General features: G+C 46.8%; 22 protein-coding genes, 3 long non-coding RNA genes, 4 other non-coding genes and 9 pseudogenes across 112 annotated transcripts, besides 66 other annotated features; 13 read left to right on the top strand and 25 right to left on the bottom strand.

The window, feature by feature from the left end:
• Positions 1 to 2,093: 2,093 nt before the first annotated feature.
• Positions 2,094 to 14,015, top strand: FBL (fibrillarin). Of its 3 annotated transcripts, none has more exons than XM_005258651.3 (9): positions 2,094 to 2,182; positions 7,686 to 7,853; positions 7,958 to 8,059; positions 8,146 to 8,240; positions 9,268 to 9,438; positions 10,630 to 10,762; positions 11,805 to 11,917; positions 13,660 to 13,805; positions 13,911 to 14,015. In XM_005258651.3, exons 1-9 carry the CDS (start codon positions 2,173 to 2,175, stop codon positions 13,933 to 13,935), a joined length of 963 nt encoding a protein of 320 aa, XP_005258708.1. In that variant the 5' UTR covers positions 2,094 to 2,172; the 3' UTR covers positions 13,936 to 14,015. The 3 variants fall into 3 exon arrangements, with proteins under 3 accessions (XP_005258708.1, NP_001427.2, XP_011524925.1); NM_001436.4 differs by having other exon boundaries at positions 7,686 to 7,856; XM_011526623.3 differs by lacking the exon at positions 7,686 to 7,853.
• Positions 2,549 to 3,289: an enhancer, noted in NCBI's record as "H3K27ac-H3K4me1 hESC enhancer chr19:40335824-40336564 (GRCh37/hg19 assembly coordinates)". NCBI's record gives its function as "activates a minimal SCP1, AML or CMV promoter by ChIP-STARR-seq in primed H9 embryonic stem cells {active_cell/tissue: H9 hESC(primed)}" and the evidence as "EXISTENCE:reporter gene assay evidence [ECO:0000049][PMID:30033119]".
• On the top strand, positions 14,311 to 23,123 carry DYRK1B (dual specificity tyrosine phosphorylation regulated kinase 1B). Of its 7 annotated transcripts, none has more exons than NM_006484.3 (12): positions 14,311 to 14,450; positions 16,505 to 16,668; positions 17,690 to 17,809; positions 17,910 to 18,098; positions 18,446 to 18,593; positions 19,890 to 20,176; positions 20,817 to 20,963; positions 21,048 to 21,188; positions 21,486 to 21,521; positions 21,606 to 21,801; positions 22,187 to 22,293; positions 22,387 to 23,123. In NM_006484.3, exons 2-12 carry the CDS (start codon positions 16,606 to 16,608, stop codon positions 22,756 to 22,758), a joined length of 1,806 nt encoding a protein of 601 aa, NP_006475.1. In that variant the 5' UTR covers positions 14,311 to 14,450; positions 16,505 to 16,605; the 3' UTR covers positions 22,759 to 23,123. The 7 variants fall into 7 exon arrangements, with proteins under 7 accessions (NP_006475.1, NP_006474.1, NP_004705.1 ...); XM_047439668.1 differs by lacking the exon at positions 14,311 to 14,450 and adding an exon at positions 14,825 to 15,206; NM_006483.3 differs by lacking the exon at positions 21,486 to 21,521.
• Positions 14,499 to 14,608: a silencer, noted in NCBI's record as "silent region_10614". NCBI's record gives its function as "represses an Ori minimal core promoter by ATAC-STARR-seq in GM12878 lymphoblastoid cells {active_cell/tissue: GM12878}" and the evidence as "EXISTENCE:reporter gene assay evidence [ECO:0000049][PMID:35858748]".
• Positions 14,869 to 15,138: a silencer, noted in NCBI's record as "silent region_10613". NCBI's record gives its function as "represses an Ori minimal core promoter by ATAC-STARR-seq in GM12878 lymphoblastoid cells {active_cell/tissue: GM12878}" and the evidence as "EXISTENCE:reporter gene assay evidence [ECO:0000049][PMID:35858748]".
• MIR6719 (microRNA 6719) lies at positions 18,671 to 18,757 on the top strand. Its single transcript, NR_106777.1, has one exon. It is a non-coding gene; the product is annotated as a microRNA 6719 (primary transcript).
• Positions 22,674 to 23,658: an enhancer, noted in NCBI's record as "H3K27ac-H3K4me1 hESC enhancer chr19:40315455-40316439 (GRCh37/hg19 assembly coordinates)". NCBI's record gives its function as "activates a minimal SCP1, AML or CMV promoter by ChIP-STARR-seq in primed H9 embryonic stem cells {active_cell/tissue: H9 hESC(primed)}" and the evidence as "EXISTENCE:reporter gene assay evidence [ECO:0000049][PMID:30033119]".
• Positions 23,659 to 24,645: an enhancer, noted in NCBI's record as "H3K27ac-H3K4me1 hESC enhancer chr19:40314468-40315454 (GRCh37/hg19 assembly coordinates)". NCBI's record gives its function as "activates a minimal SCP1, AML or CMV promoter by ChIP-STARR-seq in primed H9 embryonic stem cells {active_cell/tissue: H9 hESC(primed)}" and the evidence as "EXISTENCE:reporter gene assay evidence [ECO:0000049][PMID:30033119]".
• Positions 23,801 to 24,190: an enhancer, noted in NCBI's record as "active region_14631". NCBI's record gives its function as "activates an Ori minimal core promoter by ATAC-STARR-seq in GM12878 lymphoblastoid cells {active_cell/tissue: GM12878}" and the evidence as "EXISTENCE:reporter gene assay evidence [ECO:0000049][PMID:35858748]".
• Positions 38,916 to 52,175, top strand: LOC124904719 (uncharacterized). The gene is made up of 2 exons (XR_007067258.1): positions 38,916 to 39,051; positions 51,996 to 52,175. It is a non-coding gene; the product is annotated as an uncharacterized LOC124904719 (long non-coding RNA).
• A 10,006-nt stretch (positions 52,176 to 62,181) lies between these two features.
• Positions 62,182 to 72,020, bottom strand: LEUTX (leucine twenty homeobox). 2 transcript variants are annotated; one of them, NM_001143832.2, is made up of 3 exons: positions 71,798 to 72,020; positions 63,795 to 63,946; positions 62,182 to 62,775 (listed from the first exon to the last, which is right to left on the bottom strand). In NM_001143832.2, exons 2-3 carry the CDS (start codon positions 63,861 to 63,863, stop codon positions 62,338 to 62,340), a joined length of 507 nt encoding a protein of 168 aa, NP_001137304.1. In that variant the 5' UTR covers positions 63,864 to 63,946; positions 71,798 to 72,020; the 3' UTR covers positions 62,182 to 62,337. The 2 variants fall into 2 exon arrangements, with proteins under 2 accessions (NP_001137304.1, NP_001369274.1); NM_001382345.1 differs by lacking the exon at positions 71,798 to 72,020 and adding an exon at positions 69,546 to 69,619.
• CLC (Charcot-Leyden crystal galectin) lies at positions 110,444 to 117,218 on the top strand. The gene is made up of 4 exons (NM_001828.6): positions 110,444 to 110,535; positions 113,400 to 113,476; positions 113,980 to 114,190; positions 116,968 to 117,218. Exons 1-4 carry the CDS (start codon positions 110,521 to 110,523, stop codon positions 117,091 to 117,093), a joined length of 429 nt encoding a protein of 142 aa, NP_001819.2. The 5' UTR covers positions 110,444 to 110,520; the 3' UTR covers positions 117,094 to 117,218.
• Positions 121,315 to 121,364: an enhancer, noted in NCBI's record as "active region_14630". NCBI's record gives its function as "activates an Ori minimal core promoter by ATAC-STARR-seq in GM12878 lymphoblastoid cells {active_cell/tissue: GM12878}" and the evidence as "EXISTENCE:reporter gene assay evidence [ECO:0000049][PMID:35858748]".
• On the bottom strand, positions 139,029 to 143,992 carry LGALS14 (galectin 14). 2 transcript variants are annotated; one of them, NM_203471.2, is made up of 5 exons: positions 143,930 to 143,992; positions 142,464 to 142,768; positions 141,800 to 141,876; positions 141,085 to 141,295; positions 139,029 to 139,276 (listed from the first exon to the last, which is right to left on the bottom strand). In NM_203471.2, exons 2-5 carry the CDS (start codon positions 142,563 to 142,565, stop codon positions 139,160 to 139,162), a joined length of 507 nt encoding a protein of 168 aa, NP_982297.1. In that variant the 5' UTR covers positions 142,566 to 142,768; positions 143,930 to 143,992; the 3' UTR covers positions 139,029 to 139,159. The 2 variants fall into 2 exon arrangements, with proteins under 2 accessions (NP_982297.1, NP_064514.1); NM_020129.3 differs by lacking the exon at positions 142,464 to 142,768.
• Positions 139,351 to 139,670: an enhancer, noted in NCBI's record as "active region_14629". NCBI's record gives its function as "activates an Ori minimal core promoter by ATAC-STARR-seq in GM12878 lymphoblastoid cells {active_cell/tissue: GM12878}" and the evidence as "EXISTENCE:reporter gene assay evidence [ECO:0000049][PMID:35858748]".
• Positions 143,846 to 143,935: an enhancer, noted in NCBI's record as "active region_14628". NCBI's record gives its function as "activates an Ori minimal core promoter by ATAC-STARR-seq in GM12878 lymphoblastoid cells {active_cell/tissue: GM12878}" and the evidence as "EXISTENCE:reporter gene assay evidence [ECO:0000049][PMID:35858748]".
• Positions 143,956 to 144,085: an enhancer, noted in NCBI's record as "active region_14627". NCBI's record gives its function as "activates an Ori minimal core promoter by ATAC-STARR-seq in GM12878 lymphoblastoid cells {active_cell/tissue: GM12878}" and the evidence as "EXISTENCE:reporter gene assay evidence [ECO:0000049][PMID:35858748]".
• RPS29P27 (ribosomal protein S29 pseudogene 27) lies at positions 150,400 to 150,567 on the bottom strand (annotated as a pseudogene).
• Positions 155,607 to 155,756: an enhancer, noted in NCBI's record as "active region_14626". NCBI's record gives its function as "activates an Ori minimal core promoter by ATAC-STARR-seq in GM12878 lymphoblastoid cells {active_cell/tissue: GM12878}" and the evidence as "EXISTENCE:reporter gene assay evidence [ECO:0000049][PMID:35858748]".
• Positions 162,100 to 169,099, bottom strand: LGALS17A (galectin 14 pseudogene; annotated as a pseudogene). The gene is made up of 8 exons (NR_034156.1): positions 169,039 to 169,099; positions 166,964 to 167,040; positions 166,265 to 166,475; positions 164,710 to 164,986; positions 163,666 to 163,763; positions 163,055 to 163,171; positions 162,821 to 162,920; positions 162,100 to 162,288 (listed from the first exon to the last, which is right to left on the bottom strand). The product of NR_034156.1 is annotated as a galectin 14 pseudogene (transcript).
• Positions 170,250 to 170,544: an enhancer, noted in NCBI's record as "tiled region #10070; HepG2 Activating DNase matched - State 4:PromP". NCBI's record gives its function as "activates a minimal TATA promoter and a strong SV40 promoter by Sharpr-MPRA in HepG2 cells {active_cell/tissue: HepG2}" and the evidence as "EXISTENCE:reporter gene assay evidence [ECO:0000049][PMID:27701403]".
• LGALS16 (galectin 16) lies at positions 187,826 to 192,560 on the bottom strand. The gene is made up of 4 exons (NM_001190441.3): positions 192,497 to 192,560; positions 190,514 to 190,590; positions 189,803 to 190,013; positions 187,826 to 188,078 (listed from the first exon to the last, which is right to left on the bottom strand). The coding sequence occupies exons 1-4, from the start codon at positions 192,509 to 192,511 to the stop codon at positions 187,953 to 187,955; spliced, it is 429 nt and encodes a 142-aa protein (NP_001177370.2). The 5' UTR covers positions 192,512 to 192,560; the 3' UTR covers positions 187,826 to 187,952.
• Positions 202,377 to 202,577: a silencer, noted in NCBI's record as "peak3479 fragment used in MPRA reporter construct". NCBI's record gives its function as "represses an SCP1 promoter by STARR-seq MPRAs in K562 erythroleukemia cells {active_cell/tissue: K562}" and the evidence as "EXISTENCE:reporter gene assay evidence [ECO:0000049][PMID:32103011]".
• Positions 202,662 to 204,634, bottom strand: RPS29P30 (ribosomal protein S29 pseudogene 30; annotated as a pseudogene).
• Positions 204,635 to 206,071: 1,437 nt separating this feature from the next.
• On the bottom strand, positions 206,072 to 209,788 carry LOC100129935 (galectin 14 pseudogene; annotated as a pseudogene). Its single transcript, NR_026870.1, is given in 4 exon segments — positions 206,072 to 206,321; positions 207,567 to 207,652; positions 207,789 to 207,999; positions 208,505 to 209,788. The product of NR_026870.1 is annotated as a galectin 14 pseudogene (transcript).
• A 31,210-nt stretch (positions 209,789 to 240,998) lies between these two features.
• LGALS13 (galectin 13) lies at positions 240,999 to 245,949 on the bottom strand. Of its 3 annotated transcripts, none has more exons than XM_024451474.2 (4): positions 244,449 to 245,949; positions 243,795 to 243,871; positions 243,085 to 243,295; positions 240,999 to 241,250 (listed from the first exon to the last, which is right to left on the bottom strand). In XM_024451474.2, the coding sequence occupies exons 1-4, from the start codon at positions 244,554 to 244,556 to the stop codon at positions 241,134 to 241,136; spliced, it is 513 nt and encodes a 170-aa protein (XP_024307242.1). In that variant the 5' UTR covers positions 244,557 to 245,949; the 3' UTR covers positions 240,999 to 241,133. The 3 variants fall into 3 exon arrangements, with proteins under 3 accessions (XP_024307242.1, NP_037400.1, XP_011525176.2); NM_013268.3 differs by having other exon boundaries at positions 245,890 to 245,949; XM_011526874.3 differs by lacking the exon at positions 243,795 to 243,871 and having other exon boundaries at positions 243,085 to 243,282; positions 245,890 to 245,949.
• Positions 249,067 to 249,267: a silencer, noted in NCBI's record as "peak3478 fragment used in MPRA reporter construct". NCBI's record gives its function as "represses an SCP1 promoter by STARR-seq MPRAs in K562 erythroleukemia cells {active_cell/tissue: K562}" and the evidence as "EXISTENCE:reporter gene assay evidence [ECO:0000049][PMID:32103011]".
• Positions 250,471 to 250,638, bottom strand: RPS29P26 (ribosomal protein S29 pseudogene 26; annotated as a pseudogene).
• Positions 251,785 to 252,984: an enhancer, noted in NCBI's record as "MED14-independent group 3 enhancer chr19:40086129-40087328 (GRCh37/hg19 assembly coordinates)". NCBI's record gives its function as "activates an origin of replication core promoter dependent on BRD2, BRD4, P300/CBP and CDK7 cofactors, and independent of MED14, by STARR-seq in HCT116 cells {active_cell/tissue: HCT116}" and the evidence as "EXISTENCE:reporter gene assay evidence [ECO:0000049][PMID:35650434]".
• On the bottom strand, positions 257,322 to 257,492 carry RPS29P25 (ribosomal protein S29 pseudogene 25; annotated as a pseudogene).
• Positions 259,348 to 259,518, bottom strand: RPS29P24 (ribosomal protein S29 pseudogene 24; annotated as a pseudogene).
• Positions 289,798 to 289,907: an enhancer, noted in NCBI's record as "active region_14625". NCBI's record gives its function as "activates an Ori minimal core promoter by ATAC-STARR-seq in GM12878 lymphoblastoid cells {active_cell/tissue: GM12878}" and the evidence as "EXISTENCE:reporter gene assay evidence [ECO:0000049][PMID:35858748]".
• Positions 292,437 to 292,496: a silencer, noted in NCBI's record as "silent region_10612". NCBI's record gives its function as "represses an Ori minimal core promoter by ATAC-STARR-seq in GM12878 lymphoblastoid cells {active_cell/tissue: GM12878}" and the evidence as "EXISTENCE:reporter gene assay evidence [ECO:0000049][PMID:35858748]".
• Positions 292,789 to 301,016, bottom strand: LOC105372399 (uncharacterized). The gene is made up of 3 exons (XR_935966.3): positions 300,897 to 301,016; positions 295,117 to 295,327; positions 292,789 to 293,233 (listed from the first exon to the last, which is right to left on the bottom strand). It is a non-coding gene; the product is annotated as an uncharacterized LOC105372399 (long non-coding RNA).
• Positions 295,766 to 295,855: an enhancer, noted in NCBI's record as "active region_14624". NCBI's record gives its function as "activates an Ori minimal core promoter by ATAC-STARR-seq in GM12878 lymphoblastoid cells {active_cell/tissue: GM12878}" and the evidence as "EXISTENCE:reporter gene assay evidence [ECO:0000049][PMID:35858748]".
• Positions 308,057 to 308,556: an enhancer, noted in NCBI's record as "H3K27ac hESC enhancer chr19:40030557-40031056 (GRCh37/hg19 assembly coordinates)". NCBI's record gives its function as "activates a minimal SCP1, AML or CMV promoter by ChIP-STARR-seq in primed H9 embryonic stem cells {active_cell/tissue: H9 hESC(primed)}" and the evidence as "EXISTENCE:reporter gene assay evidence [ECO:0000049][PMID:30033119]".
• Positions 308,057 to 308,607: a biological region, named in NCBI's record as "H3K27ac hESC enhancer GRCh37_chr19:40030557-40031056".
• EID2 (EP300 interacting inhibitor of differentiation 2) lies at positions 308,312 to 309,766 on the top strand. Its single transcript, NM_153232.4, has one exon. The coding sequence runs from the start codon at positions 308,394 to 308,396 to the stop codon at positions 309,102 to 309,104; it is 711 nt and encodes a 236-aa protein (NP_694964.3). The 5' UTR covers positions 308,312 to 308,393; the 3' UTR covers positions 309,105 to 309,766.
• Positions 308,528 to 308,607: a silencer, noted in NCBI's record as "silent region_10611". NCBI's record gives its function as "represses an Ori minimal core promoter by ATAC-STARR-seq in GM12878 lymphoblastoid cells {active_cell/tissue: GM12878}" and the evidence as "EXISTENCE:reporter gene assay evidence [ECO:0000049][PMID:35858748]".
• CRIPTOP7 (CRIPTO pseudogene 7) lies at positions 312,140 to 313,977 on the bottom strand (annotated as a pseudogene).
• EID2B (EP300 interacting inhibitor of differentiation 2B) lies at positions 315,621 to 317,486 on the top strand. The gene has a single exon (NM_152361.3). It carries the CDS (start codon positions 315,671 to 315,673, stop codon positions 316,154 to 316,156), a length of 486 nt encoding a protein of 161 aa, NP_689574.1. The 5' UTR covers positions 315,621 to 315,670; the 3' UTR covers positions 316,157 to 317,486.
• Positions 323,777 to 323,977: a silencer, noted in NCBI's record as "peak3477 fragment used in MPRA reporter construct". NCBI's record gives its function as "represses an SCP1 promoter by STARR-seq MPRAs in K562 erythroleukemia cells {active_cell/tissue: K562}" and the evidence as "EXISTENCE:reporter gene assay evidence [ECO:0000049][PMID:32103011]".
• On the bottom strand, positions 327,787 to 333,360 carry SELENOV (selenoprotein V). Of its 3 annotated transcripts, NM_182704.2 has the most exons (6): positions 332,452 to 333,334; positions 329,841 to 329,865; positions 329,680 to 329,733; positions 329,496 to 329,570; positions 329,303 to 329,402; positions 327,798 to 328,327 (listed from the first exon to the last, which is right to left on the bottom strand). In NM_182704.2, exons 1-5 carry the CDS (start codon positions 333,258 to 333,260, stop codon positions 329,325 to 329,327), a joined length of 1,041 nt encoding a protein of 346 aa, NP_874363.1. In that variant the 5' UTR covers positions 333,261 to 333,334; the 3' UTR covers positions 327,798 to 328,327; positions 329,303 to 329,324. The 3 variants fall into 3 exon arrangements, 2 of the variants coding, with proteins under 2 accessions (NP_001337738.1, NP_874363.1); NM_001350809.1 differs by lacking the exon at positions 329,496 to 329,570 and having other exon boundaries at positions 327,787 to 328,327; positions 332,452 to 333,360; NR_146916.2 differs by lacking the exons at positions 329,496 to 329,570; positions 329,841 to 329,865 and having other exon boundaries at positions 332,452 to 333,050.
• Positions 327,990 to 328,284: a silencer, noted in NCBI's record as "tiled region #12203; K562 Repressive DNase matched - State 5:Enh". NCBI's record gives its function as "represses a minimal TATA promoter and a strong SV40 promoter by Sharpr-MPRA in K562 cells {active_cell/tissue: K562}" and the evidence as "EXISTENCE:reporter gene assay evidence [ECO:0000049][PMID:27701403]".
• On the bottom strand, positions 340,004 to 349,526 carry DLL3 (delta like canonical Notch ligand 3). 2 transcript variants are annotated; one of them, NM_203486.3, is made up of 9 exons: positions 349,430 to 349,526; positions 349,000 to 349,281; positions 347,801 to 347,858; positions 345,416 to 345,658; positions 344,185 to 344,402; positions 343,022 to 343,244; positions 340,855 to 341,434; positions 340,559 to 340,643; positions 340,004 to 340,221 (listed from the first exon to the last, which is right to left on the bottom strand). In NM_203486.3, exons 1-9 carry the CDS (start codon positions 349,496 to 349,498, stop codon positions 340,216 to 340,218), a joined length of 1,764 nt encoding a protein of 587 aa, NP_982353.1. In that variant the 5' UTR covers positions 349,499 to 349,526; the 3' UTR covers positions 340,004 to 340,215. The 2 variants fall into 2 exon arrangements, with proteins under 2 accessions (NP_982353.1, NP_058637.1); NM_016941.4 differs by having other exon boundaries at positions 340,004 to 340,643.
• Positions 340,903 to 341,052: a silencer, noted in NCBI's record as "silent region_10610". NCBI's record gives its function as "represses an Ori minimal core promoter by ATAC-STARR-seq in GM12878 lymphoblastoid cells {active_cell/tissue: GM12878}" and the evidence as "EXISTENCE:reporter gene assay evidence [ECO:0000049][PMID:35858748]".
• Positions 341,233 to 341,332: a silencer, noted in NCBI's record as "silent region_10609". NCBI's record gives its function as "represses an Ori minimal core promoter by ATAC-STARR-seq in GM12878 lymphoblastoid cells {active_cell/tissue: GM12878}" and the evidence as "EXISTENCE:reporter gene assay evidence [ECO:0000049][PMID:35858748]".
• Positions 345,376 to 345,755: a silencer, noted in NCBI's record as "silent region_10608". NCBI's record gives its function as "represses an Ori minimal core promoter by ATAC-STARR-seq in GM12878 lymphoblastoid cells {active_cell/tissue: GM12878}" and the evidence as "EXISTENCE:reporter gene assay evidence [ECO:0000049][PMID:35858748]".
• Positions 349,830 to 350,822: an enhancer, noted in NCBI's record as "H3K4me1 hESC enhancer chr19:39988291-39989283 (GRCh37/hg19 assembly coordinates)". NCBI's record gives its function as "activates a minimal SCP1, AML or CMV promoter by ChIP-STARR-seq in naive H9 embryonic stem cells {active_cell/tissue: H9 hESC(naive)}" and the evidence as "EXISTENCE:reporter gene assay evidence [ECO:0000049][PMID:30033119]".
• Positions 350,147 to 350,206: a silencer, noted in NCBI's record as "silent region_10607". NCBI's record gives its function as "represses an Ori minimal core promoter by ATAC-STARR-seq in GM12878 lymphoblastoid cells {active_cell/tissue: GM12878}" and the evidence as "EXISTENCE:reporter gene assay evidence [ECO:0000049][PMID:35858748]".
• Positions 354,694 to 367,635, bottom strand: TIMM50 (translocase of inner mitochondrial membrane 50). 4 transcript variants are annotated; one of them, NM_001001563.5, is made up of 11 exons: positions 367,512 to 367,635; positions 366,440 to 366,590; positions 365,557 to 365,588; positions 365,317 to 365,338; positions 362,871 to 362,929; positions 362,666 to 362,785; positions 362,182 to 362,286; positions 361,978 to 362,076; positions 360,256 to 360,412; positions 359,828 to 359,934; positions 354,694 to 358,754 (listed from the first exon to the last, which is right to left on the bottom strand). In NM_001001563.5, exons 1-11 carry the CDS (start codon positions 367,617 to 367,619, stop codon positions 358,653 to 358,655), a joined length of 1,062 nt encoding a protein of 353 aa, NP_001001563.2. In that variant the 5' UTR covers positions 367,620 to 367,635; the 3' UTR covers positions 354,694 to 358,652. The 4 variants fall into 4 exon arrangements, with proteins under 4 accessions (NP_001001563.2, XP_011525793.1, XP_047295637.1 ...); XM_011527491.4 differs by having other exon boundaries at positions 367,413 to 367,518; XM_047439681.1 differs by lacking the exon at positions 367,512 to 367,635 and adding an exon at positions 367,157 to 367,243.
• On the bottom strand, positions 363,097 to 365,309 carry LOC124904718 (uncharacterized). The gene is made up of 2 exons (XR_007067257.1): positions 363,683 to 365,309; positions 363,097 to 363,226 (listed from the first exon to the last, which is right to left on the bottom strand). It is a non-coding gene; the product is annotated as an uncharacterized LOC124904718 (long non-coding RNA).
• Positions 367,183 to 367,232: an enhancer, noted in NCBI's record as "active region_14623". NCBI's record gives its function as "activates an Ori minimal core promoter by ATAC-STARR-seq in GM12878 lymphoblastoid cells {active_cell/tissue: GM12878}" and the evidence as "EXISTENCE:reporter gene assay evidence [ECO:0000049][PMID:35858748]".
• Positions 367,353 to 367,947: an enhancer, noted in NCBI's record as "H3K27ac hESC enhancer chr19:39971166-39971760 (GRCh37/hg19 assembly coordinates)". NCBI's record gives its function as "activates a minimal SCP1, AML or CMV promoter by ChIP-STARR-seq in primed H9 embryonic stem cells {active_cell/tissue: H9 hESC(primed)}" and the evidence as "EXISTENCE:reporter gene assay evidence [ECO:0000049][PMID:30033119]".
• SUPT5H (SPT5 homolog, DSIF elongation factor subunit) lies at positions 371,803 to 402,891 on the bottom strand. Of its 6 annotated transcripts, none has more exons than NM_001111020.3 (30): positions 402,836 to 402,891; positions 402,508 to 402,669; positions 394,952 to 395,117; positions 390,733 to 390,798; positions 390,168 to 390,179; positions 389,586 to 389,655; positions 389,400 to 389,468; positions 389,224 to 389,289; positions 388,884 to 388,914; positions 388,513 to 388,581; positions 383,424 to 383,675; positions 381,904 to 381,993; positions 381,728 to 381,798; positions 379,612 to 379,717; positions 379,301 to 379,394; positions 379,075 to 379,211; positions 378,199 to 378,354; positions 377,950 to 378,096; positions 376,970 to 377,116; positions 376,743 to 376,868; positions 375,980 to 376,064; positions 375,544 to 375,663; positions 375,359 to 375,461; positions 375,143 to 375,270; positions 374,952 to 375,057; positions 374,352 to 374,510; positions 374,071 to 374,239; positions 373,755 to 373,958; positions 372,297 to 372,392; positions 371,803 to 372,217 (listed from the first exon to the last, which is right to left on the bottom strand). In NM_001111020.3, exons 2-30 carry the CDS (start codon positions 402,580 to 402,582, stop codon positions 372,074 to 372,076), a joined length of 3,264 nt encoding a protein of 1,087 aa, NP_001104490.1. In that variant the 5' UTR covers positions 402,583 to 402,669; positions 402,836 to 402,891; the 3' UTR covers positions 371,803 to 372,073. The 6 variants fall into 6 exon arrangements, with proteins under 6 accessions (NP_001104490.1, NP_001124296.1, NP_001306919.1 ...); NM_001130824.2 differs by having other exon boundaries at positions 402,508 to 402,594; NM_001319990.2 differs by having other exon boundaries at positions 402,508 to 402,591.
• Positions 374,051 to 374,180: a silencer, noted in NCBI's record as "silent region_10606". NCBI's record gives its function as "represses an Ori minimal core promoter by ATAC-STARR-seq in GM12878 lymphoblastoid cells {active_cell/tissue: GM12878}" and the evidence as "EXISTENCE:reporter gene assay evidence [ECO:0000049][PMID:35858748]".
• SNORD175 (small nucleolar RNA, C/D box 175) lies at positions 380,180 to 380,251 on the bottom strand. Its single transcript, NR_145805.1, has one exon. It is a non-coding gene; the product is annotated as a small nucleolar RNA, C/D box 175 (small nucleolar RNA).
• Positions 402,054 to 402,850: an enhancer, noted in NCBI's record as "H3K27ac hESC enhancer chr19:39936263-39937059 (GRCh37/hg19 assembly coordinates)". NCBI's record gives its function as "activates a minimal SCP1, AML or CMV promoter by ChIP-STARR-seq in naive H9 embryonic stem cells {active_cell/tissue: H9 hESC(naive)}" and the evidence as "EXISTENCE:reporter gene assay evidence [ECO:0000049][PMID:30033119]".
• Positions 402,462 to 402,681: an enhancer, noted in NCBI's record as "active region_14622". NCBI's record gives its function as "activates an Ori minimal core promoter by ATAC-STARR-seq in GM12878 lymphoblastoid cells {active_cell/tissue: GM12878}" and the evidence as "EXISTENCE:reporter gene assay evidence [ECO:0000049][PMID:35858748]".
• Positions 402,822 to 403,091: an enhancer, noted in NCBI's record as "active region_14621". NCBI's record gives its function as "activates an Ori minimal core promoter by ATAC-STARR-seq in GM12878 lymphoblastoid cells {active_cell/tissue: GM12878}" and the evidence as "EXISTENCE:reporter gene assay evidence [ECO:0000049][PMID:35858748]".
• Positions 402,822 to 403,648: a biological region, named in NCBI's record as "H3K27ac hESC enhancer GRCh37_chr19:39935465-39936262".
• Positions 402,851 to 403,648: an enhancer, noted in NCBI's record as "H3K27ac hESC enhancer chr19:39935465-39936262 (GRCh37/hg19 assembly coordinates)". NCBI's record gives its function as "activates a minimal SCP1, AML or CMV promoter by ChIP-STARR-seq in primed H9 embryonic stem cells {active_cell/tissue: H9 hESC(primed)}" and the evidence as "EXISTENCE:reporter gene assay evidence [ECO:0000049][PMID:30033119]".
• Positions 410,319 to 411,087: an enhancer, noted in NCBI's record as "H3K4me1 hESC enhancer chr19:39928026-39928794 (GRCh37/hg19 assembly coordinates)". NCBI's record gives its function as "activates a minimal SCP1, AML or CMV promoter by ChIP-STARR-seq in primed H9 embryonic stem cells {active_cell/tissue: H9 hESC(primed)}" and the evidence as "EXISTENCE:reporter gene assay evidence [ECO:0000049][PMID:30033119]".
• Positions 412,271 to 412,370: a silencer, noted in NCBI's record as "silent region_10605". NCBI's record gives its function as "represses an Ori minimal core promoter by ATAC-STARR-seq in GM12878 lymphoblastoid cells {active_cell/tissue: GM12878}" and the evidence as "EXISTENCE:reporter gene assay evidence [ECO:0000049][PMID:35858748]".
• Positions 412,524 to 415,336, top strand: RPS16 (ribosomal protein S16). 3 transcript variants are annotated; one of them, NM_001321111.2, is made up of 5 exons: positions 412,524 to 412,625; positions 412,765 to 412,815; positions 414,712 to 414,808; positions 414,904 to 414,951; positions 415,055 to 415,336. In NM_001321111.2, the coding sequence occupies exons 1-5, from the start codon at positions 412,578 to 412,580 to the stop codon at positions 415,198 to 415,200; spliced, it is 390 nt and encodes a 129-aa protein (NP_001308040.1). In that variant the 5' UTR covers positions 412,524 to 412,577; the 3' UTR covers positions 415,201 to 415,336. The 3 variants fall into 3 exon arrangements, with proteins under 3 accessions (NP_001308040.1, NP_001011.1, NP_001350789.1); NM_001020.6 differs by having other exon boundaries at positions 412,765 to 412,866; NM_001363860.2 differs by having other exon boundaries at positions 412,765 to 412,866; positions 414,712 to 414,951.
• Positions 412,751 to 413,330: an enhancer, noted in NCBI's record as "NANOG-H3K27ac-H3K4me1 hESC enhancer chr19:39925783-39926362 (GRCh37/hg19 assembly coordinates)". NCBI's record gives its function as "activates a minimal SCP1, AML or CMV promoter by ChIP-STARR-seq in naive H9 embryonic stem cells {active_cell/tissue: H9 hESC(naive)}" and the evidence as "EXISTENCE:reporter gene assay evidence [ECO:0000049][PMID:30033119]".
• Positions 416,910 to 417,029: an enhancer, noted in NCBI's record as "active region_14620". NCBI's record gives its function as "activates an Ori minimal core promoter by ATAC-STARR-seq in GM12878 lymphoblastoid cells {active_cell/tissue: GM12878}" and the evidence as "EXISTENCE:reporter gene assay evidence [ECO:0000049][PMID:35858748]".
• Positions 419,710 to 420,004: a silencer, noted in NCBI's record as "tiled region #7883; K562 Repressive non-DNase unmatched - State 18:Pol2". NCBI's record gives its function as "represses a minimal TATA promoter and a strong SV40 promoter by Sharpr-MPRA in K562 cells {active_cell/tissue: K562}" and the evidence as "EXISTENCE:reporter gene assay evidence [ECO:0000049][PMID:27701403]".
• Positions 419,710 to 420,420: a biological region, named in NCBI's record as "Sharpr-MPRA regulatory region 7883".
• Positions 419,775 to 420,420: an enhancer, noted in NCBI's record as "NANOG-H3K27ac-H3K4me1 hESC enhancer chr19:39918693-39919338 (GRCh37/hg19 assembly coordinates)". NCBI's record gives its function as "activates a minimal SCP1, AML or CMV promoter by ChIP-STARR-seq in naive H9 embryonic stem cells {active_cell/tissue: H9 hESC(naive)}" and the evidence as "EXISTENCE:reporter gene assay evidence [ECO:0000049][PMID:30033119]".
• PLEKHG2 (pleckstrin homology and RhoGEF domain containing G2) lies at positions 420,058 to 435,804 on the bottom strand. Of its 3 annotated transcripts, NM_001351693.2 has the most exons (20): positions 435,061 to 435,804; positions 434,278 to 434,408; positions 433,213 to 433,304; positions 433,034 to 433,134; positions 432,059 to 432,125; positions 431,876 to 431,922; positions 431,473 to 431,623; positions 430,781 to 430,918; positions 430,368 to 430,568; positions 429,647 to 429,739; positions 429,470 to 429,556; positions 427,814 to 427,847; positions 427,621 to 427,722; positions 427,477 to 427,524; positions 427,360 to 427,398; positions 427,174 to 427,190; positions 426,185 to 426,358; positions 424,820 to 425,741; positions 423,591 to 424,740; positions 420,058 to 423,235 (listed from the first exon to the last, which is right to left on the bottom strand). In NM_001351693.2, the coding sequence occupies exons 2-20, from the start codon at positions 434,384 to 434,386 to the stop codon at positions 423,094 to 423,096; spliced, it is 3,714 nt and encodes a 1,237-aa protein (NP_001338622.1). In that variant the 5' UTR covers positions 434,387 to 434,408; positions 435,061 to 435,804; the 3' UTR covers positions 420,058 to 423,093. The 3 variants fall into 3 exon arrangements, with proteins under 3 accessions (NP_001338622.1, NP_073746.2, NP_001338623.1); NM_022835.3 differs by having other exon boundaries at positions 420,058 to 424,740; positions 433,213 to 433,481; NM_001351694.2 differs by lacking the exons at positions 423,591 to 424,740; positions 424,820 to 425,741; positions 435,061 to 435,804 and adding an exon at positions 434,582 to 434,694 and having other exon boundaries at positions 433,213 to 433,481.
• Positions 434,713 to 434,772: a silencer, noted in NCBI's record as "silent region_10604". NCBI's record gives its function as "represses an Ori minimal core promoter by ATAC-STARR-seq in GM12878 lymphoblastoid cells {active_cell/tissue: GM12878}" and the evidence as "EXISTENCE:reporter gene assay evidence [ECO:0000049][PMID:35858748]".
• Positions 434,883 to 434,952: a silencer, noted in NCBI's record as "silent region_10603". NCBI's record gives its function as "represses an Ori minimal core promoter by ATAC-STARR-seq in GM12878 lymphoblastoid cells {active_cell/tissue: GM12878}" and the evidence as "EXISTENCE:reporter gene assay evidence [ECO:0000049][PMID:35858748]".
• Positions 434,963 to 435,102: a silencer, noted in NCBI's record as "silent region_10602". NCBI's record gives its function as "represses an Ori minimal core promoter by ATAC-STARR-seq in GM12878 lymphoblastoid cells {active_cell/tissue: GM12878}" and the evidence as "EXISTENCE:reporter gene assay evidence [ECO:0000049][PMID:35858748]".
• Positions 435,633 to 435,992: a silencer, noted in NCBI's record as "silent region_10601". NCBI's record gives its function as "represses an Ori minimal core promoter by ATAC-STARR-seq in GM12878 lymphoblastoid cells {active_cell/tissue: GM12878}" and the evidence as "EXISTENCE:reporter gene assay evidence [ECO:0000049][PMID:35858748]".
• Positions 436,203 to 436,252: an enhancer, noted in NCBI's record as "active region_14619". NCBI's record gives its function as "activates an Ori minimal core promoter by ATAC-STARR-seq in GM12878 lymphoblastoid cells {active_cell/tissue: GM12878}" and the evidence as "EXISTENCE:reporter gene assay evidence [ECO:0000049][PMID:35858748]".
• Positions 436,213 to 436,305, top strand: TRI-TAT1-1 (tRNA-Ile (anticodon TAT) 1-1). Its single transcript is given in 2 exon segments — positions 436,213 to 436,250; positions 436,270 to 436,305. It is a non-coding gene; the product is annotated as a tRNA-Ile (tRNA).
• Positions 436,263 to 436,362: an enhancer, noted in NCBI's record as "active region_14618". NCBI's record gives its function as "activates an Ori minimal core promoter by ATAC-STARR-seq in GM12878 lymphoblastoid cells {active_cell/tissue: GM12878}" and the evidence as "EXISTENCE:reporter gene assay evidence [ECO:0000049][PMID:35858748]".
• Positions 436,773 to 436,862: an enhancer, noted in NCBI's record as "active region_14617". NCBI's record gives its function as "activates an Ori minimal core promoter by ATAC-STARR-seq in GM12878 lymphoblastoid cells {active_cell/tissue: GM12878}" and the evidence as "EXISTENCE:reporter gene assay evidence [ECO:0000049][PMID:35858748]".
• Positions 438,063 to 438,382: a silencer, noted in NCBI's record as "silent region_10600". NCBI's record gives its function as "represses an Ori minimal core promoter by ATAC-STARR-seq in GM12878 lymphoblastoid cells {active_cell/tissue: GM12878}" and the evidence as "EXISTENCE:reporter gene assay evidence [ECO:0000049][PMID:35858748]".
• Positions 438,445 to 439,035: an enhancer, noted in NCBI's record as "H3K27ac hESC enhancer chr19:39900078-39900668 (GRCh37/hg19 assembly coordinates)". NCBI's record gives its function as "activates a minimal SCP1, AML or CMV promoter by ChIP-STARR-seq in primed H9 embryonic stem cells {active_cell/tissue: H9 hESC(primed)}" and the evidence as "EXISTENCE:reporter gene assay evidence [ECO:0000049][PMID:30033119]".
• Positions 438,733 to 438,792: a silencer, noted in NCBI's record as "silent region_10599". NCBI's record gives its function as "represses an Ori minimal core promoter by ATAC-STARR-seq in GM12878 lymphoblastoid cells {active_cell/tissue: GM12878}" and the evidence as "EXISTENCE:reporter gene assay evidence [ECO:0000049][PMID:35858748]".
• Positions 438,795 to 438,850, top strand: MIR4530 (microRNA 4530). The gene has a single exon (NR_039755.1). It is a non-coding gene; the product is annotated as a microRNA 4530 (primary transcript).
• Positions 439,066 to 441,626, bottom strand: ZFP36 (ZFP36 ring finger protein). Its single transcript, NM_003407.5, has 2 exons — positions 441,545 to 441,626; positions 439,066 to 440,730 (listed from the first exon to the last, which is right to left on the bottom strand). Exons 1-2 carry the CDS (start codon positions 441,566 to 441,568, stop codon positions 439,774 to 439,776), a joined length of 981 nt encoding a protein of 326 aa, NP_003398.3. The 5' UTR covers positions 441,569 to 441,626; the 3' UTR covers positions 439,066 to 439,773.
• Positions 439,298 to 439,935: an enhancer, noted in NCBI's record as "H3K27ac-H3K4me1 hESC enhancer chr19:39899178-39899815 (GRCh37/hg19 assembly coordinates)". NCBI's record gives its function as "activates a minimal SCP1, AML or CMV promoter by ChIP-STARR-seq in naive H9 embryonic stem cells {active_cell/tissue: H9 hESC(naive)}" and the evidence as "EXISTENCE:reporter gene assay evidence [ECO:0000049][PMID:30033119]".
• Positions 439,936 to 440,574: an enhancer, noted in NCBI's record as "H3K27ac-H3K4me1 hESC enhancer chr19:39898539-39899177 (GRCh37/hg19 assembly coordinates)". NCBI's record gives its function as "activates a minimal SCP1, AML or CMV promoter by ChIP-STARR-seq in primed H9 embryonic stem cells {active_cell/tissue: H9 hESC(primed)}" and the evidence as "EXISTENCE:reporter gene assay evidence [ECO:0000049][PMID:30033119]".
• Positions 440,575 to 441,212: an enhancer, noted in NCBI's record as "H3K27ac-H3K4me1 hESC enhancer chr19:39897901-39898538 (GRCh37/hg19 assembly coordinates)". NCBI's record gives its function as "activates a minimal SCP1, AML or CMV promoter by ChIP-STARR-seq in primed H9 embryonic stem cells {active_cell/tissue: H9 hESC(primed)}" and the evidence as "EXISTENCE:reporter gene assay evidence [ECO:0000049][PMID:30033119]".
• Positions 441,263 to 441,462: an enhancer, noted in NCBI's record as "active region_14616". NCBI's record gives its function as "activates an Ori minimal core promoter by ATAC-STARR-seq in GM12878 lymphoblastoid cells {active_cell/tissue: GM12878}" and the evidence as "EXISTENCE:reporter gene assay evidence [ECO:0000049][PMID:35858748]".
• Positions 441,583 to 442,032: a silencer, noted in NCBI's record as "silent region_10598". NCBI's record gives its function as "represses an Ori minimal core promoter by ATAC-STARR-seq in GM12878 lymphoblastoid cells {active_cell/tissue: GM12878}" and the evidence as "EXISTENCE:reporter gene assay evidence [ECO:0000049][PMID:35858748]".
• Positions 444,663 to 445,170: an enhancer, noted in NCBI's record as "NANOG-H3K27ac-H3K4me1 hESC enhancer chr19:39893943-39894450 (GRCh37/hg19 assembly coordinates)". NCBI's record gives its function as "activates a minimal SCP1, AML or CMV promoter by ChIP-STARR-seq in naive H9 embryonic stem cells {active_cell/tissue: H9 hESC(naive)}" and the evidence as "EXISTENCE:reporter gene assay evidence [ECO:0000049][PMID:30033119]".
• Positions 446,431 to 446,650: an enhancer, noted in NCBI's record as "active region_14615". NCBI's record gives its function as "activates an Ori minimal core promoter by ATAC-STARR-seq in GM12878 lymphoblastoid cells {active_cell/tissue: GM12878}" and the evidence as "EXISTENCE:reporter gene assay evidence [ECO:0000049][PMID:35858748]".
• MED29 (mediator complex subunit 29) lies at positions 447,832 to 457,095 on the bottom strand. Of its 3 annotated transcripts, none has more exons than NM_017592.4 (4): positions 456,835 to 457,095; positions 455,951 to 456,009; positions 454,836 to 454,920; positions 447,832 to 451,016 (listed from the first exon to the last, which is right to left on the bottom strand). In NM_017592.4, the coding sequence occupies exons 1-4, from the start codon at positions 457,048 to 457,050 to the stop codon at positions 450,774 to 450,776; spliced, it is 603 nt and encodes a 200-aa protein (NP_060062.2). In that variant the 5' UTR covers positions 457,051 to 457,095; the 3' UTR covers positions 447,832 to 450,773. The 3 variants fall into 3 exon arrangements, 2 of the variants coding, with proteins under 2 accessions (NP_060062.2, NP_001304699.2); NM_001317770.3 differs by having other exon boundaries at positions 447,832 to 450,946; NR_133915.3 differs by lacking the exon at positions 455,951 to 456,009.
• Positions 450,103 to 450,152: an enhancer, noted in NCBI's record as "active region_14614". NCBI's record gives its function as "activates an Ori minimal core promoter by ATAC-STARR-seq in GM12878 lymphoblastoid cells {active_cell/tissue: GM12878}" and the evidence as "EXISTENCE:reporter gene assay evidence [ECO:0000049][PMID:35858748]".
• Positions 456,751 to 457,040: an enhancer, noted in NCBI's record as "active region_14613". NCBI's record gives its function as "activates an Ori minimal core promoter by ATAC-STARR-seq in GM12878 lymphoblastoid cells {active_cell/tissue: GM12878}" and the evidence as "EXISTENCE:reporter gene assay evidence [ECO:0000049][PMID:35858748]".
• PAF1 (PAF1 component of Paf1/RNA polymerase II complex) lies at positions 457,367 to 462,844 on the top strand. Of its 3 annotated transcripts, none has more exons than NR_046384.2 (14): positions 457,367 to 457,655; positions 458,184 to 458,213; positions 458,312 to 458,404; positions 458,927 to 458,993; positions 459,090 to 459,191; positions 459,275 to 459,380; positions 459,458 to 459,526; positions 459,608 to 459,711; positions 459,797 to 459,913; positions 460,006 to 460,134; positions 461,246 to 461,314; positions 461,674 to 461,779; positions 461,901 to 461,991; positions 462,070 to 462,844. NR_046384.2 is itself a non-coding variant. In NM_019088.4 (14 exons), the coding sequence occupies exons 1-14, from the start codon at positions 457,609 to 457,611 to the stop codon at positions 462,480 to 462,482; spliced, it is 1,596 nt and encodes a 531-aa protein (NP_061961.2). In that variant the 5' UTR covers positions 457,367 to 457,608; the 3' UTR covers positions 462,483 to 462,844. The 3 variants fall into 3 exon arrangements, 2 of the variants coding, with proteins under 2 accessions (NP_061961.2, NP_001243755.1); NM_019088.4 differs by lacking the exon at positions 461,246 to 461,314 and adding an exon at positions 458,712 to 458,833; NM_001256826.2 differs by lacking the exons at positions 458,184 to 458,213; positions 461,246 to 461,314 and adding an exon at positions 458,712 to 458,833 and having other exon boundaries at positions 462,254 to 462,844.
• Positions 457,709 to 506,052, bottom strand: SAMD4B (sterile alpha motif domain containing 4B). Of its 48 annotated transcripts, none has more exons than NR_169272.1 (16): positions 505,897 to 506,052; positions 500,084 to 500,185; positions 494,407 to 494,467; positions 491,384 to 491,784; positions 478,348 to 478,818; positions 472,749 to 472,823; positions 472,584 to 472,671; positions 471,927 to 472,036; positions 471,682 to 471,768; positions 470,649 to 470,988; positions 469,884 to 469,969; positions 468,389 to 468,507; positions 467,688 to 467,886; positions 467,360 to 467,483; positions 465,182 to 465,265; positions 463,585 to 464,974 (listed from the first exon to the last, which is right to left on the bottom strand). NR_169272.1 is itself a non-coding variant. In NM_018028.4 (16 exons), the coding sequence occupies exons 5-16, from the start codon at positions 491,577 to 491,579 to the stop codon at positions 464,946 to 464,948; spliced, it is 2,085 nt and encodes a 694-aa protein (NP_060498.2). In that variant the 5' UTR covers positions 491,580 to 491,784; positions 494,407 to 494,467; positions 496,099 to 496,656; positions 500,084 to 500,185; positions 505,897 to 506,052; the 3' UTR covers positions 463,585 to 464,945. The 48 variants fall into 48 exon arrangements, 44 of the variants coding, with proteins under 44 accessions (XP_016882408.1, XP_047294983.1, XP_011525359.1 ...); NR_169273.1 differs by lacking the exon at positions 500,084 to 500,185 and adding an exon at positions 493,323 to 493,418; NM_018028.4 differs by adding an exon at positions 496,099 to 496,656 and having other exon boundaries at positions 472,584 to 472,823.
• Positions 458,578 to 458,709: a silencer, noted in NCBI's record as "fragment chr19:39880404-39880535 (GRCh37/hg19 assembly coordinates)". NCBI's record gives its function as "represses an EF-1alpha promoter that drives an FKBP-Casp9 reporter gene in an ReSE screen in K562 erythroleukemia cells {active_cell/tissue: K562}" and the evidence as "EXISTENCE:reporter gene assay evidence [ECO:0000049][PMID:32094911]".
• RN7SL566P (RNA, 7SL, cytoplasmic 566, pseudogene) lies at positions 479,025 to 479,311 on the bottom strand (annotated as a pseudogene).
• Positions 505,934 to 506,363: a silencer, noted in NCBI's record as "silent region_10597". NCBI's record gives its function as "represses an Ori minimal core promoter by ATAC-STARR-seq in GM12878 lymphoblastoid cells {active_cell/tissue: GM12878}" and the evidence as "EXISTENCE:reporter gene assay evidence [ECO:0000049][PMID:35858748]".
• GMFG (glia maturation factor gamma) lies at positions 512,430 to 520,114 on the top strand. 3 transcript variants are annotated; one of them, NM_004877.4, is made up of 7 exons: positions 512,430 to 512,499; positions 512,942 to 513,038; positions 513,163 to 513,212; positions 515,347 to 515,396; positions 518,847 to 518,929; positions 519,400 to 519,473; positions 519,925 to 520,114. In NM_004877.4, exons 1-7 carry the CDS (start codon positions 512,497 to 512,499, stop codon positions 519,994 to 519,996), a joined length of 429 nt encoding a protein of 142 aa, NP_004868.1. In that variant the 5' UTR covers positions 512,430 to 512,496; the 3' UTR covers positions 519,997 to 520,114. The 3 variants fall into 3 exon arrangements, with proteins under 3 accessions (NP_004868.1, NP_001398035.1, NP_001287937.1); NM_001411106.1 differs by having other exon boundaries at positions 512,919 to 513,038; NM_001301008.2 differs by lacking the exon at positions 512,942 to 513,038.
• Positions 520,115 to 527,609: 7,495 nt separating this feature from the next.
• On the top strand, positions 527,610 to 541,907 carry LRFN1 (leucine rich repeat and fibronectin type III domain containing 1). 2 transcript variants are annotated; one of them, NM_020862.2, is made up of 5 exons: positions 527,610 to 527,680; positions 530,115 to 530,147; positions 532,337 to 532,391; positions 533,100 to 534,542; positions 539,931 to 541,907. In NM_020862.2, exons 4-5 carry the CDS (start codon positions 533,137 to 533,139, stop codon positions 540,838 to 540,840), a joined length of 2,316 nt encoding a protein of 771 aa, NP_065913.1. In that variant the 5' UTR covers positions 527,610 to 527,680; positions 530,115 to 530,147; positions 532,337 to 532,391; positions 533,100 to 533,136; the 3' UTR covers positions 540,841 to 541,907. The 2 variants fall into 2 exon arrangements, with proteins under 2 accessions (NP_065913.1, XP_016882522.1); XM_017027033.2 differs by having other exon boundaries at positions 527,610 to 527,983.
• Positions 527,762 to 528,021: a silencer, noted in NCBI's record as "silent region_10596". NCBI's record gives its function as "represses an Ori minimal core promoter by ATAC-STARR-seq in GM12878 lymphoblastoid cells {active_cell/tissue: GM12878}" and the evidence as "EXISTENCE:reporter gene assay evidence [ECO:0000049][PMID:35858748]".
• Positions 540,145 to 540,646: an enhancer, noted in NCBI's record as "H3K27ac-H3K4me1 hESC enhancer chr19:39798467-39798968 (GRCh37/hg19 assembly coordinates)". NCBI's record gives its function as "activates a minimal SCP1, AML or CMV promoter by ChIP-STARR-seq in naive H9 embryonic stem cells {active_cell/tissue: H9 hESC(naive)}" and the evidence as "EXISTENCE:reporter gene assay evidence [ECO:0000049][PMID:30033119]".
• A 7,892-nt stretch (positions 541,908 to 549,799) lies between the features above and the next one.
• IFNL1 (interferon lambda 1) lies at positions 549,800 to 552,066 on the bottom strand. The gene is made up of 5 exons (NM_172140.2): positions 551,881 to 552,066; positions 551,591 to 551,668; positions 550,366 to 550,509; positions 550,177 to 550,260; positions 549,800 to 550,082 (listed from the first exon to the last, which is right to left on the bottom strand). Exons 1-5 carry the CDS (start codon positions 552,049 to 552,051, stop codon positions 549,957 to 549,959), a joined length of 603 nt encoding a protein of 200 aa, NP_742152.1. The 5' UTR covers positions 552,052 to 552,066; the 3' UTR covers positions 549,800 to 549,956.
• Between the last annotated feature and the right edge of the window lie 1,131 nt (positions 552,067 to 553,197).

The raw sequence follows: 553,197 nt of genomic DNA, 5'->3' as shown, positions 1-553,197 counted from the left end.
GGGGCTGTTTTAGCCACCATTGTGTCCCCAGCACAAGACCAACAGGCACCTCCACCACTAATTACTTACCGATAGAGCCAATTTCAGGTCTTCAGAGCAAGCTAGCAGGCAAAGTATCTCAGAAGCAGGAGATGGTGCCAGGATTCCAAGAAATAGGGCTGGAATCCCCTAAATCTGCACTGCACTCTGAGTACTTTTGTCCTTTAGAAGAAAAATATTAATTAGAAGGCAAATAGTAAAATCCATGTGAAATAGGTAACATTATCCGGAATTGGACCCACTGGAATCATTGCACATCTAGAAATCCAGAATAGACTCAACTATTTCATCTCATAGTTTTTAAAAAGTTTTTTTTGTTTGGTTTTTGTTTTTGTTTTGGGACAGGGGTGTCGCTCTGTGACCCAGGCTGGAGTGTAGTGGTGCAGTCATGGCTCATTTCAGCCTAGACCTACTGGGCTCAAAGGATCCTCCTGCCTCAGCCTCTTGAGTAGCTGGGACTACAGGTGCAAGCAACCATACCCAGCTAATTTTTTATTTTTTGTAAAGATAAGGTCTCACTCTGTAGCCCAGGCTGGCCTTAAGCTCCTGGGCTCAAGCGATCCTCCTGCCTCGGCCTCCCAAAGTGCCTGGATTACAGGTGTGAGCCACTGCCCCGACCGGTTCTGAAAAGTTTAAGCAGATTTTCCATCATAATATCTAAACAATCTTTCAGGAATGTTTCTGTGCAAATTGGTGGCATTCCACAGCTGGAACACTGTACACAGAGAACTCACAACGGTATGAGGCCATCCATTCATTCAACAAACATTTACTGGGCACCCAGAGGGCTGTCCTAGGCCTAGAGTGATAGAGCAGTGAATGGAACAGAGTCAACATCTAGGCTCTGGACTGGTAGGTTCTTCTGGAGTTTTTCGGTAACTTCTCATAACAGCAGTTGTCTTGCTTTGCAGAATGAATATAGGGATGGATACTGATATTACACAATTACAAAGCCCAAAATTCTTAATACTTAAGCAGAATCTGTTGACCCCTGACGCCGCTCTCTGCCCCCACTCTGATCTGTCCATCCTTTTCTTCTGATTCACGGCAGCAGCCAGTCCTTGGTTTTCCTGCTTTCACCCTCACTCCTGCAGTCTGCTTCCCACATGCAGCCAGAGGGACCTGTGTCAGATCACATTCCTTCTCTGCTTGGAACCCTTCCATGGTTCCATCTTACTGCCTAAGTCCTCACTATGTCCCACAAAGCTCCGCACAATCTGCCCTTGTTAGCTACCCGCCCTTATCTCCTCTTACTCTCCACCTTGCTCACTTTGCCCCACCCACCCTCCTCATTGTCTCTCCAACTTCCCATATCTTTCCTTCCTCAGGGCCTCTGCATCTGCAGATCTTTTCCCTGCCTGGAACTCTCTTCCCCTAGATAGGTGCATGCCTCACTCCTCACTTCCTTCAGCCCTTTAGCTCAAAAGTCTCCTGATGCATTCCTTGACCACCGTGCCAAAAAAACAAAAATCATTTGCCCTCCAAAATCTCTATCCCCTTTCCCTGCTGTTATTTTCTCCAAAGCACTTATCGCTTTCAAACATTCAACATGTTTGGTGTCTATTTCCTCCATTAAAAAGATGAACTCCAGGAGAGTGGAGATTTTTATGTCTCGTACACCGCTGTATTCCCAGCTCCTAGAACAGCACCTGGTACACACGAGGTGCACTGTAAATGTTTTTCGGATGTTTGAATGGAAGCCCAGAGTCGGTCACTGTTCTTGGGGCTGGAAATGTATTGGGGAAGCCTTTTTGGGTGTACAGGGGCCAGAGGGATTTAGCTAGGAATACAAAAGAGGGCACAGCCCGTGCGAAGGCTATGAGCCCTGATTATTGGGGTGCTCGCATTGGGGAAGAGGAAACCGGAAGCGAGTTTAGGGCGACCGCTGCACAGGCAAAGGCTGGGAAGGCAGAGAGCGAGGGCAGCGGGTTGCGTGTCGACAGGCTCGAGAATCCAGGCTCACTGCGCGTGCGCCGAGCTCCGGGCGGGGAAGGGGCCCGGGGGCGGGACTACGGGGTGGCGTCACGCAGCGCACGTCGCCGCGCGCCTGCGCTCTTTTCCACGTGCGAAAGCCCCGGACTCGTGGAGTTGTGAACGCCGCGGACTCCGGAGCCGCACAAACCAGGGCTCGCCATGAAGCCAGGTCAGGCTGGGGTGAGGGTCCGGGGTCAGGGACGGAGGCCGGGCGGGAATCCGGGTGCCAGGCCAGAATCGGAGGGGTGGGGCCTTGGCCTGGGGGCAGGGGTTCTGAGCACGGGTTCCAGTCTCCTGTGGGAAGGGGGATTCTGATTCCAGCAGGTCTAGGGGTTTGTGACTGGCTTCAGAGGTCACGGTCGTGAGTCGAAGAAGGCCGTGGGCCTGGCATTGGGGGTGTTGACGTGGGGTTCGTCTCATTGAGGCCGTCTAATAGGGATTTTGGATATTGGGCAGGAGGCGGCACTCAAGGGTCTTGGGCTAGAGTTTGGATTCAGGCATCTGGAGTCTTGGATCGCTGGGCGTGTTTTGGGAATCAGGCTTGGGTCGGAGATGGAGAGTTCCTGACCTTGGGTCCTGGAGCTGTGTGTGGGAAGCCCCCATTTGCCTTCCCTGTCGCTGCCACCACCACCATCCCCTTATCCCGCATCCCAGCTTTTCCGAGTGGGCCGGAGTGGATGAGGACTCCCCGGTTGGCCGTGTGCGGCGCTCTTCGGCTCACTTTCCCGCCTTCTGCACTTACAGTGGGGCGGATCCCCGGGGATGGAGTGGAGATTTGGGGATTAAGATTTCCACCTCCGGGACGAGACTTAACAAGCTCGGCATTAGTCTGGGGTGGTGGGGCGGGTGGTTGTCACAGGAGGTAAGTAGTTTTATTCTTAAGATTTTCCACTAGATTCTGCTGAAACCACTCCCTTCATGGTGGAATGATGAGGGGGTCCTGGCTTTGACAGCAGAAGGGCCTCAGTTCAGTGTGTCAGCTCTTGCTCAGCTTCTTAGCCTGCTGTGTGAACTTGGGCAAGTGGCTTTACCTCTCTGAGCCTCTGTTTTCTCATCAATAAAATGGCGCCAGTTAGGATTAAGCGACGTTAAAAAAAATAGCACAGTGCTTGACATATAATAGTATTAGCTCTAATTGTTACCTTTATCTTTCTCAAAGAGAACAACATTAGAATCCTTCTCGGTGGTGCCTGAGCACTTCCTCCATCTGGCCTGCCCAACCCGCACTCATCTGTGTGAGAACTTGCTTCATTGAGTTTGGAGAATTTCCACCATGGCCCAAAGGGTCTGTTTTCCTAGTACAGGCTTTCTTTTTCTTTTGTGTGTGTGTTTGTGTGGAGAGATGGGGGTCACCTGGCAGGAGATTTGTGGATCTGTGCCCTTCTCCCAAGTTCCCTTTCTCTTCCGTGTTTGGGGATCTCTTGATGAAGTGGGGTGGGGGATTGTAGGCCAGGTATGCTGAGATCCTGGCTTGCCTGCAGGCATTCTGGTCTGTGATTCCCTCATAAATGGAGGATACCCGTTCTTCCAACCTTCCTCCATGTGTGGTAGAATGTGAAGTTGTAAAAGTTGTCAGGTGTTAGCTCTTTAGTAAGGATTTTAGCCTGAGTGAGAAAAGAACCCTTTGGGAGATTTTTGAGCAGGGGCGTGGTGCAGTCTGACATTTTTAAAAGGGATTCTTTTTGCTTCGATGTGTGAAAGACCTCAGGGTGGCAAAAGTGGAAGCAGGCACATTGGTGGGAAGCTTGTTGCTGTAATCTAGGAGATGGTGTGGTGGACCAGGATGGGAGCAGTGGACATGCTGACAGTTTTACATGCTTTTGAAGACAGAACCAACAGATTGTATGTGGGTGTGTGATCGGAGTCAAGGATAACCAAGGGTTTGGGGGTGTGTAACTGGAAGGATGGAATTGCCATTTTTGAGATGGAGAAGGCTGTGGAAGGAGAGCAGATTTTAAATCAGGGGGTTTATGGACCCCCCTCCCCCCAAAAAAAGAACTTACTGGAAAAGTTTGTGTGAACATGTGTTTTTTCTGAGGACTGGGTACTTTTGGTACATTTTCCCCCAAAAGCTCCAGGACCTGAAACGGATTGAGATGTTTTGAGTATCTGGGATTGAAAGTTTACACTCATGCCCACTCCGCCCCAAGCACATGCCAGTACTTCCTTTCTGTTAGGCCTGGGTTGAGACTTTCATAAGCCTAGCTGTGGCATCTCCCCTAAATGAAGGTCTTGGCTTTGGAAAACTGTTGGAGGGCTTGGGCAAGAAAATTGAGATCTGAGTTGCTGTTTCAAAAACAGCACTTATTAGTTGCTGTGTGGAAAGTGGACTGTAGGGGGAGTAGAACATTAAAAAGTGAACAACTCTTAGTTATGTTCTAGAGTTTTGAAAAGGAAACTTCATTTTAAAAGATCAAATTAGGAGTAGCTATTAAAAGTTACATTTTCATCTTTAATAGAAAGATGAAAAAAGAACTAACTGGAAAAGTTTGTGTGAACATGTGTTTTTTCTGAGGAATGGGTACTTTTGGTACATGAGGAGGGAAGAGGAGACGCGTACCCCTGAGTTTGAATGATGATGTTCAAAGTAGGTGCCAGATAGTATATATGTGATGTGCTCTGTGGGTACAAGTCATTTAATCTTTACAACCCTATAGGATGAGCACTGCATTTTTTTTATTTTTATTTTTTTGATACAGAATCTCTCTCTGTCACCCAGGCTGGAGTGCAGTGGCACCATCTCAGCTCACTGCAACCTCCGCCTGTGTTCAATTGATGCTTGTGCCTCAGCCTTTTGAGTAGCTGGGATTACAGGCATGCGCCACCACGCCCAGCTAATTTTTTGTATTTTTAGTAGAGACAGGGTTTCACTATGTTGGCCAGGCTGGTCTTGAACTCCTGGCCTCAAACTGTCCGCCTGCCTGGGTCTCCCAAAGTGCTGGGATTACAGGCATGAGCTATGGCGCGTGGCCTGGCACTGTATTGTCTCCATGTCTTACAGATGAAGTTTTCAAGACCCCTATGAACCTTCCTTACTAGGGTCGAGAGTGGCAGCAACATTGCCTATCTCTCCATATGCGATACTTGAGGGGAGTGACCGGCACTTCCCTGGTCACCATCTGATGGATTGTGTGCTTTCTGAACAAATAGAGGGTGCTTTCTCCTTGAGGCAGGGCCCAGGGTTTAAGAGTCATCAGCTCAGTGCTCATTTAACATTTATTGAGCCCATACTTTGTGCCAGATGTTGTGCAGGGTTTTGGGGATGCGGTGGTGACCAAAACAGTTAAAAATCCCTGCCCATTTGGAGCTTGATCTTAGTGGGGGAGGCAGGTGGTAATAATATTAAAAATGCCATGTGTGATAATTGATTTGAAGGGAAATAAAGCAGGGTAAGGGTACTGTGGCCAAAGTAGGCCCTTCTGGGGAACTAACATTTTATCAGAGACCAGAATGCAGTGAAGGAGCGAGTGAGCCATGCACATGTCTGCAGGAGCCAGGCAGTGGGAACAGCACGTGGTAAAGATTTAGAAGCTGGACTGTGTATGCTTGGTGGGGAAGAGCATGGGGCCCAGCATAAAGAGAATGAAGTCAGGGAAGTCAGCACAGGCCAGATCCTTAGGATGATGATACTCAATGTGGGCTGCACCTTGGAGTCACCTGGAGAGCTTTAGGGGAAGACCTTGCGCCCAGAACAATGAAATCAGAATTTAAAGCCTAAAGATTTTAGGCTTTGATTTCAGGCTTTGTAAGCCAGGGAAAGGACTTTTTATTTCATTTTGGATGTGGTGGAAAACCATTGGAGGGATTTGGGCAAGGGCATGATGAGATCTTACTTGCTGTTTTAAAAATAGCATGTATTAGCTGCTGTGTGAAAAGTGGACTGTAGAGGGAGTAGAAGATTAAAAGTAAACAACTTTTGGTTGTTTGGGAGTTTTGAAAATGAAACCGTTCATTTTTAAAGATTAAATTAGGAATGGCTGTTAAAAGACACATTTTTTATCTTTAATACCATTAAGGTGCATGAAGGGTTCGTAGGACAAGATCATAATGTATCTTTACAAAAAACATGAGCAAGGCTGGGCGCGCTGGCTCACGCCTGTAATCCCAGCACTTTGGGAGGCTGAGGCGGGCGGATCAAGAGGTCAGGAGATTGAGACCATCCTGGCTAACACGGTGAAACCCCTTCTCTACTAAAAATACAAAAAAATTAGCCGGGCATGGTGGTGGGCGCCTGTAGTCCCAGCTACTGGGGAGGCTGAGGCAGGAGAAAGGCGTGAACCTGGGAGGTGGAGCTTGCAGTGAGCCGAGATCGTGTCACTGCACTCCAGCCTGGGTGACAGAGTGAGACTCCGTCTCAAAAAAAAAAAAAAGCAAGCTTATGATTGAATAGATTACATCATGTGAGAATGTGAGATAATTTTAAACCACTAGTTTTCCAACTATTTTTTTTAACTTGTGTGATTTAGTACTTCTGAGTTTTTGAAACCAAATCAGAGAAAATATTGAATCTGTTAGCACCAGAGTTCTGTTTTAAACGTTGTTTTGTGCTAATGGTGTTTGTTGTCCTGAACTGGTAAGAATAAAGCCTGTCTGAGTCTGTTATTTCTTAAACATTTCGATCTTACTGACAAGTCGCAAACTACTTGTAAAGTGCAGCCTATCCTTAAATGACAGTTTGTTCTGCTTTTTCTTGTTTTTCCCCTGAGCTGAGAGGGACTTCTTTAAGCTTGGAAGCAGGGAGATGAGTTAGGGCTGACATCATCCTGTATTCCCCTCTGTTTTGGGGCTGGGGTTGACACTTTTCTTCCAGCTCCAAGGTCAGGAGTGGGAGAGTATGAAGACGTTTGCAGAGTCTAGGGGGCCCTGTTGTCACAGCATGTGCTCGTATGCAGGGCTCACTCTTCACAGTAATTAATATTGACATGGAATGAATTCTGTGAATCTGCTATGCAACCAAGGAAACCAGGATATTAACAGTAACCTACATCTATTCATGTACTCCTCCCCTATCCCAACCCCATATTAATATCTCCTTCCCATTCACCAATATCATGAGTTTTACATTTCTCATTCCCTTGCTCCTTTTCTTGGGCAGTATGATTGTGGCTGGGTGTGGTGCCTGACACCTGTAATCCCAGCACTTCAGGAGGCCAAGGCAGGAGGATCACTTGAGCCAGGAGCTGGAGACTAGCCTGGGCAACATAGTGAGACCCCCATCTCTACACTATGGGAGTAGTGGCACACACCTGTAATCTAGCTACTTCAGAGACCGAGGCAGGAGAATTGCTTGAGCCCAGGAGTTCGAGGCTGCGGTGAGCTGTGATTGTGCCATTGCTCTCCAACCTGGGCGGCACAGCAAGACCCTGTCTCAAAAAAAAAGCACTAAGCAAAAAAAATTATTATGATTTTAACATTTATTAGTCTGTTGTGTATAACTGAAGGTCATTTTCATGATCTTGATTGTGAATGTCTTCTATTTTATTTGCCCATTCTATTGATGGACATTTGGGTTAGTCTTCACTTTTCTTTTGCTGTGGACATTCTTGGAAATGTGTCCTGCTGTACACGGGCACATGTATTTCAGGTTTCTCACCTGAGAGGTATTGCTGGGTACAAGGTGGTTTAACCTTTTAAGCTTCATTGCCCTGACTCCTGTTTTGTTTCCCCCACAGGATTCAGTCCCCGTGGGGGTGGCTTTGGCGGCCGAGGGGGCTTTGGTGACCGTGGTGGTCGTGGAGGCCGAGGGGGCTTTGGCGGGGGCCGAGGTCGAGGCGGAGGCTTTAGAGGTCGTGGACGAGGAGGAGGTGGAGGCGGCGGCGGCGGTGGAGGAGGAGGAAGAGGTGGTAAGATTGGCTAGGGGTTACAGAGGAGGCCTTCCTGAGGTGGGGAGTGGGGAGGGCGGAGATTCAGGATCTTTCTCTCCTGTTGTACCTCTCCTTTATAGGTGGAGGCTTCCATTCTGGTGGCAACCGGGGTCGTGGTCGGGGAGGAAAAAGAGGAAACCAGTCGGGGAAGAATGTGATGGTGGAGCCGCATCGGCATGAGGGTGAGTGAGGAAGGCAGGGAGCCGGCTGAGCTTCGGGGCAGGGAGAGGCTGGGGGTCCTCACCCCTGCTCTGATCCCCTCACCCAGGTGTCTTCATTTGTCGAGGAAAGGAAGATGCACTGGTCACCAAGAACCTGGTCCCTGGGGAATCAGTTTATGGAGAGAAGAGAGTCTCGATTTCGGTGAGAACTGGGCCCCTGTCCAAGCCACCAGGGTCGCAGCTGAGGGTGTAGCCAGTAGTCTGTGTCTGCCCTCACCATGTGTCCTGCACGTGACAGCTGGAGGATTGTCATAATATGTAAACCACACTGTCTGCTCCCTCATCCGCCTTCTGTGACTCCCCACGGCCTTCCAGTTAGACTCCTGAGTCTTCACTCAGGCCTCCAAGACCCTGTGCATTCCAGTTCCCCCTCCCTGCCCCCTGGCTTTGTCTCCTTCACTAACTCTCTGACCAAGTGTCCTCCAGCCACCCTGGCCTTGCTGTTCCCACTCCCAGCTCTGTGGGAGGCTGCGTCCTTATCATCTGCTTCTCCAGGCTGCGTCACACCACTCTGCGGGTCAAGGCATCCCTCACCGCCCTCCCCTGTCCTGTTATCCTGTGTCATTTTCTTTGAGGCCAGGGTGTGCCTGCCTTGGGGCCTTCCTAATCGCTCTCCCTCTCGTGGGAATGTCCTTCCTCAGATAACTTGAATGGCCCCTTGCCTCCTTCAGGTCTGATTTGGAATCTGCCTTTCAGCCCCTCCCTGGCCCCTTTTCCCATTTTCACCTGCTCCTTGCCCTGCTTCCCAAACTCCGTATCTTCTCTCCTGGCTTTGTCTTCTCTCCTTAACACCTGTCACCATCTCATATGCCATGTTGTATTTAGTTAGTTCGGTGAATACTTACACCTTCTGGGCAGGGATCCTTGTTTTGTATCCCCAGCGCCTAGAGCAGGGTCTGGCACACAGTAGGTGCTGGCACAGTGCATGTTTGTTGAACAAGTGCTGGTTTTACTGTTACTGTTTGTGTTTATTCTCTTTTGCTGCCCTTTGGGTCAGTCACCTCCATGAGAGGGCAGCGACTGCATGTGCATGGTCACTGCTCTTTACTCATGTTGAGTTCTTGTGCAGTGATAGGACAGCCCAGTTCCTTTCAAGGCTCCTAGGGTTAAAGGCAGTGAGGTCCTGCAGAAGAGCCTAGCACTGACTTCTGTCCCCATCTCTCATCTAGGAAGGAGATGACAAAATTGAGTACCGAGCCTGGAACCCCTTCCGCTCCAAGCTAGCAGCAGCAATCCTGGGTGGTGTGGACCAGATCCACATCAAACCGGGGGCTAAGGTTCTCTACCTCGGGGCTGCCTCGGGCACCACGGTCTCCCATGTCTCTGACATCGTTGGTCCGGTGAGTGAGTAGATGGAGAGTCAGGCAGGAGGTAAAGGCTGCCTCCCTTCTGCCAACCTGGAATATCAGGGTTTGACTGCTTGCCTGCGCTGTGTGACTTAGGGCCAGGCCCTTTTCTGTCACTGTGCCTGTGAGTAAAAGGAGTGGCTTGAACCAGATAATGTCATTCAACCTCACTCCTGGGTTCTTGGCCTCAAGGGAAGAGACGTGGGTGTGGGGTGACCAACCTTAGAGAGACAACGGGGAGTATAGATACCAGACTATTTGATTTGATGGGCCTCTTTAAAATTTTATGCTGCTAAAACCTGCTCTTCTGGTTTCTTTAGAAAGAACCAGGAGATCTTCATGGTTTCTGAGCCTGTATAGGCTTCCCATTTAGAGGGCCCCTGGCACCCACGTGTCCCACTCTGTTACCCTTTGTTACTTTATGTGTTTATAAGCTGTTAAGTGTAGTGCCTTAAAACCTCAGGCTTTGGCCAGACGAGGTGGCTCATGCCTTTAATCTCAACACTTTCGGAGGCCGAGGCAGGTGGATCACCTGAGGTCAGGAGTTCGAGACCAGCCTGACCAATATGGTAAAACCCCATCTCTACTAAAAATACAAAAATTAGCTGGGTGTGGTGACGTGTGCCTGTAGTCCCACCTACTTGGGAGGCTGAGACAGGAGAATTGCTTGAACCCAGGAGGCGGACGTTGCACTAAGCTGAGATCGCACAACTGCACTCCATCCTGGGCAACAGAGTGAGACTCAAAAAAAAAAAAAAAAAAAACCTCAGGCTTTAATCAGGCAAGTTACCTAACCCATCCAAGCCTCAGTTTACCTGTCTGGAACATAGACTTGTGAAGATTAAATGAGTTAATTTCTGAAAGGTGCTTAGAGCAGTGGTTGGCCCATTGTTACATCATCTCTGTGCCTTGGCTTCCTGGTTTTAAGCCTCTGTTGGGAACCTGGGCTCTCAGGCAGATGGGATTGGGTACTTTTGCTACTTGCTGAATAACTCTTGGCCAGTGACTTTATGTCTGGACCTCAGTTTATTCATGTGAAAAATGGACATGATAGCAATAGTCATTAGATGGTAGGGTTTTGATTTGGGGGTTGGAAGAGATGCTGTGTATAGTGTATGGGCCTAAAGTAGGCACTCCATGCATGAGAACTAGCATCACTGTTCATTAATTTTTAATTTATTTTAGGATGGTCTAGTCTATGCAGTCGAGTTCTCCCACCGCTCTGGCCGTGACCTCATTAACTTGGCCAAGAAGAGGACCAACATCATTCCTGTGATCGAGGATGCTCGACACCCACACAAATACCGCATGCTCATCGGTGAGGGGTCTGGGGGTGGCCCCGGTGGGGTAGGACAGGCCACCGCAGGCTTCTGGAAGAAGCCAGTGGATCTCTGATTCGGATGGAGTTGGAGTGGATGAGCAGACCTCTTGAGTCTGCAGGAATAGAAAGGGGTAAGGGGAGCTAGGTGAGGTTGTGGAGGTGGCAGCTTGGCTTCAGAGTCTTGGAAGCCACCCTTGGAGGGCCAACCTCTTCTCCTTCAGTCTCCTCCCCATCTCCTAGGTCTCCTGTACTTCCTGCCTCTTGTATTTATTACACTACCCCTCCATAAAAAGCCTCCTTTTGGGGGTCCTAATCATTGTCTGGTGAGAGCATATCCCAGAAAACTAAGCATGGCTTGATCTGGAGGGGCCCACTGTGAATATTAATTACTTTGTTTAAAAAAACATTCAAAGATATAATATAAAAGTTGAAAAGCCTTATAAACCACCGCCAGAAGTAACTGATGAGAACAATTTGATGTCTGCTTTTCCCAGGTTTTAAATAATCAGTTTTCATTATACCACCTTTTCATTTTTTGAAAAGTCACACTGGCTTAAAAACATTATTTTTCATTCTGCTCCTTTTTCTTTCTGTGTTTTATTTTTCCCATGCACTCATACCATCCCCTTTGTTCTGCAACTTGTTTTCATTTCACAGTCCTGCGGACACTCTTGCCTATAAGTGCTCACTCACTCTTACTTGTCTTTTTGATGACGTGTCTGTCTCCCCACCAGACCTGGGAGCGTCTCGAGGGCAGGGTCCGGGTCTGACTCGTCTCTATGTCCCCCACGCCCGGCCCAGGGCTGGCCACAGAGTAGGTGGCAACCATGGTTTACAAGAAGAGTGGATGAATGATGTGACTGTGGGTTTTGGACTCATCTTGGGACACTGGAGGGAGGGGGACCAGTGGAGGTGGGGAGTGAAACTGGAGGCAGGGAGAATCTCCCAGGAACCTGCTGGTGATGGGCATAGGCCCCATGGGAGGATCTGGGGTGATCCCTGTGACTCCAACTTTTAACTGCTGCTCCTTTCTCCTTAGCAATGGTGGATGTGATCTTTGCTGATGTGGCCCAGCCAGACCAGACCCGGATTGTGGCCCTGAATGCCCACACCTTCCTGCGTAATGGAGGACACTTTGTGATTTCCATTAAGGTGCGGGGTTTGGAAGAGTCTAAGATGGGGTGGCAGTGTTCTAGGGAGGTATCTTCTCTATCTGTATCTGTCAAATAGCCACCCAAAACAGAGGGGCCAAGTCTGCAAAACTATAGCTTTGGATTTAAAGAGGCAGGAGAGTGCAGCGGTCAAGTGCAAAATTGAGTCTGACCATCTGAGTTTAATCCCAGCCTGCTGTGTGACTGAGCAAGTTACTTAACCTATATGCCTCAGTTTCCTCACTTATGAAATAGAAATATTGTCTAGTCTTTTTCAGGGTAGATGACAGGATCAAATTAGTCAATATAATATGAAGTGTTTAGAAAAGATCCTGGCATAGAATAGATACTAGATAAAAGCTAGGTGCATCTTTCACAGCATTTTTATTTGGAAATAATGGAGAACTCTCCCATGCACCCTTCACAAGGTTCACCATTTGTTAGCCTTTTGCTACATTTGTTTTATTATTCTCAACTGCATTATTACTATTATTAAAGAAGAGGAAGTAGAAATAAGCCAAACAATTCCTGGGTATAAAATTTAAGCACTGGCTTTTAGATAAATAGGACTGTTTAAGGCTTCCTGCTTCAAATCCAAAACAAAACTAAAAACTTTTTTTTTTTTTAATTTGAGACAGAGTCTCGCTCTGTCACCAAGGCTGGCGTGAAGTGGTGCAATCTCAGCTCACTGCAACCTCTGCCTCCCAGGTTCAAGCAATTCTTCTGCCTCAGCCTCCTAAGTAGCTGGGACTACAGGCGTGTGCCACCACACCTGGCTAACTTTTATATTTTTAGTGGAGACGGGGTTTTGCCATGTTGCTCAGGCTGCTCTGGAGCTCCTGAGCTCAGGCAATCTGCCTGTCTCAGGCTCCCAAAGTGCTAGGATTACAGGCACGAGCCACTGCACCCAGCCAAAAACTTTCATTAAGCCTTTTATCACATTTCCTAAACCCGAGTGTCTTAGCCCATTTTATGCAGCTATCACAGAATGCTATAGACTGGGTAATTTATTTATTTTTATTTTTATTTTTATTTTTTTGAGATGGAGTCTTACTCTGTCACCAGGTTGGAGTGCAGTGGTACGATCTCGGCTCACTGCAACCTCCAGTTCCTGGGTTCAAGCGATTCTCCTGCGTCAGCTTCCCGAGTAGGTGGGACTACAGGTGTGCGCCACCACACCCGACTAATTTTTGTATTTTTAGTAGAGATAGGGTTTCACCGTGTTGGCCAGGATGGTCTCAATCTCCTGATTTCGTGATTGAGCCACCTCGGCCTCCCAAAGTGCTGGGATTACAGGCGTGAGCCACCACGCCCAGCCTTAGACTGGGTAATTTATAATGAATGGAAATTTATTTGGCTCCCAGTTCCAAAGGCTGGAAAGTCCAAGATTGGAGGTCTGAATCTGGCGAGGGCCTTCTTGCTGTCATCCATTGGCAGAAGGGTGAGAGCAAGATAGAAAGGGGGCATAATCATCCTTTTAATCAGCAACCCACTCTTGTGATAATAGCATTACTCTATTCAGGAAGGCAGAGGCCTCATGACCTGAATCATCTCTCGAAGGTCCCACCTCTCAACTCTTGCATTTAAGGGTTACGTTTCCAACACATGAACTTTGGGGGACACACTAGAACCATAGCACTGAGTTTTACTTGAATTAATAATGAAAACATCTGGTTTAAAGAGCACACAAGAGAAAAACAGCCCAAAGCCCTGTTGTAGACATTAGTCCTTTCTCCTCTTTAGGCCAACTGCATTGACTCCACAGCCTCAGCCGAGGCCGTGTTTGCCTCCGAAGTGAAAAAGATGCAACAGGAGAACATGAAGCCGCAGGAGCAGTTGACCCTTGAGCCATATGAAAGAGACCATGCCGTGGTCGTGGGAGTGTACAGGTGAGCAGGGGCCCAGCAATACACCAAGACAGACATCTCTGTCCCTTGCACCCCGAGTGCCATGATCCTGGGGACCCTCCTTCATCACCTATCTTCCTCTCACAGGCCACCCCCCAAGGTGAAGAACTGAAGTTCAGCGCTGTCAGGATTGCGAGAGATGTGTGTTGATACTGTTGCACGTGTGTTTTTCTATTAAAAGACTCATCCGTCTCCCATGTCTGCTGCTCATTCCTCCCCTTGACCTGCTGACACAGGGAGCACGCACCCTTGGTCAATTTTGCGGGGTTGGGTAAATTCTCACTCGGTCACAGAGCGCATGCTCCGTTTCTAGCTGCCTTTGCGCAGCGGCAGCCTGGATTTCGGTTCTTGGGTGGGATTGGTAGCTCGCTGCGCATGCGTGCAGGTAAGCGGCCATCTCGCGCAGGCGGAGTGTCAGTGTGGGTCACGTGAGGGGAGCGGAGAGGGAGGGATGGGGGCGGAGTCCAGGGCGTGGGGGGGCCGGTTTGTTGTGGTCGCCATTTTGCTGGTTGCATTACTGGGTAATCGGGGCCCTGGCTTGCCGCGTCCGCCGGATACCCTCAGCCAGTGGGCAGGTCTGAGCTCGGGCTCCCCGAGCAGTTTGAGTCCCCTTGCCCGCTCCTTCAGGTAACGGCGCGGGGACGGGTGGGGCGGCAAGCGGTCGCAGGGAGGTGGGCAGGACGGGATCCGCCCTGCTCCCGTCGCCGTGAGACTTAGCACGAGGCCAAGGGAGGAGAGGAGGGGGGTGGCAGGCAGGTGCGGGCCCTGCCTGGCTATTCATAGTTGAATTCCTGGAACCGGCCAAGCCCGAGGAAGCAGTTGCAGGAGGGAGGCTGGGAGGGGGTAGCCGGGCCCCACTCCCGCCCTTTGTTTGGGCTCAGCTCCGCGGGCCGCTTCTTCGTCGCCTAGCAACAGCTGCCCTAGGCTGTGATTGGCTGAGCTCTTGGCACCAGCGACCAATGGTACAGTTGTTGCCATGGCAGGTGCCGATTGCCAAGCTCAGTCGGGCCCCGCCTTCCGGTCTCAGCAGGCCCAGGAGGGCCTCCTGGGTGGGGGGCGGGACGCCGGGTCCCTAGGGGCTGGTGGTCACTCAGGGTGGGGCGTGTCGCCCCTCCCCCGTCCACCTGCTCTACTCTTCCCCCGCGTGCCCTGGGCTGACCCTTGTCCCCTCCTCTCCCCGCCCCCGGTGGCAGTGGCGGCTGCTGTTGTCACCCACCGGGCCTCCTGTCCCGCTTGCCCTCCCCGCCGCGGGGCCGGCCGGGCCAGAGACAGGCGGTCGCCTTTTCAGCGCCGCCACCGCCGCCATGCTGGCCGCTCGCCCACCCCACTGGGGGCCCCACCGCGCCCCAGCCCCCCGTGGGCCCCGCGCCAGCCCTGACCCGGGTAGGGGGTGGGGGCTGGGAGAGATGATCCTGGTGTGGGAGGGCCCCGGAGAAGAGGTGGTTTTTTGGGGGAAGCTCCAAGGGTGGAGGAGTCGTGGAGTGGCAAGGCATGGAATAGGAGAAAGGGATTTGACATGGGGGAGAGAGTGGCCCATGGGGAGAAGATTTTTGCTGTAGCTGACAACTCTGGGAGGAGAGAACCCTATGTGATAACTTGGGGATTTGACTTTGAGGCCCTCTAGGAGTGGACACAGTTGTGGAATGACCCTGGTATAAAGAGGGGTGCCTGGAGAAAGGTCTGTGGTAGGAATATTAGGGTGTGTGTGTGTGTGTAGGGGGGCAAGGAAGCAGTGTAGGGGAGAAAAGGATGATCACTCTAAACTGTGGGAAGAGACACCTCCTCCTTCTCCCATCAGGAGGAGTGGGCCTTGATTGGGATGGGATATTGGAGTAATATGGGGAAGAACCCTGTTGTGGTAGGGGGAATTGGGATATGGTACAGGGAGACTACCTGGAAGGCTGGTTCCTAATATGGAGGACCTGAAATAGGGAAGCGGTCTTGGCATGATATGGAGAGGGTCCCCTAGGAAAATCGTGCCCTGGTGGATGAGAATGCTGTAGAGATAGGACTCTGTTCTATAGAGGTTCTCAGATAACTTTGGTGTGGTTGGGAGGTCCCCAAGGACGCTGATGTGGTTTTAGGGCTGCAGAGGACTCTGCTGTGGTTTGGGAGGGGAAGACTCATGTGGTTTGGGAATCCTAGAGTTCTCTGGGTTGAGGGAATCTACTGAGAAGGATAGATCTTAAAGTATTGGCCCTGGCTGTGCTACGGGCTGAGATCCTGATGTTCAGGGAAGACTACAGAAAGTGGCATCTTGTGTTAGGGGCCCTGGGGAGGGCCACGAGTAGTGAGAAAAGAATGAAGCCTACTCCTCTGCATACTGTCTGTGGTTTCTTTTTTCTTTTCCTCCTCTGAATTATTGGTGTCTTCCTGTCCTCCTTTCCCTGTGATGGCTCATATCGACCCCTGCTTGGCCCCCAATCATTGTCTTTTATGTGTTCTCTTTGTGCTGCCTTAATCATTTACTTGATCATTATTTGTCGAGGGACTGCTGTGCCATCCCCCCCCACCTGGCTACCACTTCTCTGCCCCTTCTCTTCATTGCTATCTGCTGCTCCGTTGTGCCCTTTTCCTCTTCTCTCTGTGCCCTGTCTTTCTCATGTCCACTCTTCCCCGCCTGGCACTATTCACATATCCCCTTGTTCCATGTTGTTTTCCCACTTCCTGTCTGCTCTCAGGTCTCAGCGGCGGTGGCAGCCGAGGTGCAGGATGCAAGAAGGCGCCCCCCGGCCGGGCTCCCGCTCCAGGCCTCGCTCCCCTGCGGCCCTCTGAGCCCACCATGGCCGTCCCACCGGGCCATGGTCCCTTCTCTGGCTTCCCAGGGCCCCAGGAGCACACGCAGGTACGCGTTCAGCTGGCTCCTCACCTGCGTGGTGGTAGGGGGAGGCTGGGGATAGAAAGGTCTCCAGACCAAAAGGTAGTGTGGTTGCCCAAGACATTCTTCTGGGCACATAATGGGTCCCATGGGATTGGAAAATAACAGAGGAGTTTTCAGGCAGAGTCAGGGTTTGGAGAGGCTGGGTTCAAATCCTGACCCAGTGGTTAAATTCCTTAGGTTCTCCATACTTGAGTTGGAGAACTCAACTCATTCTGTGAAATGGGGCCAATAATGATACCTACTTCACAGGGTTGTTGTGAGGATTAAATGAGTTAATGGTATGCATGTAAAACACTTAGAATGGTGCCTGGCACATAGTAAATACCCAATAAATGCTACTAAGAAAAGTTCAGAGTGAAAGATCTGGATTGGGTGAATTTGGAGGGGGGTTGAGTCTAAAGGGTCTTGAGGCCAACAGGCATGGGTGGTGAGGGCAAAGCTCTCCCAAGGCTAGAGGCAGTGAAGGCAGTGACATGCAGAGCTTGAAGCAGGATGAAGTGGGAGGTCCAGGGGCCAGATCCAGATCCAAGAGCCTTGGGGTGAAAGAACTGTGCAAAGAGTTGGTGGGAGTATGGGTTGAGGCCCAAGGGATGAGGGTAAATTGAGATAGAGGTACTTCAGAGGGTACCCAAAATGGCTGGCTTCAAAGTGAAGAATGGGGAGGAACAGAGCCCAGGTTTTCCATATGATCTCTCCCTCTGAGGTTCAGAAAGGAGTAAAGGTGAGGGGTGAAAGGTCAGAGTTCACTCATTCACACCACAGATCTCTAAGAGCATCCATTGTGTGCCAGGCCCTGCTGTAGGCACTGGAGGTATAGTAAGAACAAGAGAAAGTCTCAGCCCTGGGGGAGTTTCTTTCCTAGACAGGTGGAACAAATACAGACAGCAACCAAATACATGATGTGCCAGCAGCCCTTACAGTTCTTCCTCTTGAGGTCGGAGGTGAAGGCACGTCCTCAGTGCCCACCCCTCACCCTGCCCTGCAGGTATTGCCTGATGTGCGGCTACTGCCTCGGAGGCTGCCCCTGGCCTTCCGGGATGCAACCTCAGCCCCGCTGCGTAAGCTCTCTGTGGACCTCATCAAGACCTACAAGCACATCAATGAGGTGGGCAGGGGCTGGGGGATCCTGGGCTGGGTGCCGAGGGTCTTGTCTGCTGGCATGAGTCACTCACCAGTCCCCATCTCCTGGCTGGCTGGCTGGGCAGGTATACTATGCGAAGAAGAAGCGGCGGGCCCAGCAGGCGCCACCCCAGGATTCGAGCAACAAGAAGGAGAAGAAGGTCCTGAACCATGGTTATGATGACGACAACCATGACTACATCGTGCGCAGTGGCGAGCGCTGGCTGGAGCGCTACGAAATTGACTCGCTCATTGGCAAAGGCTCCTTTGGCCAGGTGTGGGACACCCCCCACCACCCTGATCCAAGGCCCCACTAACATTGATCACACACCCAGTGGTTCAGTGGCTTCAAGTCCCATGCTGGGCCACTCACCCTAGCCCACTTAGTTTCCCTGTGCCTCAGTCGCCTTTTCTGTAAAACAGTTTAAATAACAAGACTCAACATAAGGTCGTTATGTTATTTCACATCCAGTGTTTACACCAGCGCCTGACTAATGGTGCGCACTCAGCTGCGAAGTATGCATAGTGTTCTTGGTGGGTCTCCTTGCCTGGAGGGAGAAGAATGGTGCCTGGCTCTGCCCTGCTCCCACCCCTTTCTTCGTGACATGCCCTGCCCCAACAGGTGGTGAAAGCCTATGATCATCAGACCCAGGAGCTTGTGGCCATCAAGATCATCAAGAACAAAAAGGCTTTCCTGAACCAGGCCCAGATTGAGCTGCGGCTGCTGGAGCTGATGAACCAGCATGACACGGAGATGAAGTACTATATAGGTGAGGCCTGGGACTGGCAGGGCTGTGGGCACCTGGGATAGCGGGAGCTGGAGCCAGTAGGGATGGGTCACACCCCCGCCCTACTCTCAGGAGGAGGCTGATGTCTTCAGAGCAGGGTTTGGTCTGTGCTTCTCTGACATCAGTGATTCTCCTGCTGCTTTTATGATTTTTGTCCTATTTTCTTGGTAATGGTCAGAGGTTACTGAGTGCTCACCAAGGGCCAGGCTCTCTTGGAAGCACTTGGAAGTTAACTCACCACAGCCCATAAGGGGAAGGGCATTATTAACAACATCTTGAAGATAAGAAACCTGGGCTTCCATCCTAGTTTCTTCTTCAATAAAACAAACAAAACGGGCTGGGCACAGTGGCTCACGCCTGTAATCCCAGCACTTTTGGAGGCCGAGGTGGGCGGATCATGATATCAAGAGATCGAGACCATCCTGGCCAACATGGTGAAACCCCGTCTCTACTAAAAATGTGAAAAAATTAGCTTGATGTGGTGGTGCGCGCCTGTAGTCCCAGCTACTCAGGAGGCTGAGGCAGGAGAATCGCTTGAACCTGGGAGGCGGAGGTTACAGTGAGCTGGGACCACGCCACTGCACTCCAGCCTGATGACAGAGCGAGACTCCATCTCAAAAAAAAAAAAACCCAAAACAAACAAAAAACCAAACCTAATAACAACAACAACAGTTACAACAACAACAAAAAAAAACGAAGAAAGGAAAAAAGAAACTCAGGCATTCAAGTGCTGTCACTTGCATGAGGTGGCAGTTTGTACTAATTGAGCTATAATTTGATGAGGTCGTGGACTCCAGAGCTGTTACTCTTAACATCTGTGCCAGTCTTTCTCCTCCCTTAAACTGATTCCTGCTCATGGACATAAACATCACAACATAATCATAAACAGCAAGTGGATTTTAAAATGGTTTCGTTTGAAAGGAAAACGTATATCCTTAAAGTAAACGGAAAACCAGTGTCCTTTGCCACAAAAATGAATACAAGGGAGATGAAAGCAGTGTTATGAAATTAAATGAGGAAGTGTAGAATGTGTTAGAGCTAGTAGTAACTAATGAAACTTTCTCTTTGGTTTAATTGGAGGGTTTGACAGAGACTTGGAAAGAGCATTAACTTCCTGTGTGAATCTAGTTGTTAGATAAAAAGATTTTGACTAGCAGATGGTACCCGTGGGGACAGCACAATGTGGCTAGTAATCAAAGAGCGTTGTATGACCCCAGGCCACCACCTGCCCTCTCTGAGCCGTTTCTTCTCTGGCCCATTTCCTCCCCTCCCCCGCAGTACACCTGAAGCGGCACTTCATGTTCCGGAACCACCTGTGCCTGGTATTTGAGCTGCTGTCCTACAACCTGTACGACCTCCTGCGCAACACCCACTTCCGCGGCGTCTCGCTGAACCTGACCCGGAAGCTGGCGCAGCAGCTCTGCACGGCACTGCTCTTTCTGGCCACGCCTGAGCTCAGCATCATTCACTGCGACCTCAAGCCCGAAAACATCTTGCTGTGCAACCCCAAGCGCAGCGCCATCAAGATTGTGGACTTCGGCAGCTCCTGCCAGCTTGGCCAGAGGGTAGGGGGCGGCCCGGTCCTGGGAGCACGGCTAGTAGTTTGGGTGGGGCAGAGCCAACGGGAGGCTTAGGGGCGGGGCTTGGCTGGGATGGGATTATTAGGAGCCGTGGGAACTGAGGGATAATGCTTGGGGTGGGGGTGTGAATATACTGCCCACTAGGATGGGAAGGGTGAAGCCTGAGGGGCAGGGCCCATTTTGAAGCTGCCAGATGTGAACAGGGTGAAGTTGGGTTGGGTTTGAGCCAGGGGTGCTGCCTCGCTAAGTTTTTGTCTTCTCTGTTCTTAAAGCTGAGGATGGAGGTGGAAGGCTTCAACTTTGCAGCTCTGTATGAGCTGCCACTAAAAGTGACGATGGTATAGGGCTTATGGAATGTCAGCCTCTGCCTGGTGACCCAGAAGGGCCCAGGATCCGGGTTGGGGGTGGAGATCAGGGTCTGTCTAGGCCAGCAGACTCCCCAGATTGATAAACAAGATGGCACCAGTGGCTCCCAGAAAATTGGTGCTGATAATGGCAGGATTTGGAGCCTCAGTCCCCATTTTGTCAGCAAGAAGCCTGTCCTCAGTTGGGTCCTCTTAGCTTTGGGGGTGTCAGTGGGACCAGTAGGGGAGGCTGGGTCCCTTGACGATTACCCTTTTCCCAGATCTACCAGTATATCCAGAGCCGCTTCTACCGCTCACCTGAGGTGCTCCTGGGCACACCCTACGACCTGGCCATTGACATGTGGTCCCTGGGCTGCATCCTTGTGGAGATGCACACCGGAGAGCCCCTCTTCAGTGGCTCCAATGAGGTGTGCCCCCAGGAAGGGGTGTGCTGGAGGTGGAGGGGGTGGAGCCTGGCTGGCCTGATGACCTTGACCCCTGCCTGCTCACAGGTCGACCAGATGAACCGCATTGTGGAGGTGCTGGGCATCCCACCGGCCGCCATGCTGGACCAGGCGCCCAAGGCTCGCAAGTACTTTGAACGGCTGCCTGGGGGTGGCTGGACCCTACGAAGGACGAAAGAACTCAGGAAGGTGCGGCCCCTGCCCCATGCCACTCCTCCCACCCCGTGGCCCCTCACTCACACTTGGGGCTCTCTCCCCCTGCTCCCTCTCCCTTGTGTCTTTCCCTTCCTTCCACTCCCCCTTGTCTGTCCTTTCCTTCCTCCCCTGCCCACCCCATCTCCCATCTCTCCTTCCCACCCCACAACTCTTCTTAGCTTTTCTTTCCACTTTCTCTCTTGTGCCTCTGTTTCCCCGTGTGTGTCTCCCTGCCCCTCCTGCCCACTGACGGCCACTCTCTTGCCCCCCCTCCCACCCCCTCCCTGCCAGGATTACCAGGGCCCCGGGACACGGCGGCTGCAGGAGGTGCTGGGCGTGCAGACGGGCGGGCCCGGGGGCCGGCGGGCGGGGGAGCCGGGCCACAGCCCCGCCGACTACCTCCGCTTCCAGGACCTGGTGCTGCGCATGCTGGAGTATGAGCCCGCCGCCCGCATCAGCCCCCTGGGGGCTCTGCAGCACGGCTTCTTCCGCCGCACGGCCGACGAGGCCACCAACACGGGCCCGGCAGGCAGCAGTGCCTCCACCTCGCCCGCGCCCCTCGACACCTGCCCCTCTTCCAGCACCGCCAGCTCCATCTCCAGTTCTGGTGGGTGCCCAGGTGCCCAAATGGGGTACAACGGGTGGGGGCTGCTCAGGTTTGGCCTGTCCTGGGGGACCTGGTTACTGGGTCTTCACACAAAGCGCCGAAACTGATCCTGAACTGTAAGATGACGTGTGGGATGGGAGAGCTCCAACTGGCCCTGACACAATCACTGAAATTGGGCTCAGAGCCCTGAAACTGGTTCTGACTCTAAAACCCAAAACTGAATTCCAACCCAGAATCTCAGAATTGGGCCCGGTGCTTCAGATGGGCTCTGCTCTTGAAGCCTGAACCTGAGCCTGGGCCGTGACCTTCCCTCAGCCATCCCAAAACCCACTCGCCACCTTCTCTCACCTTATGCCCCTTCACCTCTCCTCCCTGGCACTTCCAGGAGGCTCCAGTGGCTCCTCCAGTGACAACCGGACCTACCGCTACAGCAACCGATATTGTGGGGGCCCTGGGCCCCCTATCACAGACTGTGAGATGAACAGCCCCCAGGTAATGGGGCTTTGGGGGCTTTGGAGGTGGGTGGTGGTGCCTGGGGCTTAGAGACCAGGGTCTCCATCACCCATGGCTCCTTTGCTTTTTTAGGTCCCACCCTCCCAGCCGCTGCGGCCCTGGGCAGGGGGTGATGTGCCCCACAAGACACATCAAGCCCCTGCCTCTGCCTCGTCACTGCCTGGGACCGGGGCCCAGTTACCCCCCCAGCCCCGATACCTTGGTCGTCCCCCATCACCAACCTCACCACCACCCCCGGAGCTGATGGATGTGAGCCTGGTGGGCGGCCCTGCTGACTGCTCCCCACCTCACCCAGCGCCTGCCCCCCAGCACCCGGCTGCCTCAGCCCTCCGGACTCGGATGACTGGAGGTCGTCCACCCCTCCCGCCTCCTGATGACCCTGCCACTCTGGGGCCTCACCTGGGCCTCCGTGGTGTACCCCAGAGCACAGCAGCCAGCTCGTGACCCTGCCCCCTCCCTGGGGCCCCTCCTGAAGCCATACCCTCCCCCATCTGGGGGCCCTGGGCTCCCATCCTCATCTCTCTCCTTGACTGGAATTGCTGCTACCCAGCTGGGGTGGGTGAGGCCTGCACTGATTGGGGCCTGGGGCAGGGGGGTCAAGGAGAGGGTTTTGGCCGCTCCCTCCCCACTAAGGACTGGACCCTTGGGCCCCTCTCCCCCTTTTTTTCTATTTATTGTACCAAAGACAGTGGTGGTCCGGTGGAGGGAAGACCCCCCCTCACCCCAGGACCCTAGGAGGGGGTGGGGGCAGGTAGGGGGAGATGGCCTTGCTCCTCCTCGCTGTACCCCCAGTAAAGAGCTTTCTCACATGCCTGCCTGAGCGTTTGCAGGGCCTCGGCTCCCCTCACCCGACCCTCAGAGGCATGGTGGGGAAGGGGGTTTGCGGAGGGGGTGCTGGAGGAGCTCTGGTGTGGAGACGTCTCGTGGGGAAGCTGTGGCGCGTGTTGCAGGCATGAGTCTGCAGGTCTGGGGCATCAGCATTCTAGATAGATCGTGGACAGGATCCTGGCCTACATTTGCCTTTTCCTGGGTAAATAGACCCTGAAAGGGTAAAGGTTCAGCTCTGGCCTGTCTCTGGGAAACAGGTGCCCTAATAAGCCGGGGCGTCCGCAGACTTAGCACAAGAGTGGCTCCTCATGCCAAGCAGGCGTCCAGTAGCAGCTGAGTACACTTAGGAGGCTTTGTTGGTGCCATCTGGGGAACAGGCAGACAATAGGTACAGACTCTGTCCCCACGTGTACTGTCCAGCTCTTTGGAATCATCGCGAAACAAAGAGTTTTGAGATTCTGAGACAAAAAGATTTTCCCGGGGTTCCAGGTAAGTGGTCCTGTTTCCACGGTAATTTGGAAATGTACGTCTCCCAACCGGCCAATCAAGAGCCCAGTTCAAAGGGTACCGTCTGCCACCACTGGGGCTCGGCGCTTTGTGGGAAATGAAGTTCTACTTAGCAATCGCTTTCTGCGGTGTTCGTTGGGGAACTACAGCAACCAGAGTTCTTTTCTCTCAGGCTTGGGGGCGGGTTTTCAGGCAGCCAATGAGCAGTCTGAGGTCCCGGGGCCTGGATGTTCATGGTGTTTAGGAGAGGGAGAGAAGGCTGTGACTGGGTGGCTTTGGCGCAGGTGTTGAGGTCTCCGAGGTGTGCAGAAGGTGGGTGCGGCGCCGTCCCGGGAGAGAGTGCCGGTTGTCGCTCACAGTTCCAGAGCGGGCAGTAGACGCCGAGGCCTGAAGAGGCCCCAGCACGCGGACATCACTGGCCGCTGTGCCTGGCCCGGCTTGCGGGAAGCCCCGCTCAGTGGGAGAGACAGGCAAGACCCCGTTGCGGACCTATGTATGTTCACTAATGGAGGCGGCATGGAACGCGGTGGGAACCCGAGGAGACCTTGGTAGGAAGATCATCCCGGAAGACTAGGAGCTGTCTGAGCTGAGACCTGAAGACGGAAGGATGTTTTGGGGGTCGGGGGCGGTGTGGTGGAATGGTTTGCGCAAAGGCAGAGAGAAACAGCCTGTTGTGTGAACATGGACTGCAGGCGATCTGGTGTTGGTGATCATACTGAAAATTCTGTATGAATGAGATGTGGAAGATTTTCTTGATCATTTAGGGACCTTGGATTTTGTCCTGAGAGCAATGAAGAGCCATGGGAGGATTTTTAGTAGGGAAGGGGTACGGCCCAGTTTGCTGTGACATGAGAATAGATTAACGGGAAAGTGACTGGGGTCAGGAAACCCAGGGTGGCAGATGTGACAGATTCCTAGGCAAGAGGTGTTGGGAATGGATCAGGGCAGGGGCCACCGTAGGGAGGGCAAGAGGGGATGGGAGAGACGTCCAGAAGGTTGACAGGCTGTGTGGGAGGGGGAGGCGGAGAGGAGTGGAGAAGGGATATCTCCAGCGCGTAGAGCAGATGCTCAGTGGCTAATGTCTTGAATGAACAATCCTAGGAGGCAGGTGCTGATGTGATCTCCCATTTGTAAATGATACCTAGGACAGAAAAGTTTAGGTAACTTGACCATTATCAATACCTAGGAAGGGGAGGGCCCAGGATGTGTGTGTGTGTGTGTGTGTGTGTGTGTGTGTGTGTGTGCGCGCGTACCATTAACTTACCAAGGAGACATCAGCAGGGCCAGATCACGTAGGTCTTGTGAGGAATTTGGGAGAGGCATGGAAATGTATATGTCACTTTTTTTTTTTTTTTTTTTTTTTAGACGGAGTCTCACTCTGTCTCCAGGCTGTAGTGCAGTGGCGTGATCTCGGCTCACTGCAACCTCCGCCTCCCGGGTTCAAGCAATTCTCCTGCCTCAGCCTCCCGAGTAGCTGGGACTACAGGCACACGCCACCATGCCCAGCTAATTTTTGTATTTTTAGTGGAGACTGGATTTCACCATGTTGGCCAGGATGGTCTTGATCTCTTGACCTTGTGATCTGCCTGCCTCGGCCTCCCATTATGTGTCACATTTCTATGTCCATCCCAGAATCTCTCCCCTGAGCTCCTGACTGGCTGCCTTCCTCATAACCTGTTGGTAATCTAGAGGTATCTCCAGAGTAATTTTGATCAAATTGAGCTCCTGCTCCTTTCCCCAAAATTTTTTCCCTGCATGTTCATCTCAGTAAATGCTCCCCCCATCCTCTCCAGGCCCAAACCACTGGAATTGTCCTTTACTCCTCTTTCTGTCTTATATTCATGTCTGTCAGCTAATATACCTGACCACTTCTCCCCACCTTCACTCCTGTCCACCCTTATCTCCTTCACAGACCATTATGGCAGGCTCCTCAGTGATCTCTCTGCTCTCACCCCTGCCCCCAGAGTGTTCCTTACATGCAGCTGGAGGGATGCTGTGAGCACCTGTATCAGGTCATATCCCTCCCCCGCTCAGAACACTTCCAAGGCTACATCTTGCTCGGGGTAAAACCCAGAGTCCTCTGCAAGGCCCTGCATTGTCTGCCCTCATCACCTCTCTGACATCATCTACTCTTCTTACTCCCTGTGCTCCAGCCACACTGGCCCGAGGGCCTTTGTGCTTGCTCTTTTCTTTGCCTAAAGAACTCATCTATCAAATAGCCCAGACTTGTTCCTTCCTCTTTAGGTCTCTCCTGAGATGTCACTGCCTTCCTGAGATCTTCCCTCACCACCCTTCTAAATTTGTGACTTATAGTCACATCTATCTTTGCTTCTTTAACTTTATCCTTAGCATTAATCATATTACTGTTTAACACTCTGTAGAATTTATCTGTGTTTATGGTCTGTCTCCCCTGACCCTTACCTCTAGGAGACTGTTGACTTCATCAGGGAAGGGGCTTTTGTCTACTTCCTCCGTTATCTCCAACACATAGAAAAGTGCTTGGCACACAGTTAGGGCTCAGTAACTACTTATCAAATAAACTATTGAAGAGCACATATCTGGATCCCAGCATGGCGGGGACTCTGCCGATCCCCTTTCTACAGAACTCCAAGGAGCTGCCTTAAAGTTTTCTGAGGGCTCAAGATATTCAACAAGTATTTCACCTTGCCTCTTCTTTCTCCTCAGCATTGGGAACACAGAAGAGAACAAAATATTCCCCTACCCCTATAGAACCTACAGTAATAGGGACAGTAATTTAGACTATCAAATAATCACACGTGTGAAATTACCAAGAAAGGTAGAGAGTGTTATAAGAATACTTGATAGGAAATCAAATCCGGATCCTAGGAAATGAGGTTTGAGGTGATGAAGGAGTAGGCATTAACTCCTTTAAGAGATAAGAGTTTGGGATGGTTGGAGCCTAGAGGCTGATGCAGAGCAAGAGGTCAGACCTTGTGTATGCCATAAGGAGTTTGGGTGTTTACCCCACATGTAGTGGGAAGTTGTAGAATTTTAAGCTGGGGACAGGAGCGTGGTCAGGTGTTTGTGTGTGTGTGTATGTGTGTGTGTGTGTTTCCTTCTAAAATTCTTCACACTAAAGTGTACTTTAAAAGACTCCTCTGGCTTCTGTGTGGGGAATTGACTATAAGGCATTAAGGATTAAAGTAGGGAGACCAGTGACAAGGCTGTTACTGTGGAATTAAAATAGCTGTGATTGAAGACAGCCACACATTCTTTGCTGTTTTTCCTATCAAGAGGTGGAGTCTCCTTCCTTCTCCTTATATCTGAGCTGGCCCTGAGATTTGTTTTGACCAATAGAATACAATGAAAGCAGGCTGGGTGCGGTGGCTCATGCCTGTAATCCCAGCACTTTGGGAGGCTGAGGCAGGTGAATCACTTGAGGAAAGGAGTTCGAGACCAGCCTGACCAACATGGAGAAACCCTATCTCTACTAAAAATACAAAAAAAAAAAAAAAAATAGCCAGGTGTGGTGCACTCCTGTAGTCCCACCTACTCTGGAGGCTGAGGCAGGAGAATCACTTGAACCCGGGAGGTGGAGGTTGCAGTGAACCAAGATCATACCACTGCACTCCAGCCTGGGTGACAGAGTGAGACTCTTTCTCAAAAAAAAAAAAAAAAAAATACAATGAAGATGATGCTGTACTAAATGGAGGCCTAGGCTTTAAGAGACCTGGCAGATTCTGCTTCTACTCTTGGAGCCCTGCCCTTTCTATAGATCTGCCCCAGCCCGCGGCTGTTCCAACTTTTAGCTGATGTGCAGGCGTGCAAGTGATGCCATCTTGGGATGGCCTAACTCCCATTCCAGTTGACACCATGTGGAGTAGGAATGAACCATCTCAAATCCCCTGACCCTTTGAGCCTTGTCCAAATTGCAGAATCATGAGCAAAGAAATGGTTGCTATTTTATGCCCCTGTGGCTTAGGATGCTTTGTTACACAGCAATAGCTAACTGAAACAAGCTAATATTTTTTTAAGATCTTACCATTTTATGTATTAGCTCATTTAATCCTCAGTCACCGTATGTGGTACTACTACTGTTCCCATTTTACAAACGAGGAAATGAAGGCACACAGAAGCTAATAAAGTACTAGTAAAGCGCCTGGCACAAAGCACTGAATATGTGATAGCTATTATTATCAGCATCATGTTCATCAGCATTACAATTTTCACAATTGTTGAAGAAGTGGCGGTCAGATGAATAAACACATTAGTAACCCACTTCCACTTCTTTTTCTTCTTCTTCTTCTTCTTTTTTTTTGTTTTTAAACAGGGCCTGACTCTGTCACCCTGGCTGGAGTCACTGCAGCCTAGACCTCTTGGGCTCAGGTGATCCTCCTGCCTCAGTCTCCTGAGTACTTGGGACCACAAGCATGCACCACCACACCTGGCTAATTTTTGTATTTTTTGTAGAGATGGGGTTTCACCATGTTTCCTAGAGTGCTCTCGAACTCCTGGGCTCAAGTGATCCACCAACCTTGGCCTCCCAAAGTGCTGAGATTACAGGCGTGAGCCACTGCGTCCAGCCAACCCACTTCTTAGTGATGTGATTTTAGCCATTTTCTTGGAAGGACTAGTAGAGAGATGGAAAGACATCGAGTCTTTGGTGATGTTGTTGAAGTGCTGGATCAGGCCTCACTTGGAGTGAGTTACCTCTAGACTTTCTCATTAGGGAATTCAACATATCTCTATCGTTTAAGCCAACTATATTGTTGAATTGAGTTTTCTATTACTTAGAATCAACAATATCCTAACTGATTCCAGGGTTTTCTTATTTGTTGAGTCATCAGATCTGGCTATTTACTACATGCCAAGCATTTTTAGGTGCTGGTATTATTAATAGTAGCAAACAAGACCCCCGAAAGCCCTGTCCTCCTGGAGCCTGCATTCCAGTGGGCAAGATGAATGCTAATATTAGTGAACAGAGCTGTAGAAGTTGAGGGTTGGAAGACTAGAGAGTGGGAAGAGGTGCTATTTTAGATAGAGGGGTTAAAGAAGACCTCTTTGAGAAAAACGTTAATGGACCTCACAGAAAGGGAGGACACCAGCTGGCTGTATGTATATTCTGGGAAGAAGGACATTCCAGGTAGAAAAAACCAGCAAATTCAAAGGCCCCGAGGCATGCTTGGTGTGCTGGAGGAGCAGAAAGGAGTGAACTGGACCTGACTGGACACAGTGGGAGGGAAGGAGACCAAGGCAAGGTCAGGTGGGACCGGGAGGCCATGGGAAGGACTTGAATTTGAAGCTGATGAGATGTGTGGCAGGGAGAGCATGGTGAGCTGAGGCGATGTGATCTACCACGGTAAGAGGGTTCCTCTGGCTCCCATGTGGCTACTAGGGTGGAAGCAGGATGCCAGTGAGGAGGCCACTGTGCAGTCCAGCTGAGATGATAGTGGCTTGGCCAGGGTGCTAACGGGGCGGTGGGGAGATGTGGTCAGATTTTGCATATAATTTGAAGGGAGAATCAGGTATGTAGGGTAAGAAAGAAGAGTCAAGGACCACACTATGGCGTTTAGTCTGCACAGAGGAAGGAGGGAGTGCCATTAACTGTATGGACAAGACTGAGAGAGAGTGTGGGCGTGTTTAGCCTCTGACTGGACCCACTGGCCAAACAGGAGCTTATACAAGACTGGCATTGAAGGGTGAGATCTGGGCTGGGAGTAGTTGGCATATTTATGGTATTAAAGCCCAGGATGGGATCACTAAGGGAGGGTGTATAGATGGAAGTGTGGGCTGAGAATGAGAGCAGGGAGGCCCGTGAGGAGGTTGCTGCAATAATCTAGGTGAGATGACAGTGGCCTGTACCAGGGCAGGGGCAGAATGAGTAGTCATTGGAGTCTGGGTGCATTTTGAAGGCAGAACTCACTGTGATTGGTTGTGGGTAGTGATGGAAAGAACCTGACAAGGGCTTCATGAGAACAGAATAGAAGCAGAAGTGAGACAGTGGTGTGACATTCCTCCTTTCCACTGGGCCCTGTGGTCTCTGCTTCTCTTTGCATTGGCTGCTTCCTGTTCTCAGGCAGCTGGGTTGGTCCTGGGTGGACTCTTGCCCCCACTCTATGTGATCTTCCAGCTCAGTTACCCGCAGCCCCTCAGTCTTCATTCCGAATTTCCCAGATAGGAATGGGATTTCCAGGGTCGGGTATCCAACCCTGCTCAACTCACTGGAGCTGGAGGGTTCCTATAGTGATGACTGTCTGCTCAGAAGGGCTGTGGACTGGGCAGGCCCCCCAAACATTCACAGTCACCATGTGTTTCTGACACTTGGTGTACAGGGCGGACATGTGGGTGGGCAGGTGTGGCAGGGGTTGGAGATGATTTGACCCTCTTTTGGCTGATGGGTGAGACAGACCATTTATATTGCCTCAGATGTGTCCTGGATTGAGCAAACAGGAAAGGGGATACCAGGAAGGTGGATCTGGCAGGCCTTGGGCTGTGAAGCGTTAAGGGTCAGTTGGGAGGATTCAGGCGCAGCTTCTGCCTGTTCATGGGTATTCCCAGAGGAGTCAGGGAGACACGCATTACTCTCAACTCAAGAGAGACACAGCAATGGCTGAGACACAGCAATGGCTGAGACAGCCTCCACCTTGCCCTCGCAAAGCTCACAGTCCAGTGGGGAAGACAACCCCAACGGCAGACAGTGACCAGGGCTGGGATGGGGAGGCAGAGGGGTTGGGGCCAGGATAGGGGAGCCACAGGGGGACTGTGGGAGCCAGAGGCAGCTCCTGACCCAGTCTGTGGTGTCAGGTGGGACTTCCTGGCGTGGGGAGCATGTAAGATGAGATCTGAAGGATGAGTCAAACAAAGCGTGCTTTGGAACTCCGCGGGGGACCACCTCGAGCCATATTGCAGAGGAGACTTAAAGTTTTGTGAACGTTTTAAAATTTAATAATTTTAGATTTACAGACAAGTTGCAAAGATGATACAGGGACTTCCCTATACCTACACCCAACTTCCACCTAGTGTTAGCATCTTACATAATTATTGTATATTTGTCAAAACTGAGAAATTAACATGGATTAATATTCTGTTAAACTCCAGACTTGAATCCTATTTCTCCTGTTTTTCCATTAATGTCCTTTTTCTGTTCCAGGATCCAATCCAGGATACCATGTTGCATTTGTTGGTCATTTCTCGTTGGCCTCCTCCAATCTGTGACAATTTCTCAGTCCTTCCTTGTTTTTCATGACCTTGACAGTTCTGAGGAGTACTGGTGAGATGTTTTTGTAGAATGGCCCTCAGTCTGAGGTTGTCTGACATTTTGCTCGTGGTTAGACTGGGATTTTAGGCTTTGGGAAGAATGCTCACTGAGGTGAGGTTAACCTGATCACTTCATGAAAGTGGTGTCTGCAGATTTCCCAACGATAATACCACTATTTTCCCTTTACTCATTTGTTAGAAGCAAGTCACTAAATCCAGCCCACACTCAGAGGAGAGCTAAGCCTGATTCCTGGAGGGAAATAGGGAGATACTTGGAGGCTGCACAAATATCCCATTTCTCCTTCAAGTTTACCCACACATTTTAGCATTCATCAGTGGACCCGGTCTGTAGCAGTTATTACCGTGATATTATAATGATGACTTTCTGTTTCCCTCATTTCTTTACATTTACTATTTAGAATTCCATATGGAAGATTTGTCCCTTCTATCATACTTCACTTATTTTATTTATACAATCATTAGTTTATTTCCGTGTGGACTCATGAATATTTATTAGTTGGGCATACCCCAACATTATTGTAATCAATTTTTTTTTTGCTCAAGTTGTTTTAGCCTTGGCCATCAGCGTTTATCTTTCAGGTTGGCTCCTGTGTTCTTTACTCTTTTTTTTTTCTCCAACACCTTCTTACTTTCTGGCACTGCAAGATATTCCAGGCTCATGTATTCTCCCTGCACCAGCCCTAGAATTAGCTCTTCCTCTAGAGTCACTGGTTCTTTTCATTGGAGAATGGTGTGTAAAAATAAGCATGAGTTCATACTGATACTCTGACACTAGTCTAGTACCAGAGGGTTCATTCTCACCATCCCCCCCTTGCTTTCTTTATAACTCCTTCCTCTGCCAGTGAGAAGCCTGGCTCAGTGGGCTCTTTTTGGTGCTCATCTTATTGGTCATCTTGGCAAAAATCGGCTGTGGTGACCCTGCCTGCCTTCTGTGAGCACACCCTCCCCTTAGTTTCTGTGAGTCTGCTATCCCCTGACATTTCCTCTACGTTTTGCTTCCTTGCGGGCTCCTCTGTTTTCACCAGTCTGTTAAATGTGGTGGGGCTATGTTCTCTCTTCTCACCTTGGGGCCACCTTACCCTCTTTCATGGTCTGTTTCCTATCTCTGTGCAGATGACACACTCTGTCCTTAGCCCTGACCTCTACTCTGAGCCCTAGACCTGGAGGATCCGGAGGCCTCATGGACAATCCCCCAATCCCAACTGGGCAATCCTTGGGCCCTTAACACTCACCATGTCCCAGATTCCAAACATGCTCTCTCAGCCTTTGTCTCAGGGGTGGCCCCTCCAGGCTCCAGGTTCTCAGAGGGAGCCATGGGCCTCATTCTGAATGCCTCCCTCCCATCCCTGCCCCCCGTCCAGCCCATCAGCTTCCAGGGCTTGTCCTCTGGGACTGCTGGACATCTCTCACATCTTCTCCCTTCTCCCATTTTCCACTCTGCCTTGGTCCAACCCGGTCCTCTCCCACCTTGTCTCTGCCTGTCCTCCTCCCTGGGCTCTTGGCCTCCCATCTCACCATTTAACGCAATTAAACCTGTTGTAGGGGGAAAAGTAAACAGGAAAATAAATCACATTATGTGTCAGCTTAAGATGAAAACAACTTTCAGGAATCACTTTATTACTTTAAAAAATCTACAGCAGTAGGAAGAAAACTGAGGCTCATTTCTCTTTACACTAGGGTTGTCACACCAGAGTGAAATTTTAAGGATCACTTGTAAGCTTCCTTTTGAGTCACATTGATTAAGAGAATCTTCTATATTAATTATCACAATTATCCTTATAAACATGACTTACAAGGTATCTAAAAAATGTCTCACAAGCATTTAGAACAACTGAATTGTATAAAAGGATTTTGTATGTGCAAGAGGGAAGTTAACTAGATTATTAATACTGGCATTGGGAGAATTCTTCCACTCTGATATCAGTGGCTGTTGGCACAGTGAGTTCAGTAAAGAGACTATTAGTGGGCTGGGAACGGTGGCTCATGCCTGTAATCCTAGCACTTTGGGAGGCCGAGGCAGGCGGATTGCTTGAGCTCAGGAGTTTGAGACCAGCCTGGGCAACATGGTGAAACCCCGTCTCTACTAAAATACAAAAGAAATTAGCCGGGCATGGTGGCGTGCACCTGTAGTCCCAGCTACTCAGGAGGCTGAGGCAGGAGAATTGCTTGAACTCGGGAGGTCAAGGTTGTAGTGAGCCGAGATCGCACCACTGCACTCCAGCACTCCAGCCTGGGTGACAGCAAGACTCTGTCTCTACAAAAAAAAAAAAAAAAAAAAAAGAAAGAGAGACTATTAGCGGATGTGCTTTGGGACATTTTGCAGTTCTAAGCCTGGCTAGCATAGGCTTTCACAGTAACTGCCCACATTTGTATGGTGCCTTCTTCATGCCAGGCACTCTTCTAAACCCCCAGCTTGCATACATCCAGTAATCCTCACATACCCCTTAGGAGGTAGCTACTGTTATTATCCCAGGTTTTCAGTGAGGCATTTAGAGTTTAAATCAGTTACTTCAGGTTCCATAGCTAGTAAGTGCCTGCAACAGGATTTGAACCTAGGAGTCTCAGTTCTATCATGTGTGCCTTTAACCACCTTCCTCCTTGACTCTATTCTGAAAGGAGAAACTCATATTTCTGATCTTACAGTTTCTTCCTTTGGAAGAGGGGCTTAAATTGCTTTCTTTTCCAGCGACTAGAAACCTTTCAACATCACCAATTATTTGTAAAGAAAAACATTTTTAAAATGCTGGGCACCATGACTCATTCCTGGAATCCCAGCACTTTGGGAGGTCAGGGCAGAAGGATTGCTTGGGGTCAGGAGTTAAGACTGGCCTGGGCAGCATAGTGAGACCCCTTTCTCTACAATAACTAAAAAAATTGCTGGGCATGGTGGTGCAAGCCTGTTGTCCCAGCTACTTGGGAGGCTGAGGCAGGAGGATCGCTTAAGCCCAGGAGGTTGAAGCTGCAGTGAACTAGGCAGTGATCGTGCCACTGCACTCCAGCCTGGGTGACAGAGCAAGACTCTATCTCTAAAAAGAAGAAGAAAAAGTAAAACACTTTTAACTTATTTTAAGGGAAAATTTCAAACATACATAAGAGCATAGAGAAGAGGCTGATGAACTCCTACGTTCTCATCACTAGCTTCTGCAGTTACCAGCATATGGCCACTGTTGCTTAATCCATACCTTGCACATCTTTTTCTGCTGCTCAGATTTATTTATTTATTTATTTATTTATTTATTTATTTATAGACAGAGTCTCACACTGTTGCCCGGGCTGGAGTGCAATGGCACGATTTCTGCTCACTGCAACCTCCGCCTCCCAGGTTCACACAATTCTCCTGCCTCCTGAGTAGCTGGGATTACAGGCGCACACCACCACACCTGGCTAATTTTTTTGTATTTTTAGTAGAGACAGTTTCACTATGTTGGCCAGACTAGTCTTGAACTCCTGACCTCATGATCCGCCTGCCTCAGCCTCCCAAAGTGCTGGGATTACAGTTGTGAGCCACCGTGCCCGGCCTCAGTTATTTTTAAAGCAAATCTAGATATGTTTTGTTAAGGGATTTTTAAATTTTCCTAAAAAAAGATAACCTGCAATTTCTTGCCCCAAGTCATTCCCTACTGACAAATTGCCCATCTTCCTGATTCTCTGATCCCCTCCTTTCTCCTCATTTTCCAAATTCAGACAAGTCTGTGCATGGGGTGATATCACCGCACCAGCTCTGTCCCTGGCTCATTTTCTGTAACCCTATACTCCAGGCGTTTCTCCACATTTCTCTGAAGCCTGAAAACGATCCTTCTTAATGACCATGAATGGGCTGGAGTTGCTTGGCAATCCTGTCCTCTGCAATAGGACATTTAATCTGCTTGTGGCCTTTCGCCATGGTGGTGGCCTCTTCCCTTATTTGGGTTATTTTTCTGGATCCCTTTCCACTCAAATCGGGTCAGACCTTCCCTGACACTCCTTGTACACTGCAAATTCACATTAAGCATATTATGTTTCACATAGTCCAAATGAAACAGTGATTTGGCTACTCATTTATTAACTGTCTGGGAGTTCCAGCAGGGTCAGAATCAGGTCTGTCTGTACCGTCGGTGAGTCCTCAACATCACCCAGCACAGGGCCTGGCACTCAGTAGGTGCTCAGTAACCATGCGCTGAATGAATGAGTAAATGAAGGAGTGAATGAATGATTGCCAACCTCAATAGCTGGACATTTATCATGAGGGCAGTAGGAAGCCACAGAAGTATTTTAGGCAGAACTGGACCCATTTCTCTCAAACTCTGATGTGCATCTGGGATTTTGAATGTAGATTCCGCTTCGGTGGGTTGAGGAAGGGGCCTGAGATTCTGCATTTCAAGCTCCCAAATGATGCCAAGGCTTTGAGTAGCAAAGGTGTTGCCCTGCTCTTCAGTACAGTACAGGAGCCACTGGCCACATGTGGCTCCTGGGCACTTGAAATGTGGCTCGTGTGACTTGAGATATATTTTAAGCATAAATACCCACCAGAGTTAAAGACTTGGTACAAAAAAAATGTTTTATATTGATCACATACTGATATGGTAATATTTTGGATATATTGAGTTAAATAAAATATATTATTAAAATTACAATTAATTTTATGGTTTTTTTAATTGGGCTATTAGAAAATGTTTAATTAGCTTTGCAGCTCACATGTATGGCTCGTGTTACTCTTCTGTTGGATCATGCTGGTCTAGAACACTCCCGACTCCCTGTCACCTGTGGGCATTTGTACGTGCTTCTCCCTCTTTTTGGAGCACCCTTCTTTCACCCACCTCCCCACAACTAATTCCATACACTGTTCAGGTCTCAGTAAAGGTGTCTCCTTTAGGAAGCCCCCTTGGTCCCCCAGGGTGGGTGGGGGGCCCGTTCTGAGCTTCCACAGCTCCTGGGGTTTCTCCCATCCCAGCCTTGACCCATCTGTCTGCCTCTCCCCTGTCCCACCTTGACCAGCTGTGATGTCAGCATCTCTGCGTCTGTCTCATCTTTGGACAATAAATCCATGAGCATGGGGGCAGAGTCTATCTTGGTTGCCACATTATCTGCAGAGCCTGGCACACAGTCAGTGAATATACTGCATTAATAAATGACACGTGAGATGTGGGTCGTGCACATTTCACAACTGGACTGTGAAGCCAGCCTCAGAGGCCTCATTTTGATGGCCCAGCCACCAGCACAGCATCTCCTGCTGCTTCGACTCCTGCTGGGCGTGCAGTAGCCATGCCATGGATCACATCTGCCTTCTGTAGAATTGCTCTGCCCACCTGTCTCTGAGCTACCCTGTAGCTCCTCTCAGGATTTGCCCTTTACCAATGGCACATTCCTGAACGGGGGCTTGGTCTTTTCTTTGTTAAGTTATATCAGTTTTGGGTACAACATAGATTGTGATAAAGAGATTTTTTTTTTCTCCAGAGATTTCTTTTATTTAAATTGCATAGAAACATTGCTTTAAATAAAGTAATTTTAAAAATAGTCTGTCGGTCTTTTCCTTTGAGATTCTTTGGTTGCTTCAGTAGTTTTGTAATTGACATGAAAAGATGTTCCAACTCATCCCTAATCAGAGCAAGACAAAGATCAGGAAACTGAAATCCACTTCCTCTCCTTCCAGCTTGCTTGTTCAAGTACCACCTCTGCTTCCAGCGCAACCTCCAGGCCACGTTCCCACACTCTCCCTGTCCATCATGGCTCTCCTTTTTCCATCCCACCCTGCCCACTGTCCCCTACCAATTATAGATTCATCATTACAGTCACCCTCTAAATTCCCTTCCTCCTCAATCGTTTGGTCCCAGCCATCTGACTAAAAGCCAGCCCCTAATTATATGGAACATCTAAAGAAAAAAAGGCCACACTAAAATTCTGTTTCACAGCCTCAAATTGACAAAAGTTAAGATGGCTGTAGGTGAGGATGGGGATTCACAGGACATCTCATATGTTGCTGATGGGAGTTCAAATTAGTACAACCCTCTGGGAAGTAGTTTGTTGTTATTTTGAAAAACTGAACCAAATTGAAAATCTGAATCCCATATGCTTGGCACTCCTAGGTCCTTACCCAAGAAGAGATATTTGACCACATGCATCGATTGAGATGTTAAAGTTCATAGTATCTCTTCTCAGCCTTTGGCTAAGATCAAGTATACAAAGTTCATCTGTCAACTTTTGTATGCTTTTGTAAAGCATTTATCTGATAGCAAAAAGAAACACATCTGATGTCCATTTAAAGGAGAATTGATAAATTTTAGTATATCTCACATGACGGACAATTACACAGCAGTGAAAATGAAGGAACAACAGATGTACAAGAAAAAGATGAATTTAGGCTGGGCATGGTGGCTCCTGCTTGTAATCCCAGCACTTTGGGAGGCTGAGACGGGAGGATTGCTTGAGGCCAGAAGTTCAAGACCAGCCTGGGGAACATGGTGAAACCCTATTTCTACAAAAAATGCAAAAATTAGCTGGGCTCAGTGGCGTGTGCTTGTAGCTCCAACTACTCGGGAGGCTGAAGTGGGAGGGTCGCTTGAGGCCTGGAGGTCGAGGATGCAGTGAGCTATGATCCTGGACACTGCACTCCAGCCTGGGCAAGAGGGTGAGAGTCTGTCTCAAAAAAAAAAAAAAAAGAAAAAAAAAAAAGAATTACAGAAACATAATGTGAATAAAACAAAAGACTCCATATAGGATGATACTATTTATAAAGCTCAAAGCCAAGCAAAAGGAAACATTTTTAAGCATACAAAAATATGTGATAAAACTGTATCTTAAAATCACAAGGGATGAGGGAAACTTTTGGGATTTATTGCATTTTATACTTAAAGTGGATATATTTTATTGCATGTAAATTATATCTCAATAAAGTTGAATCACAAAAAGAGAGAGAGGCTAGAGCAGACTCCCTGTTCTGTCCCTGGAAATGCCGTGTAAGCGGGTGATGCCGGGGCGGTGGCCACCATCTGGTGATGCAGGTGTCATGCTGAAGATGGCAGTGCAGAAAAGACAAAGGACCTAAGTTCTTGATAATGTCACTGAACCACCTAAGGGACTTTGCTTTCTTCTATGCTATATCTCCAGATCCTGGAACAGTGCCTGACAATGGGTTGGTACTCATGTATTTTTAAATAAAATTTTTACTGAAGTAGAACTAAAATGTTTGAATAGATAAATTAATGAATTTAACAACCCTGGAACCCACCTCTGCTTTTCTTGCTATGTGAAACAATGCAGTTCCTTTTTTGTTCAGCCCCTTTTGGTTTTTTTTTTTTTTTTTAGACGGAGTTTTGCTCTTGTTGCCCAGGCTGGAGTGCAGTGGCATGATCTTGGCTCACTGCAACCTCTGCCTCCTGGGTTCAAGCGATTCTCCTACCTCAGCCTCACGAGCAGCTGGGATTATAGGCATGCAACACCATGCCTGGCTAACTTTTTGTATTTTTTTTTTAAGTAGAGATGGGGTTTCCTCACGTTGGCCAGGCTGGTCTTGAACTCCGGACCTCAGGTGATCCACCCGCCTCGGCCTCCCAGAGTGTTGGGTTACAGGTGTGAGCCACTGCACTGCTGATTTGGGGCCATTTAGCTGCAGTCAAACACATGTTAACTAGTGATCCACATGATACACACGTTAAAACTAACATTTTAGGAGGCACCTACTATGCATCAGGACCTGCGTTGCAGGCTTTAACTGCATGAATCCTTACAACATCCCTGCGAGGTTGGTTCCAGGTCCCCCATTTTACCGAGTGGGCTCTAAAAGAGACCACAGATTATCATGCTTGGTCTTGCCATCCATTGGAAGCCTTCTGTGCCCAGACACACTGCTGTTTCCACCCATCACTTTTAAGAGATTTCCAACATTGCAGTCATACATTTAAGATCAGGAGAAAGTTGTCGATATTTACAGAAGCTGTTGGAGGCAGCCCACGGTTTAAGTTATCTACTGCTACACCAAATTTTGCTGTTGAAAACAACTTAATTATTATCACTCATGGTTCTCCAGGTTGACTAGGCTCAGCTGGGCGGTTCTCATGCCATTGCAGTTGGATATCAGCTGGGACCACAGTTATCTAAAGGCCCCACTCTGAAGGTCAAGATGGCTCACTCACATGGCTGGAAGCTGATGCTGGCTGTGGCCTGGAATGCCAGACATAACCTCTCCAGGTGACTTGGGCCTCTCACAGTGTGATGACTGGGTTCCGAGAGGGAGCATTCCAAGACTGAGCTTTCCAAAAAGCTCAATCAGAAGCCACACATCTTATGCTCTAGCCTCGGAAGTCCCAGAATGCCACTTCCTCTGAATTATATTGGTCAAGTAAGTCACTAAGGGCAACCTGGATTCAAGCCAAGGTATGCCAACCATCCCTTGATGGGAGGAGCAGTATGTGTGCCCCGCCAGGGATCTATTTTTTTTTTTTAACAGTCACTGCAACCTCCACCTCCTGGGTTCAAGCGATTCTCGTGTCTCAGCCTCCCAAGTAGCTGGGATTACAGGTGCCCGCCACCACACCCAGCTAATTTTTGTATTTTTAGTAGAGATAGGGTTTTACCATGTTGGTCAGGCTGGCCTCGAACTCCTGACCTCAGGTGATCCACCTGCCTTGGCCTCCCAAAGTGCTGGGATTAGAGGCATAAGCCACCGCGCCCGGCCTTCACCAAGTGTCTATTTACGCTGACTTTTTGCAGTCAGTTATGACTCATCACCAAGAACTACCTAGCACCAAACCCCTTCTTTTCTTGCTTCTCTTTCTCTCCACGGTGCCACCCCCTCTCCAGGGCTCTTGGCTGCAATCTTCATCTGGCATCAAGCTTTCTGATGGGAGGGCCAGAAGTGGCTTAAGTTTCATGTTTTTTTTTACTATATCCTGACTTTTTCTCTGATGTCCTCTAGCTTTGAAAATTTTACCTGTTTTTTTCTTAAGTAAGCTTTTCAAAATTATTTTTAATTTTTCCATTTTTGTGGGTACATAGTAGGTGTACATATTTTTGGGGTCCAGGAGATATTTTGGTATAGGTGTGTGTGTAATAATCACATCAGGGTACATGGGGCATCCATCACCTCAAGCATTCATCATTTCTTTGTGTTATGAACACTCCAATTGTACTCCCTCAGTTATTCTAAAATGTACAACAAATCAGTTCTGACTGTAGTCACCCTGTTGTGTTATCAAATACTAGATACTCATTTTGTCGAACTGTATTTTTGTACCCATTAACTATCTCCACTTCCTCTCCCCTCTACTACCTTTCCCAGCCTGTGGCAGCTATCCTTCTACTCTCTATCTCCATGAGTTCAGTTGTTACATTTTAGCTCCCACAAATGAGTTAAAATATGTCAAGTTTGCCTTTCTGTGCCTGGCTTCTGTCACTTAATATAATGTCCTCCAGTTCTATCCATGTCATTGCAAATGACAGGATCTCATTCTTGTTTATGGCTGAATAGTACTCCATTGTGTATATGCACCACGTTTTCTTTATCCATTCATCTGTTATGGACACTTAGGTTGATTCCAAATTTGGGCGCTTGTAAACAATGATGCAACAAACATGGGAGTGGAGATGTCTCTTCCATATACTGATTTTCTTTCTTGTGGATATATACCTAGCAGTGGGATTCTGCCAGGATCATATGGTAGTTCTATTTTCAGTTTTTCTTTTTCTTTTTCTTTTTTTTTTTTTTTTTGAGATGGAATCTCGCTCTGTTGCCTGGCTGTAGTGCCGTGGTGCGATCTCTGTTCACTGCAACTTCTATCTCCATGGTTCAAGCAATTCCCCTGCCTCAGCCCCCGGAGTAGCTGGGATTACAGGCACACACCACCATGCCCAGCTAATTTTTTTGTGTTTTTAGTAGAGACGGGGTTTCACCATGTTAGCCAGACTGGTCTTAAACTCCTGACCTCAGGCAACCCACTCGCCTCAGCCTCCCAAAGTGCTGGGATTACAGGCATGAGCCACTGCGCCCAGCTATTTTCACTTTTTCTGAGGAACGTCTATACTGTTCTCCGTAGTAGCTGTACTGATTTACATTCTCACCAACTGTGTACGAGGGTTCCTTTTTCTCCACCTCCTCACTAGCATTTGTTATTGCCTGTCTTTGGGATGAAAGCCATTTTACTTGGGGTGAGATGATATTGTAATTCTGATTTGCATTTCTCTGATGATCAGTTATGTTGAGCACCTTTTCATGTGCCTGTTTGCCATTTGTATGTCTTCTTTTGAGAAATGTCTATTCAGATCTTTTGGCCATTTTTAAATAAGTTTATAAGTTTTTTTTTCTTATTGAGTTGTTTGAGCTCCTTTTATATTCTGGTTATTAATCCCTTGTCAGATGGAGAGTTTGCAAATATTTTCTCCCATTCTGTAATACATGTTTGGTGTACAATTGAATACATTTTCACATCTCATTCAGTGGCTGGGATACTGAGGTGAGTAAGACAGATTGTTACCTGTCCTTGTGGAATTTGTGGTCATGGTAATAGTCTCTGAAGATGGTCCTGGTTTTCTGGGGGTTTTCAAGACAAACATTTTAGGTGCAGGAAAATATTAGAAAGTCTATTTACAACCACTTTTTTTTTTTTGATATGGAGTCTTACTCTGTTGCCCAGGCTGGAGTGCAGTGGCACCGTCTCGGCTCACTGCCACCTCCGCTTCCTGGGTTCAAGAGATTCTCCTGCATCAGCCTCCTGAGTAGCTGGGAATACAGCAGCGTGCCACCACAAGCGGCTAATTTTTTTTGTATTTTTAGTAGAGACAGGGTTTCACCATGTTGGTCAGGCTGGTCTCAGACTCCTGACCTCGTGATCTGTCCGCCTCGGCCTCCTAAAGTGCTGGGATTACAGGCGTGAGTACAACCAATTTTGTCTCATCCTTTAAGCATTTCTGTCTTAGCGCATGTTTTATATTGTGCCTATTAATACTGTACAGTTTGTAAATTACCACTGTATCTGTATATATGTACACGCACACATACATACAGCGGAGATGCAGCTCATGGATGTGATAAAAAATCTTTGAGGACGGCCGGGCGCGGTGACTCACGCCTGTAATCCCAGCATTTTGGGAGGCCGAGGCGGGCAGATCACCTGACGTTAGGAGTTCGAGAACAGCCATGGTCAACATGGTGAAACCCCGTCTCTACTAAAAATACAAAAAATTGGCCAGGTGTGTTGGTGGGCACCTGTAATCCCAGCTACTTGGGAAGGCTGAGGCAGGAGAATTGCTTGAGCCTGGGAGGCAGAGGTTGCAGTGAGCTGAGATCCGCCATTGCACTTCAGCCTGGGCAACAAGAGTGAAACTCTGCCTCAAAAAAAAAAAAAAAAAAAAATTGAGGACTTCTGTCCTAGAGTGGAGGGTAGACACATAACCTGGACAATTTAAGGTAAGGTAATATTTACTATAATAGAGGTATCACTAGGCCTCATGGAGCTGAGAGAGCAGAGGTTATTGAGGGAGTGTAGGATGTCATTAGTGGTTTTGTGAAGGAGAGGACAGTAAAGCTAAGATTTGAAGGAATTAATGGAAGTCTGGAACTCTGGAAATGACATTGTGGTGTAGTTTAAAAATTAGGCAACTGGGTTGGGCACAGTGGCTCACACCTGTAATCCCAACACTTTGGGAGGCCGAGGTGGGCAGATCACTTGAGGCCAGGAATTCGAGACCAGCTTGACCAACATGGTGAAACCCCCTCTTTACTAAAAATACAAAAGTTTGCCAGACGTGGTGGTGCACACCTGTAGTCCCAGCTACTCGGGAGGCTGAGGCACGAGAATGGCTTGAACCTGCGAGGCGGATGTTGCAGTGAGCTGAGATTGCACCACTGCACTCCAGCCTGGGCAACAGAGCAAGACCCTGTCTCAAAAAGAAAAAAATTATGCAACTGGCTGTGAGCAGCATGCAGATTTAAAAAACACAGCACTAATAGCCCCCCAGAATCCCCCGCATGCCTTCCTTCCAGTCATTGCCTCCCTGTGGCATATTATTTTACAAAAAGGACGGTGACAATCAATGTCTCCCATTCCCCCTGCTCTTCTGATCATGTACCACTCCCATTCCAAGAGCTGGAGTCTGTAACCACTCCTCTTGATCCTAGGCATCAAGACAACCAGGAGAGTATGGTAGAAATGACACTATGTGACTTCTGAGGCCAGGTCACAAAAAGGCAACACAGCTTCTGCCTGGTTCTCTTTCTTGAAATGCTCACCCTTGGAAACAAATTGGTATGGAAGGAAGCCCAGGCCGCATGGATGGTTCACATGAGTGTATTCTGGCCAGCAGCCAGCATCAACTGCCAGACATGTGTGTGAGGAAGCCTTCGAGATGACCCCAGCTCCCGTCACTATCTGACTATAGCCACGCGAGAGACCCCAAGAGAAAGCCTGAAGTGCAGTGACACTATCATAGCTCACTGCAGCCTCAAATTCCTTGGCTCAAGCAATCCTCCCACCTCAGCCTCCCTAGCAGCTGGGACTACAGGCATGTGCCACCACACCCGCTAAATTAAAAAAAAAAATTTTTTTTTTTTGAGACAGAGTTTCATTCTTGTGGCCCAGGGTGGAGTGCAGTGGCACAATCTCAGCTCACTACAACCTCTGTCTCCCAGGTTCAAGCAATTCTCCCACCTCAGCCTCCTGAGTAGCTGGGATTATAGGCACCTGCCACCACGCCCAGCTAATTTTTTATATTTTTAGTAGAGATGGGGTTTCACCATGTTGGCTAGGCTGGTCTCGAACTCCTGACCTCAAATGATCCACCTGCCTCGGCCTCCCAAAGTGCTGGGATTACAGGTGTGAGCCACCATGCCTGGCCTTTTTTTTTTTTTTTTTTTTTTTTTTTTGTAGAGACGGGGTCTCACTATGTTGCCCAGGCTGGTCTTGAACCTCAAGTGATCCTCCCACCTTGGGCTCCCAAAGTGCTGGGATTACAGGTGTGAGCCACAGCACCTGGCCTGGGTTTTCCCTTTGATCATGATCTCTGTGCTTGGGCCCATCCTTTGAGAGTTTAATGTTGAACACATTTTGTCCTTTGAGGATGGTGTAGTGGACATTGGTTATATTTGCCTGCTCAACATTCATTTCCTTTTTTGGCCCCAGCACCCGATTCTTCTACCCTACTCTTGATCTGTGTGCTTTTAGTGCAGCTCAGCCCACTTTCTGCTCTTTAGAGGTGAGCCCATAACCCAGGCCTAGCTAATAAGAACATTACATTTCCTTGACCACAATGATTGTTCAGAAATGCGCCTGTGATCCATGTCTGGCCAATGACAGCCAGCGTGTACTTCTGATGGGATAATAGGAAGGGGTACTTGGGGGTTTCTACCTGGTGGAATCTAAGGCCAGAGTTGCTGGGGGCCATTGTGAGGGGAGAATGAAGACAACAGAATGAAGGCAGAGAGGAAAGCTGAGCTGAGAGATGGAGAGAAAAAGAGGGAATCCTAACTGTTAATACCTCCTGGATCCTTAGGTCCAGCTGTGCCTAGAGGCAGACTTAGGCTGTTTCAAGTGGCCTATAGATACCATTTTTGCTTAAGACAATTAGAACAGGGTTTTCTGTCATTTGTAGCCAAAAGAGTCCCGGCAAGGGGCTCTGCACATGGATTTTCTCAAAAAGCCTCAATCAACATTTCCATTTGCTGGACTAAATCCTCAGGTGGGGAAGGTGGTAAAACATGGCACAATGGTTCTCCTAGAGTGAAATTGGACCAGGAGCCTCCGAATCATCTGGCCTTGTGAGAAATGCAAATTCTCAGCCCCAATTCTAGTGAATCACAGACTCTACCAAGGGGTTCCAGCAGGAGTGTTTTCAGAAGCCCCCCAGGAGTTGTGTGCTAAGGTCTGAGCAACACTGCAGTAGAGCCCAGTGGTGAAGGAAGAGCACATGCTCTTGAGGTTCAGATTGCATCTCTCCCTCTGTCTGGCTCTCTGATTTTAGGTAAGTTACATAAATTATCCTGTCTCACAGCTCCCATCTGTAAAATGGTTCACCTTCTATTTCATGATGCCATTATGTGGAATATTCAGTTAATAGAGGCAAACACTCAGAATAGCGCCTGGTACATAGTCCACGCTCAATTAAAGTTAGATTTATGGCTCTCAGAATTTATCCAACATTGGAAAAGCCACCTTGGAGGGCTTCTTAAAACAGGGATTACTGGTCCCTCCCTGTGCCTTAGAGTTTCTGATTCTTACCAAGGGGGGGCCTGAGAATGTGCACTTCTAACCAGCTCCCTGGTCAAGCTGATGCTGCTGGTCTGGGGATCTGGCTTTGAGAACCACTGAGTTAGATATTTCTGTTATTGATCTCCAACTCCTCTCTGGTGGTTCGTCAGTTACCTCAGGTGCTCTGGAATCGCTCTTTCCGCTGAGTCAGGCCTCTGTCTCCTCCTCTCCCTCCCCTCTGGCATCAGTTTTGATAGTTGGATTCCTCATGGCTGGTAATTGGAGCTCTGAGCCTGGCTTTCCGCTGAGAGTAGCCCCAGCCTCCACCTGTTCAGGGCACCTGATTGATGGTTCCTTCAGTTGCAAGTGTTCCTTTTTTGGCAGCCTTCAGAACTGTCTCCAGCTTTCTTATATAAGCAGATGTCTTTCCTCCTAAACTCTGGGAGGCTGCAGTTGCCACATCACTTCTGACACTGTGGCTGCTCATTCCAGTCCTCATGCAACCCCCATCGCAGGCATTTCTTTGCCTCACTAATACAAATGGTTTTAAATGCAGGGCCAATTAAACCTCCTCCAACAAACAGCTCTGTAACTTGGCACTGTTGGCTGGAGCAAAAAGGTCAGTGTGACTAGAGGTGACAGGAGAGAGGGAGAATGGCAGGAGATCAGGTCCAAGATAGGCAGAAGATGGTTTGTACAAGGCTTTATATATCATGGAACGAGCTAGGACTTTATCCTAATAGTGGTAAAAATTTTTTAATCATTTTAAAGAATTGTGAAATATAGCATATATGTGTATACCTATACACATACACACGTGCACATTTGTACATATAAATAGAGTCAAAAAATTATACAGTGAACACACATGTAGCCATCACATAGCTAAGAAATGGGACATTACCAGTCAAAGACATCTCTAGCATTTGTGGATCCTGGACAAAGAGTACAAATGGAGGCGCCCTATCTATAGCTTACTCCCTTCTCTTGCCTTCCTTGTTGATGTCCTGTACCCCTAAGGAGTTATTCATGCATGTATGTGGATACCAAGCCTGCACATTGGAGCTTGGTGCATGTACCCCACATCACCTCTTGCCTACCCCTTGGGTTTGGGGTGTGCGTACCAGCATGATCTGTTCTGGGTGTCAGGTAGAAGATGGACTAGGAAGAGGCCCAAACAGTTGCTGGAAGCAGGTTTGGGAACATTTGAGTAGGGAATTCTAAGGAATTGGTACTCTGAGCATGGCCTACAATTGCATTGTTCAAGAAGATAGCCACTTATCTTCTTGAAGTTAAATATGGCTATTTATGCTTAATCGAAATGAAATAAAATTTAAAATTCACTTTCTTAGTTACACTAGCCACATTGCAAGTGCTCAATAGCCACATGTGGCTAGTGGCTATTACATTGGACAGGGCAGATATAAACATTTCTATCACTACAGGTGTTTTACTGGACAATGCTAGTTAGGAAAGAGAAGTGCTATGGGTTCTGGAAGAAACGAAATGTTACCCTTACACTGGAAAAAAAGCGGGCAACAGAAACGTCCAGTGAAAGCAACCAGATGTCAGACTGAGCACACAAAGCCTTCAAAGTAGCCATTATAAATCTGTTCAAATAACTAAAGGAAACCCATTTTTTTAAAAAAGGAAAGGAAAGGTATGGTCAAATAAAAAATATCGCTAAAAAGTTAGACATTATAAAATAAAACCAAATGGAAATCGAGAGCTAAAAGTATAATAACCGAAATGAAAAAAATATACTAGAGAAGCTCAATAGTAGATTTGAATTGACAGAAGAATTAGCAAACTTGAAAGTAGAAATAAGGCTGGGTGTGGTGGCTCACGCCTGTAATCCCAGCACTTTGGGAGGCCAAAGCAGGCGGATCATGAGGTCTGGAGATCGAGGCCATCCTGGCTAACATGGTGAAACCCCACCTCTACTAAAAATACAAAACTTAGCCAGGCATGGTGGCACACGTGTAGTCCCAGCTACTCAGGGGGCTGAGGCAGGAGAATCACTTGAACGCAGTGAGCCGAGATTGCGCCACTGCACTCTAGCCTGGGTGACAGAGCGAGACTCCATCTCAAAAAAAAAAAAAAAAAAAAAAGAAAAAGAAAAGAAAATAGAAATAATGCAATCCAAAGAATGGGGGGAAAGAACAAAGATGAAAAAATAAGTAGAGCCCTAGAGAAATGTGGAACACCATTAAGCAAAACAATAGGAATGGCAGAAGGAGAGGAAAGAGAAAGAAACAGAAAAATTGTTCTAATAAACAGTGGCTTAAAACTTCCTAAGTTTATTGAAAAACAATAAAATACCTATCCAAGAAGCTGAATGAACTTCAAGTAGAATGAACACAGACACACACACACACAGACACATCTTGGTAAGAATACTGACAGCCAAGGACAAGGAAAAAAATTGAAAGCAGAAAAAAGAAAATGCCTTGTCACTTACAAGGGAACCCCCAGTAAGAGTAACAGCTTCTTCTCACGATAAAATTAACACGCTTGTAATAGGGCTGGCACTTTGGGAGGCTGAGGCAGGTGGATCACCTGAGGTTGGGAGTTCGAGACCAGCCTGACCAACATGGAGAAACCCCATCTCTACTAAAAATACAAAATTAGCTGGGCGTGGTGGCGCATGCCTGTAATCCCAGCTACGAGGGAGGCTGAGGCAGGAGAATCGCTTGAACTCGGGAGGCAGAGGTTGCAGTGAGCCGAGATCGCGCCATTGCGCTCCAGCCTGCGCAATAAGAGTGAAACTCGGTCTCAAAAAAAAAAAGTGTATAAAAAAATAATTAAAGCAGTGCATTCCTGGGTTTATAATGTTTGATGCAATATGTATAACATCTAACAAAAAGTGGGAAAAGGCAATAGAGCTTCATAGGAACAATGTTTCTATATCTCACTAGGATTAAGTTAGTATAAATCTGAAGCTCATTTTGATAAGATGTATATGATAAGCCGTAGAGCAACCACGGAGGAAATAATTCAGAAATTAGTGAAAAAATCAGTAAAGAAATTAAAATCCTATATTAGAAAACTTTCACTTAATATAAAAGAAAACATAAAGGAGGAATAGAAGAGCAAAAAAGACATAAGACATAGAAAAGAAAAAGTGAAATGGCAAATGTAAATCTAACTATATCATTAATAACTTTAAAAGTGAATGGATTGAATAAATCAAAAGGCAGAGACTTTCAGACTGTATTAAAAAACAATATCCAATGATATTCTGTGTACAGAAGACAAACTTTAGATTCAAAGATACAAAATATTGAAAGTAATAGAAAGAAAAAAGATATATCATGCAAACAGCAACCACAAGGAAGCTGGAACAGCGATACTAATAATGCAAAATAGACTTTAAAAAACGTTACCAGACATAAGAAATATGTTATGATCTACAGGTCACTGTATCAGGAAGATGTAACAATTATAAACACATAGGCATCCAACAACAGAGCCCCGACATGCATTAAATAAATACTGACAGAAATGAAGAAATACACAATAAGCAACAATATTTGGAGATTTTGATACCCAACTTTAAAAAAATGTTGTAACTATATGAGATGATGAATATATTAATTAGCTTAGTTGTGGTAATCATTTCACAATGTATATCAAAACATCACATTGTACATCTTAAATATATACAATTTTTATTTGTCAGTCATACCTCAAGTCAGGAAAAAAATAACGAATAGAACAATTGGGCAGAAAATCAATAAGGAAATAAAACACTTGAGCAACACTATAAACCAACTAGACCTAGCAGATATCTGTAGAACAGGAGAATTTGTATTCTTCTCAAGTGCACATGGAACACTCTCCAGGATAAACCACATGCTAGGCCATAAACCTTGATAAATTTAAAGGAGTAGAAATACAATGCATACTTTCTGATAACAACATAATGAAATTATATATAAATAAAAGACAGAAATCTGGGGAACTCACAAGTATGTGGAAATTAAACAATGCACTCTCTTTTAAATTTTAATTTAATTTAATTTTACGTTCTGGGATACATGTGCAGGATGTGCAGGTTTTTTACATAGGTAAACCTGAGCCAAGGTGGTTTGCTGCACCTGTTAGCCCATCACCTAGGTATTAAGCCCCGCATGCATTACATTTGCTATCCAACCTGATGCTCTCCCTTCACCCACCCCCAGGCCCCAATGTGTGTTGTTCCCCTCCCTGTGTCCATATGTTCTCATAAACAATGCACTTTTAAATAACCAAGAGGTCAAAGAAGAAATTAAAAGGGACTTAGAAAATACTTTGATATAAATGAAAATGAAGACATAATATACCTTATAACTTGTAGGATACAGCAAAAACAGTGCTTAAAAGAAATCTGATAGATGTATATGCCTATATTAAGGAAGTGATTGAAAATAACCTAAATTTTCACCTTAAGACACTGAAAAAGAAGAGCAAGCTACACATAAAGCAAGTAGAAAAAGAAAATAATAAAAGATTGGAGCAGAAATAAGTGAAATAGAGAATAGAAAAACAATAGAGAAAATCAACCAAACCAAGAGTTGACTCTTTTACAAACCAAAATATTGGCAAAACATTGGCTAGATATACCAGGAAAAAATAGCAGACTGGATTACTAGAATCAAAAATGAAAAAGGGACTTCGAAATGTACAATAAATTATTATTTATTATAATTACCATTTTATGCAATAGATTACTAAAGTTTATTCTTCCTGTCTAACTGAAACTGTACCTTTTGATCAACAGTTTCCCTTTCCCCATCCATCTTCCTCCCCAGCCTCTGGTAATCACCATTTTACTCTCCACTTCTGTGAGTTTGACTCTTTTAGATTCCATGTATCTCACATATATATGGAGTCTATTTGTCTTTCTGTGCCTGGCTTATTTCACTTATCATAAATGTCATCATGAAAAATAAGTATGTGAGGTGACAGATTTATTAATTAGTTTTATTTAACCATTTAACAATATAAACATAGCAAAACATCACATTGTACCCCATAAATATATATAATTACTATTTTTTCAATTAAAATAAAATTTAAATTTTTAAAAAAAGAAATGAAAGAGGAGACATTACTACCAACCTTATAGAAATAAATGCTGTGAGCAACTATTTGCTAATAAACTAGATACTTGAGATGAAAAACAAATTTCTAGAAAGACACAAACTACTGAAACTGAGTCTAAGAGAAATAGGACATCTACATAAATCTATAGCAAGCAAAGAAAGTGAATTAATAATATAAAAACTACCCACAAAGAAAACCCTAGGCCCTTCACCACTGACCCTACCAAACATTTGAAGAAGAATTAATATCAGTTCTTCACAAAGGTTTCCAATAAATAGAAGAGGGAACACTGCCCAACTCATTCTTAAGGCCAGTATTACCCTGGTACCAAGACCAAGCAAAGACACCACAAGAAACCTACAGCCCAATATCTTTTTACCAATACAGATGCAAAAATCCTCAAATAAATACTAGCAAATGGAATCCAGTAATATATAAAAAGAAGTACGTACCATGAAAAATGAGCTTTATCACAGGATGAATGCAAGATTGGTTTTACATCCCCAAATCAATTAATATAGTATATCCTATCAGTTGAATACAAAACAAAAACCACATGATCATCTCAATAGATACAAAACAAGCATTTAGCAAAATCCCATTCATGGTAAAAACTCTCAGGAAGTTAACAATAGAAGAGAACTTCCCCAACCTGACACTGGGGCCTCTACGAAGCACATCTAACATCATACTTAGTGAAAACAGACTGGATGCTTTCCCCCGAAGATCAGGAACAAGGCAAAGGTGTCTGCTTCCACCACTTCACCATTGTACTGGAGGTTCTAGTCAGGATAGGCATGAAAGGAAAAAAAAAAAAAAAAAGCATCCATCCAGATTGAAAGGAAGAAGTAAACTCTTTGCAGATGACATGATCTTGTATATAGAAAAATCCTAAGAAGTCCAGCAAATAACTGTTAGAACTATTGAACAAGTTCAGCAAGGTTGCAGGATACCAGGTCAATATATAAAAATCAATTGTATTTCCATATGCTTGCAATGAATAATCTGAAAACGAAATCAAGAAAACAATTCCATTTACAATAGCATCAAAACCAATAAAAAATTCGGAATAAATTTAGCAAAAGAAATGCAAAACTTATACTCTAAAAATGGTGAGATTTTGTTGAAAGAAATGAAAGAGGATTTAAATAAATGGAAAAAAAATCTCTCTTGTATATGGATCAGAAGCCTTGTATTGTTAAAATGGCAATACTCCCTAAATTGATCTACAGGTTCAGTGGAATCCCTGTCAGAATCTCAGCTGACTTTGTAGAAATTGGCAAGCTGAATGTACAATTCATATGGAATCGCAAGGGACCCAGAATAACCAATATAATCTTGAAAAAGAAAAGCAAAGTAGGACTGGCACTTCCCAACTTCAAAATTTACTGAAATTACTTTTGTACCAACCTAAGGCAAAAGTAATCAAGACAGTGTGGTACAGACATGAAGACAGACATATAGATCAAAAGGATAGAAGTAGAATCTAGAAATAAAACCACGTGTCTACGGCCAACTGACTTTCCACTAGGTTGCCAAGATTACTCAGTGGGGAAGTGATAGTCCTGTTAACAAATGGTTCTGGGACAACTGGATGGCCACATACAAAAGAATAAAGTTGGGCTCTTATCTCAAGTTTGTGTCATTTTAAAAAAAACTTCATTGAGATGCAATTCACAAACCATAACATTTACCCATTTAGTATACAATTCAATAGTTTTTCATATATTCACAGATATGGACAACAATCACCATGATCAATTTTAGATTTTCATCCCCTCCAAAAGAAACCTTATGTCTTCAGCTATCATCCCCTGTCACTCCATCCTCCCCATCCCTAAGCCACCATCTACTTTCTCTCTATAGGGATGGGAGAGCTGCTGTCACAAACCAAGGAACACGTGGAGCCACCAGAAACTGGGGGAGGCAAGAAAGGATCCTCTCCTAGAGCCTTTAGAGGGGGTGCAGCCCTGCCAACACCTTGATTCCTGACTTCTACCCTCCCCTCCAGATTTGCAAGACAATAAATTTCTGTTGTTTAAACCACCCAGCTTGTGGTCCTGTAATTGCAGCAGCCCCAAGTTAACACAGTCACTTTCTACCCTCAGTTAGAAATCAGCTTGTTATGCCTCTTACCACAGGGGATACAAATTCAACCCATCAGTAGTCCTTCCTAGCTAATACCAGCTCTCTAAGGTACCTGTGTCTGAGCTACTAACACACACACCCCTAACCATTATGGTGAGTTTTCCTATAGCAATTCCTCGATCCTCTCATGAGAGCTGACCACTCTGGTTTAACAGAAATGTTTTAGAACTTTTGTATCTCAAAGTGAAGGAGTGTGGCTGTCAATCTGTTTACTCCCAGAATACCCACATCCCTTAAGATTTTCCCTTCCTGGGTTCTTAGCAATTGGGGTAAACACTTGCTTTACATGTGTGTGACTGAAGAGTTATTCTAGTGACTTTTTCAGAAGACAGAAGATCTGTTCCAAGAAGGCTAGTCATTTCTGCTATCCAGAAACAACTAGCTGGAATCCTTAACAATCTCTTTCCAATAAAGTAAAACATTAAAGTGACAAGGTTTTTTTTTTTTTTTTTTTTTTTTTTTTTTTTTGAGACGAAGTCTCGCTCTGTCGCCCAGAGACTGGAGTGCAGTGGCGCGATCTCCGCTCACTGCAAGCTCAGCCTCCCGGGTTCACGCCATTCTCCTGCCTCAGCCTCCCGAGTAGCTGGGACTGCAGGCGCCTGCTACCACGCCCGGCTATTTTTTTGTATTTTTAGTAGAGATGGGGTTTCACCGTGGTCTCGATCTCCTGACCTCGTGATCCGCCCGCCTTGGCCTCCCAAAGTGCTGGGATTACAGGCGTGAGCCACCGCGCCCGGGCCACATTTTAATTTATTTAATTATCATGACGTTTTTATTTAGTTATCACAACAACTTTATGATGTAGACATTAACTGTTATTATCTCAATTTCCCAGATGAGGAAACCGAAGCTCAGAGAGGTGAATCACTTGCTCAAATTCATCCAGGTAGAAGTTGCAGAGATGGGACTCTCATTTAGGCTAACCTCTTGGTCCAGGGCCTTAACCACAACTGTGTCATCTCAGGTGGAGGAAAGAGAGAAGTGAAGCGCCTGGGGGCTGGTTGCAGAGAGGAAGTGGCTAACGTTACCCCAGCACTTCTTGACACTTACACTGAGACATGCAGCAGAAGGGACCAGTTTCCAGTCACTCTTCCCGCTTCCCACTGAAGTCACCCTCCAGGTCCCCCTTTGCTTTAACCAAGAGGCTTCAAACTGTCAAAGGAGAAGGCATTATAAAAGTCAAGCCAGGCGTGGTGGCTCACAGCTGGAATCCCAGCTACTCAGGAGGCTGAGGAGGGAGGATGGCTTGCAGCCAGGAGTTCGAGGCCAGCCTGAGAAACATAATGAGACCTCATTTCCTGAAGAAAAAAAAAAAAAAGAGAGCAGGTGGGGTGGTATGATGTTCTCTGAACATCTCTTCCCTGGGACTCCTCTCTTGGCACCCTTTCCCCTGAGCTTTAGAAGAGTGCCCAATTTTTTTGTCCATCGAGCAGTGTAATAAACCTACTCTCAAAAATTAAGACAGTTCGGCCGGGCACAGTGACCCATGCCTGTTAATCCCAGCACTTTGGGAGGCAGAGGCGGGTGGATCACGAGGTCAGGTAATCGAGACCATCTTGCCAACATGGTGAAACCCCGTCTCTACCAAAAATACAAAAATTAGCTGGGTGTGGCGGCGCGTGCCTGTAATCCCAGCTATTCGGGAGGCTGAAGTGGGAGAATCACTTGAACCCGGGAGGCGCAGATCGCAGTGAGCCAAGATCACGCCACTGCACTCCAGCCTGGCAACAGAGCGAGACTCTGTCTCAATAAATAAATAAATAAATAAATAAATAAATAAATAAATAAATAAAAATTAAGACAGTTCATTAAGCAGACGTGGAGACGGCCTGGAGTATGATAGGATTTTAGGATTTTTTTTTAAAGGCAGGAGACAAAGTTGTTAATCACAATTTGCCCATTATGTAGACTCTATGTGAATACAGACATGGAGAGGGCCAGGGAAAGAAGGAGACAGTTGCTTTGGGCATTGTAAGAAAACTCACTCTTCAATAGATGCTCTCTCTCTCTCTTTTTTTTTTTTTTTTTTTTGAGACAGAGGAGTCTCCCTCTCTCGCCTAAGCTGGAGTGCAGTGGTGCGATCTCGGCTTACTGCAACCTCCGCCTCCCAGGTTCAAGCGATTCTCCCACCTCAGCCTCCTGAGTAGCTGAGCTGGTATTACAGGCGAGGGCCACCACGCCTGGCTAATTTTTGTATTTTTAGTAGAGACAGGGTTTCACCATGTTGGCCAGAGTGGTGTCGAACTCCTGACCTCAGGTGATCCTCCAGCCTTGGCCTTCCAAAGTGCTGGTATTACAGGTGTGAGCCACCGTGCCCTGCCTTCAATAGATAGTCTTAAACAAAAACCTTAACAAAATAATCAGAGATATTGAGGGTTTTAAAAGAAATCTTTAGCATTTCAAAGGTTTGGACGAGGGGGATTGGATACATTTTTAAAATAAATTTTTTATTTTAGAATGGTTTTAGATTTACAGAAAAATTAAGGAGACAGTACAATTACGATTTGTCGGAATGTATAGCAGAATTTGCCCATAAAACCTTCTAGGACTTTCTTAGATCTTTTACTTCCTTTGTAAGTTCTTTGGTTATTGGTCCATTCAGACTTCCTATTTTTTCGTAGACTAATTGTTGCCATTAAAACTTCCATGAAGAATCTTCCATTTTCATCTTCATTTAAATTTTTAGGTTTAAAAAAAAAAAAAAAGAACCCTCTGCCTCCCCAGGCCCCTGGGGATCCAACCCTCGCTCCTGATTGGACATCAAGGATAAGGGGTGAGGCTTAAGCGCTGAGTGACATATTGAAAGTCGAGCGGGGAACTTGGACAGAACCTCTTGTTAGAAAGCAGGTTGGGGCGGCCGGGTCAACTCGTGTTTCCCGACCAGTTTGTGGACCTAGGAAACAGGGGTCCCTGTGCACAACAGGAGTGCTGCCCACCGGCAGGAGATGGCACAGAGGACCACAGCCTGGCTCAGTTCCCCTGCAAACATCATCCCAAGCGCCCCGCGCGCTTTCATGGGATGTTCGCGGAGCGCCCCCTGGAGCTCAAAGGCTGGTGGTGACCCTGGAGTTAGGCATCTGGGCTGCTTAATACATTCATTTCCCAAACTCTCAGGACATGGCTTAGCCCCAGGCTTCTGGGATTGCTCCCCAGGATCAGTTCCCACTTCCCAGTCAAGTTCCACCACCACGACCCCTTGCTTCACCGGGGGGTGAGATGCAGCTCACCAATTCCTCCGAAGACAGACATCCCTGTTACATGTAGGGAACAGCTTTTGTTGTTGTTGTTGTTTTAAAAAGCTCCCACCACACCTGCCACCAACAATTCTCAATGTTTTATTTTTCTTAAATGTTCATGCAAACAGAATAACAAAGTAAACAACCGTGTACTCACTATTTCACCGCTTAATACAGTCGTTTATTAAATTTCAGAAGTAAGCTATGCTCACCATAAAAAATGCCTAAACATTACGAAAGTCAAAAGCAAAACTCCAGGCTGTGGTCTTATCCTCCAGCTCATAGGGTCCCTTCTAGAGAACGTGGTTGTATTTGCAAATCTGCACTCAGAGGATGGGTGGGTTACAAGAGAGCACTCTATACCAGGGGTCCCCAACACCCCCGCTCCCCACCCCCACAGACGGGTACCCATGGTGGCCTGTTAGGAACCAGACCGCCACAGCAGGAGGTGAGCAGCGGGCCAGCCAGCAAAGCTTCATCTATATTTGCAGCCACTCCCCATCGCTGGCATTACAGCCTGAGCTCCGCCTCCTGTCAGGTCAGCTTGGGCACTAGATTCTCACAGGAGCGCAAACTCTATTGTGAACTGCGCATTCGAGGGATCTAGGTTGCATGCTCCTTATGAGAATCGAATGCCTGATGATCTGTCACTGTCTCCCATCACCCCCAGATGGGACCATCTAGTTGCAGGAAAACAAGTTCAGGGCTCCCATTAGATTTGACATTATGGTGAGTTGTATACTTATTTGATGATATATTATAATGTAATAATAATAGAAATAAAGTGCACAATAAATGTATTATGCTTGAATTTTCCCCAAACAATCCCCCACCCCAACCCACCCACCCCACCGCTGCCGTCTGTGGAAAAATTTTCTTCCACGAAACCAGTTCCTGGTGCCAAAAACATTGGGGACCGCTGCACCTCACAGTTCCGCAGCTGCTACCATCCTGGTTTATCGATACATCTTGAGGCCTCCAGGTCAGCCCCTGCAGCTTTACCTTCTTGTTTATAGCTGCATAGACTTAGATGGTCAGAGAATAGTCCAGTCTCTGTTCCATCCAGCTTTAGAGCCTCAGCGTTTCTTCACATCAGTCACTTACTTATTAATTATTTAAAGGTTCTTGCTTCTTCTTCCTGAAACTAAAGGAGAGGTACCTGATCAAGTTGAATTTTGCAAAGGTGAGTAGTGACTTTTACAGCTAACTCCTGGGATTGGCTGGTGGAACTCAAGGGCTCCAGCCCTCACTAAGTTCTCTTAGGGAATCATTCATTCCTTTAAGATCAAGCTAGACATTTTTTTTTTTTTTTTGAGACAGAGTCTCGCTCTGCCACCCAGGCTGTAGTGCGGTGGCACGATCTTGGCTCACTGCAACCTCTGCCTCCCAGGTTAAAGCGATTCTTCTGTCTCAGCCTCCTGAGTAGCTGGGACTACAGGCGCATGCCACCACACCTGGCTAATTTTTTTTTTTTTTAAGTAGAGACAGGGTTTCATCATATTGGTCAGGCTGGTCTCGAACTCCTGACCTCATGATCTGCCCATCTCTGCCTCCCAAAGTGCTGGGATTACAGACATGAGCCACGGCGCCCGGCCGAGCTAGACATTTTTTTTTTAAAATTAAGACATTATTATTATAATTTTTTTTGAGATGGAGTTTCACTCTTGTTGTCCAGGCTGGAGTGCAATGGTGCGATCTTGGCTCACTGCAACCTCTGCCTCCTAGCATCAAGCGATTCTCCTGCCTCAGCCTCCCAAGTAGCTGGGATTACAGACATGCACCACCATGCCCGGCTAATTTTGTATTTTTAGTAGAGATGGGGTTTCACCATGTTGGTCAGGCTGGTTTGAACTTCTGACCTCAGGTGACCAAACCACCTCAGCCTCCCAAAGTGCTGGGATTACAGGCGTAAGCCACTGCGCCTGGCAATAGACATTATTTTTTGAAGCAGTTTGAGGCTTACAGAAAATTGAGCAGGTAGTACGCAGTTCCCATATACCACTCAGCCCCTAATACCTTTCCCTATCATTTTGTTCTAAATTTATTTGTTTTTTAAAATTGTATGACTTTATCTTGTACAATATAATGTTTTGAAATATGTATACATTGTGGAATGGTTAAATCTAGCTTATTTATTTATTTATTTATTTTTTGAGATGGAGTTTCACTCTTGTTGCCCCAGCTGGAGTGCAATGGCGCAATCTCGGCTCACTGCAACCTCCGCCTCCAGGGTTCAAGTGATTCTCCTGCCTCAACCTCCTGACTAGCTGGGATTACAGGCATGTGACACCATGCCTGGCTAATTTTGTATTTTTAGTAGAGATAGGGTTTCTCCATGTTGGTCAGGCTGGTCTTCGAACTCTCCACCTCAGGTGATCCTCCTGCCTCAGCCTCCCAAAGTGGTGGGATTACAGTTGTGAGCCACTGCACCTGGCCAAATCAGCTAATTTAAAGAAATGTGTTACCTCACATAGTTATCATCTATTTTTTTGTGGTGAGAACACCTAACATCTACTCTCTTAGCATTTTTCAAGAATGCAATATATCACCATTAATTATAGTCATCATGCTGTCCAATAGATCTCTTGAACTTATTCCTTCTATCTAAATGTAATTATGCATCCTTTGACCAGTGTCTTCCCAACTCCCCTTTACCCCCAATGACCCCAGATTCCTTTAACCGCCATTCTACTCTCTACTTCTATGAGGTCCACTTTAAAAAATGTATTTATTTTTTCAATTTTTTTAAATTATTTATTATTTATTTATTTATTTATTTATTGAGACGGAGTTTCCCTCTTGTCGCCCAGGCTGGAGTGCAATGGTGCGATCTTGGCTCACTGCAACCTCTGCCTTCCGGGTTCAAGTGATTCTCTTGCTTTAGCCTCCTGGGTAGCTAGGATTACAGGCGCCCGCCACCATGCCCAGCTAATTTTTTTTTGTATTTTTAGTAGAGATGAGGTTTCACCATGTTGGCCAGGCTGATCTCGAACTCCTGACCTCAGGTGATCCACCCGCCTTGACCTCCCAAAGTGCTGAGATTACAGGCGTGAGCCACTGCGCCCAGCCTTATTTATTTTTATTATTTTATTTCAGTAGGTTTTTGGGGGAACAGGTGGTGTTTGGTTACATGAATAATTTCCTAAGTGGCAATTTCTGAGATTCTGGTGCACCCATCACCCAAGCAGTGTACATTGTACCCAATATGTAGTCTTTTATCCCTCACCTCCATCCCATTCTTTCCCCTGAATCCCCAAAGTCCATTGTGTCATTCTTATGCCTTTGGATCTTCATAGCTTAGCTCCCACTTATGAGTGAGAAAGTATGATGTTTGGTTTTCCATTCCTGAGTTACCTCACTTAAAATAATGGTCTCTAATCTCATCCAGGTTGCTGCAAATGCCATTATTTCATTCCCTTTTTATGGCTGAATAGTATTCCATGGTATGTGCGATATATATATATATATATATCTCACATTTCCTTTATCCACTTGTTGATTGATGGGCATTTGGGCTGGTTCTATATTATTGTAATTGTGAATTGTGTTGCTATAAACATGTGTGTGCAAGTATCTCTTTTGTATAATGACTTATTTTCCTCTAAGTAGATACCCAGTAGTGGGATTGCTGGATCAAATGGTAAATCTACTTTTTGCTCCTTAAGGAATCTCCACTGTTTTCTCCAGTGGTTGTACTAGTTTACATTCCCACCAACGGTGTAAACGTGTTCCCTTTTCACACATGCACAACACCTATTATTTTTTGATTTTTTGATCTTTGATTTTGTTATTTTTTGATTATGGCCATTCTTGCAGGAGTAAGGTGTAAGTAAGGTGTCAGATCCACCTTTTAGGATTCCACATGTGTATGAGATCATGTGGTATTTGTCTTTCTGTGTTTGGTTTATTTCATTTAACATAATGTCCTTTAGGCTCATCTATGTTGCAAATGACAGGATTTCATTTTTTTAAATTATTTTTTAATGGCCAAATAGTACTCCATTGTGTATAAATCACACTTTTTGTTGTTGTTTTTAGATGGAGTCTCGCTCTGTTGCCAGGCTGGAGTGCAGTGGCGTGATCTCGGCTCACTGCAACCTCCGCCTCCTTGGTTCAAGCAATTATCCTGCCTCAGCCTCCCAAGTAGTTGGGACTACAGGTGTGCACCACCACACCCAGCTAATTTTTGTATTTTTAGTAGAGACCAGGTTTCACCATGTTGGCCAGGCTGGTCTTGAACTCTTGACCTCAGGTGCTCCACCCTCCTCGGCCTCCCAAAGTGCTGAGATTACAGGCGTGAGCCACTGTGCCTGGCCTATTATTTTATTAAATACTTTCTTACCCTTTTCTCTCTCTTTGCCTTCTGGGACCCCAGTAATTTGAAAATTTGGTTGCTTTATGGTATCATATGTCATGAAGGCTTTTATCATTCTTTTTAAATTCTTTTTTATTTTTGTCTTCCTGGGTTATTTCAAAAGATATGGCTTCAAGTTCTGAAATTCTTTTTTCTACTTGATTTAGTCTGTTGTTGAAGCTTTCAAATATATTTTGTATTTCATTCAATGAAGTCTTCATTTCCAGAATTTGTTTGGTTCTTTTTTATATCTATCTCTTTGGTAAATTTCTCATTCATATCCTGAATTGTTTTTCTGATTTGTTTGTATTATTTTTCTGAGTTCTTTTGTATCTCACTGAGCTTCTTTAATATCATTATTTTGAATTCTTTATCCAGGTATAGTCTCTGTATGATTTATTTGGCTGTAAGCAACATCAGTAGTGTTATTTCCTCCGTGGCTTAAGGTGCAGTTGTTGGTGGAGGCTGTGAAGCTTTTCTGGGATAGGGGATGTCAGGTGGGCCGGTTTTCGGGCCCAGTGGTGGCAGTGGTGAGCCTGTCCTTGAGTCCCAGGGTGGTGTACGCTGGCACAGGTTTAGCAGGTTTAGGTAGGCCAATTCCCAGGCTTCCAGGTGGCTTTCTTGGGTGCTGGCATTGCCAGCCGTAGGCCAGGTAGGTGCGTAGTTCCTGGGGCCACTGGGCAGCAAGGGTGGCATGGGCAATGGCAGTAATATTGGCAGGACAATCTAGCTCCCAATCAGCTTGTGCTAGTGTTGGTGATGGCTGTGACGGGCTGAGCAGGCCAGTCTCCAGGCCTGTAAGTGGCACATGCAAGTAGATGCCACCTGAGGTGGTAGTGGCCAGCTAGGTGTGTTCAGCCTCAGGTCCCTGGGACTATTCTCATCTCCTGGAAATGCTTGTGCATCAGTTTAAAATCACCTCTTTGCTGTGATCTAGGGAGACTAGTGAATGTCAAATCCCTTCAGTTCCCAGAGATAGGTGATTTAGGATGCCGTGGAAGCTGCAAAAATTTGGGTGCTCACTGCATGGAAAAACTCCTTCCAGGGAGAGTCTGTAGACTTACCACTAGAGCAAGCAAGGGCAAAAGGCTTGGACAGTGTCTGAACTCCCATTCAGGCTCCCAAGGATCCAGCATTTGTCTGCCCTGTTGACTTCCAGATACAGGCTGGTTAAAAGCATGACTATCAAGCAGCAGCTGGAAGAGTGTGCTGGCAAATCCTTTTTGAGGAGTAACTGGGAGCTGTACATTTTGACCCCTTCTCTGCACTGCTCTGGTTGGGGGAGTGTGGTGGAGGAAGGCTAGCCCTGAAGTGCTTGTGTGCCTGCTTAAAACCACCTTTTTCTCTGTGAGCTAGGGAGACTCACATATGCCTAATCCCTTCCATTTCCAGAGCTAGGGGATTTAGGATGCAGTCCCTTGAGTGCAGGTATAAAAGTTGGGGTGCTCAATGTGTGGACAAACTTCTTCCAGGAGGAATTGATAGACCTGGATTTATTGCTGGGCTGAGCTGGGGTGAAGCTTTGGGTGGCACCTAGCTTCTGTTCAGGCTCTTGTAAGTCTGTAGTTTACCTACCTAGTCAACTCCCTGATGCAGGCTCGTTAGGAACTTAACCATCAACTGTTAGGGTGCTATATGTGTGGTTCACTGCTTCTCTCCTGGGGGAGAAGCTGGGAACTGGGGATTCCTTCCTGATTGTATGGCTCAGTGCCCAGGGTGGGTTTAGTGTTTCTGAGTGCTTCAGCTTTTGCTGCCTGTTTGATAAGACATTTTTTTTCTTGTCTTTTCTTCCTTTTCTTTTTTTTTTTTTTTGAGATGGAGTCTTACTCTGTCGCCCAGGCTGGAGTGCAGTGGTGCAATCTTGGCTCACGCAACCTCCGCCTCCCGGGTTCAAGCAATTCTCTTGCCTCAGCCTCCCAAGCAGCTGGGACTACAGGTGCCCACCACCACACCCAGCTAATTTTTTGTATTTTTAGTAGAGACAGCGTTTCACCATGTTAGCCGGGATGGTCTTGATCTCCTGACCTCGTGATCCACCCACCTTGGCCTCCCAAAGTGCTGGAATTACAGGCGTGAGCCACCGCGACTGGCCTGCTAAGACATTTTCTTAGTTGCCTGGTGTGTAGGAGTCTCTCCACTCACTTCTGACTTTCTTCCAGAGAGAACTGATGTAGGCACAGACGTTTATTCAGTCCATCAATCAGGAACCTCCTATGTCACTGTGTTCCTGGCGTCACTTCTCTGAATACAATCTTTAATGCTGAAATTTGGGTGAGGAGGCACTCAAATGGAGTTCAGAAAATGCAGGCAATGATGAAAGGTAGGGGAGTTCCTTTATTGTTTTTTCTACAGAAAAAGATAAATTCCCAGCCCCTGATCTACTTAGACTGGGGTCAAACCATTAAAGATGTGTGGAAATATGTCTCAGTGGGTCAGATCCAGACCTCCCCTAGAAGTGATGTGTAAGAAGTTACACTGAAGATTGGAGCTGGTCATACTCAAGGCATACTGGAAAAAGATATTGATTTAGGCTGCTGGTGTCATCTTCCCCTGGCAAGTCATAGATCTTTACAAATTCATCTATTTCAAAGAGAGTGGAGGCCCAAGGAGGATTTGAAGCCCCCAGACATATCTGTTCAATGTCATATGACTGAGAATCCCAGGATGAAACCCTCGCAGAGGCGCTGGCTCCTCCAGGATTCTTGATACCAGAAGGCTCACGTAGATCATGGTCATTTGCATCAGAGATTCCAGGACTTACTGGACGAATGTTTGCAGTAGTTATGGCTGAGGGAGTCTCCTCCTTCTTCACTGAAGTTGTCTGGTTTGCTGGCCCTAGTGATGGCCGTGTCTGCATTTGCTGCCGCTGCTGCCTCTTCCATTTGGCACGCTGGTTCTTGAACCAGATCTAAGGAGGGAGGAGGGGGGAGGTTAATAATGGATGTTGAGTATAAAGGGGCATCCTCATGTTCCTCAGGAATTCGGTTTTTTGGTGTGAGAGAGAGTCTCACATTTATTGGAACAAGGGAAGCCCTTTCTACTCTCTGCTGTCCTGGGTTTCAAGGGAAAAGTGGGTGTAGGATTGTACTAGCAATGGGTGGAATATGACCTAGATTGTGATGTATTAAATAGAAGGGTGTTTTTATTAGTGGTGTATTTTTTTTTTTTGAGACAAGCTACCACTCTGTCACCCAGCCTGGAGTGCAGTGCTGCAATCATAGCTCGCTGCAGCCTTGAACTCCTGGGCTTAAGCAATCCTCCTATCTCAGTCTCCCAAGTAGCTGGGACTACAGCCATGTGCCTCCATGTCTGGTTAATTTTTAATTTTTGTTTGTAAAGACATGGTCTTGCTATGTTGCCCAGGCTGGTCTTAAACTGGGCTTAAGCGATCCTCCTGCCTCCACCTCCCAAAGTGCTGGGATTACAAGTGTGAGCCACCATTCCTGGTGCCCAGAGAAAGTATTTTAAAGTCAGAGTATGGGGTGAGAGTTTAGCTTGGGTCATCTTTAGGGTTCATCCAGGTGTTCTCCCATGAATACTTTGTGGGAACTTAGTGACAGGCATCTGGATGACTGTGATGGTCCTGATTAAGCAGAACCCATCCTGAATACACAAGAACAGACCCAAATGGGAGTATCTGAGATCCAGCCTCAAAGAGTCCTGTGTAGCATGGTGGGTCTGGAGTTGGAAAGGTCTGGGTTCAAATTCCAACTCTTGTGTTTATAATGCTTGGAAGACAGCTCTTCTATGTGAGCTTTAGTGTTCCTCAATAAAGTGGGTGCTCATGACAATAAAAATATAAAGTGCTTAACATCTGTCCTTACACATAGCAATTGCCAATAAATAGGAACTGTTATAACAATGATCAAAAGTGTGTGTGAAGCTCTGGGTTAGGCGTGCTACCTACAGACACACTTGGGAACAGACCTTTACTACGGATAGATCAAGTTGTAGCTTTGAAGCCAGTTTCCCCATTGTAGCCAAACTTGGGTGCATGGTCTTTTCAAGCAATTCTCTCAATGCTGTGAGTTGTTTGGAGAGAAATCTTGTGCGTGGCCGACGATAACGCCTTGGCCCTTCTGCAGAGGGAACAGATAAAAGGCTTTCATTAAAAAAATTCGGAAGGAAATGAGGAGAGTACTACATCAAGGGAACACCTGTGGGACAAAAGAATCTGAACAACAGCCTTGAGCCCTAGACCGTCCCTCTGACAGAGCCTACACAAATGAGAAGGAACCAGAAAACCAAATCTGGTAATATGACAACACAAGGTTCTTTAACATCCCCAAAAAATCACATTAGTTCATCAGCAATGGATCCAAACCAAGAAGAAATCCGTGATATACCTGAAAAAGAATTCTGAAGGTCAGTTATTAAGCTAATCAAGGAGGCACCAGAGAAAAGTGAAGCCCAATTTAAGGAAATTAAAAAAAAAGATACAAGAAATGAGGGGAGAAATCTTCAGTGAAATAGAGAGCATAAATAAAAAATAATAAAAACTTTAGGAGACAATGGACGCCCTTTTATCCACTAGACCTAAGAAATGAGATAGACAGCAACACAATGACCAAGAACCCAAAAGCAAATGCAATAAAAACAAAGATAAATAGCTAGGACTTTATTAAACTAAAGAGATTTTGCATGGCAAAAGGAACAGCAGAGTTCTAGACAACCCACAGTCTAGAAGAAAATCTTCACAATCTATACATTTGACAAATGACTAATATCCAGAATCTGCAACGAACTCAAACAAATTAGCAAGAAAAAAACCAAACAATTCCATCAAAAAGTGGGCTAAGGACATGAATGACATGAATAGATAATTCTCAAAAGATATACAAATGGCCAACAAACATGAAAAAATGCTCAACATCACAAATGATTAGGGAAATGCAAATCGAAACCACAAGAATGGCCATAATAAAAAAAATAAAAAAAAATAGATGTTGGCGTGGATGCAGTGAACAGGCAACACTTCTACACTGCTGGTGGCAGTGTAAACTAGTACAGCCACTATGGAAAACAGTGTAAAGATTCCTTCAAGAACTATAAGTAGAACTACCATTCGATCCAGCAATCCAACTACTGGCTATCTACCCAGAGGAAAATAAGTCATTATACAAAAAAGATACTTGCACATGTATGTTTATAGCAGTACAATTCGCAATTGTAAAAATGTGGAACCAACCCAAATGTCCATCAATTGAGTGGATAAGCTGTGGTGTGTGTGTGTGTGTGTGTATATATATATATGTATATATATATAATAATTTATGTATAATGTATATAAATTATATTGTATATAATTATATATAATACAAATATTATAATTTATATATATATAATTTATATATATATAAATTATATGATGGAATGCCACTCAGCCATAAAAATGAATTAATGATATTTGTAACAACCTGGATTAGATTGGAGACCATTATTCTAAGTGAAGTAACTCAGGAATGGAAAACCAAACATCATATGTTCACACTCATAAGTGGGAGCTAAGCTATGAGGATGTAAGGGCATAAGAATGACACAATGGACTTTGGGGATTCGGGGGAAAGGGTGGGAAGGGGGTGAGGGATAAAAGACTACAAATATGGTGCAGTGTATGCTGCTCGGTTGGTGGGTGCACCAAAATCTCACAAATCACCACTAAAGAACTTACTCATGTAACCAAACACCACTTGTTCCCCAATAGCCTACGAAAATACAAAAAAAAATTTAAAAATGTTTTATTAGAATGCAAATATGTATATTCCAAAGGTAAGCTTCTTTCCTAAGCTTGACCTGTGAATCAAGAGCTTAGGCTAAACATTTGACTCACGAGACCCACTCCTCACTCTCTTGCTGGGAGTGTTCTGCATTCCTAGAAAATCAGTGCCAACTTCCACTGAGCAGGACATGTTTTTAAGCCACAGATGGGATAAGCTTATTTTGGTGGCCTCATCCTACAGCCCCTGGAGGAGGAACATCAACCTCTCCATGACATTGGGCACCAATATGTTTTCCTAGCAACTTGGGGACATCTTTCTGTTTCTCATGCTGCTAATAAAGACATACCTGAAACTGGGTAATTTATAAAGGAAAGAAGTTTAATGGACTCACAGTTCCACATGGCTGGGGAGGCCTCACAATCATGGTGGAAAGCAAGGAGGAGCAAAGCCACATCTTACGTGGTGGCAAGCAAGAGAGGGAATGAGACCTAAGCAAAAGGGGAAACCTCTTATAAAACCATCAGATCTTATGAGACTTATTCATTACCATGAGCACCGTATGGGGGAAACCGCCCCATGATTCAGTTATCTCCCACCGGATCCTTCCCACAACGCATGGGAATTATGGGAGCTACAATTCAAGATGAGATTTGGGTGAGTCCTTATTGAGATAGAATAGAATAGTGGCATGATGTTGACACCAGGTTTATATGAGTCTATAAGATTCATAAGAGTATTTGAGGCCCTATTATCCTAACCGGTCATAGACTCAGTGGCACTGCTGTCTATGTTGATTGGCTTGTGAGACCCTGAAGCTATTGGTTTGGCCATTTATTAATGGGGTCTGTAGGGAAGGAGATATGAAGCTTAGTGACCTAAGAATGAATGTCGATTCTCTCATTTACTAGCTCTGTGACTTTGGCAGCATCAGTACACTTATACTGTTTGCCTCCGTATCTTTAACAATAACATGGTCCCAGAAAGCTCACTCCTTTAGGGAAGATGTGAGTAACCAAAGAAGCAAGTCTGTTAATTACAGGCTTGGTGCATGTGTTAGTCCATTTTGCATTTATAAAGAATTACCTAAAACTGGGTAAATTAGAAAAGAGGAATTAATTGGTTCACAGCTCTGCAGGCTATACACAAAGCATAGTGCTGGCATCTGCTTCTGGTGAGGGCCTTAGGAAGCTTCCACTCATGACAGAAGGCGAAGGGGAGCCAAGGTGTTACATGGTGAGAGTGGGAGCAAGAGACAGCAGGGGAAGGTCCCAGACTCTTTTAAACAACCAGATCTCAGGTGAACTTAGAGATAGAGAACCCACTCATTACCATGAGGATGGCACTAAGCCATTCAGAGGGATCTGCTCTCATGATCCAAACCCCTTCCACCAGGCCCACCTCCAACACTGGGGATCACATTTCAACATGAGATTTGGAGGGGACAAATATGCAAACTGTATTAGTGCATAATGGGAGTTTTTACTATGGTTTAGAATATAAATAAGACCTCATCATCTAGTAAAACCTGATTCTCATGGTCATCTATTTTATAGGAAAGTTTCTATTTTCAGGATGCTCTTATTCCTCATGCAAATACATGGAAAAACAGAAGCCAACATGCTGCCCAATTATCGCACAGTGAAGACAAGTGATCGGGCACATGGGTTTCTCTTAGTGTCTCAGCATTTGTTTAGACACAAAGGGAGAACAAAAATTTACAGGACATTGAAGAAAAATTCTCAAACAGGAAGGGGACAGCAAGAAAGGGAGAGAGGGAGAGACAGAGAGAAAGAGAGAAAAAAGAAAGGGAAAGTGGAAGAGAAAAAGAAAGAAGAGGAGGAAAGCAGCAAATAACCACATTTTTTCTTAAGAAAAGAAATAAGGCTGGGCACGGTGGCTCATGCCTGTAATACTAGCACTTTGGGAGGCCAGGGAGGGTGAATCACTTGAGATCAGGAGTTCAAAACCAGCCTGGCCAACATGGTGAAACCCCATCTCTACTAAAAATATAAAACAATTAGAAAAAAATTACAAAAAAAAAGAAAATCTATAAATGTTAAAATTAATATGCTCGGATAAAAGATATTGCACTCATACATCAAGAAAGTCTTGAAAAGAAAGGAAAATCTGATAAGACAAATGTTCTTTGAAATCAGTAGCTAAAAAGAAACCCTTAGGCAATAATAGAAGAGTTGGAAGACAAAGCTATTCCAGGAAGTAGAAAAAGTATACAAAAGTGGACAAAAAGAGTGAAAAGGTCGGAAAAAAATAAGATCTCTGCTCAGGGATGTCCAGCACTAGCAATATTTATGTGACTAAAAATATCTCTGACTAAAAAATGTTTCAGAGAGTATCATGAAAGTATTTATTAAAAAAAATTCAAGATTTGAGAGATGAGGCACAGGGGTTTCCAGAATGAAGACATTCCACGATGAGCACAATAAATGAACAAAAGGATCGTTGTTGCAAAAATATCAGAATACCAGGAATATATAGAAATTTCCAGAAGCTTCTAAAGGGAAGTAGAATTTCCATCAAAGGAATGGTAATTAGAATTCTACTGGTCTTTAGAAAAGCAACACTGCACATTGATAAGTTATAGGAGGTAAAATCGAGGAAGGATGTGGCTTTGAGTTTAAAATCATCTACCAAGCTGAGAGGTCAATATGTAAAATCGACTAATTAGTATTTTTGTAAGTTTAGTATTAAACAATAGGAAAATGTATTAGAAGAGCCAGGTACAAGTTTTGATAAGTGAGCTTGTTGATGCATAATTTTTCTATTAGAATCAAATCATTTTAAGAAGTTAAAATAAAATGTAACTAAAATTACATTTATGTCCCCAGCCAAGAAATACACTTTTTTTGTTTTTGAGACAGAGTCTTGCTCTGTTGCCCAAGCTGGAGTACAGCGGTGCAATCTCAGATTGCTGCAACCTCTGCCTCCCAGGTTCAAGCAATTCTTGTGTCTCAGCCTCCCAAGTAGCTGGAACCACAGGCACATGCCACCATGCCTGGCTAATTTTTGTATTTTTAGTAGTGACAGGGTTTTGCCATGTTGTCCAGGCTGGTCTTGAACTCCTGGCCTCAAGAGATCCGCCTGCCTTGGCATCTGAAAGTGTTGGAATTACAGGTGTGAGCCACCATGCCCAGCCAGTAATATACTTCTAAACTACGTTTTACAAGTACAATTATAAAAGGAAAATGTTGATAAATATCACAATGACAACTTTTAGAATATTTGTACAACGGTACTCATAAGTAAATTGAAAAACACAAGCCAGGCTGGGAGAATATATTTGCAACACATATAAGAGATAAATTATTAGTGTCTAGAAGACAACAAAAATATTCTACTAAGCCTCAAGAAAAAAAACATACTAAAAACTGGGAAATGATATAAATATAAAAATTAGCATAGGGGAAAAACAGAATGGCCTTTAAAATAGAGTGAACAGATTCAATCACACGGGTTAGTAAAGAAATGGGAATTAAAGATCACATACTATTTTATACCCATCAATGGACTGACATTTAAAAAGTATGAAAGTTACCAGGCATTAAAAAGGATGTGAGTTCAAGACGACCTTAGGCAACAGAGTGAGATCCTGTCTCTACAAAAAATTTAAAAATTAGCGGGACATGGTGGCACACACTTATAAGTCCCAGCTACTCCTGAGGGTGAGGTGGGAGGATCACTAGGGCCTAGGAGCTCGAGGCCAGCCTGGGCAACATACCAAGACCCCATCTCTTTAAAAAAGAGATGTGGAGAAACAAATTCCTAAGTTACTAGAATCCCTTGCAAAGTGTTTTTCAAACAATCCTTGTTGGTATAACCCAGTGGTTTCTAAATTTACCCAGTGGTTTCTAAGAAGCCACCACAAGGTCCCACACCTCTCACTTGATTTGTCTGCAACCCAATCACTGAAACCCCAGCCTCTTGCCTTCGCCCAACTTACCAAACATGGTGTCCTCTAGAAATGAGTGGGTTCGATCAGCTGTGTGCTGCAGAGCTCCTGAGCTGAGTCTATGTGACTGCTGGGCTAAAAGACCCGCTTATTTAAGCAGAATTTTAATGTAATCATGTCCCCACCCTGTCCTACCCTAATACCACGCCCTCCAATAATCCATTCAATATCTGTTTATTTAGAACCTATTATATGCCTGATGCTGTGTAGGGCACTGGGAATAAAACTATGTTTAAAAAAAAAAAAAAAAAAAAAGACTGATCCTTGACTCCAGAGAGTGGAAGAAAACAAAAGAAAGTGGAGCGAACTGAAAATGGATAAAATGTTCAAAAATGTCACTTGGGATCAATGAGTAAATAAACAAGGCGCTGAGAGAAAAATAAGTTGGTAAGATGATTCAAACTGGAAGGTGAAGGAGGTGCCCTGTGCGTGGACGGCTTCCAGTGAGACCCGGAGTGCAGCAGGAGGCATCCTGCTAGGAGTTTGGGATGATGGGAGTTAAGCCCTTCACCCGCCCATCTCGGTTCAACCTCTTCCAGTTGAGACAGCAATGGATGACAGTGAAGAACTTGGCAGAGCCTAAACCATAGGGGATCTTGTATCTTCTCTTGAGTATGGATTTGGGGGCAGCTGGGGAGCCCATAACGAGTTTTCAGCAAGGAAACTTAAAATATAAATTGCATTAAAAGAATCATGCTTCTTTCTTTCCTCTGAGCATCCCTCTCTCTGTCCCTCTGTTACTCATTTACTCCACCTTTCAGGCACCTTATTAACTCATTTATTTATTCCTCCCCCTAACGTTCTTCTCCATGATGGGTCTTATTTGTGGGGTGAGTGTAATTCACTAGACAGATCTAGTCTCTATCCATGAGATATGGCCTCCCCACACTCAATGTGGACCCAAGCTTTCTGAAGCAGAGATGGGACTCTGGTCTTGGCCCATCTTATACTACCCCTCAACTCTGTCCTCTCCCGCAACCTCCACACCCCCACCAGGTTGGTTTGGAAAAGTCTTGGACTAGCGAAAGAACTCTGTCTCTGGGAACATTGCAGGTAGCCTGAAGGCCAAATGATTGAAGGACCCATCTGTATCTTTTTACGTTTTGTTTTAGGGTCTCACTCTGTTGCCCAGACTAGAGTGCAGTGGTGCCATCATAGCTCACTGCAGCCTTCAACTCCTGGGCTCAAGAGATCGTCCAGCCTTGGCCTGCCAAAGTGCTAGTGAGCCATTGCACCTGGCCCCATCTATGTCTTTTACAGGAATAAAATTCAGGAACACTTCTAACACAGTCAAGGGTAGAAACTCCCAAATCCTATCGGAAAGGATAAAGTGGGCCTCAAATTTTCCGTTTAAATGTTAGAATCAGTCCCTGGAGTTGCCCTATGACACTAATGAGGATGGAAAGAGAGTGATATATTCAAAGGGTATGACCTCCCCAATAGCAGGGAATTTTGCAGAACTTAACGTTAAAACACCCCTGACACTTCTTCATTTGTTTGCTTAATTATTTGAATGCCTGCTCTGCTAAGATTTGTTCCAGTGACTAGGAAATTGGGATTTACAAAAATAGAACTCACTGCCGCCTTCCCAAGTGCTGGCATTCTAGGGAGGGAAGCAGGAAATAAAAAAGGAAACAAGACAATACGCAGTTCTGATTATGATACTACTGGTGTTATGAATGCCACCAACAGCACTGATTCAGAGGATGTGCAGTAGTTTTAAGGTAAGGTAAGATGTCTCTGAGGAAGTATCATTTTCACTGAAGGAGAGGGAAGAGTGTTCTAAGCAAAGGGAACATCAAGTGCAAAGGCCCAGAGACATGAAAAACCTTTTCATGTCTGAGGTGCAGATAAGAGGCCACTGTAGTTGAGGTGTGTTGTGGGAGAGGAATATCGGGAAAAGCTCAAACTGGAAAGGCCAACCAAGGTCGGGGCAAGGTGAAGAAGTTTGAATTTTATTCCAAGTGAAGGACAAAGCCATTCAAGGGGCCTTGGGAGACACAGAACACTCAGTTCACTTTCTTTCCCTTTTTTCTTTCTTTTTTTGAGATGGGGTCTCGCTCTATCACCCAGGCAGTGGTGTGATCTCGGCTCAGTGCAACCTCCGCCTCCCAGGCTCAAGGGATCCTCCCGCCTCAGCCTCCCAAGCAGCTGGGACTACAGGAATGAGCAACTGCACCCAGTCTCAGCTCACTTTTCTTACCACAAGCTACTTGAGAAATGAAAGAAAAAAATCGCCTCACCTTGAGAAAGTTGCTTGAGATTCCAGGTGCCCGCCTGACAGGCAGGTTCCACGGAGGCATGAGGCTGAAAACCGTGTGCAGTTACAGTTTCTCTTTTTGTTGCATTTGTTTGGAGCACACCCTCCCCTTACTTTCAGAGGCCTCATTCCCTACTTTCTCATCAAAGGCTTCTCTCATACGCCCCAGGCCAGGTCAGAACTTCTGTGTGGTGCGGCAGCACTCCCGGAGCTTCACCATACCTCGCTATGTTTATTTGCGTGGGTTTTCTGGGAATGTTGGTCTCCATGAGGGAGGTTGTGGGTCTTTCCCTGTGATCCTCAGAGCCCTGCACAGGACCTGGCCCATGGTAGTTGCTCATTATAAGAGTTTAGGAGACATGAATAAAATATTGGACTCTCCCTGGGGGAAAGTGGCTGTAGTTGACCTTGCTACTGTGAGATTTCAAATGTAAATAAAATATTTGCCTATTTTGGCATGCACTGAAGTATTAGGAACATGTTTCTACAGCACTTAGGATGGGACACGGTGGTACAGGATGCTGTCCACTAGCCTGATCCAGGCATGCCTAGCATGTGAACCGTAATTCCATTTTCTTATTCTAAGTTGCACATACATGCAGAAAAGTTCATGAGTGATTAGTGTAACACCAGCGATTTTAAGCCCCCATGTAGCCAGCACCCAGATCCAGAAACAGAATATTTCCAGCATCCCACAAGCTTCTTTCCATCTCTGCCTATGCAATGGTACCAACTTGCCTGACTATGTCATCGCAGATCAGTAATGCCAGCTTTTGAACTTCATATACATGGATTATAAAGACTTTTTTCTCTTTTATTTTTAATTGACATGGAATAATTGTACATATTATATTTATAGAATACAGAGGTTTTTTTTTTTTTTTTTGAGACAGGGTCTCACTCTGTCACCCATGCTGGAGTGCAGTGGCACCATCTCAGCTCACTGCAGCTTTGACCTCCTGGGCTCAAGCAAGCCTCCCGCCTCAGCCCCTGAGTCTATAGGCATGGTGACAAAGGAGACTAAAGAAGCATAACAATGAAAGGCATGAAATCTGATTGGATGATGGATTTTAAAACAGCTATAAAGGACATGCTTTTGGACAACTGGGGAAATTTAAATAGTACTGTGAATTAGATGCTAACTTTTAAGAGATGGCAGAGTAGAACCTAACAGTCTTGTGGAGCTGAATGTACAAAAATGGTAGGTTGGTGCCTGCCAAGTGCGAGAGGGAATATTAGGCTTTTATTTATTATTATTACTTTGAATTTTTGTTTTAAAACAATTCTTCATCTTTTCTGTTGTATTCTTCTCAGACTGCTTTCAGGAGCTACCAGAAAATAACACGCAAAGTTTGAGACTCTGGAAGATTTTGCTTTAACTAAGTCACACTGATGTATTAAATTTATCATTTTAGCATTCCCTGTAGATCTTGTCATTCCTTACAAATGACACCCTTTGTCCTGGAGAAGAATACTAAGTTAGAGCTGGTGGGTTTCTAGTTTAGGAGAGTAGCTCGAAAATATAATCTTTAACAAGTTGAAAAATAAAATATGAAATAAGAGGGTGCTTTCTCTTTTTGTGCTCACCTGTATTAAGCAATTTCCTTTCACAGATAGCTCCCTCAAAGGGAAATCCTTTTAATTTAATTTTCTTTTTGGATGATGATTATTCAAAGTCTATGTATTTATTTATTCAATTAATTAAATTTGTTTTTTTGAGGTGGAGTTTCACCCTTTCACCCAGGCTGGAGTGCAGTGGCGTGATCTTGGCTCACTGCAACCTCCACCTCCTGGGTTCAAGAGATTTTCCTGCCTTAGCCCCCCAGGTAGCTGGGACTACAGGTGTCTGCCAAGACGCCCAGCTAGTTTTTTGTGTTTTTAGTAGAGACTGGGTTTCGCCATGTTGGCCAGGCTGGTAGCAAACTCCTGACCTCAGGTGATCCACCCACCTCAGCCTCCCAAAGTGCTGTGATTACAGGTGTGAGCCACTGTGCCCGGCCTATTTATTTATGTTTAAATATTTGTTTCAATAGGTTTTTGGGGAGCAGGTGGTTTTTCGTTACAAGAATACATTCTTTGGTGGTGATTTCTGAGATTTTGGTGCACCCATCACTGCAGCAGTGTCCACTGTACCCAATGTGTGGTCTTTTATCCCTCATCCTCCTGCCTTTTCCCCCAATTCCCCAAAGTCCATTGTATCATCCTTATCCTTTTGCATCCTCATAGCTTAGTTCCCGTGTTAAACTTTTAGTGGGAGCGATGAAAGGACTGTGCCCTACACGAACAGGTGTACCAATCAGTACTTAAATCAACCAAACTCTGAATCTAATCAACTTAATCCCTATTTAGATTAAAGTAATAAACCCCCATTCTCACTGCCTGAAATGTTAATCCACTCTAGAAGCAGATAATGTCTTTTGAGCATTAAATATGCATGTACTTTGATATATTATGCACCATTAAACACGCGATTGCTTTCAATAAAATTTAGCAGGCATTCCAGATTTATTTCACAAGTCTACTTGTACAGATTAGATTTATAAAATCTAATTGCATTAAATGGCCTCACAACTCTGAAACCATCATTCTATGATTATTTTATCTAGTTGAGGAGATAACACACACTCTTCTATAATAAGAGTTAATATTTACTGAGTGTTTACTTTGTGCAAGGCACAGTTCTAACGCTAAGGTGATTTTCACATATTTCTTTTGATCTTCACAGAAACCCTGTGATGCAAGTCCTAATATTATCTCTAGTTTACAGATGAAAACTTTCAAGCACAGAGAATTTAAGCATCTTGTTACTATTCATGGGCTAACAAGTGGCAAAATCAGGCTTTGAATCCAGCCAGCCTGATGCCAAAGTTTGCAGTCTTTTTTTTTTTTTTTTTTTTGAGATGGAGTCTCTGTCTGTTGCCCAGGCCGGAGTGCAGTGGCATGATCTCAACTCACTGCAACCTCCGCCTCCCGGGTTCAAGCGATTCTTCTGTCTGAATCTAACGAGTAGCTGGGACTACAGGCGCCCCCCACAACGCCCGGCTAATTTCTGTATTTTCAGTAGAGACAGGGTTTCACCATATTGGCCAGGATGGTCTCGAACTCCTGACCTCATGATCTGCCCGCCTCGGCCTCCCAAAGTGCTGGGATTACAGGCATGAGCCACCGCGCCCGGCTAAAGTTTGCAGTCTTTAACTGTAGTGGTGTAATTGTCATCAGCCTCTCCTCTGAGCTTAAGACTTGTATATCTCATATGCCTTAAATTACTATAGGTTTATAAAGTCACGGCATCTTGTTAAGCCAGGTTGTCATTCTATCTTGTTCTTATTGATGTGTGTCATGGTCCTTCCATTTAGAATTGCTGGGTACCTCTGCACTCATAATTCACATTCCTATTAATGCCACTTATAGAAAGTGGCAATATGTTTGTCATGGGTGGGGTAGAGAAGAATTGATGAGTAGGAGGCTCCTTAGAAAAATGTTGCCTGGTGTCCAGATGTGTGCTACGTGCATCAACATGTATTTAAAAAGCAAACTAGTTTTCCCTTCTTGTTATGCTTTGAATATGTTCTCCAAAGTTCATGGGTTGAAAAGTTAATCCCTAATGCAACAGTGTTGGGAGATGGGGCCTAATCAAAGGTGATTAGGTTAGGAGAGCTCGGCTTGCCTGACTGGATTAATGGATTAATGTCATTATCTCAGTATCTCGGGAGTGAGTTTGTTATAACATCGAGTGTCTCTCTCTCTCTCTCTTTCTCTCTCTCTTTCCTTCCCTTTCTTCTGCCTTCTACCGTGGGCTGATGAAACAAGAAGACCCTCCCCATATGTGAGCCCCTTGACCTTGTACTTCCCAGCCTCCATAACTGTAAGCAGTAAGTTTCTTTTCATTAAAAATTGTCCAGTCTGTGGTATTCATTATACTTTAGGATAAGATACTTTAGGATAAGATATGATAAGAAGTTGTATGTGGATGAAAATAAGTGTGAGGAATATCAGTTTAAGGCAAATCATGTTGAAAGACAAAATTACAGCACATTTAGATAAAGATCTTATTGGCTTTTATTCGTAATTCATGAATCCTTTTATTCATCCTTCATTCTATGAAATAGAATGAGAGCTCCCACTGGCCAGTGGCAGAACAGTGAATTTTGTAAGGTGGGAAAAAGGAAACAGAAAAATAGGAAAAAAAGCTGATTGGTTCATGTCAAATTACTTCCGGTTACTTTTTAAATAAGGGTTAAAGCAGAGGGGACTTCCTTCTTACACTGACTGAGGTAAAGTGGGATCTCCTATTGTCAGGAAAAACTGATCTGTTTGGGGATTTTTCTGCCATCTTAAAGTTTCAGTTGGATAATGTGGCATTTAGCATGAGTGACTTTATTTTGGTTTGGTCTGGTCCGTTGGGCCTAGTATAGGAGCTCAGTCCAAAACAATGGCCTTCTACAACTTTTGCTTGACAGTATTATCAAATGATCTGTATGAGTTTCTTCCCTGTGAACCTTCATATACAGAATATTGAAGAAAGATACATCTGATTTAGCATTGAAATTCAAATGCAATGCCCTGGGTGAGAGACTGAAGGGATTTGCAACACAGGTGGCCTGAAATAACAAGGTTTCCTTCTGGACTGAGACTAACAAGGTAAATGTTCTCCCTTGGAGAGATGGTGTTACAGATTAGATTCCTGAAGCACAGCCTCAGACAGGGATTCTTGTTCAAGTGATTTATTGAAACAGAGCTTCCAGAAATAGAGATGTGAGAAAACTGAAATACAGCAAAGGGAGCTGAGCTGGAATGTGGTCTCAGCTGGATGTAGCTTAGTCTAATTCCAGGGAGAAGCACTGGAGGTTGAACTGCACCTCACAGTGGCTCTTTGAGGTATGGGAGTGGTCTTCTGTACCCCCATATCACCAAGTCATTGACTGCATTCTGCCTTCTGGGTTTGTAACCGAGCCTGCATTATGAAAATCGTGAGAGATTTGTTTTCCTTATTTTCCCGTCTTCCTCCATGCATGCTGGCTTTCACATAGCCATTTTGGTAGAGGGAGTCACGAGTAATTGGCTAACTTCATATCCTAACTCCTGGGGCTACTTGCAGGGTTAATGAACTTGTTTTTCTAAAGAACAGTGGTCCATGGGGCTGGGTATGGTGGTTCATGCCTGTAATCCCAGCATTTTGGAAGGCCAAAGCAGGAGGATCACTTGAGCCCAGGAGCTTGAGACCAGCCTGGGCAACATGGTGAGATCCTGTCTCTACAAAATGTTTTAAAAATTAGCTGGGTGCTGGGCGCAGTGGCTCACGTCTGTAATCCCAGCACTTTGGATGCCGAGGTGGACAGATCACAAGGACAGGAGCTCGAGACCAGCCTGGCCAACATGGTGAAACCCTGTCTCTACTAAAAATACAAAAAATTAGCTGGGCATGGTGGCACGTGCCTGTAATCCCAGCTACTTGGGAGACTGAGGCAGGAGAATTGCTTGAACTGGGACACGGAAGACAGAGTTTGCAGTGACCCGAGATTATGCTACTGCACTCCAGCCTGGGCTACAGAGTAAGACTCTGTCTCAAAAAAAAAAAAAAAAAAAAAAAAAGTTGCTGGGCATGGTGGTGCACGCCTGTAGTCCCAGCTATTTGGGAGGCAGAGGCGAGATGATCACTTGAACCCAAGAGTTCGAGAATACAGTGAGCTATGATCATGCCCCTCACTGCACTCCAGCCTGGACAACAGAACAAGATCCTGTCTCAAAAACCAACAAACAAAAAAGAAACTGATTCTTAGGTCACACAGACCTCCTTCACGGCATCCAGAAGTTTGATCAGGCCCAAGAATGCAATCAGTTTTGATTATTAGGGCATCTCACCTCCCACACACCTACCTTCCTCATAAAAGCCCTATTATGTTCACAGGCAGGTTAGATCTGAGAGACTTTCTCTCCTACCCTCTCACTTTGGCCAAATGGGATAATCCTCTCTACTCCTAAGCACTGAAGTGTCAATGTTTGGCTGACTGCACGTTGGGAATGTGAACCTAAATTTTGGGGTTCTACAACAAGTTGGAGGAAGTGAGGGGGACCTTCACCTCCGAAGTGAAGTGACTTCTGTTTGACCAAGGACAATTCTCCAGAGCGGGGGGAGCCAGCTTCTCGTGACAGCATCTGAGGGATGAGTGCCCTGATGGGTAAGAAGATCTGGGAGCAAAGTTAATAGCATGCACTACAGATGCAGGACACAGAGCTCAAGAAGGCATGAGAAACAGTAGGGAGGACTTTCCTCCTTCTCCCCTTCAACAGAGTCCCAAGGACATGAACTATAAGGGATTTCTGGACAAAATAGAGGGTAATTTGAGAGAAAGTCTCATGTGCAGGCCCCCAAATTCAGATCAAAAATAGAATTTCTGTAAAATTCTCTGGAATGTTTGGGCTTGGGGAAGTCAAAAGGAATGCAGTACATTGTATTTAGAAAATATCAGAACATAGGGAGTCGCTCAAGTTTCCTGTGGATCTGAGAATAAGTTTGAGGGGTTTATTATATCCATCATCGGCCCACAAAGAATAGCTTTGAGCTTTTTTTTTTTTTTTTTTTTTGAGATGTAGTCTTGCTCTGTCACCCAAGCTGGAGTACCATGGCCCAATCTCGGCTCACTGTAAGCTCCGCCTCCAGGGTTCACGCCGTTCTCCTGCCTCGGCCTCCTGAGTAGCTGGGACTACAGGTGCCCAGCTAATTTTTTGTATTTTTAGTAGAGATGGGGTTTCACCATGTTAGCCAGGATGGTCTCGATCTCCTGACCTCGTGATCCGCCCGCCTTGGCGTCCCAAAGTGAGCTTTTATGCATTCTCAAAACGCGACCCTCTAGGAGTGAGGTCATATGCATTGAAGACATTTTCAGGTTGTAGCCATCAAGGGCGAGAGGATGGGTAAATTTCTATTGGATCTTCCTTTCCTGGGAAAGGAATGAGAAACTGTGCCATCTTCCAGAGTAAAGGCATCAGCTAAGACAATCTACAAAGAGGCCATCAGCAGCTGAGGTTAGAGCAGTCCCACCCTTTTTCTGGATTTCCTGGAGCTGTAGTTATGTCGGTTGTATAGGTTGTAAAATTCAGCATTACGGAGAGAAGAGGGTGGATAAAGCTCAGATATGAAATTCTAATCTGGACAAGAAAACAATTAATGACATTCAATTTATTTTATTAACAAAAGACATGTACATGGTCTTTTTTGAACAATAAAAAATCAATGTATGTAATTTCATAACATAACTAAGAGGTAGTTGGTATTATCCCCATTTTACAGATGAGGAATTAGCATGGATATGTTAAGAAATAACTTGCTAAGGGCACATTTTAGAAGATGACATGGAACTGTACCCAGGCAGTGTGTCTCCAGAGCCTGGGCTGTTAACCAGAAGACTATATTGCCTGTTGTGACAAAACAAAAAATAAAGACTTGGTCTTTGTCCAGGTTCCTGGCACACAGCTCCAAAATCCTTGGATTCTCTGGAGTAAGGAGTGTCTTTTACATGTGAATGAGATGACTGGTGGCTGGGGGCCCCTAGGTAGCTTCAGGATGAGGGCTGCTCACTGGAAAGACCAAGACGTGATTAGAGGGTTGGAATTTTTAGCTCCACCCCGACCTCCAGGGAGGCAAGAGGGACTGTAGATTGAGTTAATCACCCATGACCAATGATTTAATCAATTATGCCTAAGGAATAAAACCTGTCAGTGAGCTTCCGGGTGGGCTAACACTTTAAAGTACTGGGAGCATGGCACACTCAGGGCCTGAGAGTTCTGCACCATCCACCCAGCCCCCCATTTCTTGCTCTATACATCTCTTTCATTTGGCTGTCCTAAGTCGTATCCTTTATAATAAACCAACAATCTAAGTAAAGTGTTTTCTGAGTTCTGCAACCATTTTAGCAAATTATTCAACCTTTGGAGAGGGTCATGGGAACTCCCCAATTTATAGCCAGTTGGTCAGAAGTGCAGGTGGCAGTTGAGACCTTGCGACTGCCACCTGAAGTGGCAGCAATTAGGTGGGTCTGAGCCCTTTAACTTGCGGAGCCTGACGCTGCTATTGTTGTTGGCTGGCCAGTTCAGGTTCTTGACTTCACCGCACAAAAGAATTTCAGAGTCAAGTGCAGAGTAAAAGTCGGCAAAGGAGTTTATTGCAGAGCGAAAGTGCACTCTGAAAGCTAGGTCAGAGGCGGCAGCTTGAGAATGAGACAGCCCAGACTGGCACTGGGAAACTCCCTTTATGGAAGTCTTCCACGATTATTCATGAGGGCATGGAAAGGGGTATTGTTTTTAAGCATGTTGTGGGTGGTCTCCTGGATGCGCATGTGCTATTGCTCTACATATGAGTACATACATCACATGTCTTACTGGTATTTTATTTTATTCATTTTTAGAATGTTTTCTAAATTTCAATAGTTTTGGGGGTACACGTGGTTTTTGGTTACATAGATGAGTTCTTTAGTGGTGAATTCTGAGATTTTTGGTGCTCCCATCACCCAAGCAGTGTACACTGTACCCAGTATGTAGTCTTTGTAGTCATTTTTTTTTTTTTGACGGAGTTTCGCTCTGTTGCCCAGGCTGGAGTGCACCACTGCACTCAGCTTACTGTGATCTCAGTTTACTGCAACCTCTGCCTCCTGGGTTCAAGTGATTCTCCCACTTCAGTCTCCCGAGTAGCTGGGACTACAGGCACCCACCACCATGCCCAGCTAATTTTTGTAATTTTTTTTTAAGTAGAGATGGGGTTTCACCATGTTAGCCAGGCTGGCCTTGAACTGCTGACCTCAGGTGACCTGCCTGCCTCGGCCTCCCAGTGCTGGGATTGCAGGCATGAGCCACTACCCCCAGCCCAATACGTGGTCTTTCATCCCTCACCCCTCTCCCAACTTCCCCACCCCCGAGACCCCAAAGTCCATTATATCACTATGTATGCTTTTGTGTACCCATAGCTTAGCTCCTACTTATAAGCGAGAACATGCAATATTTGGTTTTCCGTTCCTGAGTTACTTCACTTAGAATAATGGCCTCCAGCTCTATCCAAGTTGCTGCAAAAAACATGATTTCATTGCTTTTTATGGCTGCGTAGTATTCGATGGTGCATATATACCACATTATCTTTATTCACCCGTTGGTCAATAGATGCATAGGTTGGTTCCGTATCTTTGCAATTTCAAATTGTGCTGTTGTAAACATGCATTCCACATCTTTTTTTTTTTAAGGGGAGTCTCACTCACTCTGTCGTGCAGGCTGGAGTGCAGAGTGGCGTGATCGCCGCTCACCGCAAATTTCCGCCTCTAGGTTCAAGCGATTCTCCTACCTCAGCCTCCTGAATAGCTGAGATTACAGGTGCACACCAACACACTCAGCTAATTTTTGCATTTTTGGTAGAGAAAAGGTTTCGCCCTGTTGACCAGGCTGGTCAAAATATCGCTGATGCCGCCTGTAATCCCAGCACTTTGGGAGGCCGAGGCGGGCGGATCACGAGGTCAGGAGATCGAGACCATCCTGGCTAAAACGGTGAAACCCCGTCTCTACTAAAAATACAAAAAATTAGCCGGGCGTAGTGGCGGGCGCCTGTAGTCCCAGCTACTTGGGAGGCTGAGGCAGGAGAATGGCGTGAACCCGGGAGGCGGAGCTTGCAGTGAGCCGAGATCCCGCCACTGCACTCCAGCCTGGGCGACAGAGCGAGACTCCGTCTCAAAAAAAAAAAAAAAAAAAAAAAAAAAAAAAATATCGCTGATGCATCCTCTCCCACCGCTAGAGGGCAGCATCCTGGGAATCCGTTTCCAAAGGGCTGAAATTGAGTTTTTAAAGGTCACAGACCCTTTTGGTAAACAAATAAATGCTCTGGACTCCTAATTTTTAGGGCATTTTCTCATGTTTACGGGTTCTTCTATATTCAGAATTTTAAAATATCATTCTCACCAGGAATTGGAACTTACTGAAAAAGAAGAGAGTGAAAGAATTTCTGAGCCAGTGGGAAGTCTGGCCATGTAGTGCAGTGGAATGAAAACTAGGACTCCAGGGGGCAAATGAGGGTAAGCGCTGCTCCTGAAGCAGGGAGTAATTAAAAGACGACAATCACTACCTTAGGTGGAAGGTTGGTGAGTTTAGCCCATGGGATAATATGTGTGCTTTTCTTTTGCGGTTAGGGGTTGAGCCGCAAAATGCTTTAAACTTCAATTTAAGAAGAAGAAGGTGAGAACACTTGGGACATTATTTTCCCTGGTAGCTAATTCTGTTTTCCTAACCCCAATTTGATTTTTTTGGTTACGTAGTGTTTGGCTTCCCCTAGTGGCTTCTCAAGACATATTGGGCCAATTTTCACTAGATTCCCACTGTGACATTATGTTGTCCATGTAATAGTTCAACAATCAGACTCAGATTTGCTAAACATGAAACCTCATTGCTGCATCTGACATTAAATTTTGATTCTTCTCAAATATAACCTGCCTTCTTCTCAAGATAGCGTATACGTGGCCCCTTCCGGAAAGGAAAATGTTCTTTCCAGAGAATTCTTGATTTAAAAAAAATCCATAAGAGACTGGGCGCGGTGGTTCATGCCTGTAATCCCAGCACTTTGGGAGGCTGGGACCCCAAAAGAGAAGCACATATATTATCTCATGGGCTAAACTCACCAACCTTTCACCAATCACCTAAGGTAGTGATTGACCTTTTTTAACTGATCCCCGCTTTAGGAACAGCATTTACCCTCATTTGCCCCCTGGAGTCCCAGTTTTCATTACACTGCAGTGCATGGCCAGGTTTCCCACGAACTCAGAAATTCTTTCACTCCCTTCTTTTTCAGTAAGTTCCGATTCTTGGTGAGAATGATATTTTAAAATTCTGAATATAGAAGAACCTGTAAACATGAGAACATACTCTAAAAATTAGGCGTCCATAGCATTTATTTGTTTACCAAAGGGTCTGTGACCTCTAAAAACGCAATTCCAGCGCTTCGGAAACGGATCCTTAGGATGCTGCCCTCTAGCGGTGGGAGAGGATGCATCAGAGACATCTTCAGGCTCCATCCATTTCCAGCCTTGGAAAAGAAACTGTGTCCTATACTTAATAAGACAGACTGTCTGTCCAGTGATGCCTCTCCAAGGCATAAAGTTGTCTTATAATTATTTCTTACTTAGACTATGTCTTTGTCAATTCAGGTTGTTACAACATCATACCACAGACTCAGTGTCTTATAAACAACAGAAATTTATTTCTCACAGTTCTGGAGGCTGGAGGTCTGAGATCTGGGTGCCAGCATGGCTGGGTTCTGCTGAAAGGCCTCCTCCAGGTTGCACGCTGCTGATTCCTTGTTGTATCCTCACATGGTAGAGAGAGGGCGAGAGAGCTCCTTGGGGTACTTTTTAGAAGGGCACTAATCCCATTCATAAGGGCCCCACCCTCACGAGTTAATCACCACCCTAAGACCCTACCTCTTTATGCCGTGACATTGCCGGGGGGGTTACGATTTCAATATAAATATGAGGGGACACAAGCATTCTGTTTATTGCAGACCGTTGCCATACCTTAGATATTCATCTTATGAGCTGAGACATTAAATGAGGGAGTGAATGAGCCTGAGCTTTTATTACAATAATTAAATGGGGACCTGGGAAATCCAGCCAAGCTGTCAGTGCCCACTTCTTTTACCTGAAAAGCCAGTCCTGAATTCCTAATTTAACTCTGCTCAGATGACCAAGAGATACATGGGTCTTTATTGACCCCAAGGCATCTAGCACAATCGGCGTGTCTGTAGAAACAAGGAGAAAACTTTTTCCAAGTGCTTCCTGGATGTCTTCTGATGTCCACATCCTAGTCCCATAAATGCTATTTGCTTGAGGAAATCCATGTGATAATCTTGAGGCAAGACAGGTAGTCAAGGAAGAGACCATGTTTTTGGGATGCAGCAACCTTGGTGGCCATACAATCAACACAGTAAGCCTCAGCATTCACATTGTAATAGAGCTCATTCAAGCAAAGCTCCCTTCAGTAGAGGATTTCGTTTCTAGAAAGAATGTGCATTTTAATTTTACCTGTCCTCAAGCAGATCTGTTGCTCATTATAATAGTAAAAAACACATCTCTGGGTGGAGATTTAAGATGCTAATGAGACACATGATGTATGAACAGGCATGTACAGCTACTGTGCGTGTGCACCCAGAAGACCACCCAGAACATGCTTATTAGTAACACCTTTTCCCACCTCCTTATGAATAATCATGTAAGTTTCCCAGAAATGAGGTTTCTCCAGCAAAACGCAACACTGTCTCATTCTCATGAGCAAACTACTCTGACCTCTCTCTCTTAGGGTGTACTGTCTATTCTGCACTTAACCTTCAAAGTATTCTTTTGCAATAGATTACTCTATGCTGCATCTCTTTTGCTGTGTGTCTCTTGTTTAAATTCTTTTTTCTTAAATCAACTTTTATTTTAAGTTCCGGGGTGCATGTGCAGGAAGTGCAGGTTTGTTGCATAGGTAAATGTGTGCCGTGGTGGTTTGCTGCAGGGATAATCCCATTGCCTAAGTATTAAGCCCAGCATTCATTAGCTATTCTTCCTGATGCTCTCCCTTCCCCTGCCCCCCTGACAGGTTCCAGTGTGTGCTGTTCCCTCCCCTGTGTCCGTGTGTTCTCATCATTTACCTCCCACTTATAACTGAGAACATGCGGTGTTTTCTGTTCCTGCATTAGTTTGCTGAGGATAACGGCTTCTACCTCCATGCATGTCCCTGCAAAGGACATGATCGCGTTCCTTTTTACGGTGGCATAGTATTCTATGGTGTATATGTACCACATTTTCTTTATCCAGTCTATCATTGATAGGCATTTGGGTTGATTCCATGTCTTTGCTATTGTGAATAGTGCTGCAGTGAACATTCGTGTGCATGTATCTTTATAATAAGAATAATTTATGTTCTTTTGGGTATATACCCAGCAATGGTATTGCTGGGTCGAATGATATTTCTGGTTCTAAATCTTTGAGGAATCGCCACACTGTCTTCCACAATGGTTGAACTAATTTACATTCCCACCAACAGCATAAAAGCATTCCTTTTTTTCTGCATCTTGTTTAAATTCTTTTAAACTAAGAAGACAAGAACTGAGTTATCACAACAGCCGTCAACAATCTCTGTGTGTAGACAATCAACAATTTGTTGTTCTTCAACGCCTCTGGAGCCTGAAGTTGTCAGATGAACCCTCATGGGTCAGCTGTAAGGTGAGGCAGAGCCTGGGCCAGTGCTTTGAGGCTGTATGTGTAGTGGTAGGTTGTGTCCTATATAACTGCCTCATTGGGAAGGGACACAGACTTATCATCAGTAACATAACATTGTATACTTTCAAAACATGCTAATAGGCTGGGCCCATTGGCTCACGCCTCTCATCCCACCACTTTGGGAGTGCCTCGGCCTCCCAAAGTGCTGGGATGACAAGCGTGAGCCACCATGCCCAGCCTATGACAATTTTCTATCAGATGAAAATAAATTATCTTGAGGAAGAGTTCTTTTTTCAGTTGCTACACTGATGTTTAATTTAAAAGATATTGCTCTTTCTCCTCTTTTCTGCTGGTGCTCAGCAATTCTGTGCCATCCCATTTCTTTGTCTCAATCTTAACAGTTGCCTCGAGGGTGGGTTTTTTACCTTCTAAGGGTATATATTTTTTGGGTTCTGCTTTTGCAAGGCCCTTTCTGTATTCCCAGATGTTCCCTGCTGCAAATATCATTGCATCCTTGTCATGCTGCTGTCTGCTGTGAGTCCCAACACTGATTCTGCGGGTTCCAAGTATGGTTGTTATTTGATGTTGTGGTGGGGGAGGGGGTGGGGGATGGAATTTCTCATTCCTAGAGCCTTCTCATGCTTCTTCTATTCAATTCTTAAGGATCAGACTTTTGAAGGGCTTAGTCTTGGGTTCCCCATGTTTCCACATCTGTGTTAGTTTCCTTTAGGCCATATCAAGTCTGCACGTGTTTAAGATATGTGCTGAATATGCCAAGTTTATCTCTACCATAGACCTCAACCTTTTCTACTGGAGCTCCAGACATATTAACATGTAATTTCTGCCTTAACATCACTACTCACATTTCTTCTGGACACCTGTCACTATTAATGCAAATCAGGTTCTCCTCCATTTTTCCCTGTACCAATATGGAAACCCTCTCCACTTAGCTGTTCCTGAACGGGAGTAATCTTTGACATACTCTCCCTCACATTGAATAAATATAAATCCTGCTCTCTCCCTTTCTCTCTCTCTTTTTTTAACATGTAAATGTTTCAAAAATCTGGTCTATTGGCTGGGCGTGGTGGCTCAAGCCTGTATTCCCAGCATTTCGGGAGGCTGAGGCAGGTGGATCACTTGAGGTCAGGAGTTCAAGACCAGTTCGACCAACACGGTGAAAACTTATCTCTATTAAAAATACAAAAATTAGTCAGGTGTGGTGGCACATGATTGTAGTCCCAGATACTCAGGAGGCTGAGGCAGGAGAATCACTTGAACCTGAGAGGCAGAGGTTGCAGTGAGCCAAGATTGTGCCACTATACTCCAGTCTTGGCAACAGAATGAGACGCCATCTCAAAATAAATAAATAAATAAATAAATAAATAAATAAATAAATAAATAAAATAAAAAAAGAAAAAAGAAAAATCTGGTCTATTTCTATCTCCTTTGAAACTGGTATTGACTCCTTGGATGTACAATTTAATGTGGGATGCTGTCTCAAATTGATTTAAGAATGGTTCATAAAAGTAGGTGATTGACACTACCAGTGAGAAAAGATGGATGTGTCTATCAAAGCCAGTATGCCAGGACCAATAGAATAGCACATGCCTTTTTTGTATTGTTTTTAATTTTTAATTTTATTTATATGGGAACATTGTAGGTGTATATATTTATGGGGTTCATGAGATATTTTGATCCAGGCATGCAATGCATAATAATCACATCATAGAAATTGGGGTTTACATCCCCTCAAACATTTATGCTTTCTGTTATGAACAATCCAATTATACTCTTTTAGTTTAGGGTTTTTTTTTTTTTTTTTTTTTTTGACAGAGTCTTGCTCTGTTGCCCAGGCTGGAGTGCAGTGGCACAAGCTCAGCTCACTGCAACCTCTGCCTCCCAGGTTCAAGGGATTCTTGTGCCTCAACCTTTCTGAGTAGCTGGGACTACAGACATGCGCCACCACGCCCAGTGAAATTTTTGTATTTTTTGGTAGATACGGGGTTTCACCATGCTGGCCAGGTTAGTCTTGAACTCCTGGCCTCAAGTGATCCACCCACCTTGGCCTTCCAAAGTGCTGGGATTACAGATGTGAGCCACCATGCCCGGCCTCTTTTAGTTATTTTTAAATGTACAGTTATTGACTATAGCCACCTGGTTGTGTTATCAAATACTAGGCATTATTCATTCATGCTAACTATTTTTTGTACCCATTAACCATCTGCATCTCTCATCCCCAGCCCTCTACTATCCTTCCCAGCCTCTGGAGACCGTCCTTGTACTCACCATTTTCATGAGTTCAATTGTTTTTGATTTTTAGATCCACAAACAAGTGACAACATGTGATGGTTGTCTTTCGGTGCCTGGCTTATTTCACTTAGCGTAATGAACTTCACTTCCATTTATGTTGTTACAAATTGCAGGATCGCATTCTTTTTTATGGCTGAATAATACTCCCTTGTGTATAAGCACCACATTTTCTTTATCTATTCATCTGTTGCTGGACACTGAGGTTGCTTCCAAATCTTGGCTGATGTGAACAGTGCTGCAGTAGACATGGGGGTGCAGATATCTCTTCAACATACTGATTTCCTTTCTTTTGGATATATACCCAGCAGTGAGATTGCTGGATTTCCATTTTTAGTTTTTTGAGGAATCACCAAACTGTTCTCCATAGTGTTTGTACTAATTTACATGTATTCTTTAACAAAATTTTACTTTACTGTGGTAAAAATGCTTGACATGACATCTACCCTCTTAACACATTTTTTATGTTTGCAGTACAGTGTTGTTAACTATTGGCACAGTGTTGTACAGACAATTTCTAGAACTTATTCATCTTGTGTAAGTGAAACTTTATGTCCGCTGGTTAGCAATATCCCATTTACCCCTCCTCCCGACCCCCAGTAACCACGATTTTACTCTCTGCTTCTCTAATTTTGACTATTTCAATCACCTCATATAAATGGAATCCTGCAGTATTTGTCCTTCTGTGGCTGGCTTATCTGCTTAGCATAATGTCTTTAAGGTTCATCCATGTGGTTGCATATTGCAGGATATCCTTCTTTCTAAAGGCTGAATAATTTTCCATTGTGTGTATACACCACATTTTTTTTATTGAATCATCTGTCTATAGTCATTTAGGTTGTTTCCATATCTTGGCCATTGTGAATAGTGCTGCAATGAACAATGGGATGCTAATATCTTTTTGAAATCCCGATTTCAACTTCTTTGCTATATTCCCAGGAGTGGGATTCCTGGGTCATATGGTAGTTATATTTGTAATTCTTTGCAGAAGTTCCATACTGTTTTCTATAGTGGCTGCACCATTTTGCATTCCTACCCACAGTGCACAAGGCCTCCAATTTCTTCACATCATTGCCCACACTTGTTATCTTTTGTTCTTTCGAAAATAGCCATGCTAACAGATGTGAGGTAATATCCCACTGTGGTTTTGATTTGCATTTCCCTGGTGATTCAGCATCTTTTAAAAAAAGTATCGATTCACCTGATGCTCACAACAACTATATGAGATAGATACAACTATCCTCATTTTTCAAAAAAGGAAACTGAGGTATAGAGAGTTTAAGAAACTTGCACAAGGTCACAGAGCTAAGAATTAAGACAGCAGAGGTTTGAACCAGGCTTGCTCCAGAACCTGAACTATTTTTGTTTGTTTTGATTCAGCATCTTTTCATGGTTATTATTGTGGTAATAGATAGACACGTAAGCAATATCAAAACTTCTTGGGGAGCCAGACGTAGTGGCTCACTCCTGTAATACCAGCACTTTCAAGGGCTGAGGTAGGTGGATTGCTTGAGTCCAGAAGGTTGAGTCTGCAGTGAGGTATGATCCTGCCAGTGCATTCCAGCCTGGGCAACATAGAAAGACTGTCTCTACAAAGATAAAAAAAATTAGCTGGGCATGGTGACATGTGCCTGTAGTACCAGCTATTAAGAAGGTTGAGGCAGGAGGATCACTTTAGCCCTGGGGTTCGAGGCTTCAGTGAGCTGTGATCACACTGCTGCAAGCCAGCCTGGGTGACAGAGAAAGAGCTTGTCTCTAAAACACAAAACAAACAAACAACAACCAAAAACACAAAAAAAACATGAACAAAACTTTCCGAGGAAAATCATGGAAGAACACTCTGAGGGCCTAAAGATGACAAAAGCAACCATTCTTTTTACATGAAGTGTCTGGGAGTTTGTGGAAACTCAGGGACCACAGAAACTTGGAGGATAATTAGGTCTACAGGTTTTGGCTTTTCTGTATGTCTCCAGAGGACCTCAGGCTAGAGAGGTCTGGAAAGGTCTGAGCCCAGTCTCCTGGATCACACTTTGTGACCCCTGAAAGCTTTTGGGTGCACCCTGAGTGGTCCTGAGTGGAGGGAGGGGAGATAGACCTCCAGAAAGCCATGCATCAGGGTTCAAGGTACATCTGCCTGACCAACTGACACTTAACTCCTGAGTTAAGGAGCCCCTCTAAGAACAACTTCATCCCTAACTCATCAGTATCGAGTTCCTTTTGCCAATAGGATCATTTCCTGGTCCTCTCAGCTCCTTACACCAGTGATATGGGAATGTCTGGCATACATAGAGGTATATGACAGTAAGGGGTCAATAACTATGTGTTGAATGAACAAACAACTCAAAAGAGAGTCACACGCCCAAAGCCATATTTCTTCCTTCCATAGCCCAACACCCTTCCATCTTCTGCATAATATCATGAGATGCTTTGGCTCTGTCTCTATTTCAGGGGCAACCATTGACATTTTAACCACCTGCACCTTTCCCAAGCCACACTCTGTACACCCTACCCAGGATGAATTTCCACATGTGCCAAATCTTCCCTTGGGATCTTTCCTATTAGCGAGAGCCAAGTCCTGGCTAATACTAGGAAGATTTTACTATCATTAGCTTAAGTGTGGGGATTGGGAGACACTCTGGCACCTTCTGGGAGATGCTGTGATCATGCACATTATAAAAGAGTGTAATGAGGTGGATATTTTTATTGCAAGATTCTCTGCCCCTTACAATATATCCACTGAAGTCAGGAAAGTATCTCCCTTCACCTGCACCATTTTCACAGACTGTGGTGAAAGGGAGTGGGCAAACATATAGGTGGACTTCCCATTCACAAACACCTGGGGAAAGAGATGTACTGTTTGTGAGCTCAGAACATTCAGACCTCCACCTTCCCTTTCCTCAAATGCCTTTCCTCTCATTGCCTGTAAAAATTTCTATTCTCCCTCAAAACAAAACAGCTCAAATATCTCCTTCTCCAGGAAACATGGCCAAGCCTTGGCTGCAGTAAATCATCCTCCATTGTCCCACTTCTTTGCTTCCAGAGCTTCTCATCCCTGGTCTACCCTGATGACAGCAAGCCTGTAATTTTCCCTCAACATTCCTGACTGTCCTTGAGGGCAGGAGATGTGTTGGATTCACCTCTGAATCTGTACTTGCACAGCACACACTGCAGTGCTTAAAAAGTTGTCTTCAATATTTTCCTCAGGGTCAAGACTGCTGCCATGCACAGGAGACATGTCCTCCGCCCTCAGGGATGAAGGACTGCAGTGGGGAATGTGTCTGTGATCTGTGTTTTCTCAATGAGAAAGAGACAGTGACCAATAAGGTTCAGAGTTTTGATGTTTCAGCTCCATCTGCAAGAATGAGCATGTTTTATGGAGAAGACAAGGAGAGCACCAGAACCAGAGGTCAGCTTTTGTGGCTGGGGCTTGTGTGCAGCAAAGGGCATGGTAGGATATGGAATCCAATTTTTCTACTGAGACCAGATCAGATTTGGACTCAGTTCCTCCACAGCAGCCCCACCCCAGCCACTGAGGTCCATGCCCCTCACCCCTTAGGGCCCACATACCTGGTACTGATTGTCCAGCACCAAAACTCACAGCTCAAAAGACTTCCCTGTCACAAAGGAGCCAGAGAAACATGTTTTTCTCATTCCATAACCCTTTCTGGATGCTGTTCATCACTACCACATTGCTCGAGTACACTGGGAAGTGGAATGTCATGGTGGCGCCTTCCTTGGGATATTCACAGAAATCCACCTGGAATTCTGGACTCCTTCTGCAGAGACAGGAAAACGACTTTCTCCATAAAGCCATTACTATAGGAAATGTAACCTCCTGAGAGCAAACACAGTCCTTCTTGCTCTCTCTGTCTCAAACATCTACTTACCTTTATTAGTTTGCCCCCACCCCAACACACACAGGCACACACATGTGGAAAGGAAATCCTGCCTGGAGTGTATCTCAGGCTCTTACATCAGCCACCTCTGCTCATTTTGGTGACTGGAGAAGTCTGAGTTGTCTCTATTGTGGGTCCCAAGGCATGCTAATACTTCCCCTTTTCCCATCACCCTCCATTACACACAAACTGCAGTCTACTCCATTAGAGGGGGACATGAGATTTATCATGATCTTCATCATATGACCCACAATCAGGGAAACAGACAGTCAGCAGGGGTTGAGATGTGGGAGAGATGGATGCATCAGTAGGTGAAAGCCAAGACTTTGTTTCCTACATTGATGCCCAGGTAGAATCAGGACACAGAGCATGGTTTCCTCTTGCAGCTAAGAGACGCAGGCATGCCCCTGACAAGGAGATATTAATCTGAATCCAGACACACACACTCAGGGGCACAGACACACATTTTATATACAACTAATTCCAAACTTAAATAAAAATACAAAAAAACAGAGAATTAGGCAAATCCAGCCATTCTCATTGACAAACATATACATATTCTCTTTTGCACTATAGGCCAGTATGTGTGTAACCAAATCTAGGTTCAGCTGCTCGCCACTCAAAAGCCAAAGTCAAGAGACGAGAGTTGGTGTGAGGAGAAGCAGGTTTATCGGGAAGCAGCAACCCAAGGAGGTGGCAGGCTAGGGTTGCAAAGACCATCTCAAGTTTCTTAGGCTGGCTGGAGGGTTCTTATGGGAGGGCGATATGAGGAAACTATGCTCAGGGGTTGGGATCAAGAGGTGACTGAAGTCTGCAGACATCTGGGTACCAGTGAGGCTCTGAGAAGATTGGGAACTTCTTTGTCCTTGGTCAAGTCACAATGCTTCTATAAATCTTCAGGAAAACATAGTTAGTTGTTTCCATATCTCCCCTTTAATTGTACAGTTTACTTAAAAAACTACATGGTTGCTTTTGTGTTTTATCTCAGTGCTTTAAAATTATCTTAACTTACATGCAGGAATGGGTAAATGCCTCTTAAACAAAAGTGGAGTTTGTTTTGGTAGTTCCTTTGCTGTTTCACTGTTACATGTGTTCAATGATTTGTGCCCGGGTGACCTCCTCACTCAGAGGGAGATGTAGGATTTGCCTTGAACTTTATCAAATGACTCAGGGAAACAGTCAGTGAACCTTGGAGAAAAAGGTTCCAGACAGAGATATTAGCTACTGACAAGGACCATTATGAGGAAGTGTCAATAGAAGTTTTAAGGAGCAACAAGGAGGCCACTGTGTCTGGAGTAGAGGGGGAAAGAGGTAGGAGATGAAATTGAAGAGAATATGGAAAAATAGATCACAGAGAAACTTATGGACCATTATTAAGGAATTTGGCTGTAAGTGAAAGATGGGAGGCATGGACAGAGGACAGATATGATCATGCTTATATTTTAAAAGGATCCGCCTTGCTGCTGTGTACAGAATGGACTACGGATAGGCATGGACAGAAGAAAGAGTATTTGTAAGGCTATGACAGTAATCCTCCAGTGACAATGGTAACTCAGATCAGATTTGTGGAAGTAGAGCTGGTAGAATTGGTCAGAATATTTATATGTTTTACAGGAAAAGCAAACTGTATTTCCTGGTGAATTAGATGTGAGATGTGATAAAAAGAGAAGAATCAGGAATGACTACCGGGATTTTGGCCCAAGACACTGGGCGGGTGAGGAAGTCATAAATTAAGATTGGCAAAGCTGTGGATGGAGCATGTTTAAGGGGGAAGAATATCAGGAGCTCAGCTTTGGAAATCTTGAGTTTGAGATGCCTGTTGTATGTCCAAGTGCAGGGAGTTGAATACATGAGTTTAGAGTTTGGTACAGAAGTCTGGATTGGGGATATAAATTTGGAGCTTGTAACAGATAGATAACATTTAAAACGTGAGAGGCTGAGATCACCAAAGAGTAAGTACAGCTGAAAAAGAGAAGGGAAACGGCATTGGGTCAACCCAAGATAAAGAAGTCAAGAGAAAAGGAGGAAGCAGTAAAGGACATTGAGATGGAGCAAACAGCGAGATGAGAAGAAACTAAGAGAGTTCAGTGTCCTGGTGGCTAAGTGAAGAAAGTTTATCAAGCAGGAAGAAATAATCAACTGGCAGGTTAAGTAAGAAGAGACCTGATAACTGACCATTATGTTTAGCAATATGCAGGCCATTAATGACTTTAACAGAATCATTTCTATGAGGTGGAAGGATAGAAGGCCACTTCAGACTCAGTTTAAGGACAAATGAGTGAAGAAATTGAAGAAAGTAAGACTATGCAGTTTATTTTTCATATTAAGTAATCAATATAATTTTTTCATCTATTATAAGAAAACTTGCGTGGCTGTTCTTTATTTTATCCTTTAAATCCTTTACAAAGATGCTCAAGATTCTTTTTTTCAAAAACTTTAGATTTGGGGGTACCTGTGCATGTTTGTTACATGGGGGTATTGCACAATGGTAGGGATTGGGCTTCTAGTGTACCTGTCACTCAAAAACTGAACACTGTGTTCAATAGGTAATCTTTCAATCCTCACTCCCTCCTCTCTCTGCCCTTTTTTGGAGTCTCCAGTGTTTATTATTTCCATTTTTTATGTCCATATGTATCCATCGTTTACCTCTCATTTTAAGTGAGAACATGCAGAATTTGATTTTTTTGCTTCTGAGTTTGTTATCTTAGGATAATAGCCTTCAGCTTCATCCACATTGCTGTAAAGGATATGATTTTATTCTTTTTATGGCTACATAGTATTCCACAGTGTGTATGTAGCATATTTTCTTTTCTTTTCTTTTCTTTTTTTTTCACCCTGTTGCCCAGGCTGGAGTACAGTGGCATGATCTCGGCTCACTGCAACCTCTGCCTTTTGGGTTCAAGTGGTTCTCCTGCCTCAGCCTCCCGAGAAGCTGGGATTACAGGTGCGTGCCACCACACCCGGCTAATTTTTGTATTTTTTGTAGAGTCGAGGTTTCACCATGTTGGCCAAGCTGGTCTCGAACTCCTGACCTCAAGTTATCTGCCCGGCTCGTGATCCTCCCAAAGTCCTGAGATTATAGGTGTGAGCCACTGTGCCTGGCCATATGTAGCATATTTTCTTTATCCAATCAACTGTTAATGTACACTTAGATTGGTTCCATGAACTTTCTATTGTGGATAGTGCTGGAATAAACATAGGAGTGCAGGCCGGGCGCTGTGGCTCATGCCTGTAATCCTAGTACTTTGGGAGGCTGAGACAGGTGGATCATCTGAGGTCAAGAGTTTGAGACCAGTTGGGCCAACAAGGTGAAATACTGTCTCTACTAAAAATAGAAAAATTAGCTGGATGTGGTGGCATGCACCGGTAATCCTAGCTACTCTACTCGGGAGGCTGAGGCAGGAGAATCGCTTGAACCTGGGAGGCAGAGGTTGCAATGAGCCGAGATCGTGCCATTGCACTCCAGCCTGGGTGACAAGAGCAAAACTCCATCTCAAAAAAAAAAAGTAAATAAAAATAAACATAGGAGTGCAGGTGTTTCTTTTCCTTTGGGTAGGTACCCAGTAGCAGGATTGTTGGGTCGAAGGGGAGCTCTATGTTTAATCCCTTGAGATATCTACATACTGATTTTCGTAGAGGTAGAACCAATCTACCTTCCCATGAACAGTGTACAAGCATTCCCTTTTCTCTGCATCCATGCCAACATCTGTTGTTTTTTTGACATTTTATTAATAACACCCAAGAGGAAACAAAGAAATGGAATCACAGCTAGCAGAAGAATGAGATCAAAAGATGGACTTCTCTCTATTGTCTGGATTAAAAGTTTTAATTGACGGAGAAGTTGCAGTTTTATTGAAGCAGCTGCACAAATAGAAAGGCTTTTATTTTTTGTTCACTATTTGAAGAAAAATTTTTCACCATTTTTTGAGAAGCATTCTTAAGATTGTTGGCCTCACTATATTTTTATTTGCTAATATCCTTAAATCGACTTTCTGCTTCAGACAAGAATTGAAAGAAGTGGCTTATAGACCCTGAATCTGGAAAAATGTCAGTGGAGAAGTTTAACTGTCTTTCTTTTTAATTATTTCAATTTCTTTGTTAAATACACTTGAAAGCATTCTGAATTCCATCTTTGTGTTATCTTGAATTTCTTTGAGTTTCCTCAACACAGCTATTTTTCTCTGCCTGAAAGGTCACATCCCTCTGTTTCTCCAAGATTGGTCCCTGGTGACTTATTTAGTTCATCTGGTGAGGTCATGTTTTTCTGGATGGTGTTGATGCTAATAGATGTTCTTCAGTGTCTAGGAATTGGAGGATTAGGTATTTGTTGTAATCTTCACTGTCTGGGCTTATTTGTAGCCATTCTTCTTGGGAAGGCTTTCTGGATATTTGAAATAACTTGGGTGTGGTGACCTAAGCTGTATCTGCTTTAGAGGATACCCCAAGTCCAGTAACATGATGCTTCTTGCAGACTCTTAGAGGTACTGCATTGATGGTCTTGGACAAGATCCAGGAGAATTCTCTGAGTTATGAGGCAGAGACTCTTGTTCTTGTCCCTTAACTTCTACCAAACACACAGAGTCTCTCTGTGCTGGGCTGCCTGGAGCTGTGGAAAAGGTGACACAAACACCATTGTGGTCACCACCACTATGACTGTTCTGGGTCAGACCTGAAGCCAGCACAGTACTTGGTCTCCTCAAAGGCTTTCTGTAACCACTGCCTGGCTGCTGCCTATGTTTGCTCAAGAACCTGGGGCTCAATATCAGCAGGTGGCAAATATCCCCCAGGCCCTAGGTGGGTCCAGAAGTGCCATCCAGGAGTCAGGGACTGGAGTCAAGGACCTTAGAAGCCTACCTGGTGTTCTATTGTATTGTGGCTGAGCTGGCACTCAGACCACAAGGCATAGTCCTTCCCACTCTTCCTTGCTCTTTCCAAAGGCAGTGGTCACCCCATAGCCACTGCCACTCTAGGCCACAAGGAATACTGCCAGACTCCCTCTGATATTCTCTTAGGGCTCAACAGCTCCTAGGTCAGCTTGTAGTGAATGCTGCCTGGCCTGGGGCTCACCCTCCAGGGCAGTGGGCTCTCTTCTGGCCCAGGGCTGGTTCAGAATTGCTGTTCAAGAGTCAAGTCCGAGTCAATGACTCTAAGACCCCGATTGGTGCTCTACTCCCTGTGGTCATGCTGGTACCTAAGGTGCAAGACCAAGTCCCCCTTGCTTTTCCCTCTGCTTTACTCAAGCAGGAGCCTTGCCTCATAACAGCCACAGACAGGAATGTGCTGAGTCTCTTCTGAAGTCACAGGTCTCAGAGGCTCACCCAAGGCCCTCAACGTAGTACCTGGGTATCACTGCTGGTTATTTGGGGTCCAAGGTGATAAATAGCTATTCAGTTAGCAGGTGATGAATGCTTCCAGGAATGGGTCCTTTCCTTGAAGACAGCAAGTTTCCTTCTGGCTCAGGGTGTGTCTAGAAATGCCATCTGGGAGCTAGGGCCTGGAACGGGGGCCTCATGACTCCAACCAATGTCCTATCCTGCTGTGGCTGAGCTGATATCCTAGATGCAAGGCAAAGCTTTTCCCACTCTTCCCTCTCCTCTCTTTAAGTGAAAGAAAGGGGTCTGTTTTGGAGCTGTGAGCTGTGCAGCTTGGAGTTGGGGAGGAGATGCCAGTACTCCCTTGGCTGCCCAAGCTGGTGTTTTTGTATGTCATGTGCATCCCAAGTCCGCTATTTCTGGCCCTAGTTCAGCACTAGGGCTAGCCTAAGAGTTGCAGTCCTTACAGCCTAGACTGCTTTTCCAGGTTACTTGGAGACACAGAATGCTGTAGCTCTCAGTGGTGAGATTCGCAGACACTCAAGTTCACTCAAGTTCAAGATCACTGGGATCTGTGATTCCCCTCTGGCTAGCGCTAGTGTAAATGCTTCCTCCATGAGCAGGCATCAGCTGAATTTGGTCCAGTTTTACTTTCTGCTCTAACGGACAGCACTGAGTTCAGTGCTTCACGACTGCTCTGTTCTTCCTCTCCCAGCTCCCAGAGAAGATCTCTGTACCACTCTGCTGCTGCCAGGGAGTGCCGGGGGAGGTGGTGCCTGAGATTCAGGGCTGTTTTTTCTCTCTTCAGTGCCTCTTTCAGCAATATATAGTTAAAACCAGGGCCTACGAGTGCTCACCTGATTTTTGGTTCTTCTGAGGGTGTTTTTTTTTTTTTTCCTGGTTAGATTCTTGTTAACCTGGTATCTTTGCAGGGGTATGATCAGTGGAGCCTTCTATTCCACCATCTTGCTCCTCTGCCTTCGTAATTGGCTTTCAAACTAGCAAAATTATATTTACATTTCCACCTGTATCTTAGGTTTACTTATGCACACACCAATTGTGTGATGCTCCCTGGAGTGGAGAATAATAGGAGAGTCCTTACAGCAGAAATCGGGTAAGAAATACTGGCCCCCAGAAGGTACATCAGTGGCATTTCTTCAGTGGGTCCCAGAAAACAAACGACTCTTTCTGAAAACAACCATTAGATGTATTTAATCCTGTTTTGTTGGCATCCTGGAAGTGGACCATGGTAGAATTGATCAGAATACTGATATATTTTAAAGGAAGAGCAAACTATATTTCTTGGTGAATTGGTTGTGGGTTGTGATAAAAAGAGAATAAAGAATGACTACCAAGATTTTTGCCCAAGACTCTGGAGGAGCAAAGAATTCATAAACTGAGATCGGCAAAGCTGTGGATGGAACACATTAAAGGAGAAGACTATTAGGAGATCAGCTTCGGGAATCTTGAATTTGACTTGCCTGTTGTATGACCACGTGCAGACAGTTTACTATATGAGTTTAGAGTTTAGTAGATAGGTCTAAATTGGGGATGTAAATTGGGGCCTGTAACAGATAACATTTCAAACTTGAGAGGTTGAGATTATCAAGGGAGTAAGTGCAGCTTAAAAAGAGAAGGGGAACAGCATCGGTCAATCCAAGATAAAGAGGTCAAGAGAAAAGGAGGAAGCAGTAGAGGACACTGAGATGGAGCAAGAAACCAAGAGATTCCAGCGTGCTGGTGGCTAAGTGAAGAAAGTTTATCAAGGGGAAAGAATAATCAACTGGCAGGTTAAGTAAGATGAGGACTGATAACCGACCATTATGTTTAGCAATGCGCAGGCCATTAACGACTTTTATAGAAATCATTTCTATGAGGTGGAAGGAGAGAAGGCCATTTCAGACTGAGTTTAAAAAGAAATGAATGGCTGCATAAATATCTTCTTTTGAGAAGTGTCTGTTCATATCCTTCGCCACTTTTTGATGGGGTTGTTTGTTTTTTCTTGTAAATTTGTTTGAGTTCATTGTAGATTCTGGATATTAGCCCTTTGTCAGATGAGTAGATTGCAAAAATTTTCTCCCATTCTGTAGGTTGCCTGTGCATATGTACCCTAAAACTTAAAGTATAATAAAAAAAAGAAATGAATGAAGAAAATATAACAAAGTAAGAATAGGCAGTTTTTTCCTTTCGAGTAATCGATATGATTTTATCATCTATTACTATAAGAAAGCTTGCATATTCTTTAATGATTTTATCCTCTAAACCCTGCATAAAGAAGGTCAAGATTCTTTTTTTTTTTTCAAACATTTTACATTCAGGGGGTACATGTGCATGTTTGTTACATGGGTGTACTGCATAATGGCAGGGATTGGGCTTCTGGGGTACCCATCACCCAAATACTGAACATTGTGTTCAATAAGCAGTCTTTTGATCCTCACTCCCCCATCTCTTTGCACCTCTTGGAGTCCCCAGTGTCTATTATTTCCATTTTTATGTTCATGCGTACCCATCATTCACCTCTCACGTATAAGTGAGAACATACAGTATTTGATTTTCTGCTTCCGAGTTAGTTCACTTAGGATAATAGACTCCAGCTTCATCCATGTTGCTGCCAAGGACAAGATTTTATTCTTTTTATGGCTACATAGTGTTCTACAATGTATATGTAGCACATTTTCTTTATCCAGTCAACTGTTGATGGACACTTAGGTTGGTCCCATGAATTTGCTATTGTGAATAGTGCTGTAATAAACATAAGAGTCCAGGTGTCTTTTTTATATAATCATTTTTTTCCTTTAGGTAGGTGCTCAATAGTGGGATTGCTGAGTCAAAATGTAGCTTTATTTTTGATCCCTTGAAATATCTCCACACTGTTTTCCATCGAGGTAGAACAAATATACCTTCCCACGAACAGTGTACAAGCATTCCCTTTTCTCTGCATCCATGCCAACATCTGTTGTTTTTTGACTCTTGAATATTACCCAAAGGATAGGCACTTCTTTCAGGGAGATTTGTGGCAAGAGGAGGCAAAGAAATGAGGCCACAGCTAGCAGAAGAATGAGATCAAGAGATGGACATTTCTTTATTGTTGTGGCCTTAAACTTTTAATTGATGGTGGGGTTGCAGTTTTATTGAAGCAACTCCACAAATGGAAGGTTTTTCTTGTTGTTATTCACTATTTAAAGAAAATTCTTTCCAACATTTTCAGAAGTATTCTTGAGATTGTTGGCCTCACTCTATTTTTATTTGCTTGACAGCACTGGGATTGACTCTGCTGAAAGTTAATTCAAAGCCCTCGATGTGGTACCTGGGTGTCGCTGCTGGTCACCTTGACATCAACTTTCTGCTTCATACAATCATTGAAAAAAGTGGTTTATAGACCCTGAATCTGGAAACATGTCAATGGAGCAGTTTAATTGGCTTTCTTTTTATTTCAATCTCTTTGTTAAATACATCTGATAGAATTCTGAATTCCTCTTATGTTATCTTGAATTTCTTTGAGTTTCCTCAACACAGCTATTTTGAATTCTCTGTGTGAAGGGTCACATATCTGTGTTTCTCCAAGACTGGTCCCTGCTCCCTTATTTAGTTCATTTTGTGAGGTCATGTTTTCCTGGTTGGTGTTAATGCTAGCAGATGTTATTTGGTGTCTATGCATTGGAGGGTTAGGTGTTTATTGTAGTTTTCACTGGCTGTGCTTATTTGTAGCCATCCTTCCTGGGAAGGCTTTCCAGATATTTGAAAGGACTTGGGTGTGGTGACCTAAGCTGTATATACTTCACTGGATGCCCCAAGCCTAATAACATGATAATACTCAAGAAATAGGCACTTCTTTCTTTTTTGTTATTATTATACTTTAACTTCTGGGGTACATTTGCAGAACGTGCAGTTTTATTACATAGGTATACTCGTGCCATGGTGGTTTGCTGCACCCATCAAACCATCACCTACATTAGGTATTTCTCCTAATGCTATCCTTCCCATAGTCCCCCACTCCCCGACAGGCCGCAGTGTGTGATGTTCCCCTCCCTATGTCCATGTGTTTTGTTTGTTCAACTCCCACTTATGAGTGAGAACATGTGCTGTTTGGTTTTCTGTTATTGTGACAGTTTGCTGAGAATGATGGTTTCCAGCTTCATCCATGTCCCTGGAAAGGACATGAACTCATCCTTTTTTACGGCCACATAGTATTCCATGGTGTATAGGTCCCACATTTGCTTAATCCAGTCTATTATTGATGGACATTTGGGTTGGTTCCAAGTCTTTGCTATTGTGAATAGTGCCGCAATAAACGTACATGATAGGCACTTCTTTCAAGGAGATTTGTGTCCTTACAGACTGTTGGAGGTATGGCCTTGATGATCTTGGACAAGATCCAGGAGAGTTCTCTGGATTACCAGGCAGAGACTCTGTTCTCTTCCCTAAATTTCTCCCAAACATACAGAGCCTCTCCGTGCTGAGCTGCCTGGAGCTGAGGGAAACGTATCACAGACACCCCTGTGGCCACCACCACTATAAGTGTGCTGGGTCATACCTGATGGCAGCACAGCACTGAGTCTCCACCCACATCTGCTGTAACAACTGCCAGGCTGCTGCCTATGTTTGCTCAAGGCCCTGGGGCTCTAATATCAGCAAGTGGCAAAGCCAGCCAGGCCTGTGTTTTTCCCATAAGATCAGGGAGATCTCCCAGGCCCCAGGTGGGTCCAGAAGTGCCATCTGGGAGTCAGGGACTGGACTCAAAAACCTTAGAAGTCTACCTAGTGTTCTATTATATTGTGGCTGAGGTGGCACTCAAACTACATGACACAGTCCTTCCCACTCTTCTGTCCCCTTTCCAAAGGCAGAGAAGCCTGATTCTGTAGCTATTGCCTCCCCAGGCCATGAGGAGTACTGCCAGTCTACCACTGATGTTCCCTTAGGACCCAAAAGCCCTTAAGTCAGCTTGTAGTGGATGTTGCCTGGCCTGGAGCTTACCTTTCAGAGCAGGCATCAGCCGAGTTTGGTCCAGTTCTTCTTTCTAGTCTAGCAGGACAGCACTGAGTCCATTGCCTCACAATTGCTGTTCTTCCTCTGCCACCGCCCAGAGATGCCCTCTGTACCACGCTGTTGCTGCCAGGGAGTGTGTTTGGGGGGGCTGGTGGTGGTGGGCGGAGATGATGCCCCTGATTCAGGGCTGTTTTTGCTATATTTTCAGTGCTTCTTTCAGCGATATGAAGTTAAAACCAGGTACTATGAGTGCTCACCTGGTTTTGGTTCTTATGAAGGTGTTTTTTCCAGGCAGGTACTTGTTATCCTCTTGTCCTTTCATGGGGGATGATCAGTGGAGCCTTCTATTCCACCATCTTGCTCCTCTGCCTTCGTAATTGGCTTTCAAACTAACAAAATCATCTTTACATCTTCACCTGTGTCTTAGGTTTACTTATGCACACATTGATTGCATTATGTTCCCTGGAGTGTAGAACAATAGAAGGGTCCTTATGGCAGCCATCAGGAAAGAAATACTGGCTCCCAGAAAATACATCAGTGGCATTTCTTTTTCAATGGGTCCTGACAAACAAACATCTCTCTCTGAAAACAACCATTAGATGTATTTAATCCTGATTTTTTGGCATCATAGAAGTGGATCTGGTAGAATTGGTCAGAATATTGATATGTTTTAAAAAAAAGTGCAAACTGTATTTCCTGGTGGATTGGATGTGGGATGTGATAAAAGGGGAAGAATTGAGAGTAACTACCAGGATTTGGCCCAAGGCACTGCACTGTTGAAGAAGCCATCAACTGAGATTGGCAAAGCTGTGGATGGAGCACGTTTAAGGGGGAAGGATATCAGAAGCTCAGCTTTGGGAATCTTGAACTTGAGATGCTTTTTTATGTCCAAGTGCAGAGAGTTGAATATATGGGTTTAGAGTTTAGTAGAGAGGTTTGGATTGGGGATACAAATTGGAGGGTTGTAACAAATAGATAACATTTCAAATTTGAGAGATTGCCATCACCAAGGGCGTAAGTACAGCTAAAAAAAGGAAGAGAAACAGCATTGGGTCGATCCAAGATAAAGAAGTCAGGAGAAAAAGAGGAAGCAGTAAGGGACACTGAGATGGAGCAAACAGTGAGATGAGAAGAAACCAAGATAGTTCAGTGTCCTGGTAGCTAAGTGAAGAAAGTTTATCAAGGAGGAAGGAATAATCACCTGGCAGGTTAAGTAAGATGAGGCCTGACCGCTGACCACTGTGTTTAGCAATATGCAGGCCATTAATGCCTTTAACAGAATCATTTCTATGAGGTGGAAGGATAGAAGGCCATTCAGACTGAGTTTGAGGGGAGATGAATAAAGATATTAGAAGAAAGTAAGACTATGTTGTTCTTTTTTCCTTTTGAGTAATCAATATATATATGTTTTCATCTATTATTATATGAAAGCTTGTATAGTTATACTTTATTTTATCCTTTGAACCCTCCATAAAGAGGGTTAAATTTTTTTTTTTAATTTTAGATTTGGGGACACATGTGCGTGTTTTTTTCCTGAGTGTATTGCATAATGGTAAGGCTTGGGCTTCTGGTGTACCCATCACTCAAATACTGAACATTGTGTTCAATAGGTAATCTTTCAACCCTCACTTCCTCCTCTCTCTGCCCCATTTTCAAGCCCCCAGGGTCTGTTATTTCTATTTTTATGTCCATATGAACCCATCGTTTACCTCCCACTTGTAAGTGAGAACATGCAGTATTTGATTTTCTGCTTCTGAGTTAGTTCACATAGGATAATAGTCTCCAGCTCCAACCATGTCACTGCAAAGGACAGAATTTCATTCTTTTTATGGCTACTTAGTATTCCCTGGTGTATATGTAGCACATTTTCTTTATTCAATCAACTGTTGATGGACACTTACTTTGATTCTGTGACTTTCCTATTGTGAATAGTGCTGCAATAAACATAAGAGTTAAGGTGTCTTTTCATATAATTATTTCTTTTTTGGGATGTATATACCCAGTATTGGGATTACTGGGTGGAATGGTAGGTCTTTTTTTAATTCGTAGAGATATTGCCATACTGTTTTCCATAGAGGTAGAACCAGTTACGTTCCCACCAACAGTGTATTAGCATTCCCTTTTCTTTGCATCCATGCCAACATCTGTTGTTTTTTGATATTTTATTAGTAGTAATGCTTAAGGAATAGGCACTTCTTTCAAGGAGATTTGCGGCAAGAGGAAGCGAAGAAATGGAGTCACAGCTAACAGAAGAATAAGACGAAAAGATGGACTTACCTTTATTGCCATATTTACAGTTTTAATTGATGGTGAGTTTGCAGTTTTGTCAAAGCAACTACACAAATGGAAGGGCTTTTTTGGTTCACTATTTAAAGAAAATTCTTTTACAGTATTTTCAGAAGCTTTCTTAATATTGTTGGCCTCAGTAGGTCCTGGCAGTCAAACTACTCCCTTTAAAAAAAACCATTAGATGCATTTGATCCTGTTTGGTTGGCACTGTGGAAGTAGAGCTGGTAGAATTGGTCAGAATATTAATAAGTTTTAAAGGAAGAGCAAACTGTATATCTTGGATTGAAGATTTAATGTGATTGGAAGAGAAGAAGAAAAAATGACTACCAAGATTCTCTTGTTATAGTTTTATTAACTGTCCGTCCATTTTTATTTTGTTATTTGAAATTATTAATGGATTTTTTCCCAGAAAAGGAAGATTTTATAGGGTCAACCCAGCTTATAGCATTTTGCTATTGCAATAATAAATGTGTATGTATATTTTCAGTGGCCGATAGAACAATGGATTTGAACTATAGCTTGGACTTACCAGATATTTGAACATTCTACCCAACAGCTGCAGAATATACATTCTATTTGTCAGCAGATGAAACATTCTCCAAGATAGACCATATGATAGGCCACAAAACAAGTCTCAATAAATTTAAGAAAATTGAAATTCTATCAAGTACTCTTTCAGAACACAGTGGAATAAAATTGAAAATCAACTCCAAAAGGAGCCCTCAAAACCATGCAAATACATGGAAATTAAATACCCTGCTCCTGAATGACTGTTGGGACAAGAATGAAATCAAGATGGAAATTAAAAAATTCTTTGAATGGAATGATAATAGTGACACAACATATCAAAAACATATAGAAACCTCTGGGATACAGCAAAGGCAGTGCTAAGAGGAAAGTTCATAGCCTTAAATGTCTGCATCAAAGAGTCTGAAGGAGCACAAATAGACAATCTAAGGTCACATCTCAAGGAACTAGAGAAACAAGAACAAACCAAAGCCAAACCCAGCAGAAGAAAAGAAATAACCAAGATCAGAGCAGAACTAAATGAAATTGAAACAAACAAAAAAAAATACAAAAGGTAAATGAGACCAAAAGCTGATTCTTCGAAAAGATAAATAAAATTAATGGACCATTAGTGATATTAACCAAAAAAGAAGAGAGAAGACCCAAATAAGCTCAATTAGAAATAAGATGGGAGATATTTTGACCAGTATGACAGAAATACAAAAAGATCACTCAAGGCTGCCATGAACACCTTTCTGTGCGTAAACTAGAAAACCTAGAGGAGATGGACAAATTCCTGGAAATATACAACCTTCCTAGATTAAACCAGGAAGAATTAGAAACTCTGAAAAGACCAATAACAAGCAGCAAGATTGAAATCCTAATTTTAAAATTGCCAACAAAAAAGTCCAGGACCAGACGGATTCACAGCTGAATTCTATCAGACATTCAAAGAAGAATTGGTACAAATTGTATTGATAAGATAGGAGGAAATCCTCCCTAAATCATTCTGTGAAGCCAGTATCACCCTAATACCAAAACCAAGAAAGGACACAACAAAAAAAGAAAAGTACAGACCAATATCACTGATGAATATACATGCAAAAATTCTTAACAAAATACTAGCTAACCAAATCCAACAGCTTATCAGAAAGGTAATCCACCACAATCAGGTGAAACCCACTGCATCCCTGCATGCCAAAAAACGCAATCATGGTTTAACATACACAAATCAATAAATGTGATATGCCACATAAACAGAATTAGATGCCACATAAACAGATATGCCACATAAACAAAAATCAGATTATCATCTCAATAGATGCAGAAAAAGCATTTGACAAAATCCGGCACCCCTTTATGATTACAACCCTCAGCATAATAGTCATAGAAGAGACATACCTTAAAGTAATAAAAGCCATCTATGACAAACCCACAGCCAATATAATACTGAACGGGAAAAAGTTGAAAGCATTCCCTCTGAGAACTGGAACAAGACAATGGTGCCCACTCTCACCACTTCTATTCAACATAGAACTGGAAGCCCTAGCCAGAACAATCAGACAAGAGAAAGAAATAAAGGGCATCCAAATCAGTAAAGACGAAGTCAAACTGTCGCTGTTTGCTGATGCTAAGATTGTATACCTAGAAAACTTTAAAGACTCCTCCAAAAAGCTCCTAGAACTGAAAAATAAATTCAGCAAAATTTCAGGAGACAAAATTAATGTTCACAAACTAGTAGTTCTGCTATACACCAACAGCAACTAACTGAGAAACAAATCAAGAACTCAACCCCTTTTACAATAGCCACAAAAATAAAATAAATAAAATACTTAGGAATATACCTCACCAAGGAGGTGACAGACCTCTGCAAGGAAAACTACAAAACACTGCTGAAAGAGATTGTTGATGACACAAACAAATGGAAACACATCCCATGCTCTAGCATCCCATGTGAAAATTTCAACATTATGAAAATGACCATACTGCCAAAAGCAATCTACAAATTCAATGCAATTCCCATCAAAATACCACCATCATTCTTCACAGAACTAGGAAAAACAATCCTAAAATTCATATGGAACCAAAAAAGAGTATACATACCAAAGCAAGACTCAGCAAAAAGAGCAAATCTGGAGGCATCGCATTGCCTGACTTCAAGCTATACTGTTAATATAAGGTCATAGTCACCAAAACAATATGGTACTGGTACAAAGATAGGCACATAGACCAATAGAACAGAATAGAAACCCCAGAAATAAAGTCAAATAGTTACTGCCAGCTGATCTTTGACAAAGTAAACAAAAATATAAAGTGGGGAAAGGACACCCTATTCAACAAATGGTGCTGGGATAATTGGCAAGCCACATGTAGAAGAATGAAACTGGATCCTCATCTCCCAACTCATAGAAAAATCAGCTCAAGGTGGATGAAGGACTTAAATCTAAGACCTGAAACTATAAAAATTCTAGAAGATAACATCAGAAAAACCTTTCTGGACATTGGCTTAGGCAAAGGCCTCATGACCAATAACTCTAAAATAAATGCAACAAAAGCAAAAAGATAAATAGATGGGACTTAATTAAACTAAAAAGCTTCTGCACAGCAGAAGAAACAATCAGGAGAGTAAACACACAACTCACAGAGTGGCAGAAAATCTTTGCAACCTTTACATCCAACAAAGAACTAATATCCAGAATCTACAAGGAACTCAAACAAATGATCATGAATAAACCAAACAGTCCTATCAAAAAGTGGGCCAAGGACCTGAACAGAAAATTCTCAAAAGAAGATAAACAAATGGCCAACAAACACATGAAAAAATGCTCAACATCACTAACGACCAGAGAAATGCAAATCAAAACCACAATGCAATACCACCTTACTCCCGCAAGAATGGCCAAAATAAAAAAATAAATAAATAAATAGTAGATGTTGGTGGGGATGCGTTGAAAAGGGAACACTTTTACACTGCTGGTGGGAATGTAAACTAGTACAAACACTATGGAAAACAGTGTGGAGAGTCCTTCAGGAAACTAAAAGTAGAACTACCATTTGATCCAGCAATCCCACTACTGGGTATCTACCCCGAGGAAAATAAGTCATTATTTTAAAAAGATACTTGCACACAACGTTTATGGCAGCACAATTTGCAATTGGAAAATATATAAAACCAGCTCAAATGCCCATCAATCAACGAGTGGATAAAGAAATTGTGGTGTATATGTATACCATGGAATACTACTCAGCCATAAAAAGGAACAAACTATTGGCATTCGCAGCAACCCGGATAAAATTGGAGACCATTATTCTAAGTGAAGTAACTCAGGAATGGAAAACCAAACATTGTATGTTATCATTCATAAGTGGGAGCTAAGCTATGAGGATGCAAAGGCATAAGAATGATACGATGGTTTTTTTTGTATGTCAAAGATATAATTGATATTTGGATAGTGAATTACAAGATTTTCATCAGAACAAAGGTCAGCTCAGCTGGTAAACACTGTCACACTCATAATGACAGCCTGCCCACACTCTGCATCTGTTCCCCAGAATGTTCCCTCACTTGTTCTACTGACTGAACTTTTCCACCCAGCTGAAAATCCATTTTTGTTTCATTTTCTCTTCTAGCCATAAAACTATTAATAGATTCAAATGAAATGCATAGTCCAGACATACCTTGCCACTCAATCAACTGATAATTCCTGAGAAATACTCTCTGGTTTGAATTGCAGGAAGAAGTTACAGGAAGAGATATTTATTTCTTAGAAATGGAGTTATCGAGCATCTGCTGTGAGCCAGACACTTAGTAGTAAACACAAAGCTGCTGTCAGTGAACTGGCAGACAATGAGAAGTGGCCATGCTATGGCTATTCTGTGAGAGTAGAGGCATGGGGTTGTCCTGTCAGTCATGTGAAGAGTGTGATGGAAAGACAAAGGCCAGGAATCACACTGATGTTTCTGTATAAAAGAAAGGAAGGGAGGGAGGGAAGGAGAAAGGGAATAAATGCGGATCTTCTTAAAAGAAAACACCGGTTATCACTACATGGCATAAAACCATGGCACTGAAAGTTATGCATTCAATGAATATTTATTGAGCACTTACCTTGTGACAGGCAATTTATGTGGTGCAGGGATGTTCCAGGATAGAGAGGTGACTGAGCAAACCCACCTTGCTGTATAGAGTGTTAGAACATCGCTGGAGGAACAGGAAAAACAGAACACAAAATAGAAAGAGTGCTCTGTAACAAGAAGCATGGTTGCTGGGTTCCAAACTGTGATTAAATTTTTTAAAAATTTTAACTGTATTATGACCTTTATTTTTAAAATGTTTATACAAATCATTTAAGTAATATAATACCTTCTTGTGGGTAAAATTCAAACATTACAGATTTATACCTTGACCTCATTTCTTCTAAACCCAGTGTCCCCCCCTACAAGGAATGCCTTCTTTTGACATTTTCTAGTGCATTTATGAATGTTTGTGTGTACTTATGAGATCAATTTTATTTTTTTGTCGTTAAAATAATTGGTCTCGTATTATGCATGTTTTCTTCATGCCTTTTCATACTACAGCATTTCTTGAAGATATAGCCATGCCAGTACTGATAATTTTGTTTTTCTTTTATATATAGTCTATGTACTGGCTACTTAATTAAAAACTGTACTGTAAAAAATTTCAAATGTTTGCAAAAGGAGAGAACTGTCATCCCCAGATTATTTTAGAGCAAATCCCAGATATTATATAATTTCATACACAAAACCTAAAGTTTTTCGGGGGAACAGTGTGTGCTTGGAAAGATGTAGTTGAAAAGAAAGACTGAAAGCAAGTCGTAGGGCATAATGGATTTCTGAAGAAATAGTTGCAACCAGCAGAAGTATGGGCTATTGTGCAGAGGATATGGAAGTTAAAGAAGATCAATCTCTCTGCATCACTGAAAGGATTGCTGGAATGCCTGAGAAGTAAATAACATCAACATCTTTATCCACAGCTTACTAGGTGGCCAGACGCCCTGAACTGATATTTCTTCCCCAGTTCAGATGAATAGCTGGGATATTACTCAAAATTCTATTGCATATCTGTTGCAAGGAAAAGCAGTTCCTCTTTCCCTTCTGTGGTAATTTCTTACAAGCTACAGTTCTGGGCAGGGTGTGAGGGTGGTTGCCTAGAACGGGGTTTCCAAAGCTCCTTAATTGTGGCCTCTGACCCTTTTCATTGCTTCCATGTCCATACCCAGAGTCAAAACCCAAGGAATGCAGTGGGATGACATTACAAATTAATCTTAAGGAAATACGTTATATACCAAAAGAACTGTGTGATTGTGCTGATTTATATGAGCAGAATCTTGGAGTGCATGCTTGGAAATGAATTGTCAAGGTTTTAGATCAGGGAAAGTGGAATTTATTGTCGGGTCAAGCACAACTAATATTAATGCTAATGCATCCTCATCGCTTAGCTCCCACTTATGAGTGAGAAATCTCACCTTTCTCCAAGAATCTGCAGGAGAACGACAGCCTCAGATTTTGATTCACATGAAAAGAAATAGGGAAATAAGAGGGCGTACCTAAAGCCCAGGTGTCTGAGAGACAGAGTGGGAGTGGCTCTCACCTGGCAGAGCCAAGGGATCTGAGGGTGGGTAAAGAAGACACAAGTGTTTTCTCTACTTCTGTCCCCAGGTCCTGCGAATGATCAAGATCTATGCTCTCCCAGAACCACTGGAGAAGGAGGAGGAGGATTTTCTTTCAAAGCCAAGTGCCTTGCCCCCAGGATCTCCAGCTTTTTACCATTGCACAGGTTAGGAGAACGCACACCTTCCTGGTAGATTCTGCACAGTGGAGAAAAGGCTTCATGAGAAGCATGGAGGCTGGAACTCACACCACTCATCCTCACTCCATCGTCTTTATCTGTGCATTTCCCTGGTGACCCCTTCCTCCTCCAGTACCTCCCTCACTGTCGTTTCTGCTGCATCACAGGCACAGGCCTCCAAACAGGTGTGGTTGTGACTGAGTCTGTTTCTGACACCCCACCCCTTCTCACTGTGTGAGGAAACCTTCCTGGGAGGGGCTTGGAATCAGGAATAAAGCCAGAGGCAGGGCTGATAGGGGCCATTTAAATTCTGCAGCTCAGAGATTCACACAGAAGTCTGGACACAATTCAGAAGAGCCACCCAGAAGGAGACAACAATGTCCCTGCTACCCGTGAGTTAAAAAGGCACAGCCTTCAATAATCTCAGGTCACACAGAAAAGGGAAGAGGGAGATTTTATGGGATGAAAATATGAAAATTTCTACTGTGAATGCTTTACTGAGAGTTGTGGGTGTGTGGAAGAGAGACCCTAGGGCTATGGTATCTGAGATGCTCCTGGGGTAGGGGGGTAGGGGGTGTGGATGCTGGAACATTGTGACCCTCTGTGAGCATGTGATGGTATCTGATGAGAGTAAACTCTGCTAAAAATGATGTGACTTTAGACGGGATGTGTATGGCCCTCCAGGATATGGGTGGGTGTGTAAGTGATTGTAATCAGGTGACTGTGTTTTGTCTTCATGACTGTGATGTGAGTGTGTGTGTGAGCACAGCCGGACCAGTGCATGAGCATCTTTATATGCACAGTGAGCAGGTGTGTGTGACTCAGTGAGTGGCACGGCTCTGTGTGACTGTGAGTGTGTGTGCTGGAATGTGACTGGGTGTTGAACTGGGAACATGCATGTGGCCTTCTGTGCATGTGAAGGTTCCTCCCCACATAGCAGTACTCTGTCTAACTTCCCTTGTGCATCACTGTGGATCCCCGGTGACAGAACTTGTGGGATCTTGGGGCCCTTGAGTTACCGAGGACTTATCTCTGAGCATTTATGAGAGCAGAATGCATGAATTCTCAGGTGCCTTTTCCCAAGCAGAATGGGGGTGAGAAACAGACGATGGGGCTGATGGTTCCTTAGGTGGAATCTGCACACAGTGACCACTGGCTCCTGCCTCCAGCCTCAGGTCTCTCCCTGTCTCCTACCCTAGCCTGGCCTTCCCATTGAGTGCCAGGATGCTAGAGAAGGACATTGAGGGACTTGATTTAAGAGACTGAATCACCCAAAACCAGGAAGGTACAAGGCAGAGCTTACAGTGGATATTCATCAAGATGTTTGCTGAGGCCTGTAGTCTCAGCACTTTGGGTGGCCGAATTGAAAGGCCCATGTCAGGCCAGGACTGGTAGACCAGCCTGGGAGACATAGCAAGATTTCATCTTTCCAAAAATTTAAAAATTTATTGAATGTGGTGTTGCATACCGTAGTTCCAGCTGCTGGGGGGCATATGCAAGAGGTTCACTGAAGCCCAGGCCTTCAAACCTGCAGTAATTTTTTTTTTTTTTTTTTGAGACAGAGTCTCGCTCTGTTTCCCAGGCTGGAGTGCAGTGGTGCAATCTCGGCTCACTGCAACCTCCACCTCCCGGGTTCAAGCGATTCTCATACCTCAGCTTCCCGAGTAGCTGGGATTACAGGCTTGTGCCACCACTCCTGGCTAATTTTTGTATTTTCAGTAGAGATGGGGTTTCTCCATGTTGGCCAGGCTGGTCTCGAACTCCTGACCTCAAGTGATGCACCCACCTTGGCCTCCCAAAGTGCTGAGATTACAGGCGTGAGCCACCACGCCCAGCCTGCAGTGAGTTTTGATGGTGCCACTGCATTCCAGCCTAGGTGACAGTGTGACCCTGTTTCAAAAAAGAAAAATACCATCCATTTATAGATTCTAGCCAATAACTTCCCTGACCCACAATCTTCATTTGTGCAAGTACTGCGGTTGTGCTCTCAGCAATGTGTGCCCCTTCTGGGAAGGACGTCCATTGCCCATGATGATTGTGATGTATGTGCCTCCCACGCACAGGGGTTTCCTGTTCTTTCCTGTTCGTTTCCCTCTCTCTTTCAACAAGTGTTGTTTCTTTCTTTCTTTTTTTTTTTGGTGGTTAAAATGATAATAAAAAATAAAACTCACAATCTCAAGTTAGAAAAGATGCAGAGTACCTGAAACAGTCAAACGATGCTTGGAGGGATGTAAAATGATACAGCTACATTGGAAAATCGTTTGGTATTCCCATAAAATTAAACATAAAATCACCAAACAAACAGAAACACTTTACTCACCAGATTTTAGCCAAGTAAACACTTTAGTTTATGGAAAATCCTATACAGAAATGTTTATAGTGTCATTATTTGTAGCTGTTCTCAAATTGAAACTAACCCAAAGTTGTTGTTTCTTACTGGAGTGAATCTCTCTACTGTTACATCCTCACATCTTGTTTTCACAGTTTCAGAGTTGAAGATGATCGCAGGTCAGTGTTCCACAAGGACCCTCCTTGTTCAGATAGAGGACCCCCAACAGGCCCTATACGTGCCAGGGTTTAGGCTAAAGGGTTTACATCTATTAACTACTGTATAACTGAAAACATGATACAAAGTAGGTATTTCGGATTATCATCTTTGTATTGGGAAAACTGAGGCAGGGAGAGTTTAAGCAATAGATCTAAGGTCCCCTTGCTGGTTGGGCAAAGTGGCTCACCCCTGTAATCTAGGAGTTTGGGAGGCTGAGACAAGAGGATCCCTTGAGCCTAGATGCTCCAGACCAGCCTGGGCAACATCGTGAAACCCCAACTCTCCAAATACGTATAAAATTAGCTGGGTGTGGACCAATAGTCTCAGCTACTCAAGAAACTGAATTGAGAGGATGGCTTGAGCCTGGGAGGTTGAGGTTGAAGTGGGCTGTGATTGTGCCAGTTCACTACAGCCTGGGTGATTCAATTAGACCCTGTCTAAAAAAAAGGTTCAAAACATGTTAACATCTCACTGCTAGTAGTCAGCACAATAAAGGATCTAATTGAGGTAGCTCAGTTTCTGAAGCTCTGCTCTTAACCATGGGCCCCATTGTTTTGAAAAATACGGGGTCCTGACTGAGGTAGGGTGGGAGCAGGGAGGCCTGAGTCTACTGCTTGATCTCTAACTGGCTGCACCATGGGAATCTGTTACAGGAGGGGAGGCCACACCTGGCCCTGCCTCTCTCACCCACTCTCAATCCCCTGGCAGGTGCCATACACAGAGGCTGCCTCTTTGTCTACTGGTTCTACTGTGACAATCAAAGGGCGACCACTTGCCTGTTTCTTGTGAGTACTCCATGGTGCAAAGATGGGAGGTGGAGAAGAGGAAGAATATTTTCTAAGGGGGTGACCTCATGTGTGAATCATGTGGAAAGTCTAGTTGGCAGGATGGAAGTGCCATGAATGTGCAGGTCCTGGAGACCCTCCAGCACCAGGAACAAAACCTACAGCAGCTGCACTGGGGGCTAGTCATGGGTCTAGGAGTAAAGGACACTCAAGGCTTGGGGCTGTGACACTTTATCTATTAAAAGGCATAGAATATTCAGAAAATGGGCAATTCATATGACCAAGTCAGTGACTATGGCTCAGTTTCCATCTGTGGATGAGGGCTGGAGCATCTCTTTCCACCCATGGAGAACACAAGGAGCTGAAGCAGCCCCACAATGACAAGGCCTAGAATACCAACAAGTCTTTGCTCGACCACGGAAGGGGCAAAGAGACTTGTGTGTGTGTCTTGTGTGTGCCCCACAAGAAAGGGACCTGCTCAACACTGTGTGCTCTGCCCTCAGGAATGAACCATATCTGCAGGTGGATTTCCACACTGAGATGAAGGAGGAATCAGACATTGTCTTCCATTTCCAAGTGTGCTTTGGTCGTCGTGTGGTCATGAACAGCCGTGAGTATGGGGCCTGGAAGCAGCAGGTGGAATCCAAGAATATGCCCTTTCAGGATGGCCAAGAATTTGAACTGAGCATCTCAGTGCTGCCAGATAAGTACCAGGTGAGCACCCCAGGAGCTCCCCGCACCCGGCTTCCATGGGATCTCAGAGCAGGAGGCAGCTCTTCATGCCCTAACTCCAGATAACTCCCTCTGTCCCCGGCTTTTCATCACCCACAACTCCCCTTATCCCAGGCTTTTCATCACCCATAACTCCCCCTGTCCCAGGCTTTTTATCACACACACAGGGGTTCCCTTTACTTTTATCATTTCCCTCTCTCATTCAACAGGTGTTGTTGCTTGCTCTGCCATCACCTCTCCTTGCACTGCCATCCTCAGCTCTTTTCCCATACCTGACCAGGGTCAATGTCGGTTCACTTGCCATTTTCCCCAAATGGAGAATATCCTCTATCTTCCCCTTATGATGTTATTTAAATTTTCATGTAGCTAAATGGATAAGATATACACATGAATAAAATTGTTTTAGTCAGTCCAATATGAAGACTTCTCACTCCTCAATCCCAATCCTCAGAACAATATTACTAGCTTCTCTACTCTTCTTCCATAGTCTATCCTTATAGAAGCATATACATACACCCATATATACACTTTTATTTGTTTTTAAACAAATGCTGGTATCAATGTCCCTACACATTACACTTTAGGAATGACAGTTGAGTTGTACTCAAAGAATATATATTGGAGAAATAATCTATCCATGGTGCTGCCTCATTTTTTTAAGGATTACATAATATTCCCCTAGAAGGATTTCCTCAACTTGCTGTACTTGACCCTTTACAAGAGCACTGAGTTGGTTTCCAATGTTTTGCTCTCACAAATGTTACTGTATTAAGCTTTCTAATCAACCCTTTTTTCATTGCCAACTTTTCCCTATTTATATTGGAACATGATTATAAAGAAAAGGAATAACTGGTTCAAAGTTGTATGGATTTTAAATTTGAGAATGAAACCTAAAATATGACTCCCTGTGTAGCCTCAGTAATAAAGAATGTGATCAAAGTTTCTGACATTTCAAATGGGTAGGCCAAAACATTCACATTTTATTCAGATTAAAGTCAGAGGTGTTTTTCTATGTTTATACGCTGTTAAAGATAATATCCTCATAGTGGTTTTGATTTGCATTTCTCTGATGGCCAGTGATGATGAGCATTTTTTCATGTGTTTTTTGGCTGCATAAATGTCTTCTTTTGAGAAGTGTCTGTTCATGTCGTTCGCCCACTTTTTGATGGGGTTGTTTGTTTTTTTCTTGTACATTTGTTTGAGTTCATTGTAGATTCTGGATATTAGCCCTTTGTCAGATGAGTAGGTTGCGAAAATTTTCTCCCATTTTGTAGGTTGCCTGTTCACTCTGATGGTAGTTTCTTTTGCTGTGCAGAAGCTCTTTAGTTTAATTAGATCCCATTTGTCAATTTTGTCTTTTGTTGCCATTGCTTTTGGTGTTTTGGACATGAAGTCCTTGCCCAGGCCTATGTCCTGAATGGTAATGCCTAGGTTTTCTTCTAGGGTTTTTATGGTTTTAGGTCTAACGTTTACCGTCTCACACCAGTTAGAATGGCAATCATTAAAAAGTCAGGAAACAACAGGTGCTGGAGAGGATGTGGAGAAACAGGAACACTTTTACACTGTTGGTGGGACTGTAAACTAGTTCAACCATTGTGGAAGTCAGTGTGGCGATTCCTCAGGGATCTAGAACTAGAAATACCATTTGACCCAGCCATCCCATTACTGGGTATATACCCAAACGACTATAAATCATGCTGCTATAAAGACACATGCACACGTATGTTTATTGCGGCATTATTCACAGTAGCAAAGACTTGGAACCAACCCAAATGTCCAACAATGATAGACTGGATTAAGAAAATGTGGCACATATACACCATGGAATACTATGCAGCCATAAAAAATGATGAGTTCACGTCCTTTGTAGGGACATGGATGAAATTGGAAATCATCATTCTCAGTAAACTATCGCAAGAACAAAAAAACCAAACACCGCATATTCTCACTCATAGGTGGGAATTGAACAATGAGATCACATGGACACAGGAAGGGGAATATCACACTCTGGGGACTGTTGTGGGGTGGGGGGAGGGGGGAGGGATAGCATTGGGAGATATACCTAATGCTAGATGACGAGTTAGTGGGTGCAGAGCACCAGCATGGCACATGTATACATATGTAACTAACCTGCACAATGTGCACATGTACCCTAAAACTTAAAGTATAATAAAAAAAATAAATAATAAATAAATAATTTAATAACCATAAAAAAATAAATAAAGATAATATCCTATGTTTTGTAACATTAATCCAGCCCCACCTCTCTAAGAACACTTGAGTTACATTCCTTGCCGCCACTAGCTCAAATATGAGCAATTCCAGAGAGAAACTGGGTCATCAGCAGCAAATAGCAGTCATAATTTATGTAACTGAAATGTGTGCATTCAGTGGACATTGTTGAGCACTTACCCTGTGGCTGGCCCTGTGCAAGATGCAGGGATTCAAGTTTATGAAACACAGTCCCTGGCCTTGGAGATCTTCCAGGATAGAGGGGAGGCTGAGCAAATATGGCCCATGTGACAGAGAGTGACAGAGCCTCACTGGAGAAATGAGAGGAAACATTGAAAATACAGTGAGCAACTGTCTCAGATAGTTACAACAGGTAGTCTGTAAAAAAGAAGTGTGTCTACTGGGTTCAGATATATAATGAGGCATTTTCTGGTTGGATGTTTCAGGTACTATGACACCATAGAGAGCAGGCTGAAAGCTTGTTTGGTGAAATACTGTCTTTCTGATGTATTTTTTTCCTTCTGTAGGTAATGGTCAATGGCCAATCCTCTTACACCTTTGACCATAGAATCAAGCCTGAGGCTGTGAAGATGGTGCAAGTGTGGAGAGATATCTCCCTGACCAAATTTAATGTCAGCTATTTAAAGAGATAACCAGACTTCATGTTGCCAAGGAATCCCTGTCTCTACGTGAACTTGGGATTCCAAAGCCAGCTAACAGCATGATCTTTTCTCACTTCAATCCTTACTCCTGCTCATTAAAACTTAATCAAACTTCACAGAATTTGGTTCTTGCTTTCATGGGGAGAAAAAGTGGTCATCATCAAGAGGGCTTGGGGGATTTTATAGATGGTGTGAACAAGTCAAGGAGGATAAATCTTCCTGAGACACAAAAAGTAAGTGAAAAGGCCACTGAAATGTCTGAGAAGGCATTAGCAACCACATCCTTCTATAGCATCGACTATATGTCAGACACTCTGAACCAACCCTACCCAATTTCATATGAGTCACTGAGGTGTAAGCAATGGGATTGGGGGCTTGAATAACTGATCCATGACAGGGTGGGTGGGGCTGGGTCTGAGCTGAGCAGAACTGAGTAGGAACCTCACTCTTTACACTGAAAACAGAGGAGTAAGAACACTTGGGGGCTCCCATTACCCTACCTGAACTCCAAATCTCATATGTCCCTTCACTTTACTAGGAAAAATGCCAAGAAGAAAATCTCCAGAGAAAGAAACTCATATGCTCGTCCCCTCAGTTCAGGAACAAGGGGTATACAACACCATTTCTCGAAAGGTAGAGCCCAAATGCAGAAATCTGATTTGTTCATTTAAAGAATGCTCATGGGTGACCATGCCCTTCTCCCATCCTCTTTGCAAACCGAGAAAGGAAAAAGTCACTCACAGAGAAGAAGCTGTAGGCTCAAACAGTGAAAAGGGGAGATACTACTTTACAGAGTGTAAATCTTGGTCATAGACGGATAGAAGGCAAACCCTTTGATCAGGGCACACAATGACAGCTCTCACTGATGGTCTCTCCTGTAGGCCTCATTCATCTCCACCCACAGACACAAGGTTAGGACACCTCCATTTCCACTGCCTCCCCTCACCCAGTAAATCCTAACCATTGATCTCAGAAAACCCCTCCGGATGCCCCAGCCTTATCGAGAGTAAATGTTCTCCCTGGAGTGTCTCATTTGGGGAGAATTCTGGGCCAGCCCCCTCCATCTGAAATGCTTTAAAGACTTTAATCCTCAGAGTGTCTTGATCCCTGTCTTCCCAGTAGGTCTCTGTGTTTATTTTGGACAATTTATTTCTATTCACCAGTCAGAAAGGCAGACACTTTCTTGACATTTCAGGGATTCAATTGGCTTTTTGGCCACTCTCCTTGAAATAAGAAATTATCGGCACGAGGAGATCAGGATAATTTTGCAGAGAAGGCAATGTTTCAATAGCCTCAAGCTAGAAGTCATTCAATATCTATCAAGAGTAAACTGCTGAGTATGTCTTGGCCAATTTATAAAACTCCAGAGTGGAGATAAGTGAAAAGGAAGGATCTATAGCTCCACACGGCAACATAGATGAATCCTAAAAACAGAAATGTTTTAGAAAAGATGCATGACCCAATAAAAAAAATCCAAGATAAACACCTACAGGCAAAATTAAACAAAGTAATAAGACGAAAGCAAAGCAAAAAAGAAAGGCAGGAGCATGGTTGCCAGTAGGGGCAAGAAGGTCACGTGATAGGGAAGGGACACATAGGAGTCCATGTGTGTTAGCAACAAGCCACGAGTACAATTGTGGTGGCTAAATGAGTGCTAGTTTAATCATGAATTTATCATAATATACATTTTTTGTTAACTTGGATGAAGTTTTCAAAAATAGTTTAAATTCACAGTCAATAAAACTGAAGAGTAAAATAAAAAGAAAGGAGGGAGGGAGAGGGATTTGAATTCATTTCTTCTTTAAATTCCTATACAGATTTTAAGGATGTTTTCTGTTATAACAAAAAGAGAACTTGAGGAGGGGTCCTGAGTCCTCCACCCCAAGTGAAGACTGCGTTGTAGCTGAAGTCTGATCACCTGCCCCTGTCCCTGTCTTCATGCAGGTTTTGAGCTAAGTAGCACACAAATCAAGCGCTAGACTTAGGAATCTCACCTTTCTCCCAGAATCTGAGTCTCTGAGATTTTATTGCACATGGACACCCAGAGAAAAATGAGAGAGTGTGGATGGAGCCCAGGTGTGTGAGAGATGGAGTATGAATGGCCCTCACCTGGCAAAGGCAAGGGGCCTGGATGGAGTCAGGATGACACAGAGACTCTCTATACCTCTCTCCCCAGGTCCTGTTGAGGATCAAGGTCTATGGTCTCCCAGAACCTCTGGAAGAGAATGAGAGAATTTTTTTTCCAGGGCTGGCTGTTTTGCCTTAAGAATTCCCATTTTTAAAATATCGCACAAGTGAGAAAAATTCACTCATTCCAGGTGAATTCTGCACAGTGGAGGAAAGGCTTCATGAGAAGCATGGAGGCTGGACTTCACAACCCCTCACCCTAACTCCATCATCCGGATCTGCACATTACCCTGGTGACCCCTTCCTTCCCCTGGTACCCCCATCACTGTCATTTCTGCTGCATCACAGACATAGGGTTGCAAACAGGTGTGGTTGTGACTGAGTCTGTTTCTGACACTCCATCCCTTCTCACTCTGCAGGGGAATCTTGCTGGAAGGTGGCTGGAATCAGGAATGAAGCCAAAGGGCAGGGCTGACAGGGATCATTTAAATGCTTCAACTCCAAGAGATTCACACAGAATACTGGACACAATTCAGAAGAGTCACCCAGAGGGAGACAACAATATCACTGTTACCCATGAGTTGAAAAGGCACAGCCTTCAATAATCTCAGGTCACCCTAAAAAAGGAAAGAGAGATTTTATGAGATGAAAATATGAACATTTCCATTGTGAATGATTTACTGAGAATGGTAGGGGTGTGGAAGAGAGACACTGGGGTAATGGTATCTGAGATGCTTGTGGGGTGTGGTGTGTGAACCCTGGATCAGTGTAACCCTCTGTGGGCATGTGATGATGTCTGAGGAGAGGAAACTCTGCTGAGACGATGTGACTTTAGGTGGGACATGATTAGCCCACCAGGATGGGGGAGTGTGTGAGTGAATGTAAGGGGGTGATTGTGCTTTGTCTTCATGACTGTGATGTGTGAGTGTGAACACAGCCATACCAGTGCATGAGCATCTTTATATGCACAGTGAGCAGGCCTGTGTGACTCAGTGATTGGCGTGGCTCTGTGTGACTGTGGGTGTGTGTGCTGCGATGTGACTGGGTGTTGAGCTGTGAACATGCATGTGGCCTTCTGTGCATGGGAAGGTTCCTCCTCACACAGTAGCGCCTCTGATGAAGCAGCTGTGCATCTTCCCACATATGTCAATGTGGATCCCGGGTGGCAGAACTAGTGGAGATCTTGGGGATCATGAGTTACCGGGGACTCGTCTCTGAGCATTCATGAGAGCTGAATGCATAAATCCTCAGGTGACTCTTTCCAAGCAGAGTGGAAAAGAAGAACACAGTCTATTGGGGCTGTTTCTTCAGGTGGGATCTGCACAGAGGGACCACCAACTTCTGCCTCCAGCCTCAGGTCTCTCTCTGTCTCCCAGCCCAAGCTGTCTATCCCGTTCTGGGAGAAGAGGGTGAGCAGATTCTGGCTTACTAGGGAATGACATTGGGGGACATGGTTTTAGAGACAGAATCATCCAAAACAGAGAAATAACCAGTTTAGCTTTAGTTCAGGAAGAGCTTACAGTGGATGCTATTCAACAACTTGCCAGAGGCTGTGGCTCATGGCTGTAATCCGAGCACTTTGGGAGGCCGAGTTGGGAGGATCGCATGGGGACAGGAGTTCCAGACCAGCCTGCGTAAAGTAGTGAGACCTTGTATGTACCAAAAAAATTCAAAACTAGCCAAGCCTGTTTGTGCGCATTTTTATTTGTAGCTACTCGGGAGACTGAGGTAAGAAGATCACTTGAGTCCAGGAGTTTGAGGCTGCAGTGAGCTCTGATCATGCCACCGCACTCCAGCCTGGGTGACAGAGTAAGGCCCTGTATCCACAAAAAGAAAGAAAAAAAGAAAAGCAAACCAGACAACAACATAAAAAAAATTGTAATTTGCATATTCATTCCACACACAAGGGTTCTCTGTTCTTTTGTTATTTCCCTATTTTTATAAAACCGTTCTCACTGGGTGAATTTCTCTGTTTTCACATCCTCAGGTCTTGTTTTCAGCACTTCAGAGTTGAAAATGAATGCAGGTTAGTGTCCCATAAGGACGGTCCCCATTCTGTGGTGCAACCCCTAACTGGCCCTGTACATACCGGGGATTAGGGCAAAGGTTTCACACATATTAACTCCTCTGTTACTGGGAAAACCCTACAAAGTAGGAACTCCTTATACTCCTCCTTGTTCTGGAGAAACGTAGGTGGGGAGACTTCAAGTTATGGATCTGAGATTGCACTGCAAGTAAGAGGCAGAATCAGAACTGGAATCCAGGCAGCTTGGCTCCAGAACCCTTGCTCTTACCTATAGGCCCCCAATTTCTTCAAAAATATGAAACCTTGACTGTGGTAGTGTAGGGGGAGCAGTCCTCAGAATTTGCCCTTCGATCTCGAAACTCTTGCACTATGGGAATCTGTTATAGGAGGGGAGTCCACACTTGGTCCTTCCCTTCTCACCCACTCTCAATCTCCATAGGAGGTGTCACACACACGACCTGTGTCCTTGACTATTGGTTCTGTGACATTCAGAAGGACAGTGTTTTTACTTTCTTGTGAGTACCCCATGGTCCATGGCAGGATGATGGAAGAGAAAGGAGAATATTTGCTAAATGCTCACCTCATGTGTGAGTGGTGCGCAAATGTCTAGTTGGAGGATGGAGGCATCATCCAAGTGCAGGTCCTAAAGACCCTCCTGCACCAGGCACGAAACCTGCATTAGTTGCACTGTGGGCCAGTCATGGGGCCTAGGGGAGGAGGATACTCAGAGGATTGGGGCTGTGGCTCTTTACCAAGTGGCATTAAGTTTTCAGTAAATGGACAACTCATAGGACAAAGTCTGTCATTGTGTCTCAGTTTTTATCTAGGGATGAGGGGCAGAGCATCTCACTCTTGAAGGGTACAAGGAGCTGAAGCAGCCCCCCAGGGATAAAGCCTGCAGTGTCATCAGGAAGGCTCCTGTTTGGCCTGGGAAAAGGTGGAAAAGGGTTGGTGTGTGTGGAGTGTGTGCCCAACCTGCTGTGTGCTTTGAGCTCAGCAAGGACCCACAGCTGCAGGTGGATGATTCCCATACTGGAACCAATGAGAAGTCAGACATTGCCTTCTATTTCTGAGTGTACTTTGGTCATTATGTGGTCATGAACAGCCATGTGTGTGGGGCTTGGAAATGTGAGGTGAGATGCCACAATGAGCCCTTTGCAGATAACAAACCATTTGACTTGTGCATTTTTTCTTAATGATAGTGTACTTAAACTTACAGAATGAACAGTCCAAAGTAAAGGGAGAAGAGAAGGTTAAAGCAACATTCTTTAAAGCTGGAAGCCTAAATCTCAAATCATAATGAATGAGACCTAGCCTATGTTAAACTTTAGTGTAGGCTCTTTCTCTGGTTTTTGTACACACACACACACACACACACACACATACTTTATGTTCCGGGGTACATGTGCAGAACGTGCAGTTTTGTTATACAGGTATACATGTGCCATGGTGGTTTGCTGCACCCATCAACCTGTCACCTACATTAGGTATTTCTCCTAATGTTATCCCTCCCCTAGCCCCCAACCCCCAGACAGGCCCCTGTGTGTGATGTTCCCCTCCCTGTATCTATGTGTTCTCTTTGTTCAACTCCCACTTACAAGAGAGAACATGCGGTGTTTGGTTTTCTGATCTGTGATAGTTTGCTGAGAATGATGGTTTCCAGCTTCATCCATGTCCCTGCAAAGGACACAAACTCATCCTTTTTTTCTGGCTGCATAGTATTCCATGGTCTATATGTGCCACATTTTCTTTATCCAGTCTATCATTGATGGGCATTTGGGTTGGTTCCAAGTCTTTGCTATTGTGAATACTGCCACAAGAAACATACATGTTCCTGTGTCTTTATAGTACAAATATTTATAATCCTTTGGGTATATACCCAGTAATGGGATTGCTGGGTCAAATGGTATTTCTAGTTCTAGATCCTTGAGGAATTGCCACACTGTCTTCCACAATGGTTGAACTAATTTACACTCCCTCCAACGTGTAAAAGTGTACCTATTTCTCCACATCCTCACCAGCATCTGTTGTTTCCTGACTTTTTAATGATTGCCATTCTAACTGGCATGAGATTGTATCTCATTGAGGTTTTGATTTGCATTTCTCTAATGACCAGTGATAATAAGCATTTTTTCATATGTTTGTTGGCTGCATAAATGTCTTGTTTTGAGAAGTGTTTGTTCATATTCTTCACCCACTTTTCATTTGGGTTGTTTTTTAGTTGTAAATTTGTTTAAGTTCTTTGTCGATTCCGGATAATAGCCCTTTGTTAGATGGATAGATTGCAAAATTTTTCTCCCATTCTGTAGGTTACCTGTTCACTCTGATGATAGTTTCTTTTGCTGTGCAGAAGCTCTTTAGTTTAATTAGATCCCATTTGTCAATTTTGGCTTTTGTTGCCATTGCTTTTGGTGTTTTAGTTATGAAGTCTTTGCCCATGCCTGTGTCCTGAATGGTATTGCCCAGATTTTCCCCTAGGATTTTTACGGTCCTAGGTCTTATGTTTAAGTTTTTGATCCATTTTGAGTTGATTTTTATATAAGGTGTAAGGAAGGGGTCCAGTTTCAGTTTTCTGCATATGGCTAGCCAGTTTTCCCAATACCATTTATTAAATAGGGGATCTTTTCCCCATTGCTTGTTTGTGTCAGGTTTGTCAAAGATCAGATGGTTGTAGATGTGTGGTGTTATTTCTGAGGTCTCTGTTCTGTTCCTTTGGTCTACATATCTGCTTTGGTACCAGTACCCTGCTGTTTTTGTTACTGTAGCCTTGTAGTATAGTTTGAAGTCAGGTAGCATGATGCCTCTAGCTTTGTTCTTTTTGCTTAGGATTGTCTTGGCTATGCAGGCTCTTTTTTTGGTTCCATATGAAATTTAAAGTAGTATTTTCCAATTCTGTAAAGAAAGTCAGTGGTAGCTTGATGGGGATAGCATTGAATCTATAAATTACTTTGGGCAGTATGGCCATTATCATGATATTGATTCTTCCTTTCCATGAGCACAGAATATTACTCCATTTGTTTGTGTCCTCTCTTATTTCCTTGAGCAGTGGTTTGTAGTTCTCCTTGGAGAGGTCCTTCACATCCCTTGTAAGTTGTATTCCTAGGTATTTTATTCTCTTAGTAGCAATTGTGAATGGGAGTTCACTCATGATTTGGTTCTCTGTGTTATTGGTGTATAGGAATGCTTGTGATTTTTGCACATTGATTTTGTATTCTGAGACTTTGTTGAAGTTGCTTATCAGCTTAAGCAGATTTTGGGCTGAGAAGGTGGAGTTTTCCAAATATACAATCATGTTATCTGCAAACAGAGACAATCTGACTTCCTCTTTTCCTATTCCAATACCCTTTCTTTCTTTCTCTTGCCTGATTGCCCTGGCCAGAACTTCCAATACTATGTTGAATAGGAGTGGTGAGAAAGGGCATCCTTGTCTTCTGCCGGTTTTCAAAGGGAAAGCTTCAGTTTTTGCCCATTTGGTATGATATTGGCTGTGGGTTTGTCATAAATAGCCCTTATTATTTTGAGATATGTTTCATCGATACCTAGGTTATTGAGAATTTTTAGCATGAAATTTAGCATGAAAATTCTGTTGAATTTTATCGAAGGCCTTTTCTGCATCTATTGAGATAATCATGCAGTTTTTGTCATGGGTTCTGTGTATGTGATGGATTATGTTTATTGATTTGTATATGTTGAACCAGCCTTGCATCCCAGGTATGAAGTCAACTTGATGATGGTGGATACGCTTTTTGATGTGCTGCTGGATTCAGTTTGCCAGTATTTTATTGAGGATTTTTGCATCGATTATCATCAGGGATATTGGCTGAAATTTTCCTTTTTTGGTGTGTCTCTGCCAGGTTTTGGTATCAGGATGATGCTGGCCTCATAAAATGAGTTAGGGAGGATTTCCTCTTTTTCTATTTTTGGAATAGTTTCAGAAGGAAAAGTACCAGCTCCTCTTTGTACCTCTGGTAGAATTTGGCTGTGAGTCTGTCTGGTACTGGACTTTTTTTTTGATTGATAGGCTATTAATTACTGCCTCAATGTCAGAACTTGTTATTGGTCTATTCAGGTATTCAACTTCTTCCTGCTTTAGACTTTGGAGTGTGTATGTGTCCAGGAACTTATCCATTTCTTCTAGGTTTTCTAGTTTACTTGTGTAGAGGTGTTTATAGCATTCTCTGGTGGTAGTTTGTATTTCTCTGGGATCAGTAGTGATATCCCCTATATCATTTTTTATTGCGTCTATTTGATTCTTCTCTCTTTTCTTCTTTATTAGTCTTGCTAGCAGTCCATTTTGTTGATATTTCAAAAACCAGCTCCTGGGTTGATTTTTTGAAGGGTTTTTTGTGTCTCTGTCTCCTTCAGTTCTGCTCTGATCTTAGTTATTTCTTGTCTTCTACTAGCTTTTGAATTTGTTTGCTGTTGCTTCTCTAGTTCTTTTAATTTTGATGTTAGGGTGTCAATTTTAGATCTTTCCTGCTTTCTCTTGTGGGCATTTAGTGCTATAAATTTCCCTCTACCCACTGATTTAAATGTGTCCCAGAGATTCTTGTACATTGTGTCTTCATTCTCATTGGTTTCAAAGAACATCTTTATTTCTGCCTTCATTTTGTTATGTACCCAGTCGTCATTCAGGGGCAGGTTGTTCAGTTTTCATGTTGTTTTGCAGTTTTGAGTGAGTTTCTTCATCCTGAGTTCTATTTTGATTGCACTGTGGTCTGAAAAACTGTTTGTATATAATATCTTTTTGAATTTAGTCAATATGTTCATACAGTTTCCTTTGTAATATTTTTACAATTTTTCTCCAATTTGTTTAAATCTTCAGTTTTCTCTTATGTAAGGCAATTTTTTATTCTTAGAAAAAATGTATGTTTTCATGTCTTCTTATTATCTTTTACTAAACACGTTTTACTGTTTTTATATACCTTGTATATAAATATATTTTCAGTAGTCTCAATTGTGTGTCATAAAGGCAATTCTTAGCAATTTTTAACCTGAATGTAAAACCTAGTAAGTTTTTTAAATTATGTGCTAGGTGTAGGTAGAGTTTGACTCCTTCCAGTATAGTTAGGGGCATGGTTACTTCCATATGTTCCTAGACCTTATCATTTGTGAAGTAGGCAAGTTGACAGTTTTTAAAAGGCCAAAAAAAGTAGTTTACAACCTTAAAACATTTAGTAAATGTAGTACATGACCTGTGTAATTTAGACCATATTTTTACATCTTGAAGATATTTGTATTTTACCAATAATATTTAAGACTGGTTTTTCCTAAAATGTTTTAATTTAAATGAGAAAGTTATTTTATAATTAGTAAAAACATACAAAAATTTATAAAAACTAATAATCCACTTACAAATATTATTAAACAATATTTTATTTTCAGTCATTTCTATTTAGAGAAAATAGGAAGTTATTTCTAAAAATGTACTATACTAAATACACACACATACACACACACAAACACACACGTCACTTTTCCTTTCCTGCCAAGAGGATAGAAAGCCATCATAAGGCTAGATCTGCAGAGGAGCAGTCTTCATGAACCAATGACGGTTTGCTGATAAAGGAAGCAGATAGTAAAGCATGGATAAAATTAACCTACCTATGGTAACCACATTTTATGGATCTGCAACTGGAAGAGGTGGTTTATGATCAACTGAAGCCTCATCTTCTACTATTTCCCTGTCCTCCTCAGGTTTTTATTCCAAGTTTCTATTTTCAGATTCTTGAAAGTCTCATATGATTTCCTGCCTCTGCACCTTTGCAATTTCTGTTTTCTCTTCCTAGACTCCCCAGAATTGGTATCAGTTTTGCAAACAAAATTTGTAACAATAGGGTTCTCTGGCTGGTATAGTTTATAATAGAATATTTGTTTTTTGATAGTCCACATTTTCTACCCTTGGTTTTTTTTTTTTTTTTTTTTTTGTATATGTTACCTTTACAATCAGAATACAGATTTATTTTTGAGACAGGGCCTCACTCTGTCACCCAAGCTGGAATGCAATGGCAGAACTGTAGCTAGCTGCAGCCTCAATCTCCTGGGCTCAAGTGATCCTCCCACCTCAGCCTCATGAGTAGGTGGGACTACAGGCCTGCCACCATGCCAAATTTTTAAAAAAATTTGAATAGAGACGAGATCTCGTCGGCTGGTCTCCCAACTCCTGAGCTTAAGCAGTCCTCCCACCTCAGCCTCCCAAAATGCTAGGATTACAGGTGTCAGCCACCACACCCAGCCCAGATTTTATTTCTTTGCTTTTACTCATCATCTATATTTTCATGTGGTTTGACAGATTGGCAGAAGAAAAAGCTTGCTTGAAAAGTCAGTTTTGACTTAACTTCAGAGTGACAAATTGAATTAAATATGAAGCTCAGATCTTAAAATTTCAGCATGTATATAGCTGTTCATTGTGTTTTATTTCTTATGTTTTTCTTTTACTTAGCCTTTATGCTGAGCATCCTCTATTTTAGCATTTCCCCAAATAGCACCTTTCTGAGAATTACTTGCTTAAGGAAAAAATTAACTGCCTGCTCCATATATATATATATATATATATATATAATTTTTTTATTAATATACTTTAAGTTCTGGGATACATGTGCAGAACCTGCAGGTTTGTTGCATAGGTATGCACGTGCCATGGTGGTTTGGTGCACCCATCAACCCGTCACCTACATTACATATTTCTCCTAATGCTATTCTTCCCCTAGCCCCCCACCCCTCTACAGGCCCCAGTGGGTGACGTTCCCCTCTGTGTCCATGTGTGCTCATTGTTCAGCTCCTACCTATGAGAACATGTGGTGTTTGGTTTTCTCTTCCTGTGTTACTTTTCTGAGAATGACGGTTTCCAGCTTCATCCATGTCCCTGCAAACGACATGAACTCATCCTTTTTTATGGCTGCATAGTATTCCTTGGTGTATATGTACCACATATTCTTTATCCAGTCTATCATTGATGGGCATTTGGCTTGTTTCCAAGTCTTTGTTATTGTGAACAGTGCTGCAACAAATATATGTGTGTATGAGTCTTTATAGAAGAATGATTTATAATCCTTTGGGTATATACCCAGTAATGGGATTACAGTTTGGTGACTTAGTTTGCTTTGCTATAAAATTGGCATAATAGGGGGTGGAGCCAAGATGGCCCAATAGGAACAGCTCCAGTCTACAGCTCCCAGCGTGAGCGATGCAGAAGACAGGTGATTTCTGCATTTCCAACTGAGGTACTGGGTTCATCTCACTGGGGAGTGCTGGACAGTGAGTGCAGGACAGTGGGTGCAGAGCACCGAGTATGAGCCGAAGCAGGGCAAGGCATTGCCTCACCCAGGAAGCACAAGGGGTCAGGGAATTTCCTTTCCTAGTCAAAGAAAGGAGTGACAGACAGCACCTGGAAAATCGGGTCACTCCCACCCTAATACAGCACTTTTCCAACGGGCTTAACAAACGGCACGCCAGGAGATTATATCCAGCACATGGCTTGGAGGGTCCTACACCTACGGAGCCTCACTCACTGCTGGCACAGCAGTCTGAGATCAAACTGCAAGGTGGCAGTGAGGCTGGGGGAGGGGTGCCTGCCATTGCCAAGGCTTGAGTAGATAAACAAAGTGGCTGGGAAGCTAGAACTGGGTGGAGCCCACCACAGCTCAAGGAGGCCTGCCTGCCTCTGTAGGCTCCACCTCTGGGGGCAGGGCACAGACAAACAAAAGGCAGCAGTAACCTCTGCAGACTTAGATGTCCCTGTCTGACAGCTTTGAAGAGAGGAGTGGTTCTCCCAGCACGCAGCTTGAGTTCTGAGAATGGGCAGACTGCCTCCTCAAGTGGGTCCCTGACCCCCGAGTAGCCTAACTGGGAGGCACCCCCCAGTAGGGGTGGAATGACACCTCACAGGGCCAGGTACTCCTCTGAGACAAAACTTCCAGAGGAATTATCAGGCAGCAGCATTTGCGGTACACCAATATCTGCTGTTCTGCAGCCACTGCTGCTGATACCCAGGCAAACAAGGTCTGGAGTGGACCTTCAGCAAACTCCAACAGACCTGCAGCTGAGGGTCCTGGCTGTTAGAAGGAAAACTAACAAAGAGAAAGGGCATCCACACCAAAAACCCATCTGTACGTCACCATCATCAAAGACCAAAGGTAGATAAAACCACAAAGATGGGGGGAAAACAGAGCAGAAAAACCAGAAACTATAAAAATCAGAGTACCTCTCCTCCTCCAAAGGAACGCAGCCCCTCACCAGCAACGGAACAAAGCTGGACAGAGAAAGACTTTGACGAGTTGAGAGAAGAAGCCTTCAGAAGATCCAACTACTCTGAGCTAAAAGAGGAAGTTCAAACCAATGACAAAGAAGTTAAAAACCTTGAAAAAAAAAATAGACGAATGGCTAACTGGAATAACCAATGCAGAGAAGTCCTTAAAGGACCTGATGGAGCTGAAAACCATGGCATGAGAACTAAGTGACAAATGCACAAGCCTCAGTAACCGATGCGATCAACTGGAAGAAAGTGTACCAGTGATGGAAGATGAAATGAATGAAATGAAGAGAGAAGAGAAGTTTAGAGAAAAAAGAATAAAAAGAAACGAAGAAAGCCTCCAAGAAATATGGGACTATGAGAAAAGACCAAATCTATGTCTGACTGGTGTACCCGAAAGTGACAGGGAGAATGGAACCAAGTTGGAAAACACTCTGCAGGATATTATCCAGGAGAACTTCCCCAATCTAGCAAGGCAGGCCAACATTCAGATTCAGGAAATACAGAGAATGCCACAAAGATACTCCTTGAGAAGAGCAACTCCAAGACACATGATTGTCAGATTCACCAAAGTTGAAATGAAGGAAAAAATGTTAAGGGCAGCCAGAGAGAAAGGTCGGGTTACCCACAAAGGGAAGCCCATCAGACTAACAGCTGATCTCTTGGCAGAAACTCTACAAGCCAGAGGAGAGTGGGGGCCAATATTCAACATTCTTAAAGAAAAGAATTTTCAACCCAAAATTTCATATCCAGCCAAACTAAGTTTCATAAGTGAAGGAGAAATAAAATCCTTTACAGACAAGCTAATGCTGAGAGATTTTGTCACCACCAAGCCTGCCCTAAAAGAGCTCCTGAAGGAAGCACTAAACATGGAAAGGAAAAACCGGTACCAGCCACTGCAAAATCATGCCAAATTGTAAAGACCATCAAGGCTAGGAAGAAACTGCATCAACTAACGAGCAAAATAACCAGCTAACATCATAATGACAGGATCAAATTCACACATAACAATATTAACCTTAAATGTAAATGGGCTAAATGCTCCAATTAAAAGACACAGACTGGCAAATTCGATAAAGAGTCAAGACCCATCAGTGTGCTGTATTCAGGAAACCCATCTCACGTGCAGAGACACACATAGGCTCAAAATAAAGGGATGGAGGAAGATCTACCAAGCAAATGGAAAATAAAAAAAGGCAGGGGTTGCAATCCTAGTCTCTGATAAAACAGACTTTAAACCAACAAAGATCAAAAGAGACAAAGAAGGCCATTATATAATGGTAAAGGGATCAATTCAACAAGAAGAGCTAACTATCCTAAATATATATGCACCCAATACAGGAGCACCCAGATTCAAAAAGCAAGTCCTTAGAGACCTACAAAGAGACTTAGACTCCCACACCATAATAATGGGAGACTTTAACACCCCACTGTCAACATTAGACAGATCAACAAGACAGAAAGTTAACAAGGATATCCAGGAATTGAACTCAGCTCTGCACCAAGCAGACCTAATGGACATCTACAGAACTCTCCACCCCAAATCAACAGAATATACATTCTTTTCAGCACCACACCACACCTATTCCAAAATTGACCACATCGTTGGAAGTAAAGCACTCCTCAGCAAATGTAAAAGAACAGAAATTATAACAAACTGTCCCTCAGACCACAGTGCAATCAAACTGGAACTCAGGATTAGGAAACTCACTCAAAACTGCAAAACAACATGGAAACTGAACAACCTGCCCCTGAATGACGACTGGGTAAGTAACGAAATGAAGGCAGAAATAAAGATGTTCTTTGAAACCAATGAGAATGAAGACACAACATACCAGAATCTCTGGGACACATTTAAATCAGTGGGTAGAGGGAAATTTATAGCACTAAATGCCCATAAGAGAAAGCAGGAAAGATCTAAAATTGACACCCTAACATCACAATTAAAAGAACTAGAGAAGCAAGAGCAAACACATTCAAAAGCTAGCAGAAGGCAAGAAATAACTAAGATCAGAGCATAACTGAAGGAAATAGAGACACAAAAAACCCTTCAAAAAATTAATGAATCCAGGAGCTGGTTTTTTGAAAAGATCAACAAAATTGATAGGCCGCTAGCAAGACTAATAAAGAAGAAAAGAGAGAAGAATCAAATAGATGCAATAAAAAATGACAAAGGGGATATCACCACTGATCCCACAGAAATACAAACTACCATCAGAGAATACTATAAACACCTCTACGCAAATAAACTAGAAAATCTAGAAGAAATTGATAAATTCCTCGACACATACACCCTCCCAAGACTAAACCAGGAAGAAGTTGAATCTCTGAATAGACCAATAACAGGCTCTGAAATTGAGGCAATAATTAATAGCTTACCAACCAAAAAACGTCCAGGACCAGATGGATTCACAGCCGAATTCTACCAGAGGTACAAGGAGGAGCTGGTACCATTCCTTCTGAAACTATTCCAATCAATAGAAAAAGAGGGAATCCTCTCCAACTCATTTTATGAGGCCAGCATCATCCTGATACCAAAGCCTGGCAGAGACACAACCAAAAAAGAGAATTTTAGACCAACATCCTTGATGAACATTGATGCAAAAATCCTCAATAAAATACTGACAAACCGAATCCAGCAGCACATCAAAAAGCTTATCCACCATGATCAAGTGGGCTTCATCCCTCGGATGCAAGGCTGGTTCAACATACACAAATCAATAAACGTAATCCAGCATATAAACAGAACCAAAGACAAAAACCAGATGATTATCTCAATAGATGCAGAAAAGGCCTTTGACAAAATTCAACAATGCTTCATGCTAAAAACTCTCAATAAATTAGGTATTGATGGGACGTATCTCAAAATAATAAGAGCTATCTATAACAAACCCACAGGCAGTATCATACTGAATGGACAAAAACTGGAAGCATTCCCTATGAAAACTGGCACAAGACAGGGATGCCCTCTTTCAGTACTCCTACTCAACATAGTATTGGAAATTCTGGCCAGGGCAATCAGGCAGGAGAAGGAAATAAAGGGCATGCGATTAGGAAAAGAGGGAGTCAAATTGTCCCTGTTTGCAGATGACATGATTGTATATCTAGAAAACCCCATCGTCTCAGCCCAAAAATCTCCTTAATCTGATAAGCAACTTCAGAAAGTCTCAGAATACAAAATCAATGTGCAAAAATCACAAGCATTCTTATACTCCAATAACAGACAGAGAGCCAAATCATGAGTGAACTCTCATTCACAATTGCTTCAAAGAGAATAAAATACCTAGGAATCCAACTTACAAGGGATGTGAAGGACCTCTTCAAGGAGAACTACAAACCACTGCTTAATGAAATAAAAGAGGACACAAACAAATGGAAGAACATTCCATGCTCACGGGTAGGAAGAATCAATATCATGAAAATGGCCATACTGCCCAAGGTAATTTATAGAATCAATGCCATTCCCATCAAGCTACCAATGACTTTCTTCACAGAATCGGAAAAAACTACTTTAAATTTCATATGGAACCAAAAAAGAGCCCACATTGCCAAGTCAATCCTAAGCCAAAAGAACATAGCTGGAGGCATCACACTACCTGACTTTAAAGTATAATGCAAGGCTACAGTAACCAAAACAGCATGGTATTGGTACCAAAACAGAGATACAGACCAATGGAACAGAACAGAGCCCTCAGAAATCATACCACATATCTACAACTGTCTGATCTTTGACAAACTTGACAAAAACAAGCAATGGGGAAAGGATTCCCTATTTAATAAATGGTGCTGGGAAACTGGTTGGCCATCTGTAGAAAGCTGAAACTGGATCCCTTCCTTACACCTTATACAAAAATTAATTCAAGATGGATTAAAGACTTAAATGTTAGACCTAAAACCATAAAAACCCTAGAAGAAAACCTAGGCAATACCATTCAGGACATAGGCATGGGCAAGGACTTCATGTCTAAAACACCAAAAGCAATGGCAACAAAAGCCAAAATTGACAAATGGGATCTAATTAAACTAAAGAGCTTCTGCACAGCAAAAGAAACTACCATCAGAGTGAATAGGCAACCTACAAAATGGGAGAAAATTTTTGCAACCTACTCATCTGACAAAGGGCTAATATCCAGAATCTACAATGAACACAAACAAATTTACAAGAAAAAAACAAACAACCCCATCAAAAAGTGGGCGAAGGATATGAGCAGACACTTCTCAAAAGAAGACATTTATGCAGCCAAAAAACACATGAAAAAATGCTCACCATCACTGGCCTTCAGAGAAATGCAAATCAAAACCGCAATGAGATACCATCTCACACCAGTTAGAATGGCGATCATTAAAGTCAGGAAACAACAGGTGCTGGAGAGGATGTGGAGAAATAGGAACACTTTTACACTGTTGGTGGGACTGTAAACTAGTTCAACCATTGTGGAAGTCAGTGTGGCGATTCCTCAGGGATCTAGAACTAGCAATACCATTTGACCCAGCCATCCCATTACTGGCTATATACCCAAAGGATTATAAATCATGGTGCTATAAAGACACATGCACATGTATGTTTATTGAGGCACTATTCACAATAGCAAAGACTTGGAACCAACCCCACTGTCCAACAATGATAGATTGGATTAAGAAAATGTGGCACATATACACCTTGGAATACTATGCAGCCATAAAAAATGATGAGTTCACGTCCTTTGTAGGGACATGGAGGAAGCTGGAAACCATTATTCTCAGCAAACTATCGCAAGGACAAAAAACCAAACACCGCATGTTCTGACTCATAGGTGGGAATTGAACAATGAGAACACGTGGACACAGGAAGGGGAACATCACACACCGGGGACTGTCATGGGTGTGGGGAGGGGAGAGGGATAGCATTAGGAGATATACCTAATGCTAAATGACGAGTTAATGGGTGCAGCACACCAACATGGCACATGTATACATATGTAACAAACCTGCACATTGTGCACATGTACCCTAAAACCTAAAGTATAATAATAATAAAATTAAAATAAAATGAAATAAAATAAAATTCAAGAAGATAACATTGAAAAACTCTTCTAGACATTGGCTTAGGTAAAGAATTCATGACTACGAACCCAAAAGCAAATGCAACGAAAATAAATAAATGAGATCTATCTAAACTAAACATCTTCTGTGCAGTAAAAGAAATAATCAGCAGAGTAAACAGACCACTCACAGAGTGGGAAAAAATATTCACAAACTATGCATCTGACAGAAGACTAAGATTCAGAATCTACAAGGAACTCAAACAAATCAGCAAGAAAAAAGCAACCACATCAAAAAGCGGGCTAGGGACATGAATAGACAATTCTCAAAAGAAGACATACAAATGGCCAACAAGCACATGAAAAAATGCTCAGCATCACTAATTATTAGGGAAATGCAAATCAAAACAATAATGCAGTACCACCTCATTCCTGCAAGAATGGCCATAATAAAAAATAATAAATAAAAAAGGATTTTGGCATGGATGAGGTGATCAGGAAACACTTCTATACTGCTGTTGGGAATGTAAACTAGTATGGCTGCTATGGAAAACAGTGTGGAGATTTTTAAAAGAACTAAAAATAAAACTACAATTTGATTCAGCAATCCCACTACTGGGTATCTACCCAGAGGACAAGAAGTTAATATTTGAAAAGAATACTTGTACATGCATGTTTCTAGTGACACAATTCACAATAGCAAAATTGTGGAGCCAACACAAATGTCCATCAATCAACAAATGGATTAAAAAAAGGTACATATATATCCATTGTGTGTGTAGGTATATATATATATACACACACACAATGGAATACTATGCAACCACAAAAAGAAATGAATTATCAGCATTTGCAGTAACCTGAATGAGATTGGAGACTATTATTTTAAGTGAAGTAACTCAGGAATGGAAAACAAACATATGTTCTCAATGATATGTGGGAGCTAACCTATGAGGACACAAAGGCATAAAAATAATATGATGGGCTTTGGGGACTTGGGGGGGAAGAGTGGAGGGGGATGAGGGATAAAAGACTACAAATATGACACAGTTTGGGTAATGGGTGCACCAAAATCTCACAAATCACAAATAAAGAACTTACTCATGTAACCAAATACAACCTGTATCACAATAACTTATGGGAAAAAATAAACTAAATTAATGAGTTAAAAAAATAAAAATAAAATAAAATTTCAGTACAAAGACAAAAAATATGTAAAAACTGCCAATAAATATATGAAAAAAATGTTCAACATTACTAATCATCAGGGAAATGCAAACTAAAACCATAATACCAAACACATGGAATCAACATAAATGTCCATCAATTACAGATTGAATACAGAAAATATGTTACATATACATCATGGAATATTATGCAGCCATAAAAAAGAACAAGGTCATGTCTTTTGAGGGAACATAGATGGAGCTAGAGGCCATTAACCTTAGCAAATTAATGCAGGACCAGAAGAAAAATACTTCGTGTTCTCACTTATAAGTGGAAGCTAAACGATGAGAACTCATAACCACAAAGAAGTAAATGACAAACACTGGGGCCTATTTGAGAGCAGAGGGTGAGAAGAGGGAGAAGAGCACAAAAAATAACTATTGGTACTTTGCTCAGTACCTGGGTGGTGAAATAATCTATACAACAAACACCTGTGACAAGGGGTTTACCTATATAACAAACCTGCACATGCACACTTGAACTTAAAAGAAAAGTTAAAGAATGGTAAAAATAAATAAAATGGGGAAATTTTTTAAATTTCTTTTTTATTCTATCTTCTTGGTCCATCACTTGCAAATAGAGGCCCACATACACCAATGTTTAGTAGCATCACAGATGGCATCCCAGAGGAATCGCAACACTGAGAGAGTTAGGCATCAAGGACATTATTATCACAGAGTATATTTATTCTTTGGGGGCTTCTGTTATAACTGGAAAGACCAAAAGACCTTTGAGATGAGGAGGCTTTAGAGTTCATTAAAGAGTTTCTGCTTTTTGACCAATCCCCTTTTTGCTGGGAGAAGACAATGAATTTTGATTGAGCAGGAGGAGGAAAAATGTTGAGTAGATTTTCAGAGGCAATTCAAAAATTATTAGTTGAGCATTCACCCTGGACTCTATGTAATCTCTTTGTATCTAAGATGTAATTCCTGACCACTATGAACACAGAGTAGCAGCTGAATAAAGATGAATGTAACGAATGACCTTTAGGAAGTGCACTGAGGTGGTGAATATCATTCAAGAAAGGACAATCACTGTGTGTTTGCCTAACAGGGCCGGCATGTAAAATTATGTCAGTTATTCAAATAAAATGACTGCCAGGCAAGCGGCAAGTTGATGTGAAATCCAAGTCGTTTTCTGCTCATGAAGCCAGTGGTTTCAGGATAGTTTGCATCCACTCAGAGCACAAATTACACAATTCCCCCCAAAAATGAATTCCATGCTGGTGATAGGGCCTATAATTCATTATCAAAATAAAGAAGTGATCAAGACTGTGACAGGGAAGGTGTAAGGAGGACAGTGTATCTAATCAGAACACAAGAGTTTCCAGTGAGAGGGGAGGGAATTTCATTCCATACTGAAAAGAAACAAGGAAGAGAGGCATGAAGAGTGCCATTCACTGTGCGTTGGCACCTCAAGGTATCTGGATGTTAGGTTAAAGGAGGGGTAAGCAGAGAGGCATACCCATGAGTGAGGTTGGAGTTGCAGAAACTGTTGCAGTGAACATGGAGAGAGAAAATGAGAATGATTAAAATGACACCTAAGATGGTCCTTGCAAACAAAGAGGCTATTTGGTGGGACTCTCTTCATCCTGCCTTCATTGATTTTTAGATAATATTTTGTTTCTCTTCTCCTAAGTGGTTCTCCATACATGCTATGAAGCAGATAATCACAGCTCTTACAGTGGGAAAAGGGCTGCCATTCTGCCATTTTGGTAAGAAATCCAAGAAGCTGAGAATGGAGGGTGAGGACAAGTGCTACAGAGAAACATTCCCAGAGAAAATGAAAATAGATGTCTGGTTGGTTTCACCAGTGATATGGATTAGTGACTGCTGTCTATTTTATTTTGCCTCTCTAAAATAGGTGTGTTCATTGCCTTTTTCCTATCTCTTTTTGTCTTTTTTGTTTGATTTGTATAAAGCGGATAATGTGTCCCTTTTGTGCACATGTTGAGAGAGATTGCAAGTGATAATTTGTAGTCACCTTATAGACACCACATCCTGATTAGATAAGATACAGCACTTAACTCTGAGCCTGTTCCTGTTATAGTAATGTCTTCAGAGATTCCTTACAGGGTTAGTGTTGTTAGTATGTGGGAAGTATATAAGCCAGTTACGACTGAGTGAAACTGGTTGCCAAAGATGGCTCCTCATGACTACAGTCACAATAATCACAGCTTGTGGAGTCCTCTCCTTTTGATTAGGGCTCTCTGTGTGACTCAACTTGCTCAATGTAAAGTCATAGAAGTGACACTGTCTGCCATTCAAAGGTAGGTCCTATAATGCCATGCACTGTCTCCATGAGCCTTTTGGAAGGCTTTCTTTGCTGAAAGCCAATCACCATTCCTTAAGTCCGAGAACCGTGAGACTCTCCTGATTTGAACATATTCAAGGAATGAATGGAAAGGTGTGGTAGTGAAAGAGATAACCCACCAGTTTCTAGGTGTTCATCCAGCCCTAGTGTTGAGTTGGACAGGAGGGAAGCATCCTCTGAAATCACAGCCTAAAAGATTTCTCTGTAAATGACTCTCATCACATGACCTACCACTCACATGAGTTGAATAAACCTGTAAAGCTGGCAGAGATCAAAATTAATGATTGTTTTTAGTCAATATGTGTTGGGAGGTGTGCTATGCTACAATTTGTCACTGGAACAGCAGCAAAGCAGCGTCTGCTCACTGTGTCCATGTACATGGACTGTGTCTATTCCAATAATAATCTACATGTTCTCTGATCTAAAACCATGACCACTTATTTCCAAAGAGAAACCCCTTAATTCTGCACACATAAAATGGAAAAATCTTTGAATATTTGGAAATAAGAATAATTGAGATTCTTTAAGGAAAACACTAGGCTCCAATATTTCCCTACTACTTAGATTGAAAACTTCACAATGTGCCTACACAATAAGCATCCTGAGAACAATGAAAAAAATTAAGGAATTCCACATGATTTCCCTCAAGTTACAGGTTCTGCCCACAGCCACTAGGTATACCTGTGTGGCTGTAAACAGCTACCTAACATTTCAGTGCAGTGAGTCATCTGACATTGGGTAAGGATTTTGGTTCAGACTGTCTGACATCAACTACCTACTATAGAAGAATGTTGTTTCTGATGTCTTCTCAGACATTCCAGGGACTTTGTCACTCACTCCCTTTGTCACAGGAAGGTTTATCCCCTTTGATTTCCTGATGCCTCCCATAGAATGTCCTGGACCCTCTTGGGGATGACCACTTCCTCTTTTCCCCTCTTAAAGCAAGAACCAATCATGTGAAGTTTGGTGCTGTTTTAATGATCAAGTGTAGGGGAAGGGGTGAGGAGGGATTATTCTGTTAGTAGGCTCTGGGAATCCCATGGTCAGGTAGAAAGAGGGATTCCTCAACAATGAGGAGTCTGATCATCTCCCTCAATCGCTGATAAGCACTCTGGTCAGGGAGATATCTCTGAAGACTTGCAGCATCTTCACAGATGCTGGCGGGAATCGATGGGCAAAGTTGTAAATGCGTTGGCCATTTACCATTACCTACAAGAGGAAAAATGCATCAGAAAGACAGCATGCCACCAAACAGGTTTTCAGCCCTTTCTCTTCTCTGCCCAGTTACAAATAACCTTCCCCATGAAAACTCCTAGTTACACAAGTGAACCTAGTAGACACACTTCTGTGATTTTACAGGCTATGTTTCGTGCCTATTTGAGACAGATGCTCATTTTATTTCTAATGTTTTCTCTCATTCCCCTAGTGAAGTTATACACCGTGTCACACAGTCCGTTTACTCGGCCTCCCTTCCAACCTGGAAGATCCCCATCACCAGGGACGGTGTCTCAGGAACTTGAGACCCTGCATCTCGCACAGGACCTGCCAGAGGGTTAGTGCGAGGCCATGTTCATTGAATGCATACTTTTCAGTTCCATGAACTGTGACTGCCTTTCACTACTGATGGCACAGTTCCTCTTTGGAGTAGCCTACATCTGAGGTGTTAGTGGCAAAGAATGAAACCCAGGGTTCTTAGAGAGTTAAAGGAGGACAGGTCTTGTAAAACATAGGATATTATCTTCAACAACTTTTAAGCCTAGGAAAAGATCCCTCACTTGAATCTGAATAAGATGTGAATCTTTTGGCCTACTCATTAGAGAAAGCCAAAAAGAATGGAAACTATGGATATATTCCTTATGTCGAGGCTATAGAGAAAGTCACCTTCTTAGTGTTAATTTTTCAAATTTAAAATTTACACATTTTTGAGCTGTTTTTTTCATTTTTTTCTAATTATCTTCCAGTATAAGTATTGGGAAATTAGTAATGACAAGAGGATTGACTATAAAACTTAATACGGCATCATTTGTGAGAGCAAAATACTGGAAACAACTTTAATGCCCAAAAAAGGGTCAAGTTCAATAATTTTGGGTAAACTTTTTAATGCAATATTATGTAATCTTTAAAAACTGAAGCGGCACCGTGGATTGATAATGTCTTCAAGATATATTCTTTGACAACAAATCAACTTAGTTGCTAAAGTGTAATGTGTAGAGCAACTTACACCAGGATTTGCTTAAAAACAAATGCAATCATAGACATATCTACATGCTTCCATAGGAAAAGATTTCCTCTGAAAGGCTGGGCACGGTGGCTTATGCCTGTAATCCCAGTATTTTGGGAGGCCAAGGTGAGCAAATCACACAAGGTCGGGAGTTGAAGACAAGCCTGGCCAACATGGTGAAACTCTTCTTCTACTAAAAATACAAAAGTTAACAAGGTGTGATGGCATGCACCTGTAATTCCGGCTACTTGGGAGACTAAGGCAAGAGAATTGCTTGAATCTGGGTGGTGGAGTTTGCAATGAGCTGTGATCACGCCACTGCACTCCAACCTGGATGACAAAGTGAGACTCTGTCTCAAAAAAATAAAAAAATAAAAAGTTTCTTTCTGAAGAAGAGCAGAACTCTAGTAATGGTGTTCTTATGAGTAGAATTGGGCCCAAAATTGAAACATAATTTTTGAATGATTAAAACCACCTTTTTCTTAAGTATATAGTATACATTCAGCTAAATGAAAATTTTAAAAATGGCATAAGTAGAAATGAGCACTATGGGAAAAGACAGAGGAGATTCTCCACTTTGGAGGAAATGGCAGGTGAGCCGACCTTGATCTTGGTCAGATTTGGGAAAGAGCTGAGGATGGCAGTGCAAGCAGAGGGTGCTCTGTGATGAAAACCTGAAACAGGAATAGTTATGGAAGATGGGCCCCAAGGGACTGGTGGCACCAGGTCAATGAAAGCTGCCTCCTGCTCTAAGAGCCCACAGAGCTCCAGCGCTGGAAGATCCTGAAGTACTCACCTTGTATTCCTTGTGACGCACATAGATGCACAGCTCAAATGGTTTGCCATCTTCAAAGGGTAAATAGTAGCATTTCTCCTCATATCTCCATATGCCAAACACACAACTGTTCATGATTGCAGGATGACCAAAGTGCAGTCGGAATTGGAAAGCAATATCTGAGTCCTCATCCATCCCAGTGTAGAAATTCACCTCCAGCTGTGGGTCCTTGCTGAGGTCAAAGCACACAGCATGTTGGGCAGGTCCCCCCATTGTGCAGACACACACTCGCCACACACACAAATCCCTTCCCCCCTTTACCCAGGGCAAAAAGTCTCCCCGATGATACTGCAGTCCTGGTCCCTGTGGGGACGCTTTAGCTCCTCATGCCCCCAGGCAGGGAGATGCTGTGTTCCTCATCCCCAGACAAAAACTGAGCGCCAGTCAGTGACATGGGCCTATGACTTGTTCATTTCCTGAAAATTCTATGCCCTTTAATAAAGAGCCACAACCCAAACCCACTGAGTGTTCTCCTCCCCTAGGTTCCGTGGCTGGCCTGCATGCAGTTTCTACAGGTCTCATGTCTGTTGCTGGAAGGTCTCCAGGGCCTGCACTTGCATGAGGCCTTCATTATGCCAACTAGAGTTTTCCACATCACTCACACATAAGGTTAAACCCTTAGCAAATATTCTCCCTTCTCTCCTCCACCCCCTCCATTGGACCATGGAGTACTCACACAAAAGTGAGGATCGGTGTCCCTGTGATTATCACGCACGAACCAACAGGCAAGGAAACAGGCAGTGTGTATGGTACCTGCCAGGGTATGGAGAGTGAGTGAGAGCTAAAGGGTAAGGTGTAACCTCCCCTATGTAACAGATTCCCATGGTGCAGGAGGTTAGAGATCAAAGGTCAGACTCTGAGGCCTCTCCCCTTTCACCCTACCACAGTCAGGGCCCCATATTCCTGAAGATATGGTGGATCCATAGGTAAGAGCAATTGTTCAAGAGCCCGGATGCCTGGATTCCAGTCCTCATTTTGCCTTATACTAGCAGTGCAATCTTAGATCTATTACTTAACCTCTCCCTGCCTCAGTTTCCCCAGGACAAGGAGGACTATCAGGAATTCCTACTTTGTAGGGTGTTCTCAGTAATAGAGGAGTTAATATAGGTAAAACTTTTACCCTAATCCCTGGCATGTATAGGGTCAATTAGGGGTGACCTAACAGAACAGGGGAGTCCTCCTGAAACACTGACCTGCCTTATTTTCAACTCAGAAAATGAAAACAAGACTTGAGGGTGAAAGAATTTAAAAATTCACTCCAGTGAGAAACAACACTTGTTGAAAGAGAAAGGGAAATGACGAAAGAACAGGAAACCCCTGTGTGTGGGATGTACACGCACCACAATCATCAAGGGCAATGGACGTCCTTCCCAGAAGCGGCACACATTACTGACAGCACAGCCCCAGTACTTGCACAAATGAAGCCTGTGGGTCAGGGACATAACTGGAGGGAATGATTGATTTCTACGACGACTGCAAGTGGTTGATGATTTTTCTGTATTTTTGAGATAGGGTCTTGCTCTGTCACCCAGGCTGATATGCAGTGGTGCAATCACAGCTCACTGAAACATCGAACTCCTGGACTGCAGTGATCCTCACACATCTGCCCCCTCTTGTGTAGCTGGGGTGAAAGGTGTCTGCCACTCTGCCAGTCAGATATTTAAAGATTTTTAAAGAAAGCATATCACTATGATGCCTAGACCGGTCTCAAATTTCTGGCCTCAAGTTACCCTCCCATCTTTGCCTCCCAAATTGGTGGGATTATAGTCATGAACCAGTGAACCCAGCTGCTTTGTTGAGTAATGTCCACAGTAAGCACTGTCTGAATTCAGACAGCTTGTTCTTTCATGAGTGGAGGAACAAGTTTAGTCTCAGTTCAGACAGAGCTTACAGTGGATATTTTGTTTGATTCCGTCTCTTTAACCACGGCCTCTAATATTCTTCCCTGGCAAATCAGTATCTTCACACTCGCCTGTTCCACAATGGGAAGAACAGGCTGGGCTAGCGACAGGGAAGCTGAGCCTGGGAGGCAAAAGCCAGTGATCACTCTGTGCAGTCCCCACCTGAGGAACCATCTCTCCCATAATCTGCGTTCCTTTTCCTCACTCTTACTGGGAAGAGATATCTACTGATGATATATTTCGCTCTCATAAGTGATCTGAAACGAGTCCTTGGTAACTCACAATCCCCAAGATCCCCACCAGTTAAGCCACTTGGGATCCACATTGCCACACATGAAAAGACACACAGGTGCTTCATCAGAGGTGCTGCTGTGTGGGGAGGAACCTTCACATGCACAGAAGGCCACGTGCATGTTTTCCCTTCAATACCCAGTCACATCCCAGCACACACACCCATAGTCACACAGAGCCATGCCACTCACTGAGTTACACACACCTGCTCACTGTGCACATAAAGATGACCATGCACTGGTCTGGCTGTGCCCACACACACTCACATCACAGACAGGAAGACAAAGCACACTCACCCCCTTACACTCACTCACACACTTGCCGGTCCTGGTGGGTCATCCACCTCCCACCTAAAGTCACTTAATCTCAGCAGAGTTCACTCTCATCAGACACCACCACACCCTCACAGAGGGTTACACTGGTCCAGGGTCCACAGCCTACACCCACAATCATCTCAGATACCACAGCCTCAGGGTTTCTCTTCTACACACCCACAACTCTCGGTAATGCATTCACAGTAGGAATGCTCATATTTTCAACTCAGAAAACCTCCCCTGTTTCTTTCTTGGTTTATGTGACTTGAGATTATTGAAGGCTGTGACTTTTCAACTCACGGGTAGTGATGACATTGTTCTCTCCTTCTGGGCAGCTCTTCGGAATTGTGTCCAGTCTTCTGTGTGAATCTCTGAGTGGGATCATTTAAATGCTGCAACTCAGAGATGCCCTTTGGCTTCATGCCAGATTCCAAGCCCCTCCCAGCAAGCTTTCCGTGCAGCAGGAGAAAGACTCAGGTGTCAGAAAGAAACTCTGTCACAACCATAGATGTTTGCAGGTCTGTGTCTGTAATGCAGCAGAAATGACAGTGGGGGAGGTACCAGGCTGTGGATTGGGTTACCAGGGAAATGCATAGATAAGGATGATGGAGTGAGGGGTAGGGATTGTAAAGCCCAGCCTTTGTGCCTCTCAAGCTTTTTCTCCAGTATGCAGAATCTAGCCAGAAGGTGTACATTTCCTCAATTTGTACAATGACTAAAAATAAAAAATTGGGAATTTTGGAAAAAGACGTTAGACCTAGAAGGTAATTCTTCTCTTTGCCTTTAAAGGTTCTGGGAGGGCCTTTAAGGGTCAGATCCTTTTGACCTTGATCCTCAGGAGGATCTGGGAAGAGAAGTAGAGATAGTTCTTGCATGAACCTGCCTCACACTAGGCCCCTTGGATCTGCCAGGTGAGGGTCACTCTCATCTGTCTGTCACATACCTGGGCTCTAGCTGCATTCTCTGCTTTGTCTTGGAGTCCATGTAAAACAAAGTTTCAGAGATATTGTTTCTCCTGCAGATTCTGGGAGAAAGATGAGATTTTTTTTCTTTTTTCTTTTTTTTTACTTTTATTATAGGTTCAGGGGTACATATGCAGATAAAGTCATGTCATGAGGTTTGTGGTACATATGATTTCTTCACCTGGGTACTAAGCGTAGTACCCAATAGTTATTTTCTCTGCTCCTATCTCACCTTTCACCCTCCAACCTCAAGTAGGCTTCTGTGTGTGTTGTTCCCCTATTGGTGTCCATGAGTCTCATCATTTAGTTCACAATTATAAGTGAGAACATGCAGTATTTGGTTTTCTGTTCCTGCATTAGTTTGCTAAAAATAATGGCCTCCAGCTCCATCCATGTTCCTGCAAAAGACATGAACTCATTCTTTTTTAGGGCTTCATAGTATTCCATTGTGTATATGTATCACATTATCTGTATCCAATCTGTCCTTGATGGCATTTGGGTTCATTCTGTGTCTTTGCTATTGTGCACAGTGTTGCAATGAACATTCATATGCATATGTCTTTAAGGCAGAATAATTTCTATTCTTCTGTGTATACAGTAGTGTATACACCATTCCCAGTAATGGGATTGCGGGGTTTAATGGTAGTTCTGTTATAAGCTCTTTGAGGAATCACCACACTGCTTTCCACAATGGGTGAGCTAATTTACACCACCGCCAATAATCTGTAAGTGCTCCTTTTTCTCCACACCCTTGCCAGCATCTGTCCTTTTTTGACTTTTTAAGAAGAGCCATTCTGACTGGTGTGAGATGGTATCTCATTGTAGTTTTGATTTGCATTTCTCTAATGTTCAGTGATATTGAGCTTTTATTATATACTTGTTGGCCACCTGTATGTGTACTTTTGAGAAGCGTCCCCTGTCTCTACTAAAAATACAAAATATTAGCCGGGCCGGTGGCGGGCGCCTATAGTCCCAGCTACTCAGGAGGCTGAGGCAGGAGAATGGCATGAATGCGGGAGGGAGAGCTTGCAGTGAGCCAAGATCATGCCACTGCATTCCAGCCTGGGGGACAGAGTGAGACTTCATCTCAAAAAAAAAAGAAAAGAAAAGAAAAGAAAAGTATCTGTTCTCTGTTCTTGTCTTTTCTCGCCTTTTGTTGTTGTTTTAAGACAGGTCTCACTCTGACATTCAGGCTGGAGTGGTGTGGCTCCATCTTGGCTCACTGCAACCTCTGGCTCCTGGGCTCAGGTGATCCTCCCAGCTCAGTATCCTGAGTAGCTGGTACTGCATACCAGCTGTGCAGACCTCACCTAAGGGACCAGTACCCCCGTAGTCTGTATTCCTCTTCCCCACACTTATTGGAAAGAGACACCTACAGATCATACATTCTGCCTTTAAATTGTTCTTTTTGCCTTTAAAGATTCTGGGACAGCACTGCCCTTGATCCTCAGGATGATCCGGGGGGGAGGTAGAGAACGTCCTTGCATGAACCTGCCCCATGCTAAGCCCTTTGGCTCTACCAGGTGAGGGCTGCTCTCATCTGTCTGTCCCACACCTGGACTCTAGCAATACTCTCTCCTTTCTCTTGATGTCCATGTGAATCAAAGTTTCAGAGACACTGTTTCTCCTGCAGATTCCAGAAGAAAGGTGACATTGGTTTTTTTCTTTGTTTTTTAAACGTTTATTTTATGTTCAGGGGTACATATGCAGGGAAACTCGTGTCATGGGGTTTGCGGTAAAGATTATTTCACATCCAGGTACTAAGCCTAGTACCCAATAGTTATTTTTTCTGCTCCTGTCTCACCTTTTACCCTCCACCCTTAAGTAGGTCTCAGTGTGTGTTGTTTCCCTCTTGGTATCCATGGGCCTCATCATTTAGCTCACACTTCTAAGTGAGAACATGCAGTATTTTGTTTTTCATTTCCACATTGGTTCACTAAGGTTAATGACCTCCAACTCCATCCATGTTCCTGCAAAAGTCATAATCTCATTCTTTTTTGAGGCTGCATAGTATTCTATGGTGTATATGTACCACATTTTCTCTATCCAGTCTGTCCTTTATGAGCTATTAGGTTGAGTCCATGTTTTTGCTATTGTGCATACTGTTGTAATAAACATTCATGTGCACGTTTTTATGGTAGAATGATTTATATTCTTCTGGGTATATACTCAGTGATGGGATAGCTGGGTTGAATGGTAGTTCTATTTTAGCCATTCGAGGAACCATCACATTTCTTTCCACAATGATTAAACTAATTTACACTGCCACCAAAAATGTGTAAGTGTTCCCTTTTCTTCACAAACTTGCCAGTTTCTGTTATTTTTTGACTTTTGAATACTAGCCATTCTGACTGGTGAGAGATGGTATCCCATGGTGGTTTTGATTTGCATTTTTCTAACGTTCAGGGCTGTTGAGCTTCTTTTCATATGCTCGTTGGCCACATGTATGTCTTCTTTTAAGAAGTATCTGTTCCTGTTCTTTGTCTACTTTTTTTGAGACAGCCTGGTCTGACACCCAGGCTGAAGTGCAGTGGTGAAATCTCGTCTCACTGCAACCTCTGCCTGGGCTCAGGCGATCCTCCCAGCTCACCTTCCTGAGTCCCTGAGATTACAGGTGCCTGAGACAAGACTCAGCTAATTTTTCTATTTTTCATAGAGATAGGGTTTTGCCGTGTTGCCAAAGCTGGTCTTGAACTTCTGGACTCAAGCAATCCACCTACCTTAGCCACCCAAAGTGCTGGAATTACAAGCGTGAGCCACTGCACCCAGCCCTTTGCCCACTTTTTTATGGGGTTGTTTGTTCTTTTCTTGTAAAGTTGTTAAAGTTCCTTATAGAAGCTAGATATTAGACAATTTTCAGATACATAATTTGCAAATATTTTCTCCTATTCTGTAGGTTGTCAGTTGACTCTGTTGATAGGTTCTGTTGCTGTGCAGAAGCTCTTTAGTTTAAATAGATCCATTTGTCAATTTTTGCTTTTCTTGTGATTGCTTTTGGCATCTTTGTCAGGAATCTTTTGCCTATTTCTACATTCGGTATGGTACTGCCTAGGTAGACTTCCAGGGTTTTTATAGTTTTGGGTTTTACATTTAAGTCTTTAACCCATCTTCAGTTGATTTTTCTATATAACGCAAGAAAGTGGTTCAGGTTCAATCATCTGCACGTGGCTAGCTAGTTATCCAAAAATTATTTCCATTGCTTGTTTGGTCAACTTTGTCAAAGATCAGATTGCTGTAGGTGTGGGACCTTACTTCTTGCCTCTCTTTTCTGTTCCATTGGTCTATGTGTCTGTTTTTATGCAAGTACTATGCTGTTAGGTTACTCTGGCCCTATAGTGCAGCTTGAAGTTGGGTAATGTGATGCTTCTAGCTTTGTTCTTTTTGCTTTGGAATATCTTTTATTCAACCCACTCGGTTCAATTAATATTTAAAATATTCATTTTAAAATAGATTGTTCTAATTCTGTGAAGAATGTTATTGATAGTTCAATAGGAATACCATTGAATCTGTACATTTCTTTGGGCAATGTGGTTGTTTTAATGATAGTTATTCTTGCTATCTGTGAGCATGGAATGTTTTTCCATTTGTTTGGGTCTTCTCTACTTTTTTAAGCAGTGTTTTGTAATTCTCATTGTAACAATCTTTCACCTCCCAGTTAGTTGTATTCCTAGATATTCTATTCTTTTTATGGAAATTGTGAATGGAATTGCATTCTTGATTTGGCCCTGTGGTTCGTTGTCTTTGGCATGTAGGAATTCTAGTGATTTTTGCACATTGATTTTGTATGCTGAAACTTTGCGAAAGTTGTTTACCAGCTTAACGATCGTTTGGGTGGAAACTGTGAGGTTTTCCAGATATAGAATCATATCTCTAAACATGGATGGTTTAACCTTGTTCTCTATTTGGATGCCATTTGTTTCTTTCTCTTGCTGAACTCTCTGGCTGGTACTTCAAATACTATGCTGAATAAAAGTGGTGATAGAAGGCATTGCAGAAATTGTGGTTTGAAAATCCAAATTCATTTCCTGCTCCATATATCATGCATATTTTGAGCTGCAATTTATCAAATACAAAACAAAACAAAAAATTTATCTCCTAATTCTGTTTTATTAGCCCCTCACTTGCAAATACAGGCCTAGAAGCACCAGTGCTCAGCATCACGGACAGCACCCCAGAGGAAACAGCTTTGGTGGACTTAGGCATCAAGGACATTTTCAAAGACTAGATTTATTCTTTGGGGGCTTTCAGCAAAAACTGAAAAGCCCTCCAGACCTTTCAGAAGGCAAGGCTTTAGAGTCCAAGAATAACCTTCTGTGTTTTGAGCAATGCTATATTTAGTGGGAATGCTGTATTTAGTGAATTTAGGTTGAGGAGCATGAAAAAGATGTTGAGTAGGTCCCCAGAGGCAAATCAAAACTTGCTTGTTGAACATTGCTTCCTGGTCTCTATGTGTTATCTTTTTATCTGAGACATCACTCCTGGCTACCATGAGCACAGGATAGTAGGTAGTATAAAGATGAGTGTAACAAATGGCCTATGTGAACTGAACTGAGCTGGTGAATATCAGTTAAGAAAAGGCAGTCACTGTGTGTTTGTCTAGCACAGGCAGCATGTAGGACCCTGTAGGTTATTCAAATACAATTGGAATCATCCAGGGACATATAGATATGAAATTAAACTCATGTTCTGCTCAGAAATTCATGGGTTCTGGCCAGGCGCAGTGGCTCACGCCTGTAATCCCGGCACTTTGGGAAGCCGAGGTGGGTGTATCACCTGAGGTCAGTAATTCGAGACTAACCTGGCCAACATGGTGAAACCCCTTCTCTACTAAAAATACAAAAATTAGGCGGACATGGTGACAGATGCCTCTAATCCCAGCTACTTGGGAGGTTGAGGCAGGAGAATTGCTTGAAACTGGAAGGTGGAGGTTGCAGTGACCCGAGATCACACCACTGCACTCTAGCCTGGGCAACAAGAGTGAAACTCCATCTCAAAAAAAAAAAAAACTTCATGGGTTATGGGTTCCAAGATAGTCTTAATCCACTCTGAGCAAGAATTGCCTAATTGCCCAAAAATGACTTCCATGCTGGTGAGGAGGCCTATGCTCCATCATCAAAATAGAGAAGTGACCAAAACTGTGAGTGGGATGATACAAGGAGGTGAGTATACCTAACAAGAACCTGAGACTTTCCAGTGAGAGGGGAGAAAATTTCAGCTTATACTGGAAAGAAACAAAAAAGAGAGGCATGAATGTATTATTTACTGTGCATTGACACCTCAAGGTAACTGGATGTTAGGTTAAAGGAGGGAAAGGAGAGAGGCATATCTATGAGTAAGGTTGCTGTTGAACAAGCTGCGGCAATAAACATGGGAAGACAGGATGAGGATGATCAAAATGCCACCTGATATGGGCCCTGCTGACAAAGAGGCTATTTGATGAGACCCTCTTCAATCTGCATTGTTTGGCTTTTAGGTAATTTGCTGTTTATCTTCTAAGTGGTTCTCTTTTTGTTCTATGAACCAGGTGACCACAGCTCCTGTATCGAGAAAAGGGCTGTCATTGTGTCATCTTGGTAGGAGTTCCAAGAAACTGACAATAGATGGTGGAGCCAATTGTCACAGGGAACCACTTTCAGAGAAGATGAAAATAGGGTCCAATAATGTGGACGAGTGACTGCTGCCTATTTTCTTTTTTGTTCTTGTTTGTTTTTATTTGTTTCTTTGTTTTAATCTCTATTCATGTTTAATGTGCTAGCACAGTTTCTTTCATTGGATGTAAGTCTTGCATATCAATTCAAGGAAGATCACTTAGTCCAACTTAATGAAAAATATATCCTTTAAGTACTTATGGAAACACAAGCGGCACACATCAAGACAGTATTTTTGGATAAGGCCATGCTGGTTTGAGCAGATGTAACAAGAGTGAGAACCCTGGCTGAATTTTCGTGGGTAGCTCCAGTAGAGCTATTGGTGACCATCTTGCTTTCAGGGTGCTGTTTATTATTTTTTGCCCTTCTAAAATAGATGTGTCCACTGCATTTTCCTATATCTGTTTCAGTCTTGTATGTTTGATTTGTATAGGGGAGGTAATGTATTCATTTAATGCATATGTTGAGAGAAAGTGCACCTGATAATTTGTAGTCACCTCATGGACACCAGATCCTGATTAAACGATAAGACTCTAAACTTCAATCTGAGCCTGTTTCTGTAATCATATTGCATTCAGTGGTTCCTTACAGGATAGTGTTTTTGGAATGTGGAAAGCATTTAAGCCACTGAGGAATGAGTGGGAATAGTTGCCAAAAATGCTCCCTCATGACAACAGGTCAAAATAACCACAGCTTATGGAATCCCCACCCTTTGATTTGGGCTGTCTGTATAGCTCACTTTGATCAATATAATGTCACAGTACTGATACTGTGTGCCTTTCAAAGCTAGGTCCTATGATGCCTTGCACCTTCTTCCTGAGCCTTTTGGAAGGCTTTCTTTAGTGGAAGCCAATTATCATTCATTAAGTCTAAGAATCATGAGACTCTCATGATTTGAGAAAATTCAAGGCATGAATGGGGAGGTGAAGTAGGGAATAAAATAACCAGCCAGCCCCCAGATGTTCACCCAGCTCTAGTGTTGGGTCAGGCATCAGTGAAGCATCCTCTGGAATCCCAGCCTGAAAGATGCTTCGGAAAACATGATTCTCACCACATGACCTACCTCTCACATGAGTCCAGTTAACTGAGAAAGGTCAGAATAAATGATTGCTCTAAGCCAACATGTGTTGGGAGGTTTGCTGTGCTGCAATGCCTAGTGAAACAGCAGCAAAGCAAGGTCTGCTCACTGTGTCCATGTGTATGAATTCTGTCCATCCCAACAATAAACTACATATTTTCTGGACTTAAACCATGACCATTTGTTTCCAAATAGAAATCTAAGGATTCTGCCACATACATCAGAAAAAACTCACAATTATCTTTAAACATCAACATTTGAGGTTCTTTAAGAGAAATTTTTGGGCTCCTGTGATTCTCTAACTATTGTTTGGATTAAAATTTTCATGTCAGAAATGTGTCTCTTTTTAAAGGTCCTGCATGGCAGTCTTTACAGACCAAAGCACCATGTTTATACACAATAAATATCCTGAGAACAATGGAAGGAATTAGGAAATTCCACCAGATTGTCCTCAAGTTACCAAATTTCTTCCCTGAGGTACACTTGTGTGGCTGTAAACAGCTACCTAACATTTCAGTGCAGTGAGTCATCTGAGATTGAGTAAGGATTTTGTTTCAGAGTCTCTGATGTCAACAATGTGATATAGAAGGATGCTGTACCTAATGTCTTCTCAGACATTCCAGGGACCTTGTCACTCACTCCTGAAGTCACACGAAGGCTTATCCTTTTTGATTTCTTGATGCCTCTCATAGAATTCCTTGGGCCCTCCTGGGAATGACCACTTTCTCTTTCTCCCTTAAAGCAAGAACCAAACAAATCCTCGGTAGTTTGGTGATGTTTTAATGACCAAGTGTAGCAGAAACAGTGAGGAGAGATCATGCTGTTAGTAGGCTCTGGAAATCCTATGGTCACATAGAAAGAGGGATTCCTCAACAATGAGGAGTGTGATCATCTGCATCAACTGCAGACAGACATTGAGGTCAGGGAGACATCTCTCCACACTTGCACCATCTTCACAGAACATGGTGGGAGTTATGGACAAAGCTGCAACAGTGTTGGCTATTTATTATTACCTACAAAAGGAAAAATGCATTAGAAAGACAGTATGCCACCAAACAAGCTTTCAGCCTCCTCTTTACTCTGTCCTAGTACCTACAACATCCCGTGAGAAAACTCCTAGTTATATAACTGAACTCAAAACACACACTTCTGTTTGCAGATCAACTTTTGTACCTATTTGAGACAGTTGTTTGCTTTATTTCTAATTTTTCCTCTCATACTTCCAGCAAGGCTGGTCTATGTTTGCTCAGCCTCCCCTCTAGCCTGGAAAACCCCCATAGATAGTGACTCTGTTTCATGAGCTTGAATCCCTGCATCTTGTACAGGAGTCCACACAGGATTAATGCTAGACTATATTCGTTGAATGCATATCTTTCAGTTTTATGAACTCTGACTGCCACTCACGCTGATGGCCCAGTTTCTCTTTGGAGTTACCTAGATCTGGGCTGGTGGTGGCCAAGAATAGATTTCAAGTGTTTTTGGAAAGGTAGAATCGGACAAGTGTTGCAAAACATAAGATATCATTTTAAACAGCTTCTAAGCACAGATAAAGATCCCTCACTTGAATCTGAATAAAATGTGAATCTTTTGGCGTTTGCCCTACACATTAGAAAGAGCCAGAACATTTGGACATATTCTTTATTACTAAGGCTGTAAAGTAACCTTCTAGGTGTCAATTTGTTAAATTTAAAATGCACACATTTTTGAACCTGTTATTTCATTTCTTTCTGATTATTTTTCATCATAAGTAAGAGAGGTGGATAATGACAAAAGAATTTACTAGAAATCTTATTACAGCACCATCTGTGAGAGCAAAATATTGGAAATAACCTCAATGCCCATCAAAAGAGTCAAGGTCAATAATTTTGGGTAATTGCTCTAATGCAACATTATGCAATCTTTAAAAATTGAGGCAGCACCATTAATAGAAGATGTCTTCAAGATATATATTTTTAACAACAAATTAACTCAGTTCCTAAAGGGTAATGTGTAAAGCAATGTATACTAGGAATTTCTTAAAAACAAATGAAAGTATAGATCTATATGCTTCCATAAGCAAAGATTTCCTGTGGAAGGAGAACAGAGCACTGGTAATGTTCTCAGGAGTAAGATTGGGTCCAGGAATGAGATAGACTTAATTTTTGATTGACTAAAACAATTTTATTTTTAGGAATATTGTATTCATTCAGCGAAGTGAAAAATTTAAATAACAGCATAAAGTGGAAGTGACCACAATGGGAAAAGATAGAGGAGATTCTCCACCTTGGGGGAAATGCGAGGTGAGCTGATATTGACCCTGGTCAGATTTGGGAAAAGAGCTGAGGATGATGGCGCAAGCAGAGCGTTTTGATGAAAAGCCCAAAGCAAAACTAGTTATGGGAGGTGGGTCCAGAGGGACTATTGGGGCCAAGCCAGGGAGAGCTGCCTCCTGCTCTGGGAGCCCATGGAGGGCTGGGTACTGGGAGCTCCTAGGGCACTCACCTGGTATTCATTGTCCAGCACCAAGATGCTCAGATCAAATGGCTTGCCATCCTAAAAGGGCACATTGTGGCATCTCCCCTCACACTTCCAGGCCCTACACACATGGCTGTCAATGGCCAGACAATGGCCAAAGTGCACTCAGAAATGGAAGGCGATGTCTGAGTCCTCATTTGTCCCAGTGTAGAATTCCACCCGCAGCTCTGGGTCATTGCTGAGGGCAAAGCACACAGAGTGTTGGGCAAGCCCCTCCCCCTCGTGGGGCACACACTCAACACACACACATCCCTTCCCCCCTTTCCCCAAAGAAGAAAGCAGGCTCCCTGGTGATACTGCAGGACTGGTTTCTGTGGGGCTGTTTTAGCACCTCATTCCCCCAGGTGGGGACATGCTCTGTCACTCATCACAAGATGGAAACTGAGCCACAGTCACTGACCTGAGCTATTACTTGTCCATTCTTTGAAAAGTCTATGCCCCTTGATAATGAGCCACACCCCCAATCCCTGAGTGTCCTCCTCCCCTAGGCCACATGACTGGCCCAAAGTGCAACCACTGCAGGTTTCATGCCTGGTGCTGGAGGGTCTCCAGGACCTGCAACTTAATTGGTGCCTTTATCATGCCAACTAGACATTTCCACATCACTCACATGAGGCCACTTCCTGAGTAAATATTCTCCCTTCTTTTCCACCCCCGTGCCATGGACCATGGAGTACTCACAAAAAAGGGAGGATCGGTGTCCCTCTGATTGTCATGGTAGAACCAATGGACAAGGACACAGGCATTGTGTGGGGCACCTGCTAGGGGACTGAGAGTGGGTGAGAGGGGCCCGGCCAGGTGTGGCCTCCCCTTTTCTAACAGATTCCCATGATGCAGAAGGTTAGAAATCAACAGGCAAACAGTGAGGACTTCTCTTTTTCACCCTATCACAGTCAGGACTCCATATTCCTGAAGACATGAGGGTCCCATAGTTAGGAACAAGGATTCAGGAGTCAGGCTGCCTGGATTCCACTCCTGATTCTGCCTCTTACTGGAAGTGCCATCTTAGATCTATTACTTGAATGCTGCCTACCTTAGTTTCCCAGGTACCAGGAGGATTATTTAAAACTCTTATTTTTCTTTGCTTTCTTTACTTTTTACTTTTTTGTCTTTATTAGAAATTCTTACTTTGTAGGGTGATTTTAGTGACAGAAGTTAATACGTGTAAAATCTTTAGCCTAATCCCTGGCATGTACAGGGCTTGTTGGGGGTGACCTAACACTATGGATTGGGTCCTTGTGGAATATTGACCTGAGATCAATTTCAACTCTGAAACTGTGAAAACTAGACTTGAGGATGTAACAGCAGAGAAATTCACTCCAGTAAGAAGCAACACTTGTTGAAAGAGAGAGGGAAATTGAAAAAGAACAGAAAACCCCTGTGTGTGGGATGCACGTGCATCACAGTCATCAAGGGCAATGGACGTCCTTCCCAGAAGTTGTAAAAATCTTGAGGACACAGCTCCAGCACTTGGACAAATGAAAAGTGTGGGTCAGGGAAGTAATTAGAGAGAACCTACAAGTGTATAATTTTTCTTCCTTTTTGAAACATGATCTCACTCTGTCACCCAGGCTGACATGCAGTGGTGCACCAATAGCTCACAAAGCCACAAACTCCTGTGCTGAAGGGATCCTCATGCCTTGGCCTCCTGAGTAGCTGTGATGAAAGAGGCCTGCCACAATGCCTGTCTGATACTTAAAAGTTTTTGTAAACACAGCATCTCACTATATTGCCCAGGCTGGTCTCAAACCTCTGGCCTCAAGTTATTTTCCCATCTTTGCTTGACAAAGTGCTGGGATTATGGGCATGAGCCAGTGAACCCAGCTACTCTGATGATTAATATCCACTGTAAACTCTGTCTGAACTGAGGCTACACTTGTTCCTTCCTGGTTTAGGGTGATTTAGTATCCGAAACCACAGACTCTAATGCTCTTCCTTAGAGAGCCAGGATCTGCAAACTCTCCAGACCCACAATAAGAAGGGCAGGCTTTGGTGGGAGCCAGGAAGAGACATGAGGCTGAAAGACAGGAGATGGTGGTCACTGTGTGCAGAACCTACCTGAGGAAACATCACTCCTATGATCTGCATTCCTCTTTCCCACTCTGCTTGGGAAGAGGCATCTAGAGAGCATGCTTTCTGCTCTCATTAATGCTCACAAATGAGTCATTGATAACTCACAGTCCCCAAGATTCACACCAGTTCTGCCACCTGGCATCCACATTGACACACATGGGAAGATGCACAGCTGCTTCATCAGAGGCCCTGCTGTGTGAGGAGGAAACTTGACATGCACAGAAGGCCACATGCATGTTCCCAGTTCAACACCCAGTCATATCCCAGCACTCACACACACCCATAGTCGCACAGAGTCACCCCACTCACTGAGTCACAAATGCCTGCTCGCTGTGCCTATAAAGATGCTCATGCATTGGTCTGGCCTTGCTCACACACACACTCACATCACAGTCGGGAAGACAAAACAGTCACCCTTTTACACTCAGGCACATCCCACCCATCCTGGTGGGCTCTCCACCTCCCACCTAAAGTCACATCATCTCAGCAGAGTTCACTCTCATCAGACACCATCACACCCTCACAGAAGGTTACACTGGTCCAGGGTCCACACCTGACAACATGCAACGTCTCAGACACCATAGCCCCAGGGTATCAGAAACAGACTCAGTCATAACCACACTTTTTTGCAAGCCTGTGTCTGTGATGCAGCAGAAATGACGGTGGGGAAGACACCAGGGGGAGGAAGGGGTCACCAGGGAAATGCACAGACAAGGATGATGGAGTGAGGATGAGGGTGAGGGGTTGTGAAGTCCAGCCCCCATGCCTCTCATTAAGCCTTCTCTCCACTGTGCAGAATGTACATTTCCTAATTTTCCTAATCTGTGCAATGGTAAAAATAGTGAGGATTTTGGTGAAAATCATTTGCCCTGGGAGGTAACACTTCTTTTGGTCTACAGATGTTCTGACAGAACACTGGTCTTGATCCTAAGCAGGACCTATGGAGGGAGGTAGAGAAAGCCCTTGTGTCCCCCTGATCCCACACTGGTCCCCTTGGCTTTGCCAGGTGAGGGTCTTTCCCATCTGCCTCTCACACACCTGGGCTCCACCCACACCCTTTTCTTTTCTCTGAGCGTCCATGGGAATCCAAATTTTCAGAGACACCCTTTCTCCTGCAAATTTGTGGAGAAAGTTGAGATTCTTAAGTCTAGTTATTGGTTATTTGTTTCTTAGTTCCAGACCTGTGTGAGGACAGGTGCAGGTACAGGTGATTGGACTTGAGTCACAATGCAGTCTTCTTCACCTGGGGTGGAGGACTCAGGACCCCTCCTCAAGTTCTTTTTGTGATGAAAGGAAGCATCCTTAAAACCTATATTAGAATTCAAATGTGGAGTGAATTAGAATTTCCTTCCATCCTTCCTTCCTTCTCCCTCTTATTTCATTTTTCTCTTCACTTTTTTTTTGTCAAGGAATTCAAACCATTCTAATCCTTTGTCAGGCAATTAGTTTGCAAATATTTTCTCCCATTCTGTGGGTTTTCTCTTCACTTTTTGATTGTTTCCTATGCTAGGCAGTTTTTTAACTTAACATTATCTCATTTGTTCGTTTTTTTTGCTTTGTTTGCCTGTGTTTGTGGGGTATTTCTCAAGAAATTTTTGCCAGAACAAATGTCCTCAAGATTTATCCCCGTATTTTCTTCTAGTACTTTCATAGTCTGAGATCTTAGTTTGAAATCTTTACTCCATTTTGATTTGATTTTTGTACATGAGGAGATATAGGTTTCTAGGTTCACTCTTCTGCATAGTTTCCCCTATGCCATTTATTGAAGAGACTGTCTTTTACCCAGTGTATATTCTTGGCACCTTTGTTGAAAATGAGTTCACTGTAGGTGTGTGGATTTGTTTCTGGGTTCTCTATTCTGTTCCATTGGTCTGTTTCTGTTTTTATGCCAGTACCATGCTTTTTGTAGTTGTTCTTGTTGTTGTTGTTACTATAGCTCTGTAGTGTAATTTGAAGTCAGGTAATGTGATTCCTCCAGTTTTGTTCTTTTTGCTTAGGATGGCTTTGGCTATTCTCAGTCATTTATAATTTCATATAAATTTTAGGATTGTTTTTCTACACCTGTGAAGAATGTTATTGGTATTTTCATAAAGATTGCATTGAATCTGTAGATTACCTTTGGTAGTATGGACATTTTAACAAAATTGACTCTTCTAATCCATGAACGTGGAATATTTTTTTCCATTTTGGTGTCCTCTTCAACTTCTTCCATTCGTTTTTTAGACTTTTTCAGATATCTTTCAATTCTTTCGTTAAGTAACTTTCTGGGTACTTAATTTACTTTGTGGCTATTGTAAATAAGATAGCTTTTTAAATCCTTTTTCAGATTGTTCCTTGTTTGCATGTAGAAATGCTACTAATTTTTATATGTTGATTTTGTATCCTGCAACTTTACCAAATTTGTTTATCAGTTCTAGTAGTTTTTTGTGGAGTGGTTAGGTTTTTCCAAATATAAGATTATGTTATCTTCCTCCTTTCCAATTTGGATGCCCTTTGTTTCTTTCTCTTGTCAAATTGGTCTAGCTAAGACTTCTGGTACTATGTTGAATGACAGTGTGAAAACGGCCATCCTTGTAGTGTTTCAGAGCTTAGACAAAAGGCTTTCAGGTTTTCCTCATTGAGTATGACACTAGCTGTGGGTCTGTCATATATGGCTTATTATTTTAAGGTATGGGCCTTCCATCACGAATTTTTTTAGGGTTTTTATTGTGAAGAAATGTTGCATTTTATCAAACACTTTTTCAGTATCAATTAAAATGATCATATGGCTTTTGTTCTTCATTCTGTTGATATGAGGTATCATATTAATTGATTTGCATATGTTGAACCATCCATGCATTCCAGGAATAAATCCCATTTGGACATGATAAATGATCTTTCCTTCTTTTTTTTTTTTTTTATTGAGAAGAAGTCTCGCTCTGTCATCCAGGCTGGAGTGCAATGGTGTGATCTCAGCTCACTGCAACCTCTGCCTTCTGGGTTCAAGTTATTCTTCTGCCTCAGCCTCCCAAATAGCTGGGATTACAGGCGCTCACCACTGCGCCTGACTAATTTTGTATTTTTAGTAGAGACAGGGTTTTGCCATGTTGGTCGGGCTGGTTTCAAACCCCTGACATCAGGTAATTACTCCCCTCAGCCTCCCAAAGTGTTGGGATTACAGGCATGAGCCACCATGCCTGGTCAACCTTTCTAATGTATTGTTGAATTTGGTTTGTATGGGGCAAAGAAAGAGAGATCAGATTGTTACTGTGTCTATGTAGAAAAAGGAAGACATAAGAAACTCCATTTTTATCTGCACTAAGAAAAATTGTTCTGCTTTGAGATGCTGTTAATATGTAACCTTAGTCACAACCCTGTGCTCACCGAAACATGTGCTGTATTGAATCAAGATTTAATGGATTTAGGGCTGTGCAGGATGTGCCTTGTTAACAATTTGTTTGCAGGCAGTATGCCTGGTAAAAGTCATCACCATTCTCCATTCTCGATTAACCAGGGACACAATGCACTGCAGAAGGCCGCAGGGACCTCTGCCCAAGAAAGCCTGGGTATTGTCCAGGTTTCACCCAACTGAGACAGCCTGAGATATGGCCTCATGGGAAGGGAAAGACCTTACAGTCCCCCAGCCTGACACCTGTAAATGGTCTGTGCTGAGGGAGATTAGTGAAAGAGGAAGGCCTCTTTGCAGTTGAGATAAGAGGAAAGCATCTGTCTCCTGCTCGTCGCTGGGAATGCAATGTCTCAGTGTAAAACCTGACCATACATTCTATTTACTAAGATAGGAGAAAACCGCCCTATGGCTGGAGGTGAGACATGCTGGCAGCAATACTGCTCTGCTACTCTTTACTGCTCTGAGATGTTTGTGTAAAGTTAAACATAAATCTGGCCTACGTGCACATCCAGGCACAGCACCTTTCATTAAACTTATTTATGACACAGATTCCTTTGCTCATATGTTTTCCTGCTGATTTGGTAATGGTTTCCCTACCATTACCCTATAGTCCTGCCACATCTCCCTCACCAAGATTGTAGAGATAGTGACCAATAAATACTGAGGGAACTCAGAGACCAGTGCTGGTGCAGGTCTCACTTGCTGAGTGCTGGTCCCCTGGGCCCACTTTTCTTCCTCTATACTTTGTCTCTGTGTCTTATTTCCTTTTCTCAGTCTCTCATCTCCACCTTGCGAGAAATACCCACAGGTGTGAAGGGGCAGGCCCCCTTCAGGTTTGCTAGTGTTTTGTTTAGGATTTTTGCATCAATATTTATTAGAGATATTGGCCTATGGCCTATGGCCTATGGTTTCTCTTCCTTTTTTGGTGGGTTTTTGTGTGGTTTTGATATCAAGATAATGCTGGCCTCTTTTAATGAGTTCAGTAATAGTCCCTCCTCTGTTTTTCTGAATAGTATCGGTAAGATTGGCATTAATTTTTTCTTAAATGTTCAGTAGAATTCAGCAGTGAAGGCATCAGGTCTTGGGCTTTTCTTTATGAGGAGACTTTATTGTGGCTTCTATTTTATTATTTATTATTGGACTGTTCAGGCTTTTAATTTCTTCCAGGTTCAATATCGATAGGTTGTAAGTATCCAGGAATTTGTTCATTTCATCTAGATTTTCCAATTTATTGGTGTATAGTTGCTCAGAGTAGCCACTAATAATTTTTTGAATTTCTGTGGTATCAGTTGTAATGTGTCTTTTTTTCATTTCTGATTTTATTTATCTATATCTTCTCTACTTTTTTCTTAGTCTGGCTAAGGTTTGCTAATTTTGTTTAAATTATCAGAAAAAACACTTTTTATTAATTTCATTTGTATCTGCTCTGATCTTTATTATTTATTTTCTTCTACTAATTTTAAGTTTGGTTTGCTCTTGCTTATCTAATTCTTTAAGATGCATCATTATATTGTTTATTTGAAGCTTTTCTCTTTTTTGATGTGGGGACTTAGAGCTATAAAATTCCGTCTTTATACTGCCCTGGCTGTATCCCATACATTTTGGTATGTTATGTTTTCATTATCATTTGTTTCAAGAAAACTTTTAATTTTCTTCTTAATTTCTTCATTGACCCACTGGTCATTCAGGTACATACTGTTTAATTTCTATGTATTTGGATAGTTTCCAAAACTCCTCTTGCTACCAATTTCTTGTTTTATTCCATTGTGGTCAAAGAAGTGGCTTGATATTATTTCAATTTTTTTTTTTTTTTGAGATGGAGTCTTGCTCTGTTGCCCAGGCTGCAGTGCAGTGGCGCCATCTCTGCTCACTGCAAGCTCCACCTCCCAGGTTCACACCATTCTCCTGCCTCAGCCTCCCGAGTAGCTGGGACTACAGGTGCCCACCACCACGCCCAGGCTAATTTTTTGTATTTTTAGTAGAGACGGGGTTTCACTGTGTTAGCCAGGATGGTCTTGATCTCCTGACCTCGTGATCCACTGGCCTCAGCCTCCCAAAGTGCTGGGATTACATATTTCAATTTTTTTTTAATGTTTCAAGACTGGTTTCATGACAACATATGGTCTATCTTTGAGAATGATCTATGTGCTGAGGACAACAGTGTGTATTCTGCAGCTAAACTGTGCTGGGGAAGAGGTCACCGTGAGACAGGAGACACTTCTCAGTGCCCAGGAAACACTTCCTGTTCTCCGTTCCCGTGACACAACATCTCACACCCACCACCCATACTACTCTTTCTGCTGTCACTACAAAGAGGTACTGAGTGAAGCCTGGACTCTATTCCCAGTTCCTTTTTGTCCACTTGCCTCTGCACATTTAGGTGCTAGGCTGAAGGTGAGCCCCTGATAAGGTCAGTGTCACCTTCTAAAATTCCACAAAAAATGAATTCCATACAGGTGATGAGGCCTATGACCTATTATCAAAATAGAAAAGTGAACAACACTGAGAGCAGAAAGGTGTAAGGAGGAGAGTGGACCTAAACTGAACCCAAGAGTGTCCAGTGAGAGAGGAGGGAATTTCATTCCATATGGGAATGAAACGTGGAAGAAAGGAATGAGGAGTAGCACTGGCTGTGTGTTGGCACCTCAGGTATCTGGGTGTTAGGTTGAATGCGGGTAGGAGAGGAGCATACCCATGAGTAAGGTTGGAGGTGAACAAACTGCGGCAATGAACATGGGGAGAGAGGATGAGGATGATCAAAATGATGCCTGACTTGGGCCGTGTGGAAAAAGAGGCTATTTGACAGGACTTTACTCAATCTGCCTTCATTAGTTTGTAGGTAACATGTTGTTTCTGCTAAGTGGTTCTCCAGGTTTGCTATGAAGCAGGTGATCTCAGCTCTTATAGAGGGAAAAGGACTGTCATTCTGCCATCTTGGTAGAAACTCCAAGAAGGGAAGAGTGGAGGGTGAAGCCGATTGTTGCTGAGAACCAGTCCTAGAGAAAATGATAAATAGGTGTCTGGCTGGCTTCAGCAATGATGTGGCCCAGTGACTGCTGTCTATTTTCTTCTTCCTCTCTTCAATTCATTCTCCTTTTAAAAATCTTCTTGTCCTTTTGATGTAAAATTCTTTTTCTTTTCTTTTTCAAATAATGCTTAAATCAGGTGTGTGAATTGCATTTTTCCTATGTGTGTTTCAGTATTGGGTGTTTGATGTGTTAAGGGCCAATAATTTGTCTCCTTAGTGCACACATTGAGAGAAAGTGCACCTGACAATGTGTAGTCACCTCATGGACACCAGGTCCTGATTGGATGATAAGATGCGGGACTTCACTCTGAGCCTCTTCCTACAATGGTATTGCTTTCTGGAGTTGTTTCCAGGGTTACTTCTCTTGGTATGTGAACAGTCTGTAAGCCAGTGGAGACTCAGTGGAACTTGGTTCCAAAAAGGACCCCATCATGACCAATAATCAAAACAACCACAACCTGTGGAGGCCCCTCCCCATGATTTGGGCTGTCTGTACTCACCTTAATCAATATAATGTCATAGAAAAGTGACACTCTCCAATTTTCAAAGCTAAGTTCTATGATGCCTGGCAGCTTCTTCTTTGGTTTCTTGAAAGTCCTTCTTTGGTGGAAGACAGTAATCATTGATTAAGTCCAACAACTATGAGGCCTTCATGATTTCAGAAAATTCAAGACACTAATGTGTAGGGGAGGTAGGGAAGGAGACAACCAGCCAGCCCCCAGGTGTTCACTCACCCTTAGTGTTGAGTCAAACATAAGTGAAGAATCCTCTGGGATCCCAGCCTGTAGGTCCTTCAGAAAACGTGACTCCCACACACATGCGTGTCTACCACCCGCATGAGTCCAGTAAACCTGCAAAGCAGGGAGACATCAGAATAAATGGTTGCTTTATGTGAATATGTGTTGGGGAGGTTTCCGGTTCTGCAATGCCAACGGTAGCAGCAGCAAAGCAGGGTCGGCTCACTGTGTCCATGTGAATGAATTGTGTTCATTCCACCAATAAATGACATATTTTCCGATCTAAAACTATGACCATTTATTTCCAAAGAGGAGATCCAGGATTCTGCCCACATAAAATAGAAAAATCTGGCAGTTCTTTTGAACATGACAAAGGGATTTTTTGAGGGAAATTATTGAACTCTTGTGGTTCTCTAACTATGGCTTGGATTGAAATTTTCAGGTATAGGCCAAGCACAGGGGCTCACACTTGTAATGCCAGCAATTTGGTGGGCCGAGGTTGCTGGATTGCTTGACTTCAGGAGTTCGACACCAGCCTGGGCAACATGGCAAAACCCCATCTCTACAAAAAAAACATGCAGAAATTAGCTGGCCATGGTGGTGCTCACCTGTGGTCTCACCTACTTGGGGGGCTGAGGCAGGAGGAATTTTTGAGCCCAGGGTGTCGAGGCTGCAGTGAGCCTTAATGGTGCCACTGCAGTCCAGCCTGAATGACAGAGCAAGAACTTGTCTCAAAGAACAACAACAAAACAAAATTTCAGGTGCAAACTTGGTCAGTATTTCCTCGGCTTTTTCAGTGCTTCCTGCACAACGCCAGACACAGTATTAAGACACAGGAAACATCCTTAGAATGAGTGCAAGAATGAAGACATTTCATATGACTTTCCTCAAATTACAAAGCTTCTCCCCAAAATCAATTATGCCTGTGAGGTTGTAAACAGCTACCCAACATTTCACTGGAGTGAGTCATCTACAATGAAGGAGGAATTTTGGTTCAGAGTGTCTGACGTAAAGTACGGGCTGACATAAAAGGATGTCTTCGTTATGTAATCTCAGACATCACAGTGGCCTTGTGTCACTTGTGTCCTTGTGCCACTTTGTCTTTTTCTCCATGAAAGTAAGAACCAGATTCTGGAAAATTTGGTGAAGTTTTAATGACCAAGTGTAGAGGAAGGGGTGAGGAGTGATCGTTCTGTTAGCAGGCTCTGGAAATGCCATGGTCGCACAGAAACAGGGATTCTTTAACCATGAGGAATGTGATCATTTCATCAATTACAGACAGACACTGAGGTCAGGGAGACATCTCTCCACACTTGCACCATCTTCACATAAGATGGTGGGAGTCGGTGGGGAAAGCTGTAAGCATTTTGGCCATTTACCATTACCTACAAAAGAAAAAAATGCATCAGAAATACAATATGCCATCAAACAAGTTTTCAGCATCATCTCACTCAGCCCTAGTGCCTACAGCATCCAACCAGAAATCCCCTAATTATACATCAGAACCCAGTAGACACACTTCTCTCTGCAGATTACCCTTGTGCCTACTTCAGACAGTTGCTCATTTATTTCCAATGCTTCCTCTCATTCCTCCAAGGAGGTTTTACCACCCTGTGTATCACAGAACCTGTTTGCTCAGCCTCTCCTCTCACCTGGAAGATCCCTATGGCCTGGGACTGTCTCTCATGAACTTCAATCCTTGCGTCTTGCACAGGGCCTGCCATGGGGTTAGTGCTGGACAGTGTTCATTGAATGCATACATTTCAGTTCCATGAACTATAACTCCCATTCACTATGACTGCTGATGGCCCAGTTTCTCCTTGGAGTTGCCCAGAGATGTAATGGTGGTGGCAAAGAAGGAAATTCAAATGTTTTCAGAGAGGAGGAACAAAACAGGTGTTGCAAAACGTAGGATATTATTCTGAACGGCTGAAAGGCATAAGAAAAGGATCTCCTACTTAAATATGGACGAAATGTTACTCTTTGCATCTGCCCATTTGAAAAGATTGGGAAGAAGGCCAGGCGCAGTGGCTCATGCCTGTAATCTCAGCACTTTGGGAGGCCAAGGCAGATGGATCACAAGGTCAGGAGGTCAAGACCAGCCTGACCAATATGGTGAAACCCCGTCTCTACTAAAACTACAAAAAAAAAATTAGCCAGGCGTGGTGGGTGTGCACCTGTATTCCCAGCTACTTAGGAGGCTGAGGCAGGAGAATCGCTTGAACCTGGGAGGTGGAGGTTACAGTTAGCTGAGATCGTGCCACTGCACTCCAGCCTGGGCGACAGAGCTAGACTCCATCTCCAGAAAAAAAAAGAAGAAGAAGAAGAAGAAAAGGTTAGAAAGTTTGGAAATACTATTTATTTATTACTAAAGCTATAGAGACAGTCACCTTTTAGGTGTTAAGTTATGAAATTTAAAATGCACACAATTTTGAAGGAGTTATTCCATTTTTTGTAATTACCCTCCAATATGGAAATTGGGAGGTTCATTATGACAAAGGGTACGTTAAAAAGCTTTATTTGTGAGCGCAAAATACTGGAACCAGCCTAATGTCCATCAAAAGGATCAAGTTCAATAATTTTGGGTAACCCTGCTACAGGAATATTGTATGATGTTGAAAAACTGAGGCGGCACCATGGATGGATGATTGCTCCAACATGTAGCGTTTGACAACAAATCCACCCCAGTTTCTAAAGTGTAATGTGTAGAGAAACTTAAAACAGCATTGGTTTAAAAAGAAATGAAACCACACATCTGTATGCTTCCATAAGCATACATTAGCTCTGGAATTTGTGTAGAGAAGCTAGTAATACTGCTGTTCTGGGGGTAGGATTGGGGTTCAGTACTGAGAGAAAGACTACATTTTGGACTGATAAAATAACCTTATTCATATGCATGTTTTATCCATTTGGCTGAATGACTATGTAAGTAACAGCATACATGGGAATGAGAACTATGGGTGAAGACAGACAAGATTCTCCACCTTGGGGAAAATGGCAGGTGAGCCCACCTTGACCCTGGGTCAGATCTGGAAGAAGAACTGAGGATGGCAGTGCAAGCAGAGAGTGCTCTGTGAGGAAAAGCCTGGGGCAGGAGTAGTTATGGGAGATCGGCTCCGAGGAACTGGTGGGGTCAGCTCAGGAAGAGCTGCCTCCTGTTCTGGGAGCCCATGGAGGGTGGGTGCTGGGAGCTCCTGGGGGGCTCACCTGGTACTCATCGGCCAGCACGGAGATGCACAGGTTAAATGGTTTACCATCCTGAAAGGGCATATTGTGGCATGTCACCTCATACTGCCAAGCCCCATTCACGCGGCTGTTCATGACCACCCAATGACCAAAGTACACTCGGAAATGGAAGGCGATGTCTGAGTCTTCCTTCATCTCGGTATGGAAATCCACCTGCAGCTGTGGGTCCATGCTGAGGGTAAAGCACACGGTGTGTTGGGCAGGTCTCTCCCTTGTGGGGCACACACTGGACACACACAAATCCCTTCCCCCCTTTCCCCAGAGCAGACACAGGCCTTCCTGGTGATACTGCCAGTCTTGTCCCTGTGGGGCTGCTTCAGCCCCTCCTGCCCTTAAGAGCTCCCTCATCCCAAGATGTAAACTCAGCCACAGTCACTGACCTAGGCCTATGAGTTGTCAATTTCCTGAACATTCTATGCCTCTTGATAAAGAGCCACAGTCCCAATGCCCTGAGTGTCCTCCTCCCCTAGGCCCCATGACTAGCTCACAGTGCGGCCACTGCAGGTTTCATGCCAGGTGTTGCAGGGTCTCCAGGACCTGCACCTGCATGGTGCTGCCATCCTGCCAACTAGACATTTTCACATCACTCACACAGGAGGTCAGCCCTTTAGCAAATGTTCTTTCGTCTCCTCCCCCTGCCATGGACCATGGAGTACTCACACGAAAGGGATGATCGGTGTCCCTGTGATTATCACACAAGAACCAGTAGACAAGGACACAGGCCGTGTGTGTGGTACCTGCCAGGGGATTGAAAGTGGGTGGGAGGGGCAGGACCAGGTGTGGCCTCCCCCCCGTAACAGATTCCTATGGTGCAGGAGGCTAGAGGTCAAAGGGCAAACTGTGAGCCTCCTCCCTCCCACCGTAGCGGTCAGGGCGGCATATTCCTGAAGAAATTAGTGACCCATACATGAGAGCAATGGTTCAGGATCCATGCTGCCTTGGTTCCAGTCCTCATTCTGCCTCTTACTAGCAGTGCAATCTTAGATCCATTACTTGAACGCTCCCTGCCTCAGTTTCCCCAGGACAAGGAGGATAAGCAGAAATTTCTGCTTTGTAGGGTTTTTCCAGTAATATATGAATTAATATATGTGAAAGTTTTGCCCTAATCTCTGCCATGCATGAAGCCTGTTGGGGGTTACCCATTAGAACAGGGAGGTTGCTTCTGGAACACCGACCTGTGATTATTTTCAACACTGAAGCTGTGAAAACAAGATGTGAGGATGTAAGAGTAGAGAGATTCACTCCAGTGAGAAACAACACTTGTTGAAAGAGAGAGAGAAATGCTAAAAGAACTGGAAACCCCCGTGTGCATCACAATCATCAAGGGCCATGGACGTCCTTTCCAGAAGGGGACACCTTGCTGGCAGCACAGCCCCAGTACCTGCACACATGAAGAGTGTGGGCCAGGGAAGTCATTGGAGGTAATCTAAATATTGTTTGATTTTCATTTCTCTGTTTGGTGTTGGGGTTTGGGGTCTTTTTGATACAGGATCTTACTCTGTTGCCCAGCCTGGATTGCAGTGGCATGGTCACAGCTCACTGTGGCCTCAAACTCCTGGACTCAAGTGATCCGCCTGCCAAAACCTCCTGAGTAGTTGTGAATGAAGGTGCACACCAACATGCTTGGATAATCTTTAAATTCTGGGTACAGACAGGGTCTCACTACGTTGCCCAGGCTGGTCTGAAACTCCTCACCTTAAGCGATCCTTCCACCTTGGCCTCCCAAACCACTGGGATCACAGGCATGAGCCACAAACCCTGGCAAGTTATTGATTAATATGCACTGTAAGCTCTGTATGAACTAAGAATAAACTGATTCCTTCTCTATTTTGGGCGACTCAGTCTCCGAACCCACATCCCCCAAAGGCCTTCCCTAGTGAGCCAGGATCTGCTCACCCTCTTCTCCCACAATGGGATGGACAGGCTGGGAGACAGAGAGACCTGAGGCTGGAGGCAGGAGCAGATGGCCTTTCTGGACAGACCCCACCTGAGGAACCATCGGCCCCATAGTCTGTGTTCCTTTTCCCCACTCTGCTTGGGAGGAGGCACCTGAGGATTCACGCATTCTGCTCAGAGATGACTCCTCCATAACTCATGGCTCACAACAGGCGCACCAGTTCTGCCACCCACACTGTTCACACATGGGACACACACTGACACATGGGAAGTGCCCAGCTGCTTCATCAGAGGCGCTGCTGTGTTGGGAGGAAACTTTACATGCACAGAAGGCCCCTTGCATGCTCCCAGTTCAACACCCAGTCACATCCCAGCACACACTCACCCATAGTCTCACAGAGCCATGCCACTCACTGAGTCTCACACACCTGCTCACTGTGCATATAAAGATGCTCACACACTGGTCCAGCTGTGCTCACACACACACTCACATCACAGTCAAGAAGACAAAACGCAGTTACACCCTTACACTCAGGCACACACCCGCCCACCCTGGTGGGCTGTTCACCTCCCACCTAAAGTCACATCATCTCAGCAGAGGTTACTCTCATCAGACACCACCATGCACTCACAGACGGTTACACTGGTTCAGAGTCCACACCCCACACTCCACCAGCATCTCAGATATCATAGCCGCACGGTTTCTCTTTCACACACCCACAACTCTCAGTAAAGTGTTCACAAGAGAAACTCTCATACTTTCGTCTTGTGAAATCACCCCTGATTCTTTCTTGGTTTATGTGAATTGAGTTTATTAAAGGCTGTGTCTTTTGACTTACTTTTAGTGATGACATTGTTGTCTCCCTCTGTGTAGTTCTTCAGAATAGTATCTGGTCTTCTGTGTGAGTCTCTGATTTGCAGCACTTAAATAGTCCCTCTTGGCCCTGCCCTCTGGCTTTATTTCTTTCTCTGAACCCCTGCCAGGAAGATTTCTCAGCAGCGTGAGTAGGGGTGGCAGAAATAGACTCAGTTTCAGTTTTCAGGCCTGTGACTGTGCTGCAGCAGAAACGACACGGAGGGTCACACCAAGGGGCAGGGAATCGCCAGGGAAGGCACAGATGAGGATGATGGAGTGAGGGTGGGAAGTTGTGCACTTCAGCCTCCATGCTTCTCATGAAGCCATGTCATTGTGTGCCCTGGTCAAAGGGTTTGCCTTGCATCCATCTCTGACCAAGATTGACACTCTGCAAAGTACTGACTGCCTTGTCCACTATTTGAGCCCACAGCTCCTCCTCTATGACATGACTTTTCCCATTCTAAGTCAGAAAGGAGGATGGTAGAAGGGCATGGTCATCTATGAGCACTCTTTAAATCAACAAATTAGCCTTTGCTAAGTCTGGGTCTCAACATTTCCAGAAATGGGATGGTTCATCCCCCATTCCTGAACTGAGGGCAGAGAGCATATGAATTTCCCTCTTCTTTTTCCTGGTCGAGCGGAGGCACCTGTGCACTTTGGAGTCCAAATAGGGGAAGGGAGCCCCCATGAGGTCCCTACTCTGTTTCAGTGTAGAGAGCGCAGTTCCCACTCAGCCCTGCTCAGCTCAGACACAGCCCCTTCCACGCTGCTACTCACTCAGTTATTCACGCCCGAAATCCCGTCTCAGTCCAGAAATCTCTATGCTGTCCACTATCCTCCTCTTTTCCTCACACACTTTCTCACACCTATAGAAAGTTCTCCTAGTCTCTATAGGTTTCTACTTTCCTAAAGCAACCAGGGACACAGAGATTCTTATTTCCTGCCAGTTCACCTAGGGCAGGCAAGACACTCTGTATCTACTCTCAGTGTCTTCATAGCTGTTTCCTCAAGCAGCAAATATTGTTCCTGTGATTTGTGTCTGAAATACTAACTAGAGAGTATGCATCAGACTCAAGCAGTGAATTACAAAATCAGTTTCCTCTCCACGTGGGATTTCCTGGAAATCTATTGATGTCTTCATAAGTAGAAGTGAAAGGGGAATCAAATCCTGTTTTTAAGTCGGTTCCAAGTTCAGCTGGAATTATGTGAAAGTGAAAGCACTGGAAGCACCTGGCACTGCCCAGTTGGCCCCACATCCATCCTCTGCTTATTTGCTCAGTGTCAGGTTGCAGAAGTGGAATGGACACACTCAGCAAATGGCAGAATCCCACATTGGTTGTCTGACCTGTGCAGGGAGGAATGTGATAGTAGGAAAGGGCAATGGAAGCCATTAGAGCTGCTTCCACCTACAAAAATAGGAAAGCAAAAGCAACACCGCATTCTTGGAGGGCCTGCACAGAGTAGTACAGTCATGAGGGACTTTAAGATACAAGGGTGGCGTTTTTTAGATGGAGTCTTGCTCTGTTGCCCAGGCTGGAGTGCAGTGGTGTGATCTCGGCTCACTGCAAGCTCTGCCTCCTGGGTTCACGCCATTCTCCTGCCTCAGCCTCCCGAGTAGCTGGGACTACAGGCACCCGCCACCATGCCCCGCTAATTTTTTGTATTTTTAGTAAAGACGGGGTTTCACCGTGTTAGCCAGGAACCTGACCTCGTGATCCACCCTCCTCGGCCTCCCAGAGTGCTGGGATTAAAGGTGTGAGCCACCATGCCTGGCCCATATTTGGCAGTTTTATCTCTTAAATTTGGGTTGTTGATCCATTTTGAGTTAATTTCTGTATATAGTATAAGGTGAGGGTCCAGATTCATTCTTTTACATGTGGATATTCAGTACAAAAAACCTCCATGACAGGTTTACGTGTATAACAAGCCTGCACATCCTGCACATGTACTCCTGAACTTAAAATAAAAGTTAAAAACAAACAAACAAAAAACCCCACAAAAACCAAAAACCATTTATTCAGGAGACAATTTGTTCCCACATTGAATGATCTTGGCACCCTTGTGGAAATCAACTTACGATGGATGTTTAGATTTATTTTGACTCTCAATTCTGTTCCACTGGTCTATAGGCTTATCTTTAAGCTGGTATGAATGCATTTTGATTACTGTAGTTTTTTAAAGCAAGTTATGATATTAGGAAGCTGAGTTATCCAACTATCAGAGCATTCACTTTGTAATCTGGCATTTGTTAAGACCATGCCACCAGTTTCCTTTGCAGTTATGCCATGTTTTTAGAAATTAGATCCTACATATGGGTTTCAGCACTCAGCACTCTCTTCCCTGTGCTTGCAGGATGTGAGGGTTTCTTTAAATGCTATCATCAGGAACATCTAGTGTTCAAAGTGTGCCTTTAATTGGTAGTTGGTGAGCATGAATAAGTCCCTCTCCTTTTTTCATTCATTCATTCATTCTTTTTTTTTTTTTTTTTTAGATGGATTCTCGCTCTGTTGCCCAGGCTGGATTAAGTGGTGTGACCTTGACTCACTGCAACCTCCACCTCCTCCTGAGCTCAAGCGATTCTCCTGCTTCAGCCTCTTGAGTAGCTGGGACTACGGGCACCTGCCACCATGCCTGGCTAATTTCTGTATTATTATTTTTTTTTTTGAGACACAGTCTCACTCTGTCACTCAGGCTGGAGTGCAGTGGTGTGATCTTGGCTCACTGCAACCTCTGCCTCCTGGGTTCATGCCATTCTCCTCCCTCAGCCTCCCAAGTAGCTGGGACTACAAGCACCTGCCACCACACCCAGCTAATTTTTTGTATTTTTAATAGAGACAGGGTTTCACTGTGTTAGCCAGGATGGTCTCGATCTCCTGACCTCGTGATCCGCCCACCTCGGCCTCCCAAAGTGCTGGGATTACAGGCATGAGCCACTGCGCCCAGCCAATTTCTGTATTTTTAGTAGAAATAGGGTTTTGCCATGTTGATCAGGCTGGTCTTGAACTCCTGACCTCATGATCCACCAGCCTCAGCCTGGGATTACAGGCGTGAGCCACTGAGCCCAGCTCTTTCTTTCTTTTTGTAAAAATAATTCCAATGCAGTTAAAACCAAACCAAATACTTCCAGAATCCTATGATTCCCATTGTACCCCTACCATTCTAGTGCCACAGCTTCTGGAGTCCAGTGCTTCACCTTCTCTCAGCACTTCCTGCCAAGAACACACAGGCGACTATGCTTAGTCATTGTGAACTCGTAATTGTAATACCAAGCAATACTTAGTAATTGTGATACTTAGTATGCCATGGGTAATCACTACTTCACTTACCAGCAATGGATCTTTACAGTGATCTGCCCAATAAGAGATTTAGGTTCCCAGTATGAGGGTCCAGCTGCTTTCTATGACTTTTTCTGGCATAAGCTTGGTTTTCACCCTCACCCCGACCAAATAAGAAATGTTTCTTAGTACTCTCTGCCCAGAAGATGAAAGGAAGTATTTATCCATCTGCCCCCATCCCCAGTTGTTAAAAAGTCATCCTGTTGGCATTAAGTCTCCCACAACTTTGGTTTGCAAATGCATGGGTGCTGAGAGGATTTCTGCAAAAGTCCTATTCTACCATCTCAAAGAAGCCCAGTGCTGGAAAGAGGAAGGTACTGGAAAGATAGATACTAAGGAGAGGCACTGTCAGTGTGTACCTGCATGAAGCTAGTGAACAACTGTCTGGACCTGGTCACCTTAGCAATGGCTGGATGAAGAGGTGGGGCTGAGAGGATAACACGTGGTGCAAGAAATGCCTGATATACTGACCTCTTTTCAATTCCTCATACCACCAAGCTCATTTTCATTTTTGGAGCCTTATATATGACAAAAATTCAAAAAGCATCAAAAAATGTCATAACAAGGCAGGGAGAATGTTCTAGATTAAAAGAGACCAAAGAAGTATAGCACCAAAGTGCATGAAACCTGATTGGATAATGGATTTTAAAACAGCTATAAAGGACATGCTTTTGTACAATTGGGGAAATTAAAATAGTATCATAAATTAGAAGTTGATTCTTAGGTGGTGGCAGAGTAGAACTTCTATCAGTCTTGTGGATCTGAAGATACAAAAATTATAGGTTGTTGTCTGCCAAGTGGGAGAGAGAGTTAGGCTTTTAGTTGGAACCCTGAAAGAGATACACCCTAGAGCAGGGGTCCCCAACCCTCAAGCCATAGAGCAGTAACAATCCGTGGCCTGTTAGGAAAGAAGCCACAAAGCAGGAGGTGAGCAGTGGGTAAGCATTACTGCGTGAGTGGCCTCCTGTCAGATAAGCCCCAGCATTAGATTCTCATAGGAGCACGAATTAGAATTTTACAACCAGAATTCCACATTGTGGGTGCCACAGTGTATAGTTTTATCACAAATAGTAGCATAACTATAACAATTCCCACAAGAGTGGGATAGTAAAAAACATTTGTTTAAAACTTTACTTGTCAAGATATAACATTTCCCTTTGGGGATTTACGGAGTTCCAAGTGCAATTTCATTTATCATTAAAATTTTCTGCAATTATACATTAAAAAGAAGTTTTAATATTTGGTGGCAAATTTTGACAGGAAAGGGCAGAAATGACAACAAGTATATGTTGAGGTAAATGTGGGACTGAGTAAGATGGGTAGACCTTACTCAGTTACTTAATTTTTGTGATTTTTAGCTTAACATTTTCTGCTTTTCCACATGGACATTCTGGATGTTTCTCTGGACTGTTAGGGGTTGCTCCCCCAGCTTTTTAAGCTTTGACTTTAGTGTGATGTATTCAGGAGTTGATTCCTGTAAATTTTACTACTGAGAGGGTTGAAAGAAGAACAGTGGAGGGCCCTTCCCAGCTTGGCTTAGGGAAGGAGAGAGATGAGATTTTTCACTAATACTAAATTTCCTGGATTAAATAAAGATGGTTTTAGTTCCTGGACTTGGGCTTTCACTAGTTGTGTTAATGCCCTGAGACTTCCTTGCCTCTGTCTTAGCTGGCTGACCAGTTAATTTATTTCCTTTGCTTACCTTATTTATTTTCTTTTGATGTTCCCTACAATGCATCCTGCTATTTCTTGTGGAAGAAAAACTGAGGATAATAACCTATTAATTTCCTGGTGATATTTTATGGGAGATTCATTAGTGGTAAGAAAATGCCTTTCCTTTTAAATAGCAGCATGAGCATGGACAATTAGGAAAGCATACTTGGAGTTAGTAGAAATGTTAGCTATCTTTCTCTGGCTTAATTTAAGTGCTCTTGTAAGAGCTATTAGCTCAGCTAATTGAGTGCTTGTGTTTGGGGCAGTGACTACTGCTCATCCTGCCTTATGTACTTCTTGCTTTACTGGCTGTTTACTAGCTAAGAGCTCCCCTTAGAGGTCAGTGATCCTGCCACATTATGTGGGCTGTAAACAGTTGAATTATTTCCTAGGGTTAACTTGGAGGCTTTTTTGACTAGTAGAGCTATTATGACAATGACTTGGAAGCACGTGTAAATAGGTCTTTCTAACTACAGCTAAGGTTGAAAAAAATATTGGATTAGAGTTTTTCCCGAGATGCCCTTTACAGTTGTGCTATGAGAAGAGCGGAGGCCTGGATTAGAGAGGAGAAAAGAGAGAGACTGGCTCTAGTGCTTAGAAGGAGGTTTACTTTCCTTTTGTAAATTTCCAGAATCCTCTAGGACTCCTGTGCTCTATGGCAGTTTGAGTCACTGGAGCCAATGTTGGAGCCCTTGGACCCATCATTCCTGCTGGACCATCTGTGAGGCTGATTTTGAACCCAGTGACCTCTGCCTCTGGGGGTAGTTCTGTTTCCAGTGGTTTTTGCCACAGCCTGGATAGGGTTGAGTTTGCTTCATCTTGCTGCCTGGGCATTCCTTTTAAAAATGCTCTGGGCTGCCATGCCAATAGCAACTAGTGGATGTACCTTGGGGATTCTGGACTTTACAAGCTTGCAAAGCTGCTGCTGGAGCCTCTGTCCTTCTCTTGAGATTCCCCCGCTTTTGTTGGGACTCCTCCTTGTCCCTATTATAAAAGACCAAAGTCGCCACTTGCAGGAGGTTCTCTAAGGTGGTATTTTGTCCTAAGCTTGCTTTTTTAGTTTTAATATCAGGAGCTGCTTTTGTAATAAACTTCTCCTTCAAAATGAGCTGTTCCTCCATTGAATTAGGGGATAAGGAGATGTACTCTATTAGTGCCTCTCTTGGCCTTTCCATAAAGGCTACAGAATTATTATCTGGCTTTTGGTTCATTATAGACAGCTTAGAGTAACTGAGAGGTTTGGCCCTGGTTTCCTCTAGGCCTTTTATAGTGAGTATTAAAAAGTACTTCCTTTTCCTATCATTTCCTGAGCTATTGAAGTTTTAGTTAGGGTTGTTTATGAGAACCGCTTCCCTCCCATTTAGTAAAAATGCCATGTCCTTGTGCAAAAGAAAATAAATTGCTTTTCTCTTTACAGTTTTGAGATTAAGGAAGTTTCAGTGTTTCAGAGTGCACTCCAGAGGGGTGCAACCTAAAGATAATTTATTATCCATTTAGAAAAAGAAGAAAGAATACAAAGCATCTTCTTAGTCTCCTTCCTTTTGGTATGACCCAGAGTGGAGGAGCAGACAGGGAGCATCCTCTGATTACTTCCCCTCCCTGGTTTCTGGATCCCGGCACCATGTTAAATGTGCCACCCATGGCTGTAGGTGTGGTCCTCCAAGCCATAGAGCTGGATGAACTAAGTGATGGGGCTACCCGTGCTTACCCATGCAGTCTTAGCTTATCTGCCTTGTGTGATTTACCTTTGATTTCCTAAACATGTGCAGTTTGCCTGGCTCCCTGAAAACGGATCTCCGGGGAGACTGTGTCACCTCTGGGCAAGGCTCCTTTAATGGAGGCAATGTGCTAGATTGCCTGCTATTATGACCCGTGCTAATGCATTTACCCTTTAAAAAAAACTGTTCTGGTTAACTTCTAAACTTAATATCCCCTTACCAATTAAGTACTGTCTTAATTGGAGACAGAATAGGTGCCTTAAAAGAGTGTAGGAACCGAATGGCAGTTTTCCTACTGATGGGACAATATTGGGACTAAAATCTGGCTGTGGAAGACATCTTACTCCTAATGGTTGAAACCAGAGTTTCCCGTCCACAGAAGTAGCAGTAAAAAAGTGCAAAATGGAGAAATTGTGAAGCTGCAACGTACCACAGAGAACCAAGTGTCTCATGAAGAGGATTTTTATTTCCACCAGGTGGCGGTTTTGGCTTAGAAATACCATGTGCTCACCAGCGAAACCTTAGAGAGACAGACGTTTATTGAGTTACTGCCTGCCTTGATTCATGATCTTCTCTAACAGACCTGTTTCCCTGAACTGTAAAGATTCCTGCACATTAGACACAGTGAGAGAGACAGTAAGAGACCGCGGGTAGAGAGAGAAAGAAAGTTTGGTGGCAGGATAGCTGGAAGAGAGCCTAGAGATTAAAAGACAGATTTAAAGTTGAGATTTGCTCCATACTCACCAGTCTGATGAATGAATTCCCATTCCTGGCCAATGCACCTAAAAGATATGGCTCCGATGACTGGAGGGAACCAGGGTCCTTGGTCTCGTGCTGATAAGATTAACAACATGGACACATGTGGAGTGGTTTTAAGGGGTGAAAAGTTTCATAGGCAAGAAAGAAGGAAGGAAGAAAACAGCTCCCCCGTACAGAGACAGAGAGAGGGGGATTCGAACAAAAAACCCCCCATGCTCCCCACCCTGTGTCCAAGTGTTCTCATTGTTCAATTCCCACCTACGAGTGAGAACATGCGGTGTTTGGTTTTCTGTCCCTGCGATAGTTTGCTCAGAATGATGGGGGGAGGGAAAGCATTAAGAGAAATACCTAATGTAAATGACGAGTTAATGGGTGCAGCACACCAACATGGCACATGTATACATATGTAACAAACCTGCACGTTGTGCACATGTACCCTAGAACTTAAAGTATAATAATAAATAAAAACCTATCACACACACACACATAAAAACCATGTGTGGTGGAAAAGTGATTGCTTATATTGGGATGCTGGAGGAGGCGGCTTCTGGTTTCCATAGGGCCCAGGGGATTGGTTTGACCAGGTGTGTAATTTCTGTAGCCTGTGAAAAATCTGGCCCTCCCATCTTAGCCCTTTAATATGCAAATGCGGGTTGCCATGATGTTTCGAACACATGGTGTTATCTGAAAGTGGCCATGACACTTGGTACACCTGGTGACAAGGAAAAGATGGCAGGAATCACCACATTGAGTGAACCTCGTTTCTAATGACCCAGTATTTGCATATCAAAGCTTGCTCTCCTGGCCCTTCAAGCCACCTTTTCTGTTAGAAAAGAGATGGTTTGGGGGTTGTTTCTTATTACAGGAAAATTTCCACCAAGAACTTTTACCCTTACTATCTACCTAAAAATTATTTCTTAATAACTCCTGTATCACAAGGATGAGAAATAGTGTCCATGTAGGTCCTGAGAATAAAAAAAAAGAGCCTAATCCATGATATATAATACCTAAAAATGGCTTTGGAAGTGCATATTTTATTGTGGCCAATGTTTGACCTCTTTAAAAAGCTATAATATCATGACAGTGTGGTGCTGGCTTAAGGAGAGGCATAGAAATCAAAGGAGTAGAATAGAGAGCCTAGAAACACTCACAGAGGGTCACCTGAGAGTCCACAATGGGCTACGACCATCGCATTGGAAAAGGACAGACTTCTCAACACGTGATGCTGGGAAAACTGGACTTACACATACTGGTCCCTTAGCTTATAACATATACAATAGTGAACTCAAAATGTATCAATGAGTAAACGTAAGACCTTCAATGATAATGATAGGAGAAATGATAATGACAGGCAGATATCATCATGACATGAGATTGGGCAATGATTTCTTGATTATGGGCTGTAAATACAGACAAAGTGCACTTTATCTGTTTTTTCTTTTTTTTTTTTCTTATGTCATTTTCTTTTTTAAAAAATTATTATTATACTTTAAGTTTTAGGGTACATGTGCACAATGTGCAGGTTAGTTACATATGTATACATGTGCCATGCTGGTGTGCTGCACCCATTAACTCATCATTTAGCATTAGGTATATCTCCTAAAGCTATCCCTCCCCCCTTCCCCCACCCCACAACAGTCCCCAGAGTGTGATGTTCCCCTTCCTGTGTCCATGTGTTCTCATTGTTCAATTCCCACCTATGAGTGAGAATATGCAGTGTTTGGTTTTTTGTTCTTGCGATAGTTTACTGAGAATGATGATTTCCAATTTCATCCATGTCCCTACAAAGGACATGAACTCATCATTTTTTATGGCTGCATAGTACTCCATGGTGTATATGTGCCACATTTTCTTAATCCAGTCTATCAACGTTGGACATTTGGCTTGGTTACAAGTCTTTGCTATTGTGAATAGTGCCACAATAAACATACGTGTGCATGTGTCTTTATAGCAGCATGATTTATAGTCCTTTGGGTATATACCCAGTAATGGGATGGTTGGGTCAAATGGTATTTCTAGTTCTAGATCTCTGAGGAATTGCCACACTGACTTCCACAATGGTTGAACTAGTTTACAGTCCCACCAACAGTGTAAAAGTGTTCCTATTTCTCCACATCCTCTCCAGCACCTGTTGTTTCCTGACTTTTTAATGATTGCCATTCTAACTGGTATAAGATGGTATCTCATTGTGGTTTTGATTTGCATTTCTCTGATGGCCAGTGATGGTGAGCATTTTTTCATGTGTTTTTTGGCTGCATAAATGTCTTCTTTTGAGAAGTGTCTGTTCATGTCCTTTGCCCACTTTTTGATGGGGTTGTTTGTTTTTTTCTTGTAAATTTGTTGGAGTTCATTGTAGATTCTGGATATTAGCCCTTTGTCAGATGAGTAGGTTGCAAAAATTTTCTCCCATTTTGTAGGTTGCCTGTTCACTCTGACGGTAGTTTCTTTTGCTGTGCAGAAGCTCTTTAGTTTAATTAGATCCATTTGTCAATTTTGGCTTTTGTTGCCATTGCTTTTGGTGTTTTAGACATGAAGTCCTTGCCCATGCCTATGTCCTGAATGGTAATGCCTAGGTTTTCTTCTAGGGTTTTTATGGTTTTAGGTCTAACGTTTAAGTCTTTAATCCATCTTGAATTAATTTTTGTTTAAGGTGTAAGGAAGGGATCCAGTTTCAGCTTTCTACATATGGCTAGCCAATTTCCCCAGCACCATTTATTAAATAGGGAATCCTTTCCCCATTGCTTGTTTTTCTCAGGTTTGTCAAAGATCAGATAGTTGTAGATATGTGGCGTTATTTCTGAGGGCTCTGTTCTGTTCCATTGATCTATATCTCTGTTTTGGTACCAGTATTATGCTGTTTTGGTACCAGTATTATGCTGTTTTGGTTACTGTAGCCTTGTAGTATAGTTTGAAGTCAGGTAGCATGATGCCTTCAGCTTTATTCTTTTGGCTTAGGATTGACTTGGCGATGCGGGCTCTCTTTTGGTTCCATATGAACTTGAAAGTAGTTTTTTCCAATTCTGTGAAGAAAGTCATTGGTAGCTTGATGGGGATGGCATTGAATCTGTAAATTACCTTGGGCAGTATGGCCATTTTCACGATATTGATTCTTCCTACCCATGAGCATGGAATGTTCTTCCATTTGTTTGTATCCTCTTTTATTTCATTGAGCAGTGGTTTGTAGTTCTCCTTGAAGAGGTCCTTCACGTCCCTTGTAAGTTGGATTCCTAGGTATTTTATTCTCTTTGAAGCAATCATGAATGGGAGTTCACTCATGATTTGGCTCTCTGTTTGTCTGTTATTGGTGTATAAGAATGCTTGTGATTTTTGTACATTGATTTTGTATCCTGAGACTTTGCTGAAGTTGCTTATCAGCTTAAGGAGATTTTGGGCTGAGACAATGGGGTTTTCTAGATATACTATCATGTCATCTGCAAAGAGGGACAATTTGACTTCCTCTTTTCCTAATTGAATACCCTTTATTTCCTTCTCCTGCCTAATTGCCCTGGCCAGAACTTCCAACACTATGTTGAATAGGAGTGGTGAGAGAGGGCATCCCTGTCTTGTGCCAGTTTTCAAAGGGAATGCTTTCAGTTTTTGCCCATTCAGTATGATATTGGCTGTGGGTTTGTCATAGATAGCTCTTATTACTTTGAGATACATCCCATCAATACCTAATTTATTGAGAGTTTTTAGCATGAAGGGTTGTTGAATTTTGTCAAAGGCCTTTTCTGCTTCTATTGAGATAATCATGTGGTTTTAGTCTTTGGTTCTGTTTATATGCTGGATTACATTTATTGATTTGCATATATTGAACCAGCCTTACATCCCAGGGATGAAGCCCACTTGATCATGGTGGATAAGCTTTTTGATGTGCTGCTGGATTCGGTTTGTCAGTATTTTATTGAGGATTTTTGCATCAATGTTCATCAAGGATATTGGTCTAAAATTCTCTTTTTTGGTTGTGTCTCTGCCAGGCTTTGGTATCAGGATGATGCTGGCCTCATAAAATGAGTTTGGGAGGATTCCCTCTTTTTCTATTGATTGGAATAATTTCAGAAGGAATGGTACCAGTTCCTCCTTGTACCTCTGGTAGAATTCAGCTGTGAATCCATCTGGTCCTGGACTTTTTTTGGTTGGTAAGCTATTGATTATTGCCTCAATTTCAGAGCCTGTTATTGGTCTATACAGAGATTCAACTTCTTCCTGTTTTAGTCTTGGGAGGGTGTATGTGTCGAGGAATTTATCCATTTCTTCTAGATTTTCTAGTTCATTTGAGTAGAGGTGTTTGTAGTATTCTCTGATGGCAGTTTGTATTTCTATGGGATCGGTGGTGATATCTCCTTTATCATTTTTTATTGCGTCTATTTGATTCTTCTCTCTTTTCTTCTTTATTAGTCTTGCTAGCGGTCTATCAATTTTGTTGATCCTTTCAAAAAACCAGCTCCTGGAAGAATGCTCATTTTTATAAGATAATCCAAATTATTTTCCAAAGTGGTTGTTCTAATTTAAACTCTCACCTCCTGTATTAATTCGAGATGATCTTGTTGATCCACAGTCTCTCCATATTTGTTGATATGGTTTGGCTGTATCCCCAACCAAACCTCAGCTTGAATTCTATCTCCCAGAATTCCCACATGTTGTGGGAGGGACCCAGGGTGAGGTCACTGAATCATGGGGGCCAGTCTTTCCTGTGCTATTCTCATGATAGTGAATAAGTCTCATGAGATCTGATGGGTTTATCAGGGGTTTCTGCTTTGGCTTCCTCCTCATTTTCTCTTGCTGCTGCCATATAAGAAGTGCCTTTTGCCTCCTGCCGTGACTCTGAAGCCTCCCACACCATGTGGAACCGTAAATCCAATTAAACCCCTTTTTCTTCTCAGACTTGAATTTGTCTTTATCAGCAGTGTGAAAATGGACTAATACAGTAATATGGTACCAGTGAAGTGGGGTGCTGCTGAAAAGATACCCAAAAATGTGGAAGCGACTTTGAAACTTGGTAACAGGCAGAGGTTGGAACAGTTTGGAGGACTCAGAAGAAGACTGGAAAATGTGGGAAAATTTGGAACCTCATAGAGACTTGTTGAATGGCATTGACAAAATGCTGATAGTGTTATGAACAATAAGGTCCAGGCTAAGGTGGTCTCAGACGGAGATGAGGAACTTGTTGGGAACAGGAGCAAAGGTGACTCTCATTATGTTTTAGCAAAAAGAGTGGCAGCATTTTGCCCCTGCCCTAGAGATCTGTGGAACACTGAACTTGAGAGAGATGATTCAGGGTATCTGGTGGAAGAAATTTCTAAGCAGTAAAGTATTCAAGAGGAGACTCAGATGATGTTAAAGACATTCAGTTTTATAAAGGAAGCAGAGCATACAAGTTTGGAAAATTTGCAGCCTGACAATGTGATAGAAAAGAAAATGCCATTTTCTGAGGATAAATTCAAGCTGCCTGAAGAAATTCACATAAGTAGTGAGAAGCTGAATGTTAATCCCCAAGACAATGGGGAAAGTGTCTACAGGGCATGTCAGAGATCATCACAGCAGCCCCTCCCATCACAGGCCCAGAGGCCTACAAGGAAAAAATGGTTTTGTGGGCCGGGCCCAGGATCACTGTGCTGTGTGTAGCCTAGGGCCTTGGTGCTCTGTGTTTCAGCCACTCCAGCCATGGCTGAAAGGGGCCAACATAGAACTCAGGCCATGGCTTTGAGAGTGCAAGCACCAAGCCTTGGCAGCTTCCACCTGGTGTTGAGCCTGCAACTGCACAGAAGTCAAGAATTGAGATTTGGAAACCTCCACCTAGATTTCAGAGGATGTATGAAAACGCCTGGATGTCCAAGCAGAAGTTTGCTACAGGGGTGGGGCTCTCATGGAGAACCTCTGCTAGGGCCATGTGGAAGGGAAATGTGGAAGGATCAGAGCCCCTACACAGAGTCCCTACTGGAGCACTTCCTAGTGGAGCTGTGAGAAGAGGGACACTGTCCTCCAGACCCCAGATACCTTGCACCATGAGCCTGGAAAAGCTTCAGACACTCAACATCAGCCCATGAAAACAGCCAGGAGGTGGGCTATACCCTGCAAAGCTACAGGGGCAGAACTACACAAGGCCATGGGAGTCCACCTCTTGCATCAGCATGACCTTGATGTGAAACATGGAGTCAAAGGAGATCATTTTGGGGCTTTAAAATTTGACTACCTGGCTGGATTTAGGACTTGCATGGGGCCTGTAACCCCTTTGTTTTGGCCAATTTCTCCCATTTGGAACAGCTGTATTTACTCAATTACCTGTACCCCCATTGTATCTAGGAAGTAACTAGCTTGCTTTGGATTTTACAGGCTCATAGGCAGAAGAGACTTGCCTTTTATCAGATGAGACTTTGGACAGCAGACATTTGGGTTAATGCTGAAATGAGTTAAGACTTTGGGGGACTGTTGGGAAGGCATGATAGGTTTTGAAATGTGAGGACATGAGATTTGGAGGGGCCAGGAGCAGATTAATATGGTTTGGCTATGTACCTACCCACATCTCAGCTTCAATTGTATCTCTCAGAATTCCCATGTGTTAAGGGAGGGACCCAGGGGGAGGTAGTTGAATCCCTTGGGCTGGTCTTTCCCATGCTATTCTTGTTATAGTGAATAAGTCTCACAGGATCTGATGGGTTTATCAGGGGTTTCGTCTTTTGCTTCCTTCTCATATTCTCTTGCCACTGCCATGTAAGAAGTGCCTTTCATCCACTGCTATGACTCTGAGGCCTCCTTGGCCATGTGGAACCATAAATCCATTAAGCCTCTTTTTCTTCCCAGTCTCAGTTATGTCTTTATCAGCAGCGTGAATGTCGACTAATACATTTGGTATTGTCAAACTTCTTAATATTTGTGGAGCGAATAGATATGTAGTATCTTGTGCATTTTCTTGATTACTAATGAGGATGAGAAAATTTTTATGTTTTGGGGGCATTCTCTTTTGTGAAATCCCTATTAATGTCTTTTCCCAATTTTCTTTTGGGATGCTATTTTTAAAATTAATTCATAGGAACTCCTTATACTTTGTTGATTTGATATTAATCTTTCATAGGTTTTAGGTACTGCAAATATCTTCTTCTAGTTTATAGTTTATCTTTTCACTTTTTTACTTTTATTTTTTAATTTTTACTTTTTTTTTGAGACAGAGTCTCACTCTGCCATTCAGGCTGGAGTGCAGTGGCTCACTGTAACCTCCACCTCCCGGGTTCAGAAGATTCTCGTGCATCAGCTTCCCAAGTAGCTGGGATTGCTAGTGTCTGCCACCAATGCCTGGCTAATTTCTTATATTTTCAGTGGAGACAGGGTTTCACCATGTTGGCCAGCCTGGTGTCAAACTCCTGACCTCAGGTGATCTACTGTTGGGATTACAGGCTTGAGACACCATGCCCAGCTTATCTTTTCACTTTTTGATGTAAAAAGTTCTCAATTTTGTGATAGTCAAAACATCTAATCTTTTTTAATGGTTAAATGGCTTTTTGTGTCTCATTCACTTACATTTTCTACTAAAAGTTTTAAAGTTTTGTTTCTGACACATAAGTCTTTGGTCCATCTGGAATTTAATGTTTGTATATAGAGCGAAGAAGGAATATAATTTCATTTTGTTTCCTATATCAGTAACCATTATTTTTCTTTCCTATGTATTGAAAAGTCCTTTCTTTCTTTGCTGATCTGCCATGTCACCTGCATCACATATCAAATATTAAATTTGTGGAGATTTGTTTGGGAGCTCTCTATTCTGTTTCATTGGTCAGTTTATCAATGAAGACCACACTATCTTAATTGCTGTAGCTTTATAAAACTTCTGATATTTGGCAGGAGAAATCTTTCCTTTTCTTTAATAATGTCTTTGACATTCTTGGCCCCTTCCCTTTTCCACATATATATGTATGTATATGTATGTATATATATACATACATATATATGTGTATATATACATACATATATATGTGTATATATACATACATATATATGTGTATATATACATACATATATATGTGTATATATACATACATATATATGTATGTATGTGTGTGTGTGTGTGTATGTGTATATATATATATATATATATATATATATATATATAGAGAGAGAGAGAGAGAGAGAGAGAGAGAGAGAGAGAGAGAGAGTCTCACTTTGTTTCCCAGGCTAGAGTACAGTGGTGCAATTGTAGCTCACTGCAGACTTGAACTCTTGGGCTCAAGAGCTCCTCCTACCTCAGCCGCCCAAGTAACTAGGACTCTAAGGCATGCACCACCACATCCAGCTGATTTTTTAAAAAATTATTATTTTTTGTAACGATGGGGATCTTGCTATGCTGCCTAGGCTGGTCTCAAACTTTTGACCTCAAGCAATCCTCCCACCTCAGGCTCCCAAAGTGCTGGGATTACAAGTGTGAGCCACCACACATGGCTCCAATTTCCATATTTTAAGACCATATTTTAAAAGCTGCTCAAGCCTGCTTTTTTCTCTTGATGCTACTTGCAAATCCCTTACTTAGCTGTGGAAATACTGTTAGTGAAGAAAATCTAAAGAGTCGAAAAATGAAATATTCTTTCTTTTCTTCCAATTGCAAAAGGGCAGACACCCTCCTGCATCATAAAGCTAGTTTTGATAAATTGGTGAACTGAGAGCATACACAGTATTATTAATTCTGTTCTAATTTCTACTCCACTGTGGAGTCTCTTGCATAGTCTTAAAAGATTATTGCTATGAAATATTCTTATACATTTAACCCATAACCTCTACAATTCTGCAGTTGTAGTTGGTTGTCTTACCTGATAATCAGTTGCTTTGCTTCATAATATTTAAATTGCCATCTCTATTTTCCAAAAGGCATAAATACTACTATAGATTTTTTAGTTAAGCCAGAAGAAAGTTCACTTTATTTACTAACATAACTTATATGTAAAGGTTTAATAAATCTCCATGCTTCTTTTCTTTTGCATCATGACAGCCACTGAAAATAATATTTCTATAGCAGCTGGGGATAAATAGACAATGACTTTTGTAGCCAGAGGTGAATGGCCCAGGGGCTCCAGCACTCCAGGTCCCACTGAGCCTACCCCACAGCTGAGGGCATCTGTATTTCCACACACCTATAGTGCACGGTGCCCCAGAACAGAGATCAGATGCTCTCCTTTATTCAAATGGGGAGTTGAGAGTATTGTCATTGTAATTAAATTAATACATACATATTTATACACTGTTAAAATCTGGTTGGATTTGTGTCCCTTCACAAAACAAATTGCTTACATGAAACCACAGCGTTAACATAATTGAGTACATCTGCTTCTATGAGATGCTCTTTTAAATTGAATTATAATCTAATTTGAAATGTCAATAAAAAATTCAAATATTCAACTCAATTATATTTAGATTTCTTTTTGTTTTGTTTTGAGATGGAGTTTAGCTCTTGTCACCCAGGCTGGAGTGCAATGGCATAATCTTAGCTCACTGCAAGCACCTTCTCCTGGGTTCAAGTGATTCTCCTGCCTCAACCTCCCAAGTAGCTGGGATTACAGGTGCCTGCCACCATGCTCAGCTAATTTTTGTATTTTTAGTAGAGATGTGGTTTCAACATGTTGGCCAGGCATAGGGAAAGGGCTGTTATTCTGCCATCTTGGTAGGAACTCCAAGAAGCTGAGAATGGAGGGTGAGGGCAAGTGCTACGGAGAAACATTCCCAGAGAAAATGAAAATAGGTGTCTGGTTGGTTTCACCAATGATACAGATTAGTGACTGCTGTCTATTTTATTTTGCCCCTCTAAAATAGGTGTTTTCATTGCCTTTTTTCCTGTCTCCTTCAGTCTTCTTTGCTTGATTTGTATAAAGCAGATAATGTGTTCCTTTGATGCACATGTTGAGAGAGATTGCAAGTGATAAGTTGTAGTCACATCATAGACACCATATCCTGATTAGATAAGACACTGCACTTTACTCTGAGGCCTGTTCCTATAATTGTATGCCTTCAGAGATTCCTTACAGGGTGTGTTTTTGGTATATGGGAAGTAGTTCTGAGTGGAACTAGTTGCCAAGGATGGCCCCTCATGACTACAGTCACAATAACCACAGCTTGTGGAGTCCTCTCCTTTTGATTAGGGCTGTCTGTGTGACTCATCTTGATCAATGTAAAGTCATAGAAGTGACACTGTCTGCCATTCAAAGGTAGGTCCTGTGATGCTGTGCACCTTCTCCATGAGCCTTTTGGAAGGCTTACCTTGGTGAAAGCCAGTCACCATTCATTAAGTCTAAGAACTGTGAGAGTCTATTTGAGGAAATTAAAGGCATGAATGGGAAGGTGAGGTAGTGAAGGAAATAATCAGCCAGTTTCCAGGTGTTCACTCAGCCCTAGTGTTGAATTGGACAAGAGTAAAGCATCCCTTGAAATCCCAGCCTAAAAGATCTCTCAAATAACGTGACTCCCATCACATGACCTACCACTCACATGAATTCAGTAAACCTGTAAAGCTGGGAGAGATCAAAATAAATGATTGCTTTTAGCCAATATGTGTTGGGCAGTTTTCTATGCTGCAATTTATCGCAAGAATAGCAGCAAAGCAGGATCTGCTCACTGTGTCCATGGACATGAATTGTGTCTATTCCAATAATAATCTACGTGTTCTCTGATCTAAAACCATGACCATTTATTTCTAAAGAGAAACCCCTGGATTCTCCCCACATAAAATGAAAAACTTTTCAAATATTTGAAAATAAGAATAATTGGTATTCTTTAAGGGGAATCACTGGGCTCCAGTGATTCTCTATTGCTTGGATTGAAAACTTTACATGCAAAACTTGTCATCCTTTTCTTCACTTCCTTCACAGCAGCCTGCACAAAGCCAGGCATAGTGTTCCTACACAATAAGCATCCTGAGAACAATGGAAAAATTAAGAAATTCCACATAATTTTCCTAAAGTTATAGGTTTTCCCCAAAGCTACTAGGTACACCTGTGTGGCTGTAAGTAGCTATCTAACATTTAAGTGCCGTGAGTCATCTGAGATTGGGTAAGTATTTTGGTTCAGACTGTCTGACGTCAACTACGTACTATAGAAGGATGCTGTTCCTAATGTCTTATCAGACATTCCATGGACCTTGTCACTCACTCCCTTTGTCACAGGAAGGTTTATCCCCTTTGATTTCTTGATGCCTCCCATAGAATGCCCTGGCCCCTTTTGGGGATGATCACGTCCTCTTTCCCCCTCTTAAAGCAAGAACCAAATCATGTACGGTTTGGTGCTGTTTTAATGACCAAGTGTAGGGGAAGGGGTTGAGGAGGGATTATTCTGTTAGCAGGCTCTAGGAATCCCATGGTCAGGTAGAAAGAGGGTTTCCTCAACAATGAGGAGTGTGATCATCTCCGTCCATTGTTGACAAGCACTGAGTCCAGGGAGACATCTCTCCACACTTGAATCATCTTCACATATGATGGCGGGATTCGATGGACAAAGGCATAAATGTATTCACCATTTACCTTTACCTTTAAGAGGAAAAATGCATCAGAAAGACAGTATGCCACCCAACAAGTTTTCAGCCTCTTCTCTACTCTGCCCTAGTACCAATAACATTCCCCAAGAAAACTCCTAGTTATACAAGCGAATGTTGTAGATACACTTCTGTTTACAGATGACATTTTGTGCCTATTTGAGACAGTTGCTGACCTTATTTCTAATGTTTCCTCTTATCTAGTGAAGTTCTACACTCTGTGTCACACAGTCCCTGTTTATTCAGCCTCCCTTCTAACCTGGACAACCCCATTACCAGCAACTGTGTCTCAGGAACTTGAGACCCTGCATCTCGCACAGGACCTGCCACAGGGTTAGTGCGAGACCATGTTCACTGAAATGCATACTTTTCAGTTCCATGAACTGTGACTGTCTTTCACTACTGATGGCACAGTTCCTCTTTGGAGTAGCCTACATCTGAGGTGTTAATGGCAAAGAATGAAACCCAGTGTTCTTAGAGAGTTAAAGGAGGACAGGTCTTGTATAACATAGGATATTATCTTCGACAACTTCTAAGCATAGGAAAAGATCCCTCACTTGAATCTGAATAAGATGTGAATCTTTTGGCCTACTCGTTAGAGAAAGTAAGAAAGTATGGATGTATTCCTTATATTGAGGCTGTATAGAGAGTCACCTTATTAGTATTAATTTTTCAAATTTAAAATGCACATATTTTTCAACCAGTTTTTTCATTTTTTGTAATTATATCGCAATGTAAGTATTGGGAGGTTGGTAATGACAAAAGGATTTATTTGAAAGCTTAATACAGCATCATTTGTGAGAGCAAAATACTGGAAACAACTTCAATGCCCAAATAAACAATTGAAGCAGAAACATGGATTGATAATGTCTTCAAGATATATTCTTTGATGAAAAACCAACTTAGTTCCTAAAGCATAATGTGTAGAGCAACATACCAGGATTTACTTAAAAACAAATGAAATCATAGACATATCTATATGCTTCCATAGGCAAAGATTTCCTCTGAAGGGGTTGGCACGGTGGCATATGCGTGTAATCCACTATATTGGAAGGCTGAATTGGGTTGATAACTTGAGGCTGGGAGTTCAAGACCAGCCTGGCCAACATGGTGAAACCCCGTCTCTACTAAAAATAAAAAAATCAGCCTGTAATCCCATCTACTTGGGAGGCTAAGGCAAGAGAATCGCTTGAATCTGGGAGGTGGAGGTTGCAGTGAGCTGAGATCACGTCACTGCCCTCCAACCTGGATGACAAAGTGAGTCTCTGTCTCAAAAAAAAAAAAAAAGAAAAAGGATTCTCTCTGAAGGAGAGCAGAGCTCTGGTAATGTTATTCGTATGAGTAGAATTGGGGCCCAAAAGTGAGACGAAGACATAATTTTTGATTGATAGAAAAAACTTTCTTCTTAAGTATATTGTATTCATTCAGCTACATGAAAATTTAAATAATGGCATAAGTAGAAATGAGCACTATGTGAAAAGACAGAGGAGATTCTCCACTTTGGGGGAAATGGAAGATGAGCCGACCTTGACCTTGGTCAGATTTGGGAAAGAGCTGAGGACGGCAGTGCAAGCAGAGGGTGCTCTGTGATGAAAACCTGGGGCAGGGGTAGTTACGGGAGATGGGCCCTGAGGGACTGGTGAGGCCAGGTCAATGAGAGCTGACTCCTGCTCTGGGATCCCAAAGAGCCTGGGTACTGCGAGCTCCTGGGGTGCTCACCTCATACTCATTGTGACACACGTAGATGCGCAAGTCAAATGGTTTGCCATCCTCAAAGGGCACATAGTGTAAATTCTCCTCCAACATCCATATCCCAAACTCACGACTGTTCATGACCACACGACGGCCTAAGTGCACTCGCAAATGGAAGGCAATTTCTGAGTCCTCATTCATCTCAGTGTAGAAATCCACCTGCAGCTGTGGTTCGTTGCTGAGGGCAAAGCACACAGCATATTGGACAGGTTCCTTCATTGCACAGACACACACTTGACACGCACACAAATCCCTTCCCCCATTTACCCAGGGTAAAATTCTCTCTGATGATACTGCAGGCCTGGTCCCTGTGGGGATGCTTCAGCTCCTCGTGCCCCCTGCAGGGAGATGCTGTGCCCCTCATCCCCAGATGAAAACTGAATCACAGTCACTGACCTGGGCCTGTGACTTGTTCATTCCCTGAAAATTCTATGCCCCTTGATAAAGAGCCACAGTCCCAACCCACTGAGTATTCTCCTCCCCTAGGCCCCATGGCTGGCCCACATGCAGTTGCTGCAGGTCTCATGCCTGGTGCTGGAGGGTCTCCAGGACCTGCACCTGCATGGGGCCTCCATCCTGCCAATTAGACATTTCCACATCACCCACACATAAGGTCAAACTCTTAGCAAATATTCTCCTTTCTCCTCCACCCCCTCCATTGGACCATGGAGTACTCACATAGAAGAGTCGATCAGTGTCCCTTTGATTATCACGCAGGAACCAACAGACAAAGACACAGGCAGTTTGTATGGCACCTGCCAGGGTATTGAGAATAAGTGAGAGGTGCAGGGTCAGGTGCAGTCTCCCTTCCTGTAACATATTCCCATGGTGCAGGAGGTTAGAGATCACAGGGCAGGCTCTGTGGACTCTCCCCATTCACTCTACCACAGTCAGGGCCCCACATTCCTGAAGGTATGGTGGACCCATAGGTAAGAGCAAGGGTTCAGGAGCCAAGAAGCCTGGATTCCAGTCCTCATTCTGCCTCTTACTAGCAGTGCAATCTTAGATCGGTTACTTGACTTCCTCAGTTTCCCTAAAACAAGGAGGATTATCATGAATTCCTACTGTGTAGGAAGTTCTCCATAATAGAGCAGTTAATACATGTAAAACTTTTACCCTAATCCCTGGCATGTGTAGGGCCTGTTAGGGGTGACCTAACAGAACAGGGGAGTCCTCCTGAAACACTGATCTGCCTTATTTTCAACTCTCACAATCATCAAGGGCAATGGACGTCCTTCCAAGAAGTGGCACACATTACTGACAGCACAGCCCCAGTACTTGCACAAGTGAAGCCTGTGGGTCAGGGACATAACTGGAGGGAATGATTGATTTCTACAATGACTACAAGTGGTTGATGATTTTTCTGTATTTTTGAGATAGGGTCTTGCTCTGTTGCCCAGGCTGACATGCAGTGGTGCGATCATAGCTCATTGAAACGTTGAACTCCTGGGCTGCAGTGATCCTCACACATCTGCCCCCTCTTGTGTAGCTGGGGCAAAAGGTGCCTGCCACTCTGGCAGTCTGATATTTAAAGTTTTTTAAAGAAAGGGTCTCACTATGATACCCAGACTGGCCTCAAACTTCTGGCCTCAAGTTATCCTCTCATCTTTGTCTCTCAGATTGGTGGGATTATAGCCGTGAGCCAGTGAACCCAGCTGCTTTGTTGATTAATATCCACTGTAAGCTCTGTCTGAACTGAGACTAGACTTGTTCCTTCATGGGTGGAGGAACAAGTTTAGACTCAGTTGAGACATAGCTTACAGTGGATATTTTACGTGATTCAGTCTCTGAAACCATGGCCTCTAATATCCTTCTCTAGCAAACCTCCTGTCCCACAATGAAAAGGACAGGATAGGCTGGGGACAGGGAAGCTGAGCCTGGGAGGCAAGAGACAGTGGTCACTCTGTGCAGACCCCACCTGAGGATCCATCACCCCCATAGTCTCCATTCCTCTTCCCCACTCTTACTGGGAAGAGACATCTACTGATCATACATTCTGCTCTCATAAGTGATCTGAAACAAGTCCTTGGTAACTCACAATCTCCAAGATCCCTACCAGTTAAGCCACCTGGGATCCACATTGCCACACATGAAAAGACACACAGTTCCTTCATCAGAAGTGCTGTTGTGTGGGGAGGAACCTTCACATGCACAGAAGGCCACATGCGTGTTTTCCCTTCAATACTCAGTCACATCCCAGCACACACACCCACAGTCACACAGAGCCATGCCACTCACTGAGTTACACACACCTGCTCACTGCGCACATAAAGATGACCATGCACTGGTCTGGCTGTGCTAACACACACTCACATCACAAAGAGGAAGACAAAGTACAATCACCCCCCTTACACTCACACAAACACCTGCTTGACCTGGTGTGCCATCCACCTCCCACCTAAAGTCACATCATCTCATCAGAGTTCACTCTCATCAGATACCACCTCATGCTCACAGAGGGTTACATTTGTCCAGGATCCACAACCCACATGCTACAAGCATCTCAGATACCCAGCCTCAGTGTTTCTCTTCCACACACCCACAACTCTCAGTAAAGCATTCACAGTAGGAATGCTCATATTTTCATCTCATAAAATACCCCACATCTTTCTTGGTTTTGTGTGACTTGAGATTATTGAAGGCTGTGCCTTTTCAACTCACAGTTAGAAATGACATTGTCCTCTCCTTCTGGGCGACCTTCGGAATTGTGTCCAGTCTTCTGAGTGAATCTCTGAGTTGCAGCACTTAAATGACCCCTTTCAGCTTTGCCCTCTGGCATCATTCCAGATTCCATGCTCCTCCCAGCAAGCTTTCCTTGCAGCATGAGAAAGGGTCAGGTGTCACGAAGAAACTCAGTCACAACCATAACTATTTGCAAGTCTGTGTCTGTAATGCAGCAGAAATGACATTGGGGAAGGTACCAGACTGTGGATTGGGTTACCAGGGAAATGCATAGATAAGGATGATGGAGTGAGGGGTAGTGATTGTAAAGCCCAGCCTTTGTGCCTCTCAAGCCTTTTCTCCACTATGCAGAATCTACCCAGAAGGTGTACATTTTCCCAATTTTGTACAATGGCTAAACAAGAAAAAAAAAGTTGGAGATTTTGGGGGAAACAAGTTAGCCCTAAAAGGTAATTCTTCTCTCTGCCTTTAAATGTTCTGGGAGAGCACTGACCTTGATCCTGAGGAGGATCTGCAGAGAGAAGTAGAGAAATTTCTTGCATGAACCTGCCCCACACTAAGCCACTTGGCTTTGCTAGGTAAGGGCCACTTTCATCTGACTGTCACACACTTGGGCTCTAGCTACACCCTCTGTTGGTGTCCATGTAAATCAAAGTTTGAGGGAGACTGTTTCTTCTGCAGATTCTGGGAGAAAGGTGAGATTTAAAAAAAATTATTATTATACTTTAAGTTCCAGGGTACATGTGCACAATGTGCAGGTTTGTTACACAGGTATACATGTGCCATGTTTGTTTGCTGCACCCATTAACTCGTCATTTACATTATTTATCCTGATGCTATCCATCCCCCTGCCCCCCACCCCATGATAGTCCCCCATGTGTGATGTTCCCTGCCATGTGTCCAAGTGCTCTCATTGTACAATTCCCACCTATGAGTGAGAACATGCGGTATTTGGTTTTCTGTGCTAGTGATAGTTTGTTCAGAATGATGGTTTCCAGCTTCATCCATCTCCCTGCAAAGGACATGAACTCATCCTTTTTTATGGCTGCATAGAATTCCATGGTGTATATGTGCCACATTTTCTTAATTCAGTCTATCATTGAAGGATTTGGTTTGGTTCCAAGTCTTTGCTATTGTGAACAGTGCTGCAATAAACATACGTGTGCATGTGTCTTTATAGTAGCATGATTTATAATCCTTTGGGTATATACCCAGTAATGGGATGCTGGGTCAAATGATATTTCTAGTTCTAGATCCTGGAGGAATGGCCACACTGTCTTCCATAATGGTTGAGCTCGTTTACACTCCCACCAACAGTGTAAAAGCGTTCCTATTTCTCCATATCCTCCCCAGCATCTGTTGTTTCCTGACTTTTTAATGATCGCCATTCTAACTGGTGTGAGATGGTATCTCAATGTAGTTTTGATTTGCATTTCTCTAATGACCAGTGATGATAAGCATTTTTTCCTGTGTTTGTTGGCTGCATAAATGTCTTCTTTTGAGAAGTGTCTGTTCATATCCTTTGCCCACTTTTTGATGGGGTTGTTTGTTTTTTTCTTGTAAATTTGTTTAAGTTCTTTGTAGATTCTGGATATTAGCCCTTTGTCAAATGGGTAGATTGCAAAAATTTTCTCCCATACTGTAGGTTGCCTATTCACTCTGACGGTAGTTTCTTTTGCTGTGCAGAAGCTCTTTAGTTTAATTAGATCCATTTGTCAATTTTGGCTTTTGTTGCCATTGCTTTTGGTGTTTTAGTCATGAAGTCCTTGCCTATGCCTACATCCTAAATGATATTGCCTAGGTTTTCTTCTAGGGTTTTCATGGTTTTAGGTCTAACATTTAAGTCTTTAATCCATCTTGAATTAATTTTTGTATAAGGTGTAAGGAAGGGGTCCAATTTCAGCTTTCTACATATGGCTAGCCAGTTTTCCCAGCACCATTTATTAAATAGGGAATCCTTTCCTCATTTCTTGTTTTTGTCAGGTTTATCAAAGATCAGATGGTTATAGATGTGTGGTGTTATTTCTGAGGGCTCCATTCTGTTCCATTGGTCTATATATCTGTTTTGGTACCAGTATCATGCTGTTTTGGTTACTGTAGCCTTGTGGTGTACTTTGAAGTCAGGTAGCATCCAATTCTGTGAAGAAGGTCATTGGTAGCTTGTTGGGAATGGCGTTGAATCTATAAATTACCTTGGGAAGTATGGCCATTTTCACGATATTGATTCTTCCTATCCGTGATCATGGAATGTTCTTCCATTTGTTTGTATCCTCTTTTATTTCATTGAGCAATGGTTTGTAGTTCTCCTTGAAAGGGTCCCTCACATCCCTTGTAAGTTTGATTCCTAGGTTTTTTATTCTCTTTGAAGCAATTGTGAATGGGAGTTCGCTCATGATTTGGCTCTCTGTTTGTCTGTTATTGGTGTATGGGAATGCTTGTGACTTTTGCACATTGATTTTGTATCCTGAGACTTTGCTGAAGTCACATCAGCTTACGGAGATTTTGGGCTGAGATGATGGGGTTTTCTAAGTATACAATCATGTCATCTGCAAACAGGGACAATTTGACTTCCTCTTTTCCTAATTGAATACCCTTTATTGCTTTCTCTTGCCTGATTGCCCTGGCCAGAACTTCCAACACCATGTTGAATAGGAGTGGTGAGAGAGGGCATCCCTGTCTTGTGTCAGTTTTCAAAGGGAATACTTTCAGCTTTTGCCAATTCAGTATGATATTGGCTGTCGGTTTGTCATAAATAGCTCTCATTATTTTGAGATACATTCCATCAATACCTAGTTTATTGAGAGTTTTCAGCATGAAGGGCTGTTGAATTTTGTCAAAGGCCTTTTCTGCATCTATTGAGATAATCATGTAGTTTTTGTCACTGGTTCTGTTTATGTGATGGATTTTGTTTATTGATTTGAGTATGTTGAACAAGACTTGCACCCCATGTATGAAGCTGACTTCATCGTGGTGGATAAGATTTTTGATGTGCTGCCAGATTTGGTTTGCCAATATTTTATTGAGGATTTTTGCATCAATGTTCATCAGGGATATTGCTCTAAAATTCTCTTTTTTTGTTGTGTCTCTGCCAGGCTTTGGTATTTGGATGATGCTGGCCTCATAAAACGAGTTAGGGAGGATTCCCTCTTTTTCTATTGATTGGAATAGTTTCAGAAGGAATGGTACCAGCTCCTCTTTTTACCTCTGGTAGAATTCAGCTGTGAATCCATCTGGTCCTGGACTTGTTTTTGTTGCTAGGCTATTAATCATTGCCTCAATTTCAGAGCCTGTTACTTGTCTATTCAGAGATTCAACTTCCTGGTTTAGTCTTGGGAGGGTGTATGTATCCAGGAATTTATCCATTTCTTCTAGATTTTCTAGGTTATTTGCGTAGAGGTGTTTATAGTATTCTCTGATGGTAGTTTGTATTTCTGTGGGATCGGTGGTGATATCCTCTTTATCATTTTTTATTGCATCTATTTGATTCTTCTCTCTTCTTTTTTAGTCTGGCTAGCGGTCTATCAATTTTGTTGATCTTTTTCAAAAAACAAGCTCCTGGATTCATTGATTTTTTGTTGGTTCTTTATGTGTCTCTATCTCCTTCAGTTCTGCCCTGATCTTAGTTATTTCTTATCTTCTGCTAGCTTTTGAATTTGTTTGCTCTTCCTTCTCTAGTTCTTTTAATTGTGATGTTAGGATGTCAATTTTAGATCTTTCCACAAAGAAATTTCGTGGGCATTTAGTGGTATAAATTTCCCTCTACACACTGCTTTAAATGTGTCCCAGAGATTCTGGTATGTTGTGTCTTTGTTCTCATTGGTTTCAAAGAACATCTTTATTTCTGCCTTCATTTCGTTATGTACCCAGTAGTCATTCAGGAGCAGGTTGTTCAGTTTCCATGTAGTTGTGCGGTTTTGAGTGAGTTTCTTAATCCTGAGTTCTAATTTGATTGCACTGTGGTCTGAGAGACAGTTTGTTGTGATTTCTGTTCTTTTACATTTGCTGAGTAGTGCTTTACTTCCAACTATGTGGTCAATTTTGGAATAAGAGCGATGTGATGCTGAGAAATGTATATTCTGTTGATTTGGGGTGGAGAGTTCTGTAGATGTCTATTAAGTCTGCTTGGTCCAGAGCTGAGTTCAAGTCCTGGATATCCTTGTTAACCTTCTGTCTCAGTGACCTGTCTAATATTGACAGTGGGGTGTTAAAGTCTCCCATTATTTTGGTGTGGGAGTCTAAGTCTCTTTGTAGGTCTCTAAGGACTTGCTTTATGAATCTGGGTGCTCCTGTATTGCGTGCATATATATTTAGGATAGTTAGCTCTTCTTGTTGAATTGATCCCTTTACCAGTGTGTAATGGCCTTCTTTGTCTCTTTTGATATTTGTTCATTTAAAGTCTGTTTTATCAGATACTAGGATTGCCACCCCTGCTTTTTTTTCTGTGTTCCATTTGCTTGGTAGATCTTCCTCCATCCCTTTATTTTGAGCCTATGTGTGTCTCTGAACGTGAGATGGGTTGCCTGAATACAGCACACTCATGGGTCTTGACTTTTTATCCAATTTGCCAGTCTGTGTCTTTTAATTGGAGCATTTAGCTCATTTACATTTAAGGTTAATATTGTTATGTGTGAATTTGATCCTGTCATTATGATGTTAGCTGATTATTTTGCCTGTTAGTTGATGCAGTTTCTTCCTAGCATTGATTGTCTTTACAATTTGGCATGTTTTTGCAGTGGCTGTTACCAGTTGTTTCTTTCCATGTTTAGTGCTTCCTTCAGGAGCTCTTGTAAGGCAGGCTTGGTGGTGACAAAATCTCTCAGCATTTGCTTGTCTGTAAAGGATTTTATTTCTCCTTCACTTATGAAGCTTAGTTTGGCTGGATATGAAATTCTGGGTTGAAAATTCTTTTCTTTAAGAATGTTGAATATTGGCCCCCACTCTCTTCTAGCTTGTAGGGTTTCTGCCAAGAGATCCGCTGTTAGTCTGATGGGCTTCCCTTTGTGGGTAACCTGACCTTTCTCTCTGGCTGCCCTGAACATTTTTTCCTTCATTTCAACCTTGGTGAATCTGGCAATTATGTGTCTTGGGGTTGCTCTTCTCGAGGAGTATCTTTGTGGTGTTCTCTGTATTTCCTGAATTTGAATGTTGGCTTGCCTTGCTAGGTTGGGGAAGTTCTCCTGGATAATATCCTGCAGAGTGTTTTCCAACTTGGTTCCATTCTCCCCGCCACTTTCAGGTACACCAATCAAACGTAGATTTGGTCTTTTCACATAGTCCCATATTTCTTGGAGGCTTTGTTCATTTCTTTTTACTCTTTTTTCTCTAAACTTCACTTCCTGCTTTATTTCACTAATTTGATCTTCGATCACTGATACCCTTTCTTCCGCTTGGTCGAATTGGCTATTGAAGCTTGTGCATGCATCACGTATTTCTCGTGTCATGGTTTTCAGCTCCATCAGGTCATTTAAGGTCTTCTGTACACTGTTTATTCTAGCTAGCCATTCATCTAATCTTTTTTCAAGATTTTTAGCTTCCTTGCAATGGGTTCAAATATCCTCTTTTAGCTCGGAGAAGTTTGTTATTACTGACCTTCTGAAGCCTAGCTCTGTCAGCTCATGAAAGTCATTCTCCATCTAGCTTTGTTCCGGTGCTGGCAAGGAGCTGTGATCCTTTGGAGGAGAAGATGCACTCTGGTTTTTAGAATTTTCAGCTTTTCTGCTCTGGCTTCTCCCCATCTTTGTGGTTTTATCTACCTTTGGTCTTTGATGCTGGTGACCTACAGATGGGGTTTTGGTGAGGATTTCCTTTTTGTTGATGTTGATGCTATTCCTTTCTGTTTGTTAGTTTTCCTTCTAACAGTCAGGTCCCTCAGCGGCAGATCTGTTGGAGTTTGCTGGAGGTCCACTCTTATTTGCCTGGGTATCACCAGTGGAGGCTGCAGAACAGCAAATATTGCAAAATAGCAAATATTGCTGCCTGATCCTTCCTTTGGAAGCTTTGTCCCAAGGGGCACCCACCTGTATGAGGTGTCAGTCGGCCCCTACTGGGAGGTGTCTCCTAGTTAGGCTAAACGGGGGTCAGGGACCCACTTGAGGAGGTAGTCTGTCCATTCTCAGACCTCAAACACCACGTTGGGAGAGCCACTGCTCTCTTCACAGCTGTCAGACAGGGATGATTAAGTCTGCAGAAGTTTCTGCTGCCTTGTGTTCAGCTATGCCCTGCCCCCAGAGATGGAGTCTACAGAGGCAGCAGGCCTTGCAGAGCTGTGGTGGGCTCCACCCAGTTTGAGCTTCCCTGGCCACTTTGTTTACCTACTCAAGCCTCAGCAATGGCGGACACCCCTCCCCTGCCAGGCTGCTGCCTCCCAGGTCAATCTCAGACTGCTGCGCTAGCAGTGAGCAAAGCTTCGTGGGCATGGGACCTGCCAAGCCAGGTGCAAGATGTAATCTCCTGGGGTGCCATTTGCTAAGACCACTGGAAAAGCACACTATTTGGTTGGTTGTGTCCAAATTTTCCAGGTACAGTCTGTCATGGTTTGCCTTTGCTAGGAAAGGGTAATCTCCCGACCCCTTGCACTTCCCAGGTCTTCAGCTCGCCCTCCTTGGCCTGCACCCACTGTCCAACCAGTCCCAATGAGATGAACCAGGTACCTCAGTTGGAAATGTAGAAATCACTGTCTTCTGCGTTGATCACACTGGGAGCTGCAGACCAGAGCTGTTCCTATTCAGCCATCTTGGAACAGAATTGAGATTTGTTTTTTTCTTTGATTTATTTTTCCTTTTATTTTAGGTTCAGTGGTACACATGCAGATAAAATTGTGTCATGGGTTTTGTGGTAATTATGATTTCTTCATCTGGGTACTAAGCATAATACCCAATAGTTATTTTTTTGCTCCTATTGCACCTCTCACCCTCAACCCTCAAGTAGGCCCCAGTGTGTGTTGTTCCCCTCTTGGTTCCATGAGTCTCATCATTTAGTTCACACTTATAAGTGAGAACATGCAGTATTTGGTTTTCTGTTCCTGCATTAGTCTGCTGAGAATAATGGCTTCTAGCTCCATCCATGTTATGGCAAAAGACATAATCTCACTGTTTTATAGGACTGCATAGTATTCCATTGTGTACATGTACCACATTTTCTGTATTTAATCTGTCCTTGATGGGCATTTGGGTTCATTCCATGTCTTTGCTATTGTGCATAGTTTTGCAATGAACATTCATGTGCATATGTCTTTATGGCAGAATGATTTCTATTCTTCTGGGTATACACCCAGTGATGGGATTGCTGGGTTGAAGGGTAGTTCTGTTGTTAGCTGTTTGATGAATCACCACGCTGCTTTCCACAATGTGTGAACTAATTTACACTTCCACCAACAATGTGTAAGTGCTCCCTTATCTTCATAACCTTGTCAGCATCTGTCCTTTTTTGACTTTAATAAGAGCCATTCTGACTGGTGTGGGATGGTATCTCATTTTGGTTTTGGTTTGCTTTTCTCTAATGTTCAGTGATGTCAAGCTTTTATTATATGCTTGTTGGCCACCTGTATGTCTACTTTTGAAAAGTGTCTGTTCCTGTCCTATGCTCACCTTTTTTCATTGTTTTAAAACAGGTCTCACTCTGACAAAAAGGCTGGAGTGGTGTGGCACTGTCTCAGCTCACTGCAACCTCTGGCTTCTGGGCTCAGGTGATCCTCCCAGCTCAGCCTCCTGAGTAGTTGGGAATACAGGCTCATGTCACCATGCCAGGCTAATTTTTTCTAATTTTAGTAGAGATGGGTTTTTGCCACGTTACCCAGCCTGTTCTCAAATTCCTGGGCTCAAGCCATCCACCAGCCTTGGCTGTCCAACGTGCTGGAATTACAGGCATAAGCCACTGTGCCAAGCCCTTTACCCACTTTTTTATGGGTTTGTTTTTTCTTTCTTGTAAAGTTGTTGAAGTTTCTTGTAGATACTCGGATATTAGATCTTCTTCAGATAAATAGTTTGAAAATATATTCTCCCATTCTATAGGCTGTCTGTTTACTCTCTTGATAGTTTCTTTTGCTGTGCAGAAGCACTTTAGTTTAATTAGATTCAGTTTGACAATTTTTGCTTTTGTTGTGATTGCCTTTGAAATCTTCATCATGAAACCTTTGCTCATGCCTATGTCCTGCATGGTATTGCCTAGGTTGTCTTCCAGGGTGTTTGTAGTTTTGGATTTTACATTTAAGTCTTTAATCCATCTTGAATTGATTTTTGTATATGGTTTAAGGAAGGGCTTCAGTTTCAATCTTTTGCATATGGCTAGCCAGTTCTCCCAGCACAATTTCTTGAGTAGGGAGTCTTTTTTCCGTTGCTTGTTTGGTCAGCTTTGTTGAAGATCAGATGGTTGTCGGTGTGTGGCCTCATTTCTGGGTTCTCCATTCTGTTCCATTGGTCTAGGTGTCTGAGACCACCATGTTGGGCAGACTGGTCTCAAGTTATTTTCTGACCTCGTGATCGGCCCTCCTGAGCCTTCCAAAGTGCTGGGATTATGGCGTGAGCCACCGCGTCCTGCCCCTTTGCCCACTTTTTAATGGAGTTGTTTGTTCTTTTCTTGCAAAGTTACTGAAGTTCCTTATAGATGCTAGATATAAGACCTTTTTCAGATACATAATTTTCAAATATTTTCTCCCATTCTGTAGATTGTCTGTTGACTCTGTTGATAGTTTCTGTTGCTGTGCAGAAGCTCTTTAGCTTAAATAAATCCACTGTCAATTTTTGCTTTTCTTGAGGTTGCTTTTCGCATCTTTGTCATAAAACTTTTGTCCATTTCTACATTCAGAATGGTATTGCCTATGTAGTCTTCCAAGGTTTTTATAGTTTTGCATTTACATTTAAGTCTTTAACCCATCTTGTGTTGATTTTTCTATATAATGTGATGAAGGGGTTCAGTTTCAATCATCTGCATATGGTTAGCCAGTTACCCAGAACCATTTCTTGAATAAGAAATCCTTTTTACATTGCTTGTTTGGTCAGCTTAGTGGAAGGGTCTGATGATGGTTGTAGGTGTGTGACCTTATTTCTGGGCTCTCTCTTCTGTCCCACTGGTCTCTGTGTCTGTTTTTGTACCAGTACCATACTGTTTTGTTACTGTGGCCCTGTAACACAGTTTGACATTGGGTAATATGATGTTTCCAGCTTGATTCTTTTTGCTAAGAACTGTCTTGGTTATTCAACTCGTTCTTGGTTCCATGAGTATTTTAAAATAGTTTTTTTCTAATTCTATGAAGGATGTCATAGGTAGTTCAACAGAAATAGCATTGAATCTGTACATTTCTTTGGGCAATATGGCTGTTTTAATGATAATGACTCTTGCTATCTATGAGCCTGGGATGTTTTTCCATTTGTTTGGGTCATCTCTGATATTTTAAGCAGTGTTTTGTAATTTTCATGGTAAAAATCTTACACCTCCTGGTTAGCTGTATTCCTAGGTATTTTATTCTTTTTATGGCAATTGTGAATGGAATTGCAGTCCTGATTTGGCCCTATGCTTTGCTGTTGTTGGTATATAGGAGTTCTAGTAATTTTTGCACTTTGATTTTGTATCCTGAAATTTTGCTCAAGTTGTTTACCAGCTTAAGAATTATTTGGGCAGAGACTATGATGTTTTCTAGATACAGAATCATGACATCTGCAAACAGGGATGGTTTGACCTCTCTTTCTGTTTGGATGCCCTTTCTTTCTTTCTCTTGCCTGATTGCTCTGGCCAGGACTTCCAACACTATGTTGAATAGGACGGTGAGAGAGGGCACTGCAGAAATTGTGATCTGAAAGTCCAAATTCAATTCCTGCTCCGTTCATCATACATATTTTGAGCTGTGATTTATCAAATACAAAACAAAAAATTTCTCTGTTAATTCTGTCTTATTGGCCCCTCACTTGCAAATACAGGCCCAGACGCACCAGAGCTCAGCACCACGGACAGCACCACAGAAGAAACAGCTTTGGGAGACTTGGACATCAAGGACAACGTTAGCAAAGAGTAGATTTATTCTTTGGGGGCTTTCAGCAAAAACTGGAAAGCCCTACAGACCTTTCAAAAGGTAAGGCTTTAGACTGCGGAAATAACCTACTGTGTTTTCAGCAATGATGTATTTGCTGGGAGAAGGCCATGAACTTGGGTTGACAAGCATGAAAGAGATGTTGAGTAAGTCTCCAGAGGCAAACAAAAATCGTTTGTTCAACATTGGTTCCTTGGCTCTATGTCTTCTCTTTTTATCTGAGACATCACTCCTGGCCACCATGAGCATAGGGTAGTAGTTGGTATAAAGATGAGAGTAACAAATGGCCTATATGAGCTGAACTGAACTGGTGAATATCAGTCAAGAAAAGGCAGTCACTGTGTGTTTGTATAGCAGGGGCAGCATGTAGGACACTGTAGGTCATGCAAATACAATGGGCATCGTCCAGCGACATGTAGATATGAAATCAATCTCATGTTCTGCTCAGAAACTCATGGGGTCCAAGATAGTTTTTATCCACTCAGAGCAAGTATTGCCTAATTCCCCAAGAAATGATTTCCATGCTGATGAGGGGGCCTATGATCCATCATCAAAATAGGGCGGTGACCAAAACTGTGAGAGGGATGATATAAGGGGGAAAGTGTACCTAACAAGAACCTGAGACTTTCCAGTGACAGCGGAGGGAATTTCAGTTCATACAGGAAAGCAACAAGAAAGAGAGGCATGAAGGTGTCATTTACTGTGCATTGACACCTCAAGGTATATGAATATTAGGTTAAAGGAGGGCAAGGAGAGAGGCATACCCATGAGTAAGGTTGGAGCTGAACAAGTTGTGGCAATGAACATGGAAAGAGAGGATGAAGATGATCAAATTGACACCTGTGATAGGCCCTGCAGACAAAGAGGCTATTTGATGAGACCCTCTTCAGTCTGCATTGTTTGGCTTTTAGGTAATATGTTGTTTATCTTCTCCTAAATGGTTCTCTATTTGTGCTATGAACCAGATGACAACAGCTCTTATAGAGGGAAAAGGGCTGTCATTGTGCCTACTTGGTAGGAGCTCTAAGAAGCTGACAGTAGAAGGTGGAGCCAACTGTTGCAGAGAAACGTTTTCAGAGAAGATGAAAATACGGGTATAGTTGGCTTCAGCAAGATGTGGACCAGTGATGGATGCCTATTTTTTTTTTGTTCTTGTTTGTTTGTATTGGTTTCTTTATTTTAATTTTTATTCATGTACAAAGAGTTAGCATGGTTTCTTTCACTGAGTGGATGTCTTGCTTATTAATTCAAGGAGCATCACTTAGTCCAACTTAATGAGACCTATATCCTTTAAGTACTTGTGGAAACAGAAGCGGCACATATCAAGACAATATTTTCAGATAAGGAGATGCTGGTTTGAGCAGATGCAACAAGGGTGAGAACCCTGGCTGATTTTTTTGTGGGTGGCTCCAGTAGAGTTGTTGGTGACCCATCTTGCTTTCAGGGTGCTGTTTATTATCTTTTGTCCCTCTAAAATAAGTGTGTTCACTGCATTTTCCTATATCTGTTTTAGTCTTGTAGGTTTAATATGTATAGGGCAGATAATGTATTTCTTTAGTGCAGATGTTGAAAGAAAGTGCACATGATAATTTCTAGTCACTTCATGGACACCAGATCCTGATTGGATGATAACATTCTGGACTACAATCTGAGCCTGTTCCTATAAGTGTATTGCCTTCAGTGGTTCCTTACAGGATTAGTGCTTTTGATATATGGGAAAAATGTAAGCCAGTGAGGACTGAGTGGAAATAGTTGCCAAGGATGCTCCCTCATGACTGCATGTCAAAATAACCACATCTTATGAAACCCCCCTCCCTTTGATTTGGGCTTGTGTATGGCTCACTTTGATCAATATAATGTCATAGAAGTGACACTGTCTGCCTTTCAAAGCCAGGTCCTATGATGCCTTTCACCTTCTCCTTGAGCCTTTTGGAAGGCTTTCTTTGGTGGCAGCCAATCATCATTCCTTAAGTCCAAGAACCATGAGACTCTTATGATTTGAGGGAATTCAAGGCATGAATAGGGAAGTGACGTAGGGAAGGAGATAATCAGCCAGCCCGTAGGTGCTCACCCAGCCCTCGTGTTGAGTCAGACATGAGTGAAGCATCTTCTGGAATCCCAAACTAAAAGACGCTTCAGAAAACATGACTCTCACCACATGATCTACTACCCACATGAGTCCAGTTAACCAAGAAAGATCAGAGTAAATGATTTCTGTAAGCCAACGTGTGTTGGGAGCTTTGCTGTGCTGCAATGCCTAATGAAAGAGCAGCAAAGCAAGGTCAGCTCACTGTGTCCATGTGTATGAATTGTGTCCATCCCAAAAATAAACTACATATTTTCTGATCTAAAACCATGACCACTTGTTTTTAAATAGAAATCCCAGGATTCTGCCACATACTTTGGAAAAATCTCACAATTATTATTATTATTTTTTAGTTTTAAGAAAAATTATACTTTAGTTCTGGGTTACATGTGCAGAACGTGCAGTTTTGTTACATAGATATACATGTGCCATGGTGGTTTGCTGCACCCATCAACCTGTCACCTACATTAGGGATTTCTCCTAATGTTATCCCTCCCCTAGCCCCCTACCCCCAAACAGGCCCCAGTGTGCGACGTTCCCCTCCCTGTGTCCATGTGTTCTCATTGTTCAGCTCCCACTTATGAGTGAGAACATGTGGTGTTTTGTTTTCTGATCTTCTGATAGTTTGCTGAGAATGATGGTTTCCAGCTTCATCCATGTCCCTGCAAAGGACATAAACTCATCCTTTTTATGGCTGCATAGTATTCCATGGTGTGTATGTACCACATTTTCATAATCCAGTCTATCATTGATGGACTTTTGGGTTGGTTCCAAGTCTTTGCTATTGTGAATAGTGCCGCAAGAAACACATGTGTGCATGTGTCTTTATCGCAGAATGATTTATAATCCTTTGGGTATATGCCCAGTAATGGGATTGCTGGGTCAAATGGTATTTCTAGTTCTAGATCCGTGAGGAATTGCCACACTATCTTCCACAATTGGGGTTCTTTAAGAGAAATCTTTGGACTCCTGTGATTCTCTAACTGTTGCTTGGATTGAAATTTTCAAGTGAGAAACGTGTCTTTTTGTAAAGCTCCTGTATGGCAGCCTATACAGAGCCAGGCACCGTGTTAACATACAATAAATATCCTGAAAATAATGGAAAGTATTAGGAAATTCCACTAGATTGTTCTTAAGTTACAAAATTTCTCCCCAAAGCCACGAGGTACATCTGTGTGGCTGTAAACATCTACCTAACATTTCAGTGCAGTGAGTCATCTAAGATAGGGTAAAGATTTTGTCTCAGAGTCTCTGATGTCAACAATATGCTGTCAAAGGATGCTGTACCTAATGTCTCCTAAGATATTGCAGGGACCTTGTCATTCACTCCTGGAGTCACAAGAAGGTTTATCCTATTTGATTTCTGGATGCTTCCCATAAAGTTCCTCGGGGCCTCTTGGGGATTACCACTTTCTCTTTCCCCCTTAAAGCAAGAACCAAATTCTGGGAAGTTTGGTGATGTTTTAATGACCAAGTGTAGGGAAAAGGGTGAGGAGAGATCATGCTGTTAGCAGGCTCTGGGGATCCTATGGTCACATGGAAAGAGGGATTCCTCAACAATGAGGGGTGTGGTCATCTCCATAAATTGCAGACAGACATTGAGGTCAGGGAGACATCTTCCCACACTTGCAAAATCTTCATAGAACATGGTGGAAGTGGATGGGCAAAGATGTATGGTGTTGGCCATTTATTATTACCTACAAGAGGAAAAGTGCCTCAGAAAGACAGTATGCCACCAAACAAACTTTCAGCCTTCTCTCTACTCTCTCCTATACCTACAACATCCCCTGAGAAAACTGCTAGTTATATAACTGAACCCAAGACTCACAATCCTGTTAAAGATTAACTATTTGAGAGAGTGCTCACATTATTTCTAGTGTTTCCTCTGTTTCCTCCAGCAAGGCTGTACCACTCTGTGTCACATGGTCTATGTTTGCTCAGCCTCCCGTCTAGCTTGGAAAATCCCCATGGCTAGTGACTGTATTTCATGAACTTGAATCCCTGCATCTTGTACAGGGGTTCAAACAGGATTAACACTGGATTATGTTCATTGAATGCATATATATCTGTTCCATGAACTCTGACTGCCATTCCCTACTGATGGCCCAGTTTCTCTTTGGAGTTGCCTAGATCTGGGCTGATGGTGGCCAAGAATAAAATTCAAGTGTTGTTGGAGAGGTAGAATTGGACAAGTGTTGCAAAACATAGGCTATCATTTTGAACGGTTTCTAAGCATAGAAAGAGATCCTTCACTTGAATCTGAATAAAATGTGAATCTTTTGCTCTACTCATAAGAAAGGGCCAGAACATTTGGATATATTCTTCATTACTGAGTCTATAAAGTAACCTTCTAGGTGTCAATTTGTTAAATTTAAAATGCACACATTTTTGAACCAGTTTTTCATTTCTTTATGATTATCTTTCAATATAAGTAAGGGAGGTGGATAAAACAAAAGAATTGACTAGAAGTCTTAATACAGCACCATTAGTGAGAGCAAAATATTGGAAATAACCTCAAGGCCCTTAAAAAGAGTCAAGATTAATAATTTTAGGTAATCCTTATAATGCAATATTATGCATTCTTTAAAAACTGAGGAAGCACCATTAATAGACGGTATCTTCAAGATATATTCTTTCACAACAAATCAACTCAGTTTTTAAGGTGTAACGTGTGGAGCAATGTATACTAGGATTTTCTTAAAAACAAATGAAATTGTAGATCTATATGCTTCTATAAGCAAAGATTTCCTGTGGAAGGAGAGCAGAGCGCTGGTAATGCTCTCAGGAATAAGATTGGGTCCAGGAGTGAGACAAAGCCTTAATTTTTCATTGACTAAAACAATTTTATTCTTATGAATATTGTATTCATTCAGCAAAGTGAAAATTTAAACAGCAACATAAGTAGAAATGAATACAGTGAGAAAAGACAGGAGATTCTTCACCTTGGGGGAAATGCCAGATGAGCTGATACTGATCACGGTCAGATTTTGGAAACGAGCTGAGGATAGCGGTGCAACCAGAGGGTGCTCTGTGATAAAAAGCCTGGGGTAAGAGTAGTTATGAGAAATGGGTCCTGAAAATCTATTTGGGTCAGGCCAGGGAGAGCTGCCTCCTGCTCTGAGAACCCATGGAGGCTGGATACCGGGAGCTCCTAGGGCACTCACCTGGTATTCATTGTCTAGCACCAAGATGCTCAGATCAAATTGTTTGCCGTCCTTGAAGAACACATTGTGGCATCTCCCCTCACACTTCCAGGCCCCACACACATGGCTGTCAATGACCAAACAATGGCCAAAGTGCACTCAGAAATGGAAGGCGATGTCTGAGTTCTCATTCATCCCAGTGTAGAATTCCACCCGCAGCTCTGGGTCATTGCTGAGGGCAAAGCACACGGAGTGTTGGGCAGGCCCCTCCCTTGTAGGACACACACTCAACACACACACAAATCCCTTCCTTCTTTTCCCCAAGGCATAAAGAAGCCTCCCTGATCTCTCTGGTGATACTGCAGGCCTGGTCCCTGTGGGGCTGCTTTAGCTCCTCGTATATCCCCCAGGTGGGGAGATTCTCTTCCCCTCACAAGATGGAAAGTGAGCCACAGTCACTTACCTGGGTCTATGCCTTGTCCATTCCCTGAAAATTCTGTGCCCCTTGATAAAGAGCCACAGCCCTAACCCCTGAGTGTTCTCCTCCCTTAGACCTCATGACTGGCCCACAGTTCAGCCACTGCAGGTTTCATGCTTGGTGCTGGAGGGTCTCCAGGACCTGCGCCTGCATGGTTCCTCCATCCTGCCAACTAGAAATTTCCACATCACTCACATGAGACCACCTCCTGAGTAAATATTCTCCCTTCTTTTCCACCCCTGTGCCATGCAGTACTCACATGAAAGGGAGGATCCGTGTCCCTCTGATTGTCATGCAAGAACCAATGGACGAGGACACGCCTTCTGTGTGGCACCTGCTAGGGGATTGAGAGTGGGTGAAAGGGGCTGGGCCAGGTGTGGCCTCCCCTTTTGTGACAGATTACCATGATGTAGAAAATTAGAGATCAACAGGCAAACTGTGAGGACTTCCCTCTTTCACCCTATCACAGTCAGAACTCCATATTCCTAAAGACATGAGGGTCTCATAGTTAGGAGCTAGGATTCAGGAGCCAGGCTGCCTGGACTCCAGTCCTGATTCTGCCTCTTACTGACAGTGCCATCTTAGATCCATACCTGAACTCTGCCTAACTGTTTCCCAGGTACTAGGAAGATTATTTAAAATTCTTTTTTTCTGTACTTTCTTTACTTTTTATTTTTTATCTTTATTAGTAATTCTTACTAATGGGTGATCTTAGTGATAGAGAAATTAATATCTGTGAAAACAAGACTTGAGGATCTATCAGTGGAGAAATTCAATCCGTAAGAAGCAACACTTGTTGAAAGAGAGAGGGAAATAACAAAAGAACAGGAAACCCCTGTGTGTGGGATGCACATGCATCACTATCGTCAAGGGCCATGGGCATCTTTCCCAGAAGTTGTAAAAATTGTTGAGAGCACAGCTGCAGCACTTGGACAAATGAAGAGTGCGGGTCAGGGAAGTAATTAGAGACAACCTACAAGTGGATAATTTTTCTTCCTTTCTGAGACATGGTCTCACTCTCTCACCCAGGCTGATGTGTAGTGGTGCACCCATAGCTCACTGAAGCCTTGAACTCCTGTGCTGCAGGGGTCCTCACACCTTGGCTTCCTGAGTAGCTTTGGTGAAAGATGCCCGCCAAGGCTGGGTGCAGTGGCTCATGCCTGTAATCCCAGCACTTTGGGAGGCCAAGGAAGGTCGATCACGAGGTCAGGAGTTCGAGACCAGCCTGACCAACATGGTGAAATCCCGTCTCTACTAAAAATACAAAAATTAGCCAAGCGTGGTGGTGTGCACCTGTAATCCCAGGTACTCAGGAGGCTGAGGCAGGAGAATCACTTGAACTCGGGAGGCGAAGGTTGCAGTAAGAAAAGATTGCACCATTGCAATCCAGCCTAGGTGACAGAGTGACTCCGTCTCAAAAAAAAAATGCCCACCAAGTTGCCTGTCTGACACTTAAAGTTTTTGTAAAGACGGTGTCTCACTATTTTGCCCAGGCTGCTCTTATACTCCTGGCCTCAAGTTATTTTCCCATTTTTGCCTATCAAAATGGTAAGATTATAGACATGAGCCAGCAAACCCAGCTACTTGGATGATTAATATCCACTGTAAACTCTATCTGAACTGAGGCTACCCTTGTTCCTTTCCAGTTTGAGGTGATTCAGTCTCTAAAACCACAGTCTCCAATGTTCTTCCTCAGAGAGCCAGGACTTGCACACCCTCCTGACCTACAATGGGAATGGCAGCCTTGGGTGGGAGACAGGAAAAGACCTGAGGATGAGAGGCAGGAGATCATGGTCACTATGTGCAGACCCCACCTGAGGGACCATTGTTCCCATAGTCTGGATTCCTCTTTTCCACTCTGCCTGGGAAGAGACATCTACAGATCATACATTCTGCTCTCATTAATGCTCACAAATGAGTCATTGGTAACTCCCAGTCCCCAAGATCCCCACCAGTTCTGCCACCCGGGATCCACACTGACACACATGGGAAGATGCACAGCTGCTTCATCAGAGGCCCTGCTGTGTAAGGAGGAAACTTCACATGGACAGAAGGCCACGTGCATGTTCCCAGTTCAACACCTAGTCACATCCCATCACACACACTACCACAGTCACACAGAGCCACACCACTCACTGAGTCACACATGCCTGCTCACTGTCCATATAAAGATGCTCATGCATTGGTCTGGGTGTGCTCACACACACTCACATCACAGACAGGAAGACAAAACACAGTCACCCTCTTACACTCAGGCACGTCCCACCCATCCTGGTGGGCTTTACACCTTTTACCTAACGTAACATCATCTCAGCAGAGTTGACTCTCATCAGACACTATCACACCCTCACAGAGGGTTACACTGGTCCATGGGCCACACCTGACACCCCACAAACATCTCAGACATCATAGTCCCAGGGTCTCTGTCTTCCACACACCTCCAATCTCAGTAAAACATTCACAATAGAAACTCTCATATTTTCCTCTCATAAAATCTCCCTTTTTCCACCTTCTTTAATGTGACTTGAGATTATTGAAGGCTGTGCCTTTTTAACTCACAGGTAGTGGTGACATTTTTGCTTCCTTGGGTTGGCTCTTCTGAATTGTGTCCAGGCTTCCATGTGAATCTCTAGGAGTTGCAGCATTTAAATGGTCCCTGTCAGCCCTGCCCTCTGGCTTCATTCCTGATTCCAAAGCCCTCTCAGCAAGAATTCCCCACAGGGTGAGAAAGGGTAAGGTGTCAGAAATAGACTCAGTCACAACCACACTTGCTTGCAAGTCTGTGTCTGTGATGCAGCAGAAATGACAGTGGGGGAGGCACCAGGAGGAAAAAGAGGTCACCAGGGAAATGCACAGATAAGGATGATGGAGTGAGGTTGAGGGGTTGTAAAGTCCAGCCTCCATGCCTCTCTTTAAGCTTTCTCTCCACTGTGCAGAATCTACCAAGAATGTGTGCATTTTCCTAATTTGTACAATGGTAAAAATAGTGAGGATTCTGGTGGAAATTATTGGCAACGGAAGGTAATCCTTCTTTTTGCCTATAGAGGTTCTGGGAGAACAATGGTCTTGATCCTAAACAGGACCTATGGAAGGAGGTAGAGAAAGCCCTTGTGTCCCCCCTGGTCTCACACTGGTTCCCTTGGCTTTGCCAGGTGAGGCCAGTTCCCATCTGCCTCTCACACAGCTGGGCTCTAACTCCACCCTTTTCTTTTCTGAGTGTCCAAGGGTATCAAAATTTTCAGAGACACTCTTTCCCAAGAAGATTTGTGGAGAAAGTTGAATTTCTTGTCTAGTTCTTGATTTGTGTGTTCCTTATTTCCAGACTGTGTGAGGTACAGGTGATTGGACTTCAGTCACAATGCAGTTTTCTTCAACTGGTGTGGAGGACTCAAGTTCTCTGTTCATGATGAAAGGAAGCAGCCTTAAAACATATATTAGAATTTAAAGGTCAAGTGAATTCGAATTTCCTTTCTCCCTTGTTTCTTTCTCCCTCTTACTTCATTTTTCTCTTCAGTTTTATTGCCAGTGAATTTAAACCATTGATAGAAAAAATGTATCCCAGTTGCTAAAGAGATGTATATTATGATGAGTAACCTTTCTGAGGAACTGCCATAATATTTTCCACAGCAATCACACCATCTTACACTCCAAACAGCAATGTTCAAGGGTTGCAGTTTATCCACATCCTCACACCTGTCAGTTTTCATTTTTTAAGTAATAGCCGTCCTAATGAATGTGAAGTGGTATCTCATGATACTTTTGACTTTCATTTCCCTAACGACTCATGATGTTGGGTATCTTTTCATGTGCATATTGGTCGTTTGCCTGTCATTTATTTTTATTTTTTGTGGGTACATAGTAGGTGTATACATTTATGAGGAACATAAGATATGATACAAGCATGCAAATAATCACATCATGGAGAATGCAGCATCCATCCCATAAAGCATTTATCCTTTCTGTTGCAAGCAATCCAGTGACAGTTGTTTGGGTGTTTCAAAATGTAAAACTAAATGACTACTGGGTAAATAACAAAATTCGGCAGAAATAAATAAATTCTTTGAAACCAATGAGAACAAACACACCACATACCAGAATCTCTGGGACACAGCTAAAGCAGTGTTTAGAGGGAAATTTATAGCATTAGACGCCCACAGGAGAAAGCTGGAAAGACCTAAAATCGACCCCCTATCATCAAAATTAAAAGAACTGGAGAAGAAAGAGCAAACAAATTCAAAAGCTAGAAGAAGGCAAGAAATAACTAAGATCAGAGCAGAATTGAAGGAGATAGAGACACAAAAAGCCCTTCAAAAAATCAATGAATCCAGGAGCTGGTTTTTTGAAAAGATCAACATAATTGATAGACCGCTAGCAGGACTAATAAAGAATAAAAGGGAGAAGAACAAAATAGATGCAATAAAAAATGATAAAGGGGATATTACCACCGATCCCACAGAAATACAAACTACCATCAGAGAATACTGTAAATACCTCTATGCAAAGAAACTAGAAAATCTAGAAGAAATGGATAAATTCCTGGATACTTACACCCCTCCAAGACTAAACCAGAAAGAATTTGAATCTCTGTATAGACCAATAATAGGCTCTGAAATTGAGGCAATAATTAATAGCCTACCAACCAAAAAAAGTCCAGGACCAGATGGAGTCACAGCCGAATTCTACCAGAGGTACAAAGAGGAGCTGGTACCATTCCTTCTGAAACTATTCCAATCAATAGAAAAAGAGGGAATCCTCCCTAACTCATTTTATGAGGCCAGCATCATCCTGATACCAAAGCCTGGCAGAGACACAACAAAAAAAGAGAATTTTAGACCAATATCCCTGATGAGCATTGATGCAAAAATCCTCAATAAAATACTGGCAAACCAAATCCAGCAGCACATCAAGAAGCTTATCCACCAAGATCAAGTTGGCTTCATCCCTAGGATGCCCGGCTGGTTCAACATATGCACATCAATAAACGTAATCCATCACATAAAGAGAACCAGTGACAAAAATCACATGATTATCTCAATAGATGCAGAAAAGGCCTTTGACAGAATTCCACAGTGCTTCCTGCTAAAAACTCTCAATAAACTAGGTATTGATGGAACGTATCTCAAATAATAAAAGCTATTTATGACAAACCCACAGCCAATATCATACTGAATGGGCAAAAACTGGAAGCATTCCCTTTGAAAACTGGCACAAGACAGAGAGGCCCTCTCTCACCACTCCTATTCAACATAGTATTGGAAGTTCTGGCCAGGGCAATCAGGCAAGACAAAGAAATAAAGGGTATTAAGTTAGGAAAAGAGGAAGTCAAATTGTCCCTGTTTGCAGATGACATGATTGTTTATTTAGAAATCCCCATCGACTCAGCCCAAAATCTCCTTAAGCTGATAAGCAACTTCAGCAAAGTCTCAGGATACAAAATCAATGTGCAAAAATCACAAGCATTCCCATACACCAATAACAGAAAAACAGAGATCCAAGCCACGTGTGAACTCCCATTCACAATTGTTACAAAGAGAATAAAATACCTAGGAATCCAACTTACTGAGCACTGCAAACCACTGCTCAATGAAATAAAAGAGGACACAAACAAATGGAAGAACATTCAATGCTCATGGATAGGAAGAATAAATATGAAAATGGCCATACTGCCCAAGGTAATTTATAGATTAAATGCCATCCCCATCAAGCTACCAATGACTTTCTTCACAGAATTGGAAAAAACTACTTTAAAGTTCATATGGAACCAAAAAAGAGCCCGCATTACCAAGTCATTCCTAAGCCAAAGGAACAAAGCTGGAGGCATCATGCTACCTGACTTCAAAGTATACTACAAGGCTACAGTAACCAAAACAGCATGGTACTGGTACCAAAACAGAGAGATAGACCAATGGAACAGAACAGAGGCCTCAGAAATAACACCACACATCTACAACCATCTGATCTTTGACAAACCTGACAAAAACAAGAAATGGGGAAAGGATTCCCTATTTAATAAATGGTGCTGGGAAAACTGACTAGTCATATATAGAAAGCTGAAACTGGATCCCTTCCTTACACCTTACACAAAACTTAATTCAAGATGGATTAAAGACTTAAATGTTAGATCTAAAACCATAGAGGAAGACCTAGGCAATACCTTTTAGGATATAGGCATGGGCAAGGACTTCATGACTAAAACACTAAAAGCAATGGCAACAAAAGCCATAATTGACAAATGGATCTAATTAAACTAAAGAGCTTCTGAATAACAAAAGAAACTACCATCAGAGTGAACAGGCAACCTACAGAATGGGAGAAAATTTTTGCAATCTACCCTTGTGACACAGGGCTAATATCCAGAATCTACAAATAACTTAAACAAATTTACAAGAAAAAATCAAACAACCCCATCAAAAAGTGGGCAATGGATATGAACAGACACTTCTCAGAAAAGACATTTATGCAGCCAACAGACACATGAAAAAATGCTCATCATCACTGGTCATCAGAGGAATGCAAATCAAAACCACAATGAGATACCATCTCACACCAGTTAGAATGGCAATCATTAAAAAGTCAGGAAACAACAGATGCTGGAGACGATGTGGAGAAATAGGAACACTTTTACACTGTTGGTGGGAGTGGAAACTAGTTCAACCATTGTGGAAGACAGTGTGGCGATTCCTCAAGGATCTAGAACTAGAAATACCATTTGACGCAGCGATCCTATTAGTGGGTATATACGGAAAGGATTATTAATCATGCTACTATAAAGACACATGCACATGTATGTTTATTGCAGCACTATTCACAATAGCAAAGACTTGGAACCAACCCAAATGTCCATCAATGATAGACTGGATTAAGAAAATGTGGAACATATACATCATGGAATGCTATGCAGCCCTAAAAAATGATGAGTTCATGTCTTTTGCAGGGAGATGGATGAAGCTGGAAACCATGATTCTGAGCAAACTATCACAAGGAAAGAAAACTAGACACCGCATATTCTCGCCCATAGGTGCAAATTGAACAATGAGAGCACTTGGACACAGGCCGGGGAACATCACATACTGGGGCCTGTCATGGGGTGGAGGGATGGGGGAGGGATAGCATTAAGAGAAACACCTAATGAAAATGATGAGTTAATGGGTGCAGGCAACCAACATGGCACATGTATGCCTATGTAACAAACCTGCTCGTTGTGCACATGTACCCTAGAACTTAAAGTATAATAATAATAAAAAAAAGGAAAATAAGTAATCTAGAAGAGCAGGGAGAACATATTGTGGGCATCCAATATGAAGCACAGACTTTGTTTTTTTTTTTTTCTAGAAATAGTTGAATTGGTCCTGATCTGTTTGGAGGTATTTGGGTACTTCTAGATGATCTGTCTTGGGACCAGTGTCCTGAAGAGGGATAGGTTTCATTTTTAAAGAAGGTAGCGGAAATGCAAGGATATTTTTTGGAAAGTTAAAATTGTCCACTAAGAAATTTGCTGAGCTTCTAATTTGTCTGTTATTCAAACAATCTAAAAATTAGGGCTGCTTTAAATAAAAGACCAAAATAAATAACTCACGGAAAAGTCCCCTATCTGTTCCTGTCCAACAGTCCAAGTATATCATGTAATCACTTATTTCCCTTTCAAGCTAATGTGATTGCACTTGTTCTTTTCACTTAATAAATATGGACTCCCCTTTTTTAGTTATTTGAAGAAATATACATCCCCCTTTTTGCCTATTAAGAAAGCATATTTTGTTAACTTTTTTTTTTTTTTGCCAAGGGAGGTGCTACATAGGGTGAATTCAAGGGGTCCCAAAGAAGAATCTGAAATAATGTGAGGCAATTGGGAGGTGTTGAGAAAAAGTATTAAACATGGATTTAAAAAGCTGCAGTTTAAATGTAGTGCAGCCATTACTGTGTTACCCTGACCAATTTACCTAACCTCTGTGAGCATGATTTCCTGAAGAAAACAGAGAACAAGAGGATCCAATGCATCATAGTAATGAGACCTTATGTAAAGCTGAAAGGAGTCTTAGATGGACGTCAAGTCTACTCTCTAATACTTAAAGCATTGGGGGTAGATGGATGTTCATTTAAAATTATAACAGGAATACATTTGATTTATGTAAATTTTACTCTAAAAGATATTTTCTAAAAAATAAATAATTTATTCTAAGAGATTCAATATGACTAAAATAAATGACATGACTTTATATCTGCCAGTGTTTTATTATCATAATGTTACAATGGTAAGCATTAAGTTCTGAGAATTGGATATAAGTCACGTACTGCTAAGATCATTGATTCTCATAGGTACAAATCTAAGTCTATTTTGGATCATATCCGGGAATTGATGAACCTTCCACCCAGCCTTAACATGAAGATAAAGAAAGGAATGCGACGGGCTTGGGAGGAGAAAGCGTTCAAAGTGCTAATTTGAGATGTTTCGCATTCCAGGTCCTAAACTCAACATTTTAAAATTAGCCTCTCTATTTTAAAGAAGAGCAGGGTTTTTCTGACTTCATTCTATGGTTCTTGCTCTCTCCTATTTCTTCAAATTTCATATCATTCATTGGGGTTTACATGAAAAAAGAGAATATTTGATAAATATTAATTCCCTTAAAGATAATATTTTTTTGCCTACCCAAATTTAACCCAAGCCAATCTAAATTTCAAACCTGAACCAAACAAAAAGGAGAAAAACAAGAGAAAACCTCAAAAACATTTCTTTCAAGCTAGCTTTCCTTTCATTACAAAAATAAGTTCTCCAATTCCACGATACCATTCCAGGTACCCATTACAACTGCTGCCCTTATTGCATCAGGAGTTTGCGTCAACATTGCTTTAGGGCATGTGAGGTCATTTTTCATTCCCTTGTTGTTTACCCAGTATATGTGGGTTGTAATGTTTATCTCACTCCTTGGATGATTTCTGAAGACACAGGGTCTTGCTATGTTGACTGGGCTGGCTTTGAACTCCTGGGATCAAGCGATCCTCCTGCCTCAGCCTCTGAAGTAGTTGGGACTACAGGCCCACGCCACTGTGCTGGGCTGGACATGTAAATTTGAAGTGAATGATTAAACATGCAGCTAGTTGAAAACATGGCTGACTGGTAACAGAAAAGCTACAATGTGTTTTTGAAAGTATAAAGTGAATGATTTCTTGGGAAAAATTGTGACTTTGAATATCCGTTGTTGAAATCAGAATAAACTACATTTCACTTGCATATTCTTAAATGAATTATTAAATTTTTCAGAAGTTGGTGTTATATAGAAATACCATTTTGCAATGTTAATCTGTTTGAATCTTTGGAGAAAGTGGTTTCATTATAGGTGCATAATGCACTCTCAATATTTTAAACAAATTCTTCACTCTTCCATTTAAGGTATAACAGTTTCTTGTATAAAATGGCTGGATGTATATAAAGGAATTATGTTGTCTTGTGCTTTTAACCCAACTTCAGTAATTACTATATCTCATGTTCTTAATAGTTTTGTTAGGTCAGAGGACCAAACGAAAGCATTTCATGTTTTCTCATCATTTTAGATTTTATCATTGTGTAAATTATTGGGTTTTTAGCATTTCCTAACATGAATTTTTAATCATTTTTAAGTACACATAATTTCTTCTGTACCATTTAAATAAAATATTTTTATCACTTAAAAAAAAAACACCAAACCAAAAAAAAAAATCATTCCCAATAGGGAGGAAAGCAGTTCTGGTAAATAACCCTAACTAAAACCCCAATAGCTCAGGAAATGAATGAAAAAGAAACCAATTTTTAAACGCATTTTAAGAGACCTATGAAAAACCAGGGCCAAACCTCTCAGTTACTCGAAACTCTCTATAATGAACCAAAAGCCAGATAAGAATTCTGTAGCCTTTATGGAAAGGCCAAGAGAGGCACTAATAGAGTACACCTCCTTATTCCCTAATTCAGTGGAGGAACAGCTCATTCTGAAAAAGAAGTTTATTACACAGGTAGTTCCCAATATTAAAAGAAAACTACAAAAACAAGCTATAGGACGAAGTAGCACCTAAGAGAACCTCCTGAAGGTGGTGACTTTTTTCTTTTATAATAGGTACCAGGAAGAGTCCCCCAAAAAGGGGAAAATTTCAGGAGAACAACAGAGGCTTCAGCAGCAGCTTTACAAGCTTGTAAAGTCCAGAATCCCCAAAGTGCATCTGCTAGTTCCTATTGGCATGGCAGGCCAGGGCATTTTTAAAAGAAATGCCCAGGCAGCAAGATGAAGCAACCTCAACCCTGTCTGGGCTGTGGCAAAACCACTGGAAACAGAACTGCCCCCAGAGGCAGAGGTCACTGGGTTCAAAACCAGTCTCACAGATGGTTCAGCAGGACTGATGGGTCCCAGGGCTTAAACCTTAGCTCCAGGGGCTCAGATTGCCCTTATAGCACAGGAGCCCTGGATAATTCTGGAAATTAAGGGTAGGAAAGTAAACCTCCTCCTAAACACTAGAGCCCATCTCTCTCTTTTCTTCTCTCTAATCCAGACCTCCCCTTTATGATAGCACAAACATGCTCATGGGTAGGAAGAATCAATATTGCAAAAATGGCCATACTGCCCAAGGTAATTTATAGATTCAATGCCATCCCCATCAAGCTACCAATGACTTTCTTCACAGAATTGGAAAAAACTACTTTCAAGTTCATATGGAACCAAAAAAGAGCCCGCATCGCCAAGTCAGTCCTAAGCCAAAAGAACAAAGCTGGAGTCATCACACTACCTGACTTCAAACTATACTACAAGGCTACAGTAACCAAAACAGCATGGTACTGGTACCAAAATAGAGATATAGATCAATGGAACAGAACAGAGCCCTCAGAAATAACGCCGCATATCTACAACTATCTGATCTTTGACAAACCTGAGAAAAACAAGCAATGGGGAAAGGATTCCCTATTTAATAAATGGTGCTGGGAAAACTGGCTAGCCATATGTAGGAAGCTGAAACTGGATCCCTTCCTTACACCTTATACAAAAATTAATTCAAGACGGATTAAAGACTTAAACGTTAGACCTAAAACCATAAAAACCCTAGAAGAAAACCTAGGCATTACCATTCAGGACATAGGCATGGGCAAGGACTTCATGTCTAAAACACCAAAAGCAATGGCAACAAAAGCCAAAATTGACAAATGGATCTAATTAAACTAAAGAGCTTCTGCACAGCAAAAGAAACTACCATCAGAGTGAACAGGCAACCTACAGAATGCGAGAAAATTTTCGCAACCTACTCATCTGACAAAGGGCTAATATCCAGAATCTACAATGAACTCAAACAAATTTACAAGGAAAAAACAAACAACCCCATCAAAAGGTGGGCAAAGGACATGAACAGACACTTCTCAAAAGAAGACATTTATGCAGCCAAAGAGACACATGAAAAAATGCTCACCATCACTGGCCATCAGAGAAAGGCAAATCAAAACCACAATGAGATACCATCCCACACCAGTTAGAATGGCAATCATTAAAAAGTCAGGAAACAACAGGTGCTGGAGAGGATGTGGAGAAATAGGAACACTTTTACACTGTTGGTGGGACTGTAAACTAGTTCAACCATTGTGGAAGTCAGTGTGGCGATTCCTCAGGGATCTAGAACTAGAAATACCATTTGACCCAGCCATCCCATTACTGGGTATATACCCAAAGGACTATAAATCATGCTGCTATAAAGACATATGCACACGTATGTTTATTGCGGCACTATTCACAATAGCAAAGACTTGGAACTAACCCAAATGTCCAACAATTATAGACTGGATTAAGAAAATGTGGCACATATACACCATGGAATACTATGCAGCCATAAAAAGCGATGAGTTCGTGTCCTTTGTAGGGACATGGATGAAATTGGAAATCATCATTCTCAGTAAACTATCAGAAGGACAAAAAACCAAACACCGCATGTTCTCACTCGTAGATGGGAATTGAACAATGAGAACACATGGACACAGGAAGGGGAACATCACACTCTGGGGACTGTTGTGGGGTGGGGGGAGGCGGGAGGGATAGCATTAGGAGATATACCTAACGTTAAATGACGAGTTAATGGGTGCAGCACACCAGCATGGCACATGTATACATATGTAACTAACCTGCACATTGTGCACATGTACCCTAAAACTTAAAGTATAATAATTAAAAAAAAAGATAGCACAACAGTAAAGGGCATCTCAGGAAAAACTCGAATCCAATAGTTTTCTCCACCTTACCTGTAGTTAGAAAGACCTATTTACACGTGCTTCCAAGTCATTGTCATATTAGCTCTACTAGTCAGAAAAGCCTCCAAGTTAACCCTAGGAAATAATTCAACTGTTTACAGCCCACATAATGTGGCAGGATCACTGTCCTCTAAGGGGAGCTCTTAGCTAATAAACAGCCTGTAAAGCAAGAAGTACATAAGACAGGATAAGCAGTAGTCACTCTCCCCAAACACAAGCACTCAATTAGCTGAGCTAATAGCTCTTACAAGAGCACTTAAGTTAAGCAAGGAAATGGTAGCTAACATTTATACTAACTCCAAGTATGCTTTCCTAATTGTCCATGCTCATGCTGCCATTTAAAAGGAAAGGCATTTTCTTACCACTAATGAATCTCCCATAAAATATCACCAGGAAATTAACAGGTTATTATCCTTACTTTTTCTTACACACGAAATAGCAGGGATGCATTGTAGGGAACATCAAAAGAGAATAAATAAGGTAGCCAAAGGAAATAAATTAGCTGATCAGCCAGCTAAGCCAGAGGCAAGGAAGCCTCAAGCCATTAACACAACTAGAAAAGTCCAAAGAAATAAAACCACCTCTATCTAACCCAGGAAATTTAGTCTTTCTCTCTTCTTCCTTAAGCCAAGCTGGGAAGGGCCCTACATTGTTCTTATTTCAACGCTCTTAGAAGCAAAAGTTACAGGAATCAACTCCTAAATACATCACCTCAAGTCAAAGCCTAAAAAGCTGAGGGAGCAACCCCTAACAGCCCAGAGAATTGTCCAGAACATCAGTTGTGGAAAAATAAAAAATCATAAGCTAAAAATCACAAAAATTAAGTAACTAAAGGCTACTTATCTTACTCAGTCCCACATTTACTTCAACAGATAATATTTGTCATTTCCACACTTTACTCTCAAAATTTGCCACCAAATAATAAAACTTATTTTTAATTCGTATTTGCAGGAAATTTTAATTATACATGAAACTGCTATTGTAACTCTGTAAATCCCCAAAGGGAAATGTTTTACGTTGGGCAAGTAAGTTTTAAATAATTTTTTTTACTACACCACTCTTGTGGCAATTGTTATAGTCATGCTACTATTTGCAATAAAACTACACACTGTGGCACCCGTAATGTGGAATTCTGGTAGTGAAATTCTAATTCGTGCTCCTATGAGAATCTAATGCCTGGCTGATCTGTCATAAGGCCACTCATGGGGTAATGCTTACCTGATGCTCACCTCCTGCTGTGTGGCTCCATTCCTATCAGGTCACAGATTGTTATTGGTCTGTGGCTTGTGAGTTGGGGAACCCCGCTCTGGGGTATATCCCTTTCAGGGTTCCAACTGAAAGCCTAACTCTCTCTTCCACTTGGCGGGCACCAACGTACAATTTCTGTATCTTCAGATCCACAAGACTGATAGAAGTTCTATTCTACCACCACCTAAGAATCAACTTCTAATTTACGATACTATTTTAATTTCCCCAATTGTACAAAAGCATGTCCTTTATAGCTGTTTTAAAATCCATCACTCAATCAGGTTTCATGAACTCTGTTGCTACGCTTTTTTAGTCTCTTTTAAACTAGAACATTCTCCCTGCCTTGTTATGATATTTTTGACGCTTTTTGAATTTGTCATATAAGATGCTCCAAAAATGAAAATGAGCTTGGTGTGTATGAGAAATTGAAAGGAGGTCAGTATATCAGGCTTTTCCTGTACCACATGATATCCTCTCAGCCCCACCTCTTCATCCAGCCATTACTAAGTTGACCAGGTCTAGACAGTTTTTCACTAGCTTCATGCAGGTGCACACTGACAGTGCCTCTCCTTAGTATTTATCTTTCCAGTACCTTCCTCTTTCCAGCACTGGGCTCCTTTGAGATGGTAGAATAGGACTCTTGCAGAAATCCTCTCAGCACCCATGCATCTGCAAACCAAAGTTGTGGGAGACTTAATGCCAACAGGATGACTTTTTAACAACTGGGGATGGGGGCAGATGGATAAATACTTCCTTTCATCTTCTGGGCAGAGAGTACTAAGAAACATTTCATATTTGATGGAGAAGGGTGGAAACCAACTTTAGGCCAGAAAAAAGTCATAGAAAGAAGCTGGATCCTTATTATGGGAGCCTAAATCTCTTATTGGGCAGATCACAGTAAAGATCCATTGCTGGTAAGTGACATAGTGATTACCCATGACATAGTAAGTATCACAGTTACTAAATATTGCTTTGTATTACAATTATTAGTATCACAACTACTAAGAATAGTCACCTGTGCTTTATTGACAGAAAGTGCTGAGAGAAGGCGAATGACTTCAGTAGCTGTGGCACTAGAATTGTAGGGGTACAATGGTAATCACAGGATTGTGGAAGTACTTGCTTTGGTTTTAACTGCATTGAAATTCTTTTTAAAAAAAGAAAGAATGAAAGAAAGAAGGAAAGAAAAAGAGGGACACATTAGTGCCCACCAACTACCAATTCAAGGCACATTTTGAACACTAGATGTTCCTGGTGATAGCATTTAAAGAAACCCTCACATCCTGCAAGCACAGGGAAGAGAGTACTGAGTGCTGAAACTCATATGGAGGATGTAATTTCAAAAAACATGGCATATCTGCAAAGGAAGCTGACTGCATGGTCTCAACAAATCCCAGATGTCAAAGTTAATGCTGTGATAATGAAACTACAGTAATCAAAATACATTGATATTGGCTTAAAGGTAAACTTATAGATCAATGGAACAGAATTGAGAGTCCAGAAATAAACCTAAACATCCATTGTAAATTGATTTCAACAAGGGTGCCAAGATCATTCAATGTGGGAAGGAATTGTCTCTTGAATAAATTATTTTTGTTTTGTTGGTTTTCTTTTCTTTTCTTTTCTTTTTTTGAAAGGGAGTCTTACTCTGTGCCCAGGCTGGAGTGCAGTGGCGTGATCTCTGCTCACTGCAAACTCTGCCTCCCGGAATCACGCCATTGTCCTGCCTCAGCCTCCTGAGTAGCTGGGACTACAGGCGCCCGCCACCATGCCCGGCTAATTTTTTTTTGTATTTTTAGCAGAGCGGGGGTTTCACCATGTTAGCCAGGATGGTCTCGATCTCCTGACCTCGTGATCCACCCGCCTCGGCCTCCCAAAGTGCTGGGATTACAGGCGTGAGCCACAGCTCCCAGCCTTGTTGGTTTTGTTTGTTTGTTTGTTTTTAGCTTTTAAGCTTTAAGTTCAGGGGTACATGTGCAGGATGTGCAGGCTTGTTATACAGGTCAAGGAGGTTTGTTGTACTGAATGTATATTCAGTACATGTAAAACAATGAAGCTGAACCCTCACCTTATACCATACACAAAAATTAACTCAAAATGTGTACCCGGTTCATCTCATCGCTACTGGACAGTGGGTGCAGCCCATGAAGGGCGAGCTGAAGCAGGGTGGGGCATCGCCTCACGCAGGAAGTGCAAGGGGTTGGGGGATTATCCCCCCTACCCAAGGGAAGCTGTGAGGGACTGTGCCTGAGGAATGAAGAGCTCCGCACAGATACTGTGCTTTTCCCTGTCTTCGCAACCCGCAGACCAGGAGATTACCTCCGGTACCTATACCACCAGGGCCCTGGGTTTCAAGCACAAAAGCAGAAGTTGTTTTTTGTTTTTTGTTTTTTGTTTTTTTTTTTGCCATAACCCAGTGGTGCCTGGAATGCCAGTGAGACAGAACCATTCACTCCCCTGTAAAGGGGACTGAAGCCAGGGAGCCAAGTGGTCTGGTTTGGCGGGTCCCACCCCCATGGAGCCCAGCAAACTAAGATCCACTGGCTTGAAATTCTCCCAGTCTGAGCTCAACCTGGGACACTCGAGCTTGGTGGGGGGAGGGGCGTCTGCCATTGCTGAGGCTTGAGTAGGTGGTTTTCCACTGACAGGGTAAACAAAGCCACCGGGAAGTTCGAAATGGGCAGAGCCCACCACAGCTCAGCAAGGCCACTGCAGAAGGGTATCTCTAAAAAAAAGGCAGCAGCCCCAGGCAAGGATTTATAGATAAAACCCCCATCTCCCTTGGACAGAGCACCTGGGGGAATGGGCAGCTGTGGGTGCAGCTTCAGCAGACTTAAACGACCCTGCCTGATGGCTCTGAAGAGGGCAGCAGACCTCCCAGCACAGGGTTCAAGCTCTGCCAAGGGTCAGACTGCCTACTCAAGTGGGTCCCTGACCCCTGTGCCTCCTGACTGCAAGACACCTCTCAGTGACACCTCATACAGGAGATCTCTGGCTGACATCTGGCAGGGGCCTTTCTGGGACAAAGCATCCAGAGGAAAGAACAGGCAACAATCTTTGCTGTTCTGCAGCCTCCACTGGTGATACCCAGGCAAACAGGCTCTGGAGTGGACCTCGAGCAAACTCCATCATACCTGCAGCAGAGGGGACTGACCGTTAGAGACCCCACCTGAAGGTCACCAACATCAAAGACCAAGGTAGATAATTCCATGAAGATGGGGAGAAACCAGCACAAAAAGGCTTAAAATTCAAAATACAAGAACACCTCTTCTCCTCCAAAGGATCACAACCCCTCACCAGCCAGAGAACAAAACTGGTCAGAGAACGAGTTTGACGAGTTGACAGAAGTAGGCTTCAGAAGGTTGGTAATAACTCCTCTGAGCTAAAGGAGCATGTTCTAACCCAATGTAAGGAAGCTAAGAACCTTGAGAAAAGGCTAGATAATTGCTAACTAGAATAACCAGTTTAGAGAAGAACATAGATGACCCGATGGAGCTGAAAAACACAGCATGAAAACTTCATGAAGCATAAACAAGTATTAATAGCCTCATCAATTGAGTGGAAGAAAGGATATCAGCAACTGAAGATCAACTTTATGAAATGAAGTGAGAAGACAAGATTGGAGAAAAAGAATGAAAAGGAATGAAGAAAGCCTCCAAAAATTTGGGATTATGTGAAAAGACCAAATCTACATTTGATTGGTGTACCTGAAAAGTGATGAGGAGAATGGAACCAAGTTGGAAAACACTCTTTAGGATATTATCCAGGAGAGTTTCCCCAATTTAGCAAGACAGGCCAACATTCAAATTCAGGAAATACAGAGAACACCACAAAGAAACTCCTCAAGAAGAGCAACCCCAAGACACATAATTGTCAGACTCACCAAGGTTGAAATGAAGGAAAAAATATTAAGGGCGGCCAGAGAGAAAGGCTGGGTTACCCACAAATGGAAGCCCATCAGACTAACAGTGGATTTCTCAGCAGAAACCCTACAAACCAGAAAAGAGTGGGTGCCAATATTCAACATTCTTAAATAGAAGAATTTTCAACCCAGAATTTCATATCCAGCCAAACTACACTTCATAAGTGAAGGAGAAATAAAATCTTTTACAGACAAGCAAATGTTGAGAGATTTTGTCACCACCAGGCCTGCCTTACAAGAGCTCATGAAAGAAGCATTAAGCTTGGAAAGAATAACTGGTACCAGCCACTGCAAAAATATACCAAATTGTAAAGACCATCAACACTATGAATAAACTGCATCAACTAATGGGCAAAATAATCAGCTAGCATCATAATGACAGGATCAAATTAACACATAATAATATTAACCTTAAATGTAAATGAGGTAAATGCCCCAATTAAAATACACAGACAGGCAAATTGGATTAAGAGCCAAGACCCATCGGTATTCAGGAGACCCATCTCACATACAAAGACACATGTAGGCTCAAAATAAAGGGATGGAGGAATATTTACCAAGCAACTGGAAAGCAAAAAAAAAAAAAAAAAGCGGAATTTGCAATCCTGGTCTCTGATAAAATGGACTTTAAGCCAACAAAGATCAAAAGAGACAAAGAAGGGCATTACATAATGATAAAGGGAAAAATGCAACAGGAAGAGCTAACTATCCTAAATATATATGCACCCAATACAGGAGCACCCAGATTCATAAAGCAAGTTCTTAGAGACCTAAAAAGAGACTCTGACTCCCACACAATAATAGTGGCAGACTTTAACACCCCACTGTCAATATTAGGCAGATCAAAGAGACAGAAAATTAACAAAGATATTCAGGAATTGAACTCAGCTCTGGACCAAGCGGCCCTAATAGACATCTACAGAACTCTCCACCCCAAATCAACAGAATATACATTCTTCTCAGCACCTCATCGCCCTTATTCTAAAACTGACCACATAATTGGAAGTAAAACACTCCTCAGCATATGCAAAAGAATGGAAATCATAACAAACATCTCTCAGTCCACAGTGCTATCATATTAGAACTCAGGATTAAGAAACTCACTCAAAATCACACAACTACATGGAAACTGAACAACCTGCTCCTGAATGACTACTGGGTAAATAATAAAATTAAGGCAGAAATAAAGATATTCTTTGAACCAAATGAGAACAAAGACACAACATAGCAGAATCTCTGGGACACATTTAAAGCAGTGTGGAGAGGGAAATTTATAGCACTAAATGCCCACAAGGGAAAGCAGGAAAGATCTAAAATCGACAATCTAACATCAAAATTAAAAGAACTAGAGAAGCAAGAGCAAACAAATTCAAAAGCTAGCAGAAGACAAGAAATAACTAAGATCAGAGCAGAACTGAAGGAAATAGAGACACGAAAAACCTTTCTAACCATCAATGAACCCAAGAGCTGATTTTTTGAAAAGATCAACAAAATAGACCGCTAGCCAGACTAATAAAAATGAAAAGAGAGAAGAATCAAATAAATGCAATAAAAATGATAAAGAGGACAGCACCACTGATCTCACAGAAATACAACCTACCATCAGAGAATACTATAAACACCTCTATGCAAATAAACTAGCAAATATACAAGAAATGGATAAATTTCTGGACACATACACCCTCCCAAGTCTAAACCTTGAAGAAGTGAAATCCCTGAATACACCGATAACAAGTTCTGAAATTGAGGCAGTAATTAATAGACTACCAGCCAAAAAAAGTCCAGAAGCAGATGAATTCACAGCCAAATTCTACCAGAGGTACAAAGCAGAGCTGGCACCATTCCCTCTGAAACTATTGCAAACAATAGAAAAAGAGAGAATCCTCCCTAACTCGTTTTATGAGGCCAGCATCTTCCTGATACCAAAACCTGGCAGAGACACAACAAAAAAAGAAAATTTCAGGCCAATATCCCTGATGAATATCGATGTGAAAATCCTCAATAAAATACTGGCAAACCAAATCCAGCAGCATATCAAAAAGCTTATACACCACCATCAAGTCAGCTTCATACATGGGATGCAAGGCTGGTTCAACATACGCACATGAATAAACGTAATCCATCACATAAACAGAATCAATGACAAAAACCACACAATTATCTCAACAGACGCAGAAAAGACCTTCGACAAAATTCAACATCCCTTTATGCTAAAAACTCTCAATAAACTAGGTATTGATGGAACATCTCTCAAAATAATAAGTTATTTATGACAAACCCACAGCCAATATCATACTGAATGGGCAAAAACTGGAAGCATTCCTTCTGAAAACCAGCACAAGACAAGGATGCCCTCTCTCACCACTCCTATTCAGCATAGTATTGGAAGTTCTGGCCAGGGTAATCAGGCAAGAGAAAGAAATAAATGATATTCAAATAGAAAAAGAGGAAGTCAAATTTTCTCTGTTTGCAGATGACATGATTGTATATTTAAAAACCCCACTTTCTCAGCCCAAAATCTCCTTAAGTTGATAAGCAACTTCAGCAAAGTCTCAGGATACAAAATCAATGTGCAAAAATCACAACCATTCCTATACACCAATAACAGACAAACAGAGAGCCAAATCATGAGTGAACTCCCATTCACAATTGCTATCAAGAGAATAAAATACTGAGGAATACAACTTACAGGGAATGTGAAGGACCTCTTCAAGGAGAACTACAAACCACGGCTCAAGGCAATAAGAGAGGACACAAACAAATCGAAAAACATTCCATGTTTATGAATAGGAAGAATCAATATTGTGAAAAAGGTCATACTGCCCAAAGTAATTTAATAGATTCAATGCTATCCCCATCAAGCTACCGTTGACTTTCTTCACAGAATTGGAAAAAACTACTTTAAACATTATATGGAACTAAAAAAGAGCCTTAATAGCCAAGACAATCCCAAGCAAAATGAGCAAAGCTGAGGGCATCAAGCTACCTGACTTCAAACTATATTACAAGGCTACAGTAAACAAACAAACAAACAAAAAACAGCATGGTACTGGTACCAAAGGTTTCCTTATTTAACAAGTGGTGTTGGGAAAGCTGGCTAGCCATATGCAGAAAACTGAAATTGGCCCCTTCCTTACACTTTATACAAAAATTAACTCAAGATGGATTAAAGACTTAAACGTAAGACCTAAAACCATAAAAATTCTAGAAGAAAACCTAGGCAATACAATTTAGGACATAGGCATGGGCAAAGACTTTATGACTAAAACACCAAAAGCAATAGCAACAAAAGCCAAAATTGACAAATAGGATCTAACTAAACTAAAGAGCTTCTGCACAGCAAAAGAAACTATCATAGAGTTAACAGGCAACCTACAGAATGGGAGAAAATTTTTGCAATCTATCCATCTGACAAAGGGCTAATATCCAGAATCTACAAAGAACTCAAACAAATTTACAAGAAAAAAACAAACAATCCCGTCATAAATTGGGCAAAAGACATGAACACACACTTCTGGAAAGAAGATATTCATGCAGCCAACAAACATATGAAAAAAACCTCATCATCACTGGTCATTAGAGAAATGCAAATCAAAACCACAGTGAGATACCACCTCACGCTAGTTAGAGTGGTGATCATCCATAAGTCAGGAAACAACAGATGCTGGAGAGGATGTGGAGAAATAGGAAAGCTTTTACACGGTTGGTGGGAGTGTAAATTAGTTCAACCATTCTGGAAGATGGTGTGGTGATTCCTCAAGGATCTAGAACTAGAAATACCATTTGACCCAGCGATCCCATTACTGGGTATATACCCAAAGGATTATAAATCATGCTACTATAAAGACACATGCACATGTATGTTTATTATGGCACTATTCACAATAGCAAAGACTTGGAACCAACCCAAATGCCCATCAATGATAGACTGGATAAAGAAAATGTGGCACATATATGCCATGGAATACTATGCAGCCATACAAAAAGGATGAGTTCACATCCTTTGCAAGTTCATGGATTAAGCTGGAAACCATCATTCTCATCAAACTAACACAGGAACAGAAAACCAAACACCACATAATCTCACTTATAAGTGAGAGCTGAACAATGAGAACACATGGACTCAGGGAGGGGAACATCATACACTGGGACCTGTCAGGGAGTGGTGGGCTAGGGGAAGGGTAGCATTAGGAAAAATACCTAATGCAGGTGACAGGTTGATGGGTGCAGCAAACCACCATGGCACATGTATACCTATGTAAGAAAACTGAATGTTCTGCACATGTACCCCAGAACTTAAATTATAATTGAAAAAAATTAACTCAAAATGTGTCAACAACCCAAATGTAAGAGATAAAACTGCCAAATACTCACAGTAAATATAAGAATGAATCTTCCTGATCTTGGATTTGGCAATGGTTTCTTCAACATGATACCAGAGGCACGAGTAATAAAAAAAAATAATAAATTTGGCCACATTAAAATAAAAATTTTTATGCATTAAAAACACTATAAAGTGAGGGAAAAGATAACCTGCAGAATGGAAAATATGTATTGGCAAATCATACACTTGGTAAGTGTCTAGTATTCAGAATATATGAAGAACTTTCACAACTAAACAGCAAAAAGAAAAGCAACCCAATTTAAAAATGAGCAAATGACATGTCTGCAAAAACATATACAAATGGCCATCAAGCACACAAGAAGGTATTTAATGTCATTAGTCATGAAGGAAATGCAAATCAAAAATAGGACATCTATCTTCAGCTACCAAAGTGGGTCAGAAAGGACCATCAGATGGGGACAGTGTTAGGCATGTCTGAGCACAGATCCTCTTTGGGCTCCTTGGGTGGGGCTTGCTGTGGCTGTGGTGGGGGTTCAGGGTGTGGTTCTGAGATGAGTGGTGTTATTTTCCCAGAAGAATTATGGCTGCCTCTGCTGTATCATACAGGTTGTCATCTAAGTGGGGGAAAGCTGGCAGTTACAGGCCTCCTCCATCTCCCCTGCAACCCAAAAGGCTGGTCTCACTCCCGTTGTGCTGTCCCCAACAGCACTGAGTTTGTTTCCAGGCAGTGGGTGACAAGGGCTGAGAACTTGTCCCAGGCTAACAGCCTTCCATCTAAGAAAGCAAGCAAGGTTTTCATGCCTCCCTGCCTGTTGAGTCTGCACACAAAGATTTCATTACCAAGAACCCAAAGACAAATGCAACAAAAACAAAAATATATAGATGAGGCTTAATTAAAGAAAAGCATTTTGCATAGCAAATGGAACACTCAGCGGAATAAACAGACAACCAACAGAGTAGGAGAAAATTTTCACAATCTATATGTTCAACAAAGGACTAATATCCAGAATTTACAACAAACCCAAACAAATTAGCAAGAAAAAAACAAACAATCCTATCAAAACGTGGTCTAAGAAAATGAACAGATAATTCTCATAAGAAGATATACAAATGGCCAACAGACATATGAAAGCCTGCTTAACATCACTAATGATCAGGGAAATGCAAATCAAAACCACAATGCGATACCACCTTACTCCAGTAAGAAAGGCCACAATAAAATAACCAAAAAATAAAAGATGTTGGTGTGGATGCAGTGAAAACGGACCTTCTACATTGCTGGTGGAAATGTAAAGTAGTACAACCACTATGGAAATCAATGTGAAGACTCCTTCAGGAATTAAAAGTAGAACTATAATTTGATCCAACAATCCCTCTACTGGGTATCTTCTGAGAGGAAAAGAAGTCATTATACAAAAAAGATAGTTGCACACGCATGTTTATAGCAGCACAATTCACAATTGCAAAAATGTGGAACCAGCTGAAATACTCATCAATGAATGGATAAAGAAACTGTGATATATATAATGGAATACTACTCAGCCAGAAAAAGGAATGAGTTAATTGCATATGCAGCAATCTGGACGAGATAGGAGACTATTATTCTAAGTGAAGTAAGTCAGGAATGAAAAACCACACATTGTTTGTTCTCACGCATAAGTGGGAGCTAAATTATGAGGAAACAAAGGCATATGAATGGTACAATGAAAGTTGGAAACTCAAGGAGAAAGTGTGGGAAGAAGGTGAGGGATAAAACACTACAAATTGGGTTCAGTGTATACTGCTTGGGTGGTGGGTGTGCCAAAGTCTCACAAATCACCACTAAAGAACTGACTCATGTAACCAAATATCACCTGTTCCCCAAAAATGTATGAAAATAAAAAATTAAACAATTAATAAATAAAATTACACACACACAAAATAATCGATGAGATACTACTTCACACCCACTAGGATGGTTATAATTTTAAAAAGGAAAAACAAGAGTTGGTGAGGATGCAGAAAATTTTTAGAACTCTAGTGCATTGGTGACAGAAATGTAAAATGGCATCACTTTTGTGGAAAATAGTTTTGTGGTTCCTTAATGAGTTAAACATAAAAGTATAATATGACCTAACAATTCAACTTCTTGGCTTGGATACAGGTGTTCAAACAAAAACTTGTACATAAATGTTCATAGGATCACTATTCACAATAGTCAAAGAGTAGAAACAACCCAATTGTCCATCAACTGCTGAAAGGATAAACAAATTGTGATATCTTCACAAAATGGAATATTATTCAGCTACAAAAAGAAGGAATACTGATACATGCTACAACATAAATGAACCTTGAAAACATTATGTGTTTAATGTTTTAAGTGGAAAAAAGCCAGACACAAAAATCCAATTGTATGATTTCATTTACATGAAATGTCCAGGATATGCAAATCATAGAGATAGAAGAACAGATTAGGGATTGTCAGTGGTTAGAGAGTGGCTGCTTAGTTGGAACAGAATTGGAACAGCTAGATGTAGCTTAGTCTTATTTCAGGAAGAAGCACTGGAGTGTGAACTGCACAGCAGAGTTGCTCTTTGAGGTAAAAGGGTGGCCTTTTGTACCCCCATGTCAGCAGGTCATTGACTGCATTCTACCGACTGGGTTTGTAACCAAGATTGTATGATGAAAATTATAAGAGATTTGTCTTCCTAATTTTCCTTTCTTCCTCCATGCATAAGTCACTATTAATTGGTTAACGCCATATCCTAACTCCTGGAGGCTACCCTTAGGGTTAATGAACTTGTTTTTCTTTTAAAAAACAATGGTCCATGGGTTTAGGTGTGGTGGCTCATGACTGTAATCCCAGGGCTTTTGGAGGCCAAGGCAGAAGAGTCACTTGAGCCCAGGAGTTTGAGGTTGCAGACAGCCATGATCACACCACTTTATTCCAACCTGGACCACAGAGCCAGAGCTCGTCTCTAAAATCATAGATGACACAGACAAATGAAAACACACCCAATGCTCATGATTGGGTAAAATAAATATTGTGAAAATGACCATATTGCCCAATGCAATCTAAAGTTTCAATGCAATTCCCATCAAAATACCATCATCATCCTTCAAAGAACTTCAAAAAAAAATCCTAAAATTTATACAAAATCAAAAGAGAGCCCACATAGAGAAAGCAATAACAAAGCAAAAAGAACAAATCTGGAGGTGTGACATTACCCAACTTCAAATTAAACTACAAGGCAATAGTTAACAGAACAGCAGGTACTGGTAAAAAAAAATTAGGCATGTAGTCCAATAACAGAATAGAGAGCCCAGAAATAAAGCCAAATACTTACAGCCAATGGATCTTCAACAAAGCATACAAAAGCTTGAAGTGGATGTATCAGTCCATTCTTGCACTGCTATAAAGAAATACCTGACAATGAATAATTTATAAATAAAATAGGTTTAATTGGCTAGCAACTCCACAGTCTGTATAAGAAGCATTGTTGGGGAGGCCTCAAGAAGCTTACAATTATGCAGAAGGCAAAGAGGAGGCTGGCATGTCTTACATGGTAGGAGAAAGAGAGAACAAAGAAAGAGGTGTTACACACTTTTAAATGACCAGATCTTTGAGAATTCACTCACTGTCATGAGAACAGCAAAAGGGAAATCCACCCTCATGATCCAATCACCTCCCCCTACTACCTTCCTCCAACCTTGAGGATTACAATTTGTTGTGAGATTTGAACAGGGAAACAGACCCAAATCATTCATTTCTACCCTTGGCCTTTCCCAAATCTCATGTCTTTCTCACATTGCAAAATATAATCATGCCTTCCCAACAGTTCCCCAAAGTCTTAACTCATTTCAGCATTAATTCAAAAGCCTAAAGTCCAAAGTCTCATCTGAGACAATGCAAATCCCTTCAACCTATGAGCCTGTAAAATAAAAAACAAGGTAATTACTTCCAAGATACAATGGAGGTATAAGCAATGGGTAAATACTTCCTTTCCAAAAGGGAAATATCTGCCAAAACAAAAGGGCTCCAAGCCCCTGCAAGTCTGAAACCCAGCATGGCAGTCATTAAATCTTACAGCTCAAAAATAATCTTTTTTGAGTCCATATCTCACATCCAGCCAACACTGATGCCAAGGGTGGTCTTCCAGGCCTTGGGCAGCTCTGCCTATGTGGCTTTGCAGGGTAGAGCTCTCATGGGTGTTTTCACAGGCTAGCATTGAGTGCCTGCAGCTTTTCCCAGCACATGGTGTGAGCTGTCAGTGGATCTACCATTCTGGGGTCTGGAGGATGGTAGCCCTCTTATCACAGCTCCACTAGGCAGTACCCCAGTGTGGTCTTGTGTGGGGGCTCAACCCCTATGCACTTCCCTAGTAGAGGTTCTTTGTAAGGTCTCTGCCCCTGCAGCAGATTTGTGCCTGGACATCCAGGCTTTCCCATACATCCTCTGAAATTTAGGCAGAAGCTCCCATGCCTCAGATCTTGCCTTCAGTGCACCACAAGCTTAAAATCACATGGAAGTTTTCAAGGCTTATGACTTGCACCCTTTGAAGTAGCAGCCTGAGACATGTTTGGCACACTTTTAGCCACGGCTGAAGCTGGAGCAGTTGGGACTCAGGGAGCAGTGTCCCAAGATTGTGCAGGGCAGTAGGGCCCTGGGCCCAGCCCACAGAACCATTCTTTCCTCCTGGGCCTCTGGGCCTATGATGGGAGGGGCTGCCGTGAAGATCAACAAATGCCTTTGAGGCATTTGTTGTTTTGGCTCCTCTTTACTTATGCAAATGTTTGCAGCAAACTTGAAAATTCCTCCCCAGAAAATGAATTTTTCTTTTCTACCACATGATCTTGCTACAAATTTTCCAAACTTTTATGCTCTGCTCCCCTTTTAAATATAAGTTCCAGTTTCAGATCATCTCTTTTTTCATGCATATGACCATACAATGTTAGAAGCTGTCAAGCTACTTTTGAATGCTTTGCTGCTTAGAAATGTCTTCTGCCAGATGCCCTTAATCACCTTTCTCAAGTTTGAAGTTCCACAGATCTATAGAGCAGGGACAAAATGCTACCAGTCTCTTTGCTAAAGCATGGTAAGAGTGACCCTTATTCCAACTTCCAATAAGTTCTTTATCCCCACCTGAGACCTCATCAGCCTGGACCTCACTGTCCCTCCTCCAACGTTGGAGATTACAATTTGATGTAAGATTAGGGAGAGGACACAGATCCAAACCATATCAGTGGGGGAAGAACACCGCACTCAATGAATGGTGCTGGGAACACTGACAAGCCACATGTAGAAGAATGAAACTGGATTCTCATCTCATCTTATAAAAAAATCAACTCAAGGTGGATCAAAGACTTGAATCTAAGATGTGGAGCCATTCAAATTCAAGAAGATAACATTTGAAAAACTCTTCTAGACGCTTAGGCAAAGAATTCATGATTAAGAACCCAAAAGCAAATGCAACAAAAATAAATAAATGAGACCTAACTAAAATCTTCTGTACAGTAAAAGAAATAATCAGCAGAGTAAACAGACCACTCACAGAGTGGGGAAAAAATATTCACAACTATGCATCGACAAAAGACTAATATCCAGAATTTACAAAGAACTCAAACAAATCAGCAAGAAAAATACAAACAATTCCATTGAAAAATGGGCTAAAGACATGAATAGAGAATTCTCAAGAGAAGATATACAATTGGACAAACAACACATGAAAAAATGCTCAACATCACTAATCATGATAGAAATGCAAATCAAAACCACAATGTGATAACACCTCACTCCTGCAAGAATGGCCATAATAAACAACCAACCAACCAACTTTTCAACCAACCAACCAGCCAAACAAACAAAAAACAGTAGATTTGACATGGATGCGGTGATGAGGGAACACTTCTATACTGATGGTGGGAATGTAAATAAGTATAGTTGCTATGGAGGACAGTGTGGAGATTCTTTAAAGAACAAAAAGTAGAACTACAATTTGATCCAGCAATCCCACTACTGGGTATCTACCCAGAGGAAAAGAAGTCAATATTCAAAAAGGATCCTTGCACACCCATGTTTACTGTGACACAATTTATAGTAGCAAAATCATGGAACCAACACAAATGCCCATCATTCAACGAGTGGATAAAGAAACTGTGGTATATATATATACACACACACATAACAGAATACTATGCAGCCATAAAAAGGAATAAATTCACAGCATTTGCAGTGATCTGGATGAATTTGAAGGCTATCATTCTAAGTGAAGTAACTCAAGAATGAAAAACCAAACATCATATGTTCTCATTGATATGTGGGAGCTAAGCTATGAGGACACCAAGGCATAAAAATGATATAATGAACTATGGGGAGTTGAAGGGAAGTGTTGGGGAAGGGTGAGGGATAAGAGACTGCAAATATAATGCAGTGTATACTGCTTGGTTGATGGGTGCACCAAAATCTCACAAATCACCAATAAATAACTTATTCATGTAACCAAATACCGCCTGTACCCCAATAATTTATGGAAAAAAATAAACTGAATTAATAGGTTCAAAAACAACATAAAAATAAAATAATGTTTTAGTACGGAGACAAAAAAGGATATACAAGCAGCCAATAAACATATTAAAAAATGTTCAACATCTCTAATCATCAGTGAAATGCAAATTAAACCCACAACGAGATACCAAATTAGTCCTGCAAGAATGATCATAAATACAACATTAAAAAAGAATATATGTTGGTGTGGATGTGGTGAAAATGGAATGCTTTTACACTGCTTGTGGGACTGTAAACTAGTACAACCACTGTGGAAAAGAATATGGAGATTCTTTCAAGAACTGAAAGCAGAACAACCATTTGATCCAGTAATTCCACTGCTGGGTACCTATCCAGAAGAAAAGAAGTCATTATATAGAAAAGAGACATACACACACATGTTTAGAGTGGCATGGAATCTACCTAAGTGCCCATGGATCAATAAATGGAGAAAGAACATGTGGTAAATATGCACCATGGAATACTACTCAGCCATAAAAGCAGAAAGAAATAATGGCCATTGCAGCAACTTGGATGCAACTGGAGGTCATTGTTCTAAGTGAAGCAACTCAGGAATAAAAAACCAGATGCTGTATGTTCTCACTCATAAGTGGGAGCTAAACCATGAGGATGCAAAGGCATTAAGATGATATAATGAACTTTGGAGACTCGAAGGAAGGGTGGGAGGGGTGACAGATAAAATGCTACATATTGGGTACAGTGTACACTGCTTAGGTTATGGGTACAGCAAAGTCTCAAAAATCACCACCAAAGAATGTAACCATGCAACCAAAAACCTCCTGGGTCCCAAAAATTATTGAAATAAAAATACATATAAATATTAGAATATAAATCATTCTACCATAAAGACACATGCACACAAGTGTTCATTGCAGCACTGTTCACAATAGCAAAGACATGGAATCAACCTAAATGTTCATTAATGGCTGACTGAATACAGAAAATGTGGTACATATACACCATGGAATACTATGCAGCCATAAAAAGAACAAGGTCATGTCTTTTGCGGGAACATAGGTAGAGCTAGAGGCCATTATCCTTAGCAAAGTAATGCAGGACCAGAAAAAAATACTGCATGTTCTCACTTATAGGTGGGAGCTAAATGATGAGAACTCATAAACACAAAGAAGGGAACAACACAAACTGGGGCCTACCTGAGAGTGGAGGGGTAGGAAAAGAGAGAAGAGCAGAAAAAATAACCATTGGGTACTTTGTTTAGTTACCTGGGTGATGAAATAATCTGTACAACTAACACGCATGACAAAGGATTAACCTATATAACAAACCTGCACATGTACACTTGAACTTCAAATAAAAATGGTAAACATAAATAAATTGGGGAAAATTTTTTAAATTTCTCTTTTATTCCATCTTCTTGACCCCTCACTTGCAAATAGAGGCCAACATACACCAGTGTTTAGTAGCATCACAGATGGCATCCCAAAGGAATAGCAATGCTGAGGGAACTGGGCTTCAAGGGCAATATTATCACAGAGTATACTTATTCTTTGGGGGCTTCAGCAATAACTGGGAAGACCAAAAGACCTAAGATGAGGAGGCCTTAGAGTTCAGAAATGGCTTTCTGCTTCTTGAGCAATGCCCTATTTGCTGGGAGAAGATCATGAATTTGGATTGAGCAGGATGAAGAAAGATGTTGAATAGGTTTCCAGAGGCAATTCAAAAATTTTTAGTTGAACATTGGCCCTGGACTCTATGTCATCTCTTTGTATCTGAGATGTCATTCCTGGCCACTATGAGCTCAGAGTAGTAGCTGAATAAAGATGAATGTAACGAATGGCCCATAGGAAGTGCACTGAGCTGGTGAATATCATTCAAGAAAGGGCAGTCACTGTGTGTTTGCCTAGCAGGGCTGAAATTTAGGACTTTGTTGGTTATTCACATAAAATGGGCGCCAGGCAAGCAGCAAGTAGATATAAACTCCAAGTTGTCTTCTGTTCAGGAAGCCAGGGGTTCCAGGATAGGTTTCATCCACTCAGAGCACAAACTGCATAGTTCCCAAAGAAATGAATTCCATGCTGGTGATAGGGTCTATGATCCATTATCAAAATGAGAAGTGATCAAGACTGTATAAGTGTATGGAGAAGAGTGTACCTAATCAGAACGCAAGAGTTTCCAGTGAGAGGGCAGGGAATTTTATTCCATCCTGGAATGAAACAAGGAAGAGAGGCATGAAGAGTTTCATTCACTGTGCGTTGGCACCTCAAAGTGTCTGGAAGTTAGGTTAAAGGAAGTGTAAGGAGAGAGGCATACCCATGAGTGAGGTTGGAGTTGCAGAAACTGTTGCAATGAACATGGGGAGAGAAAATAATGATCAAAATGACACCTAAGATGGTCCTTGCAAACAAAGACGCTATTTTCTGGAACTCTCTTCATTCTAGCTTCATGGATTTTTAGGTAATATGTTGTTTCTGTTCTCCTAAGTGGTTTTCCATACATGCTATGAAGTAGATAATCACAGCTCTTATAGTGGGAAAAGGGCTGTCATTCTGCCGTCTTGGTAGGAACTCCAAGAAACTGAGAATGGAGGGTGGGGACAAGTGCTACAGAAAAACATTCCCAGAGAAAATGTAAATAGTTTTCTGGTTGGTTTCAGCAAAAATATGGATTAGTGACTGCTGTCTATTTTTTTTTTTTTTTTTTTTTGCCCATCTAAAATATATGTGTTCATTGCACTTTTCCTGTCTCGTTCAGTCTTCTTTGATTAGTATAAAGCAGATAATGTGCCCCCTTGGTGCACATGTTGCAGGGGATTGCAAGTGATAATTTGTAGTCACATCATAGACACGGTGTCCTGATCAGATAAGATATTGCACTTTACTCTGAGCCTGTTTTTGCAATTGTAATGCCTTCAGAGATTCCTTTTTTTTTTTTTTTTTTTGAGATGGAGTCTCGCTCTGTCGCCCAGGCTGGAGTGCAGTGGCGGGATCTCGGCTCACTGCAAGCTCCGCCTCCCGGGTTCACGCCATTCTCCTGCCTCAGCCTCCCAAGTAGCTAGGACTACAGGCGCCCGCCACTACGCCCGGCTATTTTTTGTAGTTTTAGTAGAGACGGGGTTTCACCGTTTTAGCCGGGATGGTCTCGATCTCCTGACCTCGTGATCCGCCCGCCTCGGCCTCCCAAAGTGCTGGGATTACAGGCGTGAGCCACCGCGCCCAGCCTGAGATTCCTTACATGGTTAGTGTTTTCGGTATGTGGGAACTAGTTCTGAGTGGAACTAGTTGCCAAGGATGGCCCCTCATGACTACAGTCACAATAACCACAGCTTGTGGAGTCCTCTCCTTTTGATTAGGGCCGTCTGTATGACTCACCTTGATCAATGTAAAACCTTAGAAGTAACACTGTCTGCCATTCAAAGGTAAGTCCTGTGATGCTGTGCACCTTCTCCATGAGCCTTTTGAAAGGCTTTCTTTGGTGAAAGCCAATCACCATTTATTAAGTCCCAGAACCATGAGACTCTCCTGATTTTAGGAAATTAATGTCATGCATGGGAAGGTGAGGTATTGAAGGAGACAGCTTCCCAGTTTCTATGTGTTCACCCAGTCCTGCTGTTGAGTTGGACATGAGTAAAGCATCCTCTGAAATCCCAGCCTAAAAGATCTCTCAGAAAACGCGACTCCCGTCACATAATCTACCACTCACTTAAGTTCAGTAAACCTGTGAAGCGGGGAGAGATCAAAATAAATGATTGCTTTTAGCCGATGTGTGTTGTGAGGTTTGCTGTGCTGCAATTCATCACTGGAAAAGCAACAAATAAGGGTCTGCTCACTGTGTCAATGTACGTGACTTGTATCTATTCCAATAATAATCTATATGTTCTCTGATCTCAAATCATGACCATTCATTTCCAAAGAGAAACCCCTGGATTCTCCCCACATAAAATGAAGCAATTTTCAAATATTTGAAAATAAGAATAATTGGGATTCTTTAAGGGAAATCACTGGGCTCCAGTGATTCTCTAAACTATTACTTGGATTGAAAACTTCACATGCAAACTTGTCATCTTTTTCTTCAGTTCCTTCACAGCAGCCCGCACAAAGCCGGGCACAGTGTTCATACACAGTAAGCATCCTGAGAACAATGGAAAAAAATTAAGAAATTCCACATAATTTTCCTCGAGTTACAGATTTTCCCCAAAGCCACCATGTACACTTGCGTGGCTGTAAACAGCTACCTAACATTTAAGTGCCTTGAGTCATTTGAGATTGGGTAAGTATTTTAGCTCAGACTGTCTGAGGTCAACTACGTGCTATAGAAGGATGCTGTTTCTAATGTCTTCTCAGACATTCCACGGACCTTGTCACTCACTCCCTTTGTCACAGGAAGGTTTATCCCCTTTGATTTCCTGATGCCTCCCATAGAATGCCCTGGCCCCCCTTGGGGATGACAACTTCCTCTTTTCCCCTCTGAAAGCAAGAACCAAATCATGTGAGTTTTCGTGCTGTTTTAATGACAAAGTGTAGGGGAAAATGTGAGCAGGGATTATTCTGTTAGCAGGTTCTGGGAATCCCATGGTCAGGTAGAAAGAGGGATTCCTCAACAATGAGGAGTGTGATCATCTCCCTCAATTGCAGACACACACTGAGGTCAGGGAGATATCTCTCGACACTTGCACCATCTTCACAAATGATGGCGGGATTCGATGGACAAAGCCGTAAATGCGTATGCCATTGACCTTTATCTACAAGAGGAAAAATGCATCAGAAAGAAAGCATGCCACCAAACAAGTTTTCGGCCTCCTCTCCACTCTGTCCTGGTACAAATAACATTCCCCAAGAAAATTCCTAGTTATACAAGTTAACGTATTAGATACACTTATGTTTACAGATGACGTTTTGTGCCTATTTGAGACAGTACCCGACTTTATTTCTAATGTTTCCACTCATTCCTCTAGCGAAGTTCTATACTCTGTGTCACAAAGTCTTTGCTTACTCAGCCTCCCTTCTAACCTGGAAGATCCCCATCGCCAGGGACTGTGTCTCAGGAACTTGAGACCCTGCATCTCGCACAGGACCTGCCACAGGGTTAGTGCTAGACCATGTTCGTTGAATGCATACTTTTCAGTTCCATGAACTGTGATTGTTTTTCACTACTGATGGCACAGTTTCTCTTTGGAGTAACCTACATCTGAGGTGTTAGTGGCAAAGAAGGAAACCCAGGGTTCTTATAGAATGAAAGGAGAACTGTTCTTGTGAAACAGGATATTACCTTCAAAAACTTCTAAGCATAGGAAAAGATCCCTCGCTTGAATCTGAATAAGATGTGAATGTTTTGGCCTACTCGTTAGAGAAAGCCAGAAAGTATGGATGTATTCTTTATATTGAGGCTATAGAGAAAGTAACCTTATTAGTATTAATTTTTCGAATTTAAAATGCACACATTTTTGAGCCAGTTTTTCCATTTTTTTGTAATTATCTTCTAGTACAAGTATTGGGAGGTTGGTAATGACAAAAGGATTGATTAGAAAACTTAATACGACATCATTTGTGAGAGCAAAATACTGGAAGGAAATTTAGTGCCCCCAAAAGGGCCAAGTTCCACAACTTTGGGTAAACTTCTTAACACAATATTATGCAATCTTTAAAAACTGAAGCAGCACGACAGATTGATAATGTCTTCAATATATATTCTTTGGCAACAAATCAACTTAGTTCTTGAAGCGTAATGTGTAGAGCAACTTATACCAGGATTTGCTTAAAAACAAATGAAATCATAGACATATCTATATGCTTCCATAAGCAAAAATTTCCTCTGAAGGGCTGGGCATGGTGGCTTAAGCCTGTAATCCCATTATATTGAGAGGCCAAATTGGGCAGATAACTTGAGGTGGGGAGTTCAAGACCAGCCTGGCCAAAGTGGTGAACCCCCGTCTCCCCTAAAAATACAAAAATTAGCCAGGTGTGCTGGCACACACCTGTAGTCCCAGCTACTTGGGAGGCTGAGGCGAGAGAATTGTTTGAATCCAGGAGGTGGAGGTTGCAGTGAGCTGATATCATGCCACTGCACTCCAACCTGGATGAAAAATGAGACTCTATCTCAAGAAAACAAACAAACAAAAACAAACAAACAAACAAAACCTCTTTGAATGAAAGCAGAGCTCTGGTAATGTTTTTCCTATGGTAGAATTCGGGCCCCAAAATGAGACAAAGACTTAATTTGTGACTGATTAAAACAACCTTTTTTTTTTAAACTTTTTTTTCCTGAAGTATATTGTATTCACTCAGCTAAATGAAAATTTAAATAATGGCATAAGTAGAAATGAGCAGTATGTGAAAAGACAGAGGAGATTATCTACTTTGGGGGAAATGTCAGGTGAGCTGACCTTGACATTGGTCAGATTTGGGAAAGAGCTGAGGATGGCAGTGCAAGCAGGGGGTGCTCTGTGATGAAAACCAGGGGCAGGAGTAGTTATGGGAGATGGACCCTGACGGACTACTGAGGCCAGATCAATGAGAGCTGCCTCCTGTTTTGGGAGCCCACAGAGCCTGGGTGCTGGGAGCTCCTGGGATGCTCACCTCATACTCATTGTAATGTACGTAGATGCACAGCTCAAATTGTTTGCCATCCTCAAAGGGCACGTAGTCTGTTGTCTCCTCCAACATCCATATCCCAAACTCACGCCTGTTCATGACCACATGATTGCCAAAGTGCACTCGGAAACGGAAGGCAATATCTGAATCCTCATCCATGTCAGTGTAGAAATCCACCTGCAGCTGTGGGTCATTGCTGAGGGTGAAGCACGCAGAATGTTGGGCAGGTCCCTCCCTTGCGCAGACACACACTCGACACACACACAAATCCCTTCCCCCATTTACCTAGGGAAAAAGTCTCCCAGATAATACTGATGGCCAGGTCCCTGTGGGGATGCTTCAGCTCCTCATGCCCCCAGGCAGGGAGATTCTGTGCTCCTCATCCCCAGATGAAAACTGAGCCACAGTCACTGACCTGGGCCTATGACTTGTTCATTCCCGAAAATTCTATGCCCCCTGATAAAGAGCCACAGCCCCAACCCACTGAGTGTTCTCCTCCTGTAGGCCCCATGGCTGGCCCACATGCAGTTGCTGTGGGTCTCATGCCTGGTGCTGGAGGGTCTCCAAGACCTGCACCTGCATGGGGCCTCCATTCTGCCAACTAGACATTTCCACATCACCCACATGTAAGGTCAAATCTTCGCAAATATTCTCCCTTCTTCTCCAACCCCTCCATTGGACCATGGAGTACTCACATAAAAGAGTGGATTGGTGTCCCTTTGATTATCACGCAGGAACCAACAGACAAAGACACAGGCAGTTTGTATGGCACCTGCCAGAGTATTGAGAGTAAGTGAGAGGTGCAGGGTCAGGTGCAGTCTCCCCTCCTGTAACATATTCTCATGGTGCAGGAGGTTGGAGATGAAAGGGCAGACTCTGTGGACTCTCCTCTTTAACCCTACCGCATTCAGGGCCCCATATTCCTGAAGATATGGCGGACCCATAAGTTAGAGCAAGGGTTCAGGAGCCAGGATGCCTGGATTCCAGTCCTCATTCTGCCTTTTACTAGCAGTGCAGTCTTAGATTTGCTACTTGAACTCTCCCTCATTTTCCCTAGGACAACGAGGATTATCAGGAATTTCTACTTTGTAGGATGTTCTCCGTAATAGGGAGTTAATACATGTAAAAGTGTTACCCTAATCCCTGTCATGCGTAGGGCCTCTTAGGGTGACCTAACAGGACAGGAGAGTCCTCTTGAAAGACTGACCTGCCTTCATTTTCAACTCTGAAAATTAAAACAAGACTTGTAAATGTAAGAATTTAAACATTCACTCCAGTGAGAAACAACACTTGTTGAAAGGGAGAGGGAAATGATGAAAGAACAGGAAACCCCTGTGTGTGGGATGCACATGCATCACTATCATCAAGGGCCATGGACATCCTTCCAAGAAGGGGCACACACTACTGAGAGCACAGCCCCAGTACTTGCACAAATGAAGCTTGTGGGTCAGGGACATAACTGGAGGGAATGATTGATTTCTATGATGACTACAAGTAGATGAGATGATTTTTCTGTACTTTTGAGATAGGTTCTTGCTCTGTCACCCAGGCTGACATGCAGGGATGCAATCATGGTTCACTGAAACCTCAGACTCCTGGGCTGCAGTGAATCTCACACATCTGCTCCCTCTTGAATAGCTGGGAAGAAAGGTACCTGCCTCTCTGCCAGTCAAATATTTAAAGTTTTTTAAAGAAAGGGTCTCACTCTGATACCCAGACTGGTCTCAAACTTCTGGCCTCGTTATCCTCTCATCTTTGCCTCCAAAATTGGTGGGATTATAGCCATAAGCCAGTGAACCCAGCTGCTTGGTTGATTAATATCCACTGTAAGCTCCTTCTGAACTGAGACTTAACTTGTTCTTTCATGGGTGTAGAACAAGTTTAGTCTCAGTTCAGACAGAGCTTACAGTGGATATTTTGTGTGATTCAGTCTCTGAAATCACGGCCTCTAATGTCCTTCCCTAACAAACCAGTATCTGCACACCCTCCTGTCACACAGTGGGAAGAACTGGATGGGCTAGGGACAGGCAAGCTGAGCCTGGGAGGCAAGAGACAGTGGTCACTCTGTGCAGACCCCACCTGAGGAACCATCACCCCCATAGTCTGCATTCCTCTTCCCCACTCTTACTGGGAAGAGACATCTACTGATCATACATTCTGCTCTCACAAGTGATCTGAAATAAGTCCTTGGTAACTCACAATCCCCAAGATCCCCACCAGTTAAGCCACATGGGATTCACATCAGAGGTGCTGCTGTGTGGGGAGAAACATTCACATGTGAAGAAAGCCACATGCATGATCCCACTTCAACATACAGTCACATCCCAGCACACACACTCACAGTCACACAGAGCCACACCACTCACTGCGTCACACACACCTGCTCACTGTGCACATAACGATGCTCATGCACTGGTCTGGCTGTGCTCACACACATACTCACATCATAGACAGGAAACAAAGCCGACTCACCCCTTTACTCTCCATTCACACACCTGCTCGTCCTGGTGGGTAATCCACCTCCCACTTAAAGTCACATTATCTCCGCAGAGTTTATGCTCATCAGACACCACCTCACACTCACCGAAGGTTACACTGGTCCAGGGTCCACACCGCAATCCCCACAAGCATCTCAGATACCATAGCCTCAGGGTTTCTATTCCACACCTCAATAGCTCTAAGTAAAGCATTCACAGCAAAAATGCTCATATTTTCATCTCATAAAATCTCCCATTTCTTTCTTGGTTTGTGTGACACGAAATTTTTGAAGGCTGTGCCTTTTCAACTCACGGGTAAAGAAGACATTGTTCTCTCCTTCTTGGCGACCTTCAGAATTGAGTCCAGTCTTCTGAGTGAATCTCTGAGTTGCAGCATTTAAATGACCCACTTCAGCCTTGCCCTCGGGCTTCATTCCAGATTCCAAGCTCCTCCCAGCAAGATTTCCTTGCAGCTTTAGACAGGTTTAGTTGTTAGGAAGAAACTCAGTCACAACCATAGCTATTTGCAGGTCTGTATCTGTAATGCAGCAGAAGTGACAGTGGGGGAGTTACCAGGCTGTGGATTGGGTTACCAGGGAAATGCATAGATAAAGATGATGGAGTGAGCGGTAGTGGTTGTAAAGCCCAGCCTTTATGCCTCTCAAGCCTTTTCTCATCTATGCAGAATATACCCAGAAAGTGTACATTTTCCCAATTTGTACAACGGCTGAAAAGAAAAAAGTTGGAGATTTTGGGGAAATACATTAGCCCTAGAAGGTAATGATTCTCTCTGCTTTTGAACGTTCTGGGAGAGCACTGACCTTGATCCTCAGGAGGATCTGTGGAGAGAAGCAGAGAAATTTCTTGCATGAACCTATTCCACACTAGGCTGCTTGGCTCTGCCAGGTAAGGGCCACTCTCACCTGACTGTCACACACCTGGGCTCTAGCTACACCCTCTCCTTTCTCTTGGTGTCCATGTAAATAAAAGTTTCAGAGACACTGTTTCTCCTGCAGATTCTGGGAGGAAGGTGAGATTGTTGTTTTTATTTGATTTTTCTTTCATTTTATTTTAGGTTCGGGGTACATATGCAGATAAAGTCGTGTCATGGGATTTGTGGTGTATATGATTTCTTCACCTGGTTACTAAGTGTAGTACTCAAAAGTTATTTTTTTTCTCCTCTTCCACCTTTCATCCTCCACCCTCAAGGAGGCCCCAGTGTGTGTTGTTTCCCTCTTGATGTCCATGAGCCTCCTCATTTAGTTCACGCTGATAAGTGAGAACATGCAGTATTTGGTTTTCTGTTCCTGCATTAGTTTGCTAAGAATAATGGCCTCCAGTTCCATCCATGTTCCTGCAAAAGACATAATATCATTCTTTTTTAGGACTGCATAGTATTTCATTGTGTACATGTACCACATTTTCTGTAACCGATCTGTCATTGATTGGCATTTGGGTTCATTCTGTGTCTTCGCTATTGTGCATAGTGTTGCAATGAACATTCATGTGCATATGTCTTTATGGCAGAATGATTTCTTTTCTTCTGGGTATACACCCAGTGATGGGATTGCTGGGTTGAATGGTAGATCTATTGTTAGCTCTTTGAGGAATCACCACACTGCTTTCCACAATGGGTGAACTAATTTACACTGTCACCAACAATGTGTGAGTTCTCCCTTTTCTCCACAACCTTGAAGCATCTGTCCTTTTTTGACTTTTTAATAACAGCCATTCTGACTGGTGTGAGATGGTATCTCACTGTGGTTTTGATTTGCATTTCTCTAATGTTCAGTGATATTGAGCTTTTTTATATGTTTTTTGGCCACCTGTATCCTTACTTTTGAAAAGTGTCTGTTCGTGTCCTTTGCTCAACTTTTTTGTTGTTGTTTTAAAACAGGTCTCACTCTGACATTCAGGCTGGAGTGATGTGGCACCATCTTGGCTCACTGTAACCTCTGGCTCCGGGGCTCAGGTGATTTTTCTAAGCTCAGTCTCCTGAGTAGCTGGGACTACAGGTGCATGTCTCCATGCTAGGCTATTTTTTTTTTCTATTTTTAGTAGAGATGGGTTTTTGCCATGTTACCCAGCCTGTTCTCAAATTCCTGGGCTCAAGTGATCCACCAGCCTTGGTTGCCCAAAGCGCTGGGATTACAGGCATGAGCCACTGTGTCAAGCTCTTTACCCACTTTTTTATGGGTTTGTTTGTTTCTTTCTCGTGAAGTTGTTGAAATTTCTTATAAATGCTCGGATATTAGACCTTCTTCAGATACATAGTTTGAGAACATTTTCTCCCATTCCTTAGGCTGTCTGTTTACTCTCTTGATAGTTTCCTTCACTGTACAGAAGCTCTTTAGTTTAATTAGATTCTGTTTGTCAATTTTTGCTTTTCTCCTAATTGCCTTTGACATCTTCATCATGAAATTTTTCTCATGCCTATGTCCCACATGGTATTGTCTAGGTTGTCTTCCAGGATGTTTATAGTTTTGGGTTTAATCTTTTAAGTCTTTAATCTATCTTTTGTATATGGTGTAAAGAAGGGGTCCAGTTTCAATCTTCTGCATATGGCTAGCCAGTTCTCCCAGCACCATTTCTTGAATAGGGAGTCCTTTTTCCATTGCTTGTTTGGTCAGCTTTGTTGAAGACCAGATGGTTGTAGGTTTGTGGCCTTATTTAGGGCTTTCCATTCTGTTCCATTGGTCTGTGTGTCTCTTTTCATACCGATACCATGCTGTTTTGGTTACTGTAGCCTTGTAGTATATTTTGAAGTTGGGTAATTTGATGCCTCCAGTTTTGTTCTTTTCACTTAGAATTGCCCCGGTTATTTGGCATTTTTTTGGTTCCATTTAAATTTTAAAATAATATTTCTTCTAATTCTGTGAAGAATGTCATTCATAGTTTGAGACAAATAGCCTTGCATCTAAATTTCTTTGGGCAGTATGGCTGTCTTAATGATAATTGGTTTTTCTTATCTATGAGCATGGAATGTTTTTCTATTTCTTTGTGTCATCTCTGGTTTCCTTGAGTAGTGTTTTGTAATTCTCATTGTAACGATCTTTTACCTCCCTGATTAGCTGTATTTTTAGGTGTTTTATTCTTTTTATGGCAAATTTGAATGGAATTGCATTCTTGATTTGTCCCTGTCGCTGTTGTTGGCATATAGGAGTTCTAGTGATTTTTGCATATTGATTTTGTATCCTGAAACTTTGCTAAAGTGGTTTACCAGCTTAAGGATCTTTCGGGTGAAGACTATGGAGTTTTCTAGATATAGAATCATGACATCTGCAAACAGGGATGGTTTGACCTCTCTTTGTATTTAGATACCCTTTCTTCTTTTCTCTTGCGTGATTGCTCTGGTCAGGCCTTCCAATATTATGTTAAATAGAAGTGAGGAGAGAGGGCACTGAAGAAATTGTGGTTTGAAAATCCAAGTTGAATTTCTGTTTTAGTCATCATGGAGGTTTTGTCTATGGTCTAGCAAATACAAAAGAAAACAAAACAAAATTCCTCTCTTACTCTGTCGTATTGGCTCCTCACTTTCAAATACAGGGCCTAATGCACCAATGCTCAGCACCACGGACAGCACCACAAGTGAAACAGCTTTGAGGGACAAGGACAATATTATCACCAAATAGATTTATTCCTTGGGAGGCTTCAACAAAAACTAAAAAGCCTAAATACCTTTGAGAATGAAAGCTTTAGAGTCCAAGTACGACTTTCTGTGTTTTGAGCATGCCGTATTTGCTGGGAGAAGATAGGGAATTTTGGTTGAGGAGTATGAAAATGATGTTGAGTAGGTCCCCAGAGGCAATTCAAAAATTCTTTGTTAAACATTGGCTCCTGAATTCTATGTCATCTCTTTGTGTCTGAGATGTCATCCTGGCCACCATGAGCAAAACGTATTACCTGAGATAAAAATGAGTGTAACAAATGGCCCATGTGAACAGAAATGAGCTGGTGAATGTCAGCCAAGAAATGGGAGTCACTGTGTGTGTTGCAAGGCCAGCATGTAGGACTCTGTAGGCCACTCAAATAAAATGGGTGTCATCCAGAGGCAAGCAGATATGAAATCAAACTCATGTTCTGCTCAGGAAGTCATAGATTCCAGGATAGTCTTCATCCTCTCAGAGAAAGAATTGCCTAAATCCCCAACAAATGAATTCCATGCTGGTGATGGAGCCTATAATCCACTATCAAAATACAGAATTGACCAGGACTGTGACAGGGATGGTGTAAGGAGGAGAGTGTACCTAATCAGAACCTGAGAGTTTCCAATGAGAGGGGAGGAAATTTCATTTTATACTGGAAAGAAACAAGGAAGAAAGGCATGAAGAGCATAATTCACTGTGCATTGATACCTCAAGGTATCCAGATGTTAGGTTAAAGAAGCAGTACAGAGAAAGGCATACCCATGAGTAAGGTTGGAGTTGAACAAGCTGTGGCAATGAACCTGGGGAGAGAGGATGACGATGATCAAAATGATGCCTGAGATTGGCCCAGCAGAAAAAAGGCTATTTGATGAGACTCTCTTCAATCATCCTTCGTTGACTTTTAGGAAATATGTTGTTTATCTTCTCCTAAATGGTTCTCTATATGCACTATGAAGTAGATAATCAAAACTCTTGTAGTGGAAAAAGGACTGTCATTCTGCCATCTTGGTAGGAGTTCCAAGAAGCTAAGAATGGAGGATGAAGCCAATTGCTGCAGGGAAACGTTCCCAGAGAAAATGAAAAAAGAGATCTTGTTGGTTTCCTCAGTGATATGGACCGTGACTGTGGTCTATTTTCTTTTCTGTACTTGTTTGTTTGTTTGTTTGAATTTTAAATTTATGTACAAAGAGCTAACACGGTTTCTTTCGTTGTGTGGATGCCTTGGTTATCCATTCAAAGAAGACCTCTTAGTCCAACTTAATGAAATGTATGTTTTTAAAGTACTTATGGAAACACTGGGGGCACACATTGAGGTAGTATTTCCGGAACAGACTATGCTGGTTTGAGCAGATGCGACAAGAGTGAGAACCCAGGCTGAATTTTCATAAGTGGCTCTAGTAGAGCTGCTGGTGACCCCTCTTGCTTCTCAGAGTGCTATGAGGCAAAAGGTGCCATTTGTTATCTTTTGCCCCTCTAAAATAGTTGTGTTAACTGCATTTTCCTTTGTCTGTTTCAGTCTTGTGTGATTGATTTGTATAGGGCAAATATGTATCCCTTTGGTGCATATTTTGAGAGAAAGTGCACCTGACAGTTTGTAGTCTCCTCATGGACATCTGAGAGTAATTGGATGATAAGATGCTGGACTTCAATCTGAGCTGCCTCCTGTAATTGTATTGCTTTCAGTAGTTCCTTACAGGGTTAGAGTTTTTAGTATGTGGGAAGTGTGTAAGCCTATATACACACTTACACATATAAGTGTGGAACTGCGTGGAAATAGTTGCCAAGGATGACCTCTCAGGATCTACAAGTCAAAATAACCAAAGCTTGTGGATTCCTCTTTGATTTGGGCTGCCTGCATGACTCAACTTGATCAATATAATGTCATAGAAGTGACAATGTCTGCCTTTCAAAGCTATGTACTCTAATGCCCTACACCTTCTCCTTGAGCCTTTCAGAAGGCTTTAGTTGGTGGAAGCCAATCACCATCCATTAAGTCCAAGAACTATGAGACTCTCATGATTTGAGGAAATTCAAGGCACTAATGGAGAGTTTAGACAAAGAAGGAGATAACCAGCCAGCCCCCAGGTGTTTACTCAGCCCTAGTGTTGAGTCAGACATGAGTGAAGCATCCCCTGGAATCCCAGACCACAGATTCTTTGGAAAATGTGACTCCCAGCACATGATCTACCAACCTCATAAGTCCAGTAAACCTGCAAAGCTGGGAGAGATCAGAATAAATGGTTGCTTTCAGCTAATATGTGTTGGAAGGCTTGCTGTGCTGCAATGTCTAAATGTAACAGCAGCAAAGCAGAGTCTCCTCACTGTGCCTGTGTGTAGTATGAATTGTGTCTATTACAACAATAAACTACATATTTTCTGATCTGAAAACCATGACCACTTGTTTCCAAAGAGAAATCCCAGAATTCTGTCCACATAAATTGAAAAAATATTTCAAGTATTTAGAAACAAGAATAATCAGGATCATTGAAAGAAATCATTAAACTTTTGTGATTCTCTAACTACTGCTTGGAGCAAAATTTTTATGTGGGTAATTTGCCTTTTTTTTTTTTTTTTTTTTTGAGACAGAGTCTTACTCTGTCACCCAGATTGGAGTGTAGTGGCGTGTACTCGGCTCACTGCCACCTCTGCCTGCTGGGTTCAAGTGATTCTCATGCCTCACCCTTCCAACTAGCTGGAATTACAGGCGCTTGCTGCCACGCCCAGCCAATTTTTGTATTATTAGTAGAGACGGCATCGCCATGTTGGGCAGTCTGGTCTCACACTCCTCACTTCAAGTGATCTGCCCACCGTGGTCTCCGAAAGTGATGGAATTACAGGCGTAAGCCACCACGCCTGGCCAGGAATTTGTCATCTGTTTCTAAAGTTCCCTCATGGCAGTCTGCACAGAGTGAGGCACAGTGTTCATATACAGTAAGCATCCTTGGAACAACGGGTAGAATTATGATATTCCACCTGATTGTCCTAATGTTACAGTTTCTTCTTAAAACTACCAGTTATACCTGTGTGGCTGTAAACAGCTACCCAACATTTGCAATGAGTCATCTGAGATTGAGTAAGGGTTTTAGTTGAGTGCTTGATGTCAACTATGTGCTATAGAAGGATGCCGTTTTTAATTTCTCAGACATTCCAGGGACCGTGTTACTCACTCCTTGAGTCATAGGAAGGTTTTTACTCTTTGATGTCTTAATGCTTCCCATGTAATCTTTCAGCGCCTGTCGGGATGACTATCAAATCCTGGAAAATTTGCCGAACTTTTAATGACCAAGTGTATAGAAAGGATTGAGGAGGGATTATTCTGTTAACAGGCTCTGGGAATCCCATGGTCTTGTAGAAAGAGGGATTCCTCAACAACAAGGATTGTGGTCATCTCTTTCAACTGCACATAGATGTTGAGCTCATGGAGACATCTCCACATCCAGAGCATATTCACAGATGCTTGCAGGAGTTGATGGGCAAATATGTAACAGTGTTGGCCATTTACCATTACCTACAAAAGGAAAAAATGCATCAGAAAGACAGTACACCACCAAACCAAACAAACTTTCAGCCTCCTCTCCACTCTGTCCTAGTACTACAACTTCCCCTGAGAAAACTCCTAGTCAGACAACTGAACCCAGTAGACAAGCTTCTGTTGAGGCTCTACCACTCCATGTCATAAGGTCCCTGTTTGCTCAGCCTCCCCTCTAGCCTAGAAGATTTCCATGGCAAGGGACTGTGCCCATGAACTTGAATTCCTGCATCTTGCACATGGCCACTCACAGGGTTAGTCCTCGACAATGTTCATTGAATGCATTCATTTCAGCTCCATGAACCATGACTGCCATTCACTGTTGAGCAGTAGCCCAAATTTGGGCTAATGGTGGCAGAAAATGAAACCCAAGCATTCTTACAAAGGTAAAGCAGGACAGGTATTATAAAACACAGGATATTATCTTTAACAACTTCTAAGCATATGAAAAGATCCATTACTCCATTACCCGGAGCTGGTTTTTTGAAAAGATCAACAAAGTTGATAGACCGCTAGCAAGACTAATAAAGAAGAAAAACAGAAGAATCAAACAGACCCAATAAAAAATGATAAAGGGGATATCACCACCAATCCCGCGGAAATACAAACTACCATCAGAGAATACTATAAACACCTCTATGCAAATACACTAGAAATCTGAAGAAATGGATAAATTCCTCAACACATACACCCTCCCAAGACTAAACCAGGAAGAAGTTGAATCTCTGTATAGACCAATAACAGGCTCTGAAATTGAGGCAATAATTAATAGCCTACCAACCAAAAAAGTCCAGGACCACAGGGATTCACAGCCAAATTCTACCAGAGGTACAAGGAGGAGCTAGTACCATTCTTTCTGAAACTATTCCAATCAATAGAAAAAGAGGGAATCCTCCCTAACTCATTTTATGAGGCCAGCATCATCCTGATACCAAAGCCTGGCAGAGACACAACCAAAAAAGAGAATTTAAGACAAATATCCCTGATGAACATCCATGCAAAAATCCTCAATAAAATACTGGCAAACTGAATCCAGCAGCACATCAAGAAGCTTATTCACCAAGATCAAGTGGGCTTCATCCCTGGGATGCAAGGCTGGTTCAACGTACGCAAATCAATAAACGTAATCCAGCGTATAAACAGAACCAAAGACGAAAACCACATGATTATCTCAATAGATGCAGAAAAGACCTTTGACAAAATTCAACAACCTTCATGCTAAAAACTCTCAATAAATTAGGTATTGGTGGGACGTATCTCAAAATAATGAGAGTTATTTATGACAAATCCACAGCGAATATCATACTGAATGGGCAAAAACTGGAAGCATTCCATTTGAAAACTGGCACAAGACAGGGATGCCTCTCTCACCACTCCTATTCAACATAGTGTTGGAAGTTCTGGTCAGGGCAATCAGGCAGGAGAAAGAAATAAAGGGTATTCAACTTACCTGTAGCTCTGACATTTTTGCTTCCTCTGGGCAACTTCGGAATTGTGTCCGGGCTTCTGTGTGAATCTTTGAGTTGCAGCATTTAAATGGTCCCTGTAAACCATGCCCTCTGCTTTCATTCCTGATTCCAATTTCCTCTCAGCAAGCTTCCCTTGCAGGGTGAGAAAGGCTCAGCTGTCAGGAAGAAACTCAGTTAAAACCATAGCTGTTTGCAGGCCTGTGTCTGTAATGCAGCGAAATTATACTGGGAGAGGTACTAGGCTGTGGATTGGGTTACCAGGGAAATGCAAGCATAATGATGAGGGAGCAAGGAAGAATGATTTTAAAGCACAGCCTTTGTGCCCCTCAAACCTTTTCTACACCGGAGAGAATCTACCCGGAAGATATACATTTTCTCAATTTGTACAAAAATAAATTTTTTTAAGGTGAGGATTCTTGGTAAAGTCGTTGGCTCTAGAAGGTAATCATTCTTTCTGCCTTTAAACATTCTGGGACAGCACTGATCTTGATCCTCAGGATGATCTGGGAGAGAGGTAGAGAAAGTCCTGGCATGAACCTGCCCCACCCTAGGCCCATTGGCTCTACCAGGTGAGGGCTGCTCTCATCTGTCTGTCACACATCTGGGCTCTAGCTATACCCTCTCCTTTCTCTTGGTGTCCATGTAAATCAAAGTTTCAGGGATACTGGTTGTGCTGCAGATTCCAGAAGAAAGATGAGATTATTTTTTTCTTTGTTTTTTAAACTTTTATTTTACATTCAGGGGTACATGTGCAGGAAAACTCGTGTCATGGGCGTTTGTGGTACAGATCATTTAATCATCCAGTTGCTAAGCCTAGAACCCAATAGTCATTTTTTCAGCTCCTGTCCCATCTTTCACCCTCCACTCTCAAGTAGGCCCCGGTGCGTGTTGTTCCCCTCTTGGTGTCCATGAGCCTCATCATTTAGCTCACACTTCTAAGTGAGAACATGCAGCATTTCATTTTTTGTTTCCACATTTGTTTGCTAAGGAAAATGGTCTACAGCTCCATCCATGTTTCTGCAAAAGACATAATCTCATTCTTTTTTGAGGCTGCATAGAATACTATGGTGTATATGTACCACATTTTCTCTATCCAGTCTGTCCTCCATGGGCATTGAGGTTGATTCCATGTTTTTGCCATTGTGAATACTGTGGTAATAAACATTCACATGCACATGTTTTTATGGTAGAATGATTTATATTCTTCTCGGTATATACCCAGTGATGGGATACATGGGTTAAATGGTAGTTCTATTTTAGCTGTTTGAAGAATCATCACATTGCTTTCCACCATGGTTAAACTAATACCACCAACAATGTGTAAGTGTTCCCTTTTCTTTACAAGCTTGCTAGCATCTGTTATTTTTTGACTTTTGAAGAGTAGCCATTCTGATTGGTGAGAGATGGTATTTCATTGTGGTTTTGATTTGCATTTTTCTAACATTCAGGGATGTTGAGCTTCTTTTCATATGCTTTTTGGCCACATGTATGTCTTCTTTTGAGAAGTGTCTGTTCCTGTCCTTTGTCTACTTTTCTTTGAGACAGGGTCTCACTCTGACACCCAGGCTGAAGTGCAGCGGAGCAATCTCGGCTCACTGCAATTTGTGCCTGGGCTCAGGTGATCCTCCCAGTTCAGCCTTCTGAGTAGCTGGGATTACTGGTGCATGGGGTAACATTTGCCTAATTTTTCTAATTTTGTAGAGATAGGGTTTCACCATGTTGTCCAGGCTGGTCTCTCCTGGGCTCAAGCGATGCACCTGCCTCAGCCACTTAAAGTGCTGAAATTACAAGCATGAGCCACCGCATTCAGCCCTTTGCCTACTTTTATTTTGAGATCGAGTCTCGCTCTGTCGCCCAGGCTGGAGTGTAGTGGCGCGATCTCGGCTCACTGCAACAACTGCCTTCGGGTTCAAGAGATTCTCCTTCCTCAGCCTGTCGAGTAGCTGGGACTACAGGTGCGTGCCACCACACCCGGCTAATTTTTTGTATTTTCAGTAGAGAAGGGTTTCACCATGTTAGCCGGAATGGTCTCAATCTCCTGACCTCGTGATCCGCTCTCCTCCACCTCATAAAGCGCTGGGATTACAGGCGTGAGCCACCACGCCCGGCCCCTTTGCCCACTTTTTTATGCAGTTGTTTGTTCTTTTCTTGTAAAGTAATTACAATTCCTTATAGATGCTAGATATAAGACCTTTTTCAGATACATAATTTGCAAATATTTTCTCCAATTCTGTAGGTTGTCTGTTGACTCTGTTGATAGTTTCCGTTGCTGTGCAGAAGCTCTTTAGTTTAAATAGATCCATTTGTCAATTTTTGCTTTTCTTGTGATTGCTTTTGGCATCTTTGTTATGAAACTTTTCCCCATTCCTACATTTAGAATGATATTGCCTAGGTAGACTTCCAGGGTTTTTATAGTTTTGGGTTTTACATTTAAGTCTTAAAACCCCTCTTGAATTGATTTTTTCTACATAATGCAAGGAAGGGATTCAGTTTCAATCATCTGCATATGGCTACCAGTTATCCCAAAACCATTTCTTGAAGAGAAAGTTCATTTTCCAGTGCTTGTTTGGTCAGCTTTGTTAAAGATCAGATGGTTGTAGGTGTGTGACCTTATTTCTGGGCTCTCTATTCTGTCCCACTTGTCTATGTGTCTGTTTTTGTACCAGTACCATACTGTTCAGTTACTGTGGCCCTGTAGTATACTTTTAAGTTGGGTAAAGTGATGCTTCTAGCTTTGTTCTTTTTGTTTAGAATTGTCTTTTTTAATCAACTCATTCTTGGTTCCATGTGCATTTTAAAATAGTTTTTTTTTTTCTAATTCTGTGAGAAATGTCATTGGTAGTTCAATAGGAATAGCATTGAATATGTATATTTCTTTGGGCAGCATGGCTGTTTTAATGATAATGATTCTTGCTATTCATGAGCATGGAGTGTTTTTCCATTGGTTTGGGTCATCTATGTTTTTTTAGGCAGTGTTTTGAAATTATCCTTGTAACGATCTTTCACCCACTGGTTAGCTTTCTCTCATTGAGTGGATTTCTTTCATTGACTGTTTCTTTCATTGAGTGGATGTCTTGCTTATAAATTGAAGGCAGATCACTTAGCCTAACCTAATGAAACCTATATCCTTTAAGTACTTATGGAAACAGAAGTGGCACACATCGAGTCAATATTTTTGGATAAGGTCATGCTGGTTTAAGCAGATGTAACAAGAGTGAGAACCCTGGCTAAATTTTTGTGGGTGGCTCCAGTAGAGCTATTGGTGACCCATTTTACTTTCAGGTTGTAGTTTATTATTCCTAGGTATTTTATTTTTTATGGCAATTGTGAATGGAATTGAACTTCTGATTTGGCCATATGCTTACGTGTTGTTGGCATATAGGAGTTCTAGTGATTTTTGCACATTGGTTTTGTATCCTGAAAGTTTGCTAAAGTTGTTTACCAGCTTGAGGATCATTTGGGTGGAGACTATGAGGTTTTCTAGATAGGAAATCATGTCTACAAACAAGGATGGTTTGACCTCTCTTCCTGTTTGGATGCCCTTTCTTTCTTTCTCTTGCCTGATTGCTCTGGCCAGGACTTCCAAAACTATGTTGAATAGGAGGGGTGAGAGAGGGCACTGCAGAAATTGGGGTCTGAAGATCCAAATTCAATTCCTGCTCCATTCATTATACATATTTTGAGCTGTGATTTATCAAATACAAAACAAAACAAAAAATTTATGTTAATTCTGTCTTATTGGCCCCTCACTTGCAAATACAGGCCCAGAAGCACCAGTGCCCAGTACCACGGACAGCACCTTAGAGGAAACAGCTTTAGGGGACTTGGGCATCAAGGACAACATTAGCAGAGTAGATTTATTCTTTGGGGGCTTTCATCAAAAACTGAAAAGCCCTACAGACCTTTCAGAAGGCAAGGCTTTAGAGTCCAGAAATGCTGTGTTCTGAGCAATGCTGTGTTTGCTGGGAGAAGACCATGAATTCCGGTTTATCTGTATGAAAAATATGTTGAGTAGGTCCCCAGAGGCAAATCAAAAATCGTTTGTTGAACATTGATTCCTGGACTCTATGCCTTCTCTTTTCATCTCAGACATCTCTCTTGGCCACCAAGAGCACAGGGCAGCAGCTGGTATAAAGATAAGTGTAACAAAAGGCTTATATGAACTGAACTGAGCTGGTGAATATCAGTCAAGAAAAGGCAGTCACTGTGTGTTTGCCTGGCAGGGACAGCATGTAGGACCCTGTAAGCTATTCAAATACAATGGGCATCAACCAGGGGCATGTAGATATGAAATCAAACTCGTGTTCTGATCAGAAAGTCATGGGTTCCAAGATTGTCTTTATCCACTGAGAGCAAGAATTGTCTAATTCCCCAAAAAATGATTTCCATGCTGATGAGGGGGCCTGTGATCCATCATCAAAACAGAGAAGTGAACAAAACTGTGAGAGGGAAGATATAAGGAGGAGAATGTGTCTAACAAGAACCTGAGACTCCCCAGTGAGAATGAAGGGAATTTCAGTTCATACAGGAAAGAAACAAGAAAGAGAGGCATGAGAGTGTTATTTACTGTGCATTGACACCTAAAGGTATCTGGATGTTAGGTTAAAGGAGGGCAAAACGGGAGGCATACCCATGAGTAAGGTTGGAGTTGAACAAACTGTGGCAAGGAACATGAGAACGGAGAATGAGGATGATCAAAATGATGCCTTAGATGGGCCCTGCAGACAAAGAGGCTATTTGTTGAGACCCTCTTCAATCTGCATTGTTTGGCTTTTAGGTAATATGTTGTTTATCTTCTCCTAAATGGTTCTCTATTTGTGTCATGAAATAGGTGACAACAGCTCTTGTAGCAGGAAAAGGGTTTTCATTGTGCCATCTTTGTGGGAGCTCTAAGACACTGACAGTAGAAGGTGGAGACAACTGTGGCAGAGAAACATTTTCAGAGAAGATGCAAATGGGGGTCTTGTTGGTTTCAGCAATGATATGGACCAGTGATGGCTGCCTTTTTTGTCTTTTTTTTTTTTTGAATTGGTTTCTTTGTTTTAATTTTTTTTTTCATGTACAAAGAGCTAGCATGGTTTCTTTCACTGAGTGGATGTCTTGCTTATAAATTGAAGGAAGATCACTTAGTCTAACCTAATGAAATCTATATCCTTTAAGCACTTATGGAAACAGAAGCGGCACATATCAAGACAACATTTTCGGAATAGGTCATGCTGGTTTGAGCAGATGCAATAAGAGTGAGAACCCTGGCTGAATTTTTGTGGGTGGCTCCAGTAGAGCTATTGGTGACCCACCTTGCTTTCAGTTTTGTTGTTTATTATCTTTTGCCCCTCTAAAATAAGTGTGTTCACTGCATTTTCCTATATCTGTTTTAGTCTTGTATGTTTAATTTTATAGGGCAGATAATATATTTCTTTAGTGCATATGTTGAAAGTGCACCTGATAATTTGTAGTCACCTCATGGACACCAGATCCTGATTGGATGATAAAATACTAGACTTCAATCTGAGCCTGTTCCTGTAAACATGTTGCCTTCAGTGGTTCCTTACAGGATTGGTATCCTTGATATATGAGAAGCTTGTAAGCCAGTGAGGACCGAGTGGAAATAATTGCCAAGGATGCTCCTTCATGACCACATGTCACAATAACCACAGCTTATGAAGTTCCCTTCCTTTGATTTGGGCTGTGTGTATGGCTCACTTTGATCAATATAATGTCATAGAAGTGACACTGTCTGCCTTTCAAAGCTAGGTCCTATGATACCTTGCACCTTCTTCCTGAGCCTTTTGGGAGGCTTGCTTTGGTGGAAGCCTATCATCATTCAGTCCAAGAAACAGGAGACTCTCATGATTTGAGGGAATTCAAGGCATGAATTTGGAGGTGAGGTAGGAAAGGAAATAACCAGCCAGCCCCAGGTGTTCGCCCAGCCCTAGTGTTGAGTCAGACATGAGTGAAGCATCCTCTGGAATCACAGCCTGAAATATCCTTCAGAAAACGTCACTTTCACTACATGATCTACCACCCACATGAGTCCAGTTAACTGAGCAAGATCAGAAGAAAAGATTGCTCTAAGCCAACATGTGTTGGGAGGTTTGCTGTGCTGCAATGCCTAGTGAAACAGCAACAAAGCAAGGTCTGCTCACTGTGTCCATATGTATGAATTGTGTTCATCCCAACAATAAACTACATATTTTCTGATCTAAAACCATAACCATTTATTTTTAAATAGAAATTCAAGGATTCTGCCACTTACATCAGAAAAATCTCGCTATTATTTTTAAACATCAACAATTGGGGTTCTTTAAGGGAAATCTTGGGACTCTTGTGATTCTCTAACTATTGCTTGGATTGAAGTTTTCATGTGGGAAGTGTGTCTGTTTCTAAAGTTTCTGCATGGTAGCCTGTACAAAGCCAGGCACCGTGATTACACAATAAATATCCTGAGAACAATGGAAATAATTAGAAAATTCCACCAGATTGTCCTCAAGTTACAAAATTTCTCCCCAAAGCCTCGAGGTACACCTGTGAGGCTTTAAACAGCTACCTAACATTTCAGTGCAGTGAGTCATCTAAGATTGGGTAAGGTATTTGTCTCAGAGTCTCTGATGTCAACAATGTGCTGTAGAAAGATGCCGTACATAATGACTTCTAAGACATTCTAAGGACCTTGTCACTCCCGGAGTCACAAGAAGGTTTATCCACTTTGGTTTCTGGATGCCTCCCATAAAGTTCCTTGGGCCTTCTTGAGGATGATGACTTCCTCTTTCCCCATTAAAGCAAGAACCAAATCCTGGGAAGTGTGGTGATGTTTTAATGACCAAGTGCAGGGGAAAGGGTGAGGAGAGACCATGCTGTCAGTAGGCTCTGGGGATTCTGTGGTCACATAGAAAGAGGGATTCCATGGCGAAGGATATGAACAGACGCTTCTCAAAAGAAGATATTTATGCAGCCAAAAGACACGTGAAAAAATTATCATCATCACTGGCCACCAGAGAAATGCAAATCAAAACCACAATGAGATACCATCTTATACCAGTTAGAATGGCAATCATTAAAAAGCCAGGAGACAACAGGTCTCCTGGAGAGGATGTGGAGAAATAGGAACACTTTTACACTGTTGGTGGGACTGTAAACTAGTTCAACCATTGTGGAAGTCAGTGTGGCGATTCCTCAGGGATCTAGAACTAGAAATACCATTTGACCCAACCATCCCATTACTGGGTATATACCCAAAGGATTATAAATCATGCTGCTATAAAGACACATGCACACGTATGTTTATTGAGGCACTATTCACAATAGCAAAGACTTGGAACCAAGCCAAATGTCCAACAATGATAGACTGGATTAAGAAAATGTGGCACATATACAGCATGGAATACTATGCAGCCATAAAAACTGATGAATTCATGTCCTTTGTAGGGACATGGATGAAGCTGGAAACCATCATTCTCAGCAAACTATCACAAGGACAAAAAACCAAACACTGCATGTTCTCACTCATAGGTGGGAATTGAACAATGAGAACACATGGACACAGGAAGGGGAACATCACACACCAGGGCATGTTGTGGGGTGGGGGGAGTGGGGAGGGATAGCATTAGGAGATATATCTAATGTTAAATGATGAGTTAATGGGTGCAGCACACCAACATGGCACATGTGTACACATATAACAAACCTGCATGTTGTGCACATGTTCCCTAAAACTTAAAATATAATTTAAAAAAGCAGCATTCCTCAACAGTGAGGGATGTGGTCATCTCCCTCAATTGCAGACAGACATTGAGGTCAGGGAGACATCTCTCCACACTTGCATTATCTTCACAGAATATGGTTGAAGTAGATGGGCAAAGATGTAACAGTGTTGGCCATTTATTATTACCTAAAAGAGGGAAAATGCATCAGAAAGACAGTATGCCACCAAACAAGCTTTCAGCCTCCTCTCCACTCTGTCCTACTACCTACAACATCCCCTGAGAAAACTACTAGCTATATAACTGAACCCAAGACACACACTTCTATTTACATGTTAACATTTGTGCTTATTTTAGAGAGTTGCTTACTTTCTTTCTAATGTTTCATATCATTCTTCCAGCAAGGCTCTACCACTCTGTGTCACATGGTCCGTGCTTGCTCAGCCTCCCCTCTAGCTTGGAAAATCCCCATGGCTAGTGACTGTTTCATGAACTTGAATCCTGCATCTTGCAGAGGGGTTCACACAGGGTTAACGCTAGACCATGTTCATTGAATGTATATCTTTCATTTCCGTGAACTATGACTGCCATTCACTGCTGATGGCCTACTTTCCCTTTGGAGTTGCCTAGATTCGGGCTGATGGTGGCCAAGAATAAAACTCAAGTGTTGTTGGAGAGGCCCAATTGGACAAGTGTTGCAAAACATAGACTATCATTTTGAACAGCTTCTAAGCATAGAAAGAGATCCCTCACTTGAATCTGAATAAAATGTGAATCTTTTGGCCTATCCATTAGAAAGGGCCAGAACATTGGGACATATTCTTTATTACTGAGGCTATAAAGTAACCTTCTAGGTGTCAATTTGTTAAATTTAAAATACACACATTTTTGAACCAGTTATTTTTTTCTTTGTAATTATCTTTCAGTATAAGTAAGGGAGGTGGATAATGACAAAATAAATTACTAGAAGTCTTAATACAGCACCATTTGTGAGAGCAAAATATTGGAAATAACCTCAAGTCCCATCAAAACAGTCAAGTTCAGTAATTTTGGGTAATCCTTCTAATGCAATATTATGCAATCTTTAAAAACTGAGGAAGCACCATTAGTAGACGGGATCCTCAAGGTATATTCTTTGACAACAAATCAAATCAGTTTTTAAGGTGTAATGTGTAGAGCAATGTATACTGGGATTTTCTTAAAAACAAGTGAAATTATAGATCTATATGTTTCCATAAGCAAAGATTTGCTGTGGAAGGAGAGCAGAGCACTGGTAATGCTCCCAGGAATAAGATTGGGTCCAGGAGTGAAAGAAGGACTTAATTTTTCGTTGACTAAAACAATTTTATTCTTATGGATATTGTATTCATTCAGCTAAGTGAAAATTTAAATAACTGCATAAGTAGAAGTGAGCACAATGGGAAAAGACTGAGGAGATTCTACACTTTGGGGGAAATCCTAGGTGTGATGACCTTGATCCTAGTCAGATTTTGGAAAAGAGCTGAGAAAGGCAGTGCAAGCAGAGGGTGCTGTGCCCGGGGCAGGAGTAGTTATGAGAGATGGGTCCTGAACAACTACTGGGGCCAGGCCAGGGAGAGCTGCCTTCTGCTCTCAGAGCCCAAGAAGGCCAGGTATTGGGAGCTCCTTGGGCATTCACCTTGTATTCATTGTCCAGCACCAAGATGCTCAGATCAAATGGTTTGCCATTCTCAAAGAACCCATTGTTGCAGCTCCTCTCATACGTCCAGGCCACACACGGCTGTCAATGACCAAACAATGGCCAAAGTGCACTCAGAAATGGAAGGGAATGTCTGAGACCTCATTTGTCCCAGTGTAGAATTCCATCTGCAGCGCTGAATGATTGCTGAGGGCAAAGCATACGAAGTGTTGGGCAGGCCCCTCCCTTGTGGGGCACACAATCAACACACACACACAAATCCCTTCCTTTCTTTCCCCAGTACAGAACGAAGGCTCCCTTGTCATACTACAGGCCTCGTCCCTGTGGGGCTGTTTTAGCTCCTCATATTTCCCCCACGTGGGGACGTGCTCTGCCCCTCATCAAAAGATGGAAAGTGAGCCACAGTCACTTACCTGGGCCTATGTTCATTCTCTGAAAATTCCATGCCCCTTGATAAAGAGCCACAGCCCCAACCTTTGAGTGTCCTCTTCCCCTAGGCCCCATGACTAGCCCAGAGTTTAGCCACTGCAGGTTTCATGCCTGGTGCTGGAGGGTCCCCAGGATCTACAGTGGCATGCTACCTCCATCCTGCCAACTACACATTTCCACATTACCCACATGAGACCACGTCCTGAGTAAATATTCTCCTTTCTTTTCCACCCCTGTGCCATGGACCATGGAGTACTCACTTGAAAGGGATGATCGATGTCCCTCTGATTGTCATGCAAGAACCAATGGACAAGGACACAGGCCTTGTGTGTGGCACTTGCTAGGAGATTGAGAGTGGGTGAGAGGGGCCAGGCCAGGTGCGGCCTCCAGCTTTGTGACACATTCCCATGATGCAGAAGGTTAGAGATCAACAGGCAAACTGTGAGGACTTACCTCTTTCACCCTATCGCAGTCAGAACTCCATATTCCTAAAGACATGAGGAGCAAGGATTCAGAAGCCAGGCTTCCTGGACTCCAGTCCTGATTGTGCCTCTTACTGGCAGTGCAATCATAGATCCATTACTTGATCGCTGCCTAATTTAATTTCCCATGTACAAGGAAGATTATTTAAACTCTTTCTTTCCTCTACTTTCTACACTTTTTACTTTTTTGTCTTTATTAGAAATTCTTACTTTGTAGGGTGATCTTAGAGAAATTAATATCTGTGAAAACAAGACCTGAGGATGTAACAGTAGAGAAATCCATTCCAGTAAGAAGCAACACTTGTTGAACGAGAGAGGGAAATAACAAAAGAACAGGAAACCCCTGTGTGTGGGATGAACATGCATCACAGTCATCAAGGGCCACGGACTTCGTTCCCAGAAGTTGTAAAAGTTGTTGAAAGCACAGCCCCAGCACTTAGACAAATGAAGAGTGTGGGTTAAGGAAGTAGATAGAGAGAACCCACAAGTGGATATTTTGTCTTTCTTTTTGAGACATGATCTTCCTCTGTCACCCACGCTGATGTGCAGTGGTGCATCCATAGCTCACTAAAGTCTCGAACTTCTGTGCTGCTGGGATTCTCACACCTTGGCCTCTGAGTAGCCGTAATGAAAGATGCTCGCCACTATGCTTGTCTGTTACTTAAAGTTTTTGTAAAGGCAATGTCTCACTATTTTGCCCAGGCTGCTCTCAAACTCCTGGCCTCAAGTTATTTTCCTATCTTTGCCTACCAAAGTGATGGGATTATAGGCATGAGCCAGCAAACCCTGCTACTTTGATGATTAATATCCACAGTAAGCTCTATCTGAACTGAGGCTACACTTGTTCCTTCCCGGTTTGGGGTGATTCAGTCTCTGAAACCACAGTCTCTAATGTTATTCCTCAGAGAGTCAGGATTTGCATACCCTCCTGAACTAGAATGGGAAGGGCAGGCTTGGGTGGGGGACAGGAAGAGACCTGAGGATGACAGGGAGGAGATGATGGTCACTGTGTGCAGACCCCACCTAAGGAACCATCGTTCCCATAGTCTGGATTCCTCTTTTCCACTCTGCCTGGGAAGAGACCTCTACAGATCATACATTCTGCTCTCATTAATGCTCACAAACGAGTCATTGGTAACTCCCAGTCCCCAAGATCCCCACCAGTTCTGCCACCCGGCATCCACATTGACACACATGGGAAGATGCACAGCTGCTTCATCAGAGGCCCTGCTGTGTGAGGAGGAACCTTCACATGGACAGAAAGCCACATGTATGTTCCCAGTTCAACACCAAGTCATATCCCAGCACACACACCCACAGTCACACAGAGCCACGCCACTCACTGAGTCACACATGCCTACTCACTGTGCATGTAAAGGTGCTCATGCATTGGTCTGGCTGTGCTCATACACACATCACAGACAGGAAGACAAAACACAGTCACCCTCTTACACTCAGGCACGTTTCACCCATGCTGGTGGCCTCTCCACCTCCCACCTAAAGTCACATCATCTCAGCAGAGTTCACTCTCATCAGATGCCATTGCACCCTCACAAAAGGTTACACTGGTCCAGGGTCCACACTCAACACCCCACAAACATCTCAGACACCATAGCCCCAGGGTCTCTGTCTTCCGCACACACACAACTCTAGTAAAGCACTCACAATACAAACTCTCACATTTTCATCTCATAAAGTCTCTATTCCACCTTCCTTTATGTGACTTGAGGTTATTGAAGGGTGTGCCTTTTCAACTCACAGGTAGGGGTGACATATTTGCTCCCTTAGGTTGGCTCTTCTGAATTGTGTCTAGGCTTCAGTGTGAATGTCTTGGACTTGCAGCATTTAAATGGTCCCTGTCAGCCCTGCCATGCGGCTTCATTCCTGATTCCAAGACACTCTCAGCAAGGATTCCCACAGGGTGAGAAGGGGTAAGGTGTCAGAAACAGACTCAGTCACAATCACACTTGTTTGCAAGCCTGTGTCTGTGATGCAGCAGAAATGACAGTGATAGAGGTACCGGGGGAGGAAGGGGTCACCAGGGAAATGCACAGATAAGGATGATGGAGTGAAGATGAGGGATTGTGAAGTCCAGCATCCATGCCTCTCATTAAGCCTTCTCTTCACTGTGCATAATTTCCCAAGAAGGTGTACATTTTCTTAATTTGTACAATGGTAAAAATAGTGAAGATTCTTGTAGAAATCATTGGTAGTGAAAGATAACCTTTCCCTTTCCCTATAGAGGTTCTGGGGGAACACTGGTCTTGATCCTAAGCAGGACCTATGGAGGAAGGTAGAGAAAGCCCTTGTGTTCCCCGATCCCACACTGGTCCCCTTGGCTCTGCCAGGTGAGGGCTGTTCCCATCTGCATCTCACACACCTGGGCTCTAGCTGCACCCTTTTCTTTTCATTGAGTGTCCATAGGAATAAAAATTTTCAGAGACACTCTTTCTCCTGCAGATTCAGGGAGAAAGTTGAGATTCTTAAGTCTAGTTCTTGATTTGTGTGCTCCTTAGTTCCAGACTGTGTGAGGACATGTGCAGGTACAGGTGATTGGACTTCAGTCATAATGAAGTCTTCTTCACCTGGGGTGGGAGACTCAGGACCCCTCCTCAAGTTCTCTTTTCGTGATGAAGGGAAGCATCCTTAATACCTGTATTAGAATTTAAAGATGGAGTGAATTAGAATTCCCTTCCTCCTTTGCTTTCTTCTCCCTCTTACTTCACTTTTCTCTTCAGTTTTATTGTCAGTGAATTGACATTATTGAATTTATAGAAAAAATTGATCCCAGTTGCCAAAGAGATGTATATTATGATGAGTAACGTTTTTGAGGAACTGCATAATATATTCCACAGCAGCCACACCATCCTACATTCCAAACAGCAATGTTCAAGGGTTCCAGTTTATTCACATCCTCACACTTGTTAGTTTTCATTTTTTTAATGTAATAGCCATCCTAATGAGTGTGAAGTGGTATCTCATGGTGGTTTTGACTTCCATTTCCCTAATGACCCGTGACGTGGCATATGTTTTCATGTGTATATTAGTCTTTTGTCTGTCATTTGTTTTTAATTTTTGTGGGTCCATAGTAGGTGTATACATTAATCTGGTACATAAAATATCATATAGGGATGCAAATAATCACATCACAGAGAGTAGGACATCCGTCTACTCAAGCATTTATCTTTTCTGTTGCACACAATCCAATGACAGTTGTCTGGGTATTTTAAAATGTAAAGGTATATGACTACTGGGTAAATGATGAAACTAAGGCAGAGATAAGTAAGTTCTTTGAAATCAAAGAGAACAAAGACACAATGTACCAGAATCTCTGAGACACAGCTAAAGCAGTGTTTAGAGGCAAATTTATAGCACTAACTGCCCACAAAAAGGTGGAAAATATCTAAAATTGACACCCTAACATCACAATTAAAATAACTAAAAAAGCAAGAGCAAATTCACATGCTAGAACAAGGCAAGAAATAACTAAGATCAGAGCAAAACTCAAAAAGATAGAGACATAAAAAACCCTTCAAAAAATCAATGAATCCAGAAGCTGGTTTTTTGAAAAGATTAACAAAATAGACTGCTAGCCAGAGTAATAAAGAAGAAGAGAGAGAAGAATCAAATAGACACAATAAAAAATGATAAAGAGGATATCACCACTCATCCCACAGTAATACAAATTACTATCAGAGAATACTATAAACACCTCTACACAAGTATACTAGAAAATCTGGAAGAAATGGATACATTCATAAACACATACACTCTCCCAAGACTAAACCAGGAAGAAGTCGAATCCGTGAATAGACAAATAACAAGCACAGAAATTGAGGCAATAATTAATAGCCTACCAACCAAAAAAAGCCCAGGACCAGGCAGATTCACAGCTGAGTTGTACCAGAGGTACAAAGAGGAGCTGGTACCATTGTTCTGAAACTATTCCAAACGATAGAAAAAGAGGGACTCCTCCCTAACTCATTTTATGAGGCCAGCATCATCCTGATACCAAAACCTGGCCAGAGACACAACAAAAAAAGGAAATTTCAGGCCAATATCCCTTATGAACATCGATATGAAAATCCTCAATAAAATACTGGCAAACTGAATCCAGAAACACATCAAAAAGCTTATCCACCACGATCAGTCGGCTTCATCCCTGGGATGCATGGCTGCTTCAACACACACAAATCAATAAATGTAATCCATCACATAAACAGAACCAATGACAAAAACTACGTGATTATCTCAATAGATGCAGAAAAGGCCTCTGATAAAATTCAACACCCCTTCATGCTAAAAATTCTCAATAAACTAGGTATCGATGGAACGTACCTCAAAATAATAAGAGCTATTTATGACAAACCCACAGGCAATATCACACTGAATGGGCAAAAGCTGGAAGTGTTCCCTTGGAAACTGGCACAAGACAAGGATGCCCTCTCTCACCCCTCCTATTCAACATAGTATTGGAAATTCTGGACAGGGCAATCAGGCAAGAGAAAGAAATAAAGTATATTCAAATAGGAAAAGAGGAAGTCAAATTTTCCCTGTTTGCAGATGTCATGATGGTATATTTAGAAAACCCCATTGTCTCAGCCCAAAATCTGCTTAAGCTGATAAGCATCTCTAGCAAAGTCTCAGGATACAAAATCAATGTGCAAAAATCACAAGCATTTCTATACTCCAATGATAGACAGAGAGCCAAATCATGACTGAACTCCCATTCAGAATTGCTACAAAGTGAATAAAGTACTTAGGAATAGAACTTACAAGGGATATGAAAGATCTCTTCAAGGAGAACTACAAACCACTTCTCAAGGAAATAAGAGAGGATAAAAACAAATGGAAAAACTTTCCATGTTCATGGATAGGAATAACAAGTATCATGAAAATGGCCATACTGCCCAAACTAATTTATAGATTCAATGCTATCCCCATCAAGCTACAATTGACTTTCTTCACTATAGCCAAGACAATCCTAAGCAAAAACAAGAAAGCTGGAGTCATCATGCTACCTGACTTCAAACTATACTATAAGGCTACAGAAACCAAATGTCATGGTACTGGTACCAAAACAGATGTATAGACCAATGGAACAAAAGAGAGACCTCAGAAATAACACCACACATCTACAACCATCAGATTTTTGAGAAATCTGACAAAAACAAGCAATGGGGAAAGGATTACATATTTTTTATGATTATTATTTTTATTATTATTATACTTTAAGTTTTAGGGTACATGTGCACATTGTGCAGGTTAGTTACATATGTATACATGTGCCATGCGCACATTTAATAAATGGCGATGGGAAAACTGGCTAGCCATATGCAGAAAAATGAAACTAGACCCCTTTCTTACTCCTTATATGGAAATTAACTCAAGATGGATTAAAGACTTAAATGTAAGACCTAAATCCCAAAAAAAAAAACCCTGGAAGAAAACCTAGGTAATACCCTCAGGACACAGGCATCGGCAAAGACTTCATGACTAAAACACCAAAAGCAATGGCAACAAAACCCAAAATTACAAATGGGATCTAATAAAACTAAAGAGCTTCTGCACAGCAAAAGAAACAATCATCAGAGTGAACAGGCAACCTATACAATGGGGGCAAATTTTTGCAATGTATCCATCTGACAAAGGGCTAATATCAAGAATCTACAAGAAACTTAAACAAATTTACACAAAAAAACCCAAACAATCCCATTAAAAAGTGGGTGAAGGATATAAACAGACACCTCTCAAAAGAAGATATTTATGTGCCCAACAAACATATGAAGAAAAGCTCATCATCACTGGTCATTAGAGAAATGCAAATCAAAATCACGATGAGATACCATCTCACTCCAGTTGGAATGGTGGTCACTAAAAAGTCAGGAAACAATAGATGCTGGATAGGATGTGGAGATTGGAATGCTTTTACACTCTTGGTGGGAGTGTAAGTTTGTTCAATCATTGTGGGAGACAGTGTGGCAGTTCCTCAAGGATCTAGAACCAGAAATAACATTTGACCCAGCAATCTCATTACTGTATGTACCCAAAGAATTATAAATCATTCTACTATAAAGAAACATACACACGTATGTTTATTGCAGCACTGTTCACAATATCAAAGACTTGGAGCCAACCCAAATGATAGACTGGATAAAGAAAATGTGGCACATATACACCAAAGAATACTATGCAGCCATAGAAAAGGATGAGTTAATGTCCTCTGCAGGGACATGGATGAAGCTGGAAACAATCATTCTCAGCAAACTAACACAGGAACAGAAAACCTAACACCGCATGTTCTCTCTCATAAGTGGGAGTTGAACAATGGGAACACATGCACATAGGGAGGGGAACATCACAAACTGGGGCCTTTTGGGGGTTGAAGAACAAGGGGAGAGATAGCTTTCGGAGAAATATCTGATGTAGATGATGGGTTGACGAGTGCAGCAAACCACCATGGCACATGTGTACCTGTGTAACAAACCTGCACGTTCTGCACGTGTATTCCAGAATTTAAAGGATAATAATAATTAAAAATAAATAAATAAATACACAGAGATAAATATACCATAAAGCTGTTTTCAGATACTGGAAAAAAAAACAAAGAAGGCTCTGTGTGTGTGTGTGTGTGTGTGTGTGTGTGTGTGTGTGTGTGTGTGTGTTTTGAGTCAGAGTCCCACTCTTTCACCCAGGCAGGAGTGTAGTGGTGCAATCTTGACTCATTGCAACCCCTGCCTGCTGGGTTCAAGCAATTCTCATGCCTCAGTCTCCTGAGTAGCGGGGATTACAGGCATGTGCTACTATGGCTGGCTAATTTTTGTATTTTTAGTAGACTGGGTTTCACCACGTTTCCTAGGCTGGTCTCAAACTTCTGGACTCACATGATCTGCTCTTCTCGGTTTCCCAAAGTGCTGAGATTACAGGTGTGAGCCACCTTGTCTGGCCCTTGATGGGGCTCTTAAGCAGCTGCTTGCTCAAGTGGAGTCTGCTTCCACTGTGTAAATTGTCTTCAATAAATCTGTGCCCACTCTGTGGCATTTTGTTCAATTTATTTTTCCAATATGCCAAGAACTTGGACAACTCACATTTAGGACACTCTATCTTGTAACATCCGTATAGAAAAAGCACCTCCATGAGAACCAAGAATCAGGTAGGCCCTCGTAGTACCTGTTTTTAACTCTGTATTGCTGAAAGAGGCATTGAAGTGATAAGAAAAAGTGTTGCAACTCCAGTCTTGCATGCCAACTGAGGGAGCACTTAAACCAGCCTTAGCCAAGGGGAATCTTTTATCCCATTGGCTGGAACTTGAATTCCAGCAAATCCTACAGTGCTCTGGGGCTCCAAGTCACTTTGAAAGGTTGTCTAAGGGCTTTCCAAATGGTAAAGAGTTTTATTCAAATGAACATCTGACTATCCTAAATATATATGCACTCAGCACAAAAGCACCCAGATTCATAAAGCAAGTTCTTAGAGACCTTCCAAGAGACTTTGAATAATAGAATTCACAGTAATAGTGAGGGACTCCAACACCCCACTTACAGTATTAGAAAGACCATTGAGGTAGAGAATTAACGAAGACATTCAGAACTTAGACTCAGCACTTGATCCATGGACCCGATAGACTTCTCCAGGACTTTTCACCCAAAAAACAACAGAATATATATTTTTCTCAAAACCACATGGAATATACTCTAAAACTCACCACATAATCAGACATAAAATACTCCTCAACAAATAGAAAAGAATAGAAATGATAGCAATCCTTCTTTCAGATTACAGCTCAATAAAATTAGAAATCAAGACTAAGGAAATCACTCAAAACCATACAATGACATGGAAATGGAATAGCCCTGCTACTAGATGACTTTTGGGTAAATAATGAAATTAAGTCAGAAACTGAGAAGTTTTTTGAAACTGATGAGAACAATGAAACTAGTGAGAAAAATAATACAACATACAAAATCTCTGGGACACAGCTAAGGCAGTATTAAAAGGATTATTTATAGCACTAGATGCTGACATGAAAAAGTTACACGGATCTCAACTTAGCAACATAACATCACACCTAAAAGAACTAGAGAATGCCTACCATGTGACGATTTTGAAAAAATTAATTTTGAAATTAAAAAAGAAGTAGAGAACCAAGAGCATGTCAACCTCAAATTTAGAAGACAAGAAATATAAAAAATCAGAACTAAACCAAAGGAGATCAAGACACAAAAAACCAGTCAAAAATTCAATGATTCCAGGAGTTCATTTTTTTGAAAAAAGTGACAAAATAAACTGCATGCCAGACTAATAAACAAGAAAAGAGAGAAGATTCAAATAAACACAATTGGAAACGACAAAGGGGATATTACCACAGACACTACAAAAATATAAACAACCATCAGGTAGATTATAAACAGTTCTATGCACACAAACTAAAAAATCTACAGAAAATGGATACATTCCCAGATACATACACCTGACCAATACTGAACCAGGAAGAAATTGAATCCCTGAAGAGACCAACAATGAGCTCCAAAACTGAATCAGTAATAAGAAGCCTACCACCCAAAAAAGGCCCAGGGCCAGATGGATTCACAGCTGAATTCTACCAGGTATACAAGGAAGAGCTGGTATCATTCCTACTGGAAGTATTCCAACAAATTGAGGAGGAGAGATACCTGCCTAACTCATTTTGTGAGGCCAGCATTATCTTGATATCAAAACCTGGCAGAGACACAACAACAACAACAAATTTCAGGCAAATATCCTTGATGAAGATCAATAAAAATATCCTCAACAAAATACTGGCAAACTGAATCCAGCAGCACATGAAAAAAGCTTACCCACCATGATCAAGTAGGCTATACCCCTGGCATGCAAGGTTGGTTCAACATATGCCAATCAATAAATTTGATTCATCACATAAACACAGCAAAAGACAGAAATCACATGATTATCTCAATAGATGCAAAAAAGGCTTTCAGTAGAATTCGACACCTTTTCATGTTAAAAACCTCAATCAACTGAGTATTGAAGGAACATACCTCAAAATAATAAGAGTCATCTATGACAAACCTACAGCTAGCATCAGAGTGAATGGGCAAAAGCTCAAAGCATTCCCCTCTAAACTGGCACAAGACAAAGATGCTCTCTCTCACCACTTTTATTTAACATATTAGCGAAGGTCCTGGCCAGAGCAATAGACAAGAGTAAGAAAAAAGGGCATCCAAAGAGGAAGAAAAGAAGTCAAATGATTCTTGTTTGCAGACAACATGATTCTGTATCTAGAAAACCCCATAGTCTCAGCTGAAAAGGCCCTTAAGCTGATAAACAACTTTAGAGAAATCCAGGATACAAAATCAACATACAAAAATCTCTATCATTCTTTCTTACAACAGCTAAGATGAGAGCCAAATAAGTAACACAATCACATTCATGATTGCCACAAAAAGAATAGAATACCTAGAAATACAGCCATCTAGGGAGGTGAAATATCTGTACGATGATAATTACAAAACAGTGCTCAAAGAAATCAGAGATGACACAAAAAAAGGAAAAACATTTCATGTTCATGGATGAGTAGAATCAATATTGTGAAAATGACCATACTGCCAAAAGCAATCTATAAATTCAATGCAATTCCCATCAAAATACCCACCATCATTATTCACAGAACTAGAAAAAAGAATTCTAAAATTTATTTGGAACCAAAAAAGAATCTGCATAGCCAAAGCAAGACTAAGCAAAAAGAATAAATCTGGAGGCATCACATTACCTGATTATAAACTATACTATAAGGCCATAGTCATCAAAACAGCATGGTACTGGTATAAAAATAGGCATATAGACCAATGGAACAGAATAGAAAACCCAAAAATAAACCCAAGTATTTGCAACCAACTGATCTTTGACAAAGGAAATGAAAGCATAAAGTGGAGAATAAGCATAAGTGGATATTTAACAAATGGTGCTGGGATAATTGGCAAGCCACACGTAAGAGAATGAAACTGGATCCTCATCTCTCACCTTATACAAAAATCAACTGAAGATGGATTAAGAACTTAAATCTAAGACCTGAAACTATAAAAATTCTGGAAGATAACATCAGAAAAACCCTTCTAGACATTGGCTTAAGGAAAGATTTTATGACCAAGAACCCAAAAACCAATGCAATAAAAACACAGATAACTAGGTTGTACTTAATTAAACTAAGGAGTTTTTGTATGGTAAAAGAAACAGTCAGCAGAGTAAACAGACAACCCACAGAGTGGGAGAAAATATTCACAATCTGTACATCTAACAGAGGACGAATATCAAGAATCTACAACTAATTTAGACAAACTAGCAAGTAAAAAAACAAACAATCCCATCAAAAAGGGGGCTAAGGACATGAAAAAACAATTCTCAAAAGAAGATATACAAATAAGCAACAAACATATGAAAAAATGCTCAACATCACTAATGATCAGAGAAATGTAAATCAAAAGCACAATGTGCTACTGCTTTACTCCTGCAAGAATGGCCGTAATCAAAAATCAAAAAATAATAGACATTAGACGGGATGAGGTGAAAGGGAACACTTTTACTCTGCTGGTGGGAATGTAAACTAGTACAACCACTATAGAAAACAGTGTGGGATGCCTTAAAGAGCTAAAAGTAGAACTACCATTTGATCCAGCAATCTCACTACTTGGTGTCTACTTGGAGGAAAAGAAGTCATTAACAAAAATGATACTTGCACCCACATGTTTATAGTAGCATAATTCACAATTGCAAATATGTGAAACCAGTGCAAATAACCATCATATAATGAAATACTACTCAGCCATAAAAAGGAATGAGTTAATGGTGTTAACAGCAACCCGGATGGGATTGGAGACCATTATTCTAAGTGAAGTAACTCATTAATTCAAAATGAAACATCATATGTTCTCACTCATAAGTGGGAGCTAAGCGATGAGGATGCAAAGGCATAAAAATGATACAATAGGCTCTGGGGACTTGGGGGGAAAAGGGAGGGAAGGGGATAAGAGATAAAAGGCTACAAATTGGGTTCAGTGTGTACTCCTCGGGTGATGGGTGACCCCAAATCTCACAAATCTCCATTAAGAGAGTTACTCAGGGAACCACATACCACCTGTTCCCCAAAAACCCATGGAAATAAAAAATATATATAAAAAATCACACTGGAGAAAAGCGTATAGGATAAGAGATATCATCATGACCACCTTTGTAAAATACAATTTGCCAGATTCTTCAAGGCAAAAATTCAGAAAAAGAAAACACTGCTCAAAGAAATCTGAGATGAAACAAACAAAAAAACACTCCATGCTCATGGTTAGGAAGAACAAATATCATTTAAAGGACCATAATTCCCAAAGCAATTTGTAGATCCAAAGTGATTCCTGTAAAATTACCAATGACATTATTCAAACAGCTAGGTAAAACTATTTAAAAATTCATCTGGAACAAACAAAAAGCCCAAATGATCAAGGCAATCCCTAAGCAAAAAGAAAAAAACTGGAGACATCGTGCTATTCAACTTCAAACTATACTATGAGGCTACGGTAACCAAAACAGCATAGTATTTGTAGAAAAACAAACACATATGGAACAGAGAGACCACAAAGAAGGCCACAAACCTGGAACCATCTGATCTTCCACAAAGCTGACAAAAACAGGTAATGGGGAAACGACTCCCTATTCAATGAATGGTTCTGCAATAACTGTCTAGCATATGCAGAAGATTGAAACTGGACCCCTTCCTTACACCATTCACAAAAATCAACTTAAGATGGATCAGAGACTGAAACTGAAACGTATTACCCAAAACTATAAAACCCTAGAAGACAACCTAGGCAATGCCATTCTGGATATAGGAATGGGGAAAGAACTCATGATGCAGATGGTGCAAGCTATTGCACCAAAAGCAAAAACTGACGAATGGGATCTAATTAAACTAAAGAGCTTCTGCACAGCAAAGGAAAACTATCAACAGGGTAAACAGGCAACCTACAGAATGGGAGAACATTTTTGCAAACTACACATCAGACAAAAGGCTAACATTCAGCATCTATAAGGAACTTAAGGAATATACAAGAAAAAAACAAACAATTTCATTAAAAAGTGGGCAAGAGATATGAACAGACACTTCCCAAAAGAAGATACACATGTGGCCAACAAGCGTATGTGGAAAAGCTCAACATTTCTGATTATTAGGGAATGCAAATCAAAACAGCAGTGAGATACCATCACATATCAGTCAGAATGGCTATTATTAAAATATCAAAAAGTAATAGATGCTGGCAATGTTGCAGAGAAAAAGGAATGCGTATTCACTATGGTGGGAGTGTAAATTAGTTCAATCATTGTGGAACACAGTGTGACAATTCCTCAAAGACCTAAAAACAGAACTACCAATTGACCTAGCAATCCCGTTACTAGGTATATACACCCAAAGGAATATAAATTGTTCCACCATAAAGACACATGCACGTGTATGTTTGTTGCACATGTATGATTCACAATAGCAAAGACATGGTATCAATATAAATGACCATCAGCGGTAGACTGGAGAAAGAAAAATGTGGTACATATACACCATGGAATACTATGCAGCTATAAAAATAATGAGATCGTGTCTTTTGCTGGAACAAATATGGTGGGTCATACCTGATTCTTGACAGAAGCCAGGATTCACAGAAAATTGGAGGCCATGGTTAAGTATTCACTCTCTATTAAGGCCCAGTAGCAAGGCAAATGCTTTTTCTCAAATGGAGAGAGGTTATCCACAAAGGATGGCATGTCTTTGCTCCACATTTTCCGGATCTGTGCTATGACTCACCTATAGGGACCTGCCAAAGTTTCCAAGAGGATCTCTATCTGCCACTGACACTTCTATCAAGGAGTATAGAGTTCTCAGAGAATAGACAACTCATAGCCTCAGGTCAGTGACTGTGGCTCAGTTTCCATCTGGGGATGAGGGGCAGAGCATATCCCTGCATGAGGGAACAAGAAGCTGAAGCAGTCCTGCAGGGATGAGGCCTGCAGTGTCACCGGGAAGGCTTCTGTCTGTCCTGGGAAAGGTGGGAAGAGATTTGTGTGTGTGTCCTGTGTGTGCCCTATACAGAAGGGACCTGTCCAACATGCTGTGTGCTTTGACCTCAGCAAGGACCCACAGCTGCAGGTTGATTTCCACACCGGGATAGATAAGAAGTCAGACATTGCCTTCCACTTTGGAGTGTACTTTGGCAATTGGGTGGTCATGAACAGCATGTGTGTGGAGCCTGGAAGCATTAAGGAAAATCTGAAGGTATGCCCTTTAAGGATGGCAAACAATTTGACCTGCACATCTCAGAGCTGGACAATGAGTACCAGGTGAGTATCCCAGGGGCTTTCAGTGTTTGACCTCTCTCGGCTCCCAGAGCAGGAGGCAGCTCTCTGTAAGCTGGCCCCAAGAGTCCCTTGGGGCCCATCTCCCATAACTGCTCCTGCTCCAGACTTTTCATCACAGAGCACCCTCTGCTTGCACTGCCATCTTCAGCTATTTTCCCAAATTTGACCAGGATCAAGGTCATCTCACCTGTCATTTCCCCCAACGTGAAGAATCTCCTCTGTTTTTTCCCATAGTGCTCATTTCTAGTGATGATGTTACTTATATATTTTCATTTATCCAAAATGGAGAAAATCTGCATGTAAATAAAATAGTTTCAGTGAGCCCAAAATTTAGTCTTTCCCTCAGTATTGAGCCCCAATTTTATTCCCCAGTACAATAATATTACTGGCTTCTCTACTCAAATTATGGAGATAATCTGTTTACAGAAATATACAGATCTATGTTTTCTTTTCTTTCTGAACAAATGTACTTTAGGAATTGGACTGGACTGGTTGTCAAACACTGTATTTTGCAAAGTCATCTATTCATGGTGCTGCCTCAGTTTTTAAACACTGCATAATATTCCTGTAGAATGGTTATCAAAAATTATTGAATTTGACTCTTTTGATGGACATTTAGGCTGTTTCCAGTATTTTGCTCTCACAAATGATGCTGTATTAAGCTTTCTAATCAACTTTTTTAAATCAAATTCCCAGTAGTTGTATTAAAGAATAATTACAAAGAAATGAAATAACTGGCTCAAAATTGTATGCATTTTAAATATTATAAATTAACATCTGAAAATTGACTGTTTTATAGCTTTAGTAATAAATAATATTTCCAACCTTCCTGATCTTTTCAAATGGGTAAAGCCAAAGGTTAACATTTTGTTCAGATTTCATATGCCTATCAGTTGTTCAAAATAATATATTATGTTTTGCAATACCTATTCTGTTCTTTTTCTCTAAAAACACTTGGATTTCATTCCTTGCTACCTGCTTGGCAGCCCTGGGCAACTCCAAAGAGAAAGTAGGCCATCAGTGGTGAATGGCAGTCACAGTCTGTATAACTGAAAACTATACATTCAATGAACATTGTTGATCACTAACCCTGTGTGAACCCCTGTAGAAGATGCAAGGATTCAAGTTCATGACACAGAGTATGGCATATTCCAGGCTAGAGAAGAGGCTGAGGAAACAGGAACTGTGTGACACAGAGTGGCGGAACTTCCGGACTAATGAGAGGAAACATTGGAAATAAAATGAATGAATGTCTGAAATAGGCACAAAGGTAGTCTGTAGATAGAAGTATGTCTACTGGTTTCTGATGTATAATTGGGAGTTTTCTGGTTGGTTACTATAGGCACTATGGCTGATAGCTTGTTTTGTGGCATGCTGTATTTCTGATGCATTTTTCCTCTTGCAGGTAATGGTAAATGGCAAACAGTGTTACAGCTTTGCCTATCAACTCCCACTATGTTACGTGAAGATGGTGCAAGTGTGGTGGGATGTCTTCCTGACCTCACTGTGTGTCTGTGATTTAGGGTGATGTCCACACTCCCTGCTGTTAAGGAGCAACAGAAACTCCCCATTTCTCCATGACTGTGGTATCCCAGAGCCTGCTAACAGAACGATCTCTCCTCACACCTTCCTCTACACTTGGTCATTAAAACTTCACTAAATTATCCAGGATCTGGTTCTTACTTTAATGGGGAAAAAGACAAAGTGGCACAAGGACACAAGTGAAACAGGCAGTGAGTCACAAGACCACTGGAATGTCTGAGATGACAAAACAAACAACATCCTCTACAGCCCGTACTTTACGTCACACACTCTGAACCAAAATTCTTTCATTTTAGATGACTGATTGCAGTGAAATGTTAGGTACCTGTTTACAAACATACAGGCATAATTGGCTTTGGGGAGAGACTTTGTAATTTGAGGAAAGCTAGGTGAAATATCTTAATTCTTCACTCATCCTAAGAGTGTTTCTTGTGTCTTGAAACTGCCTAGATTTGTGTGAGATGCACTGAAGACACTGAAAGAAAAAGTTGAAATGTTTACATCTGAAGTTTTCAATCCAAGCGATAGAATCACCGTTCAATGATTCCCTTTAAAGAATCCTTTTTTTCCCGAAAGAATTTTCAGATTTTTCCATTTTATGTGGGCAGAATCCTGAGATTTCTCTTTGTAAACAAATGGTCATTGTTTTATATCACAAAATAAGTGGTTTATTGGTGGAATGGACACAATTCATGCACATGAACACAGTAAACAGATTCTGCTTTGCTGCTGTTACTGTTGGTATTGCGGCACAGGCAACCTCCCAACACCTGTTGGCTTAGATCATTTATTCTGATTTCTCCCAGCTTTGTAGGTTTAGTGGACTCAGGTAGGTGACAGATTATGTGGTGGGTGTCTCGATTTCAGAAAGATCTACAGTCAGAGATTTCAGAAGATGCTTCACTCATGTCCAACTCAACACTAGTGTGGCTGAACACCTGGGGGCTGGTTGTTTATTTCCTTTCCTAACTCATCTCCACATTAGTGCCTTGAATTTCCTCAACTCATGATCAATGATTGGCTTCCACCAAAAAAAAGCCTTCCAAAAGTCTCATGAAGAAGGTGCGAGGCATCATAGGCCTTAGCTTTGAAAGGCAGACAGTGTGACTTCTATGGCATTATATTGATCAAACTGTCACACAGAAAGCCCAAACTAAGGGGAGGGAACTACACAAGCTGTGGTTATTTTGACTTGTCATTATCATGGGACATTTTTGAAAATGAGTTCCACTTAGCCCCCACTGGCTCATACACTTCCCACATCCCCAAAACACTTACCTTCTAAATAATCCCAGAAACCAATGCAATAGAGGAACAGACTCAGAGTGAAGTTTATTGTTTTATTATCTAACTCAGGACCTGGTGTTCCTGAGGTGAGTACAAATTATCAGGTGCACTTTCTCACAACATGTTCACTAAAGGAATAAATTATCTGCCCTATACAAATCAAACACACAATACTGAAACGAACATAGGAAAAATGCAATGAACATATTTATTTTATAGTGTCAACAGAAAATAGACAGTAGTCACTGGTTTATGTCATTGCTGAAACCAGCCAGATGCCTAAATTCTTTTCTTCTGGGAATGTTTGTCTGCAGCAATTGGCTCCACCCTCCATTCTCAACTTCTCAGAATTCCCACCAAGATGGCAGAATCACAGTCCTATTCCCTCTACAAGAGCTATGATTATCTGCTTCACTGAACATCTGGAGAACCACTTAGGAGAAACAACGTATTGCCTAAAAACTAGTGAATTCAAATTGGTGAGGGTTCCACCAAATGGCCTCTCTTCCACCGGGCTCATCTCAGGCATCATTTTGATCCTCCACATCCTCTCTCCCCATGTTCATTGCAATAGCTCTTTCAACTTCAACCCTACTCATGGGTATGATTCTCTCCTTACTCATCTTTAACCTAACATCCAGATACCTTGAGGTGCCAATGCACAGCTAATCATGCTCTGCACACCTTTCTCCCTCATTCCATTCCTGTATGGAATAAAATTCCCTCCTCTCTCACTGGAATCTCTTGGGTTTTCAATAGGTACACTCTTCTTTGTACACCTTCCCTTTCTCAGTCTAGGTAACTTTTATATTTTGATAATGGATCATAGGCCCCTTCACTAGCATGGAATTAATTTCTTCTGGAATTAAGCAATTCTTGCTCTGAGTAGATTAAAATTATCCTGGGACCCATGGCTTGCTGAGCAGAAAATGCCTTTGATTTCATATCGACTTGCCCCTTGGCTGGTGGCTATTGCATTTGAATAACCTACACAGTCCTACGTGTTGGCTTTTCTATACAAGCACACGGTGACTGCCCTTTCTTGAATGATATTCATCAGCTCAGTTGAGTGCTTTGTCCATTGGTTACGCTCATCTTTATCTCAGATACTACTCTGTGCTCATAGTGGGCAGGAATCATGCCTCAGATACAAAGAGACAACATAGAGTTCAGGAACCAGTGTTCAACAAACGGTATTTGAATTGGCTCTGGTGACCCACTCCAAAACTTTCTCTCCCCTCCTCAATCAAAATTCCTGATGTTCTCCCAGCAAATAGGGCTTTGCTCAAAAAACAAAAAGTCATTTCTGAACTCTAAAGCCTTCCTTTCTAAAAGGTCTTTAAATCTTTCCAGTTATTGCTGAAGACCCCCCAAAAATAAATCTACTCTGTGACACTTTTAACCTTGATGCCCAAGTCCCCTAAAGTGGTTTTTAAAAATAAACCTCGGTGGCACTGTTCATGGTGCTGAACATCGGTGCATCTATTTGCAAGTGAGGGGCCAAGAAGACAGAGTAAGAAAGAGGTGTTGTTTCGTTTTTGATGAATTATAGCTCCAAATCTCTATAACAGATGCAGCCAGAATTCACTTTGGATTTTCAGACCAAAATTTATTATTCATTTTGCTAGCATGAGTTTTAATGCTACAGAGTTTAAGATAGGAGAAAAACTCAATTTTTGTTAGTAGTCCATATATGGGTCACAAAATAATTATTAAAATCTTATTATTTCCCCCTAAATAGACACAACATAACCTTGGGTGTAATTCAATAAGAGGTGGAAATTATTCTGAATATTAAAATACTTGTATGTTCTATCTATATGGAGAGGAGGTAAGAATTAAACAAAAGTGGCAAACAGTATCAAAAACAAAAGAGATATGCCACAACATGCTTTTGCTGCCACATTAATAGGTTATTTTTAGGGAGCACAGAATGAGTTAAGAAGTTCTTGGAAGTATCCTAGAGGCTAGGTTTCTATTAGAAAAACCTGGATGCCAATGTAAAAGATTTACACTTTGTTCTGAAGACATCTTTGAGTCTTGGGAAGCTCAAAAAAGAGGAAAGTGCGTTAATCATCTTTTGACAACATAAGCTAACTGTTAAATGGAATAAAGAGTGAATACTAAGTGTCTATCACTCATGAAAATTCAATGTGAATTTCTATTCAGTGTGGAGAGAAACATTGATGAGGGAGTTGGGGGGTGTCAACTTCATGGGACCAGGCACAGAGAGGATGTTCAACATATGTGTGTGTGAAGAGAATACAGAAATGATTGTGTGAGCAAATGTGCCCAGTTATAGCTGGAGGAAGTGAGAAGACATCGTTTCTTCTGGATTTTTGTGATATTTCCTTCATCTCCCTTTGTGGCTGCTATAGTCTGAATCTGTGCCGCAAAGTTCATGTGTTAAAAATGTAATATCCAATCCACGTGTTTTGAGGTGGGGTGTAATAAGAGGTGATTATGTCATAAGGGCTCTGCATTATTAGATCAATGTCATTTTTACTGAATTGGGTTAGTTATTGTGAGAGTAAGTTTATTATAAAAGCAAGTTTGGCCCTATCTTGCTCTCTTGATCTCACTCCTTGTCATTCCTCCTTCTACTATGAGATGATGCAAAACAAAGGCCCTGGACAGATGCCAACAGTATGTTCCTGGATATTCCAGCCTCCAGAATTGTGCCAAATAAATTACTATTTGTTATAAATTAGTCAGTCGGTTCCAGCAGCAAAACAGGCTGCACATAGATGGAAGTGAAGGACTGACTCGGGCCAGGAAGACAGAAATTATTTTTATAAGCAGCATTTTTGCAAGGTGGTCCAGCCTACAACAGGCACTCACCTTCTGCTCAGCATTGAATGTTTTGAGGCTAGTGAACTAGAGGGAACTGAAAACAGAATCTAAGCTTCACTCAATGACTCTGTGTTGGTGACAACAAAAAGTGTAGTATGGGGGGTGTGAGTTGAGATGGGAGTCATGCCATGGGAAGAAAGAGACCAAGAAGTGTTTCCTGGACACTGAGAAGTGTCTTCTATCTCATGGTGACCTATTCCCCAGCACAGCTGATTAGGGCATGTGTCTTTACTTCTCAAGATATAGGCATAATGATGAGGAATAGTATTTATATGACTCCTGAAAAAATAACAAAGACAAATCCAAGATGTGTAAAGCCTAAAAGTGACTTTGCCAGTGCCTGTTTTATTGTGTCCCAAATATAACCACTTTAAAACTACAGTAATCAAAACAATGTGGTGCTGGCTTAAGGACAGACTTAGAAATCAATCAAATATAAAGGATAGCCAAAAAGTAAACATGCACATAGGTGGTCAGTTGAGATTCAATAAATGTGCCAGGACACCCTTTTGGGAAAGGACCCTCATTTCAACCAGTGATTTTGGGGAAACTGGATATACACATGCATGAGGATGTAGTTGGGACCTTACCATAAGCCACATACAAGAATTAACTCAAAATGTATCAAACAATAAATGTAAGACCTAGAATTTTAATATTTTTAGAAAAAACATCGAAGAATATTTCATGACATAGGATCTTAAAACGATTTCTTGGATATGATTCCAAAAGCACAAGAAACAAAAGAAAAAACAGATAAACTGGATTTCATCAAAATTTAAATTGGGGAGACCTTGCAACATGGCACAATAGAGTGCTCCACCAATCTTACCCCCACGCCTCAAGGACATAAATTTAACAAGTATCTACACAAGAAAAACACCTTCATAAAAACCAAAAGCAGGTGAATCCTCATAGATACCTGGTTTTAACTCTATATCACTGAAGAGATAGAAAAAAACGTCTTGAATTGCCAATGCCAGTCCTTCATCCAGGCAGCAGGAATGTGGTACAGAGTCTCTGGGTACTGGGGTACTGGAGGGAGGAGAGCACAGCAATTGTGAGGTATTGAAGTCATTGCTGTCCTGTTACAGAAGAAAGGCAAATTGGATCAAACTCAGCTGACACACACCAATGGAGGGAGCATTTAAGCCAGGCTTAGCCAGAGGAAAATCCCTGATCCCAGCGGTTGAAACTTGAGTTCCTGCAAACCTTGCCAGTGAGAGCTACGGTACTCTGGTTTTTCAAGTAAGCTTAAAAGGCAGTCTAGGCCATAAGGCCAGAAATTCTTAGGTGAGTCATGGGGTTGAACTGGGCCCAGAGACAATGGACTGGTGAAGAGGGGGTCAGGTGACTTACTGAGACAGCAGCTTTGGTGACTAATGGAGTGCTGGCTTTACCCCTCACTTAACTCCAGGATGCACAGTCTGTGGCTCTAAAAGAGACCCCTTCCTTTCACTTGAGGAGAGGAGAGTTATCACCTGCTAATGGTATCAGCAATACCCAGGTACTATGCTGAGGGTCTTGGATGAGCTTCTAAGATCTGCTGGCTTCAGATGGGACACAGCACATTACCAGTTGTGGTGGCTATGAGGAAAAACTCTTTCTGCTTGGTAAAAGCAGAGAAAAAAGCAAAAGGGACTTCATCTTGCACCTTAGGTACCTGCATGGCCACAAGGGAGTAGAGCACCAAGCAGGCTCTTGGGACCCCTAATTCAGGGACTTGGTTCTTGGATGACATCTATTTACCTGCTTTGGGCCAGACGGAGTTCATTGCCCTGTGGAATGAGTCCTGGGCCTGGCAGCATTCACTATGAGTTGACTTAAGAGACTGTGGGCCTTAAGGAAACATCTGTGGTAGTCTGGCCATACTCTTCATTGTGGCAATGGTTATGGGGTGACCACTGCCTTTGGAAAGAGGAGTGTGGGAAGAACTGCATCTTGTGGTTTGAGTGCCAGCTCTGCTGCAGTAAAATAAAAGCACCATACAGACTTCTAAGGTTTTTGACTTTAGTCCCCAACTTTCAGGTGGCACCTCTGGACCCACCCAAGGCCTAGGGGAACTCACCGCCCTGAAGGAATGCACACAGACCTGGCTTGCTCTGCCATCTGCTGCTTCCAGAGTCCCAGGGCCTTGAGTGAACTTAGGTTGCAACCAGGGAGTGGATACAGAAGGCCTTCAGTGAGATCCAGTGCTATACTGGATTCAGGTCTGACCCAGTCATAGTGGTGGTGACCACAACGGTGCTTTTATTAGTCTATCCCCAGCTTTAGGTGTCTCAAAACACACACACACACACACACACACACACACACACACACACTGTTTTTTTGGGGGGAGAAAGAAAGGGAAAAGGGCAAAAGTCTCCGCATTGTAATCCAGAGAATTATCCTGGAACTTGTCCAAGATCATCAAGGTGGTAACTGTATGAGTCTGCAAGAATCACAACATTACTGGTTTTTAGTTCACCCCAAAGGAGATACAGCTTAAATCAAAACATTCAAGTGTTTGGAATATCTGGTATGCCTTCAAAAAAAGGACAGGTACAAATAAGCCTAGACAGTGAAGACCACTCTAAATACCTAATTACTCAATGATCAGACACTGAAGAACATCTGCTAGTGTCAACACTATCCAGGAAAGCATGATCTCCCCAAATAAACTAAATAAGCACCAGGGAGAAGCAGAGACCTTTCAGACAGGAAATTTAATTTAGCAGTGTTAAGAAAACTCAAATAAATTCAAGATAACACAGAGAAGGAATTCAGAATTTTATTAGATAAGTTAACCGAAAAGTTTAAAATAATTAAAAGGACTCAAACAATAGTTCTGGAGCTGAGAAATGGAGCCATAAAAAGGAATGATATCGTGCCCTTTGCAGGGACATGGATGAAGCTCAAAGCCATCATCCTCAGCAAACTAACATAGGAACAGAAAACCAAACACTGCACGTTCTCACTCATAAATGGGAGCTGAACAGTTAGAACACACAGACACGGAGAGGGAAACAATACACACTGGGGCCTGTTGGTGGGGGCAAAGAGAGGGAGAGCATCAAGACAAACAGCTAATACATGTGGAGCTTAATACATAGGTGACAGGTTCATAGGTGCAACAAACCACAATGGCACATGTTTACCTATGAAACAAACCTGCATGTTCTGCACATGTATCCCAGAACATAAAGCAAAATAAAATACAAAAATGCAATTGGCATACTGAATAATGCATCAGTCTTTTAACAGCAGAATTGATCAAGCAGAAGAAAATATTAGTGAGCTTGAAGACAGGCTATTTGAAACACACAGCCAGAGGAGACAAAAGAAGAAGGAGTAAAAAACAATGAAGCCATGAAACATGGCTATAGGATCTAGAAAAATAGCTTCAAAAAGGCAAACCTAAGAGTTACTGGCCTTAAAGAAAAAGTAGAGAAAGAAATAGTGGTAGAAAGTTTATTTAAAAGAATAATAACAGAGAACTTCCCAAACCTGGAAAAGGAGATCAATATCCAAGTACAAGCAGGTTATAGAACACCAAGACAATTTAACCCAAAGAAGACTAATTCAAGCTACTTAATAATCAAACTTTCAAAGGTCAAGAGCAAAGAAAAAATCCTGCAAGCCCCAAAGAAAAAAAATAGCATACAATGCAGCTGCAATACACCTGGCAGCAGATTTTTTAGTGGAAACACACACAATATTATAACACTGTAACCGTGATGTGTAAACTACTCATTTCCTAAATAGAAAGACTAAACAATGAACCAATAATAATAATAATAACTGCAACTTTTGAAGATATACACAGTAAAATAAGATATAGGCAGAAATAACTAAAAGTTAAAAGGCGGGGGGATGAAGTTAAAGTATAGAGTTTCTATAAGTTTTCTTGTTGCTTGTTTTTTTTAAGTAAAGGGTGTTAAGTAGCTATCATGTTAAAATAATGGGTTATAAAATAGTATTTGCAAGCCTCATGGTCACCTTGAACCAGAAAACATACAATGGATTCACAAAAAAAAACACAAACCATAAAAAGCAAGAAACTAAATTGTATCGCCAGACAAAATTATCTTCAGTAAGGAAAGATAGTAAGAAACAAAGGAAGAGAAGACCAAAATACAGCTAGAAATCAAACACCAAAATGGCAGGACTAAGTCTTTACTTAATTATCAATGAAAACATTGAATGAAAATGGACTAGACTCTCCAATCAAAACACATAGAGTGGCTGAATGGATGAAAAAACAAAAACAATTGATCTGTTGCCTACATGAAACACACTTCACCTATAAAGGCACACATATACCGAAGATAAAGAAATAGAAAAAGATGTTCCATGCTAATAGAAATGAAACAAAACAGGTGTAGCTATATTTATATTGGACAAAATATATTTTGAGACAAAAACTCTAAGCAGAGACAATAAAGTCAATATATAATGAATAAGACATCAACTCAGCAAGAAGATATAACAGTTTTAAATATATGTGCACCAAAGAGTGGAGCACCCAGGTATATAAAGGAAATATTATTAGAACTAAAGAGAGAGATAGGCCCCAATACAATAATAGCTGGAGATTTCTATGTTTCATTTTCAGCATTGGACAGGTCTTCCAGACAATACAAACAAAGAACGTTAATCCCTACTATAGAAGAAATGGATTTAATAGATACTTACAGAATATTTCATCCAATGTGATCATGTTTTCATCTCATAAAATCGTCTATGCTTCTTTCTCGGTTTATGTGACTTGAGGTTATTGAAGGCCGTGCCTTTCAACTTACACATAGCGGTGACATTGTTTTCTCCCACTGGACAGCTCTTCGGAATAGTGTCCGGTCTTCTATGTGAATGTCTGAGTTGCAGCACTTACATGGTCCCTGTTGGTCCTGACCTCTGGCTTTATTCCTGTTTTTTTTTTCTTTGTTTGTTTGTTTGTTTTTGAGATGGAGTCTCTCTCTGTCACCAGGCTGGAGTGCAGTGGCCCGATCTCGGCTCACTGTAGCCTCCGCTCCTCCCAGGTTCATCTCCTGCCTCAGCATCCCGAGTAGCTGGCACTACAGGCACATGCCAGCAGGCCCAGCTAATTTTTGTATTTTTAGTAGAGACGGGGTTTCACCATGTTGGCTAGGATTGTCTCGATCTCTTGACCTCGTGATCCACCTGCCTTGGCCTACCAAAGTGCTGGGATTACAGGTGTGAGCCACCACACCCAGCCTTATTCCTGTTTCCAAGCCCTTCCTAGCAAGATTTCCCAGCAGTGTGAGCAGGGGGTGACAGGAAGAGACTCAGTTTCTGTTTGCAGGCCTGTGACTGTGATGCAGCAGAAATGACAGTGAGGAATGTGCCAGGGGCAGGGAATCACCAGGAAAATGCACAGATGGAAATGATGGAATGAGGATGAGGAGCTGTGCAGCCCAGCTTCCTGGACTTCACTTCCACCTCAGTCTACGTTGTGCTGCTATAACAGACTCCATGATTTATCACAAACAGAAATGTATTTGGCATGCCTGTCATGAAGCCATGTCATTGTGTATCCTGATCAAAGGGTTTGCCTTCTATTTATCTCTGACCAAGACTTACGCTCTGAAAAGTACTGACTGCCCTGTCCATTATTTGAGGCTTCAGCCCCTCCTCTGTGACACGACTTCTCCCATTAAGTCAGGAAGGAGGATAGGAGGAGGGCATGGTCATGTGGGTGCACCCTTTAAATGAGGAAATTGGTCTTTGCTAAATCTGGGTCTCAGCATTTCCAGAAATGAAATGGTTCACCCCCCATTCCTGAACTGAGGGCGAAGAGCATATGAGCTTCCCTCTTCTTTTTCCTGGTTGAGTGGAGGGACCTGTGAGTTTTGGGGTCCAGGTAGAAGGAAGAGAGTCCCCATGAGATCCCTACTCTGCTTTCAGTATAGACCATGACTCCCACTCAGCCCTGCTCAGCTCCGACACAGCCCCTCCCACCCTGCTACTCTCTCAGTTATTCATGCCCCAAATCCCCTCTCTCAGTCCAGAAACCTCCATGCCGTCCATTATCCTCCTCTTTCCCTCACACGCTTTCTCACACCTGTGGAAAGTCCTATGGTTCTACTTTCGTAAGCCAACCACGGATAGAGTGACTCTGATTTCCTGCCAGTTCACCTAGGGCAGGCCATTGTGTGTCTACTCTGAGTGTCTTGCTAACTGCTTCCTCAGTAAGTGTCCTTCCTATCACTTCTGTCTGAAATACTAATGAGATAGTATGCATCAGAATCCAGCAATAAATTACAAAATTATTTTCCTCTGTACCATGGATTTCTTGAAAATCTATTTCTATCTTTAGTGAGATCACAAGTTCAGCCAGAACTATCTAAAAGTGAAAGTGCTGCAGAGCACCTGTCACGTCACCTTTCACGGTTGTGTGTTCTATGCAACCTGACACTGAGTGAATAACCTCAAGATGGATGTGGGGACTGAAGTCCCCAAGTCCCCTCTCTCAGGTCAGAAACCTCCACACCATCCCTGATCCTCCTCTTTCCATCACACACTTTCTCACACCTACGGAAAGTCCTAGGCTCTACTTTCATAAAAAATCAACGATCAAGCAACTCTTATTTCCCACCAGTTCACTTAGGGCAGGCCATTGTGTATCTACTCTGAGTGGCTTGCTAACTGCTCCCTCAATAAACAAGTGTCTTTTCTATCACTTTCATCTGAAATACTGACAAGATAGCATGCATCAGAATTCAGCACAAATTACAAAATCATTTTCCTCTAAACCATGGATTTCTTGAAAATCATAACTAGCAGTGAAAAGGAAACAAAATCCTATTTGTATTTAGGTTGCAAGTTCAGCCAGAGCTATCTGAAAGTGAAAGTACTGCAGAGTATCTGTCAAGTCACATTTCATGGTTGTGTGTCTTTTGCAACCTGACACTGACCAAATAGCCTCAGGATGGAAGTGGGGACTCACTGGGCAGAGAGATCAGGCTTACACAGGTCCTGAAGGCACAAGAAAGCTGCAGGAGGAAGGGTCCAAATGTCCATAGCCCCTACTCCTGCCCCGTTACCTTCTCCCCACAGCCTGCACCTACAGCCTCAGGGGGAGTCTGGCTTATTTCACTTAGCATGTTTTAAAGACTCATTCACGTGATAGCAAGCGTCAAAATGTCATCCACTTTTAAGGCTAATAATCTTCCATCGTACGTATATCTGTAGATGGAAATTGGGGTTGTTTCCATCTCTTGCCTGTTGTGAATCATGCTGCTATGAACATTGCTGTGCAAATATCAGCGTGAGTCTCTTTCTTCAATTCTTTAGGGTGTATACTCAGAAGTGCTGTTGCTGGATCACATGGTGACCTTTTTGAGGAACTGCCATATAGTTTTCCACAGCAGCTGCACCATTTTACACTCCCAACAGCAACATTCAAGGGTTACAGTATCTCTACATCCTCACAACACTTGTGATTTTGCATCTTAAAATAACAGCCATCCTAGGGAGAGTGAAGTGCTATCTCACTATGGCTTTGATTCTGCATTTCCCTAATGACTCTGAAGTTGAGTATATTTTCATGTGCTTATTGGCCACTTTTATATCTGTTCTGGAGACATGTCTGTTGAAGTTATTTGGTCACTGTTAAATCGGGAGAGTATTTGTGCCATTGTTGTTGGATTGTAGAAGGTCTCTATTCTAGATAATAATCTCTTATCAGATATCTGATCTGCAAATTATCTTCCATTCTGTGAGTTGACTGTTTACTTTTTCCAGAATGGCCTTTGATGAAGTTTTCAGTTTTGAGGGAGTCCAGTTTATCTGTTTTTTCCTTTGTTACTTGTGCTTTTGGAGTCATCCCCAAGAAATCATTGCCAAATTTCATGTCATGAAGATATGCGTCTATGTTTTTTTCAAAGAATTTTATCGTTGTAGGTCTTACATGTATTCTGTGATACATTCTGAGTTAATTTTTGTATATGTTATAAGATAAAGGCCCCAACCATATTATTTTGCATGTGTAAGTCCAGTTTTCCCAGCATCATGTGTTGAAAAGACTGTCCTTTCCCAGTGAGATGGTCTTGGCCTACTGTGGACTCTCACATGAATGTGTATGTGAGTGTTTATTTCTGGGCTCCCTATTATATTCCATTGGTATATGTGCCTCTCCTTAAGCAAGCACCACACTGTTATAATAGCTTTGTAAAGGGGTCAAGTGTTGGACACAATAAAATAGGCACTTCTAGGCCAGGCGTGGTGGCTCACGTCTATAATCCCAGCACTTTGGGAGGCCGAGGTGGGCGGATCACCTGAGGTCGGGAGTTCAAGACCAGCCTGGCCAACATGGAGAAACCCTGTCTCTACTAAAAATACAAAATTAGCCAGGTGTGGTGGTGCATGCCTGTAATCCCAGCTACTTAGGAGGCTGAGGCAGGAGAGTTGCTTGAATCCGGGAGGTGGAGGTTGCGGTTAGGTGAGATCGCACCATTGCACTCCAGCCTGGGCAACAAGACCAAAACTCCATCTGAAAATAAATAAATAAATAAAGGCACTTCCAAAGTCATTTCTGGAGGTTACATATCTTGGGTTTGACTTTTTTTTTCTCCAGGACCTACATGGGCACTATTTCTTATCACTGTGCCTGTATCTTGAGAGGTAGAGGGACCCATGCACTGGTCAGCTGTGCTGGTAAAGAGGCCACCATGAGATAGAAGACACTCCTCAGTGCCCAGGAAACACTTCTTGGTCTACTTCTTCCCATGGCACAATGCCATCTCACAGCCACCACCCTATACTCGTCTTTCTGCTGTCACCAACACAGAGGCAGCCAGTGAAGCCTGGATTCTGTTCTCAGTTCCTCCTGGTTCACTTGCCTCAGCATATTCAGGCACTGGGCTGGAGGTAAGCCCCTGGTAGGGTCTGGGTCAACTTGTAGAATTTCTCCCTATACCAGTGATTTCTGTCCTCCAGGCCTGCAACAGTGCTTCACCACCATCTAAGTCCATATTGTGCTGCTATAACAAACTGGATGATTTATAACAAACAAACATTTATTTGGCTTACAATTCTGGAGGCTGGAAAATCCATGAGCACAGAGCTGGGATCTGGCCAGGGCCTTTGTGCCACATCATCCCATGGCAGAAGGAGAAAGGGCAAGAAGGAAGGAGGATTAATGGGTCAGATAAATCTCTGATTTGGGTTTGACCCAAATCAGAGGATTTTGGGTCAGAGTCTCTGAAGTCAACTACATGCTATAGATGGACGTTGTTCCTAATGTCATGTCAGACATTCCAGGGACCTTGTCACTCACTCCTTGTGCCACAGGAAGCTTTATTCTCTTTGATTTCTTGATGCCTCCCATGAAACCCCTCAGGCCCTCTTGGTGATGACCACTTTTGCTTTTTCCCCTTCAAGCAAAAGCCAAAATCCTGTGAAGTTTGGTGAAGTTTTAATGAGCAAGTGTAGGGGAAGGAGTAAGGAGGGATCATGCTGTCAGCAGGCTCTGGGAACCGCATGGTCACGTAGAAAGAGAGATTCCTCGACAGTGGGGAGTGTGGTCATCACCTCAATCTCAGACACACATTGAGGTCAGGGGGATACCTCTCCACACTTGCACCATCTTCACAGACCCTGGCAGGAGTCGATGGGCAAAGCTGTAGCAGTGTTGGCCACTTACCATTACCTGCAAGAGGAAAAGTGCATCAGAAAGACAGTATTTCACCAAACAAGCTTTCAGCCTCCTCTCTACTCTGCCCTAGTACCTACAACACCCACCCAGAAAACTCCTAATTATACATCAAAACCCGGCAGACTCACTTCTGTTTACAGACTACATTTTGTGGCTATCTGAGACAGTTGCTCACTGCATTTTCAATGTTTCCTCTCATTCTTCCAGTGAGGCTCTACCCCTCTATGTCACGTGGTCCCTGTTTGCTGGATCTCCCCTCTAGCCTGGAAGATCCCCATGGCCAGGGATTGTGTCTCTTGACCTTGAATTCCTGCATCTTGCACAGGGCCTGCCACGAGGTTAGTGCTTGACAATGTTTATTGAATGGGTACTTTTAAGTTCCACCAACTGTGACTCCCATTCACTGCTGATGGCCCAGTTTCTCTTTGGAGTAGCCCAGATCTGGGCTGGAGGTGGCCAAGAATGAAACCCAAGTGTTCTTAGAGAGGAGGAACAGGACAGATGTTGCAAAACATAGGATATTATTTTAGCAGCCTATAGTAGGCATATGAACAGATGCCTCACTTAGAGCTGAATAAAATGTTCACCTTTTGGCCTACCCGTTAGAGAAGGTGAGAAAATTTCAATATAATCTGTATTGCTGTAGCTATGAAGAAAGTCATCTTAAAGGTATTAATTTATGAAATTTTAAGATTTTTCACACAATTTTCAACCAATTATTTTATGTCTTTGCAAGTATCCTCCAATGTAAGTATTGGTAGGTTGATAATTACAAAAGAGTTGATTAGAAAGCTTAATACAGCACCCTTTGTGAGAGCAAAATACTAAAAACCACGCAGTAACCATCAAAACGGTCAAGTTCAATCATTTTGGATCATCCTTCTACTGGCATATTATGCAATCTTTAAAAAATGAAGCAGCAGGCCAAGCGCAGTGGCTCATGCCTGTAATGCCAGCACTTTGGGAGGCCAAGGCGGGCAGATTACCTAAGGTCAGGAGTTCGAGACCAGCCAGACCAACATGGAGAAACCCCATCTATACTAAAAATACAAAAAATTAACCAGGCGTGGTGGTGCATCTCTTTAATCCCAGCTACTTGGGAGGCTGAGGCAGGAGAATCGCTTGGACCTGTGAGGTGGAGGTTGCAGTGAGCTGAGATTGCGCCATTGCACTCCAGCCTGAGCAACAAGAGCGAAACTCCATCTCAAAAAAAAAAAAAAGAAAAATGAAGCAGCACCATAGATAGATGAATTCTCCAAGATATGTTCTTTGACTATAAATCGACTCTAGTTTCCAAAGTGTAATGTACAAAGACATTTATAACAGCATTTGTTTAAAAAGAAATGAAAGCATATATGCATATATGTATATATGAATATGTGTATAGGCATATATACAAAAAGGAATGAAAGCATATTATACAAATGAGGAAGAGGAAATATACGGTTCTCTAATGGTAGATTATCTCTGGAAGGAGAGCAGAGAAGCTGGTAGTGTTGTTCTGGGGAGTAGGAGTGAGGTTCGGGAGTGAAAGGAAGAGTTAATTTTTGACTGACTAAAATAATTTGATTCATACATGTATTTTGTCTATTTGGCCACATGAAAATGTAAATAACAGCATGAGCAGAAATGACAGCTATGGAAATGATTCTCCACCTTGGGGGAAATGGCAAGTGAACCAACCTTGACCTTGGTCAGATTTGGGAAAGAGCTGAGGGTGGCAGTGCAAGCAGAGGGTGCTCTGTGATGAAAAGCCTGGGGCAGGAGTCGTTATGGGAGATGGGTCCCGAGGGACTGGTGGGGCCAGGGCAGGGAGAGCTACCTCCTGCTCTGGGAGTCCACAGAGGCTGCATGCTGGGAGCTCCTGGGGTGCTCACCTGGTCCTCCTTGTCCAGCACTCAGATGCGCAGGTCAAATGATTGGCCACCCTCAAAGGGCATATTGTCAGATTTCACCTCACACTTCCAGACCCCCCACTCATGGCTGTTCATGGCCACACAATGACCAAAGTGCACTCGGAAATGGAAAGCGATGTCTGAGTCCTCATCCATCCCGGTGTGGAAATCCACCTGCAGCTGTGGCTCCTTGCTGAGGGCAAAGCACACGGTGTGTTGGGCAGGTCCTTCCCTTGTGGGGCACACACTTACACCAACACAAATTCCCTCCCCACTCAGAATCTCTGAGAGAGAGACAGGGGCATCAGTAGATGTCATTCCCCTGTGATTTCAATGTGCAGACAGGATGGAGAACCAGCGGGTTAGAATAATTTGTCACAGAATTGATGGTATTATGTGGCAGATACCCTTTTTCACAAGAGGTATTAGGAGGATTTGGGGAAATGCTTATATGAGTGTAGCCTAATTTTACTGGCCCAGCCCCATGAAGAAGCCCACCTTCATTTTCTTCAGTGAAGTATAAAGGGGAAAAGAAAGATACAGAGACCAAATTTCTTATTTATTAAAAGTCAGAACCTGGGCAACATGGCAAAACCCCATCTCTACAAAATATACCAAAAACAAAAAAAATTAGCCAGGCATGGTGGCATATGCCTATTGTCCCAACTACTCAGGAGGCGGAGGTAGGAGGATCAGTGGAGCCCAGGAGGTCGAAGCTGCAGTGAGACATGATTGCACCAGCCTGGGTGACAGAACAAGACCTTGTCTCAAAGGGAAAAAAAAGAGAAGTCAGTATTCGTAGACTTACAGGAAACCACAGTTTCAGTTCTGGAGAGACCTCTAGAAATAGTCCATCTCCTCAAAATATACACAAAATTTCAGAGGAGACATCAACTCAACAAGTTAACAATAGAGGAAGTACTTAGTAAGTTGCTCTGACAGGGTCCCAAAAGAACACTCAAAAGGGCCAGGCACGGTGGCTCACACCTGTAATCCCAGCACTTTGGGAGGCCAAAGGTGGGCGGATCACCTGAGGTCAGGAGTTCGAGACCAGCTTGACCAAGATAGTGAAACCCACCTCTACTGAAAATACAAAAATTAGCCAGCATGGTGGCGAGAGCCTGTAATCCCAGCTACTTGTGAGGCTGAGGCAGGAAAATCGCTTGAACCTGGGAGGTGGAGGTTGTAGTGAGCCGAGATCGCACCATTGCACTCCAGCCTGGGCGACAGAGCAAGACTCCATCTCAAAAAAAAGAACACTCATAAGAGACAAATGGTGGATGACAACTTTGATAGACAACTTCGATAGAATTTTTCACATTAACAATCTCAGAAGGCCGCCCCTGATGGCTCACGCCTGTAATCCCAACACTTTCGGGGGCCAAGGCAGGTGGATCTCTTGAGCCCAGGAGTTCAAGACCAGCCTGGACAACATGGTGAAACCCCGTCTCTACAAAAATTAGCCGGGCATGGTGGCATGCATTTGTAATCCTAGCTATTCGTGAGGCTGAGGCAGGGGGATAGCTTGAGCCCAGGAGGCAAAGGTTGCCGTGAGCCGAGATCGTGCCACTGCACTCCAGCCTGAGCGACAGAGCCAGGCCTTATTTCAAAAAAAAAAGAGGAAAAAAAAAGAAAAAAAAAACACTATCTCAGAAGAGATAGCAAATCTGGGTAAGTCTTTAGAACTTGTTTCTATCAAGATTTTGACTTGGCTGCCCTCTAGTGGGCAGAAGCCTGACCCGACAGTAAGGAGAGAGAAAACGGTGGGCTCCACTTTCCCCAGTGTTCCCAGCTGGAGTGTGGATTCTGCACAACCGTTACCAGGATGCTCTGAGTCCTGGCCTCTTTTTTTTTTTTTTTTTTTTTTTTGACAGGTGGAATCTCACTCTGCCACCCAGGCTGGAGTGCAGTGGCCCGGTCTTGGCTCACTGCAACCTCCGCCTCCCGGGTTCAAGCAATTCTCCTGCCTCAGCCTCCGGAGTAGTTGGGATTACAGGCATGTGCCACCACGCCCAGCTAATTTTTTTTTCTACTTTTAATAGAGATAGGGTTTCACCATGTTGGCCAGACTGATCTCAAACTCCTGACTTCAAGTGATCCACCTGCCTTGGCCTCCCAAACTGCTGGGATTACAGGCGTGAGCCACTGCGCCTGGCTGAGTCCTGGCCTCTACTTAGAGGTTTATGTGCAAATGTTTATTTCCAGAAATTGTTTGCAGCAGTGACTTAGGGGAAAGGACAGTTTAATCATAAGGAAGCAATCAGACGCCAGGCGCCGTGGCTTACGCCTGTAATCCCAACACTTTGGAAGGCTGAAGCGGGCGGATCACCTGAGGTCGCCAGTTTGAGACCAGCCTGACCAACATGGAGAAACCCCGTCTCTACTAAAAATACAAAAAATTAGCTAGGCATGGTGGTGCATGCCTGTAATCCCAGCTACTCGGGAGGCTGAGGCAGGAGAATCGCTTGAAGCTGGGAGGTGGAGGTTGCAGTGAGCGAGATCATGCCATTGCACTCCAGCTTGGGCAACAAGAGCAAAACTCCGTCTCAAAAAAAAAAAAAGAAAAAACAATCAGACAATCCCAGAAGTATGGGATGTTATACAAAACAACTGGCCTGGACTACGCAAAAACTCAGTGTCAAGATAGCCACAAAAAAGGAGAGGAGGCCGAGCACAGTGGCTCACACTTGTAATTCTAGCACCTTAAAGGCCAAAGCAGGCAGACTGCAGACTGGGGGAGGATTGCCAAAGGCCAAGAGTTCAAAAACAGCCTGGGAAACATATCAAGATTATCTCTACTAAAAAAAAAAAATTAATTAGCCGGGCATGGTGGCACCCACTTGTAGTCCTGGCTACTTGGTAGGCTCAGGTGGGAGTGTCGCCAGATTGAGGCTGCAGTGAGCCATGATTGTGCCTTTGCACTCCAGACCAGGAGACAGCAAGACATCATCTCGAAAACAAAACCAAAAGAAAAACAATCGCAAGATGGGCATTGGTTAGATCAGATCTCTTCCACTGTTATAATTTTCTCACTGTTATCATTCATGCAAAAGTGGTTTCAAACCTAAGCGTAAAAATGAACCATTTTTCCTGTATCTTTGAGTCTTCAATCTGAAAGTGCTTGTGTATACATGTTAAATAAATTTGTATGCCTTTTCTCCAATTAATCTGCCCTTTGCAAATTGATTTGTCAGCAACCTTGAGAGGACCAAAGCCCTTGGCCCCTACAAGGGATTTAATTGGCTTTTATTTTATTTTATTTTATTTTATTATTTTTCTTCTGGAAGTTGGCTGCCTTTCTAATTAAAAAAAAATACCATAGGTAATTCTTTTCTTTTTTATTTATTTTTTTAAATAATAAGGACAAGGTCTTGCTATCTTGCCCAAGCCAGTCTCAGACTCCTGGGTTCAAGCAATCTGCCACCTCAGCCTCTCAAAGTGCTGGAATTACAGGTGTGAGCCACCGTACCCAGCCAACTTATTCCTTTTATTTGTCATCCTTATGTAGTAGCTGAGACCACACAGGTGTGCACCACCATGCCTGGCTAATTTTTGTGTGTTTTTGTAGAAACAGAGTCTGGCTGTGTAGCCCAGGTGGGTCTCAAATTCCTGGCTTCAAAGAGTCTCCTGCCTCAGCCTCCCAAAGTGCCAGAATTACAGGCATGAGCCCCTGCGCCCTGCCTGTTTAACACCTTTTCAAATCACCTTATTTGAGGTGGTATTTATTCCTCTTCAAACTGCAGGGAAAGGTCTTCCAGGCCAATGGACCCATCGCTTCTAAAAGAGTTCCAGTGTTGGGTTCTGATCATGGCCTCTACTTAGAGGTTTATGTGCAAATATTTATTTCCAGGATCTGTTTGCAGCAGTGACTTAGGGGAAAGGACTTCTCCTATACCTTATGCTTCTATCATTTTCAGGCTCCTTTTGTGAACTAGGATGATTTAACTTTAGGATAAGTTCTGTTCTTGCATTTTATTTCTTTCACTAAAAGAAAAGATGAGCCAGACGCAGTGGCACATGCCTGTAATCCCAGCACTTTTGAGAGACCAAGGCAGGCGGATCACCTGAGGTCAGGAGTTTAAGACCGGCCTGGCCAACATGGCGAAACCCCGTCTCTACTGAAAATACAAAAATTAGCCGGGCAAGGTGGCTGGGGCCTGTAATCCTAGCTACTCAGGAGGCTGAGGCAAGAGAATCACTTGAACCTGAGAGGCAGAGGCTGTAGTGAGCCGAGATAGTGCCACTGCACTACAGCCTGGGTGACAGAGCGAGACTCAGGGTCAAAAAAGAAAAAAAAATGATGAATTGGCCTAAGTTGATTTTATCTTCAAATAAAGAAATAATAAGCAGGTAATGTTCTTTAGCATGTATAAGGCTGGCCAGGCACAGTGGCTCACACCTATACTCCCAGTGCTTTGGGAGGCTGAGGCAGGTGGATCACTTGAGGTCAGGAGTTCGAGACCAGCCTGGCCAACATGGTGAAACCCCCATCTCTACTAAAAATACACAAATTAGCCAGGGGTGTTGGCACATCCCTGTAATCCCAGCTATTTAGGAGGTTGAGCTATGAGCTACTGGGGAAGCTGAGGCAGGAGAATCACTTGAACCCAGGAGGCAGAGGTTGCAGTGAGCTGAGATCATGCCACTGTACTCCAGCCTGGGTGACAGAGTGAGACTCTGTCTCAAAAAAAAAATTAAAAATTAAAAAAAATTCTCATGTAAATACAATGTGACCCATGGTTCAGAGACTTATTTAACTCATTTATCAGGGAGCTGGCAAGATGGTAAAACTGGCTCAAAGAAAATTTGAGAAATTGAGGATATATAAACTGAATAAAGGATGCTGTAGCTGTGGGACCAGCCCAAACTGGGCCTATTCTGTTGATAACAAAATGTTGGCCGAGCACAGTGGCTCACGCCTGTAATCCCAGCACTTTGGGAGGCTGCGGCGGGCAGATCACCTGCGTTTGGGAGTTCGAGACCAGCCTGACCAATGTGGAGAAACCCCTGACTCTACTAAAAATACAAAATTAGTTGGGCGTGGTGGCGCATGCCTGTAATCCCAGCTACTCGGAAGGCTAGGCAGGAGAATCGCTGGAACCCAGGAGGTGGAGGTTGCAGTGAGCCGAGATCGCACCACTGCACTCCAGCCTGGGCAACAAGAGTGAAACTCCATCTCAAAAAATAATAATAATAAAGTTACCTTGTAGGTTTAACAGAACCAAAATTGCAAGTCATGTAGCCTGAGCATGCAAAATAGAAAACGTTTTGACCTCTAACTACACCTGGAACCAACAATTTCCTCCCCCAGGAACCAATAAGACTGGGACATAAACTGAGTACAGTGGCTCATACCAGTAATCCCAGCACTTTGAGAGGCTGAGGCGGGAGATCGCTTGAGCCAGGAGTTTGAGACCAGCCTGAACAACATAGCAAGACCCTGTCTCTATTAAAAAAAAAAAAACAAAAAACTGGGACATGATCAGAACCCAACGCTGGAACTCTTTTAGAAGCGAGGGGTCCATTGGCCTGGAAGACCTGAGGCTAAAATCTGCCTCAACATGCCTTAGCATAAACGGTCAAATTCCAGAGAGGCGCAGTGGTTCACGCCTGTAATCCTAGCACTTTAGGAGGCCAAGGCAGGCGAATCACCTGAAGTCAGGAGTTCCAGACCAGCCTTATTTCCACGCTTTCAATAATTCTTAACAGTGTTTCCAGGAGTTAGAGAGTTTATACTAAGGGTTCTCAGACTCCAGTATGACCTTCTGTTTTCCCCTGAGCTGAGATCCTGGGTGTCCTTCAACTGCTACCAAGCAAGGGGAAGAGAAGAAGGATGGAGACAATTTCATGTCCTTTAGAGCTTGAAGTCCATTAGAGATATGCTTCCATGTTCTGCAAAATCAATACAAAGTATATAAGAAGGGATTATAGGTGGAACAGAGATCATTAGATGAAGATTAGATGACCTTATGTGTGTAAAGCTTTTTGACATAGAGTAGTGCTGGAATAAATGCAGCAATGATGGTGAGAGTGGCCAATAAGGTGGAAGAAAAGTAAGAGCGCATGATGTGGCCTTCCCTGTGGCTTGGGCTTTTCACAGGGCCGGGTTCCTAGAAGAAGCAACCCAAGAGAGAAGGTCTGAAGAGCAGGCAAGGCAGAAGAGAGCAAGGCAGAAGCTGATGCAGGGCCAGGAGCCCCAAAGTGGTGCTTAGCCCGCTGGGTTCTTGGCTTTGCCCAGGAAAGAATTCAAGGGCAAGCCAGAGATAGAAGAAAACAGCTTTATTGAAGAGGCGATGTTACAGCTCGGTGACTGCTCCTGCAAGGTAGGGCTAGAGAGTAGCTGCTCAGGCCGTTTGCAGTCCTATTTATACGCACTTTTAATTGCATGCAGAGTAAGGGACGGTTTATGCAGAAATTTCTAGGGAAGGGGTAGTAATCATTGAGTCATTGCTATGGAAAGGGGTGGTAACGCCTGGGTGTTGTCATGGCAACAGTAAATTGACATGGTACACTGATGGGTGTGTCTGCTTAAAAGCTGCTTTTGCCCGGCCCTGTTTTACCTAGTCTTCAGTCTGGTCCAGTGTCCAAGCCCCGCCTATGGAGTCAGGTCCCACCTCCTATCTCAGAGCTACAAGAGTGCCTTTGGCCTCGTCTCTGAAGTCACACAGCGTTGCTTTCACTGCATTTTCTTCATCACAAGTGACTGCCTAAGGCCAGCCCAGATTCAAGAGGAGAGAGACTAAACTCCACCCATCAAGGGGAAGAGTGTCCAAGAATTTGCGACTATCTTCCATCAGTCATACCATCCTACTCAGAGTCAGAGTCTTCAGTATGATCTAGAATAATCAAAACAACATGGTACTGCCATAAAAACAGACCCAGAGACCCATGGAACAGAAGAGAGAAATAAATGCATACATCTAGAGTCCATTGATCTTTGACAAAGTTGCCAAGAACACACAATAGGGAAAGGACAATCTCTTTAGTAAATGGTGCTGGGAAAATGGAAAGTCCACACGTAGAAGAATGAAATTGGACCCTGATCTCATACCACATCCAAAAATCAATTCACAATGGATTAAACAATTAAATATAAGACCTAAGCCTGTAAAACTACTAGAAGAAAACTTAGGATAAAAGCTATTGACATTGATCTGAACTATTTTTTTTTTTTTTGATATAACCCCAAAAGCACAGGCAGCAAAAGCAAAAATAGACAAGTGAGATTACATCAAACTAAAAAGCTTTTGCCCATCAAATGAATCAATCAATAGTGTGAAAAGACAACCTATGGAATGGGAGAAAAGATTTGCAAACCATACATTTGATAATAGGTTAATATCCAAAGTTTATAAGGAACTCAAACAACTCAATAGCAAGGAAACAAACAATCTGATTATTCGTGTTCAGTCTGAACAACAATGCAAGACTCTGCCTCTAAAAGAATTTAATTTTTTTTCTTTTTGAGGCAAAATCTCACTCTGTCGCCCAGGCTGGAGTGCAATGGTACAAACTTGGCTCACCTCAACCTCCGCCTCCCAGGTTCAAGCGATTCTCCTGTCTCAGCCTCCTGAGTAGCTGGGATTACAGATATGTGCCACCACACCCGGCTAATTTTTGTACTTTTAGTAAAAACGGGGTTTCACCATGTTGGCCAGGCTGGTCTTGAACTCCTGACCTCCGGTGATCTGCCTGCCTCAACCTCCCAAAGTGCTGGGATTATAGGCATGAGCCACCACACCCAGCCAAGAATTAAAATTTAAAAATGGGCCAGGCACAGTGGCTTACACCTATAATCACAGCACTTTGGGAGGCCAAGGCAGGTGGATTGCTTGAGCTCAGGAGTTCAAGACCAGCCTGGGCAACATGGCAAAACTTCATCTCTATTAAAAATACAAAAAAATAGCCGAGCATGGTGGCACATGCCTGTAGTCCCAGTTACTCAGGAGGCTGAGGTGGGAGGATCACTTGAGCCTGAAGAGCGGAGGCTGCAGCGAGGCTGAGATTGTGCCACTACACTCCAGCCTGGGTGACAGAGGGAGAACCTGTCTCAAAAAAAAAAAAAAAAGTACATAATAAAAAATTTTAAAGTCTATGCTGGCAGTCCTGCCTATACAATTCCCTTTCAAACTTTGTAAGCTTGCTATTTATCTGCTTATACTTCACTCCATCCTCCAGAAACCACATCACTATTGTTTTCAAGAAATACCCTCTCTCTCTAGACCAACTTCTTCCTGTTTTAAGATCTGGTTTCTGAGGGAGCATGCCCTTAAAGCTTCCTAGAAACCCTTTTGTCTGACTGGTCGGCTTTTCACCAAGCACTACCTTTGTATTTTCAACAGTCATAACAAAGGGTCAGAAGGCCACACCTTTAATTTGATCCATATTCACAGGCTTTTTTTCACCTTGATAATCTTTTGTGGCTAGGCACGATGGCTCATGCCTATAATCCCAGCACTTTGGGAGGCCAAGGCGGGAGGATGGCTTGAGCCCAGGAGTTCAATATAAGCCTGGGCAATACGGCAAGACCCCATCTCTACAAAACATGTTTTAAAAATTAGCTGTGCATGGTGGCACATGCCTGTGGTCCCAGCTACTTGGGAGGCTGAGGCGGGAGGATCACTTAAGCCCAGGGAGTTCAAGGCTTCAGTGAGTCATGATTGCCCCACTGCATACCAGCCTGGGCAACAGAGCGAGTGAGACTCTGTCTAAAAAAAAAAAAAAAATTGTGGGTGGAGAGACTGGAAGTGAGAAAAAGTTTTCTTTTCCATCCTAGCAAGTCATAGTCCCCCTGTATTTCCCCTGAATTCTTCTAGAAAATCAGTCAACCCCTATAGTTCACCCCACTCTTGGTATGCATTATCATACTCAGCCACATGAGCAGCCAGCATTATGTCTGGAGGTTCCCTTATCCAAATACAACAGTTCATCAGAAATACTTTCCATCTTCTAAGTAACCTCGGGCGATAGTTTAGCAATCGTTTCACTACATCATAACATAGGTCACCAGTTTTTCTGCCTCCAATAACAATTTTCTCACTATTCTGCAGCTTTGCTAACAGTTTCCTTTGTGATTTTCTACCTTTCATCCACTATGCAGTGCCAAGGCCACTGGCACATACTTGAGGATTTTGTTAGGGCAGTGCCCAGCTCCTGGTACCAATTTCTGCAACCGTTAGCTAACAGTTATCTATTGCCACAATGATACTGCATAGCAAATCATATCAAACACTGTGGCATAAAACAAGAAGCACTTATTGAGCCTATGCATCTAAGAGTCAGTTGGTAGGTCAGCTGGGGACTGACTGATTTTTTTTTTTTTTTTGAGGCAGAGTCTTACTTTGTTGCCCAGGCCAGAGTGCAGTGGTGCAATCTTGGCTCACTGCCTTTGCCTCCTGGGTTCAAGCGATTCTCCTGCCTCAACCTCCTGGGACTACAGACACGCACCATCAAGCCCAACTTATTTTTGTATTTTTTAGGAGAGACAAGGTTTCACCATGTTGGCCGGGCTGGTCTCAAACTCCTGACCTCAGGTGATCTGCCCACCTCGGCCTCTCAAAGTGCTGGGTTTACAGGCGTGAGCCACTGAGCCCAGCCAGACTGACTGATTTTGAATGCCTTGTCTGAGACCACATTCCTCCACTCTGAATGGTCTTCCACCCTCCAGAAAGCTGGTCCAGACTTGTCCTCATGGTGGAGATGAGTTATAGAGTTAGAGAGAGAATGAGAAGTATGAAATTCCTCATGAGCACTAGTCTTGAAACTGATGAACCATCATTTCTACCACATCTTATGGGTCAAACAAGTCATAAACCAGTTCTCATTCAAAGGATGGAGAAAAAAAATCTACTTCTTTTTTCTAATTATTATTGAGACAGAGTCTTACTCTGTCATCCAAGCTGGAGTGCAGTGGCACAATCATGGCTCATTGTAGCCCTGAACTCCTGGGCTCAAATGATCCTCCTGCTTCAGCTTCCTGAGTAGCTAGCCACACACTACCATGTCTGGCTAATTTCTTCTTTTAGAGACAGGGTCTTGCTATGTTGCCCAGGCCTGGTCTGGAAATCCTGGCCTCGAGCAGTCCTCCTGTCTTGGCCTCCCATAGTGCTGAGATTACAGGCATGAGCCACCACGCCCAGCCAAGAATCTATGTCTTTTTTTTTTCTTTTTCTAGACAGAATCTCACTGTGTCACCCAGGCTGGAGTGCAGTGGCGGGATTCTCCAGGAGAATCACTTGAACCTGGAAGGTGGAGGTTGCAGTGAACCAAGATATCGCGCCACTGTACTCCAGCCTGGATGACAGAGCCAGACTCTCTCAAAATATATATATTAATTGGATTCAAATTCTCTCTCTCTCTCTCTCTCTCACACACACACACACACACACACACACACACACACACCTCTGCTGTAAAGATTTTAAGCAATATGGAGCCCCTGATCCCAGCTGCCTTAATGGTTTAGTCTACAACATGGTTACAATCATCCTCAAGTCATCCCGAAATAGTGGCAGTGAATTACAAAGATGCTGCAGCCACCGCAGGCACAGTCTTGGGAGCAACAGCAAACCTGGACTACCTCTCAAATTTTTGTTTGTATCCCCTCACATTATCACCAAGTTTTTCTGCCTTCCTCTATTTGTAGCTTCTTATTTTAGTTCACTTCATTTTCCTAGAACCATTTTTATATCACTTCCGGATCTAATAAACCATCATTTTACTTAGAGCAATTTCTATTCTTAGAAAATCAGAGGGCCTTTCAGCTTCTGCTGTAAGGTGACTCTTAGTCCAGAGAACAAGATTATATCCGCTTCTGTAGGATTACAGCAAATTACTATGATTTCTACTTCTTCCTGTGATAATATATGTTGTCACCTAAGTCTGGAACTTCCTTTGTTAAATATTTGTGACTCTCCAGGCAGCCTGAGGGTGAGAACAATAGATCTGTCTCCAGCCTAGCCTGGGAGCTGCCTTAAAGGAGCCGCACACTTAGTGATTGCAGAGATGCTGGTGGGAAGCAGCAAGTAGACTAGCTGTTGTGTTTTATTAATTTGGTGCTTGGACCAGGAAAATTAAAATGCAGTCTTGTGCTCTGTGGATGAGACCTTACTGCCTCAGAATAGCTACTTCTGATAGGGCAGAGAACGATAAGTCACTTAAGTCATTTGTTGATGGTCATGAATCATGGCATCATGACGGGGACCACCACCAGCAAAATCAAATCAAATTATTTTGTTTGTTCACATTAATCAGAACAAAGGGAAATTAATTGGAGAGTCAGTATATAAGATGCATGTTTTAATATTACAAGATCCATAAAAGAATGGTAATAAGCCGGGCACAGTGGTTCACGCCTGTAATATCAGCACTTTGGGAGGCCAAAGCCTGGCGGATCATGAGGTCAGGAGTTCGAGACCAGCCTGGCCAATATAATAAAACCCTGTCTCTACTAAAAATACAAAAATTAGCCGGGCATGGTGGCGCGCACCTGTAATCCCAGCTACTCAGGAGGCTGAGGCAGGAGAATCACTGGAACTGGGAGGCAGAGGTTGCAGTGACCCAAGATCACACCACTGTACTTCAGCTTGGGCAACAGAGCGAGACTTCATAAAAAAAATGGTAATGAATATAATAACTATCAAGAAAATAAAGTATTTATAAACCATAATGAAAATGTAGGCTGGAGGCCGAGTGCTCTGGCTCACCCTATAATCCCAGCACTTTGGGAGGCTGAGACAGGCGGGTCGTTTGAGCCCAGGACTTTGAGACCAGCCTGGGCAACATAAGGAGACCCTGTCTCTACAAAAAAATTAAAAATTAACTGGGTGTGGTGGTGTACACCTGTAGTCCCAGGTACTCAGGAGACTGAAGTGGGAGGATTATTTGAGCTCGGAAGGTTGAGGCCACGTTGAGCTGTGATTGTGCCACTGCACTCCAGTCTGGGTAACAGAATGAGATGAAAGAAAGAAGGAATGAAGGAAGGAAGGAAGGAAGGGAGTGAGGGAGGGAGGGAGGAAGAGAAAATGTGAATGGATGAATCTCATAAAAATAATGCACAAAAAAACAGATACAAGTGTGTATGTGAGAAAACATTTTAAATGGTCCATTTCTGAGGCATGATAAATCTAAGTACTGGCAGCCAGCCTGCAAATATAACAAACTGCAGGGCTCATCCACCTAGAAGGTCACAATAAGGGAACAGAATGTAGAGGCGGGGTCAGCCCATAAAAGGGAAGAAAGTGGCCGGCGCAGTGGCTCACGCCTGTAATCCCAGCACTTTGGGAGGCCGAGGCAGGCGGATCACGAGGTCAAGAGATCGAGACCATCCTGGCCAACATGGTGAAACCTCGTCTCTACTAAAAATACAAAAATTACGCAGGTGAGTGTGTTTCTCACATAGATAAAGTTCAGAATACAAACCAAACTAAACTACAGCATTAGGAATGCACCCTTAGGTGGTAAAATGAAAAGAAAAACAAGAAAGTGATTACCATAAGTATCAGCATAGTTGTTACTTCTGCGTAGAAAGGAAAGGATAGTGATAAGAAGAAGAGGAAGGGTTCTGGGATGCTGGAAATATTCCACTTCTTGGACTGTGTGGTAGTTAAACGGATGTTCACTTTGTGATAAATCATTCAGCTGTATATTTATGTTTTGTTTACTTTTCTGCATGTTATATTGCACAAATAAGATTCGAAAAACAAATGTCCAAGGTAGTCAATGCAATGTTAAAGATAACACGAAAAGACTGTAATTACAAAGCTTTGGTAGCTAGGACGATCCGTATGGATGAAGACAGGCAAAGGAATGAATGAAAAACAATTTAAAAATCCAGAAAAGACCATGAATCTAAAATATCTTGATATATAATAGAGGTGGCACATAATCACTGGAGAACAAAGAGAAACACCCTAGGACAGAACCTTGAGAACGCCTACAAGAAGCGATCTTGTAAGCGTTCCTCATAAACATCAAACTGGTTGAAATGTCCCCCGCCCTTCGTCGTTGGGATGTTTCAGATGCGTTGGCGCTTCCCGGCCTCGAGGGGGCATCTGGAGAACGGCGGGCGCCGGGAAAGTACGCATGCGCACTGCTCCCAGGGTTTGCGGTAAGAATCTATGCTCTCGCGCCCGGTTACGCACACTGCATTTACAGCGCGCATAGCGCCCACGCACGCGCACTGGGGTGTCCGCCGGGCATCGCTCTGTCCAGTTATTCCAGTTTCTCTGGGAGCAGCCGAGTTGACCCCACGGTCTGAGATGTCCAAGCTGCCCGCAGACAGCAGTGTCCCGCAGACAGGCGCGGCGAATGGTGACAGAGACGTCCCGCAGGCGGAGGTAGGCCGCGGGAGGCGGGAGCCGGCCCCGGCACAGCCTGAGGAGGCCGGGGAAGGCGCGATGGCGGCGGCCAGGGGAGGCCCGGTGCCGGCGGCCAGGGAAGGTCGGATGGCGGCGGCCAGGGCAGCCCCGGCGGCGGCAGCCAGGGGAGCCCCGGTGGCAGCGGCGGCGTTGGCCAGGGCAGCCGCGGCGGGCAGGGAAAGCCCGGCGGCGGCGGCGGCCAGGGAAGCCCGGATGGCGGAGGTCGCCCGCTTGCTGGGGGAGCCAGTGGACGAAGAGGGTCCCGAGGGCAGGCCCAGGTCCAGACACGGGAACGGAGGCCTGGCTGCGTTGCCCTATCTCCGTCTCCGCCACCCACTTAGCGTTTTAGGCATCAATTACCAGCAGTTTCTCCGCCACTATCTGGAAAATTACCCGATTGCTCCCGGCAGAATACAAGAGCTTGAAGAACGCCGCAGGCGATTCGTGGAAGCCTGCAGAGCAAGGGAAGCAGCGTTTGATGCCGAATATCAGCGAAATCCTCACAGGGTGGACCTCGATATTTTAACCTTTACGATAGCTCTGACTGCCTCTGAAGTTATCAACCCTCTGATAGAAGAACTTGGTTGCGATAAGTTTATCAATAGAGAATAGTTATGTGGTGACACTACTTCAAGAGAACCTCTGCATTCCAGTCATACCAATCCTGCAACTTGATTTTCAGAAGTCAAGAGTATATCGCGATAAGACAGTGCACAGGTGGAGGGGAAAAAAAGGGGGAGGGGGAAGCTTATCTTGAAAAAGCATCACAGAAGTAGAAAAAAATGTCGAAAGCATTATAACTGTAACGTTCTTTGAGTTTGTGATTGATCCACATTTTTCCCCCTGCATTATGGAAAATGTCTCTCAGCATTGCTTTATTACAAAGTAAAGGATGGTTTTATAAAATTGAGACTGATGAAACATCAATACTAGAGCCCATGAGGATGAAAGAAATTATCAAATAGTGCTGAACAGAATAAGATGTTAACGCTGAGTTATTAGGACTGGAAGGCTATGAAAAGAACTTGAAATTGTCGGAATATGTGCTCTCTTCATGTCATATTCAATAGAAGTTTCTAGTTTAAGATTGATTTTGTGTTTTCTTAGGCATTTCAAGTGACAAGCAAAGTAAATGTATATATTATGTGATAAATCATGTTTTCAAGAACGTCAAATTTCTGGACTTTTTTCTTTCAATTTTTAATTTTTAAAGTTTTTTTGGTATTAAAAAATCTATTCACAAGCCAAAAAATATATAAAATATACAGCGAAAAGCCTTCCATTCTTGTTTTCCTCCATCCAGTACCAACGATGACCTCTAATAGCCACAGTTTCCTTTCCGTCCTTCTAGTTTCCTTACGTGTACACAGGCACATATAAATCTGGGTTTACTTGTTTTATTTCTTCACAGAAGTCGGCATATTATATTTACTGGTTTATACATTGCTTTCTCATTAAGAACATATGTTGACCCTTCCAAACCACTGTATTTCCTCATTATTTTTTAAAGTGGCATTTTATTCCATTCTGAGGTTATGTCCAAATTTACTTAACCAGGGATATATTGACGGACATTTAGGTTGTTTCCCATCTCTTTCTTTGGGCAGAATAAAAAATTGCTAGAGTAGTTCATCTTGTACAATTGCTAGAGTAGTTCATCTTGTATATCATGTGGCATGTGCACAAATATAGTATTGCTTCAATTCAAAATTCACTTCATATTTGAACATCTCTGAAATGTGGGTGCATCTTATATTTGATGCTGTAATAGATCATTTTTTCCTTGGGTTTTCACGAAACTAGTGATTTTTTTTTTTTAAGAGGGAGTCTCACTCTGTCGCCAGGCTGGAGTGCAGTGGCGCAATCTCGGCTCACTGCAACCTCCGCCTCCCAGGTTCAAGTGATTCTCCTGCCTCAGCCTCCTGAGTAGCTGGGACTGCAGGCGCCCACCACAACACCTGGTCAATTTTTGTATTTTTAGTAGAGACGGGGTTTCACCATGTTGGCCAGGATGGTCTTGATCTCTTGACCTTGTGATCTGCCCACCTTGGCCTCCCAAAGTGCTGGGATTACAGGTGTGAGCCACCGCGCCCAGCCCTAATGATGTGTCTCATGATCAATAGCTACCTAGATTCCTTTTTACATGTAATATCTGTAGGCTGATGCCCCAGAAATGAGAATTCTGGGCCAAAGTTACTCCTTTGAGATTTTATGAATATTGCTATGCAGCATTCTATATGTGTCCTGCTTTGCACTCCCACCAGCAATTAATGATCATAGATGTTTCGTTACAGCCCAGCCAACACACTAAATCATCAATAATATCTGGCTTTTGCGAATCTGATAGTTGAAAAATGGTATATCAGTTTTAATTCGCTTTTATGATGAGCGAAGTTAAATTTTTTTTTTTTTTTGAGATGGGAGTTTCACTCTTGTTGTCCAGGCTGGAGTGCAATTGTGCGATCTTGGCTCACTGCAACCTCCACCTCCCAGGCTCAAGGGATTCTCCTGCCTCAGCCTCCCAAGAGCTGGGATTACAGGCATGCACCAACACACCTGGCTAATTTGTATTTTTAGTAGAGATGGGGTTTCACTATGCTGGCCAGGCTGGTTTTGAACTCCTGACCTCAGGTGATCCACCTACTTCGGCCTCCCAAAGTGGTGGGATTATAGGCGTGAGCAACCGCACCCAGCCAGTTAAATATCTTTTAAGAGTCATATATATTCCCTTTTCCATAAACTCTCTGTTCATACTCTTTTTTTTAGACAAAGTCTCACTCTCTCGCCCAGGCTGGAGTGCAGTGGTACCATCTCAGCTCACTGCAACTTCCGCCTCCCAGGTTCAAGCGATTCTCGTGCCTCAGCTTCCCAAATAACGGGAATTACAGGCACATGCCACTTCACCTGGCTCATTTTGTATTTTTAACATGGGTTTCACCATGTTGGCCAGTCTAGTCTCCAACTCCTGACCTCAGATGATCCTCCCTCCTTGGCCTCCCAAAGTTCTGGGATTATAGGTGTGAGCCACCATGCCTTGTTCATATTCTTTATCCATTCCCCTCCCAGATAATTTTGTCCTTTCTTCATTGAATCCAGTAGCTATTTATGATACTCATGTTAGTGATATGAGGTATGATAATAGCTTGGGATATGAGTTACGAATATTTTTTCACAAGTTGTCATTAGATTTTGGCTTTTTGGAAAGCCTTTGGCCATGGTAATTTTTGTTGCCTATTTTCCTTTAAATTTGCAGGAGGCCGGGCACAGTGGCTCACATCAGTAATCCCACACTTTGGGAGGCTGAGGCAGGCAGACCACTTGAGCTCAGGAGTTCAAGACCAGCCTGGGCAACATGGCGAAACCCTGTCTCTATGAAAAATATGAAAAATTAGCCTGGTGTAGTGGCACAAGCCTCTAATCCCATCTACTCTGGGGGCTGAGGTAGAAGGATCGTTTGAGCCCAGCAAGCTCCAGCATGGGTGACAAAGTGAGATCCTGTCTCAAAAAATAAAAAATAAATAAACCTGCAGTATTTTGAATCCTAAGGTAGTCTTGGGTGTGTGTGTGTGTGGTTTCATTGTCCACATTTGAATCTTTGAGCCATTTGAAATTTATTCTCAGGTACAATATAAGGATCAAATTTTTTTTCAATATATTTTCCATTTTTACTGTGCATACACATATATACAATGTATTTTTTAAATGAGCTTTACAATATGTGGTTTTATCACTTGGTTTACAACTAAATACACTGAACATTTTCTCTTCTACAACAGTTAAAAGAATTGCATAGCTTGGAGGAAGCATAATTTATTAAGCAATTTTGTTGGGGACATTGAGGTATAATATTTTTTCTAAAAAGACTTTTTACAAAGGCTGAGGCAGGAGAATCACTTGAACCTGGGAGGCAGAGGTTGCAGTGAGCCGAGATTGCGCCACTGCACTCCAGCCTGGCGACAGAGCGAGACTCCGTCTAAAAATCAATTCTTTTTACAATGCCTTTAGGAAAAAAAGGGGAGTCCTTGTCTTATATATCTTTCATTAGATGATGGAAACTTGCCCTTCCATTTAGCCTTTTAACTTGCTTCTCTACACCCACCTAATCACCAGTTAAATAACCTATTTTATGTTTTCCAACCTCTCTCTCCCATTTGCTTCCTCTTTCTTACCCAGTCTCCCTGCACACATGCAGACAGACTTCCATTCCTTCATCACTCTGGTTCCTCGCCTTAAAGAGGCTGTCTTTCCTTTTAAAGAGACAATGTTAATTGATTTTGATCAACTCTACTCAAAACTGTATCCTAAGGTCCACATTAAGATTAGTCTTTAATAATCTGAAGATATAATTCAGTCGTTTAAAAGAACATATTAAGAAGACCTTGGTAGAATTACATGTATCAATAAACACGAGGCCTTGAGCAGTTGCTCACGCCTGTAATCCCAGCACTTTGAGAGGCTAAGGCAGGCAGATCACAAGGTCAGGAGTTTAAGACCAACCTCGCCAATATGGTGAAATTCGGTCTCTACTAAAAATACAAAAAAGTTAGTCGTGCATGGTGGCACATGCCTGTAATCCCAGCTACTGGGGAGGCTGAGGCAGGAGAATTGCTTGAACCCAGGAGGCAGAGGTTGCAGTGAGCTGAGATCGTGCCACTGCACTCCAGCCTGGGTGACAGAGCGAGACTCCATCTCAAAAAAAGAAAGAAACACTGGACTTGGGTGCAGTGGAGATATGGCTGACTTTCTTTTGAAAAAAGAAGTCGTTTTTTGGGAGAGGGCAGGGCAAAGAAGTAAGAAGTTGTTGATACTGTAAGGAAATGTTAGAGACCATTTTGGAAATATACTCATTATTTTAAGTAAACTAACAAATGATCATCTTTCATTGTAGCAGCAGCTTTTACTGGTCATGAAATTTGCATGATATCTAAAATGGTATTTCTGGAAATAGGTCAGTGTCAATTAATAGTAACTTTGTATAGAAAGGCAGATGCCAGCTAGCATAAAAGTGGTACATGCAGACGGTGGTAGTTCTGGAGTCCTGGAAGCCATGAGATGCTCATCCATCACAAGGCCATCACAGCCAGTAAAATGCCTGAGGAAAGCAGCAGAGCTGGCCGTGCCAGCATTTACACAGGGAACACTTCTTGGGCAGCCAGGTGTCATGGAGCACAGACCCACAGTTCTCTTTGCACACATCGTGCTCACAGTTCCATCCATAGAAGGACGGGGGGCAGGCACAAAAGGACCCCAATGCAGGTTCCCCCATTCAGGCAGCAGGTTCTGCTTAGCTCCTTACTGTCCTGTATCCCCATGGGCAGCACACGCTGGGAAGACTGAGGCCGAATTGCAGGCTCCTCCTGGGGCCGAATGCTGTCATTTCTGAAGGCCAGGTCTCCCTGAGATGGACACGCAAGTTCCTGATGACCCAGCCCAGCAACTAATCCCAGTTCAAAGGCTTCAAAATGGCCATGATCCAAATCACACTGGAAGAGAAGCAGGCCATCTTCCTGCAGTCCATAGCTCTGTTGTTGTCCCCTTGAAGTTACCTTCCAGAGAAGTCCTTTCTTTTGTCTTCTGTGGAATATCACAAATGTGCTTTTTGAAGCATATATGTCACATGTAGGAGAACTCCATCTCTCCAAGAGAACTGTAGAAACAAAGTAAGGTACACGTGAGTCAGAATGATTTCCAACCCAATCAGCTCCCAGACACGACCTGTGATAGGTCAGAATTTTTAGATGGATCCTCCTGAAGTTCAATTGCCAGCAACTCTCATATTTGGATTCCAGCTAAATTCAAAGGATTTTTTTTCGAGACAGGGTCTTGCTCTGTCATACAGGGCTGGAGTGCAGTGGTGCAATCATAGCTCACTGCACAGTCCACCTACCAAGCTCAAGTCATCCTCCCACCTCAGCCTCCTGAATAGCTGAGACTACAGGTGCACATGCCACCATGCCTGCCTAATTTTTTTTTTCTGTAGGGACAGGGGTCTCACTATGTTGCCCAGGCTGGTCTCAAACTCATGGGCTCAAGCGATCCTCCCACCTTTGCCTCCCAACTTGCTGGGATTACAGGCATGAGCCACTACACCCAGCCACAGCTGACTGATTTTAAATGGAACATAGACTTTCACGTTTTGGGTTATCATCAGGATCAGAGCTAGCCACACAGAAAGGCTAACCATATCATTAGAGAGTTGGGGCTTGGAGCCATGTGATATCAGGTAGGAGGCTGGAGATTGACTTCAACAAAATGGACGATGGTTTAATCAAGCATGCCTAGGTAGTAAAACCCCAGTAAAAACTCTGGACACCAAAGCCTGGGTGAGAGTCCTATGTTAGCACTACCCCCACACTTATTGCCACACATGGACGACAAAGGGTAACACATCCCTAGGAACACAGGAACTTCACATTTGGAACCCTCCCCATCCCAGATTGTGCCTTATACATCTCTTCTAATCTGTGTCCTTTGCCTGTAATAAGCATGACTGTGAATATAACAGATTTCAATGAGCTCTGGGAATTATCAAACCTAAAGGTGGTTTTGGGAAACCCCCAAACTTCCAGTGTCAAAATATTACTTACAGGCCAGGCCGAGTGGCTCAGGCCGGTAATCCCAGCACTTTGGGAGGCCAAGGCAGGATGATCACTTGAGTCCAGGAGTTCGAGACCAGCCTGGGCAACATAGTGAGACCCAATTTCTACAAAAAATAAAAAATCAGCTGGGTGTGGTTGTGTGCACCTGTAGTTCCAGTTACTCCAGAGGCTGAGGCAGGAGGATGGCTTGAGGCTGGGAGGTCAAAGCAGCAGTAACCGAGATCGCACCACTGCACTCCAGCCTAGGCGACAGGGCGAGACCCAGTCTGAAAAAAAAAAAAAAAAGACAGGAGCTGGAAAATGACCGTATAAGGAACTTTACATTAATACTGAAGTGGTTGTAATTTAAGATACCGCGCAGTCCGCAGGTCCTCAGGCGCTCAGAGGACCAGAGGCGGCTACAGACGTAATGGCTACTCAGGACCGCTAGGGAACGCTAGAGGATTGGCCACCGTGCTTACGCATGCGCACACTCTGGCACGCACAGCGTTTACGCGCTCACTGAGACTCGCGCATGCGCAGGTCTCGCATACAGCAGTGCAGTGCCGTTATTCCAGTCTCCGTAGAAACGCTGGGACTATGGCGGAGCCGACTGGGCTGTTGGAGATGTCCGAGCTCCCCGGAGATAGCAGTGTCCCACAGGTGGGCACCGCGAGTGGCGTCAGCGACGTACTGCGGGGGGCAGTCGGCGGCGGGGTTCGGGTGCAGGAGGCTCGGGAAGGCCCAGTGGCCGAAGCTGCGCGGTCCATGGCGCGGATGCCGGGCCCTGTGCCCGGGCCCATCCCCAGCAGCGTCCCGGGCCTGGCCTCCGCGCCAGACCCCCATCAGCAGCTCGCTTTCTTAGAAATTAACCGGCAGCTGTTGTTCCGCGAGTATCTGGATGGTAGCTCCATGATTCCGGTCAGATTACTACGGGATTTCGAGGAACGCCGCAGGCTGTTTGTGGAAGGCTGCAAGGCGAGGGAAGCAGCCTTTGACGCGGATCCCCCGCAGATGGACTTCGCTGCTGTCGCGTTTACGGTAGCGCTGACTGCCTCCGAGGCCCTCAGTCCTCTGGCCGACTGAGTCGGCTGTGATGATGACATTGGTGGCAAGGAATAGCCAAGTGACCCTTTTGGGATCAAAAGAACAGGCAGGCTGTGCCAGTTTAGTTAACTCAGTCATTAGGGGGAATGCAAACTGGAAGGGAATACGGCAATGTGCAATTGAAGGAGGAAGCACACTCCGAAATGGAAACAGACAAGACTGTTGAATCTTGTTTTCTTTCTTCTTTTTTAGTATTATTTAAATAGAGAAGGGAGTCTCGCATCCCTAGGCTGGTCCCGAACGCTTGGACCCGAGCGATCCTCCCGCTTCGGCCTCCCAAAGTGCTGGGATTACTTTACAGGCGTGAGCCACCGCGCCCGGCCGAATCTTGTTTTCAAACAGGTCCCAAGACACTTCTGACTTAGCACTTTGTTAGCAATGCATTTTCCTGCATTTGTGAAGAATCCTTCATGACTTTCACCATAAAGGATGGTTTTGCAAAGATATGAGAAAAAAAAAATGCCAATAACAGAACCCATAGAAATGAACCTAAGTGATGAAAGAAAACAAAGAAATAGAGTTGTCAGGAATCCAGGTGTACCTGAGTTACTAGGATTGGAAGGCTATTGAGAGGACTTTGAAATTTCACAATTTGTGGTCATGTCAACAAATCCTAGTGTAAGATTCATATTTGTGTTTTCTGAGGTACTTTAGATGAACAGTAAATATTCAATAGAAAAAACCACGTATTATATGATCAGTGTTTTCAAGTCTATGTGAAATTGGGTAGGTGTGGAATAAACTTGTTTTTTGTTAATTTTAAGCTTTTTATTTTATTCTAGAATATGTATTCTATTCACAAGACTCAACAAAAAAAAGTATCGGCCGGGCGCACTGGCTTACGCCTGTAATCCCAGCACTTTGGGAGGCCACGGCGGGTGGATCACCTGAGGTCAGGAATTCAAGACCACCCTGGCCAACATGGTGAAACCCCATCTCTACGAAAAATAAAAAATTAACTGGGTGTGGTGGCACGCGCTTGTAGTCCCAGCTACTCGGGAGGCTGAGGCAGGAGAATCACTTGAACCTGGGAGGCGGAGGTTGCAGTAAGCCGAGATCACGCCACTGCACTCCAGCCTGGTCAACAGAGTGGGACTCCGTCTCAAAAAAAAGAAAAAAAGTATCAAAAGATGCTGTGAGAAATCTCTCTTGTTGCTGTCCTTTGCCAAACTCAGAACTATTCCATGCAGGTGCCATTGCTTGTGGCTTGGAGTTTTGTTGTTGTTTTCTTGGTTTTGCTTGTTTTTTGCTTTTTCACTGTACGCCTTTCAGGTTTTCTAATGCATATGCAAATAAACATCAATCTAAATATTGTGCATTTTCCCTTTTAATATCAAGGTAGTTAACTTGCATCACGAGGTATAAATTTTTAAAAATATAAAATCAAGGTAACATATTGTATACCTCTATCAGCATCTTGGGTTTTTTCAGTTATATATGGAGAGATTTATATATCAGGGTTTTTTTTTTCTTTTTTTATATATAGAAACAGAGATGGGGCCTCATTATGTTTTCTAGGCTTGTCTCCAACTCTTGGCTTCAACTGTTCCTCCTGCCTCGGCTTCCCAAAGTACTAAGTGCTGGGCGTGAGCTACTCCACTGGGCGTTTTTTTTTTTACAACTACAATGTAAAGCCTTATCTTAGTATAATGAACTAGACACCTTTTGGACATCTGGGTTGTTTGCAAAATGTTTTAACATTTTCTATGCATTTATACGTGTTTACTCGTTTTCCATAATACACTGTTTTTTTTTTTTCTTTTTGAAACAGAGTCTTGCTCTGTCACCCAGGCTGGAGTGCAGTGGTGCAATCTCAGCTCACTGCAATCTCTGCCTCCTGGGTTCAAGTGATTCTCCTGCCTCAGCCTCTGGAGTACCTGGAACTACAGGCACGTGCCACCATGCCCGGCTAATTTTTTGTATTTTTAGTAGAGAAAGGGTTTCACCGGTTAGCCAGGATGGTCTCGATCTCCTGACCTCAAGATCTGCCTGCCTCAGCCTCCCAAAGTGTTGGGATTATAGGTTTGAGCCACCGCACCCAGCCACCTTATTTTTTGTTTGTTTTTGTTTTTTTTCTGAGACGGAGTCTCACTCTGTCGCCTGAACTGGAGTGCAGTGGCACCATCTCAGCTGACTGCAACCTCCACTTCCCGGGTTCAAGCTATTCTGCCTCAGCCTCCGAGTAGCTGGGACTACAGGTGCACCACTGTGCCCAGCTAATTTTTGTATTTTTTTAGAGAAAGGGTTTCACCATGTTGGCCAGGCTAGTCTCGAACTCCTGACCTCGTGATCCACCTGCCTCAGCCTCCCAAAGTGCTGAGATTACAGGCGTGAGCCACCGCACCCGGCCCCACCTTGGTATTTTTAATGTGTCACCAGAGTGCTGTCCTTGGGGCTCAACCAGTTTACCTTCCATTCAGCCAGGGATAGTTGTGCCTCTCGCCACGGCCTGGCTAATCTGACAGCTTTGGAAGCATCTGACAGTAAAAGATGGTTTCTCACTATGGTTTTAATTTGAATTTCTCTAATTACGAGTGAGGACGCATGTTTTCAAATGCTTAAGAGCCATTTGTTTTCATTTCTCAGCGAACTATCTGTCCATATTCTTATTTTTTATTGGCTTGTAAGTTATGTGTCAGTCACTAAAGAAGTTAGCCCTTTGTGATGACATGGAATATAGTTCACAGCAGTTCAGACTGCTGTGATCCTTTTGCCATGCAGAAAAATGTTGGGTGGGCGTGGTGGCTCACTCCTGTAATCCCAGCACTTTGGGAGGCCGAGGCGGGCGGATCACAAGGTCAGGAGATCGAGACCATCCTGCCTAACACGGCGAAACTCCGTCTCTACTGAAAATACAAAAATTAGCCGGGCGTGGTGGCGGGCGCCTGTAGACCCAGCTATGCAGGAGGCTGAGGCAGGAGAATGGCGTGAACCCGGGAGGCGGAGCTTGCAGTAAGCCTAGATTGAGCCACTGCACTCCAGCCTGGGCGACACAGCCAGACTCCGTCTCAAAAAAAAAAAAAGAGAAAAAAATTTTTAATGTAGCTGTGTATATTCAGTTTATTTCTTTTGCGGTTTCTAGACTTTGAGTCATGGGGCCGGGTGTGGCTCACTCCTGTAATGCCAGCACTTTGGGAGCCCGAGGTGGGCGGATCGCAAGGTCAAGAGATCGAGACCATCCTGGCCAACATGGTGAAACTCATCTCTCCTAAAAATACAAAAATTAGCTGAGCATGGTGGCGCGCACCTGCAATCCCAGCTACTTGGGAGGCTGAGGCAGGAGAATCACTTGCACTCGGGAGGCAGAGGTTGCAGTGAGCCGAGATCATGCCATTGCACTCCAGCCTGGTGACAGAGCGAGACTCCATCTCAAAAAAAAAAAAAAAAAAAAAAAAAAGAAAGGTCTTTGCCACTGCAGGATCATGAAGGAATCTGGTTTTTTGTTTGGTTTTTTTTTTTTTTTTTTTTTTTTGCCTCAGGTTGCACCCTACCTTCCCCCCACACTCATGAATAGTTTTAAGTTTTAAATGTTAACATTACAATTTTTATTCATTTGGAATGTTTTAGGTCCTAGTAGTGCTAGTCCACCCTCATTGCTCTTCTTTTCCAAAGTTTTTCAGGCTGTTCTTTGATTTTTTTTTTCTATTGTGGAACTTTAGGATCATCTTGACTAGTTTCAATTTTTACAAAAGCTGTTAGTATTTTTATATAGGTTGCATTCAATATATATACTGTTGAGTGAGAATTGACATCCTCACGATGTCATCCTATCCAGTAATGTGGTAAGTCTTTTCATTTGTCCCCAGATGTATTTTAAAGTTTCCTTCATATAGGTCTTGCATATTTTTGTTAAAAATATTCCAAGGTTTGTTTGGTTTTCTGTTTGTTGTTTATGGCTATTGTAAATGAGGTTTTATGGTGTGTAAATTTGAATGCTATCTTTTTTTTTTTTTTTTTGGTGCTCTATTAAACTTACTCTATTCTCTTATTGTTTGCAGTAGCTTTTCTTTGGTATACAATCATATCATCTACAAAGAACAATAGTTTTACCTCGTTCTTTTTTTTTTTTTTTTTTTTTTTTTTGAGACAGAGTCTCGCTGTCGCCCAGGCTGGAGTGCAGTGGCACCATCTCGGCTCACTGCAACCTCTGCCCCCCAGGTTCAAGCGATTCTCCTGCCTCAGCCTCCTGAATAGCTGGGATTACAGGCGCCCACCACCACACTCAGCTAATTTCTGTATTTTTAGTAGAGACAGGGCTTCACCATGTTGGCCAGGCTGGTCTGGAACTCCTGACCTCAGGCAATCTGCCCGCCTCAGCCTCCCAAAGTGCTGGGATTACAGGCGTGAGCCAGTGCGCCCAACTGGTAGAGAATGTTGTTAAAGGTCAGATCCGCGTTTGTGGATCTCTTTTCTCCCATGATGTATTCATATGTTTTTTGTTTTTTGTTTGAGACGGAGTTTCACTCTCGTTGCCCAGGCTGGAGTACAATGGCACAACCTCCACTCACCGCAACCTCCACCTCCCAGGTTCCAGCAATTCTCCTGCCTCAGCCTCCTGAGTAGCTGGGATTACAGGCATGCACCACCACACCTGGCTAATTTTGTATTTTTAGTAGAGGCGGGGTTTCACCATGTTGGCTAGGATGGTCTCGAACTCCTGACCTCAGGTGATCCGCCCGCCTTGGCCTCCCAAAGTGCTGGGATTACAGGCATGAGCCACCTCGCCCGGCAGTATATTCATATGTTAAATCATGTTCATAGGTTTTGTAGTAATGGTCCTTGCATTTGAAATGCCCCTCACTTAGACATAATACATTATTCCTTAGTATGATATTGAATTCCATTTTATTTTATGGAATAAAATAAAATTTTATTTAAGATTTTGTATTAGAATTCATAAGTGAAATTAGTTTCTAGTTTATCAACCTTTTCAGTATTTAGATCAACTGTATTTCATATATATCATTTCATATGAAGAGTACAGAAGTATTTTATTTTTTCCCTGCTCTGGAAAAAGCTGGCATTGGAATTATCTGGTTTTTAAAGTTTCACAGATTTTTATTCTGAAAACCATTCAGGGCTAATGCTTTTTGGGAGAGTAGTTCATTGATAATTTTCTTTTTCCTGTGAGATAAAATCAATAGAGTTTGTAGGGTACTTGTCTGAGTATTAGTATTTCTCTACTGACTTAGAATATAGCATTTTCAGGCCAGGTGCTGTGGCTCACGCCTGTAATCCCAGCACTTTGGGAGGCCAAGGCGGGTGAATCACTTGAGGTCAGGAATCCAAGACCAGCCTGGCCAACATGGCGAAGCCCCGTCTCTACTAAAAATACAAAAATTAGCTGGATGTGGTGGGGCACTCCTGTAATCCCTGCTACTCAGGAGGCTGAGGCAGGAAGGATTGCTTGAACCTGGGAGGTGGAGGTTGCAGTGAGCCAAGATCCCACCACTGCACTCCAGCCTGGGTGACAGAGCAAGACTGTCTCAAAAAAAAAAAAAAAAGGCCGGGTCCAGTGGCTCACGCCTGTAATCCCAGCACTTTGGGAGGCCAAGGCAGGCGGATCACCTGAGGTCAGGAGTACGAGACCATCCTGGCCAACATGGTGAAACCCCGCCTCCACTAAAAATACAAAAAATAGCTAGGTGTGGTGGCACGCACCTGTAATCCCTGCTACTCGGGAGGCTGAGGCAGGAGAATCACTTGAACCCGGTAGGTGGAAGTTGCAGTGAACCGAGATCGCACCATTGCACTCCAGCCTGGGTGATGTAGCACTTTCTGGCTTATTTTGCCAGAAAAAAAAAAAAAGAAGTGTGTTTCTTAATTCCTGAAGATGTTCAGATTTTTATGTTTCTTTTGTTACTGATTTCTGACTTAAGTACATAGTGGTCAGAGAATGTGGTTTGAATGACGCAAATTATTTAAAATGTATGGAGGCTTTATGGCACAACACATTGTTACATTTTGTAAATATTTCATTTGTGCAGAAAGGTATTCTCCAATTGTTAGATACAATTATATACATTTGTTCATTAGATCAGGCTTGTGGTTTATGTTCTACACACTCTTCTACATCCTGAATTATTTTTTGTCAGTTTCACCTGTCTCTAATTTAGGTGTATTTGACAATTTCACATTATAATATGATCTATAGTTTTCTCAACTTTTGCTTAATGTATTTTGTTTTTGTTTTGTTTTGTTTTTGAGACGGAGTCTCACTCTGTTGCCCAAGCTGGAGTGCACTGGTGCGATCTCGGCTCACTGCAACCTCCCCCTCCTGGGTTCAAGCGATTCTCCTATCTCAGCCTCCCGAGTAGCTGGGATTACGGGCGCGCACCACCAGGCCCGGCTAATTTTTGTTTGTTTGTTTGTTTGTTTTTTGAGACGGAGTCTTGCAGTGTCACCCAGGCTGGAGTGCAGTGGCGCGATCTCGACTCACGTGCAAGCTCCGCCTCCCAGGTTCACGCCATTCTCCTGCTTCAGCCTCCCAGGTAGCTGGGACTACAGGCGCCCCCCACCACGCCCAGCTAATTTTTTGTATTTTTTTTTATAGTAGAGATGGAGTTTCACCGTGTTAGCCAGGATGGTCTCGATTTCCTGACCTCGTGATCAGCCCGCCTCAGCTTCCCAAAGTGCTGGGATTACAGGCGTGAGCCACCGCGCCCGCCCTGCTGCTTAACGTATTTTGAAGCTGTTAATAGGTACATACAGTTTAGAATTGTACCATCCTCCTGCCCAATTAAAATGTTTATTATTCTGTAGTTACTACTTCATGTCTACGATGCAATTCTGACACTAGGAGTGAATATTCGTCTTCACAGGTTTAAGGACTCAGTCTTCCACAAGGCTGTCCTCACTCCAGACACCAGCCACAAGCTCTGGGGTTCCCAGACCTCCTTACTCCTGACCAACAGGCTACAAATTCAGGGGGTTCCCACTCCTCCTTCAGGGTCAATAATTCACTAGAGTGACTCACAGAACTGGGGAAAGTGCTATGATTTTATAGTTTTATTATAGCAAAAAAAAAAGAAAAAAAAAGATAAAAATCAAGATTAGCCAAGAAAGAAACACACACATGGCGAGGTCTGGGATGGTCCCAGTGCACAGTTTCCACGTCCTCTCCCTGTGGAGGCAGGACACATCAGTTTTCTGGCACATGGATTTGTGGTGATACGCAGAGTATTCCTAGCTGGGAAAGCTATCTGGGCCTGCGTGCACAAAGTTTTTTTGGGGGGTTTTCATTTATTTTTTTTCTGAGACGGAGTCTTGCTCTGTCACCCAGGCTGGGGTGCAATGGCCTTATCTCGGCTTACTTTAACCTCCACCTCCCAGGTTCAAGTGATTCTCCTGCCTCAGCCTCCCGAGTAGCTGTGATTACAGGCATGTGCCACCATGCCCAGCTAATTTTTGTATTTTTAGTAGAGGCGGGGTTTCACCCTGTTGGCCAGGCTGGTCTCCAACGCCTGACCTCAGATGATCCGCCCACCTCAGCCTCCCACAGTACTGGGATTACAGGCATGAGCCACTGCACCCGGCCTATTGGGGTTTTATTATGCAGGCGTGATTGACTGGATCATTGGTCATGGAACTGAAACTCAATCTCCAGCTTCCTTCCCCTCCCAGACTGTCAAGCTGATACCACGTGGCTCAAAGTCCAGCTTTCTCATAAGCTCATGGTGGCCCTTCTGTCACTGACAGCTGCCATTCTGATTCACCTAATTACCATAAACAAGAAGTGGAAGTGCACCGTTAGTCACCTTTTGAGTCTAAACTATCAAATATGGGCCGGTGGTGGCTCACACCTGTAATTCTGGCACTTTGGGAGGCCAAGGCAGGCGGATTGCCTGAAGTCAGGAGTTCGAGACCAGCCTGAGCAACACAGTGAAACCCCATCTGTACTAAAATACAAAAAAAAAAAAAATTAGCTGGGCGTGGCGGCGTGCACCTGTAGTCCCAGCTACTCGGGAGGCTGAGGAAAGAGAATCGCTTGAACTCAGGAGGTGGAGGTTGCAATGAGCCGAGATCGTGCCACCGCACTCCAACCTGGGAAACAGAGTGAGACTCCATTTCCGAAAAAAAAAAAACAAAAAAACTATCAAGTATGGCCCAAGGGGTCCACCATGTTAACGGTGCACCCCTGTCACTTGGGAAATGCCAAGGATTTAAAGAGTCCCTCCCAGCAACTGGACACAAAGGCCAACTAAATTCTCTACTATACGACAATATCTAATACTGTTTTTTACTTTAATGACTTTTATGTTAACGACAATTTTTTTTTCCTTTTTTTTTTTGAGATGAGTCTCGCTTTGTCCCCCAGGCTGGAGGGCAGTGGCGCAATCTCAGCTCACTGCAAGCTCCGCCTCCCGGGTTCATGCCGTTCTCCTGCCTCAGCCTCCGGAGTAGCTGGGACTACAGGTGCCCACCACCACGCCCAGCTAATTTTTTGTATTTCTTTTTTTTAGTAGAGACGGGGTTTCACCATGTTAGTCAGGATGGTCTCGATCTCCTGACCTCATGATCCGCCCATCTCGGCCTCCCAAAGTGCTGGGATTACAAGCGTGAGCCACTGCGCCAGGACTTTTTTTTTTCCTTTATTGAGACAGGGTCTCTCGATCTGTCGCCCAGGCTGGAATGCGGTGGCACAATCATGGCTCAATCATGGCTCACCGCAGCCTCGACCTCCTGGGCTCAAGCAATCCTCCAGCCTCAGCTTCCTGAGTAGCTGGGACTACAAGCGAATGCCACCATGCTGGGCTAATTTTTGTATTTTTTGTAGAGACAGGGTTTCCCTATGTTGCCCAGGCCAGTCTTGAACTCCTGGCCTCAAGTCATCCTCCCGCCTCTGCCTCCCTAAGTGCTAGGATTACAGGTGTAAGCCACCATGCCTGGCTCCTTTTAATTGCTAACTCATGTTCCTCAAAATATTATCTTTGGGAACTACCTGGGAAATGGTTCAGCATCTTCTTAGTTGACTTCTGTTTAATCATAACACATACTTGGGAACATTCCTAACCAGACATTAATTTAGATGAAATTTCAGACTTGTCAGATGGCAGGAATTTAGGTCCCAAATTTGTGTGAGTGCAGGCTTATTAACAGAAGGCTTTCTTTCAATCATTTGCTCACTAACAAGGTGGAGACTGCTAATCACCCCAACTGCCTACCTCTGTGAGAGGGGCATTTTTTCCCAGCCTACCCACTGGAGGGTACTGCCTCCTGGGGTTCCCGGCATCCACATGGTCTCCACTCTGGCATCTCATCCCGCTTGGGCCTTGGGTTCTGTCTTTTCCCTTTACATTTTGAGTCATGCAGGTTCTTGCCATCAAAATTAGCAGATTTCCTCACAGCAAGTACCAACTCCAACACCAACCACTTTTGGATTTATATTTCTGTGAGATTTCTGGACTCCAGGAGTTCCCTTACCTTCCCACCAGCTCAATTTTGCATTAAAAATATTTTTAAAATATTTTAGGCCGGGAGCAGTGGCTCACACCTGTAATCCCAGCACTTTGGGAGGCTGAGGTGGGCGGATCACAAGGTCAGGAGTTGGAGACCAGCCTGGCCAACATGGTGAAACCCCCTCTCTACTAAAGATACAAAAAATTAGCCGGGCGTGGTGGCGGGTGCCTGTAATCCTGGCTACTCTGGAGGCTGAGGTAGGAGAATCACTTGAACCAGGGAGGCAGAGGTTGCAGTGAGCCAAGATCGCACCACTGCATTCCAGCCTGGGTGACAGGGCGAGACTCCGTCTCAAAAAAATAAAAAATAAAAATATTTTATGAGGTATGTTAGGCGTTCTGAACCAGGGTGGTGTCACCAAGTTCATAAAAGTGTGATTAAAGCAAACCCCTGGCCAGGCATGGTGGCTCATGTCTGTAACCCAGCACTTCCGAAGGCCAAGGCAGGTGTATTGCTTGAGCCCAGGAGTTCAAGACCAGCCTGGGCAACATGAGGAGACCCCCGTCTCTACTAAAAATACAAAAATCATTAGCCTGCCTGGTGCAGTGGCTCACGCCTGAAATCCCAGCACTTTGGGAAGCCGAGGCAGACAGATCACGAGGTCAGGAGTTCGAAACCAGCCTGACCAACATGGCGAAACTCCTTCTCTATTAAAAATACAAAAATCAGCCGAGCATGGTGGGGCGCGCCTGTAATCCCAGCTACTCAGGAGGCTGAGGCAGGAGAATGGCTTGAACTCAGGAGGCAGAGGTTGCAGTGATCTGAGATCGCGCCACTGCCCTCCAGCCTGGGGGCAGAGTGAGACTCTGTCTCAAAAAAAAAAAAATCGTTAGCCTGGCATGGTCGCACGTGCCTGTAACCCCAGCTACTTGGGAGGCTGACGTGGGAGCATTGCTTGAGCCCAGGAGTTCAAGGCTGCAGTGAACTGAGATCATGCCACTACGCTCCAGCCTGGGTGACAGAGCGAGACTCTTGTCTCAAAAAAAAAAAACAAATCCCTAACTGTAGGGGGTGGAAAGTATCTTTCACATAGGAAATATCCTCTCATGTTTTATACTGCTTGACACATACAGATTTCACTGAGACAAACCCCATATATGTTTTGGGACTTTCCCCTACCCTCCAGCACTCTGTCTTAGCAGGCATGATAGATAACTTATTTCCTACTCACACCAGCATATCATTTGTATGTACAGGGCCAGCACATTATCCTGTCAGGTGTTGAAAACATCAGGCCTGAGGTGGCTCACGCCTCTAATCCCAGCAGTGAGGCTGAGGTGGGCGGATCACTTGAGGTCAGGCGTTCGAGATCAGCCTGTCCAACATGGCAAAACCCCATCTCTACTAAAAATACAAAAATTAGGTGGGTGTGGTGGTGCATGCCTGTAATCCCAGCTATTCGGGAAGCTGAGGCAGGAGAATTGCTTAAACCCAGGGAGGCAGAGGTTACAGTAAGCCAAGATTGTGCTATTGCACTCCAGCCTGGGTGACAGAGCCAGACTCCATCTCAAAAAACAAACAAAACAGAATTTGTGTTTTCTACTGTGTGAGCCATTGGCAGTCAAGTCTGCTGTGTGAGCCATTGGCAGTCAAGTCTGCTGTTACTAGTAGGCAAAAGCACTCTTAACTGAAATCTACTACTAACTGAAACTTACTAATTCTGTGATAAGCCTTCTGCTAATCCTTTCCCAAGCATAATTTAGTATGTAATTATCACAAAAATTCCACAAGTTAAATAGTGCTATGACGTCTATTTTATGGAGGAGGAAATGGAGGCTCAGAGAGGTGGCGTCCCTTGGTGGTGGTCACACAGCAACTAAGTGGTAAAGTCTGAGCCCCCCCTGCCTTTGCCCTTGACCTCCTGGCATGTGACCACTGACCCCACCATGCCAGGTGCAGAGTACGGAGCCCATAAATGTCCAATGAATGTGAAAATGCCTCTCCTCCAGCCCCAGGTCACAGAGACGCTCCCTACAACACTGGCATTCTAAAACCTATGGGTTTTTTTCCTTTTTTTTTTTTTTCTTGAAACAGGATCTCACTCTGTTGTCCAGGCTGCAATACAGTGGCATAATCATGGCTCACTGCAGCCTCCTGGGCTCAAGCCATCCTCCTGCCTCAGCCTCCCAAATAGCTGGGACCACAGGCACACACCACCACACCTGGCTAATTTTTTATTTTTTGTAGAGTTGGGGTCTCACTATGTTGCGCAGGCTGGAACATAGATCTTACAGGTTTAGAAAGTGGGCCCTGGAGCATAATCGAGTTTGGAGTGTCACGGGTTTGAGTCTGACTGCCATCCCCGTTTCCCTCACAACCCCAGAAAATGCCAATAAGATGGAAGGTTTTCAAAATGTATCTGGAACCAGGGCATGGGAAATGACGAATCCACAAAAGAAACAAACTGCCCTCAGGAGCAAGAGGAGTGGAGGCCAGACAGAGGACTGGAGCTACAGGACTAGCCTTCCAAGCTCCCCTCCCTCCCACCCCTGGGGCCAGAATATCAGGTGACTTCCACAGACCTCAGAGGTGAGTGTGGCGACAGCAGACACAGTCAGACTGGACACAGGGGTGCTGACTCTGCATGTATTCTCCTCTTCCCCTCCCTGAGCTCACCCCAGCCCCAGCCACCATCAGAAAAGGACCTGACTTGGCAACATTTCAGCCCTTCTCATCATCCAGCTGAGACTCCTAAGATGGGAGAGAAAGAAAAGAATTTTAAATAACAATAACAATGACAGCTCCATATAAAAATAAGTGTTTATATAGGGTCTACCATGCCTCAGGCAGTTATACTGTTTCCATGGACTACAATGCCCATTCTAGTTTCCTCACTATTTTTTCTTTTCCTTTTTTTTTTTTTTTTTTTTTTGAGACAGAGTCTCGCTCTGTCGCCCAGGCTGGAGTGCAGTGGCGCCATCTCAGCTCACTGCAAGCTCCGCCTCTCAGGTTCACGCCATTCTCCTGCCTCAGCCTTCTGAGTAGCTGGGACTACAGGCACCCGCCACCACGCCTGGCTAATTTTTTGTATTTTTAGTACAGACAAGGTTTCACCGTGTTAGCCAGGATGGTCTCGATCTCCTGACCTCGTGACCCGCCCGCCTCGGCCTCCCAAAGTGCTGGGATTACAGGGGTGAGCCATCCCGCCCGGCACTTTTTTTTTTTCTTGTAGAGACAGGGTCTTGCTCTGTCACCCAAGCTAGAGTGCAGTGGCCCAGTCAGAGCTCATTGCAGCCTCTAACTCCTGGGCTCAAGCAATCCACCCACCTCAGGCTTTCAAAGGGCTGGGATTACAGGCGTGAGCCACTGTGCCTGGCTAATTTATTTATTTATTTATTTATTTATTATTTTTTGTAGAGACAGAGTCTCATTATGTTGCTCTGGCTGGTCTCGAACTCCTGGGCTCAAGTGATCTGCCATTTTAGCCATCCAAAGTGCTAGACTTGTGCCCTGCCTCCTTGCTATTTTTCAAACTCACTGAACACAGTCCTACCCCAGGGTCTTACAGATGAGGCAACTGAGGCTCAGAAAAGAATGTAGGTGACTTGTCATGATTCTAACAGTGAGAACCGGCTGAGCTAGGATCAGGACTGAGACAGAGCCCTGCCCCATCCTCCTACCCGGCCTCCACCCCTCCCACCGCAGCCTTGGGAGCTCCACGCTCACCTCCAGCTCCACCCCTTGCCGGCTACCTTTTCTTGATTTCCTCATCGATAACGCTCACAATTTTCTGCAGCCTGGACTCGTTCACAAAGCCATCACCCCTCTGGGCACAGAGGGAAGAAAGCACACAGGTCTCCCACCCCCAGGACCTCAGCACCACCCCACCTCCCTGTCCCGGACCTTTACTCAGGATCACCTTCTTGGAATGGACCAGTCTCCCGTTCACAAACACCTCAAACTCCCCTGTAGCCTGGGCAGCTCTGTCCTCCTCCTGGGAGGAAATGGTGAGCGTAGGGGAGGCTAAGCTCTCTCCTCCAAGCCCCTTGGGGATCTCAGATCCCTGACCACCCCCCTCTCCCCCAGGACCCCCACACACTTACAAAGAGTAGGTGATTCGGAAATTGCTGCTCCAGGCTCTTTTTCAGTAGAATGTACTGAGGGGAGGAGATGGGGTCATGGGGTTGCAGGGGAGGGGAAACAGGGACTCCTCCCAGTCTTCCTGCCTCAGGCTCCCCCTACCTCCAAAGCCAAAACTACTCACCCGAAGGCTATAGCTTCAGAGGCCACTGGAGGCCAAGAGCAGGAGGAGAAAGTTAAGAGAGAGACCAGGGAAGACACCGCATCAGTATCTTCCCCAGCTCAGGGCACCCTATGAACACCTGAGTTAGATCATGTTCCTCCCCTGTTCAGAATCCCGAAGTAGTGCCATCTCACGCAGGGGAAAAACCAGTCCTTCCCGTGGCCTGCAAGCCACCACAGGATCTGCCTTCTCACCCCTCTGTCTCCATCTTCTCCCACTTCTCCCCAATTCATTCACCCTGTGCCAGCCACAGAAGCCCCTAGCTCATCTTTCTTTCTCTCTCTCTCTCTTTTTTTTTTGTTTTTTTGTTTTTTTGTTTTTTTGAGACGGAGTCTCGCTCTGTTGCCCAGGCTGGAGTGCAATGGCGCGATCTCAGCTCACTGCAAGCTCCGCCTCCCGGGTTCACGCCATTCTCCTGCCTCAGCCTCCCTAGTAGCTGGGACTATAGGCGCCCACCACCACGCCCGGGTAATTTTTTATATTTTAGTAGAGACCGGGTTTCACCATGTTGGCCAGGATGGTTTTGATTTCCTGACCTCGTGATCCACCCACCTCGGCCTCCCAAAGTGCTGGAATTACAGGCGTGAGCCACCGCGCTGGGCTTTTTTTTTTTTTTTTTTTTTTTTTTTGAGACAGAGTCTTGCTCTGTCGCCCAGGCTGGAGAGCAGTGGTGCGATCTCGGCTCACTGCAACCTTCCACCTCCTGGGTTCTAGCAATTCTCCCACTTCAGCTTCCCAAGTAGCCGGGATTACAGGCATGCACCATCACACCCAGCTAATTTTTGAAATTTTTTATAGAGACAGGGTTTCACCATGTTGCCGTGTTGCCCAGGCTGGTCTTCAACACCTGGCCTCAAGTGATCCACTCACCTTGGCCTCCCAAAGTGCTGGGATTATAGGCCCTGCCCCTAGCTCATCTTTCAATACCCCAGGTATGCCCTGCCTCAGGACCTTTGCACTGGCAGTTCCCTCAGCCAAATGCTCTCCCCACAGCATCCACACAACTCCTTCTCTCCTTCCTTCAGGGCTTCGCTCATATACCCCCTTCTCAGTGAGGCCTTCCTGACCACCCCAGCTAAAACTGCAACCCCCCAAAATGCCTTTTGTTCACAGTACGGATCACCTCCTCACATATGAGATCATTTTCTACAGGTCATATTATTGTTTTTTTGCTTGCCCCTCCACACCAGCCCATGGGAGCCACAAGGACGGGGATCTCGGTCTTGTTCACTGCTGTGTCCCTGATGCCAATAGGACCTGGAACATGGTGGGTGGTGAAGAAGTAGTTGTCGAATGAATACATGAATACACGAATCCATGGAGTCAGAGAAAGAGACAGAAAAGATAAGATGGAGAGAAAGAAAGAGGCCAGAGGTGAGGGAACCGAGATAGGGAGAAGCAGAAACACACAACACTCTGGGAAAGGAAAGACACAGGCTGGGCACGGTGGCTCACACCTGTAATCCCAGATCTTTGGGAGGCTGAGGCAGGAGGACTGCTTGAATGTAGGAGTTCAAGAACAGCCTGGGCAACATAGTGATACTGCCCCCGCACCCCATCCCCGACCCCATCTCTACAACAAAATTTAAAAATTAGGGGCCAGGCGCGGTGGCTCACACCTATAATCCCAGCACTTTGGGAGGCCAAGGTGGGTGGATCACGAGGTCAGAAGATCGAGACCAGCCTGGCCAACATGGTGAAACCCCGTCTCTACTAAAAAAAAATACAAAATTAGCCGGGCGTGGTGGCACATGCCTGTGGTTCCAGCTGTTCGGGAGGCTGAGGCAGGAGAATTGCTTGAACCCGGGAGGCAGAGGTTGCAGTGAGCAGAGGTCGCGCCATTGCACTCCAGCCTGGGCAACAAGAGTGAAACTCCGTCTCAAAAAAAAAAAAAAAAAATTAGGCAGGCATGGTGGTGCACACCTGTAGTCCCAGCTACTCAGGAGGCTGAGGTGGGAAGATCGCTTGAGCCCTGGAGGTCGAGGCTGCAGTGAGCAGTGATTGCACCACTGCACTCCAGCCTGGGCAGTAAAGCAAGACCTGTCCGAAACACAAACAAAAACAAAAGAGAGAGAGAGTGAGGTGGGGAGACAGAGAGACAGAGAGTGGGAGAGACCGCCTGTGGGCAGAGACAGAAGAGGAGGAAGTGAGAGAGAGAGAGAGAGACAAGGGGCCAGAGAGGCTTCCAGGGCAGGAGAGAGGCTGGGAAGGGAAGCCAGAGCCCCTATCATGTGCGGTGTCTTTGGGTTGGTCTTGCTGGGGAGCAAAGTAGATCGATCTGCTCTACTCAGCACCCCATCTCTAGCACAGGCCTGGCACTTGGCCCGCGGGGCACTCAGAAACGAATGAATGAAGCTCAGATCCAAAGCAGGGATTTGAACCTGAAGCTCTCCTGCCCCAAAGAGAATGAGAGACAAGAGCGGGTTTCCAATCTGGGAACTGGAACTCTGGGGCTCTTCCTGAATCCCTCCCCTCGCCCTACCCCAACCCTGACCTCCACGTCCCCGGAGACCCAGCCCCCACTGCCGGCCCTGTCCCCGGGGGTTGGGAGAGGCATGTGTGAGGTCCTCACCAGTAGGTCACTCGAATCAGGACCCTCTTGTCCAGCGCGAAGTTCTCGCTGGAGGAGGGGAAGGTTTCCGTACAATTCTGTAAGGAGATGGCCGACGGGATGGTCCCCAGGATGGGCGAGGGGACAGGACTGGGAATGGGGGGATCCGCCAGCCCGATGGCCGACGGGTCTGCCCTGAAGGTGAAGTCCAGGGTGGGCCCGGGTGAGTTCGCGGCCAGCGGGGTGCGCGTGGGAAGGGGCCCCGGGGCGGGCCCGGCCTCGCTGGAGACCGACGGGATGAGCTTCAGGCTCGGCGCCGGCTCAGGGTCCTCCTCGGGCAACAAAGGCAGCTCCGGAGCAGGTTCCGGGGGCGGATCCAAAGGTAGGGCCGGGGCCAGGTAGGAGTCCAAGACGGGGAGCGCGGCCCGAATCCCTGCCAGGAGCTGGGCTGGGGCTGGGGCTGGGACCCGGACTGGAGGAGTCAGGGTCCGAGCCGGAGTCGGGACCGGAGTTGGGTTCCGGACGGGAACGGGAGTCGGCACCGGAGTAGGGATCCAGGCCGGAGCAGGAGGCGGAACCAGACGGGGGATCCGGGCCAGAGCGGGAGTGGGGACCAGAGTGGGAATCTGGGCTGGAGCAGGAGTCAGGACCAGAGGGGAAGTCCCGGCTGGAGACGGAGTCAGGACTGGAGTCAGGGTCCGGATGGGGGTCCGAGTCCGGACCGGAGTCGGGGTCCGGAGTGGAGTCGGTGTCCGGGTCGGGGTAGAAGCCCGGACTGAGGTTGAAGTCCGCGCCGAGGAGGGGGCTGGGGTCCGCGCCTGGTTATTCATGGGGCCCAGGGGGACCGGGGCAAGCCGGTTGGGGAGTCCCGCCCGCCTTCCCTCTTTGGGCGGGGAGAGCGTCTCCCGCACCGGGTTCTGAGACGCGGCGCGACCACTGGGGGCTCTGTTACACCGAGTTCCACCTGGCCCCCGGGTTCCACCGCGCGACCTCCCGACCTCGCCGAGTAATTCCCGCCCCCTTAACCCCCGACGCCAGGCTGAGAAACACACAGATTGCCCCAGTGCCTCCGCAGCTGTCGGTGACACTCAGGTGTTCAGCATATGTGTACTGAGTGCCTGCTGCGTGCACACTTCTCTGCTGGGTGAATTTGGGGACAGAGCAGGCATCAGGAAAGCCCTGGTCCCTGCCCTCACCAGGCTCCCTGTCCAGTAGGGGACACATACCCATTACCAAAGGGCTACAGCCCAGAGCGTTCAGGGCAGGGATGAGGGAGCCCAGGAGCTGTGGGATCCCAGAATAGGTTCAGTCAGCCTGCTGCAATCAGAGACGGCTCACTAGAAAAGGGGACAACTGACATCTGGAGACTGATGATGAGCACCACGGCAACAGTCTCACTCTGGCCCAGGCTGGAGTGCAGTGGCATGATCTCAGCTCACTGCAACCTCAGCCTTCTGGATTCAAGAGATTCTCCTGCCTCATCCTCCCAAGTAGCTGGAATTACAGGTGCCCGCCACCACACCCAGCTAGTGTTTGTGTTTTCAGTGGAGATGGGGTTTCACTATGTTGGCCAGGCTCGAACTCCTAGCCTCAAGTGACCCACCCGCCTCAGCCTCCCAAACTACTGGGATTACATGCGTGAGCCACTGCGCCCGGCTGAGAGTTCACATTTATTACAGTACTAGGCGCTAAACATTTGCCCACAGCTAGTTAAATGGCAGAGCTGGGATTCAAACTCAACCCGTCAGGCTCCAGCATCCTGGGGCTTAACCACTTTGAGAAGGAATGTCAAGCTGTGAGCTCCTCAAGGATGGGGTCTTGTCCGTCTTGTTTACTGCTGTATTCCCAGCTCCCAGAATAAGATCTGGCATGTAGTAGGTGCTCAATAAATGTTTATGGCATTAATAAAGAGACAAAGGGTTAGCCAGGTAAAGGAGGAGTTAGCTGGAGGCAGCAGGACTAGAGCCCAGACAGTGAGCACAGCAAATATGGCCTTGGAGTAAGGGGCAGGGCCATTAACCAAGGATCTTCTTTTATTTTTTGTAAGCACATCAGACATGTACTTTTTAAAACATTTTTTTATTTTTTGGGAGGACAGGCTGTCACTCTGTCACCCAGGCTGGAGCACAGTGGTGCAATCACAGCTCACTGCAGCCTCGACCTCCTAGGCTCAAGCAATCCTCCCACCTTGGCCTCCCAAAGTTCTGAGACTACAGCATGTGCTGGCCAGTCTTTGGTTGGTTGGTTGGTACGGTAGGGGGTGGAGAGACTTGTTTTCAGTAATTTGAAGGAAGCCAAGAGAGGGGTGTCTGTGTCTAACAGCCTGATGGTTTTACTTCCGAAGCAGAAAAGTGTTCCAGTGTTAGAGACTGATTTAAAAAAAAAAAAAAAAAAAAAAGCCCCTGATGGGGAGCGGTGGCTCACGCCGGTAATTCCAACACTTTGGGAGAGCAAGCCGGTGGATCACCTGAGGTCAGGAGTTCACGATCAGCCTGGCCAACATGGTAAAACCCTGCCTGTAATTGCAGCACTTCTGGAGACCAAACCAAGAGGACTGCTTGAGCCCAGGGGGACTGCTTGAGCCCAGGGGTTCAAGACCAGACTGGACAACATACCAGGAACCCCTCTCTACAAAAAACTTGAAACTTAGCTAGGTATGCTGGTATGCACCCACAGTTCCAGCTACTCAGGAGGCTGAGGCAGGAGGATCACTTGAGCCCAGAAGACTGAGGCTGCCATGAGCTATGATCACACCACTGCACTCTAGACTGGGTGACAGAACAAGAGCAAGACTATGTCTCTTGAACAAAAACGAAAAGCCTGGTGGCCTGGATGTGTGCCATGAACAAAAAAGAAACCTGTGATTGTGTAAGTCAGTAAGATTTGAGGGAAATTTGTTATTGCAGCAAAACCCAACTCTCTTAGTTGGCTCAGGCTGTTATTAAAAAAAATACTATAAACTGGCTTAAACATTTATTTCTCATAGGTCTGGAGATTGGAAGTCTGTGATCACGGTGCCAGAAGGTTGGGTTCTAGGGAGGGACCTCTTGCAAGTTGCAGACCACCAACTTCTTGCAGCCTCACATGGCAGGAAGAGAGCCAGCTAGCTCTCTGGCTTTTTTTTTTTTTTTTTTTTTTGAGACGGAGTCTTGCTCTGTCACCCAGGCTGGAGTGCAATGGCACAATCTCAGCTCACCGCAACCCCCACCTCTCAGGTTCAAGCAATTATCCCACCTCAGCCTCCTGAGTAGCTGGGATTACAGGCACTGCCATCATGCCCAGCTAATTTTTGTATTTTTGTAGAGATGGGGTTTCACCACATTGGCCAAGCTCGTCTTGAACTCCTGACCTCAGGTGGTCCGCCACTGTGACCCACCGCGCCTGGCCATTTTTTTTTTTTTTTTTTGAGACAGAGTCTTGCTCTGTCACCCATGCTGGAGTGTATTGGCACGATCTCGGCTAACTTCAACCTCTGCCTCCTGGGGTCAAGCGATTTTTGTGCCTCCACCACCCAAGTAACTGGGATTACAGGTGAGCGCCACTATGTCTGGCTAATTTTTGTATGTTTTTGTAGAGACGGGGTTGGTTTCACCATGTCGGTCAGGTTGGTCTCAAATTCCTGGCCTCAAGTGATCCACCCGCCTCAGCCTCCCAAAGTGTTGAGATTACAGGCATGAGCCACCGTGCCCAGCCTCTGGCTTCTTATATGGGTATTGATTTGGTGTGGATATTTTTCCCCTCCAAATCTCATGTTGAAATGACCGCCAATGTTGGAGGTGGGCCTGGTGGGAGGTGTTTCGAAGCGAAACCCTCAAGAAGGTCTTGGTGCCCTCCCCACAGTAATGAGTGAGTTCTCGCTCTGTGAGTTCCCTTGTTCCCTCGAGAGCTGGTTGTTTAAAAGAGCCTGAGATGGAGAATGGATGAATCCAGGAGGCGGAGCTTGCAGTGAGCCAAGATCATCGTGCCACTGCACTACAGCTTGGGTGACAGAGCAAGACTCTGTCTCAAAAAAAAAAAAAAAAAAAAAAAAAAAGAGCCTGAGACTGGGCGTGGTAGCTCACTTCTGTAATCCCAGAACTTCGGAAAGCCAAGGCAGGCAGATTGCTTGAGGTCAGGAGTTCGAGACCAGCCTGGCCAAAGTGGTGAAACCCTGTCTCTACTAAAAATGCCAAAAAAAATTAGCTGGTATGGTGGCACACACCTGTAGTCCCAGCTACTTGGGGGGCTGAAACAGGGGAATTGCTTGAATCTGGGAGGTGGAGGTTGCAGTGAGCCGAGATTGTGCCACTGCACTTCAGCCTGAGCAACAGAGGGAGGCTCTGTACCAAATAAATAAATAAATAAAAGAGCCTGGCACCCCCCTCTCACTCCCTCCCTTGCCATGTGATGTGCTTGCTCCCCCTTCACCTTGTATCATGATTGGAAGCTTCCTGAGGCCTCAGCAGAAGCAGATGCCAGCACTGTGCTTCCTGTATAGCCTACAGAGCCATGAGCCAAAATAAACCTCTTTTCTTTATAAATTACAAAGCCTCAGAAGCCTCAGCTATTTCCTTTTTTTTTTTCTGAGATGGAGTCTCGCTCTGTCACCCAGGCTGGAGTGCAGTGGCATGATCTCGGCTCACTGCAACCTCCACCTCCCGGGTTCAAGCGATTCTCCTGTCTCAGCCTCCCAAGTAACTGGGACTACAGGTGCCTGCCACCATGCCCAGCTAGTTTTTGTATTTTTAGTAGAGACAGGGTTTCACCATATTGGTCAGGCTGGTCTCAAACTCCTGACCTCAGGTGATCCACACACCTTGGCCTCCAAAAGTGCTGGGATTACAGGCATGAGCCATTGTGACCAGCCCTTTTTATTTTATTTTTTTGAGACACAGTCTCACTCTGCCACCCAGGGTGGAGTACAGTGGCACCACCACAGCTCACTGCAGCCTCAACCACCTAGGCTCAAGCAATCCTCCCAGCTCAGCCTCCCAAGTAGCTGGGACTACGGGTGAATGACACCACACTTGGCTGATTTTTTCAATTTTTTTTGTAGAGATAGGGTTTTGCCATGTTGCCCATGCTGGTCTCGAACTCCTGGGCTCAAGTGAGTCTCCTGCCTCAACTTCCCAAAATTCTGGAATTACAGGTGTGAGCCACCATGCCTGGCCTTAAGATGAATCTTCTAGGCCAGGCTCGGTGGCTCATGCCTGTAATCCCAGCACTTTGGGAGACCGAGGCAGGCGGATCACCTGAGGTCAGGAGTTCAAGACCAGGCTGACCAACATGGAGAAACCCCATCTCTACTAAAAATACAAAATTAGCCGGGTGTGGTGGCGCATGCCTGTAATCCCAGCTACTTGGGAGGCTGAGACAGGAGAATTGCTTGAACCCAGGAGGCGGAGGTTGCAGTGAGCCAAGATTGCATCACTGCACTCCAACCTGGGCAACAAGAGTGAAACTCTGTCTCAAAAAAAAAAAAAAAAAAAAAAAAAAAAAAAAAAAAGGTGAATATTCTAGCCATCAAATTGTGAAGAAAGAGAAGGAAATTCATGCTAGTTTCACTGTCATACCTCAAACTGCCAAAGTTTCCAAGGCCACAGGGTGTGATAAATGCTCAGTCAAGATGGGAAAGGCATTCAGCTTGTAGGTAGAAGACATAAACAGAAATGTGTTCAGATTGCATTCGGTACTATCAGCAGCTTCAGGCATCCACTGTGAGTCTTGGAACGTATGCTTCAAGGATTACGGAGGGCTACCATAATCTTTTTTTTTTTTGAGATGAAGTCTCACTCTTGTCCCCCAGGCTGGAATACAATGGTGCGATCTCGGCTCACTGCAACCTCCATCTCCCAGGTTCAAGCGATTCTCCTGCCTCAGCCTCCCGAGTAGCTGAGATTACAGATGCGTACCACCATGCCCGGCTAATGTTTTGTATTTTAAGTAGAGACAGGGTTTCACCATGTTGGCCAGGCTGGTCTCGAACTCCTGACCTCAGGTGATACGCCCGCCTAGGCCTCCCAAAGTGCTGGGATTATAGGCGTGAGCCACCGCTCCCAGCCCACTGTAATCCTTATAATTACATAATTACTGTCACGGGTGCTTTTTTTTTTTTTTTTTTTGAGACAGAGTCTCACTCTGTCACCCAGGCTGGAGTGCAATGGAGTGATCTCGGCTCACTGCAACCTCCGCCTCCCAGGTTCAATTGATTCTCCTGCCTCAGCCTCCCAAGTAGCTGGGATTACAGGTACCCGCCACCATGCCTGGCTAATTTTTGTATTTTTAGTAGAGACAGGGTTTCACCATGTGGCCAGACTGGTCTCAAACTCCTGACTTCAGGTGATCCACCCGCCTCAGCTTCCCAAAGTGCTGGGATTACAGGCATGAGCCACCGCACCCAGCCTGCTCTTTGGTTTTTGGTGTAAATTTGAATTACTGTCTGAGGTTACCTGCTTTCAGACTAAGGAGTTTCCTTATTTCTTGTAAGATGGTCTGTCAGTTTGCCTGCCTGACACAGTACTCATTTCTGGGAACAAACTGATCTGAGGGGAGCAGGGACACCCCATCACCTATATATTCCATGTGATCTGGGCAGGCTGACGTCACTCCCTACCACACAACAGGCAATAAGCAAGCCTGGCCAAATCAGAGGAAGCCATACTGCCTGGAGACTGGTTTAGGAGGGCCTACCAACGAGCCAGGGCCAATGAGAGATTCCCCACAGTGAAATCAATCAAGGGGTAAGAAGAGGCAACTGGAGAAAGACCAAGAGCCCCAGTCCATTGCTGCTGGAAACCATATCTACCCCTAGGATTTTTCCATTTTATGAGCTAATGCGTTTTTTGTTTTTGTTTTTTTTGAGACAGAGTCTTGTTCTGTCTCCAAGGCTAGAATGCAATGGCACAATCTCGGCTCACTGCAACCTCCACTTCCCGAGTTCAAGCAGTTCTCAGCCTCCTGAGTAGCTGAGATTACAGGTGCCTGCCGCTGCACCCAGCTAATTTTTGTATTTTTTAGTAGAGATGAGGTTCTGCCATGCTGGCCAGGCTAGTCTCCAACTCCCGACCTCAGGTGATCCACCCACCTCAGCCTCCCAAAGTGCTGGGATTACAGGGGTGAGCCACCACGCCCGGCCACTAATACATTTTTTTTTAAAGAGACAGGATCTTGCTGTATTGCCCAGGCTTTAGTGCAGTGGTGTGATCATAGCTCACTGCAGCCTCAAACTCCTGAGCTGAGGCGATCCTCCCGGCCTCAGCCTCACAAGTATGTAGAACTACAGGTGCGCCACCAGGCCTGGCTAATTTTGTTTTAATTTTTCGTATAGGGGTCTCGCTGTGTTGCCCAGCTGCTCTCCAACTCCCAGCCTCAAGCAATCCTCCTGCTTCAGCACTGATCTCACTCAGTGGTTCAGTGGGATTACAGCCGTGAGCCACTGCACCCAGCCATAAATTCTTTTATATTTAAAGCAGTTTGAGTCGTTTCCGACCCCTACAACATAAAGAGTCCTGTCTACTATTCTCCTCAGGAGACAAAATCTCTTCCCCTCAGCCCCAACATCAAATACAAAGCATTCAGCCTCGTTAGTCAAAACTGATCACAATAATAGCCTTTATAGGTGTTTCTAGAGAGATGGGGTGAGAAAAAATAGGATATAAATAACCATTATTTACAACTTGCAACAGTAAAGTTCCCCCAGACACCCCTTCAAGATTGAACTCCAAAGCCTCTGGGGCAGAGACTGGGCACCACCGAGCAAATACAAAAATCCACGCTCTGACTCCAGGTGCGGATGGAGGAGACGCGTCAGGCCTAGAAACAAAATGAGTAGGAAGCATTAGAGAGGCTGCCCCTCTGCCTCCCCTGCCTCCCCGCTGAGTACAATCAGTGGAAAAGCTCTGGCGGAGTCGGCATCGTGACCTCCTCAAGCCCATAGGTTTTTCAAAGAGAAGATGGCAGGTAGCTCAAAACGATAAGAGGGATGCAAAATAGGATGAAAGTAAGTTAGAACTGAAAATGGGCTTAAAACCTTCCAGAGACTCTACCCAATTCATTTCACGGACAGAATCGAGGAAGGGTAGGGAAAAAGCAGGTGCTGCCTCTGCCCAGCGCGCCCAGTGTGTAGCGGGGGGAAAAGGGGCGTCGCTACCTCCCGAGCGTAGATGGAAGGAGCAGATATGACATAAATCCCTTGAGGGTCTACATCTTCAGGGCGATTCCAATCTACGGACGAGCTGTGGGAGGAGAGAAAGAAGAAAAACTCAGACTCTTTAAATTCTCAGATCTTGTTTTCCCCTACCCATCACAAAGGGGAACCCAAAACCAGCTACCGGGGTAAGAGAGACCGACCAGGGAAATGCATCAAGGAATCGGGCCAACTGCACCACGGAGATGGGTAAAAGCAGCCAGCAGCGCAAGGCGTTCGTCTGTGGCGCAGCCCCTCACCTCGGACCATCCCCGGAACCCTCCTGCGTCCTTAGGTTGTTGAGTGCATCCGGGAGTGCGTGGACTGACGGCTCCGGGGTCCCAGCCAGCAAGCGAGACCCAGCATCCTGGGAGTGGCCACGGCGGCGCACGTGGACCAGCAAGAGCGCAGCGCCGGCCACGCCCGCGGCCACGAGCAGTCCCAGAGCCGGAGGCAAAAGGTAGCGCTGAGGGTCCCCGGGCCTGAGGCCCGGCGGGGCCGCGGGCAAGGCGCTTGCGCCGTCGGGGTGCACTGGGAACTCACACCGCGCTCCCATGTAGCCGGGAGCGCAAGCGCAGACGAGGCCGGAGAAGTGGGCGTAGCAGCGGCCGCCGTGAGCACAGGGGCGCGCGGCGCACGGGTCCGCGCGCTCGCGGCAGTCGCGGCCGCCGAAGCCCAGCGCGCAGGAGCAGCGGTGCGCGCCGCCGCCCTCCACACACGTGCCGCCGTTAGCGCAGGCGCGGCCCGCGCAGTCGTCCAGGTCGTGCTCGCAGCGAGGACCCGCGAAGCCGGCGCGGCAGCGGCAGCGCAGGGCGTGGCCCAGGTCCAGGCAGAGTCCGCCTGTGGGGAAGGGAGCATCAGAGGGCGCAGTCCGGGAGCCGGGGACCCACCTGCCCGCGCTGTTTCCCAGCTCTGTCATCGCTGCACGGGGTCCCCTTTTTCTCTCTAACTTAAGGGCCAGCGTCTTGGAGTGTGCCAGGAAAGCCAGCTCGCTTTTCTTCCTAATGAAGTTTTGGAATAATTAATTCAGCTCCACCTCTTTGGCTCTCGGTGCCCTTGTCTCTTTTTCCTTCGGCTTCGATCATACTTCAATAGTAGACAGCTCCCAGAACTACGTGTTTGAACCCTCTGGCCTTCCTCTGCCTAGAATACCCCTCCTCTCTTCCCTTCCTCCTTTTCTCACATTTTTTCCCACCTTTTCTCTTCCCTAGCCCACCCCTCAGGTTTCTACTCCGATGCTCCTTCCTCCATCCCAGCCCTGATCACTGCCCTGTGCTCCTACATCACAGCCCTGACCACCCACCCTGGGCTCTGTCTGAGGGTGTCTGTCTTCCCCTCTGGGCTGGTTCCCCCAGGAGGGTGCGGCCCAGAGATGTCCTGGTCGGTGCTGAGTCCCTAGTACCACACACCCCAGAATGAACACTCAGTGTTTGGGAGAGAATTATTGTATTCACTCGCAAGAAGATACACAGCCAGCCCTTTACATTCATGATCTTTTTTTTTTTTTTTTTCGAAACGGAGTCTCGCTCTGTCGTCCAGGCTGGAGTGCAGTGGCGCGATCTCGGCTCACTGCAACCTCCGCCTCCCGAGTTCAAGCAATTCTCTGCTTCAGCCTACATTCATGATCTTACTTAATCTTTTTTTTTTTTTTTTTTTTTTTTTTTTTTGAGACAGAGTGTCACTCTGTCGCCCAGGCGGGAGCGCAGTGGCATGATCTCGGCTCACTGCAACCTCCGCCTCCCGGGTTCAAGTGATTCTTCCGCCTTAGCCTCCCGAGTAGCTGGGATTACAAGCACCTGCCATCACGCCCGGCTAATTTTTTGTATTTTTAGTAGAGACGGGGTTTCACCATGTGGCCCGGGCTGGTCTCCAACTCCTGAGCTCAGGTGATCTGCCCGCCTCGGCCTCCCAAAGTGCTGGAATTACAGGCGTGAGTCGCCGTGCCGGGCCGCATTTAATCTTTTAGCACCGATATCAGGTCTCTTCTCTCCTCAGAACCTTCCTGTGGCTCCATCTCACTCAGGGGAAAAGTGAAAGTTCCCCTTCTTGTGACCCAGGGGGTCCCACAAGATGTGCCTCAGTCACCTCCCTGACCTCATCTCAGTATAACCACACTGGCTTCCCTGCTTATCCTCAGCACACCAGGCACCTCAGCTCTATCAGGCAGGGCCAGGGACTTTGTCTGTTTCATTCCCTGCTGTATCCTCAGTGCCTAGAATAGGGCCTGGCACACAGTAAATTCTCAGTAAATATTAATAGTTATGAGATAGGGAATGTCTCCTTGCCCATTTTACAGGCTTGCAGGTGGAAGGTCAGGTCCCCAGGCCCTAGGGTTAGAAGAGTCAAAGCCAGGATTCCAACCCTGGACTGTCTGAGCCATCCAGGACCCCCACCCCATCCCTCGCCGTTCAGGCCTCCAGGCCTCACCATTGCGGCATGGCTGCAGGCTGCACCGGTCCACCCTCTTCTCACAGTTGGAGCCTTGGAAACCGGGTGGGCAGTGGCAGATGTAGGCAGAGTCAGGGTCTGCACCCCCGACACACAAGCCGCCGTTGAAGCAGGGTCCATCTGCACATGTCACCCCGCTCACCTCACACCGCAGCCCGTAGAACCCACGCGGGCAGGTGCATTCAAAGGACCTGGGTGTCTCCTGGGCAGGGACAAGAGTACTTGAGAAGGGTGTTTCCTTGGAGAAAAATCCCATCCCCCTCCTCAGTCCTAACCACTGGGGGCTGCTCCTTGTCCAGTCTCAAGTCCCACTATGCAGGGGCCACCCTGGGAGGTCCTCCCGACATCCCCTCGATCCACTCCACATTCTTCTGTCTGCCCATGTGACCCCAGAGGGAGGAGGCTCTGGGGACCCAGAGTGACCCCATTCCCACCCCTACATCTTTGCCTACCAAATGCTGCCTGCCTGGTCTGCCCTGCTCGCTTCTGTCTACACTGACGAGTCCTACTGGGAGGTCCTAGATCTCAGCCCACCTCCTCCAGGAAGGCTTCTCTGGATCTCTCCTTCCCAGGGCCTCTCCCTAAGTATTTGAACCCTGAGTGTGGCAGTATCCAGGTGGCCCACACTGGACCCTACTCTATCCCAGCACTCCATGCCAGGCTCACTCACTGCCACCTCTGCACCCTTGCTCCCTGCAGGCCACTCACCTGGCCACCCTCTCTAATCACGTCCCAGAAGCCCCAGCCCCGGGCCACCTCCAGGAAGCCTTCTCTGATGTCTCCACCCCCTGTGCCCGCAGATCCCAAATCTCCAACCTATTTGGCCCCACCACCCACTACCTTGGGCCCTGAATCGTTCTCAGTCCCGCAGTAGGGGCAGCTGTGGCCCCACACGGCTCCTCATCATTTCCACTCCTGCATCTTTCGGGGCCACCCACTGAGCCTGCTCTCCCCAGTCCCATCCCCATCACCTAATCCTACTTCAAGGCCCCAGATGCCGGCTGGATGCCTCCAGGAAGACCTCCCTGATAGTTATTCCCAGATCTCCTCCCCAGGCTGGTGTCTCATGGAGCCCCAGGGAGAGGGCTGTGGCTCCCAGGGTAAAGTACTAAGCAGGACAAGGTGGGAAGGGTGACACTGACACTACAGCTGCCTCCATTGGCACACGGGTTCCCGTCACAGGGCCCAGGCCCAGGGACAAGGCATCCGGTGGTAGCAGAGGACGGGCCCCTGGGGCTGAGGCAGCTGCTGGTGGAGACAGGGACCGTGCAGAGGGGTCCAGTCCAGCCCTCTAGGCATCGGCATTCACCGGGCTGTTCACAGAAGCCATGCTCAGGGCTGCAGCCTGCTCGGCACACCACTATGGGGGACAGAGAGGCAGAGAGAAAGGGAACACCAACGTCGGGGAGGGCCAGGGACAAGATGGAAAGCAGGGAGGTTTCTGAGCACGTTCCCTGAGCCACCTTGCTTCATCTTTGTGACAGATAATCATCGGGACTAGATGGTACTGTGACCGCCCCCCCAGTTTACAGATAGGGAAACTGAGGCCCACAGAGACGAGGTGACCAGCCCACCTAGGAAGTGGAGGAGTGATGATGTGAACCCAGGCCATCGGGCTGGAGTCTGTGCTCTTGGAAAGAGGATGGGACAGGGGCACCCAGGTGAGATCGTGAGGATAGGAGACAGTGAGGGGATTTGGGATTGGTGGGGGGACCCCTGGCCTTTCAGGGAAGATGGGAGTGTATTGAATTAGGGTGGCTCTGAGAAGATCTGGATTAGCCTGGGAGTCCTAGGGGCCTTGGTGGGGCTCTGAAATTTGGGGAGAAGTCTGAAGAATTCCAAGCTTTAAGAAGCCATGGGTTCTGGCCTGCAACCCTAGGGAGGGAGGATGGAGGGCCCCTTGGCCAGAGTGGACTGGGAGGAGATTCCAAAGCTTCCGAGTGGGAGTCGGGAGGGCCGCAGAATTAGAAGAGCTTTGGAGTCCTAGCATCAGGACAGGGTGTGAATGTGGGTTAGGGAAGGAACTGGAGGGTGCCAGCATAGAAAATGGACGTGGGCTTCCGATTTGGGGCAACAAGAGGGCTGGGAGAGGGAAGGGGGCTCGAGTAGCAAGGCAGGGCTGGAGAGAGGTCCAGGGTCCTCAGTTTCTCCGAAGGTGGCAGCTGGATGGTGGGCGGGGTTTGGGATACATCCGCAGCAGTCAGCGCGTTCCCCAGCTCCCTGAAGAGGGGTGCCTGGGGTACATGGTGGGGGACTCTAGAGTACCCTGAAGAGGGTGAGTGGGTTGTGAGAGGGGACTGGGGGCCGCGAGTGACGCTCAGGAGGGGCCGGGGTCCCCGGCTGGGACGGGGTGGGGTCGAACGCAGGACTCACGCGGCGCCTCACATTCGTCCTCGAGCGGTGCGCAGGGGCGCAGTCCCGGACCGCACCGCGAGGGGGCGCTGCGCGGACGGCAGAGGCGCGTGCACGCGGTCCCGACGGCAGGCGGCTCGCAGCGCGCGCGGTACGAGAAGCGCAGCTCCCAGGCGCCTGCGCGCTGAATGTCCCGGGCCCACGGGCCTCCGGCTGCCAAGCGCCGCCTGCCAGCCACGCGCGCCAGCAGGCTCCAGGCGGGCCCTGCGAGGACAGGCAAAGGAGGGGTGCTGGGGTGGGCCCGGCCGAACATGGATGCATACGGAGCGCCCCGGCCGCATTCTCCCCGCCCCTCCCAGCGAGGCCAAAACACCCTCATGGAGCCCTGGGGTCCTTGGACCTCGCGAGTAGAATGGCAGTCACCCTCTACTTTAGCAAGGCTGCGAACTCCCCAATGCACCCTGGGACCTGCAATGTCGTGGTCCTTTCTAGTACTCTAGGTAACATTTCTCTCAGCCAAGCATGGTGGCTCAAGCCTGAAATCCCAGCACTTTGGGAGGCCGAGACGGGTGGACCACCTGAGGTCAAGACCAGCCTGATCAACATGGTGAAACCGTCTCTACTAAAAATAAAAAATTCTTTAAAAAAATTAGCCAGGCGTGGTGGCACGCACCTGTAATCCCATCTACTCGGGAGGCTGAGGCAGGAGAATCACTTGCACCCAGAAGTGGAGGTTGCAGTGAGCCGAGATCGGCCATCGCACTCCAGCCTGGGTGACAGAGCAAGACTCCCTCTCAAAAAAATAAAAATAAAAAATAAACAGTTATCTCATAGAAACCGTAATACTCCTGTATTTTGACCCAGATATTTGTTTTTTTTTTGTTTGTTTTTTGCGACGGAGTCTCACTCTGTCGCCCAGGCTGGAGCGTAGTGGTGTGATCTCGGCTCACTGCCAGCTCCGCCTCCCGGGTTCACGCCATTCTCCTGCCTCAGCCTCCCGAGTAGCTGGGACTACAGGCGCCTGCCACCACGCCCGGCTAATTTTTTTTGTATTTTTAGTAGAGACAGGGTTTCACCATGTTAGCCAGGATGGTCTCAATCTCCTGACCTCCTGATCCGCCCGCCTCGGCCTCCCAAAGTGCTGGGATTACAGGCGTGAGCCACCGCGCCGGGCCTTGACCCAGATCTTTGTAAATTGAAGTAATGATGAGACCTCTAACACCCTGTGACATTTGGTACCTCCATATGGCCAAAGAACAATAACATGTCTGAAGTGAGGTCATAACACCCCTAAATTGTGCCTCTGGATCTTCCTATATCAAAATAGTCACAGAGACCCCAGTTACTAGACCATAAGTTACCACATTACCTGAGACCTTGGGATACTGGGAGAGTGACACTTTCTTGAAGGCAAAGGTGTCACCCCCCAAGATTGTGACACAGCTTTCTACATCAGAACGGTGAAGAAGTGGCTCACTCCTATAATCCCAACGTTTTGGGAAGCCAAAGCCTGTGGATTGCTTGAGCCTAGGAGTTTGAGACCAGCCTGGGCAACATAGCAAGATCCCATGTCCATAAAAAATAAAAACAAGAAAAAAAATGGTGACAAAACCCCCGCTGTGGGCCTTACATAGCAACAGAGTCTCCCAAGTTGAGGATAGGAATGCCCTGTATCCCTCCCAGGAACCTCTGCTCAATATTCGCCTTGGTGAAGCTCCAACATCCCACGGGGCTCCCTGGGATGTCCACATGGACAAGGTGACAGAGCTTCACATAGGGGCCGAGCGTGGTGGCTCATGCCTGTAATCTCAACACTCTGGGAGGCCAAGGTGGGTGAATCACGAGGTCAGGAGTTCAAGACCAGCCTGGACAACATGGTGAAATCCTGTCTCTACTAAAAATACAAAAAAAAGTAGCCAGGTGTGGTGGTGGGTGCCTGTAATCCCAGCTACTTGGGAGGCTGAGGCAGAAGAATTGCTTGAACCCAGAAGGCAGAGGTTGCAGTGAGCTGAGATCATGCCATTGCACTCCAGCCTGGACGACAGAGCAAGACTCTGTCTTGGAAAGAAAAAAAAAAAACTTCACATAAAAGAACCAGAAGTAATTCATATCGCACCCTGAGCTCTCAACATCAGATGATAAGGTAGGGCTGTGAAATGCTACACTCTGCTCTGGAGCCTTGATAGTAAGAGAGCTTCCCCTACTTCGTCTGGTACCAGAACCACTGCTACATCCAGTACCAGGGACATTTCTGTGCCTGAGATGCCAAGAGCCCTGGAGCTGTCAACACTCAGCACCACATCCCAGGAGCTGTGATGACATCATAAGACCTATAGATAACACCACCAACCCCGTGTCTCACGTGGGCCCCAGCTCCCCACCAGTCCCAAGACTGAAGACACTCACCTCCAATCTGGTCTCCTAACTCCTCTCTCCAGGTTTCGATGATGAAAGAGAAGGTGCCCTGGTTGGGTGAAGGAAGGGGGAGATGAAAGATGAAAGACAGTGGTTAGGGTAAGTACTCAATGAAGGCCAGAGTTCAGGAATGGAGGGTGATGGCCATTGCTGGGGACTGAGCAAGCAAGGGACAATTCCCAGAGGGACCAGACCAGCCCAGGGAGGGAATGACATCTGTGGCTTTTTTTTGGGGGGGGGGGGAGAATCTCACTTTGTCAACCAGGCTGGAGTGCACTGGCGCAATCTTGGCTCACTGCAACAACCTCCGAGGCTCAAGCAATCCTCCCACCTCAGCCTCCCCAGTAGCTGGGACTACACGCGCATGTCACCATGCCCTGCTATGTTTTTTTTTTTTTTTTAGAAACGAGGTCTCACTATGTTACTGAGACTGGTCTCAAACTGCCGGGCTCAGGAGATCCTCCTGCCTAGACCTCCCAAAGTGCTGGAATTACAGTGTGAGCGACTGGACGTGGCTTGCTTTATTGAGCACTTACTACGTGGTAAGCACTTTATTCAAGAGATGTGGTTGAATCGCTCAAAAGGGACCCTTGTGAGGTACCAGGATGATCCCATTTTTAAGCTTAGGAAACTGAGGCTGGAAACCAGGCAGTCACTTGTCCAAAAGGACAAGGGTCAAGCATTGCAATACAGGTCTGTTCATCTTTGTGCCTTTGGGTTGTGGGGGTGGGAGACAGGATTTTGGAGGTGAAAGAGTAATTAATACAGGACCCAACTGAAAGAACTGAGGACAGAAAAAAAAAAAAAAAGAGAGAGAAGATATTAGTGGTCCCCAAGACAAGGTGTGAGAGGTTTGGGGATAAAGATGAGGACCACAGTTTTTAGGGATCCCCAAGGAGCAGAGGTAGGGTTCCTTGAGTTTAGGATTTCAGAGCTTGGGTTTGAAATTCTGGGAATTTGGGGTCCCAGCATCCAGGGTTGGGGAATCAGAACATTTAGAATCCCCAGTGTGTAGAGTTTAGAGGTCTGTGAATGTGGGGTTCCAGACGGTAGAGTTACTGGTCTGGGAATTTCGTCCACCCCCTGGGAGGCAGGATTAGGGTCTTGGAAGCTGGAGGGGAGAGGAGGTGGAGGTTTCGCTGGCAGGGTTAGGCCTCCAGCACCGGGAGTCCCCCGGGGGCAGCACTTACAGGCCAGGCGTCCCGGAAGGGCACCTGCAAGAGGCCGTCGGGCAGTGGGAGATCAGGCGCGGGCGCTCCGGGCTGCTCGGTGTAGACCGGTCCGCGCGCACTCAGCGCCGCGCCCAGGGCGCACGGGGACTCGGCGGCCTCCTCTGAGAGCCCAGGCTTCAGGCAGACTCTGAAGAAGAGGCGGCAGGGGAGCCGGGCGCTGCAGGGGGACCGCGGGGCCCCAGGGCCTGGACCCGGCCCGAAAGAGTGGATCTGCAGCTCGAAGACGCCAGCGGGCCGTGTCTGGGACGGAGACGGGCGCAGGGTGAGGCGGCCGGGAGGACCCAGGCTTCCCGTCCGCCCCACGCTCCTTCCCCAGGACCTTCAGGTCGCACTCACCCCTCCCCTCCGCATTCATCCCTTTCCACGCCACCTCCCACCTGGCTCTGACCTGGGGGAGGAAAATGAGCGCTAGGATCACAGTCTGGGAGAGGAGCCCGGACATCCGTGGGGAGACCATGGCCTTCTGGTGGGGGGGTCTCGGGAGTCGCAGCTGCTGGCTTCCAAGCCTTATATCTGAGAGAATGGCCCCGCCCCTTCAGGCAGCTACCCGGCCCCAAGGGACCAAGGGCGGGGCGGGGGGGGCGGTCACAGGGGAGGGGGAGCGTGCAGGAGCAACAGCGAGATTCCGTCTGTGGTCGTGGGCACGAGCGAGGTCATGCGTGGGTGATCCCGCGACTTTTTGTGTGGCTAGGGTGGGGTGGGGTTAGGGGGCTAAGCCTGTGTGTGAGGTTGTACATGATTTTAAGATTTTGTGTGTGTGGTATGAACCAGAGCTACCGGAGGGTGCACATGACTTTGTCATTGTGAGTCCACGTGGGACTGTGCGGCTCAGCATACGCCTGGAGTTGTGTGTGATTGACACATTTATGAGGTTGTAAACAATTCTGATTCTGCACGCACACCCGAGTGGGACACTAGAAGTGTACACGACTTCGTGATTGTGTGACGCTTTGAGATTGTGTGGCTGTGTGGCTGCTTCTCTGTGCGTGTGTGTTTATGGGAGATCCTGTATAGGCGTATAAACCTGTGACTTTGTGCTCTGTGCGGGTGTGGTAGAGGCTGTGCAAGGTGGTGAATGGCTGAGGGCGCCTGTGTGTGAATGAGACTGGGTTTGAGAGGTCCACGGATGCAGCCGCGTGTGAATACGATGAAGATCCGGAGTTCTTTGTAGACCCCTGTGTGCGCTGGTTTGTGTGAATGAGACTGGGTTTGGGAGATCCACGGGTGTAGCTGTGTGTGGATACGATGAAGATCCAGGGCTCTTTGTGGACCCCTGTGTGCAGGCGTGTGTGTGTTCCCCCTCCGCAAGACAAAGCCACCCTCCCAAACCCCGCATCGCGGACGCACCAGACGCCAGGGCGAGGAGCTCGGCCTCAAGAGGGGGCTCCCAGCTGTATGTAAATGCCGCCATCTGCCGGGCGGCCGAGCCCCTCCCCCTTCGGGCCGCAGCTGGGCTGCCCGTTTGGCCTCCGGAAGGTGTGAGGAGCAAATGGGCAGGAAATTCCGTCTTCACATACAGGGACCCGCTCCCCCACCCCAGAAGAACTGGGGGGGGGGACATCCCGGGCCCTTCAGAAACCCTTTAGTATTCCAGGACCTCAGCAGGAAAAGCCAATTAGGAGCAGATGTCCCAGCCCCTCTGGTCATAATTGCTCCCTGCCAGGCATGGGGCAAAACCCTTGAGCTGGGGTAACTTCTTTTTTTTCCCCCCCAAAGTAAAAAACTTTAGTGCTTAGAGGCTAATAATTATAGGGGAAAATACAGGTTCAATTTATATGTCTTTTTCCAGAGAAGTAAGATATAGTAACCAACGAAGCCTAGCCCAGCAGAGCCAGGCATACAGTAGGCGCTCTGTTTTTTGTTGTTGCTGTTGTTGTTTTTTTCAGAAGAAGAAGTTTTGCTCTTGTTGCCCAGGCTGGAGTGCAGTGGTGCGATCTTGGCTCACTGCAACCTCCACCTCCCGGGTTCAAGCGATTCTGCTGCCTCAGCCTCCAGAGTAGCTGGGATTACAGGCACCCACCAACACACTCGGCTAATTTTTTATATTTTTAGTAGAGACGGGGTTTCACCATGTTGGCCAGGCTGGTCTCGAACTCCTGACCTTCAAGTGGTCCACCCACCTCGGCTTCCCAAATTGCTGGGATTACAAGCATGAGCCACTAATCCCTGCGCAGTTAATTTTTTAATGAATGAAAGAAGACCAGGCTGGGCACAGCGGCTCACGCCTATAATCCCAGTACTTTCCGAGGCTGAGGCAGGGGACTGCTTGAGGCCAGGAATTTGAGACCAGCCTGGGCAACACAGCAAGACACACTTTTCTACAAAAAAAAAGAAAAGGAGGAGGAGGAGGAGAAAAAAACAGCCTAAAGATTCTTCTCTTAATTCTGACAACAGTGGCGTTTGAGCAAGGCAGCGCCATGGGTCAGATTGGGCAGAACATCCCAGGCTCCTTTTCCCTGTATTTGTCTTTTCCACTCCCTTATTTTTTTTTAATTTATTATTATTGTTTGAGATGGAGTTTTATTCTTTGCCCAAGCTGGAGTGCAGCGGCTCCATCTCCACTCACTGCAACCTCCGCCTTCCAGTTTCAAGCGATTCTCCTGCCTCAGCCTCCCGAGTAGCTGGGATTACAGGTGCGCACCACCATGCCTCGCTAATTTTTGTATTTTTAGTAGAGACAGGGTTTCACCATCTTGGCCAGGCTGGTCTTCAACTCCTGACCTCGTGATCCGCCCACCTCGGCCTCCCAAAGTGCTGGGATTACAGGCGTGACCCAACGTGCCCGGCTCCACTCCCTTCTTTAATTCCTTTTTCACCATTCAGACTTCACCTCCTCCAGGCAGCACTACCTAACACTCCCCAGAAGCATCAAGCACCTCCTCTGAGCTCCCACATCCCCCTATGATTCTTTTATTCTGCCCGACCCCTCTGTCTGTGCCTCCCTCAGCCTTGACCATTCTGGCCTATGAGGTCTTTATTTTTTTGAGATGGGGTCTCTGTTGCCCAGGCTGCGGTGCAGTGGCATTATCCTAGCTTACTGCAGCCTCGACTTCCCGGGCTTAAATGATCCTCCCACCTCAGCCTCCCAAGTAGCTAGGATTACAAGCATGAGCCACCACACCTGGCTAATTTATTATTTTTGGTAGAGATGGGGTCTCCCTATGTTGCCCAGGCTGAACTCCTGGGCAAAAGCGATCCTCCCACCTCGGCCTTCCAAAGTGCTGAGATTACAGGCATGAGCCTCCATGCCTGGCCCTGTGGGGTTTATCTAAGCACAAATCAGACCATTTCCTTCACTTGCATTAGACTTTTCTGTAGCTCCCCAGTGCCTTCTAAATATGTAAGCTTCTAAGGCTGACATTTGAGACCCTCCTTCCACATCCCCCCGAGGTCAGACAAGTTATGTGGCCCCAAGGAGTAAAGCCAGACCTTGTAAACCAAAGTCACCTGGAGGCAAATTAGGTCTAATACTGGGTTAGGTGAGGGAATAGGCTTCCCATCACAGAATATATTTTAACAGAATTTGGGCAACCAGCTATGGAAGGAAGCAAATTCCTGCCCTGGATGATCATTGGGGGGAACAGATTCCAGGTCTGAGATATCTCAGAATGTTTGTTTTTGTTTTGTTTTGTTTTGTTTGGGGTTTTTTTGTTTTTGTTTTGTTTTGTTTTTTTGAGACGGAGTCTCGCTCTGTCACCCAGGCTGCAGTGCAGTGGCTCAATCTCGGCTCACTGCAATCTCCGCCTCCCGGGTTCAAGCGATTCTCCTGCCTCAGCCTCCCATTTAGCTAGGATTATGGGCGCCCACCACCACGCCTGGCCTGTTTGTTTTTTTTTTTTTCCTAGAGATAGAGTCTCACTATGTTACCTAGGCTGGTCTTGAACTCCTGGCCTCGAGTGATGCTCCTGTCTCAGCCTCCTAAAGTGCTGGAATTACAGGCGTGAGCCACTGAGCCTGGCTCTAAAATTTTAAAGATTATAAAAATTGCCAGCCTTTGTGAAGGTTTGTGGCAGGCACGATGGCATTTCTTGTGGATTTTCTTGTGGTGTGTGTGCGTGTGTCGTGTCGTGTACTTTAAGGGATTTCTGAGCATCTTTCTGGCTATTCACAACTTTTCTTTATATGTTGACTGTAGTCACCATAGAAGGCCATGCTGGCCAGGCACAGTGGCTCACACCTGTAATCCCAGTACTTTGGGAGGCTGAGGCGGGCAGATCACTTGAGGTCAGGAGTTCGAGACCAGCCTGGCCAACATGATGAAACCCCATCTCTACTAAAAATACAAAACTTAGCCGGGCATAGTGGTGGGCGCCTGTAGTCCCAGCTACTGGGGAGGCTGAGGCAGGAGAATCGCTTGAATCTTGGAGGTGGAGGTTGCAGTAAGCCAAGATCACACCACTGTACTCCAGCCTGGACAACAGAGCAAGACTGTCTCAAAAAAAAAAAAAAAAAATAGGCCATGCTAAGGTCACATTTAAGCAAAGGCCTAAAGGAGTAAGTTGTGTAGTCTCTAGGGAAAAACACTTCTGGCAGAGCGAACAGCAATTGCGGAGGCCTTGCGGTAAGCATGAGGCCCTGAGTGTGCCTCAGGCACACTCAGCTATCCCAGGGCTTCCCTCCTCACTTCATCCCATCTCTGCTCAGATGCGCCTTCCCAAGAGGCCTCCCGACCATCCCATCAGGTCTAAACCAGTCCTCTGAGTCCCCAGATCACTGCTGCTCCTTGCTATACTTTTTCTTTATGCATTTATTACCCTAGGAAGTTATCTGATCATTGTTTGTCTCCTCCATGAGAACACTGAACATCAGCTCATGACAGCAGAGCTTTGGTTTTTTGGTTTTTTTGAGACAGAGTCTCACTCTGTCACCTGGGCTGGAGTGCAGTGTTGCGATCTCGGCTCACTGCAACCTCCGCCTCCTGGGTTCAAGCGATTCTCCTGCCTCAGCCTCCGAGTGACTGGGATTACAGGCGCCCACCACTACGCCCAGCCACTCTTTGGTATTTTTAGTAGAGGCGGGGTTTCACCAAGTTGGCCAGGCTGGTCTTGAACTCCTGGCCTCGTGATTCGCCCACCTTGGCCTCCCAAAGTGCTGGGATGACAGCTGTGAGCCACCGTGCCCGGCCTGAAACCTCATCTCTCTTAAAAAAAAAAAATGCAAAAAATTAGCTTGGCATGTTGGCATGTGCCTGTAGTCTCAGTTACTTGGGAGGCTGAGGTGGGAGGATCACGAGGGCCCAGGAGGTCGAGGCTGCAGTGAGTGGTGACAGCGCCACTGCACTCCAGTGTGAGCAAGAGTGAGACACTGTCTCAAAACAAAACAAAAAGCCAGGCGCGGTGGCTCACGCCTGTAATCCCAGCACTTTGGGAGGCCGAGGCAGGTGGATCATGAGGTCAGAAGTTCAAGACCAGCCTGACCAACGGGGTGAAACCCCATCTCTACTAAAAATACAAAAATTAGGCCGGGCACAGTGGCTCACACCTGTAATCCCCATACTTTGGAAGTCTGAGGCGGGCAGATCGCCTCAGGTCAGGAGTTCGAGACCAGCCTGGCCAACATGGTGAAACTGTCTCTACTAAAAATACAAAAATTAACTGAGTGTGGTGGCTTTCATGCGCGTCCGTGTGAAGAGACCACCAAACAGGCTTTGTGTGAGCAATAAAGCTGTTTATTTCACCTGGGTGCAGGTGGGCTGAGTCCGAAAAGAGTCAGCGAAGGGAGATAGGGGTGGGGCTGTTTTATAGTATTTGGGAAGGTAATGGAAAATTACAGTCAAAGGGCGGGCAGGAGTGGGGGGTCGCAAGGTGCTCAGTGGGGGTGCTTCTGAGCCAGGAGAAGGAAATTTGCAGGGTTAATCACTCAGTTAAGGTGGGGCAGGAACAAATCACAATGGTGGAATGTCATCAGTTAAGGCGGGGCAGGGCCTTTTCACTTCTTTTGTGATTCTTCAGTTACTTCAGGCCATCTGGGTGTATATGTGCAAGGCACAGGGGATGCGATGGCTTGGCTTGGGCTCAGAGGCCTGACAGTGGCACACGCCTGTAATCCCAGCTACTTGGGAGCCTGAGGCAGGAGAATCACTTGAACCCAGGAGGTGCAGGGTGCAGTGAGCCGAGATCGCCCCACTGCACTCCAGCCTGGGCAACAGAGACTCCATCTCAAAAAAACAAAAAAAAAAGCACAGGTCCCCTCCCTCAGTCCTGCAGACTTCCTCAAGCTGGGAAGGACCAAGGATTTTGGGAAATAACTCCACCGGCTTACAGACAGTGCACCCCAGGACAAAGAGTCATGGTGTAAATTTTAATTATCCTTTGTAGAGGCTTCAAAAAAAAAAAAATCTAGAGTGCAGAGGTTCAGTCTGGTCCACACAGTTCTGAATGCCTTTTAATTATCATCACACACACCAGAGAAGGTCATCTTAGAATATTTAATCAGTTAGCACTAGATGAAGGCTGGAGTAGGAGAGACTGGGATAGTGGGGGGCAATGTGGGGATGGAGGCAGGGCGAGGGAGATAAAGTCAAACTGGTTTTTTTTTTGTTTTTTTTTTTTTTTTTTTTTGGAGACAGAGCCTTACTCTGTCGCCCAGGCTGGAGTGCAATGGTGTGATCTCAGCTCACTGCAACCTCTGCCTCCTGGGTTTAATCGATTCTCCTGCCTCAGCCTCCCAAGTAGCTGGGATTACAGGCACCCACCACCATGCCCAGCTAATTTATTTGTATTTTTTTAGTAGAGACAGGGTTTCACCATGTTGGCCAGGCTGGTCTCGAACTCCTGACCTCAGGTGATCCACCCGCCTCGGTCTCCCAAAGTGCTGGGATTATAGGGGTGAGCCACCGTGCCCAGCTAAGATATTTCAATCTGTGAATAACCCATATGGCCTGGTAACAGCAAGCACCTGGGAATATATACATATAACCCACATACGGACTGTCCCGTTCACTCCTCACAACCACTCTGCTAACATACTACCATCACCCCATTTTAGAGATGAGGAAACTGAGGCAGAGGTGCCTTGCCTAAGGTTTACATAGTTCCATTTGAGTGCCTACATGGGAGTGCTTCATTTGGTCCCCAAAGCTAGCCTGAGACAAGAACTTTCTTCTCCCCCCCCCGCAAGAGACAGGCTCTTCCCATGTTGCCCAGGCTGCTCTCCAACTCCTGGCCTCAGGCGATCCTCCCACCTCGGCCTCCTGAAGTGTTGGGATGACAGCCATGAGCCACTGTGCCTGCCCAGTTATTATTTTATAAATGTAGAAACCGAGGCACTGAGAGGTAAAGTAACTTGCACAGGATCACAAGCCAGCCGAGAAGTGGTAGAGCTTGGATTTGAACTTACACAATCTGGGACTCATACTCTTAATACACAGTGGTACTGTCAATACAGGAGACACATGTGGCTATTTAATTAAAAGTAGTTGGGCAGAGTGGCTCACTCCTATAATCTCAGCATTTGGGGAGGCCAAGGCAGGAAGATTGTTTGAGCCCAGAAGTTCAACACTGCAGTGAGCTATAGTTACACCACTGTGCTCCAGCCTGGGCGACACAGCGAGACCCTGACTCCAAAAAAAAATCTTAAGGTTTTTTTTTTTTTTTTTTTTTTTTTGAGACAGGGTCTCGCTCTGTTGCCCAGGCTAGAATTTAGCGGCACGATCACAGATCATCACAGCCACGCACGACCTCCTTGGCTCAAGGGATTCCTCCCACCTCAGCCTCTCACGTAGCTGGGACTACAGGTATGCATAACCTCGCTGGGCTCGTTACTTTGTTTTTTTTTTAGAGGCAGGATTTCACCATGTTGCCCAGGGTGGTCTCGTACTCCTGGATTCAAGCAATCCTCCTGCTTCGGCCTCCCAAAGTGTCAGGATTACAGGCGTGAGCCACTGTGCCCAGTCTCAAACAAAATTAAAAATTCAGTTTCTCAGTCACACTAGCCACATTTCAAGTGCTCAGAAACTTTATGTGGGGCCAGGCATGGTGGCTCATGCCTGCAATCCCAGCACTTTGGGAGGCCGAGGCGGGCGGATCACGAGGTCAGGAGTTCGAGACCAGCCTAACCAACATGGTGAAACCCTGTCTCTACTAAAAAAATACAAAAATTAGCCGGGCGTGGTGGTGTGCGCCTGTAATCTCAGCTACTTGGGAGGTTGAGGCGGGAGCATTGCTTGAACCCGGGAGGCGGAGGATGTGGTGAGCCGACGTCGTGCCATTGCACTCCAGCCTGGGCAATAAGAGCGAAACTCCGTCTCAAAAAAAAAAAACAAAGGTTTATGTGGCCACTGGCTACTGTACTGGACAGTACAGACCTAGAACATGAACCAAACATCACAGAAAGTTCCAGTGGAGAACACTGCTACATATCTGCCTGTTTTAGTTAGAAGCCAACATTTTATTTTTATTTTATTTTATTTTTTGAGATGGAGTTTCGCTGCTGTTGCCCAGGCTGGAGTGCAATGGTGCGATCTCGGCTCACCACAACCTCCGCCTCCCAGGTTCAAGCAATTCTCCTGCCTCAGCCTCCTGAGTAGCTGGGATCACAGGCATGCTCCACCACGCCCAGCTAATTTTGTATTTTTAGTAGAGATGGGGTTTCTCCATGTTGAGGCTGGTCTTGAACTCCTGACCTCAGGTGATCCACCCACCTCAGCCTCCCAAAGTGCTGGGATTACAGGCGTGAGCCACTGCGCCCCGCTAGGAGCCAACATTTTAAAATAGGGAGATTTAATATAAAAATCCCTATTTTAGCTGGGCACAGTAGCTCACACCTGGAATCCTAGCGCTTTGGGAGGCCAAAGCAGGAAGATTGCTTAAGACTAGGAGTTTGAGACCAGCTTGGGCACCAAGACCCCATCTCTACAAAAAAAAAATTTGTTTAAATTAGCTGGGTATGGTAGCACGCACCTGTAGTCCCCAGGAGGGTACTCAGGAGGCTGAGGCAGGAGGGTCACTTGGAGATCACTTGAGCCGGGAGGTCAAGGCTGTTGTAAGCTAAGATCACATCAATGCACTCCAGCCTGGGCAACAGTGAGACCCTGTCTCAAAAAAAAAAAAAAAATATTCCCAAGTTCTTGCTTCTTTTGAACAACTGGCGTGTCAAGCAACTCCAGGCCCCCTTTACCCCAGGGCCACACTGGCTGGAGCCAACCAGCAGCTGGCCTGTTGAGAGGGGTAATCTCTGGTCCACCAGAGGCCCACTAGGCCCATAACACATTCTCTCCACAGTAGCCTGGCAGCTACCTGTCTTTAAAGCCAAGTGCCATCCTCTCTTCCCTTCTCCACAGATGAGGAGTCTGTGGTCAGAGGGAGATGTATTTTTCACAGATCACGCAACACACAGGAAGACACAGCGAGGGTTTTTAGATTCCGAGACCAGGGTGAAAAATCTGCTCTGATCCAACAAAGCACCCCCACTGTGCTTGGCAGCCGATCAGCCACTGTGGGACGATGACCCAAGAGTCCCGGACCTCACCCTGATGCCCCCATCTGGAGACTCTCGGGACACAGCAGGTGTGGCGTCTGGGATGTACTTTATTGGACAAGTGGTGGCCCAAGTCTTGGTCTGGAAGCACTGGGGCCCTGGACCCAGGCACTGAGTTTGAGGAGGCCCAGAGTTCAGGGCTGTTTGGAGCGAGGCCACAAGCGGCTGGTGAGGGAGCCAAGGAAGAGGTTCTGCTTGTTGGACTTGGAGAGCTCGGCCAGGCGCTGCTGCTCCTCCTGGGGTAGGGGGACAGTTGGAGGAGAGGGTCAGCGCAAGGTGGACAGAGCCTCCTCCCAGATGCCCAGGTCCCCAGGCCTCAGCCCAGGGACCACCTTTCCTTCTGACTTCTGCCAAGTCCAGACCCCTTTCCCCAAACCCTGGGGCCCCCAGCCCAGACACAAGGGACCCTAGACCCCAGTCCCCCCACCCCAGACACTAGGAAGAGCCAGCTCTGAGCCGCAGGAGCCTAGGCTTCAATGTTTGGGGGACGACAGACTCCAATACTAGGCACTCGAGGTATTCAGGCCTGAACTGCAGTAGGTTCTCAGGCCCCAGACTGTCATAATCTCCTTCCCCAGATCCCAGGGACCCCTCCCCTGAGCCTGAGATCCTATCGCAGACCCTGTTACCCCAAGGTGAATGCTGGTGAGATCCCAGGTCCAAACCCCATGGCCCTCCTCACCAGACTGCATCATCCTGCCCCTGGGCCCTCTGAGCCCCATGACCCCTCTCTGGATGCAGGGGTGGGGGGTTCCCTGGGGGGTCCCCAGGCCCAAATCTCTAGGGACTTCTCTGGGCACTCAGGGGCTCCCAACTCTAGGAACCTAACCTAGAATCTGGTGAACCTCAGCCTAGACCCCTGGGAATCTTACCCAGACGCAATCCATACTCTCAGTCCCACTTCCAAATTACCAGGGTCCCACCAAGACTATCACATCTCTCCCCACAGCCTTGGGCCACGTGCCCAGGGAGCCTCTTTCCAGGCCTGATCTAAAACCCACAATCCACCTCCACAAGGTGCCCCCAGACCTACTCAAGACCATCAAGGGCAACCCCTCTCCCAGCCTAATCTCAAATCCTCTCCTGTTTCCTGTTCTCAGAGCAGGCTGCAGAATCAATGCATCCCCTCATTCTGGCAGCCCTACAGGACAGGCTGTGTTATATCCCCCTGGTTACAGAGACTGAGGCAGAGAGGAGGTATCTGCTCAGGGTCACACAGCCAAACCAAGAGTGTGGAGATGGACTGCCCCAGGCTCCTCCTTCAGGAGCCTCAGAGCCGATCCTCCACTCTGGGCATCTGAGCACCAACCTGCTCTAGCCGGCTTTGCCGCTGTTTGAAAGCCGCCAGCGGGTCATCCTCCAGGGCATAGTGCTCCAGCACGGTTCGCACGTCCTCCACACCATTCAGTGCAATGGCTGTGGGCACAACAGGGGGTGGTCAGCCAGGCTTCTAAAGGCCAGAGGGAGGCAGGGCCCATGAGGGGAACGTCCCGCACTGGGGCACGGGGGCAGTCAGTGCTACCTGGAATGCTTCTGAACGCTCTGAAAGGGCTCCCCTGAACATCCCCAAGTATCCCCCAAACATTCCATGAACATCCTAAGAAGCTCCTAAAGACTCCAAGGTGCTCAGGCACCTCTTGCACCTCAGTCGCCCAGCCATGAATCATGCATTTATCCTTCCTCTTCAGAGTCAGGGGCTCTGGGGTCAGAGGCCAAGGGATCAGGGGTCAGCCTTACTCTTGAGGAAGGCAGACAGATCCAACAAGACCCGGTCATCAGAGTTGCCGTCCCAGGGCCGCAGGGCAACGCCGTTATAGGGCTGCAGGCGGAAGGCTTCCTTCTTGCAGTCCACAACTACTACTCGAGCTGGGTCCCGATTCAGACATGAAATATCCTGGAAGTGAGTGACAGATCAGGTCAACATCTGTGCCCAACTCTCCCCCCATCAAGAAGACCCAAAACACACAAAACATACATACATACACAGCATCACACATACTGGGATCACAATGGCAGGGCCTCTCAAAGACCGGCTTTGGATGATGGCATCGACCCCCACAGAGGGCCAGGCATGGTGGCTCACGCCTGTAATCCCAGCACTTTGGGAGGCCGAGGCGGGCGGATCACCTGAGGTCAGGAGTTCAAGACCAGCCTGGCTAAAATGGTGAAACCCCGTATCTACTAAATACAAAAAATGGCCGGGTGCGGTGGCTCACGACCGTACTCCCAGAATTTTGGGAGGCCAAGGTGGGCAGATTGCCTGAGCTCAGGAGTTCAAAACCAGCCTGGGCAACATGGCGAAACTCTGTCTCTACTAAAAATACAAAAAATTAGCTGGGTGTGGTGGTGTGTGCTTGTAGTCCCAGCTACTCGGGAGGCTGAGGAAAGAGAATCGCTTGAACCTGGGAGGGGGAGGTTGCAGTGAACCAAGATCGCGCCACTGCACTCCAGCCTAGGCAACAGAGCGAGACTCCGTCTCACAAAAAAAATAAATAAATAAAAATAAAAATAAAAATTAGCCAGGCATGGTGGTGTGTGCCTATAGGCCCAGCTACTCAGGAGGCTGAGGTGGGAAGATCGCTTGAGCCCAGAAGGTTGAGACTGCAGTGAGCCATGTTCATCACACCACTGCACTCCAGCCTGGGTGACAGAGCAAAACCCTGTCTCAGAAACAAAAAACAAAACAACCCCCAGGATATTGGGGAGCTAATCACATAGACTTCTAGACCCAGGGCCTAGCACACAGAGAGGTGATTAGGAAGTTCCCTGGAGAGGGAGGTGGCCACTCTCGTGTTTAACCCCTGCCCAGGTGACTGTGGTATGTTGCAGGTTTAAGAACCTCTCACTCAAGTAAACAGGTGCAGACAGATCTGCAGCCACACCCAGGGAACCACACAGACAGGCACCCAGACACAGACCCTTCAAGACCCTCGATCACAGCCCACGTATTTTGGAATTTCCAAGAGCAACACAGAACCCCCACCCCGACACGACACAGACAGAAACCAACAGACACACAGACACTTGGAGCCAGACCCACAGAGGCCCATTCGCAGATCCGGACTCCTGAATACAGCACTGGCCACAGTAACAGAGCCCGGGTCAAACAAACCCCAACCAGTCTCATATGTACAACTATAAGCAAACCTTCCCAGAAACACTAAGTTACAGACACAGCAAGATAAAACCAGCTTCTAAATCGTACGACCTTACCACTAACCCCCAACTGTCTTCTTTAGAGAGACCCCATTTCCCCCCACTCCCACACCCAGATTCCAGGGAACAAAGAAGGGTGCAGATGTCTGGCCAAGGCTAGAGGCAGGCATGTGCCTGCCAGCAGGAATCGAATCTGGGCAGAACCATAAGCCAGGTGAGGCTAGGGTCAGAGCTGGGCCCTCCTTCCCTCAGGTGGTGCCAACTCCGCCAAATCCCAGAGGCCCACCCATGAACCCACGGCACCTTTACATGGTGTCCATCCATGTATCTTGTGGCGTCCCGGAATAGGCGGTAGGAGATGAAGCCATGGGGGTCCACACTATCAATGAGTGGAAACGCAGTCTGGGGGTGGGAAGGGAGCGAGAAAAGGTCAGGCTGAGCCCTGGTCCTCCAGATCTCTACGCCTCCCACCACACCAATATTCCCTCCCCTGCCCCAGAGCCTCACCATGCCAGTCTCTGACGTAAAGATGACAATTTCATATAAAGGGGCAAGCTGCTGGAACAAGGTCTCGATGCCTGGGCGCTTCTTAAACCTCCAGCCAGTGGCCAGCTGGGAAGACAGTGAGGACAGTGAAACACCAAGACCCAGAGGTCCTCAGAGTCCCCAAGAGGACAAAGATCCAGCCTGGGGGATTCCCAGAACAGAGTTCTCTCCCTCTGTCTCTGTGGCTCTTGGAGGTCAAGAAGTTCATAGGCTGTGACTGCGGGTCTGGCTCCTTTGTGGCACTTATAGCGTGCCTGGGCACACCTACACTACCCTACAGAGTGGGTGTTAGCATGACTGCCTTCTCCCAGCTGAAGAAAGCGAGGCAATGACAGGTGACATCTCCTCCCCAAGATCACATAGCACAGCCAGGGCTGAAAGTCCACCTCATCACAACCCCACTGCCCAGGTCTATCCCCAACCCACTGGGTTTCCCGGGACACACCGACCACTCAGGATGCAAGAGGACGCCGGTGAGCTCCAAAACGAGCGTGTAGGGTGGCTGGTAGTACGGTTCCTGCAGAGGGTCTGGGAGAAGGCAAGGGCTGGTGGGCTCGATGATCATCTGTGGGAGAGGGACAGGATGGGGGCGCTCAGACAAGGAGGCCAGGGCTGGAGACATGGGGACTGAGCCCAGGGCTTCTGCTCACCTGTCTATAATCTTTGAAATATTTGTATGTCCGGCGCAACTGCTGTACCAGAATTGGATCTAGGAGAACACCAGGCACAAAGAGATTCCACAATAAGCCGCTGTTCAACCTCCCAGACAAACCAGGGGTTTCTTATCTACCAGATACAAACAGGTCTGCATATCTGCCTGGTTTGAACCAACTCATTTCTAGGTCCAAAGATAGAAGGCAATGACATACCGCCAGATAGGAACACAGATTTATTTACTTGCCCTATTTTAAGCTGATACTTATATCCACATACTACCCCAGGTATGAAACAGAATGCTTATTACATTGGCCCACTTAAAACCCACATACAAGGCCGGGCACGGTGGCTCACGCCTGTAATCCCAGCACTTTGGGAGGCCGAGGCAGACGGATCACGAGGTCAGATCAAGACCATCCTGGCCAACATGGTGAAACTCTGTCTCTACTAAAACAGTAAAAAAAAAAAAAAATTAGCCGGGCGTGGTGGCATGTGCCTGTAGTCCCAGCTACCTGGGAGGCTGAGGCAAGAGAATCACTTGAACCCGGGAGGTGGAGGTTGCAGCGAGCCGAGATTGCACCACTGCACTCCAGCGTGGCAACAGAGTAAGACTCCGTCTCAGAAAAAAAAAAAACAAAACAAAACCCACATACATGTAAATCTGCTGACATTACACCAGGGTATACATACTTTTTTAATAGAGACAGGGTCTTGCTCTGTTGACCGGGCTGGTCTTGAACTCCTGGGCTCAAGTGATCCTCCCGCCTTGGCCTCCCAAAGTGTTGGGATTACAGGCGTGAGCCACCACACCTAATTTATGCCACTGTATTTTGCCCACTTTGAATCACTAGGCTTCCAGATCTGCCCACTTTAATCCAGTGTGCTGAATCTAAACCACAATAAATATATAAACACATCCATATACCATAAAACAGTGGTTCAGAACTAGGAACAATTTTGTCTATCTGCCTACCCCTGGGAAATCTGGCAATGCCGGGAGATATAACCGGTTATCGCAATACTGGCATCTAGTAGGCAGATGCCCAGGATGCTGCAAAAATCCTTCAATGCACAGGGCAGTCCTCTATAATTATCTGGTCCAAAGCGTCAATAGGGCCAAGGGTGAAAAACCCTGGTTTAAGTGAATATATTGACTCCAGTTTACTTTCTCATTTTAACTTATTTTTTTTTAGAGATGGAGACTCACTCTGTCATCCAGGCTAGAGTGCAGTGGCGGGATCACAGCTCACTGCAGCCTGTAACTTCCAGGCTCAAGTGATCCTCCCACCTCAGCCTCCTGAGTAGCTGGGACCACAGGCACAGGCCACCACTCCCGGCTAATGAATCCAGTATAAAACAGTAAACTTACAAGGCTACCTACTTTAATACAGTATTTTTAGTGCAATACATGGGCCTGCCTCTTAAAAAAAACACAATATATTGGGCCAGGAGTGGTGGCTCAAGCCTGTAATCCCAGCACTTTGGGAGGCTGAGGCGAGTGACCACCTGAAGTCAGGAGTTCGAGACCAGCCTGACCAACATGGTGAAACCCTGTCTCTACTAAAACTATAAAAATTAGCTGAGTGTGGTGGTGTGCGCCTGTACTCCCAGCTACTCGGGAGGCTGAGGCACGAGAAATGCTTGAACCCAGGAGGTGGAGGTTGCAGTGAGCCAAAATTGCATCACTGCACTCCAGCCTAGGCAACAGAGCAAGACTATGTCTCAAAAAAAAATAAAAATAAAAATAAACCACAATATTGAAACCAGTTAGGCTAGTAAACATATACACTTTAAAACTGCAGATGTACCTGCCCAATTTAAATCAGCATACTGATTTGTTGAAGCCAGCATGATTCTACAACTGCCCAGTTTGAAACAATCAATGTATTAACATGACTGTTTGCAAACATCCCCCAGCATAAACAGGTGGCTTTCTGGACCCACCAATTTCATTTTTCTCCTAGGAAGAGCCAGGTGTGACAGGATTGACAGCTACTCTCTACTATCCAATTTGTCATCTACTTCACCACCAAAAGCTGGTTAACCAGAAGGGGAGAGAGGAAGGCGGCATAGTTTTGAAAATGAGCCTAATGGGGTAGGGGCTCGAGGGGGATGGGGAAGGAGTTGGGAACCGCAGATGCTTGGTCTAAGGCACAGGAACCCATGTGTCTGGAGATAGGCCACCCTGTGTCCCCAAGCCCTCCCACCCAAGGCTCCAATCCCCCATCTGTCTCTGACCATCTGCTCGGGGCTGAGGGGCCAGGGAAGTGGGCTTGGGCTTTGTAATGTCCCTCCCCACAAAGCCATCCAGCTGCTGGCTCCCCCACCTCCCCAGTGGAAGGAGGAGGGGCCGGAGACACCAGATGGGGAGAGAGACATCCTTACAAATGACAGAGTTGAGAGGGTCAGGGACTCCAGAATCTGTGCTTGTTTACTCACCATTGTCGAACTCATCAGGAATCTGGGAGGTAGAGAGAAAAATGGAAGGTTTAGGATGTCAGAGGCAGAACCCCATCACATACAGAAAAGGAATCTCCAGGACCCCAAGAGGAACAGGCAAAGGTCACTGGGAAAGAAAGGCTCACTCCAGACCAGCAATGTGCCTGAACAGACCAAAGGGGACCCCTCTCACCCACAGACTAGGACTCCTGGCAAGGCCTCGGTCTCTTTCCCCCTCACCTTGGCACCATTTTCGTCCACCGGGTTGTTTCCTGCAAGGGAGACCAGGATGAATATGAGGAATTAGGGCCCAGTCCCCTGGGTCCCGAGGGAGGAGTGGGATAAGGGGCCTGGACTCCTGGATCTGAGGAAAGAGAGAGGCACAGCCTCCTGGAGTCAAGCCAGGAGGGGGCTGGGAGCCAAGATTCCTGGGTCTTTGAGAGAAATGGGGCTGGGGCTAGGTCTTTTGGGTCTGTGGGATTTTTTTTTTTTTTTTTGAGACAGAGTCTCGCTCTGTTGCCCAGGCTGGAGTGCAGTGGCACGATCTCGGCTCACTGCAAGCTCCGCCTCCCGGGTTCACGCCATTCTCCTGCCTCAGCCTCCCGAGTAGCTGAGACTACAGGCGCCCGCCACCACACCGGGCTAATTTTTTTTTGTATTTTTAGTAGAGATGGGGTTTCACCGTGTTAGCCAGGATGGTCTCCGTCTCCTGACCTCGTGATCCGCCCGCCTCGGCCTCCCAAAGTGCTGGGATTACAGGCGTGAGCCACCGTGCCCGGCCGGGTCTGTGGGATTTAAAGTAACTAGTGGGAAGGCTGGATTTTTGGCTGCTGAGGAAAGACAAAGTTTAGGAAGCTGATCCAGGCCTATCCTTCCCCATCTTCCCCTCTTTCCTTTATCCTGGTACAGGAACCAACTAGAAAGACTAGAACCTTAAGGAGTGGAAGGGAGAAGAAAGAAGACTTCCCTGGTTTTCAAGGTAGGTGTCTTATTTGGCTGCCCTATTGAGGAAGGAGCCAGGGAATGAAGACGAGAGAAGCTGGTAGTGGGCAAGAGTGGGAGGTTCCACAGTGGACCAGGGAGGCCAAGGAACAAAACTGGGGGACAGGGATATGTCCCTCACCAAAGATATAGACGACGCTCACAGTCCCACCAGCTCCAAGCAGCCCAGCAAGCCAGAGCGCAACTTTTTTGGCATAGCTGGGACCCTCTGAGCCCGGCTGCTGCTGTGGCCCTTGCGCCTTAGTGCTCCCGCGGCTCCCGATCTCTGCGGCCTGCGGTTGAGAAAGGGGAGGTCAGCCAAGAGAGAAGAGAGGTCAGGATGGTCCCCACCCTCCAGTCCAAGAAGAATCAAGTTCAGGAGCCAAGAGGCAGACACCCACAGAGCCCTGGACATCTGTGTCCCTGGAGTAGCAGTCAGGATGTGGGGCTGCTCAGAGGGTCAAAACCAGACTGTCCCGCACCAGGATGCCAGGAGTTTTAAAAGCTAACAGGCCAGGTGCACAGGATCCTGAAGGCAACAGGACTGGAGGGTCTGCAGCCCAGAAAAGCAAAGCACGGAGAATAAGGGATGGGAGGGCCTAAACACTGGGATGAGAGGGAACGGAGGGCACAAGTGGTGGGGGAAGGGGTACAGACAGAACCGGGAGTTACGACGTCCGGCTGCTTGGGGCTAAAAGTAGCAGAGTTATAGGGTAAGGGATAGGAGCGGAGGCGGGGAAGGGCAATCACTTGTCTGGGGCTTGGGGAACTAAGGCACAGAAGTGATAGACTTGGAGGTCAGAATGGCTGGGTCTCTGTCAACATGGAGGCAAGTCGAATTGGAAACCCAAACGTCTACCTCGCCACCACCAACGCCACAGAGAAAATAACTCCCACGGCCAGACTGGGACTCCAGCGTCCCAGGCCCCTCCTGCTCAAGTATCACCTGAGTGGTCACTGAAACGGGGAACGGTAACCCCCTCCTCCTCCGGCACCCACGTGGGTGGGAGGTGGGGTCTAAGGACACACCTGGATTCCCAGCCTCCAGCCTAGGGGAGCAACCACCCAGGAGGTTGGGAAGGGCCCCAAAACACAAGCGGCGTTTCATTCAGCACCCTGAGGTGAGGCGTCCCGGAACCCCCAAGGGGCGGCGATATGTCCGTAACTCCAGGGAAGGGACCCCACATTCAGAGGGCCACCCTCGTTCCGCTCACCTGATCTGGGGCCCGGCGGGGCGGCGTCGCCAACCTCGTGCACAGTCCCCGCGAGCCGAGCCGGAGCCCGCTTCGCAAGCGCGAGAACACCGCTGCCGAGGCCGCCATCTTGCGCTGACGCCACGCGGCCCCGCCCACTCGCTCCCTCTTCGCCCGCCCCGGGCCGGAGCTACAGCCAATGGAAACGCGGGGGAGGGGCGGGTGGACGGAAGCCCGAGAGAGACCAAAGGCATCGGGCGGATTGCCGCAGGCGCGTTTGCTTCTGACTAGTCTCCTGGCTGACCCTGGGGGCGACAACTGGGATTCAAAGTCATCTGGACCACGCCCCCTTGGGCCTTGCAGAGCGCCACCGCCCCTGCAAAGGACGCAGCGAAGGAAGGGATCACACTTATTGCCCAGAGATAAAGCTGAGGCCATAATGAAGGGAGTCAGTGGCTGCCTGATTTGTCCAAAAAAATAGTCACGAGTCAGGCCGCTTGTCTCACCGTGTAAGGCAATCGGCCCTCACCTCCCAATTGTCTGAAGGGATGGGTTGCCCCTCCACACCTGTGGGTGTTTCTCGTTAGGTGGAACGAGAGACTTTGGAAGAGAAAAAGACACAGAAACAAAGTATAGAGAAAGAAATAAAGGGGGCCCAGGGGACCAGCGTTCAGCATACGGAGGATCCCTCCAGCCTCTGAGTTCCCTTAGTATTTACTGATCATTCTTGGGTGTTTCTTGGAGAGGGGGATGCGTCAGGGTCATAGGATAATAGTGGAGAGAGGGTCAGCAGATAAACACGTGAACAACGGTTCATAGACAAGGTAAAGAATTAAATGCTGTACTTTAGATATGCATACATATAAACATCTCAGTGCCTTACAGAGCAGTATTGTTGCCCGCATGTTCCACCTCCAGCCCTAAGGCAGTTTTCCCCTATCTCAGTAGATGGAACATACAATCGGGTTTTATACCAAGACTTGCCCAGGGACGGGCAGGAGACAGATGCCTTCCTCTTGTCTCAACTGCGAAGAGGCGTTCCTTCCTGTTTTACTAATCCTCCTCAGCACAGACCCTTTACGGGTGTCGGGCTGGGGGACGGTCAGATCTTTCCCTTCCCATGAGGCCATATTTCAGACTATCACATGGGGAGAAACCTTGGACAATACCTGGCTTTCCTAGGCAGAGGTCCCTGCGGTCTTCCGCAGTGTTTGTGTCACTGGGTACTTGAGATTAGGGAGTGGTGATGACTCTTAAGGAGCATGCTGCCTTCAAGCATCTGTTTAACAAAGCACGTCCTGCACAGCCCTTAATCCATTTAACCCTGAGTTGACACAGCACATGTTTCAGAGAGCACGGGGTTGGTTATAGAGAACCCCGTCATCTATAACAGGGTATGGTTATAGATTAACAGCATCTCAAGGCAGAAGAATTTTTCTTAGTACAGAACAAAATGGAGTCTCCTATGTCTACTTCTTTCTACACAGACACAGTAACAATCTGATCTTTCTTTTCCCCACATTGTCAGAAATAGACATTGAGGCCCAGAAAACGACCTGAAAAGCCAGCCCTCGAAAACTCTTCTGGCCAGGCGCTGTGACTGACACCTATAATCCCAGTGCTTCGGGAGGCCGAGGCAGGAGGATCGCTTGAGGCCAGGAGTTTGAGACCACACTGGGTAACATAGCAAGACTGCAATCTCTATTTTTAAAATTAATAATAATAGGCCGGGCGCAGTGGCTCATGCCTGTAATCCCAGCACTTTGGGAGGCTGAGGCAGGCGGATCACCTGAGGTCAGGAGTTTTGAGACCAGCCTGGCCAACATGGGGAAACCACGTCTCTACTAAAAATAACAAAAAAAAAAAAAAATTAGCCAGGCATGATGGCACGCGCCTGTAGTCCCACCTACTGGGGAGGCTGAGCAGAAGAATCGCTTGAACCCAGGAGGCAGAGGTTGCAGTGAGCCTAGATTGTGCCACTGCACTCCAGCCTGGGCGACAGAGGGAGACTCCGTCTCAAAAAAAATAAAATAAAAATTAATAATAAAACTCTTCCTCACGTGGAGCTGGGAGGCAGAATCTGTTTTCTCTCCCATTCCTTCCTGCCATGATTTTCTATAAAGGACTGGAGAGCCAACCATTTTACCTGAGGCTCAGCCAAAGAACAGCAGTATCTGGCTGTACAGGGCTTGAGTGAGAAACGAATTAGAGGCTATAGATAAGACACCACGAACCTCCCTTAAATTGAGTGGAAGAAAAATCAGATCCTGTTTATGTAAACTTTAAAACCAAATACCAAGGTAGTAAAAATACAAATTCAAGAAAGGGAAAGACACAAGGAACTCGGCCCTCCTGGTTACTTCTGGGGGAATGGATTTAGGGTGCTGCTGAAGTGGGTCCTATCTAGTACATATTGTTTCCTGTTTCCTCAGCTGGCTGATGGGGACATTGGTGTTCTTGGTATATAATCTTGAACGTCTGAAATGTTTTTTGGTGTTTTTTTTTGTTGTTGTTGTTGGTTTTTTTTGGTTTTTTGAGACAGAGTTTTGCTCTGTCACCCTGGCTGGAGTGCAGTTGGTGCAATCTCGGCTCACGGCAACCTCCACCTCCCAGGTTCAAGCGATTCTCCTGCTTCAGCCTCCCAAGTAGCTGGGAATACAGGCGCCCGCCACCATGCCCAGCTAATTTTTTTTGTATTTTTAGTAGAGACAGGGTTTCACCATATTGGTCAGGCTCGTCTCAAACTCCAGACTTCAAATGATCCGCCCCCCTCGGCCTCCCAAAGTGCTGGGATTACAGGCATGAGCTATTGCGCCCGGCCTGAAATGTTTTATAATACATTTACATTTGTAAAAAGACAGGAATATCTAACGAGGAAGGGAAACAGGTTCTGGGTACTAAGCCCCAGTCTCTAAGATTGCACTCACTCCTGCCCCCAAGTCATTGGATGAACTACAGCAATCCTGGTGTCACTGCTATCAGGGTTCAAGAAAAAGGACCGCTGAGCACTGTGGCTCACGCCTGTTATTGCAGCACTTTGGGAGGCCGAGGCAGAAGGATCACTTGAAGCCAGGAGATCGAGACCAGCCTGAGCAATATAGTGAGACCCGTCTCTATGAAAAACTTAAAAATAAAAAAATTATCCAGGCGTGGTGGCACACGCCTGTAGTCCCAGCTACTTAGGAGGCTGAGGCAAGAGGATCGCTTGAGCGCAGGAGGTTGAGGCTGCAGTGAGCAATGACTGCACCACTGAACTCCAGCCCGGGCAACAGAGGGAGACCCCACCTCAAACAGAAAAGAAAAAAAAAAGGATCATTGGCCAGGTGCAGTGACTCACGCCTGTAATACCAGCACTTTGGGAGGCCGAGGCGGGCGGATCACGAGGTCAGGAGTTCAAGACCAGCCCGGCCAACATGGTGAAACCCGTCTCTCCTAAAAGTACAAAAAAAAAAAAATAATAATAGCCAGGCGTGGTGGCTCACGCCTGTAATCCCAGCTACTCAGGAGGCTGAGACAGGAGAATTGCTTGAACCCAGGAGGTACAGGTTGCAGTGAGCCGAGATCATACCTCTGAACTTCAGCCTAGATGACAGAGAGAGACTCTGTCTCAGGGGAGGAAAAAAAAAAAAAAGGCCAGGTGCGGTGGCTCACGCCTGTAATCCCAACACTTTGGGAGGCCAAGGTGGGCGGATCACGAGGTCAAGAGATCAAGACCATCCTGGTCAACATGGTGAAACCCTGTCTCTACTAAAATACAAAAAAATTCGCTGGGTGTGGTGGTGCACGCCTGTAATCTCAGCTACTGGGGAGGCTGATGCAGGAGAATCGCTTGAACCCGGGAGGCGGAGGTTGCAGTGAGCCAAGATCGTGCCACTGCACTCCAGCCTGGTGAGAAAGCAAGACTCCATCTCAAAAAAATAAAAATAAAGAGAAAACAAAGAAAAAGGACCATCAAGCACTGTATCCTGCACCACAGGAGGAATTTAGGTTTCCTGGGGGATACTGTGATTTTCACTTAGCATAATTCATGCCTGAATAAGATATAATGTCATCAATCACATGACAAGCTCTACTCTGATCATCTCCTTCCGACGTCTTCTCATACACACTCCCCTCAAGAGCTCTCTGGGGCAGGCACTATCACTATTATCTAGATGGGAAAACAGATTTAGGTAGGGTCCAGTTATTTGCCCCAACCACAAAGCAAGGAAGTGGGGTCTGCAAATGACCCCACTTAAAAACAACACCCTCATTCCCACGGCATACACACACACACACACACACACACACACACACACACACACACACGCACTTTTAGACCAAACAGCTTCTTTTTATTGAAAGACGGTACAACAAAAGCAAGCTGTGGGGAGGAGGTACAGGAAGGTGGGGACCCTCCCCCAGACTCTACTCAGATTCCAATGAGCACCAGGGAGGGAAAAGATGGAAAACTAAAAGGAAAAACAAAAGGAAATCCAGAACAATCCGCCTAGCCCTGCAGGAGGATCTTGTGTCACAGCCAAGGGCCAGGGAAGGAAGGAGGATCACTCTTCATCCGACGAAGTCCACCGGCCCTGCCTGCTTCAGGCTTCCAGGAGCTTCCCCAGGAAGCGGAGGTTGAGGATCTTGAGCTGCTCATCAAGGTCCATACGGACAATGCCATCCTCACCATCAATGCTCAGTAGGACGCCCGTGGCTTCCCGATCCTCGCCCAGGATCACTTTCACCTGGGGGTGGGGGGAATATGGTCAGGGTCCATGTCAGCACCCAACGGCCCCATCTTATCTCCTTGCCCCCTGCCCTTACCTTGTTGTTCTTGGTGGGGGTGATAGGCTCCAGGTGCTCACTGGAAATGCTGACAACCTTCTCACTGTCCTTCAGGTACACAGAGCACATGCCCCCCTGGAGGATGGGGACAGCCTGGTCAGCCTGTCCTGCTCCCAACATGGGACTGAGGCCCATACTCCAGGGGACACAGGCTCAGGGCTCATTCTGAGAACTCAAGGTGAAATGGGGGCAGGAAAGGCCAAGGCTGGGCCTGGTTCCAAGGCCTGGGGCCTGTGGTGCATGTCAGGGTGGACAGGGTGACCCAATCAGCAAGGGAAGCATCAGAATGAAGCTAACAGGCAAAAAGGAGACTGCTTCTTGACTCTTCATGTCCCAAACTGGCCTCAGCGTCTTCCCCACACCTGCTCCTCTTCCTGGACCTGGTCTCAGGGACCGCCCCATGGTCTGCAGGCCCCACCAGAGCTCTGGACCTCATCTTGGTCACCTCCCTCACCAACAAGCCCCTAGCTCTGAGGCCTGGCCATTCAGCCCGTGAGGGTCTCTCCCACCTGCCTCCTGCCTCTTCCCCACAGCCCTGCCCCAGTGCAGCCCAACCTCCCCCTGGGGTCCCAGCCCAGTCTCCCCACCCCCAATCCATCACTGATGGAGAATTCCATACCACAGATCTGCTCCCACCCCTCTCCTGCTTAGATTCCTTCATGGCTCTCCGGCGCCCTCTGGACAGTCTAGGTCCTCCAGGCTGGTGCATGACAGGGCCCCAGCCAACTCTCTGGCCTCATCACTCACCATTTTTTTTTTTTTGAGGAGTCTTGCTCTGTCACCCAGACTGGGGCGCAGTGGCACGATCTCGGCTCACCACAACCTCCACCTCCTGGGTTCAAGCGATTCTCCTGCCTCAGCCTCCCAAGTAGCTGGGATTACAGGCATGCGCCACTATGCCCAGCTTTTTTTTTTTTTTTTTTTTTTTTTGTATTTTTAGTAGAGACAGGGTTTCACCACGTTGACCAGGCTGGTCTTGAACTCCTGACCTCAGGTGATCTGCCCACCTCGGCCTCCCAGAGTGCTGGGATTACAGGTGTGAAGCACTGCTTGGCCCCCTTTGGCTCTTTATGTTCCAGCCACAACAAACCCTTCAGCTCCTGGAATGTGCCCAGGTTCCCCTCACCTCCAGGCCTCTGCACATGCAGTTCCCTCCATTTGGAACTCACTCACCCCAGTCACTTTCCTTAGCTTACTCCTATTCATTTGTCAGGTCTTGGCTCAGATTTCTCCTTCCCCAGGCAGCCCTCCCTGATTCCCCGCTAAATCAGGTAAGATGCCTCCTTTGGGTTCACATAGCTCCCCTTGCCCTCTAGGCTTCCTCAATCCCAGCTCTGCCCACTCTGGGCTGTCACCATCTGGGGACAGGTCTGTCTCCAGTTTAGGGGGTACCAAGGAGAGGATGCCTGCTCACCCACCACCCTGGGCCCCACGTACCGTGACACTGCGGATGACACCTGTCTGTCCCACCACCTGTGTATCCAGGTAGGTGTCCCGCACCTTCACCTGAATGTCAGTGGTTACCCAGTCGCTGGAGTTCTGCTCGATGCCTGAGCCTGGCGTGTGTGGGTTGTAGCCACCAGGGGAGGGAGCTCCAGGTGTCATAGGACTGTAGCCAACGGGGCTCGGGCTGGGGCTAGCCTGCAGGGGAAAGAGGAAGTGTCATTGGGAATAGTCATCTGGCCTGGCCGACCCTATATGCCCAAAGTCACCCTAGCCCACCACCCTTCAGGGCAGGCAGGCAGACCATTACCTGATAGGCCATGGGCGACGGTGTAGGGTGGTAGCTGGCTGGGGAGTGGGTATTCTGGTAGCCTGCTGGGCTTGGCGCCACCTGGTGGTAGCTCTGGGGGCTGGGGCTGGGCTGGTAGGAACCTTGTGGGGAGGGGGCAGCATAGGGAGAGAACTGGTCTGTGTTGTACCTGCAGAGACAGGAGAGAAGGGGGCATTTGTTGGAGGAGGGAGGGGAAAAGAGGTGGTGGCAGTAGGAGGGTTTGGGCAGGGGTAGACGAGGGCAGGCCCCAGTGGACTCACATGGCCGGCGTCCCTGGCGTCTGCGGGTTGTATTGTGGGTTGACCTGTGGGGACGAGGGGTCTGGGTAGCCAGGTGTTTGGGGATTGGGGGTTCCCCCATAGGCCTGCGGGGACGGGGTGGGCTCATCATCGAAAGCATACTCATATTCTTCCTCAGCCCTGTTGGGAGAAAAGTCTGTTGACAGCGACTGTGGTGATAATGCGATGGATGCTTCCAGAACAGCACCCTACACCAGACCCCCAACTGAAGCAATTTCATTCTCACGGGAGCCCCATCCAGAGGCACTCCTGATGTTATTTCCCTTCCACAGCTGACACTGTGGTTGACAGAGATGAGGGTGCCCTCCCAAGGTCACTCCACCCAGGCAGTCTTTCTCCAGGCCCAAGGGTAACCACAATCACTACTGAGGTTGGGGATGGAGAGGAGGCCGCTTTGCCCCCGCCCCGCCATGCTATGCCTCCTCCTTCAAAGGGACCAGCCTGAGGCTAGGAGCAGAGAATGCTGGGTGGGCCCCACAAACCCCTCCAATGCCCCAGACACCCAGCATCATCCCTCACACACACCAGCACACACCAGAACCTGGGGAACCCTGGACTCACCGTGACGGCGTGTTGGGGTTGTTGGGGTCCCAGGCCCCACTCTGGGCAGGAGTGCGGCTGCCATCATGCAGGGGCGTCTGTGAGCCGTAGTGTGGGGTGCGGCTACCTGGAATGGGGGAAATGAGTGTGTCTGTCCTGTCCCTTCTCTAGGTCCCCCTAGCCCCTCTTCCCTGTCCCCTGCGGGCACTCACCATCCTGGAGGGGTGTCTGTGAGCCGTACATGGGTGTTCGGGAGCCAGAGCCATACATGGGCGTCTGGGAGCCATACATGGGCGTCCTCCCATAGGTCGAGGTCATGCCGCCCGGGCGCCGTGAGCCCCTGGGGACGCAGAGAACAAATGGGGTGAGCAGACCCCTCTCACTGCCTAGCAAGCCCCACCCTGGCCCTCCCCAGGCCCCGCCCGTACACCGTGGTGAGCCGCTGACGGTCCACAGAGATGGTCTGGCAGGTGGAGTGCAGCTCCACACGGGCCGTGGACTCTGTGGCATCTTTCACCACACCGATGTAGCCTGCAGGGGGACAGGAGGTCAGGCTGGGCAGGCTCTCCTTCACCATGCCCCTCCCCAGGCCTCCACAGGCCTCGCAGGTCACCTTTGTAGGGCCCCTGGGAGATGCGCACGGTCTGGCCGATGAGTTCGTTGTCCCTCCGGCCCCGGCCCCTGCTCATGCCACCACTGCCGCCACCTGGGCTACCAAAGCCGCCACGCTGACCTGGGGATTGGGGAGAATGTCACTGGTCCCCCACGGCTGTGCCCACAGCAAGGGCACCATCAGAACGTCCCCTTCACTTGCTTGACTCCTCCCTACTTGGGTTAAGAGCCTCCTCTGCCCACCCCTGCCCCATGGCTTTCCTATGGAAGCCCTGACCATTCTGGGCTGTCACTGTGGCGTCTACCCTCCTGTGGGTGGTGAACCCCTAATAGCAGTGCCCAGCCCAGCACAGGCACTCAGTGAGTGTAGGCTGAACAACCAAGTTCCTTCCAGCCCCTTCTACCCACCACATCCCCTGACCCTGAACCCCTCTCACCTCCAGCACTGGGGTGCATGGGGCTGCTGATCCGGGGACTCATAGGCGCAAAGCCACCCACGGTGAAGTTGGTCACATCACGGGGCTAGGATAGAAGCAAGGAGTGAACTGGCAGGCAGGGGATGGGGGAACCACAAACCACAGGAACTCATCATCCCACGTGCAGGGCCCTGAGGAGACCACCCAGCCACCCACACCCCAGGCCTGAATTCCTCTGTGACAGCTGGTCCTGCACACTTTCCTACAAGCCCCACCTCAGGGCCTTTGCACTTGCTGTTCCCCCAAAATGCTCACTCTCCATCCCTTCATTCAGGTCTCTGCTCCAATACTGCCTCCCACTGAGGCCTTTTTTACCCTCCTCTGTCTAAAACAGCAGCCCTGGTCACTCCCTGTCTCCTGAGCCCATTCTGTTTTCTTCACAGCGCTTGCTATCACCTCAAGCTGTACGATGGGTTTATCTGTCTGTCCACCTCTAGAGTATCAGCTCTGTGAGAGCAGAGTATTTTTGTCTTGTTCACCACTGGTTCTCCAGTGTCTGGCACCTAACAGGTGCTCAGTAAAATGAAATGAATAAATAACTTAAAATAACTTGGTGAACAGCTCAGAATCCCAAATAAACCTTCTCACTCTTTGCCAAGGACCTGACAATGACACTGCTCTCCTAATCCCTCACAAGCCCAATCTTATCACTTCTGGGGCCAGAGGAGGCTTGGAGAGCTGAGCCAGGTACCCAACGCACAGGGTCCTGCCATGCCCACCTCACCTTTGAGCCCCCAGCCAGCACCAGGTGGCGGGTCTTGCAGACAAACATGCCCCCGTTCTCCACCAGTTTCTTGCAATGTAGGAAGGCGAAGCTTCGGAAGAGATGGCGAATCTCCCCTTCTCGGCCCTAGCCGGGGAGAGAAGGGTCACTCTCTTGACCATGTCCCCCTCACCCCCAACCAACCAAATTCTTTCAGATGCAGCTCAAAAGCAGGAACTTGTACTCACTGAGTGGGGGCCATCAATGACCTTAACGATGTCTTTCACATGGATGTTGTTCTGCTCTGAGTCCAAGGCCACAGCAAAGCGGTTGTCCTTCTTCCGGGTCACAGCCTGATGTCTGACAGTCACCACCTTCCCGTACATGTTCAGCACCTACAGAGGGAGAGCAGGGAGGCTGTGGGGGTGAGAATGGGAAGGGGAGACACGGGGCAGGGGTTCCCTAAAGTGGGATAATCCTTCCTTGTGGGAGACAGTCCCAAGCTCCACAAGGCATCTCAATTCCCTGGCTGCGGGGCAGGCAGGCAGAGTGCCACCCTTTAGGTACTGGGTCAACCAAAAATGTTCCCAGTCATTCTAAAACACCCTTTGGAAGGAGACTCCACCCCCGATTGGGCAACAGGGACCTGAGAGATGGAAGAAGGGGCTGATAGCAACATTGTTCATCCATCATTCTGTGTCAGGCCCCGTAAGATTTCACTGAAGCCTCAAAACTTCCTCTGAGGTGGATTCTGTCATGATTTCCATCTTACAGAGGGAAACTCAGGCTCAGAGAGGGTGAGTCACTAGCCCAGGGTCAGACAGCACAGGAGCAACAAAGCCAAGATGTGGATGTGGAGTCCAGGATCCTAAGTACTGTGCTCCATGACTCCCACATCCATGAGGAAGGAGCAAAGGCAGGAGGGCACATGTGGCACTCCATCCTTGAGCGAGCAACAGCCACCAGGGTACAGATCTAACCTCAGGGAATCATTCACTATGAACAAAGTAGACGCTGCTCTCGTTTCCATTTTATAGGGTGTGAAAACAGGCAAGGGGAGGGATCAATGACTTGCCATGTGCCCACTATCAGCCATTCAGATGTAAGTGACAGAGCCAGATCTGCAACCCAGAGCAGTCTGGGGGCTCTGCCACCTCCCAGGATGAGGGGTTGAGGGACAGGAAGCCTCCTAAAAGCAAGTCCCCGCCACAGAGCACAACACACACACCTGGAAGGTCTCCCGTTCTAGTCGCACGATGACACCCACAGTCTGGGGATCCAGCTGCACCAGCTCGCCCCATTCATGCTGGCCCCCAACATCCACACCTGATGCTGTCTCTGAGCAGAGCTGCAGGTCCCGGGGGAGCACCTTCAGCTGCCAGGGATGGTGAAAGGGGTGAGGCCCAGTCCAGGTGGCTCGCCTACCTGGGTCTCCTCTTGGCACGTGCACCCTTCCCCGACCCTTCTATCCACCTACCTCATGCATGGTGAGGTCAGAGAACAGGATAACGAAATTCTCCTCCACCCGCACAATGAGGCCTGTGTCGCCCTCGAATCGGCCAGCAATCACCTTCACGTGGTCCCCCATCTTGAAGTATTTTCTAAGTTCCTGGGCTGGGAACTCCAACATGTCCTGGGGGATTGGGTGTGGGGACAACAAACAGGTGAAGGGAGACCACCACAACCTGCCTGCCCCTCCTGTCTTCAGAATCTACGCATGTTCTCAAAAACCCCACTTCAGGCTCTTACCACCCACCCCAGACTACCTTAGTCCACCTGGACGACCCCTCAGACTGCCCCAGAAACAGCTGACCCCAGACACAGGACACCAACCTGGACAACCTTTACCCCAGCCCGCCCTCAAGACACACGATGCCTACCTATACCCACACAGAGAGCCTGCCCCTCAGACACAGGACCCCCGACTGGACAGCTCCTCAGCCCCACCCGGAGACAGCCTCACCCCACACATCACACTGGGCCTGCACAACCCCTCAGACATACACCAGACACAGACAAACACACACCCCGCTCTAAGCAAACAAAGTCAAGCCTCAGATTACTCCTTGGTTAATCACACTCTCAACCCAGTACTACCCAGATATCTTGCTTTTCAGAAACAAAAGATAGACCAAGTCACTCTCCAGAGACAGACACCACCAGGCAGGCCTGCTGCCCACCGACCCTGAGCTGCACTCAGACAGAGCCTCTCAGGCACCTGAGAATGCTAGAAGGGCCTCAACTTACCCTCCTGGAAACCAGGTGTCACCAGGCACACCACCGCCTCGACAGCCACATACAGTCAGATGTGCCTGAACACTCCAACCCCTGCCCGAGAACACCGGGCACCCACCTTGAGGTCCTCATGCTTGGGCATGATGGTGATCTTGTTGCCATCCACGCTGAGGATCTTGCCCTGCAGGTTGATGAGCTCACCCTCACAGACCTCCACGTTGTCCCCAGGTTGGAAGTTGTGCTCCCGCTCCTTCCCTGCAGGGGCAGTCGTAGGGCTGACTCGGGGGTTGCCACCATGGGCCGCCCCTGCTCCTTGGCCCAGGTTATAGAGGGGGATCAAATACCTGTGCTCTCAGTCACCACCTCCAGGTCAATGCCCTCTGGCTGGTCCTCAAACTTTTCCAGCTCAGAGAGTGTTGGCTTCACACCCTCCGTGATCTAAGCCCCCAGCGGTGAGGGGAAGAGAAGGAAATGGACCGAGGTCAGTGCAACAGCCCAGCTGAGTGGGCTGAGTGGGTCCTAGGGGAATAATTCTCCTAGGGAACACTCCTAACTTGAGGAGTGGGACAGAACCAGATAACCCACAGCCCAGGGCATCACCTGCAGGAGAACACTCACACCACCCCCATTACCAACACCCCTCTGGGACCCTCACCACAGCAGACATGGCGAAGCTCTTGAACAGAAAGCCCTTCCGGCTGTAACGGTTCCCCTCAAAGATGAGGAAGTCACCATCAGAGGCAACATCACCCCCCAGGGACCTGGAATTTGATGGGGGAGAGAAGATTAGAAGGGAGAGTCAAGAAGAAAATCTTGCTGTACCTCAGTCTTCTCAGCTGGCAACAGAAGGAGAGGACCACAGGCAGACTGACCCATCCCATCCCAGCACACACCCTCTTGGCAGCAGTGACTTCTCACAAACCCCAAAGGCCCGCCTCCCACCTCCCTGCACTCCTCCACCCATTCCCTGATTTATCTTTGAGCACCGATCACCATCTGACAATCTAGTGTTTGACCTGTCCCCCTAACTAGCATGTCAGCTCCAGAAGGTCAGGGATGTAACATTCACTAAATTTCACCAAGAATAGTGCCCAGTACACAGAAAGTATGCAGTAAACATTAGCTGAACAAAATAACAGTTTCAGACAATGATACCAGTGAATATTCGCAGAGCGCTCAGCCTGGCCTGCACACTCATGACCTCACAGGCTCTTCCCCAAATCTGTGGCATCAGTAACTGCTCATCATTTCCAGGTGAGGGAATGCAGGCTCAGGAAGGTCACATCACATGCCCAAGGGTGCCAAGCCACAGTCTTGACAGGATTCAAAAGCAGGCAGGTGGGACTCCCAAGCCTGCAGCTCCCGGCCCCAAATGTGGAGTGGCGGCCGCTTAGTGCCTGTTCCGAGTCTCCGGGGTGGGGAAGGAGCCTCCTTCATGGAGGAGCAGGTCAAGTTCCTCCTGCGCTCATGCAATCGCCTTCTCCCATGGTGAATCTGGGAGAGGGGCCAGCATGCTCTGCTGGGCATGCTGGGGTACTTGGTCAGCTGGCTTGCTGGGGGGTAAGGGAGCACTAGGGTTTGTTCTTTGCAAAGAGAGGTTCAGGTGAGTCGAAACCAGTGGTATAAATGGGTCCGAACTCAGGCAGGTGAAGTATTAGCAAGGCCCTTGGGTGCAGACTCAAAGGTGCATTCCACAGCTCTTCCTTTATCTGAAGGAAAACCTGACTGGCTGAATCACACACAATTAGTTCTAGAACAGGACCAGAGGGAAGAGTGTCACTGGCACCTCTCGTTTCTCCATGTCCTCCTCTCCTGCCCTCCCTGCCGGAGCCCCCAGTTGGCCCTGGGATGTTGAAATTCCTGGGCTGCTCCAATTCTCTACCCAGCTAGGGAGTCTGGGGGGCATCCTGAGGGAAAGGCACTCCATACCCCCCCATCTCAAGTGGGCATAAGCAGATCAGGAAAGGAGACTTTCTAAAGCCTGACATAGTCCATGAATCCCATTTCAATATATCACACCATGGATCACACTTACTACGTGCCAAGGGCATTCTGAGTACATATGCATACTAATTTATTTAATTCTCACTATAATCTATAATCTGAGGAAGCAGAGGTTGTTTTCTTTTTTTTTGAGACGGAGTCTCGCTCTGTCACCCAGGCTGGAGTGCAGTGGCACGATCTCGGCTCACTGCAATTTCTGCCTCGTGGGTTTAAGCGATTCTCCTGCCTCAGCCTCCCAAGTAGCTTGGATTACAGGAGCTGACCACAACCCTTGGCTAATTTTTGTATTTTTAGTAGAGACAAGGTTTCACCATGTTGGCCAGGCTGGTCTTGAACTCCTGACCTCAAGTGATCCGCCCGCCTCGGCCTCCCAAAGCGCTGGGATTATAGGTGTGAGCCATCACGCCCAGCCTCATCAATCTTTTTAAATATTTTTTTAACTTTTTTCTTTTTATTATTATTATTATTTTAAAAGATGGGATCTCATTATGTTGCCCAGGCTGGTCTCGAACTCCTTGCCTCAAGCAAGCCTCCTGCCTTAGCCTTCCAAAGTGCTCCCTCCCGCTGCGCCCAGCCTCATCAATCTTTATAGCAGAAGAAACTGAGGCACAGGGATGTGAAGTGACTTGCCTGAGGCTATACTGCCAAGCTAACCAATTCACAGGCTAAACCTGTGGCGGGGCCACCCCTGGGGAGGAACCTGCAAAAGGCACATTCTACACACCGGCCCTGGGGACCCAGCCCAGCCAGTCCCCAAGGACACGCACCTGATCTTCTCAGCATCAAACAGCCTCTGTGGAGGCCGCTTAAACTTCTTCCTTTTGGCAAACCAGTCTTTCTATGGAGGAAAGGGGCATGGGTGGGAAGGGTGAGGGAGGGGGCTTGGCCACCAGTGGGATCGAGCACACTCCCTCCCCCCCAGGCCACAGATTCCCCTGAGTACCAAGCTCATGCGGGCCTTGATGCGATCGTAGTCGATGCGTGGGATCATCTTCAGGGAGATGGTGTTCTGGCTGGGCTCCACGTAGTCCACCTGAGCAGGGCGAGCAGAAGGTCAGCAGGGCCCCACTCTCCTCCCTGACCCCAGACACAAGAAGGGTCAGGAGATGCTAGGAAGGAGAAGGGACGCAGGATGGTGGGGAAGAAACCAGGCTGCTGACCACTCCCAAAAGTCCCACGCTAGCTTGTCTGTCCCCTCAACTCTGGCACTGAGTAGCCACTGCCTGCTTGGTATCTCCACCTGGATGTCTAAAGGTCCCTCAAATCCAGGACGACCGCAGCCAAACCGCTGATTCCCCCAAACCTGCCGCCTCCCACTCCATTCTTCCCTCTGCTCAGGCACACAACCTGGGAGCCACTCTTGACTCCTTTGTTTCTCTTACACCCACACCCGACCCGTTGGCAAATTCCATCAGCTCTGCCTTCAAAATACCTGACCTCTTCCCCTCCTCCACTGCAGTCTCAGCATTCCAAATCCAAAAACCCAAAATGCTCAAAAATAGGAAACCCTGTGAGCACCAACATGATGCTCGAAGGAAATGCTCACTCTTGGATTTTCAGATTTGGGATGCTCAACCGGTAAGTATAATGCAAATATTCCAAAAGCTGAAAAAATCTGAAATCTGAAAAACACCTGTGGTCTCAAGAATTCAGGTTAGAGACACTCAACGTGTATTAGGGTCTTGGTCCTATCCCACCAGCACTGCCATCTGGGTGGGATGTGCTACAGCAGCAGCCTCCTCCCTGGTCTCCACGCTCTTGCCCATGGCCCCCTCCAGGCTATTCCCGGGTTTCTCAGCCTTGGCACTATTGACTTTTTGGGCCAGGTAATTTTTTGTTGTGGGCAGCCATCCTGTGCATTGGAGGATGTGTGTGTCTAGCATTTCTGGCTTTAACCTGCTAGATGCCATAATCGTCAACCCCCTCCCCAGCTGACATAACCAAAAATGTCTCCAGACGTTACCAAATGTCCCCTGGGGAAACATCACCCTGGCTTGAGAACCAGTGGTCTAGTCTCAACACAGTCACCAGAGAAATCTTATTAACATTGAAGTCTGCCTGTGTCCCTTACAGCCCTCCCATCCTACGCCAGTAAACACCAAAGCTCTCCAATGGGCCGCAGGCCCTCGTGAGCTCCCTAACTCATCTCACGCCATCCCTGCTGTAGCCAGTGACTGTGCCATCCTATCTCACAGGCCACTCCTGCTGCCTACAACACTCCTCCCCAAGAGCTCCACATGCCTCACGCCCTCCGATCCTTCAGACCTTTACTCAACACGCCTGGGAATGTGCACAGAAGACAGCCAACCGTTTCCTGTGTGCTCACAAAACCCAGGCTCTGCTTCAACTCATCTGAGTGGGATTCTATTCTCTGCAGCACAAAGAGGGTGGGAAGGACAAAAGGAAAGGAAGGGAGAACAGAATGGAGGGACCCTGACCCCCATGCCACCCCGCCCCGGGCACCTGAGCAATGTCATCCTTGTAGATGCCCCGCTTGAGGCGGACCCAGGACTTTGGTTTCAGGTTGGCCACCTCCTTCACCACTTTGAGCACGTCTGTCATCTCCTTGATGGGCACCATCTGCTGGTTCCAGTAGCCAAGCCGCAGGTTGCCCACCCCCTCAATGGCCTGCTTCACGTGGGTCTGCTTGTAGGCCTCCACGTAGATGTAGCCCTTCACATGCTCTGGTGCCACTACTGACTTGATCTGCAGGGGCTGCAGGGTGAGCCGGTGGAAGGAGGAAACAGTGAGACACAACGGCTAATAACAGAAATGACTGCCACTCATCAGCAGTCCCTCTTCTAGGAATTTATTCCACAGAAACACACTGGCACAATGACATGGACACAAAGGTGTTCCCTGCAGAATTATTTATCACAGCAAACAAACCAGACTAAAAATTTTAAAAATATCCAGAAACAGTAACTAGTTAACTTATGGCTTAATGTACCATGAAATACAATGTTGCAGTTAAAGAATACAAAAACTAGCTGGGTGTGATGGCACATGCCTGTAGTCCCAGCTACTCAGGAGGCTGAGCAGGGAGGACTGCTTGAGCCCGGGAGGTTGAGGCTGCAGTGAGCTGAGATCGCACCACTGCACTCCAGCCTGGGCAACAGAGTGAAACCCTGTCTCTTAAAAATAAAAAATAAAATAAAAATTAGATTAACCTGTATGTACTAATATAGAAAGCTATCCAACATATGTTCTGTGTAAAAAAGCAACTAGAGCCGGGCACGGTGGCTCATGCTTGTAATCCCAGCACTTTGGGAGGCCGAGGCGGGTGGATCACTTGGGGTCAAGAGTTCAAGACCAGCCTGACCAACACGGAGAAACCCTGTCTCTACTAAAAATATCCAAGATTAGCCGGGTGTGGTGGCACATGCCTGTCATCCCAGCTACACGGGAGGCTGAGGCAGAAGAGTCGCTTGAACCCGGGAGGTGGAGGTTGCGGTAAGCTGAGATCGCACCATTGCACTCCAGTCTGGGCAATAAGAGCAAAACTCCGTCTCAAAAAAAAAAAAAAAGCAACTAGAAGAAGAACCAAGAAAGGAGTGCTTACATCAGACAAAATATACTTTAAGACAAAAATTGCTACCAGAGACAACAAAAAACATTTTGTAACAATAAAAAGGTCAATCCATCAGGAAGATAGAATTACAAATGTATATGAAACTAACAGAGCCTCAAAATACATGAAGCAGAAACTAATGAAAATGAAGGAAGAAACTGACAACTCAACAGTAACAATCACTGACTGCAATACCCTGCTTTCAATCATGGATAGAGCTAGACCCAAGATCAACAAGGAAAGAGAACACTTGAGCAACACTGTAAGCCACCTAAACCTAATAGCCAGCTATAGACAGAACATTTCGTCTTCACTTTCCACTTATTAAGCGGAAATGGGAAAAAAGAACACTCCATCTAACAACAGCAGAATGCACTTTCTTCTCAAGGGCATATTAAACTTTCCAGAATAAACCACAGGTTAGGCCATAAAACACGTCTCAGTAAACATAAAAGAACTAAAATCATATAAAGTATATTCTCCATCCATATGTAATGAAGTTAAAAACCAACAGAAAGATACTTAGGAAATTCACAAATACATGGCAACACACTCCTAGATACCAAAACTTATGAGATTTGAAAAAAGCCATGCTTAGAAGTAAATGTATAGCTGTAAATACCAACTAAAAGAAAAAAAAGGCCAGGAGCGGTGGCTCATGCCTGTAATCCCAGCACTTTGGGAGGCCGAGGCAGGAGGATCACTTGAGGTCGGGAGTTCAATACCAGCCTGGCCAACATGGTGAAACCTTGCCTCTACTAAAAATACAAAAATTAAGGCCGGTTGGCCAGGCGCAGTGGGTTCATGCCTGTAATCCCAGCACTTTGGGAGGCTGAGGGGTGGATCATCTGAGGTCAGGAGTTCAAGGTCAGCCTGGCCAACATGGTGAAACCCCATCTCTACTAAAAATACCAAAAAAAAAAAAAAAAAAAAAATTAGCTGGGCATGGTGGTGGGTGCCTGTAATCCCAGCTACTTGGGAGGCTGAGGCAGGAGAATCGCTTGAACCCGGGAGGTGCAGGTTGCGGTGAGCCGAGATCGCATCATTGCACTCCAGCCTGGGCAACGGTGCGAGACTCTGTCTCAAAAAAAAAAAAAAAAAAGAAAATTAAGGCTGGGCACAGTGGCTCACGCCTGTAATCCCAACACTTTGGGAGGCCGAGGTGGGCCGATCACCTGAGGTCAGGAGTTCGAGACCAGCCTGGCCAACATGCTGAAACCCTATCTCTACTAAAAACACAAAAATTAGCCAGGCGTGGTGTCGGGTGCCTGTAATCCCAGCTACTTGGGAGATTGAGACAGGAGAATCAGTTGAGCCTGGGAGGCAGTGGTTGCAGTGGGCCAAGACTGCACCATTACATTCTAGCCTGGGCAAGAAGAGTAAAACTCCATCTCAAAAAAACAAACAAAAAAATGAAGTCTTGATATATGCTACAATATGGATGAGTCTTGAAAACATTAAGTGAAGCAAGTCAGTCACGAAAGGCGACATATTGTATGATTCCCTTTGTATGAACCATTCAGAGTTCCAATAGTCAAATCCACAGAGAAAGAAGGTAGATTCATAGTTACCAGGAGCTGTGAGGAGGGAGGAATGGGGAGTGATGACTAATGGGTATCGGTTTATTTTTGGGATAATGAAAATGTCCTGGAATTAGATGGTGATGATGGTTATGAATACACTACAATATATAAAATCCACCACAGTTTACACTTTAAAAAAATTAAATTTTAGGCTGGGCACAGTGGCTCAGAACTGCCATCCCAGCACTTTGGGAGGCCAAGGCGGGTGGATCACTTGAGCCAGGAGTTCAAGACCAGGCTGGCCAACATGGTGAAACCCCGTCTCTATTAAAAATACAAAAAAATCAGCCGGGCATGGTGGCGGATGCCTATAATCCCAGCTACTCGGGAGGCTGAGGCAGAGGTTGCAGTGAGCCGAGACCACACCATTGCACTCCAGCCTGGGCAACAAGAGTGAAACTCCGTCTCAAAAAAAAATAATAATCAGAGACATAACTCAAATGAAGTAACTAGAATTTTACCCCAGGGTACCATGTAGGAGGATTTGAGCACACTTCTTTTAATTATTATTATTATTATTTTTTTTTTTTTTTTTTTGAGACAGTCTCGCTCTGTTGCCCAGGCTGGAGTGCAGTGGCACGAGCTTGGCTCACTACAACCTCCAACTCCTGGGTTCAAGCAATTCTCCTGTCTCAGCCTCCCAAGTAGCTGGGATTATAGACATGCACCACCACCCCTGGCTAATCTTTTGTATTTTTGGTAGAGACGGAGTTTCACCATGCTGGTGAAGCTGGTCTCGAACTCTTAACCTCAGGTGATCCACACGCCTCAGTCTCCCAAAGTGCTGGGATTACAGGCGTGAGCCACCGCGCCCGGCCTATTATTATTTTCTTTGTAGAAATCAGTTGTCACTATGTCACTATGATGTCCAGGCTGGCCTCGAACTCCTTTTGCCTCAGCCTCCCAAAATACTGGTATTACAGACATTAGCCACCACACCTAGCCAAAAGGTACCTTTTCAACCTCCCTGTTGGGGAATCATACCCCACAAATCCCAATCTCACCCATGACAGGCAGGGACACTTATTACTATAATAATGAGGAAGACATTCCACCCCCTACCCACCCCGAGACGGAGTCTCACTCTGTCGCCCAGGCTGGAGTGCAATAGCGCAGTCTTGGCTCACTGTAACCTCTGCCTCCTAGATTCAAGTGATTCTCCTGCCTCAGCCTCCCAAGTAGCTGGGATTACAGTCAAGCACCACCATGCCCAGCTGATTTTTGTATTTTTGGTAGGGACAAGGTTTCACCATGTTGGCCAGGCTGGTCTCAAACTGGCTGGTTTCGAACTCCTAACCTCGTGATCCACCCACCTCAGCCTCCCTAAGTGCTGGAGATTCAGGCATGAGCCACCATGGCCGGCCTTTGAGGAGGACATTTGAGCACATTTAAAAGCATAGTTTGCAAACCCTACAACTGTCTACTTGGTCCCACTGGGTCACACCCAGTGGCTGGACAGGTGAAAGCATGATCCCTAGCAGGGATCATGTTAACTGAGAAAGTTACCAGCCAGCACCCTTCATAGCGTTTGCCCTGGTTCCCAAACTGCCAATGAAGCCTTTGACAACAGCTCTGCTAAGTAAATGCAAGCTGCAGAACAAGTCCTAGCTGAGAGCTGGACATAAAGCCACCTAATCCTTTTTTTTGTCACACTGGAGTGCAGTGATGCGATCTCGGCTCACCGCAACTTCTGCCTCCTGGGTTCAAGTGATTCTGCCTCAGCTTCCCAAGTAGCTGGGACTACAGGTGTGCACCACCACGCCCAGCTGAGTTTTGTATTTTTAGTAGAGACGGGGTTTCACCACGTTGGCCAGGCTGGTCTCAAACTCCTGACCTCAAGTGATCTGCCTGCCTCAGCCTTCCAGAGTGCTGGTATTACAGGTGAATGCCACTGCACCCAGCCAAAAGCCACTTAATCCTAATGATGCTGAGAGGCAACCAAGGGGCCCAGAGAGGGGAAGTAGGTGCATCAGAGTCACACAGCTAAGAAGTGGCAAGGGCAGGACTCAAACTCTGTCAGTCTAAAGAAAGACCTGGGCCTTGGATGCAGCATTTGCTGCCTGGCATGTGGTGAAGTGGGTGACCCCAGCCCAACAGGGCTGGTGAACAGGCAAACCCACTCTCATGAAGAAAAGGTGCAGGAAGCTAGCTGGCTGACTTCCAAAGGGCTACAAGGGTGGGAAGACCCTGCCATAAATGCAGAGAACAAAGACAACATATCCATCTAGGCCGAGAAGAGCCCTTCCATCTAGGCAGTGGTCTTATTCCAGCTCAAGCAGCTCACTCAGCAGGCAGCTCTGCTCACAACAGAGGCACCTGGTACCCCTGAAGTTGACAATGTTCTTCCCTCTGGGTGTTGCCATGTCTCCCCACCAAGCCGCCTGTCTACCCGACTTACCGTGTCTGTGAACTGGTAGGCAATGAACTTGCGCATCAAGGAAATGGCCGTGGCCCGTTCCTCCCCAATCTGGAAGATGAGAGGCAGATTTGAGAGAGATGACAGGATGGAGGAAAGGACACAGGAAAGGGGGAAGGAGACAGCAGCAAGAAAAATAAAGTAGGACCAAGAGAGGAGAGAGAAAGAAGGATGGACAGCCAGGAAGATGGAGGTGGGAGATAGCCAGTCAGTAACGTGGAGTGAGGGATGGAGACAGAAGGACCAAGTGACTGGCAGGCCACGGAGACCCGGGACAGACAGACACTTCTCCCCCACAAAGCAGCCTCCCTCATTCTCCCACCTCCTCCAAGCCCCGAGATCAGAGCACATACCTTACATTTGACAGTCCACAGATTGGGATCCCTAAGCAGCAGAGGAAAAGGAAGGCCTTCAGTGAAGCTGGATCTTCAGTAACAAACAGACGAACCCCCAGGGCCACCCCCTTCCTCTGGTTTCACATCCAGGTTCCCTCACACTCACTGACTTCCCCACGCTTCTACCCAGGAGCAAGAGGAAAGAGAAAGTGCCACCTTGCCCTCCCTACCCCTGCCATCCACCACACTGCCTGTGTGACTCTGCCCTGACTTATTTCAGGGAGCCACCTGTCTAGGCACCATCACCCCATACAAGATTCGCACCCCAGCACGGCCCCCACCATCCCAACCCCCTTACTTGACTCCTGGGAGCAGCTGCTGCTGGGTGATGTCGTCTGAGAGCTCATCAGATCCTCCATACACCCTGAAGGGAGGAGGGCAGTCAGGAAGGGGTGAAGCTCTGTCAGATCCCCGCCCCTTCCCGCTTAGGGACCACCTGCTCCCTGCCCCCACCTGCCCCCACCATGCCCTTACGTCTCTCCCACAGATGACTTGGCGTATTTCTTCATGTAATACTCGCCCAGTTCTTCTTCTCGCTGGTCCCTGGAGCACGAGTGGGGAAGCAAACACGAATTGAAGGTTGAGGACAGCAGGTGGGCTGACCTACTCCCAAATCTCCCCACAGGAGCCAATCCCACCACGTTTCCCTTCCTTGCCCACCTCCAGAGGTTTTGCAGGCGGCGAGCCCCAGAACGATCTTCATCCAGGACAACATTATCGATATTGGAGGCTGAAAAATAATGGGCAGAGGGCGTGAGCAAGGGCAGGTGGAGGGCAGGGGCCTGGAGAAAATAGGAGCGTGCAGCTAAGAGGGCCAGGGTTTGGCCCTGGGGCAGGAAGATGACATCTCACAGAGGAAATCCCAACCCCTCATCCCCTACTCTGTCCTACTCAGCATCCTGCTTCTTGTCAAAAAGACTGGGGATGGGGCCCAGCAAGTTGGGGGGCTTCCAGCTGTTCCCATCTCAAAGTCCAGGCACACCCTGGACTGCACCCCACCCCACACATCGCTACCACCCACAAATGCTCAGTCCCAGACAGACACATCCGTGCTTTCCCAGGTCAACAACTGGGGTATACCTGGCCCCAGAACTCCCTGACTCTGGATCCTACATGGGTCAGAGCCCTCAGGGCCAGACCGGGGCTGGTGGGGAGGCTACCGGTGAGGGCAGGTGCCTCAGGAAGGAGGAAATGTCAGGATATGGGAGGAAGGTCAGGGAATCACACTTTTCATATTCTTACCTTCAATCTCTTCTACTTGGAGGAAGAGGAGGTGGTGGTGGTGGTGGTGGTGGTGGTGGTGGTGGTGGTGGTGGGCGAGGGCAGACAAAGTATGAGCCAAATTATAGCAGCAAAATCAACCAATGGGTTGGGGGAGGGGAAGGGAGGGACACAGAAAGGTTGAAAACCAAAAGTAAAGGCCAGGCACCAGGTGGTTGGGGAGAAGCCGAAATGTATGAGGCGCACAGAACGGAAAATAACGGGGAAAGGGGGGCACTGGCCCAGGAAGTGGGGGGTATCTTGGGACAGAGCTCGCCCACCCTACAACCCCAGAAGGGATTCACTGGGCCCTGGGATCCCAGAGTCCTCTCCCCACAACATCCCCACCCCAGGGCCCCACCCCCCACTCATGGGCCTAAAAGGAAAAAGCAGGGAGCTGGTCTCTCTGGGAAGGACAGAAAGAAGCAAGGTGAGGACGGTGGGAGTTGGGGTGTACAGGGGATGCGGGGGTCGGGGGAATGGGCTCTGAAGACCCTCTCAGCCACCCTCTTCCCAGTAGTCTTGTGGAGGCAGGGCTCACACACACCTTTCTCTAGAATGTCCTCTGCTCCATCCTCCCACTGGTCCTCGTCCTCATACTCATCGTCAACATCTAAAACGGAAAGGCCAAGTGGTAAGTGGCAAAGGTGACCTCATAACAGCTCCCAGGACACGAAGCATCTCCTCTGGGAGATGTGCACTACAAATCCCCACCGCACAGAGCAGGACACTGAGGCTCCAACAGGGAGGCACTCGTCTGGGGCCGTGCCACAGAGCTGGTGCACGCATCAGGATCGAGGGGGACATACAGCTCCAACTAACTCTAAAAGTCATCCCCTCTCCTTACTCCACTCCCAAATCCCTTTTAAAAAACTAAGATCAAAGTAAGCAAAAAGAAAAGTTCCCTCCCAACTATCAGAAAATGATCAATAAATAGTTTTTTAAAAGATGGTTCATGGTCTGTTGGTTTTATGATTCTTGTACATTTATAACAGCTAATGCTGAGAGCATACTATACACCCTGCCCTGTTCTGAGTACCTGACACAGGTTCCTCACTGATCTTCCTGGCAACCCCGAGGGAGGCACTATCGTTGTTCCTATTTTACAGCAAAGGCTCTGAGACCCAGAGAGATTAAGGAACTTGCCCACAGACTCAGCTGGGATCTGAGAGAGGCAGTCTGGCTCCATGGTCCATGTACTTAATCTCTTTACCATGTTGGATGTACTGCTTTGCAGGTATCAAACATTACACTAAAAACGTAATACATGCACATAATGAAAAACTCCAATGTCCATAGAGGATGTAAGTATCAATTAAGTCTCCCTCACATTTCTAACCCCTAGAATCTCAGTAACCTCTCCCAAAGGCAACTCCGTGACTAGTTTCTTGCCTAGAGATATCTGTGTACATATATGAAATCCATGTAAGGCTGGACGTGGTGGCTCACACCTGTAATCTCAACACTTTGGGAGGCCGAAGTGGGAAGATCACTTGAGCCCAGGAGTTTGAAACCGGCCTGGGCAACATAGTGAGACCTCCTAAATCCAAAAACTTAAAAAATTAGTTAGGGTTGGGCACGGTGGCTCATGCCTGTAATCCCAGCACTTTGGGAGGCCGAGGCGGGTGGATCATGAGGACAGGAGCTCATGATCAGCCTGGCCAACATGGTGAAACCCCCGTCTCTACTAAAAATACAAAAAATTAGTCAGGTATGGTGGTGGGCGCCTGTAATCCCAGCTACTCGGGAGGCTGAGGCAGAGAATTGCTTGAACCCGGGAGGTGGAGGTTGCAGTGAGCCAAGATCACACCACTGCACTCCAGCCTGGGCAACAGAGGGAAACTCCGTCTCAAAAACAACAACAACAACAACAACAACAAAAAAAAACAGTCTAGTCAGGCCTGGTGATGCACACCTGTGGTCCCAGCTACTCAGGAGGCTGAGGTGAGAGGATCACTTGGACCTGGGAGGTAGAGGCTGCAGTGAGCCATGATCATGCCACTGAACTCCAGCCTAGGAAACGGAGTGAGATCCTGTCTTTAAAAAAAAAAAGAAAAAAGAAAAAAAAAAGGTCTGGGCACAATGGCTCATGCTTATAATCCCCGCACTTTGGGAGGCCGAGATGGGTGGACCACCTGAGGTCAGGAGTTCGAGACCAGCCTGGCCAACATGGTGAAACCCCGTCTCTACTAAAAACACAAAAATTAGTGGCACACGCCTATAATCCCAGCTACTCGGGAAGCTGAGACAGGAGAATCCCTTGAATCCGGGAGGCAGAGGTTGCAGTGAGCCGAGATCACACCACTGCACTCCAGGGTGGGCAAGAGAAACTCCGTCTTAAAAAAAAAAAAAAAAAAAAAAAGAAGAGGCGGGGCGCAGTGGTTCACGCCTGTAATCCCAGTACTTTGGGAGGCCAAGGTGGGTGGATCATGAGGTCAGGAGTTCGAGACCAGCCTGGCCAACATGGTGAAACCCTGTCTCTACTAAAAATACAAAAATTAGCTGGGCGTAGTGGCAGGCACCTGTAATCCCAGCTACTCGGGAAGCTGAGGCAGGAGAAGCACTTGAAACCAGAAGGTGGAGGTTGCAGTGAGCTGAGATTGCACCACTGCACCCCAGCCTGGGTGAAAAAGCGAAACTCCATCTCAAAAAAAAAAAAAGAAGAAAAGAAAAGAAATGCATGTAATCCACCCCGCCACCACTATGTTCCCCCCATGTAATTTTTTTTGTTTAGACCGAGTCTTGCTCTGTCACCCAAGCTAGAGTGCAGCAATCTCGGCTCACTGCAACCTCCACCTCCCGGGTTCAAGCAATTCTCCTGCCTCAGCCTCCCAAGTAGCTGGGATTACAGGCGCCCGCCACCACGCCCAGCTAATTTTTGTATTTTTAGTAGAGACAGGGTTTCGCCATCTTGGCCAGGCTGGTCTCGAACTCCTAACCTCAGATGATCCACCCGCCTCAGCCTCCTAAAGTGCTGGGATTACAAGCATGAGCCACCACGCCCAGCCCCCACGTAATTTTTTTAACACACCGTTCTGTACCTTTCTTTTTCTCAAAACTACTACTAACTCAGAGCTCTCCCACAGCAGCACATGCCTCATATACTATATGGCCCATAATTTGTTTAACCAGGCCCTAATCATCAATAAACATTTAGGTCACCAAACTTTTGCAACTGCGAACAGGACTACAACAAGCATCTTTGTTCTCAGGTCTTCATGCACTCATGCAAGTTTAACCATAAAGTAAATTCTAAAGAGGAACTGCTTGGTCAAAGGGTTCCTGCATGTTAAATGCTAACAGGCACTGCCACACAGCCTTCCACACAGGCAGTGCCCACCAACACTTCCACCACCAACATATGGGTGTCCCTGGGAACCCACAGCTTTTACCCAGCATGGTATCCATTCTCTTGCTCTCCAAGAACATCCAGAGCACCTCCTGTCCCTTTGACAATAAACTACTTTTCTTCTCAGGTAAAACAGTCCCAGGAAAACAGAGGCAGGATGTGTTCTAAGTAACCCCTCTTCCCATAGGTAAGGGAAAACATGCACATTCATTATCATCATGGAAGTATGAACTAGTCTTATCTTTTTAGGAACTGATATTTGGCCGTAAATATAAAAAATCTTTTTTTAAAAAAAGTGCGGCCAGGCATGGTGGCTCACGCCCGTAATCTCAGCACTTTGGGAGGCCAGGGCGGGCGGATCACAAGGTCAGGAGTTCGAGACCATCCTAACACAGTGAAACCCTGTCTCTACTAAAAATATAAAAAATTAGCCAGGCATGGTGGCACGTGCCCGTAGTCCCAGCTACTCAGGAGGCTGAGGCAGGAGAAACAGTTGAACCCAGGAGGGAGAGGTTGCAGTGAGCCATCGCACCACTGCACTCCAGCCTGAGCGAGACTCCGTCTCAAAAAAAAAAAAAAAAACAACGACAACAACAAAATGCACCACCTTTACCTAGCAATTTGACTAACAGGGATTTAACACGTAGAACAGAGATTTTTCATCTGGGGTGGTCTGTGTTCGATGAAAAAACTACAGCTCCTATTTTCAGTAACCTGGAATTGAAATTTAGCATTTACATCAATTACATACAATGGCAACAAACCACACAATGTTAGCTGTGTCACTGGCTCTTTCACAGCACATTACAGCTATAGGTATCTCAAGGCAGCATTTACACTCACTGCTACTTGAAAATTAGATTCTCAGACTACCTACAAAGTCTTATTACCTAAATATGTTAACAAAGAAACATATGCACCAAAATGTTCTTTTTAAATATTCTGATAACTGTACTTCAATAAATTGTCCTCTTTGGAATCCTATGTATTTTGTTTTATGCATTTCAGAAGATGATTCTGAGAAGGGAACAGGGTTTCACCAGACTACAGAAGGGGCCGTAGCACGAGAAAAGTTAAGAACTTTGGTCCTTCACGCCTGTAATCCCAGCATTTTGGGAGGCCAAGGCGGGCAGATCACGAGGTCAGGAGATTGAGACCACCCTGGCTAACAAGGTGAAACCCCGTCTCCACTAAAAAATAGAAAAAATTAGCCGGGCGTGGTGGCGGGCGCCTGTAGTCCCAGCTATTCAGGAGGCTGAGGCAGGAGAATGGCATGAACTTGCAGTGAGCCAAGTTCATGCTACTGCACTCCAGCCTGGGCGACAGAGCGAGACTCCGCCTCAAAAAAAGAAAAAGAAATGGAACTAAAAGTAGAAGCTCAGCCTCTGCTCGGCACTGGCCAAGCACTATGACATACCAGCCTCGTCCAGAATGAAGCCTCCATGGCGGGGTTTCTTGGGGGGTCGGTCATCATCTTCTTCCTCCTCTTCCTCATCGTATTCCTCCTCCTCTTCCTCCTCCTCTTCGTCCTCAGGCTCTTCTTCTTTCTCACTGCCCGCTGCACTCCGCCGCTCTTCGTCTACCTACAGGGGTCAGGCAGGGTTGTAGCACCAGAATTCTGCTACCCCAAAAATCCAAAAACCAAGTTCCTCACCCTAAATCTGACCTCAGATTGGCCTGGCCAATCATAGCCCACTTTGCTCTGCATATATCCCTTTCACTCTAGCCTGGCCTCTCTGGTTACCATCCTATCTCAGCGACAGCACTGCCATCTCCCCAGCCACCCAAGCAACCCTGGGAGTTGACCCGGGCTTCTCCCTGCACTAGACCTCTTGCTCACTTTCCACCGAGTCTTTAACTATAATAGCTTGATGAAGCTTGGTCCTTGGGCCTCATTTCTTTCTCTCTCTTTTTTTTTTTTTTTTTGAGACAGAGTCCCACTCTGTCTCCCAGGCTAGAGTGCCATGGCAGAATCTTGGCTCACTGCAACCTCCACCTCCTGGGTTCAAGCAATTCTCTTGCCTCAGCCTCCTGAGTAGCTGAGATTACAGGTGTGCGCCACCACACCTGGCTAATTTTTGTATTTTTTTAGTAGACACGTGGCTTCACCATGTTGGCCAGGCTGGTCTCGAACTCTTGACCTCAGGTGATCCATCCGCCTCTGCCTCCGAAAATGCTGGGATTACAGGTGTGAGCCACAGCACCTGGCCCATCTCTTCCCATTCTACAACTCCCCAAGGCCATCTCGTCCTCTCCCTTGGCGGTGGTGGACATCTCTGTGACAGTGACTCCCATCTCTGTTTCTAGTCCACACTGCTCACGAAGATCACTGGCCACCCCTGTTGCTAATTCTGTGGCCATTCTGTATTCCCTACCATCCCAGCAGCATCTGGCACCCCAACCATGCCCTCCCTGGAGAAATGCTCCTCTCTTGGCTTCTGCCGTATCATGCTCTCCTGGTTTTTCTCAAAACTCCACCAGCTCCTCTTCAAGCTCCTCTTACTGTTAACCCCTTCAAATCTGACATCAATTACCAGGGCTCAGTCCAGGGCCACTTTGTTCTCCCTCCATGCCCTCTCTCCCTGTCCATTTTACTTTCCATGACCTCAGTTCCTGTCTCTAGAGATGACACGTGTCCTCATCTGTCTATAGAGTCCCACTTTTTTCCAGAACTCAAGACCTCCATGCACCAGCAGCATCCTGGATGCCTCCCCTAGATGGCCTCTGAGCCCTTTCATACTCACTGTGTCCCAAACTGACCTCAGTGTCTTCCCCTAGACCTGTGATGGCCTCCTCCAATTACCGACAGGCACCAAATCCTCATCCTTTCTGCCTGTAAACATCATTTCTCCAACCCATCCTTTTCCCCCAGCCCCATATATCTGAGCCTAGGCCAGGACACTGCCCTCTAACACCTGGATCCTTACCCCAGCCTCCTCCCTACTCTCCTGGCCTCTAATCCCTCTTTCCATACCAGAAACAACATTAATGGATGCATACCAAACTTCAGTCTTTAACTCATGAACTTCACGACTTCTTCCATGTCATTACTACAATCCATTTACCTAATACAGGTTGAACATCCCTAATCCAAAAATCTGAAATCTGGTCAGGTGCAGTGGCTCATGCCTGTAATCCCAACACTTTAGGAGGCCAAAGCGGGTGGATCACCTGACATCAGGAGTACAAGACCCGCCTAGCCAATGTGGTGAAACCCCGTCTTTACTAAAAATACAAAAGCTAGCCCAGCACGGTGGTGGGCACCTGTACTCCCAGCTACTCAGGAGGCTGAGGTAGGAGAATCGCTTGAAACTGGGAGGTGAAGGTTGCACTCAGCCGAGATTGTACCACTGCACTCCAGCCTGGCCAATGGACCAAGACACTGTCAAAAAAACAAACAAACAAAAAACTGAAATCTGAAAGGCTTCAAAATCTGAAACTTTTTCAGCACTGACATAATGCTCAAAGGTCATGCTCAGGCTGGGCGCGGTGGCTCGCGCGGATCACCTGAGGTCAGGAGTTCAAGACCAGCCTGGCCAACATAGTGAAACCCCATCTCTACTAAAAATACAAAAAAAAAAAAACCTAGCCAGGCATGGTGGCACGCCTGTAGTCCCAACTACTTGGGAGGCTGAGGCAGGAGGATTGTTTGAACCTGGGAGGCACAGGTTGCAGTGAGCCAAGATCGCACCACTGCACTCCAGCCTAGGCGACACAGCAAGACTCTGTCTCAAAAAAAAAAAAAAAAAAAGGTCATGCTCAAAGTAAATGTTCACTGGAGCATTCTGGATTTTCAGATTAGGGAACGCTCCACAGCAAATATTACAAAATCAAAAAAAAAAAAATCCAAAATCTGAAACACTTCTTGTCCCAAGCATTTTAGATAATACTCAATGTGTATTTTCTTCAAATCTACTCACCTTCTTAAATAAAAACATTTTTATATTATGCAATGTTTCAAAATTTAAAACTTTTTGAAGGTTTGTCATAAACACAAGGTAACTATAAAGATAAAAGCAAAACAATGTTATTAAGACCCAGCAAGATACTGCTGCCTGCTGCAGGCTCTAAGCCTAAGGCCTGTTCTCCCACCCAGAGGCGTTCAAGACACAGTAGCACTAAGATGAAACTTTCTCATGACCCAATCAAGATAAGACACACAACTGAAAAGGAAATATTCTCACTAAATGATTCAATGTAGCTTAAGGTCTTGTCCTTATTCCACCTAAAAGCACCTTTCATCATCCCCAACCTAGAATATATGGTACAGTCTTAGAAAACTGTAATCTAAAACATGAACCTGACCATTTGTTCCCCTGCTCAGCTTCAGCCAGCCTGAACTAGAAGCACATGCTCTGCCTGCTGCCTCTCCCCGTTCCCCACCATTCAGGACTGCCTCCCCAACACTAGGCCTCAGCTGCACTCAACTACTTGGACCATACTCTCTCAGTGCTGGCCATCATCCATGCTGGTTTTCTGTATAAAAAGTCCCCTCTGGGCCTGGGCGCAGTGGCATGCGCCTGTAATCCCAGCTATTCAGGAGGCTGAGGCAGGAGAATCACTTAAACCCAGAAGGAAGAGGTTGCAGTGAGCCGCGATTGTGCCACTACACTCCAGCCTGGGCGACAGAGTGAGACTTCATCTCCAAAAAAAAAAAACTGTGCCTCCCATTCACACTTCAACGAAAATATTCCCTCCTTAGCTAGGCATGGGGGCTCACACCTGTAATCCCAACACTTTGGGAGGCCAAGGTAGAAGGATCACTTGAGCCCAGGAGTTTGACACCAGCCTGGACAATCTGACAAAGCCCTGTCTCTACCAAAAATACAAAACTTAACCAGGCATGGTGGCAAAATCTTGTTGTCCCAGTTCATTGGGAGGCTGAAGCAGGAGGATTGCTTGATCCTCAGGAGGCTGAGGCTGCAGTGAGTCGAGATCACACCACTGCACCCCAGCATGGGTGACAAAGTGAGACCCTGTCTCAAAAAAAAAAAAAAAAGGCTTAGCGTGGTGGCTCATGCCTGTAATCCCAGCACTTTGGGAGGCCGAGGTAGGCGATCACTTGAGGTCAGGAGTTCTGAGACCACCCTGGCCAACATGGTGAAACCCCATCTCTACCAAAAATATAAAAATCAGCCAGGTGTGGTGGCGCACCGCTGTAATCCCAGCTACTCAGGAAGCTGAGAGAGGAGAACTGCTTGACCGTGAGGTGGAGGCTGCAGTGAGCTGAGATCGTGCCACTGCACTCCAGCCTGGGTGACAGAGCAAGACACCAAGACAAAAAAAAAAAACCAAACTAACCTTCCTCCTCCAGGCAGCCATCCCCGCCCCCTCTCCCCCAGGCAGAGTCAGGCACATCCTCTATGCTCACAATTCTCTGGGCTCCCTCCATCACAGCCCTGACCACTGTGAGCCTCCCAATAGTAGGGCCCAGTCCATCTCAGGCACTGCTGGGTCCCCCAACATCACCCAGCCCAAGGCCAAGCACAGAAGACTTCAGAAATATTTGCTTAACACAAATCTCGACTAGCCCACGATGAAGCACATTTTAACAACCCAAACTATGACAGGACCACAGGCTGATTTCTAGGAACCTTGTCATCAGTTCCCCTCTGACAGGTCCCAGAGATGCCTCTTTCCAAACCTGGCTCCTCCCTCCCAGTGGAGGATGCCCCCACCACTCTCTGCTCACCTCAGGGCTTGGATGTGCTCTCACCGTCCTCAACATCCCCTGCAGTAACTGTGTATCTATAAAACTGCCTCTGCCTTGAGACTGAGATCTCTGTAAGGGAGACTGTGACCCCAACATGCCAAGTCAAGGAACATTTGTTTTTTGTTTTTTGTTTTTTGAGATGCAGTCTCGCTCTGTCTCCCAGGCTGGAGTGCAATGGTGCGATCTCTGCTCACTGCAAGCTCTGTCTCCTGCGTTCACGCCATTCTCCTGCCTCAGCCTCCCAAGTAGCAGGGACTACAGGCACCCACCACCACGCTAATTTTTTGTATTTTTAGTAGAGACGGGGTTTCACCATGTTAGCCAGGATGGTCTCAATCTCCTGACCTCGTGATCCACCCACCTCAGCCTCCCAAAGTGCTGGGATCACAGGCGTGAGCCACCACACCCAGCCAGAACATTTGTTGAATGAATAAATGAACAGGTTACTGGAGCCATGATGGGTGAACCAGCAGCTCCCCTCAAAAGTAGCTCATTATTTGCCATCCCTACCTGTCTAGCCACAGAACCCTGTCCTTCAAGGACCATGTCATCATTTGGCTGTCTGAAAAGGCCATCCAATCCTGTCCCTGGCAGTGGGGACAGGCCTCACAGTGCCCTCTTGCCTCACCTGGTAACTGAAGAGGAGCCAGCGGCGGGGGTGGGGGGTCAAGTATGGTGTAGTGTTGGGGAAGTGAGACTAGTAACAGTGCAAACGAGAATGTCCCAGACAGGAAATGGAACTGGGGATCTTGGTCTCATTTCCACCTGACTTTAACCACCAAGCAGTGTCTCCAAGCCATGAATCAGAGACCAAGAATCCAGTGCTACAGCTTAGAGAAAAGGCCCTCCCTGTCACTCTCCCACCACAGCATCCCAATTTCTCCAACTCTTCACTGCAAGCCTGGAAGCCAGGCACTCTCCAAAGGTCACAATAAAGATTGGCAATCAAATGTCCACAGAGGATAAGCAGGCAACATAAGTGACTGGGACAAGTCACCCGAAACACACAGCACTCTCCATCTACCAAACGTTTTCCAGAACACAGCCACATGAAATCTTTTCCTTTTCTTCACTCTGCCACAAGGCAAGCAAGAGGACAAATGGCAACTAACATATCCTGGGAACTGGAGAAAATTCCCAGCTGTATAAGTAGGGCAGCCACTCATCAAGCAAACGGCTGCTCTGCAGAACAACTCTGTGTCCCAGGGTGCCAGCTCCTTCCATTTCCCCAGAAAAAGAAATCTTAATCTTTATGTTAAATCTCCCTCACAAGCATTGGCAACTAATTTAACAGCCAATTTAAGTTTCTGTGCATCAAACAAGGGATCTATAATCACCCTGTCATCTGTTTACTGGTTTGTGATTGCTACCTACTAAATGTCAACTCCAAAAATGCAAAGATTTCCTACCAGACACCTGAGAAGTAAGTGGAACACAGTAGTAGATGCAAACACTGATTTGTTCAACAAACAAATAAAACAAAAATAAGTTTAAAAGGTGGATAATGGGCTTGGTGCAGTGGCTCACGCCTGTAATCCCAGTACTTTGGGAGGCCAAGGAGGGTGGATCACCTGAGGTCAGGAGTTCAAGACCAGCCTGGCCAACACAGTGAAACCCCGTCTCTACTAAAAATACAGAAATTAGCCTGATGTGGTGGTGCATGCCTGTAATCCCAGCTACTCGGGAGGCTGAGGTTGCAGTGGGCTGAGATCATGCCACTGCACTCCAACCTGTGCAACCTAGTGAGATGCTGTCTCAAAAAAAAAAAAAAAAAAGATAATGGCAAATAAAAGAACATTTGAAATCAGAAATGCCCCAGGAAATGTTGGTTTTTTGGTTCCTGGAACAGAGGTACAACAGACCCAAAGCCAGAGTGATCCTTTCAAAACATTAGATCACATCTTCCACTTGCTCAAACTTTTTCGTGGTTTCATTTTACTCAGTTAAGACCAAATTCCTTACCACAGCCTTCAAGATCCTATATGACTTGGCTCTCATAAATTCTTTGTTGCACTCACTCTGATCCAACCAAAGTGGACCCCCTTTTTTTAGGGGGTGGTGGGGAGACAAAGTCTCACTCTGTCACCCAGGCTGCAGTGCAGTGGCACCATCACAGCTCACTAGACCTTCACCTTCTGGCTCAAGCAATCTTCCCACCTCAGCCTCCCAAGTAGCTGGGACTACAGAAGCGTGCCACCAAGCTCAGCTAATATTTTTATAAGACGGAGTCTTGCTCGTCGCCCAGGCTGCAGTGCAGTGGCGCGATCTCAGCTCACCACAGTCTCCACCTCCCTGGTTCAAGCGATTCTCAGCTTCAGCCTCCCGAGTAGCTGGGATTACAGGTGGGCGCCACCATGCCAAGCTAATTTTTTTGTATTTTTAGTAGAAATGGTGTTTCACCATGTTGACCAGGCTGGTCTTGAACTCCTGACCTCAGGTGATCCACTGTCTTGGCCTCCCACAGTGCTGAGATTACAGGTGTGAGCCACCAAGCCCGGCCTCAGCCAATGGTTTTTATATTTTTGTAGAGACAGGGTCCCGTTGTGTTACCGAGATTGCTCTCAAACTTCTGGGCTCAAGTGATCCTCCCAGCTTGGCCTCTCAAATCCTCGTTAATCCCTGAACACGGCGGACACACTCCCATCTCTGCACCTGCTGGTCCCCCTCACTGGAACACTACACTTCCAGCTAACCACGACTCACTCCCTCACCTCCAACAAGTTTTTGCTCAAATGTCACCCCTCAGACTCATGCTGATGACCCTATTTCAAGAGCAACCAGGACTCTCCATTCCCCTTTTCTGTTCTTTTCTCCAGAGTACCTTCCAGCTTACTATATAGTTTATTCCTTGGCTATATTTATTTACATTCCCGAAGGCAGACATTTTTAAAATCTTTTTGTTTACTGGTGTACCCTAAGAGCAAAGAATTGCGCCTGGTACATAGTAGGCACTACAAATATAGTTATGGAATGACTAGACATAACTAAAAAAAAAAACTAATGCTAAGTGCTTACTATATGCACACAGAGTAAACTTTCAAAACATCACCTGTTATCTCACTGGACCTGACCCATTTCTGGCCTCCAGAACCTGTCCCTTTGCTTGACTTCGACTTGCCTAATTCTCTATCTCTTGAGACAATCTGGGAGTTCCCAGAAGCCAGAGCCCGCTGTGAACCCCTCGAGCCTCCCACAGGGGCCTTTCTGCCCGGAGTCCTGTCCCCAGACGCAATGTCTCCCCCAGCGCCCCAGCCACAGACCTCGGCCTCCTCGCCGTCACTGCTGCGCTCGCTGTCCTCCTCCTCGGAAAAGTTGCTGTCCTCGCTGTCCGACATCTTCCGCTGCTGCTGGGAAAGACAGCAGCCTTGGCGCGTCCCACAATCCTGCGCTCCACCCCGAGCCTCAGTTTCCCCGCTGGTTCCCTGGGAGAAGAAAACCCCTTAGGGCGCTTCCGGCAGGCTCGTTTTGGCAATCGCGAAGCGGAGTGAGGACCCCCTCCTACGCCACATGCTAGACCTCCCCAGTTTCCGAATCTGTTCTCTACACCTCCCCGGCGCCCGGAACTGCCACCTCTGCACACGCACTTACCTCTCGGGCTCCACCTCCGCCTTCGGTACCAGCTGCTGTTCGCACGACGCCTGACTGGGGCTGACGGGTCCTCTCGCGAGAACCTACCCGTTGACCTCGCCTAACACGAGATTTCCGGGGCTGGCACGGGCGACGCACTTCCAGGTCGCCATCTTGAGAGAGGCAGGGCTGGCCTGGGCGGAGTGCGGGGCCGACATCTGCGGAGGGTTAGGAGGGGAAAGGTTTTTTCTACCCGCCGGCTCGGCGACCAGGCTGAAACTCATGTTTGAATTTAGTGAGCCGTTTGTTCGTTAGTCCGGAACACTAGCGCGGTAGGCCAAGCTGCGAGGAGGCGGCGAAATCAGCGAATAGCAAATTATAAAAGAAACAAGGCTTTATCTCCTAGGCCCTCTAAAGCATCCCCAGGAGATCCGTATCCCCGTTTTGGAGAGAACGCTGAAGCTCAGAAAAACTCAGTGGAAAGCGGCAGACCCAAGCCTCCTCGCCAAGTCTGAGTGACCGTGAAGCCCTGGTTTTTCCTTCTTTTTCTTTCTTTTTGTACTTTTTTTTTTTTTTTGGTAGAGTCGGGCTGTTGCCCGGCCTGGTCTCAAACTCCTCTAACTCAAACTAAAAAGCCATCCTCCGGCCTCGTCCTGCCAAAGTGCTGAGATCACAGGCATAACCTGCCGCGCCCGGCCCAAGTCCCTATTTTTCTTTCCAGGCTTCCTAAGTTCATTTAAAGGCGAATTTATCTATTAGTAATGACGGCTGACGAGTGATGGCAGAGTGGACAGGTGTAATGGAGAGATGAAAAATGAACCTTCGCCTGTAATCCCAGCGCTTTGGGAGGCTGAGGCGGGAGGATCACCTGAGGCCAGGTATTTGAGACTAGCATGGGCAACAAATTGAGACCCCATGTATCCAATTTTTGTGTTTTTTTTAATGTGGTGTGGTGGCGTGTGCCTGTGGTCCCTGCTACTCCAAAGGCTAAGGTGGGAGGATCACTTGAACCCATGTTGAGGCTTCAGTGAGCTATGATTGCACCACTGCACTCCAGACTGGGTAATAGAGACCCTGTCTCTAAAAAAAAAAAAAAAAAAAAATTAAAACTTAAATTTTTAAAAATTGAAAAATTAACCTGATAGGGGAAATTTTAAAAATCAGAAGTCTATGTCAGTCGCGGTGGCTCATGCCTGTAATCCCAACACATTGGGAGGCCGGGGCGGGCAGATTGCCTGAGGTCAGGAGTTCGAAACCAGTCTGGCCAACATGGTGAAACCCCGTCTCTACTAAAAATACAAAAAAATTAGCCGGGCGTGGTGGCATGTGCCTGTGATTCTAGCTACTCGGGAGGCTGAGGCAGGAGAATGGCGTGAACCCAGGAGGCGGAGCTTGCAGTGAGCCGAGATCGCGCCACTGCACTCCAGCCTGGGCGAGAGTGAGACTCAGTCTCAAAAAAAAAAAAAAAAAAAAGAAGCCTCAGGACACATTGGTAAAATTTCTCACATAAGTATGACACACCTGGGCCGGGCGCGGTGGCTCACGTCTGTAATCCCAGCACTTTGGGAGGCCGAGGCGGGTGGATCACGAGGTCAGGAGACCGAGACCATCCTGGCTAACACGGTGAAACCCCATCTCTACTAAAAATACAAAAAAAAATTAGCTGGGCGTGGTGGCGGGCGCCTGTAGTCCCAGCTACACGTAAGGCTGAGGCAGGAGAATGGCGTGAACCCGGGAGGCCGAGCTTGCAGTGAGCCGAGATCGTGCTACTGCACTCCAGCCTGGGCAACAGAGCTAGACTCCATCTCAAAAAAAGAAAGGATTCTCCACCGGGCGCGGTGGCTCACGCCTGTAATCCCAGCACTTTGGGAGGCCAAGGCAGGCGGATCACCTGAGGTCAGGAGTTCAAGACCAGCCTGGCCAACATGGTAAAACCCTGTCTCTACTAAAAAATACAAAAATTAGCCAGGTGGCGTAGTGGCGCACACCCGTAATCCCAGCTACTCGGGAGGCTGTGGCAGGAGAATCTCTTGAACTTGAGAGGTGGAGGTTGCTGTGACAAAAGAGCAAGACTCCGTCTCAAAAAAAAAAACAACAAGAAAATAGGATTCTACATATTAAATCGCTACAGACACTGCTGCAGAAAGCCATTCCCTGCAGAAAAAAGAGGGCACAGTCATTTCCCCAGCCATGGAAGTTTCTTCCTTGGTGGATCCGTGGTTCTGAACTCAACTCTGGTAGCACATCAGAATACTTGAGAATATTTTAGAAAGAAAGAGTTGCATAATAGCCCTAAACTGGAAACACAAAAATTAGGGCCGGGCGCAGTGACTCACGCCTGTAATCCCAGCACTTTGGAAGGCCAAGGCAGGCGGATCACGAAGTCAGGAGTTCAAGACCAGCCTGGCCAATATGGTGAAACCCCATCTCTACTAAAAATACAAAAAAAAAAAAAAAAAAAATAGCCAGGTGTGGTGGCGCACGCCTGTAATCCCAGCTACTTGGGAGGCTGAGGCAGGAGAATCACTTGAACCAGGGAGGTGAAGGTTGCAGTGAGCAGAGATCGCACCACTGCACTCCAGCCTGGGCAACAGAGTGAGACTCGTCTCAAAAGAAAAACAAATTTTGGTACATCCATCCATGCAACAGAATAGTAACAACTACCAATACACCCATGACTGAATCTCCAAAACATTATGCTGAGTGAAAGAAGCCAGACATCAGGAGATGTCCAGCATGATTCCATTCATATGAAACTCCAGAGCAAGCAAAACCAACCTATACAGACAATGCAGATTAGTGGATGTCTGGGGCTGGAGAGGGAGGTGGAAATTGACTGGGAAGAGAGAGAAGGAATGCTTTGGGGTGATGGAAATGTGGCCATCCAGTCCACCAGCCGGTGCACTCCAGCCTGGGTGACAAAGGGAGACTCTGTCTCAAAAAAAAAAAAAAAATGTCAGGTGTGGTGGCTCATGCCTATAATCCCAGCACTTTGGGAGGCCAAGGGGGGAGTATCGCTTGAGCCAGGAGTTCAAGATTAGCCTGGGCAATAAAGGGTAACCCCATCTCTACAAAAAATACAAAAATTAGCTGAGTGTGGTGGCATGCGCCTATAGCGCTAGCTACTTGGGGGACTGAGGTGGGAGAGTCACTTGAGCCTGAAAGATCGAGCCTGCAATGAGTTTTGATCATGCCACTGCACTCCAGCCTGGGTGACAGAGTGAGACCCTGTCTCAAAAAAATATATGGGCAGATGCCAAGTTACAGCCTGTGCAGCATAGTGAAACCCTGTCTCTAAATAATAATAAAAATAATATAGATGCTCAGGCTTCACCAGAGACCAATTATCAAATTATCTGGGCTGGGGTCTGGCCATCAGTATTACTTGAAAGTTCTCCAAGTGGTGGGCTGGGCACGGTGGCTCACGCCTGTAATCCCAGCAGTTTGGGAGGCTGAGGTGGGCAGATCACAAGGTCAGGCGTTCGAGACCAGCGTGACCAACATTGTGAAACCCCATCTCTACTAAAAATACAAAAATTAGTCAGGTGTAGTGGCGCGTGCCTGTAATCCCAGTTACTCAGGAGGCTGAGGCAGGAGAATTACTTGAACCCAGGAGGTGGAGGTTGCAGCGAGCTGAGACCATGCCACTGCACTCTAGCCTGGGCAACAGAGTGAGACTCTGCCTCAAAAACAGAAAAGAAAAGAAAAGAAAGTTCTTCAAGTGGTAATTTTTTGTAGCCAGGGATGTAGGGATGTGAACCACAGGACCCTCCCTGTTCTCAAGGTATAGGGATGAGGTTAGAGAATACCTGTGCACTTCTCTGTCCCTTCCTGGAAGAAGAGAGAAGAGTATCTAAAGGAGGGTGAGAATGGGGGCAGGTGGGGCAATTTATCCAACTCCCTGCCCAAGAGGTCAGAGACTTCAGATCGCACCTTACTTTCCTCCTTCTTAACTCTTCCCCTTGGCTACTAGGGCTCCAGGTGGGGTCCTCTGGCCTAGAGGGAAGAAAAGGCTTAGGGTTTGGCAGTTGGAGCTGAAGACTATTCCCTCCCTCTCTCTACCCAGCCTCTCTGGGTGTACCTGGGAGCCCATGTCCTCCAAAGCTCAGGCTGTGGTAGGGTGCCAAGCACAAGCTCCCTGTAGTAACTCCAAGAGGGGGACAGGTCTCTGGGGATGTCCTTCACAGGACAGGCAAGGGCCCTGGCTGGCCACCCACAGCCGGGACCCCAGGAGATCCAGCAGGTACTGTAGCTGGAACACAGCAGTTCCCATAGATGGTCCCTCCTCAAACCCAATCACAGACAGCTCCAACCTGGAGCAGCCTAGAGTCTCAGCAGGACACACAGTAGGGACAAAGTGACCTGGTATCTATGGGTAAGGGCATGAGTCCAAGTCCCCACTCCCAAGATTTCTTATCTGTGTCCTGGAACAAACCCCTTCAGTTCTCTGGGCCTCAGTTTCCTCATCTGTAAATAGGGCTCTGGATAATCCCAACCGTAAGGCCTGACACTATCCCATGCTGTACTTATGTGCAAGCTAGAAAAAGACACTCAGCTGGGCACAGTGGCTCATGCCTGTAATCCCAGCTCTTTGAGAGGCCAAGGCAGGAAGATCACTTGAGCCCAGGTGTCCAAAACCAGCCTGGGCAACACAGCGACACCCCATATCTACAAAAAAAAAAAAAAAAAAAAAAAGGTCGGGCACGGTGGCTCACGCCTGTAATCCCAGCACTTTGGGAGGTTGAGGCAGGTGGATCACGAGGTCAAGAGATCGAGAACATCCTGGCCAACATGGTGAAACCCTGTCTCTACTAAAAATACAAAAATTAGCTGGGCATGGTGGCACATGCCTGTAGTCCCAGCTACTCGGGAGGCTGAGGCAGAAGAATTGCTTCAACCCAGGACGCAGAGGTTGCAGTGAGCAGAGATCACGCCACTGCACTCCAGCTGGCAACAGAGCAACACTGTGTCTCAAAAAAAAAAAAAAAAAATTAGCCATTAGCTATTTGTGGTGTCACGTGTATGTGGTCCCAGCTACTCTGGAGGCTGAGGTGGGAGGATTGCTTGAGCCTAAAAGGTCAAGACTGCAGTGAGCTGTGATTGTGCCACTGCACTCCAGCGTAGGGGACAGAGCAAGACCCTGTCTCAAAAAAAAGAAAATAAAAAGACCTTCCTTAAGTTCCTTCTACCTTCTAAGTCTTGATTTTATTAGAACAAGATACTTTACTGCCATCTGCCGCAAGTTGGCAAATATGCAAATCTACAATATCCAGCCTGTGAATATAGTACTGTCTTTGTAGATGTGGGATCCTTGTGCAGTGTACAACATTCACATCCATACATGGTGGTCCTATCTATCTTATAGGATTGGTGTACAGAGTAAATAAGCTAACATACTTAAAGCATTTAAACCAATACCTGGCACAGAGTAAACACTATTTACATGCAGCTGTAGTCATCATCATCATTTGTTATTATATACCTCCCTATTCTAGGTGTTGGAGACAGCAGTGAGCAAAATATATCTGTCAAGGCTAGGGGCTGGGTCAGGAGATAGTCCCACTACTTCCTCCCCGCAACATATTCATATGGTCACACAGCAGCCCTCACACATGGAGACCACTGAATTCTCTCAAAACCTGCAACTGCAGAAAGAAGCGAATGCAATACTCACTGAGAGATCATCTGGGGTGTAGAGGGTGTCATCATTTTTGTTTTCCTACAGTTCAGGGGTAAGGAGGAGAATCAGATCTTGGAGGGAAAGAGGCTGACCCTTCCTCAAACACACCCCCTACCACGCCCCATCAATTGGCCCACCCCGTCTGCTGGCTCTGCTCCCCACTCGCTGGTATCTTCAGAGGGCTGCAAGGAAGTAAAAAGGCTCCCTCCAGCAGAGGGGCGGGCGTTCCTAGGCCCTCCCAGGGCTGTACAAGCAGGAGGATGATCCACAGAAGCAACATGGGCACCTTGCTCACTCCCAGGCCTTCTCTGGTGCTTGGCCTGGGGTTCTGGAAGAGAGAGGTACAGGAAGGGGGAGCAGACTGGAAGGCTGAAGTGGATGAGGGGAACTCCCCCGCCACCCCTCATCCCATCCCCTGCTTGCTCCACTCAAGCCACAGATAATTCAGGGAGTGTGCCCATAGAGGCTGGGGAAAGATGGTGACCCCAAAGTCAGGAGGGCTTAGGTCAGAGCGCTCCCTGACTCCCAAGCTCAGGGACGATACGAGACTTAGCAAATGTGTGAAGATCAATCTGGAGAGACGAGAGAACCTGAACTCCCCTGCCCAACAGGCCCTTAAGACAGTGCAGGCTAGGCCAACCGCTGTGGCTCACACCTGTAATCCCAGAACCTTGGGAGGCCGAGGTGGGCGGATCACTTGAGGTAAGGAGTTCAAGACCAGCCTGGCCAACACGATGGAACCCTGTCTCTACTAAAAAATACAAAAATTAGTGGCCAGGCACAGTGGCTCACACTTGTAATCCCAGCACTTTGGGAGGCCGAGGCAAGTGGATCACTTGAGGTCAGGAGTTCAAGACTAGTCTGCCCAGCATAGTGAAACCCTGTCTCTACTAATAAATACAAAAATTAGCTGGGCATGGTGGTGCATGCCTTTAATCCCAGCTACTTGGAAGGCTGATGCAGGAGAATTGCTTGAACCCAGGAAGCTGACGTTGCAGTGAGCTGAGATCAAGCCACTGCCCTCCAGTCTGGGCGACAGAGCGATACTCCATCTCAAAAAAAAAAAAGAAAAATTATTAGTCAAGCATAGTGGTGGAGGCCCGTGATCTGGGCTACTCAGGAGTCTGAAGCAGGAGAATCTGTAATCTCAGCTACTCCAGAGTCTGAAGCAGGACAATCACTTGAACCGGGGAGGTGGAGGTTGCAGTGAGCTCAGATTGCATCACTGCATTCCAGCCTGGGTGACACAGACTCTATCTCAATTTAAAAAAAAAAAAAGAAAAAGTACAGGTAGAATGTGTGCATCCTCTCATCTGCCTGTGTCTTCATTGGAAAACACCTGTGCTAGCCTTTATCTGTGTCTGCAAGTGAATATTTGAGGTCTCTGCTCTATTTATTTTATTTTATTTATTTATTTTTGAGACAGAGTTTATTTATTTATTTATTTTTGAGACAGAGTCTTGCTCTGGCGCCCAGCCTAGGGTGCAGTGGCGACATCTCAGCTCACTGCAACCTCCGCCTCCCGGGTTCAAGCGGTTCTCCTGCCTCAGCCTCCCTTGTGGCTGGGATACAGGCACCTGCCACCATGCCCAGCTGATTTTTGTATTTTTAGTAAAGGCGGGGTTTCACCATGTTGGCCAGGCTGGTCTTGAACCCTGGGCTCGAGTGATCCTGCTGCCTTGGCCTCCCAAAGTGCTGGGATTATAGGTGTGAGCCACTGCACCTGGCCTCTGTCTCAAGTATTTTGGAAACATCATGCCTGCCTTTATCTCTTTTTTGTCTGAGGGTTGGCCTCTCTGCCTCTAAATCTGTCACTGGGCTTGTTTTGGGGGTCCATCTCTTGACTGTCCTGGTCTCTCCCTTTTCTCCTCCTCTTCTCCCTTGGCCTTTCATCTTTCTCTTCTTCTCCACTTGTGCCTACATTTCTTTGGGCTGTGTCTGTGTCCCTCCCGGTCAGCCTCTGGGTACTTCCTTCCTCCCTCCCAACAGCCCCCTCCCCCCTCACCCTTTTAGAGCTGGACTCCGGGCTGGCTTTTCCCTCTGGCCCCAGACCTGCCCTCCAGTGTCTCCCTGTCTCCACCCTCTTTGGCAAGGTGCACCACGACGCCCTTTTGAACCCTGGATCCCAGACCCTGTACTGCCAGAGAAACTGAGGCAACTGTGGGCTCCCTCTAGCTCTGAGAGAGGAACCTCTTCGCTGGGGAGACTCTTGATGGGGTGAGACGCAGGGACATCTGCCGGGGAACCAGAGGACAACCCAATCCTGGGGTTCCTCAGGTGGGGTTGGGGGGCTGGGGATGGAGAATTCTGTGGGGAGGAGGCTTAAGTGGAGGGTGATTTGGGGGAGAGGAAAAAGATGACTGGGAGATTCTGGAGAAAGAGATTCTAGGGGCTGGGCGCGGTGGCTCACGCCTGTAATCCCAGCACTTTGGGAGGCTGAGATGAGTGGATCATTTGATGTCAGGAGTTCGAGACCAGTCTGGCCAATATGGTGAAACCCCGTCTCTACTACAAATACAAAAATTAGCCGGGCGTGGTGGTGCATGCCTGTAATCTCAGCTACTCAAGAGGCTGAGGCAGGAGAATCGCTTTAACCGGGGAGGCAGAGGTTGCAGTGAGCAGAGATCATGCCACTGCACTCCAGCCTGGGCGACAGAGCAGGACTCTGTCTCAAAAAAAAGAAAAAAAAAAAACAAAAAACAGAGAGATTCGGCCGGGCGTGGTGGCTCACGCCTGTAATCCCAGGACTCTGGGAGGCTGAGGCGGATCACATCACCTGAGGTCAGGAGTTCGAGACCAGCCTGGCCAACGTGGTGAAACCCCATTTCTACTAAAAATACAAAAAACGACCAGGGCGTGGTGGTAGACGCCTGTAATTCCAGCTACTCGGGAGCCTAAGGCAGGAGAATCTCTTGAACCCGGGAGGCGGAGGTTGCAGTGAGACGAGATCGCACCACTGCACTCTAGCCAGGGCAACGAGCGAAACTCCGTCTCAAAAAAAAGAGAGAGATTCTAGGGTGGGGACGGGGAAGAGGTTAATTCTTGGGGGAGGGTCTCTTAGGAGAGGGGGATTCTAACGGAGGGAAAACTCCAGGGAAGGCAGTTGCTGGGAAGAGGAGTCTCGGAAGGGAAATAAACTCAGGAGAAAGGTAGATTTTGAGGGACGGGTCTCTGAGAGAAAAGTTTTTGTGGATTTGCGGGGCGGGGTGTTCTGGGAAAGGGGGATTTGCCGGGAAAGGGGGATTTGCCGGGAAAGGGAGATTCTGGAGGAGGGAGATTCCAGGGGTACTGGGTCCTGACAAGAGAAAGATTCTGGGAAGGGTGACTGAGGGGACGAGGACCGAATGGAGGGAGATTCAGGGAAAAGGGGGGTCTAAGTTGAGCACTCTTAAGAGGGACATTTGGGGTTGGCCATCTGAGAGAAGGATGGGAAACATTCTGGGAAGAGGAAACTGAAAGGAAGGACATTCTGGTGAAAGGGAGATTCTGAGGGGAAGGGGCTCTGAGGGGAAAAGGATTCTGGGAGAGGATCCCCAAGGAGGGGGATTCTAGGGAGGATAGGATTCTGGAAGTCCTTAATCTGAGAATCCAGCCAGATTTCTTGCAGTAGATTCCAAAGGAAGATTCTGATGCGGGGGATTCGGGGAGGAGGGAGTCCAGAGGGGAGAAAGATTACAGGTGTTGGGAGGGTGGGAACTGATTTAAAGAAAGGGCGAAGGGAGATTATTAAAGAGCCAGAATGCAAAGAAGAGCTGCGGTAGTCGACTACAGAGGACGCGAAGCACACTCCCGCAGCCTTCCCTTCAGTCCGCACACGACACTCCCAGGCCCCGCCCCTTCCGCCCACAGAGCCCGCCACTTCCGCCTCACAGGGCCCGCCCGCTCTGAGCGCCTAAGGGCCTTCCCGCCGCTGACCAGACGCCCCGCCCGTTAGCCGCAACAGAAGCCGTAAAGCTCTCTCCCGTCGCGACGCAGTGCTCAAGGCGCCTGCGCAGACCCTGAAAAGCGGCCAGGGTGGCCCCTAGCTTTCCTTTTCCGGTTGCGGCGCCGCGCGGTGAGGTTGTCTAGTCCACGCTCGGAGCCATGCCGTCCAAGGGCCCGCTGCAGTCTGTGCAGGTCTTCGGACGCAAGGTGAGCCAGACGCCGGATGGGAAGGGGAGGGGAAGGAGAAGGCCAGGGTCTGGGAGAGGTCGGTGGGCAGGAATCTAGGGGGTAACATGGGAGCTGGAGCCGGAGCTCACGGGGCCCCTGTTTCTCTTGTATCTTACAGAAGACAGCGACAGCTGTGGCGCACTGCAAACGCGGCAATGGTCTCATCAAGGTGAACGGGCGGCCCCTGGAGATGATTGAGCCGCGCACGCTACAGTACAAGGTGCTGGGATCCGGCACCGGCGTTGAGTGGATGGAGGACTCTTGGAGACAGAGATGTTGTAGCTCTTGAAAGCTGGGGGGGCTGGCATCAGCAACGGGATGTTTAGAAGTTGTGTTGGGTGTAGAACAGTGGGGTATTTGGCAATAGAGCTGGGCTTGGGGTTCAGAAGATGTAAAAGCTGAGATGGGGTTGTTGAAGATTAAGGGTTTGCTTTGAGAACTGGGATGTTAGGAAGCTCACCTCACTGGGGCGGGGGGACCCAAAGGGTGAAGGGACACCGACTATTTTTTATTTTATTTATTTGTTTTGAGAGGGAGTCTCGCTGTGTCGCCCAGGCTGGAGTGTAGTGGCGCGATCTCGGATCACTGCAACCTTCGCCTCCCGGGTTAAAGCGATTCTCCTGCCTCAGCCTCTTGAGTAGCTGAGATTACAGGCATGCACCACCACGCCCGGCTAATTTTTGTATTTTTAGTAGAGACGGGGTTTCGCCATATTGGCCAGAGTGGTCTCGAACTCATTACCTCAGGTGATCCACCAGCCTCGGCCTCCCGAAGTGCTGGGATTGCAGGCGTCAGCCACCGTGTGCGGCCGAATTTGGGTCTGTTTAAATGCTTGCTTGTAAAAGGGGTTCCTCTGTTCCCTTTTTGGGACTCTCAATTTCTTTGGCTCAGAATGGAAAGAAACCAGAGTCTGATTTCTGCCCCTTCTGAACTCTACTACTTTTAAAAGAAAGAATATCTACATTGCAGGGTCAGTTAAAAAAATTTTTTTTGAGTTATAAGGTTCTTTTTTAAAAACAGTATCTTGCTGTCACCTACCCTGGAGTGCAATAGCACAATCCTAATGAACTGCAGCCTTAAACTCCTGAGTTGGAGATCCTCCCACCTCAGCCTTTCGGTTGCCAAGACTACAGGCACATCACCACGCCTGGCTCATTTGAGAAATATTTTTCTGTAGACGTGGGGTCTCACTTTATTGCCCAGGCTGGTCCTTGGTCTCATGTGATCCTTCTGCCTGGACTGGGATTACAGGTGTGATCACCATGCCTGGCCTAGAATTTAATAAAAATTCTGAGATTTCCTTTGTGTAGCAGATGTTGAATGTTACTGTTATTGGCTGTCACTGTATTTGAAGGATTTGTATGTGTACCCTCTGTTGAGTTTTGGGGACATAGCAGTGATCCAGATGACTTAAGGTCTTGCCTTCATGGACCTGCCAGCCTAGTTGGGGAGAAGGACTGGGCCCAATACCAGAAGCTGATCCAAAGTGGTCAGAACTGGGGAAGGAGACCTGTGAGCTGAAAGCAGGTAAAGGAAGTATCCAGACAGAGGCACTGGTAAAAGACCTGGAGCTGGGAAGGGTCTAGGGACCAGGGACAGGTTGTACTGTAATTCTGGAAACCTGTGAGGCTCAAAGAAAGGGCAGAGAGCTCAGGTGGGAAATAGAAAAGGCACCTGAACAGTCCAGGGATGGCTTTCGACTACTTGAAACAGCCTTGGGAGTTTCAGAAGCTATTGGAATGCTCCTTACTGTTCAGCCTTCTAAGAACCAGTCTTAGAGGTAGGGTGTCTGAGGTCCAGTGAGGGACACAAGTAGGAGGGAGCCCAGATCTTGTTCCCTTTACCTTGCCTATATTTCTTAACACCACTTCAGCAGTCTCATATCTGGCTTTTTTGACTTTCCTCTTCTCTGGGTCTGTAGAGGGCCTTGGAGTGACACCCTGACCCCCATCCACTAGTACTTGAAGGCCAGTGGTGGCAGAAGCCACAGAAACAAGAAGCCCAGTGAGATGGCTAAGCTGCCCAGCATGTAACTTAAATCCCTGTTCATTCCCCATTCCTTTAGCTGCTGGAGCCAGTTCTGCTTCTCGGCAAGGAGCGATTTGCTGGTGTAGACATCCGTGTCCGTGTAAAGGGTGGTGGTCACGTGGCCCAGATTTATGGTGAGTCCCAGGAACTGGGCGCATGGAGGAGGTGGCTCTGGGAGGGAGGCCTTCACAGCGCTCCTGTACCCTTTAATTGTGTGTCTTTCTCACAGCTATCCGTCAGTCCATCTCCAAAGCCCTGGTGGCCTATTACCAGAAATGTGAGTGAGCATGGGTCCTTCCCATGAGGTAGATGGGTGTGTGGGGATCAAGTCAAGGACTCTGTGTGATTATCTAAATCCTCGTCCCTGCTCTTCTTGCCAGATGTGGATGAGGCTTCCAAGAAGGAGATCAAAGACATCCTCATCCAGTATGACCGGACCCTGCTGGTAGCTGACCCTCGTCGCTGCGAGTCCAAAAAGTTTGGAGGCCCTGGTGCCCGCGCTCGCTACCAGAAATCCTACCGATAAGCCCATCGTGACTCAAAACTCACTTGTATAATAAACAGTTTTTGAGGGATTTTAAAGTTTCAAGAACTGTGTGTGGCCTTATGTGTTGGTATTGGATGTTTAACCAGACAGAAATCAGTAAACATCCTGGACCTATTGCCAGTCTGGATTTTGACCCTCCCCAGAAGTGGTCGCGCTGGGCTTGGTGTGGGTGAGTGGAAGCAGAAGGCAGGGGGTCTCTGTCTCTACACCTCCAGTAGAGTCCAGTGTGCAGGCAAAGCTGAGATGGCAGTCGTTTGGGGCCATTAGTGGCTGCAGACCTTGGCGGATATATGGCTCATCCTTGTGGATGTCTATTTTTTTCAAGCCCAGCCTCCCAAATAGCTTGGATTACAGGTACCCACCACCACGCCATGCTAATTTTGTATTTTTAGTATCGATGGGTTTCACTGTGTTGGTCAGGCTGGTCTCAAACTCCTGACCTCAAGTGATCCGCCTTCCCGGGCCTCCCAAAGTGCTGGGATTACAGGCGAGAGCCACCACCCCCAGCTGAATTTTTGTTTTTGTAGAGACAGGTCTCACTATGTTGCCCAGGCGTGGTCTCCTGACCTCAGGCAATCCTCCTGCCTCATCTTCCCAATGTGTCCAGGTTACAGGTGTGAGCTACCATGCCTAGCCAATAATCTTTAATACAAAGAAAACAAGGAGAGTCGGGCACGGTGGCTCACGACTGTAATCCCATCACTCTGAGAGGCCAAGGCTGGTGGATTACAAGGTCAGGAGTTAAAGATCAGCCTGGCCAAGATGGTGAAACCTCATCTCTATTAAAAGTACAAAAATTAGGTATGGTGGCAGGCGCCTGTAATCCAGCTACTTGGGAGGCTGAAGGAAAGAATTGCTTGAACAGGCGCCTGCCACACCCAGCTAATTTTTTTTTTTTTAAGTAGAGACAGGGTTTCAACATGTTGGCAAGGTTGGTCTTGAAATCCTGACCTCAAGTGATCACCCGACTCTGCCTCCTAAAGCGCTGGGATTATAGGCGTGAGCCACTGCACCCAGCCTAATTTTTGTATTTTTAGTAGAGATGGGGTTTCACCATGTTGGCAAGGCTGGTCTTGAACTCCTAACCTCAAGTGATCCTCCTGCCACAGCCTCCCAAAGTGCTGGGATTACAGGCATGAGCCACCATGCCGAGCCCAAAGTGGCATTTTGGACAGGTAACCGGGCTGTGGAAGACCCCAGGTTCTTTTTTTTTCTTTTTCTTTTTTTTGAGACAGAGTTTTGCTCTTGTATCCCTGGCTGGAGTGCAATGGCGTGATCTCGGCTCACCGCAACCTCCGCCTCCCGGGTTCAAGCAATTCTCCTGTCTCAGCCTCCCGAGTAGCTGGGATTACAGGCGCCTGCCACCTTGCCCAGCTAATTGTTCTATTTTTAGTAGAGACGGTTTCACCACGTTGGCCAGGCTGGTCTGGAACTCCTGACCTCAGGTAATCTACCCGCCATGGCCTCCCAAAGTGCTGGGATTACAAGTGTGAGCCGCCACACCTGCCCCCCCCCCCCCGCCTTTTTTTTTTTTGGAGACGGAGTCTTGCTCTGTCACCCAGGCTGGAGTGTAGCTGCACAATCTCAGCTCACTGCAACCTCCGCCTTCCGGGTTCAAGCAATTCTGCCTCAGCCTCCTGAGTAGCTGGGACTACAGGCAAGTGCCACCACACCTGACTGATTTTTGTATTTTTAGTAGAGACGTGGGTTTCACTATGTTATCCAGGCTGATCTTGAACTCCTGACCTCAGGTAGATCCCCCTGCCTTGGCCTCTCGAAGTGCTGGGATTAACAGGCGTGAGCCACCGCGCCCGACCTAGAGCCCAGGTTCTTGACTACTAGTTTAGGTTGTCACAGATCTGCTCAAGAGGCCCCATCTCTACCCTGTGGCCCCTCAACATGAGGAGCTAAGGAGTCAGGGTGGCCGCTTGTGGGAAAAGCACAAGAGGCTGTGGGACTCAAGCGGTGCCTGACAGCCTGGAGGAGTCAGGTGGACTCCTTGGGGGAGAGGACATGGGAACCAGGGTCTGCTGGCCGGTAGGAAGAGTAGCCAGGGAGACCATGTCTGTGATGAGTTGTTTTCGGGTGTCTGTGGCCTCAACTTGCTCATTCACTTTCCTTGAACACCTGTGCCGGGCCATGTGCTCGTCATGGGGCACTGAGTGACCACAGCCCTCTTCCCCCTCCCAAGGAGTCACAAATGACGCAAGGGTTGCTGCCGGTGCTGGAAGAGGAGTTGGGCTTCAAAGCACAGTGCATCCTCAGCGTTTTGTATAGGTGCTTGGAAACGGACTTAAGCAAAACAAGCAGATCCTGTAATAACAGTCCTTTAAACAAACTGGTTTCCTTATACGTCGTTTCGCTTAAGGTCACGGTTTCCCAGAACCTATTGATGACGTTAAGTGAGGACTTCGTTGAGTGGCTAATGACTCATAGGAAGCGAGTGAACTTCATTGTTTGGGGAGCGCAGAGATTTCTACTTCCTAGTTCCAGCCTCTGCAGCCAATAGGGAAGTCCCGCACCTAAATGCTCAGGGGGAATGTTTTACAACTTGAGATTTTCTGTCCACTTGCCCACTTTCTATGTATCTACCCTAGTTAATACAGTAGCCAGTGCTCAGAAGCCATGTATGGCTACCAAGCGGGGCTGCACATATTAGAACATTTCCGTCATCAAGGAAGGTTATATGGGACAGCACTGACACAGGATACATAAAATGAGTCGGGGGCTGGGCCCAGTGGCTCACGCCTGTAATCCCAGCACTTTGGGAGGCCAAGGCAGGTGGATGGCTTGAGGTCAGGAGTTCGAGACCAGCCTTGCCAGCATGGCGAAACCTGGTCTCTACTAAAAATACAAAAAAAAAAAAAAAGGCTGGGCATGGTGGCGGGTGCCTGTCGTCCCAGCTGTTTGGGAGGCTGAGGCAGGAGAATGGCTTGAACCCGGGAGGTGGAGGTTGCAGTGAGCTGAGAGATTGCACCACTGTACTCTGGCCTGGACGACAGAGCGAGACTCCGCCTCAAAAAAAAAAAAAAAAAAAAGCCAGGCGTGGTGGCTCACATCTGTAATCGCAGCACTTTGGGAGGCCAAGGCGGGTGGATCACCTGAGGTCAGGAGTTGGAGACCAGCCTGACCAATATGGTGAAACCCCGTCTTTACTAAAAATACAAAAACTATCTGGGTGTGGTGGCGTGTGCCTGTAGTCCCAGCTACTCAGGAGGCTGAGACAGGAAAATTGCTTGAACCCTGGAGGTAGAGGTTGCAGTGAGCTGAGACCTTGCCGCTGCACTCCAACCTGAGCCACAGAGCAAGGGTCCGTCTCAAAAAAGAAAAAAGGCCAGGCACGGTGGCTCATGCCTGTAATCCCAGCACTTTAGGAGGCCGAGGTGGGTGGATCACGAGGTCTGGAGTTTGAGACCAGCCTGGCCAACATGGTGAAACCCTGTTTCTACCAAAAATACAAAAAAATTAGCTGGGCGTGGTGGCACTCGCCTGCAATCCCAGCTACTTGGGAGGCTGAGGCAGGAGAATCACTTGAACCCCAGAGGCAGAGGTTGCAGTGAGCCAAGATCGCACCATTGAACTCCAGCGGCAGAGGTTGCAGTGAGCCAAGATCGCACCACTGAACTCCAGCGGCAGAGGTTGCAGTGAGCCAAGATCGCACCACTGCACTCCAGCCTGGGCAACATAGGGAGACTCCGTCTCAAATAAATAAATAAATAAAATAAAAAGTAAAGGAGTGGGGGGCCGGGCGCAGCAACTCGTTCTTGTAATCCCAGCGCTTTGGGAGGCAGAGGCAGGCAGATCACTTGAGGTCAGGAGTTCGAGACTAGCCTGGCCAACACAGTGAAACCCTGTCTCTACTAAAAGTACAAAATTAGCTGAGCATAGTGGCACGTGCCTGTAGTCCCAGCTACTCTGGAGGCTGAGGCAGGAGAATCGCTTGAACCCAGGAGGTAGAGGTTGCAGTGAGCTGACATTGCGCCACTGCACTTCAGCTCTGGGCGACAGAGCAAGACTCCTCCTCAAAAAAAGAAAAAAAAAGAAAAAGTAAAGGAGTGGGGTTCATGGAGCATCAGGTAGGTGGTTGTTGGAGGTGGCCACATCCCTGTGAGGTTGGTGACACAGGATGAGAAAACTACCCTAGTGGCAAAATGTTTTGCGGCTCGCCAAGTTTTGCATCGCAGCCAGAGTTAACTCCGGTTAACTGGTTTAGCTGGCATTAACCTAAATGTCCCAGAGAGGACAGCAGGCACCATCCTTATCCTTTCGGAGCCTGATTTAGCTGTAGCTCTGAGGAGGACTGGGCTCAGAACCAAGGTAGGCCAGCAGGAAAGGTATTCCTGAGAAGGCGACAGAGCTGGGGCTGGGAAGCAGCAGTAGGAGTTGGGCGGGAGGGAGGAATGGAATTCACAGATGCCAGGAGGAGGGGTGGAGGCAAGCCTGGCGCCCATGGTTTTCCCAGGGGGTCCAGAGACCCCCTTATTGAGGCTCCTGGCTCTTTCCCAGAGGCACAGCTGGGACACATCTGGACTGGAAAGGGGCTTGCCTCTCCTTCCCAGCTCCAGGCCTTGGAGTAGACAGGCCCCTTCTCCCTCCCTGCCTCCTCGAATACCGGGAATTCCGACGCCGCTGGGAGCCTGGGCCAGGCTGAGAACTTTCCTTCAGCCGGGAATGTGCAGCTGGGGCGGAGGAGGGGAGCGTCGGCTGCGGTCCTGACCTTGGGGAGGCTCCAGTGGAGTGGATCACTCCAGGCTGAGGAGTTCACCTCCGTCACCACGGGGCCCCCGGGACACAGCCTCGGCCCTGGTGTACAGTAGCCAGTCAATAAACAGTAAGTGAGCAGAAGCCAGCAGCTAATATTTATTGAGCCAGGCCCTGTGCTGGCAACTGTGCTCAGCTAATTATCAGAATCCCCTGAGGTGTGCACAGTACCAGGCCACAAGCCTCATGCGGGCAAGGCAGTGTTCTCTCATGTATCCCCACTGGCAAGAACAGCACCCGGCACAGGATAGGCACATTTATTTATGTATTTCATTTTATTTTTTTGAGACAGTTTTGCTCGTCTCCCAGGCTGGAGTCTAGTGGCGCAATCTCGGTTCACTGCAACCTCCACCTCCCAGGTTCAAGTGATTCTCCTGCCTCAGCCTCCTGAGTAGCTAGGATTACCGGCACCCACCACCACGCCCAGCTAATTTTTTGTATTTTTAGTAAAGACGGGATTTCACCATGTTGGCCAGGCTGGTGTGGTCTCGAACTCCTCACTTCAAGTGATCCACCTGCCTTGGCCTCACGAAGTGTTGGGATTACAGGCGTGAGCCACCGCACCTGGCCAGGACAGGCAAATTTAATGGTAGACTTAAGCCAAGCTGTGTGGATTCGAGTCTCAGTGCTGCACCTTCCTAGCTGTGCGACTAGGCAAATCCCTTAGCCTCTCTGTGCCTGCCTCAGTTTCCTCACCTCTAGACTGAGGATTAAAAAACATGCTCACTTGCATATTAGGAATGTAATGAGGACAGTGAACGAGCTTATATAAAGCGGCTGTAATGCTCATAGTATGTGCTTAGTACCCAGGAAATCTCAGCTTATTTGCTGCTAACTGATTGCTAAAAATTCAGATTCCTGGGCAGGGTATGGTAGCTCACGCCTGTAAACCCAACACTTTGGGAGGCCGAGGTGGGCGGATCACCTGAGGTCAGGAGTCCAAGACCACTATGGCCTGGCCAATATGGCGAAATCCCGTCTCTACTACAAAATACAAAAATTAGCTGGGCGTGGTCGTGGGCGCCTGCAATCCCAGCTAGAGGCAGGAGAATCACTTGAACCTGGGAGGCAGAGGTTGCAGTGAGCCGAGATCATGCTATTGAACTCCAGCCTGGGCAACAAGAGCGAAACTCCGTCTAAAAAAAAAAAAAAATTCGGATTCCCAGCCAGGAATGATGGCTCACGCCTGTAATGCCAGCACTTTGGGAGGCCGAGGCGGGAGGATCACGAGGTCAGGAGATCGAGACCATCCTGGCTAACATGGTAAAACCCCGTCTCTACTAAAAATACCAAAAAAATTAGCCGGGCGTGGTGGCGGGCACCTGTGGTCCCAGCTACTCGGGAGGCTGAGGCAGGAGAATGGCGTGAACCCGGGAAGCGGAGCTTGCAGTGAGCCAAGATCGTGCCACTGTACTCCAGCCTGGGCAACAGAGCGAGACTCTGTCTCAAAAACAAAACAACAACAACAACAACGAAAAATTAGCTGGGCATGGTGGTGCACGCCTATAATCCCAGCTATGTCGGGAAGCTGAGGCATGAGAATTGCTTGAACCCAGGAGGTGGAGGTTGCAATGAGCCAAGATTTTGCCACTGCACTCAAGCCTGGGTGACAGAGTGAGACTTTATCTAAAAAAAAAAAAAAAAATCAGATTCCCAAGCTCCTCCTTCCCTGGGGATCCTGATTCAATAGGTTGGGACTAGATACTGGGGGATCTGTGATTTGAATGATGCTCCTAAGCAAGTCAGAGGTTCAAATATGTTTGGGAAGTGGAAGGATATGCTCCCTAAATCTTTCAATGATCCCAGGAGGGAAGTACTGTTGTCTTCATTTTGTAGATGAGAAAACCGGCTCAGAGGGAGGACCCACACCAAATAAGTAAAGATGGGACTTGAATTCACAGCCAGGACACCAGGGTGCTTCAGAGAATCCTAGGGGAGCTTACATAAATAATGTGCTAAAGCACAAGAGGCTAAGTATTTGATGAAAGTAGCTAATATCATCACCAAAGAAACCGTTTAAATTGTGCCTCTCACTGGGCATACCACTGCTGGAACAAGGGGGCAGACAGAACCTAACATAAAAGCCTTTTGTCTCCACGACCTGAATTATTTTGCTGGGGGAGGGAGCATGTGGATGAATTGTAGAGGCTGCAAACTGCGGGGAGGAGTGAAGGGATCTGAGGTATGTGAGTGGGTACAAGAACTGGGATATTCAAGAGGAACTGACGGGAAGGATGCCAAGGGAAATCAGACAGATGTGGGACAGACTTATCCCAGAGCCCCAAAATTGATCTCCCCCGTATCAGCATGGAATTGTCTCTGAAGTATCATAGTACTAAGACCCCGGAGAGTCCAGTGAGGGAGGGATGGGGTATGTCGATGGATTGGGAGATGGCTGGGTGAATATGTATGGATGGCAAAATGAGTGGATGAATGGACAGATGGAAATATGGAGGGAGAGACGGACTGATGAACGGAGTGCTGGATGGAGAAGATGGGTAAGTGGGAAGATGGATAAATGGAGGGATGGAATGCCAGATGGGGTTAGAATGATAAAGGGATGGGTGGGTGAATAAGGCAGACAGTTGGATAAGCAAGGCAGATACGTGAGATGATGGATTGGAAGATGGGTAGATGGAGCGGGAAAGCTAGATGGAGCAATAGCCAGATGGATAGGTGGAGAGATGGCAGGGTGGGTGAGATGAACGGATGGTGGGAGACGTGAACTGTATAAATTGCCAAGGGAATGGATTTCTAGTGTCTACTTGAAGCAAAGCTTCTTAACTTGGCTTTCCTGGATGGGCATCAAGCAGTTCACACACACGCCAAGTTATAGTGGGTCCATTTTCCAATAATTCTCAAAGGAGTCTGAGATTCCCCAAGCTTTCAGAACCGCTGATTTGTTCTGTGTCAGACCTTCCCATTCATTGTCTTGTCATCTCCCACAGCCTCCAGAATGGGAAAATACACATCATTGCATGAAAGAATCAGTATTAACAAAACATTAATGACATTCCTCCCTTCCCCATCCCTGTGGATCAAGGCAAGAAGGGCCATTCGCCGATGCAGATACCAGGAGTTGGAAGGCCGCAGCAGTTTTGAGGCCTGCGTTCAGTGTCTGGACTTCCAGGTCAAGTTCTGAGGGTCTATGGCATCTGGCTGAAATCCTTGCTTCAGGGAAGCCTCATGTCCTGGCTCACATGTGGAAGGGGGCATCAGGAGCCCCCTGGGCCCTGTGAAGGCCCATAGATTCCTGTGTGGAGGCCAAGAGAGCAGGGTGGTTCAACCGGACCTGGGCCTTGGCTGGCCGCAGCCGCCCACCCCCGCCCACGTGGATGTTAACCGTCGTGGCATAGCTGAGCCGCCTGGCTGGGGGAGGTGGTGGCTGGGGCTGGGGGGGCGGCGAAGATGCCCGTGACGTGGGAGCAGAGGACCAGGAGCCCCGGGAGGCTGCGGGGGCCCCTCCCCCAGGCCCCTGCCGCCGAGCCAGGCTCTGGCTGATATATGAGGCTGCCAGGTATCTGGAGAGGGCAGCTGCATTGGGGCCCAGGAGCTGACGGCTGGAAGGTGGGGGACTATGAGGTGGCGTCAAGTCTGAAGACTCCAACCTGGCAACGTGAGAGGCTAAGGAGCCTCCTGGTTTGGACAAAACCATGGTGGTCTGAACTGGGGTGGGTGAGAGGCCCTGAATGTCTAGAGAGCCTCCTCTCTCAGGTAAAGGTGTGGCAGCTGGAACATGGGCATCTATGAGGCTCTTCTGCTCCAACGAAGGTGTGAGTTTTTGGACCTGTGTATCTGTAAGGCTTGGCTCCGGAAGTGGAGGTGCAGCCGCTGGACCCTGGATGTCTGGGAGGCTTCCCTGCTTGGGTGAAGTTGGGAGGGCTTGGACCCAGATGTCTGTGAGGACTTGTGGCAGGGGCAAAGGTGTGGTAGCTGGAACCTGAGTGTCTGGGAGCTCCTGGGACAAAGACAGTGGGGCGTTGGCTGGGATCCGATGGTCCAGGTGGCTTCCATGTGCAGGCAAAGGTGAGGTACCTGGAATCTGAAGGTCTGGGAGGTGACATGGCAAGGGTGGTAGGGTGTCGCCTGGGCCCTGGGGATCCAGGCTGCTTCCATGCCAAGACAAAGGCTGGATGGGTTGACTGCAGACAGGGTCTGGGCCCTGAACATCCCTGGAACCTCCTTGCTTTGTCAGTGGGATATTGGTTGGGCTCTCGCTGTCTAGGTGACCTTCTTGCTTGGGCACAGGGGTGGTGACTGAAACTGTGAAATCAGAACAAATCTCCTTGGGCAAAGCTGGAGTGGTGGGAACGTGGATGTCCGCACAGTGTCCCTGCTCAGGACAAAAGGCGGTGGATGGAGCTGGTATAACCATGTGACTTCTATGCTCAGGCAAAGGAGTGGTGGCTGGAACTTGGATTTCTGGGTGGCCTTGATCAGAGAAAGTTGTAAGAGCCGGCACCTGGAGGTGCAGGGGGCCTTCTTGCTTGGGCAAAGGTGTGGCGGCTGGAGCCTGGACATGCCGGGAACCTCCTTGCTCAGGCAAAAGGGTAGCAGCTGAAACGTGGATGCCCGGAAGGTCTTGCTTAGGCAAATTGGAAACATGTAGACCCTGGCCATCCGGGCTGCCTCCCTGCTTTGACAAAGGTATGGCAGCTTGAACCCAGACAGCAGGACCCAGGGGGACAGACTCCTGGGCACATGTCAGTGGGAAGGCCAGCTCACATACCAGCACGTGTCCAAAGGCAGGCAGGAGCCCTGAATGCGAAAAGAGGATCGAGTCAGGACCACTACTCCAGCGGGGACCACCTCTGCCAACCACGTACCCGGACCTCACCTGGCTCTGCCTGCTCCTGGGGCAGACAGGGGGATGGCTGGGGTTGGGCCAGAACCCGAGGCCGGCGGCGCGGGGCATTGGCTGATGCCCGAGTCTCCGCCCGCTGCATCTGCTGGATCCGCTCGCTGTAAAGCCGGGCCAGCTCTCGCACTCGGGACGCCGTCCTTTCTGAACTCGGGGCTCCTGCCTTCCCGCTCCCGCTGTCTCCACCCAGATCCGAATCCTCCAGGATCAGCAGTGGCTCTGGGAAGCCTGGCCGGGCCAGCTGTCCCTGTTCCAATGCCTGCCAGGCGCTCCGGATTTCTGAGCAAGAGCGGAATGCCAGCTCATCTGGGAATCCCTGATGTTGGGTGACATCCTGGGGCTGGAAGTCTGTGAATGATACCCCTTCTTCATCCTCCTCTGGCCCTGCCTTGCCTCCTGAAGGCGGCTCTCCCAGTTTCCCAGGATTGCTCCCAGAAAACAGTTCTCTCCTGGTGGCTGGAGCCTCAGCTGGTTCCTGCAGAGGCCCTTGGAGCCAGGAGTCACAGGAGAGGGTGGGAGTGCTAGACAGACTGGGGGTGTTGGGGACACTAGGTATGGCTGGAAGGCAGGGCATCTCAAAAACATCGGAAATGTCAGAGAGACTAGGAAGGCGAGAACCTTCGGGAATTTCACAGCGGCTGGGAATTTCAGGAAGGTTGGGCACGTCAGGAATTTTGGTAAGGCAGGGAATGCTGGGCATTTCAGCTGCAATGGAACTTTCGAGCCCTTCCAGGACGTGGAGTGGGGAAGGCCCCCGTTCATCCATCTCCAGCCCTTCCTCTTCCTCCTCCTCCTCTTCTGAAGAGTCCCGGCTGGGCAGGGCTTGGAATGTGAGGGTTTCGCTGTCGCCAGGCACCTGGGAGTCTCCGGGGAACTTGGGAATGTCATGGGTGGACGGCTATAGTGGGCACAGGAGAACAAGCCAAACATATCAGCATGGTAGCTGGGTGTGGTGGCTCACGCCTGTAATCCCAGCACTTTGGGAGGCTGAAGTGGGCGGGTCACTTGAGGTTACGAGTTCGAGACCAGCCTGGCCAACATAGTGAAACCCTGTCTCTACTAAAAATACAAAAAAAAAAAAAAAATTAGCCGGGTGTGTTGGCGGGTGCCTGTAGTCCCAGCTACTCAGGAGGCTGAGGCAGGAGAATCGCTTGAACCTGGGAGGCAGAGCTTGCAGTGAGCCGAGATGGCGCCACTGCACTCCAGCCTCGGCAACAGAGCAAGACTCCATCTCAAATAAAAAAAAAATAAAGGTATCAGCATGGGCTGGCCTATCTGGTCCCTGGTCTGTGTGCCCACACCCAGAGGCCCAAGGACACCATGATGGGACAGCCAGCTCACCCCTGGATCTCGAAGGCCTCGCTGATTCAGCAGTTCCAGGATTTCTTCAGTGATTGAGGTCCCAGAGGGGTCCAGTGTTGGGGGTCCAGCATCCTCCAGGTCCTCAGGGGGTGCAGAGCCTGAAACTGGTGGCTGAGATTCTGGAGGGTAGAGTTCCCCTTCGCTGCCAGCGTGCTGTGAGGAGGGAAAGCAATGGAAGGCAAGAGCCAAGACTCCTCCCTCACATAGAGGACCCCAAGTCCCAATCCCCTTCTTTTGCGTTTGTTTGTTTTGAGATGGAGTCTCGCTCTGTCGCCCAGCCTGCAGTGCAATGGCGCCATCTCTGCTCACTGCAATCTCCGCCTCCCGGGTTCAAGCGATTCTGCTGCCTCAGCCTCCTGAGTAGCTGGGATTACAGGCGCCTGCCACAATGTCCAGCTAATTTTTGTATTTTTAGTAGAGTCGGGGTTTCTCCTTGTTGGCCAGCCTGGTCTCAAATTCCTGATCTCAGATGATCCACCTACCTCGGCCTCCCAAAGTGCTGGGATTACAGGTGAGCCACCGTACCTGGCTCAATTTTTAAATTTTTTTATTTTTCTCTTAAAATTTTTATTTATTTATTTGAGACAGGGTCTCACTGTGACCCATGCTGGAGTGCAGTGGTGTGTCCCAGCTCATTTTGCAACCTCTGCCTCCCAGGCTCAAGCAATCCTCCCACCTCAGTCTCCTGAGTAGCTGGGACTATGGGCATGCACTAGTGTGCCTGGCTAATTTTTTTGTACTTTTTGTAGAGATGGGGTTTTGCCATGTTGCCCAGACTGGTCTCAAACTCCTGGGCTCGAGCAATCCTCCTGCCTTGACCTCCCAAAATACTGAGATTACAGGCATGAGTTACTCTGTCTGGCCCCAATCCCCTTCTCATTCAGACCCAGGATTTTGGAACTCAAGCTCCCTTCTCCATCAGACCCAGAAGTCAAGGTGCCCAGACCCTATCTCGAGATATCTCTTACCTTGAATCCAGGCTTAGCTAAGGATGGAGAGATGAGAGAGAGAGAAGCATTAGTGAGATGTAAGGGAAAAAGAGTGATTCCCCCATAACTGATGAGCTGAAGCAACCACCCCTCCCCAACCCGCCCCAGACATCCCACCGGGCGACAGACAGGGATGGACCAGGCTGAACCGGGGCAGTCACTGACCGTTCTGTGGGAACATGACATAAGGGTCCTTCACCGGCTCTGCGGGGAGGACACAGTGATGTCAGGAGCCCAGCTCCCACCCCGATGCCTGGATCACCCTTAGGGGTGAGTGCTCACCAGACTGCCTGCGGCCTCGGCGAATCACAGAGGGCCCAGGAGATGGAGCTGTGGGAGGGAGGGCCAGAGCCCTGTGTGAGCCCAGCTCCCGGGTCCTAGGGAAGTGGGGCTGAGGGCTGGGACTCAGGGATCCACCGCCTTTACCTGTGTTCCTTCGCCCAGGGGTAAAACTTCTAGCATCTCGAGGTCGAGGAGACCCAAGTGGGGGTGTCAGGGGCTCTAGGACAGGCTTACTTTTGGGGGCACCTGTGGGGAGAGTTTTGGGGCTAAAAGCCAACTTTTTCTTGGAAGTAATTCGTCTACTTCCACACCCTCCCAGCCCAAGGCCCCAACTCACAATGCAGGCTGTTTTCAAGGAGAACTTGCTTTGCCTGAAAGACAGGAGGATGAGGGCTGAGGTGGGTCGATCTTGGAGTACCACAGAGAGGATACTTTAAGCACCGTAGTCATGCCCATTAATGGGTGCTGTTTTTGTTTTTAGATCTTGCTCTATACGCCAGGTTGGAGTACAGTGGTGCAATCATAGCTCACTCCAGCCTCTACTTCTGGGATCAAGCGATCTTCCCACCTCACCCTCCTGAGTAGCTGGGATTTCATATGTGCACCATCACATCCAGCTAATTTTTTTTTTTTTTTGAGACGGAGATTTTGCTCTTGTTGCCGAGGTTGGAGTGCAAAGGCGCGATTTCGGCTCACTGCACCCTCTGCCTCCTGGGTTCAAGCGATTCTCCTGCCTCAGCCTCTTGAGTTGCTGGGATTACAGGTGCCCGCTACCACACCCGGTAATTTTTGTGTTTTTAGTAGAGACGGGGTTTCACCATGTTGACCAGGCTGGTCTTGAACTCCTAACCTCAGGTGATCCACCCGCCTTGGCCTCCCGAAGTGCTGGGATTACAGGCGTGAACCACCACGTCCAGCCCAGCTATTTTATTTTTATTTTTTTGAGACGGAGTTTCGCTCTTCTTGCCCAGGCTGGAGTGCAATGGCATGATCTCGGCTCACCGCAAGTTCCGCCTCCCAGGTACAAGTGATTCTCCTGCCTCAGCCTCCCTAGTAGCTGGGATTACAGGCATGCGCCACCATGCCCAGCTAATTTTTCTTTTTCTTTTTTTTTTTTGAGACAGAGGCTCACTCTGTTGCCCAGTCTGGAGAGCGCAGTGACGCAACCTAGGCTCACTGCAAGCTCTTGCCTCCTGGGTTCACGCCATTCTCCTGCCTCAGCCTCCCGAGTAGCTGGGACTACGGGCACCTGCCACCACGCCTGGCTAATTTTTTGTATTTTTGGTAGAGATGGGGTTTCACCATGTTAGCCAGGATGGTCTCGATCTCCGGACCTCGTGATCCGCCCGCCTCGGCCTCCCAAAGTGCTGGGATTACAGGCATGAGCCACCGCGCCCGGCCTAATTTTGTATTTTTTAGTAGAGATGGGGTTTCTCCATGTCGGTCAGGCTGCTCTTGAACTCCTGACCTCAGGTGATCCGCCCGCCTTGGTCTCCCAAAGTGTTGGGATTACAGGTGTGAGCCACCGTGCCTGGCCAGCCCCAGCTAATTAAAAAATGTTTTTTAGAGACAGGGTCTCACTATGTTGCCCAAGCTGGTATCGAACTCCCGGGCTTAAATGATCCTCCCACATCACCCCCTCGAAGTGCTGGGATTATAGGCATGAGCCACCACAGCCAGCTGATGGGTGCTTCTATTGGTCAAGCCCATGACGTGGCTGGTGACCATTACTCATCACCACAACCCTAGGATGAAGGCGCTTTCATTCCTCTAGGTGAGGAAGTTAAGGCTCAGAGAGGTTAAGTTACTTGCCCAAGGTCACAAAGCAGGGACATGGTAGAGCTAAGATTCAAACCCAAGTAGCGGAATTCTGCACTTTTAGCAATCACATTATAACAGACTGCTCTGGCATTGGGCAGGGGCGTCTCTTAGTACTATTGGGGGAGGGTGTCTCCAGCACTCAGAGGGCCCCCGGCTGCGGCAGGAGCTGTACCTTGGCAGGGATGGAGGCAGGGTGGTTCTCAAAGAAGAGGCGCTGGAGACAGTGAATCCACAGCCTCTTCTCTTCTTGGTTCTTGGCCTAGGAGTGGGTTGGAGTAGAGTCAGGGGGCCAGGTGTGAGGTCTCGAGGCTGGGGGATCCCTGCCAGCCTGATCCCACTACATGCTCACCTGGAGCAGGTGTCTGTGCTTGGGAATGGTCAGATCAGACACCTTGAACCCTAGAGGGTCTCGGGGACTCTCGCTCACGCTCAGGTTGCAGCACTGGAAGGAAAGAGAGGGGTAGCAAGCTCAGAGTCCTTGGGCTCAGTGATGCCCCTTGTACGGAGACACCCTTGGAGGTGTATCTGGGTCCTCCTCCCTAGGAAGATGCATCCCATAAGGCTGTATGGTGGGTTTCCTCTCCCTTTTTTTTTTTTGAGACAGAGTCTTGCTCTGTCACCCAGGCTGGAGTGCAGTGGCATGATCTTGGCTTATTGCAACCTCCGCCTCCTGGGTTCAAGTAATTCTCCTGCCTCAGCCTCCCCAGTAGCTGGGATTACAGGCACTTGCCACCACGTCCAGCTAATTTTTGTATTTTTAGTAGAGACGGGGTTTCACCACGTTGGCTAGGCTGGTCTCGAACTCCTGACCTCAAGTGATCCGCCCGCCTTGACCTCCCAAAGTGCTCGGATTACAGGAATGAGCCACCACGCCCAGCCTTCTCCTTTTTTTTCTTAAGTGGGGCAGCTCTCATTCTATACACTAGAAAGAAAGCTTCCCTTGGCTTCCATTCTCTAACTCAAGAAAATGTGGCAGGGTCCCCTGGCCCACACTGCCGGGCACACAGATACAGGTATATGGGATATACTTTGTAGGTAGTATTCTAGCCCCACCCCATCCCCAAACTCACGAAGATGTGGCCTTTGTAGGTGTACTCCAGCCCCCTGCGCTTGGCCACCAGCAGCATCCGAGAGAACAGGAAGAGCAGCCGCTCACCCCCTCGTAGCCGGGGGCCACCCCCTCCGCCTCCTCGGAACGCGCCCTCCAACACCAGTTCCCCAAAAGCACTGAGCTCTGGTCCGGTCCAGCCACCCAGCCGCCGCTGCACTTCCTGCCGGGACCCCGCCAGGTGCGCCGGGGCGCAGAGACAAGCATGGGTAGGTGGCACACACATACACACCAAAACAGGGGGTTAGCAACAGGGCCATGCTGTCCCAGCCAACCCTCCAAGGCTACCTCTGAGGCACTGATTTCCCCCCACCCGCCCCAAGGCCCCCTCGCTCACTCCCTCATCCAGCAAGCCCCAGCCCACCCTGGGGCCACCTGGAGGCGCGCTGCATGCTCCTGCTTGCGCTTCATGTCGTTGATGTACCAGGCAACCGCTGTCATGGACACAATAGCTTCCTCCACCATCTCGCGACCCCCAGTGCCTGGGCCCTCCGCCCAGTGCTTCCCTAGTTCCTGTCAGGCAGCCACCAGGCACGCAGGGATGGGGAGAGAAACAGAGAAGGAGAAAGAGAATGAGAATAACAGGAGATGGAGAAATATAAAGATAGGGGCAGAGGCCAGGCGCAGTGGCTCATGTCTGTAATCCCAGCACTTTGGGAGGCTGAGGTGGGCAAATCACCTGAGGCCAGGAGTTCGAGACTAGCCCGGCCAACGTAGTGAAACCCCGTCCCTATTAAAAATACAAAAATTAGCTGGGCATGGTGGTGTGCGCCTGTAATCCTAGCTACTCAGGAGGCTGAGCAAGGAGAATCACTTGAACCCAGGAGGTGGAGGTTGCAGTGAGCCAAGATCGCACCACTGTACTCCAGCCTCATCGACAAGAGTGAAACTCCACCTCAAAGGGAAAAAAAAAAGCTAGGGCTGTGCGCGGTGGCTCACGCCTGTAATCCCAGCACTTTGGGAGGCCTTGCCCAACTCGTGGGGGGTCCATCCTCCAGATGAACCAACAGGTGGTCAAGGGACAGGACCTCCCCCTCCCCAGCCTGGCTCCAGGGGCCCCAGCTGACCTGCAGCAGCAGATGGTACTTGAGAATGCGCTGGACAGGTTTCAGCAGGAAGCTCTGCAGGGGCAGCGAGTGGCGAAGCTGGGCCTGGCGCTCCTGCAGCCACAGGGCTGCTGGCGGAGACAACGACAGCTCCCGGAGCAGGGCCAGGGAGCTGGGGGCACAGCACAGGTCAGTGGGGATTGTCAGTTCCAGTGGGCGGGGTCAAGAGGGGTTAGGGAGGGGCCAGGGTTTGGGAAGGGTCAGGGTCTGACAGGGGGCGGGGCAGTGAGGGAGAGGTCAGTTACTGTCACAGCCTGGCAGGGGTCGGTGCTGGATGGGTCGGGGGTAGAGGGAGGGTGACGGGTGACTGGCACATCAGCTTGTGGGCACAGCCTGAGGCCCAGCAGGGGCTCCTGCCCCTCACCTCGGGTAGTTCATGCAGTACAATGTGTAGATGTCAAAATCCTCGCTCTGCGGGTGACATGGGAGTCAGGGAGACCCCAGGTCCTGGCTTCCCACGACCCCCCTTCCAGCCTAGCCCAAGCCTGCTCTCCCCCCTCTACAAAGGCCCCATCCAGGACCGAGAGCCCCCCACCCCTCCACTCACCCTCTGCACGAAGCACTCGGCAATACCCCCGGCGCTGCTGCTGTTCTCCAAGTCCTCCAGGAGCTCGCTACAGGGGAGAGGGGAGGGTGAGGAACCGCCTGCCTTCACGACCCCTCCATGGGAGGCCTCCAGGAGGCTGAGGCCCCAATGGTCTGCTGGGGCTGGGGGCTTGCTGACTGCCAGCATCTCCTAAGGGGATGTCATGTCCGGAGGAAGGGTCCTCTGAGGGCTACACGGGGCATGGTAACCTGCTTAGACTTTGTCCCTGGACAGCTTCTCATTCCTCAGCTTGAACTTGTGTCAGTGCTGGCATGAGCCTAGGGGTGTTATATCATGACCCAAAGAGCTAGGATGATCTTAAGTTCCTGCTGTAATCCCGAGACCTCGTCAAGGTACTTGGAAATGTCATGATCCTTGGACCCCAGAGTCCTCCTTACCACAGTGACCAACCATCCTGGTTTGTCCGGGACTGAGCAGTTTCCTAGGACGAGGGCTTTCAGTGCTAAAACTGGAAAAGTCCCAGGCAAATCAGGCTTAGGGGGTCACTCGCATGCTCACGCTGTCTCGGCCTTCAGGCCCCATATGATTCTTGGATTCATCGTGAGCCCAGACCTGACACAGCCCCAAGGACTCGTCCTGATGCCGGGACCCTGTCCCAGTGTTTGGGCTTCATCCAGGTCCTCTGACTCCCATCCGCTATGCCCCTCCCTCACTCGGGGTCCTCCCATCCGCTATGCCCCTCCCTCACTCGGGGTCCTCCCATCCGCTATGCCCCTCCCTCACTCGGGGTCCTCCCATCCCCTATGCCCCTCCCTCACTCGGGGTCCTCCCTCCCAGTCGTGATCCCTGATCCTTGCCCAATGTCACAACCCCACGTACCAGCCTGGACAGGACACTACGAAGCTCCGAGGTTTGGATTAGGAAATAGACCCTCCAACCAATCAATGCCCCCTGCCTGTCCCCCCTGCCCCTGACCTGCTGAACTCGTAGATGTCCTCAATGTTGGCAAACAGCGTGCCCACCTGCTCCACGCTCAGCCCCAGGACCCCGCCGTCCAGCAGAGGGCCCAGGTAGTCCTGTTGGGATGACTGGGGTTATGGGGGCCAAGGGGCTGGCCTGGGTACCCACTGCCCTCTGGTGTCTGCCCGCCTTACCTCCACGATGCTGCGGAGGTCCCTGACATAGGCCCGTTCTGTCTCCACGATCTCCCGGGCCACACGCTCCAGCCTTGAGGGTCTGGCTGAACCTGGGATCCCCACCGGAGAGAGATGTAGGCGGATGGGAGGCCCTGGAAGGGGCTCTGGCCTGGAGGCTGAGCAGGCTGGAGTGGGCCCAGGGGCTGGATCCCCCTCAGAGCCCACTGTGCTCAGGGATGTGGAGCTCCCAGAACCTCGGGGGGAGGCCATGGTGGGGGCTGCAGGAGCTGCTGGGGTGTGGAACAGGAGGTCAGAGAAATCTCCCCATGCACGGACTTCCACAGCCTTTCATGCGTTCAGCCCACACCCTCACCCACACCTGTCCAACAGCTTTCCCACAGGCTCCTTCCTCCTCTCCCCACTGCCCTGTCTTGGTCCAGTCCCATCCTCTCCCATCAGGGTCCTCTCTGGACTTCTGGCCTCCATTTCTCTAATCCACCTCCATGAATCAGCTAGGTAGACATTTATTAATTTGTCTATCTGACTGTATTACTCCCGTGAGTGTAACCCCTTCATGCCCCTGGGGATAAAGTCCAAACTCCTCAGATCCACAGGGCACTGGGCAATGTGGCCAACACAGATCCCTCTAGCCAGTTCTCTTCCCACAGCCACCCCTCTTCTTACACTCTGGATGCCAGTGACACTCAACTTCTTTCAGTCACTTACATGCAGCCTTTTCTCACCGCTGGGCCTTTGCACATGCTGTTCCTTGCATGTAGAATACTCTTCCTTGTCTTTGCGCAACTCCTTCCCCCTAATCTTCCACTTCCCAGTTGAGATGTTCCCACCTCCAGGAACCTTCCCCTGACCTTCCGAGCTCAGAGGATCCACGATCACAGCCCTGACCACTCTGCCCAGCGCTGCCCCCTCTGGCCTGTCATTGCCTGGGGATGGGCCCGCCTTCCCCACCAGACTCGGAGCTTTGTGCGAGTTGGCCTGGGGTTGTCTCCATCACCCTGCCTTGACAGCATTGCCAAGGAATAAAAGCCCCACAGGCTCCGCCGCCCCTGCCTCTAGGCTCACCTGTCCGAGTCTCACACACGGTGCCACAGTCACACACTTCACCTCTTCGGCCACACCCGAGGCTTGGGCTAGGTTTGGAGAGGCTCAGTCCTTGGGCTCCCTCAGGCATGGCTGAGCGGCCCAGCAGAGTCCTGCAGAAAGAGCCCCTTCTTGGATATCAGGACCCCATGGGCCTCTCCGCCGCCCAGACTCACAGATGGGGGCTGGGAATTAGGAGCGTGGTGTAAATCCAGGGAGGGGCCCCTGGGAGTAACTAATGGGGGAGGCACAAAGTGACAGAAAGAAGGGGACAAGGAGAGAGAACCTGGCGAAAAAGATGGAAAGGCTGAGACAAAGAAGAGTGAGCGGAGCAGGAGGCGCAGAAGCTGCGAGTCCCGTTTGTCTGGGGCCGGAGGCTTAGGGATCCTGGGAACGTTTGGGCTCCAGCTGGAGCGGAGGGCGAGGGGCAGGGCTGGGAAAAGCCGTGGGCGGGAGGCCGCGGGGTCCCAGGGGAGGGCGGAGGCTGGGGGACCGGATGCCAGGGTCCTGCAGACGGCTCCCTCCCCCGCCGAGGGCTGCGCGCTGGGGCGCTGGCCCCGAGCCCTCGCACCCCCTCCGGCCGGTCTCTCCGAACCCCGATCGCCGTCCCCACAGCCACAGCCTCCCCAGCGCCTTCCCACACCCCTCCAGCCCCCAACTCCCGCCGGCGCCTCGGCTCGCCCCCCGCCGGCACGCCCCCTCATTGTTCAGCAGTGGCGCCGCCCCCTCCCCCAGTCCGCCTGGGCCCCTCGCCTCCCCCCTCACCTCCCGGGGAGCCTCCAGCCCCGGCTCGAGGCAGCCCGGCTCCTGCGCGACCCCGACGCGGTCCCCAGGGAGGTGCGGAGCCCAGACTCAGGGGCGTGAACTTCGGGCTCTCAGGCTCCAGGAATAGAATCTGGGGTCTCTCGGAGACTGGGGTCCCGCAGTCGGAATTTCTCAGTGTTCTACGTAGGGGATGCTAGGAGCCTCGACTCTGGAGTCTCAGATGGCGGCGCTGGGGACCCACATTCCTAAGTCTTCTAGGTAGGGCCGTGGGGTGGGGGATGGATTTCTGAGTTCCCCTAATTCTAGGGGCAGGAATGAAACTCCCTCCAGGTGGGAGCACAGGGGGGTCCCAAAGTCCTGGGTCCCCTTGAAGCGATGGCCGCTGCAGCCCGAAACTGGTTGGGGCGCTTAGAAGTCCGGATCTCAAGTTCCTCCAACGCGGGGTCTTGGGATCGGAGCCCTGGAGGGAGTCTGCGGTCCTGGATCCTGAGTTCTTGAAACGGGGATACGGGGCGCTCGGCCTCCAGGGTCTCGCGGGGTGACGTCCGGGCTCCCGGCTGCTCCAGGAGGGGGCGCTGCGCACCTGGATGGCTCAAGTCCTCCAGCCTGGGCGCCGGGGTCTGGACCTCGGGGTCTCTCAGGATGCGGTGCAGAAATTCCGGACGCCCGGGTCCGAGCCTCTGGACCCCTCGGGCTCCCGGCTGGGTGTCACGGGGCTCGTGTGACGGCGGCGGCGCCACATCTGGGGCGGGAGAGTCCGATCCCAGCTGTGAGGCGGGGGGCGGTCGCCCGGGGCTTCCCCTCCCCCGCTGTCGCCGGGGCTCACATCCTGTTCCCGCCTGCGGGGGGGGGAGGGGCTGCCTTCCGGCCGACCCGCCAGCGAAGGGTTAAGACCCCACCCCTTGTTTTGAATATTCATGAGGAGGCGTGTCCTTCTGGTAGGCGACACCCCTACATTCCAAACGCCTCGCGGACTTTTCCCTTTTACAGCAAGGGCCGCGAGGCGTGAGAATCCGGAACTGGCAATGCACTGTCTCCTATTGGTCAATGCAAAATGTTTAATTTGCATATATAACACAAGGCGGGGCCCTCCGGTGAGGTCACGTGGCTATGAACCACTGAAGAAGACCCCGGCGCAGGGGTGCGGCCGGAGCTCCAGTGGCGCAATCGGTTAGCGCGCGGTACTTATATGACAGTGCGAGCGGAGCAATGCCGAGGTTGTGAGTTCGATCCTCACCTGGAGCACTTTTTTTCCCCATCAGTTTTTATAAACTTACACATCTAATAAACCAACCAAAACATCTACATCACTTAGATGAATGAACGTTTCTATCTTTTGAATTATTGGGCTCAAAAGACTCCTAGGGCTTTGGCGACGGTCCTTTGGGTGTTCTGTATTGTAGGGAGGTGCCGTTTCCGTCCCAGCCACCAGGTGGGGGTATCGTCTCTTATTAGATGCTCTGGGCATGGAATTGTGTGCAAACAGTTTGACTTCTGTAGAGATGTGGGTCCTCGGCAAACTGTATATGACTCTGCCTCCTCTGTATTTCTCTGTCTTTTTAATGCCTCCTTTACAGATGAACATAGCTATCTGTCTTGGAGTTTTCGACCTCTGTTGAAAAGGAAAACTATGTTTTTGAGTCGACTTGTTTTTTCAATAAATATTGAACATTCACTATGCCTGGCTTCCTTTAGCTGTGTGTAATACAGCAGTGAACAAGTAGTCCCTGCCCCTGAGGACGCGACATTCTAGTGGGGAGGCAGATTGCTGTCAACATAAGAATTAAGTACATTTTAATGTTAGGTGGTGATGATAAATGTCATGGAAAAAGTCGAGCAAGGTAGGGAGGATGGGGTAGTTGGAGGTGGGGTGTGGATTGCAACAGCAGTGGTCAGGGAGGATCTCACAGAGAAGGCAACTTTTGAGCAGAGACATGAAGGAGGGGAGTGAGCCATGGGGACACCAGGGGAGTGTTCAGGCAGAGGGAACAGCTAGTGCAAAGCTCCTATGGATGAAGCAGACCAGACTTGGTAGAGCAGCTAGGAGGCCAGTGTGGCTGGAGCAGAGTGGCCAAGGGGGAGGGTAAGCGATGGGTGCCAGATTGTGTGGGCTGTGGGGAGGACTTCGGACTTTGACTTTTATGTGACCTGACTCAGGTCTCATAACAGGCTTCCTTTGGTTGTCTCGTGGGGGAGTGGAGAAAGGAGAGACTGAAGGCAGGGGCTAGAGCAGAGACTGGGGCTGGGGCTGCTATGAAGATGCAAATGGCAGACGATGTTGGCTAGGACCAGGGTGGGGGTCATGGTGGGGGCAGGTGGATAGTGGATCTATTTTGCAGGTGGATCAGACAGGATTGCTGTTGGACTGGGGTGTGGATTTGAGAACAAGGTGTCAAGGGATACTCCTGGGTGTCTGGCTTAAGCCCTGGTAGATGGTGAGAAGTGCCGTTTTCTTATATGAGGGATTTTTTGGGGAAGGGGCAGAGAATCAGATCTGGCTAAAGGAAGGACCAGAGATGTTGTTCTTTCAGTCTCCAAGACTGTTTCTGCAAATGTCTCTTCACTGCTTGCTCTTGGTCTCTGCCCCTCTGCTGCCTTTGCATCTCAGGGGTTCTGACTCCCTCTCGCCTGATCCTCTTCTACTTATTAGGGCCTGAGCCCTTTCCCACAAGGGAAGCAGTTTCCTGGAAGAGGAGACCAAATGTCAGTGAGCAAGGGGAGTGGGCCAAGGAGGCCTGAGAGCAGGAGGGAGGCTTGAGGAGGGTAGAGAGAAGGGAGAGGAGGGAAAGGGGCTTCAGAGGGAGAGAGAAGAGGAGAAGGAGTAAGGCTAGGGGGAGGAGGGGAAGAGGACAATGGGGAGTGGGAGGGCAAGGAAAGGGTGGAGAGGGAAAGAAGGACGGAAAAAGGGAGAGAAGGGAGACGGGAAGGAGGAGAAAGGGGGTAAGAGACGGCAGGATGGGGAGGCTGGAAGTGGGAGAGGAGTAATGAGGGAGGGGACAAATTGGAGGGGGAGAGAAGAACAGAAGGCAAAGGGTGTAGGGCGGGGCAGAAGGGTGCAGAGGAGGAAGTGAAAAAGAGGAGGAAGGGTGAGGGTAGGGAAAGGAGAGAAGAGGGAAGTGAGAGGGAGGAGGGAGGAGTGCGGGGCAAGGAGAAAAAAGAGGGGTCGCAGGGGGCGAAGGCTGGGCGGCAGGGCCGAGCCGCAGGCGCTGACGCAGGGCGGCTTCCGGGCGCGGGGCCCCGGGGTTGGTCCCGACGACGCTGGCCTTGTATGGTCTGAAGACGCGGCTCCCCCGGGGCCCCTCCTAGACGCGCGGCCCCTACCCACACGCCCTGGCCTCGCGGGGCCGACCCTGGTCGGTGTGCGAAGCCTCGGACTTCCAAGGTTCGGAAATGCCAAGACCCGGTAATTCCCGGGCTCCAGGGTCCCGGGTGGCCAGAAATCTGCAACTCCGAGCCACCAGGGGTCTAGAGTCTAAAGCGCTAGGGGATGCAACCTGTGACTCCCAAATGTTGAGATCCTAGCCTCTTGAGACCCTAAACCCGCTTCCCCAACATCCAGAAGGTGTCGAAGCCCCCCCGGAACCTCTAGTCCCGAAACGGGTTCCGCTACCCCAGGCTGCCCCGCCCCGCGCCCGCCCCCGCTCGCTCTGGGCGCGCGCCCCAGCACATTCCGTCCTCCCCACCCGGCCCCTCCCGCCTCCCGCGGCCCCGTGGGGACGGAAACATCCCGTCCCCGACCGCACCCGCCCGAAGCTGGGTCAAGGAGCCCAGCAGGACGGGAGCGCGGCGCCCCCGACGCCCGGGAACTGGCTCCCCCGGTTCCCATCTGGTGACCTCACCTGGTCCCACCCTTTCAGGTGAACGGCCAGGCCCGGTGACGTCACTTCCTGCCAGGTAAGCGCCGCGGGGCTCGGAGAGGAAGAGTTAACTGCACCCAGCTTCCAAAAAGTCACCCCCTCCCTCTCCATTCCTGTCTCTAGACCGCGAAGAAGCCAGGATCCCAGCTTACACTCAGATTGTTTATTTAAAAATGCCCAAAACACAAAAATAGACTTTTAAGGTAATAATATATATTACTAAATATATTATAGTCTACTTATAATAATTATATCGTCGTTTTCAATATTACAAAAAAAGGAAGAAAAATACAAGGGAAGCAGACGACCCAATATATATAAATACTATAAAATCATATTAGAATAAATAAAGTCGTCATAAATAAAGGGCCCATTGATTTATGGGTGGGGTTTGGCAACGGCTTTGGCTACTTGCTTTTGGAGGGTAATTTGAGCACCAGGATTCCCCCTCAGGAGAGGTTCCAGTTACCAGGAGACACTGGAACCTCAGGTCTATAAAAACTGGAGGGGCAGTGAAGGCCTATTATTCACAGCACATAAGATTCTAGGAGACAGATTTGGGCAGGGAAGAGGTGGGGGAGAGGGTTCATTGCCTCCCTTAAATATGCTACAATTTTTTTTCCCCCAAGAACCTCGGAAGACACTCCATCCCCCACCATCATGAATACTGAGCTTGCACACTTGGGGACCTGCCCCAGCGTGAGGTCAGGGGAGTGGGTTAATGCATTCTGGAAAAGGGGATTACTTGATTACTGTCCCCCAAGTCCCCACAGCCCTGGGGTCCATGCAGAGACCACAGTGCAAGAGACGTGGCTCCCCGCTGAGATCCAGCTGATCTGACCGGGCAGTCACTTTGTCACTCAGAAACAGAGATGCGATTGAAGATGGGGAGTCGCCGGGGGGCTGCCACGGGCTGGGGTGGTGCAAAAACTCCCGCCTCGAAGACGGGAGAGTCAGAGCCCCCCAGGCTGCTGCCGCTGCTGGCATATTCATCAGGGTCGGATCCCAGGGACTGTACAGAGGGGGTCCGAACCAGGCCACCCAAGGGCCCCCAGACGCTGATAGGAGTGGCCCTTCGGCAGGAGGGGCAACAGACTGGGGTGGGGTCTCTTCGAGCCAGGGGGGTGCCAGGGGCAGCAGAGAAGGCAGAGGGTGACAGTGGAAGGTCCCCAGGTGGTGGTGGGGAGCTGGAGGGCGAGAAGGAGCTGGAGGACAGGGAAGGGCCGGCCAGGCCTGGTGGTGGTGGTGAGGTCCGGCGGCCAGAGGGCAGGCCGGAGAAGCTGATGCTCTGGCGAAGCACAGGAGGGTGGCCCGGGGCCGCCAGGTCTTCGCTAGGGTTGTGGATGAAGTGGCAGCGAGAGCCGTAGGGGCAGCGGCCCTGGAGGTAGAACTTGTGACAGAGTTCCGTCTTGTATTTGGGGTGGCGATTGGCCTGGCGCAGCTCGCCCAGGCCATGGGCAAACTGGCACTTGGCCCCGTAGCGGCAGCGCCCACTCTCTGAGAAGGTCCGACATAGCTCAGTCTTGTAGCGCGAGGGGGTGGTGGAGGTTGCAGTGGGCGAAGTGGGTGAGGGTGACAGCTCAGGGCCCAGGCGGGGAGCCAGCGGTGCGAAGCCAGGGGGTGGGGGCACCCAGCCACAGCTGCGGCCCTCCACTAGGCTGGTGGAGCGGCCAGGCAGGCGGGAGGTGACCCCAGACGGGCTGGAGTCGGAGGGGCTCAGGCTCCAGGGTCCCGAGGAGCCCCAGCCTGGGCTGGACTCAGTCCCTCCATGGTCGGATGGCACGGGCACGTCAGGGCTCAGCGACAGGAGGCTCTGCGGAAATGGGTCGGTTAAGGCACCTGAAAATGCAGGGCGACGCCCCACCCCAGCTGCAGGGAACTAGAGCTTGCCAGGCCGGTTTGTGGGCTCCCCGCCTGAGCCCCACCCGCCCGCAGAAACCCCTGGGTTCCGGATGCCAGGAACCCAGAGTTGGAGGTTCTGAGTTTACCCACCACCGAGGCCTTATCCCGAGGGACCCAGGAATCCCGGCTTCCCCGGCTGGACCAAGAGGGGGACCCCGAAGTCAGGGCGCACCACTGTTTCCCAATTTTGGGTCTCTTGTCCTCCCCGGATATGACCCACGCGTCGGGATCTCCAGTTTCACAACTGGAGAAACCGGGCAAAGTTGACCTGGAAGTCCGGATTGCTTCGGTTTTAGGGTTCTCTGTCTCTACGGTCAGGGACTGGAGAGACAGAAGTCGGATCCCCCCACCCTGAGACTTCAGCCCCAGAGACGCCTCCGCGCAAAACCACGCCCTCAGCAACGACTAGGGGTGAGCCAGGTATGGGGGCCACTTCCGCCTCCAGGCAGCCTCGGTCTGAGAAAAGTTCTCCGACTTTCCACTTGCATGGGCCGCCCCACCCATGTTTGAGCGAAGAGCCGGGTGTCGCGGGTTCCATTTTCACCTCCAAATCACCAAGCTGGTCTGAGCGGGAGGCAGGGGCCCCAGGCTGGAGGGCGCGGCGCTAGGGAGCCCCAGTTGGAGAAGGGAGGCAAGCGTCCCGGGCTGGAGTTTGCGGCGCTAGAGAGGTGGGGACTCGGACTCAGGCATGCAGGTACCGGGGATGCCGTGCGGCGGGGACTCACCTCGTAGATGGCAGTCAGATCCATGGTGTAACGGTTGGCCATGAGGGGTGTCGGCCGAGAGTGGGAGCGCTGAAGTCAGGCTGAGGCTGGCACCGAGAGCCGGCTACTTATAGGAAACTGCAAGCACGGGGCGGGGCCGGGGCCGGGGCCGGGGGCGGGGCAGGAGGGGCGCTTCCCGGACGCGCGCCCCCGGCGCAGCCTGGCTGGCCCTGGACTGGTTCCCTTCCGCCCGGCCCTGGGCCAGGACGCGCCTGAGCTTGGCCGGTGGACAGCCGTGACCGAGCGGGGAATGCGTGGGGAAGGGGTGGGGGTGCGGATGGGGGGACGCCTGCCCAGTTTTCAAAGCTGGAGACTGAGGCTTGTAGAAGGAAACTGGGGCGGAGGTGGGGGCAGGGCCCCAGGGGCAATTGACAAGAGCAGAAGCCCGATGGGGGTGCGCGTGCGACACAGACGGATGGGGGCGGGGAGAGACGCAGAGGGGTACAGACAGGCAGACAGGCAGAGAGAAAAACATCGAGAGAGACACACACACCAAGAGACATACAGAGAGAGATAGACAGGGTGAGGAAGGGAGGGAAGACGGGGAGACAGAGACAGTCCCAGAGACAGATTCAGAGGGAGAAGAGGGTTGGGAGGATCACAAAAAGAAACAGAAAGGGGCTGAGCGCAGTGGCTCACACCTGTGATCCCAGCACTTTTTGTGTTTTTCTTTCCTTTTTCTTCTTCTTTTTTTTTTTTTTTGAAAGACGGGGTTTCCCTATGTTGCCCAGGCTAATCTCCAGCTCCGGGGCTCAAGCGATCCTCCCACCTCCGCCTCCCAAAGAGCTGGAATTACAGGTGTGAGCCACCAAGCCCGGCCAATCCCAGTACTTTCAGAGGATGAGGCAGGTGGATTACCTGAGATCAGGAGTTCAAGATCAGCCTGGGCAACAGTGAGATCCCATGTCTACAAAAAATACTATTTAAAAAAATTAAAAAGAAAAAGAAACTGGACAAAAAGGAGAAAGACTGTGAGAAATAAGCACTTACGGAAAGAAATCTGCAGAGCAAAGTGCCAAGAAAGAGCCAGCAGGCCTTGGAGGGGAATTCTCTGAGAACTGCCTGCCTTGTGTGGTCTCACTCCTAAACAGCCCAGACAGATAAGGAGACCTGGACTGCTCTCCCTCTCCCCACTTGCTGGGGTTGGGTGGGTGAGTGAGTGGGTTGGGTGGGGTCCAGGATACCTGGCAAGGCTGAAAAGGGGCCTCCTTTCCCAATTCACAGGGCGGCTCTAGCCCCCTCACCCTCGGGCGGATGATCTCTTCTAGGCTGAGTTAAGGAGAACTCACCTGGGCTGAGTTCTAAGTACTTTACGCACATTAATCCTAATGCCAGGTGGTATGCCCATTTAAGGCAGGAGGAAACCAAAGTGAAGTTACTCTCCTGCCCGGCTCACACCTGTAGTCCTAGCACTTTGGGCGCCCAAGGCAGGCGGATCACTAGAGCTCGGAGTCTGAGACTAGCCTGGGCAACACGGCGAATCCCCATTTCTACAAAAATGCAAAAATTAGCTGAGTGTGGTGGCGCACACCCTGTGGTCCCGCTACTCGGGGGCGGGGAGGGAGCAGGCTGGGGTGGGAGAGTCGCTTGAACCCAGGAGGCAGAGGTTGCAATGAGCCGAGATCAGGCGACTGCACTCCAGCCTGGGCCACAGAGCGAGACTCCCTCTCAGGGGGAAAAATAAAGTTACTCTCCTAGTTCGAGCTAGCAAATGGCACAGGCCTCATACTAGGGTCTGAAATTATGTCGAGGTTTGCCCTCTGAGAAAACTCAAGATTGGCAAGGTGGAGGTCTTTCACTATAACTGATGGTTGCATTGATTGAAAAAAGCTTTCAAAAAAAAAAAAAAAGGTCATCCTCAGTTGATGGCTGGATGGGTCTCTTATAGTGGGGTGTGCCTTCAGACTACATTTTCCTTTTTTTTTTTTGAGACGGAGTCGCGCTCTTTCACCCAGGCTGGAGTGCAATGGCGCGATGTCGGCTCACTGCAAGCTCCACCTCCCGGGTTCACGCATTCTCCTGCCTCAGCCTCCCGAGCAGCTGGGACTACAGGCACCCACCACCACGCCTGGCTAATTTTTTGTATTTTTAGTAGAGACGGGGTTTCACCGTGTTAGCCAGGGTGGTCTCGATCTCCTGACCTCCGTGATCAACCCGCCTCGGCCTCCCAAAGTGGTGGGATTACAGGTGTGAGCCACCAAGCCGGCCGGGCCTCCTTTTTTTTTTCTTTTTTGAGATGGAGTTTCGTTTTTGTTGCCCAGGCTGGAGTGCAATGGCGCGGTCTCAGCTCACTGCAGCCTCTGCCTCCCGGGTTCACGTGATTCTCCTGCCTCAGCCTCCCGAGTAGCTGGGATTACAGGCGCCGGCCACCACGCCCAGCTAATTTTTGTATTTTTAGTAGAGACGGGGGTTTCACCATGTTAGTCAGGCTGGTCACGAACTCCTGACCTCAGGTGATCCACCTGCCTCGGCCTCTTAAAGTGCTGGGATTACAGGTGTGAGCCACCGCACCCCGCCCAGACTACATTTTCAAGGATCATTCCCCACACTGGCACATCTTTTGTTATCAAAGGGTCGCCCTAAGTGAAAACCCTCTTAAGATCTAGGAAGACTATTTTCTAAGGGGTGCTGGAGAGCTGGATGCCCTGAGTGAAAATGTGGGGGTAGAAATCATTGCCACAGTGCGCAGTTATAATGGTGGAAAGTTCATTCTTGCAGGCTGCGGGCTTGTATTAAGGTGGGGAGATTCTGCCAGGCTCCACGTCGACCTGCTTCGTCCGAGAGCGGCGGGGGGGAATCCCTGGTGCGGCGCTTGCTGAGGGGCCTTCCCGGGCCGGTCTCGTGAGCTGGGCGGGCCGCGGGCGGCTCTGGCACGGTTGTGGCCTCCTGCTCGCCCGTGACTCACTCGCAAGGGGCGGGGGAGTGGGGGCTTCCTGGAAGCCGTGACGAGGAGGTTCAGCCCGGACACTCGGGTTCCTCTCCTGTAACCAGGGCTCCCGTCTCCTGTAAACAGAGCCTTGAGGACAACGGGGAAAAAGGGGGGAGGAGGGGGACCTGGGACCCGCCTCTAGGCCGATCTCCAAATCCTTACGCAGCTTAAAGGATTGAGGCGGGGAAAGGGGGGTTGGGGGCATCCTTGGGTTCGCGGAGCCCGGCTCAGCTCGGGCTGCGATCAATCCTGGAGGAGGGATTCCAGTTTCTACTCCCTGGAGACCGGGAGCATTTCCCATCCCTGAGTCAGGCTGTCCCCCTCCTCTCTCCCATCTGCTGAGTCATCGGCCCCAAGAGTCAGGACTTTTGGGATAGGGCCACTCTCAAAGGAGGGGGATGCTTTGCTCGCAGAAGGACTGGTCCTCCACCTCCCCAAACCCACAGACCTGGGGGACCCAGGAGCCAAGGCCTCAGTCCCTCCTCCCTCGCAGTAACCCAGGGCCCTGGGTCCCCAGCCCCTCCTCCCTCAGACCCAGGACTCCAGGCCCCCAGCACCCCCCTCCCTCGGATCCAGGGGTCCAGGCCCCCAGCCCCTCCTCCCTCGGAACCAGGGGTCCAGGCCCCCAGCTCCTCCTCCCTCAGATCCAGGGGTCCAGGCCCCTAACTCCTCCTCCTTCAGACCCGGGAGACTCCCAACCCCCCCTCCCTCAGACCCAGGGGTCCAGGCCTCCAGCCCCTCCTCCCTCAGATCCTCAGGTCCCCCGAGACCCCAGCCCCTCCTCCCTCAGACCCAGGGGTCCAGGCCCCCATCTCCTCCTCCCTCAGATCCAGCGGTTCAGGCCCCTAACTCCTCCTCCCTCAGACCCGGGAGACCCCCAGCCTGTCCTCGATCAGATCCAGGAGACCAGGCCCTCAGCCCTCCCCTCAGATCTCGGGCGTCCCAGGCCAGAAGGAAGTTCATGGCAGGACTCCTCCCTGCTCCCTACGTAGCCAGCGGGAAAATCCGCGGCCCCAGCGGCGGCCGGGAATCCCCTCTGGAATGACGGTGGGGAAGGGGATGGCCGGGGTCCCCCCGCGGGGCGCTGGGGCCAGTCCTGGGCGGGCGGGGAAAGAAGGAAAGGGGCGGAAACCAGAGAGGCTAAAAATACAGCCAACACTTCCGGCCTAGGGGGAGGGGAGGGGAGAGCAGAGTTTCCAGAAAAACAAGCGGGGACGGGAAACGCGGGGGTGTGAGAGCTGGCCGAGTGCGCGGGCGAGCTGGGGATCGTGTACCCGCGGCACGTGTGCTCGCGCCGTGTGTGCGCCTGGCGCGATTGCCTGGGCCTGAGCGGGCGTGGCCAAGGGCGGCGCTGGCCGTGTGTACCCTGGCCTGCGACTGCGTGGGCGGCGGGCCTGGGCTAGCCGTCATGTGTACCCGGTTGTGTGAACAGTATGTGTGCTTGCGGGTGCAAAGGTGTGCGCCTTGGCATCTGGGGCTGCGAGAGCCTGTGTGCCTGGGTATGCAGTGGGGGAACGTGAGGGACACGAGTGTGCCCAGTTTCCTGTGAGAAGGCTGTGTGCATACAATCCCGCATGACTTGGCTGTGTGAATCAATGTGTGAAACCGCCTGTGTGATCGACTGTACCGTGTGTACTTTGGCCATCTCTGGGTGTGGGGTGGATGCTCTGTTGTAACTGTACTGCAATTTGTCTCTGAGGCGGCATTCTTAAGAACATGAGATTTTCATCCCCACCTGCATATCTGTGCGTAGCTCTGAGCCACTGTGGGATCTGCAGTGACTAAGTGTGTGTAACTCCGCGCAGGTGCCTGGGTGAGGGAATGACTGCCCTCCCCTGTGACTGAGGCTGTGTGCACACACAACTTTGTGTGTGTGTGTTGCTTTGAGACAGGGTCTCGCTCTGTTGCCCAGGCTGGAGTGCAGCCTCGACCTCCCAGGCTGAATCGATCCTTCCACTTCAGCCTCCCAGGTAGTTGGGACTAAAGGCACGTGCCACCACACCCGGCACACACATTTGAAGCTGTGTCAGCATCTGTGACTCTGCAGCTGTGGCCGTGTGCAAGGCCTTTGTGGCTCAGTGTGTGTAGTCCCTGGGTGTGTGAAGTGTTCACATATGTCCACGTCCTTTGTCGTGGGTGTCTGAGACTGCATGTGCAGACCACAGCAGGCCGGCGTCTGAATGCAGTTCCTGTGGCCCGAGTCACAAGGCAGAGAAACCGATGAACTTTGGTTTCTGACGTCTACAGCCTGCGTGATGGGGAGAGTAGCTGGCGAGCTCCCCCCTCCATGTCACTGTTCTTGTGTCGGCCTCTGTGGGCAGAGCAGACGTGCAGACATGAGTACCTGAGAAGCTGGGGCAGCGCCGATGAGGCTGCTTCTGATAGTGCTGGGCTAAGGACAGGGCTGAGTCAGCCTGTGATGGGCAAAGTCTGCGATGGGGTGAGAGATAGCTTATCTGGTAAAGTGGTGGTTAGAGGGTTGTTTGTGTATTCATGTGGCTGGGTTGCTCCCTGAAAGTATGTTTGTGGGACTGTCAATGGGATGGGGTCCCTGGGGGCACCATGATTGTAGGATGGTGGGTTAGCTCTGCAGTGGGGCAGACATGCTGTGTGCTGGAGTCCCCACGGTCTGTTTTGTGGTGGCTGTGCACCTCACGTACACCCCGTCCCTGGAGCATGCAGTGTGCACCAGACTGTGTAGTCTCCCTCTGGGTTTAGTTACCTAGCAAACCCAAGTCCTCACCAAGGCCCTCTGTGACCTGTCTGGATTTCCTCTCCTATCCCTGCTCCCTCATTGTGCCCAAGCCTCCTTTTTATGTGTTCCATAAATCCCAGCACATTCCTGTCCCAGGTCCCTGGCACTTGCAGTTCCCTCTGTCTGGAGCACTCTTGCCTGGATGTGTGGATGTCCCCAAGCTCATTCCCTCTCCTTCGGGGCTGCTCTAATATCGCCTTCTCAGTGAGGCCTTCCTTGACCTCTGTCAAGGATTAAAACAAAAATTAAAAGGCCCACTGCAGTGGCTCGTGCCTGTGCCTGTAATCCCAGCACTTTGGGAGACCGAGGCGGGCAGATCACTTGAGGTCAGAAGCTCAAGACCAGCCTGGCCAACATGGTGAAACCCCGTCTCTACTAAAAATACAAAAATTAGCCAGGTGTGGTGATGCACGCCTGTAATCCCAGCTAGTTGGGAGGCTGAGGCAGCAGAATCACGTGAACCCAGGAGGCGGAGGTTGCAGTGAGCCGAGATGGCGTCACTGCACTCCAGCCTGGGCGACAGAGTGAGACTGGTCTCAAACATATATAAACAAGAATAAGAAAACCCTTGTCATCTATTTAATAATAAATACATGGAACATATATAAACCATAATGAATGCTCACGAAACCACAATCCAACTTAAGTTCTCAAACTTTTAATGTTTTTCAATAAAGTAACACGATTCTCCATATGCAGATGTTACATTTCATGTGTTAGATTTGCTAAGTATGATTTAATTATACATTTCCATTTTTTGATCTTCAACTTAATTACACTTAAAAAATGAGTATTTTGCTGGTGTAAACACCTCCACTTCTTTTTTTAAAAAAACAGGGTCTCCATGAACCAAGCTGGAGTGCAGTGGTGCGATCACAGCTCACTGCAGCTTCAACCTCTCAAGCTCAAGGCATCCTCCCACCTCTCAGCCTCCGAGTACCTGGGAACCTGGGCACGCACCACCACACCTGGCTAATTTTTGAATTTTTTGCAGATAAGGGCTTTTGCTATGTTGCTCGGACTGGTCTTGAATTCCTGGGCTCAAGCCATCTGCCTGCCTGCACCTCCCAAAGTGATGGGATTACAGGCCTGGGCCACTGTGCCTGGCCCCAACATCTCCACTTCTGATCTCATTTTTCTGTTTTCTCACCATCTGATATATTTTACTTTTGTCACATTTACTGTCTCTCACTAGAACATCAGCTCCACAAATACAGGCCTTGGGCACAAGATACCCAATGTGTTTGCTGAGTGCAACTCAGTGGTGCCCACCTCCGCCCTGTGCCTGATAGATGTGTATCCATCACCCCACCACCCACTGAGTGCCTCTGTGGGCTCCCTGGGTGTGGTTTTAAGCATTGGTAGGCCCTGTATCATGGGTGCTGGGCTATCAGGCCCCCCCACCTGTGTGTGATGTTGTGTTGACACCACCTGGGAGGGCCGACAGTCCCTCAGTCTTGTGTGTGCGCTCATGGACCGACATCTCCACCACTGCTGGTGGGCTCTGTTGGGGAAAGGGTTAGTTGTCTTCAGTTGTATGCAAGATAACTGCATCATGTTGGGTGGGACTATGACTATGTTATCGTACTTATTTGGAGATTAAGTGTGGTTAAGGAGATGTGTGAGGGTGCCCAGATGACAAGGACTAGATGGTCAGTTTTTTATTTTTTTTGAGACAGAGTCTTGCCCTGTCGCCCAGGCTGGAGTGCAATAGTGTGATCTTGGCTCACTGCAACCTCTGCCTCCCAGGTTCAAACGATTCTCCTGCCTCAGCCTCCCGAGTAGCTGGGACTACAGGTGTGTGCCACCACACCCGGCTAATTTTTTGTATTTTTAGTAGAGTCGGGGTTTCACCGTGTTGGCCAGGCTGGTCTCGAACTCCTGACCTTGTGATCCGCCCGCCTCGGGCTCCCAAAGTGTTGGGATTACAGGCGTGAGCCACCGCCCCCGGCCCGATGGTCAGTTTTATGTGTCAACTTGGACGGGCTACAGTCCCAGTTATTCAAACACTCATCTAGCTGTCGCCATGGAAGTGTTTTGTAGATGTGATTAAAGTCCATAATCAGTTGACTTTAGATAAGGGAGATTATCCTACAAAATCGGGGGATTGGGTAAAAAACTGATTCAATTAGATAAATGGGCAAAACTGAGGCTCCCCTGAAGGAGAAATTCCTCCTAGGGACAGCGCTTCAGCCTTCCTTCTTGCCCTACATGCTCGGGCACTTCAAGGAAGAATAAGGGGAGGAATTTCCTGGGACACACAGCTGGCCATTTCCCAGTTTTCCAGTGTGGGGACTTGGGCTCAGCGTGAATCACAGAGGTATCCATGGTCCTAGGGTTTCCTTGCAGACGTGGGGTCCAGGACAGGAGGCCATGGAGTGCGAATGTGGGAACCATGGCACAGAAGATACTGGGTGGGGCAGTTCTCCAACCAGGCTGAGTCACTTGAGGCTTTCACACCCCAACATCTGAGCCTGGGCTGGTAGCTCCGCCCTGCACTTGCTCAGGCCTGAAGGCTGAGGCTGAGCTTCCTGAAGCTTCCAGGGAAGCAGGGAGTCTGAGGGGGCACTCCCTCCTTGAAGCCCCCTCCCCAGTGCCTGCTTCCCGGAGCTGGGGCTCAGGCGCCTGGGTTCTTCCCCAGGACTGATGATTCACCCCGGCTGGGGCCTTTTCACTTCTCCTTTGGGGCTAAAAATACTGGGACCCAGGCATCCAGCTGGGCCAGCCTTGCCACAAATTGCACAACGCCCCTCACTCAAGTTCCGCTGACGCAGGCTTGGGTGGGGGCCTGAGTTGCTCCCTGCTCAGACCTGTGGAGCTCAGAGCCTGGGCCCCTCCACTGCTCCTCTCCTAGGCCAAGGACCCTGGGGTCTGGGCTGACATGCGAGCCGCTGGGGGACTCTGGGCTTGGCTGTGGCCCCTGGAAATGAAGTCCCTTCCCTTAGCCCCAGATAACCCAGGGGTGCTGGCCCCCTGCATAGACACAGAGTCCCAGTTAGGAGCTGGGGATAGAAGACAGCTAAAGGGGACTAAGAGAGAGAGGTCAGAGTGAGAGAAATAGGACCATGGGGAGAAACACATTAACAGGAACAGAGAAACAAGGGAAAAAGAGACAGGATGAGAGAGACACAACTGTAATAGAGACACAGAGGAGTGGCACACAGAGACCACCTCCCAGCTGGAGACAGTCAGGAAGGACTGAGGGAGAGGGGACAGCCAGGGCTCCACACCCAGGCAAGAATGGGGGAGGGCCTGTGGAACAGAGAAGTCATCAACACACACAGTTCAAAGTCTACCCTAGGCTAGGAGGGGGAGCAGGAAGAAGGGGCAGGGACGCAGGGGCCCGGCCTGCGAGCTCCCTGTTGGCCTCTGCTGCCCCCTGCTGGCTCCCGCTGCGGTGCTCAGGCAGGAAGAGAGGAGGCTGCTGTGTTTAGGCCCAGGACGCTCTTCATTCCCTTTGCACACCACCCACCAACCACTGCCTGCCCCACTCCCTGTCCCCCACTTCACAGAGTGCCCCCAGGGCCAGCAGGTGGTGCGGGTGTCTTGCCCGTGACCTTGTTGGCACAGTCCAGCAGGGCGGTGTGAATGTCCTTGGCACAGGAAATCTGGGCTTTGATGACCGCCAGGTACTGTGGGTAGGGGAGGCTGTCAGGCTGCACTGCGTCGGGCTTGGTGGCTGTGGGCACCAACGTTGGAGAGTGCTTGGCACTGTCACAACTCTGTGACAGGCACTCATGCGCCAGGCGCTGTGGACAGGCAGGCAAGGGGACAGCATCAGCTCCACCCGAGGTCATTCTACCCCACCCCAAGGGCCAGCTGGGGGTTGTCGGCTTGGCCTCTGGATTTCCCAGGTCTTAGAGTCAGAGGTTGGCCCTGCCAGTCATTTGCTGGGGAACCTGGGGGCATGGCGGCTACTCTTCTCTGAGCCTCAGTTTCCTCCTTTGGAAAACGGGTTTAATAACCACCTCTTCCTACCTCATAAGGTGAGAACAGTGAGAGCAGGTGTATGAGACACAGGCACGGGTCCTGGCACACTGTTTAAAGTGCCAAGAACTGTTAGCTACTATCATTGTTACTGCCCTGGCTCCAGGCCTGGTGTTGGCAGTGGCATCTCACCCCTGGTTTTCTGCCTGCTTCTCTGGCTGCTCTAGGTACTACTTTCTTTTTTTTTTTTGAGATGGAGTTTCGGTTTTGTTGCCCAGGCTGGAGTGCAATGGCACGATCTCAGCTCACTGCAACCTCCGCCTCCCAGGTTCAAGTGATTCTCCTGCCTCAGCCTCCCGAGTAGCTGGGATTACAGGCACCCGCCACCACACCCGGCTAATTTTTTTTTTATTTTTAGTAGAGACAAGGTTTCACCACATTGGCCATGCTGGTCTCAAACTCATGACCTCAGGTGACCGACCCGCCTCAGCCTCCCAAAGTGCTGGAATTACAGGCATGAGCCACCGCGCCCAGGCTTTTTTTTTTTTCTTTTGAGGTGGAATCTCGCTCTGTTGCCCAGGCTGGAGTGCAGTAGCACGATCTTGGCTCACTGCAACCTCTGCCTCCTGGGTTCAAGTGATTCTTCTGCCTCAGCCTCCAGAGGAGCTGGCACTTCAGGTGCATGCCACCAAGCCTGGCTAATTTTTGTATTTTTAGTAGAGACGGGATTTCACCATATTGGCCAGGCTGGTCTCGAACTCCTAACCTCGTGATCTACCCGCCTTGGCATCCCAAAGTGTTGGGATTACAGGCATGAGCCACTTGTGCCCGGCCCCTTTTTTTTTGGAGACAGTCTCGCTCTGTTACCCAGGCTGGAGTGCAGTGGCGCCATCTTGGTTCACTGCAACCTCCACCTCCCGGGTTCAAGAGATTCTCTTGTCTCATCCAAGTAGCTGGGATTTCAGGTGCACGCCACCATGCCTGGCTAATTTTTGTATTTTTAGTAGAGACAGGGTTTTGCCATGTTGGCCAGGCTGGTCTTGAACTCCTGACCTTGTGATCTGCCCGCCTCAGGCTCCCAAAATGCTGGAGTTACAGGCACAAGCCACCGCGCCTGACCAGCTCTAGGTACTTCTTACACTACCTAAGACGTAAGTGCAGCCATTCCTAGGCCCTGTCTTCTCTCACTGTTCAAGCCCTCCCAGGGCTGTCACACCCACGCACACCACTCAGTTTCCACCTCTGCACTAATGGCGCCCACACTGTCGCTGGCCTCCCCCTGACATTTGTAGGGCCCTTGTACTCCCCAAAACTGCTTCTCCTAGGTCCCTGTTTCGGGGACAGTCCTCCTTTTTTTTTTTTGAGACGGAGTCTCGCTCTGTCACCCAGGCTGGAGTGCAGTGGTGCGATCTCGGCTCACTGCAAGCTCTGCCTCCCGGGTTCATGCCATTCTCCTGCCTCAGCCTCCCTAGTAGCTGGGACTGCAGGCGCCTGCCACCACGCCCGGCTAATTTTTGTATTTTTAGTAGAGACGGGGTTTCATCGTGTTAGCCAGGATGGTCTCGATCTCCTGACCTTGTGATCCGCCTGCCTCGGCCTCCCAAAGTGCTGGGATTACAGGCATGAATCACCGGGCCCAGTGACAGTCCTCCATTATAAACCAGAGTCCTGGGCCTCATCCTAGAAACTTTATCTCCTTCCAGCACACCGGTCCTGTGGCCCATATACAAAGCCCTGCACACGAAGCCTCTCAAGTTCCCCCAGTCTTCCCCATTTCCTCACGACCCCGCCCTGGTGGAGCCCAGTCCAGGCGTCCTTGGATCCTGCCATGGCTGCGCCCTTGGGCTCCTGCCTCCAGGGTTCAACCTCCCCTCATTTGTCAGCCAGAGGTATATTCCTAAAAAGCAGATAGGTCCATATTCTTCCCTGCTTGAAACCCTCCATGCTTCCCCAGTGCCCTTAGGATTATATTCAAAATCCAACAAGCCCTATGCCTACCACACCTCAGCCAGAATGAATTACTTGATGTTCCTAAAACAAATTTAAAGCAAATGTTATTCCCTCTGTTTGGAACATGGTTCTGACACTACCAAGCTTCTCAACCTCCCACTTTTCCTTCAAAACCCAGGCCAGGCCCGGCACAGCGGTCTGTAATCCCAGCGCTTGGGAGGCTGAGGTGGGTGAATTGCTTGACCCCAGGAGTTCAAGACTGGCCTGAGCAACATGGCAAAACCCCGTCTCTACAAAAAATACAAAAATTAGCCAGGCATGGCAGTGCATGCCTGTAGTCCCAGCTACTTTGAGGTGGGAGGATCACTTCAGCCCAGGAAGTAGAGGCTGCAGTGAGCCGAGACTGTGCCACTGCAGTCCAGCCCGGGCGACACAGTGAGACTCTGACTTGGAGGAAAAAAAAAAAAAGCCGGGTGTGGTAGCTCACGCCTGTAATCCCAGCACTTTGGGAGGGTGAGGTGGGTGGATCACAAGGTCAAGAGATCAAGACCATCCTGGCCAACATGGTGAAACCCCATCTCTACTAAAAATACAAAAATTTGCTGGGCGTGGTGGTGCGTGCCTGTAGTCCCAGCTACTCAGGAGGCTGAGGCAAGAGAATCGCTTGAACCTGGGAGGCCAAGGTTGCAGTGAGCTGAAGTCGCGCCACTGTACTCTAGCCTGGCGACAGAGTGAGACTCTGTCTCAAAAAAAAAAAAAAAAAAAAAAAAAAGGCCGGGTGCAGTGGCTCATGCTTGTAATCCTAGCACTTTAGGAGACTGAGGCGGGTGGATCACTTGAGGCCAGGAGTTCAAGACCAGCCTGGCCAAAATGGTGAAACCCCATCTCTACTAAAAATACAAAAATTAGCCAGGCGTGGTATGCCTATAGTCCCAGTTACTTGGGAGGCTGAGGCACCAGAATCGCTTGAAACTGGGAGGAGGAGATTGCAGTGAGCCTAGATCGTGCCACTGCACTCCAGCCTGGGTGATGGTGAGACTGTCCTCCCCCACACCCCCCCACCAAAAAAACCAGTCCAAAATAATGATGATACTACAGTACACATTTGCCATATGCCTGGTATCATGTTAAGCAGTTTACACGCATAATCTAAGTTTTCCTGGAAACTCCGTTTTCCTAAGGAGGAACCCAGAGGTCAGAGGTAGAGATTGATGGTGCATCTGACTCCAGAGGCTGTATTCTTAGTCACTTACCCTCCTCTCAACTCCTGCCCCTCTTCTCTTCTTTGTTTCAGACTTGGTCAGATGTGCTGTCTAGCAGTAGCCTTCCCTAAGCCACTCTCTCCCTATCCCCACCCTGGGCTTCCACACTGAGATTTCCCCATCCCAGCCCTGATCCCTCTGCCTGTGCCTCCTCAATCATAACCCTAACCACTCTGGCCTAGGCTTCTCCCATCACAGCACTGACCACTCTGAGCTGTCACTGTTTAGGGGTGTGCTTATTATTCCACTCAACTGAAAGCTCTGCAAGGGCAAGGATCAGAGCAACCCTGTGTCCTCAGTGTTGGTGGAAGCACAGGTCTGGCCCACAGGAGGTCCCCAGTTGAGTGTGAGTTGACTGACTGACTGTTTCTGAAGACCCCAGAGACTGGGACACGGCTGTTGTTACCCCGTGTCCAGAAGGCTTCTTACCAGGCACAGCTCCAGCTGGTCACAGAGTGCATAGAACTCTTCCAGGCACTTGTCAAAGCGCTGTATGGGTCCATCACTGCTCTTTCTACAGACAAGGAAAAAAGGATGTCTGAAGAATTGATTTCTAATCTTTGGGACACCAGTATCTACCCAACCAAGTGTCCATCAGGAAACCAGGTACAGGTCCAGGAGATCTGAAGTAGTGGTTGAAAACCGGAGGGGTTCAAAAAAAAAGAAAAGGAGGCTGGGCACGGTGGCTCACGCCTGTAATCCCAGCACTTTGGGAGTCCGAGGCGAGCAGATCACCTGAGGTCAGGAGTTCAAGACCAGCCTGGACAACATGGTGAAACCCCATCTCTACTAAAAATACAAAAATTAGCCAGATGTGCTGGCACGCGCCTGTAGTCCCAGCTACTTGGGAGGCCGAGGCAGGAGAATCATTTGAACCCGGGAGGCAGAGGTTGCAGTGAGCTGAGACTACACCACTGCACTCCAGCCTGGGCGACAGAGCAAGACTCTGTCTCAAAAAAAAAAAAAAAAAAAAAAAAAAAAAAAAGAAAAGAAAGAAAGAAAGAAAGAAAAGGAAAAGGCTGGGCATGATGGTTCATGCCTGTCATCCCAGCACTTTGGGAGGCCAAGGTGGAAGGACTGTTTGAACCCAGGAGTTTGAGACCAGCCTGGACAACGTGGCAAGACCCTGTCTCTACAAAACAACAACAAAAATAAAATAAAATAGGAGAAGTGATTCGTGAGGCTGAGGGGATGGCTAGAGGCCAGGAGTTTGAGACCAGCCTGGGAAACATAGCAAGACTCCGTCTCTATAAAAAAATCTTACAAATTAGCCAGGCATCTGTAGTCTGTAGCCATGTCTGTAGTCCTGGCTACTTGGGAGGCTGAGGCAAGAGGATCTCCTAACTCAGGTGTTCAAGGCTGCAATGAGCCAAGATCGTGCCACTGTAGTCCAGCCTGGGTGACAGAGGGAGACCCTGTCTCAAAAAAAAAAAAAAAAAAAAGTAAATATAGAAGGTGAGGTGGGCGGGGAGCAGGAGAAGGAAAGATGAATTTCAAAGACTGGGAAGGCAATAGAATATCCTGGTAAAGGGGGCTGCACTCACTGTCCATTGTCGATGTTAGTGTTCTGAATCAAGTTTTGGGCCGCAACCTTCATCAAGGTCTAGTCAAAACAAAAACAAAACACGTGGGAAATGGAAAAACAAAAGGGAATACCTCTGGCAGATCTACACTCTTTCTTGAGATCACTCAGTCTCAGGTTTTCTTTTCAACTGGCACCTTCCCTCCTGACTTTCCAAAGTAATATTCGTTTCCATTCCTATAGCTGTCACCACTCCATCCTCCCAGAGGCCCGCTCTCACCTGAGCTTCTCGCCAATAACCTAAGGGTCCTCCCTCACCTATCAATCAAGGGCAGAATCTCCGTATAAGCCAGTACTCTCCTCAGGCTTTAACGACCAGAGCCCAGTTTCTCCTTTAAACAACCCCTCACTCAAGCTCCGGCCAGTCCCAGCCTCAGCATCAGCGCTGATCCCATCTCTGCCGAGCTTCGCTTAGGTCTCGCAGAAAACAACAGTTTTATTTATTTATTTATTTATTTTTTTGACGGAGTCTCGCTCTGTTGCCCAGGCTGGAGTGCAATGGCACGATGTCGGCTCACTGCAACCTCCGCCTCCTGGGTTCAAGCGATTCTCCTGCCTCAGCTTCCCGAGTAGCTGTAATTACAGGCGCGCGCCACCATGCCCGGCTAATTTTTGTATTTTTAGTAGAGACGAGGTTTCACCAGGCTGGTCTTGAACTCCTGACCTCAAGTGATCCGCCCGCCTCGGCCTCCCAAAGTGCTGGGAACACAGGCGTGCACCAGCCAGGCCAAAACAGCAGGTTCTATTCCTCTTTCTGCTTAGCGCTCTCTCCGACTAACCTGGCCCTCGGCCTGCCCCTCTAGACTACCAAATCCAGTTTGCTTCTCGCTGCTTAAGGCCAATCACCTGTAGACTCTCCTTCAGCTGCGGGATGAGCATCTTATAACGCTGCACAGGATCGAAGTCCTGTTGCTGTTGCTGCAGGAGGCCGCTCTGGGCAGGGCCCACCAGTTGTGCTGGCGGTTGCGGCTGCTGCTGGGGACCCGGGCCGCCAGCCGAACTAGGACCCGATACACCAGCAGCTGAGGAAGCCGCTGAAGCTTGCTGCTGGGATGCAGCCATCTTCCTCGCGTAGACCGCCGGAAGTGCGTTACGACTGCGTCTCTCCCCGTTGCTTTTCAGCATCCCTATTTCTAGTCCCCGTTTGCTAGTTAGTCCCGCCCCCTAGGCAATTAAGCCAATGGAGGGGAAGGAGGTGCCCCAACGTTACGTCACTCTCAAATCTGCGTCCAGACTGAGATATCTCTCCACCAATCACAGAAGCACCTCTCTCCCTCGCTCCGCCCTTCACCCAGACGCTCGCCAATCCGTGTGTGGTTCCGAGCCGGACTTCATTTCCCCGAAGGCGTCGCGGCCTGAGGAGACCCGTTGGGTCCTCAGCGTCTTGGCGGCAGTTGGTGGAACCGGAGCTTCGAGTCCGTCCCCGGTGCTGCCTGCGCGTTCACCTGAGTCTCGCTGGAGCTCTTCTCGCCCGCCCACCTCATCTCAACCCACTTTCCGCGGGGAGCGGCGCCAAGCTGGGCCTTCCTCGGATCAGGCGTCCCCTGAAGTCGGCACGCCCCTCTGCGTCCCCCTTCGGTCCCGCTAGGACCCCGTCCGGGCTGCCGTCGCCTCGTCGCTATGGCGCCCACCATCCAGACCCAGGCCCAGCGGGAGGATGGCCACAGGTAGGCGCCACGCTTTTCTGTTGCAGCAAGGCGGGGGATCGGGAGAGGGTTTCTGCTGAACAACGTCACCAGCCCCCAGGTCTGCCCGTGACGTCATGAAGCGCTCACCTTTGACGAAGGGGGCGGGTTCCTTCTGAGATTCAGGTGTTCCCCTCCTCCCCGCCGTGCAGTTCAGGGATTAGGCTTTTGGAGACTCCCTCCAGAAGGGATCCCTCCAGTCAACCGTTTGGAGACCCCTCTTCCGAAGACGATTGAGTACATGGTTCTTTATTAAAGCACTTGAAGCCATCTCCTGCAAAAGGGATTGAGCACTTGGCCTTGTTCATTAAAGCTTTTGGGGGCATTTCTTCCTAAATAAATTGAACATTTGTCTCCTTCCATTAAAGCATTTGGACACTCCCCACACCACCACCCAAAGAAACCAGCATTTGTCACCCCTCCTACCTTTTGAAAGGTTGGGGAAGCCTTTTTCATTCTCCTGTCAATCCCGTCCTCTCCACCTATCACTGTTTCTTTCTTCTCCACTAGGCCCAATTCCCACCGGACTCTGCCTGAGAGGTGAGCCCCACTGTGCTTTCCCAGGAGCGGTGGGGCAGTGGGGCTGGGAGCAGAGGTGGGGCAGCGGGGGCCCACTTTTGAGCCACTAATGTTCCTAGGTCTGGAGTGGTCTGCCGAGTCAAGTACTGCAATAGCCTCCCTGATATCCCCTTCGACCCCAAGTTCATCACCTACCCCTTCGACCAGAACAGGTGAGACTAAGGAATGGGAAAACTACTCAGGTATGAGTTCCTTGAAGGCAGGGACTGCTTGTCTCGTTGGCTGCTGTCTGCTCAGGGCCTAGCACAGTACCTACCCTAGCACATAGTAGTAGCTGCTCAATTGTTAATGGAGCAAGCAGTGTCCAAGTCCCTTCCCACTGGGGAGCCAGCTTTCAGACTCTGCCATGGGGGACACTTCATTCTGAGTTCCTCCCCAGAGAAGCTCCGCCTCTGGGAAGCAGGGCTGTGAGGGGTGAAGCTGGAATCCAAACACCACAATAGGTGTTTCCCCACCCAGGTTCGTCCAGTACAAAGCCACTTCCTTGGAGAAACAGCACAAACATGACCTCCTGACTGAGCCAGACCTGGGGGTCACCATCGATCTCATCAATCCTGACACCTACCGCATCGACCCCAATGGTGTGTGGGGAGACAGGGAGGGTCTGCTCTAGGTCAGCAAAGGCTCAGGCCTGGGCCTCCCTCATGGTCCTCCTGCCCCCCGCTCTCCTCTAGTTCTTCTAGATCCAGCTGATGAGAAACTTTTGGAAGAGGAGATTCAGGCCCCCACCAGCTCCAAGAGGTGAGTGGGTAGCAAATGGGTACTGGAGACTGGCTCAGGTGGGCCCTACAAGCAGGAGGGCAGTGGGGTCCTGAGATACCTGATTTCCCACCCCAGATCCCAGCAGCACGCGAAGGTGGTGCCATGGATGCGAAAGACAGAGTACATCTCCACTGAGTTCAACCGTTATGGCATCTCCAATGAGAAGCCTGAGGTCAAGTAAGTTACTAACAGGAAGAGAGGGAAGGTGGAGATATTAGGTGTGTCCAGTGGCCCCTAAGGACCTTTTTCTTCATTCCTAGGATTGGGGTTTCTGTGAAGCAGCAGTTTACCGAGGAAGAAATATACAAAGACAGGGATAGCCAGATCACAGCCATTGAGAAGACTTTTGAGGATGCCCAGAAATCAGTAATTGAGGGACTGGGATGGGGAGAGGCAAGGGTGCGGCTGCAGAGCTCCTCCTCACCTTGTTTTTGTTCCACCAGATCTCACAGCATTACAGCAAACCCCGAGTCACACCGGTGGAGGTCATGCCTGTCTTCCCAGACTTTAAGGTCAGGCCCAAGGTGGGAGGTAGAAAGGGACAGCCTATTTGTGCCTGTTCCCATCTAACCCCAGTGCCTCCATCTCCCTAGATGTGGATCAATCCATGTGCTCAGGTGATCTTTGACTCAGACCCAGCCCCCAAGGACACGAGTGGTGCAGCTGCGTTGGAGATGATGTCTCAGGCCATGATTAGGTAGGTGGTCCTGCTGTCCACCTTGGCCTGCTCCTTGCTGCCTCTTGTCCTCACACTTCATTGCTACTCCTTTTCCCCCAACCAGGGGCATGATGGATGAGGAAGGGAACCAGTTTGTGGCCTATTTCCTGCCTGTAGAAGAGACGTTGAAGAAACGAAAGCGGGACCAGGAGGAGGAGATGGACTATGCACCAGATGATGTGTGCGTGGGTTGCGGTTAAGTTTTGGGGATTGGGAAGTTTTGGGGATTGGGATAGGGAAGAAATGGGGCTGAACCTGTGCCCTCATCTTCAGGTATGACTACAAAATTGCTCGGGAGTACAACTGGAACGTGAAGAACAAAGCTAGCAAGGGCTATGAGGAAAACTACTTCTTCATCTTCCGAGAGGGTGACGGGGTTTACTACAATGAGTTGGAAACCAGGTACTCAGCACACTCCTATCTGATTAGCCTGGATCTGTGCTTCTTAAGACCCTGGGGCATGCAAGAGCCACCTTGGAGGTCATTTGTACCTAAGAATTTGTCATATGCATTGGTAAACAAGAGCAGCAGATGTCTGGTCATGCACATGAGCTGGACTTGGTTCTAACAGGAGGAGCCAGAAAAAAAATCTTTTTTTTTGAGATGGAGTCTCGCTCTGTTGCCCAGGCCAGAGTGCAGTGGTGTGATCTCAGCCCACTGCAACCTCCGCTTCCTGGGTTCAAGTGATTCTCCTGCCTCAGCCTCCTGAGTAGCTGGCATCACAGGCGTGTGCCAGCATGGCCAGCTAATTTTTTTTGTATTTTTAATAGAGATGGGGTTTCACCATGCTGGCCAGGCTGGTCTTGAACTCCTGACCTCAGGTGATCTGCCTGCCTCGGCCTCCCAAAGTGCTGGGATTACAGGTGTGAGCCACCACGCCCAGCCAGAATATCTTAATGCAGGAGACATTTAGAGCCTTTGCGCAAGGCAGAGGGCCAAGTTTCCCAGTATTAGTAACAGACTTCATGTGAAAGTAAACATTGCCAAAGTATGGAGTAATATATAAAATTAGCATGAATGTTTTAAATGAAATGCTTAAACCCATGTTCAAAAATGTGACTCCAAAACTCTTCCCTTATGGCTCAAAGTTTACTGCTATGCCAGCACCTCTGGTGTAGAGTTGGGAAGTCTTGAGTTTCTGTTTAAAGCAGAGATTACAAGAACTGTGACCCCATAGGCCAGGCAGGAAATGTAAAAGAGCAGTGGCTGGTAGCATCTGAGTGACCTGGAGTTCTGGGCAACCATGGAGGGCACTATTCACTTCCAGCCCACTGTTGCTGTGCTGTGGGGCCAGAAATTCCTATCTTCCAAAAGCCCCAAATCCAAATGATTTGACATCTCCTGGTTTCTCAAAGTGTTGGTAACTAACTGACACATACAGTAATGCACTGCATGTTTCAGTCAACAATGGACTGCTTATGGTGGTCCCTTAAGATAGAATACCGTATCTTTACTATACCTTTTCTATGTTTAGATACACAAATACTTACTATTGTATTACAATTGCCTGCAGTATTCAGTACAGTCACATGCTGTACAACCTTGTAGCCTAGGAGCAATAGGCTACACCATTACAGCCTAGGTATGTAGTAGGCTATACTATGTACGTTTGTGTAAGAGTACTGTATGATGTTCACATGATGTATATCTCAGAATGTGTCCCTGTTAAATGGCCCATGCCCGTATTTATGTAAATACACCGTATAACACACACACACAGTGTAGGGCAACCAAACTGGTGCCATGGGAGCCATCCTTCCTTTCCCCTGCCCTCAATACCTTGAGCTTAGCTGCCCTTATTCAATCTGTATTTATTCCCATTTACTCTAAGTATTGATGGGGAACCAAGTCAGACCAGACCCCTCACTGGGGGGCGGGGAAGTGGGAGGTGTGTCTTTAACTGCATCTTCCACTTCTCTCTCCCAAATTCACCCCCTGCAGGGTCCGCCTTAGTAAGCGCCGGGCCAAGGCTGGGGTTCAGTCAGGCACCAACGCCCTGCTTGTGGTCAAACATCGGGACATGAATGAGAAGGAACTGGAAGCTCAGGTAACAAGCACCACTGGCTCAGGGCACCCATGGCAGGGAGGGTGGTGGTTGTAGGTGAGGAGGGGGACAAAAACCCAGCAGAACACCCTCCTTCCCCTCATTCCAATCTTGCTGCTTCCAGGAGGCACGGAAGGCCCAGCTAGAAAACCACGAACCGGAGGAGGAAGAGGAAGAGGAGATGGAGACAGAAGAGAAAGAAGCTGGGGGCTCAGGTAAATCTGGACAGGCCAGACTCTGGGAGCCCTGGGAGGGTGGAAAAGTGGGTTTCATCTCTCTCCACTCCCTTCCAGATGAGGAGCAGGAGAAGGGCAGCAGCAGTGAGAAGGAGGGCAGTGAAGATGAGCACTCGGGCAGCGAGAGTGAACGGGAGGAAGGTGACAGGGACGAGGCCAGTGACAAGAGTGGCAGTGGTGAGGACGAGAGCAGCGAGGATGAGGCCCGGGCTGCCCGTGACAAAGAGGAGATCTTTGGCAGTGATGCTGATTCTGAGGACGATGCCGACTCTGATGATGAGGACAGAGGACAGGCCCAAGGTGGCAGTGACAATGATTCAGACAGCGGCAGCAATGGGGGTGGCCAGCGGAGCCGGAGCCACAGCCGCAGCGCCAGTCCCTTCCCCAGTGGCAGCGAGCACTCGGCCCAGGAGGATGGCAGTGAAGCTGCAGCTTCTGATTCCAGTGAAGCTGATAGTGACAGTGACTGAGTCCCAGGGCATTCAGGGCTGGTTCAGACACCATTATTGTGAGCAGCAAAGCACTTTTCTAGTGGTCTGTTTGTGAGCCTTTCACTTGTTTGTTCCCCACCCCCAAACCTTTGCTGTTAATAAAGTCAACTTCTCTTTACTTCCCCTCCCAGCCCCTATGATGTCATTCAGCCCAGCACATACCTCCCGCAACCCCCAGGTGCTCAAGGATCTTGGCTTGAGGCTTAGAAACACAGGCCAGAGGCAGGGCCAATGGTTTCCCACAAAATGTAGCACAACGAAGGTCAGAATTCGTTTTTTTTGTTTGTTTTTTTTTTTTCCAAAATAAGCCCAGACCATTAAACAAGTGAAACTCCAACAAATAAGTCTTCTCCAACAGCGAGAAAAACTGTACAGTTACTCAAAGCTGATTCTGCCAGTGGGGCCGGGGACAGAAGTGGGTAGGGAGGGTGAAATCATGGAGGAGGGCCTGGGGAGGGGGCTGGAGCGGGAGAGGGTCAGGGTCCTGCCCATCAGAGTGGGGCCGCCTGCGTCCTGCACACTCTGCTGTCAGGTGGGGTGGGGGGCAGCTCTTGCCTCCCTGTGTGTGTGAGACGGTGTCCCTCACCACCTCCCAGTGCCAGGCACAGTCAGCTCACCCTGATGGAGAGTGAACAAGACAGGACAGGCTGGGGAGAGGGGAGGGTCCCATGAGAGGGACACCCTGCTGATTCCAAACGAGGTGGCCCATCCATCCCACTTCCTGCAGCTAGTGGGAGGGGGACTGGAGAAGCCCTGGGAGATTGAGGGGATGAGCAAAGGCACAGAAACATGGAGGGCCGGGGTGGGGGACTTGCATAGGTTGATGAGTGTGCAAGAGGTACATAAATAAACCTGACACCCCACCCAGCCCGGCACTGGGAGAGGAAGTGGGGACCCAGAGCCAGGTTCCCAGGGCCACCCTACCCCCTGGCTTCTTCCCCCTCCCTGGGCTCAGAGCAGAGGGAAGTCCACAGACCAGGAGGGCGGGGGCAAGAAGGTCTGGGGAATGGGGTGATAGTGCAGGGAGGGTGGTGGTTTTAAAATTTTTTTTTTTTTTGTTTTTTTTGTTTTTTTCCCAACATTTTGTATCTTTAATAACATACACAATGGTTACCAGCCATATTCATAACAAAAGTTATTCATAAAATGTATCTAAAAATAACATTTTTTTTCCTTTTCGGTGTGAAAAGCTTGAGAATGTCCCAGTTGGGAAGGTGGGTTGAGGGGGAGGAGGGCGTTGAAGAGGGAGACCCTGGCTTCCCCGCAGTCTGAACCCCCAAATCCCCTCCCTCCACCTGGGCCCCAACACAACCCCTCATTAGGAATAGGGACCAGACAGTCTGTCGGACTCTGGGGCTGGGACGAATCTCTGGGTTATGATATAGTGTTCCACTTAAGTGAGGTCATGACATAATGGGGGAAGGAAAAAGGCTGAAAGAAAAGGGAGGGGCTTAGGGAAAAACCCAAAAACCAAACAATCCCCTTTCCCTTATTCCTGACTCCCAAGTCTCACCAACCAGACCTGGGAGCGGAGAAGGGTGTGTGTTCGTGGGGAAGGGGACGTTAAGGCAACAGACTTCCTGACCTCACTGGCTACCCTGGCTGCCCACCTCCAACCTCTTCATCCGGGTAGCCAGGGCTGGAGGAAAATGGGTTAGAGCTTGAGGGTCTGGAGGAGGGGGCTCTGCCCTCTCCCCTCATAAAGTTCAGGCTCTCCCTGCCACTGTCTTGGCTGAGAGAGACCTGGGGATTCTAAAAATGAGAGGAAATGATCAGAGAAAAACCGTTAAGAACTATATAAATATGTATCTTAAATAGGCCTAAGAAATTAATCATAGAGAACCTCTGGTGAACAGGGCCAGGGGAGGTGAGAGAGAGGAAGGTGGCTCCTGTCCTTGCAGAATGTGGGGAATGGTGAAGGGGAAGCAGGGAGAGGAGAGAGAGCTTCCTCTCCTTGCTCCCCTTCCTTCTCCCCAGCTCCTCTCAATAACATTCTGGAGGGCAGGTTCTCTGCCCTGCGCGTCACCCCAAATGTCAAATGTTTCTGAGCAGGCTCCACAAGGTAGTGGTCAGTTTGTCTCTGGGGAGTCTGCTCCCTTGGGGAGAGGCAGGTGGTCAGCGGTCTGGAGGAGGCAGGGGTGGGATGGGACCAGGTGGGGATGAGGAAGGAAAGGAGAGAGGCAGGCAGTCTGGCCAGTCCCTGCCCCCTTTATCCTGGCTGCCCCCAACTCCCCGGGCCTCAGCAGAGATCCCTCGACGGGCCTGGGAGTGAGCAAGGCATGTGCCAATGTTAAACAAAAGTTAAGAGGGTAAGAGAGTAGAAAAATATTAGAATATATAGCTGAGCCAGCCCACCCTCTCGCTGTCGCGGAGAAGCCCGTTGGGGGTTGGCCCCCGCCCGCCGCCCAGGGAGCCTATGGGTGCGCTGGGCTGTGGGTCCCGTCAGATGGTGGAGGTTTTGTCTGTCCCATCTGTGGTAAGAAAGGGAGGAAGGGAGGAAGATCAGGAGCTGGAGGGAGGCCCAAGAAAAGGCACTCAGGTAGCCTGTCATCCCAGTCAGGCCCTCCCTGGAGTCTGGCCTCCCCTGGGGACCCCTCAGGATGACTCTGAGTTGCTCAGTTCAGAGGCAGAGACGCTGGGTAGGTGGGAGCTGGGTCAGGGAAAGAGGAAATGCTCACCACCCAAGGCGTGTTCTGTCATGCTCAGACACAGAGACTCCAGAGTGGGATTGATCTCCAGGTCAGGCCCAGGAACCGGGCAGTCTGGGTGGGAGAGAGGAGAATGGGGGTGGTAAGGACCAACTGGACTCAGGTGAAGACAGCTGGGATGACAAAGGATGCTGGTATGGGAAGGGAGCAAGAGAGATGGAGGGGGAGAGGGAAGAACGGGAGGAGGTGGACAGGGAGAGAGGCGAGCGTGTCACACAACAGGCAGAGGAGACAATGGCAATGGCAGAGGCTTGGCAATACAGAAAAAGCCCGACTTGCAGAGAGTGGAATTGAAACTGAAGGAGCTCCTGGAGGCCACACACAGCCTGCTGTGACTACTCTGGACACAGACTGCATACTGTCTTGAGCACAGTCTGGGCATCTGCCCTGGACACTGGGCAGCCCCCAAGGCTCCCTGATTGAAGACCTGCTCTGTACTTGGTGCAAAAGCTAAATCAAAACCCTTCCTGTCCCCACTTGGACCTGCTCCTCTGGGCAGGATTCAATCCAGGCAGGCCAGGCAGGTGGGGGCAAAGTAGGACAACCACCATGGGACTTGTCCTCAAACCACACTTCTCAAAAGGGCCTCCTATTCGGGCATCTGGGAAACCACCCACCTCCCTGGGCAGACCTGACCTCCCTCACTACACTGCTTAAACCCTTCCCTGACTCCTCACTGCCATCAGGACAAAGTCCGAGCTGTTTACCTGGATTTAGACGACCCAGCTCCCATCTCCACCCTCATCTCTCATCACTGTTCCCTCTGAACCCTGAGCTCATGTCGTATCAGATCACCCAATTGTCTCTCCTTAAAAAAAAGAATTTTTTTTTTGAACTTGGGCAAGACCTGTCTCAGATTGCTGACTGATGAATAACATCAGCGTCCTTACACATACAGTTGGGAGGAGTCAATCAGTGCAGGAGAGCTGTCTGACAAAGCCTGGGACACAGCATGCTGGTAAAGAGAATGGTTCTTGTTCATTCCTGCGGTTCATCCACCTGCTTGTTTAACATCATTTACAGATGCCTACTGTGTGTCAAGCCCTGTGCTAGGATGAACATGATGGATGGGTTCCCACGGCCTCAACAGATGGCTGTCTACACAACCTCATCAAGTAAGACTCCTGACTGACTTGGCAGTTTATGACATGAATTCTGCAAATCCATGCTCTCTCTAGAGTCAGCCCATTCCAGACGAGCCTTATCTGTCTCTGCAGCCCCAGTGGCCAGCACCGTGTGGAGGAGTCAACCCCTCACTTGTTGAGCAGGGCAGGGACCTGCGGTTAGCAAGTCTCTAATCTTCCTTTTGCCCACTTGTCCCAACATCTTTTTGAGATGGGGTCTCACTGTCGCCCTGGCTGCAGTGCAGTGGCACAATCTCTGCTCACTACAGCCTTGACCTCCTGGGCTCAAGCGATCCTCCTGCCTCACCCTCCCGAGTAGCTGGGACTACGGGTGTGTGCCACCATGCCCAGATAATTTCTGTATTTTTTTGTACAGATGGGGTTTCGCCATGTTGTCCAGACTGGTCTCAAACCGATCTACTTGCCTCAGCTTCCCAAAAGTGCTGAAATTACAGGTGTGAGTTACTGTGCCCGCACTTGGCCCAACTTCTGCTCTCCCATCTCCAGGATGGTCTGTAAGCAGAGGTCAAAACAGCCCTCTCACTTCAAACACCTGTTCTAAGAGGTGAAGTCCACTGGTTCCTGTGTGGTCACCTGGCATCTGAAAGAATCCCAGTAGGCTGATGGGCAGGACTCCCCTCCACAGAAATCTCACACTTTAACTGTCCCATCCCCTCAACCCCTTCTAAGTTGAGTATTCAATGATCCTGTAAAGAAAGAGATGATGACAAAGAGCAACACAGACACTAAGATTATGACATAGGGTGGGAAACATGAGATGGGGTAGGAGTAAGGGGTGAGAGATGATGACTCAGAGGGGTGGGGGCAAGACCTGAGAGATAAAATTGAAGCAGAGGAGGAAAACAACCCCCCACAATTGGGGGAGATGGGTGCAGAGTGGTGTGAGGTATGGGGAGAGGTGCCAATGCAGTCTAGAAGAACAGTGGACATGAGACCCAGGAGAAAAAAGAAAGGTCAGCTGAGGATGTTGGCCAGGCAGAGTCCCAAGGGTGGGGCACCTCACCTGGAGGGAACATGAGAATGGCCTGGGGTGACGAGTGGACCGGGAGCGAGTGGGTGCGCTGCACAGAGCTGCGGCTCTGACTGGGCATGCTGTTGCTGCCTCCAGGGTTGGCAAACCACAGGTTCTACACAGGTCCCAGGAAGAGAGAAAGTAGTGAGTGCAGAAGAGGCCCAGACCCAAGAGTGGTGGAGGTGGTACAGGCCTTCTCCCACTCCCACCCCCGCCACCTCTAAGCTGGGTCCAGACACAGAGTATACAGGCAAATAGACATCCCAGGTACTGCCACCCCAACCCCAGGAGGCCAGGCCCCTGCTTCCAGCCAGCTTACCTGTCGGCCCTGGCCTCCAAGGCTGGGGCTGGTGAGGGCATGTCGAGGGGAGACACCCCCAATGCCCGAGGGGCTCAGGAGGCCCATCCGGCCGGGTGGGAGGGCCCGGGGAGGCATTGGGAACTGCCGCTGGGTACGCCGGGCCACTCCCATCCCCACAGAGCCAGCTATGGGGAGCGAGTTGGAGCCGAATGCCCAGCTATGAGAGAGCAGAAGGCAGGGTGTTAATTTACATAGATGGGGCCTATCTGTCCACCCCTTCCTCACCTTCCCCAACAACCCCAAGTTGTAGGAGAGAACATAAACCTCCATCACACATTCTGTCCTCATCTGCCCCAAGGGTACCCCCTGGAAGGAGATGGGACATGTACAAGGGTTTCTTCACTGTCCACTCAAAACAGTTCTCCAATCTTCAATTCTCAAAGGAGACATTTCTGTTATTTGTCTGGTCTAAGGAGGGACTTCCAGGCCCTCTGCATACAGGCGAGGAGCAAGGTACATATGAGGGGCCTGCTCATGGGACATGTGTTGTTTTTCAGCTCAGCATCCTATTCTAGTGGAAATTTTCTTCTGGGAAAGTCGCCCAGTGACTGAATAAAACTAGATTCTCAGCCCAGAACACAATCACCCCTCTAAGCACGATCTGCTAACCAGCAAAGGCCTATGGAGGGCAGGTCCCTGTAACCTGGCCACCCGCCTACCCTTTCTGCTGCCGGTAGTTCTGCATCTCTAGTGCGGCTTTGCGCGGGAATGTCCGGAGGAGCTTCAGCACTTGCTGTTTCCAGGATAGCAGCCGTTTCTTCTGCGTCTCCGTGAAAGCCTAGAATTGGCAGGACACCGGTGAAGCAGAGAGGGTGATGCTTCCTTCAGACCTCCCTTCCAGTCTTCCATTCATTTGTTCAAATATTTATTGCCTGGCCGGGCGTGGTGGCTCAAGCTGTAATCCCAGCACTTTGGGAGGCTGAGGCGGGTGGATCACTTGAGGTCAGGAGTTGGAGACCAGCCTGGACAACATGGTGAAACCCCACCTCTACTAAAAGTACAAAAATTATCCAGGCATGGTAGTGTGTGTCTGTAATCCCAGATACTTGGGAGGCTGAGGCAGGAGAATCACTTGAACCTGGGAGGCGGAGGTTGCAGTGAGCCGAGACTGCGCCATTGCACTCCAGCCTGGGCAACAGAGCGAGACTCTGTTTCCAAAAAAAAGATTCATTGCTCATCTACTCTGTGCCTGTGCCAGGCAATTCTGGGATGCAGAGGTGACCATGCCCAGAGAGCTTACAGTCTGGTTGTGAGGGAAAGATACATACATGATGATAACTGTGACAAATTATCCCTCCCTGAGGGAGAAGAACAGGAAGCAAAAGAAACTTAAATAAAAATGAGGGGTTGGTAAAGGTGTCCCTGAGGTATAAATGTTTGAACTGACAGCTGAGGGGTGAGGAGGAGGAAAGGGTACTGTTGCTGACAAAAGAGTATGTACGGGCTGGGCATGGTTGCTCATGCCTATAATCCCAGTACTTTGGGAGGCCAGGGCAGGGGATCGCTTGAGGCCAGGAGTTCGAGATCAGCCTAGGCAATAAAGCAATACTCCATCTCTAAAAAAGAAAATCGTCACGCCTGTAATCTCAGCACTTTGGGAGGCTGAGGTGGAAGGATCACTTGAGGTCAGTTCAAAACCAGCCAGGGCAACAGTGTGAGACCTCGTCTCTATTAAAAAAAAAAAAAAGAGAGAGAGAGAGGAAGAGTGTGTACAAGGGTTCTGAGAAGAAGCCTCTAAAGCCAACACTGGTAAGATACAAGACTGGAAGGGCTGGCATGTGCCACGTCAGGTAAGGCCCTATGGGCCACATACAACACAATGGTCTTGAGAAAGATGGGGCAGGCTTTCCCTCACTCTGTCGTCCAGGCTGGAGTGCAGTGGCGCGATCTTGGCTCACCACAAGCTCCACCTGCCGGGTTCACGCCATTCTGCCTCAGCCTCCCGCGTAGCTGGGACTGCAGGCACCTGCCACCACGCCCGGCTAATTTTTTGTATTTTTAGTAAAGACTGGGTTTCACTGTGTTAGCCAGGATGGTCTCGATCTCCTGACCTCATGATCCGCCCGCCTCGGTGGCCGAAGTGCTGGGACTACAGGCGTGAACCACCACGCCTGGCCGCCTTTCCCTTTTTGAGTATGCTAGGGAAGGCCTTACCTCATGAGTCAGGCACTTTTCGATGAGCTGGAGGTAACTGGTGATGTTCTCCTCGTCTGGTCGGGACACCAGCAGTTGGGTGCACACTGGGGGGACATGAGAAAGGGCAGGAGGTTAACCCCTAGTATGCCCTCTGCCATGTTCCAGCCTCCAGCTGGCTCGTGCACAAGAAGGAACAGGAGACTCAGGCTGGATGAATATCAACTATTAAGTGCTAGCCATGGTATTTGGGTTATCATGAGGATATACAACATAGTGCCTGACACAATCTTGTCACTACACACATTTTTAGCCTTAGAAACCTAAAGCTCAGAGTTGAGTCACTTGCCTCAGGTCCAGATCCAGATCTAGACTGATCTGGATCCAAGTGTAAAGTCTGCTGTATCATGCTGCTTTAGGAAAGGCTGAAGCTGTGATAAATTTCACCATCCCCATCCCCTGGACTTTGGTCCCCTCTGAGAGAAATCAATGGACTCCCCTCAACTGCTCACCCTTTACTACATGGAATTTCTTCTGACCCACTGCCCCATTTCTGCTCAGCCTGGAGACGCTTTGAGGGGAAGGGCTGTTATCCACCATCAGCCCAGACGTGCCCAAGGGCAAGGGGCCTTGTCACCCTGTCTTGGCTACTCTCTGTAGTGTTCCAGTCTCCAGTAGGCTTTACAAAGCCCTGCTCCCACCATCGAACTTGGATTTGATCCCTGGTGCTTGGGTTCACTTGGCTTTCTGCCTCAGGATTTCCTGCTAGGCTGTGGCTGGTCTCACCTTTGCCCATCACCCGTGTAAACTGGCTGGGGATGTCTCCGTCGGCGACGGGAGCCGGGGCAGGCTCACTGCCATCAGTGGGAGCTGGAGCTGGTGGAGGTGGGTAGTTCTCCACAGCTGGAGGGTCCTTGGCCTCGGTGCCTTTGTCTGTGCCGGGGTGGGCTAGGGGAGGCTCAGCACCTGGCAGCGGTGGTTCCCCCGGGGCCCCATCCTTGGCAGTAGGGGTGGTGGTGGCGGCAGCCACGGTGGCCTGGAGGACACTGTAGGCCTTGATGGGAGTGATGATGATCTGCTGCAGCTCCTGCAGAGCGTTTCGTAGGTTCCCGCCTTCCAGCACATCCTGGATGGGAGGACACAGGCTGGGGTCACATGCAGACCCTACAATGAGGGACAGAGAGTATCTACACAGAGAGTCAGACAGGGCTTGCAGAAGGCTGGGTAGGACCCTGGGTTCCAGCACATAGAGAAGGCATGTAAGGGTACTGCAAGCCCACAAACATATAGGTACACATTTCCTCTTTCCCATTAAGATGAAGTCCCACAGAACTCACGAAAAGCCAGTCTAATGTTGGAGTCTCAAGGACCCAACAAGGATAGAATCAGAGATTCAGACCTAGACACTGAGCAGGGAAAAATACAAACAGAAGGCAGTGGCAAGGAAACGGAATCAGATGTGGAAGGAAAATGAGTTTAGAAACAATCAAATGGAAAGAGAGATTGTACAGACAGAGACACTCTGCTCTACCAGAAAGACCAGTAAGAAATGGAAAAGCAAAAGGGGAGAGAAGGTGTAGAGTCAAAAGACAGAGATCCTGGAACCACAAACCAGGAAAGACAGGGAGGGGAGACTCTTAGCCACCAGCAAGTGAGCCTTTTGATGCCGGCTTGCATGTGGTCCCTGAAGTCTGGGTCCCTAGGGCTGGGAATTTTGGAGGCCACATCCGAGGAGTCTGGAGGCCAACTCAGGGCCTTTGGTCTACTGGTACCACCAAGTGGCTGGCTGGCCTTGAAGATGCAGAAACCAGGTCCTCACCTTCTCTAGGGACTTGAGGACGCTCTGTCTCTCACGCAGCTTCTGGATGCTCAGGGCTATCTTGTGGCGGGCACCTTTGGTGACGTTCTGTGATAAGGGCAGAAGGGGACAGGAAGCTAGAGATGTGAGGCTGAGATATTTGGGGGTACCCAAATAGAGATCAAGGAGACAGAGGAGGCTTGGGCTGCAAGGATGCCAAACTAGCGCTGCCCCCAGCACCTCCCTGATGGTCCCCTTGGCTTCACCTGAGACTCCAGGTGCTGCTCAGTCAGTGTCATCATCTCCTCGTAGCTCATCTGTGAGAAGAGGGCTGCATACTTGTGCAAACGGAGGCTCTTGAGCCATGAGGGCACATCTTTGGCAAAGGAGGGAGAGTGAAAGGTCAGGAGTTTGGCCCAGATTACCAGGGTAAAGGAAAAGTTGTGGGGATAAACCCACAGGAAGCCTCAAAAGATGCAAAAAATTGGGAGGGGGTTGGGGGGAGCTAAGGTTCCATCAGCTCCTTCTTCATCTGCCTAGCCAGACCCTCAGGCAGCCTTCCCTGGGAAGGACATCTGACCCTTCTAAGCTGCTAGGCTGGATGTATACCAGGATGACCTCACTGATTGCTCCAAAACTCTTGCTGGAACCTCTGTTCCATCACTTAGCTGTGTCCTGGCTTCCTTGTCAGACTGGGGTGTGTGAAGACAGGGGGCTCCTTCCCAGTCAGACTAGAACTTGTTAGGGTAGATGTGGGGTCTCTCTGCTTAGTCCTGAGCCCTAAAAGCAGGGACTATCTACTCCCCTCAGACATGTCCCCTCCTCAGAGGGGTAAGCAGGTGTCAGCTACAAGCTCCTTTCTGTCCTCTAAGCTCTGCAGAAGCCCCTGGAAAAGGGTCCTGGTGCTGCTGTCCCCAATGTACCTTTCATGCCACTGCCATCCTCCTGGAAGGTGTTCCGGCTGGAGCCCTGCTCCTCTGTCTGCTCACTGCCAGAGGAGGCCACGCTGCTCTGGGGCGAGAGAGGTGCGTGATCGGGCGTGGTAAAAGCAGCCCGGGCCCCAAGCTCCTCTGGACTCGGCCACTCACCAGGGACCTGGGGGCTTGTAGGGATGAGTGACATGGAGCGCTTCAGTGGGCTAGGGTGGATTTGGCAGGGGAGACCTGGCCAGAGTGGGAGAAAAGCAAAATATTAGACCTGGGGACCCAACCACAGGAGACCATCCCCCTGCCGTCAGTGCCAGGATGGCAGTTTGGCCCCATAACCTGCCAAGAGGAAGGGACCTGGGGTCCAAGGGTAACTGCCTACCAGATATACCTCATTCTCTTACCTCCAACACCCAACCCATCAGCAAGCTGTCAGCCACTTTCCTGAATTTCTCCAGTTCCGCTGGCTCAAGCCACCAGCACCCCTGGCAGGAATTACTGCCACAGCCTCCTCATTGGTTTCCTGCCTTCACTCTTGCCTCCTACAGTCCACGCCCCTCACAACAGCCATAAAGGTCCTTCTAAAAATGCAAATCTGACCGAGCCTGACTCCTGCTCAAATCCCTGTGACTTCCTTTCATAGTGGGAACAAAATACAAATGCTTCCACATGCCTAAAAGGCCATGCAGGACCTGGCCCCTGTTCCTCTCCCACAACCCACCACTTGGTTCATGCCTCTCTAGCCTTTGCCTCCTCCCAAACTCCCCTTTGTTCCTGAAACACTCAAGGTTGTTCCAGCCTCAGGACTTCTGGACTTGCTCTTTCTTCCTACCTTCTTGATCTCAGCGGTTGGCTCCCTCAAGTCTCATCTCAAGTGTCGCCTCCTCTGAGGCCTACCCTGAACCCTTAATCTGAAGTCACTGCCCACCTCTGCTGCCCCAATCCGTCACTCTATCACATTACTGTCTTGTCTTTCTTACAGCACCCATCACAACCTGAAATTATCAAGTTATTTGTTTATTTTTTTAAAAATTTATTTACTTTTTTGAGATGGAGTCTTGCTCTGTCACTAGGCCAGAGTGCAGTGGCACGATCTGGGCTCACTGCAACCTCTGCCTCCTGGGTTCAAGCAATTCCCCTGCCTCAGCCTCCCGAGTAGCTGGGACTACAGATGCCTGCCACCATGCTCAGCTAATTTTTTTGTATTTTAGTAGAGGCGGGGTTTCACCACATTGGCCAGGATGGTCTCAATCTCCTGACCTCGTGATCCGCCCACCTCAGCCTCCTAAAGTGCTGGGATTACAGGCGTGAGCCACTGCGCCCAGCCTGTTTACTTATTAACTACACCCCCTGCTAGAATAGAAGACCTGTGACAGCAGAAACCTGTCCCATCTTAAACATCATTATATCTTGTAATGAATGAAGTACGTAAGCTGCTTCCTCAACAACCCTGTTATGGGGCCTCACTACCTCCCATTTTTTTTCTGCAGTGAGCCCAAACTGGCCACTCATGAGGCCTGGTGACTCAGGGTGATCCCAGGTCCTCTTCTGAAGGATGCTCCATACCCTCTGTCCATCCCAAGTCTGAGGTTGGCAAAGGAATCCAACTTGATTTTTTTTTTTGAGATGGAGTTTTGCTCTGTCGCCGAGTGCGGTGGTGCAATCTTGGCTCACTGCAACCTCCACCTCCTGGGTTCAAGCGATTCTCCTGCCTCAGCCTCCCGAGTAGCTGGGACTACGGGTGGCCAACACCATGCCCAGCTAATGTTTTTCGTATTTTTAGTAGAGACAGGGTTTCACTATATTGGTCAGGCTGGTCTCAAACTCCTGACCTCAGGTGATCCACCTGCCTTGGCCTCCCAAAGTGCTGGGATTACAGGCGTAAGCCACCTGTGCCTGGTCATATATATATATATTTTTTAGAGATGGAATTTCACTCTTGTGGCCTAGCCTGGAGTGCAGTGGCACAATCTCGGCTCACTGCAACCTCTGCCTCCCGGGTTCAAGCAATTCTCCTGCCTCAGCCTCCTGAGTAGCTGGCATTACAGGCACCCACCACCACGCCTGGCTAATTTTGTATTTTTTTAGTAGAGACGGGGGTTTCTCCATGTTGCTTAGGCTGGTCTTGAACTCCCGACCTCAGGTGATCCGCCTGCCTTGGCCTCCCAAAGTGCTGAGATTACAGGTGTGAGCCACCATGCCTGGCCTCCAACTTGATTTTTAACCACTCCCAAGACAGGGCAGGTTCCCATGAGCTCCCAGACCTTTATCTGTGCTTTTTCCTCTGCCTCGCTCACCTCGCCAACTCTTCTCCATCAGCCACTTCTCCCTTCATGCCTCGGTCATGTACCCCTCTGCTGCTGCCTCAGGCCTGGCGCTTGCTGCCCTCCTCACTAGCCTCCCTCTTGCTTGCTGCCCTCCTCACTAGCCTCCCTCTTGCACTGGACTGTGGGTCCATGGAGAATGGCAGCCCAGTCCAATTACTTCTGCAATCCCATGATCAGGCACAGGGCATGACACACAGAAGTCCTTCCAACGAAGTTTCATAAAGGACAAAAGGGTGCTAAGAGGGCCTCTGAGCTCCACCTATGGCATCCAGAAGTACCCCAAGTCAGCCTAGACAAAAAGAAATGAAACAAAGCCAACGAGCCTCACCCTGGGTAGGTGAGGACATCAAGGCCCAGGGAGCTGAAGCCCTTTGCCCCAGTTCCCACGGGAGTTGACAGGCTGAGACAGAGCCCAAGCCTTGTTTCTGATGGAAAGGCTGGGGTTCCTGCCAGTGCTACAGTGACACCCAGCCCAGGAAGGAGGGCTAGCCTGGTGCAGGCCCCAGAGCATCTTCCCTCAGCTGTGACAATACTAATGCTCCTGGCTAGGAAGTCACCTAAGGGACAGGGCAAGGCAGTGGCCCACCCTTAATACCAGTTTCTGCCCTACCCCAGAGTGTCCAGGGTCCTCTTCCCAGGAGTTCTTCAGCCTCTAGACTCCCTCAGCCCTGGCTTCTGTCCCCACTCAGCACTCTTGGGGAACATGGCACACTCTGGGCCCTGGGGGACTGGGGAATCCTCAAGACAGGCCTTTTTGCCTGTTTTGGTGTCTCTGGCCTCCTTCTTTCTCCCTTCTCAGCCAAGAAGTAGGCAGGAGAGGCTGAGAGGCAGGAAATTACCCTGACTGGAATGATCGTGCAGTTCCTGAGGAGCCCTGCTTGGCTCCGCACTGGGGTGGAGGCTGGCCACAGCATGAGAATGACAAAAACAAGAATGCCGGCCAGAGATCCAGGGCCTTGCACTCTCCAAGAAATCCTGATCTGTTCTTGGCAGCACCCCAAACCCAAGCTGCCTGCCCTCAAAGGCCAATCCTTGCTCCCCACTCAAAAATATTTTAATGATTTCCTGTTTCCTGCAACTGCCTGGAATCCAAAAGCTTCTCCTGTCCTTCAACGCCCCCCAGAATGTAGCCTTCACACACTGAGGTCTGAGGGTAAAGACAGGCCTGAGTTCAAATCCTGACTCTGACTCTGTCGCCTCTGTGTGATCTTGGGCAAGTCACTTCATTCACCTCTCTGCCTCCATTTCTGCATGAAGTCCTTAGCAGAGGGATAGGCACACGGTAAGCACAAGTCTCTGCTACTGTTATTACTCATTCGAATCCACCCCAGCCAGATCTGTCTGTATACTGTCCCCTCTAATTATCCACCCCGTGCTTATTTCATGCTGTGCCTTCTACTTGGAATGCCCAATTCCTTTTCCTCTTTTGGTCCAAACCCCTATCAACATTGTTCAATCTTCATCCTTTAATGGCTGCTGGGGTACCCATGATGGGGAGCACAAAAGGTATGAAGACAAAGAAATTTATAGGCACCCTGCCTGGGTGACCCCTCCCCTTGGTGAGGGATGAGCATCTCCAGGAGAGGTACTTTTTGGTGGAGGTAGTGTAGCATAGTAGTTCAGAGTATGAAGTCTATAGTCAGAATGCCTGGCTTTAAACCTTGAGTTTATATGTATAAAGTTCTTAGAATAGCTCCTAGTAAAGACTAAGCACTCGATGTGTGTTTTTGTTTTTTTTTTTTTGAGATGGGGTCTCGCTCTGTTGCCCTGGCTGGAATGCAATGGCAAGATCTCGGCTCACTGCCACCTCCACCTCCTGGGTTCAAGCGACCTTCCTGCCTCAGCCCCCCGAGTAACTGGAATTATAGGCATGCACCACCATACCCAGCTAATTTTTATATTTTTAGTAGAGATGAGGTTTCACCATGTTGGTCAGGCTGGTCTCGAACTCCTGACCTCAGGTGATCTGCCTGCCTCGGCCTCCCAAAGTGCTGGGATTACAGGCGTGAGCCACCATGCCCGGACTAGCACTCAATATTTTTTGCCTAGAATGATCATTATTAATACATCCTCCCATCCTGGAACTGTGATGCTCCATGACTGGAAAATGAGGTCCAAGACACCTCAGGTTGCTAAGTTTCCTGAAACTGCCCTTCTATCCCTCTATCTTCCCAGGTTCTCACCAGCAACTGGGAGGGAGGCAGATGGACCAGAATAGCCACACTAACTGGGGGAAAAACAGGCTCAAGGAATAACTGATGAGCACCAGGTACCAGACAGCGGGGCATTAGGGACCCGAGGTTACCCCCACCCACTGACACATGTGACATTTCACTGTCACTCTCTCTTGTCTTGCTTTAAACCAGTGCCTGCTGAAGGTGACTAGCTACTCTGAGGTTTACATCATGAACCCTCTCCCTCACCCTGGGTCAGGTCATGCTGCCTTACCATGGCTTGGAAAATCCACCCTCCCTTATCCTGTGCATTTCAAAAAGTCACTGGGATACCAACAACTTCTGCTCACTCCCGCCTGCAGGGCTTTTACTAAGAGAGCTCTTTCAAACCTGCTTAGTTGGCAGGACAGTGTAGTGGTCAGAGGCAGGCTCTGCCATCAGACTGGTTGGGTCTGTTCCACCACTTGTTCTACGTGTGACTTTGAACACATCACTTCACCTCTGAGTCCCGATGTCCTCATCTGTTGAATAGGGCTAATGATACGGTTGTGATGCGGACTGAGATCATACCTGAAAAGTGTCTATAAAAGAGTACCTAGCATAGTCAATGCTGAAAAATGCTACCTACTATTACAAATACCTTGCAGCATGAGTTTTGTCTTATACAGACAGTGTTCTCAGAAACAAAGCTGTAAAGTGAGGCCAGATACATAAAATCCATAATGTTGTCTGAACTGGAAGGGATCTCAGATGATGGTATGCACACCTCCATCAAGCGTCATAGCCTGATGCCCTTAGAGGCCAGGTATATATCAGAAATGCCCAAAGGGGGGTTGGTGGGAGCAGAGGCAGACTAGGGCACTTGTGCAGGGTCTAAAGGGCATGCTCAACATTAAGCTCTATATTATTGCTGCCACTAGGAAAACAGATCTTGTTGAGTTGCTAGATCTTTTGACTTCTCAAGAAAGGCTGGAAATCTCATTTTTAGGGAAAAATTCTTGATTCTTTGTACCACTCACATTTATTTAAAAACCCAACACAACAAAATAAAACCAAACCAAAGTATGGGTTCAATAAGACATGTCTGTAGGTCAGATTCAGCTCTGGGAAAGCCAGTTCACAGCCTCTGCATTGCCTCATAAAGTTGAGGCCTACAGCTTATGTGACTTGTCTAATGCCACAGAGCGAGAGAGCTCTCACTGAGCCTAGTCCAACCTTTTTCAAGTAGGCATGGCCTTCTGGGACACCCCCGCCACTTACCTGTGTTTGCATTGCTCCCAATACTGTTGATGGCTGGCGGCACTGAGCTGGATGGGTGGAAGGGCACGTGTCCATTTTCCCGGGGTGGCTTGTCCTGCCAGCCTGGCCCTGCCTCCCCAGGGCCTAGCTCTGCAGGGCCCCCCCACTCATCTGAGCCTTGACGTGAATGGTAGGAGGGCTCTGGCCGGGAGCGGAAGCCACTAGCCAACCGCTCTTCCAGGTGGCTCAGCCAGAGGGCCAGTGCGTTGCGGTCCTCCAGTGTGGTGGCTGGGTGGATGAGGGCATAGGAAAGCAGCTGGCGACTCTCCTCGATGAAAGCATTGCTCTCGATTGAGTAGGCCAGCACTTTCTGCAGTAGCCTCATGTACTCCGACTTGGCCTCTGTGTTGCCTGGCTGAAGCAGGGGAAGGTGGGACAGCAGGAGGGACACCACCTTCTCTTTGGACTCCTGCTGCCACTGGCTGACGATGGCTACAGAAGGGATAAGAAGAAATATCAGGAGAGCCAGGGTGGGGTACTCCTATTCACCTGAGAGCACTGCCTATGGCCTATTCCCTCAGCTCCAATCTTCTTTTCATAACGATTTTCTTTTCATAACTCCCAAACTTATCCCTCATATAGGTGAGATCAAACACACTGACCCTGCCTCTGGAGTAATTTTTGTCTTATTTTTTTTAAGAGATGGGGTCTCACTATGTTGCCCAGGCTGCAGTGCAGTGGCTATTCACAAGTGCAATCCCACTATTGATCAGCACGGGAGTTTTGACCTGCTCCATTTCCAAACTGGGCCAGTTCACCCCTCCTTAGGCAACCTGGTGGTCCCCCACTCCTAGGAGGTCACCATACTGGGGCCACACTTAGTGCAGACACCCAATCAGCATAGCACACTATAGCCCAGAACTCCTGGACTCAGGCAATCCTCTTGCCTCAGCCTCCCAAGTAGCTGGTACTACAGTCATGTGCCCACCACAGCTGGTGTAGAGTAATTTTTCTTTGTTCTATCACTCCTGTTCTCAGAAACCTGCAGTGCCTCCCAATCAGCCAAACTTGCTACTCTGGAATCTGAACAACTCCTGTCCCCAGGCCTGCTCTCATGCTTTATCTCCATGACTCCTTCCTCCATTCTTCATGGCCTCTATGCCATTTCCCCTGCCAAAAAGCAGTCTCCTTCCTGAATGGAGAAGGCAGTGGTATATGGTAGTTAAAAGCTTGGGCTCTGGAATCAGATGGTCTAGACACCCCAGCTTACTAGCTAGATCTTGGTAAGCTACCTTGAACCTCATGGAGCACTAAATTATCTGCGAAATTTTGGAGATAATTACAGTACCCAATTCACAGTGTTGCTTTGAGATTCAATGAGCTAGCAAAGAACACAAAGTGGTTTGGCGACATAATAAATGCTTGCTATTGTTTTTTAACTGGTCTCTCTGCTTCTAGATTCTCCCCTTCCAATCGATCCCATACATCCAGATGCATTTATCTTCCTAAATCACAACAGGATGTCATGTTCCTGACCAGGAGTTTATAATGGCAACCAGCAAGCACCAACAGACTCAAGTCCAAGAACTCCTAGCCTAACATCACCTTCATTTCCAGGGCACCCTCCATCTCCCATTCCTCCAGATAAAGACTCAGCTCAGGATATCTCCCCATCTTCCTTGGGGTTCTCTCCACAGTATGTATTTATCCAAGCTCCACACCTTGGCTGAGATTCAAGGTTTTGGCCCGCAACAACCTCCTTCCTCCTATACAAATTCTCTTTTGTAGATGGCCTAACTTACTACCTTCCTCCAGGAAGCATTCCCTGGCTGTTCCATGTCATGGTCATCTTGACCTCTCCTTTCTATCCCACTGTGTGAGGACCTGAGTCTACCCTGTGGAGATAAGCCAGGTTTCCCTTTTCTTTTTTTTTGAGGCGGAGTCTCGCTCTGTCGCCCAGGCTGGAGTGCAGTGGCGCGATCTTGGCTCACTGCAAGCTCCACCTTCTGAGTTCATGCCATTCTACTGCCTCAGCCTCCCGAGTAGCTGGGACTACAGGCGCCCACCACCACGCCCAGCTTATTTTTTGTATTTTTAGTAGAGACAGGGTTTCACCGCATTAGCCAAGATGGTCTCGATCTCCTGACCTCGTGATCCACCCGCCTCAGCCTCCCAAAGTGCTGGGATTACAGGCGTGAGCCACTGCGCCCGGCCTCAGGTTTCCCCTTTCAACCCACAAGGGAGGTCCCTAAGAATATGGCCCCAGGCTGGCCACATCAAAGAAGGCTTGGGTAGGAACTGTTACAAGTCTGACTCTCCCCCTCAAAGACCTTATTAGCACTGGGCGTGGTGGCTCACGCCTGTAATCCCAGCACTCTGGGAGGCTGAGGCAGGTGGATCACCTGAGGTCAGGAGCTGGAGACCAGCCTGGCCGACATGGTGAAAGCCTGTCTCTACTAAAAATACAAAAATTAACCGGGCATGGTGGTGGATGCCTGTAATTCCAGCTACTTGGGAGGCTGAGGCAGGAGAATCACTTGAACTCGGGAGGTGGAGGTTGCAGTGAGCCGAGATCGCGCCACTGCACTCCAGCCTGGGGGCAAAGTGAGACTCCGTCTCAAAAAAAAAAAAAAAAAAAAGAAAAAGAAAAAAAAAACCTCATTAGCACTTCTGTGACTAGCTAAACAGGGTGGAAGATGGAGATAATGCTGACAGGACAAGGAGAGGGACAAAAAATACCAATACTTGGGAAAAGAGACAAAGATTTAGGTCTGAGGCCAACTACGCTCTCACCCTTGGGCAACTGAGCTCACATCTGTAGCCAAGGTGATGACTTACAAATATCTCACAAAGGAGTTCTGAGAGATGTGCTAATGGTGAGGTCTTGGAAATGGGCAAAGGAGCTGGCTCTAACCAGACAGAGCTAGGACCCCAAAGGAGTGGGTGATGAAAAGGAATAGGCAGAGATGTGGCATATGTCCCTTTACCACCACTTACTGGCCATGTGACTCTGGGCAAGTGTGATCACTTCACTGAGCTCTATTTTCTCTATCTGTAAAGTGGAGCCCAGAATCATTCCTACCTGGCATGGCTGCTATGAATTATGTGAGGCCACAGCATAGAGTAAGTCCTCAGTAAACACTAGCTGCTTTTACTAGTATTGTGGTTATTATATCTCACTGTGTCTCCCTCCTTTCAGATACACACAGAGATTCTAAAGGCACAAGCCAAATCTCTGGGCCCAGGAAACCAAGAGGCTAGGAATAAGCACCTATAAGGAAAGTCTTGGAAACCTAGACATCTGAGGGTCTTTCAACCCAAGTTCCTTAGGCCTTTACGATTCCAAGGACATCTAGCATGCTTCAGGATTGACTTAAAAAAAAAGTTCCATGGACTTCTGGTCTCCTCTGCCCACACTGAAGGATGGACACCTGGCCTTGCATACAAACTCAGAAATGCCCTGTCTGTAGCCCTATTTCTCTTAATGATCCCCTTAGAACTCTGTGGCCTAGAATTCACATACACTCCTAATTCTGCTTAAGTTTGTAGCCTTAGGAAAATGAATCTCACACAGTTCCTAACTCCTGGCTATAAAGACTGTGCATTTTCTTGGCCTGGGGCTCTTTGCTCTAAGCTTCCAAGAGAGAACACCTGTTTGTTAGTTTTTGTTTTCTATTTTTCTGAGATGGAGTCTCGCTCTATTGCCCAGGCTGGAGTGCAGTGATCTCAGCTCACTGCAACCTCCGCCTCCGGGTTAAAGTGATTCTCCTGCCTCGGCCTCCCAAGTAGCTGGGATTACAGGCGTGCACCACCATGCCTGGCTATTTTTTTTTGATGGAGTCTCACTTTGTTGCCCAGGCTGGAGTGCAGTGGCACGATCTCGGCTCACTGGAACCTCTGCCTCTGGGGTTCAAGCGATTCTCCTGCCTCAGTCTCCTGAGTAGCTGCGATTACAGCCACATACCATGACACCCGGCTAATTTTTATATTTTTAGTGGAGGGGGCGTTTAACCATGTTGCCCAGACTGGTCTGGAACTCCTGACCTCAGGTGATCCACCTACCTTTCCTCCCAAAGTGCTGGGATTATAGGCGTTAGCCACCGTGTCCTGCCTGTTACTTTTTTCACTATGTTGGCCAAGCTAGTCTCAAATTCCTGCTCTCAAATGACTTGCCCACCTCAGCCTCCCAAAGTGCTAAGATTACAGGCATGAGCCACTGTGCCCAGCCAAGGGAACACCTGTTAAATCCATTCATTCAAAGTCATCAACTCATACTATGTCTACAGCATTGGTTAAAATTAATAGTAGAACCAATACCACTATTGCTGTTGCTACTACTGACAATAGCAATAACATATGGCACTTTCATTCAGAATGAAGGATACTGTTTATTGAGCATTTACTATGTGCCAGACACTATGCTAAAAATGATTGCTTTTCATCCCTGTTTTAATCCTGTTTTGGTGTGCTCATCTTGCAGGTGAGAAAACAGATTTGGGAAGGTGAGGTCACACACCCTAAGTGACAGAGCCCATTAAGCGACACAGCTGAGATCTGAATCCAGGCTCTGTGTGCCTCCATTTTTTTTTTTTGACATGGAGGCTTGCTCTGTTGTTCAAGTTGGAGTGCAGTGGCATGATCTCGGTTCACTGCAACCTCCACCTCCTGGATTCAAGCAATTCTCCTGCCTCAGCCCCCACCAGTAGCTGGGATTACAGGCGCACGCCACCACACCTGGCTAATTTTTATATTTTGAGTAGAGACGGGCTTTTGCCATATTGGCCATGCTAGTATCAAGCTTCTAAACTCAGGTGATCCACCTGCCTCGGCCTCCCAAAGTGCTGGGATTGCAGGTGTGAGCCATGGTGTCCGGCAGGGAGGAACTTTTTTTTTTTTTTTTTTTTACGGAGTCTCGCTCTGTCACCCAGGCTGGAGTGCGGTGGCACGATCTCGGCTCACTGCAAGCTCTGCCTCCTGGGTTCACACCATTCTCCTGCCTCAGCCTCCTGAGTAGCTGGGACTACACACGCCCGCCACCACACCCGGCTAATTTATTTTTTTTTGTATTTTTAGTAGAGATGGGGTTTCACCGTGTTAGCCAGGATGGTCTCGATCTCCTGACCTCGTGATCCACTTGCCTCAGCCTCCCAAAGTGCTGGGATTCCAGGTGTGAGCCACTGCGCCCAGCCAGGGGGGAACTTTTTACCCACAACCTTTTATCTCTCCAATCCCAAGTCTCTCTTCTTCCCTGGATTTCCAGATCCCCTTCAGCATCTGCCACTCAAAGCTAGGAAACCTCATTCCCTTGTCTGTCTTCACTTGAACCGACTGCCAAGATTATGAAGCTGTCCTTCAGGCCATCTCCACATCTAAAGATCATTTTCCAAGGCAGAAAAGGCCTCACTGAAGTCACAGAACTTTTGTCTTTCCTGCCCTCCCAACTCCACCTGGCACTGGATCAAACGATAAGAACTCTGTGGTACCCTGTTTGATAACTTAGTCCTGTAGTTTTCAGTTCTTGATGAGAAAGAAGAAAGACAGTGATTCCCATTAGGGACAGAAAGTCAAGAATGAAAATAAAAAAAAATAAAAATAAGTCAAGGATATGCACCCCAGTCAAAAACACACAGTGGCCTGGGCAGTATGCTTCCTCCTCTGTAAAGTAAGGATTATAAAGCTGCTGAGAAGATGTAGGGAGATGATGCATGAAAAGCATCTGACAGAGTGTACTCATAGTAAACATTCAGTCTGTGGCTCAGTGACGGGTGTTTTCCTCTCTTCTCCAGTAGTCGAGTCAGCCTGCCCCTCCAGCCCTACCCTGACATTCTCAATCGCTGTTGTTTAGGCCTTGCAGCATAGCCAGAGGCATCTGGGACAGAGAGAAGCCTTGTCTAGTCCTTTCCCCACTCCAGAGTACTGCCAGGACCCCAGGGCTAAGGGACACAGCTTCTCTGGTACTGCCAGGGGACATGACAGAACAGCCCCAAGGGTTGGGCTCAATGCAGGACCTTGTTCTGCTGCCGAGAAAGGGGAGAGTGGTTTTGGACAAATGGAGGCTGATTCTGGGGAAATGTGTGTTCATGTGTCTGTGTGGTGGTGGTGGGGAGGGCGGGCCTCCCATGACTGAGAAGCATCAGTGAGCACTGGAACTGGCCCAAGTAATTTGTGCAGCCTCAGGCCCCTTGGGGTGAGCCCAGCTGGGGCTGTAAATAATGGGTGGGGATGGAACTTCTAGTTTCCTGCCCAGATCAGAAAAAGCCTGGCCCAGAGTGGAGGCACAGCAGAGGCCCAACGAATACCTGCACAATTGAACCCAGATGGTCCCCTGGAAGGTAGTGGTGTACTCTGTCTCAGGTCCTAGCAGAGTATACTAAGTAAGAGCACAAGTTCAACAGGCAAACTTGCTGGATTCAAAATCTAGCTCTGCCTCCATGACCTAACTCAATATCATTGTGGGCCAGTCCTTTAACCTCTCTGATCCTTGGTCTCTTCTGTAAATGGGGACTGTAAGGCCTCTACCTCACAGGATTGTTGTAAAGAGTCAATGAGACAATCATGCAAAGCGTCTGGCATGTGGTAAGTGCTCAAGTACATTTTAACTATTATTGTTGTTGCTCCTCGTTGAATCTAGAGCCCATGCTGTTTCAGGGCTGGTGGGAACAGTTCATGTACAAAAGCACATCTGGGCCTTCCCCTTAAGATTCCCGACAGGGGTGGGGAATTTCATACAGTTATTTACCAAAAACAGACACATCTCTGATTCCTTGGAGCTAGAAGTACAACAAGCAATGATGAAATTCTGGAGGTGGGCAGATGGGGGAAGGGGCTGGGGAATGCCAAGACACCAACGGCTGCTTCTCACCAAGCTGCAAACTTGGACTCTGCAAACATGGAGAGGTTGAGGAATGCTGTGCGTATAAATGTCCTCCCTGGCTATAGTGGCAGCAGGGCAGAGCTGGCCAGGTGACTAGAGCTAAGTAGGTCATGACCCTGGGTCCTGGCAAATTACAGGCACCAATCGAGACTGCTCTAAGAGCAAACCCATTTTTATGTACTGGCCTGGTGCAACAATTGGAGTAGCCTCAGGCACCAGTCAGAGGGGCTAGGGTTTGGCTCTAAACATGACCTTCTCTGCCTCACCCCTGCTCACATGGACACAGGGGAGGGCAGGGGGCTCACATTTTTGTTTGATGAACTGTCAAGCAGAGCCTGAAAGTGGAGGGTGGAGGACAGGGCTGAGCTCTGATGACTCACTTGCCATTGCCCCTCCTGACCTCAGTTTCCCCACCCAGACTGAATGAGCCAGAGAGGGAGGAGTTTAAACCTGCTAGATATGGGGACTGACTCAGAATAGGAGGTGGGAAGAAAATGCAGGAAATGTCTCCCAGGAAGCTACAGGACAGTGGAGGGAAGTGGAATTCAGCTCCCCTGACCCCCCTAGTCTCCTTCCTCCTGTCCATAGGAACAGCCTTCTGGTCCAAGTCAGCATCAGAGGAAAGGAGAGGACCAGGGTTATTGTTCTAGCTCCAAAGAGGCAGGGAAGACAGCACCTGGAGAACAAACAGGGATTACAACAAGGGGTAACCTGGGACCTCTTCTTCCCTGTTCCAGAGACCCTTGGAATATTGCTTTTCTGTTTCTAGGTGTTGCGCCTCATGTCCTACTTCCATGAAACTGATGCTGGCTGCCTGTGCTGGAGGACTTCCCTATACCTTCCCAGCTGCCTGAGAGGAAGCGATGACCTAGGCCAGGCTTTCCACAGCTATAAGCCCCGACTCCCCACTTCTAGTAGGTCACACAACAGTATCCTCACCAGCTTCCCGGGCCTACCCAAAATCAGCGTCAGCATCAAGACAAGTGGTTCTCCACTGGGTGCACCCAAGAGTCAACCAGGGAGCTTTAAATCTCCAGGGATAGGACCTGGGCTTCACATTATTTTTAGAAAGGCCCTGGGGGATTCTAACACAAAGCTAGGGACATATTCACCTAGGTCAGCTCTGTGCTACCTGATCTATCTGAGCAGGAAGCAGACAACTGGGCAGCTCTGACCCACACCCAAGGTCTCCCTGGAGAACTGGAGGAAGTACTAAGGTTGGTTCGGTGGGACATGGAGATACAACCCACAAAAAAGCAGGGGATCTACCTCACTGTTCAGCTCTCCAGGTTTGAAGGGACCAAGCTAAAGAAGGGCTTGGAGACAGGCAACTTTTTTTTTTCTTTGAGACGGAGTCTGGCTCTGTCGCCCAGGCTGGAGTGCAGTGGTGCGATCTCGGATCATTGCAAGCTCCTGTGCCTCCTGGGTTCACGCCATTCTCCTGCCTCAGCCTCCTGAGTAGCTGGGACTACAGGCGCCCACCACCATGTCCGGTTAATTTTTTTGTATTTTTAGTAGAGATGGGGTTTCACCGTGTTAGCCAGGATGGTCTCCATCTCCTGACCTCGTGATCCGCCCACCTCGGCCTCCGAAAGTGCTGGGATTACAGGCGTGAGCCACCGCGCCCGGCCGGGAAGACAGGCAACTCTTTTTTTTTTAGATGGAGTCTCACTCTGTTGCCCAGGCTGGAGTACAGTGGCGCAATCTCGGCTCACTGCAAACTCCGCCTCCTGGGTTCACACCATTCTCCTGCCTCAGCCTCCCAAGTAGCTGGGACTACAGGTACCCACTACCACGTCTGGCTAATTTTTTGTATTTTTAGTAGAGACGGGGTTTCACCATTTTAGCCAGGATGGTCTCAATCTCCTGACCTCATGATCCGCCTGCCTCGGCCTCCCAAAGTGCTGGGATTACAGGTGTGAGCCATGGCGCCCGGCCAGGGAACTCTTAACTGGGGACTAGTGAACCAACTGAACTCAAGAGTTGGTTTGTGGAGTAGGTGTGCATCTTTTTGGGGAGGGTGGGGAGGAGGGGAAGATTTTCTAACTGGTCCATCCCGCTAAATATTAAGAACTCTTGCCCTAGAATAATGTGCTGGGCCTCTCCCAAAAGAAAGTAGTATGCTTGGCTGTGGCTCTGTCTTCTTTGGCACATTATTTCAGAGCCCAAGAAGTACCTGGAAAGTACCAGAACAACCCCCTCACTGTCCAAATGGGGATCCTGAGGCCCGAGAGGGTCAGGCAGGACTGACCCAGGTCACAAGAGGTGTTAGTGGAGAGCTGGATCTACAACTCTTGGGTGTCTCATGTCTCACAACAAATGAATCATCCAGCAGGGCATCACCTCTCACACTGCCTGGTGAGCAGAAGAACCTGGGTACTCGTTCCCAGGCCCATACCCTCAGGATTCTGATTTAGTAGGTCTATGGGGGGCAGAAATCTGGATTGTAACAGTCACCTAACCCCAGTGATTCTGATGATGATGCAAGTTTGAGAAACACCAGGGAATGGGAAGGCCATAATAACCAGAGGAGAAACAAGAGTATGAACAGCTCCTTCTTTGAGGCAGGTCTCCAGGCCCAGAAAGTAGCACCTTCCTTTACAAATAAGGCAGGTGGGGTTCTACTTGAGGGTAGGAGTGAAACAGGAGGCACCTGCTTCTTAGTCTTAGAGCCCTCAGGTCTACTAGAAAACAGGCATTCAAGACTCTACCAGAATTTACCTCTGTGATCACTTCTCTTTCAAGTCATGCTTTGCTCCAGTCCTGGCAGGCTTCCTGCTGACTCTGGAACACACCATGGCCTTCCCTCATTCTAAGTTTTCCTTTCCTCTCCACCCATTTAAGTACCAGCTTGTTATTCTCACCATCTGATATGGGGCTATGGATAAAAACCTTGATTCATATATTCATTCATCATTCAATTCATTTCACAGCACTTCTCAACCCTGGCTAGGCATTACCACCAATATCCCACTGCAAACCATCTGGGAACGGGCCTCAGGTTATTTGTATAAAATGCAGCATGTCTTTCAAGGGCAATGTGGTGAGAACAAATATTTTATTTTATTTTTTTATTTTTTTTTTTTTGAGACGGAGTCTTGCTCTGTCGCCCAGGCTGGAGTGCAGTGGTACAATCTTGGCTCACTGCAAGCTCCGCCTCCCGGGTTGACACCATTCTCCTGCCTCAGCCTCCCGAGTAGCTAGGACTACAGGCACCCGCCACGACGCCCGGCTAATTTTTTTGTATTTTTAGTAGAGACGGGGTTTCACCGTGTTAGCCAGGATGGTCTCGATCTCCTGACCTCGTGATCCGCCTGCCTCGGCCTCCCAAAGTGCTGGGATTACAGGCTTGAGCCACCGCGCCTGGCCTGGAGAACAAATATTTTAATTGCATACACCTTTAAACTAGCAGTTCTGCAGAATCTGAGGAGTTCATCCTAGAGATGTTTAAAGGGTACTCATTACATCACTGTTTGTAAGATGAAGACCACATGTACCATGTGGAAGAGTCTATTGGTCAAGAGCTCTAAAGAACTCTGAAGTCAAATTTGAACTCTACCTCTTATCAATTGTGTGACCCACAGCAAGTCATTTAATATCTCCAGACCTACAGTCTCCTCTGTAAAATGGGGGAGTAACAGGGGAGTACAGAGTTGTTGTGAGGTGTAAATAAATACTTAACGAGAAACAGACGTATGTGCTGAATACGGAATGATCTTCAAATCATATTGGTAAGTGAAAAAACCAAACTGGTTAATATGCATGTTTGGCCATATGTATTAAGACAAAACAATGACAAAGTTGGAAGGAAAATATATATGCATTCATATATGCAGGGAATTTATCTCATAAAACATAAGGAAATGAGAACGTGAAGTCTGGAAGAAAAACCTCACTTTCACCTTTTGTACTATCTGATTTTACTGCAAGTTCTGAAAACAAAAGCAAAAACTAAAAGCACTGAAATTACTAAGTACTACTGGTGATTCTGATATACAGCTAAGAGTGGCACCCAGAGGTAATCCAACTGCCTGCTCAGGATGGGACAGTGGGGATGTGTGACGAAGCTGTGTAAGACACTGGCCTGCCCCACAGGAGCCCCCACTATAAAGGCAGAGTCATATCACAAACAGAACTCCTGCCTTTAGTGTTAGAGTGGTGGGGAGTGTGGCAGGGGTGAGAAATGGCTGAGCTCCGAGCCTGCTGCAGCTGAGCTGGGTTCTTATTGCTCTTTGTCTAGGACTAAGAACTTACTGCCAGACTAGGAACTAAGCTGATGTGACCCCTGGCCTGAGTAACCGTCTCCCGCTACAATCATGCTGCTTCTGTGACTTCCACACAAAAACTCAGTAAAATAAGGGTGACTGTTGCTAAGGCAGGTGGGCCTGGGGAGATGAGGGAGGCCAGGCAGCTGTGTGGCTCCCCAAAACCCAATCCTAGCAGTCCATGCTTGTTTCCTGACTTGTAAAATGGGGCTAATGACAGGACCTACCTCATGGGGTTGTTGTGAGGACTAAGTGAGTTATTGACAATTAACAACTGACAGTTATTGTTTACTACATGTCAGGCATGTAGGAAGCCACACGTGTTAATTCACTGAATCCTCACAACTACCCTAGAAGGTAGATATAATTATCATCTTTTTTCTTTCCTTTTCTTTTTTTTTTTTTACTGAGGTTACATACTTCTCAGGATATCATGTTGAATTTAAGATGAGGAAACTGGCTGGGTGCGGTGGCTCATGCCTGTAATCCCAGCACTTTGGGAGGCTGAGGTGGGCAGATCATGAGGTCAGGAGTTTGAGACCAGACTCACCAACATGGTGAAGCCCCGTCTCTACTAAACATACAAAAATTAGCCAGGCGTGGTGGCGCGCAGGAAAGTGAGGCACAGAGAGGTTAAGTTACTTGGTTATATGGCAAGTAACAGAACTGGGATTTAAACTTAGACAGTCTGACTTGAGAGCCACGTAAGAACACTGCTTTTTTTGTTTGTTTGTTTGAGATAGAGTTTCGCTCTCATAGCCCAGGCTGGAGTGCAATGGCACGATTTTGGCTCACTGCAACCTCCGCCTCCCGGGTTCAAGCGATTCTCTTGCCTCAGCCTCCCGAGTAGCTGGGATTACAGGCACCTGCCACCATGCCCAGCTAATTTTTGTACTTTTAATAGACACGGGGTTTTGCCACGTTAGCCAGGCTGGTCTCGAACTCCCGACCTCAGGTGATCTGCCTGCCTCAGCCTCCTAAAGTGCTGGGATTACAGGCGTGAGCCACTGCATCTGGCCAAGAACACTGCTTTTAAAGTTAATATACAAGTAAAGACAGTACTTGGCTTGCTGTAAAGGCTCAATATGAACTATTATTCTGAAGAAGAAGGTGCAAAGAGTTAGGGTGACTAATTTGGACAAACTGCATGGAGCCCCTTGATGCCCTTCCCAGCTAGCTTTCGGGTATCCACTACCCTCCCTCTTCTTTGGCCTCCATCTCTCCCATCTGTCACTGGGGCCAACAGCTCTCCATCCAGCCCTGTGGAGGCCCAGACAGCTAGAGTAGCTTCAGCAGTAGCCCCTGATTCTAGCCTGACTCCTGTCTACAACTGGGGCCTAAGGGACAGGTCTTAAGAGAAGCCTGGCTCACCCATCCCAATGCCAATCTCACAGGACACAGAGTGCCTAATAAGTACTTAGGGAACTGACAGGATGAACTGTATCTAAATTCAAAACTTTCTGGAAGCTGCTTATGCTTTAAGTCCAACCTACCTTTGAGGGTAAAGAATAGTATAGGATGACATGAATTTTGGAAGAGTTCTCAAATTCCCTCCTAGCCCTGATATCCTGAAGCTTAAGAAATTAATTACTGCTCACCTTCTATACGCCTTTCATAATGACTTTAGTCTGTTCCTTTCAGCAGCCCACATAAGCCACTCTACATGATCTTCCTGTTATGGGGAGTTTCCAGTTTGCATTGCCTTCTCCCATAAGTCCACCATACCATGCCTGAGGATTTATGGCAACACAGTCCCAGAAGACCCATGATGACAACTTAGAAGGTAAGGAACTCCCCACCCACCAAGCCTAGAACCCACGTTTTTTAGTCCCATTGTTGGGTTGACCTTCTTAGCCATGTGACATCTGTTCCAGGTCTCCCTCCTGCTGTGCTCCCATCTCTAAGGGTGGAAACTCACCAGCACTGTTGGCCTCCGACTCCAGCAGGTGGATGTCATTGCAGTCCGCCAGTGAGTGCTCCAGGCAGAGCTGCAGGAAGCGGGCCTGGGTACGGGTGACCCGTTTCAGAAGTGACAGGAGGGCCACTGTCTGCTCACACTCATTCCAGCCTTTGAACCAGCCAGCGAGGATGCCCACCTGGTCTCGGAACATCATGGTGCCGGGCCTGGGGCCAGGGTCGGGGGACGGCGGTGGCGAGGGCCAGCGCCGTCACATGGTCCCGGCTCTGGCCTCCTGTTACCTTTCCCCTGAGGGCCAGGGCTTAAGGACGTTTCTGGGCGTGGTGGCAACGGTTGTTGGGGGAGGAGGAAGCCTGCTCACATGGGGGGAGGTCTTGGTCCAGCCACGCCTCTCCAGTTTCCTGAAAAAGGAAGCAAAGGGGTCAAACAGAAAGAAGGGGCTGAAACTTGCCTGGTGAGTGTGGGTTGAGGGGGCATGAAGGCCTCATGCCTTTCTCTTTCAGGGTACTTGCTCTGCTGAGCTCCTGGAAGAAACATGAAGCCAACACCAGATATTAAAGCTACTTTCACCCAAATCTTCAGATCCAGAGAAAAGGCGTGACTGGGACTTAGATGCCTATCCCAGAGACCAAGGAGATGTTGGCCCTCACACCTGGCTGTCATAGTGTCAAAGGAAGCGGATTTAACACAGAAAATATATTGGAAAAATTTTTCAGAAGTGGGAAATAGTAGGCTGCAAATTATGAGAAAAGATATGAATTGATGGCGATCTGGCCCAAGGTGACATGACTAAGCACAGCACATCTCTGACCTTGCTGGTTTCTGGCCACCTTCTCTGAGAGCTGGGCAGTGTGACTCCTAACCTACTGATAGGACTCCAAGGGCTCTTTAAATTACTTCAAGCTAGACCCACAATGCTGGGTAGAGGATGGATGGTCGGGTAGTGACCCTGGTGGAGATCTCAGGTATGCAGCCAGCCATCTGATTAGTAACTGGCTGGGTATCTATCAGGTGTGGGCATGGACAAAGGGCTTTTCAAAGATCACCAACAGGCTGAGGGAATCTCACCCTCTCTAACCCAGCTTCCCTGACTCTGGAAAAGGCACAACTCTGATTTATCAGATTTTACCCATCTCTATTCTGAGGTGAATCGCTCCCTGCCCTCTTAATTCCCCTGAAGACTCCAAACCTAAACTCTCTGGTTGGGAAGTCCCCGACTTCCAGAGATGCCAGCTTGTCTCAGGCTCCTCCTGGAAGCAAAGAAAATGCCAACCTGAGGGGAAGGGGACAGATCAAAAGTCAAAAACTCACAAGCTACAAAGTGTCCAAATTCCCCTCTTAGGCAGGAACTAAAGAAAAGTTATTTCAACTGGGCAAACAACAGACCTATTTTTCAGGTGGTTGGTTTCTGGACACCACTCCGAAGGCTTTTTCTAAGTGTCTCGAGCTCCAGATCTCCACTCAACATTTCTTCCATCTGTCTCTCTTGCAACCAGTGCCCTTGGCTCTATCCTCAAACCACATTCAGCTCCATCCCCCTCTGGCTGCCAAAGGACTAAGGTTCCCCGGACTGAGAACTTCATACAAAGACCCATTGAACCTACTGGGCTCAGGTCTAAGGGAGCTACTCACATCTCTCTGAACTTCCGTGCGCTTGCTGAGGAGGGCTGTGGGGTGCATTAGGCAACAGCTGTGACTTGCCTCACAGATCCCCTGTGGGACCCCTAAACAGACTGAACTGGCCTGGTTGCCAATCCCTTTGGATGTAAGAAGCAGGAAAGGTATGAGGGAAAATGAAACCTTGCTCCAAGTTAAACAAGCGTCCAGCAATTTTTTTTAAAGGGGAAATCAGATGTCACCTCCCTGGCCTAAAATTCTCCAATGACTTCCCATTGCACTTAAATAAAATCTAAATAAGGTCAAGCATGGTGGCTCTCACCTGTAATCCCAGCACTTTGGGAGGCTAAGGCAGGTGGATCACTTGAGGTCAGGAGTTCAAGATCAGACTGGCCAAAGTGGCGAAATCCCGTCTCTACTAAAAATACAAAAATTAGCCGGGCGTGCTACTGCACGCCTGTAATCCCAGTGACTTGGGGGGCTGAGGGACGATAATCGCTTGAAGCTGGGAGGCGGAGGTTGCAGTGAGCTGAGATCATGCCACTGCACTCCAGCCTGGGTGACAGGGAAACTCTGCCTCAGAAAAAAAGAAAAAAAAATTTTAAACAAATTCCAAACATCTTATCTTGAACTACCGAGCCCTATAGGACTCCTGTGGCCACTCCAACCTCATCTTGTACCAAATTATTTCTTATTCAGTGGAACTGTCTTCCCCTAGAAGCTGGCTCCTGTCATTCAGGTCTCAGCTCATTGTCATTTCTTCAGAGAGAGCTTCCCTGACCATCCAATCTCAGGAGTTACTCCTCCAATTATATTAACACTATTTCATTCCTATATAATTTGGCACTCTCAGGTATCATCTTATTTGTTTCTCTCTACTGACCAAAACGCAAGCCATACAGTCAGCCAGTGCCTACAACAGTGCCTGGCACGTAGAAGGTGCTCAATATATATTTATTGAATAAATAAATAGCTATAGAAGGTGAATGTGGAAGCCACACTTGGGATTTCTATAGCCCTAGGGGGGAAGAAGATAGAAGGAACAGCTCATAGGATGGTAAAGGGATTTGAAAACCTTGTTTTAAGAAAAAAAAATTGAAGGCACTGAGATTTTCCTCTGGGGAAGAGAAGACTCAAGGGGAATGGCATAACTGACTTTGAATATCTGAAGAGGTAGCACGCAGAAAAGAAATTATATTTGTTCTTTTACTCTAGAGGAGAAAAGCAGGGTAGATGACTCCAAGGGAGTGACAACATGGGATAGAGGAAATGCTGAAAGTCAAGAAAATTCAGTTCTAGTCCTGCCCAAGCCACTGATTCACTTTGATCACGGAGCTAGTCTGTTCTCTTCTCTAGAATGTAGGATAAGGAGCGGGACTGGGTGAGACATGACAAATAGGTTTTACCTCACAGGCTAACTCCAATCGATTGGTAGTGGCTGCCTGGAGCACTGCGATGAGAAGAATCCTGAAGAAATGAATGGGAATATCCATTAATGGGGAATGATTAATAAACTGGGGCAGATCCCACATTGTATGATATAACGTATCTATTAAAAACATGCCTAATCTGGCCAGGTGTGGTGGCTCACTCCTATAATTCTAGCACTTTGGGAGGCTGAGGCAGGCAGATCACTTGAGGTCAGGAGTTTGAGACCAGCCTGGCCAACATGGCGAAACTCCATCTCTACTAAAAATATAAAAATTAGCCGGGTGTGGTGGCGGGCGCCTGTAGTCCGAGCTACTTGGGAAGCTGAGGCAGGAGAAACGCTTGAACCCGGGAGGTGGAGGCTGCAGTGAGCCGAGATTATGCCACTGCACTCCAGCCTGGGTGACAGAGCGGGATTCCATCTCAAAAAGAAAACAAGAAAACAAAAAAACAAAGCTATATACAATGTTTGATCTGTAACTACTTGGAGGGGTGTCCATAAGCTACACAGTAATATGTACAATATAATGCCATTTTTTAAATTAAAAAAAAGCCACATACAAAACCCCTTATATATCTTATATATGAATATTTATGTCTATATGTGTATAAATGTATAGAAGAATACACCCTCGGCTGCTAACACTATCTTGGAGAAACAGGGGGATTATTAACACTATCTTTATATAACTTTGTACTACTTCACTAGTTGCAAGTGAATACATATTACTTTTGTAATTTTTAAAAAAGAATTTAATTAAAAACAATTTTAAGGCAGCATACTTCCTGACTCAGTGAGAAAGAGTGCTGTGATTAATTATCAATGTTTGCCCTGGATGCAGGGTGGATGAGTGGTAGCTCACGCGCCTAAAAAAATCGGTTTTCCTTCCCAGCTCCAGCATTTTGTGGCTTTCAGTCCCAAAGAGGCAGCAGCTGCTTCAACATAAGGAAGAATTTTAAAATAACGCATCTGTCCAAGAATGGAACTGGCTGCCATGTGAGGAGGTAATAAGCTCCCTGGCTGCTGGAAGTGGTCAAGCGGAGGCTGGATGAACATCCCTCGGGAGTGGGAGGGATTCCTTCACTGGGTGGCAACTCATAAGATAGAAGGACATGTTACTATTTCAGAGGGAACATTTGTGACAGGAGGTTTGATATACCAACAGCATTTACAGCAAAAAAACGACCAAATCCACAAACAGACCAAAGTTGTGCACACTCTTTCCCATAAATTCTTTTACTGGGTTGTTACTTTTCCTAAGCAACAGCACTGTTCCCCCCCTCCACCCACCCAATAAGCTGCTGACTAAACATTAATCCAGCTTTTCCCCCCAGGCCAAACGATAGAAGCAAAGCTTTCGGACATAATAGGGTCTCAAACATGATGCTTACAAGGCCAGGCTTTGAACAAAGCAGGCCAACTGGGACTATGGTGAGTTGGAAAGTCCACACCCGGTCAAAAGGGAGAAGTCACTATCCACCTCTTATCAACTGCTACCATGAAGGAATGTGGGTCCAGTATTGTTACGTCTTAGGTTTTTTTTTTTTTTTTTTTCCCCTAAAGAGGAGCCAGATATCTGAATTTTAAAGTAAAATCCCCCCCTATTTTCAAATGTGGGAAACGAATCACATTGAAACAATAGTGAACAACTACACAGAAGAAGACATACCTGTGGTCCTTGGAACAGAAGAGCACAAACTAGAAAAAGACCAGAAGTCTGCTAACTATCCCTCCCTTGGGCCTCTCTGGTTTATACCTTCAAGCCACCCCACTGCTCAGGGAACATGACTGGTGGAGAAGATCTAGTGATGGAGGATGATTCTGACAGTCTTCAGTAAATACTGGAGGCTTTAGTGAAACAGTTACTTTTAAGATTTCACTGTTAAAAAAAAATCATCCCTGAAGGTAGGGTTCCTATGTCTTCTGGATGAGAGAAGGATGCTTTGTGTTCGGTCTAGATGTTAACTGGAGAGGACTGGATGGCCCTCTTCCATTAAAGGGCCAGAGGCCGCCTGCTACTTTCTATCCCATGTGCTTGGCTGAAGTGACAGAGGGAGACCTGGGTGAGGCATCTCACTGTGGCAGCATCTTACTGTATCCATTTCCATCTTCTAGTATCAACACCCTGGGTTCCCCTTGGAGAAGGAACTGTCTTTCTTGGCTCCAGAAGTGGACATGGGGTAAAGCCTGGCCAAGGATAGTCCTCTCTGGATTTTTGCTGGAACTACTAAGGAAAATAAGTTCTTGGTTAGGGTTGCTCAGATTACACATCGTCTCATGATGTCACCAGTTGCCACCTCTTCTATTTCACGGTGGAAGCCTGCTTCAGAATGAAACTAACAGATGACAGCAAAGTCAAGAGATGGGGGAGGGGGAAAGGGAGATCTGTTCACATGATTTAAAACCTAGATGCAGCTAGCCTGAAGCCTCCCCCTTGTGGCCCACTCTTTTCAGTTACATAGATGAATAAATTCGTTTTTGACTTAGGCCAGTTTGAGTTGGGTTTCAGTTAAAACTGAAAGAGCCTTGACAATTCCCATGCAAAACAGAATGCACTACTGGTCTGGTCTCTTTGTCCTCATGTGACCAAAAATGACTCCTTGCCTTTGAGGAAAAACACAAGAGGGGAGCCTCTATAACAGAAGTCTCTCCAACAGCCCAGCAATATTGCCACCATACTTGAAGAGGTCCAAGTGATCTTCTTGGGAAGCCCCTACCACCTCCAGAGGTGGGAAATGAGGTTAACAAAATGGCTAAGAGGGCTGGGTGCAGTGGCTCACGCCTGTAATCCCAGCACTCTGGGAGGCATGGGCGGGTGGATCGCTTGAGCTCAGGAGCTCGAGACCAGCCTGGGCAACACAGTGAAACCCCGTCTCTACAAAAATTACAAAAAAATTAGCCAGGCGTGGTGGCGTGCACCTGTAACCCCAGCTACTTGGGAGACTGAGGCGGGAGAATCACTTGAGCCCGGGAGGCAGAGGTTGCAGTGAGCCAAGATCGTGCCACTGCACTCCAGCCTGGGCAACAGAGTGAGACCCTGTCTCAAAAAACAAAAACAAAACAAAACAAAAGCCAAAGGTTCCAGATCAGCAGCCTGGGCAACATGGCAAAACCGTTTCTACAAAAAATCCAAAAATTAGCTGGGCGTGGTGGTGTGCACCTGCAGTCCCAGCTACTTTGGGAGGATCACTTGAGTTCTGGAGGTCGAGGCTTCAGTGAGCTGAGATCATGCCACTGCACTCCCACCTGGAGAAAGGCTGGGCACGGTGGCTCACGCCTGTAATCCCAGCACTTTGGGGGGCCGAGACGGGCGGATCACCTGAGGTCAGGAGTTCGAGACCAGCCTGGCCAACACGGTGAAACCCTGTCTCTACTAAAAATACAAAAAATCAGCTGGGCGTGGTGGCAGGCGCCTGTAATCCCAGCTACTCAGGAGGCTGAGGCAGCAGAATCGCTTCAACCTGGGAGGTGGAGGTTGCAGTGAGCTGAGATTGCGCCACTGCACTCCAGCCTGGGGGACTGGAGACTTTGTCTCAAAACAAAAACAAAAACAAAAACAAAAAAATGCTGAGATGTTCCAGGACAAACTGCCCTCTGGGCTTCTTCTCTGGCCCCAAACAGTGAGAAAAGGCCCATATGCCCATAAACAGTGCCTCTGGAGTCCAGCTCTCTTCATTCAGAAGCAGGATGGTGGAGTTAGTCAGACCTGGCTTAAATCCTGGCTCTCCTGTTATACTTACTTGCTGTATTGACTATGACAAGTAACTCTGTTTCTTCCTCAATGAAGCTTGTTAGAAGAATTAAATGAAACAATGTATTTAAAAATACCGCGCATGATGCTTTTTTCCTCCTCTATACTTCATTTCAATAGCAAGCATGATGCTTAGCATGTCTTCATACATCATACATTGTCAGGCCCTTTGCCAACAGCTTTCCACAGATAAGCACATTTGATCCCCAAAACTCTATTTCAAAAATATATAACATACATATATGAATATATTATCATTTTACAGATGGAGCAACTGAGGCACAGAGAAGTTAAGTCACTTTGCCCAAGACTGTACACCAAGCTGAGATTTTCAAGGCCAGGCAGTCTGGCTTCAGAGCTCTTGCTTGCTCTTAACAATGCAAGAAAGCTGGGCATGGTGGCTCACATCTGTAATCCCAGCACTTCGGGAGACTGAGGTGGGCAGATCGCTTGAGCCCAGGAGTTTGAGACCAGCCTGGGCAACAAGGTGAAAGTTGGGCCTAAGGGCCCTTTAATACCAACATCTCTGGATGAATAAGGGGATCCTATCTGCCTTCTTACCCATTCCTAGTTCTTTTTACAGCACGACCTAGGCCTTTGAGAACTTACACTTCATGAACAAGGTAACAGGCTAGTTACCTAGGGTTAACTCACTTTCATAACCTGAGAAGAGACTGTCAGAAGCCAAGGGAGCACAACTTCTCTTATAAGAATCAACCATTATTTCCAGAAACTCCTGAAATACGTACACAAAACATGTACACCACTGCATTAGCAAAGAATGAGCTTTTTGTATGAATGGTGCTGGGGAAGGGAGGGAGAGGAGAGGAGAAGCCAGGCAGGGCCTCCTGGAAGATAAGTACAGTATGGGGAGCTCCGGTAAACTCTGGAATAGAGAGGAAGCTAGCATTCTTCCTCCCACTCCTAAATGTCTTGACACCCCTTCCCCCCGAAAAGTTTATTCTCTGCTTCCTTTCCCTTCTTTACACTTGTTTTCTCTCACTTAGGCATGTAATTAACTCCTGTAGATTCAATCATCACCTCTCTGTGGACAACTGAGACATTTTTTTGAGTCATCTTTGACTTCTTCCATTTCCCAAAGACCCAGTCATTAGGTCTTGATATTTCTTTTTTCTTAATGTCAGCTACACATGCCTTGCTTATCTTTCCCCAAACCTAAGTGGCTCTAGAACCAGACTGCCGGGTTGGAAATATAAGCCTGCCACTTACTACCTGTGTAATTTTGGGCAAGTGATTTCACCTTGCCATGCCTGTTTTGTCATCTGTAATGTGGGTGTAATAATAGTACCTACTGAGAAGGAAGACAGAAAATAATAATAGTGCCTACTCTCATAGAGTTGTGAGGCATAAATGACTTGGCTATTATCATTATTCTAGATTCCTCTCTTTCTCTAATCCCATCATCAAGTCCTGTTTTCTGTACACCCAAAATATATCTGCTTCTCTACATCTTCACTACCACCACCACCACCACATTCATGTCACCATTTCTCATCTGGACAAATGGATTGTCTCCTAACTTTCCTTCCTGATTCTGTCCTGACCCTCTGTTTTCCTCCCAGAAACCAAAGTGAGCTTTCTAAAAAAATTAATCAGATCATGTCGCTGTCTTGCTTTTAAAAACTCCCTTCTAATAGTTTCCCAATCCCCTTAAATGAAAATAGAAACTCCTTACTGTGGCCCTTAGGCTGCAAGTAATCTGGCTTCTGTCAGCCTTTCCAACCCTCACCCCTCTCCCTCACTTAGGCTTTAGCCACACTGGTCCTTGCGATTCCCTGAACATATGGCAGGGCTTTTGCACCTGCTGACCTCTCTGCCTGAAATGCTCTTCCCCGGACCGTCACAAGGTTGGTTCCTTCTCATCAATCAGATCTGGGCTCACCTGTGCCCCATTCTGCCTCATCTGCCCAGTAGGAAGGAGTCTATGATATCATCATCAAGAGATGTTTCTTCAAAGGCTGCAGCTCTTCCAAAAACACCTAGACTGTAAGATCCATGAGAGAAGGGAAGACTGTAGCTATATTATTCATTGCTACATCTCCAATTCCTAGCATAGCACCTGGTACATAGCAGGCCCTCAATAAATATCTGTGATAAATTTCCCCACCTTGCAGAGGTCCTTTTTCTGCATGTAACAATGCTTAGATTAGAATGTTCCACTCCCAGATCTTCCCACAACTGGTGCCTTCTCATCTTTCTGGTTATCAGGCTCAACTGTCACCTCCCAAAAGAGGCCTCTTCTGATCCCCCTGTCTACTACAGTGGCCACTCCCACCCTCTCTTTCACACTGTTTTATTTCCTTCACAGCATGAATCACACTCTGATTTTTTTGTTTCCTCCCCCCATCAGAATATAAATTCCATGAATTTCAGGACCTTGAATGTTTTATTCACTGCTCTGTCTCCAGTACCTAGAATAGTGCCTCCATGCATTAATGAATGAGTGCAGGCTGGAGATATTTGAGACTTGCATACTCCATACACTGCTGTTCTGTAACTTGCCCTGAACCCGCTTCTATTCAACAAGTTTACACTAAAACAAACAAAACAAAACTCCACTCACAGCAATCCTACTTAACTCTCTTCCAAAGTTCTGTGTCTTGGAAACCTTAAACTGTGGTGAGGGTATTGCCATTACTCCTGGATTCTGCTCCCCTGAGGCCACCATCAAGCCAGGCTGATCACCTCATATCACCCGTGATATCCCAAAGCAAAGTGTGGTTGAGTCAGACCAGCCACAAGCTCTCTCTAGACCCAAACAATCACAGAGCAGAGAATGACTGCGGCTGGGGGACAGTGGGGAGGGAGATTGCCATCACTGCTCAGAAAGTTCATCGGATGGAATCACAGGCCTATTTGGCTCAGCAAGCCAGAGACTGAGTTGCAGGGTACAGAACCCAAAATATGTTTCTAAGGATCTTCTGGCATAATCTCACATCTATTCAAGGAAGAAACTATTTTCAAACTGGGACTCTCAAGAAAGAGTTCTCTTTCCACTAAGGCTTTCCAAGGAGGTAGGGTTAAAACCTGGGGCTGCTGAGGACCATATTTGTCATCCAAAGCAGAAGCTTGTTGAGGATGAAGCTAACTCAGTGGAGAAATGGGAGGAGATGACTGAGAAAATTATTTGAACACCTGGATGCAGCTAGGTCTGAAGCCAACCTAGCTCTGGACTTTCCAGTAACAAAAGCCAATTAATCCCCCACTTTTTTCATTAAACCACTTTGAGCTAAGGTTCTATCACTTTATGTTTTTAGAGTTCTGGCTGATATGAGCTTTTTTTTTATTTTATTGTTTTTCTAACATTGCAATTATGGGCAAGACATTGTTCTAAGTACTTTACATGTATTAACTTATTTAATCCTCGTAACAATTCTATGAAGTAAAGTATCATTATTTCCTTCATATTTTTAGCTGTGGAAACTAAAAGACCAGGGAAGTAACTCGTCCTAGGGTACAAAACTGGTGAGTGGTAATGTGGGATACAAATCCTGTCCAGACCCAGGGTCTGCATACCTAACAACTACTGCCCCATTGCAGCCAAACCTATCTTAACTAAAAATCAAACTTTTTGACCCAAGGCACTACCATCTTGGAATGGACAGTGCCCACAGACCCTCTATTAGTCCTACCTGTTCTTAATCTCATCATATGCAAAATGAGGATAATGGTAGTTTACTTACCTCATAGGGTAGGTAAACTCCTACCTCCTATGAATACATGTAAAGCACTTAAACAGTGCCTGGCAGTTAGAAAGCATTCAAAAACCAGTGGTCATTATTATTATTACTCTGTAGGTCACTAAAGTGCAGCTGGCAAATACAATGCAAATGGAGGAAATCTGTCTTCTTTCATCTCTATCTTTTGGGTGAAGAGAAGAGATACCATGGGTGAGAGATGAGGAGGCTTTGTCTTTGACCCATTGCTTAAGCTGTTTCCTCTGCCTGGGGGCACCATCATTGTCCCAACTCCCATGGAACACTATCCAGCCCAAATACCACCTTTTCTGTGAAGTCTTTCCAAATAAAAGGCTCCCTCTCACTGCTGAATTTCTACAGCATATAATTTGTACCTCATTTTCTGCTCTGTACATGCCCAAGCCCCCTACTGGTATTGTGAGCTCCCTGAAGGCAGGCCCCAATATTTACCCTGGGGTCTCTGTTTCCCCTTCTGGGCCCTAGAAACAGAATCCCTTGAAAAAATGCCAAGAGCTCTGTGGAGGCTCCAGACTTAGCAGCTGAGAGGGGCTGCTAAGAGAAGCCAACCAGGACGGGTGAGGCAGGTCACCAGGCAAAGGACTTGGGGTAGCTCAGAATCAGGAAACAGCACAAAGAAAGTCCCTAAGACAGGAGCAAGTAGGGCAGGAGTAAAGGCAAAGGGTGCTGTGTGGAGAAAAAAAAGGGAGGTGAGAGGAGAGGAGGGGGCAGGGAAGGTGTACTAAACCTGAATGAGGAGTGAGATCTGAGGAACTTGGAGATTTCTGGCCAAATGCAGAAGGAAGAGCTGCTTATTCTCCAGTGATTTCCAATAACTTACAAAGAGTAGATCCCACCTTGTGGGATTCAGAGAAGAACAAGACACATCCCGTACTTTCAGAGTTCCTAGTCCAGTGAGGGTGAGTGGACAAGTACATTAAAATCTACAAGGTTGAAGGTGAGTGGTGTTCTAAGAGGTACAATGGAGGTGGAGGGGTCTTGGCAGTAAGACACAGAATGAAAAGACCTCCTGAGGGTGCCTCAAGGGGAGGGTGCCTATGTGAAGAAACAGATGGACAAGAAGAGATGGATATGTGTGTTCAAAGAAGCAGCAATTTAAAGAAGCACCAAAGGCTGGTAGTGGGCTGGAGGGGTAGCCAGAAAGAGAAAGCACTGAGGAAGATCTGAAAAGAAACCATTCAAAAGTAGAATCGGAAATAACTGCTCAGAGGATGGAGTAACCTTGTGGAGAAGCCAAGATCCTTTCAAGGTAGGTAAGAAATCTTTCTGGAGGATGGGTACTTCATAAAGGGGATTCCTAGGAAACAGGAAAGCAGCAGTGGGCAGTAGGGCACAGAGGCATACCCTGAGGCATCTTTCAGGGGGCTTTTAGTGAGGAAAAGGAAATCCTCCTAAAGGGCACAGGTTCTCAAACTTGCGTGTGCATCAAAATGACCAGGAGGGTTTGTTAAAAACTCTTGATTGCTGGGCCCTGCTCCCAGGTTTTCAGTTTCAGTAGATCTGAGTGGGATTCAAGAATGTGTATTTCTAACAAATGTGGCTGCTGCTGGGCCAGGAACCACACTGAGAACCACTGCTATAGGGGAAGGGATTATTTGGTGAGGAGGTCCTCAAAGGGGAGAAGGAAGAAGGCTTCTGAAAGGGAAATGGGGAGAATCCTAAGTCTCTAAGGAGGGTGTTAAGGGTCTCTTGATCTCTGAAGGGAAGAGGGGTCTATGAGCATGGCACCTAAGAAAAATGGTCTGAAAGAAAGATCTCGGAGCACTGGGATTTCAAGGGGGCGGGGAAAGGTGTCTCTCAAGAATCTTTACAAGGAAACATAGAGGCTCTTGGGCAACGAGTCTGGAGAATGTTGGGGACCTCTGAAGGGATAATGGGAAAAGGGGGCCCCCTGAGAAAGGTCTCTGAGTTGACTTCAGAGGAAAGAGAATGGGGAAATGAGAGGGTGTAAATAGCAATTCTAAAGTTAGTGGGTAAATCTGATAGGGTCCTAAATAATGTTTCTTGGGGATGTCAGAAGTGGAATCTGAGGGAAAGTTCTGAGGAAGTCTCAGGAAGCGCTGGGAGTGGGTGGCTGATGGAGGGCAATTTGGGAGAAAATTCTCTAAAAAGTGTCTGAGGAAGGTGTGGTCTTCTGAGACTGGTCCTGGAGTGGGATGACAGAGGGATGTTTTTAGGAAAAACTCTTCAGAGATCTCAGTTGAGGAGAAAGCTGAGTAAAGTCTCCAAAAGAGTATATGGGGAAGGCGGGGTCTTCTGAGAGAGTGTCAGAGGAGAGGGTTTTTCAGAAAGAATTATAGGACTTTCTCAGAGCAAGAGCTCGGGTTATTTTGGGGGAAAATTAGGTGTGTGTGAGGGTCTTCTTCAAGGGATTCTAGAGGATTTAGGGGACCTGTGTGAGCAAGTTCAGGGAGGGATATCTCTAGAAAAGTCCCTTAGTAAGGCAGAAGTATTGATTCAAGGGGTTCTGGTGGTGTCAGGAAGGTCTTGGAGGGATTTCAAGAACATACGTCAGGAGGGCTCCAGGGGGTCGCTGGGGTCTCTAAGCTGTGTGTGTGTGTGGGGGGGGGGGGTCCTGAAAACCTGCATATCAGAGGGGTCACCAAGAGAATCTTACGGTCTTACAGGGGTTGTGAGGAGGATCTTCAGAAAATTCCTCTAAAACCGGTCTGCAAGGGGGGATTCTGAGGTGTTAGTGAAGGGGAGTTCTACGGGATCTGAGAGAAAAACCATGAGGAAAGTTTTCAGGATCCTTAAACAATTTTTGGAGCGTGTGATGTGGGGGACTGGAAAAGATGTGGAGTATGTAAAAGGGATTTTGGAAGAAGCTTTTGGAATATGATGCTGAGAGTCCTCTGGAGATTTCAGGCAATTGCTGGAGATTTTTAGAATGAGTGGGGGTGGGGAAGGGGATCCCGGTGAAGATCACTGGGCTACATGAGGGTGATCTCTAGGGCATTTTAGGGTGGTGAGACCAGGGGGAGACAGGAGGCCTCTGGGGGAGACTTTTGGGATCTGTGGAAAGGTCCAGAGGGATACGTGAAGGGGGAGTGTGTATGAGAGATGGTTGCAATACGGTGGGGAGGGGGATGGAGTCTTCTAGGTGAGTTTTTGGGATCTGGGGGCATTTCACAAAGTCTGTGAGGAAGATTTATTTTGGGGATATGGGAAGGAGATCTTCAGGGAAGATGATCACGGTCCGTCGGGGGCATTCTGAAGGACTTCTGGGAGGGGGAATCAGAAATGCAGGGGGTATGAGCGGAAAATCTCCAAGGAGGTTTCTGGAATGGGGTAAGTGGGAGGGAAAATTCTTAGGATCCGGGAGGGGGAAGTCGGGTGAGCCTGTTGGGCTGTGAGAGGCAGGGCTCCGGGGGAGAGTTCTGGAATGGACAGGGGTCCGGAGGGAGCCTTGGGGAGGTGTGCAGGGCTCGTGAGGGAGGCTCCTGGAGCAGCTATGAGAGCCACGCTGTGGAATGGACGAGGAGTGGCCTCCGAGGACTATTTCTGGAGACAGGAGGAGGACGGGGGCTTCGGGGCCAAAGGGCGGGGGTCTGCGAGGAAAGCTGCTGGGACCCATGAAGGGCTCGAGGAGGCGACTCCACGGGAGGGGTGGGTTTTGCGGGGACCTTTCAGGGCGCACACGGGGGATCGGCAGGCTTTCCGGGGCTCTCCGAGGGGGATGTGCGGGGGGTCCTGAGGAGAGGCCCCCGGCCCGGCCCCTCGGCAATCCCGAGGGCATGAGAAAGATTTCGGAGGGAAGCTTCGGCCAGGGCCCAGGAGGGAGACTGGGGACGGGCGCGGGGCTTCTCCCGTGGGGCCCGGCCCCCCGAGGCCCGCGTTCCGCACCCGCCCGCCGCCGCCGCCCGCGGTTCGGGGTCCCTGAGGGGGCGGGGCCGCCCGCGCGGCCTGGGTCGCCCTGAGGGGAGCCCCGCGCGCCCCGACTCGCCGCCGCCCCGCGCCGGCCCGGCCCGAGACTCACCGCCTCGGCCTTCGCCGCCACCGCCGCCGCTCGGGCCTCCTCAGGCCACCGCCGCCGCCGTCGCCCCCTCTCGGGCCCGCAAGCTCCCCTCCCTCCTCCCGCACCGACCACCGCCGCCGCCGCCGCCGCCGCCGTCGCGCTGCGTCACCGCGCCGTGCGTCACCGCCCCTGGCCCCGCCCCGACGGGGGCCGCCGCGCGCCGGCATTAGCTCACGCCCGGGTGACGAACGGCGCGCCAGCCAACGGGCGGCGAGGGCAGCCCGAAGGGCGGGAGGTGTGAGCCGAGTAAGGCGGGGTCGCGGCGAGGGGGGAGCGACGGTGGTGGAACGGGGCCCAAGAGGCCCGCCCCCTCCTCGGCGGGATTGGTCGGACGTGGGGGTGACGGGCAGTCGGCCAGGCCTGGGGTTTGGGGCTGGGGGGCGGGGAAGGGGCGGGGCGCGCGGGGCGTTGCCCAGGGCAACGGGCCCGGCGGAGTCTGAGGTTGGGCCTCCAGGCCCGCAGGGGGCAGGCTCGCGCGCGTCCACCCCAGCTGCCCCGAGCGAAGTCACAGTTCCTGATTCAGGCGTTCCAGGCCTCCTCTTCCCCGCCCCTTGGGTGGCCCGCCTCACCCAAGGCTGTCCTCAGTGGGCGTCTGCACTCGGGCTTCTGGGCGCTCGGCTTTCTCATCGCGCTGTTCTCAGCCTTGCCGCTTGCTCTCTCCGATGGGAATGGCGAGGCGAGATCTAGCCTTTAGGGTGGGAAGAGAATGCACAGAAAGCGCTAAGGATCAAGGAGGCTGTCAATAAACGGGAGTTGTTGCTGTGACTTTGGTTGTGATCTGTGCGTTCCACAAACTGTATTGGGTCCGGGTGAACTAATCAGAGGGACCTGTGTTCAGAAGGCTCTCGGTGACAGAGATCTGGCTTGTTACAGGCACTTAGAGAGGCAGTCGGGATGGAGGGTCGAGTTGAAGACAGGGAGGGGTGAGGAACGAGCAGAGGCCAGTTGTTTGGCCACTTGAGGGAGTTTGGACTTGTCCCGAGGGCACTAGGGAGCCGTGAAGGGCTTCAAGCCGGGGAGGATCATGGTGAGTCTGGGGTTTTGGAGAGATGTCTCTCTGGCTTATACATGGAGGGCGGATTGGAGGGAATGAAACGGGATCGGGAGTCCAGGGAGGCAGCTGGGGGAGGGGGTGGGGAAGAAAGAGGGGGTTTGCACGAGGGAGGGACTGTGGGGAGGGAAGGAGGTGCAGGTGGGAGGGACGCCCTGGAGGCAGAGCGAACGGGCCCTGACACTGGCTGGCTATGGAGTGGAAGGGGGAGAAAAGTTTAGGACCAGGCCCCTCTAGCCGGGAGACTGGGCGCCAGAAGCAGGTTGGGAAGATACTAAGCCCAATGTGGATGCCTAGTAGCGAGGTCCAGGAGGTGCACAAACCCTGGGTCTGGAGCTTAAGGGAGAAATTGAGGCTGGAGACCAAGATTTAAGGATCGTCAAAGATGGTAATTGAGGCTGTGGGAGTTAGGGGTCTAGCCCGGGGAGGGTATGAAGGGTCACTGGAGACAGGGACTGAACAGAACCCTGAAACAGAGAGGCAGGATTTGAGCAAAGGAATTGACGCTGTCGATGAATATTGCAAAAGGCAGCCAGAGAGAGGAAAACCAGGAGAGTGTGGCATTATAGACGCTTTGAGGAAAGGCTGTTTCACCAGGGTGGGGCCATGTCACAAACCCCATCCACTACCTCCTGCATTTAAGCAACAGCCTTCACACTGCATAGAATTATTGTGCTCATTAACTGCTGGTTCATTAATTCATTCAATAATATTTCTTGACTATCTAATATGTGCCAGGCTCTGCTTAAGGTGCTAGAAACACAACAATAGGATGAGCGCGGTGGCTCACACCTGTAATCCCAGCATTTTGGGAGGCCGAGGCAGGTGTTCGAGACCAGCCTGACCAACATGGTGAAATCCCATCTCTACTAAAAATACAAAATTAGCGGGGCGTGGTGGCACATGCCTGTAGTCCCAGCTACTTGGGAGGCTGAGGCAAGAGAATCGCTTGAACCCGGGTGGCGGAGGTTGCAGTGAGCCAAGATCGTGCCATTGCACTCCAGCCTGGGCAACAACAGTGAAACTCCGTCTCAAAAAAAAAACAAAAAAAAAACAAAAAGACTTACATTCTAGTTCTTGGGGACACAAACAATAAGGAAATACAGTGTAACTTCGTGATAAGTACCAAGGAGAAAAAGAAAGCAGTGGCTGGGCATGGTGACTCATGCCTGTAATCCCAGCACTTTGGGAGGCTGAGGCTGGTGGATCACTTGAGGCCAGGAGTTTGAGACCAGCCTGGCCAAAGTGGCAAAACCCTGTCTCTACTAAAAATGCCAAAAATTAACTGGGCATAGTGATGCGTGCCTGTAGTTCCAGCTACTCAGGAGGGTGAGGCAGGAGAATCACTTGAACCCAGGAGTCGGAGGTTGCAATAAGCCGAGATTTGCCATTGCACTCTAGCCCAGGTGACAGAGCGAGACTATGTCTCTAAATAAATAAACAAATAAATAACAAGAAAGCAGCTAAGGGAATGGAGTAATGCAGCCAGAATTAATTTACATGGGGAAAGGCCTCTTTCATTAGGTGAGACTGAAACAGAAATCTGAAGGAATGAAGGAGAAAGTGGGTTCCAGAAAGAGAAAACAGCAAGTGCAAAGGCCATGTAGTAGGATCATTCACAGAACCACAAAGGGGCCAGCATTGCTGGAGTGGAGTGAGCAAAAGAGGGCAGTGAAGGACAAGGTCCAAGAGGCAATGGGGTAGGGGTGGTGACAGATAACTTAGTATTTTAGTCATTGTTGGTGTGTGTGTGTGTGTGTGTGTGTGTGTGTGTGGGGGGGGGGGGCAGGGTCTCACTCTGTTGCCCAGACTGGATTGTAGTGGTGCGATCGCGGCTCACTGCAACCTCGGCTCACTGCAACCCCTGCCTCCTGGGTTCAAGTGATTCTCCTGCCTCAGCCTCTGGAGTAGCTGGAACTACAGCCGTATGCCATCAAACCTGGCTAAGTTTTGTATTTTTAGTAGAGATGGGGTTTCACCATGTTGCCCAGGCTGGTCTTGAACTCCTGGACTCAAGTGATCTGCCTGCCTCGGCCTCCCAAAGTGTTGGGATTACAGGCGTGAGCCACTGCGCCTGGCCTGCTGTTTGGTTTTTAGAGATAGGATCTTACTCTGTCACCTGGGCTGGAGTGCAGTGGTGTGATCCTAGCTCACTGCAGCCTCAAACTCCTGGGCTCAAGTGATCCTCCCAACCTCAGCCTCCCAAGTAGCTGGTACCTGGGATTACAGACACATGCCACCATGCCCGGCTACTTTTAAAATTTTTTTGTAGAGACAAGGTCTTGCTATGTTGCCCAGGCTGGTCTTGAACTCCTGGTCTCAAGCAATTCTCCTGCCTTGGCCTCCCAAAGTGCTGGGATTACAGGCATGAGCCACTGTGTCTGGCCCATGGGAGGGTTTGAGACCAGCCTGGCCAACATGGTAAAACCCTGTCTCTACTAAAAATACAAAAATATGGCTAGGCGCGGTGGCTCACACCTGTAATCCCAGCACTTTGGGAAGCTGAGGTGGGCTGATCACGAGGTCAGGAGTTCGAGACTAGCCTGACCAACATGGTGAAACCCCGTCTCTACTAGAAATACAAAAATTAGCTGGTTGTGGTGGCGCACACCTGTAATCCCAGCTACTCATGAGGCTGAGGCAGGAGAACTGCTTGAACCTGGGAGGTGGAGGTTGCAGTGAGCCGAGATTGTGCCACTGCACTCCAGCCTGGGTGACAGAGAGACACTCCATCTCAAGAAAAAAAAAAAAAAATTAGCCGGGTGTGGTGGCTCACGCCTGTAATCCCAGCTACTTGGGAGGCTGAAGTGAGAGAATCGCTTGAACCCAGGAGGCGGAGGTTGCGGTGAGCTGAGATGGTGCCACTGTACTCCAGCCTGGGTGACAGAGCGAGACCCCTGTCTCAAAAAAAAAAAAAAAGAAAAGAAAAAAAGAAAACCAGGCAAGTGTGGTGTCATGAAGACGATGTTTCAGGGAACAGGGAGTGATGGGCTGTGTCAGATGTGGCTGAGGAGGAGTGAGAATTGACCATTAGATCCAGCACCGTGGAGTGCATGGGTGACCTTGACAAGGGCATGTCAGCTGAGAGGAATACAGGTGAAAGGCTGATTGGAGAAGGCAGAAGAGAAAACTGGGAGGAGAAATTGGAGGCAGCAATGTAGATTATTCTTTTGAGAAATCTTTTTTTTTTTTTTGAGAAGGAGTCTCACTCTGTCACCCAGGCTAGAGTGCAGTGGCGCAATCTTGGCTCACTGCAAGCTCCGCCTCCTGGGTTCACGCCATTCTCCTGCCTCATCCTCCTGAGTAACTGGGACTACAGGCACCTGCCACCACGCCCGGCTAATTTTTTGTATTTTTAGTAGAGACGGGGTTTCACCTTGTTAGCCAGGATGGTCTCGATCTCCTGACCTCGTGATCCACCCGCCTTGGCCTCCCAAAGTGCTGGGATTACAGGCATGAGCCACCACGCCCGGCCTCTTTTGAGAAATCTTGCAGAAAAGGGAAGGAAATGAGTGAGCAGCAGCTGGACAGGAGATACAGTTTTATGTTTTTAAGATGGAAGAGGCCAGACACAGTGACTCACGCCTGTAATCCCTGCACACCAGGAGGCTGAGGCAGGAGGATCGCTTGAGGCCAGGAGTTTGAGGCCAGCCTGGGCCACATAGCGAGATCCTGTCTCTATAAAAATCAAAAGTAAAATTGGCCAGGCATGGTGTTGCGTGCCTATAGTCCCAGCTACCTAGGAGGCCAAGGTGGGAAGGTGGCTTGAGCCCAGGAGTTGGAGACTGCAGTGAGCCATGATTACACCGCTGCACTCCAGCCTGGGTAACAGAATGAGACCCTGTCTCAAAATAAAAGAAAAAAAGAAAAGAAAAAAATTAAGATGGAAGAAGTAACACTGCATGGAGGCTAAGGAGAAAGATCCAGGAGGCATGGGGACGTTGGTGAGACAAGAGGGAGAGAGAGGACAGCTGCAGAGATGTAGGTGAAGGGGTAGAGTCCAGTGTAGGGTCCGGGGTTTGCCCACCATGGAGGGAAGTGGGCCAGTCACAGTTGGCCTAGGACCCTGTGGAAATTGTCTTTTGTTTGCTTTTATCTTCTCACTGAAATACATATGGTTTTTGTGTGAACTACATTCCTTTTATTTCTTCTTTATATGACAGTCAGGACATTATATTGATTTTTTTTTGAATTTATGTGTGTAAGTAGGTTATATTATCTAGGAATTTTATTTCGGGATGGGAAAAGGGGGCAGTGCAAAAATACTCAATAAAAAAAATAGCCGGGCATGGTGGCTCACAGTGGCTCACACCTGGAATCCCAGCACTTTCGGAGGCTGAGGCAGGTGGATCATTTGAGGTCAGGAGTTCGAGACCAACATGGCCAACATGGTGAAACCCCATCTCTACTAAAAATACAAAAATTAGCCGGGCGTAGTGGCACGTGCCTGTAGTCCCAGCTACTTGGGAGGCTGAGGCCGGAGAATGGCTTGAACCTGGGAGGCGGAGGTTGCAGTGAGCTGAGATCGCACCACTGCACTCCAGCCTGGGCGACAGAGTGAGACCCTGTCTCAAAAAAAAAAAATTGGGTACCGGTCTGACGGGATTGAACTCCCTTGTTGTAGGGCCTCATAGGTCATTGCAAGGCTAGTGAGGTTGGAAAAGTGCAGGAAAAAAGTCACCATTACCCAGGCACTGTGGGGTTGCCCCTCTGGTCCCCATTTTGCCATTGACATAATGGGCGTCAGTCTGACCAGCAAAAGACTAAACTCCCCTTTTCCAGCCCTGCAATTCAAATATCCCAGATGGGGGTAAATCTAGGAAGGCCACCTGGAGGAGGGGAGGAGCAAAATAGTTCGTTTTTAGTACCTATTGTGTCTGCCATGCTGGCAGCTATGTGAAGCTATTTATTTATTTATTTTTATTTATTTGTATTTTTATTGCCTGGGATAGAGTGCAATGATGTGATCTTGGCTCACTGCAACCTCTGCTGCTCGGATTCAAGCAATTCTTGTGCCTCAGACTCCCGAGTAGCTGGGATCACAGGCGTGCACCACCATGCCAGGCTAATATTTTGTATTTTTAGTAGAGATGGGGTTTTGCCATGTTGGTCAGGCTGGTCTCCAACTCCTGACCTCAGGTGATCCGCCCGCCTCGGCCTCCCAAAGTGCTGGCATTACAGGTGTGAGCCACCATGCCCGGCCGATGTGAAGCTATTTATATCCTCACCACAATCTCAAATCAGAGGGGTGAAGTTACTTAGCTAGGGTCACACAGCAAGGAAGCTTTGGAACCCTGGTCTGAGCGATTTCCTGACAGGTCCTGGCAGATGAGGGGAAGGAAGGAGGGGGAGGAGCCCTCTGTGACAGTTGTCCCAGAAAGGGCATAAACAGGATGTGGTGTTGGATGAAACCTTCCTCCTACTGCACAGCCCGCCCCCCTACAGCCCCGGTCCCCACGCCTAGAAGACAGCGGAACTAAGAAAAGAAGAGGCCTGTGGACAGAACAATCATGGTCAGGGGCCAGGGGTTCTATGGGAAGAGCTGGGGCTGGGGTTGGGGCTGGGGCTTGGAGGACACCTGGGCGAAGGTCAGGCTATGGGATGGAGGTCACGGGCCGGGAAGGGGGCCCAACTGTGGTGAACAGCCCGGCTGGAAGAACAGAGAGACAGTGGCTCTGGGTTTAGGCTCAGGAAGTGGATCTCTGCACCTCCTTGAGTGTCCCCCAAGAGTCCCCGTGGAGAAGGCGGGAACCCAGCCTCTGCTCCGCCCCCCAAGCTGAGTGCCCTGGTGAGGGGTATCTACTCTGTGGGAAGGGTGCCTTTTCTCAATGTTCACAAAGGCATCAGATGGGCCGGCGCGATGCTCCTCTTCATTAGTGGATGGAGAAACAGGTTTGGGGAAGGGGTGAGGGCTGAGGCCAGGCCATTTCAGCTCTTCCTGGGTCCCTCCGGCAGTCTGACTCCCTGGTGGTGTGCGAGGTAGACCCAGAGCTAACAGAAAAGCTGAGGAAATTCCGCTTCCGAAAAGAGACAGACAATGCAGCCATCATAAGTGAGTGACATCTTCCCCCACAGAAGGATGGGAGGGCGGTGGTGAGGGCAGATAGGGAGGGCTGGGCTTGTGTCCCCCATGGATCAGGGGGAGTGTCTAATCCCTGTGTGCCACCCCTCCCCAGTGAAGGTGGACAAAGACCGGCAGATGGTGGTGCTGGAGGAAGAATTTCAGGTGATGGGCTGGGGTGATTGGGACTGGGAGGTACAGGGTGAGACTGGGAGAACCAAGTGGTTGGAACTGATATGAAGAGCCTGGCATGGGGGTAGAAAGACCTGGAGATTGGCCGAGCACAGTGGCTCATGCCTGTAATCCCAGCACTTTGGGAGGCCGAGGCAGGTGGATCACCTGAGGTTGGGAGTTCAAGACCAGCCTGGCAAACATGGTGAAACCCCATCTGTACTAAAAATATAAAAAGTTAGCTAGGCATGGTGGTGGGCACCTGTAATCACAGCTACTTGGGAGGCCGAGGCAGGAGAATCGCTGGAACCCGGGAGATGGAGGCTGTAGTGAGCCGAGATTGTGCCACTACACTTCAGTCTGAACCACAGAGCAAGACTCTGTCTCAAAAACAAAAACAAAAAACAAAAAAACAAAAAACCCTGGAGATCAAGTTCTAGCTCACTCATGACCCCCAGCAAGAGACTTTGCCTGTTTGTGTCTCTATTTCCTCATCTGTGAAATGGGGAGAATAGTACTTATCTCATAGGCTTGTTTTTACATCCAGTGATTTAATTCTTGTAATGGGTTTAGAACAAGGCCTGGCACTTAGTATGTGCTCAATAAGGTGATGATGATCTTAATAATGATGATAATAATGCTTTATTGGCATTTAAATGAAAGAGTTTCCATATAAGTTAAAAAGCTAGCCAGGCATGGTGGCTCATGCCTGTAATCCCAGCGCTTTGGGAGGCTGAGGCAGGAGGATCACTTGAGCCCAGGAGTTTAAGACCAGCCTGGGCAACATGGTAACACCCTAACTCTACTAAAAATACAAAAATTAGCCAAGCACAGTGGTGTGCACCTGTGATCTCAGCTACACAGGAGGCTGAGGTGGGAGGGTTGCTTGAGGCTGGGAGTTTTGAGACCAACCTGGGCAACAAAGCAAGACCCCATCTCGGCTGGGTGCCGTGGCTCACGCCTGTAATCTCAGCACTTTGGGAGGCTGAGGCGGGCGGATCACAAGGTCAGGAGATCGAGACCATCCTGGCTAACATGGTGAAACCCCGTCTCTACTAAAAATTCAAAAAATTAGCTGGGTGTGGTGGCGGGTGCCTGTAGTCCCAGCTACTCGGGAGGCTGAGGCAGGAGAATGGCGTGAACCCCGGAGGCGGAGCTTGCAGTGAGCCAAGATCGTGCCACTGCACTCCAGCCTGGGCGACAGACTCTGTCTCAAAAAAAAAAAAAAAAAAAAAAAGACTCCATCTCTACAAAAAAAAAAAAGGGGGTAGACCTCACCCCCCTGGTGGCCTCACTGTCTTTATCAATAACAAGAATGATAATAAGGCTTATTTCTCTAGTGTTGCGATAAGGATTTATAAGGGAATCCATGGAGACTGGGGGCTGGGGCTCTCTCAGGCCCTCTGAAAGGCAGTATAGTGAAGCAGTTATGATTCGAACCCAGATTCAAATCTCAACTCTGCTGCTTTCTATCTGTGCAATCTTGGGCAAATGCCTTAACACCTCTGGGCCTCAGTTTTCTCAGCTGTATAGTGGGCATAATGATGGGACCTACCCCACAGACTTACGGGATAGTTGCATGAATTAATCCATGTGTGTTTCATAGAACGATGCCTTGGCACATGGTAAGTGCTCACCTAAAGGTGGTCATTCTTTTTTTTTTTTTTTTTTTTGAGACGGAGTTTCGATCTTTTTTGCTCAGGCTGGAGTGCTATGGCACAATCTTGATTCACTGCAACCTCCGCCTCCCGGGTTCAAGCAATTCTCCTGCCTCAGCCTCCTGAACACGCCTGGCTAATTTTTTTGTTGGAAATGGAGTCTCACTCTGTCTCCCAGGCTGGAGTGCAGTGGCGCGATCTCGGCTCACTGCAACCTCTGCATCCCGGATTCAAGCAATTCTCCTGCCTCAGCCTCTCGAGTAGCTGGGACTACAGGTGCATGCCACCATGCCTGGCTAATTTTCTGTATTTTTAGTAGAGACGGGTTTCACCCTGTTAGCCAGGATGGTCTGAATGATTTCCTGACCTTGTGATCCGCCTGCCTCGGCCTCCCAAAGTGCTGGGATTACAGGTGTGAGCCACTGCGCCCTGCCTCATTCTTTGTCTTTTCTTCTGTTTTCTTGCCTCAGAACATTTCCCCAGAGGAGCTCAAAATGGAGTTGCCGGAGAGACAGCCCAGGTATCCTGGGGGAAGAAAGGGTTGGATCAGGCCATGAGGGGAGGGGTGATGTTGGAGGTATAGGCTAAGGGACTGCTGGAGTTCCAGCCCTATTCATGGACTTTGAATCTCTGTGTTTGGCCGAGTGAGGTGGCTCATCCCTGTAATCCCAGCACTTTGGGAGGTCAAGGAGGGTGGATCACTTGAGGTCAGGAGTTCAAGACTAGCCTGACCAACATGGTGAAATCCCGTCTCTACTAAAAATACAAAAATTAACTGGGCGTGGTGGCATGTGACTGTAATCCCAGCTACTTGGGAGGCTGAGGCACGAGAATCGCTTGAACCTGGCAGGCAGAGGCTGCAGTGAGCTGAGATCACACCACTGCACTCCAGCCTGGGTGACACAGCGAGACTCTATCTCAAAAAAAAAAAAAAAAAAAAGAATCTCTGTGTTTGAGGCCAAGAGTTCATACTCTAGAACTTTTTGTTTGTATAGCAATATTTTATTGCAGAATTTTATACCGATTATTTATGATACCGGTTTAAGAGTCTTTTTTTTTTTTTTGTACAAACTTTGTTGAGTTTTTGTTTCAACATTACGCTGGCATCATTTTTTAAAAATGAAATTTTGGCCAGGTACTATGACTCCCACCTGTAATCTCAGCCCTTTGGGAGCCTGAGGCGGGAGGATCACCTGAGGCCAGGAGTTCGAGACTAGCCTGGGCAACATAGCAAGACCTTGTCTCTATTTTTTTTTTTTTTTTGTTAGAGACAGAGTCTCGCTCTGTTGCCCAGGTTGGAGTGCAGTGGCGCGATCTTGACTCACTGCAACCTCCGCCTCCTGGGTTCAAGCGATTCTCTGGCCTCAGCCTCCTGAGTAGCTGGGATTACAGGGGCCCACCACCATGTCTGGATAATTTTTGTATTTTTAGTAGAGACATGTTGGCCAGGCTGGTCTCGAACTCCTAACCTCAGGTGATCCCTGCTTCGGCCTCCCAAAGTGCTGGGATTACAGGCGTGAGCCACCGCGCCTGGTGGAGGACCTTGTCTCTATTAAAAAAAAAAAAAATTAGCCAGGCATGGTGGCATGTGCCTGTGGTTCCAGCTACTTGGGAGGCTGATGTCGGGGGTCAGTTGAGTTCAGGAAGCTGAGGCTGCAAGTGAGCCAAGATAGCACCCCTGTACTCCAGCCTGGGTGACAGAGCAAGACCCTGTCTCAAAAAAACAAAAAAAGAAATTTTCCTTCTTTTTCAATGTTTGGGAACACTTTAGGTAGCAAACAAATTAATTATTATTATTGTTATTTTATTAAAAAAATTTTTAGAGACAGGGTCTCACTGTGTCACCCAGGCTATTGGGCAGTGCTGTGATCCTGGCTCACTGTAGCCTCTAACTCCTGGGCTCAAGCCATCCTCCTGCCTCAGCCTCCCAAGTAACTGGGACTACAGGCACTGCCACTGCACCCTGCTAAAGGAATGACTCGACTTTTAACTATCAGGTAGAATCCTGGGCGAAGTCACATGAGCCTGGTGCTTTTTTTGGTGGAAGAGCTCTTTGACTATTTCTGTGAAAACTGGTCTGCTAAGATTTTTCATCTTGACTGAATTCATTTTGGGTCTCTAGGATTAGAGGCTGTAGGACTCAACAAGGACCAGCTTCATGGGCATATGATAATTGCACAGGGCCCCGCACCCAGGAGGGGGCCTCACACATGGGGGTTAACGGTCACCTTCTTTATAGTTTTATCTTTGAATTTCTGTTTTGTATGAAGTCAGATGGGACAATGGACTTCACACAAATGTGCTGGGGTTTGGAGCTAGGTTCACAGGCAGTCCACCACCTGGCTGCCTCCCTGAACAGGTTCTCAGCCACCCACTCTCTGCACCCACCCAGTGACCGCTGCTGTCCTTGGGTTTCCTGCTGGTGTAGGGAGGGTCAGGGTCCAGAAGGCACCCCTTGCCTGACAAGTTACAGGGTGTTCCTGTGAGCATCTGCACTCTGCCTGCGCATATCCTCATGCCCGAGGGAGCACGACTTTAAATAGCAAACTAAAAAAGACAGGCTGAGCGCAGTGGCTCACACCTGTAATCTCAGCACTTTGGGAGTCTGAGGTGGGAGTACTGCTTGTGGCCAGGAGTTCAAGACCAGCCTGGGCAACATAACAAGACCCCCATTTCTACTAAAATTTTTTAAAAAAAGGCCAGGCGCAGTGGCTCATGCCTGTAATCCCAGCACTTTGGGAGGCTGAGGTGGACAGATCACTTGAGCTCAGGAGTTCGAGACCAGCCTGGGCAACATGGTGAAACTCTGTCTCTGCAAAAAACACAAAAAACATTAGCTGGATGTGGTGGCACGCCCCTGTAATCTCAGCTACTTGGGGGGCTGAGGCAGGAGGATCACCTGAACCTGGGAGGTCGAGGCTGCAATGAGCTGAGACCACGTCCCTGTACTCCAACCTGGGTGACAAAGTGAGACCCTGTCTCAAAAAAAAAAAAAAAAAAATTAGCTGGGCATGGTGGTGTGCACCTATACTCCCAGCTACTCTGGAGGCTGAGATAGGAGGATTGCTTGAGCCCAGGAGTTCAAGACTGCAGTGAGCTAGGATCGCACCATTGCACTCCAGCCTGGGCAACAGAGTGAGGCCCTGTCTCTAATAACAGTAAAAAAAAAAGACGATGATCAGTCTAGAGAGAGACTACAAAAGAAAGGAAAACAATTTTCCTGCTTCTTGAACAAGATGCCCCACATTTTCATTTTATACCGGGCTTGGATGATTCTGTAGCCATCACTGGTCACAGTGCACCTGGGGTTCAAGTGCACTGGACAGAATTGCATAGGGGGTGAGAACTTACACGCTGGCATTCACTTTCCCAGGTTCAAATCTCTCCCCTATCTGTAGAACCTTAGGCAAGTGACTTTGGGCCTCAGTTTTCTCATCTGTACGATGGGGATATTAATAGCACCTATATTATAAAGTAATTGTGAGTCAAATGAGCACTATCATTATTATTATTATTTGAGATGGAGTTCCACTTTTGTCACCCACGCTGGAGTGCAATGGCGTGATCTTGGCTCACTGCAACCTCTGCCTCCTGAGTTCAAGCGATTCTCCTGCCTCAGCCTCCTGACTAGCTGGGATTACAGGCGCCCACCACTACTCCAGGCTAATTTTTGTATTTTTAGTAGAGACGAGGTTTCACCATGTTGGCCAGGCTGGTCTCGAACTCCTGATCTCAGGTGATCCACCCGCCTCGGCCTCCCAAAGTGCTGGGATTATAGGTGTGAGTCCTGCGCCCGGCCCTATGATTATTTTTTAATCATTTGTTGTGTTTGAGGTCAGTACCCTGAGTCCCAGACATCAACCCTGGGTTCTCAGACTCAGCCAACATTTCAAGGCTGTGGACTCAGGTAATGGCTGTTAAGCCTGGGCTGCAGGCCAGAGTCCTGATTTTCAATTCCCTTTCACGGTAGGTTCGTGGTTTACAGCTACAAGTACGTGCATGACGATGGCCGAGTGTCCTACCCTTTGTGTTTCATCTTCTCCAGCCCTGTGGGTGAGACACAGCTCTACTGTCCTCAGGAGAGGGTCTTCGATTCTGTGTGTGTGTGTTTGTGTGTAAATGCGAATGTGTGCAGGCACTTGTGTAAGAGTGTGAGCATGTGACAGCCTGTGTGTGACTGGGTGAGGATGTGTGTGTGTCGCACGCATGATGTGGGAGGGCAGTGAAGTGGAGGTGGGGGCTCAGATTCACCAAGAGCCCACCCGTTCTCAGTCCTGGGGCCTAAGCCAACCCACCTTTTCCTTTCACCTAGAAATCCCCGTCTGGCCCCTAAATCATCTCCAGAGACCCTCAGAATAACTTGAAGCCCCCAAGCCAACCTAGAAACTGAGTACAGTGCAGGGACCTCCTTAGAAGAGCTCCTAGGACCCTTGGCAAGCTGCAGGGCCTTCAGGACATTACTAGAGCTTTAGAGAACACGCCTGGGTCCCCACTGATGTGCCTTTCTCCTCTTTTCCACGCAGGCTGCAAGCCGGAACAACAGATGATGTATGCAGGGAGTAAAAACAGGCTGGTGCAGACAGCAGAGCTCACAAAGGTTCAGACTGGGATGGGGCTCCAGAGTGTTAGGGAGAGGTGGTGTGGGTCCTGGGTCTGAGGGAAGAGGGACTAGAGTCCTCACTGTCTCAGTGGTTTTTGTTTTTGTTTTTGTTTTTTTAAAGAACTGGGTCTCGCTCTGTCATCCAGGCTGGAGTGCAGTGGCACAACCTCGGCTCACTGCAACCTCCTCCTCCTGGGTTCAAGCAATTCTCCTGCCTCAGCCTCCCAAGTAGTGGGACGACAGGCACACGCCACCACACCTGGCTACTTTTTGTATTTTTAGTAGAGTCAGGGTTTCACCATATTGGCCAGGCTGGTCTCGAACTCCTGACCTTAAGTGATCCACCCACCTCAGCCTCCCAAAGTGCTCTCTTACAGGTGAGCCACCGTGCCCAGCCACTGTCTCAGTGTTTGAGTAGATCATAATGCCGAGACCTCTCTCTGCCCAGGTGTTCGAAATCCGCACCACTGATGACCTCACTGAGGCCTGGCTCCAAGAAAAGTTGTCTTTCTTTCGTTGATCTCTGGGCTGGGGACTGAATTCCTGATGTCTGAGTCCTCAAGGTGACTGGGGACTTGGAACCCCTAGGACCTGAACAACCAAGACTTTAAATAAATTTTAAAATGCAAAAACTCGGAGATCCTCAGTTTGGACTCAGTTTCTGCCTCTTCTGGGCTCTAGCCGACGGTTCCTGCAGTACGAGGCTTGGGCCAGCAGGGGGCGGGCTGACCTAGAGGAATGCGAGCTGGGTCCCGGGAGGGAAGGAGGATACCTCTTTCTTAGAAAGAAAGGGAAGGGCCTGAAGGATTTCCTTGGGGGGTGGGGGACGGATGGGCGAGGCCTGGGTCTCCTGGAGGTATTGGGGAAATATCTGGATCTACAGAGCGGTCACTCCCAAGGGGAACAAGGACCCCTGAGAATAAAGGAGGCAAAGTGCCCGTTTCCTCCCCCACTCCCCACCTCTGGGGGGTAGGAGGCATCACCGAATGCGACTTTTCTCAGCTGAGCCCTTAGATAGGAAGAATTTAAAGGCCGAAGAGGTTTGAACGTAATTGCTTCAGGATCTCAGGAGCTGCTGGGGGGTGGATGGTTTGTACGGTCAGGTAGGCCTGAACACCCAGGGCTGGGGAAGCTGAAGTCGATCCTGGGCCCTCGGTGGACTCCCAGGGGTGTGAGATTGAGGAGACAGGGAAGGGACACTTGCCCCCATCTGAAGATTCTTCTTTTCTTTTTTCTGGCATCTCTTGACATCGAACTTTCTCAGGCTTTCTGCGTCTGTCTCTGAGGGACATTGATTAAGTACCCACAATGTACCGGGCTCTGAGAATTCCGAGATGGGCAGGTCTTCACAGAGATGAATCACACCCTTTCTGTCTCTCTGCTTCTCTTCCATGTTTCTAATTGTTCCCCTCTCTGTCCCCGGTTTCAGGGACGTGGGAACTCCCTCCCCCCACCCCTTTTCAGGTTCCCGGTAGAGAGGTGGCTGTTGCCATGGTAACAAAGACATAGTGACCTTGGGCCTGGGCTGCCCGTTCCCCCAACCTTGGTGTTTCCGGGGATAGGGTCCAAAAAGCCCAGCTCCAAGCCCTCCCAGCCTTAACACACCATCCCCTTACCACCCCACTCTACCCTATCTCTTGCCCGCTCACCCCCAATCAGGGCAAGTCCTTTGCATGAGGGATTCGGGATAGAATCACTCTACACTGGTCCATAGAGAAAATTCACCCTGCCCTAAATTCTCTGGAGGGTTAGGTTGAGCTCCTCTGCCCTCCACTAGTGCTGTTTTCCTGTCCCTATCTCTCTGTCCCTCCCTCTGATCACAGGCCCAGTCCCTGAAGGCAGGAGATGGAGGAGGAGGAGGACTGGAGACAAGAGGGGTCATTCAATTAAATGGACAAGGAACTCCTGGCCTGCAGAGGTCAGAGAGGCAGAGGGACTCATCCAAGGTCATGCACTTACATGATCAAATGAATACTAATAGCTGACCCTCCTCTTGAGGGCTTCCTATGTACCAGGTACTTCTATAAGCAGTTTATAGGCATTAGCTTATTTAATTATTGCAATACCTCGTGAAAAAGGTACTATTATTCTCTCCAACTTAAAGACGATAAAAATCTGAGGCATAGAAGCCAAAGGCACCTGTGGTCTGTACAGTTAGAACTCTTTAAGCCCAGGCTATCTTGGGGGTCAATGGCCACACTCTCTCTTAGGCAAGAGACTTAGGGAACCTCCTCCTCCTCCCCGCTCCCCTCCCCCTCCCCTCCCCTTCCCTCTCCCCCTCCCCCTCCCCCCCCTCCTCCTCGTCCTCCTTGGTGGTACTCCCACCCTCCATAGTGGAACTTCTGTTTCATCCAGGCTTGTGATTACAAACGGTCCAATCAGAAAGAGCCATGCACAAGGACTTGCCCGATCAGGAGCAAAGCATGGGAAAGCAGGGGCCAATCAGAAAGGGTGGCTCACAGGCGCAGTCCAATGCAGAGGGAGTACAGCTAGGGATTGTGGAAGGACCAATCAGAGAGGCCAGAACAGACTGCACTATCCAATGAGGAGTCAGCACAATGGGACGTGTCTTCGGGTTTGGGGAGATTCCCTGGAGAGGCAGTACAAACTGGGGACCGCCTCCTCTAGTTCCACCAACCTATCCTATAAACGCCCACAGATCCAAGCTCCCTAAGTTTTGAGTCGGTGCCCTAGACTTGGGGGACTTCCTAACCTTGAAAGGGCCGGAATGGGCATTGCTTAGCTTTAAAAGGGCTGGAGTTTTTGCTTTGGGGCAGGGCCTAAGAGTCTGGGGGTGGGGCCTAGGCTTGGGGCGGGGCCAGAAGAATGGGATTGGTAGAGGGTCTGTATTAGGTTTGGGGCAGGAATTAGGGCTCCAGGGAAACAATTAAGATGTCTAGTTCAACCTGTTGCCCGTTTTTCAGGCCAACTCACACATTCCCTTACCTTATGGGACATTCTCCAGCTGCTGGGTATACCCTTTTCTTCTAGGGAACCTGGGCTAAGAGGTCGTTATTTATTCCTTCCTGTGGTCCCTGAACTGAGTCTGGAGCCAGACTAGATCCCCAGTCCTCTCCCAAGACGCATTTGAGAACACATGTTGGGCCAGGCACGGTGGCTCACGCCTGTAATCCCAGAGGATCACCTAAGGTCAGGAGTTCGAGACCAGCCTGGTCAACATGGTGAAACCCCATCTCTACTAAAAATACAAAAAAATAGCTGGGCGTGGTGGTACGTGCCTGTAATCCCAGCTACTCGGGAGGCTGAGGCCGGAGAATTCACTTGAGCCGGAGAGGCAGAGGTTGCAGTGAGCCGAGATCGCTCCATTGCACTCCAGCCTGGACAACAAGAGCAAAACTCCGTCTCCAAAATAAATAAATACATAAATAAATAAAAATAAAATAAAAAGAACACATGTTGTCTAGGTGCAGTGGCTCACACCTTGTAATCCCTACATTTTGGGGGGCCGAGGCTGGAAATCTTAGAGGCCGAGAGTGTGCGACCAGCCTGGACAACATAATGAGACCGCTTCTCTACAAAAAATAAAAAATTAGCTGGGTGTGGGGGTGCGTGCCTGTAGTTGGGAGGCTGAAGTGGGAGGATCACCTGAGCCTGGGGAGGTCGAGGCTGCAGTGAGCCATGATCACGCCACTGCACTCCAGCCTGGGTGACAGAGGGAGACCCTGTCTTTAAGAAAAGCACGTTTACTGAGTTCCTGGGTGGCAGTCACTATTCTGGGCACTGGAAGATGTTGGTGTCCGTGCCACTTCCCTTGGGAGGCTTATATTTCAATGACTAGACAGTAAATAAATAACAATAAATAGGTAAACAAGTAAACAAAATAAGAGGGTGACAAGAGCCAGGCGCAGTGGTTCACGCCTGTAATCCCAGCACTTTGGGAGGCCAAGGCAGGAGGATGGCTTGAGCCCAGGAGTTCGAGACCAACCTGGGCAACACAGCAAGACCTCATCTCTTTTTTCCTTTTAAAATAAAAATAAAGAGAGTGATAAATACTATAAGGGAAATAAATAAGGTGATGTGCTAGATAGAAATGGTGGCACCTGGTGGGGCTGTTTGTTGCCGCCAGAAGAGTCCTGCTTCCCCACTCCCTAACATTTACTATGAAACATTTCAAACATGCAGCCAAGTTGAAATAATTATATATATATGTGTGTGTGTGTGTGTATTATATATATATCTATATATATATTTATATAAAAGTTTATTAGAGATGGGGTCTCGCTATGTTGCCCGGCTGGTCTTGAACTCCTGGGCTCAACTGATCCTCCCTCCTCGGCCTCCCAAAATGCTGAGATTGCAGATGTGAGCCACCACGCCCAGCCTGAGTTGAAATAATTTTATAGTGAACACTCATATACCCATCACTTAGATGCCACCACTGACACGTCAAGGTATTACTTCATCATATATCCATCCAGCCACCCTTCTTCCTCCTCCTTCTCCTCCTCTTCCTCTTCTTCCTCCTCTTCTTCCTCCTTTCTTCTTCCTCCTCCTCCTTCTTCTTCCTCTTCCTTTCTTTTCTTCTCTCTTTTCTTTTCTCTTCTTCCTCCTCCTCTTCCTCCCCTCCTCCTCCTCCTCCTCCTCCTTCTTCTTCCTTTCTTCTCTCCTTCTCCTTCTTCTTCTATTTCAAAGTAACATCAGACTGCTGGTTGGGGGCCCAGGTAGGGATGGTGTGTGTAAATTGGGGATGGAAAAGGAAGGTCTCTTTGAAGAGATTACATTTAAGACCATCATGAAAAGAAAGAACCAGCAGCCATGGAAAGGGGAGAAGAGTGCATATGCTCAGGGGCTGCTGCTGTGGGCTGGTGTGTTGGAGGAATAGGAAAGTCATCGTAGAAGCTGAACAAGGGGTCGGATGCGGTGGCTCACACCTGTAATCCCAGCACTTTGGGAGACTGAGGTGGGCGGATCACTTGAGGTCAGGAGTTCGAGACCAGCTTGACCAACATGGCAAAACCCTGTCTCTACTAAAAATACAAAAATTAGCCGGGTGTGGTGGTGGGCGCCTGTGGTCCCAGCTACTCAGGCTGAGGTAGGAGAATCGCTTGAGCCTGGGAGGCAGAGGTTGCAGTAAGCCGAGATCATGCCACTGCACTCCAGCCTGGGTGACAGAGTGAGGCCCTGTCTCAAAAAAGAAAAGAAAAGTCATTGTTAAAACTGAAAGAGGGGCCAGGAGTGGTGGTGCACGCCTGTAAACCCAGCACTTTGGGAGGCTGAGGCGGGAGGATCACTTGATCCCAGGAGTTCCAGACCAGCCTGGGCAACATAGTGAGACCCCCATTTCTAAAAAAAAAAAGAAAAAAAAAAAAAAGAAGAAGAAGAAGCTGGAACAGAAGAGGAGAGTCGTTGGAAATAGGGTCAGCTGGGACCAGAGCTCACAGGGCCAGATTGGCTCTATGAATAAGGCATATCTCCCTCGGTTTCAGCTTCTTTCTTCTTCCATCTGTCTCTCTTATTATTATCTTTTTTTCTCTCCCTCTCTTTTCTACTCCTGTCCAGCCCAGGCCTACCCTCACCCTCTTTCCCCATCACCCCTACCCTGTTCTGCCACATACTATCTGTGTGACCTTGGGCAAGTGACCAAACCTCTCTGTGCCTCTATTTCCCTTATCCATAAAATGGGGATGGTAATAGGACCTCTTCATTTGGCTGTTGTGTAGATTGAATGAAGTGATAGATGTGAAACCCTTAGAATCATTTCTGGCACATAAATAGTGCTGTATATGTGTTCACTTGTGTTGTTGTTGTTATTCCTACCCCCAAGCTCCAGCAGGGAGCACTAGCAACCACGGTGGGAGGTGGGGATGCTGCCTGGGTGGTGGCGATGAAGGGTGGAGTCTGGAGAATAGGGGGATTGTGAGTGTCCCCAGGGACATCTCAGAGTTGCGCTTGGGGTTAAGGTTCACCAGAAGGAGTTATCTGCAGAGCTGAGCTTGATCTGGGGGATAGGGCGGGCTTCATGTAAATAATTTAGGCCAGGCACAGTAGCTCATGACCACCGTGGTCAGGAGTTCAAGACCAGCCTGGGCAACATAGTGAGACTCCATTTATAAAAAAACTAAAACAAAACCAAAAACAAAACAGCTACTGAGGAGGCTGAGATGGGAGGAACACTTGAGCCCAGGAGGTCCAGGCTGCAGTGAGCTGTGATCACACCAGTGCACTCCTGCCTGGGTGATGGAGTGAGACTCTGACTCAAAAACAAACAAATAAAAAAAAAGAAAGAAAGAAAAATTAGACTGGGTGCGGTGGCTCATGCCTGTAATCCCAGCACTTTGGGAGGCTGAGGCGGGCGGATCACTTGAGGCCAAGAGTTCGAGACCAGCCTGGCCAACATGACAAAACCCTGTCTCCACTAAAAATACAAAAAGTAGCCAGGCATGGTGGGACATGCCTGTAGTCCCAGCTACTCGGAAGGCTGAGGCAGGAGAATTGCTTGAACCCGGGAAGCAGAGGTTGCGGTGAGCGGAGACCATGCCAGTGCACTCCAGCCTGGGCAACAGAGCAAGACTCTGTCTCAAAAAAAAAAAAAAAAAGAAAAGAAAAAAGAAAAAGAAAAGAAAAATTAGCCGGGCGTGGTGGCGCACACCTGTAATCCCAGCTACTAGGGAGGCTGAGGCAGGAGAATTGCTTGAACCTGGGAGGTGGAGGTTGCAGTGAGCCGAGATCGTGCCACTCTACTCCAGCCTGGGTGACAGAGTGAGACTTTGTCTAAAAAAAAAAAAAAATTAGGAAAGGGGTTTAGAGGAGGACCTCTGTACAGTGGGATCCAAAACGAGAAGGGTTTGAGACCCCAGGAATCTGGGGCACTGCATGAAACAACACAGATTTTTAGGGGAGAAGTTGCTGGGTTTAGGGACCCTGTGAATATCTCAGAAAGAGAAGGAGAGTGGCCTGAGATACTCAGTGGGGTTTGAGGGAAGGGGTGGGGTTCAGCTATGGGACAGGGGATGGGCAAAGGGGTCTGAACTAGGAAGGAGCAAGGCATTCTGGGCTCTATGGAAGTCACAGGGAGGGGGGACTTTCAGGGTCCAAGAGAAAGAACTGGAGCAAGAAGGAGGCAGGGTCCTCAAGGGGGCAGGACTAGTAGGGGGTGGGAAAAAATTGGGGCTAATTGGGGAGTTTTGGAAACCAAAGGATGTCTTGGAGGAGAAGGAGAGAGAAAGGTGTAAGGTCAAAGGGGTGGAAGATGGTTTGGGGTCTAATGGGGTTCATGGGGAAAGTTTAAGGGTCTTCCATAGGGATAAGAGACATTTTAGGGCCCCCTAGAAGTTAGGCATGGTTTGGAGTTCATACTGGGGGTAAGGGAATGGGTTAGGGTCCTTGAGGGTAGAAGGACATGGCTGGGGGTCCCCAAGAAGGAGTGGAATATGATTTGTGGTTCTGGTGGCTGTAGAATGTGGTTTGGGTCCCCAAAGGGAGTCAGGCACCATCTGGGATTTGGCTGACATATGGTCTGAAGTCTCCCCCGATGTTAGGGTATGATTTGGGGTCCGTGAGGGAAGGGGTGTGGTCTGGGGGTCTATCTGAATGTTGGGATATGATTTAGGGTTGCTGGTGGGGTGGTCTGGATCCCCTTGGATGCTGGGATATGATCTGGGATTCTTCTGGGTTTGGGGGCATGGTCTGGGGTTCCTGACAGTGTGTGGGTCATAGTCTGAGGTCAAGCAGGAGAGCAGGGCATGATTTGTGGTCCTGGGTGGCCCTAGAACATCGCCTGGGTTCTCAAAAGAGGTGAGGCCTGATCCGAGGTCCCCCTGGGTATTAGGACGTGATGGGAGGTCTCTGTAGGGAGATCCGGGGTCCCTAGGCCAGTTGGGGCGTGGTCTGGGGGGGTCTCCGGGGAGGCCGGCGGGGCTGGGGGTGGGGCTGGGGAAGGGTCGGGGGCGGGCCCGCGGCGGCTCGGCAGTGGAGAGGGGTCTGCGGCGGGTTCGGGGCGGGGATCCCGGGTGTGCGACCGCCCCGCCCGGCCGCCCCCACCAGTCGGCGCCCCCTCCCCCCTTGCGGCGGCGGTGGCGGCGGGCGGCGCGGAGGGCGGAGCTCGGCTGCGGCTCGGGAGGGAGGGCGGGAGGCGGGAGGGAGGCGGCCCCGCGGCACCGCGCCCCCTCCCCCGGCCCTCCCCCCACCATGGCGCGGAGCGAGGCAGCGGCGGCGGGGCCGGGCCCGGGGCCCCCCCGGGCTGGGTGAGCGCGGCCTGCAGCGGCCCGGGAGCGGCGGGCGGGGGCGCGGGTGTGTGCGCGGGTGTGAGCGTGCGAGCGTGCGAGTGTGTGTCCGTGGCGCTGCGGCGGGCCCGGCGTGCGCCCGCGCGGCCCTATGTGTGCCCGGTGCCGGCGTGTGCGGCGCCCTGCCCGTGTGGCCATCGGGTGTGCGCGGGGTGTCGAGCCCGGCCGGCGTGTCCGGCTGTGCACGCGTGTCCCCCCGAGCGGCCGCCCCTCCGGCTGTGTGTCTGGGCGCTGTCGCGCGCCCATCGGAGGGGCTGTGTGCAGGTGTGTGTGTGCGTGGGTTGTGTGCCCAGGTGTGGGTCCCCCCCAAGCCCATGTGCGTGCGCGACTAGCTGCTCTGGGTGTTTGTGTCCGGGTTGGATGTCCATCCCCGGGTCTGTGGAGCCGGGTGTGCCCGCTCGGGTGTCCATTTGTGTGTGTGTGTGTGTGTGTGTGTGTGTGTGTGTGTCTGCGGGTTGTATGTCTCCGAGGGTGTGTATCTGTGAGTCCACGGCAGGTTGCTGGCTTGGGGGCTGAGGCTCGGCGCCCAGGCCTCGGTGTGGATTTGGGGGAGGGGAGTTCGCCGCTCCCTCGGTCCATGTCAACTGGGGGGTCCTTAGCGGTCCTGGGGGAAGCGGCCATGTCTTCCCCTTCCCGGTGGTTGCGGGGGGGGGATGGGCGGCCAGGAGGTGGACAGATGGAGGGGGGATGAGAGGCCGAGAAATGGACAGATGGGCCCTGAGGTGGGGGTTGGGGGGCGAAGACCCGGCCCTTCCCCACCCACTCCACCCTAATTCCCCCACCGGCCAGACATCTGCAGACGGAGCCAGAGTTACCTCCATCCTGATGGCCAGGCTGGGGAACCTTTGGGGCTGCTGGTGGGAGGATCTCCTTGAAACGGTGATCTAGGACTCAAACCCCCAAATCCTCTTGAGTTTCCACCTGCTGAACTCTGACCTCTGGCCTGGCTTTTGCCCTGGTTTTTTGGGGGTGTGGAGGGCAGGATGCTGAATGTGCTGCAGGGATGTTAGGATTTCTTGGGCCTGGGAAGTAAGTAGGTGGGGTGGTGGGGGGGTGCCTCAGGGCTGGGAGGAATGTGTGTCCAAGACTGTGTGAGTGTGAATCTGGGCCTGTCTACTGACTGTGCTACTGTGGTTCAGTATTTTCTATGCATTTGGAAGTGTGTAAATCACAGGACTGTTGTGTGAGCATGTGTCTGTTATGAGTGAACATCTTGGCGTGTCTGCAAAGGTGGATCTTTTTGTGCCTGTGTGCGTGTTCCAGTGTGGATCAGCCTCGTATCTGTATGCTTGTGGTTTTGTGTGTGTGTGTGTGTGTGTGAGGTATGTATCTGTTAGCGTGGTGCTGTATCAACTTTGCAACATGGAGATGTGTGAAGTATGAGTGTGTCTAGGCATTTAAGAGTGTGCACTTGTGTATGTTTGCACAGGTGTGTGTGTGTTTGTTAGATGTGTGTGCCCCTGTGTGCTGGTGAGTGTGCAAGGTAGATCTGTTGTAAATGCATGTACCTGGTTGTCTGTTAGGGGGCACATGAGTTTCTCTGTTGTATCTGTGCATTTGTGTGTGTGAACTTGCATGGCAGAGTCAGTGTTGTACATGTATTGTTGCATGCAGGTGTGTCAACCTTGAGGGTATGTATCCATCTATGTTGTGAGTCTGTTTGTGTTTTGGTGTTGGTCTCTGGGGGTTGTGTATGTTCAGACATGTATGTGAAAGACACATGTGTCTGTGCCCTGGCACAAGGCTGTCCCTACTCTTGGGTTCAGTGGGTTTGAGGCCCATGTGGCATGACCTCTGGTATACTGGGGTCCCGCCTGGGGTCCCTGGACACAGTGTGTCCATATGCCAGGCCAAGTGCCCATAGAGGGCGGAGGGCACACAGATCATGTTGCTATGTTCATAGAAATCCAGATGTAGAGACTTGGGTTGTGGGCTTGCGTGGGTTCTGACATGGACACACATGTTGGTGTGGGCAATAGTATCATGGCAAGGATGGGAAACTTTGGCCCTTCCCCAGCTCTTGGTACCGTTCAGGACTTTGGAGTTGAGGGGCTGGGATGTAAACTCTTGGGTTCTAATGGAGGGCCAGAGGTCTGGTCTGGACTCTTGGGTCAGAGGGAAGAGGGGGCTGGGGTTCTTGGCTCCTGAAACCCCAGAGGACAAAGGGCTAAAGTCCTCGACTCCTGGGCTTTGGAGGGTGAACAACCCTGAGGCCTAATCTAGGATTCCAGAGAGGACTTCTGGGTTCCTGTGAGACTATGCAAAACCCGCCACAGGAGGACTGAGAGCGTGATCACACCAGGGACTTCCTTGGCCGGGATGGTCTCCAAGGCAAGATCTGGTGCACAGAGAAGAGCCAGAACGATGCTAACAAGGTGGTTCTGTTCCTTTGCAGGTGCTGGCCCAGGCCCTGACTCCCTGAAGAGAGGTGAGTAGAGCCGTAAGGCTTCAGAGAGAGAGAGACATGGGGGGTGATGGGGCTTGCTGTCAGCCAGCTGGGGGTCTGGAACCCTGCCTCGCATGGATTTCAGTTCAGGGGATGACAGTTTCCTGAAGGACCAGTTGCCCACCACTCTGTCCAAGGCTGGGGAGTGGTGACAAGGTCAGGAACATCAAAGTTGGGTGAGGGCTTGTGGTGGCCAGGTGGCTCTGGGGAGCAGGTGGGGGGTTTCAGGCCAAGAGACATTCATTCTCAGGATGGTTAAGGTGTTTGGGAAAGCAAGGTTTCCTCATGATATCAGTAAAGGATACAAGAATATGTCAAGATATGAAATGACCCCTGCATTTAGAGGGTTGAGTGAATATGTTTGCCCATTTTGTATGTGCGTGTGCATGGGTGTGGGAAGATCTCCCGATAGCCTGACCTCCTGGTGGCTGAGAAAGCTGGAGAAAATAATAAATTAGTAATAATAATAGTAATAATAATAATGATAATAGCAGCAGCTCACATGTATATAGTGTTTACTTTGTCAGGAACTATTCTAAGCATGTCATAAAATATTATCTCATTAAATCCTCATAGCAACCTTATGAGGTGGGTGCCATTATTATTCCCATTTGACAGATGAGCACACCGAGGCACAGAAAGGGGAAGTCACTTGATTAAAGTCACACAGTGGGGAGGTGAGGTCTGAACCCAGGCAGTAGGGCGGATTCTGTCCTGCAGTGCTGCACCACTCTCCATAAATGTTAGCTATTTCCATTGCTATTATTATTCCCTCCATTTGAGTCCTACCCCAGCTGTCGGAGGCGAGGCTCTGGACTTCTGTTTCATAGACTGGGATTCTGAGCCCTGAAGACCCCACAGCCAAGCAGGGGCAGACTCAGGCTCCTAATTCTGGAGTCCCCCTTTCTAGGCCAGGGTTTCCAGTACATTGTAGAGTAGTGATCTAGAGGGAGTGAAGGACAGATTTGGGGTGAACTCAGAGATGGTAGGACACCCCGATCCGGCCTCTTTTTCCGCCTTCAGCCCGGTCATTGTCTCTCTTACTCTCTGTCTCTTTCCTCCTCTGTCTTTTTCTCTCTAATACTGTCTCTATTTTTCTCTCCATCTCTGTGTCTTTTTTCTGTGTCTCTCTCTTTTCTGTGTCTCATTCTTCACTCTCAGTTTTCTGTCTGTTCACCTTCCTTTCAGACTCATCTTTTTGTCTCTCTGTTTCTCTCCCAATCTGTCTCTCTCTCTTTGCCAGTCCACTTCTCCCTCCCCCTGGTCTCTCCTTGTCTCTCTTCACCTCTGTCTCTGACTTTCCTGGTCTCTGTCCCAGGCCCCCTCCCCACTGGCAGGAAGATCAAAGCCACCTAAGGCCGTAGCCCCAAACACAGATTCCTGGGAGGTAGGCCAGCAGGGGCTAGGGTACAGGGCAGGGTGGGGTGAAAACAGTTTTAGGGACGCCCCCTTCCCATCCTTTCCTCTTCACCCCCCGCCCACCCTGTGTTGTGATGGGAACTGACATGTCGTGGGCTGCAGCCGCCGCAGGGGGAATCCCTGCCGGAAGGTTTTGCCTGGAGCAGAGACATAGCGTGAGTGTGTGAGTGTGTGAGTGTGTGTGTGTGTGTTGTGTGTACCCAAAGATGTGAGCATGAAAGTCTGCCTTGCTTGGGAGCTCAACTGAGCCCAGGATGAAACCAGACCTCAGAGAAGGCCTTCCTGAGGCTGAACTGGAAGACTCTGATGTGTTTTCCTCAGTCCCTCCCACTTTGACACTCTCCCTGCCAATGCCAGAGGCGGGAGGGGGGAAACCCTTAACATTTATTGAGTACTTACTGTATGCCAGGCATGGTCGGTGGTACATGAATGAAGATGGTACAATTATCATCCCAATTTACAGATTAAGAAATTACAGCCTAGCTAGGGGAAATCATTGGCTTGGGGGTCACAGAGCTAGCAAAAGGGGAATCAGGATTTGAACCTGAGTCTGTTTGATTTCAAAGTACTTACTCTCAATAATAGGGCACTGTTCTATGCCTGGTACATATTAAGCACTTGATGATCATGATGATGATTGCTAACATGTAATAAGCACATTTTATATGCCTGGCACTATTCTAAGTATGCTATGTTCATCAATACATTTAATCCTCACAGAAGTAAGGCCTGTTTCTATCTCCCTTTTACAGATGAAGAAACCGAGAATCAGAGAGGTTCAGATACTTGCTGGAGGTCACACAGCTAGTAAGTATCAGAGCTGGGATTTGGAGCTAGGGAGTATGGCTTGGATAGCCAGGGCCTTAAACCATAGTTAACAGTGATTTTTTAGACAATTTAGTGGGTACTGGAGGGCCCAGGTTGGGCCAGGTGTCACCCCTCTGGTTGGGAGATCATGAGAGGTTTGGGAGCTACTACAGGAGGGGCAGAGGTGAGGGTGGGACACGCAAGTAGGGACAGGGGTATTCTATCAACCAGTATAGAGATATTTTTATTTTTATTTATGTTTTAAGATGGAGTCTTGCTCTGTCGCCCAGACTGGATTGCAATGGTGTGATCTCGGCTCACTGCAACCTCCACCTCCCTGGTTCAAGCGATTCTCGTGCTTCAGCCTCCCAAGTAGCTGGGATTACAGGCGCCCACCACCATGCCCAGCTAATTTTTGTATTTTTAGTAGAGACGGGGTTTCACCATGTTGGCCAGGCTGGTCTTGAACTCCTGACCTCAGGTGATCCGCCTGCCTCGGCCTCCCAAAGTGCTGGGATTACAGGCGTGAGCCACTGTGCCCAGCATGGAAGTGTTGTAATCTGTTGTTAATAGCTGATAGTGGCTTCCTCTCACCATCCTATGGAACCCAGCTGTAGGCGGTAGGGGAGGGATCCAGGCCTGACTCGTAGCAGGACATCCCATGGCGGCCAAGTCCCACGCCTGGGTAACCGGCTCCTTCCCCGGCAGGTCTCACCTCCCACCCCTCCTGCCTTCCCACTGCACCATGGCTCCAGGACCCTTCTCCTCGGCCCTCCTCTCGCCGCCGCCCGCTGCCCTGCCCTTTCTGCTGCTGCTCTGGGCGGGGGCATCTCGTGGCCAGCCCTGCCCCGGCCGCTGCATCTGCCAGAACGTGGCGCCCACACTGACAATGCTGTGCGCCAAGACCGGCTTGCTCTTTGTGCCGCCCGCCATCGACCGGCGCGTGGTGGAGCTGCGGCTCACCGACAACTTCATCGCCGCCGTGCGCCGCCGAGACTTCGCCAACATGACCAGCCTGGTGCACCTCACTCTCTCCCGGAACACCATCGGCCAGGTGGCAGCTGGCGCCTTCGCCGACCTGCGTGCCCTCCGGGCCCTGCACCTGGACAGCAACCGCCTGGCGGAGGTGCGCGGCGACCAGCTCCGCGGCCTGGGCAACCTCCGCCACCTGATCCTTGGAAACAACCAGATCCGCCGGGTGGAGTCGGCGGCCTTTGACGCCTTCCTGTCCACCGTGGAGGACCTGGATCTGTCCTACAACAACCTGGAGGCCCTGCCGTGGGAGGCGGTGGGCCAGATGGTGAACCTAAACACCCTCACGCTGGACCACAACCTCATCGACCACATCGCGGAGGGGACCTTCGTGCAGCTTCACAAGCTGGTCCGTCTGGACATGACCTCCAACCGCCTGCATAAACTCCCGCCCGACGGGCTCTTCCTGAGGTCGCAGGGCACCGGGCCCAAGCCGCCCACCCCGCTGACCGTCAGCTTCGGCGGCAACCCCCTGCACTGCAACTGCGAGCTGCTCTGGCTGCGGCGGCTGACCCGCGAGGACGACTTAGAGACCTGCGCCACGCCCGAACACCTCACCGACCGCTACTTCTGGTCCATCCCCGAGGAGGAGTTCCTGTGTGAGCCCCCGCTGATCACACGGCAGGCGGGGGGCCGGGCCCTGGTGGTGGAAGGCCAGGCGGTGAGCCTGCGCTGCCGAGCGGTGGGTGACCCCGAGCCGGTGGTGCACTGGGTGGCACCTGATGGGCGGCTGCTGGGGAACTCCAGCCGGACCCGGGTCCGGGGGGACGGGACGCTGGATGTGACCATCACCACCTTGAGGGACAGTGGCACCTTCACTTGTATCGCCTCCAATGCTGCTGGGGAAGCGACGGCGCCCGTGGAGGTGTGCGTGGTACCTCTGCCTCTGATGGCACCCCCGCCGGCTGCCCCGCCGCCTCTCACCGAGCCCGGCTCCTCTGACATCGCCACGCCGGGCAGACCAGGTGCCAACGATTCTGCGGCTGAGCGTCGGCTCGTGGCAGCCGAGCTCACCTCGAACTCCGTGCTCATCCGCTGGCCAGCCCAGAGGCCTGTGCCCGGAATACGCATGTACCAGGTTCAGTACAACAGTTCCGTTGATGACTCCCTCGTCTACAGGTGGGTGCGGGTGCTGCAGTCCCAGGGCCTCCTCCCAAGCCCAGGGGGACCCTCCCTCCCACCTGCCCATTCCCTTGGCCTTCTTGCTCAGCCAGGGTTCTAGATGGCTGTGAGAGCTGTTCCCGCCCTCCTTTGCCCTGTCTCCTCTCTCTATTTCTCACTGTCTCTGTTTTTCGTGCTTATAGAAAATATTCGCTGAGCACCTACATGAACCCGACCAGGGCTGGGCACTGGAGTCCTAACAGTGACTGAGCTCAGCATGAACCCTGCCCTCATGGGGCTCATGGTCGATATCACTGCTCCCCACAACAATCTGATTGTGCACCTCTTCAGTTAAACATTTTGGAGCATGAAACACACACACACATTTACAGTGACATTTATTTATTTGTTTGTTTTGAGACTGAGCCTTACTCTATTGCCCAGGCTGGAGTGCAGTGGCACGAACTCAGCTCACTGAAACCCTCCGCCTCCCGGGTTCAAGCGAATCTCGTCCCTCAGCCTCCCAAGTAGCTGGGATTACAGATACCCACCAACACACCCAGCTAAGTTTTGTATTTTTAGTAGAGACAGGATTTTACCATGTTGGGCAGGCTGGTCTTGAACTCCTGACCTCAAGTGATCCGCCTGCCTTGGCCTCCTAAATTGCTGGGATTACAGGTGTGAGCCACCGTGCCTAGCCTACAGCGACATTTATATTTATAAATTATATACCAGTACTACTGAACCAACACATTGGGTACATTACAGAAACAGAAAACAAAACGTATGAGAAAAATATGTTATTTCCACCCTCACTTGGGTTTGAAGCCATTGCCCTGGTGGGGACAGACCATACGGTGTCAACAGACATTTTAAAAAAAGAGTTATTTTCTCCCATCGCCTCCTTATTTCTCCTTTCACCTCTCTGTCTGTCTCTACCTTCTCTGCCCTCGTTAGGCACAGAGCCCCTGCTTTGTGCAAACTCCTGAGCTGGGTGCTGGGGACACAGGGAAACCACCCAGACCCTGTCCTCAGGGAGCTTATAGCCCAGTAGGTCGTGGTCCATAGTACACTATGAGTTGCAGTCCTGGCCTTGCCATGTCTCTCCATCTCAGTAGTTTTTTTTTTTCTTTTTCTTTTTTTTTTTTGGCAGGGTCTTGCTCTGTCACCCCAGGCTGGAGTGCAGTGGTATGATCATAGCTCACTGCAGCCTCAAACTTTTGGGCTCCAAGCAATCCTCCTACCTCCTGAGAGTAGCTGGGACTATAGGTGTGCACCACCACACTGGGCTAATTTAAAAAAATTTTTAGTAGAGATGAGGTCTTGCTATATTGCCCAGACAGGTCTTGAACTCCTGGGCTGAAGTGATCCTCCTGCCTTGGCCTCCCAAAGTGCTGGGATTACAGGTGTGAGCCGCTGCACCTGGCCCATCTTGGTAGTTTTTTAGTATGGCTCTCTGCCACAGAATTGTCACACAGTAGGCACTTGATAAATGGTAGTTTGCCACATGGATGTCTCTCCTTCTAGCTCTGCCTCCCTCATGCACATTGTAGAGCACCAGTTAAATGCTTCAGTCATCTGCTTGGCTTCACCTGGAGATGCCAGCGGGGCTGGAGCTGTTTCCCTACCTGTGGAGAGCCCCAGCTCCTGGCTGTCAGATCTTCACCGAGAAACCTGCCTCTTGGCCTCCATCTCTGCCTTTCCAGTGTTTTCTTGGCCATAGGTGTGGCACATAGTAGGTGCTTTCCCAGTGTTGGTTGAATGAAAAAAATGCCTCTTGGCCGGGCGCGATGGCTCATGCCTATAATCCCAGCATTTTGGGAGGCTGAGGCGGGCGGATCACTTGAGGTCAGGAGTTCAAGACCAGCCTGGCCAACATGGTGAAACCCTGTCTCTACGGAAAATACAAAAATTAGGCAGATGTGGTGGCACGTGCCTGTAATCCCAGCTACTCAGGAGGCTGAGGCAGGAGAATCGCTTGAACCTGGGAGGCGGAGGTTGCAGTGAGCGGAGATTGCGCCATTGGGTGACAGAGCGAGACTCCCTCTGGAAAAAAAAAAAAAAAAAAAAAAAGCCTCCCTTTTCTTTTGTCTCTGTCTTCCTCATTTCCCTCTCTTTTTGATTCTGGTCCCAAACACTGAGTAGATGCCTACTGTGTGCCCATCTTGTGTTGGGCCCTGGGCCTACTGAGATAGGTTAGATCCTGGCCCAGCCTTACAAACATGAGGACAAACAAATGAACAAAACACAAACCTTCACAACGAACTTCCAAGCTTGATCTTCCCAGCTCCGCTATGAAGGCGTGATGACCCCCTCTCCATTTCAAAGACAGAAAAACTGAGGTTCAGTGGGGGATGTCACTTGCCCAAGGTCACACAGAAAGTAGCAAAGCTGTCCTTTATACACTGACACACATTTGTTGGGCACCCACTGCTTGGAAGGGAGATGGATAATATATTTCTGTAAATAATTCTGAGCTTCTGTGACTCTCCACTTCTCTGTCCCTCTCTTTCCTTTGCTCTGAGCCATGGCCACCACATGGTGGGGTGGGGGAGGTTCACAAGCCCCCAGACCCTGCATGGATGCAGATGTTGATGGCCCCCTGTCCCCAGCTGGGCAACAGACCCTGGGACTCTTCTCTTCCCTGTAGGGCCCCAGTTCCAGTTCTCCAACCCCCATTGCAGATTCCTATGCTATGGTGCCGCAGGGGTTAACTTCCTCACGCTGTCATGGGCGGAGGTGGCAGCCAACCAGAAGCCTGCTTAGCTGCTTGCTTTAATTCTGCAGCCAATTAGAGACACTTGGGCTGAAGCTTTCTTAAGGAGCCAGCCTCTGTCCTTGAAAAGGGGTGGGGGAAGCCCCTAGCAACTGGCTATTTAGGGGAAGGAGCAAGTGGAATCCAGGGCTCTGGAGAGGAGAGATGAAGAGAGGAGGAGGAAGGCTTAAAGCCAGGGCAGCCGAGGGTGGCTGGGGTGGGTGGCAGTGGTCTTTGAAATGGCAGTCAGGGGTGGGTAGAGTGGAGTTGGAGAAGTGGGTGGACCTTTATGAAGGGGCGGGGCCCTGATTGGAAGTCTTTTGGTGGGAGGGTGGCTCTTGGTAGTGGGAGAACCTCCTGGAGGTGGGATGACAGAGGTGGAGCTTCAGGGCCAGAAGGTGGCTCTGCTGGAGGGGAAGCGGAAGCATCGGAGAGATAAGCAGGCCTTCGGAGGTGGGGATGTGGCCTGTCAGAGGGGGTGGAGCTTGTTCTGCATGGTCCCACGAAGAGGAAGGGGCAGTCCTTGTCTCCCGGGACCCACCAAGAGTCTTTGCTGGAGAAGAGAGCTTGTGAGGTTGCATCCTGGCCATGCCAATCAATGTGGAACGGGCAGTCCAGGTTTAGCTGAGGCTGGACATGGCCCACAGTGTGGAAACGATGTGCTCAACAGAAGAGGGCCAAGGCCTAGCAGGAATGGCCCTCCAGAGGGGTAGATCTTATAGATGGGAGGAATGCAATGGGCTGGATAGTGTGAGCCACAGCAAGGGTTACTGGCCAACACGAGGTGTGATGCAAGCTAATGATGATATCATTAAGTGCCAGGTCCTGGCTGTGTTAACTCATTCATTCCTCACACCATCTCTATGATGTAGGAATTATTATCATCCCCATTTGGGGAAAATGAGACACAGGGAGGTTAAGAAACTTGGCGAAGTTCGCCGGGCGTGGTGGTTCATGACTGTAATCCCAGCACTTTGGGAGATCGAGGCGGATGGATCACCTGAGGTCAGAAGTTTGAGACCAGCTTGGCCAACGTGGCGAAACCCCATCTCTACTAAAAATACAAAAATTAGCCAGGTGTGGTGGTGGGTGCCTGTAATCTCAGCTGTCCGGGAGGCTGAGGCAGGAGAATCACTTGAACCCGGAAGGCAGAGATTGCAGTGAGCCGAGATCGCGTCATTGTACTCCAGCCTGGGTGACACAGCGAGAGTCTGTCTCAAACAAAACAAAATGAAACAAAAGAGAAACTTGCCTGAGGTCACAGAGCAAGCAAGTGGCAGAGGAGAGACTCAAACCCGGGCAATCTGGCCCCCAGCCTTTGTCATCTTAACCACTTCTCTACACTAGTCTTCATTCGAGGGGAGGGGCCTACAGCAAGAAAGGAATATGGTGTGTGCTTGGCTACGTTTGACCCCTTTACGGAAGAAACTTACCTGGTAGCGTGATTTGGTGACTTCTGGTGGCACATGAACATATGAGGTGGTTGCCTTTAATATCTGGACAAGGAGCAGGGCCTGTAGTCTGGATGTGGCCTATACACAGTAGGGGAACCATCCTTAGTGGGCCATTGTGGGGTGTGCCTGGAAGCCACATTTCATTTGGTTGGGGAATGGCCTGTAGCAATGTCAGGGAACATGTAGTTAAGGGACTTGGAAACTGTTCCAGGACATAGACAAAGCTAGATGGTTTTTTTTTTTTTTTTTTTTTTTTTTTTTGGTTTGTTTGTTTTTTGAGACAGAGTCTCGGTCTTGCGGTCTTGTAGCCCAAGCTAGAGTGCAATGATGTGGTCTCGGCTCACTGCAACCTCCACCTCCCGGGTTCAAGCGATTTTCCTGCCTCAGCCTCCCGAGTAGCTAGGATTACAGGTGCCTGCCACCACGCCTGGCTAATTTTTGTATTTTTAATAGAGACAGGGTTACCATGTTGGCCAGGCCAGTCTTGAACTCCTAACCTCAGGTGATCCACCCTTCTTAGCCTTCCAAAGTGTTGGGATTACAGGCGTGAGCCACTGCAGCCGGCCAAAGCTAGATGTTTTACCCAAAGGTGCTGCATGCAGATAAGGGGGAGCGACCTGCATCATGGTTTTCCCTGAAAGGCAGGAATATGTATAAAAGAGGAACTAGAAGAGCATCCATTGTTCCAGTAGGAATATGACAGGCGCTGTGAGCTGACCTTAGTGTCCACCTGAGTGGGGGATGGGGCATGCAGAAAAGGGGAGGTGGCCAGTAGCGTTGGCCCAGTTTTGGGGTAGAAATGCCTAGATGAAGGACCTTGAATGGCAGTTGTCCTAGCAAGAGTGAGACATAGCTAGGGAGCATGTCCCTTGAGGGCAGGGCTTAAAAGCCATAGCACTTCTCCCCTGCAGGGGCCGGGATATGCAGAGGAGGTAATACGAATGATAGATATATTGTCCCAGTGGGTGATGGGACACAGCCAGGAGGTGGGTCTGAGGGCGGGGCATACAGATGAGGGGTGTGAAAGGGTGGGAATATGTTGATGGAGGCGGGGCTTGAATTGCTGCTGTTGTCTCAGTAGCGGCTGAGACTTCGATAGCAGGGTTTAGTCCCCACTGTTCACCATGGGCGGGGCATAAAGCGAAGGGGCGTGGTTCGGGGGGACTAACCCCGCCCTGAACCCGCCCCCTCCTACAGGATGATCCCGTCCACCAGTCAGACCTTCCTGGTGAATGACCTGGCGGCGGGCCGTGCCTACGACTTGTGCGTGCTGGCGGTCTACGACGACGGGGCCACAGCGCTGCCGGCAACGCGAGTGGTGGGCTGTGTACAGTTCACCACCGCTGGGGATCCGGCGCCCTGCCGCCCGCTGAGGGCCCATTTCTTGGGCGGCACCATGATCATCGCCATCGGGGGCGTCATCGTCGCCTCGGTCCTCGTCTTCATCGTTCTGCTCATGATCCGCTATAAGGTGTATGGCGACGGGGACAGCCGCCGCGTCAAGGGCTCCAGGTCGCTCCCGCGGGTCAGCCACGTGTGCTCGCAGACCAACGGCGCAGGCACAGGCGCGGCACAGGCCCCGGCCCTGCCGGCCCAGGACCACTACGAGGCGCTGCGCGAGGTGGAGTCCCAGGCTGCCCCCGCCGTCGCCGTCGAGGCCAAGGCCATGGAGGCCGAGACGGCATCCGCGGAGCCGGAGGTGGTCCTTGGACGTTCTCTGGGCGGCTCGGCCACCTCGCTGTGCCTGCTGCCATCCGAGGAAACTTCCGGGGAGGAGTCTCGGGCCGCGGTGGGCCCTCGAAGGAGCCGATCCGGCGCCCTGGAGCCACCAACCTCGGCGCCCCCTACTCTAGCTCTAGTTCCTGGGGGAGCCGCGGCCCGGCCGAGGCCGCAGCAGCGCTATTCGTTCGACGGGGACTACGGGGCACTATTCCAGAGCCACAGTTACCCGCGCCGCGCCCGGCGGACAAAGCGCCACCGGTCCACGCCGCACCTGGACGGGGCTGGAGGGGGCGCGGCCGGGGAGGATGGAGACCTGGGGCTGGGCTCCGCCAGGGCGTGCCTGGCTTTCACCAGCACCGAGTGGATGCTGGAGAGTACCGTGTGAGCGGCGGGCGGGCGCCGGGACGCCTGGGTGCCGCAGACCAAACGCCCAGCCGCACGGACGCTGGGGCGGGACTGGGAGAAAGCGCAGCGCCAAGACATTGGACCAGAGTGGAGACGCGCCCTTGTCCCCGGGAGGGGGCGGGGCAGCCTCGGGCTGCGGCTCGAGGCCACGCCCCCGTGCCCAGGGCGGGGTTCGGGGACCGGCTGCCGGCCTCCCTTCCCCTATGGACTCCTCGACCCCCCTCCTACCCCTCCCCTCGCGCGCTCGCGGACCTCGCTGGAGCCGGTGCCTTACACAGCGAAGCGCGGGGAGGGGCAGGGCCCCCTGACACTGCAGCACTGAGACACGAGCCCCCTCCCCCAGCCCGTCACCCGGGGCCGGGGCGAGGGGCCCATTTCTTGTATCTGGCTGGACTAGATCCTATTCTGTCCCGCGGCGGCCTCCAAAGCCTCCCACCCCACCCCACGCACATTCCTGGTCCGGTCGGGTCTGGCTTGGGGTCCCCCTTTCTCTGTTTCCCTCGTTTGTCTCTATCCCGCCCTCTTGTCGTCTCTCTGTAGTGCCTGTCTTTCCCTATTTGCCTCTCCTTTCTCTCTGTCCTGTCGTCTCTTGTCCCTCGGCCCTCCCTGGTTTTGTCTAGTCTCCCTGTCTCTCCTGATTTCTTCTCTTTACTCATTCTCCCGGGCAGGTCCCACTGGAAGGACCAGACTCTCCCAAATAAATCCCCACACGAACAAAATCCAAAACCAAATCCCCCTCCCTACCGGAGCCGGGACCCTCCGCCGCAGCAGAATTAAACTTTTTTCTGTGTCTGAGGCCCTGCTGACCTGTGTGTGTGTCTGTATGTGTGTCCGCGTGTAGTGTGTGTGTGTGTGTGTGTGTGTGTGTGTGTGTGTGTGTGTTGGGGGAGGGTGACCTAGATTGCAGCATAAGGACTCTAAGTGAGACTGAAGGAAGATGGGAAGATGACTAACTGGGGCCGGAGGAGACTGGCAGACAGGCTTTTATCCTCTGAGAGACTTAGAGGTGGGGAATAATCACAAAAATAAAATGATCATAATAGCTAACGCTTAGTGAATACTTACTTACTATGTGCCAAGCACTTAAGTCATTTAATTCTCACAACACCAGGACATATCGGTATTATTATCCTGTTTTCCAGATGAGGGAATTTTGGCCCAGAAAAGTTAAATAACTGGCCCAAGGTGGTAAAACTGGGATTTAAAAAGGCAGGCAGGCCAACTTCTGAGTCTCTACTATAGGGGTGAAAAGACAGCTTCCCCTTCACTCTCTGAAATTTCACTGGAATGGGCTGACAATAGATTAACAAGAGAAAAGGAATATGGAGGGTATTTAACATGCACTAGGAAAATCACAGGAAAGTGATTACCCAATAACCCAGTGAGGTTTATATACTTATATACCTTTCTTCACAGGAGGGGAGATGGGGAAAGGAAGGCAATTTTGAGGGGTAATAAATGATTTTGGGGAAAATAAATGGGTCCAGGAGATAGAATTTAGCTTGTAAATGTCTCTGGAATTTGAGACTGACAGACAGATAATTTCTTGTGACAAAGTCCGTCCAGGTGTAGACATTTCTCTGTCTTTTTTTCCTGTTAAAGATAATGAAATGTCAGGGAGAGGACAGAAGGCACTTGTGTTCTTTTTGATCTTTAGGCAGATAAGAAGACATAGGAGGAAAGCCTCTTCCAGCATCTATGGATCTCTAAGTGCCTTTAATTTAAAATAATCAGCATACCAGGGTGCCATATTTTGGGGTGACATTCCCTGAACTCCTTTAATACTCAACTAGAGCACTGTACTGCTGAGCAGTTATTGAATATTCATTCCACCCTCTGAGACCTCACAACTCAGTGGGGTAGGGTAGATCTATCCTTGGTCCCATTTTACAGACAAGAACCTGAACCACAGAGAGATGAAGTCACTTGCCGTAGTCCCTCCATCCCCCCAATGAATAAATAGCGGAGCTGGAAGTTTGATTGTACCCCTACACTATGCTGCCTCTGGGGTCTGTGTCCGGAAGCTGGGGTATGGCCCCCATGAGCTTAGCTGAGCTTGGATATCCACAGCTAGCCTGGTGAGCTCAGGGACAAGACCTCTTGTGTCGCTCTGCCTGGAATCTGAGGGACCCTGGCGGAGGGCATGGAGGATGGTGTGGGGAGAGGAGTTTCTCAGGTGAGGCTGAGGGCTGTGGCTGGGGAAGGAAAGCTGGTTGGGGAGAGGAGAGGGACAGACATCCCAGTCCTTGCAGGGGCCCTGCAGTGATAACACCTTCCTGATCTTGGGGAAGAAGGAGGAAGGCTTCTTGCCAGCCAGGGGCCCCCTGAGGCCAGGGGAGGAGGAGAGAAAGACAGAAATAGAAACGGAGCAGGAGGGAGGGGGATGGATCTAGGCAGACAGGGTGGGAGGCTGCTAGGACAGAGGCACCAGAGAATCACAGGCCAGGAGGCTTCCTCACCCAGGAGCCCAACCACCCTCATTTGTGTCAGTCATGACGACTCCTAGGTACTGAGGGCTTTTCACAAGCCAGGCACAGTGCTCCCAAACCCTCCCTGATGCACGGATAAAGAGCATGCAACCCAGTGCATGGCACATAATGCTTAGGAAATGGAGTTACTCCAATAATAAGTATGACTGCATTTAAAGCCTGCACAGGTATATGCAGTGTGTGCACACAATTTTCAAGATGAGGAAACTGAAGCTCAGAGAGGTTAAGGAGCATCTCCAAGATCACACAGCCAGTTAACAGCAGAGCCATGATTGGAAAGCTGACTGCCTCCAACCTGCACACAGAACCATCAGGAATCTTGTCTCTAATTCACTTGATAAAGCATTATTGAGCATGTATTATGTAACTGGTCCTATGTAGGGGCTATCGCAGTGAACAAAATAGATGAAACAAAACAAGAAAGCCCTGCTCCGTGGTGCCTATATTCTAGAGGGAGGAGAAATAAACAAATAAGCAATTAAATGAGTCCAGGAGGTTGAGGCTGCAATGAGCCCTGATTGCACCACTGCACTCCAGCCTGTGTGGCAGAGTGAGACCCAAAAAACAAGCAAACAAAAACGAGTAAATAATGCATGTCCAGTGGCAAATAAATGTTGTGCCAAGAATGAAAACAGGATGATGGCATAGAGAATGACTTTGAGGCCTACTTTAGGTGGGAGGGTGAAGGATGGTGATGACAGAGCTAAATAAATGCATTGTGAGAAAAGCAGGGAAAAGCATTCCTGGCAAAGGGAACAGCATGTGCAAAGACCCTTAGGAAGTAGTGTGCTTGATGTGTTGGAGGCAGTGTGTCTGGACTGAAGTGGGAAGAGTGAGAGGAGAGTAGGTGGGAGAAGCAAGTGGGTTCTACAGAACCTTGTGAGGTGTGGTCAAGAGTTAACATTTTATTCTTTGGGGCCATGGGAAGCCAATGAAGGGTCTTTACCAGGGGTGGTATGTGGTCTGATTTCTATGGAGACCCCAGCTTTGGGGTGAGGTATGCCTACCTTCAAAACAGAATTGGGGGTGGGTGCAGTGACTGACACGTAATCCCAGCACTTTGGGAGGCCAAGGTGGGAGGATCGCCTGAGGTCAGGAGTTCGAGACCAGGCTCGCCAACATGGTGAAACCCTATCTCTACTAAAAATACAAAAATCAGCTGGGCATGGTGGGTGCCTGTGATTTCAGCTACTTGAAAGGCTGAGGCAGGAGAATCACTTGAGATTACATCACTGCATTCCAGCCTGGGTGACAGAGTGAGACTCCGTCTCAAAAATAAAAAAAAAAAGAAAAAGTTGTGGGGTGATTGCAAAGCTACAAGGAACAGAGCTTTAGAGAAAGGAACCCAGACTCAACCCCACCAAGACACTCTCCCTACACAGCTCTCTTCTCTGCTTGGCTCAGCTCAGACTCATCCCTTTCAACTGCATGTGGCGGGGGAAAATGGTCATTTATTTACAGACACAGACTCAATCTTTCCAGAGCCCAGAGATAAAATGGCAGAATCTCTAGTCCTAAGAGAAAAATCTCAGGGAAGAGCTCTTATCGGCCTGGCCGAGGTCACATAGCAACCCCTGCACTGATTGCCGCATCCAAGGGAATGAATGGAATGCTTTGATTGGCCAGGTAGGGGGTGGGTGGGTCCTATGTCCCGGTTGTGTGTCCTGGGAAGTAGGGATTGCTAAATATTAGGTTGAACCACATGAACTTGCCATTTTTGTAGGTCACACATTGTATAGTATTGGCAATTTTATGTGGTTGAAGGTAAATACTCTCCAGAAAAAGTAGGATAAGAAATCTTGTTGGCTGGGTGTGGTGGCTCATACCTGTAATTCCAGAACTTTGGGAGGCCAAGGTGGGATGATCACTTGAGGCTAGGAGCTTGAGACCAGCCTGGGCAACATGGCGAGACTCTGTCTCTACAAAAATAAAAATAAAAAATTAGCCAAGCATGGTGGTGTGTACGTGTAGTCCCAGTTACTCAGGAGGTGGTCTTGAGCCCAGGAGTTTGAGGCAGCAGTGAGCTATGATTGAGCCACTGCACTCCAGCCTGGATGACAGAGCAAGATCTTAAAAAAAAATAAAACAAAGAAAGCTTGTTGCTGTAATATGCTAGTCTCAAAAAAGAAAAAAAAATAAGAAAGCTTGTTGAGCATATAAAAGCAATAGAGGCTGGACACAGTGGCTCATGCCTGTAATCCCAGCACTTTGGGAGGCTGAGGCGGGTGGATCACCTGAGGTCAGGAGTTCGAGACCAGCCTGGCCAACATGGTAAAATCCTGTCTCTACTAAAAGTACAAAAATTAGCCATGCATGGTGGCGGGTGCCTGTAATCCCAGCTACTCAGGAGGATGAGGCACGAGAATCACTTGAACCTGGGAGGTGGAGGTTGCAGTGAGCCAAGATCGCACCACTGCACTCCAGCCTGGGTGACAGAACTAGACTCTGTCTCAAAAAAAAAAAAAAAAAAAAAAAATATATATATATATATATATACACAAATATATATATATATACACACATATATATATATATATACACATATATATATATATATACACACATATATATATAAAATAAAAAATAAAGCAATAGAAACCCCGGTGTACTATGCAGAAGGATTTTTGGAGGAGGAAGTGATATTGTGGAAATGAGCCAGGTGAAGACTTGGTCGTGGGAGAGTGGTGGGAACTGTCCTAAGCAGAGGGAACCACTTAAGCAAAGGCCACCATGAGAGAGGACAAGGAAAACTTGTTACTGTGCTCTGGAGATGGAGTGCTTGCTCTAATTGATCAAATTGGAGTCATGTGTCCAGCCAAATGAGGGAGTAGGAAAGGAGGTCATTTCCGAAGGAAAATTGAAGCACTGTTACCAGGAGTAATGGATGCTGCTCAGGCAAAACTAAAATATATCCAGTTCAAAATCTCTTCTATAAAGCCTTGGCATCTCCAAGTAGAGATTTGCAACCTTGTTTTCTTCCATTGCAACATTCATAATTGAAGAGACTCATATGCCTGGGCTCAGACATGTCCTATATGATTAAAATTTTTATGAAATATTAATTGACCACATTCTCTGGGTTCAGTGCTGGCCATGCAGAGATGAATTTGTGGGGATACATTTGGCCACAAGAAACAGAAAAATCCAATTAACACGACTTAAGCAAGAAAGACATTCAGTTATGTCACCTAAGAGTAAGTCTGGAGTTAGGGGATTCTGGGGTTTGGTGCAATGGCTTATTAATATCAGCAAGGACCCCGTTTTCTACTCTTTTGTTCTACCTTCCTCAAAATGATAGCTTCACACCCTAAACTTGTTGCCTTGTGGTCACAAAATGGTTGCCATAGCTCTGGGTCTCACATCCTCATACCAATGAACTAAGCAGGAAGGAAGGGAACAAGTGGGAAAGAGTTCTGTTTGTATTAAGGAAGAAAAATATGTTAAAATAATAAGAGTAACAGCAACAAACACATGTATGGGGCTCCGCCTTTGCCAAGCTCTGTTACATTTTTTACATAAATTAACTTTTTTTTTTTTTTTTTGAGACGGAGTCTTGCTTTGTCACCCAGGCTGGAGTGCAGTGGCACCATCTCGGCTCACTGCAACCTCTGCCTCCTGAGTTCAAGCGATTCTCCTGCCCCTCAGCCTCCCGAGTAGCTGGGGTTACAGGCACGCACCACCACACCCGGCTAATTTTCGTATTTTTAGTAGAGATGGAGTTTCGCCGTGTTGGGCAGGCTGTTCTCAAACTCCTGACCTCAAGTGATCTGCCTGCCTCAGCCTCCCAAAGTGCTAGGATTACAGGAGTGAGCCACTGTACCCAGCATAAATTATTTAAGAAGCCCTTAATTTCATGGCCACCCTGAGCTGCGAGGGAGCCTGGGAAAGCAGGTATCAGGCAAAAGGGACAGAAATTCATGTCCTGGGCAGGGCACCATGCTGCCCCCTACCCAAACTGAGGTTCTGCTAGTCACAGACTTTATAATGTAGTGGGAATGGCTGTGAGGTTATGTGTAAATTTTTAAGACATTTACAAATAGCTTTTTTACGTTTAACTCCCCTTTCTTTCTCTCTCTCTCTCTCTTTCTTTTTTTGAGACAGTCTTACTTTGTCACCCAGGCTGGAGTGCAGTGGCACGATCATGGCTCACTACAGCCTCAACCTCCTGGACTCGAGCCATCCTCCTGGGACTGGGACTACAGGCATGTGCCACCATGCCTACCTAATTTTTAAGTTTTTTTGTGAAGATGTGGTCGCTATGTTGCTCAGGCTGGTCTCTAACTTCTGCGGTCAAACAGTCCTCCCACCTAGGCCTCCTAAAGTGCAGGGATTATAGGCGTGAGCCACCACACCTGGGAACATTTAACTTGTTTTTGGTTATCAAAGGGAGTGCTTCAACTTTTGCCCGTTGGTTGTGTGTAATTTCTGTGTATGGCTGTACTTCAGCCCTCTGACTCCTAATCAAGAAAATACTCAAGAGTGCAAAGGAGGCTGGGAGCCGTGGCTCATGCCTATAATTCCAGCACTTTGGGAGGCCGAGGTGGGAGGATCACTTGAGGCCAGGAGTTCGAGACCAGCCTGGCCAACATGGTGAAACCCTGCTTCTACTAAAAATACAAAAATTAGCTGGGAGTGGTGGCATGTGCCTGTAGTCCCAGCTACTCAGGAGGCTGAGGCAGGAGAATCGCTTGAACCCAGGAGGTGAAGGTTGCTGTGAGCTGAGATCTTGTCATTGCACTCCAGCCTGGGTGACAGAGCAAGACTCCGTCTCAAACAAACAAACGATACAAAGAAGTGAGAGTTATAGGATTATAAGAATGGAATTTTATTCTGAATCCCCTGTAATGTAACAAAAAGTCAACCATTCAGAAACCTTGGTGGAGCTGGTGTGGTGGCTGACGCCTGTAGTCCTAGCACTTTGGTAGGCCGAGGCAGGAGGATTTCTTGAGTCCAGGAGTTCGACACCAGTCTGGGCAACATAGCGAAACCCCGTTTCTGCAAAAATTACAAAAATTAAGTGGGGGTGGAGGCACATGCCTGTAGTCCCAGCTGCTCGGAAAGCTGAGGTGGGAGGACGGTTTGAAACTAGGAGGTGGAGATTGCAGTGATCTGAGATAGATCGTACTACTGCACTTCAGCCTGGGCGATGGAGCCAGGCGCTGTCCCCCTCTCCCCAACCCAAAAAAGAAACTCTGATGAGTTATTTTGGTAATAAATTTCTTGTGACACACCTCACAGTGAATTGTGATGGGCTGGTGGCTCTCTCACTGTTTCAATGATTTCTTGCCTTATAACAAACCCAACTTAGTGGCGTAAAACAAATATTATTATGCTCACAGTTTCTGTGGGTCAGGAACTTAATCAGGGCCCAGTGGTGATGGCTTGTCTCTGCTCCAGCTGGGACCTAGAGTCATCTAAATGCTTCTTCACTCGCATGTCTGGTTCCTGAGCTGGGGTGATTCAAAAGCTATACTGGGACTATCAGATGGAGTACCTATATGTGGTCTCTCTGTATGTCTGGGCTTCTCACACCATTGTGGTTAGGTTCCAGGATGTAGCATCCTGACCGCTTTTCTTTTCTTTTCTTTCTTTTTTTTTTTTTCTTTCTCGAGACGGAGTTTCACTCTTGTTGCCCAGGCTGGAGTGCAATGGCGTGATCTCCGCTCACCACAACCTCCACCTCCCGGGTTCAAGCGATTCTCCTGCCTCAGCTTCCCGAGTAGCTGGGATTACAGGTATGCATCACCACACCCGGCTAATTTTTGTATTTTTAGTAGAGATGGGGTTTCTCCATGTTGGTCAGGTTGGTCTCAAACTCCCGACCTCAAGTGATCTGCCCGCCTTGGCCTCCCAAAGTGCTAGGATTACAGGCCTGAGCCCACGGAGGCTGGCCTTTTTTTTTTTTTTTTTTTTTTTTTTTTTTTTTTTTTTAAGATGGAGTTTCTCTCTTGGTGGCCAGGCTGGAGTGCAGTGATGTGATCTCGGCTCACCACAACCTCCACCTCCCGGGTTCAAGCATTTCTCTTGCCTCAGCCTCCCGAGTAGCTGGGATTACGGGGTCATGCCACAACTCCCGGCTAATTTTTGTACTTTTAGTAGAGACAGGGTTTCACCATGTTGGCTAAGCTGGTCTCAAATTCCTGACCTCAAGTGATCTGCCTGCCTCAGCCTCCCAAAGCACTGGGATTACAGGTGTGAGCCACCATGCCTGGCAGTACACACACATACTTGCACACGTGTGGGCATGAACATGCACAGTTACGCACCTTTGGTTAGACTCAAGTTCAGGCAGACACTCATTTCCATACAAATACATACATAGTCACAGAAGTCAGGCACACACAAATATACACAACGAGTCACAAATTTTGCCTGCATCACCCAGACATCCACACCCAGTCACAGACCCACAATCACACACACACTCAAGGATTCACCTATCACAGAAGGTTCCAATTCCTTGTTGTTTATTTGTGCATAATGTATAAAAGTAAAACAATAAACTCAGCCCTATGTCTCAGTCAGGGCTGCAGCTTCATAAATAAAGGGTGAGAGGAAATAAATTAAGGAAGGAGTAGGGCTCAGCGCATAAATAAGGTGTGGGGTGTCAGGTGGACTCAGGGTGGGTTGACGTTCTCAGACACAGGTTCCCATCGGCCACATATTTGAGGTCTCGCGTGAGGAGGCGGAAGAGGTTGAAGGTGACAGATGCCTCCAGGCAGCCAGCGGACTCCTGTAGGGGAGGAGGGGATGGGTCAGGGGCTGTCCAGGGTCTGGGCTCCTATTGGCTCCCCAGACCCTGGTCCTTCTCTTCCTGGGTCACTCACCTTTTTGGGGGCCTCCTGGAGCCGGTGCAGCCAGTGGTGGAGGCGGCCCCGGGGCCTGGGCCCTGCTGTGGGCTGAGGCTGGATCTGTGGGCAGAAGAGGGCGGTGTGTGAGGCGGAGCCTGGGCCACCACAGGGGAAGGATGCTGCTCAGAGCCCACAGACCTGGGTGCCCGGGCCCCAAGGACTCACACAGGCCTGGAGCTGGGAGAGGATGTGGTGCAGGGTGTGAAGGGGCTGGTCTAGGACGTCCTCCAGGGCTGGGCCAGCAGCGGCCTCCAGGACCTTCAGCGTCAGGGCCAGCTCAGCCTCCAAGGCCACAGGGCGCTCCCTCACCTGAGGAGAGGTGAGAAAGAGCAGGTGAGGGAGAACAGGCAAGAAGACCCAGTTAGTGGGGACAGGTAGGCAGTCCTGGGGAAGGTCGGTGACACAGTGCATGTGGTGGGGACAGGTGAGGGGTCTGGGGAGAAGGAGACAGGAGGGGGAAGACATGAGGAAGGATACAGGTGAGGCAGGATGGTCAAGGAGGCAGGTGAGGGGATAAGTGAAATGGAGACAAATGAAAGGGGACTTACGGGGGTCACAGAAGTTCTCTGGGGCGGGGTGGGGACGGGTGAGGAGAAAGCAGGTTGGGGGCACAGTAAGAGAGGGACAGTTGCATGCACAGAGAAGAAGGGTAGGGCTGGGTGTGGTGGCTCACGCCTGTAATCCCAGCACTTTGGGAGGCCGAGGCGGGTGGATCACCTGAGGTCAGGATTTCGAGACCAAGCCTGGCCAACATAGTGAAACCCCGTCTCTGCTAAAAATACAAAAATTAGCTGGGCATCATGGCACATGCCTGTAATCCCAGCTACTCGGGAGGCTGAGGCAGGATAATTGCTTGAACCCGGGAGGCAGAGGTTGCAGTGAACCGAGATCATGCCACTGCACTCCAGCCTGGGCCATAGAGCAAGACTCTGTCTCAAAAAAAAAAAAAAAAAAAAAAAAAAGAGAAGGGTGGATGAGGGGGGAGCATGAGCTGGATGAATGTCAGTGAGAGATAATGAGGGACAGGTGACAGAGGCAGGTGAGAGGGAGAGGGGGTCAGTGTTGGGAACAGACAGGGAGAAGTGGAGCAGGACGAAAGGCACAGGTGGGCGACAGACTGGAGACATTTGGGAGAGAAATGAAGAGTGAGAGTGGAAGTGACAGGGACAGGTGAGCGAGCTAGGGAAGTGGGGCCGATGGGAGATGATAAAAGGGACCCAGGGGAAGGACAGAGTCAAGAGAGCAGTTTTGAAGTGGCAGGGGCACAGGACAGGTGAGGAGAGGTCCAAGAGAGTGAAGGACAAGGGAAACAAAGAAGGCTAAGGGGCCACTTAAGAAGAGGGGGGAGAGGGTCAAGGGAAGGGTGAAGGGGGCCTGACTTTCAGCTCACCTGGAGAAGCCTCAGGTCCCAATTCCCGGGGAAGACAGGAGAGCTGCAACTCCAGTTTTTCAGCTTGAGTGACTCTTCCTAGAGAGCAAGGGCAGGGGTTAGCCCACAGCAGGATGGCTGGAAGCTAGCTCATAGCAGCAAGGATGAAGTTGGCCTGACAGCATGGGTTTAACCCAGTGCAGAAAGGATAGAGGTTTGCCATAGTTGGAAGGCTAGAGGCTAGCCCACAGTAGAAGGGCAGTAATTGGGACACCCGTAGAAGTGGTTCATCCACAGCAACAGGAACTCACCAAGGCGTCCCTGGCCTTCTTGAAGCTCGCTAGCTCCTGTGGTGACAGAGATTTGAACCTGCCAATGTGGCAGCCCTTCCCAGTTGTGGTGGGCTTGGAAGTGGGGACAGGGCCTGCCACGGCCAAGCCTAGCACCAAAGTCACCAGCACCACGGTCCAAGCTGCAGCCATGGCTAAATCGCAACTGCTTCCCCAGCGGCATGGCTCTGCTTTTTAGCCACGCAAAATGGGCAATCCAAGATGATGTGTGTAAAGTGAAAAGGTAATTGGAAATGAGAATTTCCACTTTGACTTAAGAGGCATGAGTGGGCGGGGCCCGTCTGGGAGCCTGATGAGGGAACAGGTGTGGGCAGGGCCAAGTGAGCTGGGAGCTGCATCAAGAAGGAAAGAGAAACTGAAATCCTTAGAACTCCCTGGGCAGCTTTCAGCCAACTGGCCTCAGGGAGTCCCTGACGGAGGCTGAGATTAGGGATAAGGCTACCTGAGTGGCAGAGAGGAAGCTTCTTTTTTATTCTAAATTAGCCAGGTGTGGTGGCATGCGCCTGTGGTCTCAGCTACTCAGGAGGCCGAGGCATGAGAATCACTTGAACCCGGGAGGCGGAGGTTGCAGTGAGCCAAGATCGTGCCACTGCACTCCAGCCTGGGTGATGGAGTGAGATCCTGTTTCAAAAAAAAAAAAGCTTGTTTTTTATTTTATTGTTATTATTATTTTTTGAGACGTAGTTTTGCTCTTGTTGCCCAGGCTGGAGTGCAATGGTGCAATCTTGGCTCACTGCAACTTCTGCCTCCCGAGTTGAAGCGATTCTCCTGCCTCAGCCTCCTAAGTAGTTGGGATTACAGGTGCATGCCATCACGCCTGGCTAGTTTTTGTATTTTTAGTAGAGACTGGGTTTTACTATGTTGGTCACGCTGGCTTCGAACTCCTGACTTCAGATGATCTGCCTGCCTTGGCCTCCCAAAGTGCTGGGATTACAGGCGTGAGCCACCACCTTACTTTATTATTTATTTATTTATTTTTGTAGAGATAGGGGTCTCACTATGTTGCCCAGGCCAGTCTTGAACTCCTGGCCTTAAGCCATCCTCCTGCTTCAGCCTCGCAAAGTGCTAGTATTAAAGGCATGAGCCACTGCTCCTGGCCAAGAAGGAGCTTCTGCCATTGGTTTAAGAATGTCCCATTAACTAATTTCAGTTCATGCTCCTAATGTTTCTCTGAGTAGTTATTTTTATAATTGTGATGGTTAATTTTAGGTGTCACCTTGACTGGTTAAGTTTATCAGATAGCTGGTGATGCGTTAATTCTGGGTATGACTCTGGGGT

The sequence above is a fragment of the Homo sapiens genome, chromosome 19 (assembly GCF_000001405.40).
Source record: "Homo sapiens chromosome 19, GRCh38.p14 Primary Assembly".
NCBI classification, from domain to species: domain Eukaryota; kingdom Metazoa; phylum Chordata; class Mammalia; order Primates; family Hominidae; genus Homo; species Homo sapiens.
Note: the sequence above shows the minus strand (reverse complement) of the source record. Positions and strands in the feature narration are given on the sequence as shown.

Coding starts and splice junctions, on each gene's coding strand:
- PLEKHG2 (NM_022835.3), bottom strand. CDS start 434,386: ATGCCTGAGGGAGCCCAAGGACTGAGCCTCTCCAAACCTAGCCCAAGC. Junction 430,919..431,472: donor AGTACCATCTGCTGCTGCAG/GTCAGCTGGGGC, acceptor GCTGCCTGACAG/GAACTAGGGAAGCACTGGGC. Junction 429,740..430,367: donor CCTACAAAGGCCACATCTTC/GTGAGTTTGGGG, acceptor CTTTCCTTCCAG/TGCTGCAACCTGAGCGTGAG.
- PAF1 (NM_019088.4), top strand. CDS start 457,609: ATGGCGCCCACCATCCAGACCCAGGCCCAGCGGGAGGATGGCCACAG. Junction 459,712..459,796: donor ATGTCTCAGGCCATGATTAG/GTAGGTGGTCCT, acceptor TCCCCCAACCAG/GGGCATGATGGATGAGGAAG. Junction 461,992..462,069: donor GAAAGAAGCTGGGGGCTCAG/GTAAATCTGGAC, acceptor ACTCCCTTCCAG/ATGAGGAGCAGGAGAAGGGC.
- DLL3 (NM_016941.4), bottom strand. CDS start 349,498: ATGGTCTCCCCACGGATGTCCGGGCTCCTCTCCCAGACTGTGATCCTA. Junction 343,245..344,184: donor CCAATGGAGGCAGCTGTAGT/GTCAGTGTCACC, acceptor GTCCCTGCCCAG/GAGACACCCAGGTCCTTTGA. Junction 340,644..340,854: donor GGTTCCGGGGATGGTCCGAG/GTGAGGGGCTGC, acceptor CTCCTCCCACAG/CTCGTCCGTAGATTGGAATC.
- LRFN1 (NM_020862.2), top strand. CDS start 533,137: ATGGCTCCAGGACCCTTCTCCTCGGCCCTCCTCTCGCCGCCGCCCGCT. Junction 534,543..539,930: donor GATGACTCCCTCGTCTACAG/GTGGGTGCGGGT, acceptor CCCCTCCTACAG/GATGATCCCGTCCACCAGTC.
- MED29 (NM_017592.4), bottom strand. CDS start 457,050: ATGGCTGCATCCCAGCAGCAAGCTTCAGCGGCTTCCTCAGCTGCTGGT. Junction 456,010..456,834: donor AGCTGAAGGAGAGTCTACAG/GTGATTGGCCTT, acceptor TGTTTTGACTAG/ACCTTGATGAAGGTTGCGGC. Junction 451,017..454,835: donor ACCAGCTGGAGCTGTGCCTG/GTAAGAAGCCTT, acceptor GCCTGTCCACAG/CGCCTGGCGCATGAGTGCCT.
- FBL (NM_001436.4), top strand. Junction 8,241..9,267: donor AGAAGAGAGTCTCGATTTCG/GTGAGAACTGGG, acceptor TCTCTCATCTAG/GAAGGAGATGACAAAATTGA. Junction 10,763..11,804: donor CAAATACCGCATGCTCATCG/GTGAGGGGTCTG, acceptor CTTTCTCCTTAG/CAATGGTGGATGTGATCTTT.
- TIMM50 (NM_001001563.5), bottom strand. CDS start 367,619: ATGGCGGCCTCGGCAGCGGTGTTCTCGCGCTTGCGAAGCGGGCTCCGG. Junction 365,339..365,556: donor TGGACGAAAATGGTGCCAAG/GTGAGGGGGAAA, acceptor TCTACCTCCCAG/ATTCCTGATGAGTTCGACAA. Junction 362,786..362,870: donor ATTTCAAAGATTATAGACAG/GTGAGCAGAAGC, acceptor CCTCTCCCACAG/ATGATCATCGAGCCCACCAG.
- LGALS13 (XM_024451474.2), bottom strand. CDS start 244,556: ATGTCCCTGACCCACAAGCTTCATTTGTGCAAGTACTGGGGCTGTGCT. Junction 243,872..244,448: donor CCTTGATGATAGTGATGCAT/GTGCATCCCACA, acceptor ATACTCTGGCAG/GTGCCATACAAACTGCCTGT. Junction 243,296..243,794: donor ACACCAATCCACTCTTTTAT/GTGAGTACTCCA, acceptor CTTCACCCTCAG/CAATGACCCACAGCTGCAGG.
- RPS16 (NM_001363860.2), top strand. CDS start 412,578: ATGCCGTCCAAGGGCCCGCTGCAGTCTGTGCAGGTCTTCGGACGCAAG. Junction 412,626..412,764: donor TGCAGGTCTTCGGACGCAAG/GTGAGCCAGACG, acceptor TGTATCTTACAG/AAGACAGCGACAGCTGTGGC. Junction 412,867..414,711: donor CGCGCACGCTACAGTACAAG/GTGCTGGGATCC, acceptor CCATTCCTTTAG/CTGCTGGAGCCAGTTCTGCT.
- SAMD4B (XM_017026919.2), bottom strand. CDS start 491,579: ATGATGTTCCGAGACCAGGTGGGCATCCTCGCTGGCTGGTTCAAAGGC. Junction 469,970..470,648: donor TACACGGGTGATGGGCAAAG/GTGAGACCAGCC, acceptor ATGTCCCCCCAG/TGTGCACCCAACTGCTGGTG. Junction 465,266..467,359: donor CATTCTCATGTTCCCTCCAG/GTGAGGTGCCCC, acceptor TCTCCCACCCAG/ACTGCCCGGTTCCTGGGCCT.
- ZFP36 (NM_003407.5), bottom strand. CDS start 441,568: ATGGATCTGACTGCCATCTACGAG. Junction 440,731..441,544: donor ATCTGACTGCCATCTACGAG/GTGAGTCCCCGC, acceptor CCATTTCCGCAG/AGCCTCCTGTCGCTGAGCCC.
- DYRK1B (XM_047439667.1), top strand. CDS start 15,128: ATGCTGGCCGCTCGCCCACCCCACTGGGGGCCCCACCGCGCCCCAGCC. Junction 16,669..17,689: donor GGCCCCAGGAGCACACGCAG/GTACGCGTTCAG, acceptor CCTGCCCTGCAG/GTATTGCCTGATGTGCGGCT. Junction 21,802..22,186: donor CAGCTCCATCTCCAGTTCTG/GTGGGTGCCCAG, acceptor TGGCACTTCCAG/GAGGCTCCAGTGGCTCCTCC.
- CLC (NM_001828.6), top strand. Junction 113,477..113,979: donor CGACCACTTGCCTGTTTCTT/GTGAGTACTCCA, acceptor CTCTGCCCTCAG/GAATGAACCATATCTGCAGG. Junction 114,191..116,967: donor TGCTGCCAGATAAGTACCAG/GTGAGCACCCCA, acceptor TTCCTTCTGTAG/GTAATGGTCAATGGCCAATC.
- EID2B (NM_152361.3), top strand. CDS start 315,671: ATGGCGGAGCCGACTGGGCTGTTGGAGATGTCCGAGCTCCCCGGAGAT.
- EID2 (NM_153232.4), top strand. CDS start 308,394: ATGTCCAAGCTGCCCGCAGACAGCAGTGTCCCGCAGACAGGCGCGGCG.
- LGALS16 (NM_001190441.3), bottom strand. Junction 190,014..190,513: donor ACACTGATCGACTCTTCTAT/GTGAGTACTCCA, acceptor CTTTGCCCTCAG/CAACGAACCACAGCTGCAGG. Junction 188,079..189,802: donor TGTGTCACAATGAGTATGAG/GTGAGCACCCCA, acceptor TTCCTCTTAAAG/GTAAAGGTAAATGGTGAATA.
- SUPT5H (NM_001111020.3), bottom strand. CDS start 402,582: ATGTCGGACAGCGAGGACAGCAACTTTTCCGAGGAGGAGGACAGCGAG. Junction 383,676..388,512: donor CCTACCAGTTCACAGACACG/GTAAGTCGGGTA, acceptor CTCACCCTGCAG/CCCCTGCAGATCAAGTCAGT. Junction 377,117..377,949: donor TAGAACGGGAGACCTTCCAG/GTGTGTGTGTTG, acceptor CTCCCTCTGTAG/GTGCTGAACATGTACGGGAA.
- LGALS14 (NM_203471.2), bottom strand. CDS start 142,565: ATGTCCCTGACCCACAGGCTTCATTTGTGCAAGTACTGGGGCTGTGCT. Junction 141,296..141,799: donor ACACCGATCCTCACTTTTGT/GTGAGTACTCCA, acceptor CTTTGACCTCAG/CAAGGACCCACAGCTGGAGG. Junction 139,277..141,084: donor TGCGTCACAAGGAATACAAG/GTGAGTACTTCA, acceptor TTCCTCTTGTAG/GTAATGGTAAATGGCCAACG.
- LEUTX (NM_001382345.1), bottom strand. Junction 62,776..63,794: donor TTGATCTATCCGTAGTAAAG/GTCTGTTCCCAA, acceptor CTCCCTCCTTAG/ATCTGGTTCAAGAACCAGCG.
- GMFG (NM_004877.4), top strand. Junction 513,039..513,162: donor AGACAATGCAGCCATCATAA/GTGAGTGACATC, acceptor ACCCCTCCCCAG/TGAAGGTGGACAAAGACCGG. Junction 519,474..519,924: donor AGACAGCAGAGCTCACAAAG/GTTCAGACTGGG, acceptor CTCTCTGCCCAG/GTGTTCGAAATCCGCACCAC.
- IFNL1 (NM_172140.2), bottom strand. CDS start 552,051: ATGGCTGCAGCTTGGACCGTGGTGCTGGTGACTTTGGTGCTAGGCTTG. Junction 551,669..551,880: donor AGAAGGCCAGGGACGCCTTG/GTGAGTTCCTGT, acceptor CTTGCTCTCTAG/GAAGAGTCACTCAAGCTGAA. Junction 550,510..551,590: donor GGGACCTGAGGCTTCTCCAG/GTGAGCTGAAAG, acceptor ACCTCTCCTCAG/GTGAGGGAGCGCCCTGTGGC.